Genomic DNA, 576,716 nt, shown 5'->3' with positions numbered 1-576,716 from the left:
ATTTAATTAACATGGGGAGAATTTAAAAACTCACGAGACAGTAGATCAGATATACCATCCTCTGTACATCTCTCATTAGTGCTCACACTCAACCTTTTCACCTTACGCTATCGACGGGACGTTAGATCCGAATCTTCCGTCTTTCCTTCTTCTCATCACACACAAACATCCGCATTTACAGATGGAAAAGTAGGCTCCGTGCTAAAATTAGCCAAAGGATGGATTTTATTACAAAGATAATTTTAAAATACTCCGTAAACATTGGCAGGACTATCAAATAAAAATTACCTTCGATTTTCCTGTACGCTGATGAATCCTTGAATAAAAAATTAGTATCTGACATTTCAAACACCTATGAATGTAATACCCACAGTCTCCTCTTCGTCTGATAAAAGATGACAGATTCCTGGATGCCTATTTTATTTGTATTACATCAAAACGCAGAGCACACTAGCATGTCCTACAGGTCAAATAATGAATTCACTCCTATGGGAAGAGTGCCCCAAATGAATTCTAGCCGCCGGTTTCTTGATCTATAGGTTACAATGATTTACTCCGAAACACTGTGCCTCAGAACGATGCTTCATCTTGTGCCTCAAGAGAAGGTCATTCCATCCAGGGGGAGACTACACTGGACCACATTAAGTACTGTGCGTGGTATTCTCCTTGACTTCTGGATGCGTCACTTCACCGGCTGGAATTTTCACAAGCCCTAACTGCTAAAAGCGTATCATATCCTTCCTCTGCTGCTGTTAGCAAAGGAGCGAGCTCGGTGTTTTGGATCTGATTTGTCACTGTACAAGAGCCCGGTGGCTTGCAATGAAAAGAAGTTGGACCTATTCATTTGATCTCTGTTCACATTAATACAACCAGCTCTTTATTCGCACAAAATAACGAGTGCTGTCGACAGGGATCTCAACTTGATTTCATATTTTTAGATTTCCAGAAGGCTTTGGACACCGTTACTGACAAGAAACTCCTAATCAAATTGTATGTCTATGGAGTATCGCTTCAGTTATGTGACTTGAAAGGTGCCCCTTCTCTTTAAGTCGCATTTAGTTTCCACATTCTCGAGTTTTACAATTTCGTATCTCGTCGTCAGATCTTACGTAGCATTCAGTGAGTAAAGCGGTACTGATGAAAGCAGACAGTCACGGTAAGACTTCAGTTCCCAGATTGCCTAAGGAGCCGGTGGACCACATGGCGTTACCAGTAGATGATGGTGTGAGGTGCTGTCGCCAGAGATGAGAACGTCGACAGCGAGGTACGCACGGAAAGCACAGTTATTCTGGCTCGAAGCAAGTAGTCTTACTTAATAATTATTTGCTAATAGATTTCCTTTATCCAATACCGATATTAAGAGAGGCCTAAAGCCATGAGTACTTTCTTACAACAATATTAAAATGCCACAAATCGATAATTTTAATAAATAAATCGATGAAGCTTAAGGTAAATAAAATGCTCAGTCGGCTACGAAATATCGCAAGTGTAAGTACGAGGTATAGCCTGTGCGCCATAATAATCAGCCGCCTTTGTAACTAATTCTATCGTAAGACCAAGCTCTCTGAAAATTGTTAGTTTTTCAGGTAATCATTATTAATTGTGTCGATATTATCAGTTTATGGAGTTCGGTAAATAAATGTATCATAACAGCATCCCTTTTGAACGTTATTCCGAATAATACAGCCTCCAGCTTCAACAATTACAACCAGAGGAAGCAGAATCGCACTTCACAGAGAACCCGACGGCACTGATACTGCTGCTGTGAGGGACATAAACTTCGAGAGATTCTCAACAAAATACGAGCAGTGACGCAAAAGTTTTAACAATGGATCCGCTACTGCTTACTGGTTTGGCGGGCAGGTATATGGACGGTGGAGAGTGAGGCATTGCCTTGTCCTTGAACGCTCTCTGACAGGAAACTGTGTTTCGGCCGGCCGGGGTGGACGAGCGGTTCTAGGCGCTACAGTCTGGAACAGCGTGACCGCTACGGTCGCAGGTTCGAATCCTGCCAGGGGCATGGATGTGTGTGATGTCCTTAGGTTAGTTAGGTTTCAGTAGTTCTGAGTTCTAGGGGACTGATGACCTCAAAAGTTAAGTCCCATAGTGCTCAGAGCTATTTTGAAACTGCGTTTGCTTTATTCAGTTCGTTGTGGTAGGTGGTTGAGTGCTGGTCTGCTAGGGCTTATTGCCGGATTCTGTCTGCATGAAAATGGATGTAAAAACGAAGTAACGAGTTTGCGTGAAATTTTATTTTAAACCTGCAAATCAGCTTCTGAGACTTACGGACTATTAAAAACAGCTTTGGAGATAATTTTATGAGCCAGTCAAATGTATTTGTCTGGTTCAACAGATTTAAAAATGACCACGAATCATTTGAAGGTGAATTACTGTCCGGCCGTCCTTCCACTTCATACACGAATGAGACTAGTGAAAGCTCTCGACTTAGTGCTCTCTGATCATACACGTACAATTAGAGAGGTGGCTGATGAACTTAATTTAAGTTTCTAAGCAGTTCAGTCAATTTTAACTGAAGATCTGACATACATCGAATGTCCACAAAACGCAGGTGTGCCAAGAACTGATTAATCGGACTAAAAATGACCCATAGTTGTTGAAGAGAGTAATTACAGGGGACAAATCGTGGGTATATGAATATGATCTCGAAAACAAAGTGCAGTTTTTGCAGTGGTATACTCCAGTTTCACCACGACTGAAGGAAGCACGGTAAAGTCTGTCGAAGGTGAAGATAAGGTTGGAGACTTTTTTCGATTCTACTAGTATTGTGCATCATGAATTTACCCCTGGAGGACAGACAATTAACCTGGAATACTACAAATATGTCCTTGAGCGTTTGTGGCACAAGGTGCAGAGGAAGGGGCCTGCAAGGTGGAAAGACAGGAATTGGGTGCTACACCATGACAATGCTCCGGCTCATAGTGCCTTCTCCATCGTTGAATTTTTGACCTAATTCAAAACTCCTATGCTTCCCCAACCGCCATATTACCCTGATTTGGTCCCGGCGGACTTCTATCTATTTCCTAAAGTGGAATTTTCACTGAAAACTCGATAGTAGACATCCAAGAAAAACCGACAACGTCCTTAACACACTTCAGGAAAAAAATTGCCAAGAGTGGAAATACCGTTAGAGTGCGTGTGTTGAGTCAGAAGATGATAGTTTTGACGGAGATGCATCGCCGCAGAATTTAAGTACCACCATTGTACAGTTATAATCCCATTCTTAAAAACCTTCCAATAATAACTTGTAGGTAAAAGGAATCCTACCGACGACCCCGCAAAAATGAACTATGACGGATAGGCTTATTCTCCACAAATCTCGGATGGAGTAGCCTGGCGAGTCGTACTACAGGCCCCTCATACCGTCCTTTACGGACTCACTGGCTAAACTGGGACATTTATTTAATTTTATTTACACTTAAAGTTGCGTAGGACCGAATTGAGGAGCAAATATCCGAGGTCATGGAACGTGTCAGTACATGGAATTACAATGTAAAAAATAATAACAGATGAACCTGAAAAAAGTCAGTCCATAATTTTTAGTAAACGCTATCAGCAATACAATAAGAAATTGCTTAACGTTTCTAGGAACTCCTCTACAGAATAGAAGGAGTGACCCATGAGGAAACTCTTCAGTTTCAATTTGAAAGCGCGTGGATTGCTGCTAGGCTTTTTTAATTCGAATGGCAGCTTATTGAAAAAAGATGCATCAGTATACTGCACACCTTTTTGCACAAGAGTTAAGGAAGTACGATCCAAATGCAGGTTTGATTTCTGTCGAGTATTAAGTGAGTGAAAGCTGCTTATTCCTGGGAATAAACTAATACTGGCAAAAGGAAATGACAATAAGGAATACACATATCGAGAGGCGAAATTCAAAATACCCACACTCGAGAACAGAGGTCAATAAGAGATTCGTGAACTCACACCACTTATTCTCCGAACCACCTGATTCTGAGAAAAAATATCATTTTAGAATGGAAAGAGTTACCCGAGAATATAATACCATACATCATAAGCTAATGAAAACAAGTAAAGTAGACTAATTTTCGTGGCGAACGATCACTCACTTCTGATACCGTTCGAATAGTAAAAATGGCATATTAAGATCCTGAACGTGGGCTTCCATGACAGAATACTATCTTTCTGAGCACCTAGAAACTTGATCTGTTCAGTTTCACTAATCATATGCCCGTTCTGTGAAATTAAAACATCAGATTTTGTTGAATTGTGTGTTAGAAACTGTAAAAACTGAGTGTTACTGTGATTTAGCGTTAGTTGATTTTCTACAAGCCATGAAGTTAGGTCATATACCGCACTATTTGAAACCGAGCCAAAGTTGCACACAACGTCCTTTACTATGAAGCTAGTGTCATCAGCAAACAGAAATGTTTTAGAGTTACCCGTAATACTAGAGGACATGTAATTTATGTAAATAAGGAACTGGAGTGGCCCCAACACTGATCCCTGGGGCGCTCCACAGTTGACAGTACCCCACTCAGACCAACATCATAGCCGTTATCAACATTGTGAACAATGACCTTTTGCTGCCTGTTCCTAAAGAAAGAGGTGAACTAATTGTGAGCTACTCCCTGTATTCCGTAATGGTCCAAATTCTGGAGCAGTATTTTGTGTTTGACACAATAAAATGCCTTAGTTAAATCAAAAAATATTTTAAGTGTTCGAGACCTTTTGTTCAGGCCATCCAGTACCTCACAGAGAAAAGAGAATATAGCATTTTCAGTTGTTAAACGACTTCTAAAGCCGAACTTTACATATGAAAGCAAATCTTGTGATATAAAATGATCAATTATCCTTACATACACAGCCTTTCCAATAACTTTAGCAAACACTGATGGCATAGAAATAGGTCACAATTATCTGCATTATCCCTTTCTCACGTTTTATAAAGAGACTTCACTGCTGAGTACTTTAATCGCTCAGGAAACTGACCTTCCCTAAAGGAAAAATTACAGATATGGCTAAATACAGGGCTAACATGTGCAGCACAGTACTTTAATGTTCCGCTTGACACTCCATCATAATTATAAGTCCTTAGTCTTCCGTGATTTAATTATTGACTCAATCTCCCTCATGTCTGTATCCGATAGGTATATTTCAGACATCAATCTCGGAAAGGTATTTGCCAAGAAAGTTATATGAGTTCCTGTAGAAACTAAATTTTTATTTAATTCATCAGCAATGCTCAGAAAATGATTGTTAAATACTGTACATATATCTGATTTATGTGTAACAGAAATATTGTAATTGTGAACTGACTCTATATCGTCGACCTTATGCTGCTGTCCAGGCACTTCCTTCACAACTGACCATATGGTTTTAATTTTATCCTGTGAATTTGCTATTCTATTTGCATACCACGTACTCTTTGCCTTCCTAGTAACATTTTTAAGCACCCTACAATACTGTAAGGCTACTATAGCTTGATTGTGACTACTTCTAGCGTTTTGATATAATTCCTGCTTTGTTCTACGTGATGTCCTTGTCCCACTAGTCAGCCACCCAGACTGCCCATTACTGCTAGTACCTCGTTTAGAATGTCCTAATGGAAAGCATCTCTCAAAGAGATTGAGAAATGTGTTAAGGGAAGCTTTGTATTCATCATCTTTGTTATAAACATGCTGCCACTCTTGTTCCTTGACAAGTTGTAAAAAACCCTCTATTGCTGTTGGATTAACTTTTCTACATAGTTTGTAATTAAATATTGCACTGCTTTGAGTAAAAAAGCCTTTTAGTGTTAAAATTTTTGCATCATCTGGTCTCAAAGGCCATTCACGCTTTTACGAACAGATTGCCCATGTAATAATGAAGAATTAATAAAAATATTGTCTATGTCTGTGCTACTGTTTCCTAGTTGGAAAAAACACAGTTTGCATCAGATCATATGAATCCTTTTTCTTGTACCATCATATAGAAAATTTATACTAAAGTCAGCACATATAACTAGTTTCTGGTACTTCCTACAGAGTGAATCGAGAGCCCTCTCTAGCTTCAACAGAAATGCTCTGCAGTTGGAGTTAGGGGACCTATAAACAACAACAATTAGAAGTTTAGTTTCACTAAATTCAACTACCGCAGCACAACATTCAAATATCTGTTCAGTGCAGTGTCGTGATACATCTATGGACTCAAATGGAATGCTGCTTTTTACGTACATAGCCACTTCCCCACCCCATAAGGAGGTCCTTGAGAAACAGCCAGAGAACCTGTATTCTGGTAAAGGAAGCCTCTGAATTGTCAAATATATACCAATAATTTCAGAGTCAACATCTAGGAGCAGTTCACTAACTTTATGTCTAGGACCTCTTACATTTTGATGTAATATGCTAATTCCTTCTCATCCTGGAAAGATTACATGCTTGGTAGGTGAGCCCTTAGTTAGAGGGGTTTCCTTTAAATAGGTATACCTATCAGTTGGCTTCAATCTAAAAAAAGTGCAGTTCTAACACCAGTTACTACAGGAATTTTTCCATGAGTGACACCGCCACCACCACCACCACCACACACTAGCCTGTCACCAATAAGGTTCGTCAGCCTCCCCTTCCCATACCTATTAAGGTGCTGGCCACACCTAGTGAAACCTGATCTACTTGCACCACTGACATTTGACCCATGCCCTCTGCCATCAACTCCCTCCCCAGCCCCACGTTAAAGTGCCTAACATCCGAAGTAAAGTGAGGCCGATCATGACACTCAAACAGTTGTACGAAATGCACATTAGAGCCACCAGTTTGAGTAGCTATCTTAACCATGTCACCACCTACATCATATTCCCCGTCCCTATCAACACTGTTCCCTGCTCCACCCACTGTCACTACCTTCGTAAAATTCTTACATAGCTCCACCATGCTGTCAGTCACCTGAGCCAACCCTGCACTAGGCTTCACAATGCTGGTGACCCCGTACTCACTCCCCAGCACTTCCTGCAACTGCTGCCCACACCTCTCCTGTGGAAAGTACCTAGCAGCAGAACCTTCTTCTTTCGGCTGGACATTGCAGCTAACCTAGGCCTCCTAATTGCTGAGGACTGCTGCATGTTCCCTACATCTACAGCTACACGAGTCTCCTCACCAATCTCTCCACACTGACAGTTGGTCGTATCTATTTCATGTATGCAAAGCAAAACTGTATGAATACCTCATCTTTCTAGCTGCCTTCTTTCCAACTGCCAGTTGCCATTCCCCATACCCCACCACCCTTCACCCTCCTCGGCCTTTCTAGATCCTTGTTTGCGCATTGTAGCTGCACCTGAAGGGCATAGATCTTACGCTTCTGCTCCTCTATCACCTTATTTCTACTACAGATTCTGCATTCCCAGGAGAGGATCTCACTAAAATGACCACTGGCTTCCCCACTGTATTCTCCTCAATGAAAATGCTTTGAACAAATCCTACACTGTAACCCACTGCTAACAGACCTACGAAAGAGCAACACTTCACACTCGCGGTAAATTTTACAATTACTGAAAAGAACTTTACACCTATATTACCAAAGTTCAGTGACACCAGTAGAAATACTTAAGAACTAACAATAATGGTCTGGAAATTCTCTGCAAGCAACTATTCGTATTAATACTACGACACCACAGCTAATACCAATACCAAAAAGACTTCACAAAATTATTAGCTAAAACCCAAAAATTCTAACGGCCACTGGAACACTAAGCGAAGTTAAAATACTGAATGAAAATTTTATTGAAATATTTCACTAGAAACAATAGAAACATCAATTGAAATATAAAACACGAAATTTACTAAACTACACTCCTGGAAATTGAAATAAGAACACCGTGAATTCATTTTCCCAGGAAGGGGAAACTTTATTAACACATTCCTGGGGTCAGATACATCACATGATCACACTGACAGAACCACAGGCACATAGACACAGGCAACAGAGCATGCACAATGTCGGCAGTAGTACAGTGTATATCCACCTATCGCAGCAATGCAGGCTGCTATTCTCCCATGGAGACGATCGTAAAGATGCTGGATGTAGTCCTGTGGAACGGCTTGCCATGCCATTTCCACCTGGCGCCTCAGTTGGACCAGCGTTCGTGCTGGAAGTGCAGACCGCGTGAGACGACGCTTCATCCAGTCCCACACATGCTCAATGGGGGACAGATCCGGAGATCTTGTTGGCCAGGGTAGTTGACTTACACCTTCTAGAACACGTTGGGTGGCACGGGATACATGCCGACGTGCATTGTCCTGTTGGAACAGCAAGTTCCCTTGCCGGTCTAGGAATGGTAGAACGATGGGTTCGATGACGGTTTGGATGTACCGTGCACTATTCAGTGTCCCCTCGACGATCACCAGAGGTGTACAGTCAGTGTAGGAGATGGCTCCCCACACCATGATGCCGGGTGTTGGCCCTGTGTGCCTCGGTCGTATGCAGTCCTGATTGTGGCACTCACCTGCACGGCGCCAAACACGCATACGACCATCATTGGCACCAAGGCAGAAGCGACTCTCATCGCTGAAGACGATACGTCTCCATTCGTCCTTCCATTCACGCCTGTCGCGACACCACTGGAGGTGGGCTGCACGATGTTGGGGCGTGAGCGGAAGACGGCCTAACGGTGTGCGGGACCGTAGCCCAGCTTCATGGAGACGGTTGCGAATGGTCCTCGCCGATACCCCAGGAGCAACAGTGTCCCTAATTTGCTGGGAAGTGGCGGTGCGGGCCCCTATGGCACTGCGTAGGATCCTACGGTCTTGGCGTGCATCCGTGCGTCGCTGCGGTCCGGTCCCAGGTCGACGGGCACGTGCACCTTCCGCCGACCACTGGCGACAACATCGATGTACTGTGGAGACCTCACGCCCCACGTGTTGAGCAATTCGGCGGTACGTCCACCCGGCCTCCCGCATGCCCACTATACGCCCTCGCTCAAAGTCCGTCAACTGCACATACGGTTCACATCCACGCTGTCGCGGCATGCTACCAGTCTTAAAGACTGCGATGGAGCTCCGTATGCCACGGCAAAATGGCTGACACTGACGGCGGCGGTGCACAAATGCTGCGCAGCTAGCGCCATTCGACGGTTCCTGGTGTGTCCGCTGTGCCGTGCGTGTGATCATTGCTTGTACAGCCCTCTCGCAGTGTCCGGAGCAAGTATGGTGGGTCTGACACACCGGTGTCAATGTGTTCTTTTTTCTATTTCCAGGAGTGTACTTCAACGCACAGAAAACTCTAAAAAACACAGCGAGCGAACGATTAAAAAAGTTTATTAAGTCTTTATTTCGCCACAAACGGCACGCAACACCGCTGAGAACTATTAAATTTGAAAACTGTACTACAGAACAAAAATAAATTTGTCAGTACTTAGCTTTATAGCCGCTACTGCTGCAGGGTTAGCTGGAGGGTTAGTACAAGTTACGGATTCTTGCAGATTGGATCCGCAGTTTTCTTGCAGAAACGTCACACGAAAGTCATAGAGTTAAACAGAATGTGCAGCGTTCCACAATGAAGTATTATAGGCCCTCATCTGTTCCTAATCAACATAAACAATTTAGCAGGTAATCTGAGTTGCCCTTTTAGAATTTTTGCAGATGATACTGTCATTAGACGATAAATAATGTCTTCAGAAGATCAAAACCAATTCAAAAGTGGCTTAGACACGATATCTGAGTGATGCGAAAAGTGGCAATTGTCTCTCAGTAAGGAAAAGTGTGAGGTCTTCCGCATGAGTACAAAACGAAATCCACAAAATTTCGATTACACTAGAAATCACAGGAAGTTAAAGGCTGTCAGTTAGACTAAATACGTAGGAATTACAATTATGGAGAACGTAAGTTCGAATTGTCACACATATAACGTTGAGAGGAAGGGTAACCAAAGACTACGATTTACTAGCTGAACACTTAGAAGATGAAAAACGTCAACGGAAGAGATTGCATACACCATGCTTGTTCGTCCTCTGCTAGAGTATTGCTGTGCTGTATGGGACACTTATCTGATAGGGTCGGAGGAGGACATCGAAAAAGTTCAAAGAAGAGCAGCTCGTTTCGTATTATCGCGAAAGAGGGACGAGTGTCACAGACATAACAAGTGAGATGATATGCCATCCATTAAAAAAAAAAAATGTTTTCCGTTGCGGTTAGATCTTTTCACGAAATTTAAATCAACAATTATCTCCTATGAAAATGAAATTATTTTGTTGCCGTGTATCTACATGAGGATCGATCGTCATAATAAAATACGAGAAATCATAGCTCATTCAGAAAGAATTAGGTGTTCCTTTTTCCCACGAACTGTTAGAGAGTGGAACTGTAGAGAAATAGTCTGAAAGTAGTTCCAAGAAACCGCCAGGCAGTTAAGTGGGATTTGCAAAGTAGTCGTGTAAGCCTAGATGTAGATTACATAGATAAATTATGATGAAGTCTGTGTCTTCAGAAGAGAGATGTATCCAATGTCTATAAGTGTTTTCAACACAATTTCGGCGAAACATCAATCTGCCCAAGTACGAAAAGCAGTTACATTATGGTTTACAAATAGTAGGTTTAGGAGGCACTGAAGCAGGCAGCCTACGTGTGGTAGAAGAAGACTAGCAGTGTTCACTGTCCAGTGTCTGCACAATTAAGGTATAGTTGTGGCCATAGAATTAACATGTACTGATGTTGAGGCAAATGGATGGCGCCACTGTCAGATAGCTTTGCTCCACCTATTCCAGTGGACTTTATGATTCGCCTCGAGATGAGACACAGTCGTTCGGAATACTCTCAAATGGAACTTATGGCCAGAGGATGTCTAATTTGTTGCACAGGAGTTGAGGTTAGAGAGTGCGTTACTGCCCCCGTACATAGTGTTTAGTAGCTTGTATGACGGTATCAGGAATTAATTCCACTAATCTGTGGAGCGAGAGCTGATCGGACAAGCTGCTAAAATAGTTACTTATTTGGACAGCATCGGAAAGTTTCGTTGTAGACTTGACTTCTCGATGTGTTGGCGCGCTATGTGGTGCCCACTGTAGACGCTGAATTGGCTGCTCCACTATTGTGTTTTGGGTGAGTATGTCAGAAAGGCAGCTGGCTTTGTCCAACGACGGTCCTTTGGTGTAGGCCAGCAGCAGAGAATAAAGACGGAAGGTAATCTGCCTTGTAGGCGCCAAGGTCTTGTTTTCGAAAGAGTGGGAGTAAGCTGACATATGCTGTACTGGCAGAATATTCGTAGGAAGCAGTTCGTTGCGCCTATAGAGGAGTTGTAGCAGTGTCTGAGAGTGTTCCATAGAGTGACATGGCTTCCCTACTCCTGGTCCAATAGATGGTGAATGAAGTATGAGAGCTGTATCATTTAATACCTTGCTTTATTGCATGCTCCATCTGGCTCTCAGTTGTGTGAGCCAGTCCCTCGACTCCATTGTTCGTGTCTGAAACGGAAGAATGAAATTTTCTGTCTGTTGCCCCTAAGAGTGGCTTTAGAACGCCTTTCATCTTCTAAATCCGAGTGTACATCCTATCAGTAACATTTCAGTTCTTTTACTCTGCAAAAATTTGTCAAGAAATTCAATGTGAAGACCAGACTGAGCACAACTCAAAATTTCTGCAAAATTTTGTCAACTTCGATGAAACTTTTATCGGCAAAGTTATGTGTCGAATTTCTGCATGGAGAAGACGATAGAAATTCTTCGATGTACGAGGAGTGCTGTAACCTTGCTGATCATATTATTCGTGTGGAAGCTAATAATGTGAAAGTTATTGGTTGCTCTGTACCACCAAGATCTCTGTGATCTAAACGAGCGCTGATGGAGAGACTTTAGCAGATAACATCACAAATTCGTTCGGTGTAAAAGATTTTTGTTGTTATCTTTATACATTCTTTAATGTTGAAAGTTATCTTTCACTGATTCACAACAGGGTGCAGAACATGTGCCGCATTTATGTAACTTGTGTTACCCACACGACCTGAAAAACAAATCACAAATAATTTTATTTACCATACACAGTGTCTGCCCAAACTCCATTGACTAAATTTCGTAGGCTGTTCAGAGAAATTTTGGTGTAATACATATATGAGTTCCAAATGCTAGTAACAAAGCATTTAAATGTAATTTTATTATTGTTAAACTCATTTACTCTTGTATATGTAATGCGCTAAAAAGGCCTACACAAGACTGCACGTTTCCACGATATACTATATTCGAATGCTTATGCAGGGTTTGGTTTACCCTAGAAACTTGTTATAAGCAGACATAGCTGGTTATATTTGGTTATATGCGGTATCATATTACACATGAGGCAGTTGGGAGAGTTATATCCAAGATCACACAGGGGAACCCTTTCAGTTATTACAGAGATTGAAAGACGCCTCGCTGTGGGTCTCCATTTGGCCAGCTGTTCAAATTGTGTCGTATCAACATTTTTGTGGCTTTCAGATGTGACAGTCGCTCGATGTTTGACTGCAGGTTCCGGCCGACCTCGCTTCACCACCACACGGGAGGATCACCATACTGTGCAGCAAGCACAAATTAACCATTTCACAACTGCGTCTGCCATCCTAGAATAGATGAAGGACTCCCTACAACAGGAATCACCGTCCCATGTGTAGGCTGTCGCTAACAGAACAACACAAACGGACATTTGTACTGTTGACGTAACAGGAAAAGTATGAATGACGTCGTAATATGTTCAGCCATGAATCGCTGTTCTGCGCTATTGCGGATAATCGTCGGCAGCGACTAGGACGGTGATCCAGGGAGAGATCCCACTCGTCCATTGTTTTGGAGAGGCACAATGGTGTTACTCCTAGCGTAATAGTGTGGGGAGCCATCGGGTATGACTTCAGGTTTTAGACGGTAGTGATTGTCATGTGTTACCTCTCTTGCCACAGTATTGTCGTGCTTGGTCACACATTGCTTGTGTCTCTATAAACTGCCTGCGTGATTCTGAGACATTCCCGTGGCCCATAGGTTCCTCAGATAAGACCACACTATAATACATGTGGGATCAGTGGGGACAACTCCGTTCCAGTGCCAGTATCGATTAAATACAGGACCAGTTACAACAGTTGTGGGCCGTCTCGCCTCACGAGAGGGAACAACGGCTTTATATCACCCTTCCCAGCCAAACCAGTGCATATATACAGGCCAGAGGGGTTTGCAACGTCATCCTGATAAATGGGCTCATACTGTTTAGTTCTTTGTAGATCTGACGGATTTTGTAATCACTGCAATAGCATCACATTCGAACTCGAATGGGAGGATTTTCCTTTTATTTTCTCTTTCTTCTGGGACCTTCACCTTTTATCAGGCAGCTTATAGATACGAAATAAACTTTAGGAAAACGTTATCGAAGGGTGTGAATAAATGGATGAAAATGATACTACTAGTGCTATTGTGTAACAAGAATTTGATAAGAGCTTGAAACAGCCAAGTGGGCTTACGGTACCTGGAACAGAGGACCTTCCTTGTTATTTATTAATACCTTTGGGAGTATCAACCATACCAAAACTATTCCACGTGGTATGCAGAATAAATGATTTAGTTCAAATACCGTCAGGTTTCAAAAGGAATGTAATAATCCCAGTATATATTAAGGTTGCTAGTGCAGTTTAATAATGCCAGTATCTAATAAGGTTTCTACTTACTGAATCATTACCTCAATAACATGGAGCTGTATCATAGTAGTACAAACTATCAACTGAAAAGATATAAAGACTGATAGAGCCCAACCTTGGGAAAACGATGTGCAATACAAGGGACAAAATATAAGTAGCGAAAGGTCATATACAACTTGTACTAAAGGCCGAAATACTAAATGGCTTTTTCCCAAGCTGTTTCACGGAGGGAGACTGCACTGTAGTTCCTTCTCTGGATTGTCGCACAGGTGACAAAATGGTAGATATCGAAATACACGACAGAGGGTTAGAGAAACAATTAAAATCGCTCAATAGAGGAATGCCCGCTGGTCCTGATGGGATACCAGTTCCAATTTACACAGAGTGCGTGAAGGAACTTGTCCCCCTTCTTGCAGTGGTGTACAGTAGGTCTCTAGAAGAGCGTAGCGTTCCAAAGGATTGGAAAAGGGCACAGGTCATCCCCGTTTTCAAGAAGGGACGTCAAACAGACGTGCAGAACTATAGACCTATATCTCTAACGTCAATCAGTTGTAGAATTTTGGAACACGTATTATGTTCGAGTATAATGACTTTTCTGGAGACTAGAAATCTACTCTGCAGGAATCAGCATGGGTTTTGAAAAAGACGATCGTGTGAAACCCAGCTTCAGCTATTCGTCCCAGAGACTCAGAGGGCCATAGACACGGGTTCCCATGTAGACGCCGTGTTTCTTGACGTTCCGCAAGGCGTTCGACACAGTTCCCCGCAGTCGTTTAATGAACAAAGTAAGAGCATATGGACTGTCAGACAAATTGTGTGATTCGATTGAAGAGTTCCTAAATAACAGAACGCAGCTTATCATTCTTAATGGAGAGAAGTCTCCCGAAGTAAGAGTGATAACAGGTGTGACGCACGGCACTGTCGTGGGACCGTTGCTATTCACAATATACATAAATGACCTTGTGGATAACATCGCAAGTTCACTGAGGCTTTTTGCGGATGATGCTATGGTATGTCGAGAGGTTGTAACAATGGAAAATTGTACTGAAATACAGGAGGATCTGCAGCGAATTGACTCAAGATGCAGGGAATGGCAATTGAATCTCAATGTAGACAACTGTAATGTGCTGCGAATAGATAGAAAGAAAAATCCCTTATCATTTAGTTACAATATAGCAGGTCAGCAACTGGAAGCAGTTAATGCCATGAATTATCAGGAAGTACGCATTAGGAGCGATTTAAAATGGAATGATCATATGAAATTGATCGTCGGTAAAGCAGATGCCAGACTTAGATTCATTGGGAGAATCCTAAGGAAATTCAATCCGAAAACAAAGGAAGCAGGCTACAGTACACTTGTTCGTCCACTGTTTGTATATTGCTCACCAGTGTGGGATCCGTGCCAGATAGGGTTGATAGAAGAGATAGAGAAGATACAACGGAGAGCAGCGCGCTTCGTTACAGGATCATTTAGTAATCACGAAAGCGTTACGGAGATGATAGATAAACTCCAGTGGAAGACTCTGCAAGAGAGACGCTCAGTAGCTCGGTACGGCTTTTGTTGAAGTTTCGAGAACATACCTTCACCGAGGAGTCAAGCAGTATATTGCTCCCTCCTACGTATATCTCGATAAGAGACCATGAGGATAAAATCAGAGTCCACACAGAGGCAAACCGACAATCTTCCTATCCACGAACAATGCGAGACTGGAATGGAAGGGAGAACCGATAGAGGTACTCAAGGTGCCCTCCGCCAAGCGCCGTCAGGTGGCTTGCGGAGTGTGGATGTAGATGTAGATGTAGATGTACTGACGCCAGCATGCACACGTAACAGTCGGAGCACATAAAAGAGATGCCCAAATTGAGAAGGGAAACAGGCAGGGCCGCTGCTTATTAGCCACGGTGATAAATCGACATGGTGAGAAAGCAGGAAAGGACACTGGTGAGAAATTTGGGAAAGGAGAACAAATGGAAACTTTAACGGTTTACAATGATTTTGTAATTCTATATGCTACACGAAATGGCACGGAGGATATATTGAACAGAATGGAAAGTGCATTTCAAAAGACGTTATAATTTTAATATAAGTAAAGCAAGGATAATATACATGGAAGATGCCTGGAGATACTGACAGGTTTCAGATAGATTATATAATGGTACGACAGAGATTTAGGAATCAGGTTTTAAATTGTAAGACATTTCCAGGGGCAGATGTTCACTCTGACCACAATCTATTGGTTATGACCTGTAGCTTAAAACTGAAGAAACTGCAGAAAGGTGGGACTTTAAGGAGATGGGACCTGGATAAACTAAAAGAACCAGAGGTTGTACAGGGTTTCAGGGAGAGCATAAGGGAGCAATTGACAGGAATGGGGGAAAGAAATACAGTGGAAGAAGAATGGGTAACTTTGAGGAATGAAGTAGTGAAGGCAGCAGAGGATCAAGAAGGTAAAAAGACGAGGGCTAGTAGAAATCCTTGGGTAACAGAAGAAATATTGAATTTAATTGATGAAAGTAGAAAATATAAAAATTCAGTAAATGAAGCAGGCAAAAAGGAATACAAACGTCTCAAAAATGAGATCGACAGGAACTCCAAAATGGCTAAGCAGGGATGGCTAGAGGGTGCTTATCTCACTAGGGGTAAGATAGATACTGCCTACAGAAAAATTAAAGATACCTTTGGAGAAAAGAGGACCACTTGTATGAATATTAAGAGCTCAGATGGAAACCCGGTTCTAAGCAAAGAAGGGAAAGCAGAAAGGTGGAAGGAGTATATAGAGGGTCAATACAAAGGCGATGTACTTGAGGACAATATTATGGAAATGGAACAGGATGTAGATGAAGATGAAATGGGAGATATGATACTGCGTGAAGAGTTTGACAGAGCACTGAAAGACCTGAGTCGAAGCAAGGTCCCCGGAGTAGACAACATTCCATTGGAACTACTGACGGCCTTGGGAAAGCCAGTCCTGACTAAATTCTACCATCTTGTGAGCAAGATGTATGAGACAGGCGAAATACCCTCAGACTTCAAGAAGAATATAATTATTCCAATCCCAAAGAAAAATTACCGAACTCTCAGTTTAATAAGTCACAGCTGCAAAATACTAACACGCATTCTTTACAGACGAATGGAAAAACTGGTAGAAGCCGACTTCGGAGAAGATCAGTTTGGATTCCGTAGAAATATTGGAACACGGGTGGCAATACTGACAATACGACTTATCCCAGAAAGTAGATTAAGGAAAGGCAAACCTACATTTCTAGAATTCGTAGACTTAGAGAAAGCTTTTGACAATGTTGACTGGAATACTCTCTTTTATAATCTGAAGGTTGCAAGAGTAAAGTACAGGGAGCGAAAGGCTATTTACAATTTGTACAGAAACAAGATAGCAGTTATAAGAGTCGAGGGACATGAAAGGGAAGCAGTGATTGGGAAGGGAGTGAGACAGGGTTGTGGCCTCTCCCCAATGTTATTCAGTCTGTATATAGAGCAAGCAGTGAAGGAAACAAAAGAAAAATTCGGAGTAGGTATTAAAATCCATGGAGAAGAAATAAAAACTTTGAGGTTCGCCGATGACATTCTAATTCTGTCAGAGACAGCAAAGGACTTGGAAGAGCAGTTGAACGGAATGGACAGTGTCTTGAAAGGAGGATACAAGACGAACATCAACAAAAGCAAAACGAGAATAATGGAATGTAATTGAATTAAGTCGGGTGATGCTGAGGGAACTAGATTAGGAAATGAGACATTTAAAGTAGGGGTTTTGCTACTTGGGGAGCAAAATAACTGATGATGGTCGAAGTAGAGAGGATATAAAATGTAGACTGGCAATGGCAAGGAAAGTGTTTCTGAAGAAGAGAAATTTGTTAACATCGAGTATAGATTTAAGTATCAAGAACTCATTTCAGAAAGTATTTGTATGGAGTGTAGCCATGTATGGAAGTGAAACATGGATGATAAATAGTTTGGACAAGAAGAGAATAGAAGCTTTTGAAATGTGGTGCTACAGAAGAATGCTGAAGATTAGATGGGCAGATCACATAACTAATGAATAAGTATTCAATCGGATTGGGGAGAAGAGAAGTTTGTGGCACAACTTAACCAGAAGAAGGGATCGGTCGGTAGGACATGTTCTGAGGAATCAAGGGATCACCCATTTCGTGTTGGAGGGCAGCGTGGAGGGTAAAAATCGTAGAGGGAGACCAAGAGATGACTACACGAAGCAGATTCAGAAGGATGTTGGTTGCAGTAGGTACTGGGAGATGAAGAAGCTTGCACAGGATAGAGTAGCATGGAGAGCTGCATCAAACCAGTTTCAGGACTGAAGACCACAATAACAACAACAACAACAATATAGTGCAATGAATTTATGCAGGTGAAATTCAAAGAATGGTATTACGAAAATGAACATTCATATCAGTAGACTTGTTTCGATATTGGGTACAAAAGTAGCTGATGATGGCATATATAAAGATAAAAAAATATTAACTGTCAAGAACAAGAAAAGCATAACGGGCGAAGAGAAAATTATTGACAGCGAACATAACTTAAATTTTAGGATATATTTTCTAAAACATTTTGTTTGAACTGTACCTTGCTATAAAAAAAGTGTCAAAGGAATAGAAAAGCAACTGGAATCACTCAACAGAGGAAAGTCCACTGGACCTGACGGGATACCAATTCGATTCTACACAGAGTACGGGAAAGAACTTGCCCCCCTTCTAACAGCCGTGTACCGCAAGTCTCTAGAGGAACGGAAGGTTCCAAATTATTGGAAAAGAGCACAGGTAGTCCCAGTCTTCAAGAAGGGTCGTCGAGCAGATGTGCAAAGCTATAAACCTATATCTCTGACGTCGATCTGTTGTAGAATTGTAGAACATGTTTTTTGCTCGAGTATCATGTCGTTTTTGGAAACCCATAATCTACTCTGTTGGAATCAACATGGATTCCGGAAACAGCGATCGTGTGAGACCCAACTTGCTTTATTTCTTCATGACACCCAGAAAATATTAGATAAAGGCTTCCAGGTAGATGCTATTTTCCTTGGTTTCCGGAAGGCGTTCGATACAGTTCCGCACTGTCGCCTGATAAACAAAGTAAGAGCCTACGGAATATCAGACCAGCTGTGTGGCTGGATTGAAGAGTTTTTAGCAAACAGAACACAGCATGTTGTTATCAATGGAGAGACGTCTACAGACGTTAAAGTAACCTCTGACGTGCCACAGGGGAGTGTTATGGGACCATTGCATTTCACAGTGTATGTAAATGACATAGTAGATAGTGTCGGAAGTTCCATGCGGCTTTTCGCGGATGATGCTGTAGCATATATAGAGAAGTGGCAGCATTAGAAAATTGTAGCGAAATGCAGGAAGATCTGCAGCGGGTAGGCACTCTGTGCAGGGAGTGGCATCTGACCCCTAACAAAGACAAATGTAATGTTTTGCGAATACATAGAAAGAAGGATCCTTTATTGTATGATTATATGATAGCGGAACAAACACTGGTAGCAGTTGCTTCTGTAAAATATCTGGGAGTATGCGTGCGGAGCGAGCTCAAGTGGAATGATCATATAAAATTAATTGTTGGTAAGGCGGGTACCAGGTTGAGATTCAATGGAGAGTCCTTAGAAAATGTGGTCTATCAACAAAGGAGGTGGCATACAAAACACTCTTTCGACCTATACTTGAGTATTGCTCATCAGTGTGGGATCCGTACCAGATAGGGTTGACGGAGGAGATAGAGAAGATCCAAAGAAGAGCGGCGCGTTTCGTCACAGGGTTATTTGGTAACCGTGATAGCGTTACGGAGATGTTTAGCAAACTCAAGTGGCAGACTCTGCAACAGAGGCGCTCTGCATCGCGGTGTGGCTTGCTGTCCAGGTTTCGAGAAGGTGCGGTTCTGGATGAGGTCTCGAATATATTGGTTCCCCCTACTTATACCTCCCGAGGAGATCACGAATGTAAAATCAGAGAGATTCGAGCGCGCACGGAGGCTTTCAGACAGTCGTTCTTCCCGCGAACCGTACACGACTGGAACAGAAAAGGGAGGTAATGACAGTGGCACGTAAAGTGTCCTCCGCCACACACCGTAGGGTGGCTTGCGGAGTATAAATGTAGATGTAGATGTAGATATAACGGAAAAGTGACTATAAAATGTAAGATTATGGTGCTGGAGAAGAATTCTGACGCTAGTCAAATTTATATATATTATAAAAATGAAAGTTCATTTGCATATATGCTTGTACCTCATGTCCTCCTGAACCACGAGACCGATTTCAGCCAAACATGGTATACATATTACTTACGGTCTGGAAAGAGATGCCAGAGGTGTAAGAACCACCGGCCTCCTATTTGGATGAGGGTGATAACGTAGAGAGAATTGGGGGAGAAGGAGATGGACAGGCAGAGAGGGGAAAGGAGGAGATGCTTACAGGTAGGGGGAAGGAGAAGGATAGACAGAGAGGAAGGGGGAAACTGACAGAGGAGGGAGAGGAGGAGATGAACAGAGAAAAGTAAGAGGTTGAGCTGGAGAAAGACACGATGAGGAAGAGATAGGGAGAGAGAGAGGAAATGAGACGATACGCTGAGAGAGGGGGAGGAGGAAATGGCCAGAGAAAGGGAAGAGGAGGAGAAGGACGAGGAGAGGGGGAAGGAGATGGAAAGAGGGAGTAGGGAGGGGCAGAGGAACAATGAGAGGGAGGAGGAGGCAATGGAATTTAAAAAATCTGCCGTAGGTGGAACCAAAGTCACTAATTCTCCATAAATATAGTTTACTGAAAAAAAAACAGGGTGCTTATGTGCTCCAGCGAACAACACAAAATCAAAACTCAAATACGGCCAATAGGCAGAAGGCCTTTGTTCAACAACTCAAAGTCTCGCACTTGGTCGAGTTTTCCAGAAACTAATATTTAGTGAGTTCTACTGTTGCACACGAAAATCAAGTTCCACAAACCTTTATGTTTAGTTTGTGCACAGAGATACAGAGTCTTGGAAGAACAGAATACGGTCAGTGTTCTACCAAACTTTGTGAAGAAGGTTATATTATCGAACCACCGAGGCTGTCAGTGGATCTGCAGAGGCCAGCCTGTGTCCATCAAGGACACAGCTGGTTGGCAGCAGGCAGCGGAGTCTTGGTGGAGCAGACGTCCATCTGCAGCTCTGACTCGACGTGAACTCACTCTGCACTGTAGTAAGTACGCTTAAATACTAATGCATGACAAGTTATCACAGGAACTATTTTAGGACACATAGGTCCCCATCCTCGGTTAACGACTCCTGGTGGCGCTGCCAGGGCAACCTAGTGGAACTGCTGCAAAAAACTTTTCTGGCGCAAAGCGGTTGCGTGGCATTTAGGCAACCCGCGAAGTCGTTGTACCAATGAATTTCTGGATCTACACGTGGAATGCCGCAACGTGTCACAATCAGAGGGATAGATGAAATGGAAAGAGAGGAGGGGAACATATAGACAGAACGAGGGGGAAGGAGCAAATTGTCAGAGAGGGAAGTAGCCAGAGGTGGACAGTGAAAGGGCTTGGAGGCTATGGAATAACAGAATTTGGAATAAATACGTGCCTGGGCAATGTCAGATACTCATAAACTTATACTGTAGAGCTGAAGACACAGCCAAATGTCTCAAGAAATTGATGATTTGTAAAGGGGGAGAGTGGGTGGAGAGAGGGTTAATATTGTTTAGCGAGACCAAGGCTTTGGTTCCGTTCTCTGGCAATTAGTACGATAAAAAAGGTCTTGGGCAAGAAAGCTAAGTAAGAGCTGCATTAAACCAGTCAGACTAATAACAGCAACGACATCATCAACAGTATTAAAATCAACATTAACATTATTTAGAAATAGCTTAAACTCGATATCATGGAAATACCACAAGCATAGGTAGAGGTAGGTGGTAAATTTCACATACCCACTGCTCATTGGGAAAGCTACTTACGTGTTTTCGGAGGCAAGAACAAACAGTCTTCCGAAGAAGTACTGAAAATTATGACTGACAGTTCCCTGGAACAACTAGGCTGACAACCACATGTCAGAGAAACACTGTAGCCCCCTACTTACAAACAGTGAAAGGTATCTACTATGAGAGACTGACTCAGTAACGGTGAATAATTAAATTTGCATTAAGAATGTTAGCATTCATATCCATTTTCAGCTCCCCACCCCCATAAACCATGGACCTGCGTGCCTCTGCGATGCAGACAGCCATACCAAAGGTCCAACCAATATCGAAGGTTATCTTTCGAGAGTCCAGACAAAACTGTGGTTCCTGAAGAGGGGTAGCGCCCTTTTAAGTAGTTGCATGTACAACAGGTTGAATCATTAACTGATCTAACCTTGTAGCACCTAACAAAACGGCGTTGTTGTGCTGGCATTGCGAAAACCTGACGGCAAAAGAAAATTACAGCCATAATTTTAACCGAGGGCATTCAGCTCTACTGTCTGGTTAAATGATGATGTCATTCTCTTGAGTAAAATATTCCGTACGTAAAACCGTCTCCCATTTGGTCTCTGGGTTTAGAGTATCTAGAAAAATGTAGTCATCAGGAGAAATAAACTAGCGTTCTACTAATCAGAACATGGAATGTCAGATCCCTTAACCAGGTAGTAGGTTACAAAATTAAAAAACGGAAATGAGTATGTTGAATTTAGATATAGTGGGAATTAAAGAATTTCTTTGTCAGGAGCTACGGGACCTCTGGTCAGGTGAATACGTTGTTATACATACAAAATGGAATAGGGGAATGCAGGAAAAGGTTTAATAATGAATAGAAATACAGGAATACGGGTAAGAGAATGTACGATGAGATAGAAAAATATTGAAATATTACGGGAGACGAAAATTTAACTGCTATGGGTGATTGGAGTTCTGTAGTTGGAAAAGGAGAAAGGAAAATTTGTTGGTGAATATGGAATGGGCTAAAGGAATTTAAAGGAAAGTTTCTTGGCAGAATTTTGCACAGAGCATAACTTAATTATCGTTGACACTTGTATTTAGAATCATGAAAGATTGCATGCGTGGAAGAGACCTGGAGAGACTGAAAGGTTTTGGTTTGAGTATATAACGGTAAGACAGTGATTTCTGAATCACATTTTAAATTATAGGGCATTCCAGTGGCAGATGAGGACTCTGACAGCCATTTATTGATTATGAACTGTAGAATAAAAGTGCATAAATTACGTACAAAAAGAAAAGAAGTTAAAGATATGGAACCTGGATATGTTGAAAGAACTAGAGGTTGTTGAGAGTTTCAGAGGCAGCATTAGGCAAGGACTGACCAGAACAGGGGAAAGGAATACAATAGTAGCCGAATGGGAGCTTTGAGAGGGTAAGAGGTGATGCCAGCATAAGATAAATTATGTAAAAAGAGAGCGCCAAGTAGAAATCGTTGGACACCACAAGTGAAAGGAGAAAATATTAAAATTCAGCAAATGAAGCAGCTCAAAGGAAATACAAACGTCTAAAAACTGAAATTGATAGGAAGCACAAAATATTTTAGCATGAGTGGCTACAGGACAAATGTAAGGATGTAGAAGCATATATCATTATAGGAAGGACAGAAACAGTCCACATTGAAATTAAAGTCACCTTTGGAGAAAAGATGAGCTGTGGTATAAATATCGCAAGTTCACATGGAAAATCAGTCCTACACAAAGCTGAAATGTTGAAGGAATATATAGAAGGTTGATGGCAATATTGTAGTACTGGAAGAGGACATGGAGGAAGATGAGGTGGGAGATATGATGGTGTGAGAAGAATTTGATAGAGAACTGAAGGACCTACATTGAAGCAAGGTCCCAGGAGTAGACGGCATTCCCTCAATGCTACTGATAGCCTTTCAAGAGCCAGCCATGACAAAACTCTTACATATGGTGTGCAAGATGTGTAAGACCGGCGAAATATCTTGAGACTTCAAGAAGAATATGACAATTCCAATTCCAAAGGACGTAGGCGCTGACCGGTGTGAATCTTATACCACTATCAGTTTAATGAGTCATGACTGTTAAACACTAACACGAATTCTTGTGGAGAAGAGTGGAAAACGTCGTTGAAGAAAACGGTGAGGAAGATAAGTTTAGATTGCAGAGAAATGTAGCAACACGAGAGGCAATACTGACTCTATGATAAGTTAAGGAAAGGAAAATATACTTTTATGGCACTGGTAGAGTATGAGAAAGCTTTTGACAATATTGACTGCAATACCCTATTTGAAATTCTGAAAGTAGCAGGGATAACATACAGGTAGCCAAAGAATATTTATCCCATCCACAGAAACCAGACGGCAGTTATATGAGTCGAGGCTTATGAAAGGAAACCAGTGATTGAGAAGGGAATGAGACGTGTTTGTAGTCTATCCTCAGTTGTATTCAATCTGTAGAATGAACAAGCAGTAAAGGAAACCAAAGAAAGATTTTCAGTAGCAATTAAAGTTCATGGAGAAACAATAAAAACTTCGAGCTTTGCTTGTGACATTGCAATATTATCAGAGACAGCAAAGGACTTGGAAGAGCATTTAAACGGATTGGACACTGTCTTGAAAAGAGGTTATAATATGTTCACCAATAAAAGCAAAACTACAATAATGGAAAGTAGTCGAATTTAACTCAGGTGGTGCTGAAGGAATTAGACAAGGCAAAGAGGCACTTAAATAGAACATGAAGTTTGTTATTTGGGCAGCAAAATAACTGATGTTGGTCGAAGTACAGAGGATTCAAAATGTATCCTGGCAATGGCAAGAAAGGCGTTTCCGAAGAAGAAAAGCTTTTTGCCAAGAATATCGATTTAAGTGTTAGGAAGTCTTTTCTTTAAGTATTTCTATGAAGTGTAGCCGTGTATGGAAGTGAAACGTGTACGATAAACAGTTTAGACAAGAAGGGAATAGAAGCTTTTGAAAATTAGTGTGACAGAAGAATGCTAAAGATTAGATGGATCAATCACATAAGTAATGAGGGGGTACTGAATAGAAGTAGGGAAAAAAGGAATTTGTGACGTAATTTGACTCAAAGGAGAGGTCGGTAGACTGGACCCTTTCTGAGAGATCAAGGGAACACCAATTTCGCATCGGTGGGATGCGTCGAGGGTTGGATAGATAAAAATCATAGAGGGAGACCAAAGGATGAATACAGTAAATAGATTCAGAAGTATGTAATTTGCAGTAGTTATTCTGAGGTGAAGAGGCTTGCACATGATGTAGTAGCATGGAGAGCTGCATCAAACCAGCCTTCAAACTGAAGACCTCAACAACAACAGAATTGTCAGTTTTGATATCATGTTGCTTGTCGAAGTGACACTAAAAGCAGGGAGACAACCAGAATGTTTTCATTTCTCGCTCATAAAGTAGCTCCTGTGTTGGTCAGAGAGCCGGCCGATGTGGCGGAGTGGTTCTAGGCTCTTCAGTCACGAACCGCCCTGTTGCTACTGTCCCAGGTTCGTATCCTGCCTCGGGAATGGATGTGTGACGTCCTTAGGTTAGTAAAGTTTAGGTGGTTCTAAGCCTAGGGGACTGATGACCTCAGATCTTAAGTCTCATAGCGCTTACAGCCGTGTGTGTGTGTTGGTCAAAGAAGTGACATCCGCTGTGGTCAGTGAGACAAATGACTGACCGTAATGTGGGACCTCAAGGGATGTGGTTCAGGCTTTGGACTTACGGATTCCGCATAAAGCACCGGTGCAGCAGACATCAACAATTCCTTTCTCCCCCTTCCTCATTCAATTTATAATATGTATCACAGGTGCGGAATCACCACAGGTTCTGTCCTTTCAGACATGTCGGAAAGAACAGACACAATGCATTTGTATAAGATACAAAGGAGTTTCTGGTTACACACTTCCATAAAAATGCCGCCTTAAAGCAGTAACGCTGCCGGCGCTCTGCAGTAAATTGGTGATAATCGCTATGCCATGCTGAGTTTATGCGCATGAGAGAGCTTGCACTAATCATTTCTTTGGTAACTATAGATTTCTTCTCAGACAATCTATCTGAGTAAACTTTTGTGAAATGGTCTATGAAATAAATAACTAAAATATTTTCTTCAATGGTGCCTCTTTTATGTCCTCATTGCAATCAGCTGGAAAGTTAGTTATCACTTTGCTATGGGGCTAACACATTGACTGGAGCGTCCTACCATGTTACCTTGTGTGAATTCAAATGAAATTACTATGGGCACATTACAGCTATGTTGAAAAATGTGGCACCCTTGTAATATTTTGGAGACCAACTTGCCTTAGTAAATTTGAGATTTTGCACACTATGTGGTGTCCAGCGACCTCTAAGTCTCTTGTCTTACCAGGTTGTGTACTTCTTCTTCTTATTATTATTGTTGTTGCTGTTATTATTATAGTCTGTGCTTTGGTTATTGTGGAATCTGTGTTCATTTCGTCTGCTCCATAAATCCAGTTCCCAACCCTTCTCAAAAATATTGACCTATATACTTCCCCAAGCTAATATAACCTTGAAATCTACATAGTAGTTTACAGTGCAAGACATGTAAAATGCGCTTTCTAGTAAGCAGTCAATTCACATGTTCTACCTACCTACATAACTTCTTTCAGTAGGTCCTCATTGTTTTATCCCCATTAGATATATATGAAGATGCATTTCAGAATTCTTGGTGTATTTCACTTTGTGTACTACTTGACCAAAATGCTCCTCATATTTACTTGAAAGTTCTTACAAAGTGTTATAACCATCAATAGCCCTAACTGTCCAATTCCTTGCATCAACACTAAGCTTTGTTTCAGCTGTTAACACTCATACCCCTGGTAATTATTTAGTTATAAATTTCTTGCGTTCTTTCGTAAAAGTTGGAGGGTGGATTTTTCATTTAGAGTCAATTTTTTTTCTAATTCAGCCCACGTCTGTTCATTACATGCCCTCCAAATGGAAACATGATCGCTAACCTCTTTCTGGTTTCTATACCTTTCACTCATTGAGCAATATCGTTGGTAGCTATCCTCATGCCCCCTATCTTTGGCATTTGATACATTTTCCTTTAATTGACCATCTACTGCCTCCCCAAATTCCTGAAACCTAGCTTAAGTATCTGAGTAATAGTAACTTCCACTTTATATAATATTTCTTCATACGCATCTATCCTTTCACTGACATCTTTTGAGCCGTCTTTTATTTCTGCTTCTACGTTTCTTTTAATTATTTCACCTACTGATTGTAGTAAATTGTAGTAAATGGATTTTAACAGCAAACGATCGTGAAGGGAACCTAGTAAATTTAATATTTACTCCCTTTGAGCAGACGATCGCACAGGGTGTTAGTTCAATATGGAGCACTTAAATTCGCAGTACTATCTAATATTTATGTGCCTGTATTCACCCATATGTAATTACTTTAAATAGCTCACCACTGTTAATCATAATCAACATAATAAAATTTAATGAGTAACCAGATAAACGTTGATGATGCTTATCTACTGAGGTGGGAAATATTGTAAAAATGTTTCAGACAAGATGTGAAAAACTTAAAGTTACTTAGCAATATGTAATCAGATATTACTTAATGGGAGATAATTATTACCTGTATCAGATTCTCACTAACGCAAGCGCAGATTTCGTTTCATGCCAATGGTTTCGATTTGCAAAGCACGCAATCCACCACAGTTTTCTGAAGGAAAGAAGCAGAAGTTTCACTTTACATTGTGGTATCTTCTTCTCAACAGTAACAGAGATACACAGCATCCATTACGAAATCTGGTTGGTTTATAATTTATATATGAAAAAAAATAATTGTACCTCTAAATGTAGTTGCATGTGTAGGACTAAAAGTTTCAGTAATATTAATATTAGCACTGTTCATGTTTGCATGTATATCTTGTAATCTGACTTGTTCCACATCATGTCGATAAAATAATCGCGAAAATGATCTACGGAACATGACGTAACATAATCAAACTAAACTCACTCTAAGTCGGCGAACGATTTTGTATTCAAATAAATACCAGCTTTTATCATTGTAGAAAGTTTTGGTTTGAAACACTGAAACTATAAGGATGTTAATTTTTAATACATAAATAAATGCACGAGATAAGCATTTGCTTTATAAATAGCCAGTATATTATTACTCAATTTGCAGTTCCATTTATGTCATGGCTATTACGCATTCTGGTAATATGGCTTCCCTATACGAAGTCCATTAGCGTTGCAGCACAGACAATATAAGACTGTTACAAGTTATAGGACAGTTCAAATAAAAATGCTGCATTTTACGTGTACAAACTCCTTTATCTAATGCTACTGAAATGTAAAGTGGCAGCTTACTATATGAGGCTCTGAATGATACAGGATCTTCAGTTGTACGTTCAGCCAGCAATGTATCTCTTGCAGCTTGTAGAGACCCATGGTCCACAATACAACAATTCAGAGCAAACCTCTTCCGTAATACACCGTGTGGCTGCGCTTTTTGTAAAATAGTACCATCGTTCAGCAGTCATTCGAGGCTAATTTTACCAGTTCTTCATATTCACCCCACGAACAGCATACACGGTGCACTGTGCTCACCCTGATACTGACTACTTACCGTAGACAGTCTTTGTTCGAGAGCTATCTCTTCTCAAAATGGGCGGGGTACTACTGCTTACATTAATGTACGGGAATTCCCTTAACAAATATTACTGATTTCTAAAGTCATAGCTCCTAATAGTGCACAATATTAAATTTTACACTCGTTTTAACACCCTTAGCGTATTGAGAAAATAAGCAGAACGTAATGTATTTGATTACTTCTTTACATAGCTTGGTAAAAATGCAACTTAGGTTGTTTGCCATTTCAACCACGAGGAGGCAGCACATTACATTGACCCGTAATCCACCCCTTTTTACAACTAAATTGTGTCACTGCAACCACTAGAAGGCACAAGCATCTACATTAGGCATGTTTCATATAGCTCCTCTTTTCAGTGCCAGCGGACCAATCCTTCAGCTAATCGTTTCTTTTAAAAGTTGTGATGTACAAAGTCGAACAATTTACCTAATCGATATTTAGTAATTCTGTTAATAAAATATCTTCTAAGAAATATCGCCTACAGAGTCGTAATTTTGCAGTTACATTCAGTTGTATAAGCAAAATTAGATACTGTATCCGAAACTTGTTGCGAATAGTGTTGGTAGTATAGACATAATAAATTGAAACTTTATGGATGATGCGGCATTTCCTAGGCTTCTTAGAGTTGTTCACGTCATATCTCTTGACATATGTGCCGTATTGTGATATATTTGTGTAGGTACATTCAGTGGCATAGGTGGATTATGTCTTAAATTTTTTTTTAATTCTCGATTCAGAAACATACAAATATAGAGTAACCATACACACCAGTAAATATTTATATATTGCTACAAACTGTACTTTTATTACATGGACCCAGTACTTTGCAACCTCCAACGCATTTGAAGTGGCTTGCAGATCATTCTTCGTGCAGGATGTAGGGTACTACGGGCACTGGATCATGTGGCTTCTGGTTAGTCCTTGTCCACAATCACAGGACGTGTCTTCTGTTATGAAGCCTCATACTGAAGTACTGACAAAGTTATTTGTGCACTGTTGTATAGTTATAAAATTTAATAGTTTTCAGCTTTTGTTCGTGCTGTTTGTGGCGAAATAACGGTTTAATAAACTTTTGGAAAAGTTCGCTCGCAGTGTTACTTAGAGTTTTCTTTCCGTTGAAGTCATTTAGTAAATTTCGTGTTTTAGTTTTCAGCTGATGTTTGCTATTGTTTCAAGTGAAATATTTCAGTAAAATTTTCACTCACTGTTTTAACTTCTTTGAGTGTTCCAATGGCCGCTTGAATTTTGCGTTGTAGGAATGAATTTTGTGAAGTTAGTTGGTAATGGGGTGTAGTAGTATTAATAAAAGCAGTTGCTTCGAGGCCGCTAATGTTAGTTCTCTAAATAGTTCTAATGGTCTAACTGCACTTAGGTAACACAGACGTATAGTTTTTTTTCAGTAACTGTGAAATTTTACCATGAGTGCGAAGTGTGAGCTCTGTCGTAGGTATGTGAGTAGTTGGTTACGGTGTGGGATTTGTTCAAAATATATTAGTTGGGGGAGGGGGGTTGCAGTGGTGAATCCAGTATGCATTCTAGTGAGATTCTCTTCAGGGCAAGCAGAATCTGTAGTAGATATAAGTTGATAGAGGAGCAGGAGCGTAAGATCCGTGCCCTTCAGGCGCAGTTACGACACACAAAGGAGGAACTATATTGGTTGAGGAGGGTGAAGGGCGCTGGGGAATGAGAATTGGCAGTTGGCAAGGAGGCAGTTACGAGGAGGAGGTATTCCGATAGTTATACTGTGCGTATATGCGGTAGATCTGACCGACTCTCGGAGTTGAGGGCGGAGGAGCCTCTTGTAGCTGAAGGTGTGGAGATTATACAGCAGTCCTCAACAGTTAGGAGGCCTAGGTAAGTTGCAAAGTCTAACAGAAAGAAGAAGGTTTCGCTGCTAGGTAGTTCGCACAGTAGAGGTGTGGGCCAGTAGTTTGAAGCAGTGTGGGGAGTGAGTACCAGCATTGTGAAGCCTAGTGTAGGATTGGCTCATATGGCTGACACCATTGGGGAGTTAATGTAGCAATGTTACGAAGAAGGATCAGGTACTGATAGTGGGTGGAGCAGGGAATAGTCTTCACAGGGACGGGGAATATGATGTAGGTGGTGACCCGGTAAAGATAGCTACTCGAACTGGTGGCAGTAATGTCTATTTCGTGCAACTATTTCACCGTCATGATCGATCTTATCTTAATGCGGCTGTTAGGTGCGTTAACATGGGGCTGGAGAAGCCCATGCTTACAGAGGGAATGGGTCAAATTGCAAAGGTTCAAGTTGAGTCTATCAGTAGATCGGATTTCACTAGGCATGGTCTGACGTTTCAGTTTCACAGAATGGGCAGATGATTAGTGAACCTGAACAGTTCAGATTTCTAGGTGTTCAGGTAGATAGTAAACTCTCGGGGAAAGCCCACTTTCAGGATCGAGTTCAAAGACATAAAGATGGCATTTTTACTTTCCCAACGGTATCTGAAGTGAGTTATCGTTCGACAAGAAAATTAGGCTATTTTGTCTATTTTCATTCGCTTATGTCGTATGGTAATATATTTCGGGGTAACACTTTCCATTATTAAAGGATATCTTTGGCTCAGATACTGGAGGTTCGGGCAATAAGTGGTGTTAGTTCAGTAACCTCTTGTCGAATCTGTTGATGAGTCTGGATATTTTGCCTTTGGCCTCACTATCACTTCTTGTTAACAGTAGTTGCTTATTCCCAAGAATACGCAGCTTTCACTCAGAAAACAAACCTGCATTTGGATCGAACGTCCTTAACTGATGTTCAGAATGGTGTGCAATATACTGCAGCATCCATTTTCACTGATCTACCAGAAGAATTCACAAATATTAGTGGTAATGCATGCCCTTTCAAATCGAAACTGAAGAGTTTCCTCATGGGACACTCCTTCCATTCTGTCGAGGTGTTTGTAGCCTCCCCATCACTTCTCGACGTTAATGACGGTGAAAAATTAAACCGTGAGTAACTAATGGAAATTTGGGAAAAGCAATCGTCACCAAAGTTAATCTGTCGGTAAAGAGGGAGGAAGAGTTACATCTAAATGAAAGGAAAAATGCAAATGAAATTGGTGGAAATTAATTTTGATAAAGGGTAAAGTTAATAAAGGAAGTAAATGTGCGGTCGTTACGTTAACAATTAACTGGCGTTAATTAGATATTTGAGATTTGGAGAAAATTACGGTCGCCAGTCCTATGCACAACCACTGTAATAACTGAAAAAGAAAGGTTAATGCACATATAATTAGCGCTAAAAGCGTGGCAACTGAAGGTTGATATGTGTTGTGTGAAAACTGAATGTTTGTCGTAAGTAATAAGTTTCGTTACACTCTGATTTAATTTAGCAAAAAAATAGTAAAACCAGAAAATGTAAAGTTAATTTAGAGACTGATATTAATAGTGAACTTTGTTTCTGAAGCACTACGAAATTAAGTAAAATAAGGTTAGTCTAGGGCTAACCTCGACAATCATCTCAAAAGTAACTTGAATCAACGCGATTTAGAAATAAGAGATTTAACAATGAACTTGAATTAAATGATTTTGAAAAATTAACAGTAGTAAAATTTAGTACATAGCAAGCTGAGCTGCATTCACAGGTAAGCTAAAATATGGTAATAAAACTCGCACTCTTAATTTCCGCTTGTGTAATCTAAATACAGTTCTGTTTGGTTATTGTAGCCAGTTATGAATACTTTAACTGAACATTGAAATTAAAGAAGTGAAATGGAATGATATTACTTTAATGCTGACGTTTGACGACACTCGGGTTCATTTCTAAAAGGAAGGGACCCTGCTTGGAAATGCACTTGGGAAAATGAGCAACAAAGATTCATTCGCTAAGTTGCTGTATTTCAGTGATGCAAGTGGAACAGTTTGAAAATCTGAGGCCTGCCATACAGTTCTAAAACTTTACGTGCTTTCAGTCTTCCTTGTTGGTCAACTGAAGGTTTGAAGTTGTCGATCGAGGAGGTGGCGACAATCACTTATTGTCGGCCATCGCTGTTGCAGAAGCTGGTTTTTGGCGGGCTTTCTTCTCAACACGGTTAGCAGGCGAAACGGGCTCTTGATGTGTGCCAGCTAATATTTCCCGTCCGCGACACCGTGCCAGAAACTATCATAGCAAGTCAAGTGCAATTACATGCTGCCAAACCCCAAAAGCGCGGCCACTCGCGGGATCGTCACTCAATACGCCTGCTCCACCACCCTACTCCAACCAGATTCCGCTCTGAACGCGTTCCAAGCGGCAGAGTTAACACTACCGAAGATCCTAAACACTTTGGTTCTCCACACGACCTATCGATGTGATCGTACGATAGCACAGTTTTCCCTAGGCAAGACCCAGCTTAAAAATACAAATAATATTTACAAACCAAACCAATTATACATCGACATAAATGCATAAATATATACAAATTGTAAAACAATTACAATATATAATGACACAGAAATGTCATAACTTCAGGTAACAAAAAAAGGAAACGATTCATAACACAATAGATGGAAATAGGAGGATATGCATTTCCGGCGTTACAAGTTCCTTGAAAAATTAAGCTGATTCTTACTGTCATATTTTGAGGTAACAAACTAAGGAAAAAATTTATAGCACAATAGATGCAAATAGGATATGCATTTCCGGCGTTACACGTGCCCCACATTGACTGAGGATATTCGTGTAACCTAAACAGACTCATTAATTGCCAAAAAAAAAAAAACACCAGAAATGCATATTCTCATAACATCAAGAAAATTTAGCATTAGGCTAATTAACCACAAATCAATTTTTAGATCATAATAATTGAGTAGCGACACTCCTAATATTATTCGACTCTGTCATCTTGCACAAAAGAAAACATGTTGATAACATATTAAAATTCATAGAAAACGTAGAAAATGATTAGCTATTCTAAAATCAGCAAAATTACTAACAGTCTCAAGAAATGGAATACTACTTACAAAACTAATCAGAGTACATGGTCATAAAAGAAGGTAGATCGAAATACGCAAATTTATAATTAATTACATAGAATATACGTTTTTATATAACCTTTTTATAAATGATACTCTCTCCGTGAGAGAAAATAATATACAGCAGATCGAAATAAACATAAATAATGACAGCGGAATTCTTTCACATCAGCTGTCCGGGAGAAAAACAACTCCGCCTTCCGTACTCGCAAGTACAAAGAATTCCGGCAGCGGCACAAGAGCTGACAGCGGCTCCGCCTCGCCCGGATTGTTGTGCCAGTACACTAACCCTATCACAGTGGATAACTCAACACTGTCCATCATCACACGCATGTACTACCCTGAAACTTAAAACAGCGTCTAAGTACATCGGCAATGACTAGTAATACACATATTCATGAAATCTTACAGATAGTTACAAAGTCATATTTACATTCCTTACTCTACTGTGACTCAGCTGAAAATTTGAACTAGCAGCTTCAATTTTTCAGTTGATTAATAATCAGTCACTCTTAAATCATTTAATCAAAATTAATTATTGATTAATGACAACTTCTTTAATGATCTCTTGGTCAGGCAAAAGCATGGCAACATGGCAATTTCTTAAATCTTACACTCAATATTTATATACTGTACAAATTACCCATTGCGTGGTATTAATCAATTCTTGGTTGGTATAATTTCAAGTCTACAGTGTTCTCTATACGTAATAGTTTTCCAGAGCTTGGATACTCTAAGCAATAAGCATTTGTGTGAGGTATACCAATGACTTTATATGGTCCATTATAAAGAAACTTAAATTTCTAGATTTCATTGTCTATCTCACTCGATTTCTTATGTGCTTTTACAAGTACTAAGTCTCTAATTGCAAACTTAGCAAAACGCACTTTATCGCCATGACGACGTATGCGAGTATCGGCTTTTAGCTTCATTATTTCTCGCAAACCATCTTTTTTTCACACCAATACTAATGTCAATCCTTGGAGGGAATTTTATTATCTCTTCCACTACACTTTTACTTCTGTCATCTAACAGAATTTACTCTGGAGAAAATCCCTTAGATTCATGTCTCAAAGTGTTCATAATTCTCTCAAATTCTGCTACATATTTTCCCCATGCCCTATGGTTGTGATTGCAATAGGAACAACAAAGTCGGACTAACTCGCGCATATACCTCTCTGCGGAATTTCCAGCAGGACAGTAAGCTGAAATATGGATCACTTCGACCCCATTACTTGCCATGCCTTCATTCCACAACTTAGAAGTAAATTGAGCCCCATTGTCTGATAGAATCGCCTTGGGCTTGCCAGTATGAACAAAATAATAGTTCACAAGCTTTGGCTATAGCTTTCCTAGTCGGGTATAGTTTGATGAACTTGGAAAAAGCTTCCAGCACTACTAAAATGTGGGCAAAGTTTCCTGGTGACTTGGGCAAAGGTCCGTACAAGTCCACGCATAGTAATTCAAAGCTGTCGTTAGGCCTTATTCTTTGCATAGAACCACGACTCGTACAGTTGGTAACCTTCACCTTCTGACATAAATAGCAAGTTTTTCGCTCTGTCAGTAACGCGTTTTAACATGTTGTTAAAATGCAATACTCCACTCAGCTTTTCCGTACATTTTTTTGGTCCACACTGACCGTACGCCAAATGGTAGTAGTCTATTACTTCCGTGACGTATTTGGTGGTCCTGCAGACCCGATAAATATTACTATCTTCACCCTTACGTATGTACAAGATATGATCGTATATCTTGTAATACTCCCTTAATTTCTCTCCTTCTGGACTCATTTCGTCATATCGGGTTTTCACTATATTTAAACCACCGTCCTCGTTCTGATGACGATGTAGATTCTTACTGACGTTCACTATTAATTTACGTCCCTCAACGTCTTTAAAATAGTATAATTTGACCACTCCATCTGACTCATCTTTCAATACATCTTGATTATACTCGGGCAACCGCGATAGCGCATCCGCTACGCATTCGTCGGTCCCTTTTACGTAACAGATGTCATAGTTAAATTGCTGTAAATACAGCGACCACCTGGTCAGTCTTTCATGAAGTAGTTTACAATCTTTCAAATAAGAGAGCGGCTTATGTTCCTATGAATAATTACCTTACGGTCCCATTGGTAACCCTTGAACTTCTTGAATCCCCACACGATAGTGAGACAGTCCTTGTTAGAAATCGCGTAGTTCCACTCACTTTTTGACAAAGTTCGACTCGCGAACGCTATCGTCCGGTGTTCTCTATCCTCTCCTTCACCAATTTCTTGGAACAGTTATACCCCCACCTAGTAATTCGACGAATCCGACCCCAGATGGAAGGGTAGCGATAAATCAGGATGAAACACTATGTTAGATCTTAACAACTTGTCTTTTAATCTCTCGAAAGCGGCCTGACAACCGTCAGTTCACACAAACGGAACATTTTTGCGTAAGAGGTTATTCAAATTTTCATCATTAAACACCTGTCCTTTTACAAATTTACGGTAAAATCCTCTGAGTCCTAGAAAACTTTTTAACAGTTTCCTAGACTTCGGTGGAGGACAATTCCTTATTGCCTCTAGTTTCTCTGGGTCTTCCGTAATAGCAGCAGTGGTAATTACATGTCCTAAAAATTTCAGTTCCTGCTTCGAAATTACGCATTTCTTTAGTTTTAGAGTCATTCCGCCACTTGCCAAGTGGCATCTGCCAACAATAGGTCGTCAACATATACAGTTAATCTTGAACTCAAAGCCGGGCCTAGGACTTTATCTAGGGCCCTGATGAATACGGACACAGATATATTAAGTCCAAACGGCAGTACTCTATACAGATAACACCTACCCGCAAACAGGAAAGCGGTTTGTGGCCTAGATTCTTCTTCGAGTTCTATTTGCCAGTAACTAGCCGCGAGATCGAGGCTAGCCATGAACTTAACGTCATGAAAACGGTGCAAAATGTCCTCCATACTCTCTGGTCTGTCTGTTTCGCGTTGAACGACCCTGTTCAATGTGCGTGCGTCAATCACAATACGCACACTGCCATTCCGTTTTGCTACAATGACCAAACCGTTATTGTATGGACTCGTACTTCTTCCAATCACTCCCCATTCGATCATCTTATCTATCTCCCGTTGCACTGCTTCCTTTTTGGACAGCGGTATAGCATACGGTCTCACGAAGACTGGTTCGTGTGGAATTACATTCTAATTGCATTTATATCGTTTCACAAGTCGCGGTTTGTCTGAAAACACACTCCTATTCCTCACTGTTACTTCATACAGGCCTCTTCTTTATTCGTGTGTTACATTTGGCACACCGTCTACAATACTTTCCAATTCACTTTCTACACTATTGTCAATGCCGAGATTCCTCACGTTACAGTAGTTAAAATTCATGCCTACGTCAATGGCATCCGGCTAGTTAACAATGTGTATAGGCTGGTATTGCCTATGCACACCGTCTCCTGCCTCGTCGAGACTAACTACTATTGTTTTACCTTGTGACGTACATGGCAAAGTTTTGCTTTCGCAATTAAACACTGCACGGAACTTTAATAGCTAATCTAACCCGATAATTATTCTCCATAGTTAAGTCTGGCACGACGACAAACTCTTGTTCAAATCGTGCCCCACATATCTCGAAGTTGACAAAAATCTGTTTTGTGACCGGTTTACTGGCCTTCCCAGTAGCACCGATAATTTTCACTCCTGTTACTGGCATAACTACGATACCAGGTCTTTCTTTCAGTAACTCAAATATTTTACCTTATACAGCAGTCAATTCTGCGCCGGTGTCAATCAACACGTTTAGTTGTAGGTCGTGAATATTAACAGACACTACTATCTGTCTACACTTGTCCTCGACTGTTTCTTTATTTCGCCACAATAAAGCCTCGTCTATATCCACGTCATTCCAGAAAAACCCATCCGCTTTGATCCTAAATCCGGCTTATTTGGCGGCTTTTTCAGCCTCCGTTCAGATACAGTTTTAATTTCAACACATTTTTCCTGAGGCTTAGTCTGTAGCTTCGTCTCCAATACCGAAGCCTTTTCCTGTAACTAGTCAACTAGTGAGTGTTGCTTTGCTATCACTTCGCTAACTGCCACCTTCGTTGATTCCTCTATGGCCAGATTGATCTCATCTGCCAAACTACCTGGAGGTATGTGCCCAGTAGTATCTGCAATTACTTCCTCTGGATCTGCGCAACCCTCACTGTTACGGTCCGACCGTATAACGTCAGATCTAACCTCACACACTCTGTAATCTACGTGCTTTTTTACCAATCGTGTCCAGCTATCACTAAAAGTCTCGTAATCTTACTTCTTAATACTTTCGCAAAGCTTAAACTGCAGTTTTGCGTCGGATGGGTAAGGTTCTTCTACCACAATAACTTTCGGTGAAGTCTGCCGGTTAGGGCCACAACTTTCCTTTGCTACTTCGACATTCAACTCCTGCGAGACGAAACACGACGAATCTTGCTTGTGCTCCCTATTAACATCAACTATTTCTAGTAAAGTCTGCCGGTTAGGGCCAGAGCTTTCTATCACTTCACAAACACTATCTTCCTGCGGGACGAGACGCGGCAAATCCTTCCCGCGCTGCCTATAAACACTTCGACCATACAGGCCCCTATAACTGCCTTAAACAGACCTCATCCCTCTCTGCATCCCCTCGCTCGATGACAGACGTGTTATCCGGCATCTGATCTTAAAAAAAGAAAAAATGGCTCTGAGCACTATGAGACTTAAGATCTGTGGTCATCAGTCCCCTAGAACTTAGAACTACTTAAACCTAACTAACCTAAGGACATCACACACATCCATGACCGAGGCAGGATTCGAACCTGCGACCGTAGCAGTCACGCGGTTGCGGACTGAGCGCCTAGAACCGCGAGACCACCGCGGCCGGCATCTGATGTTCTCTCAACACTTGCGAATCATTCTTAAATTCAATCTCCGGTTCCGCTGTGGGTGTTATAGCTGCCACTTTATAATCGATTTCCGGAACACAACTTAAATTGTGCCGTATTTTCTACTGCCGTGTCTACAGCTGATCTACTACTTGTGGGCGCACTCCTTTCTCCTAACACTGGCACACTCTCTCGCCTTTGATTATACCATACGGAATTTTCATAACGACCACACCTCGGTTTTCTCCTGTTATTGGACCGTCAAAATTTCTCCTCGCCCGGTCGGCCCCTCACCGGCCCGGCTAATGCTTTCCCTGACTCGTCCCAGCATATCCACTCTCCGAATGTCGCTGAGGCGGCTGATCACACACTGTGGCGTTATTACCATTCTGCGAAGCCCGTATCACGTTAGTATGATACTGGTTACCGTCATTCCTGTTATTATTTGCATTGCACCGATTGTCATTACGGTCCGAACCATTATTGTTATTGCTGCCACGGTTGCGATATGGTTTTTGTTTTTGTGGTTCTTAGGATACCCGTTGTTGTTACCAAGGCCTCTACCATTGTCGCGATTATTGCGCCAATTGTCCTTGTTCTCAACTCTTTCCAGGAAGTCACTGATTGTCCTGTAGATTAGATTAGATTAATACTTGTTCCATAGACCATGAATACGACACTTCGTAATGATGTGGAACGTGTCAGGTTCATGAAAGATGTCTGTACAAGATATTACATTACACAAAATATTGCATGACACTAATGCTTAAGCTAGTTTTTTTCCTTCCCTTAATTTATATCTAAAAATTCAGCCAATGAGTAGCAGGAGTTGTCATCTAGAAATTCTTTTAATTTATTTTTAAATGTTGGTTGACTATCTGTCAGGCTTTTGATGCTGTTTGGTAGGTGACCAAAGACTTTTGTGGCAGCATAATGTACCCCCTTCTGTGCCAAAGTCAGAATTAACCCTGCATAGTGAAGATCATCCTTTCTCCTATGTTATAGCTATGCACACTGCTATTACTTTTGAACTGGGCTGGATTATTAACAACAAATTTCATAAGTGAATATATATACTGTGAGGTTACTGTGAGGATCCCTAGATCCTTAAATAGATGTCTGCAAGATGACCGTGGGTGAGCTTCAGCAATTATTCTGATTACACGTTTTTGAGCAATGAATACTTTTCTACTCAACGATGAATTACCCCAGAATATGATACCATACGAAAGCAGTGAATGAAAGTAGGCATAGTAAGCTAATTTACTGAGATTCTTATCACCAAAATTTGCAATAACCCTAAGAGCATACGTAGCCGAACTCAAACGTTTCAGCAGACCATCAATGTGTTGCTTTCAGTTTAACCTCTCATCAATGGACACAACAAAAAATTTTGAAAATTCTGCCTTAGCTACAGACTTCTGTTCAAAGTCTATATTTATTACTGGAGTTGTGTCATTTACTGTACAGAAATGTATATACTGTGTTTTATTAAAATTTAAAGAGAGTCCGTTTGCTGAGAACCACTTAATAATTTTGTGAAAAACATCATTTACAATTACATCACTTAGTTCTTGGTTTTTGGATGTTATTACTATACTTGTATCATCAGCAAAAAGAACTAACTTCGCATCTTCATCAATATGGAATAGTAAGTCATTAATGTATATCAAGAACAGTAAAGGACCTAAGACCGAACCCTGTGGGATCCCGTGCTTGATAGCCCCCCAGTTTGAGGAATCAGCTGTTGTATTAACATTACATGAACCACTTATTTCAATTTTCTGCATTCTTCCAGTTAAGTATGAACTAAACCACTTGTGCACTGCCCCCTCAAACCATAATGATTTAACTTATCTAAAAGTATTCCATGATTTAAACAGTCAAAGGCCTTTGAGAGATCAAAAAAATAACAATGGGTGATGTCCGGTTATTCACAGCATTTAATACATGATCAGTGAAAGCGTATATAGCATTTTCTGTTGAAAAGCCTTTCTGAAAACCAAACTGACATTTTGTTAGTGCTTTATTTTTACATATATGGGAGGCTACTCTTGAATACCTTACTTCCTCAAAAATTTTTGATACAGCTGTCAGAAGAGAGATTGGGCGATAGTTGTTGACATCCGACGTATCCCCCTATTTATTCAATGGTTTTACAATGGCATATTTCAGTCTATCGGGGAAAACACCCTGCTCCAAAGAGGTATTACATACGAGGCTGAGAATCCTACTTATCTGTGGGGAACAAGATTTAAGTATCTTGCTGGAAATGCCATCAATTCTTTTACTTTTCAGTGAGTTTATTATTTTACTGATTTCAGAGGGAGAGGTTCGTGGAAATACAGTTGTTTCTAACTGCAGAGGTATGGCCTCTTCTATTGTAAGCCTTGCCTCTTCTAGTGAAGATCTAGATCCTACTTTCTCCACAACATTTAAAAAATGATTATTGAAAATATTTCCAATTTCAGATTGTTTGTTAGTACACTTGTCATTCAGTTTTATGGCACTAAAGTCTTCCTGTGCTTTTGGTTTCCCTGTCTCCCTTTCAATAATATTCAAAATTGCTTTAATTTTATTATCAGAGCTACTGATCTCAGACATGATACACATGCTTCTGGACTTTTTAATAACTTTTCTTAGTACCGCACAATAGTTTTTATAATATTGAACAATTTCGGGGTCAGTACTCCCTCTTGCTGTTCGATACAGTTCTCTTTTACGGTTGCAAGATATTCTTATTCCTTTAGTTAGCCAAGGTTTTTTATATGTTTTCTTGGAATTATGTTTCACTGTTTTCTTGGGAAAACAATTTTCAAATACCCTTAAAAATGTATCGTGAAATAAGTTATATTTCAAGTTTGCATCGGGTTCCAAATACACTTCATCCCAGTCTAGCTCCTTTAGTCTTTCCCTAAGGTTTGCAGTATTTATATTGTTAATTGAACGCACTGCTTTGAAATTCTGATTTGATATACTGCATGGAGCTATGCTATGTACTGTAACTAGCTGTGCACCATGATCTGAAAGACAATTCTCAACAGGATAAGCATTTATGTCCTTAAACTTACCTTGGTCTATAAAAAAGTTTTCTATCAATGTCCTGCTGTTCTTTGTTATCCGAGTAGGAAAATCAATGACGGAGCTCAAATTGAAAGAACTGGGTAATACTACAAGGTCATTCTTCCTATCACACTCTTTCAGGGAATCAACATTGAAATCCCCACAAATGATAATTTGCTTCCCCCTGTCTGACAGATAGCACAACAAAGCATCCAAGTTTTCTAGAAATAGCTGGAAATTCCCTGAGGGGGACCTATACACTGTTACAATTATGAAAGTTCCATCATTTAGTTTTAGTTCAGTGGCACATGCTTCCATATGCTGCTCTACAGAAAATTTTTTAGTTTCTAAATGTTTTGCGCTGTGGAAGCTTTTGACATATATGGCAACTCCTCCTCTCATCATATTATCTCTACTTACATGTGCAGCTAATTTGTACCCATTGATGCTAACCTTTTGCATATCAGTGACAATGTGATGCTCAGACTGGCATAGTACATCTATTACATTCTCAGTTTCTATATCTTCTAAACAAAGCAGAAGCTCATCAATTTTATTCTTCAATCCCCAATATTTTGATGAAATATACTAACATTTTTCATTTTACTTTTGTGAGTATCTTGAACTTTTTTAACATCTTTAGTACTTGCCTGGCTGAGTTTCCCACTGGACACTGATCTTACACTAAAAAAGAGTTACCACAATGAGATGTAGTTCCTCCCCCATTTAAATTTCCTGCTATTAGCCCAACCAGTTTACCTTTCCCTTCTTGTTGAGGTGTAGACCATGTCTAGTATAGTCCCACCTACAGGGTGAATCAACAGGAACCACACCAATGTGTGACCCCGCATCAGATCCAAGTCGCCGTTCCAACTCCAAATTAACTCTCCTGACAGGAGAGCTCAAATGAGGCCGGTCGTGGCGCTCCAGAACCGACACAAACCCAACACTAGTATGACTCCATGCCGATGCAATATTTGCCAGGTCACACTCTATGCTGTACCCCGGATCTCTATCAATACTGTTGCCCGGCCCACCCACAATAGCCACGGTATCGTCCTTAGTAAAGCCTCTACATAGTGAACCTAAATCCTCTGTAACCTTCCCCAGTCCAGCACTAGGTTTGAAGAAACTTGTGACCCGGTATTCTGACCCTAATTCATCCTGCAGAAGTTGGACCACACTCGTAGCATGCGAACTACCTAGCAACAAGACTTTCTTTCTCTTTGCACACTTCCCTACCTTCTTATTCAATTTGCTGCTGAAAGCTTGTTGAGCCCTGTCTACATCTACTTCTGTGAGAGGCTCATCAGTTTCCGACTGAGGCAACAGGTCAAACCTATTTTGTACATTAATAACAAAGCTGTCAGAAGAATTTCTTGGCCTGTTCCTTATGCCTGTTGCCACTTCCCACCCCTGTTTACCCTTCTCCCCCCTTAACCTGCACAGTTCTCGTCTAGCCTCATCTAACTCAGCCTGAAGGGCAGCAATTTTCCCCTCCTGTTCCACAATCTTTCTATCTCTACTGCATAGCCTACAGAACCACTGATGAGTCTCGCTCATTTTCCCAATTCCCACGCCACTACAATCTCCCCAATGAAAAAAGTTACCAGACCCCGGAGCTAACGATTCTACGGCACGTCAGGCACTTTACACTCATGGTACAAATCGATTTTAGTGACAGAAAGACAATTAAGTTACCGGAAAACAATGAAAATACGTGTACAAAAAATTAGGCCTACTCGCGACAATGTCAACAATGGTTCAGAAGTTTCTTACTGGAAATTACTTAAGAGATGACGATACTCTACAGATATAAAGGGGCAGCAAACGTGTTTGGCACACTAAACTATCAGTAAATGCACTTAAAATTGCGGTATGAAGTTTAATCTGAAAGCTCAAAAGTTCGGCCTGGCCGCGATATGTAAACAAAACGAACTTTGCTTGATTACTGTGAAAATACGCGAGTAAGACAAAAACTTTTAATGGTACGTTTGAAGAGCACTATAATTAACGTAATAAATTAGTTTAAAGTGTTAGAAACAGTTTATTACTACTAAAATTACTTATCTTGTACGGGAGCTGTGACTCAAACGTCCGTATAGCAGGCGCAAGGCTACCAACGGGGTTGCCGTGCGGTTCTAGACGCTACAGTCTGGAACCGCGCTACCGCTACGGTCGCAGGTTCGAATCCTGCCTCGGGCATCGATGTGTGTGATGTCCTTAGGTTAGTTAGGTTTAAGTAGTTCTAAGTTCTAGTGGACTGATGATCTCAGAAATTATGTCCCATAGTGCTCAGAGCCATTTGAACCACTTTTTGATTGCCCTGTAATTGCTTCCTACATAGCGTTTTGTATCATGTGGAAGCTTCTTGTAGAGTTCCAAGACTATTTTAGATTCCGTGCGGCGATCACGCAAATATTCCAACGTGCGGATCCAAACCTCACAAAACTCCTTCATGGAGCCTCGCGAATACTCCTCGAAAGGCCTCGATACGACAAATTCGCGCCAGACACATTGATGTTTTTGCTCTGACCGGTATTCAGCCAGAAACAAATTTTTGAATTCGTCGAAAGTCAGTTTCGTGATGTTGAGGTTTAAGCCCCAATGCTTGGCATCACCAGCCAACACGTCAACAACAGCATTAATTTTTCTCTCATTAGTCCATGATCTGGGCAAAACTCTTTCATAATTATTAATGAAACCGGTCGCGTGTATACCGCCTTTCTTCAAGGGGTCGAACCGCTCCTCTTGCGTCAACAATTCCGAACTACGTACACAGATTGTCACATAGCTCTCTTTTCTAATTCCGACACTCTCGTAATTACTTAGCATGTGGTTGACGCAAGCGTTTCCAATTCCCTCTTTTTCTCTTCGCAGGTATTAGCCTGCTTCCTCACTTTAGCATCTACCTCGGATACTAAAGCCTTTAAAGTTCCCACCTTCTGTTGATCCTCTTTCTTAACTAACTGAACTTGTTCCGTCACCTTATTCTCGATGTTCGGAGCCACTTTTCTCGATTCTGCTAATTTCGGAGTCACAACGAGTATTTATGCTCGCAATTTCTGCCTGAACTCCTATCATTTCCTGTTTAAGATTACCGATTTCGGTATAACTCAACAGTATCTTCTTTAATTTTATCAGTTTTTGTGTTAACAACTCCAAAATTGTTGTTAACAACATTAAAAGCTCTGTTCTGATTGTCTACTTTTCTGTCAATTTTTTCATACTGATCTTCTTGCTTGGAAGACTGAGCTTTAATTTCAGCGACTGAGTTTCTGTCTTGCTAGACTAAGCCTCAATTTTGCTCGACTGTGCCTTGATTTAGTTATTGAAAACATTCAATAAATCGGTTAAATTCCCGGAAACTACCAGTTTTACTTCCGTAGCGGGTTCCTCTCTAATTCAACCCCCCCCCCCCCCCCCCTTCTTCCAAAACTCGTGCCTTGCCCTCTCTGGTGAAACGGTTATCTTCTCGGAGTCCTCTGGAAGCTCTTTCGCGAGCTAAGCCGGTTCTGTGGTGGATTATGTCCGTGCAGTGGATGGGCACTGTTCTGTTTCACTTTCAGTCTCTCCTTGTAGGAAGCCATTGCTCTATGTACCCATGGTTGCGCTATTCCAGTCAGGTATTAGAGTTTATCGGTAGGGGTAGGTCTTAAGCAACCTGTGATCAACCTGGAGGTTTCGTTCAGAGCAATGTCTACTTGTCTGCCATGAGATGTCCTGTACCGGAGTGGGGAAGCGTATACGGCAGTATAAAAGCTCAGTGCCATTGTAGAAGAGCGAATAGTTTGTGGATGTGAGCCCCACTGTTTTCCCGCTAGTTTGCGAATTAGGTTGTTCCGAGTGCAAATGTTCATTCTGGTGTTCTTGCAGTGGGTTTTGAATGTCAGAGCTCTATCGAGAATGACTTACAAGTATGCGAAGTATGTTGCGAATAGAGTTAGGAGCCAAGAAGCATTAAATTTGAACGTCATGTACGATGCAACAGTTTTTACGCATCTCAATGTTTATATTGTCATATCTGCTAAGCTGTGGGTTATAAAATGATATAGTTTTTTTAGATATATTCAGCGGCATATGTGGATCTGTCTGCGTGTTTTATTGTGAATAGAGTTAGTAGCACGGAAGGGATATATTTAAAAATCGTGCATGAAGTGGCACTCTTTCAAGCATCTTATTGTTTGCGACATTATGTCTCCTGAACCACGATAAATAGATAGTTCTTACACCCCACAGTGATTGTTGCCCGACAGTAATGCATATGTTGCTGAAACTGGTCTAGTGGTTAAGGAGTAGATGTGGGACATGCACATTTGCATACGTCCATTTTTCTAATATATATAGATTCAGCTCTTGGAACGAGTCACTAGATGGTTTACAGAATTTTGATTAGAAAACAGATGAAGGAGTTACAGTATTAATAAAACAAGAGACAAATTGTGTACACGTTTGTGGACAAATGACATTTTGTAGAGAATAGTACAGAAAAAAAGGCGAGTGCTACAAGGAAACTTTCAGCATGCTTTATCAATTAATTTTTGACAGGTCTTCGAGAATTCTGTTTATAGTAAAACCTGCTAAATAGTTTACACATTTCTGGACTGTACTTCAGGAGGTGTTTTTCAAGTGCATGCCCTTTTTCTATCTTGTGTTCACTGAATGAATATTGTAACATCTTCTGAATGAGGCAGTGCTGTCAACGCCAAAGCCGCAATGCAATATATTTACAGGGATGGCTCAGTTAGAGTTCCGAGATAACTGATTAATTGTCTACACAGGGTTCACGAACTGACATCACACGTCAGTCTCACCACTCTTTACTGGGATAAGAATATTCTTGTTAAGTACAGTGAGTTGCACCACAATATAACACTATACTATTTAACAGAGTGAAAGCATTCGAAGTAACCAAGCCTACTCATTTGAGCACCAGAATCAGCTGAGATCATTCGCAAAGCAACATAGCATACTCGCTCAACCCGTCGAGTTTCATTTCATTTCCTACCCTCCTACTGGGTGCTTCACTTTTATGGCCAGGCTCTGTCTATACATTGTGGTTATAATAAGACTTTCACCACTTGATAGAACCCCCCACAAAAAACGAGTGGTCGTAAGTCAGTGAACCTTTGTGCAAACTTTTGTAAAGACAGTTAGAGAAATAACGAATAAACCATTGAAAGAAACACATTTTAATTTCCACATAAGAGCGCACCGTTTGTTAACTGCATACCATTTTTTGGGTCCAGATCACAGTTGTTGCTAAATGCGATGACCATCTGCATCCACAAGAGCCTAGATACCGCTTCACAGTTGTGGACCATGGAGTGTTTGGTTATCGTGACACAGCTCGCCTGCTGGTTGTCTGGAACCGCGCGACCACTACGGTCGCAGGTTCGAATTCTGTCTCGGGCGTGGATGTGTGTGATGTCCTTCCGGTAGATAGGTTTAAGTAGTTCTAAGTTCTAGGGGACTGATGACCTTAGGTGTTAAGTCCCATAGTGCTCAGAGCCATTTGAATCATTTTGAACCTACTGGTTGAAGATCACACCTTTAGTCCAGCATTCCTAGTCATTGTAACAGTAACTTCTTCAAAAATTAGAGGCAATTGGCGGAAAGAGGATCTGTCCTTATTTCTTTAATGTTTAGATACTCACGAAAATCAGGAGCACTGTTGCTGTTGATTTGATAAAACAACTTCACTTCTCACCTTGTCCAGACCCATGTTGACTGTCTGCAGTTGCAATGGACACTGATGCTTGTGTTTCTATCCTACGTTGTCGTGCCAGTACCGGGACATAACAGCAGGTTGTGACATTGACATTGCTAACAACGTAAATCATTCATCTCACAGTCTGAACATCATTAGCATAAAATTGAATAACCATACAATAAGTAGTTTTCCTTTTACCCTGGCTCAAGTAGCGAGTGTTTAGTTATAGTAAAATGGAAATGGCATGTGACGAGGGCCTCCCGTCGGGAAGACCGCTCGCCTGGTGCTAGTCTTTCGATTTATCGCCACTTCGGCGACTTGCGCGTCGATGGGGATGAAATAATGATGATTAGGACAACATCACACAACACCCAGTCTCTGAGAGGAGAAAATCTCCGATCCAGCCTGGAATCGAACCCGGGCCCGTTGGATCGACAGTCTGTCGCGCTGACCACGTATTTTTAATTTTTAAACGTTTTTGTGCCCCAACCGGGCCTCTAACCCGTGATCTCCTACTTACATGCATATGCATTTTTCTTTTTTTTCTTGTTTTCTATCGGTCACGCTGACCATTTTTTGTACCAACTTTTTTTTAATTGTAAATTATTTTCTCTGCCAACCTTTTTGTTTTTGTTTTTTTATTTTTTTATTTTTTTATATGGGAAAAGGCGTCTTTCAGTTACGACAAACAAAATTGAATGTACATCCGTAGCAACAACAGAACAAGAGTTCCTTCTAAACTATGAAATAGAATTTGAAACTAATAGTGTGATGATAGATAATAAAGAAAGAAAAATGCAACCAAATCCCGCACGCCATTCCATGTGCATGGCCCATCTGCGTATAGATTCCATGTTCCCAATTGGTACAACATTTCGCAGCGTGTGGAGCCCCATGAAGGCGGTCATCCTCAGCCCGGTACTCCCCAACTGTGAGGGGGGTTATCGAAGAACAAATAGTTCGCAAAAAGTTGTCGGTATCGGGGTGTACACTCAAGTGTGCTATGACTGTCCTGGAGAAATTGCCAGTAATCAAGCACCATCTTCTCATCATCTCGAAAGAGGTAGTATATGGACATGCCTTTATACCATGTGAGAGCGCGAGTCTTCGCAGGTGGGTAATAAGTATCCTCTGGAAAAAGGTGGAGCCGTGGCTCAATTGTGCGAGGAGCGATTCGTAGGTAGCAGGTGAGGATCTTCTGCACTAGCTGCCATACCTCTAACGCCGATCCGCATGTTAAACGGTGTTCGTCAATATCCACGACGTGGTAACGTGGAAAAAGGGGGGAATCAGTCATCCCAATAGCGAGCAGTCTTTGTCGTGTTACAAACTTCCCGTTCACCACCTGGTACCGCGCGCCTCGTACCCGCGTGGGGAGGAACGGCTTCTGGACCGCTCTCCACACTGCGGGCCACAAGGTCTTAGGGCTCTTCCTCAATCACATTGCGAGGGATGGACCTTAGCAGCAGTCTGTAAACGTCTCTCGCCTTGGGAGTGCGAGTGTTGGGAAGGTCTGGGTGCACGTAACTATACTCAAGAATAAATGCCAAGAGGTGCGAGAGTGAGGATGTAATGTGCGCAACCGTGACAGGTGGCAGAAGAGACGCCGGCAGCAATTCCTCTAACAGATGTCCCGTAAGGGAAGCACCTTTGTGGGTCCACAATTTTATCATTGTGCACAAGTAGAACGCTGTAGCTCTCGCTCGTACATTTATAAGTCCCAGTCCGCCATCACACGGAGGGAGGGTGTGTTTCGTAGCGGACTTTGAATAGGTGTCCGGCGGTAAGGTAATATCCAAACGCTGCTTGCAGTCGGTGTGCCATCGCTGACGATATCGGTAGGACCTGGGCCATGTGGATCATTTTAGTCGGCAAGTGAAGGTTGAGGTATTCCACACGCTGTAGGAGGTACATCCGTCGAAGTAAGTTCCGGCGAACTTCTGTGCGTAGTGCCTGTAGTAATCGTGCATAGTTCATGGCAGCCGTGTGGCGCACATCCTGTGTAAATGTTATGCCCAAGAACCGGATGTTGTTAACTAGTGGGAGTGGAGCTAAAGCGCCCTCCTGTAGACCTCTCCCAATGGGCATCGCTGCAGACTTGGCCACATTCATGAGGCTGCCCGCTGCCAATCCGTAGCGATTGATCCAATGTATCACCGAGCGTACCTCGTCACCAGATCGGACAAGTAATAGAAGGTCATCAGCATATATCCTGCAGTGAAAGGTGTGATCCCTCAATGACGTGCCTGAGAGCCTGTTTTTCAACCCTCCGACAACTGGATCGAGTGCGATCGCGTAAAGGATCATGGAGAGTGGGCATCCTTGGCGGACTGACCGTCGGATCAGAAATGGACCCGCAATCCGTCCATTCACCAGTACATGGGATGCAGCTCCACGGAAAAGGCGCTTAAAGATGCCGAGGAAGTCAGGAGGGAAGCCCATGCGGGCTATAACGGACAGAAGGAACTTGTGGTGAACTCTGTCGAAGGCGTGGTCGAAATCAATGGAGATCAGAGTAGCTCGAAGGCGACAGGATGTGGCGATGGCTATTAAATCCACGCATTCGCTGGTTGCCGTTTGCATGTTGGTCACTCCGCCCTGTGTCGCTTGCTCCATTGAGAGGTGTAGGGGCAGAACGTTCTTTATGCGACTGGCGAGTAGTCGGGCGAAGATTTTATAGTCCGAGTTGAACATTGTAATTGGCCTGTAATACTCGACCGTCCGACCTCTGGAAGGCTTGTGTATCGGTCTAAGGAGACCTTCCACGAATGCAGGTGGCACGTGGGAACCGGGGGTCATCAGTTCTTGGTACATGATGATCGATCGGGGCATCATTAGATCGCGGAAAGTCCGATAAAACTCCCTTGTTAAGCGCGTCCTCGATGTCGTCCGTGTAATTCTACCTAACAGCGTCGCCGCTGCTGCATTGTCGAGGGTGTGCGACACGTGCTGCAGTATGTCGTGATCGTCCGCTTCCTTGTCCTCTGTATTCACCTCGTCGTAAAACCGGCGATAGTGATCTTCAAAGGCCTCTGTAACCGCTGCCTCAGTCATTACGACCCTACCACCTGGCAATACGAGGTCTGTGATCAGCTGCTGTCGGCGTAGGCGGCTGTCGAGCACGATGTGATGCAGAGACGGGGTTTCTCCTTCCGTTCGGTCTTGACGTCGCGATCGCACTACGACCCCCTCCAAACGCTTCCTCGTAAGAGACAATATTTTACCTTTAATTCGGCGGCTTTCCATTTGTCGGTTTGGAGATGGTAGTTGGCTGTCGAGTTTGCGAAGCATCGTGTAATAAAAGTCCAATGTGTGACGATTCCAAGCTGCGATATCTTTTCCGAATTGTGTTAGCACACGTCGAACGCTGGTTTCGCACAGTCCACCCACTATAGGGGGTATCGGGGAAGACGACGTTCGCAATCCAGCCATGTGTTGGCGATAATCTGACTGCATTCCGGGGCTTGAAGATGTGCTACATTCACCTTCCAGGGTCCTCGGCTGCACCATATCCGCTGCTGTTGTAGAGTGAGTGTGGATATGAAAGCGCTATGATCGGAGAAGGCAAGCGGCCAACGTTCGGCGTCCAATACTCCCGGCGCTAGAGCTCGTGAGACATAAATGCGATCTAGGTGACTGGCTGAGTGACTAGTAAGGTATGTCGGCCAAGGACGGTCACCATGCACTGTCTCCCACGTGTCGGTGAGAAGCAGATCTCGAACCAGGATCCGAAGTTCTTGACAAGTCGAGAAATGTGGGACTTGGTCTTTGGGGTGGAGCACACAGTTAAAGTCGCCGCCGAAGATGTATTGATCGAAGCGGCTGATAAAGAGGGGGGTGATATCCTCTGAGTAGAACAGCGATCGTTCGCGGCGTTGGTCAGTTCCTGATGGAGCGTAAATATTAATGATGCGCGTGCCCAGTGCTGTGATCGCCAGCCCCCTTCCTGACGGAAGGTAAGTCACTTCTTCGATGGCAATTCCGTCGCGCACTAGTATAGCCGTACCGCTGTGATTCCGGTACGCCGGTGACACATATGTCACATAACCGTAGAAAACGGGGAGGGCCGCTATATACTTTTCTTGCAACAGGGCAATGTTAACATCCGAAGAGCGAAGCAGCTCACGCAGCAACTGGATCTTCACTGCCGTTCGTATCGTGTTGATGTTAAGCGTGGCGATACGATAAACTTGTTGCCGAACCGCAGGTGTTAAGTTATCCATTAAGACTGGAATTACCTATGACGCTTCTGACTGTATTAACACCTCCACGACCCCCAAACCTCACCTGCAGTCCTTTCTAGAGAGCTGGCGCCAATAGCGTGGGCGCTGTTGGCGTAACTTGCATGGTTCGATCGTCGTCGTGGTCATCCACCCAAGTCGGGGAACTCAAAGCAAGATCGGCTTCCCTAGCTTCCTCAGGACACGGCATGGGTGCTTGCACTCCAGAAGGTGGTGGGCAGCATCTGTCCTGCATATCGGCATCCGATTTTGCCATTGTAGATATATGTGGTTTGTCCTCAGTTCCGTTCGGTGGTGCCACACTGCAGCAAATGGGGGCTGCCTCTGGTAGCGTCGTCATTGATGGTGGAGTCGTCGCCCTCTGGAGGCTTTGTCGCATCCCGTTCGGAAGTTACTCTACGCCTCCGCTTCCGTCACTTCGGAGAGCGTTGCTTCCTGGTGTGTCCTTCTGTGTCAGACGATGGCTAAGATTCACGACGTTCCGGCACAAAGGCAGCCGTAGGCACAATAAGCGAGGCTACGGCCATGCTATCGTCATGTATGTTGTTATCCGTCGACGGGGGCGGTGGCATCGGAGTTGAATCCGTAGCTAATGGAACGGGTGTGTCATCATCGCCCTGTATTGGAGGATGGAGCCGCGACCCAACAGTGGATGTCGGCCGTCGTGGTGAAGTGCTAGCTGTCGTGAGGGCTGCTGCATAAGTCACGGGAAGCAGCGTCGGCTGGGATGGCGGGTCCGCGTCAGCCGGCGGCAGTTGAGTGATTCGACGTTGGATACATTCTGATCTGAGGTGTCCTTCCTTCCCATAACCAGAGCAGATCTTCGGTTGCCCATCGTAGATGACGATGGCACGGCAGCCACCGATATTCAGATATGAAGGTACATGTCTTTCAAGTTCTATTCGGACCTGGCGGACTCCGTTCAGAACAGGATATGTCTGGAATTGCGTCCATTTTTTCGCAATATGATCATGGACCGTGCCGTAGGGGCGCAGCGCTGTCACGACGTCCTCCGCCGGTAGTTCGATCGTGCGAAGTCCCATGCCAGAATAATCGACGTGCACAGTCCCCACATTGCCATCAGCATGGCAGAAACGGAGGCCCTGTCTCGTGTCCCGAAGGATCCGTTCACATGTTGCGTCGTTGATGATCTTGACATATACGATGCTAGTCACAATGGACAAGTGAATGCCGAGAATGTCAGTCGCCGGGATTTTAACTTCTTCTCGTAGAAATCGTTCGACTTCGAGTGCTTTGGGCCGTACAAATTCGTTGCGGAACGTAAATTTGAGCGTCGATTTTCTTTATTAGTGCGCCGTAGTGATCTATATGCTGAGTACGCACGCGCGAAACGGCCGAGTACGATGTAAAAAACACAAGCGCTCGCTCCGCGGCAGGAACACAAACAGCACGTCCTCACCGCAGCACAGCCAAAGGCCAACTGGTGACCACTCCACTCAGCTACCGGGGGTGGATGTTATAGTAATCCAGCCCCACAGCATGAGTTGCAGGATTAGAGACTTGACTCTGTCCTCATGGGCACTAAGGCTCCAAATTGACTCTGTTGAGAACTGTGGGAGAACCAATAAGTATTGCTAAATTATTTACCTACAGGTACTGCTCCTTTATTTGCTTACATACAGTTTCATATGTTCCAGAAAGAATGCGTCAGATGTTGTACTGTAGGAAGTGAATACATTACTGCAACGTTCAGTCAGTTTTCTTGTGTTCCTAGAAACTAAGCGTATTAATGAGACGATTGGTTGATGAAATTGAATATCTGGCATGGAAATAAAATGGACAGAGCCAGGTGGCTAAGTGGTCGGCACACTGGACTCGCATTCTGGAGGACGATGATTCAAACCCGCGTCCGAACATCCTGATTAAGGTTTTCCTCTATTTCCCTAAATCGCTTCAGACCAATGCGCGATTGGTTTCTTTGAAACGGCACGGCCGACTTCCTTCCCCAACCTTCCCTAATTTGATGGGACTGATGACCTCGCTTTTTGCTACCCTCCCCCCAAATCGACCAATCAATCAAATAAAATGGTTTAATTTCGTAAGAACTAATAAAATCACTCATTCTTCCAGGGATTATATGCCTGTTTTGGTTCATCAGGTTCTTCGTCTGATGGTACAATGTTTCTTCCTCGGGGGTGATTCTGTGTTCCAAGACGACAGAGCCCTTGTTCACTTAGCCAGGACTGGTTTTGCGAGCACGAGTATCAAACGTCACATCTGCCCAGACCACCACAGTCAATAAACCTCACTATTATTGACCCTGTCTTGTCTACTTTCGGGAGATGGGTGTGTGATCATCATCAACTTCCATAATATTTGCCAATATTTTGCAGGGAAATTGGTATAATATGCCCTTGGAAAACTCACAAAATCTACATTTGCCCATTCTGAAACAATTGGAAGCTGTTTTGAATGCCAAAGGATTTCATTCACCGTATTAGGCATGGGAACATGTTCCCATATTTTTGTCCAACCTCTGTAAATAAATAAGGTAAAATCATTAGAGAGGAGTAGTGGAATATCTGTTTCCAAAAATAATCTGAACGAGGGATTAACTGTTCGACAACAGCGACAAAAATTTATGCAACTTTCTAAAGGCTCCAGTTTGCAGTAGGGTAAGAGAAGTTATATAAAGACGTTAGAAAAGATCTTTTACAGTGCTATACGATCATTACCTTAGCCTTACGACGTGGCGAGAATTACACCTCACAGGAAACTGAAGCCTTAGTGCAAGATTGTGCCCCAAAAGCTGAATGTACGATACATAAATGTTCACAATGAGCTTCAGAAGAGATTCGGTAAACAACAGAAAGAGGGACGCTTTGTTTAACTTTTTCTTTTTTTAGGAGTCAGAAGTTCACTACACTCAGCTGGCGGCTACACGGGTAGCGGAGGCTGTGCGGCGTGCACTGGGCGGTTTTTTAGGCTAGAAGGCCTCGGGAAAGTATGCGGTGGGCTGCAATATCAAAGGGTGCATGACAAATACAGGACGTGATAGGATCAAAGAACAGTCGGAATTATAGTTGTAAATTGTTGTAGTTGTGCTGGAAAAGTCCCTGAGCTTCAAGCACTAATAGAAAGCACAGAAGCTGATATCGTTATAGGTACAGAAAGCTGGCTAAAGCCTGAAATAAGTTCTGTAGAAATTTTTACGCAGTCTCAGACGGTGTTCAGGAAAGGTAGACTAGGCAGAATTGGTGGTGGAGTGTTTGCGTCTGTCAGTAGTGGTTTATCTTGTAGTGAAGTCGAAGTAGATACTCCGTGCGAATTGGTATGGGTGGAGGTTATACTTAACAGCCGAACTAAGTTAAAAATTGGCTCCTTCTACCGATCCCCAGACTCCGATAATACAGTTGCGGAACAGTTCACAGAAAGTTTGAGTCTCGTAGCAAATAAATACCCCACACATATGGTTATAGTTGGTGGGGACTTCAACCTTCCCTCGATATGTTGGCAAAAATACTTGTTCAAAACCGGTGGTAGGCAGAAAACATCTTCCGAGATTGTCCTAAATGCTTTCTCCGAAAATTATTACGATCAGTTAGTCCACGAACCCACGCGAATTGTAAATGGTTGCGAAAACACACTTGACCTCTTAGCCACAAACGATCCAGATCTGACAGATAGCATCATCACTGATACAGGAATTAGTGATCACAAGGTCGTTTTGTAGCTGGGTTCAATACCGTTTCTTCCAAATCCATCAGAAACAAACGCAAAATAATTTTATTTAAAAAAGCGGATAAAGTGTCACTAGAAGCCTTCCTAAAAGACAATCTCCATTCCTTCCGAACTGACTATGCAAATGCAGACGAGATGTGGCTCAAATTCAAAGATATAGTAGCAACAGCAACTGAGAGATTCATACCTCATAAGTTGGTAAGAGATGGAACGGATCCCCCGTGGTACACAAAACAGGTCCGAACGCTGTTGCAGAGGCAACGGAAAAAGCATGCGAAGTTCAGAAGAACGTGAAATCCCGAAGATTGGCTAAAATTTACAGACTCGCGAGATGTCTTTAATAGGTTCCACAACGAAACATTGTCTCGAAATTTGGTAGAAAATCCGAAGAAATTCTGGTCGTTTGTAAAGTACACAAGCGGCAAGACGCAGTGAATACCTTCGCTGCGCAATGCCGATGGTACTCTTACCGACGACTGTGCCACTAAAGCGGAGTTATTGAACGCAGTTTTTCGAAATTCCTTCACCAGGGAAGACGAATGGAATATTCCAGATTTTGAAACACGAACATCTGCTAACATGAGTTTCTTAGAAGTAGATACCTTAGGGGTTGCGAAGCAACTCGAATCGCTCGATACAGGCAAGTCTTCAGGTCCAGATTGTATACCGATTAGGTTCCTTTCAGATTACGCTGATACAATAGCTCCCTACTTAGCACTCATATACAACCGCTCGCTCACCGATAGATCTGTACCTACAGATTGGAAAATTGCGCAGGTCGCACCAGTGTTTAAGAAGGGTAGTAGGAGTAATACATCTAACTACAGACCTACATTATTGGGGTTTGCAGTAGGGTTTTGGAGCATATACTGTATTCAAACATTATGAATCACCTCGAAGGGAACGATCTATTGATACGTAATCAGCATGGCTTCAGAAAACATCGCTCTTGTGCAACGCAGCTAGCTCTTTATTCGCACGAAGTAATGGCCGCTATCGACAGGGGACCTCAAGGTGATTCGGTATTTTTAGATTTCCGGAAAGCTTTTGACACCGTTTCTCAAAAGCGACTTCTAATCAAGCTGCAGGCCTATGGAGTATCGTCTCAGTTGTGCGACTGGATTCGTGGTTTCCTGTCAGGAAGGTCGCAGTTCGTAGTAAAAGACAGCAAATCATCGAGTAAAACTGAAGTGATATCAGGTGTTCCCCAGGGAAGCGTCCTGGGACCTCTGCTGCTCCTGATCTATATAAATGACCTGGGTGACAATCTGAGCAGTTCTCTTAGGTTGTTCGCGGATGATGCTGTAATTTACCGTCTAGTAACGTCATTCGAAGACCAGTATCAGTTGTAAAGCGATTTAGAAAAGATTGCTGTATGGTGTGGCAGGTGGCAGTTGACGCTAAATAACGAAAAGTGTGAGATGATCCACATGAGTTCCAAAAGAAATCCGTTGGAATTCGATTACTCGATAAATAGTACAATTCTCAAGGCTGTCAATTCAACTAAGTACCTGGGTGTTAAAATTACGAACAACTTCAGTTGGAAAGACCACATAGATAATATTGAGGGGAAGGCGAGCCAAAGGTTGCGTTTCATTGGCAGGACACTTAGAAGATGCAACAAGTCCACTAAAGAGACAGCTTACACTACACTCGTTCGTCCTCTGTTAGAATATTGCTGCGCGGTGTGGGATCCTTACCAGGTGGGATTGACGGAGGATATCGAAAGGGTGCAAAAAGGGCAGCTCGTTTTGTATTATCACGTAATAGGGGAGAGAGTGTGGCAGATATCATACGCGAATTGGGATGGAAGTCATTAAAGCAAAGACGTTTTTCGCCGCGGCGAGATATTTTTACGAAATTTCAGTCACCAACTTTCTCTTCCGAATGCTAAAATATTTTGTTGAGCCCAACCTACATAGGTAGGAATGATCATCAAAATAAAATACGAGAAATCAGAGCTCGAACAGAAAGGTTTAGGTGTTCGTTTTTCCCGCGCGCTGTTAGAGAGTGGAATAGTAGAGAGATAGTATGATTGTGATTCGATGAACCCTCTGCCAAGCACTGAAATGTGAATTGCAGAGTAGTCCTGTAGATGTAGATGTAGATGTAATACAGACTCAAAGATTTTCTTTTATTACCATCGTTTCACTTTCTGTAGTATCTCATTGCAAAAGTTCTGGTTCTGGTGTTATAATCGTGATTCACAGTTGTTCAAAAATACGATACTTGGAAGTGCAATATTAATAATATTGAAAATCACGGGTTTATTAATATTTTTATTGTTATTTTTGCTATTATAAGTGTAATTTTTATACTTTTTGCTTTGTATTATTTACTGTTATATGATGGACAGCTTCGTAATAGTTAGATTTAAACTGTTAATATAAATGGATTGCATCTGTGATTACAGGTGAAAAATTGTTTGTTTTAAAGTAAGAAATTGTTGTTTATCAGAGTACTTAATTGATCTTGCTAAAGATGTTATTTGGTTTGGTCAAATAACAGCAGAAATTTTCTCGTCCACAAAATAAGAACAGAGATCGCTCGCCGCTTAAGGTGTTACGAAATGTACACCCAGTTGTCGTCCCATAAAACCACAGGCGAGGAACTCCCAGAGCGCCTAATGAAATTACGGTTTATGTCCCGAGAGGAGTCACCTGTTGCCTTGCTTCACATCACAGGAAGCGCTGTCTCCAGCGACCTCTGGACGTTTCTTATTCTTTTTACCTGTAATCAGCTTTCCCGACAGGAAGACTTTTTCCGAAGACTTATGAATTACAGTTTCTTTGTGGCCTTTGTATCCACTTATATCGGATGAGAAAATAAGACTTATTGAACCTTTTAGTGTCTTGAGTATCCTAAAGATGTTTTATAATTTAATTTCTCTCAAAATGTTACTGCTATTAGAGACACGCACAATTTATAATTCGAAACAAAATGACTGGATGAAACTATTTTCGCCCTTTCTCTCCTAATAGCCACTTCCTTCTCGAGCACTCCAGTTCAGATTAGTAATACAAAATAAATAACGTTCAGTCAGGCACAATATATTTCACCTATTAATATTAGGCAGCTTCATTGGCCTGTAAATAAATAATATTATTTAATTGCACATACATTGTGATAAATGTTTCATGGTATAAATTGTTATTGATAAAATTATTAAGTAATGTTGCGCTTCTGTTATAGCGATTTCGCCGAAACAGAGGATAATTTAAAATAAACGCCTCGAAAAAAAACATATCAGACAGAGACGACCATTCTCAATTACCTCGCCTCACTGGTCCTCCCATGTGGTACTCAATGCCTGTTCAAAACTTGCCTTTGTGTGTAAACAAAATACGTTGACGGAAACCCAGTGCATTGGTGTTTGCAGTAGATATTCACATATCGCTTGACACTTAGCTTATAATTCATTTTAAGGTACAACATGTAAATGTAGTTAGTATTCTGCTTTTTTCTTTAAACAGGAAAAAGTCTAATGTTTATATATAAATCTACAATTTCAGGTAAGCATTATTTCAAAATATTTCGTTCCAGTGATTTAAAATGTGCATAACCAATTATGTTAAGAAAATTTAGTACTTTCAGCGTGCCGAAAGTAATATATGTGCATTTGTATTTGTATTTTACGCCTCCTAAGAGATAACAACTGATCAGGTTTGAAATACGTATCTCTTACCGGTAATTGAACATGTTCGTATCCTTGCGCAATACACCTATGTGTTACGACTGTAACGACTTCATTGTCCTCGAAATATTACACCCTAAGTAAAATCCCTTCTTCTGTCAAACAAAGTTTGTTCTAGCATAGATTTAAGTCCGTTTTGAGAGACCACTGAAAACATCTCCGTGAATCTTTGCACATGGAAGCATTTGTTTTATTCTATTTTTATTTCCAACGTCAAGTTCTGTAGGACCAAATTTAGGAGCAAATCTCCAAGGTCATGGAATGTGCCAGTACATTAAAGTACAACATAAAAGTAATAACAGATAAAAACAAATGTTTATGAACCCGAAAAAAATCAACCCATAAGGTTAAGTAAACGCAATCAACAATACAATAAGAATCAACTTAATTTTTCAAGGAACTCCTCGACAGAATGGAAGCAGTGACCCATGAGGAAGCTCTTCAGTTTCGATTTGAAAGCGCGTGGGTTACTGCTAAGATTTTTGAATTCGAGTGGTAGCTTATTGAAAATGGATGCAGCATTATACTGCACACCTATACAAGAATTAAGGAAGTACGATCCAAATGCAGATTTGAAGTCTCCAGAGTATTAACCGAGTGAAATCTGCCATATTCTGGGGAATAAGCTAATTTTATTAACAAGGAATGTCTGTAAGGAATATATATATATTGAGAGGCCAATCTCAGAATACCCAGACTCTTGAACAGAGGTCAACAAAAGGTTCGTGAAATCACCAATTATTGACCGAACCGCCTCTTTCTGAGCCAGAAATATCCTTTTAGAATGGGTAGAGTTACCCCAAAATATAATACCAATGACATAAGCGAATGAAAATAAGCAAAGCAGACTAATTTTCATGTCGAACGATCACTCACTTCTGATACTGTTCGAATAGTAAAAACTGCAGTATTAAATCTTTGAACTAGATCCTGAAAGTGGGCTTCGCACGACATTTTACTATCTATCTGAACACCTGGAAATTTGAACTGTTCAGTTTCATTAATCATATGCCTGTTTTGTGAAATTAAAACGTCTGATTGTGTTGAATTGCGTTATAGAAACTGTTCAAACTGAGGTTACTGTGATTTAGCGTTAGTTTATTTTCTACAAGCCATAAACTTAGGTCGTGTACTGCACTACTGGAAAACAAGCCAATGTTGCACACAGCATCCTTTACTAGTAACAAACTTCCCTATGCTGTCAGTCACTTGAGCCAGCCCTGCACTAGGCTTCACAATGCTGGTGACCTGGTACTCACTCCCCAATACGTCCTGCATTTGCTGGCCCACACCTCTACCCTGAGAACTACCTAGCAGCAGAACCTTCTTCTTTCTGTTGGACTTTGCACTAACGTAGGACTTCTAACTGCTGAGGGCTGCTGCATGTTCCCTACATCTATAGATGTACGAGGCTCTTCTCCACTCAACTCCGACAGTTGGTCAAATCTACTGCATATACGCAAAGTAAAACTGCCTGAATACGTCCTCTGCGTAGGTGCCTTCTTGCCAACTGCCATTTCCCATTCCCCACCACCCTTCAACCTCCTCAACCTATCCAGTTCCTCCTTTGCTCTTTGTAAATGCTCCTGAAGGGCACAAATCTTACGCCTCTATCAACTTATATCTACCTCAGATACTGCATTCGCAGGAGAGGATCTCCCTAAAATTACCACTGTTTTCCCCACTGCATTCCGTCCAATGAAAATACTTTGAACAAACCCCACACCATACCTCACAAGTCCCAAACTTACGAGAGAGCCCACACTTCTCACTCATGCTTGAATTTTACAGTTACTTAGAAAACTATACGTCTATGTTACCGAAGGTCAATTACACCAGTAGAACTATTTAGAGAACTAGGTGGAAGGAGTATATAGAGGTTCTATACAGGGGCGTTGTTCTGGAAAACAATATCGTAGAAATGGAAGAAAATGTAGATGAAAATGAAATAGGAGATATTATACTGCGTGAAGAGTTTGACAGAGCACTGAAAGACCTAAGGCGAAACAAGGCACCGGGAGTAGACAACATTCCATTAGAACTACTGACAGCCTTCGAAGAGCCAGGCGTAACAAAACTCTACCATCTGGTGAGCAAGATGTATGAGACAGCCGAAATACCCTCACACTTCAAGAAGAATATAATAATTAAAATCCATAAGAAGAATTACCGAACTATCAGTTTAATAAGCCATGGCTGCAAAATACTAACACGAATTCTTTACAGACGAATGGAAAAACTGGTAGAAACCGACCTCGGGGAAGATCAGTTTGGATTCCGTAGAAATGCTTGAACACGTTAGGCAATACTGACTCTACGACTCTTCTTAGAAAATAGATTAAGCAAAGGCAAACCTACGTTTCTAACATTTGTAGGCTTAGAGAAAGCTTTTTACAATGTTGACTAGAGTACTTTCTTTCAAATTCTAAGGCTGGCAGGGGTAAAATACAGGGAGCGAAATGCTATTTACAATTTGTACAGAAACCCATTGGCAGTTATAAGAGTCGAGGGACACGAAAGGGCATGAGTGGTTGGGAAGGGAGTGAGACAGTGTTGTAACCTATCCTCGATGTTATTCAATCTGTATATTGAGCAAGCAGTAAAGGAAACAAAAGAAAAATTCGGAGTTGGAATTAAAATCCATGGAGAAGAAATAAAAAACTTTGAGGTTCCCCGATGACATTGTAATTCTGTCAGAGACAGCAAAGAACCTGGAAGAGCAGTTGAACGGAATGGACAGCGTCTTGAAATGAGGTAATAAGATGAACTTCAACAAAACCACAACGAGAATAATGGAATGTAGTCGAAAAAAATCGGATGATACTGCGGGAATTAGATTAGGAAATGAGACCCTTAAAGTAGTAAACGAGTTTTGCTATTTGGGGGGGGGGGGCGGGGGGGGGGGAAGTAACTTATGATGGTCGAAGTAGAGAGGATATAAAATTTAGACTGGCAATGGCAAGGAAAGCGTTTCTGAAGAAGATAAATTTCTTAACATCGAGTATAGATTTAAGTATCAGGAAGTCGTTTCTGAAAGAGTTTATATGGAGTGTTGCCATGTATGGAAGTGAAACATGGACGATAAATAGTTTAGACAAGAAGAGAATAGAAACTTTTGAAATGTGGTGCTATAGAAGAATTCTGAAGATTAGATGGGTAGATCACATAACAAATGAGGAGGTATTGAATAGAATTGGAGAGAAGAGAAATTTGTGGCAGAACTTGACTATAAGAATGAATGGGTTAGTAGGATATATTCTGAGGCGTCAATGAATCGCCGATTTGGTATTGGAGGGCAGAATGGAGGGTAAAATTCGTAGAGGGTGACCAAGAGATGAATACACTAAACAGATTCAGAAGGATGTAGGTTGCAGTAGGTACTGGGATGCGAAGAACCTTGCACAGAATAGAGTAGCATGAAGAGCTGCATAAAACCAGTCTCTGGACTGAAGATCACAACACAACAATAAGTCAAAATTTTCAGTAGTATTTTTAGAAAAAGAGCAAACGTCGATCGAAATTTAAGAAAAGCTTTTAGGGCCGTTGGTGATGAAAATCGTTTGAGAGATTCAGTTTAACCTGATGGAACGAACCATGCAGGGTATGGTTAATGATCTTGTTTAAAGAAACATAACGCTTATAACTTGAAACTAAACTGATAGGCCCAGAATATCAAACTGTTTCTGCTTGAACGTAAAATAGCGTTTTAGTGACCTGGTACACATCCTGTTTATTGAAGACTATATACAAGGGTGGTTAACACAACGTACAGGTCCAGTGTAATGAAACAAGTTCTCGCGCCGTCGTCGGTGAACAAAGAGCAATAATCGAGCCAACATGGTAGACGATAGTAAGCCATTATTGGTAGCATTAATAGTCGTCTGAGAAGCAGCGAAGTGTAGCTGACGCTCATTAGGAGCGCTGTCCACGGCTCTTGGGTCTAGCAGGCTGCGTGAAGTACATAGAGGCACGGATGCCAGACTGATCCTTGTGTAGCCCTGCACGGGGATGGAAGACATAGGATCGAATGTGGTTGATAGTTACAAAAAACAGACTTAGTTAGCCAGCGAACTATAAGATAAAAATAAATAATCGGAGGTACGTAGCTTTGTGCTTTGAATGTGTTTCCAGAATGCCACTCGAAGAGCAAGGTTTTCTCGTGAAGGAGGGAGACAAACAGTGGAATATCCTTTGGTAACATGAAAGGATACGACATGGGTGATCATATCGTCTGCCAAGTACTTATTTTGTGTGTACTTCGGTAACGCGTTAAAAAGAAAGCCTTGTTCTCTTTGCATGTGACTCTGAAATATACGTTTGTGAAGCTTATAACAGTTTGCACTGCCATGAAAGGATATGGGAACCAAATGAATGTATAAGTAATCCACCAAATCTCTTACACACCCCAGGGCTGGAGGCGTACATTCACTGACTTAGCAAGCAGCTTAAACTACCATCAGGATCATTTTCGTTTGCGAATGAAACTTGCTGGTCCATGGCGCATCATTGGATCGCCTCTGGAATACTGCCCTCATTATTGCCACCGCCTCCGCCGCCATCACTTGTCATCTGTGTGGCTGCCGCTGCGTCGCCCCCTGTCATCTCTGTCGCCGCGGCCGTCACCGCCTGTCAACCACGACACCGCCGCCGCTGTCATTCTATATCTGTATCGCTGCCAACACCGATGTTGCCGCCGCCACCGCCGCTGCCGTCGAGGTCGTATATATTGTCGGTTACTCTTAATCCTATGTGTTTGCTGCAACGATCGCTGTTTTCAACCTCTGGAATTATCAAGTAGTCCTCGCTGCCAGCTCTCACAATGCTTTATTCGTCCATCTGTCATAAAAACCTAAAATGATTCTAGCCGATCACCATATCAAAAGCTGTCTACACAAACATCTACTCAATACGGGCAAACGTAAACGTCATAAATTCTTATTTACTATCCCCAGCTTCTCTTCCGCATTTCCCACTTATCAAGCCTCCCCTAATACCTTTCTCAAAATCTGATTGAATTTTCTCTGGCCGAGAAATTAGGAGGAGCGGTCTGTTTTACTTGACATGAACTTTCTAAAGCCAACACCAAATAAATGTTTTTCTTTACAAACAATCAGTTTCGACAGACTTTGATGTCATCAGCAGGTTAACAAAATTTTATGTTACACAATGTGCTAATTTTGAGTTGGACCTAACCCCAAGTTGGCATGTAGATAAAAGGTAGCACATACTACACAGGTTTGTATTAAATAAAACATTTAAAATCAAGAATCACATCGTGCATGTGGCCATGTCCATATGCATAGCGCACACAGATGATTGTTACATCATAGAAATCACAGTATGAAAGTTACTTGCTCTGACTTGATCTTCGTTCTTTCATGAGCATTCAAATGTTAACGTCCTTTTTACTCAAAAATTGAATGTACTGTCCTCTATTATAAAAAGGCTGAACTGCAAATGCTATTGCTAATAGCATTCTCAGCGCACAAATTTATATAAAGACAAAACTAAATGGCGTTCACTGTGCAGAAAATTAATTAAAAACAGTTACTCATAAACCACTACCAAAGTCAATCTGTGCTCTACCAAAAAAACTGAAACACTGAAATTACATTGCAACACTGTGAAACACACACTGTTCACTGCCCCATTTCGAATCTGAACTACAAAGAAAATTCTTAGAATTTGGGCAAGGGAAACGTTAGAAAGGAAACAACCTACAAAATATGAAAAGAATCTCACGTGAAAAATTATGCATGATCAGCAGCAACAGCAAAGCATGAAGAAATCGCGCCTGCTAAAACATGCTATAGTAAAACTAAATTACTGGGATAAGGACTGGGATGATTTTCTCATACTAAAAAGAAACTTCTTACTTGGAATGAAAATACTAATCCATTCGTTATAATGAGAATGCTGGACATTAAGCTCTTATTTCACAAGAACTTAAACTCACAGGAAACCAAAAACTTTACTTTCCTTACGAAAGTCTTGCAAATTGAAATGAACTAAACTGAAATGAACTAATATGAGGTGGGAAGGCGGACTGTTCGGTTAAAAGATTCGTGAATATTATCATTATATGCCAACAAAAATTACTAACTTAAAAACATATCCGAAACGGATACCCATTCTCTCTCTTCCATAAATGACGCGTGTGTTATTCCTTCCATCAGATTTGTAATACCTAACAATTTTCTTCAGCAAAATCGTTGTCCAGCATGCACAAGCTTGAAGTTCTGCCAGCTTCCACCATATTAAACCGCCAACTGCTCCCCACTCTACATCTGAGTCAAAAATAAATACGTTCAGTGATGCTACTGTCATTGCCGTAATTTTCTGCAGATATGAGGCGCGATTGCTTCGCTCTCGTAACGTGAAAGTTCCGCACACTCTTAAATTATAGGCAAATAAATGTCCAGTCCACCCATACATGTCCACCTTTTAAAATCCCTCACCCCATTTGATAACATTTGCATACTTTTTTATGTTGTCTTACAATGTGAAAACTAGAAAGACTCCATAAGATACATAAATAAACAAAATTTTACAAAATACATAAATCAAAAACATCTACATAAAGTAATTGAAGTTGCGGATAATCGTTAAAAGTCCTTGCACTATGTATTGTCAAGTTCTGATAAGGCACTCAAATTAAATACTTAATCGTCAAACGAAAATATCATTACAGAATGGAAGTCATTGTAGTCAGTACAAATTCCTGTCATATTCTTATATCTTAACAGTTCCTGATTAGCCTCAATCACTTTCCATCACTGCATTTGTATATGAAGCTAACATTTCAGTCCGTTCAAGTCCACTCATGAAGTACCATCACCAGTGTTGCAGCAGAATGCCGAATGAGGACAGGAGTTCACCCAAAACAACAGCGAAAACTAATCTTGAAGTGGAACGTCAAATAGTGCTAGAGTCCGGGCAAGCGAGCAACAGAAACTCCTCCTGCAGTTGCATATTAAGCAGTAGCTGAAGTCTGACCAAGCGACCCGCATAGAAAACTGTTTTCTGCCAACCATGACCAATGTTGTTAGCAGTGAAGAAGTATCGAGATCATGAGTGTTAGTAGATATACTTCATGGACCAAGAAATCTTCCATAAGAATTTAATATCTTGTCCAACATAAATTCCTGTACTGGTTGAGAATTGTCTCTTGTAATTATGACTGAAGTTTTTGGCTGATAAAGAAACTCCCTCTTGTCTGCTTATGTCACATATTGGAGAAAAAACTAAGTGATACACAAAAAATCACACTGCAGATAACGACACAGTCCTTCATTCAGCAACCAACTGGAAAGCTATATGTAATCTGGGAAAAAGTGTACGGTAATTGTTTTATTCCTGGCACTTGCAACACCACAATGTATAGTATAAAAATGATTTACAATTACATAATTATATCCACCGAAAAAATTACATAAACATATGTAAGAAATTACGTGCATCATGACATATACACTTATACAATACATGACAGAGCGTAGGGGAACGATGCGGGAGACCCGCATCGCCGTACTAGGCAAAGTCATGGTGGAAGTGTAAAAAAAGAAAAAAAAGTATCGCTAGAAACACATATCAACACATATCCTTTAACACAAAAATTGTCATTACTTTAAAATAGGTTCATGATCATGTCTTTAGGGAATAGAATCATGTGTCAACAAGTAGTGCTCACCCATAATTGTCAAACATCCCAAGTATGAATCAGATATGTCCTTTATCACCTATACTTCAAAAATTGCTCATCTTATTTTCCTTCTTTATCTTTCTAAATCTTACGGAAATTACTTCCACGTCTCTTATTCACCAGTTACATTTTTCTAAAATATCGTCTTTCAATCAAATTAGACCTCAAATATTGCTCAAACTTCATACCTAAACTTCGAGCTATCAACATTCTTAAAACCAAAAACTCATAACCATTTTGCTCAACCGTGCACTTCTCAAATCATTACCTCATAAATAACCATATTCTTTTATCAAATCTTATATCTCGAATCATCACTTCAAATCATTTCTTAAACTCTCATTTTCTTAACCATGGTTAACCATTATCTTAACGTATGTCCTTGTTAATTCATTGGTCACTCATGTGTTTCTACTGTAGGTCTATTACTTAAAGTATGGGACTCTCGCTAAAATTGGAGTCGCGCATCACACTCATTCACACAACACAGAAAAAAACAAAGCATCTAACCACAAGCAAAAAAAGGCCAAAAAAAGCTATACAACATAACATCTTAAAGAAATTTCATCACTAATGCAACTGCACATAAAGAAACATCGGAAACACAAAATCATATAAAAGTAAGTTCTCATAGTAGATACAACAGTGTATCACATCCTAGCAAAAAGTGGATTAACCACTGCAAAATGTATTGTATACCAAGATAAATACGTCTGTCTGTCAAGTGAAGAAAGATGACACTGAAATGTAAAACAAGAATAAATATATGATTGCCTGCACTAGCTTACTTAGATTGGTGTAACATGGTACTTCTTACACTATGTATGTATTAGATGGTAAGTTAAAGGCTTTCGGTGAGAAAAGGCAGTCAGTAACTTACAGAATTTGCTCCAATTTTGTGACAGATTTTCTCAATCATTTGGCATAGTTTTTGAGTAAGCCTCTGCCAATGACCTACCAGAATGTAAACATTTTTTGGAAAAATTTATTATCATGAACCTTCAAGAGGTCAGTCACCAGATAAGGTTAAAGGTTAGTACAAACTGGTAAAACTACCTTTAAGTTTGCAAAAGTATCTAAATTAAATTCGCAAGAAATACTGCTGACATCTACACTAAACATCATTCACGAGAAATGTGGTACACTGCATTCCACCTAACATTTTACTAACTCACACATCAACGATTTCTGTTGTTCAAGTAAAAGTTTGCATACAGACTGTGCAAATCATTTCATATCATTCAAGCATAGCATGATGTCTACACTTGCTCACTTCTTAGCTAGCAACTTACTAAATGTAAAATTCTTACAACAATATGTGTCAACGGAAAACAGAGTTACTAACCAATCATCATTACCTCAAATATCATTATAACCTTATTACAGATATTTTGATACCATAATTTTCTGATCTGAGGAAACTGTACGAATTCTGTGATTTTATCTGGTGGTTGTTGATTCTTTAACACTAAGATTGGAAGCATAGAAGTTGAGCCATGAGGAATCTCGTTTATGACATTTTGAAAGGAATTGAAATATCTGTCCCAGTTTCTGTGTCGACGGTGGCAATAGAGTCTGCACAACTTCTTAAAATATTTCATTATAATTTCTGAATGTGGAGAATATAAGGAAATAAATATTGGCCAGCTCTAGTGGTTAATTAATGTACACACCCAAATACTGGATCAAAACTGAGGAATATTATCTGATATGACCTTGTCAGCATGTCCTACATGATGTAGATAGTCCTTAATGAAAGCTTTCCACACTGTTCCAGCAAAGGGTTGAATGGTAAAAATTTAGACGTCAACTCTACTGCGACGAAAACATAAGAAAAAGTATTTCTGGATCTAACTAGTAGTCCTAGTAAATCTACAGCTGCTAATTAATTTAGCTTGGATGGTGTGATTCTAAAAAGTGCGTACAATGTGAGACGGGGGAAGATTTGGCGTTTTGACAGAGTTTACAGTTTGCAAATACTTTTAGTGTTATTTTCTCCATGTTGATAAAACAGCCCGTGGTCCGTACTTTGTGGAAACACTTCTGTGGTCCGAAATGCGTATAGCTTAAGTGCGTGTACCATACCAGCTTTGTGACAAAATTCCTCTGGAATACATGCCAGCCAAAGTATTTGCTTTGGTACGTTGAAAGAGGAAATCCTTTCTGACTAAATAAAATTTTCTGATAGCAGTATTTCTCCTGTCTGTCATTTTTCTTTAACATCAATTGAAATGGGAAATTTATTTTGTTCTTCTGCTATGCTGAGCGATGAATTTGAGACAAAGTTTTCGAATGCTACTTTTTCACATAAAGAAAGGTAAAATTTTTGTCCTGTAAAGTATCTGTGTTAAATTAGTTGGGGTGTGAGGGAAAGCATCTGCAGTGGTGCTGTCTTTTCCTGGAATGCAACACATAGTGAAATTATATCCCTGCAAGGGCGATGCCCAACGACTTTATCTTAGATTGTTTAACTTGGAGGTCATTAAAATTGTAAGGCCTTGTGGTCTGAATGAACTTTTCTGTTCTTGCCAAGTAGATAATACACTAATTTCGTAAACGCTCAGATAATATCTTAGGCTCCTAATTCTGTGATTGAGTAATACCTTTACGATTTACTTAACACTCTACGGTATAACACAATAGTATTTTGGACTATGATTCCATTCTCATTGTGCTCTTGGAGAAGATGAATTCCGAGTCCTATTTTAGAAGAATCTATAGATAAACAAAAATCTTTTGAGTGATCAGGATGAGCTAAAATAGGTGTGGGGAGCAGTGGCTCTTTTAGCGCATCGTACTCAAATTGTGCTTGATGATTTCAGTGCCAAATGATGTTCTTCTCTGTCAAAGCACATAACGTTGGTGTACTTCGAATTTTCAATTTCAGAAAACTATGTCAAAAAGTTACTAGTCCTAAAAAGTTTCTGACTAGACGTTTGGTAGTAGGTGTTGGGATTGCTCTGATTAGTTGTAGTTTTTCAGGTTCATAAGCAATACTTGCTGGTAAAATGATAGGGCGTAAAAATTTTACATTCGTCTTACCAAAATGTGATTTCTCTAAGTTTACTATCAAACCTGAATCTTCAAAATTTCCTATAAATTTCTTAAGATTTTGTTATGTGTTGACCAAGTTCTTTCTGACAACAAAATATCATCGCCATAAGTGGTGATGTGTCTCCTTAGATGGACTGGAAGAACAGTGTTTAGTACACCAATAAATGCTGCTGATGAAGTGTTTAAACCAAAAGGCAATATACAGAAAGGGTAACACCGTCCCAAAACATAGAAAGGCTGTGTACCCCTGCATTCAGTCTGTAGCTCTATTTGGCAAAACCTGGAGCCTAAATCTTCAGGTAACAATACTTGTATGCCATATAAATTTCATAATAATTCGTCAAGTGTCTGGGGTTTATCTGCGTTAGGAAGAATTACAGTACTAATATGACGCGAGTCCAAGATCAACCTAACTGAACCGTCTCTTTTTTCAACGATGTGCAGTTGACTGTTTTAGGAGCTGACAGCTGGCTCAATAACACCGTTTTCTAGCATCTACAGTTTCTCAGCCTTCACTTTTTCTCGGTAATAAACTGGTATTATATAAGGTACTACACAAAATTTGTTGTGCTCTCTAAACTGAGAATGGCACTAAAATCCCTTAATGGTGCCATATCTATGTGTAAACATTACCGCATATTCTTGTAAAATGTCGCTAAGTTATTTCCTGTCATGTTCATCATAATTCTCTGTTTCCTCGATCTTTTGCTGGTTAAGTGTACTTAAATTGATTACCTGATCGTATCTATCGATACTTGTAGAATGATAAGCTGTATTACTGTAACCAAAATCGGGTGAGGATTGAAAAGAATCGTTATAAATGAAACATAGGCTGTGGAACCCTTACTCTTGTGAACTTAACCAATCTCCAAAGTATACAACGACACGTTGATCCAAAATTGTTAGCTTAACTTCTTCATTATTAAAGTTCATCACTGTTATGTATTGATTGAAGAAATTGACACCTCAAGTTATCTGAGTATAGAGCAACGGCACAAGCAGGAAGTTCATAGCAAAACTGTATCCCTCACAAGTAAATTCCTGAAAGGTCTCAAGTTTAATTCCCGGATTGGCACCTTGTATTTTAATTTTCCTAAGTGGTAGTGTCAGGCGAAATATTGCTTTTGTACATTTATTACACGCTGACTCTTTAATAACTGATGCTACGCTACCTGTGTCCAAAACTGCCGTAAAATTTTTAGTAGCAACGCAAATGTTGATTACGGGGTGTACAATTTGTTTTGGTCCAACTTAGTTTTCCTGGAGTACAATGTTCCTAGTATCATCGAAGTACATAAAGTTAATAGGTACGGCAGCAGAGTCATCTGTTTGCTGTCTTTTCCCTTGAGCTGTCGGGACCTAACATCACTGTTCTCTTTATCCTTTTGCTGACTGGCATTAGGTGTCGCTTATCTAACTTTGACTGTCTCTACCTGTCGTTGTGATGGCGATCGACCAGAGTTCTCCACACACAGACTTGGTTTGCTAGATGTTATTCTGATGTTTGTTGTTCCTGAATTTCCATGGTCATGCCAGGTGTTGTTTTGACCTGACTGATTACATGAATATCCGTTGTTATTGATGAGGTTATTATTATATACGGGACTGTTTACAAAACGATGTTTATTTCCTGAATAGGGGTTCGAATAGTGGTTTCTGAAGTTGCCCCTGTCTTCGTACTTTTTCGGTGCTAGACTTGCGTGTCGTCGTAAGAATGGTATGTGTGGTCGCGTCTGTAGTTGTTTTTTCCGTAAAATTTATTATATGATGTATCGTTGTTTTTACTGTCACGTCGTGTGTATGAGAAATAGTAATTATCAAACTTGTGGTCAGGGGATTTTCCTGTTAGAGCGCTATCACTGTCTAATTACAACTCCTGCGAAAGGCTCAAAAACTCCTCTAAATCATCCTTATACCTGCTTGCCAAGATTATCTGACGTAAATTTGTAGGTAATTTCGTGAGGCAAGTTCTACTTTACTTAGGACGCTGACCGTATGGTACAGGAATTGGTTCCGCTGTATCATGTCTTCCATATACTGTGCTGGAATTCAGGATTCCGATTGTTCTAAGTTGTTCAATATGATTATACTGTGTTTGATTCTATCCTGGTTTCATGAAGACCAGTATGCAACTAAAAATGCCTGGTAAAGGTTCTCTTCTGATTGACAGTCTCTTATAAGAGATCGCATTTTGACTCCCTGGTCCGCCGGCCGGAGTGGCCGTGCGGTTATAGGCGCTGCAGTCTGGAGCAGAGCGACCGCTACGGTCGCAGATTCGAATCCTGCCTCGGGCATGGATGTGTGTGATGTCCTTAGGTAAGTTAGATTTAATTAGTTCTAAGTTCTAGGCGACTGATGACCTAAGCAGTTAAGTCACATAGTGCTCAGAGCCATTTGAACCATTTGAACCAACTCCTGGTCCACTTCCTAGGTATCCACACATCAATTCCAGCTTGTGTTTAAGAGGGCAATTTGGTGGTAACGCACAGATAAACTGGAGAAGCCTCACCCTAGGATGAATTTCGCCAGTGAATTTTTGGAAGCCTTTGAACTTTTGTACAGTGAGGAAGTGTTTATAATCAAATGTGTCTCACCGTCTTGGCGCAAAGTTTTCGCGGTTGCATCAAGAGCTCTGCTCGCTGTCATTTCTTGACATTTGAAACGGTTGACGCTAATAATCTTCCAAACGTCATAAGTTACTATTGTCGTCTAGGTTTTCATAGTGTAGACTTCTGTTATTAGGTATAAACTCTTGTCTACGCTTCTTCAATTCTACTTCAGTGCGGGACGAGAAAGTTGTGACTGTACTTTTCCAATGTGATTCTTTTGTATTTATTGATTTTTATCTGATTTTCCTTGAAATGTTTCAAACACTGGCATTCGGCTGTGTCTGCGAAGTGTACAGGCACTGTTTCAACGGAAACTTGATCACTGTTGGTAGACAAATTGTAATTATTGTGTCTAGTTCATCAATTTGATCGGAGTTGTTGGTTATTTGTTTTTTCAGTGCTTCTGATAGCAAGTGCAAGGTTCCGAATTTTTTTGGTAATTTCTTTGACATTATCTTATAATAATACGGGCTGCTCTTCTATCCCGGTAACCGTTTCGTTGGAAACAGCCTCTCTAATTTTCTCCATTATTTCAGCGCGGTCGGTTTTTCTGTGTGTTTCTAATTTGTTCTAGTCGGCTTCTAAAATCTGTAATCGGTTGGTAATACCGTCAAGCACTGGCTGAAAATCTTTCTTTATTTCTTCTATGAGTTCGCGTAATAAGTTCTCTATCTTTTCTTCTTTCTGTTTAAACCGTTCATTACTTTGTTCTTGTGACTGTCTACCGTCTTAACTCATCTGCTGAAACCGTCCGTCATTTTGTTCTAGAATATGTTTGATCGCTTGTTCGTTCCTGTCGCAGTTGCGACTGTTTAAGCAGTTCAAGTAACGTTTGAAGCATCAATGTTACGTTCTGATCTGAATTCGTATTGTTCGACACAGTGAGAGAATCTGATCTACAGAAAAAGAACGAAGCAAAACTTGAATCTTTGTTATTCAACGGCATATCCGTATCTTCGTTGTTCACTGTTTGCTGTCAGGTTTGAATATCATAAATTGAAGACTTATTGCCTAGCGAGTCTTGTTCGGTTTGCCAACTATCGCTCGTTTCGGAATTTTGTTCCATTTGAGGTGTAGACACTTTTCCCAGTACTTGCATAATTAGATAATCATCCATGTCGGTTACAGTATTGATGCAACACAGCAACTGTTCATTACAATATGAGCGAAATAACATGACTCTGCTGCGCCAGGTCCTGTTGCTGCCCCTCACTGCGCTCAACGCGCCTGGTTTTCATTGTTGTAACAGCTCACACTCCGCTGCAGAATGAAAATTTCATGCTAGAAACATCCCCCAGCCTGTGGCTAAGCCATGTCTCCGCAATAATCTTTCTTCCAGGAGTGCTAGTTCTTCAACGTTTGCAGCAGAGCGTCTGTGAAGTTTGGAAGATAGGAGATGAGGTATTGCCAAAAGTAAGGCTGTGAGGACGGGGCGTGAGTCGTGATTGGGTAGCCCAGATGGTAGGGCACTTGCCCATGAAAGGAAAAGATCTCGAGTTCGAGTCTCGGTCCGGCACACAGTTTTAATCTGCCAGGAACATTCAGTAAAATGCAGTAGTCAAATTTTAACACGTAATGATTCATTGACATACATACTGAATACATGTCGCACATCATGAATATTTATTACGCACCAAGGACATGAAAACACAGAAAATTTCACACGTGACACCTACACAAGAAAAAGTTGTAAGGGAAGAAAAATGAAAGTATTAGTACATAAAACATGCGCTGTACTGTGTGTTTCAGCAAAAAAAAAATAAATTATCTGACTACTTTTCAAAAGAGCCAGTGAACAGTTCTGACACGGTCGTCAAGTGAAAATTATTTGCTCTGACTCGATCTTTTCTCCGTTCGTGAGAATTAGAATGTCTCTCTGCTTTCTACTCAAAAACTGAATGTACTGTCCACTGCTATAAAAACGTTGAACTTAAATTGTCAAGTGTGTTTCGGTGCACACATTAATGTAAAGACAAAACTAAATGGTGTTAACTGTGAAGGGAATTAAATCAAAACTATCAAATGCAAGTTGTGCACTGTAAAAAAAAAATAATGAAATTACGTAACAACACTATGAAACATACACTAATACACTATTTACTAGCTCATTATAAATCTTGATTACAAAGAAAATGCTTAGAATTTGTGCAGTGGAAATGTGAGGTGAGACAGAAAAAAAATAACAAAATATGAAGAGAACATCACCTAAAAAATTACTGCATAATCAGCTGCAAAAGCACAGCATGAAAAAATCGCTCCACGTGAAATGTGCTAAAGTAAAACCAAACTGCTGGGAGATAGATTGAGATGATTTTCTCATACTAAAAAGAAACTTCTTACTTGGAATGAAAATATTGATCCATTCATTATATTGACAATGCTGTATATTAAAATCTTATTTCACAAGAATATAAAACTCACAGGAAAACCAAAGTTTTAACTTTCACTACAAAAGTCTTGCAAGACAATGTTTTTATGATTATGGAAGTTGAATTGAACTAAACTGAAGTGACGGATGTAAAATGAGTTGGAGAGGTGGACTGTTCCGTTGCAAGAACCACGAAAATTATTACCTTAAAAACATATCCACACTGCAAATCCATTCTCTGTGTTCCATAAATGTTGCGCCTGTAAGTCCTTCGATCTGCCAGCTTACACCACGTCCAGCACTCGACTACCCTCCGCCTTACAACAGAGCTAGATACACACAGGTTCACAGATACTACCGTCAGTGCCGTAAGTCGACTATTCCACACATGTCACACGCTACTGCTTTGCTCTCGTAACAAGAAATTTCCGCTCATTCTGAAACAATCCTCCAATAAATGTCAGTCCACCTATATATGTGCACCTTTCAAGTATACAATAAAATACATGGTCACTTGTGATAGACAAAATGTAGTCATTGAAAGTCCACCACACAGACTTATCATCACTGAAGATGTAATTTTGTTTCAACCAAATTTTTCGAAAACCACACACACACACACACACACACACACACACACACACACACACACAAACGCGCGCGCGCGCGCTCACATACACGCAAGCACCTTTATCAGCCCCTCATCTATGTGTATTCTCCATTTTCCTTTACAATGATTACAACGTGCCCATCTAACATCAACAGATGTGCTACTCTGTATTTAATTGTATACTGTGTTTTGTATGACGTAACAATCATCTGCGCGCGCTACGTGTTTGGACAAGCTAGTGCAGCACGATGAAAGCTGGCGACAACCCAAGTAACCCTTACGTGTGCTTCCCACGGCCAGCTAGTAGCACGCATCTTAGTTAGGCGCGCTGCGCTATGTGCGAGTGGCGCCTGTAGTGCAGAAGACGACTGGAACACTTGCAGAGGAAGCCAGCCTGCTGGAAGCCCCACATGGGGCCCCAGTCACGACGCAATCACGCTGCTACTGCACTGAGCCTGGGAGCGGCGCGCCTCTAGAGAGGCACCAACTCCCTAAACGAGGGCTTAATGCTAGAAGATCGGGTGGCGGTGTCTGCATGCTGACCTACTGTGTGGAGGTGCCTGGCGCAGCCTCTTTGTCGTAGTGGACCTGCGAGTATCTCTGTTAACAGTCACAGCTGTTAATAAGAGACGCCGACTGCTTTGTTGAACCGATGCGCCACTTTCAGTCTCTCCCCTGACAACATTTTCGCAGTTCGTCTTACCGTTGCGCAGTCAGATTTGTGCCGCTGGTCATCATCTGTTGCGCAGTGCATAAACAGTCATGTTGCTGTAACAGGCATACCGACATCCTGCGGTCACAGAGTCACCGTCTGCGTACGACATCTGCAACTCTATACTGCTATGATTTCTTAGAATCGTCAAAAAATAATGGTGGTGTTACAATAAACCCTCCTTTGAAAGCAGCGCTCCCGGGTCTCTACCCTGGAGAGATTTGCAACAAAGCTCAACAGGTATCGTCAACAATGTCCAGCACTGAAAACATAATTCCACTTCGTAAGTGCTAGACAGATTGATCCGAATTGTACAGAGACCTCGATTGTACTGTCAAATGCTTTGCCCATTAGATTCTTACCAATAACTACAAGGTTACGTATGTGTCAAACTAATTAACTGCCCATTAGTTCTTCTGTAGAACACAACATATCACTAACAGCATGCCGCTAATTCCAGCCACTCTCCGTATATCGCTTAACACCTCATCACATTTATCAAAGTCAAAGTGGGCTATTCACTAGCCTTAGAAACTCTTAAACGCTAGAAAATCCATATCTTACTACTACCCATATTACAGTGTAACGCGTAGAACAACCAGCGGAAAAATGCTTTTGTTGGAACACAAAAAAAGAGAATATGGTCCTCTTTAAAGACTGCTTTACTTCTCACTTACCACTTACAAGTAAGAATGATACAGCAAACCCTTTGTCTCTTCATAAACTATCCTTAGCAAGTCTCCTTTTGTGACTCTGTTAATCTCTTATGTCCTGCAACTTTTGTCCATCCAGTAGTTTTTTCAGCAATTATTGTAGAAAATTATTCGAAACATTGTCCCTGCACAACAGTTCCCCTTGTACTTTCCTGGAAACTATATTCAGACACCTATCAAGTTCATCGAGATGTAGCTCCACTCATCTCTTATACCATAGTGTTAGTCACAGACTGAATTCTTCCTGAAATGCTCAGCCTTCTGGTACCCCCATTAACCCAAAGCAGCTTTCTGGTAGATTGTGGCACAATATCATACGAACTGGGCCATGGCGGTTTTTGTATTCAACTTACCTGGTTTGTCTCTTAAGACAGACGAACCTTTCAACGGCAGACCACTAGCAACAATTTCACTGTCTAGATTTTTGTCCCTATAAGTTTCATCGAGCGTCCTCGCAAATAGGTTTGATGTCCAGCCACAAAGTTCTCTCTCAGATTTGCGTTGTACGTTTCATCTAAATACACTCATTTCGCACATCAGACTCCCGCTGTGTTGTAAACACCTTGCAGCGTACGTCAGTAGCTTGCTGTGTAAGGCTGTGACCTAGTGCTCTATTTACTGTTGACATTCAGAACCTCAGGCAGACACTCCTTAAAAGAGTTTGCTTTGTCGGCCCGTTCACTAACTTTATGAATACGTCTCCCCATTCTTTCTCACCGTTCACTCCACCTTTCGGGAAATATATGCACTGCTCCTTCTATAACATCTGAAATACAACTATCAATCACCAGCTTCCTGTGCATTTTCCGTAGTACCTGCTATAAAATCACTGTTTGTAGTTCATCTCTCCATGACACAAATATCAGTAGTACACGTACTTTTCCGTATATCTGGCCCGAGTTCCACGGTCTCTAAACAACACCCATTATGCCGGCCTGTGTGACCGAGCCGTTCTAGGCGCTACAGTCTGGAACCGCGCGACCGCTACGGTCGCAGGCTCCAATCCTGCCTCGGGCATGGATGTGTGTGATGTCCTTAGGTTAGTTAGGTTTACGCACTTCTAATTTCAAGGGGACTGATGATCTCAGAAGTTAAGTCCCATAGTGCTCAGAGCCATTTTAACCTTTTTTTTTTCAGTCCACCGGTCATCGAGTCTCCCCCGCATATCTTGGAGAATCCCTAATGTCCACTTCCATCTACTTCGGCAGCAATAATTTTCACTTCTCTTACACGGTAGCTCCTTGTGGTAATGAATACCCCACTCCTGATGGTACTGACCACGACATACTTAATATTTCCTCAATCACTCAAACATACCTGACAAGGACTCCTGAGCGTGCCACTATCCCAGTACAGTTCCCAAAATAACTTATCATAAAGAACATTTGTAACAACGCAACAAAATTCTTTGTCTTTTCGTTCTGATATAGATGACAAATGGCAGACTACGATATACCATTATCACTATGACACTATAAGGTATTTTAAACGCAGTATGTTCCCAACTTTCTACCAAGTAAGCAGTATGCAAGGGAATTCAAAACGTCTGTTTGCAGAGAGACTTCGGAAAGATTAAACACACACAGACATGTGCATACTGACAAGCGCACACCCACACACACACACACACACACACACACACACACACACACAAACACACACAGTAAACACTAGCGCCGTCACAAATCAAAGTGGACCAACGTCAGAAGTCATGGATAGTGAAATTAATAATCAACGGATTAAGCAGCATTAACTCTGTCACACAGTTTTTTTTAACAAGTGAGAGAGCAGCATTCCACGCACAATTTGAACTTAAGCCACCATATTTATTTATAGTGTTAATTGCTAACTTAATTTTCAACTGCTTGCTTAATAACACATTCAAGTAGCTGGAAGTGCATATCAGAACAGTATTTCATACAATGACAGGTACCAAGACTATGTTCTACAGTAGCAGGTTTGCTCGGCAGTTTTGTGTATGATGTTATGCTCGGTACATCTGTCCTCCACAGTCCTGATAGTCTGACCAATGTATGACACGCAACAACTGCGAGGATTACGGTAGAAACGTGCTTTACGCAAATCAAGATCATCCTTGAGGTACCTAAAAGGACCCTCATCTCAGATGAGGACTGCGCAAGACCAGCATTAGCGCAATACAGACTTACAACAGCAGAGCAAATCCGCCATTTCCGAACGTTGTCCTCGCACCGGTCATCATATGGAATATAATAACACAGAGGTTCTGGGCTGCATTTGCGGCTACTGGGGCAGTGTTATTAAGGAAGTAGTGGAAACTAAATTAGAAAGTAACCTTATAAATTGAGATGGTGCTCCTTGTTTAAATTCTGCATAGAATCCTACTCTCTCCCTTGTCAAAAAACAGAGGGACAGAGTTAGTTCTACCTCACTCGTTGGGTATTAATTTCACTAACGCGTTAGTCATCTTTGAATTGTGTGATGGCAATAGTGTTTTATCTTTCCAGAGTTTCTCTGCAAACCGAGGTGGTAAATTCCCTTGCACAGAGCTTACTTGCTGAAGTTACACAGGGTGTCCTCCTGTCGTAATATAGATGGTTGTCGACGTCACCTGGCTGCATTTCCCTAAGTTATTTGAACATATGTACCACACAGTTACCACATACGTGTCAGCAACAAAAGATTTCCAGTGGACTTCAATTCCTCACTGTGTTCGTCTCCAACCAGCTGTTCTAATCCTACCGTCGGTCGTACCAGCGGAGGATTCCCGTACACGGTTGGTCCTGCAGTTATATTAAATAAGTAACATAACCAGCAAGTTACTGATGTCCTATACTTAAAAACGTCAGAAAATAAGCTAACGAAGAAGTAAATATATCGTAATACCCACAAACAAAATATAATAAATGCTTCTAAACTTGTCTTTTACTTTCAGTCACAACACACAACAAACAACATATTTAAATACAGTCGTACCCATATATGCGTCAGTACGGCAACATGTTTATGCTAAAAACAGGCTTCAGAACTTATTTTTACTGACTCTTTGGTCAACCGTGTTAACCAGTATCAGGCACCATGTATCATGTTAGAGGAATTTGTGAAATATGTTTGGTTGTAGTTCTGATGGCGTCTTATGACAACAGTATAGCCAGCCTAGTAAATACTTACATATATGTACACTGAAGCTGCGAAGAAAGTGGTATAGGCACCCATATTCAAATACAGTCATATGTAAGTATGCAGAATATGGCGCTGCGGGTGGCAACGCCTATTTAAGACAACAAGTGTGTGTTGCAGTTATAAGATCGGTTACTGCTGCTACAATGGCAAATTTTCCAGATTTAAATGAGTCTGAAAGTGGTGTTACAGCCGGCGCACGAGCGATGGGGCACAGCATCTCTAAGGTAGCGATGAAATGAGGATTTTCCCGAACTTCAATTTCACGAGTGTCCCGTGAATATCAGGAATCAGGTAAAACATAAAATACTCAACATTGTTGCTGCCCTAAAAAGATCCTGCAAAAACAGGATCAATGACGACTGAAGACAGTCGTTCAACGTGACAGAACTGCCAAGAAATGGTTCAAATGGCTCTGAACGCTGTGGGGGTTAGCATCTGGGGTCATTAGTTCTCTAGAACTTAGAACTACTTAAACCTAGCTAACCTCAGGACATCACACACAGCCATACCCGAGGCAGGATTCGAATCTGCGACAGTAGCGATAGCTCCGTTCCAGACTGAAGCACCGAGAACCGCTTGGCTACAGCGGCCAGCACAGAACTGCAATTCTTCCGCAAATCGTTGCAGATTTCATTACTGGGGCATCAACAAGTATCAGCATGAGAACCATTCAAAAAAACTTCGTCGATATGGGCTTTCGGAGCCAAAGACTCATGACGACTACAGAACAAAAAGCTTTACGCCTCGCCTTGGTCCGTGAACATTTACACTGGACTGTTGATGACTGGAAACATGTTGCCTGTTCGGACGAGTCTCGTTTCAAATTGTATCGAGCAGATGGACGTGTACAGGCATGGAGACAACCTCATGAATCGATGGAACCTGCATGTCAGCATGGGACTGTGGTGTCTCTTTAATGATGTGTGGCGTGTGCATTTGGAGTTATATGGGGTCGCTGACACGTCTAGATACGACTCTGACTGATGACACTTATGTAAGCATCCTGTCTGAGCAAGTGCATCCATTTATGTCAGTTGTGACTGCCGATGGACTTGGGCAATTGCAGCAGGACAAGGCGACACCGCACACGTCAAGAATTGCTATAGACTGGCTCCAGGAACACTCTTTTGAGTTTAAACATTTCCTCCGGCCACCAAACTATGTCCTAGTCCTGGCCAGAAGAACAAAGATGGCCACAGTATTTACCAAAATACTATTTAGTATCAATATGACCTTATTGTAAAGTTGTTTTTGTAATGCCATTTAGCTTGAAGATGAGGTTTAACTCTCGAAACATGTCGCTATATAAATAAGTAATACAACAGTTGACAAAGTTTGTGACTGGTAGCGGTAATTTAAAAAAAACAAAAACAAAAACCTTTACACAATCATTAGTACCTGAAAGTTTGTAAATTCTTTTGGCGTGACAAAAACTTAAATACAACATTAGTGTAGATTATATTTTTCTACTACAGTCTGTGTTTATACGCAGTCTTCCATTTTTTCATCTTTGATAACGCTATGGGAATAGCCTTAACCTGCGACTGTCACAAGTACAGTGTTAAAAATCCCTGGGACAATAACGTGAAAGTGTCATCAAGAAACAAATTTCCCAAATGTTCGTCGTTTCAGTTGCAGACAGTAAACGATTGACCTTACGGTGTGAAAGAAACGTAAGGACCAATAGAGTATGTACGGACGATAAGGTCATCCATAGACACCGATCGTCTAAATACGACAATAGTACAAAAGAGGGATTTATCTCATACTGCGACAGAAGGACAGCAGGGCAGAGACCAGAGCTAAGCTCCTTGCATACTGAATAAAAGCAGGGGTTTACACGTCTGGAGAAGTGATCAGCCCGAAATGCCGGGAGAAAAGGGTAAACACAAGTCTGGCCGCGGTTTCCGAAACTAAAATCCGCAGTAGCGGAAGCGATCACAGCGCCTGGCAGAGGGTAGAGCGTAACGACGCTAAAACGGAGTAATCGAGTTTGTAAGTGCTAATGCAGTCGCGTCCGCCCCCATCTAGCGCGCCGCTCATTTCATTAGGCGGCGGCCAGCCAACACAGCACGCCTCCTGTCGTCCGTCCTTAGTGCGGCTGCGTAAGTCAAAGCTCGCCGCTGGCCGTCTTTGTGTCTGCCCACATTCTATAGTTCTCATGATAAACATCACCAGTGAAAGGGTATTTAACTCGTACTGTATAAACTAAGTGTTCTGCTTTGCATCTTGTAGAAGTTCAAAGCTATATTTGGATATACTTTCGTTTTATTGTCACCGCATATTTGTAGTACGAATAACTTGCTAAATCGCATTAACTTCCTGTAATATGGGAACAATGCCCGTATAAATCCTTTGAATGAAGTCATTTTTAGCTGAAACTGTTTTATTCCTCTATTGGAGTTTTGGCATTTGTGCTATTTTCAAGCATCTACAGTGGCGTAGTACAGATTAAAACCAAAAACAATATTACGAGAATAACATAATTTATAACAAATGTGAGGCTTACTAAAATTCATGTACATACAATGTTTTATGTCTTATTACTGCATATAAGTACATTAAAAATTATTTTCTCGTAGAAGTATGTCACTCTTGTTGGTAATAGAGTCATGGTTGTTATTAAAGTTGCTTTCTACCAGAACTATGGTTTAGTACTTTTGATACAGTACATGAAAGACGTACCTATAGTATTGCTAGCATTGGCAGAAAAATTACCATAAATGAGTATACGAGAGGAAAACTTGGAGCGCCAGACTTCTCTTTGTTTTTTGCACACAATTGGAACCACTCGTTGTTCAGCAGTAGTCCATTGTGTATTTTGTATCCTTACAAGACATAAATTTCATTTTGTAAGTAAGAAAAGTTAGTTGACTGCGTAAATTCTGCCCTTTTATGTAACTCAAGCAGTTACTTTTGATGCAAGTTAAGTTTACATGCACAATATATCAAAACAGTATATATAATTACTGTCGTTATTTTGAAGTCAGTGAAAAGCTATTCAACATAATCAAACGCAAGAGTTTCCTTTTAGTATTGATAAGCGTGAAAGTTGTTTATGAAGCCGTCTGGGGTGGCCGAGCGGTTCTGGGCGCTACAGTCTGGAACCGCGCAGGTTCGAATCCTGCCTCGGACATGGATGTGTGTGATGTCATTAGGTTGGTTAGGTTTAAGTAGTTCTAAGTTCTAGGGGACTGATGACCTCAGCTGTTAAGTCCCATAGTGCTCAGAGCTGTTTATGAATAAGAGACACATGTGTTATATAAGCTCGATGAAATACTGATGTGTTATTTGTAATGTTTCGGTTTTGCTGCTTTTTTTTTATTTCACCCTTTCTAAGTATGAATATCAAGAGTTCAGGTGGAAAATCAGTTCTAAACAAAGAAGGGAAAGCAGAAAGGTGGAAGGAATATATAGAGGGTCTATACAAGGGCGATGTACCAGAGGGAAATGACATGGAAATGGAAGAGGACGTAAGTGAAGATGAAATGGGAGATATGATACTGCGTGAAGAGTTTGACAGAGCACTGAAAGACCTAGGTCGAAACAAGGCCCCGGGAGTAAACAACATTCCATTGGGACTACTAACAGCCTTGGGAGAGCCAGTCTTGACAAAACTGTATCATCTGGTGAGCAAGATGTTTGAGACAGGCGAAATTCAGTCAGACTTCATGAAGAATATAATAATTCCATAGAAAGCAGGTGTTGACAGATGTGAAAATTACCGAACTATCAGTTTAATAATTCACGACTGCTAAATACTAACGCGAATTCTTTAGAGACGATTGGAATAACTGGTTAAAGCCGACCTCGGGGAAGATCGGTTTGGATTCCGTAGAAATGTTGGAACACGTGAGGCAATACTGACCCTACGACTTATCTTAGAAGGTTGGTTAAGGAAAGGCAAACCAATGCTTTTACCATTTCTTGACTTAGAGAAAGCTTTTGACAAGGTCGACTGGAATACTCTGTTTCAAATTCTGAAGGTAGCAGGGGCCAAATACAGGGAGCGAAAGGCTATTTACAATTTGTACAGACACCAGAAGGCAGTTATAATAATCGAGCAACATGAAAAGGAATCAGCGGTTGGGAAGGGACTAAGACAGGGTTGTAGCTTATCCCCTTTGTTATTCAGTATGTACATTGAGCACGCAGTAAAGGAAACAAAAGAATAATTTGGAGTAGGAATTAAAATCCATGCAGATTAAATGAAAACTTTGAGGTTTGCGATGACATTGTCATTCTGTCAGAGACAGCAAAGGACCTGTAAGAGCAGTTGAACGAAATGTACAGTGTCTTGAAAGACGGATATAAGATTAACATCAACAAAAGCAAAACGAGAGTAATGGAATGTAGTCTAATTCAATCAGGTGATGCTAAGGGAATTAGATTAGGAAATGAGACACTTAAAGCAGTAGATGAGTTGTGCTATTTTGGGAGCCAGGTAACTAAGGATTGTCGAAGTAGAGAAGATATAAAATGTAGACTAGCAATGGCAAGGAAAGCGTTTTTGAAGAGGAGAAATTTGTTAACATCGATTGCAGATTTAAGTGGTAGGAAGTCTTTTTTGCTAAAAGTATTTGTATGGATGTGAAACATGGATGATAAATAGTTTAGACACGAAGAGAGTAGAACCATTAGAAATGTGGTGCTATAGAAGAATGCTGAAGATTAGATGGGTAGATCACGTAACTAATGGGGATGTACTGAATAGAATCGGAGAGAAGAGGAATTTGTGGCACAACCTTACTAAAGGAATAGATCGATTAGTAAGACACGTTCTGCGGCATCAAGGGATCACCAATTTAGTGATGGAGGAAAGCGTGGAGGGTAAAAATCGTAGAGGGAGATCAAGAGACGAACACAATAAGCAAATTCAGAAGGATGTTGGTTGCAGTAGTTACTCAGAGATGAAGGTCGAACAGGAGACAGTAGCATGGACAGCTGCATCAGACCAGTCTCTAGACTGAAGATCACAACAACAACAACAACAAATACATTGCATTTTCTGTTGCTACATGTTATATCTGTATGGTTTTGTTTTACTTTTGCTACAACATCCCTTGCCTTATTTAAGCACTTGTTTATTTTTAAGTAACAGGCTGGAGGATAACTACGTAGAGCGAGAATTTTCCGTAGGTTAGGCGGCACTTTATATATCCTCACTCAGTTTCTAGAGGTTCATGGCTTATCGTTCTTAGGGAGAACTAGTAAGACACTGATCATGTACGCACACGAAGCGTTCGAAGTGAGATATCGCACGATAAGTATAAAATACATCTAACATACTTAATGCGGTTACAATTTTAACTGACCAAGTCTGCTTGGGAAACTACCATAGTCTACATTTTCTTCTGTTAGTCTACGGTAGCCTACAGTACTTTTACAACTCTCTTTGTTGTCAGTGGGAGGAACAGAAATGTGTTATTTACATGCACCTTGCAGTCAGTCAACTGCTGACTAGCTATTCTTCGATGTACAAACGGCTTAGGATTTCTATCTGCCCCACGCTGACTGACTGCATCCTGGAAGTAAATAACACAGATCTACTTATACCACTGACTAAAATCCGTTGGCTCCAATAACATGAACAGTGATACATCTCTACAATAACGTTATTTTTATCTTATTTCTGTGCCGTAATAAAACATCAACTCTCTTAAGTATTGGAATGATACAAACTGCAGATTGGTTGTACGCACTGTTACTCTCATTCTGTACTAAGGTTTTATTGGTACGTCATATTATATTTTTGCCAAGTCTTAATAATGTGCATAAAATTCGAAATGGCAATAGAGCAGTAAAACAGTTGCAGCTAAAACCGGGCATGATGTCACTGTAACCGTTCGTAGAGAAATTCTAGCACCCTTAAATGCACTTCTTAAGGGGTTCTTAAGATATGCTTATCCATTACTTGTATTTTAGAACCCGTGACTGTTAATTGAAAGTAAATACGTAAAACTGCAACCAGTCACTTTTTTAACCATTGTTCTGAAGAATGCTATTTTATGTTGCTCTGGATGTCATGGGCAGTTATGTATGGTAATATTGGTGGTTGTTGCCTTTCCTAGAATTTGAGATTTATGATTTGGATTTTTACTTGAGACTGTTAAGTCCAGATAGTAAATGCCATCTGATGTTTCACGTTCTACAGTGAACTGAATTTTCTGGTGTAATTTATTAAGTTCTCCTATTTTTTTTGTTCTTTCATTGAACAGAATGATAGTGTCATCAACAAAGAATTTCTAATAAAGCAGCTTGTATTTTTGGTGGGTTTGCGACCTAAAAAAGTTGTTTTCAAGATTTTTAATACATATGTGTGCTAGCAAGCCTGCAAGATTTCTACCCATTTCCAACCCATCTTCCTGACTGTAAAACTTGTTGTTGAACAGGAAGTAATTGTCACTGGTTAAAGTTTTATATATTTACATGGTTTCTTATCGTCTGTCACAGCTTAGGGCCTGCCCCTGACGTTCAACAAACATTTGAAACTTCCATTTGGTACCTTCCATTATCTTTGTATGTCGCTTGTAAGTTGCTAATGAGGACATGACAGCTTGTTCAATCGATCTATGAATCAATGTATTAATGTAATAGGAGATTATGGAGCCGTCTTTCTAAGGGATTAAGTCTAGGGAACAGTTATGGCTGAGGATCCAAATTTCTCGTCCCTGTTTTGGCATTGCTATTTGTTTCATGTAGCTCAACGCTTTCCTTTCTCTAGGTAATTCGAAGTTCTAGGGGACTGATGATCTCCGAAGTTATGTCCCATAGCGCTCAGAGCAATTTGAACCATTTTTTGTCTTCCTTGCGTTTCTTCACCATAACTTCTTTTTGAATAAAAAAGGGAGGTAATCACTACATATGATGTTGAGATAGAACCATCCGTCATAAATATTATAGTGATTCAAACAGGAATCATTCAAAGCACAGAAATAATGAAAAATAGATTTTAACAAGTTATTTGTAATAAAAGATAATAATTTTTATCACATTTGACTTCAATTACGAATCCTTATGGTAAACCCTTCACAGTGGCATAACCATGAATTCTTCTTCAACGCTTCTCATCTATTTAATAAACTGAATTTATGGATTTTCCAACTGAGGGAGCCATCAAGTTCATTCAGGAGTGGAATAAACTATTTATACACATGGAGTATGATGTGCTTCAGGTTGTATCTGAGTACGGCCTTACGGTTTCTGGCACGTTTTCAGACTTTATCTAAGAATATGAATTGGTATATGAAAGTCTGATATTCTTATAGTATTTACCTCATGATTATTTTACATACTGGTGCTATAAAAAGTGTTACAGAATTTTGTACAGAAGTTTATATAATTAAACAGTCAACAAAGTTATTAGTAAATCATCTACTTCTTTACAATATTTTTAAGATAATATGATACTTTTTTTAAAAAATCTAAGGGTCATTGCTTTCCTTTTTCTGATGAACCCAAATATACAAAACTCCGTGCAACAGAGAATGCGCCACTATCGGCAAGCACAGAGCTCTGTAAAGCATAACAGAGTTAATGGTTACAGAGGGCTGGTGGAGCTTACCAGTTCGTAACTCAGGAACACCTACCCAGACTAGATTGATTGAGATACCTAACATATTTTTCATTTGGAAAAATCCAGTGGTTGCGTATAGACACATTACTGTCACGGACAGCGCAGCTGTCCCCCGTTCCTATCTCCATCACCAGAGAAAACGTTCTAAACGACATAGAGCGAGTGATGATACTGTCAGCTTGAAGGAGAGGTTAACTAATTGTAATGATCATCTTCTGTTATGAGTAAATAGCAATTAATGTGGTTCTGTGCGACGAAATGGTCTCTAACGACGTTATGTGATGTGTGGGAGACCTGGGAGAAGGCTCGTGTTTAGAGTTCTTTCTCTTATTCAAAACACACTTGTGGAATCATTATGCGTTTTTACTTAATTACTGACCTACACTACGAAATAGTTCTTAATTTTTGTGAACTGGGCACATAGAACACAAAGAAACTGCTATAAGAAACTGTGTAAGCTTAGCATTCCATTTTTAAGATCTTTAGTTTATATAAATTCGACACACTGTGAAGAAAATTGCATTTAAAACCAGAAAAGGTTCGACAAATATAATCTCAGTCATATTATGCAAACTCTGTAAATATTTAAAGCAAAATTACTTTATTACTTATAGTGCTTTACGTAGGCACTGATACTTCATTGTTCTCTATGTTCAGATATAGAACTATCACATACATATTTAAGTGAAACAACAAAACATAATTACAAATGGAAAGCTAGCCTCACAGCTCTTTTTTCCGTGCGCTGTAGCTAATTAATGTGAATTTGCATAGAAACTAATATGTATAAGTAACATGTAAATTAATACATTACGCATGAACATTTCATTATAATTACACAAATGGCCTAAATCAGTGCGTGAAAATGATCTATATACTATTTTGGTGATGGAAATAACTATAATGGAAAGTAAGGAGTATATCATTCGTATCGTACATGTGAAAGTATGTGAAAGTATGGAAGCGCAGTCTAAATTGGTGAACTTGCTTAATAATGGATAGTAGCTGGAGGTTAAAGTGAGAGAGAGCAGAGAGAGCAGTCCGGCGCTCCCATGTGTAGCCTGCCACTGTGCGTGCTTCGTCATTACTTTTCGTCGCCATCGCGGCTGCTGGACGCAGAGATGTCGTTTGTCACTTTAACAAGGACAAACGAACGAACAGGTTCTAGGCCTGCTTATTATTCTGTGATTACGTTACAGCCTCGGAACGTTGTCTGCGTAGGCAGGAAGATTTGGTGGTCAGCAGAAGCGGTCAACACCTTCCTTTATCGTAGTTGCCTCGTCCGTAGCTGCTTCTCTCTCGCTCACAGCGCAAACCTTAATCTATTCCTTCCTTCTCCGTTTTACTGCTTGATGAATGTAAAAGTGTTAGTCTCGGCCCTGGAGCTAATTTAGCTCACAAATGTACAGGTGATAAAATATTCTCTAGACACCTCAAACGAATCATAAAATGGGAATAATTTTTCTGCCACAACGTATGTGTGCATCAGATTTATAACCGCAGTTCAAACGTAGCTAATTTTCGGACTTTTTGAACGAAGCTCCTGTTAAGGAAATGGTGGAATTGACGTTGTTTTAAAGTTTCATGGTAGCTCATTTCCCGAACCTCCCGTTTGTCAAAAAAACCTCACAAAAAATGTAAACACCATAAAAGGATGCACTACTTTTTCGACACCCAAACGTTTCTTACGATCACAAGAATGTAGCAGTCCTTATTAGAAATACGTATTACCTTTGCACCTTTGTTTGTTCATTCATAGGAAAGGTAATCGAATTTATCCTAGGAAGGTGGGTTATAAAGCTGATAGTGTGTAAACAAACGTTCATATGTATGAGACTGTGTGGTTCACAGTTTTATGGTAGGAGAGCGTAAGACACTGATTATATTAAATATCCTTCGTTAATACCGAAGTACAAGGAGGAGCTTCTTATTTGGAGGGAGACGTATCCCAGTTATCGTCTGAATATTCTGATTATGATTTTCCATCATTTCAAGACAACACTTGAGATCAAAGCCCGAACGGTTCCTTCGGAAACACCACGTCCCATTTCCTCACCCACTCTTCATCGAATTGAGATTTTCTTTCGTGATCAGTGCTTCGGTAGGAATGCGGAATTGAGCTTGCGCACGAAGATCCTCTCCTTAAGTATTTATCATAGGTAGCAACATAACACATACATGAGTAACAAACTGAAAACTGATGAAATCGAAGAAAACCTACCACAGTAGTTCCACTTATCGGACGAATATCCAGCGAAAACTTTCTCAAATTCGTGTTTCAACCAACGACTATGAAGACTAGACTCTGAATCGGCATCTCCTTATTACTTTCTTTCTATCTCTCTCTCTCATACACACACACACACACACACACACACACACACACACACATACACACACACACACACACACACACACACACACACAGAAACACACACACACACACACACAGAATCGGCACTTTCCTGTCTATATTCCTTAGTACCACCATGCATGATCACGCCCCTGCCTATAAGTACATAAGGGATACAGCCCTATATTCTTCTGCTCTATTTTCGCAACGAAGAAGCTTTTATCCCGTGGACACGAACTTCTGCTTTAAAAGTTATCCTCTGCTCTGTATAGGTATTGCATTAACCTCCAGGAACACTTATAATTTACTTTTGTACTGAAACTGGAGAATCCGTTCACGAAAACTAACAACGGACGGGAGAGCGGTGTGCTGACCACATGCCTCTTCATATCCGCATCCAGTGAGGCCTATAAGCTGTGGATGGCACGGCAAACGATATGTGTCATTGGGCCTTCAAAACCCGTTCACCCGAAGTTTGTTTGAAACTGGAGAACGTATGGTCACATTATATGCAATCTGAAGATGACAATAACATAAAACGGGGAATGCTACTGAATTATACTGTCACGTGAAAGGCCTCAAACACGGCCAACTGTTTCAGCTCATACTTGGCAGGTCGGTTTTGCTGTACAACGTAAACTGAAAGATATAAGAATGTTTTGGCTCGATAGCCACCCCCCCTCCCCTCACCTCGTCTTTGAGCAAATCACCCGTAATATTCATGACGTACATTCGGCTCAAAATCGACGGGATCGTAGATAACTGAAAACTGACCATTTTTCATTATCGTATATGGCATTCGCAAACGCATTTTTCCTAGAAGTAAAGGACATATGCTTTTACAAATGCAGCTTACGTACCTATAAGGTATACACTTTTCAACGAAAGCGCTGCTGGCGTAGCAACCAAGGCATTTGATTGAAAAGGGTTCCGTTCCTAAATGCATTCTACAAGCTTATTCCTTGTGTATTGTATTTCGTATCACAACTGGTAGATATAGGAGTGTTAATAAGGTAAGTAGATCAATATGAGATAATAGAAACGTTGACAAAAAAACTAATCAAACAACATGGATTAGTTTTTAAAAAAAGGTTTAATACTAGCGACTTATAAGCACTCTTTCACTTACTGTGTTACATGTCCTCACTTTCTTTCGAACAACTACATGGATGATACCAAAAACATTTAATGAGTGAATTCTTCTCGCAATTACGCCGCTCCTACCGAAGATTATGGGGAAACAGACTTGGTTAAAAATAAAACTCCTTTTGTTTTTCGGGAATTAATTTGGAAATGTGTGCCAAACATACAATTAAATCATCTCAGAAATCGGTGCTCAAAACCGACAACGAATTCTGCTATGATTGGTTCTCGCATTCGAGCGGCTGTCTAACATCACCAGCGACAAAAATACATGTTAAAAAGAAATCGAACACAGATTGTCTGCTCCACAATCAGATCCTCTAGTCTCTATGCCAGCGTCGTTTACGTTGAACAAGGATTCTTATGGGTACACAAGCGGCAATAGGAAATGATCCATTCCTTGATTTCTAGAAAAATATGAGTTTCAAATCCCATATATCACGATGAAAATGCTGTAATTTCTATTTTGTATCGACCACGTCAGTTTTAAGTCGACTGGGCTTCTTGGCGTTGTGGGTGGTCTTCTCAAAAAAGATGAATATTAGTCCAAAATACGCTAGAGTTTTTCATTTTAGGTTGTACACAACCGAGCTGCGAAATCTGAGCTATATTGGTTAGCCGTGTATGATGCCTCTACGTTGTAAGTAATTTATTAGCGTTCATGTAACGATGTAAAAAAGGCGACAGCCATCCTGTGCCAAAATATGCTTTGCAACTACTTGCGTAAGAGTTTCAAATAATTTGCTAGTAAACATATCAAGTGTACCAGAACGCACACAAGATCACTTATTCAAATTATCACTTTTTAATAACCGATCTGTAAAACTCCCTGTCATGTTACTGAAAAACAGGCATGAACAACCTTATTCATATGTTTATGTGTGTGTATTCTGTGTGGATGTGCCTTTGTTCATTACATTATTACATGCTCTACGACAAAATGACAGCAAGAGGAGCGCAAAAATGCAAGAAAAAAACATTACATTATACTGCACTATACTGTGACACATTAAGCCTCCGTGTTTATACACGACAATACCACAGAACTACGCATGATATATGACTTACGAGACTCGTTATGAATATACACTCACATGGCATTGAAAATGCTGATATCAACTGTTGATGTCACTTTATTGTTTCACGCTTCCAGTCTTGGGGAATACCACATTATTAATTAGATACACGAGGGAATGCGAAAAAAACTTACAATGGTAAGGAAGTAATTGGCATTCTGAACGATCAATAACCTCTACAATTTCAGTTGCCTGCACTTCGGGTGCAATGACGTTAACAATGATTTTCGAACTTGTCCTCATGAGGTTATCATCCTTATGAACGATGTCTTCGTCATCACAATACAAGCCGCACCATCTTCTATACTACTCCTCCTTCCCTCTCTCCTCTCCAGCGAATATTAACGTATTATTAAAAAGAGAGGTTAGCTCTTACATTAAAACTTTAAAAAATTACCAAACTTTCTAAATTATTTATTGTTTTATGTATATGTAGTCCAGATATTAAAAGCTTTTGTAAAAAAAGGTTCAAATTTTCGTAAATTTCATAAAGACTGCTTTGAGAAATATTGACAGTGTTAGGTATTACTAAGATGGTACGGTTTTGTGGATAGCTGATACAATTTTGGAGACGACTGATACAGTTTCTGGGACAAGTTGATAGGTTTTCATGGTAAGTTGATCTAGCTTTGTGTGCAGTTTCGTTGCAAGTTGATAAACTTTTAGGGAAAATTGATATAGTTTAAGCGAGGGGGGGGGGGGGGAAGTTGACACAGTTTTGGAGGCAAAAAGTTCACACACACACACACACACACACACACACACACACACACACACACACACACACGGGCGCGCGCGCGCGCGCACGCACGCATACAGGCACATGCACACATTTCACACCATTTCACCGTAAGTTTCATTTCATACGCGTTTCCACAACATCAAAAATTATAAACAAAATTTCCAAATCTACCTCATCATCATTATCATCATCATAAGCAGTAAATTACGCCTCTCTGATTCACACACATTAGCAAATTCCTTGTGTCTATCTACCCCTCATTAATACTTACTTTAACGAAGTAACGACTAACATCCCCAGTAGCTGACATCATTTCTGTGACTCATATGCCACAGTTCATTTCTTCTCTCCCCCTCTCTCTGTCTCTAACATATACTCTAGTGGGGCAACAACATTATAACATAATACAGAGCGAATTAAGGAAATACTATTTTCTCAAGTAGCTGACATCACCTATTTGATTCTACTCCATAGTAAATTCCATCGCTCATCCATCTCTCTCTCTCTCTCTCTCTCTCTCTCTCACTCACTCACTCTTTCTCTCTCCCTATCTCTATCATGGTTACGTTAATGAGGCTACAACACATATTATATTAGAGAAGGAATAAGAGGAATACAAAACGAAACTTCCTGGCAGATTAAAACTGTGTGCCAAACCGAGACTCGAACTCGGGACCTTTGCCTTTCGCGGGCAAGTGCTCTACCAACTGAGCTACCGAAGCACGACTCACGGCCGGTACTCACAGCTTTACTTCTGCCAGTACCTCGTCTCCTACTTTCCAAACTTTACAGAAGCTCTCCTGCGAGACATGCAGAACTTCCAGGAAGTTTCATATCAGCGCACACTCCGCTGCAGAGTGAAAATCTCATTCTGGAAACATCCCCCAGGCTGTGGCTAAGCCATGTCTCCGCATTATCCTTTCTTTCAGGAGTGCTACTTCTGCTAGGTTCGCAGGAGAGCTTCTGTAAAGTTTGAAAGGTAGGAGACGGATACTGGCAGAAGTAGAGCTGTGAGTACCGGGCGTGAGTCGTGCTTCGGTAGCTCAGTTGGTAGAGCACTTGCCCGCGAAAGGCAAAGGTCCCGAGTTCGAGTCTCGGTCGGGCACACAGTTTTAATCTGCCAGGAAGTTTCATATCAGCGCACACTCCGCTGCAGAGTGAAAATCTCATTCAAGAGGAATACAGTTTCCTCTGTAGTCGGCAACCTTCATAGACTGTATGTTACTACTTTTCAGTATGCTGTTTCATAGAATTGCCGTGTAATTCCTACTATGTGACAGCAGAAGGTGACAACATTTTGAACTTCAAGATGAAACTGATACCGTAGGATGGGTTCCGCATAATGCATAGCTCACTTTCTTATTGGACGAGATTTTGATAAGTTTAGAGGTGAGAATAACATTGCCTACTTGTGCCTAATGCTTCGGGAGCTCAAATGGGAATCAAATGGTTCAAATGGCTCTGAGCACTATGGGACTCAACTGCTGTGGTCATTAGTCCCCTAGAACTTAGAACTACTTAAACCTAACTAACCTAAGGACATCACACACATCCATGCCCGAGGCAGGATTCGAACCTGCGACCGTAGCAGTCGCACGGTTCCGGACTGCGCGCCTAGAACCGCGAGACCACCGCGGCCGGCAAATGGGAATCCCTGGAGGCAAGGCAACGTTCTTTTCGTGGAACGACATTGAGAAAACTTGGGGAGTTTGCGTTTTAAACTGACCGCAGAACGTTTCTACTGCTGCTAACGTATATTTAGCGTAAAGACGACGAACGTAAGGAACAAAAACTTAAGTAAATTATAGCTGTCATAGTGAGATGTTGATAACGGTTCAGGAAGCAAAAGGTGGGTGAGTTAATACAACTACGTCATACCTGTAGTATTATTAAAATTGTAAACCCATTATATGGTGTAACATCTCGATAGGCCGATATTGTGGGATGCTTGCCTAAGTGTCGAAGCGGTATACTGAGTTCACGAAGGATCGTGAACCCTGAACTCTGTTGCTTAAGCACTTTTCGATACGAATAACAGTCTAAGAAATCATATCGAGGGGAAGATTTCTGCGAGGCTAGAACTCTCGGTACATCCAGGCAGAAACCAGAGCGTGTACCGGACTTTGAAAAATGAATGTCAGTTGTGGGGAGATGGTGGCCCAATTCGAGAACTATGACGGAAGCCGGTAAGTAATGTGCTGCTTGTACTACCTTTCAGTCACGAATCCAAAAAAGGGAGCAATAACGATATATCTCCATTAGCCTTTAAATAGAGAATATTAAAGAAGAATGCAAAATATCGTAAAAATAGAAAACAGCTCATTTTAGACTCTAACCCAAGCTTCCCGGATGCTGATTCCTGTATGAGGGGTCAGACAAGTCGAACGTTTTGAATTTCCTGTCTAGGGTTGAAAACCGGAAGGAATTGTGGAAGGTGTGAAGGTGGTGCGAGTAGATAAGGTCGAAGAGTGGATGGTTTCACAGTTGAATGTAGCACAAAGTACCATTGAGCAATTTTGCACATTTTCTCGTTATTCTACTTTCATTGGTGGCCAAAATGATAATCCAGAAATCAACACCTGCAAGAGATCGAATTATCATGGTCTAACATTAACTGATTAGCGAAGAATACACACCGCGAGATTCAATGCAACCTAGTGGCGATGCAGGCTCATGGATAGTAAGGAAAGAATATGATCGGAGAAAAGATTATTGTGGAATAGCATCCGGAAGGCAGATAAGGATATCCACTGAGCAAACGACTTTGACGAAGTAAAGATTTTCATGGCACAACGGCTTGCAACGAGCTCCTCAGAAACGGCTATATTTATGGGCTGTTCGCGTACTATGATTGTGAATATCTATGGGAAGTAATTGCCGAACGGTGAAACCATGAGTAGGCGACAAGGTGTTGGAAGTATCATCAGAGAACGTGGAATTCTGAGACTTCACCATTCTGTAAAGCAGAGTAGCTGATGAATTGTAGCCGGTCTAATGACAGAGTACATAAGTGGTGCAAGCAAAAAGGATTCAGAGCACACGGTTCAGTGCACATCGCTGAACATGGGACCCTCAGCAGACGACACCTACTTCTGTCCATTTGACCCAAAGACATCGGCAAGCACAGATTTAATGTTTCTTTAAAGTCAGTACCGCCATTACACCCTTCTTTATTTACAGTGTTATACTGACAATTACACAATCATGATTTCGGCTTCAAAGTGCCATTATCAAGAGTTTTAAGTGTCATAAATTGCATAAGATAGTATAGTGTCGTATTAAAATACACTATTAGAGATACTAAAAGGTATCAGATAGATTATACACTCCTGGAAATTGAAATAAGAACACCGTGTATTCATTGTCCCAGGAAGGGGAAACTTTATTGACACATTCCTGAGGTCAGATACATCACATGATCACACTGACAGAACCACAGGCACATAGACACAGGCAACAGAGCATGCACAATGTCGGCACTAGTACAGTGTATATCCACCTGTCGCACCAATGCAGGCTGCTATTCTCCCATGGAGACGATCGTAGAGATGCTGGATGTAGTCCTGTGGAACGGCTTGCCATGCCATTTCCACCTGGCGCCTCAGTTGGACCAGCGTTCGTGCTGGATGTGCAGACCGCGTGAGACGACGCTTCATCCAGTCCCAAAAATGCTCAGTGGGGGACAGATCCGGAGATATTGCTGGCCAGGGTAGTTGACTTATACCTTCTAGAGCACGTTGGGTGGCACGGGATACATGCGGACGTGCATTGTCCTATTGGAACAGCAAATTCCCTTGCCGGTGTAGGAATGGTAGAACTATGGGTTCGATGACGGTTTGGATGTACCGTGCACTATTCAGTGTCCCCTCGACGATCACCAGAGGTGGACGGCCAGTGTAGGAGATCGCTCCCCACACCATGATGGCGGGTGTTGGCCCTGTGTGCCTCGGTCGTATGCAGTCCTGATTGTGGCGCTCACCTGCACGGCGCCAAACATGCATACAACCATCATTGGCACCAAGGCAGAAGCGACTCTCATTGCTGAAGACGACACGTCTCCATTCGTCCCTCCATTCACGCCTGTCGCGACACCACTGGAGGCGGGCTGCACGATGTTGGGGCGTGAGCGGAAGACGGCCTAACGGTGTGCGGGACCGTAGCCCAGCTTCATGGAGACGGTTGCGAATGGTCCTCGCCGATACCCCAGGAGCAACAGTGTCCCTAATTTGCTGGGAAGTGGTGCTGCGGTCCCCTATGGCACTGCGTAGGATCCTACGGTCTTGGCGTGCATCCATGCTTCGCTGCGGTCCGGTCCCAGGTCGACGGGCACGTGCACCTTCCGCCGACCACTGGCGACAACATCGATGTACTGTGGAGTCCTCACGCCCCACGTGATGAGCAATTCGGCGGTACGTCCACCCGGCCTCCCGCATGCCCACTATACGCCCTCGCTCAAAGTCCGTCAACTGCACATACGGTTCACGTCCACGCTGTCGCGGCATGCTACCAGTGTTAAAGACTGCGATGGAGCACCGTATGCCACGGCAAACTGGCTGACACTGACGGCGGCGGTGCACAAATACTGCCCAGCTAGCGCCATTCGACGGCCAACACCGCGGTTCCTGGTGTGTCCGCTGTGCCGTGCGTGTGATCATTGCTTGTACAGCCCTCTCGCAGTGTCCGGAGCAAGTATGGTGGGTCTGACACACCGGTGTCAATGTGTTCTTTTTTCCATTTCCAGGAGTGTATAATGGTAAGACAGAGATTTAGGAACCAGGTTTTAAATTGTGAGGCATTTCCAGGGGCAGATGTGGACTCTGAACACAATCTATTGGTTATGAACTGTAGATTAAAACTGAAGAAACTACAAAAAGGAGGAAATTTAAGGAAATGGGACCTGGATAAACTGAAAGAACCAGAGTTTGTACAGAGTTTCAGGGAGAGCATAAGGGAACAATTGACAGCAGTGGGGAAAAGAAGTACAGTAGAAGAAGAATGGTTAGCTCTGAGGGATGAAGTAGTGAAATCAGCAGAAGATCAAGTAGGTAAAATGACGAGGGCTGCTAGAAATCCTTGGGTAACAGAAGAAATATTGAATTTAATTGATGAAAGGAGAAAATATAAAAATGCAGTAAATGAAGCAGGCAAAAAGGAATACAAACGTCTCAAAAATGAGATCGATAGGAAGAGCAAAATGGCTAAGCAGGGATGGCTAGAGGACAAATGTAAGGATGTAGAGGCTTATCTCACTAGGGGTAAGATAGATACTCCCTACAGGAAAATTAAGAGACCTTTGGAGAACCACTTGTATGAGTATCAAGAGCTCAGATGGAAACCTAGTTCTAAACAAAGAAGGGAAAGCAGAAAGGTGGAAGGAGTATATAGAGGGTCTATACAAGGGCGATGTAATTGAGGACAGTATTATGGAAATGGAAGAGGATGTAGATGAAGATGAAATGGGAGATACGATACGGCGTGAAGAGTTTGACAGAGCACTGAAAGACCTGAGTCGCAACAAGGCCCCCGGAGTAGACAACATTCCATTGGAACTACTGTCAGCCTTGGGAGAGCCAGTCCTGACAAAACTCTACCATCTGGTGAGCAAGATGTATGAAACAGGCGAAATACCCTCAGACTTCAAGAAGATTATAATAATTCCAATCCCAAAGAATGCAGGTGTTGACAGATGTGAAAATTACCGAACAATCAGTTTAATAAGCCACAGCTGCAAAATACTAACTCGAATCCTTTACAGACAAAAGGAAAAACTAGTAGAAGCCGACCTCAGGGAAGATCAGTTTGGATTCCGTAGAAATACTGGAACACGTGAGGCAATACAGACCTTACGACTTATCTTAGAAGAAAGATTAAGGAACGGCAAATCTACGTTTCTAGCATTTGTAGACTTAGAGAAAGCTTTTGACGATGTTGACTGGAATACTCTCTTTCAAATTCTGAAGGTGGCAGGGGTAAAATACAGGGAGCGAAAGGCTATTTACAATTTGTACAGAAACCAGATGGCAGTTACAAGAGAGAGGGGCATGAAAGGGAAGCAGTGGTTGGGAAGGGAGTAAGACAGGGTTGCAGCCTCACCCCGATGTCATTCACTCTGTATATTGAGCAAGCAGTAAAGGAAAGAAAACAAAAATTCGGCGTAGGTATTAAAATCCATGGAGAAGAAATAAAACTTTGAGGTTCGCCGATGACATTGTAATTCTGCCAGAGACAGCAAAGAACTTGGAAGAGCAATTGAACGGAATGGAGAGTGTCTTGAAAGGAGGATATAAGATGAACGTCAACTAAAGCAAAAGGAGAATTATGGAATGTAGTCGAATTAACTTGGTTGATGCTGAGGGAATTAGATTAAGAAATGAGACACTTAAAGTAGTAAAGAAGTTTTGCTTTTTGGGGATCAAAATAACTGATGATGGTCGAAGTAGAGAGGATATAAAATGTAGACTGGCAATGGCAAGGAAAGCGTTTCTGAAGAAGAGAAGTTTGTTAACATCGAGTTTAGATTTAAGTGTCAGGAAGTCGTTTCTGAAAGTATTTGTATGGAGTGTAGATAGAAGCTTTCGAAATGTGGTGCTACAGAACAATATATATATATAATAACAATATATATATATAATAACAACTAAATGAACTTAAACCTGAATTATTTAATAACACACACAATTATAGTAAATGAAAATATGGATTCAATTATTAAGAATTAAAAAATTATTATTAAGAAAATGGTTATTCAAATGTAACTGGGGAAGATCTGATGGAATTTATTGATTATATTAAGAGGAAATAAACGACTAAAGGAGTAAAAAGAATTAAGCTAAAATATAAAACTAAGGAATTTTTGGTGAGCTGCTATAACAGAAATTTTGAAGAATTATTCCAAATTTATTACAGAAAATCTAATTTATCTTATTGTAAATGCTGTTGACAATATTAATAACAATGATAATAAAAATAAATTGAATAATATATCTTTAGAAGAGTTTCATTAAATTTGTAAAACAGAAAAAAACAAAAATTATCTTAAATTTAGAAAAAGTCACTTACTGGACATTATCAAAAATGTGAAGATAAAATTAATAATTATAACGATTTAAGTAAAATAAACTTTAAGTGATCTTTGTAACTATGTAAAAAGAAAAATTTATAAATTCATTCTAATCTTAATAAATAACAATTAATCAATATAACGAATAGACCTGAGAAAAACATTAATAAGAATTATGGAAAAAATATTAATACTGATAATGAAAATTATTTGCATAAAGTTTGGTATTTAAATATCAAGAATTTGAACAAAAAAAATTATTAAAATATTATAACACATTTCAGATTTCTAAATGATGAATAAGTTTTCAAATCACGTAATGAATTTATAAAAAAGGTTCTGCTTTTATATCAAGAGTAATTACTTGCAGAGTTGCTAATAATAATATAATTTTTGATCAATATGAATTTATAATCACATTAAAAAAGAAATAATCACCAAAGTGAACAATATTTCAATTCAAAGACAGATCAATTAAAGTTAATATGATATTTTATTTCAGTTTTAAAAGGGCAGATGAAATACAAAAATTTAATTTTAAAAAATCTAATCAGCTTTTATTAAGAAAATCTGATTAAGAAACAAAAATCAATGACTAGTCTATTAAGTGAAATGGAAGAAATGCAAAGGAAAAAAATCTGGTTGGGGTCTATTTTATATAGATAGTTTAGAATGAAATGTTAACAAACACAATCCAATTTTCAGTTCTGTTCGTATTGATTTACCAAATATAGTTAAAGATGAAAAGCTGTAATTAATGTAAAAAATACAGATGGGAAATGTTTTCTGTAGGCTATAAAATCTGCATCATATCTTTTAGATACAAATGAAGAAAGAATTAGTAAATATAAAAATATTAGATTAGAATCAGATGAAATTTATGAATAAAAGAAAATTAATTTTCTCGTTCAGTTATTAAATATTCAACGTACGAAAAGTAATCAAATATTTAATGTTTATGCATATGAAAACAATGAAGAAAAAGTAAAAATTATTATATAGCCTCTATAATATAGACAAAATAAGCGAGATATACATGTTAACCTTGTTTTAATTCGAAATTAAAATGTTTCAAATTGCTGTTAGACAAAAAATCTTTCTAGATTAAACAGTACACAAAGAACGAAACATAATGGAAGAATTTCGCTTTGTGATAGATGTATAAGCTATTGTGATTCACAAGAAAAATTATACATTCATGAAAACGATTTTAAAAAACATAAAGAAAAGTAGATTCGTCGATTAAATGTCACAAATTGAAGATAGAAATTAAACAAATTCATTACAAGTTCCTTTTTTAATTGATGCAGATTTGGAATGTTTACTGAAAGACACACCAACTTGAAACAAGTTCCTATAAAATATTGCATTAACCAATATCAAAAACATTTACCAATTCATTCAGGTAAACATTCTAAAGGTGATGATAAATAAATCTGGTACTTAAGCAGGTAATGATTTAGCAATAAAATTGGTTGAAATGTAAGAGAAGAAACAAGAAAAAAGCCTACAATAAATGAACGAAATATTCCAAAGAAATTGACCAAAGTAAATGTAATCAATAATGGCTATTAAGAAATTGGCAAACTTGTAAAAAAGAATTTAGTTTTGATGAAAAGAAAGGAAGCGATGATTGTCATTCAACCGGAATATATCATGGAGTTGGACATGTAGATTTCGGTCTTAATTACGGTAAGCCTTACTTTATTCCAGTACATATTCAATAATTAACAAATTGCGATTTCATTTGTATATGAAAGAATTAACAATTGATAATAAAGATACTGATGCAATTCCAAATTATGAAAAAATATAGTTCCATTAGTAAACATGTTGAAGATAGATTTTGTTTAATATTTAAAAATACATTTAAATGTATGGCTTCAAGTATTGATTAATTGTCTTCTAACCCCACAAAAAAAAATTTAGAAAGAAACAGAATAATGTTCTGAAGGTTAAACAATATATATAATTATTAAGAAAGGAGTTTATCCTTATGAATATTAATATTATAATACATTAAATTACTTAAAATAGATTATTTTTAAATCCAGACTAAATTAATAAATATTTCTGACAAAAGGTTTGGAAGAGCAAAACTTTTTTTAAAAGAAAATTAGTATTAAAAATTTAGTGAAACACAAAGTTATAAAATTAATCTGATGATTTAATTTTTAGTAGATATTTCGACAAATTCAGAGACAAATGTATTAAATGTTTTTTAAATATTTTAATTGTAACATCTTCTCTTTCGACTGATCAAAGCTAGGAATTTTTATCTTCCTTTCAATATTTTTCTCAAATTAATGTTTTGATATGCCATTTCTGCAGAAATTTTAATTGTTTCTTTGTTTTACACTCTTCACTACCTGATTTTGCAGGAAAGTTATGTCAGGTTATTTTAATTTCCTTGTGAATTTCTTTTTCTTGAATGCACACTGCACAAATCATTTCGTTTTCACTTTCCATTTATAAACAAATAATTATAGGAAACAAAAAAGATGTATTGATGTTTTCATATAAAATTGAAGTCGCTTTGTGGATCTAAATGGTACTAAACTTATTTACAGTAACAAACAAGTTTATCTTTTCATTGATGAAAAAACAATCCATCGCTTTATGCAAATCTAATTGTTCATATTTTAGTATATAAAAATTTTTGAGATTTTGTAGAGAAATATGCTGAAGATAATATTTAAAAGCAAATGAAAATTTCAATCTGCGTATTTCACTGCCTCTTACAAGTTTTCGTCCACATACAAGATTTATTCATAAAAGGGGTTAATTCTCTTTGTTATGAGTTCACATTTGGAACTTGCAGGATATTTTCAACACTCTGTTTATGAAGTTATTTTACCATGTATTAAAAAACATCAGATGAAAGAGGAAGCAACTCACTTGGAAAATTTAATAGACAACAGTATTACATTATTACTACACATTGATCGTCAACTAAATAATCAAAATTTATGACCAAATTTTCTTATTTGTTGGTTATATTATTTACTGTGCAAAATTAAATAGATTTTGTGAGAAATAGGTGAGTTAACTGTGACGATATTTTAAGAATTAATTATGTATCAAATTGATTACATTTATACCTATGAATGAAAGAAAAATTGAGAACTTTGTGTCACGGAAATTATTTCAGTACCTTGGAAGAATGTTTATGAAAACAATTGCATGGAAACATAAACCCACTCGTAAACGATCCTTAGAGAATAAAAATAAATTTCTGGTTACTTTGTACTTAATCGAATTTATAAGAAGTTTTATATGCATCTAATGACAAAAATATGTCAAAACCAACAGTTTCAATCAACTCTAAATTAAAACCCTAAAAAGATTTTGACAGCAAATCTTTTTGTCAACCATCATTAACATCAAAACACACTCTAACTTACTTATTGAAACAATTTATATAATGGGTTTTATATTGCATATCAAATATGTTTAAATATTCAATAACGATCTCCATTATATATAATAATTTTATTTACATTTAAAAGGACAATGTTACTTTTTCTTACAAATCTTTCTTATTTAAAACGCTTTCAATAAGGTATACATCTGGAAAAGTAGATTTCAGTAGTTTTTATTCTTAAAAATTTCCTTTCATTTGTTACCTGGTTAAATTTTTCAATTTATATGTTATGGTATTTGAATGAATTATATGTTCAAATTCGAAAATATTTGTTAACCAATTTGCTGTTTATCCTTTCTCACAAATTCCTCTCAATTTACTTCTTCCTACTTTGTCACCAGTTTAATATTTAGTTTGAATATCTAACAATTTTTTATGCAAACAATTTTCACAAGATTTTTCAATTTCTTTAATTATATCTTTTGTTCACATTTTTATTGTTGAATGCTTTATGTTGTTATATTCATCAACTAATTTTAAAACAAAGTCAACCCATTTATAATTTCCGCGAAGAGTGAATATCTTCTCCATCTTTTCTTTCAACCTTCTGTTAATGCAATCAACAGCAGTTGCTCTTAAATCACTAAAAGTTGAATAATGACAAATGATATATTTTTGAATTAATTCTTGAGATTCTATATTATAAAATTCTTTGCCATTATTGGATTGCTAATTGACTTACCCAAATAGAATATTTTTTCGAAAGGATCAACTATATTATTACATGTTTTCTTTTTAAGTAGAACTGCCCAAGCACATTTCTGAAATTACAACTACTACAGTTAATGAATTACTATTTCCTTTATTTAGTGTCGATATTCCTTTCAACTTTTGAGAATTATGTTTGGCTAAATCAGATTGCAGATGGCTAAATCAGATTTTCAGCACAAACACCATTTTATTCTTTTCAAATTCTTTCTGATCTGCTCATGTAGTTCATGAATAATTGGTTCACGATTATTTATATCTGCACCTACATAATGTTTTAACAAATTTACTTGTTTTAGTTTTAAAAACTGAGGGAAGACATTTGATTTTTTACTATCCATTTTTTGAAACTAATCTATTAGGTTGAAGAGTTTCAGTAAAATAAATATCATTATCATTCTTCATTTATATAAAATAATAATTATTTAATAATTTCACCAAATATAATTTACAATTGGAACACATTTAGCACAATCTTTTAAAGTTTCAGTTAGGAAACTTGTATTACAATATTTTGATTCCCAGGACTTGAGGTTTTATTTTGTAAAGTTTGTGAACAACTTAATCCAAGTATGAAAATTATTGAGTGTTAAATGTCTGTTTTATGTTTTTATCAACAACAACAACCTGTTTAAGGATGAAATCATATTCATTGAAATTGTGCATTTCTCTTTGCCTCTGGTCATTAAAGTAAAATAAATAATATGTTTATCATATACTCTAAAATTAAGTTTTTTTATTTCATTTCAGTGTGCAGTTAAATCTAGTCCTGAAAAAACTTTAATATCCATATTTGCACAGTGATTATTTAGTTCTCGTTTATTAATATATTTATTCTGCTGTATTCAAGTACTTGTACATTCAGGTTTTGTAACAAAGGTTTGAGAATTCATTATGTAAATAATGTTTATTAACCACATCTTTTCCTTAAATGGATCATTTACAAAGCAAGTATTCTACCTTTGAAAGGAATGTAGCTTCTAGTTACTTTAAAAATAGCTTTTAAACTGTTTTCTGAATATGGCTAATTCATCATTTATTAATGTATATTTTGAAGGTTGAAAACATTTGATTTGTGACTGAAAATTTCCGGTTCTAATAACTGAAAATCTTCTATTTTCTTCTAATTCATTATTAAGGTTATTTCCAAAAATGTCTATTTATTAAATTTAAAGTAGAATGGCACTTACCACACATGCACAATAAAAGAAATAAACACAAATTATCACAAATTACCTTGCTGAAGTTTTGAATTCTCTCAATATTGTATTAAAGATAATTTTTTCCCTAATAGTTAGACTGTCCAATTCACATTACTGAATTTGAATAATTTTTAAAAACTTAGTATCTTTCTTTTACTTCATTAAAATTTCCTTTACTATAATTTTCTAAGTTTTTAAGTGACTCAGCTTTGTTGCTCATTTTGTTTTCGTTGTATTTATGTAGTATTTGTTTTTTTATGTAGTGAGATGAGATTTTTGGTTGGGGAAACTGCAAAATGAGATTCTTGATTTTAAACCTTAAATTTATTCTTGATAATGTACCTTGAACATCAACGCCTATCAATATGCCACTAATATTTCATCAGAACATGGAAACAGATACAGTAGAAGACAAATGGGTAGCTTTCAAAGAAGAAATCGAGTAAGCAGTGGAGGATAAAAAAGGTAAAATAATAAGTCCTAGCTGAAATCCTTAGATAACAGAAGATATACTGACTGTGACTGATGAAAGGAGAAAATATAAACATGTAGCAAGTATAGCAGGCGAAAGAAAATACAAATGTCTGAAAAGCTCAATTATCAGGAAGTGAGAAACGGCTAAGCAGGAATGTCTATAGAACAAATGTAAGGATTTAGAATTATATTTCAGTAGAAGAATTATACACTCCTGGAAATTGAAATAAGAACACTGTGAATTCATTGTCCCAGGAAGGGGAAACTTTATTGACACATTCCTGGGGTCAGATACATCACATGATCACACTGACAGAACCACAGGCACATAGACACAGGCAACAGAGCATGCACAATATCGGCACTAGTACAGTGTATATCCACCTGTCGCAGCAATGCAGGCTGCTATTCTCCCATGGAGACGATCGTAGAGATGCTGGATGTAGTCCTGTGAAACGGCTTGCCATGCCATTTCCACCTGGCGCCTCAGTTGGACCAGCGTTCGTGCTGGACGTGCAGACCGCGTGAGACGATGCTTCATCCAGTCCCAAACATGCTCAAAGAGGGTCAGATCCGGAGATCTTGCTGGCCAGGGTAGTTGACTTACACCTTCTAGAGCACGTTGGGTGGCACGGGATACATGCGGACGTGCATTGTCCTGTTGGAACAGCAAGTTCCCTTGCCGGTCTAGGAGTGGTAGAACGATGGGTTCGATGACGGTTTGGATGTACCGTGCACTATTCAGTGTCCCCTCGACGATCACCAGAGGTGTACGGCCAGTGTAGGAGATCGCTCCCAACACCATGATGCCGGGTGTTGGCCCTGTGTGCCTTGGTCGTATGCAGTCCTGATTGTGGCGCTCACCTGCATGGCGCCAAACACGCATACGACCATCATTGGCACCAAAGCAGAAGCGACTCTCATCGCTGAAGACGACACGTCTCCATTCGTCCTTCCATTCACGCCTGTCGCGACACCACGGGAGGCGGGCTGCACGATGTTGGGGCGTGAGCGGAAGACGGCCTAACGGTGTGCGGGACCGTAGCCCAGCTTCATGGAGACGGTTGCGAATGGTCCTCGCCGATACCCCAGGAGCAACAGTGTCCCTAATTTGCTGGGAAGTGGCGGTGCGGTCCCCTACGGCACTGCGTAGGATCCTACGGTCTTGGCGTGCATCCGTGCGTCGCTGCGGTCCGGTCCCAGGTCGACGGGCACGTGCTCCTTCCACCGACCACTGACGACAACATCGATGTACTGTGGAGACCTCACGCCCCACGTGTTGAGCAATTCGGCGGTACGTCCACCCGGCCTCCCGCATGCCCACTATACGCCCTCGCTCAAAGTCCGTCAACTGCACATGCGGTTCACGTCCACGCTGTCGCGGCATGGTACCAGTGTTAAAGACTGCGATGGAGCTCCGTATGCCACGGCAAACTGGCTGACACTGACGGCGGCGGTGCACAAATGCTGCGCAGCTAGCGCCATTCGACGGCCAACACCGCGGTTCCTGGTGTGTCCGCTGTGCCGTGCGTGTGATCATTGCTTGTACAGCCGTCTCGCAGTGTCCGGAGCAAGTATGGTGGGTCTGACACACCGGTGTCAATGTGTTCTTTTTTCCATTTCCAGGAGTGTACTAAACGAGCACCATTATAAGAAATTTGTTTATGCAGAAAAGCGTTGTATCCTTTTGGTGGAGCATGAGTTACATCAATACGCTTCGCGAATCTGTGCAACAATACCACTATGTATCAAGATACTAGTGATCGTCCATGAATTCTGCTCAGAGTGTATGACTGTCTTATTGAAAATAGGGCGCGGAAAGCAAACACTTCCAGAGAACAATAGTAAGTGCTAATTACTACTAACGATATTCCCTGTAACTAGTGTGTACGAGACAAGTTTGAAACTTTCGCTAAATATGTAGTGCTCTTATTTCAATATTCAGGAGTGTACTTACGCCGTCTTGGGTGTTCTACACTTATACACAGACCACACGTCATTCCGATTTCGTAATTTGTTATAGTTAAAGTACTTACGTCAAGTTCGGAACTCCAACATCAGTCGCACAAAGCACGCAATAAAACTCTAGAAAAATTCTGGAGAAAATACACTTTAAAGTTTTCTGGGTGTATTTAATACCGGTAACCAAGGTCTGTGATAGAGTGCTCGAAACTGGTAATAACTAAATCGTCACTTCGAGTCTCGTTTTGGTCATTATTTTTATCGTTTATTTTTCCGTTCAGTTCGAATACCTACGACATTTAAATACAAAAATCACCTTATGCATGCTAAGTCACAAACATCCGTCATTCACGTCTTCTTATTTCTAATTAAATGTTGTTGTCGTCTTCAGTCCGAAGACTGGTTTGATGCAGCTCTGCATGCTACTCACTGCTGTGGAAGCCTAATCGCCGAGTAACTGCTGCAACCTACATCCTTTCAACTCTGTTCACTACATTCATCTCTTCCTCTCACTTGCGGTTTTAACTTCCCATACCTCCCTCCAGTACTAAACTGGAAGTACCTTGATGTCTCAGAACGTGTCCAATCAACCAATCCCTACTTTTGGTCAAGCTAAGCCATGAAGTTCTTATCTCCCAAATTATACTGAGTACCTCCTCATTAGTTGCTTGATGTACCCATTTAATCATCAACGTTCTTTTGTAGCACCACATTTCGAAGGTTTCCATCCCTTTTGTGTATAAACTGTTTATCGTCCATGTTTCACTTCCGTAGAGGGTTACATTCAAGACAAATATTTCAGAAAAAAATTCCTAACACTTAAAACTATATTCGATGTTAACAAATTTCTCTTCTTCAGACAGCGTTTCTTGCCATTGCCAGCCCACTTTTGAATCCTGTCTATTGCGGCCATCATCAGTTATTTTGCTGCCCAAGTAACAGAATTAAATTACTACTTTATGTGTCTTGTTTCCCAATCTAACTACCTAAGTAGCCGGCCGGAGTGGCCGTGTGGTTCTAGGCGCTACAGTCTGAAGCAGAGCGACCGCTGCGGTCGCAGGTTCGAATCCTGCCCTGGGCATGGATGTGTGTGATGTCCTTAGGTTAGTTAGGTTTAATTAGTTTTAAGTTCTAGGCGACTGATGGCCTCAGAAGTTAAGTCGCATAGTTCTCAGAGCCATTTGAACTACCTAAGTATCACCTAATTTAATAAGACTACATTCCACTTTTGTCGATGTTCATTTTATATCTTCGTTTGAAGAACATGTCCGTTCCGTTCAACAGCCCTTCTAAGACCCTTCCTGTCTCTGACAGACTTAGTATAGCATCGGCAAACGTCAAAGCTTTTATTTCTTCTTCTTGAACTTTAATCCCTACTCCAAATTTTTCTTTAGCTTCCTTTACTGCTTGTTCAATACACAGATTTAATAACTTGGGAGATAGGCAACATTCCTGTCTCACTCAGTTTTCAACCACTGCTTTCCTCTCATGCCCCTCTACTCTTATTACTGCTATCTGGTCCAAAATGGTTAAAATGAGTCTAAGCAATATGCGACTTAACATTTGAGGACATCAGTCCCCTAGACTTAAAATTACTTAAACCTAAATAACTTAAGGACATCACACACAGCCATGCCCGAGACAGGATTCGAACCTGCGACCGTAGCAGCAGCGCGGTTCCGGACTGAAGCGCCTAGAACCGCTCGGCCACAACGGCCGTCTTACTCGTATTTGGTTTCTGTACAATTTGTAAATAGTATTCCTCTTCCTGTATGTCTACCCCTGCTATCTTCAGGATTACGAAGAGGGTTTTGCAGAAACATTGTCAAAAACTTTATCTAAGTCTACAAATGCTATGAACGTAGGTTTACCAATCCTTGACGTATCTTCCAAGACAAGTCCCAGGGCCAGCATTCCCTCGTGTGTTGTTCCTACATTTCTTCGCAATCCAAACTGATCTTTCCTGAGGTCGGCTTCTACCAAATTTCCATTCATCTCCAAAGAATTCCTATTTGTATGTTGCAACGATGAATTATTACATTGAAAGTTTGGTAATTTTCACTCCTGTTAGCAGCAGTTTTCTTTGCAACTGGATGTATTACCTTATTTTTGAGACTTGAGGAATTTTCTCTTGTCTCATACATTTTGTCCATCGGATGGAATAGTCTTTTCATGTTTGGCTCTCCCAAGTCTATGAGTAGCTCTGACAAAACATCGTTTACTCATGGAGCTTTGTTTCGAATTGATCTTTCAGAGCTCTATGAAATTCTTCTCGCAGTATCATATCTCACGTCTCATCTTATTCTACGATTACTTCCATTTCTCTAAAATTGCCTTCAAGTGTTCACTGTATTTTTCTCACTTGTCACTTGTGCTTCCGTGTGTTTTTCATTTTAGGAAGCTTTAATTGTCGAGTGCTAGTAATAGTGTTCCATAGATCTCTTGTTTGTTTTGAATACAGTCAGAACGAGTACCTTTAGTCAGCCACAGTACCAGTAGTGCTAGCGTTTGTTTTGAATACAGTCCAGAGACACGTAGTACTATTTTCATTGTTTTCTACAAGAAGTGTCTAGTAACCACAGTTTAGTCAACTATCAGCCGTCTTTAGTGAATTTGCAGTCTAGTTCAAAGTTGATTAACTCTCAACAGTAAATTGATTTCTTAGGATGGAGAGGATGTGTGACTGCTGTGTACGGACGCAGGAGGAGCTGGCCACTCTTCGCGAACAGCTGAGCGTGTTGATGGCCGCGGTCAGCCGTCTTAAGGCTGCTGCCTCGAAGTGTAGCGGCAGTGGGGAGTCTAGTGCGTCGCATGGTACACCCCCGATGTTACATGCTTCATCCACTGTCCCTGCTGTGGAGACATCTTCGCGGGTACCGGGCGAGGTTGGGCCCCCCTCTCTCCAAGAGGAGGCGCACGAGGCGGAGGGTCAATGTGGAGGCTGGCCATGCGGCATCGCCGGCTCTGGCTGTGAGTGGACATGTGGCCGCTCCTTCAGCAAGGTCCGAGCAGGCATACGGGAGGAGGGGTTTATTAGTGATTGGGAGCTCCAACGTTAGGCAGGTGATGGAGCCCCTTAGGGAAATAGCGGAGAGGTTGGGGAAGAAGGCCAGTGTTCACTCTGTCTGCTTGTGGGGGGTCTCATCCGAGATTTGGAGGAGGCCCTGCCGGCGGCGATAGAGAGCACTGGGTGCACCCGACTGCAAATAGTGGCTCATGTCGGCACCAATTACTACTGCCGTCTGGATTCAGAGGTCATCCTCAGTTCATACAGGCGTTGGCGGAGTTGGTGAAGGCGGAAAGCCTTGCTCGCCGGGTGGAATCTGAGCTAACTATTTGCAGTATCGCTCCCAGAACCGATCGCGATCCTCTGGTTTGGAGCCGAGTGCAAGGCTTAAACCAGAGGCTCAGAAGATTCTGCGGAGATATGGGGTGCAAATTTTTCGACCTCCGCTATCGGGTGGAGAAATGTTGGGTCCCCCTGAATAGGTCAGGCGTGCACTACACGAAGGAAGCGGCTACAAGGGTAGCGGAGTACGTGTGGAGTGCACTTGTGGGTTTTTTAGGTTAGAGAATTCCCTCCCTAGGCCCGACAAGACGCCTCCTGAGACGCGGCAAGGTAGCAGTAGGCAAAATGCAACAGGGAATAACAATATTAATCTGCTAATAGTAAACTGCAGGAGCGTCTATAGAAAGGTCCCAGAACTGCTCTCATTAATAAACGGTCACAATGCCTACACAGTAAAAGGGACAGTAAGTGGGCTCAAACCAGATGTAAACAGTAATGAAATTCTAAACTCAGATTGGAATGTATACCGCAGAGACAGGCTGGACAGTGAAGGCGAAGGCGTGTTTATAGCGATAAGAAGTGCAATAGTGTCGAAGCAAATTGACGGAGATCCGAAATGTGAAATAATTTGGGTGAAGGTTGCGGTTAAAGCAGGCTCAGACATGGTAATTGGATGTCTCTATGGGCACCTTGGCTCAGCAGCTGTTGTGGCTGAGCACCTGAAGGATGATTTGGAAAATATTTCGAGTAGATTTCCCCACCATGTTATAGTTCTGGGTGAAGATTTTAATTTGCCGGATATAGACTGGGAGACTCAAACGTTCATAACGGGTGGCAGGGACAGAGAATCCAATGAAATTTTTTTAAGTGCTTCATCTGAAAACTACCTTGAGCAGTTAAACGGAGAGCCGACTCGTGGTGATAACATACTAGACCTTCTGATAACAAACAGACCCGAACTATTTGAAGTAGTTAACGCAGAACAGGGAATCAGCGATTATAAAGCGGTTACTACATCGATGATTTCAGCTGTAAATAGAAATATTTAAAAAAGCAGGAAGATGTTTCTGTTTAGAAAAAGTGACAAAAAGCAGATTTCAGAGTACCTAATGGCTCAACACAAAAGTTTTGTTCAAGTACATATAGTGTTGAGGATCAGTGGACAAAGTTCATAACCATCGTACAATGTGTTAGATGAGTATGTGCCAAGCAAGATCGTAGAAGATGGAAAAGAGCCACCGTGATACAACAACCGAGTTAGAAAACTGCAGCTGAAGCAAAGGGAGCTTCACAGCAAACATAAAGATAGCCAAAGCCTTGCAGACAAACCAAAATTACGCGAAGCAAAATGTAGTGTGGGGAGGGCTATGTGAGAGGCGTTCAATGAATTCGAAAGTAAAATTCTGACTTGGCAGAAAATCGTAAGAAATTTTGGTCTTATGTCAAAGCGGTAGGTGGATGGAAACAAAATGTTCAGACACTCTGTGACCAAAATGGAACTGAAACAGAGGATGACAGACTAAAGGCCGAAATACTAAATGTCTTCTTCCAAAGCTCTTTCACAGAGGAAGACTGCACTGTAGTTCCTTCTCTAGATTGTCGCACAGATAACATAATGGTAGATATCGAAATAGACGACAGAGGGATAGAGAAACAAAAGAGGAAAGGCCGCTGGACCTGATGAGATACCAGTTCGATTTTACACAGAGTACGCGAAGAAAATTGACTCTCTTCTAGCAGCGGTGTACCGTAGGTCTCCAGAAGAGCGTAGCGTTCCAAAGGATTGGAAAAGGGCACAGGTCATCCCCGTTTTCAAGAAGGGACGTCGAACGGATGTGCAGAACCAAACACCTATATCTCTAACGTCTATCTGTTGTAGAGTTTTGGTACACGTATCATCTTCGAGTATAATGACTTTTTCTGGGGGCTATAAATCTACTCTGTAGGAATCAGCATCGGTTTCGAAAAAGACGATCGTATGAAACTCAGCTCCCGCTATTCGTCCACGAGACTCAGAGGGCCATAGACACGGGTTCCCAGGTAGATGCCGTGTTCCGCAGGTCGTTCGATACTGTTCCCCACAGTCATTTAATGAACAAAGTAATGGCATATAGACTATCAGACCAGCTGTGTGATTGGATTGAAGAGTTCCTAGATAACAGAACGCAGCATGTCATTCTCAATGGAGAGAAGTCTTCCGAAGTAATAATGATTTCAGGTGTGCCGCAGGGGAGTGTCGTAGGCCCGTTGTTATTCACAATACACATAAATCACCTTGTGGATGACATTGGAAGTTCACTAAGGCTTTTTTCGGATGATGATGTGGTATATCGAGAGGTTGTAACAATGGAAAATTGTACTGAAATACAGGAGGATCTGCAGCGAATTGACTCATGATGCAGGGAATGGCAATTGAATCTCAATGTAGTCAACTGTAATGTGCTGCGAATACACTGAAAGAAAGATCCCTTATCATTTAGCTACAATATAGCAGGTCAGCAAATGGAAGCAGTTAATTACATAAATTATCTGGGAATCCGCATTAGGAGTGATTTAAAATGGAATTATCATATAAAGTTGTTCGTCGGTAAAGCAGATGCCAGACTGAGACTCATTGGAAGAATCCTAAGGAAGTGCAATCCGAAAAAACGGAAGTAGGTTACAGTACGCTTGTTCACCCACTGCTTGAATACTGCTCAGCAGTGTTGGATCCGTACCAGATAGGGTTGATAGAAGAGATGGAGAAGATCCAACGGAGAGCAGTGCTTTTCGTTAGAGGATCATTTAGTAATCGCGAAAGCGTTACGGAGATGATAGATGAACTCCAGTGGAAGACTCTGCAGGAGAGACGCTCAGTAGTTCGGTACCGCTTTTGTTGAAGTTTCGACAACATACCTTCACAGAGGATTGAAGCAGTATATTGCTCCCACCTACGTATATCGCCCGAAGAGACCATGAGGATAAAATCAGAGAGATTAGAGCCCATACAGTGGCATACCGACAATCCTTCCTTCCACGAACAATACGAGACTGGAACAGAAGGGAGAACCAATAGAGGTACTCAAGGTATCCTCCGCCACACACCGTCAGGTAGCTTGCGGAGTATGGATGTAGATGTAGATGTAGAAGTTTATCTCTCTTGTACAGACCCTCTATATGCTCCATTCATCTTTCAGGTTCCCCTTCTCTGCTTGAGACTGGTTTTCCATCTGAGATCTTGATATTCACACAGCTACTTCTATTATCCCCAACGGCCTTTTTAATTTTCCTGCGGGCGGTATTTATCTTTCCCATCTTGAAATGTGCTTCTAAATCAGTACAGTTGTCCTCTAGACATTCTTCCTCAGCTATTTCACACTTCCTATTAATCTCATTTTTTAAACGTTTGTATTCTATTTCATCTACTTCATTTGCTATATTCCTATTCCTTTCATCAGTTAAATTCAGTATTTCTTGTGTTATCCAAGGATTGCTACTAGGTGTTATCATTTCTCATAGTCTTTATTTTCTGCTGCCTTCCGTATTTTATCTCTTAAAGCTACCCATCCGTCTTCTACTGTGTTCCTTTCCACTGTTCAAGTCAACTGTTGGCCTAATGCTCCATCTGGAACTCTCAGGAACTTCTGGTTTTTCCAACGTATCCATGTTTGTCTCTTCAATTTCCCACTATTTTTCAATTACTTCAGTTTTAATCTACAGCTAATAACCAATAAGCTGTGGCCAGAGTCAACATTTGCCCCTTGAAATGTCTTACAATTTAAAATCTGATTTCGAGATTTATATCTTGCCGTTATATTATCAATCTGAAACGTCCCGGTGCCTACAGGTCTCTCTCACGTATACAACCCTCTTTCACGATTTTTGAACCAAGTGTTATGCTCTGGGCAGAGTTCTACCAGGCGGCTTCCTCTATCATTCCTTTCCCCATTCCGTATGCACTGACAATTTTTCCTGTTCTTCGTTTCCCTACTACAGAATTCCAGTCACCCACCACAATTATGTTTCAGTCTCAGTGAATAATTTCTTTTACCTCATCCTACATTTCTTCAGTCTCCTAATCACCTGCGGAGCTAGTTGCCATATAAACTTGTTCTACTGCTGTATGGGTAGTCTATGTTGTTATGTTAGCTACGACAGTGCTTTCACTACGCTATTCATAGTATTGTACTCACATTCATATTTCCTTATTCATTATTGTTGCACGCTAAAATATATTTTTCTTTTCAAATACAAATTCTTCATGAAAGATCTTTCATAAGTTTTTCTTAATAATGACTGTTTGAATAAAAGCAATTAATAACCTACTTTTTATTTTTATTTAATTCTTTGTTCTTCACTGAAATGATCGCAGAAAAGGTACCATTGTTTAAAATTTTATCTCTGTAGGACTCGAACCCAGTTCGGCAGTTTTCAGGCAAACATCATACCTCAGAAACACACTGACTGTCTGGAAACCGACGTAACTTTACGTTATAACAGACTCTCGGTAGATTTCTAACTTGTTTTTCTGGAAGATTTATGAGAGCTGAATTGAACACTTTGTTCTATTAATACGTAAGTTCTGAACTTTACATCCCATAAACATAAACAATTATAAGAATAAGATTGCCCTGTGGTCTTCTTGTAAGTCTATATTTCGTCATAAGTCATCTACATCTGCATCTATCTGCATGATTACTCTGTAATTCACACTTAAGTGCTTGGCAGAGTGTTCATCGAACCACAATCATACTATCTCTCAACCATTCCACTCCCGAACAGCGCGCGGGAAAAACGAACACCTAAAGTTTTCTGTTCGAGCTCTGATTTCTCTCAACACAATATTTTCTCATTCGCAAGAGAAAGTTGGTGACTGAAATTTCGTAAATAGACCTCGCCGCGACGAAAAATGTCTTTGCTTTAATGACTTCCATCCAAACTCGCGTATCATATCTGCCACACTCTCGCCCCTATTGCGCGATAATACAAAACGAGCTACCCTTTTTTGCATCCTTTCGATGTCCTCCGTCAATCCCACCTGGTAAGGATCCCACACCGCGCAGCAATATTCTGACAGGGGACGAACGAGTGTAGTGTAAGCTGTCTCTTTAGTAGACTTGTTGGATCTTCTAACTATCCTGCCAATGTAACGCAACCTTTGGCTCACCTTCCCCACAATATTATCTATGTGGTCTTCCCAACTGTCCGCAGCTCATGGTTGTGTGGTAGCGGTCACGCTTCCCGCGCCCGGATTCCAGGCGGGGTCAGGGATTTTCTCTGCCTCGTGATGACTGGGTGTTGTGTGCTGACCTTAGATTAGTTAGGTTTAAGTAGTTGTACGTTCTAGGGGACTGATGACCATAGCTGTTAAGTCCCATAGTGCTCAGAGCCATTTGAACCTTTCCAACTGAAGTTGTTCGTAATTCTAACACTCAGGTACTTAGTTGAATTGACAGCCTCGAGAATTGTACTATTTATCGAGTAATCGAATTCCAACGGATTTCTTTTGGAACTCATGTGGATCACCTCACACTTTTCGTTATTTAGCGTCAACTGCCACCTGCCACACCATACAGCAATCTTTTCTAAATCGCTTTGCAACATCATCTGCGAACAACGAAAGAGAACTGCTCACACCTAGGTCATTTATATAGATCAGGAACAGCAGAGGTCCCAGGACGCTTCCCTGGGGAACACCTGATATCACTTCAGTTTTACTCGATGATTTGCCGTCTATTACTACGAACTGCGACCTTCCTGGCAGTAAATAACGAATCCAGTCGCACAACTGAGACGACACGCCATAGGCCCGCAGCTTGATTACAAGTAGCTTGTGAGGAACGGTGTCAAAAGTTTTCCGGAAATCTAGAAATACGGAATCAGCTTGAGATTTCCTGTCGATAGCGGCCATTGTTCTTCACTGAAATGATCGCAGAAAAGGTACCTTTGTTTAAAATTTTATCTCTGTAGGACTCGAACCCAGTTCTACGGCTTTTGATTTTGCTTTATTCTGTGGGACATAGGTTAACTGTGACTAAACTTTAAATCTAAAACTTCGATACATTCACGATGTAATGTATCTTAGTTTTTAAATATCCATTTCAGGTGCATAGAAAGAGAGACTATGATCGAGTCTGGGTGCCTACTCTCCCCCAACGTTGCGAGAATACCTGCTTATTTTTATGTTACTTCATGCGAAATCCTAGTAAGTTGTATATACTAATGTATCGTTCGCCTATATGGTTAAATAGGTCACAGTTAACGAAACAGACAACGGAATTCTACATCTAGGCACTAAAATTTAGTTAATGCGTGACTATTAATGAAATTTCACTAGTGAAATAACAGGGATGAAGTAACGTAGTTGCACCGAACATGTATTACTCTAGTAATTCCTTAAACAATATTTTTATTTCAAATTCACCGATTTTCGAAAATAATGCGAGCGATACGCGTACGTTAGAGAGTAACGTCTCTTTTTCAAATGATCACTGAAGATTTATAGCTTTACTTTTAGCAATGTAATTCAATTTAAAAAGATTTCAAGCAAATATTAACATCACATACAACTGAAAGACATAGCAAAGTTAAAAAAAAATTTCGAAAATTCTGAACCAATAATTTTAGGAAGGGAAACAACGAGATTTAACATAAACTGCCTAGCTTTCGCATAAGATGTGGAATACTTTCAGAAAATGTGACAGAAGCAGTACTGATGCAAATCGTTTAAATAGCGTATCCAGTACTGCTGGACTCAGGTTCTCAACTGAGAAAATCAAACTCATGACAAATATAGAAGAGCATCAAAATAAGTAGAAACTGAAATAAGTAAAATGAAGGAGTTTTTAAATTTAAATACCTTCGAGAAATCATTCAACAGAATGTACAAAATAAATTGCAATCGAAGTAAAAGTTGATAAAACGGAAAGAAAGCAGGGTTTAACAAAAATGTCTACAACACGAAAGTCATCTCAAGAAATACAGAAGTGAAACAAATTATTCCCATGGTAAGATATGTATATTTATGTTATTTATGTTTATGGGACCGGTGATATGTTACGTTAAAATATGTGGTTAAACATCCCAGGTCAAGATAGCAACAATTCAATTATTGGTTACCAGTTTCACCTCATTGACAAGTTATCTTCGGCCCTAAAATAAAAAAAAATCATAAAATCGGTGAAAAGTAGCAATATACATTTCATATTAAACTTTCATTCTCTGATACATACCATTAAAACCTATTGCTTAATTCAGTGTGTATCAGCCACCAGGCTTTACACGTCATCGTAATCTGTTGAAGTGAAGAGCTCTTGTTACATGGATGTACTGGAAATTTTTATGGATCGTGTCAAAAGTACATTTGGTAAGTGCTACAAAGCTCTAATCTTTTCTCAAGAAGTTCGTTATGACTACATAATTTACAACGTTAGCCATATGATATAGTCAGTGTTCATATTACCACACTTGTGTTTTAATGCTGGCTGACTATCATATGGTTCATGTGTGAATGAAAATATGGCGTTTCATTCACAGCGCTAGCTAAAGAAACAAGGAGGTAGGTGTCAGAAAACTGACCGCATATGTCCTCCAGATCTGGTGTACTCACAGTCCGACGCCTCTCTCCAAGTTCGTGTGTCTGAAAGGACCCATGACCACACAAACGCCCAGAAAGGGCTTCAAAACTTGTGTAATGGTATTGGTGTCTGTGAGGGTACTTGTGGTATAGTCGTGCAACCTCTCGATCGTTCCATGTGCTTGGCCTTACACAAACACCATTTCGGTTTGTTCCCGGCATGAATAATCGCACAGCCTGCAAAACACAGAAAACACACGCACATGGTCAGCGGTATTATAATTCGTCAGTGCCATCCACCGTGGCAACGATGCATTCCCGGACACATGTTCACAGGACCTTTTATTCTAAATTTCCAGTCATGAATCCATCCCTGCAGTTTGTCGGTTTTATTAACATTCACCTAGTATAAAATCTAAGGAACCATGATCATTTTCTACTATCTGTAGCAGCATATACCGAAAAGAAGCTTTTTACAGAGGAACGACTTCGTAAATCTTCATTGGTTAGTAGCGCCATCTGGCAGCAATGACGCTACATATGCGGCCAGTTCTCTGACAGCCATAAGATTTCTACTTCGTTGTTTCTAAAGCAAGTTTTGCGAGTGAAACACCGTATTGGCATCCACACGAGCACTATATGATAGTTATCACTGTCAGTCACCTATCATTGAAGCATAAGCGTTCAGTATGAACACTGAAGGTATTATATGGCTATCGTTGTAAATTATGTAACCGTAACAACCTACTTTAGGTAAAATTAGAATTTTGTGGTACTTACCAAATGTTCTTCTGTACGCCTTCATTTCTGACGAGATCTATAAACGTTTTGAGATAAGCCAAGACAAAAAGAGTCTTTCATCTCAGCAGATTATGATGATGTGTAATGCCTGGTGGCTAATACGCAGTGAACTGAATAAAATTTTATTGGTATGTGTCATGGAATGGAAGTTTAAACACGAAATTAATTTTGTTATTGTTCACCGCTTTAGTGCAGTTTTCTGTGTTTTACATCTGAAGATTACTCATCAGTGAGCTGCAACTACTAATCAACAAGGGAATTTTAATGATCTTGACTTACGATTTTTATCCTCTCACAGTATAGTTATGTGAATGTGAATTCTTAACAATAAACTATAAGCTGTAAAGACTAGCGATACTTGAACGATGTTAGAAAAAATAATGTATGGAATACAGAGTATAGATGGTTGGAAAGAGAGAGGTGATGACAAGAACTACCAAAACGTATATAAAATATTGGAAGCTACGACGAAGGAATGTTAATCTGCTTTGGGCCCCTGTACCGCATAGATGAGTACAGACTAACGAAGTAAATATTGCCATGTTTCTGGAGGAAGAAGTCGACAATGGCATAGCACATAGAAATAAGAAAATATCTGGAAATAAATCATATTAAGCAATCGGAAGAACAGATCTTGTCTTAAGAACAACATTCAAAATATGAGAGGCATATAAACCAGAAGTATGTATACTGAATCAGTTAAATAATGAGAGTGCTAGGGTACGATTATATTCCGCAACTACTCTTCATAAATATTAAATACTTATATGGAATCATTGGTAACGTTGTCCCTCATTTACAGCCATCTAAACATTATTCCCCAACAACTGGAAAATCTCCCTTGTTAGATATGTACGCTTTCTAGCTCTGAGCCGTATTTACTTGGATGAAAAAGTGGAAACCAACGTCCAAGAATTACATATCTTACAACATGTTTCATAGAAGAAATTTTACGATATCTTCATTGTTTCTTAGTGTGAGAAACCACGTTGGGTATTGTACAGTCTCGGAACACTGTTAAAATGGACTGAGATCATGGCAGGAATGCCACTATCGCAGAATATGAAGCGAGAAACAGGAGCGGCTCCGTTTTGATGACGCTGCTCCTGTTACACAAATGAAATGCTGCAGCAGCAGTCTCCCCAATGCCACTTCTCTCTGCTAGCCGGCACTAGTCAGAAACACTTTTATGGTTTTTATACAACTTTTGTTGTTCGCTCGTATATTGGCGGCCATAAACCCGGTTTACAACTCAGCTCAAACCTAGAACTTGACGTTTACAAGGAGAGCACTGTTCTCATTCATTCACCGTCGGTATTTCGTCTGGTATATTGGAGCGGAAGACTAACACGGAGAACAAAGGACTGACGAGAGCGCTTTGAGTAGCTATCCAATATAATTTACAGAACATCGTAATTGTGCGTATGGCTCTAACCGTAAATGGAAATCTTCAAAACTTATGTACTTCACCAATGTATCCAAGATATTGTATTCCCTTTCACTACGTTTGCCTCTTTAGCTCCATTATTAACCAAAATTATGTGGCACCTGCTTAAGTACTTGATGGTATCTAACCATCACCTGGTCCTTTGTAATCACTACTTGTTCACGTTCAAACCACTCAGGAGACGCAGTTCCATGCTTGAATACTTTATTCAGTATGTGAATAAAATGTATCCCAATGAGGGTCCACATATTCGTTGAAGAGGTAATCGATTAGAAATAAATAAGTATCTAGGACAACCGAGAAACAAATACCTTCAGTGCAGGTAAAATAGGTTTTTAGCCTTCTGCATGAAGTGAAGAAAGAGAAGAATACGAAATAAATGCGATTACTTCCTCCGTTCAGACAACGGTATTTTATGGTATGTGTCACTGAATCAGTTCAAGAGTTGAGGTTACATTTTACAAGCTAATCCTTTTCTATAAGATGGAAAAGTTTTTGGTAACCGAGTATTTGCTGGTTGTACAACTTGGTAAACCGTCATTGCATCTATATTATTTATCTTAATTTGTGCGTCTAAATAGTAGCGTATCGGCGTTAGGTTTCCTACTAACATTGGAAAGTGTTGTACATCAGGCCCTCAAAAGTTCTTGGTTGTAATTCCGACAGCTGTGACCCATTTTATACGTCTGGAAATCATAACTGTAGAAACTGTTGCTCCATATATGATAAATAACTAAAAAAGTCTCCTACCAAATACGCCATATTAAAAAATATCTACCGACAAGCAATTATCCGATAGGGACGGAGATCGTAGATGTGACGCACGCGTACAGGCAAACAAGTGATTACGATTATAGAAACTTTGGCTGATTAATTTAAGAGAAAGAGCTTCACAAATTGAAAAAGGCAACAACGCGTTGATCTACCTCGGACCCATAGTCAAGAAGTTATTCGGCATGGCATTGATTGATGGATTTGTTGTATTTCCTCCTGAGCGATTTCGTGATAATTTCTGTCCAACTTCAGCTTTAGTCAATATTCAGAGCTTGTTGGAGGTCCCTCCCAATTATGTTAGAAATCTTCTCAAATGCAGAGAGATCCGGCGATCTTGCTGGACAAGGTACGGTTTGGCAAGCACGAAGACGACCAGTAGAAATTCACGCCGTGTGCGGACTAGTATTATCTTTCTGAAAGGTAAGCCTAGGTTGGGTTGACATGAAGTGTAACAATAATGGGTGTAGAATATCGTCGATGTACCTCTGTGCTATATAAAGATACGGCACCCCAGACGATCACTCCTATCTGTAGCCGATATAGCTGGCTACAGACAGGCTATGAACTCATCTCTGTCCGAGGCGCCTGCAGACACGTCTTCGATGGTCATCGGGGTCCTATTCGAAGCGGGACTCATCACTGAAGACAATTCTACTCCAGTCAATGCGATTCCAGGCCGAAGACCTGCCTGGAGACGTCCCAGACAGCGGTGGGATACCAGCCTGACTGTCGCCCACCATACGGCCCGACAACCAGGAATGATGGTTTGTGGTGCCATTTGTTTTAAGCTGAGAAGGTGTAGAGCAGTATGGGCAGGGTCTTCCAACCAACTCGGGATTTTAACGATGTAACGCTCCAGTTGGACAAAACTTAGCATGATATCCCTCAGCAGGAAATTCAAAACCTCTGCCAGTTAATAACAAACCGAATAACTATTTGTGTAAGCGCCAGGAGTTAAGCAACGCCTTGCTGACTTTCTAAGATAATGAAGCTCTTTTCCTTGAATGAATCATCCATCTCTTCTGAAATCGTAATTGTTAGTTTGTTGCACATGTGCTTCACATCTATCAATTTCTGTCACATTCGGATAATTCCTTCGTTTTGCGTCTTTTTTATTGTCTTAGAGTGTATTTTAAACACTCTCACTGAGTGTTGCTGTAAGAAGAAAACATGTCTGCTGAAATATGTCCTACCCAGTAAAGTGTGATAGGACCGCTGTTGTTCTCTATACACATAAATGGTTTGTCTGACAGATTGGACAGCTTGTTGCTGATGATGGCATGATGTACGGTAAGGTGTAGAAGTTGAGTGACTGTACATAGATACAGGAGGACTTAGACAAAATATGCAGTTGGGGTGATGAATGGCAGCTAGCTCTAAATGTGGAAAAACGTAGGTTAATGTGATGAGTAGGAAGATCAGTCCTGTGACGTTCGGATACAGTGTTACTAGTGTCCTGCTTGTCACAGTCAAGTCATTTATATATTTAGCCCTAATGTTCCAAAGCTATATCAGATGGAACGAGCATGTAACAACTGTGGGTGGGAAGACGAATAGCCAACTTCGGTTTATTGGGAGAATCTTAGGAAAGAGTGGTTCACTTGTAAAGGAGACCGCATACAGAACGCTGGTGTGACCTATTCTTGACTACTGTTCGAGTGTTCGAGATCCACACCAGGTCGGAGTGAAGGAAGAGATCGAAGCAATTCAGAGGTGGGCTGCTACGAGATTGCTCTAAGGTTTGTTACCGGTAGGTTCGAACAACAAGTAAGTGTTACGGAGAGGCTTCGGGAACTGAAATGGAAATTCCTGGAGGGAAGGCTACGTTCTTTTCGAGAAACACTTCTGCGAAAATTTAGAGAATCGGCGTTTGAAGGCGGCTGCCGAACGATTCTGCTGCCGCCAATATACATTACGCGTAAGGACCACGAATAAACGCGGAACAGGAAAGGAAATGAGAATTAGTTGTGTAGGGTATCATCCACCACGCACAGCACTGTAGCTCGCGGAGTAACTATGTAGAGGGATTAACAACTTATACAGCATAAGAGGCATTTGGGTTATTCTAGTGTACAGTCGATATTTTCTGACAGTCTCCTGGAGGTCTTTACAATATTTAATATCAAGTTCATTTTAGTTCTCTCCATGGTAGTACATTTCCAAGTTAATATGTACTTCATCATCGAGCAGTGATGATGCAACCTATTGCATATCTAATGACATTGGCATTGTTGTAGCCTTTTTTGTAATTTACTGGTTTGCAAGAGAGATAATTTTGCCTGTAGCAATTGGTCGTGCAGTGTATTTTGGCATCATTTTGAATATCTCGTACTGTGTAACTCTTTCGTTTTGTATAATTTTGAACAGTTTGTTATATAAATACACTTAGTCCTGGGAATCATACATGTGAATAATTAAATCTTCTTCAACGACATCTACCCATAAATAACAACTTACCCACGCTATTGTTATTAATCAGTCTCTGTAGTGGTTGAGAAATAAGTTTAATTGTTTATTTCAGTACACTCTAAGCTTCAGTCTGTTTTTTTTCTTATTTTTTTTGCATCAACTACAGTTTCATGAGAATACTTGACTGGGTAGTACGTGCGTAACCATATATATGACACCCCTGTTGGCGTCATAAGCCTATGCCTACACAATGGTTTAAGTAGGTTCATCTTGTATCTAACGTTTCGTGAGAAAAAGGATTTGTAGGTACAACCACTTCCACAGCTAAATCAGTAAAGTATTTTTGTTTAGCTTTGTTTAAAAATACTTGTGAGCAATATGTAAAATCGTTCATCTACTTGTTACAGAGAATAGTTTTGTGTAAATCACAATATTCCAGACACACTGGATTTTTATGATGGCGGTGTCTGAGGAGTGAATGGGAGGAAGGGGCGGGGGGAGGAGGAGAAGGCGGCGGATTCACGTTTCAAGGAATGGCGGATGCAAAGAGCGAACTATAATCACCAGATGATTCCAGAATGAAATTTTCACTCTGCAGCGGAGTGTGCGCTGATAACAGTATGAAACTTTCGGACAGATTAAAACTGTGGACTGGACCGAGACTCGAACTCAGGACATTTGGACATTTGCCTTTTTGCGGGCGAGTGCCTTACAATCTGAGACGAGGTACTGGCAGAAATAAAGCTGTGAGGACGGGGCGTAGGTCGTGCTTTGGTAGCTCAGATGCTGCCAACACTGTAGCTCAGAGTCAGAAACCAAAACTCCACAACTATACCGAGAAAGAAGCTGGTGATGCACTTTTCCACGAAAAGCAAAGGTCCCGAGTTCGAGTTTCGATCCATGCACACAGTTTTAATCTACCAGGAAGTTTCATCACCATATGTGTTTATAAGTTTTTAAGCAGTAATCCGATTCATCGACTAATATTTTAGGAGGAAGATGATAGTGTATAGTGTTTTTACTTGATGAATGTAACAAACGTTACTGACTGGAGAATATAGCTTCTACCCTTTCCGATTGTAGCACACGTAGAAAACTTTTTTTTATGTACATGATGAACGTAAATGAAGTATAAACTGAGCAACCATAACTACAAATATTCAGAATCTTATTACTACCTGTCAAGCATCGGCATTGCAACCATAATACACATGGATGGAGATACTCAATTAATTATTCACGAGAACAAACAATTTGAAATTCAACGATATATGTAATAAGTGTTAGTTACCTCGAAATTACATTTATGTAAAATGAAGTAGTAATCTTCAAGCAGCGTCCAAAGGTAATTAAGGAGCACGAAGTTATAGGTTAAATTATGTAATCAGGTAATAGTATATAAAAAAACTCGAACTAAACAAGAAGCTACGCAGTTTACATCTCCTAACGACAATTTACCCTATCAGTCCTAAGGCACTACGGCACCTGATTGACAAATGAGAACAGATAGATAGGAAAATGCCAACGAATAGCACAAAAAACATACACACTGAAATAAATGCGAGAAGAACTGCAGGAAATACTCTCTCCTTCCCTCACTCTTTCTGACTCCCAACCATGCACTCTGCTCCCTCTATCTCTGTCTCTTTCTCTCTCTCCCCTCGCTCTCTGTCTTTCGCACACATATCCACTTTTCTAGACTTGGAACGCACATTTTTTTCAAGTATTATGAACCTCACGGACGTAAGAGAGAGAGGAGCTAAAATATATTTAACATAGACAGATCTTACTTGCAACATTAACAAGAGCACATTAACAGATGTAGGCTTTAGGAGGTCATAAGAGCAACAGAAAGTACCGAAGAGTATGATGAAAAAGAACTGTCATATAAATATTTGACTAATAAGGGAATTGATAGTAAAACAAAGTAAATGATTTTATTAGTATCGAAACAAAGAAAATTGTATCGGCTCAAGCTACGTGAATTGTAGTTCGAGTCACTATTACCAGTACCCAGTATCCTCCATCGTGCACTGCAAAATAGCTGTCGTAGTTTAAACGTAAATGTGGATGCATCCTGCTATTCCATTCGTTACAGAGTTGTTAGCCACATAATTTTCCCGGTTCCTCATACCTCGCCCGACTTTGTATCATTACTTAAATGTACATATAGCTGCACGTTATGAAATTACCTTATTATAAAAAATTGCTATTGCAAATGCTAGGAATAAAGTTACGTTATTTCTTGTAACTAATTCCTAATCCGTGGAACTACGTAACTACAGCGTGTTTGATTCTTTGAAGCTGTAACTTCAAGTGGACACGTATTACAATATTGTGCAGTTGAATCATGTTTAGTAGAGGAGTTTATTCAATGATGAATATTCTTGTTGGGTGTGTCTGTGGTATAAAATTCTGAACACTAGTGTGCACCTGGTGTGTGTGTGTGTTTGTCATGGTGTAATGATCGCTTAACCCCACATTTTCTTCAGTCCTGTTTTAAAATTTATTCCTAGTTTTACTCAGTGAGATGGTTTTGCTGGACTGATTTTCCTTCAGTCCATGATTTCAGCATCACTCATTCTTTTGTGGTGTTTTGCAATTTATTTTAGATTGTTGAATGATTCCCTATTGCTTAAGTGACAAGATCCAGCTCTTACGAAAAAGTAGGTCAGGTGGTGTTATCAAGTTCCGAAATTGATTAAAGCATTGAAATATTTACAAATAAATTAAACTAAAATTTTATACGCTGCTGTACGAGGAATTAAAGAATTATAACATAGTGTACAAGTTTAAATGTACACCGAGCTAGTTAGGTCATCGCGTCAGGTACCAGTAATAAGAGCCAAGTACTTTAGCCTGAATATCATTCAGCAGGAGCGAAATGCTGTTAAAATGACACGAAATTCTGTATTCCCAAATGGTGAGTTTCCAACACTTTAAACTAACAGAGAAATAGTGAAATACAGTTAAATAAAAATTACACCGACAGGAGATTGTACTCGAACACTGATGTTCTGTCAGCACTCAAACTTGTTGCCGATCAACAACGAATTTATCGAACAATACGATGGCATTATAGTGCGAAGTTATGTCATCCCTAGAGGCCATACTTTTTGAGTAATGTTGTTAGGAGTGGATTTTGACTTCGCACTTTTAAAAGCAGCAGTACTTTGCCGGTAAGTTGACGATATGTTTGGTCCTCTGGGTTAGACAGTCTTCTTGAGAAATCAAATTTCATGTAAGAAAACATAAGATTTACTATAGAGTTGAAGACGATTGTTGTCTACAGCCTCTGGACATCTTAGGGCGACGTAAGACTCATGGTGCACTTTGACATTCAGTATTTTCTCAGCCCACTCGTACAGACCTGTAATTACACCCTGCTAATTGCCACCGTCCAGCAGAGACGGACGGCAATCTAAGGATCTTTATTCACTGAGGCCATACAATCTCACGTAAACGGACAAGCGAAATTTTAACATCTCAAACCTGTGGTCCTCGAAATGAATGTTCACCTCAGATTATATGGAGAGCGGTACAGTCGTGTATTCGACAGACCAAGGAAAGAATCATATCCCTAAGACGACACTCTACGACCCATTATTTAGAAATGTTTCTGCGAAAATAGGCAAAGTGATATTTCGTTCTCCATATAAAATTTCGGCGCTTTTGAGGTCGATCAACAACGAATTAAATCTGTGCAAGGTAGGTGTTTATAAGATTCTGCGCAGGTGTTGTAAGTCATACACTGATCAGCCAGAACAATATGACCACCGACCTACTGTCGATGTAATCCGTCCAGGCGATAGTACAGTCACAGGGCGAGAAATGACTGCCAGTCAAACATAGTCACGGTGCATGTAGTATCAGTGAGCGTGCTGTCCGTGTGCAGCCTGAGCAAGGCGCGCGATCTGAGTGTGACTGAGGACAGACTGTAATGTGTCAGAGGTTCGGCCCGAGCATTTCGGAAACTGCACGACTTGTTGGATGTTCAAAGAGTGTTGAGGTGAGTGTCCTCAACACGTGGCGAAGCCAAGGCGAAACTACTTCCAGACGTTGTGGGGTTGGGCGGCCACCCTCATTACTCATTTTGGACGTTGTAGGCTGGGCAGACTGGTAAAATAGGACAGGCGGCGAACTGTGTCGTAACTGACATCAGACGTTAATGCTGAGAAGAGTACAAGTGTGTCTGAATACACAGTGCAACCAAACACTCCTATCGATTGGTCGCCTCTTCCGTCGACCCAAGAATGTGCCAATGTTAAGACTACGACGTCGATAAGTACGACTGAAGTGGGCACTGGACCATCGGCACTGGACACTGGAACAGTGGCAACCCTTTTCGTCATAGCGTTGGGAGGGAGCAATCCAAAACTTTCAGGTGAACAGCACCTTGACCTATGTACTGCGGAACAGGGACAAGTTGGCAGAGGGCTAATTATGCTCTGAGGAATATTCACGTTTGTATCCATGGGTCCAGTGGAGGTCGTGCAAGGCTCCATGGCTGTCATGGAGTATCGCACACTGGTTGGTGACGACGTACACCACTTAATGACGATCATGTTTTCCTGCTATAGCGAGATTTTTCAACAAGATAATGCGCCATGTCACAAGGCCAGGAGTGTGATGGAGTGGTTCGAGGGGCACAGTGGCGAGTTACAATGAATGTGCGGCATTATGTTGAAAGTTGCTGGTCGAAGACGCCCGTATCAAATATACAAGACAAGTACCTAATACTTCTATTTCAGCGTGCTCCCCAGGTCGGGAGCTTCAAACTGCGTGAGTGAATCGACCCAAATATGCATCCCTAGCTTTCTGTTTGGCCAGCGCCGGACGAATCTCCAGCCTTGCTGTAGAATATTTGCGCTCTTTCCTGTTTGGAAAAGATGTGCCGCTCTCACAGACAAGATGTAGTAGAGTTTGACAGACAGTAGGTATGTAATAGGCATTCTGTAACATTTATATGCGACTAGCGTCTGAGAGCCGCTACGCTGGTTGTCTCGACTCAGAAGCGATATTATCACAAGCCCAGACTTGCCAACAGTGATGTCATAACTTTTGTCAGTGACGTCATCATCCTTAGCAGTGCCATCATTATGATTAAAGCCATTACCCTTTCCCCCCTCACCCTCTGTTCAGCCAATCAGAATGCAGTATAGTGGACCAAAGCCAATTGTGCTAGTGATATAAAGACCAATTTGGTGAAATTTGCCCAGTTGAGCTTTGTACTCCCTCCCTCTCTCCAGCCAATCTCAGCACAATTTTGAAATGATGCTCTCAATTTAGTACACACACACACACACACACACACACACACACACACACACACACACACACACTTACACACACTGCATAACGTTCGACCTCTCTGATACCGTATTGTTTCATCATTCTAATTCATCTCACACACCTATTGTGTGTACGGAAAATATTTCTTCATTTCTATGATTTATGCACCAGAGTATGTTTCATATATCACTCTGTCTCTTTCCGCCTCTGCACCATCATTAGGTTTCATCTCAAATATGAGTGGCCAAACAACATTAAGAAAATACTACGCCATCTGCTTTATCATTATAACATATAACATTCAGAATGAAAGGAAAATAAGTGTTATTGGTATAAAGTTCGGTATGAAAAATTTTCATTGCTCAGTTTGACACTTCATAATGCCACACACGGTAAAAACATAAAAATGTAAGGCAAATTCTACTTCATCTTCCACACTAGTCAGAATTTTATCTATTGCAAACAGAAGATCGTACAGTTTGATCAAATGTTTGAAATATTTCCATTACACAACCAATTTAGGACTGCTGTACCCGCCACAATAAAATCGATATGATACTGAATCGGATTTTGCAGACTAACTACATTTTATATGGGCACTATATCCTTCATGTAACGATGAGGGTGCAGTCTGCTCTTTTACTTCATATGGGAAATCTCAGAAATGACAATCACGCCAATCACGCTAATCACGCCACCACCAAACACACATTTTTGATCCAAGCACAGGATGTGAGCGACAGTGCTTGTCCTAAATATTATGCACTTCATATTCCAGCAGCACGTCTTTATTAACTTTCACTTTCTCCAAACCCCTCATGCAGATACGTGATTGATGTGGAATAACCGTTCATCTCCTGTTCAGTGCGTTCCCAGTAGTACACCAGCTGAACCAACATTGAGTTTGCGATGATTTTCCATTAAATATTTTGCAGACGTTACATCAAACTCCTAGTCGTATGTTGTCTACTATAGAATGAAACCATCAGAAGAACCAAACTACATCGAGCACCACCCATAATTCGAAATCCAAGTTCGTTCAGAGCGAATCGATTGTCTACGTTGCAAATTCCTTGGATATCAAAGCAGATGTCACCCATGGCTCTGGAAAAATGAAAACGTTTAGTTGACCATGTTTTCTTGTATTTAAAAGAACTGTAGTGCATATTGTATTAAAATTTTATGATAACAAGGACTGGGATGGTGATAATTTCTCTCATGCTACAACATCAATTACAGGCAATCGAAGTGAGTCCTTCCAACATTATAACACCTATGTTCGGTTAACAGGCAAGTAGTGGAGAGTGTCGTACCTGGAGGATGGTGGACCTAGAAACATAGATTTCCTAGTCGGTGTTTCAATCTAGTCACAGATTTTGGTATTACATACACAAATGAATATTAGAAATAATCATAAACAGGTTTCATAATTTTCTACTGTCATTGTTGTTTTGAGGCATGAGGTTGAATTCTGTGCAGCGTTTGTAAATATTACTAGTGCTGCATTTTTAAGTATTGTGTAATATATTAAAGTTATTTGGAGGATAATATTAATTCGTGAGCTACATAGTTGTTTGGTGAGTAAAATCCTTCACATAACATATTGAAGGTTAAACCATACTTTGTCTGTCGCGCTCCATATTGTACCTAGAAGCGGGAGAATTTCTTGCATCATACAATACGTGATATTTCTAAATGAAGTGAGTTTCCTGACGTCTTAACAATATGTCATGTCTTGAATATTGAAATTTATGTTAGGTGCCAATAACTTACATTTTAAAATCATGTTAACTTACAACTGGTTTTTGATAACCCTTCTTAATCTGATTTCGCTTACTTATTATTGTTGTTAAATATAATAATAACGTAATACACAGTCTATTAAATACAGTATTGTCAAGATTTTCTCGATTGCAGCTCCTTTAAATTCGGTGGATCACATTAGAATATTGCATAATGGAACAGTTTCTCACACTTCAAAGAACTTATCTATACTGGAGTAGGCCTAATTTTTGTAATTTCAGAAAAGGACTGCAGCACGCATAAAGTAAATGCTGTCATTTCGAAACGGAGTAAGAAAATGTATTAAACTTCAATTACAGGGCTAGCTAGAGACGAATTTCTGAAAAGCGTTCCAATGTACAACACTCTCCCCTATTCTCTTGTTGTTTATGCAGGCAGCATCATTTCTGGGTTTCACATATTTACCGGGAATACGATTCAAGCTCTCCAGTCTCTTCAGCATGGAATAGGTAAGAGGAATTCGCGGCTCTGTGCCACAGCTTTACTCGAATGGTAAAAAAATTATTACACTGAAATAATGTTTCTCTGCTCTTTAAGATACGCAGAATAATCCAAGATGCCACACGCCTGAAGACACCACAAAGCTAGTCAGCCTCCAGCCTCTGTGATAAGATAGCGCTAACCTGGGCACTGAACGCACCACTCTGCTAAAAGTCGCCCGATCTGTTCAATTCTTCCATAGAACCTAATACAGTCCCCAGCCCAATAAATTATGTGAGCCGTTTGGTGTCCCATAGATAATTAAGTAAACTGCTTAAAGATCTTCCAAATTTGATAATTAACATCATTATTTTCTAGAAAATCACCTATTACTTAATTTTTTCTTTGCTGTATGATCCTTTTGGCATTGTGTGAATGCGTGGTGTCTGTTCTATTCGACATGCAGCTTTTATAAATGTTACGTAAACTGTAGTTGCAGGGGAGAATGAAAAGCAAAGGGAAGGAACAACGATATTAGTTACATCGGGAATTAATGGGAAATCAGCAGTGGAGAGTGAAAATGTGTGCCACACCGCGACTGGATATCAGGATCTCCCTCTTACTAGGCAGGTGAATTAAGCACTGCGCCATCCGGACAAAGTGCTTTCTGTAAATGCGCAGACTGTCTTGCACGCCCTCTGCGCGACTCACATTTCCCCCTAGTGCCACATATCTGCAGTAATCGTCCATGTCCTCCATGCTCGTTAACTTTAGATTTCCGCCGAAGGTAAAACGTTGATGTGCATCCAGTCTGAAGGCTGTTCGTTTATTGCTCTTAGAGAGGAATCAGTTATGTGAATGCATGGTGTTCCTTGTTTCAGCTATTTCAAAAAGGACAGACGAGATACATTCATATAACTGATTCGCCTCGAAGGGCAATGAATCCAGAGTTAGCGAGCATGGATGACGTAGATGGGTACTGCGAACAGTTAGTGTTAGGTGGGGTTGTGAGTCGGCCGGAGAGGATGCCAAAATAGTACACACATTCGAGATAAATACAGTGACTGGATAGCGCAGTGGTTAATGCAACTGCCCAACAAGCAGGAGATAAAGGGTTCGAGTCCCTGTCTGGCACACATTTTCACTCATCGCTGTTGATTCCTCGCAGTGTCCCGATGCAGCTGATATCGTAACGATATAATTTCCTTTCGTTTCCCTTCTCCCCCTCCAATTACGGTTTACATAATTTTTTTATTGCACCGTTGTTCATCTCCTTTTTGTTTCCATGTCGTATTAACGAGCACAGCGAGGTTGATTCACCATAACAACTTGTAGGAAAATGTAACATATTTGAGATACATCGTCGTTATATATTTTTATAATCTTTGTGACTGATGAAACCCACCCTTTGCGTCTCCCAACTGACGGAATGCTCTCGCACGCTACCTCTCGTTGTGTCGTTGAGTCCTTCACTTTATTTTCCATAGCCATTGCAAACTTCAAGTTACAGTCGATGCTTCATGAAGTTAACTCCTGTAAATATTCAGCGTGGTTGACACCACAGTGAACGAAGGGACAGTTCGTTACTGTTCACTACCACTTCCTTGTACAAGTATTTACAATCGAGGAAATGGAAAACAGCACGAGCATTGCTTATGAATAGTGCGTTATTCTTTTCTACATAAATGATGAGCAACATTATGTATTTACAGCTACAAAGCATAACTCTGAGTTGCATTTTCGTCCCCTCTTATGTTTACAGATAAACACTGCCTCAGATAGTACCACGTCACAGCAAGGAACTGCGCCAGATTTCCACAGCAAAAAATTGCAGCGTTGTAAAGTTAATACGGAATGTGTCCATCCTTTGCCTTTATGATAACTTGAACTCCGTTGGTAAGACTTTCAGTGAGATATCTGAGTGCCTGTGGAGGAATGGCAGCCCATTCTTCCTCAAGAGCCGAAACCAGACAAGGTAATGACGTTGGGCACTGAAGTCTGGAATGAAGCCAACGCTCTTGATCATCTCAAAGTTGTTCCATAGGGTTGAGGTCGGGAGCCAGGGCAGAGCAATCCATTTTGGGAATCTTGTTGCCCACAAACCATTGATGCGCAGTTTTTGCTTTGACAAGGCGCATTATCACGTTGAAACAAACAATCATCGTCTCCAGACTTCTCCCCTCATATTAGCAGAACATAATTCTGTAAATTATCTTCATACCCTTACACATTTAGCGTTTGTTTAAGTGCAGTAAGGGAACCACTCCTTTATCGCGAAAAACACAGCCATACCATAGCACTTTAAACCTTTGTACTTAAGCGATGATAGGTATCGTTCACCCTTCCAAATCACTCGTTTCCAGTAACAAACTATCTATGGCGTCACTCGTATCAGTTAGCATTAACTACTGAAATGTGTTCAGCTGCTGGATCATGGCACCTCGTTCTTTTGCACTCCTTACACATAGTTGCGCTTACGGGGCTGCTGGAAGCACTAGCGTGGTGTGCACATTTCCTTCCTAACCCATGATCTGAGCTGTTTCCATTCTTTAATCTGATGTGCAGGGTGCTATAGGTATTTCAAAACTTCCAGCAGCCTTTTTAATCAGTAAACCATCAGTAATATCTTCTTTTGCTATTTTCATATCTTCTGCAGACAATTGCCTGTTCCGCTAAATTCAGTTGGTATTTAGTTTTCACTTTGGTGTCTTATGCTACATAGACCACTTGTAAAATGAGATTCTGATACACAAAATTTAATTTTTAGGCTGCAGCGATGCCGTACTTCAAGCAAGTAACAATTGTTCTTGTCTTGAACGTTGCGTTGCTAGGCTCAGTGACCACTACTGTAAAAATAGAGACAAGCTCCTAGCAGCGCCTCGTTATCTTAGTAGTTCCACATATGTGTTGTGTTGCAAGGGCACCGTCAGTCGTCAGAACTAGTCACGGTGCAAATTCTATATTCCTGTTTCTCGTTTTATTGAATGGAGATGCAAATTGTTGGAAGAAAATTTTTAATTAAATGTGAAGAAAATCTGTACACATTAAGCCTTCTTACATTCTTACAAGGTCCACCCAGTAAGCTGTGTCTATGGTCATAGATGACTGCTTTGCGAATACCAAGTTTCTTCACTATTCAAACGTTTCTGAAGAAGTGCAACTCAGCTGTCAATGAAACGAGTTTGAGTCTTGTTCATCATGTAGGATCCCTATGTCAGGGGATTTGTTATGAAGTGAACGCACTGATTCTGTGCTAAATCTGTGTAACAACAGTTAGAAGGCGCCCGAGTAGACGTTTGCTGACACCAGTGTTGGTAACTTCGCTCCTCTCTGGTAGCATAGAAAACAACCAATTTTGACGGCATAAAGCTAACACAATACCTTAATTATCACATTCTATCAGCGTTAAGTTCTCTATGAACCCATATTTGGACCTCAATAGGAGGAAAGAGACCCACTTGCTACGTCGGGAAAGTTTATGCCGGAGTGACTGAACGATCAATCAACACCATGATCAAAGAACATAGGCTACAATGCAGGTTGTGGCAGGTGCAGAAATCGGCCGTGGTAGAGCACGCAGTGTGTGAGACCGACCACGTAGTAAAATTCGCCGACACGGAAGTTCTGGCTGTAGAGGAGCACTGTCATAGCCGCTTGTTCAGAGAGGCGATAGAAATACTAAAACACGAGAATAACTTCAACAATAAAGAAGAAAGCCTTAAGGTAAACGGATCCTGGCTTCCCGTGCTGCAGTGAACGACCGTCGCAGGTAGCAAGAGAAGAACCGCACTGGAAATGACCGCGGAGAAGCCCTCGGACGTTGGTGCACCAGGTACATATAGTCTGCGGCCGCGATCTCGGCTCCAGTTCACCACCAGCTTTGACCAGGCCAGCCACTTGTGCTGGCGAAACGTCAGTAAAATCATCAGACGAACGTCGGCCGAAGAACTCGAGACAGAAGCCAATAGGCAGTTTGTCAACAAGTGGCCACGAAAGCCTTAACAATTTTGTATTCACAACATCCATCATCATGCTAATACCGATATAGTTGTCTTTCGCTTCAGAAGAAATTCTCATTATTGCTTGCTTGTTTCTGTATTGCAACGTGCTATAGATGGAATTTGGCAGAATCACAAATATAATCTGATTGATGTTGTTGATGATGGTTGTTTGCAGTGTGGTAGATAACTGGTGATGAAAAAGTAGTTCATTTAGTTCGCCAGCTGAGACCTGAAAGATAATTACTAAATTTGTCTTTCCTACAACCAAGCTACGGAGATTCTTCCACAGAATAGCACGTCCCGGATTTCTGCACACAACGGAAAGGGCGTGTCTGATTTTAGTGTTCCGAAAGTAGTCTCTTTTTCCATTCGGCGGGTTTTTACATTCCTTGCTGCGTACAGCTTTCAGCTGAAACGTGTGTCAACAACTTGAGTTAAACTGCTTGCCAACCAAGGAGCAGGAATTTATCCTCTTACATTAAATGTGCAGGAGCGTGTTTGTCACAGAAAGCCGTGAGCTTATTAATAAAATCATGAATTTTCTCATCGATCCGGGGTTACTTAGTATTTAGTGATTTTTGTTTTCGAAGCATTCAGCTGTCGGTACGCATAATGTACCTACAGGTTTAGTGACCCTATTTGAGCTTTGAAGTCTGTGAGAAGTAGACCAAGAATATTACACCACGTGCTGGTAGACCTGGAGACCAAGTCTAACCGATTTCTCTTACTTTGTTAGTCTTTTTTGGTGCGAGGACGTATATGAGAGCTTGACTGTCCGTCATGTGGTTTGTGGGTTATAGTATAAGAATCCTCACTTTGGTGCAGCTAATAATCTTCTTACGTTTATTACGTATCTCGCAACTTGTGTAGGTCCATGGTTCATTGTGCTTGTTTAAGATGGCTTATAGAGGAAACAAGTTCGGTAATTCTGTCCCTGTAGACTCATTCCAATGTGCATAAATTCCGCCTGTCTTTCTTCGTTAGGATTCAATTTGCTTTCAACTTTTGGGTATGGGATCAGATCATATGTACGCGCCATGCCTTTCTGCCCCGTCAGACCAAAGAAACAAATATCCTGGGAGATGAACAAATACAGAGCGTATGTAGCCACGTTTCACACTGAAAGATTTCGTGGAAGTTGCGAAAAAGAAGCATAACCAGCTGTAAAGCACGGATAAGGCTAGGACACATCAAAGTACTACTAATAGCTCCGATGTACACTGCCGGATGGCGCTCTGGAGTTCGCCTCCACCCGTGATCAAGGATATTGACCCACGTTTATCTCATATGGTCACTGTAGGAGGAGAGAGCGTCGAATTAGGATTTTCTGGAATTACAAAGGTGTGAGAATAGTGACGGAATGTAGCCAAGTCAGGTATGATTTTGGGGTGATGAACCACATGCCTTGAAACAGTAACAGCGAGTGATAGAAAGTACGACATGTAATTGTCAGATTTCAAAGTTCAGAGCGCAAAGAAAAATAGGAATGGAGTGCAGAGAAAAATAAACTTAATATCTTCAAGATTAGCTTAACAGCAAGATTCCGATTAAAACTGGCTACAATTACAGTGGCTGTTATTTTTCTAATTAGGAAAGAAGATAACCAAGAAGAAGTGTGAGTAACGTAACGAAGAAGAGGCACAATGGCAACAGCGCTGCTATTACAAACAAAGAAGCAATCTTCATGCAAAAAAAGGAAAAATGTGTTATAGTAACTAAAAGTAAATAATAATTACCTTTAAGTGTAATAAATGTAAGAAAGGAACTAGGAGAATGCTCAAAACTAAGAATAATTATAGCAATTATACAGGGTGTTTAGAAATTCCCGTTACAAAGTTTAGGACTTGCAGAGGGGAGAGCATAAGTAATATTTTGAATGGGAACGTACCGCTTTTGTTCTACGACAGTTCCATTTCAGATGTGTAACGTGTCTCCGTCTGCTGAGGAAAAGAGAAAAGTCTCAGGGTTGCCTGATGTTCCGAAAAATCGTAATGCACCAGTTCCTGGAATCTGTGCCTCTGACTGTCCCTCAGAAAATGTGGTTTTAGCATGATGGTGCACCACCTCGCTTCTCACGTGCGGTTCGGAGAGATCTCAACATACGATATGGTTCAAGATGGACAGGCCGAGGTGGCCCTACAGCGCGGCCGGTGCGATTGCCTATGACTGGTTCTTGTGGAGTCGTATGCAAAGTTTAATTTACGAGACTTCTATAGGGACATAGGTACATGTGCTAGCAAATGTTCTGCCAGCTGCACTAGAAACTGAAGAAACACCAGGTGGGATGTCTCAAGTAGTGCTGGAGGAATTGACACCATGAATTCGACAGGGCTGTCCATAAATCCGGAAGAGTACGAGCGGGGCAGATCTCTTCTGAACAACAAATTTGCAAGGCATCCCAGATATGATCAATGATGTTCATTTCTGGGCAGTTTGGTGGCCAGAAGAAGTGTTTAAACTCAGAAGAATGTTCCTGGAGACACTCTGTAGCAATTTTGAACGTGTAGGGTGTCGCATTGTCCTGTTGCGATTGTCCAAGTCCGTCGGAATAGACAATGGACATGAATGGGTGCAGCTGATCACACAGGATGATTATGTACGTGTCACATGTCAGAGTCATATCTAGACGTAGCAGGGGTGCCATATCATTCAAACTGCACACGCCACACATTGTTACAGAGCCTCCACAAGCTTGAACACTACCCTGCTGACATGCAGGGTCTATGGATTCATGAGGTTGTCTTTATACCCGTACACTTCCATCCGCTCTATACAATCTGAAACGAGACTCGTCCGACCAGGCAACATGTTTCCAGTCATCAACAGTCCGACGTCGGTGTTGACGGGCGTTGGCGAGGCGTAAGGCTTTGTGTCACGCAGTCATCAAGAGTACACCAGTGAGCGTTTAACTGCGAAAGCCGATATCGATTATCTTTCGTTGAATGGTTCGCACGCTGACACTTGTTGATGGTGCACCACTGAAATTTTCAGCAATTTACGGAAGGGTAGCACTACTGTCAATTTGAACGACTGTCTTCAGTCGTCATTGGTCCCGTTCTTGCAGAATCTTTTTCCGGCAGCAGCAGTGTGGGAGATCTGATGTTTTACCGGATTCCTGATATTCACGGGACACTCGTGAAATGGTCGTAGGAGAAAATTTCCACTTAATCGCTACCTTGGAGATGCTGTGCCGCATCGCTCGTGCTCCGACTATAACACCACTTTCAGACTCACTTAAATCTTGAAAATTTGCCGTTGTAGCAGCAGTAACCGATCTAACAACTGCGCCAGAAACTTGTTGTCTTATATAGGCGTTGCCGACCGCAGAGCCGTATTCTGCCTGTTTACATACCTCTGTATTTGAATATGCATTCCTGTACAAGTTTTTATGGCCCTTCAGTGTATTATGTACTAACTCCCTTCTACAAGTCTTAGAAGTTTGTAAGGGGAATTTCAGAACGTACACTATAATTTAAAAAAATTTCTTAAGAAAATAAAAAAGTATTACCCTGCCAGTAAAGCAACAAGCAATGTTAAATTTACTGTTTGGCTATCGCACTTCTATTTTATGTTAATCAATTCTGTTATATTTGTAATGGTCTCCTTGCTAGCTGTAGTCCCTGTTGTTGTCTGCCATCCTGGGTCCACACTTTCTGAACGCCAAAACAAGTTATGACAGTGTCCAAAATGTCAAATATAAATTTATAGTTAACCATGCCTCTGCCTATTTCTGTTTTGTAACGGCTGATAGTCTTCGTCTCCCACAATGGCTACTTTAAAAGTCCTCTGTGAGCACACGTTACCTGTGTGAGCAGAGTCTCTCCCCTCATTTTATGCCATACCGAACAGGAGCAGGATAGTTCGTCATTTATAGTGCTTCAGTTCGTCAATGGAAGCAGACAGATATTCTGCCAAATCTCAAGTCTTTTTTTAATAAGCAGACACTAGTTCTGCGTGTGTCACAAATTTTGTCTATGTCTGGTATAGTGTTCCCAATCACATCAGGAGTATCTTTGTTCGTGAAGCGTGGCACTTACCTCTGTTCTGCTTTTCCTGGTCCCGAGGCCTCCCCTTGAGTGACGGGCTTGGCCGCCATACGTGTTGCTGCACCGACGCTGGACGGGCTGTTGTTACTTCTTCTGCTTACCATTTTTCCCAGCATAGGTTCAAAATGTGTGTGAATACCTAAGGGACGCAACTGCTGAGGTCATCGGTCCCTGGACTTACACACTACCTAAAGTAATATAAACTAACTTATACTAAGAACAACACACACACACCCATGCCCGAGGGAGGACTCGAACCTCCGGCGGGAGGGGCCGCGCAATCCGTTAATGGCGCCTCAAACCACGCGGCCACTCTGAGCATCTAACCAGCGTAATTATTGATGGAGCACAGAGAATATGTTACTGTTCTTGAAAGCCTTGCACTTCTTTATACTTTATCCATTAGATTCATAAGATATTATTGCACTGTCTTTAATGCCCTGTACTATTCCCCCTTAATGTAGAATCTGGCCTGCATGTGAATAAATGCAGTCAAACTAACTTGGTTTTAAATTTCGTAGCGACAAGTGCTTTCTCATTGTGCAACAGAATAATTAAATAACGGCTTGACTGGAGTTGAACCAAAATAAAAATGTAGCCATAATCGTTACAACAGATAATGTACAGCTACTTATTGTGTGTGTGTGTGTGTGTGTGTGTGTGTGTGTGTGTGTGTGAATTACACCTTATAGGTGCAATTCGTGAGATTGCAACGGGATTACATACAATTTATTACATTCATCGCTATGTTATGTTAAAAAATAATAACGAAAAACTCTGCTGGCAGCAAAAGCTTTGTACGAACATCTTAATGTTACGTATCAGAATGCTACACCTGTTTGAAATTGCACCTACTTTGCTGTATCTTGTATGGACACAACATTCCAATGGTAAGTGGAAGTTGGAAAGGAAGTCAGTGTTCCCCCGTTTCTTTACAAATTGTATCCTAACTCTTTTACCCACCGAGGTGACAGAATCCATGATAGCGAAGTTCAGATATAAAGATGGCGGCACTATCGCGTACACAGTGTGTAAAATGGCAGTGCATTGACTGAGCTATCATCTATACTCAGGTGAAACACGTGAAAAGATGTCCGACCTGACTATGACCCGTACGAACGGAATTAACAGACTTTGAACGTGCAAAATTGCAGCTATGCGCTTGGGACATTTCATTTCGGAAATCATAAGCGGATTCAGTATTCCGAGATCGACAGTGGCAAGAGTGTATCGAAAATACAAAATTTCATCCATTACCTCTTACCACGGACAACGCAGTGGGCGACACGTAACGACAGAGAGCAGCGGCGTTTGCGTAGAGTTGTCAGTGGTAACAGGCAAGCAACACTCCGTTAAATAACCGCAGACATCAATGTGGAATGTACGATGAACGTATCCATTACAACAATGTGGCGAAATTTGGCGTTAATGGGCTACGGCAGCAGACGACCGACGCGAGTGCCTTTGCTAACAGCACGACATCGTTTGCACCGCCTTTGCACTCGTGACGATATTGGCTGGACCGTAGACGATTGGAAAACTGTGGACAGGTCATATGTGTCCAGATTTCAGTTGGTAAGAGCTGATGGTAGGGGTCGAGTGTGACGCAGACCCCACGAAGCCATGGACCCAAGGTGTCAACAGGGCACTGTATAAGCTGGAGGTGTCTCCATAATGGCGTGGATTGTGTTAACGTGGAATGGAGTGGATCCTATGATTCAAGTAAACTGATGATTGACCGGAAATGGTTATGTTCGGCTACTTGGGGGCATTTGCAACCATTCACGCACTTCGTGTTCCCAAACAACGATGTCAAGTCAGCAGTCGAGGTGGTCGTGATTGTTTTGCAGAACATTGTGCACACTTCAGGGAATGATTTGTCCACCCAGATCGCCGGACATGAATCCCATCGATCATCTGTGGGACATAATAGAGAGGTCATTTCGTACACAAAATCCGGCAGCGGCAAAACGATCGCAGTTATGGACTGCTATAGATGTAGCGTGGTTCCGGAATTCTTTACAGGGGTCTTCCAAAAACTTTATGAGTCAATGCTATGTCAAATTGCTGCACTACGCCACAAAAGAGTATCCGACACGACGTTAGCTCGTACCCCATGACATCTTTCACATTATCATAAGCGGAAGAAGCAGCGAAGAGGTGGCATTGATGTGTAGGTAATAATATGGAGAAGGCTTCACGTCGATTCTTGTAACTACTATATTTACATGTACTACGTAGTCTAGAACTCAAATCTGTTACCCAAAACTCTACAAAGTGTGAGTTTTTGGTAGGGGGCGCCTCGCCAGTCAGTGATCCCTTTGTGGGATCAAAATCATGAAAGATGTAGGAAACAGATGGAAATTTGTAGCATGTGTCGCTTTACTTTTTAATGATGGAATTTAGCTCTCAAACTACACTATAAGTGTCAGTTTAATACATACACATATCGTTCACATATTGACAATGTTGATAATATCATGCTACCTGACTGAATAGTTGTGGCTGACCCGCTAAGAAGCTGTACAAATATGAATGTTCCAGTGGATAGTATCAGAAGCTCCATGAGGCTGCTAGCATCGTATCAGGTCGGAACACCCAGTTCGAAAATGTATCAGAAAAAATCAGTGAATTTAAATGGGAATCCTTTGAAAGAAGACGACGTTTTCCTCGTTAAACGCTGCTGGGTGAATTTAGAGAGACTGCGTTCAGTGAAGACTGTGCGAGCATTATGCCACTACCACTGTATATCTCGTATAGCGATTATACTCGTAAGAATAAGATGACGGAGAGACCAGAGTATGTATAGGGGAGTATAGACAATCATTTTATCTTTGGTCAGTCCGGAATATATAAAAATGTCGATAATGCTATTGTGATGAACCATCCACCACGCTATGTGCAGCAGCCTGCGAAATATGTGATTAAGTGCACATGAAGGCTGTTCGCAGATGTTGCTGCTGTCTGTGAGAGGGTTTTAACACATGTAGACTGTAGTGGAGTGTGCGAGGAACTATAGAGTGTTGACGATTGGTCCAGGGACTGGAAGGGGACCCTAATCGTAAATAATGTAACTCTAAAGCCGAAGAGGACCATTAATGTTCAGTTAGACGTTGGCAGTAAGCCGCTAGAAACAGCATCGGTCATAATACCTGAGAATAACCATCTGCAACAATCAATACAACTTGCAACATAATCAGATGCTAGAGCAGAAATTTACTGGAAGAATCTGAAGTATATGTAATGCATCTATGAAAGAAGTGGTTTGTAATACTGTTGTAAGACCGATTATTTCTGAGAATTTATCATCACGGTATCATCATGCAGCTGATGTCTAATATTCTCTGCGGGAGCATGTTGTAGGAGATGGAGCTTTCGCTTATGATTACAAAAGATGTGCCTTCTCTGGTGGGGGTGCGCAAGACGACGATCGAGAAATGGGGCAAACTTGGCGCTGGCAGAGTCTGCGTGTCGCAGATATATGGTGGCCACAGCGCCGCGTACACAGTGGCGGCAGTAGTTAACTCATGTGGCCTCTGAGGCTGGGGGCAGCACCAAGGACGAGAGCAAGGCGAAGCTTACTTCAAAGAAATAGAGTCACATTCATTATGATGAGGTTTTTGTTTAGATAAACAAACTTTCCTTGTCCGTACTGACCTGCAAAACACACACAACCATAATTCCTTAAACATTTAATGTCTCGTATTTGCGATAATCTACTGACACAAGGATCTCGCACCACAGTGGCAAGAGTAGCAATTTCCGTTTCCTCGTTAGTAACTTTCCTTTGCCGGATATGTTTCCGATGAATTAAGGATCCAGTTGTTCTCAATTTATCATACACATATTTAAATGTACGACGTGTAGTGTAAGAACGTTGTGGATATCTTTCAGCTTATGAGCCTCTAGCTCTCACTGAATTTCGTTGGCATTCTCCGTAAATGAGAAACATATCGACTTGTACCTCGAATGAACACATAATTCACAACCGCTTGATTCGACGATACTAGTCTTACCATTCCTATCAGTGTTGTATTGCGAAACTGTCGAATAGTGTTTACATGTCAATGGCACGTTAGCTGGATACGCCTTATTAGGCGAATATTCACTATTTGCACGATATACGAGAGAGAATTGTCAGAGCATGTCCATGATAAGAAGATTACAGCACTGCATTTATACCAATGGTAATCACTTTGAACACCTTCTGTAAATGGACGCCCATGCCACCTTCTTGACCTTTGTTGACCATCAAAGATCTTACTGTTACTTATCATAGTATTCGTCTCGGTAGCCGCTATCAGAAAATAAATACCAAACTATAGCATCCCATTTAAAAAAACTAAGTTGACCTTCATCTCTCTGATGCGGCCACACCTAGCAACAAAACATGAACGTCATATTTGGCCCCCGTTGTCCAATGCATCATTTGTCCGACAAACTTTTCAGTTACTATCATACTTTCGGAGTTATTCTACGTGGCAACAGTTAGTGACTCAACCTGTATACTGTGAAATGGTCATCATAATGCCCACCTCCTTAAACAGATATCTACAAGATGATCGTGGGTGAACATCAGATACTACACTTACAGCAAGCTTTTGTGCAATGAAGGTTTTCTTTCCTAAACACTGGTTACCCCAGAAGATTAGTCCATACGACAATACGCAATGAAAATATGTAGAATATGTCACCTTATTGATTTGTCTCTCCCCAATATGTGTAATGATTCTAAGTGCAAATGTGGTTGAACTGAGGTGTTTCAGGAGTTTCAAAACGTGCTTTATCAAGATTAGATTCTCATCAGTATGGGCCCGTAGAATTTTGAAGTTTCCACCCTATTTATTATTTGATAGCCATGTGTTACACTTTTCATTTTTGTAGTGTCCCTCGATATGCAGAAGTTAAAATGATGTGTCTTTTTTAAAACTGAGCGTGAGATAATTCGCAGAAAACCTGTCAATGAATCTTTCAGGAACTTTGTTTGCAGTTTCTTCGGTTTCTGTATGTGTGCTTCAATTGATAACTAGTGTCATCTGCAAAAACAACCATTTCTTCTTGTTGTGTATTAGACAGAAGTTTGTTTACACGTGTGAGGAACAATAGTGGCCCTAAGATTGAGCCTTGCTGAATTCATACCTATACATTTAAATAAACATACCACGCAATATACAACTATCAAAGAACGTATCTTACCTCTTTTTAAAAAATATATATATATTTAGGACAGCCTAATGAAGCCTTCCAGTCGAACAGTAGTGTGCTCTCTTAAAATAATACTACTATGTATGTGTACAGAGAGGAACCAAGAACATAACTAAGTAAACGTACCATGTAATATGCAACCTATCTCACTTGTATTTCTTTAAATTTCGCACCATTTGTATACGAGGTTATATCTGCTGTGACATCATAGCGGAGGACGTATCTCAGGCAGCCATGTTTGATTGTTATGTCATAGTTCCATCATACTAGACACCATCTTGTGTCATAAATAGACTAATTGCATAGTAAATATCGGTGATAAGGATTTGAAATTGAAGTGAGAAGGAAAATGTTAGTCCTGACTGGGGAATAAGTTACAGCAGTAGAGATAAAAAGAAAGCCATCTATGAAGAATGACTCTGCCAATAGGAGAAAAGCACACGATTTATACTCTGCCCAATTGGCTTACAGGAAGAGTGGAAGGGTGAGGGGAGGGGGTCATAAACTACCCCTACCCTCAAGGCACAAAACTGTTGGGGTAGAAACTGTACCAGAACCCACTATACTCCAGTACTGTTCTTCATCTACAGATACACTGTTCTGATTGATCCACACATCATCACCCAAAATGTTGATACAGCTTCACGAATACCTTACAACAATATTATTGTTTTACAGGACTTTATTTCTAGTCCATTAGGTGTAATCCATTTGAGGTAGGCCAAAAAGTCTATCACTATTGTACACTATAAGCGATGTATATCATTTCCGTTGTAGTTGAGCAGTCGTATAATTGCACGTACAATGTTTTCTATGCCATGAATATGAAATCGTTACATGTCCTTCAGTTACTTAAATCTCTTTTGCAACTGACGTGTTGTTATTGCAGGTTTGGAAAAACGAGCGACACATAGTGAAATCTTCCACATAAAATATGATGAGTTCCTTACAGTGAATTTTATGCTACTGGCGAGTGCAACAAAGAAAAGTACTGTCCTTTGCATAAGTCTGATATGCTACTACAGGATTCAGCAAACCAGCAAGTGAAGAAGGCTCCTACACCAGCTTTGGCAAGTAAGACCATTTCTCAGCAATTTGTTATACGTCATGGGTATTGTCTGAATCCTGCACCACAGAGCACGGATATCACGATAGCTTTCTAGTCCTACGAAAATACGCAGAGAGATAATTCTGTTACGTTAATTCTAGCCAAACAGCTGGCGCGGCTACTCACACCTCTCACTGATCAGTTTCCAGGCCACATCAAGATGCGACAGAGTCTGTGAAAATGCATCAAGAGATACCTCTGCACCAGGATGATCTTCTAGTAAGTTTCAACGTCCTGTCTCTCTTCTCACAGATACCGCTTGATTATCTCATTGCATTACGAGACAGTCATTCCGACAGCGACATGATGAAACTATTTCGACACATGCTCACCACCACTTACTTCCTTTTAATGAAAGACTCACTGAACAGATAGACGGGGTCGTCACGAGATGTCCTCTAGCATCAGGCATCGCTAACCTAAATATGGCACACTTCGATGAAACTACTCTCGAAACCGCAAGCCGAAACCAAAGACGTTTCACAGATAGGTTGACGACACAGTAGTGTTCGGGTGCAGAGTAAAGAAAACATACAAGATTTCTTATGCCAACTTGACGGGACACACGACAACGTTAGGTTCACTATAGAGGTGGAAGGAAACTTATGCCTACGGTTTCAGTATAGTTTGATAAACAGGTATCCTGACAGCACTCTTGGGCATTGCGTCTATAGCAAAGAAATACGCGAGAACCTAAACGTAAACGCCAACCGTTGCTACCATGCAGCACAACGCAAATCTGTCCTCGCCACCTTCGCACACAGTGCGAGCCAAATGAAATACAACACGGGAAGTATGCCTACCGAGATACTCCATTTGCGTGAAGCCATTCGGAAACAACTACACGGAGAGGCAGGTATGACTCGCTAGCTCGGTAATAAGAAGAAAGGAAACAAACGAGAAGAACAAATAACGCGCATGGGGTTTCAGTGTACGTGGAGTTCGCCCACAGCCAGGACTGTCAGAACAGTGGAGAAGCACAGTAAAAAAACAATTTTATGCTCAACATACAAAATCAAGAATGTTCTTTGATCGGTCAAACACCAACTAGGGTTAGGGGCAGAGACTGACATGAGGTTGTAGGCCAGATGCAGCGACGCATCCCGCAGAGCTGTTCAGAACATGTGTTCTGAAATGTTTTCCTTGACGCAACCGACGAGTCGGCGTCGATAGAGCACAGCATCGACGAAGGACACAACTTTGTTTTTGAACAGACGAAGGTGACGTACCGGAGCAAAAAAAATGGCTCTGAGCACTATGGGACTTAACATCTGAGGTCATCAGTCCCCTAGAACTTATAACTACTTAAACCTAACTAACATAAGAATAACACACACATCCATGCCCGAGGCAGGATTCGAACCTGCGACAGTAGCAGTCGCGCGGTTCCGGGCAGCAGCGCCTAGAACCGCTTGGCCACCACGGTCGGCGTACGGGAGCAACTGGTTCTGAGATTCAGTCATAGAAGAGGCAGTGCAAATAAATGTACAATGCGATCTGGTGAAGTGCAAGTGCGGTTTCCAAATGACTCCTTGTGAGATTAGGCTTTAGGAAAAGTGCTTCACCGAACGCTGTGATTTGAAAGTGGTGAAGGCAGCTGGCGGAATATACTGACATCAATGAAATTCCCCGAGAAAACCAGCAATATCCAAAAGCGTTTGCTACTCAAACCGGTTTAGTAGGGGTACACCGATTTGGAAGCAGAACGATAACTGTGTTAAGAATTATTACTTAAAGATGCTGTCTGTATCACGGAAGTTACTCCCAGATGTCCTCACATCTTAACAGGTATCGTGTCATCCTGCCTTCTTGTTGTCAATGTTTTCCACATATTCCTGTCCTCGCCGATTCTGCGAAAAACCTCCTCATTCCTTAACCTACATGTCCACCTAATTTTCAACATTCTTCTGCGACAACACATCACAAACGCTTCGTTTCACTTCTGTTGCGGTTTTCCCACAGTCCATGTTTCACTACCAATACAAAGCTGTGCTCGAAAAGTACATTCTCAGAAATTTTGTCATGTAATTAATGTCCATGTTTCATACCAGTAGACTTCCCTTCGCAGAGATGCCCTTTTGGGCAGTGCTAGTCTGCTTTTATGTCCTCCTCGCTCCCATCATGATGGATGATTTTTCTGCCCAATTAGCAGAATTCTTTAACTTCATCTGTGTCTTGATCACATATTATGATGTTAAGTTCTCTGCTTCTTCTCAATACTTCCATCTTTCTTCGGTTTAATGTCAGTGCGTATTCTGTACTCAACTGACTGTTCATTCCATTCAACAAATCCTGTAATCGTTCTTCACTTTCCTGGAGGATACCAACGTCACAAATTCTTATCACTGATAAGGCCATTTTCCTGCATCTACCTGTTAACATTGTTCCCAGCTGGTACTGCAGGCTTCCTCTGTGGCTAAAGAACCCCTAACAAGAGTTACACTTAAAAACAACCTGTTGTGTTGCCGCCAAAAGCTTGGCCAATTCATCAGCTGTAGAATGTTATCTCCTGAACTCAGACTGTTAGTGCTGTATAGATTCGATAAGCACCATCATAAGTCTACTCCAAGATATGTTCCGTGCAATTCTTGAAATAATTATTACAGTATCCACTTGGGTAAGTACGAGCTTTCTCTTGATGTAGAAGAGGATCCGGGATGACATGTATTCTAAAGTACATTTGTCATATTACGTAAATTCAGTAGAGCACGGAGAGGAAATAATTTTTTTCTCGTCCTCTGAAGGGCTGTGACTTGGTGTCACCAGGTGCCATGTCATCAGCAGTGGGTGGAGGGTGAATTTTACTCTGGACGTCGCTGCTGGAAATTCCGGTAGTGGTTGGTAGTAGTGACGTCCAGAGTAAAATTAAACCTGCAACCATGAAAGAATATAGGTCCATTTAATATAATTGCTTGGGCTGTTCCATTTCCTCCAAGTTTATTCTCGAGGCTAATAATATGTTTGTAGACAGGCGTGCGGTGGCAGCGTAACGATACAAACGTCGACGAGGCATAGTGTTACAGATAGAGCTCACAGCGGAATGGTTCCGCTGGCGTCCACTGGCCGCTTATATAGCAGACGGGTGGCCTTGCTTACGTAATCTACAGTGTTACAAAAAGGTACGGCCAAACTTTCAGGAAACATTCAAATGATTCGAACCTGCAACCGTAGCGGTCGCGAGGTTCCGGAATGAGCGCCTAGAACCGCTAGACCACCTCGGCCGGCAGGAAACATTCCTCACACACAAATAAAGAAAAGATGTTATGTGGACATGTGTCCGAAAATGCTTAATTTCCATGTTAGAGCTCATTTTAATTTCGTCAGTATGTACTGTACTTCCTAGATTCACCGCCAGTTGGCCCAATTGAAGCAAGGTAATGTTGGCTTCGGTGCTTGTGTTGACATGCGACTTATTGCACTACAGTACTAGCATCAAGCACATCAGTACGTAGCATCAACAGGTTAGTGTTCATCACGAACGTGGTTTTGCAGTCAGTGCAATGTTTACAAATGCGGAATTGGCAGATGCCCATTTGATGTATGGATTAGCACCTGGCAATAGCCGTGGCGCGGTAAGTTTGTATCGAGACAGATATCCAGAACGAAGGTGTCCCGACAGGAAGACGTTCGAAGCAATTGATTGGCGTCTTAGGAAGCACGGAACATTCCAGCCTATGACTCGCGACCGGGGAAGACCTAGAACGACGAGGACACCTGCAATGGACGAGGCAATTCTTCGAGCAGTTGACGATAACCCTATTGTCAGCATCAGAGAAGTTGCTGCTGTACAAGGTAACGTTGACCACGTCACTGTATGGAGAGCGCTACGGGAGAACCAGTTGTTTCCGTACCATGTACAGCGTGTGCAGGCACTATCAGCAGCTGATTGCCCTCCACGGTTTCACTTCTGCGAATGGTTCATCCAACAATGTGTCAATCCTCATTTCAGTGCAAATGTTCTCTTTACGGATGAGGCTTCATTCCAACGTGAAAAAAATTGTAAATTTTCACAATCAACATATGTGGGCTGACGAGAACCCGCACGCAATTGTGCAGTCACGTCATCAAGACAGATGTTCTGTGAACGTTTGGTCAGGCATTGTTGGTGATGTCTTGATTGGGCTCCATGTTCTTCCATGTACGCTTCATGGAGCACGTTATCATGATTTCATACGGGATACTCTACCTGTGCTGCTAGAACATGTGCCTTTACAAGTAAGACACAACATGTGGTTCATGCACGATGGAGCTCCTGCACATTTCAGTCGAAGTGTTCGCACGCTTCTCAACAACAGATTTGGTGACTGATGGATTGGTGGAGGCGGACCAATTCCATGACCTCCACGCTTTCCTGACCTCATCCCTCTTGACTTTCATTAATGGGGGCATTTCAAAGCTGTTGTCTACTCAACCCCGGTACCAAATGTAGACATTCTTTGTGCTCGTATTGTGGACAGCTGTGATACAATACGCCATTCTCCAGGGCTGCATCAGCGCATCAGGGATTCCATGCGACGGGGGGTGCATGCATGTATCCGCGCTAACGGAGGACATTTTGAACATTTCCTGTAACAAAGTGTTTGAAGCCACGCTGGTACGTTCTGTTGGTGTGTGCTTCCATTCCATGATTAACGTGATTTGAAGAGAAGTAATAAAATGAGCTCTAACATGGAAAGTAAGCGTTTCCGAACACATGTCCACATAACATATATTCTTTCTTGTGTGTGAGGAATGTTTCCTGAAAGTTTGGCCGTACCTTTTTGTAACACTCTGTATATCTCCCGTCGGAGAGGAGAAGCTATAGTGTGCTTCATTATTGGAAGAAATGTACCAATTGCCACCTTCAAAGGATCTCTACGTTTCTCGGTCGCTAGTCCTTGATAGAAGATGCTAGCCAGTGTAGTGGAGTTGTCTGCAATTTTCAGTGCTATGTCTCCTTTGAAACATCCATTACTCATTACATTAGTAGTTGGATAGGTTTTCCACACACCATAACATCTTTTGGTTTTTCATAGTAGTTCTGTGACTCTTTACACTCTCTATACAAAAGGAAACAAGATTCTCTACGCTTAATTGGCTTTTCAATCGTTATAGAGCTCCACATCTGTCCCATAGAGCATAGTGCAACTTCTCACTCCATTAGAACATACGTAACCTGTACAGAAGAAATTATATAAATCTTGGAAGGTAGAAGAGAGGTACTGGCCTAAATGGGACTGTCAGTGAATAGCTGAGTTGGTACAGTGCCTGCCTATGAAAGGTAAAGATCCCAGCTTCTAGTCCTGTTGTGGCGCTCAGTTTGAATCTTCTAAGAAGTTTCAATATTTGTAAAATTAGAGTGGATACATCAGTGGTTTTGTGGATTACTGTCATTAAATAATTTGGACAATATCACGATGGACAAACACGAGCGTTTGCAGCATATTTTCCAGTTAGACTGGCTGACCATCAATTCGAGCTCCTTTCTCTTGGACACTTCCTGCTTTGCTAGATATATCCATATTGGCATGAGTCACTGGAAAGCGAGTCGTCGACCACTTTCCACTAAGTGTCCTGAGCAGTACTTGCTAGAAGTGAAAAAAATTCAAGAAACTTAGGTTGAATGTTTTGCTGGGTGTTGCCCTTTTGCCTTCCTTAACCCATTACGACACAAGCAGCACTAAACTGTACAACCACTAGTCGAAGTAATCCATGACTCATATACAATTTTTACACTTCATAATATGTAGGATAACCGCAACAGCAGGAAACCTCAGCAAGAAATATTGCCAGGCTGGCAATGCGAGTTCTTTCATCTTTCCCCAACTCTCATACCCTGACTGTGAAACTGACCTTAACTGCCTTCCCGAAGTGATGTTATGAGAGATAAATAAGGAATAGCATTCATCCTAAACCAATAGAAGCGACGCTACCTTTCCCCATTCCTACCGAGGTAGTGAACTATCTAAAGGCTGCAGCCCTTTCAAGTAGCGGTATTGGTGTGAATAAAATGTGTCCCTTTGGGAAATAAACCATATCTCTGCTACAAATCTTAACTAGAGTTCCATTTATGTTGTAATTCTTTGTCATCGTATTTCTGGTTATGTTAAACATTTTGTTAATCTTCTTTTCTTATGATTTGTTTTTCTTTGTCCACTTGCATGTAGCAAATGGCACTACATAGATACAGTTTGACACTGTGCAGAGGATTTATTTACATTAGATGCAATATCAGTAAACACATTTGACATATAAGGGGACCACTTGGAAATTGCATTTTTGGAATCTTTTATATTTATGACACATGATGTTCACCCTAGGTCATGGGGTGTATCGAAAGACAACACACACTGATCTGTATTTGCACGCAGACAGCTGCCACCATCCTTAACAGAGGAATGGGGTACTTAAAACTCTACTACATAGGGCGCGCACTATCTCTGACACAGAGAGTCTACCCAGGAATTGGAACATCTGAGAACTGTGTTTCGAAAAAATGGGTACTCAGAGTGGCAGATCCAACGTGCTCTCCGCCCAACCACTGCAGCACAACCTATTGAGATGGATGAAGTCACGAGGGAGGAGGTAGGCACTGCATTTATTCCATACACAGGCGCACTCTCGGGGAAAATCGCCCGCATTCTGAAGAAACACCGGGTCGGAACTGTGTTCTGTCCTCCGAATAAAACTCGTGCACTGGTGGGGAGCGCCAAAGATGACCTCAGTTTGAGGAAGGCCGGTGTGTACCAGATTCCGTGTCAATGTGGCAAGTCGTATATTGGTCAGACGATGCGTACCGTCGAGGATCGATGCCGTGAACACCAGAGGCACACTCGACTGATGTATCCGAGCAAGTCGGCAGTCGCTGAACATTGTTTGTCGGAAATTCACGCTATGGAGTATGACCGCACGAGGATTGTGGTACAGACGTCGAGATACTGGGACAGCGTTGTTAGAGAAGCCATCGAAATTCGCACCAATGACGACCTCATAAACCGTGACTGTGGTTATAATCTTAGCAAGGCTTGGGAACCAGCGATTGGGTTAATCAAGAGTAAATCGAGCAAACGCATAGTTGTGACGACCACGGCGGGCAGAGCCATCACACCGACGTCATCTCAGACGCCGTCGCAATCTGTTCCACCGCGCTACCGTGGCGCGGGGCGCGGACGGCGGAGGGAGCGCGCCGCGGGCGGAGGGTATTTAAATCGGCCGCCGCCGTGACCGAACCCAGTTCCCCCTGAGCATCCATAGCGTACGGATCTCCGTGCCGGCACGTTCACAGGAGCTCAGTCCGTCAGTTCACCTGATGATGGCGACATGTTTGATCGCCGAAATATTGTGCCCATTGGACACTATAGACCGGCAGTACACCCGTGGATATTTTGATTAATATCAGTCAGCTTTACCATGAGCATAAAGTACACAATGATGAAAAATGTAATTTGTTATGTTTTTAATTTAAACAAACTTTAATAACAATAATTTATATAAGTAATTAAGAATTTATATTAGCGATGAGAACTGGATTTCTGTGTGTGATATGTAATTATAAATTAGAAGATGTGCATTTATAATAAAATCAGCAGTTGGATACATGTCTGATAGCATATATTTAATCAATTTTATATTTAAATGTCGTAGGTATTCACACTGAAGGGAAGAAAAAAATGAAAAGTAATGATTGATGCGAAATTTTTACCAGATATTTCTTCAGTGCTACTGATCCTTTTCATATTTATGTATTCTACACTTCATGGAAATTCTCATAGATCATGCACCTTTGTTTAAAAACTTGCATTGACTTGGAGTCGAACCCAGGTACCTTTCATTGTGAGTATGAATTCTACCTCACAGTCACACTGTCTGTCAGGAAATCTACCTTACTTTAGGGTATAAAAGGCAAGTAGAGAACTAGAAAAGGTTAAAACCTCGAGAATTTTTGATAGTATCATTGAAGTGCTTTGGCTGTTTGATAACTGAGTTCACACGTCACTTACCATAAACACTGCATATGGGCTTCTTGTAAGTAAACTGAGTTATTAAATGGAACCGACTTATGAACAACTAGTCCTATCAGTAGAAAAGGTAGGACTGGCTCCATTATTCTTGCTATATGAGTGCAGGCAGCGAAACTATCACAAGTCGACTGACATTGGTTCCTCCTCTGTCATACGGCTAACATAGATGTAACATAAAAAAAACTGAGTTAAGTGATATGTCACCAAAGATTTCTCATCGTGTTAGTAATTGTGTACCCACCTTACATCTTCTGTCACCACCTACTACTGAGTAAAAACATAAAATTATATAATATGTCCCCTTCATAACATATTTTTTATAGAGAGAGCAATGAATAAGTTTTATTAAAGCAATCTCATAACTAATTTATCACTGTCCAGGTAATTCAAGCTGTGCTGCTGCATGTTCATTCATAGTGGATATTCCTTGTAATTATTTATCAAATCTGTGACTTCCTGATTGAAACCTACTTTTCATCTCTATGGCGGACTGCTTTTAGTGCTAAAAATTTAACTATAGAGTACATATTGCATTTATGCATTGTTTTAATTATTCAGTTTTGGGAAGTGTTATGACATTCTGTATCTCTAGAATGTTTTCGTTTTGGTCCAAAGTATAACGAGAGCTGACACTTGTAACTAGTTGATATGGACCATATTTCTGTACATTTGCATTGTGTTACTACATTTATGTTGACAGAACCAGACTTAGGCAGTAACAGTTTTCAAAATAAAATATAGAACCTCACCGATCTTGCCAATGTCTTTATCTTTAGCAGTACTTCAGTACGCTCACTGCTCATATTTTGTTAGTATAATTTGTCCCAGATGTATCAAGATCATTCTTTTAAGGATATAAATGCTTCCAGATATGTTTCTCAGAAAACAAATGTTTATTAAGTACTTTGAGATGCAATGAGTACAATTTAATGTTGTAGTTAGCAGCTATTCTGGATTTAATCACAGCCTTTCCAAATTATTACTCAAAGAAATTAGGAGGATCCCTTTCTTCCTATCTCTCCCTAAGTGATCCACAACAATAAAATTCAAATTTTACACTGAAATTGTTATTTATCAGAAAATTGCTCTAACTTCATTTTTATGGTGGTATGAACATAGATCATTTTGAATATAAAATTATATGATATATGGTAGGAAATAAAACCACAATTAAATAAATATAGTCGTTCACATAAAAAAATTACTAAAAGTTTTCACTTGGTAAGCGAAATTGGAGTTTTGTTTAACTTCAATGTGTCATTTCGTTCTTATGCAATATTTTGCAAGTAAAGGCCACTGCAGTTATTCGTAAATATTTGCAGAATGACGCTTGAAAATATTTGCAGAGTGATGCTCAGCCATTTCACTGTCTCTAAAACATCGTAAAATGGGGATCACCACTTACTAGTTTCAAAATAGTTTCAGTATTTTGTAATTGCTGTCAACAAAATGCAATACTGTATTCCTGAAGTGTTATAAAGGATCAAATCATTCAAATTCTATAACATCAATATTTCTGTGTCTTAGACATTCTTTAATGTGTGCAAACAGAATTAATTAAACTGCAACAAAGGTGTCAAATGAGTAAAATTTGTCATTTTCGTGGTACAAACTGACATCTGACATCTTTTTCATCTCAGGGTGAGTTGATAAAAACATTGCGTTACAGCAAAGGATACTTTACTTCATCCTTATGACATACTATAAATAATTTGGTACAAGTTTTATATAATTTATATATGCTGGTAATACAAAATATTAAATCTTAAAACTACACTCAAAGAAAAGGTTCATATACAACTCAGAAATGCATACTGTTTTTAATACTAAATTCACATTAATCAGGACGTATAACAGTATAACATACTTCCATTAAATGTAACATTATTTAAACATTATTTGGTATCTTAGTGGGACAGTGACTAGAATCCTGGTATTTATAGAATTAAATATCTCTTTTATAAATATCAGATGCAAAATTTCTCCTATAAACACACAGTAAGACATAAAATAACGTAAAACATATCTTCAGTGACAATGAAATACTTTGTTCTTGAGTCATTTCCGAATAAGAATTGTTATTTTGGGATATCAAAGGATAAAAGCCCTGTAGTTCATGCACAAAATCTGTAATTGATATGTAAATGACATCTGAGAGTAAATCCTAAACATTCAATAAAATAATTTATATCTTATTCATTCAGTGTATAGTAAAAGTTACTCATGTTAACAAGCTTCTGTAATGGAAAGAATTAAAATGTTATAACTATTGATCTCTTTTATAAGTCATAATGGTGTACAGTTATGTAACGTGTGAAAAAAATAAGTGTCCTTCATTGAAAAATACCTACAAGTCAGTCAGAGATCTGCAGCATAATATAGGGATAGTAATTACTAACAGAAAACATCATTATCCAATGAGATGTTCGATTTAAGTTTTCATGTGGGAACATTCACAATACATTTACTCATTCTTGAAAATAGATTTGATATTCATTTCATATTTCATAAATCTGCCACTTAGATTATTATAAACACATAAAATCAAGGAACATGTATTTCATAATAGATATTATTACTATTTTATGTTTAGTGACAGATCATAAAATATATTCATCTGTTGCAATGGTTTGCTTCCATGATGATTTAAATTTTGTATGAATTAAATGTCATTCATTAATCACATTTTATATGTGTCAAATTTGTCTATATTCATACAGGCAATGTTAATTTATTGTATGAATGTGGAATAAATACTGGTTGTGTGTTGTTTCTTGTGTCACATTGATTTGCTAAACATAAATAAGGGCTATATATGAAATGGAGTATATTGTCAACACCTCAACAAATTAGGTGAATCATCATCAATTCCAGTATGCACTGCTCTGTGCATGGGTGTTGTCACATAGAATTTTTCCAGCTTGTACATTACAATCTGCACTACTTTTGTTTCTGCTATACATGGCAAGTTTTAAGAAAATTTAGGTGATATATTTGACTGTATGAAAACATAAATGATTATTAAAAGAACACATAGAAAAATGTAGAACATTAACATTGAGATCCGTAAAGCTCAATTTCTCTTGAAGAAATACGAGAGGCAAGCATCTATATGTACTAATAAGACTACCAAAACATATTATCAGTATTGTGCTAGATACAATACAAATACACACAGCTTTTATGATGTTGAAAATTACCAGAGACACATGAATAAGTAAATGAAGATCACATATACAATACTGTTATGTAGGAGCTGCAACATCTTACTCACTAGTAAACATATCAGGAATTTGTACAACATGTGGACAAATCATGCGAAAAATTGAGAATACTTGCTGATAGAAAACTAGCAAGAAAGCAAATTCATGCATTAACCCACAAGTAGCTTAAAATTTGATCTTCTGTTCAGGATGGAAACTTTTCTCCATTGTGACATATTGTGAAACACACTGAACACTGTCACTTCATGTATTCAACTACGTTATGTTCTGTGAAAGAGAAAAATCACGGAAATATAGAAAATCTTAGGATACTGAGAAAAGATTAGAAAGAAAAACAGTGATTTGTATTACAAATGAGACATGCTAATCATTAGATGAGGTAAGCTCATTTTTGACCAGACTATTATAACATCTGCAGGCACATAACTAACAGCACATGTACTTCAGTGCAAAATCAGTTGTAAAAACGCTGGATTCGAGAAAATAATGCATTCAAATGTGTATTAGTATCACGAAATGGTTGCTCTACATAAGACTAATATTAATGAAACATAAACTCTTCTTCGAGGAAATAAATCACGACGCTGATCATATACTGCAAAGCATTAAGTGATATGTGTTAATATACAACTGACTAAACAACATCTTTTTGAATTTCAAGTAATTTGCTGAAATTGTGACTGAAAATATCTATGCAGTTACACAAGTTATCATCAATATTATCTCGTTTCATTGAATGCAGCGCTTTTACAACAAAACCCCGCTATTATTACAACAATTGAATAATATACATACCATAATTTATCTCTATGAGTATATATTTTAAAATAAATTTTAATCTCGATAATTTAGTTTAATATATACATTTAGTTACACCGAAATCGATCATGGTTATTGACTTTTCTACTATTTGCACACACACACACACACACACACACACACACACACACACACACACAAACCTACTTACACTGACGAACAAATTATTTCTCGGCAAACTTTTATATACGGATTCAGACAGCTTCTTGCTTTATAAAATTTTCTGAATAGTAAGCACAGTTGTTATATTCCACGAGCAAATAATACGTTACATATTTATGTCGATGAAAAGTATGCACACAAGCAAGCGGACAGGCACTGTACCCTGACTGCAAAATGAGATTTTATTCTGGTCCTTCCCATTCTCGGCATTCATTCAGCACAGCTAAGAGAGAGCACACAGTAACTGCAACACTAAAAAGAAAACACCAATCGTATGTATCTGTGTTGAAATATTTAAATTTGTTGGTATGACTCGAATTATTTTTAATTATACAATTGTTCATCAATTTGTGCTATCTAAGTCTGAACATCAAGCACTTGTTACACATTTTTATTGGACCAAACATAGCCTTTTGGTAGTTTTCGAGGATCTCACTACCTACAGAAGTAATTCACTGATATGATAGACTGATAAATAAAGTATTAAGCACATAGAAAGTTGTAAACATGGATAAGACACATAAATAAATACTGCCAATATATTCAGCTGCGTAGTTGTGGGACTTAATTTTCCCAGATATTAATAAATAGACACAGACAATCATGCATACATATGTCTCCATAGACTATTAGAATACTGACACCGATACTAGAGAAGAATATTTGGAAACAGGACAAAAGCAGTGAAACTGAAATGGGATATACAGACTGAAATGTATTCTCCACCACAATTTCAAATGTAGTATAATATATCCTCCGTTAGTTGCATATGATAACCACGGAGGAGAGACATAATTTTGTATGACTGGTGTGTTTTCGTGCAGTAATTCTGCGTTTTAAGATCTCGAATGCATAATCTCGTAAGTGTTGTAAGAGGATAGCAACAATCTTCCAGAGGAAGTGTTAAAGTGTACTGTTGATTTTGGGTCTCGTGATAACATTACAAAAACGTAACCTTTCTGGTTCCGTTCTTTAACTCAGGAATCATGCATTGTGTTTTATTCGGCGATGTGAACGTTAGCAACGGGGAAGTTTCTCGTATTGTAACAAGGGTACGATATCACTTGTGATACATAGCGTCATGCCAGATTTCATCATGGCAGTACTTTATAAATGTGTATCTTTATTAAGCAATTAAGATAAACGAGCTATAGAAATGGACGAACATTGGTAACATTCGAAAATATTTTAGGCGGAATCTTCGCCGCTAACGTCGTTGTTCTCCGATGTCCAGACGTGCCGGCCGGTGATCACATGGTAGTAGAAGCCGCGACCCAGGGGCCACTCCACGTCTCTTGACCAGAGCTTCCGACTGAAACATAACATTACGATATCCTTAATGGAAGAGTGAAGGAGCACATGCACTAGAAATGCGTCACATATACAATAAGCAGAATAAAGTTAAGACAAAGACAAAATTCAGGTGCAAGGAGATGATCATTAACAGTGAGAATTTTTTTTTTCTTAAATATGGTAAATTTATTTCGAGACAGGTTCTTATTTTCGGTACACTGTGTATAACATTTATTTGTTTTCAAGTAAAATTCCTGAGACATTCTGCAAAAAAAATGTATCTATTGTTTTATTAAATATAGGAAATTAGTTCCTGACGTTTCGGGGCGCGACAACTGGATAATAAGTTTAATATTAAATTAGTTGCGGAATTTCTAAGCATGTAACTTTACATAATATCTGCAGGATTTAGAACAGCTTTGATTTCTGCTCTGTTTCTGCTATTAAATCATAGTGCCACAGCTCAGTTATAGCAATAAACTGGTGCATTAAATGTGTTTATTCGTTCAGAAACGAAGCCAATTACAGCTGAGAAATTCTTTGCCGTATCAAATGGTTCAAATGGCTCTGAGCACTATGGGACTTAACATCTGTGGTCATCAGTCGCCTAGAACTTAGGACTACTTAAACCTAAGTAACCTAAGAACACCACACACATCCATGCCCGAGGCAGGATTCGAACCTGCGACCGTAACGGTCACGCGGTTCCAGACTGAAGCGCCTAGGACCGCACGGTTGCCGTATCAACTTTCGAGCAGCTTGCAATAACTGCGGTACCAATCTTTCACAAAGATATCTTATAATTACTTCTATTCGTAAAATGTATCTCACTCCTTCTCCTGATATATCCATTCAACGTACATACCTTGAAACAGCGGAGACCCCGTTAAATGTATTATTCACAGTAAGCAACAAGGTGGAGTAGTCTGGTGTTGGCGGATGGGACTGAGAATAAACGTGATATGGTTTAAAGTGTACAAAATTTCTGATACAGCGGCAGAATGTAATGACAGAGACGTCATAACGTGGTATTCGAGTAAGGAAATGGTCTAAGTTATGCAACGGGTCACAAGCTTTACTCGTTGTAAATACCGCGTGATCTTGTCCACTTTCTGTGCATAATGAAAGATACTATGTGTAACAGCTGGATAATATGTTTAATATTAAATTAGTTGGGGAATTTCTAAGCACGTAACTTTACATAATATCTGCAGGATTTAGAACAGCTCGTTCCAATCTGACTTAAGCAAATTGTTGTTGTTGTTGTGGTCTTCAGTCCTGAGACTGGTTTGGTGCAGCTCTCCATGCTACTCTATCCTGTGCAAGGTTCTTCATCTCCCAGTACCTACTGCAACCTACATCCTTCTGAATTTGCTTAGTGTATTCATCTCTTGGTCTCCCTCTACGATTTTTACCCTCCACACTGCCCTCCAATACTAAATTGGTGATCCCTTCATGCCTCAACACATGTCCTACCAACCGATCCCTTCTTCTGGTCAAGTTGTGCCACAAACTTCTCTTCTCCCCAATCCGATTCAATACTTCCTCATTAGTTATGTGATCTACCCATCTAATCTTCACCATTCTTCTGTAGCACTACATTTCGAAAGGTTCTATTCTCTTCTTGTCCAAACTATTTATCGTCCATGTTTCACTTCCATACATGGCTACACTCCATACAAATACTTTCAGAAATGACTTCCTGACATTGAAATCTATAGTCGATGTTAACAAATTTCTCTTCTTCAGAAACGCTTTCCTTGCCATTGCCACTCAATTCGACTACTTTCCATTATCCTCGTTTTGCTTTTGTTGATGTTCATCTTTTACCCTCCTTTCAAGACACTGTCCATCCCATTCAACTGCTCTTCCAAGTCCTTTGCTGTCTCTGACAGAATTACAATGTCATCGGCGAACCTCAAAATTTTTATTTCTTCTCCATGGATTTTAATACCTACTCCGAATTTTTGTTTTGTTTCCTTCACTGCTTGCTCAATATACAGACTGAATAACATCGGGGAGAGACTACAACCGTGTCTCACTTCCTTCGCAACCACTGCTTCCTTTTAAGCAAATTAAAACAGAATAAACACAAACGTATAACACGCTAGTGAACTGGAAACGATTTTTAAGCATCGCAGAAATCTAGAGGCCTCATATTCCACTATATAATCAAAAATAGTTTTCCATTTCTATCACAATGTAATCATACGCAGGACTAAGACACACAAGAAGCCTTTCACATTCAAGTTTATAAATGTAACATCAATACTGCGGAAGCGAAATTAGGCAATGGCTCCTGTTTTATCGTTTTTTAAAGGAATTTCTTTGTCGTTACATAAATTACCTGTAACTAAGGGGAATATGGTTTTTATGGATTATATTACGGTATTTAATTTCACTGAACAGAAAATCATATCACTCATTTGTGCTTTGACAAGTAAACAATTATTTGCGACGTAACGTTCGTTGGGCGCATTGTGTTCGACGTACACGAGCCTTACAGTCATATATCCAATGTTACACAAAACGTCCATTAGTTACGTAAACCAGGTTACCAGGCTATAGAGGAGCTACGTATTGCTGTCATTGCTGGAATTTTGTCAATATAAATGAAAACCTTTATTGTTGCCTCGAAAATACTCTGTCAATTATCATGCTTTCAGCAGTGAAAATGTCAGCAGTAACGGGCTCTATCGAATTACATTTAACTGTTGCGTCACCATTCCCAGACTGGAATGACAGAAACGGAAGGGAGACATAATTATGTACGACCAATGGGTTTTCCTGTAGTAATTCAGCGTTTCCAAGAGTTCCAATGAATGGTCTTCAGCCTTAAAACAAACTGAAATACTTTTGAAAATATCGAATAAATTTGTGTAGCATTTCCTTAAACTATATCTTGTAGTAAAAGAAAAAGAAATCAGCGTGAATATAAGGCGTTATCGTAAATGGTTACCAGCTGCCAGAGTAATGCATCACTCTATTCTACTGCCGAAGTCCACAACGTTATTGTTAATTGAAATGTACCTCTTTCTGTGATACTTTGGTTGGGAAAAAACCAGCAACGGATCAGTTATAAATCACACATGTTGTTGCGGGTTAAATGATACAACACAGTGGGATACGTTGAGATTGGCTAAGAGGGTAGGGTGGCAAGAGGAAGTGGCGTAGTTTCACTAACCGCCTTATGCCACCGTTTGTTAATAAATGAAAATTTTTGTTTTCTCTCAGTGACCTGCGTAAATTAAAATGAGCACCTATGCGCACCAGTGAGTTTCAGATGTGTTTCTGAATTGGAAAACTTGTATTGCAGTATGGTACGTGCATTTGGTTCCATAACGTTGGGCAACAATGAAAATGTTTTGGGCTTAAAAATAGTAAATTTACATGTATTTCCATCTGCTGAATTCAAAAATCACCATAAAAATGACAAATTAGCTCTGGTTCCGAGGATAAAGTGACATTTCATTTTTTAGCGTGAAGATTTTAAATTTGGTGTAATTTTTTTTGGGAGTCGGCACAGATGTCAAATAACAAAACACAAATGCTCTTGAGCTGTTTGTAAGTCATAAACATAGATACTGTTGCTGTGACTGTGAATTAAATGAAGTTTCTACTCAAATTAATGAAAAAGTTCTGGTTCGCGAGTGCTTTTTTAGTGTAAAATTTGTAAAAATGCCACGAAAATGTGTAAATATGGTGAATAACTTTTGTTATATTTGTGGTGAAATAACATTTTCCTCACAGAAAAGCAATCTTACGCCTCTTGTAAAGTCTGCCTATCAGTACTATTTCTGTATGAAACTAGGGGACCAGGATATGTCTTGAGCTCCACATATATGTTGCAACGCATGTTCAGTTACACTGCAACAATGGCTGAAAAAGAAGAAACGATATATGGCTTTCGTTGTGCCAATGATTTGGCGGGAGCCTACAAACCATACAATCGACTGATATTTCTGCCTGACTCCACCTACAAAGGCAGGATTGTCTATGAAGAAAAGAAGAACAATTCAGTACCCGAATCTTCTATCTGCTATTCGACCGATTCCACATTCGGATTGTTTACCAGTTCCTAGTCCACCCGAAAATTGTGTGTTTGTAGTAGAAAATGACGACAGTGTGGAATAAGAAGAACCCAACAAGCCTTCCACATCCCATGACCATTATTTTGAGGGAAAAGGTGATAAACCGCACAGACTGAGTCAAGCGGAATTGAGCGATCTCATTACAGACCTTGGCCTGTCAAAGGAGAAAGCAGAAATTCTTGGGTCTCGACTACAGTAGTGGAATCTTCTCCAAAGTGATGTGAGAATCTCACAGTACAGAAAACGTCACATTAAACTGCTTCCCTTTTTTAAGAAGAAAAATAATCTTGTTGTTTGCTGCAACATTAATGGCTTGATGAAATCTTTGAATTTGAACCATAATCCAACTGAATGGAGGCTGTTCATAGACACCTCCAAGCTCAGTTTTAAAGCTGTGTTACTTCACAACGGGAACTTTCTTTCGTCTTCTCCGGTTGGTCATGCTGTTCACATGAAGGAGAAATATGCAAATATGACAGCTCTCTTGGACCCAATTACATATCATCAACACAAATGGAAAATCTGTGGTGATCTAAAAGTCATTTCCATACTCTTAGGAATCCAACTGGGTTGCACAAAGCATTGCTGCCTCTTATGTATGTGGGACAGTAGAGATAGGAAATTGCATTATATTAAAGAAGACTGGCCTGCAAGAAATCTTCACCCTAGCGAGAAAAACGTCGTTCCCAAGCCTCTTGTGGACCCAAAAGAAGCTCTTCTGCCATCCCTGCGTATCAAGCTGGGTTTGATGAAAAACTTTGTCACAGTTGTGTACCGAGAAGGATGGGCCTTTAAGTACATAAGAGAGAAATTTTCGAAATTATGTGTTGCAAAAGTTAGGGAAGGCATGTTAGTCGGACCACAAATAAGAGAACTTGTAAAGGATCCGGCATTTGACCAAGTTTTGCAGGGGAAAGAAAAGGAAGTTAAGGAAGCCTTCAAGGGTGTTGTTCATGGATTTTTAGGCAACAAAAGAGATGACAACTACAAGCATTGGGTGACAGTGCTCCTGCAAAAATACCGTAACCTTGGATGCAACATGTCACTTAAGATCCATTTTCTCCACTCCCACGTAGACTTTTTCCCTCCTAGTTGTGGAGCTGTTAGTGATGAACATGGTAAGAGATTCCATCAGGACATTTCTGTTATGGAACAAAGATATTAGGGCCGTTGGAATGAGGTAATGCTTGCGGATAACTGTTGGTCTTTGTGTAGGGATTTTGCGGAACTCCATTACAAGAGGCAAGCTAAAAGAAGACGAAGTCATTAGACCACCATATGATTCTCTTAGGACACAACCATCTGCGAAGTATTTTTTCAGCAATTTAGAACTCTCAGCATGTAATTACCAGTTTAAAAAATCAAATGCACTTTAATTGTTGTTAGCATGTATGTAATTAAAATGTATCATTTTCTCTCAATCCGTTGATATGTAATACCTCCACCTTGTGTATATCGTAGAAACTGGAACTAATAAAAAAATTTCATTGTCATATTTGTTTTTCTCAACCCAAAATTAGTAAGAATTGCCTCATGAAGTGCTCGAAACATTCAAAAATAATTTTTTTGTTGCCCAGTGTAATCTGACGTAGAAAGATGCAAAGGTGACTTCGTTAAACACAAAAGCAGAAAAAATGTTTTTACTTTTTAATGATTGACATTAATTAAAGCATGTAACTTCGTAGGTTTTCCCGGTGTAATAAGTCAGAAAGTCTCTTCATGTTTGCTGCCGGATCCTAAAATCAACTTGACTCGATGTTTCGGCGATACAACTGGACACAACCAGCAGCAGAATGCTGCTTCGCTGATGAGTTCCGCTGAGAACTGACGCTAGGCTGCAAATCGGCGTCCTATTCTATATAAATCAGATGGACGGTAAATTGATACACGAGTAGAAATGAATTCAGCATTTAACTTGCAAGAGAATAATTTTTTTTCAGTGAATTAAGGAAATATTTCATGCAGAAATATTTCATGCATTGTTAGAGAACTGCTTGTTACGACAGAGAGAGTATTAGCGCTTAAAAGCGATTGTGTTAAAGAGTCTCTGGCAGTTCCGTGCCCAGTGTCCATAATATTCAAGCGGTTCCTCGCTATCTCGCACGCGAGCCTGGAATAGCCACGAACGACGCCGCTGCTTAGCAACTGGCACACACTAGAATACATCCACGTCAGCCGCTCCGACCTGTAGCCTCCAATAATAGGTCTTTGCGCTCCCTTTGCTACGCTTCTACGCCTTTGTGTCACAATCACGTCATGCTCTTTTTACTTACACTTCGTTAAACACAGGACGGTGCATGTTGGTTGTGGACACTGTGACACATGAAAGTACTCCCACCAGTTATCATTCCGACGTACTTTCATCGTGGCTTCCGGCCGTTATTCCATATGCCACACAGTTACTGACGGCTGTATCGGATTTCCGGCTATGTCATTCAAATAGCACTTACTGTAGACAGCAGAATAGATTACCGTTTGAAGAGTACAGCTACAATGAACGCCGTACTGAATAATTCTGAATGAGATGTTGCTTCACTCCCACTCTCGCTGGTAATGCCACAAGTTAATTGCTGCTTTAAGTACATAAGGGCCTCTCTACAGCTCAGTTTTATACATATCTAGTGTAGGGTTCGTTTCGGGCCACGAATTAATTTCAGCAAACTCAACCTAAGTCAGAAATAAAATTTTGTTCTTAGCCGTGAACTTTTTGTTCAAGTGAACTGATTTGATAAATCAGTATTATGAATCATTACGGATCTCATCAGGATCTGCAGCCTGATGTACACAAATGTAAACTGAAACTAATTGTTACTTTATCAGTCTTTCAACGTACTTAAGAGACTGAAAAAGATCTTAGTGCAGTAATGTATGGTAGCGAGCACATGAATCTGACACAAGTGTTGCCGTATCACAGACATTGCCATAAAATTGTGAATTACGACGTATGCAGCAGAAAATTATAATGCCAGGGAGCAATAAGAGAAATTAAAAGGTTCCGTTGTTTGATCGCTCATTTCCTGTCATTCATGTGAAACAACGACAGTGTATTCCCTCCGACATTTATGACCACTCAGGTATGAAACTTAGACACTAAACATGTAACTGGGATATGTTTTCCGAAGATACTGACAGAAGAAGAGAGTTAGTTATTGTCAATAGGACATTTAAGATGGTTTCCGCGAATCCCAGCTGTGTGGACGAGTAAATACTCTGAATTCAAGGCAGCTGAACTCTGCTCTGCTGACAACGGCATTTAATTGGCTGTAGTACCTCTGAAGCCATGTAATTTATGCTACTCTCACGTTTTCGCCAGAAGTACATTGCTACATGAATAGCTGCTTCATGCGATATGTACACTTCTAGCACACTAAAATAGATTCAGTAAGTCTGCACAAAACTTTAGGAGCCCAATAAATCCGCATTCAAAACCGTTGAAGAACCGACTAAGTCTCTGATATAACTCGTTGACTCGACTTCACGTCAGACGTTCTCTGTTGTGAGAACGGTTATGAAAACTATGGACTCCTTACTTTTTCTAATGAAAGAGCCTATTTATTCCTAAATATACACGTATGAACTTTATTTTAAAATCTACACATATTAAAAGAAGAAATATTAATATTTTTATAAGTATTCAAACAATCATCATTTTAAAAGCTGGAATTGTGTATCAAATCAAGAAAAGAAAACATTATTTTCCAACAAATCAGGAAACTGGTGGGAAAACGGTTACACGATTTTTTTTAAAAAAAAGAACGCAGATTTAGGAACGGACCTGGAAAATGTGCCACTCATTTCAACGTACGGCCTACTGTGAACATCAAGAAATAGTAACTTGCACATTGTAGTTATGGCAACGAAATTTCAACGCCATTAAAATTTTGTGGTTTCGCTACACGTACGTTTGCCAATACGGAAACTTCAGTTTTGTTGGTAAACTACCGTTCGTCACAAATAACACTACGATAAAGACTATTTCCCACTGGGAATAATATAATGTTTCCCAACATTCTATGATTTCGGGTATGCAGCAGTGAGTGTTTTGATGACATTTAGCCAGATTGTAAGAGTAAAATTTGTATCACATTTTCAGAAGATTGTCTCTGTCCTTGAAGATTTAAATTATCTTTTCTCTTACAGTCATATGTAACACATTAGTCTAAATAATTAAATGCAGTACGCGGTGGGTGCGGTAATGTTTACGTAGTGTAAGTGATTGTGTTGCTTTGAGTTAATAGACAGCACCCTCACGCACATGTTGTGCCACGCCAGTGCGTGTACCCTCTGTGCTTACCTAAGGTCTACGCTCGTGAAATAGCTGACGGCCTTTGCTGTGCCAAGCGAATAATGCAAACAACAGCGCTGTTTATATTTGTCAGCTTTGCAAATTGACGTTCGTTTGCCGCCTTGGGTTAACGCAACGCGGTCGCTGCCCCGTTTTAAACGCACCATTTTGCGTGACTCATCATTAACATTGTGCCTAAAAAGGGACGGCATCGTGTATAAGCAGTGTAACGGTGCAACAACATTATAATAGTTCCATACCACGGGTGAACTGTCAGCTTCGTGCGCTTTCGCAGTAACATGAACCGAATTAATTTTTGCACTGTTTCATGGCTGTAAGATATTAAGAGCGAAGGAAAGAAAATAAAGATGTCAAGAGATAAATGACATGAACTATTATAAAGGAAAGGGAAATACTGCTGTAAGTGGTAAACCTACATCTCTCATTGGGAAAAATGTGTTCGTCGCCAGAGTGACTATGTTGACAAATGAACATGTAAACATGAAGAATGAAGGTGTAGAATGTTAATAACGTCTGAGTAATTTCAAAAGCCTTAACAGTTTTCGCATGACAAAAATCGGAGGCATAACTTTTCAGCACGTTTTCGTACATCCATGAGAACATGTTTACTGTAGTCAGTTCCTGGTCTCCCTCTGCAAATTTTACGCTTCATATTTATCTTCATTACGAAACTGACGATTCCTTGATGATTCAGGAAGTGTACTGTAACTGCTCTGTTATTCTAGCCAGGTTATGCCATTTTTCGTCCCATTTCAACCCAGCACCTCCTCATTATTCATCCGCTCTACTCATCTACTTTTGAGCAATCTATTTTCTTTTCGTCGGAACCATTTATCGTTTCCGTTTCACTATCGTAGTCGGCCGCTGTGGCCGAGCGGTTCTAGGCGCTTCAGGCGCTTCTAGGCGCTGCTGCTACGGTCGCAGGTTCGAATCCTGCCTCGGACATGGATGTGTGTGATGGCCTTTATATTAGTTAGGTTTAAATAGTTGTAAGTCTAGGGGACTGATGACCTAAGATGTTGAGTCCCATAGTGCTTAGACCCATCTGAACCATCTTCACTATCGTACAAGGATAAACATCAGATGAACACCTTCAAAAATATCTTTGTAAAACAGAGATTTATATCAGATGTAAGAAAAAACTCATTTTTACGATTACTTTGCTGCCAATCTTCATTTTATATCCTCTCTAATTCCTCCGTTGTCACTTCTTTTGCTGCTCGGTTACAAAAACAGATGCAATATGTTTAGCTTCTCATTTCCTAGTATAACTGATTCAGCATCACGTGACATAAATGGACTACATTCGGTGCCTTTGTTTTATAAGGGATGATCAAAAAGTAAGTGTTCGAAGGAAATGAAATGTGTGTGAAATCTTATGGGACTAAACTGCTAAGGTCATCAGTCCCTAAGCTTACACACTACTTAACCTAAATTATCCTAAGGACAAAGAGACACACCCATGCCCGAGGGAAGACTCGAACCTCCGCCGGGACCAGCTGCACAATCCACGACTGCAGCGCCCCTGACCGCTCGGCTAATCCCGCGTCCGTTCGAAGGCCGTACAGTCCGGAACAGTCCAGAATCGGTACGCCAATCAGACAAAATCACCGATAGCAATCATCCCAACGACGCACCGGTTTGAAGATAGTCATTTGGTAACACACCTTGTCCTGCAGAATGAAGAGGTCTGTAACTGCCTCCTGTTCATCCTCGTCCGACAGAAGTCGTAGATCCTTCAAGGTTTCTTTAAGGGACTAAAGACATGATAATTGCATCAGAACTATATGGTGGGTGCTTGCGTTAGATATGGTGTAACTTCTGTGCTACGACATTTGTGATATGGGGACACGCGTTATCACGAAGCAGCAGCACACCTTGTCATATCATTACACGGCGGTGGTTCTCGACAGACATGCTGTCCTATACGCATTCTTCAAAAATGCCTCTGAGCTCTATGGAACTTAACATCTGAGGTCATCAGTCTCCTAGAACTTAGATCTACTTAAACCTAACTAACCTAAGGACATCACACACATCCATGCCCGAGGCAGGATTCGAGCCTGCGACCGTAGTGGTCGCACGGTTCCAGACTGAAGCGCCTAGAACCGCTCGGGCACTGCGGCCGGCACACATTCTTCATTTTCCGATCGATGTCTACCGGTGTTTGCTCTTTGGCATCCAAGAAAAAAGTAACAGTATGTTGGCCCTATTTGGACGCATTTGGTAATAACGTCGCAGCGTTCAGGTTTCCCCATTTTCTGCACGCACGTTGGAAATATACTACTGCCACACTAATCACTTTACTACATGTCGGTGCTTACAGACCAGCATCAGAGTCACGCTACGTTGCATATACGCTGCAGCGATTTCCTCAAACGAAAACTTTTTGATCGGTCCCTATACTTTTATAACCTGTCTGATCAAATCCTTTAGCGTCTCTGATGGAAATGAAAAAGTGGGCGTATGGCATCGTTGGCCGGGAGACCGCATCCGGGGAATTTCGGCCTCCATCTGCAAGTCATATTTCAGCCGACGTCACATCGGGCGACTTGCGAGCCGGTGATGAGATGAAATGATCATGAGGAGAACACAACACCCAGTCCTCGAGTGGAGAAACTCTCCAACCCGGTCGGGAATCGAATCCCGGTCCGCTTGCATAGGAGGCGAACACGTTACCGCCCAGCTAAGCAGGCGGACTCTGACGAAATTATAATGTCATCCGCAAACCTCAAAGTTTTAGTTTTTTCTGTGTAAAAATTAAACTCCTTTTCCCATTTCTTGTTGGATTCCTTCGCGCATTGCACAATGTACATATTAAATAACATCAGAGATGGGCTACAACTCTGTTTGACTCCGTTCTCAGCTACTGTTTCCCTTTAATGCTTTTCGATTTATAGTTGCAGTACGGTATATTTACGAGTGGTAGAGAACCTTCCGCTCCCTGTGTTTTATCCTTACTACCCCGTGAATTTCAAAAACAGTATTCCAGTCAACAATTTCTCTGGATCTACAAATGGTAATAGAGTCGTTGAATAAATAATGCCCCAATATTTCTACAGCCATTAATATATATGGGAAAGCGTCCTTCCAGGCGTTTCACACTTGATGATTCTTATGTACGTGTGCTACGTTTCGAAGAGTACCGACTGAGGCAGAGCCGTAGTGAATCATCAAAGTGCCGTCTACGTATGACACTCGTTACAAGTAATGCGCTGCATTTGAAACCGTGGTGAACATCGATAAACGTTTCTGTGCAGTGTAAGGTAATGATGCTATTGATAATGCACTGTTGAGGAGGCCGGTAAAGATATTTTAAGCATTTGTAAACCCGGAAACAGAGCGCCACGATCGGCCGCATTTGGGATGTCGTGTCACAATCGCTGCTCTCGACATGGTGGTTCGTGCAGATACCATTATTCGCGCAGATAGGAGCATCAGAACTCGTCAAATGTCTCTACATGTAACAGTAGGCTTTGTTAGCGCTGTTAGTGAGACACATGGATATTCAAAGGTGTGATCAATATTGGTTCCACGAATTCTCACAACGGGCCATTTCCTCTTCATTGCAGGAACAGCTTGAGACCGGCAGAGGGACCGTTCATTAATGGATTATTACATGTGCGAAAGGTGAGTGTACCACTTTGAGCTGTAAATAAAAAGGCAGTCAGTGGAGTGACATCAGCCACAATCACCAAAAAACGATGTAATTAAAAGTAGCCCTCTCTGCTGCCAAAGTCATGATAAAAGTATTTAAGACAGTGAAGACGTCATTCTCGTGGATGCGTTCACAAAAGCGTCAACCATTAATTTATAGGCACATGTAAATCCTCTGAATTCACTCCAGAACCGTCTGCGACGTGTTAGTTCTGACAAGAATCCAAAAGAAATCTTGATCCAACACAACAGCGCATGCCGACACACAAGTCTCAAAAGCTGAAAACACATCGCCAAACTGTGTGAGAACATCACTGTCTCATCCATCCTATAGCCCTGACCTTCTAGGGCAACTAAGGATGCTCTAAGTGGAGCACACTTTTAACATAATGAGAGCGTAATTCATACAGTGAAAAGGAACATATGACAACGGCATTTACCATCAGGGGAATACATGCTCTTACACAACGCTGGTGTACGACCATATAATGTGAAGGAAACTGTGAAGAAAAATAGTACATGTAAAAGAAATGTTGACTAAAATCGTCTCGTCAATGAACCACAGACTTTCCGAGTTGGGATAGTTTTCGTGCCTCAACGATGCAGAGAGCCATACTATTGGTCGAATCACAACGGAGGGGTACCTGTGGTGACGCCAAACAGGTGTTTTAGGAAGAGCGGCAGCTGCCTTTTCAGTAGTTGCAGGTAAGCAGTCTTGATGATCAACTGATCTGGCCTTGTAACATCAGCCAATATCTACTAGTATTGCGAACGCTGAAGCCAAGAGGAAATTATAGCCATTATCTTTCCCGAGGGCTCTACTGTATGGTTAAATAATGATGGCATCCCTTTTGGTAAAACACTCCAGAGGAAAGATATCCCCCCTCAAATCTCTAGATGGGGACTAATCAGGAGGAGGTCGTCACCAGGAAGAACAAAACAAGTATCCTACGAGCCCGAGCGTGGAATGTTATACCCTTAAGCGGGCAGGTAGGCTAGAAAATTGAAAAAGGGAAATTGGGTGGGTTGAACTTAGATATAGTGGTAATTAATGAAGTCCGGTGGCAGATATAGTGGTAATTAATGAAGTCCGGTGGTAGGAAGAACAGCAATTCTGGACAGGTCAGTAGACGGTAATAAAAAAAATCAAATAGGTTAATCAGGGAGTACGTCTACTAATGAACAAAAAATGGGAATATAGGTAAGCTACTATGAGAAGCACAATGAACGCACAGTCGTAGCCAAGAGAGACAAGAAGCAAAAATCCACTACTGCAGCACACGTTCATACGCCAGCTAGCAACGCAGATGATGAAGAGATCGAAAGAATGTATGACGATTCCAGAAAGAGATTTTCACTCTGCAGCGGAGCGTGCGCTGATATGAAACTTGCTGGCAGATTAAATCTGTATGCAGGACCGAGTCTCGAACTCAGGACCTTTGCCTTGTGCGGGCAAGTGCTCTACCAACTTCTTGTTTTCTTTTTTTGTTGTGTGTACATAACCTGTGCGGCATTGCTAGCCCACCATCCGGCGCAACGCCAAACCCGCCTCCGCCCCCTCCCTCAAGTGGAGGTTTGAGGAAAGCCTCCGAGATCTTCAACCCTTTGAATCATGATGCATGGCAGTAGTGTAAAAGGTTCCGGATGTAAATGAGCTTCACATTCGGATCTCCGGATGGGAGCCACTATGGTGTCACCAAATCCAAAGTCTATAACACGACATAATCTTTTCTTATTGGCGTTGACTAGAAGCAGACGATAGATCGACAAAGACAGAAGAGGTGAAAAGTGCCTTCGACACAATTCAGGAAATCTTTTCTGTTACTGTTGTGAACCAAATGGAAAATTAAATGAAATCGGCTTTCTAGAAAAAAACCATAGCAGACAAGATACCAGTACCAAGAAGATCTTCAAAGGAAATGTACGTTTGGTCCTCAGATATCGCAAAGATATAAAATCCAAATAATGCAAGCATATATCTGCTTCTAATCTCTCGGATGTGAATTATCTGAAAGACACCTGTGAAAAAAGGAGACAATGATTTTATAAATTACTAGTGGGAACGTGCAAGCAAGTTCATTCATTTATTGGCAAATATGGAATAGATGGAAGAAATGGTAGAAGAGAAAGAGGAAATTACAGAAGTGAAAGACTGATTAATTTTGCAAGAATGTATGAAAAAGTATATTATGAATATGTACTTGGAGAAGTATCCTAGTTGCAAATAGACTTGGAGGGGTCGTAACTTTAAAGTGTTAAATGAAATAGACTTCAGTCTTACCACCGAGCTTCAAAACGTTAAGGAAATATTATGTGCTGAACAGGTTCAATACAACCAGTGATCATCGATTACTAAGAACAAAAACTTAACGGAAGACAAAAGATGAAAGACTAAAACTATTTAAAGAAAAAAGACAATTGTAAATTTCAAAAATCTCGAAGAAAGGAAAGAAGATGAATATCAAGAAATAACCGAGAGAAAATTAAAAGAATATTATGCAGACGAGTCAACAAAGGTACTTATCACAACAACTGAGGAAAAAGGTGGCTTGCACAAATCTCTAAACCAGACAAAGAAGCTGAAAAATAAAACGATAAGTTTGACAGACAAGTGGAGGAAAATGAAAGTATAAACAGACGAAGATAGTATACACAACTACGCAAGGCTCAGAGAAAGAGCATGAAAGAAGATATCAAGAAGTATGAAGACGTTACGCAATTCTTGAAAATAAATCTAGTTTAAAGATTGCTAAACGGAAGCTTATAATTGGAAAGAATCAGATAATAGCGTCGGACTCAGATCAAGGCCGGACTGAAGATAAAAAGAAATACTGGAATATACTGAGAGGTTTTATAGTAACCTGTATAGTAAAGTCAATTATGGGACCCGCATACTACATTAGTTGGATGCTTCTGTTTCCCAAATCCCAGAAACACTCCCATCAGAAATCAAATATGCTACAGACAAAGTTGAAAAAAGAAACTGCTTCAGGCAGTGATAACCTCTCAATCGATATTTTAAATCTGATGGATGAGACTCTATAAAGCAAGTAGCTACAATACAGTAAACTTCAAACATCTTGACAGATTAAAACCGTGTGCTGGACCGAACCTCGAATTCGGGAGCTTCTCCGTGCGCGGGGAAGTACTCTACCAACTGAGCTACACAAGCACGAAGCAGGTAACGTCCTCACAACTTCAGTTCTAGTAGTACCTCGTCTCCTACCTTCCAAACTTCACAGAAGCTCTTCTGCGAACCTTGCAGAAATAGTGCTTCTGGAAGAAAGGATATTGCGGAGACATGGCTTAGCCAGAGCCCGGAGGATGTTTCCAGAATGAGATTTTCACTCTGCTGAAATGAAACTTCCTGGCAGATTAAAACTGTGTGCCGGACCGAGACTCGAAATCGGGACCTATGTGTTTCAATGTATGACGAGGTAAAGGAAATTATTCTGATATTTAAGGGAGAGGCAATGTTCATTGTGATGGAGGACTGAAATTCGATAGTAGGAAGAGGAAGAGAAAGAAAAATAGTAGGAGGATATGGACGGGGGAAAGGAATCAAAGAGGAAGTCGGTCTGTAGAGTTTTACGCGGAACACAATTTAATCATTGCTAAACTTAGTTTAAAAATCATGAACGAAGAGTGTATCCGTGGAAGAGAACTGGAGACTTTGGACGAATATATATTGGTTACATAATGGCAAGACACACATTTCGGAACCAAATTTTAAGTTGTAAGACATTTCCAGGGCAGACTTTACTCTGACCACAACTGACTGCTTATGAACTGAAGATCCAAATTGAAGCAACTGCAAGAAGAAGAGAATTTTAGAAATGAGTGGCTACTTCAGGACGTAATGGATTTCACTGTTGAAAGGAGAAATCATAAGAATTCAGAACATGAAGCCTACAAACGGGAATATAGACCTATAAAAATGAGACTGACAGAACGTGCAAATGGCTAAACAGGAATGGCTAAAGGAGACATTCAAGACTATAGACACACGTGTAACTAAAGGAAAGTTGAAGACCGCCTACATGAAAATTGAAGAGACTTTTGGAGGAAAGAGAAGCTGTTGTATGAACATCAAGAGCTTAGTTGTAAAATCAGTGGAACAAGTATGCAGAGGTTAGTTTGGGTTCCGGGAGATGTACGAACACGCGAGGCAATACTGCATATAGGACTTCTTTTACAAGATAGATTAACGAAAAGCAAACCTACGTTATAACATTTATAGGCTTAGAGAAAGCTTTCGACAATGTTAAATAGAATACACTCTTTGAAATTCTGAGGATAGGAGGAGTAATGTACAGGGAGTGAAATGATACTTACAAGCTATACAGAAGATAGACCGCATTTATAAGAGATGTAGGGCATGAAAGGGATGTTGTGGTAGAAGAGTGAGTGAGAGATGGTTGTAGCTTATCCCCGATGTTATTCAGGCAGTACATTGAGTAGGCAGAAAAGGAAACCAGCGAAAGATTTGGAGAAGGAATTAAAATACATGGAGATGAAGTAAAAACTTTGAGGCTTGACTATGACATTGTAAATCAGTCACAGGCAGCAAAGTACTCGGGAGTGCAGTTGAACGAAATGGAGATTGTCTTGAAAGGAGGACATGAGATAAAAATAAATAAAAGCCAAATAAGGGTAATGGAAGGTAACCGAAGTAAATCAGGCGATGCTCAGGAAAATACACAAGGAAATGAGACGCTGGAAGGAGTGGCAGAGTTTTGCTATTTGGGCAGTAGCACAAATGATGATGGCCGATATTTATAGGGGATGTAAAATGTAAACTGATAATAGCAAGAAAAGCGTATTTATGGAAAGAAACTTGTTAACATCGAATATCCATTTTAGTATTACGGAGTCTTTCTCGAAGGTATTTTTCTGGAATTATGTCTTGTATGGAAGACAGGACGCGAAAAATCCTTATGAAATGTGGTGTTACAGAAGACTGCATAAGGTCAGATGGCTAGATTGCGTTGTGGCGTTTATGTCACACCCCTGTCCACAATTATTACATTTTTGTTGTTTTATTTTTATGCGCAGTATATGATAATTTTGTTACGGGAGCCTAGCAAGTTGGTAGGATCACAAGGCAGACTCATCGAAAGACGCGCCAGATGGTCACACTGCGTGAAAACGGCTTGGCCAGCAACAGCTTTATCGCACTCGAACAGAGACAGTGGAGTCCACCTACAGCACTGGGTGCAAAGGAGCGAATTTTTATTATTTCTATTTACTGTTTGAATGTTAATATACAGCTCCAGCCGTACTGATGACGTTACTTGGACTAAGAACTCGTAAACAGTGATTCTGGAATAACTCAGTTCATCAGGAAACGAAACTTACAAAATTTAGATACTTTCAGTGCATATTCATGTAAAAGATGGGTCAATTACAAGCCCACACTGAGAGGGTAGGCGCCAAACTGCTAAGATAGCTCCCTGATGGTCAACGACCGTTTTCGGATGAGGTAATACATGAATGTATACACGATCTGATCTCGTGTAAAGACGGAACAGCTTGTTGAAAAATTGCTTCCACTGACGTACTTGGGTGATGCTGCGTTAATCCAAGGCAGTCTACGATCTGTTTTCGAGGTTGAAACTCAACGTAAAGATGGAATTAACTGGTAAAATTGCTTCGGAAAACATGTTTATTCTATCTCGTGTGGACTGTAAGATCCGGTGAAGTGTTTTGCAACTATGACAGACTGAAATCGTTTTACTAATTTTGAGATTGGAAAAATAAAATAAAATTACTTGGCATCCTAACACTTTACAATTCTCATTATGTTTACCATTTAAACCTACCTACTTGCCATATTACTATGCATTGTTTATTGTACAATCGTTAGAGCTCGCGACCAACAGAGAATAAACAAACTGTGACAAAGTCTACGAGACAAGAGGTAAGCAAGTTGACTAGAATTCAGTTACGAGACGTGGAGACGGACGCACTGGACTTTCATATGTAAATCACATGTAGCACCACTGTGCGTCGTCGAGTACATATAGTGCAAACGATATTTCGAACATTCATTTCCCTGTCTGCTGCGATAGTGTTACAACGCCACAAATGAGGAGGTAAAATTGGGGAAAAAATGAGTTCGTGGCTCAACCTGACTTAAAGACGGGGTCGGTTGATGACTCACATTTTGCGACATCAAGAAATTATCACCTTAATATGGAAGGGAAGAGAGTGAGGTAAAAATTGTGGAGGGAGACTAAGAGATTAAAACACAGTGAGCAGGTTGATATAAATGTAGCTTGCAGTAGCTATTAGGAGATGATGAGTCTTGCACTTGATAGAGTATCATGGAGATTTTTATCAAGCCAGTCTTCGGGATGGAGACTACAATAATAACATTGTCACCGAATTCTCTTATGCCGGCCGTTGTGACCGTGCGGTTCTAGGCGCCTCAGTCCGGAACCACGCTGCTGCTACGGTCGCAGGTTCCAATCCTGTCTCGCGCATAGATGTCCTTAGGTTAGTTAGGTTTAAGTAGTTCTAAGTCTGGGGGACTATTTCGTGTTCAGTCAAAAGATCAACTATCTCGCATCTAATGACAGTATTTCGGATTCATCTTCTCAGATGTTAAGCCCCATAATGTTTGGAGCCGTTTCAACCATTTTTTGAATTCTCTTAAGAACAAACATGTTTTGAAACAAATGTGGTGTATTGTTTATTGGACGACGTTCGTATGAAATAGGTTTTCCTTTTTACAACAAAGTGGAGTCATGACAAGACTGATCTTCCACAAGGTCGGCTTCTACCAGTATTTTCCAGTCTTCTGCAACTAATTCCTATAAATATTTTGCAACCAAATTGAGATTCCGTAATATTCACACTTATCAACACCCAACGTCTTTTGAATTTAATCTATAACATATTCGATAAAAATTCTATAGGGATCATCGGAAGACCGATACTTGTTCTTACGGTTTCAAAACCATTTACGAATATTTCTCAAATAAGAAATACACTGCTATTTCTTTCATATGTAGCATTAGTACGTCATTCATCACTGTACATCAATTTTAGCGCAGGCGTAACTGTGTCCGACACGCACGTGCAGTTTAACTATGTGCGGGTTTGTGAGCGGAATAATGTATTCGATACTGGTAGTTCCCTTACAGCCGGAAATGGCGCTCGTGCGGAGTGTTGGAGTGTCTATGAAGTGTTTTGATGTTGGGCCGAGAACCCCCTCAGGGTCTGCTGAAGAGCAATGAATAATGCATCGGCAGGCGACGCGGAAACAAGAGCGCTCCTGCGAACGATCGTCCCAACAACTGCTTTCCGCTGTCGCCTCTCACTGGCCTGTTTAATTTAAGCCGTCTCCCTCGCTGAAAAGAAATTGACAATTAACCTCCAGTCAATATTACTTTCGACTGATTTTTCTACAGCCTCTGTATGGCCTCAGACCTCTTAGCTCGTTAACAATAAATGCCGTGAACAACTGTGTTATCGACAGTGATTTCATGTTCAGTCAGGAGTTTCACTATAGCACATCTAATTACAGTATTTCGGATTCATCTTGTAACGCAATTTCAGACTCTACATGCAGCTGCTAGTTGGACTTCGCAGACTCACTCAGGACAAACCATCTTCATTAATTAACTTCATCGCAAATTTTTGTTCCAGTTTAAAATTAACATTATTTTAAATTTGGTGATCCCTTGTGTATGCCACATGATACATGGTTCTTACAGTCCACGAGCTTTAAAGAGATCAACATCGTAAATGTTGACAAAACTTTATCCAGCAGGACGAGTGCAGATGATGCTGCAATTTACCGTCTTGTAAAGTCATCAGATGACTAAAACGAATTGCAAAATGATTTGGATAAATGTCTGTATGGTTCGAAAAGTGGCAGTTGTCCCTGAATAAAGAAAAGTGTGAATTTATTCACTTGAGTAGTAAAAGAAATCAGCTAAATTTCGATTACGTGGTAAGTCACACAAATTTGAAGGCTGTAAATTCAACTAAATACTTTTTTTTTTTGTTGCAGAGAGGAGCTAACCCTCTGACCGAACACGCTGAGCTACCGTACCAACACCAACTGAGCTACTCAAGCACGACTCACAACCCATCCTCACAGCTTCAATTGGGTAGCTCAGTGGGTAGAGCACCTGCCAGCGAAAGGAAAATGTCCCGAGTTATAGTCTCGGTATGGTTCCCAGTTTTAATCTGCCAGGAAGTTACATAAGGCTGTTGTTTTCGGAACTGCGCATCTTAAAACGTCAGTAAATTCACTTGGATCCTACATCGCATGATTCTAAAACGGTGGTTGAGAATTTGCTGCTCAACCTTGCATTACTCGTTGATGGTGGCCCTTTTGAGCTCATCCGGTGGGTGGGGATTTCCTTTGACGATGTGCTAGCAGTTTGAAGTTGTCTACAGCATGCTTCATCGGATTCAGGCCAACAGATACCGCATGTGGTCGATTCGTGGCTCAAGTAGGAACACGGTGACGAGATGGACGTTATGTACTCTTGCCCTGACTGTAAGAAGCAGTCATCGCCGGAATGTTGACGGTATGACCGGACAGTTGGTTGGACGTCCGTGTTTCGATACGCCACAGTCCTCAAATAGCCTTCGACGGCGATGCGATGGGTCTGGGATCCGTAAATGATGGCGGCTCAATACATGACTGAACCACTTCTCTGAAGAGACTGAGGAACTGTTAAGGTAGATAGTACCTCGCCGTCTCGTCACTGTTCTACAAAAATCATTAGGTGGCACACAAACCCTGCACCCATTGATGAAGACAATAAGACACCTCTGATCGAGTTTCCATTCCAGGCGTTATATTGTCCTTTTCGCTCCACAGTACTCGAGGGTTTGTACCGTTTATCGTAGTCGACATTTAGAGACCAGATTTATCGTGTGGAGAAGATTGCGTACTGTCTGGGCCAACACAGCTCTCTCATTTCCTTTCAAAAGAGCAGCGCGCTGTTATGTCACACTCGCAGTGGTACGTAAGGGTCACAAGGGTGCGAATCCAATACTGCCGCTGCGGCTGCTGGTACAGCACCGCAGCTTATATCGCCACGGCTGCCGCATTGTAATCGCACCTTAATTTGTAGGTAGCGGTAATCAGGTGATGTTGTGGACCGTGGGTGATCACTACGGCGCAGATCTTGAATGTTTAACGTCTCACGGTAGCGGCTGACAGTCTGAATGACGTCACTGGTGCGTACTCTAATTACGCGGGCTACGGTCTAAACATGAAATGGCACTTTGAGACATGTTGACAGACTAAACAACGTACACAAGCCGTATTTCTCGTTATTTATTAAAGTAAATGCGCGATCTGCTAACCTGTACTGAGAATACAACTTCTCTTTTATCTTTATTAAACCGGTAGCTATACGTAGCGATTTACTGTAGTCAAATCCAGTGTTTAGGAATAAATTTCCAATCAAAGCAACACTAAATTTGCAAGTTATGAGTGTGGTGACAAATATTCTTTGAACAGTTAAATTTAGGCCTAAGTCCCAGAATTTTACAGCAAATTTAATACTCTAATGACATTCGTCTCGACGTGAACTAACAAAAAGAGTAGGACATTATTTAAATATACTCCTGCCTTCCATTAAAGCATTCCATTAATATTCGTCTCACTTAAATGTGTACATGAAACAAAAAAAGCACAAGAATCTCCTCACCAGCGTAGTACCAAAGATATGGAGGACAATGCCGTGGACTGGGATGCATCAGTGTTTCTTTGTCCTAATCTGTGACCCGGACGAGAAACGCTAAGGCCGCATAGTTGATTTCAAAAGCAGCGGATTACTGTCTATAATTTCCCGGTATTATCCGTAGCAATGTCTCGCTTCCGTGTGACGCTGCATTGTCATAGTACTTCGCATGTTGACAGCACATTCCATTGCAGCATATGGTCAACATACCTCCTGATAACTTTTTTCTTAGAATACCTATGTTCTACGATATGCAGCAAAAAATCTGCAGTATTTCACTGTAAATGGAAGAAAGAAAGGAAGACTAGCGCTTAATATCCTGGCGACGACGTGGTCATTAGAGCCGTAGCGTAAACTCGGATTAGGGAAGGATGGGGAGATATATCTGCTTTCTCCTCCACAAAGGAACCAGCAATAGGAAATTATGGAAATACTAAATTTGTATGGCCGAACAATGACATGAAACGCCGTTTCCCGAATATGAATCCTGTGTATCTCTCTGCTCGTACTGCTTCGTGCATCGAGAAAGTAGTAATCTGTCCTTCGAATTGCACTCTCAGCTGCATATGTTTGTCGAATTGCATGGTTGGTTACTGAAATACTTTGAGCCAACGGGAAAATTTATCCTTGCGTTATATTTCATCCCCTCCAGCACCTTCATGATTACTTGCAACTGTGAATTTTATCCTCAGAAGGTTACTAGTAAGCGAAACTTAATGGAACAAAAAGAGAAAATTACAATGTAGCCAAGGGCGTTCCATTGCAATGGAGTTTCGTTTCTCACTCGCAAGACTGCGAAAGGAAAACTGTGTAACTACACTTGGAGTGCTTTCGTTTATAAAATATAAGGGACTAATGTCTAACCGGAATGAAAGGCACTAATTTGTGAACAAAGATGAGCACTTTCTTGTCAGGAGAACTAACAGATACATACAAATGCTTGTATGTCGGAACAAGGAGATTTACTGTCATCACAACCAAGAGGAAAAGGAGATCACAAGTAGTATAAACATCCTTGATGTACAAGAAAGCATATATAGCTGCATTTCCACGTGTACTGGTACCTCGTTTAAAAACACTGCACCTTGCAAAATACAATATTCCACAAAGTTGGAGAGAATTTCGTAATGAGGAAGTAGTGAATTATGGTAGTCGTTCCCTAGAGATGTACTCAGGCACTGCACATAACAATGATCTCCATAGTAATGACGAAATACCGGAAACTAATGGGAAGATTTTAGAGGCACTCGAATTAAAGATAAAGATGATTAGACTCCAAAAAGCACAAACGCATTCACCTTCTAATAAATTTGCAGCTGTTTAAAATTTGAGGCTTGGATGTGAAGTACCTGTGTCTCACACGAAGAAATTTGCAGGTATAATTAGGTGTTTCGACTTATCTTTAACAGAGAGGCTGGAGTAACAAAGCCAAACAGTTTACGTAGCAGACCCGATACAGTTAACTTTCTCACTCGCATTAGTTTGGTTCAAAAATAGTTCAAATGGCTCTGAGCACTATGGGACTTAACATCTGAGGTCGTCAGTCCCCTTGAACTTAGAACTACTTAAACCTAACTAACCTAAGGGCATCACACACATCCATGCCCGAGGCAGGATTCGAACCTGTGACCAGTAGCAGTCGCGCGGTTCCGAACTGAAGCGCCTAGAACCGCTAGGCCACCACGGCCGGCTCGCATTAGTTTGACGGGTAACAAATTGTGTATAGCGTGATAGATGAATAAGGTTGCCAGGTCTAATAATTTCTTATAAAAACTATATATATATATATATATATATATATATATATATATATATATATATATATATGTGTGTGTGTGTGTGTGTGTGTAGGGTGTTTCAAAAATGACCGGTATATTTGAAACGGCAAGAAAAACTAAACGAGCAGCGATAGAAATACACCGTTTGTTGCAATATGCTTGGGACAACAGTACATTTTCAGGTAGACAAACTTTCGAAATTACAGTAGTTACAATTGTCAACAACAGATGGCGCTGCGGTCTGGGAAAATCTATAGTACGATATTTTCCACATATCCACCATGCGTAGCAACAATATGGCGTAGTCTCTGAATGAAATTACCCGAAACCTTTGACAACGTGTCTGGCGGAATGGCTTCACATGCAGATGAGATGTACTGCTTCAGCTGTTCAATTGTTTCTGGATTGTGGCGGTACACCTGGTCTTTCAAGTGTCCCCACAGAAAGAAGTCACAGGGGTTCATGTCTGGCGAATAGGGAGGCCAATCCACGCCGCCTCCTGTATGTTTCGGATAGCCCAAAGCAATCACACGATCATCGAAATATTCATTCAGGAAATGAAAGACGTCAGCCGTGCGATGTGGCTGGGCACCATCTTGCATAAACCAGGAGGTGTTCGCAGTGTCGTCTAAGGCAGTTTGTACCGCCACAAATTCACGAAGAGTGTCCAGATAGCGTGATGCAGTAATCGTTTCGGATCTGAAAAATGGGCCAATGATTCCTTTGGAAGAAATGACGGCTCAGACCAGTACTTTTTGAGGATGCAGGGACGATGGGACTGCAACATGGGGCTTTTCGGTTCCCCATATGCGCCATTTCTGTTTATTGACGAAGCCGTCTAGGTAAAAATAAGCTTTGTCAGTAAACCAAACGCTGCCCACATGCATATCGCCGTCATCAATCCTGTGCACTGTATCGTTAGCGAATGTCTCTCGTGCAGCAATGGTAGCGTCGCTGAGGGTTTGCTGTGATTGAATTTTGTATGGATAGAGGTGTAAACTCCGGCGCATGAGACGATACGTGGACGTTGGCGTCATTTGGACCGCAGCTGCAACACGGCGAACGGAAACCCGAGGCCATATATGCTCTCACAAAGATGACTTATGAATGCAAACAGTTTCGAACCATCGAAGAGTGAGATCTGGCACCGATGTTTAAAATCAATGCGAAGGAGGTGGAACTTTTCGAACCAAGTATTCAGCGTAAATAACATTTTCGGAACACCACGGGTAAACAGTAACTTTTCTTACCTTCATTTGTGTCTGGTTTAATCTCATGTTTTCAAAAGAGAATGAAAAACTGAAGGGCGACATACGACAGTCCCTCTGAGGTTGGTCATCGGTGCAATTTCCTACTTTCTTTCCGATTCTCCCTCCTCTTTTTCTTTTCAATACATAGAGATAAACGTAAAAAATTTCTTGTTTCTCGTAAGAATGATACATTATTTTCCCTCAAACCTCTGTATGCTACAGAGTAATTCGTACCAAAATCGGCGGTTTTCTGTCCTACCCCACTTCCGTATTGACGGAGGGATCACTGACTGTCTTTATTCATCATCACGCGTCTTAATCACGCATATCATACTCTCATGGTCTCTACGTGAAACAAAGAACGTCGACTGCAAAACTACCTTTCCGTAATCCCCTATTACAGTAATTTTTTAGTGAAAGTAACAGAGTTTCTTGAGAACCAGATCGCATTTTTCCAGAGAGTGTCATTTACTTTCCCTGAGAGTATATGCTACCCATTACCATGGGATATACCGCATGTTATGGTCCTACAATGGTAGTTATGTATTCGTTCCACATTTGCTGTCAAGCCTATTTGATAAAGATTATAAAGGCTTGAACAGAACTCTATATCTTTTCGCACTAACGTCTAGTGTGTGATTCCCGTTACAGAAGTTCTCGATACCAAACATTCGAGCAGTACTAAAGGATGGTTCGCCCTAGCGTTCTATATGCCGTCTGTTTTGTAGAGGAGCTACACTTTCCCAAAGTTCTCCCAATAAAACGAAGTCGAGCATTTGCTTTCCTAACTACCAACCAGGCGTGTCATCCTATGTACTTAATCGATGTGAGTCTGTCAAGCAACACCATTATTATTGCTGTATTCGAGCGTCACAGGATTGTTTTCCTACTCATCCACACTAACATACATTTTTCTAACTTTGAACAATCTGCCACTGATCTTACCAACTATAATTTCTGCCTAAGTCATCTTGTATCCCCCTACAGTCACTTGAGGACAACAATTTCCCGTACACCACAGCGTCATCATTAAACAAGAGTAAACTGCTGTCAACCGTGTCAGTCGTATAATTTATTCCGTTTGACAATAAGAGTAGTCCTATCACAGTTCCCTGAGGTACTGCCGACTATAACCTTGTCTCTGTTGAAGACTTGCCCTCGAGAACAAAGTAGTTGGTTCTGTTGTTACTTAAAAAGTAACTCTCATTACTCTACATTTTCCTAACTATCGTCCAACGTTGAAGCTTTCCAGTACACAACAATGCAGTGAAAATTCTGATAGTGCTCCGTAATAAATCAGTCATGTATACAAGAGCTGCACAGAAATTAATGCACCGTGTTTCTTTTCTTCAACTACTCTTTATTGCACATAATGAGAATTAGACACACGAAAGGATGGTGTTTTATCTACACACCTTAGTTTTCAACGTAATCTCCACCCCGTTCTATGGCCTTCCTCCAGCGCACTCACGGGCGTGTATGCCGTGTCGATACCAGTCCTTGTTCTGGTGGCGGACCCAGTGTTTCACTGTGTGAATCACCTCCTCATCGTCCTCAAAATGTCTTTCGCAAATGGTATCCTTCAATGGCCCAAACAAGTGGAAGTCAGAGGGGGCTAAATCAAGGCTGTAGGGTGTGACAGCAATGGATGGTCTCCCCGACAGCTGCAACTCGTAGATCTCCGCCGTACTGCCTTCTGATGACCTCACCCTCCGTGCCCAACGTACTTCTGTACACTTCTGTCGACATCAGACGCTTCATAGGCTTTGCACAAGAGTATGTGAATATTCCCCACAGTTTCTTTCTCTGCAGTGAGAAATTCAATGACGGCACGTTGCTTGTAAAGTACATCACCTACTGACGCAATTTTGAAACTGTCCTGCAGCTAAACTATCTGCCGGAAGTGATGAAAATTCAAATAACACATACGTAACGTTTCGCATTCGTAGCATTGTTTTCGGCTCAGAAAAAGAATGCGGTGCGTTACTTTGTGGGCAACCCTCGATATACTTAAAACGACAGAGACCTCATTTCTGCTTCCTTACCAGATGCTAGAGTCATTTCTACTGATCACTCACCGTCCATTACAGCGCACTGGGTTAGTCAAAAATTTTTCGGGCCAATTGAATGTAGCTGTAGATAGTGCCTATGGACGTATCGTGGTTATCAGTTCACAATGTAGTATGTGTCGAACGCCGTTCGAAAATCTAGAAACATGGAATCTAAACGTTCACCTGCATCTACCATCATCAAGAGAGCTTGCGCAAATAATGAGAAACGAGAGGGTTCTTCTGAATCCTCGCCGATTCTTACAGGTTTGCTACTTTTACCACTAGAACGTCTGAATGATCGAGCTTAAAATATGCATGCATGTCCAAAGGAACACTGCATAGTTATGTTTAACAACACATTTATCCGCCGATACCAGGCAGAGACTTTCAATTAAAATATCCTCCCCTGTACGGGAATTACGTAATGTGTGTTCGTGTGCAGGTTGTGACCCATGAAGGACGACATATGGCAGTCTGGGTTTCGCCATGAGTAGTGACGGATAACCAGAGCGGGCGAGGCCACCGCTCACGTACAGCAGAGATTCCGGGTTCGAGTCACGGTCAGTACAAATTTTCACTCACATTATTTACTTATATAGATGATGGTTGTTCGTATTCCCAACCGTGAATACATTTAAAATTATGTATGTTGGTTTCTTATCCTGTGCGTTCTTTATGTTAACGTTTTCGTAAATATGTGTGACCAGCTCTCGTTTTCAGTGAGGCAGTAAAACTGGTTGCGTCAGACTTTCTAGATAAATATAAGATAGAAAACCAGATAATTCAGCAGCGTCTTCAGTTTCATATCTAACTGGAATTCCTTGGTCGCTTTAAGTGGTCTTCAAAGTTTTCAGTACCAATGGCTCCAGCACAAATTTCTTTCATTAATAAGTTCAAATGGTTCAAATGCGACTTAACTTCTGAGGTCATCAGTCGCCTAGAACTTAGAACTAATTAAACCTAACTAACCTAAGAACATGACACACATCCATGCCCGAGGCAGGATTCGAACCTGCGACCGTAGCGGTCGCTCGGCTCCAGACTGTAGCGCCTAGAACCGCACGGCCACTCCGGCCGGCCCATTAATAAGTCTGTGTGGCACTCAAATAACGTTAAATGCGATTTACTTTCCTCTGACAGTTTCATTACATTTTGTTTGGAGTGGGAGTGCAGGAGTCTGTGTTTTCAAAACGATTAATGTATGGTATTTTGTTCGTTTACAAGGGAGTATTTATTTACAGCGCAACTCAAGAAGTACTTCCCTATATCAGAACTGAATTAAATATTCGCAGTTCGTCTTTAAATAAGACTTTTATCATTTATAAAAAAACAAATATATCCTCCTAGTTATCTTGATGAGCTTTTTGTCTCTCAGCCCTATAATAGTGCAGGAGCTGGTAATGCATCTCTTACCTATGGCACAAACGGATACACGGTGTCTGTTAGTTTCCAGGAAGTTTAATACAATTCTTCTGTGTGTAGGTCGTTTTGTAACTTATTCCTGGCAGTTTTCTGATGTTGCTTTCGGTATTATACAGCATCATTATTAGCCCTCAACGCCGGAAGCGTATGTGTAATTTTCCAATCAATACTTGGCAAATGAATGTCACACTCTACTGATACTACAAAACTATCAGAATATTTCTGCGCTATCGATTTTATTTACCTTAACGTACTGATGACGGCTGCTCTTGCCCGTAAGAGTTGGTTGTCAGGTTCGTTTTGGATCTCGCTAGAGCTAATTCTTCTGTGGAGCCTAATCTGTCTTTCTGATATACACTCCGCATGTTACTGGAAATTTTCCATGTTTCCGCTATCACATTCAACCAGTTCACAATTCTAGTTATGATGTGAGGATGGTAGGTTTCTAAACACACGTCAGTTCTTGGACATCACTCCAAATCTTGGCAGTTAAAAACTAGTGTGTAAACATCCTCACTCACCATATCTGAATGCGACCGGTTTTAACAATTTTTTTCAATAATTGTTGCAGTCTTTTTACATCATACTTTCACTTCACCTTAGAACAAGTGCAGTCTTCATGTACTCCACTCACCCAGTGGCCTTGGATATTGCATACCAGACCTATCCAATGGGAACTTAGAGGTCTCTACTCTGCAGCACGTGCCGAGAACTCCAACGCCGACCTCTTCAGGGACCCGACGAAATTAGGTTTAGGCAATCAAGTCGACTCGAGACCAGAGGACATCGATCTGACCTTGAAATGATACTGTAACCCAACAGCTGTGCTGAGATTCTATAGTTTCGGCCAGATATCTTCACTACTGTCCGCAGTCTCTGAAAACAACAGAGAATGGTTGCAGATCGCAGACAAGATGCCGAAGTAAGTGACGATCAGTGAATGACCGTCCCCATTTTCGAAAGTACATATGTGATTCATTCTCCTCTTGTAACGCTGTTTATATCAGAGGATGTAATTACGCGTCTAATTCTTGGTTTCCGCATGTAACAAACCCGCCACCACTTGAGTGGTGTCACATGGCTTGTATGTACAGACGCTTAGATTTTGGAGACTTCATTCGAGTAGTGCCACTCGTTTCCACACCGTTGAAAGCTGTTTTAACATTGATTGTGTAAAGCATGGAATTCTTTTAGATAAGCTAAATCATTATGGTTTGAGTGGGGCAGTGCACAAATGGTTTAATTCATACTTAACTGAAAGAATGCAGAAAGTTGAAATAAGTGGTTCATGTAATGTTAAAAAAACAGCTGATACCTGAAATTGGGGGGCTATCAAATACGAAATCCCACAGGGTTCGGTCTTAGGTCCTTTACTGTTCTTGATATACGTTAATGACTTACCATTCCACATTGATGAAGATGCAAAGTTAGTTCTTATTGCTGATGATAAAAATATAGTAATAACATCCAAAAAAGCAAGAACTAAGTGATGTAATTGTAAATTATGTTTTTCACAAAATTATTAAGTGATTCTCAGCAAACGGACTCTCTTTAAATTTTGATAAAACACAGTATATACAGTTCCGTACAGCAAATGGCACAATTCCTGTAAAAACTTTAGACTTTGAACAGAAGTCGGTAGCTAAGGTAGAATTTTCAAAATTTTTAGGTGTGTCCATTTATGAGACGTTAAACTGGAAGCAACACATTGATGGTCTGCTGAAACGTCTGAGTTCAGCTACGTATGCTATTAGGGTTAATGCAAATTTTGGTGATAAGAATCTCAGTAAATTAGCTTACTATGCATATTTTCATTCACTGCTTTCGTATGGCATCATATTCTGGGGTAATTCATCGTTGAGTAGAAAAGTATTGATTGCTCAAAAACGTGTAATCAGAATAATTGCTGGAGCCCACCCACGGTCATCCTGCAGACATCTATTTAAGGATCTAGGGATCCTCACAGCAACCTCACAGTATATATTCACTTACGAAATTTGTTGTTAATAATCCAACCCAGTTCAAAAGTAATAGCAATGTGCATAGCTATAACACCTGGAGAAAGGATGATCTTCACTATGCAGGGTTAAATCTGACTTTGGAACAGAAAAGGGTACATTATGCTGCCACAAAAGTCTTTGGTCACCTACCAAACACCATCTAAAGCCTGACAGATAGCCAACTAATATTTAAAAATAAATTAAAAGAATTTCTAGATAACAACTCCTTCTACTCATTGGCTGAAAAAAAAAAATGGTTCAAATGGCTCTGAGCACTATGGGACTCAACTGCTGTGGTCATCAGTCCCCTAGAACTTAGAACTACTTAAACCTAACTAACCTCAGGACATCACACACATCCATGCCCGAGGCAGGATTCGAACCTGCGACCGTAGCAGTCGCACGGTTCCGGACAGCGCACCTAGAACCGCGAGACCACCGCGGCCGGCAAGATCATTGGCTGAAATTTTAGATATAAATTAATGGAAAAAATCTTAAACGTTAGTGTCATGCAATATTTTGGGTAGTGTAATATCTTGTGCAGGCATCTTTTATCAACCTGACATGTTCCACATCGTTACGAAGTGTCGTATTCATGATCTATGGAACAAGTATTAATCTAATCTAATCTAATCTAACCTAATGATGCAACTGGAGCCTCCCCACCACCTACCGGCAATGTTAAGCTGCAGGCTGGTGCATAAAATTTCTAGAAACATCAGTATGTTACAGTTTTCATTGAATGTTTCAAGGAACACATGAAAGAATGATTCATGAAGAGCAGTTTGAAGCTCAGTTTACAGCAGGCTGTTTCGTACCACCTCTTTTCTCTCACGTTCCTTAAGAAATTAATTAAAATGTAAGTGAGGTAAACTGTGTGAATCCGGTAAAATTTTTATTTATTTGTGATCTCGCAACCGTTATATAAAAATGTGAACATTTTCTACTGTATAACATCATCACATCCATCATGTCAACAAGATGATATATTATGCATTAACAAGAGCAAAATGGAAATATTTCATATTTTACTACTGCCATTCCTTCTATGAGAACACAGCTAAAGTTTGTGCGCAAAATGTATGAGTTTCGTAGTACCTACTCTGGGCATGGAGCTTGTTCTTTGTGCAAAATTCATTGTAGGTTATCAAGTATTTTTGGATAACTAAAAACGCAAGACCTTCTGTAGTTTCGGAACAGCTTAAGTCACTTCAGAAACAGAGAAATTTACAGCTCTACCAGTAATGATAATAAATAATTCACTCATAATAGCTTAATAATCTGTTCTTAAATGCATTTCAACGTTTGCAACGTGCAGTCTTACAGAGGAATTGTAAAGACTTGAAGCAGAATAATTTCAGTTTCACCTAATCTCTATCAATTTGGACATGATAGACTAGACAACACCCGTATGAATTATTTGTAACTAATTACTGCATTTATGACAGAAATAGTGTTTTTATTAACTTTGTAAAATGTTTATTGTTTGTAAAACTTAACAACAGTAATGAATACTGCATTTTAAAAAAAAATATGGTTGACGTAAGTGCACCCCTTCTGTAGTATACTTCACTGAAAATGTGGTGATAATGGGAACACTGAACTAAGGAATATTTTCAGGTTCTGGACCCAACCTACACATGAATATCGCTTTAAAACGTTCGTTTTTAATATAAGTCAGCATCAGTTAATGAATTGTGTTTTTATCTTCTATTTTTTCATAGGGAGCATTATGGAAAATACGTTGGTATTGCTAGAATTGACGCTCAAGCTAGGTGTATCTAACAGCCTCTGTGGTTCCCCAAACCTATGGCTCAAACGGCTCTGATCACTTAACATCTGAGGTCATCAGTACCCTAGAACTTAGAACTACTTAAACCTAACTAACCTAAGGGCATCACACACTTCACATGTCCGAGGCAGGATTCGAAATTGCGAGCGTAGCGGTAGCGCGGTTACAGACTGAGCGCCCCAAACGTATGACTACTGTTCGAACTGGAAAAGCGAAGTCTTCTGGCTCTGCTAGCGATTTGTCACATAGAAATCTTCACCTCAAACTGCTCTACACCAGTTCACGATTCAGTAACCACCGTCAGGGGACGGCCTGGCCCTAGAAAGCGGTTCTCTGCTGGCAACGTCGGCAATAGGGGGAACGTTCTGATCACTTTGAGACGAATTTTAGAGAATAGGATACCATCTTACTATTCCACTAATTCAGAGTGGCCATGTGAAGCAGGTGGTCAGTTCCCAATGCAGCTTTCATCCTTCCGCAGACTTTAGTTAACTACTTCCTCTAGATGCTGCGATGGACACAATCTCTAGCCCCATCTGCTCGTGATACCTGCTGGAGAGCCCAAGTATTCCAAACACATAAGATTAATAAAAAAGGGAACAAAACTAAATACGCATTACACTAATCCTGTGCTTATACATCGGTGCTTATATACCAGCGTCGGAGTCATGCTGGATTGCATGTACGCTGCAGCACCGCCCGTGAACGGTAACGTTTTGATCGCCTCTTCTACTGAGCTGCGGGCAATTACCAAACTATACTGCAGTAACTATAGCATATAACATTATCGGCAACTGGTGCCTATTACTTGGAATCTGGCACTCATTACTGTTTCACCAGAATGCTGAGATCTGCAATCGCTAAACGTTTATAAACATCTAACGAATGACAATGTCAGGTAAGAGATACAGAGATTGTAAAAAGTTCAAAACTGTGATCGTAGTCAAAGCGCAGTGAACCGGAGGTTCGCACATTTTTAAGGTTTAATAACAAGCATACTGATTTTGTTCAGAATGACAAAAAGAGTGTACTTGTTATTAAATCTTAAGTAAGGAATTGTTCTACCAAGAAGTAACGGAAGAAACTATAAGTAAGGTTTCACATATTTTTGAAACATTATCTTCCAAATCACTATGTCAGCATTAGAATGGTTAAAGTATTTTTAAGATTCTCTGTAACTCTTTTCAGTGCATTTCTATGCATTAAATAGCTATAGCCGTTTGTAATCGCTACATTCATTTTGAATTTTTCTGTGCTTAAACGTATCCTTACGCAATAAGATATAAGTAATACTATTATAACTTACATGGTGGTACTGAGAACTAGAAAAGAAGAAAACTGTCTAAATTAAAGAGCGAAAGAAAATGTATGCAACTGATACCAATAAGAGAAAAGTGAATATTTGTTGCAGAAAGTCAATCTTTGTGTTTAAGAACTAGATGGTCCTGTCCCGAGGCAAGCACCGTAAAAGTTTGTCCGGCAGAAAGGAGATCAAGAATAATTTGCGAGTCACAAATAAATTCTGTGGACACTCAACATCTTGAAGGGTGGAGCTTAAGGTGTCGTAAGCAGGCACATTCTGAAAGAAGGCACTGTTTTCGCATGAGGAGCGGTAAGTCGGGAGATATTTGCTGAATAAAGTAGCATGTTGGCTAGGTACGGTCGCCATAACATTACAAAAACCCACTAAAAGGCGTTAGTGTCACAATTTTCCACTGAAGAGATTCACCGGAAACAGCGGTAGGATTAATTACCGAGGACATATATGATTTTAATGCATAGAGAGATTTCTTGTAACGTTTTGTGCAAATTTGTCTATATTAACGTTGGCCTAAAAGTCTGCGGTAGCTATATTTTAAGTTCCGTGAGCCATACAACCAAGAGTAAAATAACAACTGCTTATGAACGACGTGTACTACTTCGTTTTCTGAAATGAATAATAGTGGGTGCAAAGGTAAACTGAAATGAATGACGTGTTGTGAAAAAGAACAAAAGTTGTAAACAACTAGCGGTGCAAGGTCGCTACACAATAATAAGGAATAATGAAGCGGTAAGCTTAAGTGGTATGAAATGTTAGTGCTATAATTCTACATTATTTTTACTTCATGTTGTTTTCATGATGTAATAATGCATTTTTATGAATATCCATTAGAACAGGTTGAAAAGTGGAGGATGTTAATGGAGACACCCCATTTCGTAAGGAAGTTTTGGATGTCACACCATTTTTTCACTGCAATTAACATTTTAGGAAGATAAGAGTTTTTCGTTAAATTTTAGTAAATTTAGAACGTCTTTAAAAAAACTAATGTTTAGTAACTAACATATACGTATTAACTAGTGTGAATTGATGATCAAAATTATTTTTCCTATTATCATGTTTCGGTACATGATCACAGTATAACTTGGTTTAAGTTTGAATCAATTAGTAAGAAACATTATTTGAAGAATTTTTTACGATTTTTATAGAGAACGTATTCTGCTAAGCTTCTCAGAGTTATAGTTATGTAGGTAGAAACACCGTGAAATTTTATACGAATCAAGTAGGAATTGCTTTCGTGTTGGTTATGCCAGAAATCCAAGTTACCTTTACCTTTCAAATCTTTGAATGAGCATAATAAAAATAACGATGTACACAGTTGCAACCCTTCGTATTGCAATTGGCGTAATGTTCTATAGCTCAATACAGCACACACATCGGTGATATCTTTATTGATACTTGGGATGCTGTATTTGCTGTCGTAGTGGTGTGTTGGCATTGCAGGTTCATGGACTTGTGAGCCGATATGCGTTCATTATATCGTATGGAAAATGATGTGCCTATCCTATCTACGTAGAAACTGGAACAGTATGGACATGTGATCTTGTAAACACCTGAATGTGTATGTTCTAATTATGTATTTGCTAGTAAAATAACTTTCCGGTATAGATGCGTTCATGAAATTATCTTAGTTACCTAGGGAAAAAAAACAGAAGTAGAACATTTCATACAGCCATTTCCAGCCCAACAGCAAACTGCCATCAAACATGAGGTAGACAAGACATAAAATTTCTTACACCAGACAGTTTGCGTATAAAAGAACAGACAGACATTCTGTACACACAGAAAGAAAGCAGCTACAGACACAACAAGTTATAGCAACTCCTTACATCCCATCACTGAAAAACTAACAGCATACAGAAGTATGATTACTAGAACAGTGAGTATCCCAACGGCTCAGCCTCATCGTGTCGATGAAATCGCATTAATCAAACAGATTCCCGCTAATAATCATATTAAGCAGCCACAACTGATCGCCTCTTTAATCGTATGAAAAATAAAGAAACTGAAAGTGAAACTACACATTTAGTTGGCAACTGATACATAAGCCACGAAATATTTGCGACTTCGAATCACTGAAAGAGCTTCTTATAAAATTGGTAATCAGTTCAAAAGGTATGTCATCATACCGAACTATTACACGTCATACCTCACAGTTGCAACGAAACTGACAAACATAAACAGCCAGGTGTTTATTAGATCACATGACAAAACCGTCACAGTTTTTATGTAGGTACGACAGGCAGATCATTTTCCATACGATATAATGAACATACGTTATCATGATCTCACCCTTATGACAGCAAACACAGCACTCGAAACAAAAATAAAGATCTTACAATCTGTCATAGACAACCTTCAGGCACAAAACCTGGTATTTGAGGCACCTGGAACACACAGAAAACAGATTTTCTATGCCACTTATATGTTGCACGGACAGAAAGATAATGAGTAGAACAATTTAATTTCTAAATTTAAAGAAGATCTGTAATTTATTACAGACATAGATTTCGACTGTAACATAGTCGTCAGTAGTGCACTACCTGAAGGATCTCACATGTACCAACATGTCAGAGAATAAAATTGTCGCACGTTTATACTCTGACATGTTGATATCTGCATGAGTCTTCTGGTAATACACTGATGATAACTATTTTATAGTCGAAATCTAGATCTGCAGTAAATTACGGATTTTTGTAACTGATTGCTCTCCTCTAAATTTTAATATATAACGGCCTCTGTTCAAACAGGTGTACACTGGCTTCCAGTTTAGTTAAGATTAACTCTGTATTCAGTAATGACTGTCTCTTAATACAACAGTCCCTGAAGAATCAATGAACACAGTTTCCTTAGCCCTGGCAGTAAGTCACAGTTACGAGAAGTATAAATTACATATTTAGCAATAGAATCAAGAAACTGCAATAACTATTAACTCACACCGTATGTAAATAAGCATGTATAATTCCATGCTGAATATGTAAGCATATAAAACTAAATTTGCTAAAAGTCACTCCTCTAAGCAATGTTTTAATTTTTCATTTTATTTTGTCTATTACGCAAATGAAAATAATAATAAATGTAATACTACATCACATTGCTGTAGCGCAGGGTAAATACGCACAATTTCACTAATGTAGTACTGTAATAGTTTCAAAATGTAAGTGCAAATTTGAAAGTTTTCACCAATGCAGAGCACTAAAATCATGTGCCTAAAAGCAGATAATACGCATTAGATTTTATTTGTCTCGTTTCGCTACCTTTCTCTCATAAAACTCACATCAAATAAAGTTTGCCTCAAATCTAATAACTGTGTCGTTGTATCACTGTTAGAGGAAAAGCTGAAGTAGATGTAACGCCCAGTATAAGGACACAGTCCCCGCAAATGGATTGTAGCTGGGAAACGCACTGAACAGTAATCTGAAAATAAAATTTGTGACTCATGGCGGAATACCATCAATTAATAATCTCTAACTTAAAATTATTAATACATTAAACAAACTCAGTTCATTTGGAAGTATCACATGTTTCTTAGTAAAAGACCATCTTCCGTGTCAAAGTAAAAGATGGTGCATGACCGGCGAAATATGGATTAGCTATGCGCATGTTATATAAATAATTTCACTCATAAAATTCTGTGTTTGGAGAATTTATAATACTGCCAAATAACTTTAATATATTATATAATTCTTAAATGTGTAGAACGCAAAATATTTACAAATTCTCGGCTAAACACAATGTCATGGCTAACAACAGAATCTGGAGAAAATTGAGGAAACTGCTAATGGCGGTCTCTGGAGCGCACTCATTTATGTGATTCTAAAATCAGTCACTAGACTGAAGTACCGACCAAAAAACATCGTGTGTTCCTAGCTACGCTATCCTCTAAGTATAAAAAGCTTTCTTACGTATTTTTCCTAACAAGATAGAGCAAGCAACTTAACTATGAACTTGTAGTCTAGTAATGGAAATACTTCAGGCGTAGTAAACCGTTTATGGTATATATTAGAGCACCCGTTATGTAAAAAGACGAGCTTCAGAATTGTAGCTGAGAAAGTTTGGTAGTTACAGTGTTATACTTTCTACCATTTCAACGGAAAACTGATAAACTATTCACGAAAAAATACTGCCTATGAATAGATACTCTAGTTAGTTCGCTTTACGTTGTTTATATGTTTTGCGTAAACCTTATCTCCCTCGTGTAATGCGAGAGCGCACAGAGTCGCCTTGACTTAGGCTTACTGGCCAGTTCAGTGCCGAGTAGTACGCACAGTCTTTTAAATTGCGGAGCTTAAGGAGAGTCCAGATTCAGCGAGGCTATAAAGCTCCCCGAAGCTCTAGCCAACAAGCATTCACATTCTGAAGGCGGAACCTGTGTCGCTCGATAGCTTGCCATGGTGAACGTTGTAGTAACGAGGAACTTACGTGTTTGCGTTGGACTTTTGTTTTACCGTATGTGTACCTAAAGCAACATTCCGACTATTCACACGATATATTGGAAGTTGACCTATGGAAAATCGTGTATTATTAATAACGTAAACGTTCTCAACGATTAACTATACCCCTAGGGACATATCGGACACTTTCGCCGTTGTTGCGTGCAGTCCGCAAGAATCCACGCAGCATGTGACAATGTTTTGTACTTGATTTATTCAACATCAGATGAAAAATTCTCATCAAAGGTTTCCCATTTAGGATAGCAGAAGAGTTTAAAGACCCAATTTTTACTTTTTCTGTGCCGTAACTATCAACTTTAGGAAGGCCTGACTTCGTGAGTCTTTCCTCTGACTATACTTTCAACAAAAATTTCAAATAACGGCTTAAGCATTAACATGGGTTCGACCATTCACCCTTCGATTCATTATCTTCCACGCCAGGCATATTTCTCATTGCCTTGTCGCAGGGCGTCTTCGTTTAACATTCGGTTAATGAATAGGATCTTCAAGAATCATCTGCAGCGCCATATTTCAGGGGCCTCTATTCGCTTCGTTTCTGCTTTCCCAACTGTCCAAGGCAGGTGGCATACGTCAGTTCAATGGGAGGATAGTGGGAGAAAGAAGTCATTCTACATAAAAGGCTGTTTACAAATCAACCGTGCGTCCCAGCTTACAATATTCCTGAAGTGTGTGCGACCCAACTAAGCAGAGCTAGCGGGGATATTGAACAAACACAAGTAAGGGCGGCACGAATGGCAGCAAGTTTGTCTGATTCACAGGAGTGAGTCACGGAAAGGTTTAAAAACCGGAATTGTCTGACCCTTGACGACTGACACTAATTATCAAGCAAAAGCTTCCTTATAAAACAATAAGAAATAGTATTAAGTGGAGATTCTAGGTAGACTAAATTCTTTACCTCCCGCATATCGCTTCCACAGCGACCATCAGGACAAAATTAGGATAATTGCAAAATACACAGAGGCATTTAAGGAATTAATTTCTTCAATTTAACTATATTGGATTTTTAGTGGAAGCTATACAGTCATTACATTTGCTAATTTCTTCAATTTAACTATATTGAAGTTTTAGTGGAAGCAAAAAGGTCATTACATTTGCTTCTTTATGTTAGTAAGGACAGTTAAATCTTAACTATACAGATGTTTTATACGTATATATAACGACAAATTTCAGTATTCGATGCGTCAGGCAATTATATTCACTATCTGCAGGTAACGTGCTACTAAGTTCTTAATTTTCGGGTTTGCTGTGAATCATTAGTGTTTACATATTGTCTGGGAAGGAAATACGCATTTTCGCAAGGTTTTCCTGCAGTTCGTTTTGACGTGTAGTAAATTTATAACATCCTAACATTACGTGGTCGAGATCTCTATCCACCTCTGTATTTTCGTTGTATGTGGGGGAGTCTGGTACCCAGATCCTAAGGAGGTGTAAAGGAAAGGATGCGTGTGCAAACTTATTCGAATAACTAATGTGATATGCCTCCACGGGAGATGCTTATGGTTTTTCCACTGTTTTGTTGTAACAGTGAACTAGAGTGAATCGAACGGTAACAACTTTTCCTGTTGCGTTGTTTGGCGCTACTGTTCTTATTGTTCGTAAGCCCCCTTTTGTGATACGTGGAGAAATAAGCTGCATAAGTAGTGGCAGCAGCTTCTCTGATGCTGTCTTGTGCTAGGTAATCTACTGCGTAATTGTACCGGACGCGTTAGCGCACCGTTAATCTTTCTGTTTAATTGTACCGTATGCTTTAGCACACCGTTTCTCTTTAGATGGTTTATTTTCGGTCTGCTCTTTCATGATTAATTCCGCAACATCACAAATGCAGCTGTCAACCTGTTTACACTTTCGACGTGTTAATTCCTCCAAGCACTTCCAAAGTCAGAGTTTCCTGTTTTCGTTCCAAATGTAACTGCTTCTTCGGTTGTGATTGCTTGTGCAGTATAAACACTACTAAACTGTGTGATGGGGCTACAGTATCTGAGAATTGGTGAGGGATTTTAGTAGGACGTGGTATGTACGCGTGCAGCGGCACTGTAGGGATCGGAAAACTTTTAAAAACGTCGACATACATTATATCACCATTTTTATAAAATATATCGATATTATCGATGCAAAAATAATTGAATGTAGACATACTGATATTTTTTGGCCATATTTACGAGAGAGAAGTCTCGAGAGTGAAACACTTCTGATATGTGTTCTGCACATGAAGTATTCTACTTAGCACCAACATTTCAGACAGCGAGAGTCCATTTTCCATCTAATACCAGTACAGTAGTGCCTGATTTCTGTGCAGTAATGTTTTACTTTTACAGTGCGTATATCGTTTCTTGATCCAGGCACTCAGGGTTAAGTAGAGGCCACATTTTGCCTCGTATGAGGGAGCATGGACTGGTGATTTCCACCATTCGCATACAGTGCTTTCGCCAAATGTGTTGATTTTGCAACTCGCACGTATCATTTGCAATGGTAGGAATGACACACGGAAGTAAGAAACTTTCATGAGTTTGAAGTATAGATACAATCCTGTTCAAATCTGCTGCTCATTTTTTGTACTGAATATGCAATTAAATTAATCCCCATTGTAAGACATTTGCTGTTAGATTGCAAAGATTGGTAATACTTGGGACGGGCAAGAAATCTGTCGATGACATCTATAGTGCCTGTGGCTCAAGAAAAGGCAAACCATAAAAAATTGATATCATCTACGCTTTTAAGCAATTAATATCGATTAATCGATATGTCGGTACTTAAAGTGTTGATTTTAAATACCGATAGTATTATGAGAAAAGACTGATATTTTGATATATCGATATTTTTTGCAAGCACTGGCTCCAGGTGAGCACCCCTTTGACAGGGCTAGTGGGAGTGGCAGCATAGCTGAGCAAAGCAGTGGCGCGGCGCTCGCACGTTTTTCCGTAGCATTCAACGTAGCAAACATAACGTCAGTTCCGCCGTCAGCGTGCACAAAGCGTATATCTATATTGTTCTCGTTTGCACACCTGCCGCCCTAGCTAACATGCAGGGTTTTCCCGTAAGAGCGTGGAAAAATGTAAGAGGACATACAGAATGCTCCACTGAACAATTTGAGGTAAGGAAATTTTTGTCGGAGATGCCAGCTTAAGGACACATGGAAGTAGTCTTGTCTACTGCTTTGTCTAATATTACTCTTTTCCAGATTATTTACAACTAACATGTGCTGCACTCTTTATTTGCATGTACTTTCTTTATTTCCTGCAAGGAAACAAGGAGGACGAGCCTGATTAATAGAAAGTCTAAGTGGCTGTCTGAATGACCACCTGTACTTGAGGCTCATGCAAAGAGTTCTACCTGAATTGTTGGAGAATGTACCCTTGTCTGTTCGTGGGAGGATGTGGATACAACATGCCGTTGGACCGCCTCACTTCAGTGTGGATATCCACAACCATCTCGATGCGATATTTCCTGGTCGCTGGATTGAACGGAGAGATCCTATTCCATGTCCTGCGAGGTCACCTCACCGGAATCCCCTTGGTAGCTTCCTAGGGGATATTTCAAGTCACTTGTGTGTGAGACGCCAGTGGATACGGAGATGGAATTATTTGCCCGAACTGTTGCTGCTTGTGATGTGATTCGAAACACACCACGTCAGGGTGCGTCAGAATCTTGTTCTCCGATGTCATTCTTGCATTGAGATTGAAAGTCGCCAGTTTCAGCTCGTTTTGTAAAATAAAGTACAAACAGAATGAGATTTTCACTCTGCAGCTGAGTGTGCGCTGATATGACACTTCCTGGCAGATTAAAACTGTGTGCCCGACCGAGACTCGAACTCGGGATCTCTCCGTTTCGTGGGCAAGTGCTCTTACCATCTGAGCTACCAAAGCACGACCCACGCCCGGTACTCACAGCTTTACTTCTGCCAGTATCTCGTCTCCTACCTTCCAAACTTTACAGAAGCTCTTCTGCGGCCCTTGCAGAACTAGCACTCCTGAAAGAAAGGATACTGCGGAGACATGGCTTAGCCACAGCCTGGGGGATGTTTCCAGAATGAGATTTTCACTCTGCAGCGGAGTGTGCGTTGATATGAAACTTCCTGGCAATTGCCCGCGAAAGGGAAATATTCCGATTTCGAGTCTCGGTCGGGCACACAGTTTTAATCTGCCAGGAAGTTTTAAAGTACAAACAGTACGTTCATTGTGTCACATGGTATTTGCGGTTAACCGTAAGTAATGTAAGTAAAAAAGTATACAGTAATGTGATTTTATTCCTATTATCTCCTTAAGCTGGCTTCTCCAACCCCAGGCTCCCTACCTCGAATTGTTCAGTGGAGCGTCCTTTATGTCTTGTTAAATTTTTTCTTGTTGTTGACACAACGCTGCGTAAGTATCAAAAACATTTCCTATTCCAGTCCACGTTACCAAAACCTTTTTTGAAGTCTACGACTGTAAGTACGTGTACCTGGTTGTCGTAAACATGTCCTATGTTTTTCGTCGTAGTACGAAAATTGCTTCCCTAGTGCCCCCATTTCTGCTAAATTACGAATGGTCTTCCACTAATCTGTTTCAGCCTTCCATTCCATTCTTCGATAAAGTACTCTTGCGAAGGTTCATGTGATGTTCCATCGCTTCTTGCTGGAACAATTTCATATTTAACGGTGAAAATCAAACATGATTTTCTGGTTTGGCGTCTTGTCTTCGATATTACAAAATTGTTCTTCTACTCTGGGAGTAATAGGAATGTCTTGCGCGTGTGGCAGCCTCTAGCTTGCAACTATTAAAAACCTACATTTTTCAGTGTTCCTCAATTGTCTGCTTAGTATGGCATGGCGACGGAAATACTCTAACTCGGTGTATGGCTGTTGCTGTAATTGCACCAGGAAATAGCTAGGTTAGTCAGCAAACGTCTAACTTATATCCCACGCGACTTAAAGTCGCTGCTGTTTTCGCAAAATGTTCTACTTCTACTATAAATACGGAGCCAGATATACTTCGCAAAATTTTCTCCTTAATGACCTGTGCATATTAGTAAGGATGCAGATTCGAAAAGGATGGTGAATGAATAACAAAGCTGAAATGACAGTATTGAATCATTTATCAAGCAGTCGTTTCTAGTAGAAACAGCTGATCATGTCCCACGAATCAACTGAACCAGAACTCGTGATATACTGATCTTCTTGTATGTGATTCTTTTGGTAAGCCACAAGAAAAACAATCATCAGAGGCTTCCATGTTGCCACAGTCTATGAAGTAGAGAAAGAACATCTGCCACAGGCGCTGTGTCTGTTTCGCAGTGGTAGGGTTTATTTGTCTCTACCTTTACTGATGCCGGAATTACAGACTGGCAGCGGGATTAAGAGTGAGGCGCAGCGGGAAAAATGGATGACAGGCGGTAGGGATCGGCGGGCGGCCAGCTAGAGGAAGTACGAGTGCTTGGCAGCGGGCCTGCTGGGCTTGCTCCCGCCGTGTAGCCGGCGCTGCCAACTTCCCCATTAAATCCGCACGGAAAATACAAAACAAAATAATCGCGCTCGCTCCTAAACACAACACGCCGACCTGCCGGCGGAATTCATAGGCGCAGACGCTTACATCTACATCGGTTACCATAAACTGTTGTGTGTGAACAAGCCACGATTGTACGGCAAAAAATTATTTGCCCCCTAATTTCGCTTAATGCTGCCCTGAAAACTCACTTCCTGGAAGAAAACAAGCATGCGTTTGGGTTAATTTCTCTCTTTCCTTCTTACCCTTGCTTCAGACACATACTGAAATACCGATGCCTGTGATACTGTCCTGTCACGATAACTGGAATTTGCGTCATTTTGTGCAACTTTAAAGCACCATTGCTTTCACATTTTCAAAATGCATAACAATTCTTTCGCTAATTAATGTGATCCTCTACGTGGCGTGTTTCATGGAGGCCATAATGACAGCAGAATAACTTAAGATGTGCCCCGACACCGATTAGAATAAATCTGAACATGACTTCCTGAACTAAAGTTACAAAATGAAGCTTTGTGAAAACTCAATATCGCAGATAGTGCTTTTCACCATTTGAGTTGGTGCAATATTTGAGACACTGGGCTTTCATACCGACAGACCGGAGTTTAAATCCTCATAAGCCATCCAGAACTAGATCTCCCTTAATTTTTCTAAATCACTGTATGTGAAAGCCAAAGTCTGTTCCTTATTAATTCCTAATCAATACCGATAGTGAAACTAATAAAATTTAACTTAAAACTGCAAGGGCTATTCGTAGGTAAGTTCCGATCGGCGGCGAAATGGAAACCACTTAGAAAACCAAAAATATTTGATTTGTAATAGTAGCCACATCTCACAGCTATTTCTGTACATAGTTGCTTCTCCATCTTCCACATCCCTCATAGCGTTGTACCAACTTCCCAATACTCTCTTCCTAGAAGGCAGCCGCCTGCGCTTTCCCCCAATACTCTATGCCCGTCTATAGCTCGTTGTCTGTGCCAAAATATTGTCTTCGTACCCAGCGGTTCATGTAAGCACAGGTGAAACTCAGTACGAACCAGTTGCGGGCTGTGTGGTGGGAGCTCAAACACTTCCCAAGGAAAACGCTGCAAGAGCATCCTCATTGCCCCTAAAGGGTGCGGCCGAGAAGTGTCATGTAGAAAGAAACGCATGAGATTTACGTTATATGTGTTTCACGACATCAAGCGAATTCTCTCATCAGCTTGGCGAGAAACAATATTTTCTAACCATCTCTACGTTCTCACTGTGCGCTCAGACCTGAAAAGAGCTGGAGACACTACCCGACACATCTGTACAATACTTCTTCGAATTTTCACAGTTGTTTCCATTTCGCAACCGATCGGAACTTCCTTTCTGAATAGCCCTCGTATTAAAATGGTGCACGGATATAGACACAACAGCCAAATAAATTAAGCTAGTTGTTGATTTTCCCGAGAGTGGTACTCAGGCATTGTTTCTAAAGCGTTGTTGTTAGGAAGCGTAGGAAATATCTAGCATTTACAAAGCATGGGAAATATGTAAAACTATATTTATTTCAGCTAAACACAATTTCTCTCATGCAGTGCGCAGACAGATGGATTCTTTACTTGGCCTTTTTAATATCTGCAATTGACGTATGTGATATTTGCGAAAGAGTTGTAACAGAGTTGTAACGCCCTAAAACTTGTACCTCGGAAGTAGTAAGGAGGCTGTGCCACTTGAACAGTTATACATTTCGAAACTACTTGATGTTTAATAAAACCATCGCGTCCTTGCCAAAAATACATTGTATTACCTTGCTGAATGTTAAGGTGATACGTGCTGTGATCCATTTACAGAGTTTTGCTGTTGGTCAATGAGTTTTACTAGAAGGTACGCCACGACACAGCACTACTTTCATCACATAGCTGCCTTAAAGGGCAGTATCTCTCGACTTCTGGTGTAGCCTAATCGATCCGGAGCATTCAACCACGAAAACGATAGTACCCACCTGCATATTTATAGCACATGCAATCGCGGATGATTAATCGGTTACTCTGCAGAGCTTATATACTTAAAAGACGGAAATATCATCTATGTAACAACACAATGCAGAGTGTTTCAATTATCCTAGTTGCGCTAAGAGCAATTTTTGTATTGTGCAGTGTGGTGGAAATGAGTCCGCTGTGGAATAGCACTACCCAGTTTTCAGCAAAAAGTAATACGAAGAGTGGTTCCAGAAGCACCACCATCTACTCACTCCCCTGCACTCCTCAGAGCTTGTTCGAGAGGTCGTCACCACTGCGCACCCTTCATTTTCATCAGCTTAATCAATCGATCAAATATTCAGATATCCGAAGTCCGTCCACTGTGGCGATACCGTTATAAGAACCATTTCAACCTTAAACAATGATTACTGCATCAGTATCTGTTGGCAGGATCATAGTTCATCCGAGAGAGGGATGCTAAACACCGTTTCCATGTCCAAGGCACTAGGGATACCCAAACTGATAGTCTCAAATGTTTCATACGTTCTTGCAGCGACGTCCAAAAACGTGGAACTGTGTATATTTTACATCACCAGTTTCCTTACAGACGTAAGTTAATGCATTATAGAGACTGGAGTGCCAGGCCTCTATGGCACCTTGTGGAACAGGTTTGGCAAAAGGGCTGGAGGTCAGCAGTTTACCACCCTGGGTGGAGTAGCAGTGGAGTGGTGAGTGGATTCATGGTAGCCATCCGTCGTATAATCATGAAAATATCATTTTTAAGACATTAATTTATTGCTCAGAAAACTACAAGGGGAAAGACTATGCTCCGAGAAATCCAGCAGCAGTGTTTGCCCACACGAGCGAATGCTGGCAACAAGGAGTTTACCTGTCCGAGCTATGGTGGCTGAGCGGTTGAATGGCCGGGCTCGAACTATAGATCGGCAGCGGCTGGATAGTCCCCGAGGTGGCTAAGTCGCCAGCATTCGACTCCGCACGCATGGCCAGGCAGGCAGCGGCAGGGTCCTGATGTGATGACTTCTTGATCCGTGTAGACCCGTAGTCTGTCACACGTCCCCCTAGGGGCTCGTTGCTGGCATACTGCAGTCCCTCTGGCTATAAATGAGGTTTATTTATAAGCACTTGGCACATGATTGTTCTGTTGGAGCTTGGTTTCCTATTTCGAAAGTCACAACAGAGCCACAGCTCGGACGTGAGGCAGTCGGTTCCCTCGCGCCACAGCAACTCTGCCTTTCTGTTGTGCCAATGATGTTACACCTCTGGCCCCTCTTCTTGGCCGTAGGACGTAGTAACCTTCTCAATAACATTAAGACAGCATCTACCATATCAGCAGGTTGCCCCTGATATAACTTTGCCTGGCCAGCCTGCACTGACCTGTTCCATGGCCTCTTGCACTGCCTAGGGGCGGCTACGCCTAGTCCACTGGACGTCCTTTGATTCCCTACAGTAACATGATTCCACTGAATCGTCAGCTACAGACTAGCATAATAACATCAGCTAAGTCCCCGTTCTTTTCAAGTTCCTGAACAGTCACTTAACAGTAAATTGTACCGCACAGTTCATTCTCATGGTTAGCATATTTCATACTTCGTCTGCTGGTTCTTTAGCCTACTATTTTGGTTCATTATCCAGAATTTTTTCTTTGAAATAATAGTTTCCCGTACGTTTTTTCATAAAATACATCCTTAAAACTATGCTCATACAAAAACTACAGACGGCACTACCACTTGCCATACAATGGTCGGTAGATCCAATTCTTCCCTTTACCTTAATATTAATTATAGACTGCATACTTCTTGCAATGTCGTGCTATCCTGGACCCATCCTTACCAAAACCGACTTCCTTTTAACGTGTGAAATGAACGTTAATAATGTCTTACACAGTTTACGTGGTTCTACTTCCACTATATCAGACCCCTCTGACAATTTATCACTTGCAGCAGCCTCCGTCGTCTGAAGCAATGTCTCTCCGAGTTGTATGGTGCGCTGCCACAGAATAATTACACGCTACCTTCCTCTCATTAACTTCTACATTTTACGCATCACGTAAACTCACATTATTAACATTTTTCTCCTTACCTCTCGAGCGTCTTGTAAAGCCTAATATTCTTTACCGCGGGAAAAACATATTGCGCATTTTGGCTCCACCAACCGTCCGATTCTTGCTCCCTCTTATTGCCCTTCTCTAGAATAACTGTACTGCGCCAATTTCGGGTCCTTTTCTTCAAACAGTTTGCTTTCTCGGCTATATCTGCCCAGTGTCTTTCCAGAGCCCTTATTTGTTTAGATATATTCATTTGATTTGCTCGCAAACAGGCTACTTGAGCTGGTGAAAGTTGCACGTTTTGTCCAGGTTGGGCTCTTGTGGCATTGAAAACAACATGGTTACCTCTCTATCAGCTACACCAAAAACAGAAAGCGAAAGAGAACAATATAAAACGACAATGAAGACACTCAGTTATGCTGCTACATAAAACATCGTATAATCTTTCCTCGTGTATGGCTACTCATAACTATAACTCACAGACTTAAACACAATGGTTCAAATGGCTCTGAGCACTATGCGACTTAACTTATGAGTTCATCAGTTGCCTAGAACTTACAACTAAGTAAACCTAACTAACCTAAGGATATCACAAACATCCATGCCCGAGGCAGAATTCGAACCTGCGACCGGAGCGGTCGCTCGGCTCCAGACAGTAGCTCCTAAACACAATGTTCAAAACCAAAATACCTTCTACGTTCGAAACGGCACAAACTAACACACAAATACTATTAATCTCAGAACACTATCTGAGTTTACTTCCCTCATTCTGTACGTAAAATTACAAGTAAACACCCGTCAAAAACCCATAGGCTCTCCATAAACCTTTGAGTCAAACAAAAACATTTAATACTTGTTCTCTGAGGGTTCCGTAGAAACTGAATTATGTATATAGATAGTAATAATGCTTTCGTGTTTCTCAGTGGCTTGGTGCAAATCTTTCTATAGGACGCCACCCCCGCGTCCTGTGTGTTCCTAACCTAACAGAGTTATTCAACCGGGGGAAGGGGTTGACACTTTTACATGGAATCCGAAGCACTTGTTATTTCTTTCAACTCCTCACACAGCTGATAGATGAAGGCGAAGCTCCTCTGTCACAGAAATGTAGGGATGGCAGACTCTTCTGACAACACTTGTGGAGCCCGGGACGGCAGGTCTCTATGATTGGAATAGGCTAGGAGGCGAGCAATTAATCGCCCTTACGGAGTAGCAGTGGAGTGTGATTTGGTGGTGCCTGGTGGCTGTCCGACGCATCATCATGGAAACATCATTGTTAACAAATACATTGCCGGCCGGTTTGGCCGAGTGCTTCTAGGCGCTTCAGTCTGGAACCGCGCGACCGCTACGGTCCCAGGTTCCAATCCTGCCTCGGGCATGGATATATGTGATGTCCTTAGATTAGTTAGGTTTAAGTATCTCTAAGTTCTAGGGGACAGATGACCTCAGATGTTAAGTTCCATAGTGCTCAGAGCCATTTGAACCATTTTGAACTGATACGTTTATTGCTCAGCAAGCTGCAGCATTCCTCGCGATGTTCAGAGAAACCAACGGCCCCAGGAAACTGTAAGCTGTAGGTGGTCTGCGAAGAGGTGCGGCCGTGCCGCGCTGGTGGTGAAGCGATCGCGGGAGCTATACGGCATGGATGCTGACCACAACAGCAACCGGCGGCCCACAATGGGGACCTATGACAACTTTGCTGTCCAGGCTGCTCTGAGGTGTGCATAATCACTCCTGAGAACCAGCCTGTATCAGATGGCTCGCAGCTGTAGCAGTTTCTACCCACGCGAGTAGAAGCGTGCAGCAGCAGTTTTCCCGCACGAGTGATGGAGGATGAAGGGCTGCACAACCCCGAACGCGAACTCGAGACCTCCAGGTCTGGTAGCTGCTGAGGTAGGCACGCACTTGTCACCAGCCCTGAGCGACCTCCACCAGTTGGAGGACGTTAAGTTGATTCATTAGAACAACTGACCGCAACTAGATGCGCCAGAGTCCAGAGGTGGTGACTCGTTGATCCATCTAAATTTATAGAGTGACGTAGGTCCCCCGTTGCAGCTTGTGGCTGCCAGACTGTAGTCACTGTGTCTAGAAGTGAGAAACATTTATACAGGCTTGGCCCCTCCTTTTTTTTGCTGATGATCGTTTCCTATCCTGTAAGTTGCAACAGAGCCGTGGCCCGGAGGTGAAGCATTCTGGTCCTCCACGCCACAGCGGCTGTGTCGTTCTGTTTCACGAGTGCTATTATGACTCTGGTCCCTCTGCCTGGTCATAGCATGCAGTAAACTCCTCTGCGCCTTGTAAACAGCACATGGTGTATCAGGCCGTATCCCCAGATATAATTTCGCCCGGCCAGATTCAAATGACCTGCTCCCAACGTCTCTTTCATTAGCCGAGGGCAGTGTTTCAGTTTTACTCAGCCGTATCAAATAAATTAACTGTGGTGCTAGAGTGCTAAAAAGCAGTCTCGTATTTAAGAGAGACAACTTACATGTTACACAGTCTGGATTCCAGAAGGATTGTTCGACTGAGAATGCTATTTGTTTATTCAGTCCCCAAATATGACAAGCCTTAAATTAAAATAAAAGGTATCACCAATTGTAAATTCTGTGATCTCTCGAAGGCACTTCACTGCGTAGCTAATGTTACTCTCTTGGAAAAACTGAAGTTTCGTGTAATTTAAGGCTTTGCATACCACTAGTTTGAACATACGTAACAAACATAATGCATACATCGTACTGAATAATTGAAACAATGTTGAAAGGAGAGAAAAGTTTAATTACTGGAATAAATTACGAAGGGAGTCCCACAAGTTTCAATACTGAATTTTGATCCCACTCGTATTTGGAGTATATGCGACTTACATTAGATTTAACACTTTCCAATCAGAATTTATACTTTTGGCCAATGATAAAAGAGTTATAAAATATCCCATTAAATACAGCGCAACAGAATAGATTTTTAATGGCGTTTTTCAAATAATTATTAAGTTGTCATTTGAAAATAGACCCTCCTTTAATTTTGAGAAACTACACTATATTCAATTCTGAACAACAAATAGAGACATAATATAATTGCTGTAGAACATGAACAGGAGTAAGTAAACAGCGCATAATGCTTCAAATGAAAAGGGAGGTCAGTATATGTCATCAAAAATTATTGATCATTTCCGCAATACCATAAAAATTCTGACAAGCGTTAAAGTAGGTTTTAAGTGTAACCTAAACTAATTCCTCTTGGACCACTTCTTCCATCCCACGGGTGAATTTTATTTCTTCCCTAGTATCCTGAAAGAAAAGCTAGTTTTTAATTGATTACTTATATGTTCAATAATGTTAACATTAATAGTGTAAACATATTCTGTAAGTGACAAGCTAGATGATTAAATAATTTATTGGTGAAATACTTCTGTATTACAGTAAAATATTAAAAATAAACTGTCTTTAGCTTATGATGATTATCTGAAAGTAGACACGGGCGTGAATTAGTAACCAACGAAAACAAGAAAATAAGTCAAGCTACCTAACCGATGATTATATTACAGTAAGTTACGAGACGTTTTAAGAGGTCATGTGAGTGATACTTTCTCTAAAGATAATAATTTGACGAAGAGTTTTCTGCTTGAAAGAACGATTTCAGTCTGCAGGTCCCGGAAGTTGTGTAGTAATCTGAAGACTTCTTCGATACTAGGCGCATGTGGCGGCACGGACGTCAGCTGTTGCAAAATACCTCGGGGGTACAGCGTTGACTGCTGTCACGTACGTTCCTAGTCTGTGTTTACGGATCATTAGCTTTTATGGCAGGTTCGTGATTTTGGCACGGACGTCTTACGTTTAGGACAGCTACATGATGGAGATTCTGTAAAATGGCACGGTAAGTAGGCACGTGAGGCGTTCTCGATCTCTACGGGGCGGTCAGACGCCGACTAGCAGGTTTGTGATGTTCTCCTTTTCAGAAATAACAGGCGTCAGCATGATAACAAAGCATCGACACTGAATTTCTGAAGTAATGATCAGGAATCGATACGTACACTGCCTAGATACTCAGATTGCACGATTTTTCTTCTCATATTCTCTATCTTCGTGGCAGCTGTGTGTCTGTTCTGGTAGGAGGCATCCATAGGAGCGTTTATACACGTTTTCAGAACGTGAATATCTAATCATCATATTCTTATTTAACTTAAAAAGATCTTTCGAGCTAAGAAAATGTTGTCGCTGATAATAAGACAAGATGATAGACGAAATCCAATTGTTGCAGTTTCATCTGAGGGAACTCTACTAGATAGTGGCGATTAACTCCACAGTGGTGCGCGCACAATTAGATTAAGGCGCAGCCTAATTACCATCACATCTGTATCCCCTGCTATTAACAGCTGTCCCTAACAGACAAATCTTGGAGCAGAAGCAAGCTGTTCACCCTGATTAGACGTGTAGTTACAAAATGAGAAGTATGATGTATTGAGACTAATAGCGATTTGCGGAGGAGGAATTATCTTTCAAAGAGGCTAATAAGGTCATAGAATTAGAGTGTGAAATAACCAGCGAGAGAAAACATGAGGATCCACAAGAACCAAATGTACAAATGTGAACTTCCGTAATGGGAATAATGGGACAATATGTACAAAAATATTGCCATAGAAAAAAGTAATTATACCTTGATAGATGAAAAAAGTGGTTCTCATTATAATATCAGTGTTTGAAACACAAGAAGGGAAGGAAGATTTGTCTTTCACATTCCATCGACAACGACGACATTAGAAAAGGAGTTCCGGCAGAAATTGGGGAAGGATGCGGAAGCAAATCGGCCCTGAACATTTCAAAAGAATCACGGAATTAGTCTTAAGCGATTTAGGAAAATAACGAAACAACTAAATGTGGATGATCGGACAGGAATTTGAACCGTCGTCCTCCCCTGTGAGGAACCAGTGGGCTCCGTCACATCACTCGGTTACCAGTTTGGGGCAACAGTTACGAGTTCAGCCCTGGTATTGCATTTTGTGTGAACTGAGTCCTGCTTGAGTTCGTTACGTTGCCTGTAAAACCTTAAAGATACTAATGGAAGCTGAATGGGAGGCGAACATTCATATCGAGATAGTTCGCACAAATATAGAGATTTTGAGTATATTAATGAAGTTGTTCTACTGGGCATTCATTCAGTCGATGACAAGACATAAGCTTTTGATAAATATGATAGATGTATGGTAATTAAAGTTGTTAACATAATCAAAGATTCAGTTTACATTTCAACATCTTTATTAAAGAAGAACCATTAAAATAAAGGATGCGCCGATTTGTGCGTTGGTATATATTATATATAAACGATGCCATATCTTCGTAATCCGAAAGCCTACTTGTAGCACAAGACGAAGGAATATTAGTACCGCCAATTTTCTCTGTCTTTGCCGTTCAGCTCGTAGTGAAGCGCAGAAAAAAGTATCGTATACCTGCTGCACCCCCTAATCTCCCTTCTGTGATTCTTTTGGTATACAGAGTAAAGAAAAAGAATACCACACTCTGAGAGGTGGTTGCAGCGACCAAAAACATGAATAAAAAATGTACAGTATACATTCCCTCTAAAACATATACCTTAATTGCTATGAACACCTGTTCATTTTCGCACTGTGAAACACATCTTTTCTACTTTAAGGCCTTTGCATATATATATATATATATATATATATATATATATATATATATATATATATATATATATAGTTAAATAGTAATATTTCAATTATTTACCACATCCCCTTAAATGGCACAAAATGCATATACTATATTTATAGATTTATTTATTCATATTCAAGAATTAATTTTTTGTAAAGAAGTAGTTGTCAAGCAGATATGATTTCCGTTTATATTTGAAGCTATCACTGCTGTCTGTCAGACATTTTATTTCATCTGGTAATTTGTCGAAAACTTTTGTAGCAGCATATTTCACCCCTTTCTGTGCCAAAGATGGGATGACTAAAGGATAGTGTAACCCTTTCTTTTTCCTCGTATTATAGTCATGAATGTCACTGTTGTTTTTAAACTGGTCCATGTTGTTGATAACAAATTTCATTAGTGAGTAAACGTACTGTGAGGCTGTTGTAAGAATTCCCAATTATCAACTGATCAAACACAATGCCAGAATTATTTAGGCGAGGTACCTGTTTGAAATGAAAAGTGATTATTGACTCTAAATAATGAAAAGTGGGAGTAAGAAAATTCCTTTAAATTTCGGTTACGTGATAAACCACACGAATCTGAAGGCTGTCAATTCACCTAAACACGTAGAGAATACAACTACGAAAACATCAAATTGGAACGATCACACAATAATGTTTTTCGTAACGCGAAGCAAAGAATGCGTTTTATTACTAGAACGCTTAGAAGATGCTACATGTCTGCTAAAGAGAGTGCGTGGACTACGTCCTCGCCTAGAGTACTGTAACGTGGTTAACACGAAACACTATTGCAAACGGAAGAGACACTTTATCAATCACAATCAAGCGAACGCGGTTGCACAGACGGCGACTAAGATATTCGTGTTGACAGCAGAAATCACCTTCACAGGAGCACGTGGAGGGCCAGTTTCACACTGTTCTTCAGAGATTGAGTTGTCACTGGACTTCCATCGGCCGGTAACTTGACCACGTGGCCTAAAACACTTCTGTTGTGGAGCACAATGGTTCAATGGTTCAAATGGCTCTGAGCGCTATAGGACTTAACATCTGAAGTCACCAGTCCCCTAGAACTTATAACTACTTAAACCTAACTAACCTAAGGACATCACACACATCCATGCCCGAGGCAGGATTCGAACCTGCGACAGTAGCAGTCACGCGGTTCCGGACTGCAGCTCCTGGAGGCGCACAACGGCTGTTCGTTTCTCGTGGCCGCTTTTCACGTTCAGTGCCAAATCAAAGATTACCCCAAAATCAGTAAACAGTGCAACATTTATGTCACTGAATAGCCAGTAGCCTCATTGTAAGCGAAACAGATGGGCGATTCCGCGTGTGAAGACGCACCTTCGATATACGCTTTAGTTTATAAGTTACTGTAAGTTAAATGTTATGAATAACTCCTGAACTGTAGAAGTGAGTAACTCGTCAATGTATTATGTGATTTCTGCAAACGAGGTGTCTAAGGATACATCTCGTAGAACTGTATCGGATTTTGATAATCGATTTACAGCAATTATTCACGTATTTAAACGAGGGTCCCAAGTGGATTTCGCACAGCTAAGGACAGATTTTCTTACTCAATAAATAGAGAAACATTGAAAGAAACGTCAGTACTGTAAACTTTAGTCTGGAACCGTGCGACAAGTACGGTCGCAGGTTCGAATCCTGCCTCGGGTATGGATGAGTGTGATGTCCTTAGGTTGGTTAGGTTTAAGTAGTTCTAAGTTCTAGGGGACTGATGACCTCAGAAGTTAAGTCCCATTTTGCTCAGAGCCGGTTTTTTTGTAAACTTTATATATATAGGAAATCATTTAATGTATAATATAAATTGTTTGCTGATATCTACAACTATAGATCCGAAAATGGAGGAAAACCATATAAATTATTGTTTATAAATAAACTATCGTAAATAAAAAAACTGATAACATCACAGTGTTTCATGGAATATTCCGTGTGATCACATGCGTCATACGTGTATAATATGTTTAAATTAAGAATTTCAGCAGTTTTCACGACCAGTAGTTTAATTAAGTTCAGTGGTGCTTGACCGAGAATTCGTGGATGAACAGCAGCAATTTGGAGGGGAGTCGAGGTTCGAACGCCGTTGGAGGCGGTCAAACTGTGTTACGAGAAAGAGTCGTATGAGGAGCAGTGAAATAGCTATTGGTTCGCGTGTGTGATTTTTTCACAGTCCCTACTTTCGAACATAGATATTTTTTGGCATCTCATTAACTTGTTACTTTTGGGTCGCATGTGACAAAGGCTATACTTACAAGGTTTCAGTGTGTAGCCGATGTGGAATTTATAATTTGATATACCGTGAAACGTTAACGGTTTTCTAAAGATAACTTACGCAATTAATCGTGGTGTATTCAGCCACCTCCAAGATCTTAAAAAGCTCGGTCAGTCTCTGAAATTAATTTATTGTGAACTGTGGCTTTCGATTTTACTGTGCTCGTATTGGACATAAACTCGAAGTTGTGAAGTTTTAAGAAATACGTGAGAGCGTACATGATTTTTGCATAGCAAATTCTGCCTGTATTTATATTCAATAATTTTATGGAACATTGGTTACACTGCCCCATAGACGAAACGTAGCCAAAGTTGTATGTCCAACGACATATACGGGGCCCATTGAAGTCTTTGTGCTGTGAAATGTATGGGTAAATCTTTTCAGTAGCACTTGGGGGCTCCGAGGTGATATAAAACTTGTAAGCTGTTTAGAACTTTGATTTTTAGGCGAGTTGAAGAGAGAGATTGTATTTTGCTTCAAATGGCTTTGAGCACTATGCAACTTAACTTCTGAGGTCATCAGTCGCCTAGAACTTAGAAATAATCAAACCTAACTAACATAAGGACATCACACACATCCATGCCCGAGGCAGGTTTCGAACCTGCGACCGTAGCTGTCGCTCGGTTCCAGACTGCAGCGCCTAGAACCGCATGGACACTCCGGCCGGCGATTGTATTTTATTTCGTCATAGACACCACATACACATTCCCAAAGAACCCATACGGTCGATGCGATGTGGGATCCTTACCAGACAGGATTGACGGGGGACACCGATAAAGTTCAAAGAAGACCAACTCGTGTCAGTGATATGATACGCGAGTTGAGTGGCTATAATTAAAACAGCGGAATTTCTCGCTACGACCAAATACACTCCTGGAAATGGAAAAAAGAACACATTGACACCGGTGTGTCAGACCCACCATACTTGCTCCGGACACTGCGAGAGGGCTGTACAAGCAATGATCACACACACGGCACAGCGGACACACCAGGAACCGCGGTGTTGGCCGTCGAATGGCGCTAGCTGCGCAGCATTTGTGCACCGCCGCCGTCAGTGTCAGCCAGTTTGCCGTGGCATACGGAGCTCCATCACAGTCTTTAACACTGGTAGCATGCCGCGACAGCGTGGACGTGAACCGTATGTGCAGTTGACGGACTTTGAGCGAGTGCGTATAGTGGGCATGCGGGAGGCCGGGTGGACGTACCGCCGAATTGCTCAACACGTGGGGCGTGAGGTCTCCACAGTACATCGATGTTGTCGCCAGTGGTTGGCGGAAGGTGCACATGCCCGTCGACCTGGGACCGGACGGCGGCGACGCAAGGATGCACGCCAAGACCGTAGGATCCTACGCAGTGCCGTAGGGGACCGCACCGCCACTTCCCAGCAAATTAGGGACACTGTTGCTCCTGGGGTATCGGCGAGGACCATTCGCAACCGTCTCCATGAAGCTGGGCTACGGTCCCGCACACCGTTAGGCCGTCTTCCGCTCACGCCCCAACATCGTGCAACCCGCCTCCAGTGGTGTCGCGACAGGCGTGAATGGAGGGACGAATGGAGACGTGTCGTCTTCAGCGATGAGAGTCGCTTCTGCCTTGGTGCCAATGATGGTCGTATGCGTGTTTGGCGCCGTGCAGGTGAGCGCCACAATCAGGACTGCATACGACCGAGGCACACAGGGCCAACACCTGGCATCATGGTGTGGGGAGCGATCTCCTACACTGGCGGTACACCTCTGGTGATCGTCGAGGGGACACTGAATAGTGCACGGTACACCCAAACCGTCATCGAACCCATCGTTCTACCATTCCTAGACCGGCAAGGGAACTTGCTGTTCCAACAGAACAATGCACGTCCGCATGTATCCCGTGCCACCCAACGTGCTCTAGAAGGTGTAAGTCAACTACCCTGCCCAGCAAGATCTCCGGATCTGTCCTCCATTGAGCATGTTTGGGACTGGATGAGACGTCGTCTCACGCGGTCTGCACGTCCAGCACGAACGCTGGTCCAACTGAGGCGCCAGGTGGAAATGGCATGGCAAGGCGTTCCACAGGACTACATCCAGCATCTCTACGATCGTCTCCATGGGAGAATAGCAGCCTGCATTGCTGCGAAAGGTGGATATACACTGTACTAGTGCCGACATTGTGCATGCTCTGTTGCCTGTGTCTATGTGCCTGTGGTTCTGTCAGTGTGATCATGTGATGTATCTGACCCCAGGAATGTGTCAATAAAGTTTCCCCTTCCTGGGACAATGAATTCACGGTGTTCTTATTTCAATTTCCAGGAGTGTATTTTCACTAAATTTCAATTAACAACTTTCTCCTCCGAAAACGAAAGTAGTTTGCTTCGGCCACCTACAGACGTAGTATGATCATTGTAATAAAATAGGCCGGCCGGAGTGGCCGAGCGGTTCTAGGCGCTACAGTCTGGTACCTTGCGACCGCCACGGTCGCAGGTTCGAATACTGACTCGGGCATGGATGTGTGTGGTGTCCTTAGGTTAGTTAGGTTTAAGTAGTTCTAAGCTCTAGGGGACTGATGACCACAGCAGTGAAGTCTCATAGTACTCAGAGCCATTTGAACCAATTTTGTGATAAAATAAGGGAAATCCAAGTTTGGGGATAAAGATTTATGTGTAGATAGTTCGTTGAACACACTGTCAGGTACTTAAGTGTTAATTGTAGAGTAGTCATGTAGATGAATATGTAATGTGGTTGATACTACATACGACCTGCACTTGTAAGACTGTTAACGAAGATACAAGCATACGGAATAGGTTCCCAGATACGTTAGTGGTTCGAAGACTTCTTACATAATGCAAGCCAGTACGTTTTCCTCGAAAGTGAGTGTTCATCAGAGACGAGGCTATCGTCAGGAGTGCCCCAGGAAAGTGTCATAGGACCTCTGTTATTTTCTATACTCGTAAAGGACCTGGCGGACCGAGTGAGCAGCAGTCTACGGCTGTTTCCTTATAGAATGGTGTACAGGAAGGTGTCGTCCTTGATTGACTGTGGGAGGGTTGATGATGACTTAGACAAAATTTCTAGGTGGTATGATGAATGGCAGGTAGCTCTAAATGTAGAAAAATGTAAGTTAATGCAGATGAGTAGGGAAAACAAACATGCAATATTTTCATACAGTATTAGTAATGTGCTGCTTCACAGAATCACGTGCATTAAATAACTTGGCCTAACGTTGCAAAGCGATATGAAATGGAGCAAGCATGCAAGAATCGTCTAAGGGAAGGCGAATTGTCGACTTCGGTTTATTGGGAGAACTTTAGGAAAACGTGGTGCATCTTAAAGGTGAACCCATATAGGACGCTTGTGCGACGTATTCTTGAATACTGCACCAGTCAGACTAAATAAAAGCATCGAAGCACTTCAGCGGTGGGGTGCTAGATTTATTATCGGTAGTTCCGAACAACAGGAAAGTTTTACGGAGATGCTTCGGGAACTCGAATGGGAATACTTGGAAGGGAAGTGACCCATTTTCAAGGAATACTCTTGAGGATGTCTAGAGAACCGACATTAGAACAGAAGACTGCTGAACGATTCTACTGTCCCAAACTGACATTTAGCGCGAAGACCGCGAAGATACGATATGTCAAATCAGTGCTCATACGGAGGCATTGAGACAATCGTTTTTCCTCGCTCTGTTTGCGAGTGGAATAGGAAAGGAAATAAATAGTAGTGGTATAGGGTACCCTCCGCCACGCACCGTACGGTGTCTTGATGAGTATGTAGGTGTACGTAGATGTGGATGTTGATGAAGAGGGCATGTTTCTGTCTGATGTCTTAGGCCATGACGCACTCTCTGAAAAATTCCAGACTGATCACGGATGCACTTGTAATGTCTGTAAATCATTAATCGCGTTTGGAAACAACAATTATCTTAAATACCGCACAACCAAAATTCCAAGAGATAAAGATAGGGGAAAAGAGCTGGCCAACGTACTAGACCTCTCATTGTCTGTTAAATGTCTGTGCGAAGTGTCTGGTGTTCTATCGTGCAGAAACCTCATCTCCTGTTGTTGTTCGAATGGCACCTCCTCTAACAGGACAGGCCAGTCGCTTGATAGTAACTGACTACACCTGGCACTACCAACCTGTGTGGTGATATGTAAAGTCCTCTTGGTCTATCGCCAGTGATTCCTGACCACATATTAACTGAAACTCGGAGCTGATATCTTGTTTCTTCGACTGCGTGTCCATTTTCATCAATCAACAAATTATGGTTATGGTAATTGATAACCCCATCTCTCTTGACACCAGACTCGTCTTTGAATAGCCTTTTTCTTAAAAAAAAGAAGAAAAAGCTAGATCTGCACCACCATGCTACAGGACGACTAACCACGTTAAATGGCGAATTCCAGGGTCTTCATCAATTCGCTTCAATAGTCGCTCCTCCGCAACAGGAGTACAAATGGTGTGAGGTCTGCCACGACCCGATGTTGTTGCAGGTATCGTACAAGAGTCAGCTAATAGTCGCTGGTAAAGTAAGAAGCATAATTGTTCTGGATATCTTTCAGCATACACGACACGGACCCGACGGTTGCTTCCATTTGTCAGACCATAACAGAAGATAATGACTGCCATTTCTTGGTAAATAATAGGTTTCCATGATGCCTGTAAGTGCAAAGACAAAACTACAATTTAAAAGCATTTCGCAAACTTCTCCAAACACCAACTGGTTCCAGTATAACTAATGTATGTGCTGTTCTTACTGACAACTGTGAATGCAGTGTACGGTAGCAACACTAACTCTACTAACTCTTGGTCACTGTATGTTGAATGCATGGACAATAACAGAGCACTGTGTCCTCATCTGTTTACTGCACTCTGACAGTCCGTTTGTAATACCTAAGACCCTGCAGTAGGAGAGATGTGTTTCACATTAGGGAAAGTGAGCAAATGCTCATATCTCTTAAATTATGCATCATAGTAGCCATGTTTACCGGATATTTCTGTCCAGTTTTCGAACATATTATCAGCCCACAAAATCTGAAATTATTTTTTAACTTCTTGAAGACAGAAGTGCTGTTCTACAGTGTCTAAAACAATAGCACTGTAAACTTTTCTAATTGCATTTCGAATTTTCTCTCTTAATCATTAGCCTGTTCTAGTTTTAATGTTTACGTTTTCTATAATTTACGTCAATTCATTACTTTGTTTACGCCGTTTTGAATTTCCTTAGAGTCCTTCTAACAAGGAAAGTTGTCCTCTCACACAGTCGCAAGCAATCTAAGTGTACTGTGCCATCACTCTGGTGGTCGCTTACACATACTGAAAAGCAAAAACAGTCCTAATAAGTTGTCTCGGGACAATACTTGCCACTAAGTTTCATTAGCCGAGGATTTTTAGAGCAAATTAAATACACTACAGATTGGTACTATATTTAACAGTTAACACCTTGATACGGTTTCAAGGCGGCCTGGGTGGCCAAACGGTTCTAGGCCCTACAGTCTGGAACCGCGGCCGGCCGGTGTGGCCTTGCGGTTCTAGACGCTTCAGTCTGGAACCGCGTGGCCGCTACGGTCGCAGGTTCGAATCCTGCCTCGGGCATGGATGTGTGTGATGTCCTTAGGATAGTTAGGTTTAAGTAGTTCTAGGTTCTAGGGGACTGTTGACCTCAGAAGTTAAGTACCATAGTGCTCAGAGCTATTTGAGCCATTTGATATGGTTTCAAACGCCTATCGGATATCAAGGAATACAGAAATATAGAAATATAGATATTTCTAAAAGCAGGTAGAAGGGAACACGAAATTCTGTTGTGAATAAGTTAGGCTGTGGAGACTGGAAATGTTTTCTCAAAACAGATTGTTTCTTCGTTAAAAAAGATCAAGCCCACACAATAGGTCAACTCTAGCCACCAACAGTGAGACAAAAGAGGTTTTCGAAAGTAATTTTCAAAGTTATGTGCGGGATCCACACGATGAATCGTTCATACTGCAGACCCATGCATCTGATTAAGTCAACCCGTCTATTAACGATCATATTTATGATATATTGGCCACTGATCAAATTTGTGACATTGTGACGATGTGGGACGTCAAGTATATGGAAAAAGACTTATAAAATGTCTACATTTTTGAGCGAAAAATTCGATGTACAATCTTCGGCCCAGTATAAGACAAGGACATTGAGGAAGGGTAGATTCAGTAAACAGTGAGCTGGGTGAAATGTTTTTGTGAATAGACATGGTGCGCAGGATAGAGAAAATGCGGATACACCAAGTGCTTCCACAGACATGCGGTTGACTCAGCTAATATTTCACAAATAGAGCCCATTACGCTCTACTGGACGACTAATGTAAATGAAAGTAATAGTATACGCTATTGTTCGAGTGTGTAGGGTACTAATCACTAACATATGAAGGCAAATATTGAACGAATCCACAGAGGCACCACTACGATCATAGCATACCGGGTCATACAACAGTGTAACAGAGATGCTCGGTGAAATCTAGAAGACAGTCGATATTGTTCTAGCGTTATCTAGTTTGATAAATCGTGTGTTCAACAACTCTGCTGCACCGTACATCTCGCTAGACATGGTAATTATGATACAAGGGAGAGTAGTGCGTTGACAAATTCTCCAAGCGAGTATGTAAGAGGGCAGCAAACAGGGAATATTGTTGCGAAGCACTGTACAGCGGCGGTAAGAGTATATACGTTGATGTAGAAGAAAATAACAAGCGAAGGTCTTGTGTCAGCAGGCCATGTCATTCTAAAGGACTCCCGACAATGGCCGAACAAATATTCGATTTTATACCCAAAGGAGGAAGGCCACAAGACAGGAGAAGAAAATAAATTGAGAGGTCGACTCCGGGAGGAATTGCTCCAGATCGACATGCAAGATGATTGGCGGCAGAGAGCAAGAAACAGAATGCATTGGAAGAAGAGTTCCCCAGAGGTTCTTCGTGCCCTGGATATGATCATGATTGTCCAATGATATGATGACTACGATGACGATAATGATAAGATGGAGGAGGATGAGGAATACGGAATCGCTTTGCCCGTGTCCATGTTTCGAAACACAATGTGTGTAAAAAGAGAGAGCTGCTCACGCCCGTCTCCACTATATCCTTTCTTTCAGGAATGCTAGTTCTGCAAGTTTCGCAGGAGAGCTTCTGTAAAGTTTGGAAGGTAGGAGACGAGATACTGGCAGAAGTAAAGCTGTGAGTACCGGGCGTGAGTCGTGCTTCGGTAGCTCAGATGGTGGAGCACTTGCCCGCGAAAGGCAAAGGTCCCCAGTTCGAGTCTCGGTCGGGCACACAGTTTTAATCTTCCAAGAAGTTTCAAATCAGCGCACACTCCGCTGCAGAGGGAAAATCTCAATCTGTAGTAAAGTTGCCTGGGTTCACGTATGGGGCCAGACTTGAAGACTGAAGCTTTCAATAGTCAAAGTATGACACCAGTCAGGTAACGTTAGTTCAACTACATATTTCGTGAATGAAAATTTCACTCGACAGCGGAGTGTGAGCTGATATGAAACTTCCTGGCAGATTAAAACTGTGTGCCAGACAGAGACTCGAACTCGGGATCTTTGCCTTTCGCGAGCAAGTGCTCTACCAACTGTGTTACCCAAGCACGACTCACGCCCCGTCCTCACAGCTTCACTTCTGCCAGTACCTCGTCTCCTATCTTCCAAACTTTACAGAAGCTCCCGAGTTCGAGTCTCGGTCCGGCACACAGTTTTAATCTGCCAGGAAGTTACAAATTTCGTATTTAACATGAGCTTTTTGTAGCTCTAACATAGACGTCAAAGAGGATAGTAGCTATTTGAGAGACAAAAACAGTTAACATTAATGCAATAGGGATATTCTACCCGGGAACCTGTCAACTATTATGGATGCTCCGCACCAAAGGTTCGCTCAACCTGATGGACACATGTCGACGAAGACCACAATCTGCCGCTCGTTCCTAACACGACACGATTTAAACGCCATTTAGTGACGCGAATTTATACAGCATACTGTGGAGAGATGAATGCGCAGGACGCTTCGAACGCAATTTTCCGTTCAGTTTGTGTGACAGAAACGCGCGCAGCCTGTCGTGCGGTATAGCGACTGCGTAATGGGGGCGCTGTCACGCGCTGCGCAATACTCGTATTTTGCGTTTGCCTGGGGCGCTGATGCGAGTAGACGCGCCAGGTGTCCTGCCGACGGCGGCCCGGGGACTCTTGCCACACCCCGCACTTTCCCTACAAACTGAAAACTGTGTCTTATATTTGTTCAACACAGGAACCATTATACTGAAATCACAAGGATATTACATAAAAGTGATAAGCTGAAGCCGGCCATAGTGGCCGAGCGGTTCTACGCGCTACAGTCTGGAACCGCGCACCTACTACGGTCGCAGGTTCGAATCCTGCCTGAGGCATGGATGTGTGTGATGCGCTTAGGTTAGTTAGGTTTAAGTAGTTCTAAGTTCTAGCGGACTAATGACCTCATAAGAGCCATCTGAACCATTTTTGATAAGCTGAAGGGTAGGTGTGAACAATCAGGAAAGATCAGCCAAAGATGTTTCAATGAATCCATAGGCACGACAGGATTTAACATACAGCCAGCAGTGAACTCTGAATCTACGGAACAAGTTTTCAGTTTGCGAAAAAACATTCTGAGAAACGAGTGCAGACATTTTGTAGGAACCATTGCAGCGCCTGATTACAATTATTTAACCACAAAAGAGGCCTAAGTAAAAATTGCACAGTTTAATACTTCAGGGACAGGATCCTATTGTTGCCTAAAGGCAGTACAGTGTGTCACTTTCTGAGGACAAAATACACTGAATCGCAGCACCAAGATGGAGTTGTGCAACATAAACGAAAATTGGTAGGCGTGTTTATACACCTAAAAGATGATATCTATTCAGATTTAGCGCCAGTCGCATAACAGTGGCGCTAGTAGCACCGCCATGAAGATGCCAATCAGATTTCCTTTACATACACGCAGTAACGGCCGTGAGCATTAGCTTCCTTTGAGACTGGACGTTGTGAGTTGATGTTGGTCAAGAATATCTTCAAGGCGACAAAGAAATTATCATCAATACCTCACTGAGTCTGACCGATGTTGTGTAATAGGGCTACGAGAAGGTGGATGTTCCCTCTGCGATATTGCACAAAAACTTGGCAGGAATGTAGCCAATGTACATGACTGCTGGGAGCGGTAGTCATAAGATTGTACGGTCGCTAGGAGACTGGGTTCAGGACGGCGACGTGGCACGACCGAGAGTGAAGACCATCGTCTGCGCCCTATGGCTCTAGCATCTGCAGCAGCAATTTGAACAGCATTTGGCACCCTTGCGAAACCAGGAACTGTAACAAACCGCTTATTTTAAGAACAGCTCCGAACCAGACGCCCTGGCTCCAAAGCACCGCCATTTGCAATTGAAGTGGTGTCAAGGGAGAGCTTACTGGAGGAGATGGTGGCGGTCATTGTGTTTTCTATGGAAAGCTAGTTGTGCCTTGGTGACAGTGATGGCCTCTTGTTGGTTAGAAGGAGGTCGGTTCAGAGCCTGCAACCCACCTGCCTGAGTGCTAGACACACTAGACCTACACCTGGAGCTATGGTCTGGGGTGCGATTTCGTATGGCAGCAGGAGCACTCACGTGGTTATCCCAAGCACCCTGATTGCAAATGTGTTCGTCAGTCTGGTGATTTTACCTATTATGCTGCTACTTACGAACAATATTCCGCCGGCCGTTGTGACCGAGCGGTTCTAGGCGCTTCAGTCCGGAACTGCGCTGCTGCTGTGGTCGCAGGTTCGGGCATGGATGTGTGTGATGTCCTTAGGTTAGTTAGGTTTAAATAGTTCTAGGGGACTGATAACCACCGATGTTAAGTCCCATAGTGCTTAGAGCCATTTGAACCATTTCGAACAGTATGGGGTATTTTCCAACAGGATAACGCTCGCCCACATACCGCTGTTGTAACCCGGCATGCCCTACAGAATGTCGACATGTTTCCTTTGGCTGCTCGATCACCAGATCTGTCTCCTATCGAGCACATATGACACACTGTCGGGTGACAAATCCAGCGTCATCCACAAACAGCATTAACCCTACCTGTACTGACCGAACAAGTGCGACAGGCGTGGGATTCTATCCACAAACTGACTTTCGGCTCCTGTACAACACAATGTATGCATGTTTACATGCCTATGTTCAACATTCTGGCAGTTACACCGGTTATTAATGTACCATCATTTCACATTTGTAATGGCTCATCTCACGCTTCCATGAACCTGCAATCTTAAATATGACACACAGACGAATGCATTCCCAAAATTTCGTTACTTTTCATTAAATACTTTTTGATGTTGTGATTTTTTCCGTGAGTGTATTACTCGCCCACGTAATAGAGCACACTGCTCGCGCTAGAGTGCTGCTAAACGGCGTACAACTGGAATCAGGTGGACATGCGACCCTTTAACGCTGATGCATCTCATGCTAGTGAAGCGGACTCCATGTGCCAGTTGTTTGTGTGAAATCAGAGCACTAAATGGGTCGATGGCTAAGATGGGGCACGTACCGCTTTGTCTGGTACCAGGTTGCTATCGAAGTACTGTATCCCAGAGTTAGAGGACCCACTTCATTCGCCTCAGCTAGCACCATGTGGCTTTTATCTATTCCCCAATGTTAAATCTGCAATAAAAGGAACAAGATTTCAGCTCATTGTATCAGTGAATTAAAAAGTGGCATGCGTCATCGAGCAGTTCACAGGGGAGGAGTTCCAAAATTGTTTCCATAAATGGAGAATTAGTGTGGAGCGTTCAAGAGAGTAAGGAGGGTAATTTATTGTTGTTGACAATACCTAAATATGTATGTTTCCGAAATACAATGTTTTACAGCAATACTCCCGTTATTTTATATCCACAAATCGTCTCAACGTGGACTGTGCTATTTGTGTACTAGGAATGGTGTACCATTCGCAGCCTTGTAACATGGTTTAAGAACAGTGCTTGTAAAAATGTCCTCATCGAGAGGGACCAGAGACGTCACGCCTTTCACGGCCACTCTTTTTCAAACCCGGCAGGAAGTACTTCTATCAATAAATTCAGGCCCATCCCAACCAGTTTATGAGTGAACATCAGGAAGATAATTGGATGCAAGGACATCTGGAGTTAGGCAAATTCTATCCACAGCACATCACACTGCACGTCTTCAAAGGGCCAAAGAAATCTGAAATGGGACGGTAGCCAACTGTAGGCATGTAATGTGGTTGGAAGAGTCACAGTGGGGCCTCTATTCAAATTATGCAAGGCGTCGAGTGCATCGACAGCCCACTGAGTCGTTTAATCCGTAGTGTATGGGGAATTTAGTTAGGGCTAGGGTTGGTTGTGTCATGCACCTCGTGTGATTTTCGTCTTATTGCTTGGTCCCACTCAGTCATGTTGCCGTAAACGTGAACCAGGATATTTATTTCAACATTTACGGTGACTGATTGTTGCCCTTTCTTCTACGTTGCCGTGATGAGTGTGCTGTGAACTCTCCGATCTTCTAAGATGACAAAAGCTGCGTTCACAGTGCTACACGGATACGTTGTAGGATTGACGAATACTCAGACCCCGACCGTACCTCAACTGGCCCGCCATATTACTCAGTCCTATTTCCATAGAAACTGTTTAAGTCTATTTGTAACATTAGAGAAACATATCGGTCAACGCCCTACAGATTGGAAGCTCTGGGGAACCATTTCATCAGAAAGTAACTTCAGCTTGATATACACTAATGAGCTAAAGAAACTGGTACAACTGCCTAATATTGTGTAGGGGCCCCGCTAGCACGCAGAGGTGCCACAACAGGACGTGGCATGGACTCGACTAATGTCTGAAGTAGTGTTGGAGGGAAGTGACACCATGAACACTGCATGGCAGTCCATAAATGCGTAAGAGTACGAGGGGGGTGGAGATCTCATCTGAACAGCAAGTTGCAAGGCAGCCCAGATATGCTCAGTAATGTTCGTGTCTGGGGTGTGTGGTGGCCAGCGGAAGTGTTTAAATTCAGAAACGTATTCCTGGGCCCGCTGTGTAGCAATTCTGGACATGTTGGGTGTCGCATTGCCGTGCAGTAATTGCCCAAATTAGTCGGAATGCACAATGGACATGAATGGGTTCAGGTGATCAGACAGGATGCTTACGTACATGTCACCTGTCAGAGTCATATCTAGAAGTATCAGGGGTATCATATCACTCCAACTGAACACTCCCCACACCATTACAGAGCCTCCACCAGCTTGAACAGTCCCCTGCTGACATGCAGGGTCCATGGATTCATGAGGTTCTCTATATACCCGTACACGTCCATTGGATCGACACAATTTGAAACGAGACTCGTCCGACCAGGTAACATGTTTCCAGTCATCAGCAATCAAATGGTTCAAAAGGCTCTGAGCACTATGCGACTTAACTTCTGAGGTCATCAGTCCCCTAAAACTTAGAACTACTTAAACCTAACTGACCTAAGGACATCACACACATCCATGCCCGCAGCAGGATTCGAAACTGCGACCGTAGCGGTCGCGCGGTTCCAGACTGAAGCGCCTAGAAACGCTCGCCCACACCAGTCGGCATCAACAATCCAGTGTCGGTGTTGACGGGCCCACGTGAGGGGTCAAGCTTTGTGTCGTGCAGTCATAGAGGGTACACGAGAGGGCCTTCGGCTCCGAAAGCCCATACCGATGATGTTTCGTTGAATGGTTCGCACGCTGACACTTGTTGACGGCCGAGCACTGGAATCTGCAGCAATTCTGAGAAGGATTTCATTTCCCTCATGTTGACCGATTCTCTTCGGTTGTCTTAGGTACCGTTCTTGCAGGATCTTTTTCTGGCCGCAGCGCCGTCGGAGATTTGATATTTTACAGGGTTTCTGAAATTCACGGTACACTCGTGTAATGATCGTACGGGAAAATCTTCACTACATCGCTACCTCGGAGATGCTGTGTTCCATCGCTCACCGACTATTACACGACGTTCAAACTCACTTAAATCTTGATAACCTGCCATTGTAGCAGCAGTAACCGATCTAACAACTGCGCCAAACACTTGAGTCTTATATAGGCGCTGCCGACCGCAGGGCCGTATTCTTCCCGTTAACACATATCTTTATTTGAATCAGCACCGGCCGTTGTGGCCGAGTGCTTCTAGGCACTTCAGTCCGGAACCGCGCTGCTGCTACAGTCGCAGGTTCGAATCCTGCCTCGGGTATGGGTGTGTGTGATGTTCTTGGGTTAGTTAGGTTTAAGTGGTTCTAAGTCTAGGGGACTGATGACCTCAGATGTTAAGTCTAATAGTGCTCAGAGCCATATGAATCATTTTCGAGTAAGCACGCCTATAACAGTTTCTTTGGCGCTTGAACGTAAATGCGTGAAGGAACTTGCGGTCTCTCTTCTTCTTGGAATCGCCATTATCAACAAAATAACCGATGTTAGCCGGTATTAACGTGATGTATCCTGGGGGTGACCAGTGTTTTGTTCAGTGTGCTTATCGACTTTAGACAAACCTTTGACCTAAGGTAGAATGGAAGGATATATATATATATATATATATATATATATATATATATATATATATATATATATATATATATATATATATATGTATTAGTGACCATATAGACAAGACAGATGTGTAATGGGAGAAGATCGAAAAGAAAATTAACGACATTTTAACACGACGGTATGAGGAGAGACGATGGTATCAACATATTTTCATGCGCAGTTGTGAAAGAGACAATACTTTCAGCAAATGATAGTGTACCTAGTAGCAGTAGCAAAATCAGGAAGAACTTGACTGAAGGAATGCAAAAATACGAATACGAAAGACTTTTTTAAAATTTTGCAATATCTTTTGGTTCGTGCCCGTGCAGCCAGCTCAATAACGGCTCAGTAATGATGATGCAAATGTAGGGACATCACAACACCCAGTCACTTTGCAGAGAAAATTTTCGACCTGGTCGGGGGATTCAAAAATGGTAAAATGGCTCTGAGCACTATGGGACTCAACTGCTGTGGTCATCAGTCCCCTAGAACTTAGAACTACGTAAACCTAACTAACCTAAGGACATCACGCACATCCATGCCCGAGGCAGGATTCTAACCTGCGACCGTACAAGTCCCACGGTTCCGGGCTGCGCTCCTAGAACCGCGAGACCACCGCGGCCGGCGGTCGGGATTCGAAGCCGGGTCCCTTCGGTTAGCAATCTGCAGCACTGACCCCTAACTAGCGAGGCGGACGATGTGTCACAAATAATGAAAGTGATGAATGCTCGAAAAATAAATTCAAAATTGCACCTATTGGTCTTTCGACTTAGTATTCAATTACGTTATTACTATATACACTCCTGGAAATGGAAAAAAGAACACATTGACACCGGTGTGTCAGAACCACCATACTTGCTCCGGACACTGCGAGAGGGCTGTACAAGCAATGATCACACGCACGGCACAGCGGATACACCAGGAACCGCGGTGTTGGCCGTCGAATGGCGCTAGCTGCGCAGCATTTGTGCACCGCCGCCGTCAGTGTCAGCCAGTTTACCGTGGCATACGGAGCTCCATCGCAGTCTTTAACACTGGTAGCATGCCGCGACAGCGTGGACGTGAACCGTATGTGCAGTTGACGGACTTTGAGCGAGGGCGTATAGTGGGCATGCGGGAGGCATGCGTAGGGGACCGCACCGCCACTTCCCAGCAAATTAGGGACACTGTTGTTCCTGGGGTATCGGCGAGGACCATTCGCAACCGTCTCCATGAAGCTGGGCTACGGTCCCGTACACCGTTAGGCCGTCTTCCGCTCACACCCCAAAATCGTGCAGCCCGCCTCCAGTGGTGTCGCGACAGGCGTGAATGGAGGGACGAATGGAGACGTGTCGTCTTCAGCGATGAGAGTCGCTTCTGCCTTGGTGCCAATGATGGTCGTATGCGTGTTTGGCGCCGTGCAGGTGAGCGCCATGATCAGGACTGCATACGACCGAGGCACACAGGGCCAACACCCGGCGTCATGGTGTGGGGAGCGATCTCCTACACTGGCCGTATACCTCTGGTGATCGTCGAGGGGACACTGAATAGTGCACGGTACATCCAAACCGTCATCGAACCCATCGTTGTACCATTCCTAGACCGGCAAGGGAACTTGCTGTTCCAACAGGACAATGCACGCCCGCATGTATCCCGTGCCACCCAATGTGCTCTAGAAGGTGTAAGTCAACTACCCTGGCCAGCAAGATCTCCGGATCTGTCCCCCATTGAGCATGTTTGGGACTGGATGAAGCGTCGTCTCACGCGGTCTGCACGTCCAGCACGAACGCTGGTCCAACTGAGGCGCCAGGTGGAAATGGCATGGCAAGCCGTTCCACAGGACTACATCCAGCATCTCTACGATCGTCTCCATGGGAGAATAGCAGCCTGAATTGCTGCGAAAGGTGGATATACACTGTACTAGTGCCGACATTGTGCATGCATGGCAAGCCGTTCCACAGGACTACATCCAGCATCTCTACGATCGTCTCCATGGGAGAATAGCAGCCTGAATTGCTGCGAAAGGTGGATATACACTGTACTAGTGCCGACATTGTGCATGCTCTGTTGCCTGTGTATATGTGCCTGTGGTTCTGTCAGTGTGATCATGTGATGTATCTGACCCCAGGAATGTGTCAATAAAGTTTCCCCTTCCTGGGACAATGAATTCACGGTGTTCTTATTTCAATTTCCAGGAGTGTAGGAAATCAGTTTTCATTTATTACATAATTGGGCTACGATTATGCCCCGTCCTTGCTTTAATCTCATAAATTATCGACTACAATTTTAATACCCCTGCCGTACTTTCGGAGTTCTATAAGTTTTAATCGCGAGTTAGTAGACAAATATTCCTCTCGTTGTTAGGGCAGTAAGATCTCATGAGAAGAGAGCGGCAGATTCAATTATCTTTTCATTTTATTGCCACGGCATACAGGGAAATTAATTTTGTTTACAATCGCTTTGAATCTCTTCGATTCCTATCCTTCCATTCTCAACATGAGGGTGAGAGAATGTGATGTGGATCAGCTGAGTAGGGTCACAAAATGTTATGGAAAAAGTTGTTTAGAAACTAGTCTCTTAAAATCGAAAGGTAAAGAGGAAGTTACAGACTAAGAGTTTTACACTGCTAATACAGTGCACCCATGTCAATCAGGAAAATTTAGATATTAATCCTCTATAGCTCCATAGGGCTATAAAGAGAATTTTTTAGTACGTTTTGCGTTATAGTGTTTGGAGGGCCCTTATCGTGCACTCATTTCCACGTTAGGATACTAAGGAGAAAGATATTTAAATCTCCTGACACAGGGCGAGATATTGTCTTAAATTTAACACAGTAAGTAGTACCTTGGATGTGGGAAAGTAATAACAAAATTAGAATATTTCAACTGATCGATCACAAAACAAAACACATTGAGACATACTGAAGTACCCTTTTGAGCAGAATCCATCAAAGGTTCAAGATATTATCCGAAATAACATGGAGGCACACAGTTAACAACTATATTTTCTGCAATTCAGTTTCTACAACTTCTGTACTACGGGCTGGCGTTAAAGCAGATCATATGGAATTTCTGTTGAGAAATCATGTGAATCGCCTGAGAAGTGTGACAATGTTTCGTAAAACACTGGGATGTCGAGTGGACCATCGTCATTGCAAAGTGCATCATCTGTTTTAGACTGTTCTCTTAGATTCTCAAGGAAAAAATGTATTTAATTTGGTGAAAATATTTCTAGAAGTACTGACGTGACACATCTGTCATTTGTTTTTATATCACAAAAACAATTGTATTGGATACCATATTTTTTTATTTTAGAAGCTGTTCGGCATCGATGTCAACACAGCCACAGTTTAAAAAGATTTATTTGGAGGATATGTGTAATACTTAGAAAGAAGAACCACTAACATCTTATTGTCTTATATGAACTGTATATTACTGCTACGTAACACTGCTCTTATGAGCATTATTTGGTAAATCAGATTCGATTCCCATGTCGACATTGCAGTACTAAAAAACTGAGACAGAATACCAGTCGTTTGCGCAAATTTATAGAGTGTCCATACTGAACGTTTATAAATTGTGAATCACTGTGCGTTAGCAATCGACGGAAATCCGTATATGTCTCTTCTTCGTTTTCAGATTATAAACTGAAACCACTTTTACAGGTAACAAAGGAACTATCAATATTAGTAGCGTCTCACATCACGAAAGTGTAAATATGGTATCCAGAAGACCGCATCCATTGAATAATGTGACAGAGTCCGAAGCTTGCAGTGGAAGTTGGGTGTCGTCCATGTGAAGGGCGCAGTAGACAGCGGCCACACGGACTTCTCACGATGCTGCTATCTGTCAAATCGAGTTACGCTCCCCATCCATATAGCTGCCTCCGCTAGTTCACACACTTTCTGATAGTACAGGCAAAACATTTTCTGACAGCAGTAGTATTTATGAGGCATTTCCAATCTTATAATTATTGGTCTAGACGTATGTGGCTAAAAAAAAGTCTCGTTTGTAAGCATAAAATGCGAACAGCGCGTACTACATTTCCATTATTGACCAATGAAGCAGAACTATTTTCAAAATGAGAGCGATTTCGAAATAATTTCACATTAATATGAAAAATATGTATGGTAATGAACATCACATTATATGTTCGCCTTGGTGTTGTCCTATATCGCAGGATCCGTACGTAATGAGTCGTTGCTGTCGTGCGTCCGTCTTTATGACCAATATTAGTGCTGAAGCCCCTACAAATGGGAAACTCAATGTGTGCTTTTGTTTGCCAACTGTGTAATTTTTTGTGCGTGGTTTATGTTGTATTGGTAGTGCGTTCTATTTCTACGGTGGAGATCGAGAAGAAGCTGGGTTTTCGGGTGAACGGATGAGGAATGTCCCCTGCGCGTTAATGAAATTAACTTAGGCACAAAAAGTGGTGAAATAAACACATGTAAGACTCTTCGACAATCTGCACGTGGAAATACAACATATAACAGTTAACAGAAGTGTTTCAAAATGTGTGTTAAAATGTTTATCCTTGATAATTCCATGTACACCATGGAGAAATTCTTATGCAAGGATTATTAGCCAGTAAAGGAAACCTGTATATGGCCAGCATATTTTTAATTGTATACAAGTTTTCGGTTTTGCTCTGCTGACACGTTTCCCATCATATCGTTTATGGCGAATTTGATCTGTGTAACCAGTAACAAAGTCAATGACGCATTCGTGAATCAGTTTAGTTTCTTACAAACAGAGATATCCAAATAATCTAAATTATTGTTACTTTCTGTGTCTGTTAACTGTCGGCTAAAAGGCAATAAAATGCTACTACGAACTGTGATTTGATATTTGAAAGCTGAATCAGGAAAAATATAAACGGCAGTAGTATATAGACTACTTGCATCGTACATGTATCGATTGGCAGTTCTTTGTCTGCTCAACGACAGTTTATAATAAGGCAATTTATGCACCTTTTCCGTTGGGATGACATTTATTTCCAACAACTGCTTTTGGCAGACGTCCATTAACTACAATTACTTCTCAAGCTATTTTTATGCGCATTGTTAACTATAAATTTTACTCTGTATACCTAATTCTTGGTCACTATGTCAGAAACACGCAGTAACTTATTTTTTGATATAATAAGAGCGTTACTGCATCTATTATAGGAGTTTTGAGACCATTGCCTAAAAATGAAATATAATTTTAGGATTTATTTGTACAGGAGACAACAAACGATAATTTTTTCCACAACAGAGCCGAAAGATGCCAAACTGGGAAGAAACGATTCGTAGAACATCCAGCTGTGAAAGCGGATGGAATAGTGATTACCAGTAACGGTGCGGCAAAAAAAGTTATTTATGTGCGACCTTTGCGGCACATAATCACAGAACGCTCTTGTGTCGCACGAACGAAATAGCATAATCATAATCACTTACCTCTGGTAAAAAAGAAATATTGTTTTCTTGAGCTCTGTGAGAGAGGAAACATGTGATAAATGAACTTGTTTGCGCAAACGAAAAGAATAAGGGGCGTGTTTTTCATCCATTATGATGCGTGGCAACATGATGAATATTTTCCTCAGACTAACAAAAAACGGGAGGATACTCGGTGCAGCTACTGGTAACACATGCCTTGTTACTTGAAATGGACAGTTTAAGAGGATGCCCCACTAAGATTATACATACACATATACAAAAAGACAAACAATTTAATTTCCGCCAGACTTTTTCGACTAAGGCAAACTATTTCCAGAACTCGCAGTACCATTCTAACTTGTGGATCCCGTTAATGATTAAGGGGCAGTTTATTAAAATTTTAAGCTTTGGACAGGTTTATGTATCACACGCGTCCATTAAATAGCGTTAGGGAATGATGGTTTCCAGTGTTTTATCAAACCTCTGATGATATCTCTTCAGATATATCCTAACATATCTCCTATCAATTATCTTAAATTATATCCTAAAATATCTCTCTCGGAAGCGTGGCTTTCCGTTGCATATTTTCCGTTGACACTACTGGATGACTTGACCTCTCGCAATGGGGATAAATTTATTCAAATCAGAATTCAGATTATACCAGGCTAGGTACAAGAATGACCATTGCCTGTTGTATGCGTACCGTGCAAGTTTCCAACTCTTCTAATGGATATTTAATTTTCTATAAATGCGTACGAAAACAATTTAAAACTGGGAAGGAGTTGGAAACTGCAAAAATGCGTGTACCTGCAGGTTAAAATTGTTGATGTTTACTAGATTCACAGATGGGAAGTAACTTTTCACTTTAGCAGGTGAGACCACTTTTTACTTTCGACTGCAATTTTTTTTTCTGAAGTCGGCAGCTTGAAGACCATCTCGCTGTAAGATTTTGAGAGATAGAAATATAATTATTACATAATTTACATGGCCAGAACAGAAAGTCGTCTGCTGAGTGTTTAAGGGTCTCACCACGGTATTCACATTAAGTTCTTAAAGAAAAGCAAGGTGAAGTTAAATGGAGACTATTCCCCAATGAAAACGAATCCATTGTCAATCTATGTTCTGCTAGTGCTATCGAATGTAGGACACGACAGGGAGCCAAGAGACGCATTCTTAAATGTCTGTGGGGGGCTAACACGCTTTCTTATCTCAAACTGAAATTCTACGGGAAGGGGTCATGTAGAGCCAAATAAACACCGAGTCTCTATAACTTCCAGTATTTTACATGTCTAAGAAGTAGTCTAAAACATTCAGCTGACGTTATTTTACAAAAGAAATAAGTATACTTTATGTACAAGCGTATGATTCCCCGCAAACAAAGAGCAGGAAGGGCTGAAATCCAGTAGGGGAAAAAGTTGTGTTGGCTTTTGCGAATTTGGCTCATGGTTTGAATGAGACGGACTACGACAAGTGCAAATCAAAATTTAAATCGTATAGCACCTGCGTGTAATCACGCCGTTAGTAGTTACCCAGCGAGGGCGACTCACGTTCGGCTACCGCCTCGAATCAGATCCCCGTCCGGCCTTACAGATTCACGTTTGCCATGGTTTCTTTAAACCAATGAACGTCCTTTTAAAAGGGCGTGGTCGATTTCCGGCTCGACCACTCCCCAACCAGAACTTGCGCTCCGTCTCTAACGACCTCGTCGTCGATGGGACATTAATTCCTAATCTTATTTCCGGATTTATTTGCCGACTAGGTGGAATGTAAGATTACGAGAATAAATTATTATTGTCATATTACCTTCAAACCTATATCACACCACTAGAATTTTAATCAGATATTTCTATCAGTATCAGTTTATGCAAATGCAGTGGATCATACTGCAGATAAGGGGCTATAAATGAAGAAGACCAACTCGTTCTATGACGTCACAAAACTGACAACGGAATGTGATGTGTACGTTATATTGATGTCTTACAAGACTACACGACGTTCGGATGACGGATTTACTTCGGTCTTTGTACACATTTAATAGTCCATTAGGAGAACGTAATATTCAAGTAATAAGGCGTACTACTTAGGCGATTTCGAGAAAATCGCAAGAGAAGTTTTACGTGTCAGTGACGTACAAGAGCGTTGAGCCCCTGAGCACCATATGGCAATGGTTAACGTCCAATCTCCGTAATCACTGGGACGCTGGCTCCAGACTTGCTCATTTCTTTCTAATTTATATTTTTTTCAGCTCTATAGTCATATTATTTCAGGCATATTACATTTGAAAAGTAATGTGATGAAAAGAGACGTGTATTTGCACGATCTAGGATTTCACATGTTGTCTGGCTATTTGCAAATTTTTACTGTCACAATAAATATTACATTTATAACTAACGACAAATAAATGACGAAATGCATAAATTTTTCCTGAAAATGTTTTCCTGTCGCGATTTCCGTAATCCCTTATACCTCCAATCGGGTGAGATACCAACAACTGCTTTGCACCTGGACGCTTCGATCTGCAGTTGCAGATTTCAGGGACGAGGGACAGGCTTGGAAAGGACGAGGGACAGGCTTGGAAAGGACGAGGGACTGGCTTAGAAACGTCGATAAATAAATGTTTATATAACTTCATTCAGTAATAAAACGAATTACAATATGCCAGACTACGATGGTAGGGTACGATTAGTCGACGGATGTGTTTTAGACATTACACGTTGCAGAATGATTTTTTCATACAGATGCGGAAAACTCAAATTGAATCGACGTATCGGCGGGGTCAGGGATTTCCTCTGCCTCGTGATGACTGGGTGTTGTGTGGTGTCCTTAGGTTAGTTAGTTTTAAGTAGTTCTAAGTTCTAGGGGACTGATGACCATAGATGTTAAGTGCCATAGTGCTCAGAGCCATTTGAACCATTTTTGAAATCGACTTATACTACATCGAATGAGTGCAGTTTTCCGACATGCACAAATAATATTCAGAGTTTCGAAGAAAAAACAAACCTCGTTGACATTTTGAAACTTTCTCTTTCTTCCTATACACTTCTGACATTGTCAGCGTGGGGATATCTGTGGTATTATGAACCCTGAATAAATTTTCCGCTGCCAGATCGCTACAATTATTTATTCATATAGATTATCGGTTTCGGCAATTCTCTGTCGCCATCTTCGGATCTATGTTCACATCATTACAAGGTCTTCTTCTTCAGTACTGTGAGTAACTGTATAGCGCCACTTACTGTATTGAAGGAGAAGATTGCGTAATGATGTAACCACATATCCGAAGATGGCAACACACAATTGCCGAAACATGTTACGTGTATGAATTAGTGGTTTTAGTGACCTTGGCAGCTGAAAAATTACTCAGTGTTTATCCTTTCCTTCCAACAATTAGGACACAGCCCAGGCGCATCGCAGTATTTTGTAAATATTGATGCAAATAGATGATGTGAACTGAATGTATTTTAACGACATCTTGAATACCTTTCAAGGCGCTTGATGTAGTTTTTAACTTGTCTATAAAAATAAAAGTCTCCTAATATTTGTTACAATAATAAAAATTAATAAAGAGCCCAATAAAAGTGGAAATTCAATAAAAATCGCGCGTCTTTTCATAATATCACTTTTCAAACGTAATATGTACGAAATAACATGACTAGTGTTGAAAAAAATATAAATAAAAGAAAATGAGCGGGACTCGATTCAGCTATCCACCAATTATGGGACTTGAACGCTAACCACATGAGCTCCACCATCTCGAACTCAGGGTCGCAACATCATTGAAGCATAAAACTTTTCTTGCACATTATTTGTCCCAATAGACTAATAAAAGTGGAAAAAGGTCGACGTAAATCCGTGATCAGAACGTCGTGGCCTTTCCTTGTTAGTGTTTCACAAACAGAAGCTCTCAGACCGCATAATCCAATGCCTATCTTTCTTTCTTTTCTTTACTTCTACGAGTGCCCTGAGTACACATTTAAGATGTGAAAACAGTTAAGATAGTGTACTGAAAAGAAAGAAGAACTTAGTTTAATTTGAACAATTCTTACCTCTAGACATCTGTGACTGACATTCTGTAGCACTGTAACGTGATGTTTAGAGCCAAGCGGACACAGTCTATTTCATAGCAGTGTTAAAAATAATTTGTGAAGCTATGAAAGTGCAATTTGAGATTTTGGAATTTTACAAAATCAATTAGACGGTGGGACGTTTTTAAAATGCTGCATACATTTTCGTTCAGACCAATAACTTTCGATTGAACATCTGGTCCTAATGTAATGGATTAATTTCATATTGTGATGATTTTAAAAGCCCTAATTTAAATTCATAGTTTCAAGTATTTAGATTTATAATTGTGTTTTAAACAGAGAGCATGCAGTAAGCTATGGATAAACTTTTACAAAGAGAACGAGTATTTCGAAAGGAGCTGGAAGACAGAGTCTAAAAAATACGTTGTAAAAAAGGTTAAATGGAACCGGCGTCGGTCAGCGAGCGGCGGTACAGCGCCACAATTTCACGCTCGGCTGACCAACAAGCCGGCGTGATTCGGCGGGCTCGTCGTGCTGTGCCTCTGTGTCACACGCATATGAAAAACCTCGCACAGTTCAATACAGCCGTGCACTCGTGTAACTGCTGCTCTGCCCGACATGGAACGCCACTGACCTCCGTCATAAGCACCACATTTAGGCAATTTCCGCCTGTAAGCAATCCCCTAGATGATTTGCTGTACGGACGATTAATGAATTCTACGTTGCGGGCAGATAATGAGATTAGGTAGGTATGTGCGTACAATATCGTTACGGTATTTTCTATGTGTTTAGATGGGCTGCATGGAAAGTGATGAAGGGAAAGTCAGCACTTGACGAACAGAATGTACAATCAGGGTATTCAGCGGTTCTGATTTCAGCATCCGAATCCGAGTTCCGCAATTTATGGTCCACGTATTCTGGCTCTGTATCGCTTTGTTCGCTAGTCATGTTCATTTCAGTCTAAAATCCGAGATATACTGCACATACAGATATGCAACGATCGTCAACGAAGTCTTGGTGCCTCTGACATTTGCAATCGGAGCCGGCCGGAGTGTCCGTGTGGTTCTAGGCGCTACAGTCTGGAACCGAGCAACCACTGCGGTCGCTGGTTCGAATCCTGCCTCAAGCATGGATGTGTGTGATGTCCTTAGGTTAGTTACGTTTAATTAGTTTTAAGCTGTAGGCGACTGATAACCTCAGAAGTTAAGTCGCATAGTGCTCAGAGCCATTTGAACCATTTTTTTCCAATCGGCTCACGAAACCGAGGTGATGGTTTCGAAAACGTTCTATACAAATTGATGTGTACTATACATCTAGACAGGTATCGTTAGAGAAAGACCTTGTTGTGGTATTTAGAACCGATATGGCTGTTACACTTAGGTTCAAAAATGTTTGGTTCAAATGGATTTGAGCACTATGGGACTTAACATCTGAGGTAATCAGTCCCCCAGAACTTAGAACTACTTAAACCTAACTAACCTAAGGGCATCACACACATCCATGCCCGAGGCAGGATTCGAACCTGTGACCGTAGCGGTCGCGCGGTTCCAGACTGTAGCGCCTAGTAGCGCTCGGCCACCTTGCCGGCGTTGCGGTCACATGATGAGATTAGGTAGGTATGTGCGTACGATATCGTTACGGTATTTTTTACATGTTTAGATGGGCTGCATGGAAAGCGATGAGGGGAAAGCCAGTACTGACGAACAGAATGAACCATGGAGGCATTCACCGGTTCTGATTACAGCATCCGAACCCGAGTTCCACAATTGAGGATCCAAGTATTCTGGCTCTGTATCGCCTTGTTCGATGGTCATGTTCATTTCAGTCTAAAATCCGAGACATACTGCACATACAGACATGCAACGACCGTCAACGAAGTCTTTGTGCCTCTGACATTTCCAATCGGCTCACGAAACCGAGATGATGGTTTCGAAAATCTAGTATACATATTGGTGTGTACTGTACATCTAGTGAGGTATCGTTATATAAAGACCTTGTTGTGATATTTTGAACCGATAACGCTGTTACAATTAGGTGATTCGCGCTTTATGTTTAGAGACATGGCATGTTGACGTAATACACAGTATATTTTTTCCAAAACTGGGAAGTACTTTTTATCCAGGAACTAATCCGTCACTTACACTGGTGACCAGTCACGGCACAAAAATAATACTCAGTTATTATTATTTACATAGTTCCTCAAGTGAGTTTGATGAATGTTATTATGTTCCTAATTACGAATTCTCATACGCATTGTGTGTATAGATAAAAAATACACACACAAATTTGTTTATTGTGTTTAGACTGATGATGAAAATGCAAGTATCCCTACACAGTAAATAGCAGGTGGAGCGAGATTGGTAGACTACGTAAATGTCGTCTGACTAGGGCCTCCCGTCGAGCAGACCATTCGCCGGGTGCAAGTCTTTCGATTTGACGCCACTTCGGCGACTTGCGCGTCGATGGGGATGAAATGATGATGATTAGGACCACACAGCACCCAGTCCCTGAGCGGAGAAAATCTCCGACCCAGTCGGGTATCGAAGCCGGGCCCTTAGGATTGACATTCTGTCGCGCTGACCACTCAGCTATCGGGGGCGGACAGGGTAGATTAGACTGCGATAAATACCGTAACATGGGCATAACTAATATTTAAAATGTAGCTGCAGATATGCCAAAAAATGGTTTTTAGAAATCTCAGTACGAGAAGCACAAGAATCCTTCCCTGTGGTCAACACTCGTATGTATGTCAGATTTAACTATAAAAAAAACATAATTTCTAATAATATGTTGCATATTTTAAGGTATTCCACAATCATTTAGAGTCTACGTGTCTGATGCTTGTTAGGAGTTGCGTTCCACGGAAGAAAGATGGAACGTGGAGCGGAAACTATATATACCGGCAATCTCGGGCTTAAATTTGAGTACATTGCTTGCCCTTATTTCGGAGCAGTTTAACTGTAAATCTCATGAGAAACAGTAATACTATACTCTTCATTCAAAAATGGAGTAATTATCTGTAAGAAAGACAATGATTTATTGAAGAAGAAACTTGAGCTGTTGTAATATGTTGCTGGAGTAAACATTTCTCAACATTGACTTGAAACTAAATTACCAGCTTAATGTACAGAAGATACTCAACTAGATGCCAACAACAACTTTTCCTAAATCATGTTTCGATATACCGAACCGTTTCAAATATTCCATTCAAAATCACAAGGTCATAACGGAAGTCGCTCCGCAAGAGGAGGCATAGTGACTGTATGGAGGATGTGTAAGGGTTTCCCGCAAGAACTTCTGCAGTGTAGTCGAAACATTATTGGCAACATGTGCGCTCGCCCACGTGTTGCCAACGTAGTTTCGAATGCTCTGCAGAAGTTTTGCTGAGAAGGCGTTATACATCCTCCATACAGTCCCAATCTCTCCGCTACTGATTTCTACATTTTTAGAGCCCCAAAGAAAAACATTCGTAGCCGTCGATGTGAAAAGTTCCCATGCTGCCAAGGTCGTTTGGTGTAAGTTGCTGAAGTTTCGCTGGGAAGACCTCACACATCATTCATTCATTCGTTCAGTTTCGATCTCTTCCCATGCGAGTTCCATATTTCTGGAGCCCTGAAGAAAGACATTTGTGGCCGTCGATTTTTTGGAAAGATGAGGTGTAAGCCTGGGTACAATCTGGTTCCGTAGACAGTCGCAAACATTTTTCCATGAAGACACAGACCGTTTTGCCTCACAGTGGGATAAATATGTTGACAGGCGTGGGGATTAGTTTTGAAATAATAAACAGGTCACTTACTTTTTCTTCCGTCTCGTTTTCATTTGATTGACCTTGGTGTTAACATACGCCAGAATGAAATACGAGAAGTGACATGGGATACCACAACGAGAGTTCGAGGTAAAGTTTAGAATGTTTTTCTGGGTTTGTGGTTACTCTATGCTGACCCCACAAGAACGCCTGAAGCTCGATTTGATGAGAATTTTCTTACGCACGTATGGCAGAGCAGCTACAAAAGCAAAGGGGCCAGGTTGCCTGTTGGTGGTGGCTGAGCGCACAGGGTGAAGAGCGTAGTAATTGGCAGGGTCGCGCGCTGCATGCATGTGTATAGAAGCTCGTACATTATGCAGGCACGCCCGTCGCCCTACATTGTAATAGCTGGCTTCATATCGTACCGCCATCTTGAATGCATTAAGAGGGATCCGCATTAAATTGCTTCCTATTCAATAATAAGGTGATCTCGTCGTAAGTCTTTGCTTGTTAAAGGAGCCTCGCATTCCGTTACCTTCAATGGCAGGAACAGAATTGAACGTAAATTGCTTTACACTGACATTTCACACCTTACACTGTACGTGTCAACACTCCTAGTGACCATGAAACGTACTTACAGCTCATGAGCAGAAGTGAAAACAGCTTCCCAGAAATATACACTGAGGGAAACAAATTATAACGTCAAACTTCCTAAATTATGCACTGACGTTCGTTGTAAACAGCCAGACAAAGTGTTTACTGATTCCTGCAGCCTTTTACTGAGTGTTTACAAACACTTCTGAATGTATCCTGATGGGATTAGTTTAGCCAAGCAACTATCTAGTAGTTGAATTCGAAATGATAGGGTAAAAGTACGTATTTAACCCGCTGTTAGAAAAACAGAAAATCCTCTTGCGTAGATAGGTTATAGAAAGGAAAGGAAAGAAAATTACTACATAACGCCCGTTTCGGGGAAGAGAGCGTCAGATAGTGTTAGAATGGTAAAAGATTTTCCCAAAATTCACACCATGATTCAAAGAAACCAGGGTAAACTAGAGTCCGAACAGATTGACGAGGATTCTAACTCCTGGATTCCAAGTCCAGGCTGCTAACAACTGCGTCACCTCGCTAGATGTCTAAACATTAAAGAGTTGTATGACGTGATAGCTGTACAAAGTGGCCATGATGATCGTAAGACTTAACGGAAACGAATTTCCAAGTACTGGAATACTCGCGACAGAGTCACTTAAACGAGGAGGAGGAGATTAGTGTTTAATGTCCCGTCGACATCGAGGTCATTAGAGACGGAGCACAAGCTCGTATTTGGGAAGGATACGGAAGGAAATCGGCAGTGCCTTTTCGAGGGATCCACCCAGGCATTTGTCTGAAGCGATTTAGGGAAATCACGGAAAACCTAAACCAGGATGGCCGGTAGCGAGTTTGAACCGTTGTCCTCCCGAATGCGAGCCCAGTGAGCTAATTACTGCGCCACCTCGCTCGGTGTCAGTCACTTAAACGAAAATTCAGTAGAAGTTTCCATGGATCTAACTGCAGAATGACCCTAACCGCCGAATGTATGCCTCATTGTTCTGAGATGCCAAAAGAACGACGACGTTTACTGATAAGCCACTACAGCATTTGTCGTCATATTTTGGACAGAAATTTTGGGAATCTTTTGTAGAATCAGGAAGCGTTAAAGAGCGGATCTATGTCTTAGGGATGTTTCATTTTCTCCCCAACTTTGTAGAATATTTTGTTTCTCCGCTGCCTAGTATCGCTCGTGTACTCTTTTTGCTGAGAATGTTAATGTATGCAGACCAGAAGGATATTACAATATGCGGACAAGAAGTTAATATCCTATTGCTGATTCTCTTATAAAATACGTTAGGGGCATTTGAAATGGTTCAATAGACTTAATTCATTACTAACATTAAATTCCTCAGCATTCAAGAACTAAGAAGACTGTATTCCTTATTTTTAAATTACCGTTAATTAGTGATTGTCATTTCTTAAACTACAACCATATGACAAGATTGATAAAGAGAGATGAAGGGCTACGTTAACAAAGGAGAGGTTTTGTTAGTGATGCTACAGATATATGTGTCAGCATCCCTTAAACACTTCTAGATATCTGTCAAAACAGAAAATCGAGTTCACCGAAAACCGTTTGACTGCAATAAGAATTGTCTTCTGATTTGTTCGGCTCAGACTTGTTGACGAAAATTCGACGAATTAATGTACTGTGGTCCACTATCCTATATGCTACAGCTATAATACTTGTTGATAACTCCGAAAGCTGCTCCCGTATGTTACGTTACTATTGCTAAAAAGTATTTGTAAGCTATATTCCCAGGAGAAGGTAAATTTTCTTCCATTTTTTGATTTTCCCTAGCAAACTGTTTTGTAAAAATTAAGAACGTCACATAAGAAGTAAACATTCCATCAGCCCCAAGGTAATCGTCTCTGACGGGTTTGTAGCGACAACATTGACTTACAAGGGAACTATTCTTTATAACCGAAACAGTGTGTTAAGCGAAATCTATATGTACCCACAAAAAACTGCATGGCAATAATCCACGTGGTCCACAGTCGTATTAAGTCGATGTGAGAATATTGACAGTGAGGCTGTATATGAACATTTAAATTTGACGTAGTCTAGAGTAAAAAACAACATATTAGTTGCTAGATATGAACTCGTGAAGTAACTACTGTGAATTTGGAAGGCCACTTGTGTAACAGAAATTGCTTCTACTAACTAAGATTTGTTCTCACGCACCATGTAGAAATTTGCCGTAATTATCTATGCATTGAATCTGATATCACGTAATCACACACCGAACTTTACTGAAAACCCACAGAAACAGGTTAATGAAAACTTGTTATTCCTATCTGAAGCCATAAACAGGGAAAATCTGTAAAGCCTATCTGATGCCTAGAAAGGATGTTCAATTTTTAGATTAAAGTTAAAGTAATTCACAGATATACTGCATTTTTTATGAAGAAAAGGCAGTCGAATATCTGTATTTCCCCCATCCCCCCCACCTCCCAAAAAAATCGCTCCATCCGCAAAAATAGACAATTCTTCCGAAAAAACAGTTACACAAACATCTCACATGTATCGTTTGAACGGCTGAAATGTCAAAAACTGTAGCCTACAGGTTGACAATAATAATAAAAAACATTAAACACGTTCCAAAGAAATTCATTTTTGACAGTTGTGATTTTAAACTTAATATCTGGAGAATCTAAGTTGCAGATCTGTGTAAAAATCGATCGGAAATGATTGCCACTTTTATTTTTTGACGCCAGTACAAAATCTTTTAATGTTAGCGATTGTGTTCTCCGTAATTTGGCTTGAGATCATGCTAATGAAGTAAGTACAACTTCCAAATTGAATCATTGGTTGAAATATATCACATAAATTTGAGCCATTATAGATAAGACATTTTTTGTAGAGGACAGTAATGAAAAGAGGAAAGCTTCAAACTAAGTGATGGAATAGTTGGTTGAAGATGCAAAGGATAAGATCTCTAGTTTTCGTCCATCTTCCACAAATATTTAAGATTCTTCCAATTTTGAAAAATAAAATCGTGTAATGAGAAACCTTGTGATGAAAGACGAGAAATACATTGCTCTTCAGCACTTGTATACACTTACTCCAAACGACCAGGACGAATCTTAATGGTTCAATTTTCCCTATATCGTGTAGCTGACTTTACGAATCGAACGGGAACTTTGGACGTCGTGTTCAGGGGTCAACGTTCTATGTAGGAAGTTTTTTTTTAATACATTTATCAATATATGGAAAATGGGGAGATTTCTCCACAATGCGAAGAAAATTGGGCACGTAGTTAATGATGAAAAAATAAAATATCTCGTTATATCGCGCCTCCAACCTCACCTTTCTTCCATTGTTGTTGACGGGCATACCTTTGAACGAGTTCAAGAATTCGAGTCCCTTAGTTCCATACTGAATAATAAAAATGAAGTGATGAGAGAAGGGCACCAACGAATAATAAACATTAATCGGATGTTCATTAGTCCGAATAGTTTATTTAAGTTACGACGCATATCAAAGAAGAATAAGGCCCAGCTGTACATGACGCTACTCCAGCGGATACTTTTTTATACTTGAAACCTGGTTGACTTCAGCAACAAGTGAAGAAACAATGTGTGACTTCGAGAGGAAGGTACTTCGAAACATCTATGTACAGTACCATGGAAGGTAAATTGGAAAGAAGAAAGAAAGAAGACCTGTACCAGCGTTTCTCAAAGCCAGACATTGGCTGAATAGTATGGCACAAGAGGCTACATTGGTCTTGCCACATTCTTAGAACTGACAGATTTCTCTCAAACTAAGTCCTCAATTCTCAGCCTTCTGTAAAACGTCCAAGGACGCGATGGAAGGATCGAGAGTTAACAATCCTCAAAGAACTAAAGCCGACAGCGGTGGAAGATGATGCAATGCTGGACGATCATTTGCCGCAGATATCTCCTCTGTTGTGACTGACTGACCTCTTTCTTTACTGCGCTGTTTTTAATACGTTCCCTCATAATTTTTGAAAGGTTCAAATGGTTCAAATGGCTCTGAGCACTATGGGAGTTAACTGCTGAGGTCATCAGTCCCCTAGAACTTAGAACTACTTAAACGTAACTAACCTAAGGGCAACACACACATCCATGCCCGAGGCAAGATTCGAACCTGCGACCGTAGCGGTCGCGCGGCTCCAAACTGTAGCCCCTAGAACCGCTCAGCCACTCCAGTCGGCTTTTTGATAGGTGTGCTCTTGTTTTTTGCTTTTGTAATGCGGTTATTTGTTTTGTTATTCTGCTGTAGATCTTAAAGGGTCATTAATGCAATTAATGATGATGATGACGGTGGTGGTGGTGGTGATGAGAAAATGGGAAAGCCACTTTATTCTTCTGTTTAGTGAGCTTAATACATCTTTCGTAGCAGTTTCTTGGTCAGACAATAAGATTTACAAAGTACCGCAAGCCGTGTGTTGAACGCACTCCGACAGAGATATACAGGTATTTTAAATTCCGCTTCCTACGACCGATGTACCTCAATCGTTAGACCAACAATTTGTCCTCAAGTGGAAGGCATCTTACGGAACATGAATACAGAAAATAGTTAGGGACAGGTCGTTACAGTTTCAAATTTACCTTGAAAACAACTTGCTTAAGATGTAATTATTAGTAAAGTGACGTCTCCAAGTCTTGAAAAATCTTGTAACATACATTAGGCCGAACACTTCACCAACTCAGACACAGCTTTGTGTGAAAACGACCAAGTCTGTCTACAACGTTCTATAATTATTTCACATGTTTACAATAGTTATAAGAAACGAATGTTGACGTGTAGGAACATATCGTTTATTGGAGTTAATGATTACCAGGCTGCAAGTGGCAGACCACGAAAATTTGGTAATTTTGTAGTGGTTTTCAGTCGGAGATTTCAGAGTTTCATTACGGATTTAAATCAAATGAGAGAATGGTGTCGCGGAATCGTATAACACAAGAATTCAGAGCTGCAGTTCATATTTTACGCGTGCAGAAACCATGAGAAGTGAATAGTAAATTTTTTGTATCTTTTCTCTATCTTTTTGTATCTTTCATATCTTCGTGCCGGTGGGCAAGATTATGGATAAGGAGTTCTTATAAAATTGGCTACTAGCGAAAAAAATATTAGACGTGACATTTCGGCATGATAGGTCGGACCTGCAGTTGCACTATTTATTCGTAGCGTCCACATCTACCTTCTACGTTTCTGAAGAAGAGAAATTTGTTAACATCGAGTATACGTTTAAGTTTCAGGAAGTCGTTTCTGAAAGTATTTGTATGGAGTGTAGCTATGTATGGAAGTGAAACATGGACGATAAATAGTTTGGACAAGAAGAGAATACAAGCTTTCGAAATGTGGTGCTACAGAAAAATGCTTAAAATTAGGTGGGTAGATCACATAACTAATGATGAAGTATTGAATAGAATTGGGGAGAAGAGGAGTTTGTGGCACAACTTGACAAAAAGAAAGGACGGTTTGGTAGGACATGTTCTGAGGTATCAAGGGATCACAAATTTGGCATTGGAGGGCAGCGTGGAGGGTAAAAATAGTAGAGGGAGACCAAGAGACGAATACACTTAGCAGATTCATAAGGATGTAGGTTGCAATAAGTACTGGGCAATGAAGAAGCTTACACAGGATAGGGTAGCATGGAGGGCTGCATCGCACCAGTCTCAGGACTGAAGACCACAACAACAACAACAACAACCTCTACCTTAAAGGTAGAGAATCTGCACAGAGTTCTGGTCGTAGAGAATCACTGGCGTTCGTCAAATACCGCACTGAAAATGGAACATTACTTGGAAGCACCAATTAGGAAACAAAGTTACGTCAGTTCATAATAGCTAGGACAATACTTATGATATTGAAGCTTTCCTGGTAAATCGAAGAGAGATATAACACTGGTCGCCAGTTCCTTAAGTAAAGGTAGATTTGAATTTACATGATACAGAATGCACTAGCCTGGAACAAGGTTTATTGTTAGAAGCAAGTTCTTCTGGTGCCACTATACAAGAAACAGCAGGTTCCCTTGGGCTGAATATATGAAATAACGGTCACTGGTGAACGTTATTGCTCCTAAAATTACGTGATTCGCATTAACTCCACGTAAGTTTCCGAAGCCTGCCACGTGGCATGCATAATTCTGTAAGGTAATTCGGACACCGTTTCATTCGCATTAAAATCCGTGCGTACGCACGAACTCTCTCTCTCTCTTTCTTTATGTGTGTGTGTGTGTGTGTGTGTGTGTGTGTGTGTGTGTGTGTGTGTGTTTGTGTGTGTTTTGATGGGAGGGGAGCAGTGGGGTGAATCCTGTGTGATAATGTGAAGAGGAGGTGGAGGACATGCACCGCGACTGTCTCTCAAATGATATTAACGATTCCAATATCAAACTCTCAACGATTATACATCCAAATGCCTGACATACCCCAGGACCAAACATTCATATTTTTCTGACAAATACAACATTCGGTAAAGAACAGTAAATAAAAACTATGAGATATACAATGTACATTGTCGCAAATCGTTAATACACGTACATTAGGTACTCGTACCAATAGATTAAAAATTATAATTTTGTCATGCAAATTAAGGGGAGCTAGGGACCGAGTAGAGAAACATCGTTTATTTTATCATTCTACGTTTCTGTCACCAGCCATGTTGACTGGCCAGCAGAGAAGAACGCATTTAATTAAAAGGGGCAGAGCAGCTACAAATAACATGAAATTAACGGACTCTCTATTAATTTCGTTTCATGTTGTTTGGAACGCAGCCCCTGTTTGCCTGTCAACCGTTTTACAGATTCGTTGTCACTCTTCACCAGTTTTTCGCATTCAGAAAACGTATAGGGTCACTACATTCTATAATGTTAAACTACACGTCACACTGGGCTCCACTAACTTGCAGAAGAGATTATAAAACAACGTTATTTTCAAACAAAGCTGCTAGGCTGGTTAAATATTGAAAAAAAAACTTTTCATCCTAATATGCAAGGTCATAAAGGCCAATTTTTCTTCAGGTATTTGACCACAAAAACTCAGCAACTAATGGGGCCAATGACAATTAATTACTAAGAAAGCCCGTTCACTTAAGTTCTTTATTTGCAAGAGGCCTCCCTTTATTTATAGAGCTATGAAATAAGTGCATCGTCTTAACACCAGGCAAGTGCAAATCCTTATCGGAAGAACGAACAGAGACCAACAATGGTCTTCTGGCTAAAGGAGTATCGTGTCATACTGTCAGACTCAGAGATATATTGATGTATGATATATTTTTATCTGCGTTTCACACTCATATGGTTGAGGGATGGCGGTGCTCAAGATTAATCAGGGTGGTCCATCTTATTTAAAGTGTCAAGGTAATGCTGTCATTAACATAAACGCTTATCTTAAAACTTTTGTATTTATTAATCACATTGATAGTGGGAAACACCATGCCATCACCAGACCTCAGAACTATCAAACTCATCTAGTTAGAAGAGGAACCTGCACTTTCAAGTGAAGTCAAACCAACTTACCGGTCATTATGCTAATGTTTTAAATGAGCGTTAGTTACGGCGACAGCATCTTCTACAGCTACTTCTATACGACTACTCTGTAAATCACAATTAAGTACCTTTCAGAGGATTCATCCACCCACTTTCAAGATATTTCTTGATCGTACCATTCTTGAGCAGCGTGTGGGGAAAACGAACACTTAAACGTTTCCGTGTGTGCTTTGATTTCTGTTATTTTGATATGATGATCGGTCTTCCCCACGTAGGTGGGCGCCTACCAAATATTTTCACTCTCTAATGAGGAAGTTCGTGATAGAAATTTCATGAGAGTATCGTGCCGCAACGAGAAACTCGTGTGCTTGTATCACAAGGTCCGAATCGTGCTATAGTTTGTGGAGTATCTTAGTAGTGAACTCAGATTCACTCCACAAAGTTCGCTTGATCTGAACATCATGAAGGACATCTGGGGCACTCTTCGGCGTCAGATTCGCGTCCACAAACCGCAATTTACGGGAATAGCGTGATGTGCGTAGACATCTGGTCCACTCGTCAGATCTATTCCATGCAAAACCTCTTCTACTCGTTTATTGCTTTCTAAACGTGGACCACCACGCTGTTAAGAAGGTGTCACTATTATGTTTTGTTTCGGCAGCATATTTCACACATTACTAGCTTTCTGAATCACGGCTCGGTATTTAGTCATGAGATATGGCATGAGACACGGCATCATGTTAGCTTGTGCAAAACACATGCAACCGTAAAAGCACGCGAGCACAGTCACACACACACACACACACAAACACACACACACACACACACACACACACACACAGCACATAAACACACAGTCACACGTATTTGCTTGCATGTTAAGACTAAAGTAAACTCGCTGCTTGCTAACGCTCATGTCAAATAATTTAAGAGGAATGTACAAAAAGAGAAACTCGCATAAAAGAAACGTATAAAAGTACTCACAACTTCTAGAAGACTTTTTTATAAATGTATTGACTTCATTTAAAAGAAAGAGGAGGAGATGGAGACAGGGGAGGTAGGAGAACAGTAGGATTACATATTCACCTTTAAGATGTCGCGTATATTACCGTTTGGTGTTATAGAGAAAAGTTTTGACAATCTACCCAGAATACTATGGTCCTCTGCGCAGTCAGTAAGAGGGTAGAAAACTTCCATTCACTCATTCGTCGACCAGCATTATGTGGATACAGAAGATATGAAAGAGGACGCCAAAGTCAAGACTTTAACTTTTGATAAGTCATGGAGAGCAGAAGATTCTAAAGGAAACCATCACTTTACCGCAGCGTAAACTCAAAGATGGATAAATTGGAAACGAAAATCACTGACGTCGAAAAACTGGTGAGAGCGAGTAAAGTGCCATCGCTTGATGGAATTCTAGTTCGGTTTAACTGAGAGCAGTGAGTGGTATTGAACACTGTCTTTCCTTTCCTAGCCCGCATCTCGTGGTCGTGCGGTAGCGTTCTCGCTTCCCGCGCCCGGGTTTCCGGGTTCGATTCCCGGCGGGGTCAGGGATTTTCTCTGCCTCGTGAGGGCTGGGTGTTGTGTGTTGTCCTTAGGTTAGTAAGGTTTAAGTAGTTCTAGGTTCTAGGGGACTGATGACCATAGATGTTAAGTCCCATAGTACTCAGAACCATTGAACCATTTTTTTTTCTTCCCTAGCTTCCATTCACTGTGAATCTGTCGCGCACCAGTAATGTCTCGGGTGACTGAAAATAAGTGCATTTCATTCTCGTATGCAAGTAGGGTAAAAGAATGGATTACAGATCAATTTCCTTAATATCACCGTGTTGCAGGATGCTGGGGCATATTCTGAACTCGATTATACCGTGTGGCCTATGGAGAGAAAAGCTGTTTTAAGTAACTCAGTACACTTGTAGATAGTACTGCTTGTGTGCTTCACTTTTTGGCTTTGACTGAAATTGAGTAATGCGAACTGTAGATGTAGGCCAAACGGAGAATTCTATAGTACTGGATTTTCGGAAGTGTTCGACACTGTATCATACAGCAGACTTAAAAAAGTCCTGATCTACAGAACAGATTCAAACAAGTGAATGACTAGAACCCAGTGCTAATGCCTCGAGCATCCATGTTCATCACTGATAAAGGTAACGTAAGGAATACTCACTCTAAGTAGGACAAGACCGTTCTTGTTCTATATATACATAAATAATGTGACAGAGTAAGTGTCTCTCTCATACACTTTGCTCAAGACTTGACTGTGTGTGAAAAAATATTTTCGTTCAATACTAGTAGAGGGATTAAGGATGCCTTGAGAAGAAACACTGCTAATTTCAATCTCGTTTGTTAACACTGGAAAATAATGTAAATGGGATGTGCACCTCAAGTTAATGATTGAGAAGACAAATATCAACTATGGTCTAATAGAAGCGTTCAGGAAAATTAAATTGATCAATTAATTAGCAACTTCCCCACTGGTAAACCTCCTCCCCTACCACCCTCCCTCCCAGAAATTGACGGGAAAAAGACTCAGTTGATCGGTCATTTGGAGGGAATTCGAGTGCACTGAAGAGAACATTGTTTCAACAACTTAGACAATGTATAGAATATTGTTTAGTTATTTATGGCAGTGTATGGAATATTGTTTATTTATTGAGTCAAAGAATTTGTCCGGAAAGCGATTCCTGTATGTTGAATCTTGTTCAAACGATTTAGACACGTGTGAAGTATTGTTTATTTAAACAATTTAGAGGATTAAAGGCAATGTATGAAATATAGTTTATTTCTTTAAATAAAAATGTTTCATAAAATGGATCACCACCTTAACCACCCCATCCTCGCCACCCCTCACCCCCACCTCTACCTAGAAATTAGTGGCTCTGTGGTGGATAGGAAGGATCTCATGAAGGGAAATCCAAGGTTATATTGTTATACATAGAAAAATATCAGTTTGCAAGGGTTGGATTTCTCTTTCTCATCAATCTATGCTGTTTGGAAATATTCAGGTCTTGTAATAAGTAATTAAATCGATCGCCTTACTTTATATTCCGATTACGCAAGGAATTACACGTAACTATTCAGTTAAAAATCGATCGCGAAGCACGACATTGAAGTCAGAGATGTGTTACGAGATACTTCTCAATCTTCTACTGCTTGGTTCGAAGAGAGTGAGCGTGCTACGGAGTGGCTTGGAGTGAAATGTTTAGTAATCAACATTTGTGAGAGGCTGCATAACTGATTCTGCTGTGTACGACACTCATATAGTGCACCGCCAGTAAGGACAAGACAAGAAGTTTCAGCTTGTGAGAGGCATACAGGAAATCATTTTTCCCTCTCTAAATTTGAGAGTGGAACTGGGAAGGAAATTACTGGCAATAATAAGAAGTATCCTCTTCTTCTTTTACATCGATACGTTGCAAACTACCATGAACTGCAAGGCAGAGGATATTTCCCAATGTACCTTTTATCAGAAATTCTCCTGTTCCATTCGCCTGTACAATGCTGGAAGAATGACTGCGCAAACGCACCTCAAAGAGTTGTAATTGGCCAAATCTAGTCTTCGCGATGAAGTCGGCAGGGATACGCGAGGAGCTTCATCAGCACTGTAGTACTGTATAGCAACCAGCGATGTAGGCATACAGATAAATTAAACGAGAGATGAGACTATTCTAATCAAAGTACACTGGTGTGCCAAACGTAGTACGAAAGTAACTTTCGCATGATGTGCCACTGGCAAGTAGCATACCTTGAAGGAACTTGATCCATACATAGAGAAAGTGCAACAGCATAGTACAGAAGGTAACTGAAAGGAATATGCAGCGGGACAAATGGAAATAACATTGAAGTCAACGTAATTTATGATGGTCCCCTGGACATTAGAAAAGGCGGGACATGGTTCTTAATACGTGTGTCGTTACCATGGACCCGCGGTACGGAATCCTTCCATCTGCGCTGTTTGATGCGGTCGCGCATTGCATACAGTGAAAATAGAATCAGGGTGGAATGTGCCTTTGAAAAGACACACGTGAGAAACGAGTAGTGTCGTAGTAAATTTCTCCATTGAGTCTACCTTTTCAAAGATCAGGAGGTCAGTTTTCCCATGGAACATTATACCTCCCCACGTCGTAACATCTAGATAACCAAAAAGATCATGTTTTAGAGCGTTCCTGGGTGCAATAAGCATTCCCGCCTCTGGCCATATGAGGATAGGTGCAGCATTGTCAAACATGATCATCTTGGTGGCCAGGGTGTAATGATGTGAGAAGGCGTAATGTAGCAGGGGCTGACGGACCTCCTAATCTTTGGACAACGGTGTACTCAGCAGTCACCGTTACTGTGACACACTACTCGTTCCCCATTTGTGTCTTTTCAGGACTGTATTTGGCCGTGACTTCATTTTTATGGATGCCAATGCGCAACCGCAAAAACCTGTGCAGGCGAAGGACATCTAGGAAGTAGTGGATATTCGGCAATTGGAATGCCCTGATAGTTCCCTCGACTTACATCCCAACGAACAGATGCGATGGGAGATGCTTTAGGACTTACTGCAATTGTCAACCGTGTTGGTGGGGGATGGGAACGCTCTACCACAATAACGTCTTATCAACCTTGTGGTCGGTATTGGAGCACGTTGCAAAGCTTGCATTGCTGTCCGTGGTGATCACACACTCTATTAAGAACCGTCTTTCACCTTTTGTACTGTCCACGGAGCCATCATCAATTGCGATGAAATTTGTCTAATTAATGTCTTTGAATAAAAGTGTCATTACTGTTCATCTCACTGCGTATTCCTTTCGGTTACTTTCTGTGATAAGCTGTAGTATTTCTTTCTATGTAGGGTTTAAGTTTTATCGAGTTATATTATTTGGCAGTGAAAAATCATAAGATGGAAACTTACGTCCTTAACTTTTGTACACCAGTGTACGATATCTCCACCTTACGGATTTCGAGAGATATCAGTAGAGTGTCAGTACTTGAAATTTTCTTTTTTCTTATTTTCAAACGACTTGTTGGTATTCATTGTGATCTTTGCTAAGCTGTTCATCTGCGAACTTTTTGTGTGACTCCCGTAACTACCTACCTTTTGCATCTTTGACATTTCGTACTGCATTATGCAAAACTTTGTCATCAGAGAGTATAAAAACGACAGAATTGTGAAGAATAAATTTAGTAATGCGCTTGAAAACATATTCCATACACATTTCAGATTAATATCGTCATACCTTAATCTCAGTTGTAGCAGACAAATGGCTCGTTATTTCATTTTTCACAATTCACAGCACGCTTTCCATATGTTCTCTAAAAGTTACGGAAACGTAACTAAATTGTTTATGAACACGGATGTAAGTAGTTTAGTCCCACGTCTCTCTAATTTTGTCCATGTTGGCTTCAAATAACTGTGATAAGGTATGTGACTCTATGGAGACCACATGTTACATTTTTGTATCTCACTAAATATCAGTTTCTAAGCAAATGAGGGAATAAACCTAGGCAAACGACGTATAATGTTGAACTATTCTTTTTGCAGGAGACAAGCCCTCCTATAGTGCACTTCATCATAATCTAATGTAAAAGACTAGACGTAATTCTTGTCTGAACCTGAAAAAAGTTTAATTTTACAACTTCTAACACAATAAATTATGCACATAGCCATAAAAACATGGGTTATATTTGTGGTCTTATGCTCTACAGTTCGCGATGGTACCCAACATTATTTAAGTATAAGTAATTTTATCGACATCTGTCCAACAAGTTAGGTGACTGAAGCTGCGTTTTATTATATATATTTTAAAAAGCAGTGGAGAGCTTTTTCGGTTTTTCGCCACATTGCGTATTTCTCAGTCAAGGTGTGAAAATTGTACATATATCGATTTTTGTACAGTCCTCAGAATTCTGATTTATTCAGTAGAGTGTCACGTTTTCAGTTACTATGACTACTTACAATGTTCCTTAAGAAGTTGCCGGTTCGCTTCATACTGTGCGATTAAAGTGACGCAGCGCTGCCGTTTCTCCAAACTGTATAGTGTTTCGTCGTTGTGTTAAAACGTAAATAATGCCTCTTCAATCACTGAGTGGAAACTGCGCTTTTTGAAGTGGTTGTGATTTAAAATATAACTTTGTCTGAATATATCTCGGAGCAAATATTCTACCTCAGCTGCCAAATAGATGGGATACAATAACAGTACAAGATTTATGAGCTAACATATTAATAAAGCGGCACTAGGAGGTTTTGTTAGCGTGTCTCGTGACTGTGATAGCTTCCTGGTGAGCAATCGTCGCGCGCGTTAGAGCTTCAGAGGTAATACGAGATGGAAGGAGAAATGTTACAAACAAGTATTTGAAAGGCGATTTCATTCCTTATTGCCTATGGATGAAGCTTTTCCTCCAGCTGCTCCGGTACCCATGTAGCGTGATGCATACAAATATACAAATGTACCTCATCCTCCGTTTGGGTATAAGCGAGGCTGCAGGAAGATTTTCGCATCTAGAGAAATCTTGTGACAATACATTTCACTGTTCGAAAATTTTCTTACTGTTACCTCTTGGAGTATCACATTCTTATATAACTACAAAGATACTGACGTCGATGCATGTTATTCGGAAGCTCTCCGGGAATTTCTATGTGATTTCGTACGAAGGCAGAACCATGATATATTTAAACGCGATTGGGTAATGTTAGTGACGAACTGCTCATTGTTTAACTCACACTGCAATTATAAGTCACTTAATACTGTATGTCCATATTATTCTGTTTGATGAAAGCTGCTTACATTGAATTTTACTGTTTTCTTTATTTTCAAAATGGTTTCACATTAATTTTTATTTGTGACAGAGAATAAGAGATGAGCTCTCGAAAGTATATATGCATTAGATAACTTGAATAATAATGGCTGTTTGGAGACACGTTATTTAGGACATATATTTATATATTAAGATAGAAATTTAATCAGCTTTCTGACACTATCCAGAGTCCAACAACACGAAGAAGCAGGTCACGCCCGTAGCTAATAATGAATGTCACGAGAGATTCCGCAAGTGTAGAAATTATTTTAGATTTTCCATATGGCTGACGTCCATGCAGTAAGGATTGATGGTTACCGTCGCTGCCGACCACCAGCAGTTATTTGCTATTGAGTATTTATCATTTCTGGAAGCCCCTCTAGATATCTTATATTTGAAATGCCGCTATATTCTGGAATATTCGGTGTATGTATAAATAACACCGTTATAGAATATTCGATGTTTCATATAAATACCTACACTGTCTGTCGAGGAGTTCAGTTCTATTCTGACTGTACGCTGATGTTGGTAATAAATGTGCTTTCAGTACTAGGTAATGAATTTGCTGACTGTCCTTCGGATTTGTATTTGATTGTGGTTTAGACGTGACACTGTTTGGTGGACACACCGGGTATGTCGAAATATCGCATCAGGTGGTTCCAAGCAGACAACCTAAAAGCCGTCGCTTACACGGACAGGAGCAGGAATGCAAGCAGTACATCGTTCTCAAGATCCGTACATTCAGAAGACTGATGGTTTCAAAACAGCAGTAAGTAAGCTGCACATAAGGCATCCATATGTGTTTTCCGGAGACGCTGGCAAGATTCCGACAAAATGATTGAATGGATTCGATCGAGTTGGCCTAAACTCATCGCCGTGCCCTGAACGAGATCGGTCTCCAGAACGCTGGAGCTGTTCCTCAATGCTATACGCGGTCACCGATCCTCTGTCCGCCCCGATAGCTGAATGGTCAACGTGATGGACTGCCGTCCTCAGGGGCCCGGGTTCGATTCCAGGCTGGGTCGGGGATTTTCTCAACTCAGGGACTGGGCGTTGTGTTGTCTTCATCATCATTTCATCCCCATCCGGCGCGCAGGCCGCCCAATGTGGCGTCGAATGTAAAAAGACCTGCACCAAGACTGCCATACCTGCCCCGTAAGGGGCTTCCCGGCCAATGACGCCAAACGCTCATTTCCATTTACCGATCCGCTGAGGTCAGGGACACTGTGGGAGGCCACCATCTATGGACGTGGCAGAGATGAAAAGTCTCCACTGACGTAAGTTCATGAGATTTCATTGACATCACCATCACAGCCTACCAGTCTCAGCGTTCGTCGACCTGTGCTCTTCTTCTTCTGTATCGTCGACTGCTTACCGTCGCCCTGCTACTGTAGGGGCATCGGTTGAGACCTCTGCTGTTGTCGGGATGATGTAGAGCGCAGTATGGTGGAGCAGGCCAGTCGGTGCCATGGGCGCTAATGAATCACATTAGAAGAACAATAAATTATACAGTAAAGATTAAAATCGTATATTCACATGGGTGTTGGTGCCCACGCCGGCGTCCTAGCCGGCGATAATTCAGCATGTGGCCTCGAATCTTGCTGACGCTGTTTCAGAAAATTGTGGCGGACGTTGTGCTCGGCATCTGGCTCACATGATCAGGGGCGAGGGTCAGGCCGCATGGGTAAACGACGTAGCCTGTACGACAGTCATGGCTTTCCAGGACGGGGTCTGCGTTTTACCTGAACACTGTAGTTGACGTCGAACGGGTTGTGCTCGGGTAATCTCTCGGCACTTCTGTATGGTGTGGAGCTGATCTACAGCATAGCCTTTGCACTGTGGAAAGCAGTGGATGTTGATGACAGCTTACAGGTACCAGTCGGGAGCAGCAGCGGTTAGCACCCCTCCCAAATACTGAAACAGCTTCATTAGACTGGATCAGAAACCCATAGGTAGAAGTCTCCAGGTCTCTCATCAGTGGCTGTGAGGTCGACAGCTCATAGCAACCGAACTCTGGTAAACCACACAGGTAGCAGTCTCGGAGACGGAAGTCATCTTGGTGAATGGTTGGAGCACAGCAGCGGTTCGGATTCGTAATTGGTGAACAGATGCGTAAAGATTGACCCATAGGCTATGTGGACCCGACAATGACCGATTGTGGCCTACTTTCCTGGGCTCATCCGCAGTCTTCACCAACCCTCTTTTTCGTAAGAATGGCTTTCAGGGCTTCAGCTTGTTGCCTTTCCGTCATACCAGCGGGCTAATAGCTGTTTTTTCTGAAACATTTTTTCTCTGATACGAAATCCCGCTGTGCTGTTACAAAGATATGATGTCTGTTTACAATTCAAGCTCCTCGCTCATGCAAGGTGAGGCCATCTCCTCCAGCTTTGTTTTGCTTTCTGCAATATCAGCTTTTTATCTATCAGTAATTTTGATTGCAATATGCGGTGTTGGCCTAGCTCGTTCTGGCTTAGTGCTGAGTGGAGACAACTATGGAAAATTTTATATTTGTCTATAATACATCTTTGCTTTGTAGCACTGTGTTCTGTTTTACGAAATCAGTTGTGCTGAAGATTGCAAATAGGAAACACGGCTAGCCGGCAGGAACGTGTATTGCAAAAATTACTATCAATGACAGACACAGCCTAGGAAACGTTTTAACAAAAGGTAGTTACGATATTATTCTCGGATGGGAAATCTTGCAGGGAACACAAATATATATCGATTGTGGATTATCAGAGCTCCAGATTCAGGAAGCTATTGGCAACGAGCACACATAACAAAGATTGCTCTGGATAGTTGTTTACAGCTGAATATGTTGTTATAGCGCTACCATCAACGAGACGAAATCCAGTCGTCCATGGAGATGTTCATTTCAACTGTGAAGCTTCTTTCAACTGTATAAATCTAATCAGGCTTACAAAACAAATGTGCATGCCAGCCACGAACATAAGCATGGAAAACTTTCGATCACTAATTTTCAAGAGCAGTCACAAATAATTCGTAAATATATGTGCGTATGGACAGCCGCTAACAGTCAAGGAAGGGCAGCTTCCAAGCGAATGGTCCAATTTGGCATGTCGAAGTCCACCCTGAAATTTTTTGTGCAGGAAGAACACAATGAAAGAAATGTATTGTCAAAAGTTTAGCCGCTAAGACACCCTGCAAGAATTTTTCAAATTTTTTAAGAACCGATTATGACAGCAGTTTCTACAGCCCTTCCTGCCCAGCAAGCTATCAGCCGCGACAAGAGAGCATAGCGCTAGTATCCGGAGTGTCACAAGCGAATCTGAAGCTCCTAAACCATGCAGAAAATGTCACGTATCATCAATGATCTGAATAACAGGCATATCGTATCGAAAACTAAACTGTTGCGTACGTAATTCTTACAAAGGTGACTAGCAGAGAAGAATAAATCAAGATAGTGATAGATGTTACATTACAGACGACTTCCATCAATAGTGTCTCTAATTTATTGAAATGAAATATTCTCACACATGCCACATGCGTCATTTTATAAAAATTCCTGTAGAACAGTTCTTTAGATAATTCCTGATTAATGTATATTTTAGTAATAATGAAACGGTTCTTGTTTACTGACTATAACTGTCACAATAGAGCAAAGTGTCATATGAATGATGGAAACATACATTTTCTTTATACCAGTCAAGCCTCGCAAAAGAAAAAGTAATGTTTTCAAGCACGTTACTTTAATTAATAGTTTTATTTCGCCAGAAATGCGATGGAGTAAGAAATGCTCCTGGCTGTTGCTCTGTTTATTGTGCTGGATACAGAGGACATCTAAAGCAATTCGTAAAATGTGCCAATGGAAAATTGCAATGCAAAAATGAGTGAAATTTAAGAACGCTACTACTGGTTAACCTCAAATGACACGGAGCTACCAGAAATTATATTTCTTCACCATTTCCTTAAAAATAATTTCCACAGCCAATAAACTTCTTTATCAAGAGTCACATTGGTTGTTCCAGGTGAACTCTAAATATCAACAGTCTTCTCGCCACCCTCCTGAAAGATAAAGTTATTGTTATGTCCAGGCCAAGAGTCCAATAAAAGCAATATTAATTTCTGCAATGGGTTAGAAACTGTTTCCAAGGAAACTTTAAAAATTATTCTTTCCTATTTGTCCAGAATTTGATCGGTCGATTATAAGATTTTTTCCAGTAAACAGACCTTTCATTTTGTCCCAATATGCTGTGAGATCCCTGAAGATAGATATAAGGCTGCAGAAACCGTAATCCACTCAGACTTATCACTGCCATTGATGTATATGAACGTGTCGCATCATTAATCGATTGAACAACAGTCTTTGCCCTGTTTCGTTTCTAAATGATGAAATTGTATTTTGCTGGCAGTCTTTTCATGAGACCTGACTGATCGGCATTAGGCAAAGCAGTAGTAAGGCAAAGCCAGTACTAAGACACTTTTGATATCAAATTAGTTATGCAATGTAACTAATTGGTCAATTAATTATCCCCACCCCCACCCCTGGTAGTAGTAGGGCAATGCCAGTACTAGGACACTTTTGATATGAAATTGATATCAAATTTATAATGCAAATTAATTAATTGCTCAATTAACTGCCCCACGCCCTGATGATATAATGAGTTTTCCCTGCCCAGTTGGTGGGATCCTTCCCCTCCTCCACTTCCTCAAGCCCTGAAAATGCAGTAAATTTAAATTTTATTCGGGTCACTCAAAAAAATGGTGGGGAATTCAAATTTATTGCTGAGACTATCAACTCTTTGTGGTCACCTTGAGGTTCAGAGACTGAATAACCTAGTTCACAACACCACCACCAGATATTGCAATCCCTTCACTCCCCACAGGGTGGGAGTCATTAATTTATCAATTAATTAATTTGCATAATAAATTTGATATCAAAAGTGTCCTAGTACCTGCTTGGCCTTACTATTCATAGTAGATGTGGCAATAACACCAAGGTTCGTCCAAAAATTAATGGCAAATCCCCAACACTTTTTCTTGAAGTAAACTTCGTTGTTTTGCGACTTCCTCTACTGTATTATAGCTCTAAACTGCTTAAATATTTCGCAGAAGACTTGAAATCAGCATCGTTCCTCTCAACTGCGATTCTGCAGGCCCTATCTCGTAGATCTCCATTATTGAGGGTACATTGCTTCTCATGAGCAGCTGCACATGGTTAATATTTTAAGAAAAAGCCTCTAAATAGCTGTTGTTCATGTTACTTATTCATGTTTGGAGGTTTACTTTGGTTATTAATTGGTGTAATGGGACTTTATGGCCACATTGTACAGTACACAGTACATCCTTTGGATAGTTTTCCTTTCACAGTTTTGCAAGTTTCATTTTGGCACATATTTATTACTTCATGTAAGTCTTTCCTCCTCTTACACAGTTGACAGGAAAATTCATGAAATAAAACGAGGTTTTCACATTGCTTCACATTAAGCATTACACACAATGAATATTAATTCAGTTTTGTCTCCAAGGTTTACACTCACGCTACTACACAAGCATGTGGTAATTATTATGTGTATTAAATAAGTTGCAAATTTGAGTGAACTGTAATTGCGGACAGTGGTTTCAGAGAAACTATCAACGAAAACTGAAATTCGTTTCACATATTACGATCGCACCGAGTGGTGTTATCTGTTTACTGATGCGCTGTCATCTAAGGATATGTGCCTGTCATGCTGCAGCACGTGAAGTTCACTATGAGTATGCCTATGAGTATGAGTAGGCCGGCCCGGTATGAGTTCACAATTGCCCAGGCACTAGACGGGGTACGAATGTGGCAATTTTCAACACTTTTTAAAATACTTACAGTGCATCTTAGTTGCTAAGAATTCGATAGGGTCTTTTCTTCCGTGTATTCTTCCGGTATTAAAAAATTCGGTACAGGTTTTGGGCATGTCGGACTGGACAATTCGTTGTTACTATCATCAATGAAGAATATATTGTGTCCGAGCTCCTTTAGCCCGGTTTAGTGCAGCATCTCGACATTGCATGGACTCAACAATTTATTGGAAGAGACATGCAGAAATACTAATCCCTGCTGCCTCTATAGCGGTCCATAATCGCAAAAAAGTTGCTGGAACAGGATATCGAACAACATACCTCTCGATTGTCTCATAGATGTTCGACAGGATTCATGTTGGGCGATACAGGCGGCCAAATCAGGTGCTCGGAATGTCCAAAATAGTCTTCAAACAAATTGCGAACAGTTGTGGCTCGGTGACGTGGTGCATTGTCCCCCACAAATCTGAAGTCCCTCAAAGGGAGAAAATGGTCTCCATGTAGCTGAGCATAATAATTTCCAATATGGCTCTGAGCACTATGGGACGCAACTTCTGAGGTCATCAGTCCCCTAGAACTTAGAACTACTTAAACCTAACTAACCTAAAGAGACCACACACATCCATGCTCGAGGCAGGATTCAAACCTGCGATCGTAGCGGTCGCGCTGTTCCAGACTGTAACGCCTAGAACCGCTCGGCCACCTCGGCCGGCTAACCATTTCCAGTCAGTGATATGTTCAGTTGGACCAGAGTACCCAATTCCTTCCATTTGAACACAGTCAGTACCATTATGCAGCCTTCACCAGCTCTCACAGTCCCTTGTTGATAACTTGGGTCCATAGCTTCGTCACACTCGAACCGTACCATCAACTCTTACCATCTGCATTCGGGGACATGTGCCTAGGCCACGGTTCTCCAGTCGTATAGGGGCCTAACAGATATGTTCACGAGCCCAGGAGAGGCGCTGCGAGTGATATTGTGTTGGTAGCAAAGACACACGCGTCGGTCGTCTGCTATCATAGCCCAGTAATTCCAGATTTCGGAGCACTGTTCCAACGGAAACGTTCTTGGTACGTCCTACACTGATTTCTGCGCTTGTTCCACGCGGTGTTGCTCGTGTGTTAGCACAGACAACTCTATGCAAGCGCCGCTGTTTCAAGTCATTAAGCAAAGACAGTCCGCCACTGCTTTGTCTGTGGTGGGAAGTAATGCCTGAAATTTCGTATCCTCGGTATACTCTTGACATTGCAGATCTTGCAGTACTGAATTTCGTAATGATTTTCGATGTGGAATGTCCCGTGCGTCTGGCCCGAGTTCAAAGTCTGCTAATTCACGTCTTGCGGCCATAATCACTTCTGACACTTTTTCACGTGAATCACCTGAGAACGAATGACAGCTAAGTCAATGTAATGACCTTTTATGCCTTGTGTGCGTGACATTATCACCATTTACACTCCTGGAAATGGAGAAAAGAACACATTGACACCGGTGTGTCAGACCCACCATACTTGCTCCGGACACTGCGAGAGGGCTGTACAAGCAATGACCACACGCACGGCACAGCGGACACACCAGGAACCGCGGTGTTGGCCGTTGAATGGTGCTAGCTGCGCAGCATTTGTGCACCGCCGCCGTCAGTGTCAGCCAGTTTACCGTGGCATACGGAGCTACATCGCAGTCTTTAACACTGGTAGCATGCCGCGACAGCGTGGACGTGAACCGTATGTGCAGTTGACGGACTTTGAGCGAGGGCGTATAGTGGGCATGCCGGAGGCCGGGTGGACGTACCGCCGAATTGCTCAACACGTGGGGCGTGAGGTCTCCACAGTACATCGATGTTATCGCCAGTGGTCGGCGGAAGGTGCACGTGCCCGTCGACCTGGGACCGGACCGCAGCGACGCACGGATGCACGCCAAGACCGTAGGATCCTACGCATTGCTGTAGGAGACCACACCACCACTTCCCAGCAAATTAGGGACACTGTTGTTCCTGGGGTATCGGCGAGGACCATTCGCAACCGTCTCCATGAAGCTGGGCTACGGTCCCGCACACCGTTAGGCCGTCTTCCGCTCACGCCCCACCATCGTGCAGCCCGCCTCCAGTGGTGTCGCGACAGGCGTGAATGGAGGGGCGAATGGAGACGTGTCGTCTTCAGCGATGATAGTCACTTCTGCCTTGGTGCCAATGATGGTCGTATGCGTGTTTGGCGCCGTTCTGGTGAGCGCCACAATAAGGACTGCATACGACCGAGGCACACAGGGCCAACACCCGGCATCATGGTGTGGGGAGCGATCTCTTACACTGGCCATACACCTCTGGTGATCGTCGAGGGGACACTGAATAGTGCACGGTACATCCAAACCGTCATCGAACCCATCGTTCTAGCATTCCTAGACCGGATAGGGAACTTGCTGTTCCAACAGGAGAATGCACGTCCGCATGTATCCCGTGCCACCCAACGTGCTCTAGAAGGTGTAAGTCAACTACCCTGGCCAGCAAGATCTCCGGATCTGTCCCCCATTGAGCATGTTTGGGACTGGATGAAGCGTCGTCTCACGTGTTCTGCACGTCCAGCACGAACGCTGGTCCAACTGAGACGCCAGGTGGAAATGGCATGGCAAGCCGTTCCACAGGACTACATCCAGCATCTCTACGATCGTCTCCATGGGAGAATAGCAGCCTGCATTGCTGCGAAAGGTGGATATACACTGTACTAGTGCCGACATTGTGCATGCTCTGTTGCCTGTGTCTATGTGCCTGTGGTTGTGTCAGTGTGATCATGTGATGTATCTGACCCCTGGAATGTGTCAATAAGGTTTCCCCCTCCTGGGACAACGAATTCACGGTGTTCTTATTTCAATTTCCAGGAGTGTATATATGTGAATATGGCTATCCCAAGACTTCTGAGGGTATGAGGGCATACGTTGACTTGACGTTCGATGCGCCCGCTTCAACCTTGCCATCGCTGAATCTCATGCCGCGATGAGTTGCAGGCCGACTTCTCTGTTAATGATGTTATCAGTCATTTTCATTTCGATGGCTTCTTTAATTACAGAGTTCCAGAAGCTGTCAGTGCGAGTCACGACATAGGTTTCGTCAAATTGTTCCGATGACCGTTTTCCAAAGAATTCTCAATTCAAGCGTATTTGTCGTTGTATTATGGCCGATAAAAACTCTGATGCGCCTCCATGCGTTGTTATACGGTACACAGTGCGTGGCTGACATAAGAGTGACAATGCTCACAAGGTATTTTGTAGACCCAAGGTATTCTGAGACCTGCCGCACCTTTAATTGGTCCCGGTACTTGCCGCATATTTTTCGGCAGCCTCATGATCGAATTGATCTTGTGCCTTTCCAGCAGGTTGCTTGTCTTTCCCGACACGAAGTAACAGAACAGCAAAAAAGCGAATATTTTTACCTGCTCCTTATGGTAAGTTTTGCTTGAGATTACTTCTTTTATTTTGTCAGCGTTGTACCCGTTGTTCGTGAAGACCTTGTGAAGTTAGCTCAACTCATGGGGCAGATTATTGGCGTGCATATGATTCCTGTAGAGGCAGTGGCCAAGGAATCTACTTCTTTTGAAGCGGGTGGAGACGTCAAGGAAGGACAAGGCATCATCTTTCCTACTTGCACGGCAGACTGGAAGTTACTGTTTATACAGTTGAGATGTTCCAAGAATTCGTCACGTTTTTCATGTCCTTGGGGTGAAATGACCACTGTATCGTCAACATATCGGATGAAGCAACTAAGCTTCAATGATGCAGTGTGTAATCCAATATCCTCGAAAGTCTCCATCAAAAGGTTTGCAACATATGGGGTTAACGGAGATCCCATCGCAACGCCGTCCGTCTAATTGTAATACTAGCCGTTGTACAGCAAATATAATGACATAAGCGTGTGACTTAACAGAGTGGCAACGTCATTTGCAAAGGGCATAGATATCAGATCCAAAGAGTCCTACATAAGCACATTCGTGAACAGTGCCACTACATCTAAGCTGACCATGATGTCACACTCACTAAGTAACAAATTAATTATCCGTAGAGAAAACGTGTAATTGCACCCCTAGAGAACTCAATGTGAACAACAGTCAAAATAAAAATACGGTAATCACGAAAGTCGTGGATTTGTCTTTCCAAGTACACTCCTGGAAATTGAAATAAGAACACCGTGAATTCATTGTCCCAGGAAGGGGAAACTTTATTGACACATTCCTGGGGTCAGATACATCACATGATCACACTGACACAACCACAGGCACATATACACAGGCAACAGAGCATGCACAATGTCGGCACTAGTACAGTGTATATCCACCTTCCGCAGCAATGCAGGCTGCTATTCTCCCATGGAGACCATCGTAGAGATGCTGGATGTAGACCTGTGGAACGGCTTGCCATGCCATTTCCATCTGGCGCCTCAGTTGGACCAACGTTCGTGCTGGACGTGCAGACCACGTGAGACGACGCTTCATCCAGTCGCAAACATGCTCAATGGGGGACAGATCCGGAGATCTTGCTGGCCAGGGTAGTTGACTTACACCTTCTAGAGCACTTTGGGTGGCACGGGATACATGCGAACGTGCAATGTCCTGTTAAAACAGCAAGTTCCCTTGCCGGTCTAGGAATGGTAGAACGATGGGTTCGATGACGGTTTGGATGTACCGTGCACTATTCAGTGTCCCCTCGACGATCACCAGAGGTGTACGGCCAGTGTAGGAGATCGCTCCCCACACCATGATGCCGGGTGTTGGCCCTGTGTGCCTCGGTCGTATGCAGTCCTCCTTGTGGCGCTCACCTGCACGGCGCCAAACACGCATACGACCATCATTGGCACCAAGGCAGAAGCGACTCTCATCGCTGAAGACGACACGTCTCCATTCGTCCCTCCATTCACGCCTGTCGCGACACCACTGGAGGCGGGTTGCACGATGTTGGGGCGTGAGCGGAAGACGGCCTAACGGTGTGCGGGACCATAGCCCAGCTTCATGGAGACGGTTGCGAATGGTCCTCGCCGATACCCCAGGAGCAACAGTGTCCCTAATTTGCTGGGAAGTGGCGGTGCGGTCCCCTACGGCACTGCGTAGGATCCTACGGTCTTGGCGTGCATCCGTGCGTCGCTGCGGTCCGGTCTCATGTCGACGGGCACGTGCACCTTGCGCCGACCACTGGCGACAACATCGATGTACTGTGGAGACCTCACGCCCCACGTGTTGAGCAATTCGGCGGTACGTCCACCCGGCCTCCCGCATGCCAGCCTATACGCCCTCGCTCAAAGTCCGTCAACTGCACATACGGTTCACGTCCACGCTGTCGCGGCATGCTACCAGTGTTAAAGACTGCGATGGAGCTCCGTATGCCACGGCAAACTGGCTGACACTGACGGCGGCGGTGCACAAATGCTGCGCAGCTAGCGCCATTCGACGGCCAACACCGCGGTTCCTGGTGTGTCCGCTGTGCCGTGCGTGTGATCATTGCTTGTACAGCCCTGTCGCAGTGTCCGGAGCAAGTATGGTGGGTCTGACACACCGGTGTCAATGTGTTCTTTTTTCCATTTCCAGGAGTGTATTTGCAGTACTAGGGCTCGAAACAACTGCAAAGAATCAATAATAATTAGGTACAATGCAGTGTGTCACCTGAACATGAGAAATCTTAAATATTTTTGTTTTTTGAGTATGTGCGAGTAAATAGTAATTACGAAACTGCTTCCAAAAATATTAACATTCCCGTTCATATGATAGTTCATTAATTTTCAAGGGAATCGTTCCAACCTTTGTCTCTATCCCGTTCGATCTGTTCCAGATAATAATTACTAATTCATCATGCGGAGAATTTGTAAAAGTAACAAATACATATTTTAAATATGCCTTTAACGACAGTTTGACAAGCGCAATACTGTTTCATTAGCAATGCTTCAACAACAACGTACACGTGAAAGATTGTAAATTACTGGCTAAAAGTAATTAGTTCACATACAAATAAATATTCGATAATTTCGTTGAACACACAATAAATTTCGTCGGAGGAAGAGGACACATTTGCTCAAATGCGTCGTGAAATAAACAATAACATAAATACGCAGCTGTGTGCTCATTTCGGCAATTAACTGCTGATATACAGCCACCGTTTCCAATGACAAACTAATTAAGAATTGTGTGGATTTCCGTTAAGTTTAATTTATTTAATTGTTCATATTATTACACACTGTTGGTGCCATAGAAGAGATTTTTGAATCTCTCTGAGTAGATAGAACTTTTTTTCCAAGATACAGGAGCACACTGATTACTTCGAAAGAGGACGATCATCCTTACCACTAGGTCAGTATGCCTCCCTCACAGAGCTAACCTACTGCTTACCATGCCACATATTTGAGTAAGTGAAAACAGATTCTTGGAGGACTTCAACGAGGTGCTTGTGATACAGAAAATTCCTCTATAAACAAGAATATGAAAGCACTGGTGTGTGAAAATTTTAAGTGTCATTCACGATTTTATTAGTTTGACCGATGTGTATTTTTTATGAGCCGAAGTTGCCTATCCTGAAAAGAAAATGTGTTACAAAAACGGATATTTTACTGATCCTTCGTACGAAGGACTGAAGTGTCCGTCCTAAGCACAATTTACTGAAGAGATATTTGGAAGCATGAATATTTTGGTTTACCGTTTATTTAGGTATTTCTTATGTGGGCTAAGGGTTTTACGTATCACCAGTGTTGGAATAAATAGACGCGTGGCAGCTGTCATGTTTAATGGTGTGGAAGCGCAATGAGGAGTTATCGACCGCAGTATCATATGGCCTCCCTGCTGATGATTTACAGAGCTACGAATGCACCCGTCACGCTCTGTATCACATATTCCCCTCCTCGCAGGATTATGCCACATCTCCCCTCACGCTGCTTGCCCCTTTGCTTAATGGTGCGACCATCAGCCCTTCCACGCTGTTACTTAACGGCAGCTATTGAAAATATTGGCACTATGTGTAAGTTTGAGGAATGTCGCAAAATCCTAAGTTTTATAAACTAATTCAGTTTCATCTTTACTGTAACTCAGACTTAGTGTCTGCGAAAACTTTGCGTAAGACTAGCAGAAAACATTGTTCGCCTGTCGTTCCACAGAACGAAGACTCTTAGTTACCTCACTTCATAACAATTATACAGTGCGGTCAGAAAACGTCTGAAACGCCTGTAGGGATGTTGCAGGGCAGATTTTACTAAGATATAAATTTTAAGAACAAAATTCGATAAGTTGCGCCGTTTCAGAGTTATTTAGCATTGAAGCTAGCCTTTTAAGAACAAAATTCGATAAGTAGCGCCGTTTCCGAGTTATTTAGCATTGAAGCTAGCCAATCAGGTCGTCGCGCGCGAATTCATGTTTCAGCTAAGCAAACAAAGCACTGGTTGGGCAACACTGACCCTTGCTGGCCACTTGAATGTGAGCGCTCGACGCACCGATTCGATAATTTCAATGCTAAATAAATCGGATACGGCGCAATTTACCTAATTTTGTTTTCAACAATCATGTCTTTAGAACCTGCCATGCAACATTCCTACAGGCATTTCAGACATTTTCTGACCACCACGTATATACATTGGCGATTTAAACGGAAAATCCCTGGCAGAGAAAGGTTTCAACGACGTAACCACAGCGGGATCTTAGTTCCATATATTGTCTATTAGACACGATGTCTATACTATACACTTCTTTATTATTTGCGGACAATGTTTATTCTTCACTCTCCTATATGGAGCATAGGCGATTTTCCCATGACGTTTCACATAAATTTTATATATCCAGATTATGGCTACAGCTACGTCTATGATGATTTGAATTACATTTTTTGAAATATTATAAGGCTGTAAACCATCAGAAAGAGAGGGAAAATTTCGTAAATGAAGTGTATGGTAGAGAGTACTTATTGCCCCATATGATACTCTTTTGGACTGGTAGTTTGCGATACATTCGGCTACATATGGTCATTACTACGGTTAAAATTAGTATTTAACGGAAACATTCCTGATTGTTATTGCTGCACAGGTTACATAAAATGTTTTATTCAGAGAAGGTTTGTCATATTATTATTATTATTTGTTATTATTGCTCTTAATTCAGTGTGAAACTGAAAAAAAGGTAGTAGATACATTTAATACGCACTCCTTTATAAATTATATTAAATACAAAACGGAAAATATGTCATTCTTTGAAACTGAGAAGAAAGCAATTTAAAAGTTTACAAGCAAATATCTTTCAATTGGAATTATTTAAAAAACTTCACTAGGACCAATTTATTTTAAAGAAAATGAGTAATAGTTACAATGTAAACAAACGTTTTATTTCGTGTTTTTCCTTTTGCAAATGAATATTTAATTTAAAAAATAAACACTGTCCTTACGTCACATTTAAAATGTAGTTTTAAGGTATATCGACAGCCACTGTAATTCATTTTTGTTTAGTAAATATTTCTAAATGATTTTAATTCTCGAATGTGTACTGGCAGAACCATAGTCTAAATACGGACTCAAGGTGCGTCAAATGGGGTATCATTTGTTACTTAATTTTCATACTTGTAAATTGTGATTAATTTGTAAGCCACTTTTAAATATTTTTCAAGTCTTTCAGTGCAGCTTAGTGTATGTTTTAAAAAATAAGTATCGTTGATCTCTTGTCAGTATGTGCAATGTTATCAATACATATGAAGATCTGTCATCCAGAATGATTATTGGTATCGTTTTGGAAGAATAAAATACAGCAAATGAATGCGTAGAAATTGGCTTTAAATCTTACTAAGTAAAGTCGCTTCCCATATAGACTCTTTGCTAGTATTTAACAATTGTTATTCACGGCAGGAGAAAGAATGAATATTTTTATGGGAAAATTTGTAAGTATCGTACTCACAGTAACATTTTCAATGAGCAATTGTGATTTACTATACGCCAGAAGTGCGTTAACTACTGAATGATAGATCATGTAGCTAGATACTATTGGGAAGTGGATACTTCTAGAGAACAGAGCAAGGTTTATCAATACTACCAAGACCAGGTGACCCCAAAAGCCCTTTATAACAAAACATGTTTCTACATTACCTGTGGTTAGATAAAGGTCTGCATGCTTGGATGATAAGACTCTAGTATTGTGCTAACAGAAATATGTGCACAGGCTAATTACCTAGCTTCAAAGCATTTAAAAGAAGGGTAAAGTTACAGTTATAGCCACGGGAAGGTTAATTCTGCACATACGCCTACGCAATAAATCCCATTCCTCGTTATACACCCAAGATACAGATTCGGTAGCGACTGTTAAAGACGCATGTGTTAGAGCTGATGGATAATGTCGGTAGATGTCTGAGGATGTTTATGCACTTACTAGTTTAATACAGTGATACATCAATACTAAACTGTTGCGATATCCCGAAATGCTTTGACATTGTTATCTATTAGAGTAAGGATTACTCGCTGGTTCTCAGAGTTGAGTAAATGTGAAGTAATGTGCCTAAACAGACGAAGCATCTCATAACAGCTTATGGCACCACCACAGGAAACAGCTACATTCGTAAATATGAAGGAATGAAGAAAATGTGAGAAGTAAGGATACTAAAATTTCGGTTCGAGAATGGCGAACGCCACTGCGATTCAGAGAAATGCTTCTGTGGGCGTCAGTGATACAAAATGCATAAGTCATTCGGTCACAGAAAAATTACCCTATCGCTAATTAGGTTTTTGTTAATCGAATATACTGAAACAATTCATAAACCAGAAGATTCAGATTATTTAAACAACGGAAGTAAGATCCGTTTTAAATTCGTTTATTGATCACGATGTATTTCCCGAACTCCATCCCTACTGTGGTATGCTACTAGGAAAATACAGCACATCACGTTAAAGTTTCGTCTTTCGACTTCTGACATTTTCAGGCAAGCCAAGAACCAAATATTTTTCCTATAGAAATTACACGCAGTGGGCCTAAAATCAGGTATTTCGTGGACGAACGGAGGTGTTGTGAACGTCTTTTTCCATTGGGAATGCTGTAGTAACGGACTAAAAATACTAATATACCACTGACACTCTGAAAAATGCTTTACTGTGACTTCCGGAGTACGTATGTAAATACAGTGCTGTTAGTTGATGGTCTGGATGTTATTCACGTCATACGAGTAATAATGTAATATCAAACAAATGCCTTGCAGTTATTTCATATAAATAAAAAACACTTCCCCATCAGTCACTAAACTTCAATCTTTATTAATTATAACACTTTTTGGAGGTTTTGTTGCATCATCGGAGAACAATTAAAAGTCTTAATTCAGCAACATATCTGTCGGGAAAACGATACAATCGATTACTCTGTAACTGACTTGAATCAGCTTTGTGTACTCTCCACGAAAGCTCAAAAATTTGTACACAACGTTTACCCTATATTATCAAGTGAAGTAAAAATTTTATAGCTATTTGGCGTCTTCTGACATAATAAACACTAAAGTTTAATGATTGTTTGCAAAGTGTTATTTAATTATACGTAGATTAAACTTACAGTCGAGTAAGCTACCCACGCAAAATGTTTCCTCATCATGCTAATTTAAATGCGGGATAGATTCAGAAAATAAAGAGCTGATTATTATAAAACCATCCTGGCAGATTATAAATGTGTGCCGGACCGAGACTCGAACCCGGGATCTTTGCCTTTCGCGCGCAAGTGCTCTACCAACTGAGCTACCCAAGCACGACTTACACCCCGTCCTCACAGCTTCACTTCTGCCAGTACCTCGTCTCCTACCTTCCAAACTTTGCAGAAGCTCTCCTGCGAACTTGCAGAACTAGCACTCCTGAAAGTAAGGATATCAGCCGGCATGGTAGCTCAGCGTGTTCGGTAAGAGAGTCAGTTGCCCTCTGTAATAAAAAACTGAGTGGAAGGAACAACCACTGAACTTGAACAGGATGTCTTGCGACGTACGCAACGACCAAACACATGGATAAAAAAAAATGGCGCTGCATGTGTCAGAATAAGTAAATGAAAACACCTGTCATGCGCACGACCCACTGAAGATGGTATACACGGCTTTTCCTCCTTTTGTTGATGAATGTAGGTGTTATGTGCGTCTTTTTCTTTTGGGAATTCTGTAGTAACGGAGAAAAGATACTAATATGGCATGTCTCAATGCAGGATCACGCTCTACTTTTAAAACTGTATTACAAGAATGATGACTTTGCACACGTCGCTCTGCAGAAGTTCCAGACACTGAAGGGGTTGAAAAAAGGCGTCGGCGCAATGACTACCGTGGGTCTGAAGAAAATGATTCGGAAATTCGAAAAGACGGGTTCTTTTGGTGTGCAACCTGGTAGAGGGAGGAAACGAATTGATTCGACGTCAGTGGAAGCAGTGACCATATCACTGCAGGAGGAGACGAGTGGTGGTGTGCAAACGTGTAGTGCAAGGAGAATTGCCAGAACATTGGACATACCCGTGAGAACGGTGCGTAAAATCCTAAGAAACATCCTTCTTTGCTATCTATTCAAAATTGTCCATGGGCATGAGTTGCTTCCTGTTGACGCGCCAGCAAGAGAGACCTTTGTTTTAGAATTTCTTGCTCGCCTGGAAGTGGACAATGATTGGCCGTGGAAGATTTTGTGGACAGACGGAGACCACTTCCACCCGACAGCATATATCAGTACACAGAATTGTCCAATATGGGCAATGGAAAATGCACACGCAAATCAACCAGTACCACTGCATCCTGAAAAAATCACTGTGTAGTGCTGGTTGACGGCATCATTTATCATAGGGCCATATTTTTTTGAAGAGACAGGTGCTTCCGGTCCTATTACCTGTACCGTCACTCGTAAGCGGTCTGAGTATCTTTTGCGCAACCACGTCATTCCAGCTCTCCAACAGCGTGGATGTGTTGATGGAATCACTTTTACGAAGATGGCGCACCTCCGGACATTGCAAATCCAGTTAAGCAGCTTCTGCAGCACTAATTCGGAAATGCTAGGATTATCAGCCGCCATTTCCCTATAGTCTGGCCGTCCCGATCACCTGGTCTTAATCTGTGTGACTTCTGGCTGTGGAGCCATATAAACAATGTTGCGGTCAGTGTTTCGATTGCCAACTTATCTGCATTGAAGGCACGCAATACGCAACACATTCTGAACGTGACTCCGGAAACACTTCGATCAGGCGTGGAACATGCTGTTAATCGATTTCAACTTGTTGCAGATAACGGTGGACAGCATATTGAACATGTTTTGTGCCACTCACACGGAAATTAATAATCCGATTTGATTTTGATTGATGCTTTTATACAGTTTTTGGCCTCAGGACAATTAAAAAACCATTTTTCCCCATGCAATGTGATATGACCTTGCCGTGGTGGATGGGCTTACTACAGTATCACACCTGTACACCCATACAGACTGAATAATACAGTTTGTTTAACGTCAAGCGTACACCTTAAGCACTGTTGTGTGATTCATTTGTCATTTGTAGTCGACCACTATTAAATTATGATGCTTACAGCGCCATTTAATGCTACATTTTGTAGCTATTTACTTATTTTTACTATACGTTTTCCCCCTTCTCCGATAATGTTCCGCTGCAATTTGACGTCATTCTGTCCAGTGGTGTTATTTCTACGGTGGTTTGAAACTTTAATTATAATCACTCTGTATGAAACAAAACGAGGTCCTTGTTTTCTATACGAAAACCAAAACATATAGCTATCAAGAAATGTAAACCAAGTATCGTTAAATAATGTGCTATCGTTACATAATGTACACTCTGTTAAACAGAAGTGAACAGACAGTTACGTCACTTAGCATGGACATTGGTGGTTGTGCTAGTTACACCACATAATAAATTGTGTTAGGAAACATGTGTTTTGTTAAACAACTAGCGCATACAGGTATCGTATGAACTGCGGAAAACATACGAGACCTGCTGTCTCTCAGTTTACGAATCTACTTGCACACACGTCAAAAAGCTCACTATAGCCAAATTGTCCCACAGTCATCCTAAATACAGCCGAACATGCTGCAGGAAAGGCAGTTTAGAGTTTCTCGAATATCGTTATCCCGGCGCTTAATCGGCTGTGCTTCACTTTGGCGTTAACGGTAAATTCGTTCTGGAACAAGGATCGGAGGGGGAGCCGGCGCCTACGAGCGGCAGCACACATCCGGTCGCAGCAATTATTTTCTTCTGTACGGAGGAAGCGGAATTAGCTGAAGGGACGTAATCTAGAGCGCGACTTTTTTCTCTTGACGGGAGCAATTTGTCCCGTCGGCGGACGTCGCTGCCAGGGGAGATACGGCTGTCCGCCAGACGTGGCTCCATGTGTCGCCGCAGCCGTGCGCCTAAAAACTGCCAGCAGGCCTGCAGCTGCCGATCAAACCGAACACCACAGACATCGCTAACATATTAAATATTCGAGTAACAACCTCCGTACGAGGCCATACAGGCGAGTGCTATTAATCGTGGACATTCAGAAACTTATAATAAATCTCATCTCTTACTCTGAGGTAATATCAGTACTTACTTGCTACCGGCAAAGAAGACCGTCATAAGACTACAACTGACTATTTTCGTCAACTATGATAACATATTGACTAACAGTGAAACGGAATAGTTACTGAGTATTGGTCACAGCTACGTATCTTTCTTTTGGTATCTCTGCTCTTCCATGATTCAACAAATCGTCTCAGCAATCGAGAGAGATACGGCACTGAACGGCCCTCTGGCTGAAATGGTTTCAAAGATTCGAGGAAGTAAAGCGCTCACAACTTGCATTAGGAACATGGCTGTCGTTTTCAAAACAACCTTCAGGTTTAGCTCAGCTTCCCCCTCACTTTTTAATCTGACTAAATTTGATGAATAGGAATAAACAAAGGAAACCAATGTTTAGTTTTGACGTTTCCTGTTATTAATTTGATGGCATGGTGAAGATAACTTCTACATGTGTTTTCCAAGGCATCTTTCAACTGCAGTGTTATATTTTCCATCACTTTTTAGCACAGCGCTACCGTCTTTCAAGACAGTATACGCTATTGCTTGAAGTTAGCAGGTAGGAGGTAAACTGATTACAATAAAAAACAGCAGGAAATTAACTGTTTTCTTTTTTCACTTACAAGTACCAGATTTTGCTCGTTTACAGCTTAACAGCCTTCCGCAAGTTTCTCCATTAGATATCACGAGTCTCTACTTACCCTACAGTTTAAGGTTGAATCCGAAAACAGTGTCATTCCTGTGGAGTGTTCATATCACTGAGGGATGAAGGCTACGTTAAAGGCAGACTGAAATACTTTGTTGTCCGACATGTATTCAGACATTCACTGCGTTCGTCCTAATCTACTTACTGCTTGCGGTGCATGTTTATAAAACAAGCTCCTCAGCTCACGTTTCTACTACACATTCTCTACGAGTATTGTATACGACGATAATTCTGGCATTGCTCCAACCGCGGATCGCTCAGTCCTAAATGCTGATAAAATAATGTACGTTACAGAGGATCCGACAGTATCCGATTGTAAGATCAGCTGCAACGGTATGAACCACATCGCTTCGTTTAAGTATTTAGGGCTAATAAAATGGTTCAAATGGTTCTGAGCACTATGGGACTTAACTTCTGAGGTCATCAGTCCCCTAGAACTTAGAACTACTTAAGCCTATCTAACCTAAGGACATCACACACATCAATTCCGAAGACAGGATTCGAACCTGCGACGCAGCGGTCGCGTGGTTCCAGACTGTAGCGCCTTGAACCGCTAGGCCACTCCGGCTGGCTAGGGCTAATACCAAGAGGCAACATTGAACATGGCGAACGCGTAACATCAGTTGTAGAGGAGGTGCATGGGAGACTTAGATTTGCTGGAATGGTTCTGGATGGTGCACCTGTAAAGGAAAATGCATAGAGGACGATGGTACTACAGGTTATAAATAGAGTACTGTTCGAGAGATTAGATTCCTTATCGAGTACGGATTTAATGAACCCAGTAACGCACTGGTAGGACCGTAACAAGTCAGCGTTATCGCTATGAAAGTGTAACAGAGATGTTCGAGGAACTTAATGGAAGTATCTGGATGATATACGCCGTTCTCGTGAATCACTGTTAGTTAAATTTGGAGAACTAGTATTCGAGGGAAATTGTGCGGTAACTCTGTTGGCAGTATCGTGTATTTTGCGTAGCGACCATGAGATTACTATAACGAAGAGTCGAGCGATTACAGTCGCATGAACACAGCCAGTTTCCGCTCGTTCTGTACTCGAGTGGAACCGGACAGAAATTCACTTGGTACGCTATACCCAGAATGTAAGGACGAGCTAGATAAAGTATCATAACATATTAACCACTCGGTGGAATTATGTGGAAGTGCGATGCATGTTGCCAGTGGTTTTCCAGTCGTGCACAGGAAGTTGAGAAGTTGGCCGTTACTTCGCATGAGGTCAGCGTAACTGTCGCCCCAAATGCAGCTGACTCCGTGAGACGAGCAGTTTTACGAACGGGAAACGATAGTGTGTGTCAATCAGCGAGCAGTACGGCGCACTTTGGGGGTTTTCCTCATTACAAGATGGCCCAGAGACAACATTTGGATGACTTAACACGGGAAACAATCATTGGGAGACTGGAAGGAGGACGAAGTGTGATGAGTGCAGCCGAGGTGTTTGGTATTGCTCAAAGCGTTGTCTCATGATCATGAGAAGCGTTCCGAACCACAGGCACAGCTGCCCGAATGAGATGAGATAGTCGTCCACAGTTAACTGCAGGAGCAGATGAGCGTTACGTTGTGTAACAGGTAAGAGAGGACATACGTCAAGCAATAGGTACAACTGCAACCATATTTACCAGGAATGCAAGACTCCTAACGCACAATACGTTGCGTTTCGTTGACACCCGCATATCGGCGGCACCATTTGCAATGGTGCCAAAACTATGGTGACTGGACGAACGAGGACTGGGTCGCTTGTTCTTCATGGATGAGAACAGATTCAGTCTGAGTAGTGATTCTGGACGTAGGCTCACATGACTCGAGATGGGAACACAGAATGCACCCAATAACATGATCGAAAATGATCTTTTGGTGATTCCGGTGTTCTGGTGCAGGGAGGCTTCATGTTGCATTGGTGTACGGACATCCAGGTGTTTGTCTGATCATGGTTCACTCACGAGTCAACGTTTTTGTGACACTAGACTCCATCGTAACGTGCGTCTTTTCAGGGGTGAATTCAGGTATTACTTCATTTTTATGGATGACAAGGTGTAACTGCATCGAGAAGCGCACGTGGTGAAGATCTTGGAACGAGAGAATATTCGACGAATGGCCTAGCCTGGCCTGGCTTCGACCTTTCTCCACAGAGCACATGTGGGATTCGTTGTGGAGATGCATTCAGCAGCCGGCCCCTGTGGAGAAGCGGTTCTAGGCGCTTCAGTCTGGATCCGCGCTGCTGCTACGGTTGCAAGTTCGAATGCTCCCTCGGGTGTGGATTTGTATGATGTCCTTACGTTAGTCAGGTTTAAGTAGTTCTAAGTTCTAGGGGACTGGTGATCTCAGATGTTAAATCCCATAGTGCTTAGAGCCATTTTTGTATTGCAGTACGTCCACATGAAACAACGACTATCTAGCAATTGTCAACGGCTCTGGCGGAGGAACGGAATGGTTTACGACAAGCACTCCTTACCTACCACTTCGCCAGCATCGTAGCGCGCTGCACTCCTGTCCATGGTCATCGTACTCCCTAGTAACAAAGGTGTACCGCCTCTTGTAATGCCCATTGTACCATCATAAATCGCGGTGACTTCAGCGTTATTACTGTATTTGAACAAAAGTGTAATTTCTGTTCGTCTCGCACCGTATTTCTTTGAGTTACGTTGTGTACTATACTGTAGCAGTTCTTTCTATGTATTGTTCAAGTTTCAAAGAGCTCTGTCACTTGGGAGAGACGCATCACTCGAAATTTACTTTCGTCCTTAACGTTTGCACACCTGCATATTCGGTCTGCGTGTCAAAGCAAAACTCTTTTAGGAATTTGGATACGGTTTTCAGTAATAAATAGTTGAAAGTTACCAGCCTGGTTTTTGTATCCCTGTGTGTAGGATAATATCTGGAATTAGACTAGGGATTTTGATACGGTTTTCACTGATATGTAGGAAGATTGATATTATTGAAATGATGAGTATTTAAGATGCGTATTGTAATCCGTTCCATATTTCACTGGCGTTTACAGTGTCATCTCGTGGTAATGGTAAGAGGTACGAGCTGGTGAGCTAAAGAGGAAGCGTTATCTGGTGGAAAAACAAGTGGAACAAACGGATGCCGCACCTACAAAGAGCAGCAAAGTTTCACGAGGAAGTACACATACCAGTTGCTATATGTACTCTGAAGAGCCAAAGAAACTGGTACACCTGCCTAATATAATGTAGCGCCCCAGCGAGCGCGCACAAGTGCCGCAACACGACGTGGCATGGACTCGACTAATGTCTGAAGTAGTGCTGGAGAGAATTGACACCATGGATCCTGCAGGACCGTTCATAAATCCGTAAGAGTACGAGTGGGTGAAAATCTCAGTCTGCAACCGCGCGACCGCTACGGTCGCAGGTTCGAATCCTGCCTCGGGCATGGATGTGTGTGATGTCCTTAGGTTAGTTAGGTTTTGGTAGTCCTAAGTTCTAGGGGACTGATGTCCTCAGAAGTTAAGTCCCATAGTGCTCAGAGCCATTTTTGACTATGCATGCCTATATCAGTTCCTTTCGCGCTTCAGTGTAAATTAAGATCCCCGATGCATTTTATGCCTATATGAGAAGGGTAGTCTCAGGAACTACTGATGGGACTTTGATACGGTTTTTGTTTGAAAGGTTTGTATATATAATATATAATTTATTGCCGCTATGGAAGATGAGTAGTCCGGCCGTAGGTACTTAAAAGGACACATCACCAGCTTGACCCCACATTTGCCAAAGAAATAGAGAAAAAGAAAAGAAAACATAGTTGCAAGACATCACCCCAAAAATCTATCCCGCGTGACAGTTTGAGTCATAATTCTGATAGTTATGACCTTCTGAAACTACAGCTGTTTAACATACGCGCGCACGTGTTTGACACTCGCTCCATCTCACTGCAGCTGCGTAATGCCTGAGCGCGATGTTCTGTTCAGTGGAATGAGTCAGAGGGTTGTAAAAAATATTCTTTTGACGTTGTTAACATGCTTTGTTCATTGTCTCAAAGTGCGCGGTGTCTAACCTGCAACTGTGCCAGGGATCTCTTTCCTTTGATCATTTTTACGTTGCGATTCACAAATGGAGCGAAAAATTAATGAAATGAGTGTGCAATTAAAGGAGTAACCTACCGCTTTTTAATTATTAACATCGCTGTTGTGCGTTATTTTCTTTGTATTTCAGTGGTGGCACAGATAAAGCGATTTACATTTGCAGGACAACGTTCCTCAACGTGACTGGCATGACTAAATTGAAAATGTAAAATCATTAGTTTCATTGTATAGTAGTTCGTCAGTTGTTTACGTTTATTCATTTTGATCTTGAGGCATGTATATAAATGCACAACACCAGTACAAGTATATTGTTAAAATAACATTGGACATACATGTGCGTGAGGTTGGCGTATCCATATTACTATTTTGCGCGTAGAATAACATTCTTTCTCCAACAAGACTTCAAAACACGTTGGGCAAATGTGTTCCCCTACATCTCCCACCCACCCTTTCTCTTTCCCCGCCTTCAACAATCGGCGAATAGTGGGGCTCTGGTTATTGGTCTGCTCCGGCATTAGGCGTCTGCTGTGGGGCGGAGCAAGCGGCAAAATAACCGGTGCGCCCGGAAGTTTAAAGGCTGTACTTTCACATGATCATAACAGCTTATTGTCAGAATTATAGCCCAAATTTTCGCGCTGCTCGCTTCCTGGGGGTGGTATCTTGCAAGTGCGGTTCTTTTTTCCTTAAAATATGACAAGTTGGTGATGTTTCTTGGTTAGCGTTGTCTGTGCAAGCTGGGGCATGTCAGTAGCATATAATATATGCACATCTAATTCGATTTATATAACCACAAGGATACCTTATAAGCGTTTATACCAAAGCATTCGACTTAGTGGCACTCCGTTTCATTAATTTCCCGCTACTGAGGTACGGAAAATGTTCACAGATCCACGCTCTTTTTTCTTTTCGTTTCTTTTGACAACATTCGTTTCACTCACGTGTTGTTCTATTTTTGTGTCTCTAAATATTTCATGTACACTGACTAATACTGAATGATCTGATGTGCTCTTTTTACGTATTGTCAGAACTACTTTGGTGACTTCCTGTCCTACAACAGTTAAGTCTGCTTACGCTGAAGCACCAGGGACCGTTATAGAGTAATAAAACATTAGTAATGACATTAAATTTTCACCCTGTATCACATCTGCTTCGTGCTGAGCTTTTAAGATCTCCCTCAAGTTTCGGAAAGCCAATGGCCTCGCCTCAGTGCTAACACCGGTGCCCGTCAGAGCACCGAAGTTAAGCGCAGTCGGGCTGGGCTAGCACTTGGGTGGGTGACCATTCGATCTGCCGAGCGCTGTTGGCAAGCGGGGTGCACTCAGACCTTGTGAGGCAAACTGAGGAGCTACTTGACTGAGAAGTAGCGGCTCCGGTCTCGGAAACTGATATATGGCCGGGAGAGCGGTGTGCTGACCACATGCCCCTCCCTATCCGGATCCAGTGACGCCTGTGGGCTGAGGATTACACGGCGGCCGGTCGGTACCGTAGGACCTTCATAGCCTGTTTGGGTGGAATTTAGTTTTAGTATTTTCAAGTTTCTGAAATCTGGGTTTCCAAAAACTTTCTACATTATATTTCAATTACATCCGTCAGCTGTTTAAACAGTATTCTGTTCGGAAATTAACAGGGCTTATGATACGCCAAAAACAACTTTCGTTAGGCCTCTGCAGAGTCCAGCTTGCTCTACAGAGGTCATGTGAAGACGCGGAGAAGATATGGGAAGGGGTTAGGAACGTCTGCCGACATTCTAATCGCCGCAACCATTCGGAAAGATTAGATTCGGAGCCGTCTGGGAGTTGGAGGCTACGAAACGAACAGAAAGCGAACGAGAAGCGGCTGGGACAGTTGCACAATGGCGCGCGGCAGCCGCTGGCGTGAAAGCTCCGGCGAGTGGCGCGGCGGCGAACAAAGCGCTTTTTCCGGCTACCAGCGCACACGTGCGATCCAAGATGGTGCCCGCCATTCCGCCATTAGGCCAGCAGCGCACAACCGCGTGCACCAGATCGATTGTGACGTCACACGCCGCAGCCAGCCCCGCAAACAAAACAAGCGGCCGCCCGCGATTTCTGCCGCTGCTTCCGAATAATAGCCAACACCTCCCGCCCCCCAATTACCGCCCCCACCCTGTCCTCACTAACGACGCTGCACCTCGTTCGTCCACTGCGACGTACTCGTGTGGCACCCCACAACTGTCGTCGCTTAAAACGCGTTTATTTCGAACTGTCGCGTATAAATAATTGCCGGTGAATGAATTTTTTCTTTATTACCTTTTCTTTTTAATTGTGCAACACTGAGTTAACAGTAAGCGAGTGAATTTTGTGCACACACGTTTCAGTGATGTAGGGAAACTTAGACACCTATTTTTTCATCAAAAAGTGGGAAAACGGTTAAAGTCAGAAGGAAATGAAAATATATTAATATAGGAGCCCCCAAATGTTGAAACTAGAATCTTCTGGATACTTCACCCTACCAATACGAACAAATTTTCCACAAAACCCATTAGCAAGTGTGGGGGGAAGGGGGTGTGCTCTATGCCTCGAGCATGGATGTGTGTGATGTCCTTAAGTTAGTTAGGTTTAAGTAGTTCTAAGTTCTAGGGGACTGAAGACCTTCGATGTTAAGTCCCATAGTGCTCAGAGCCATTTGAACCATACCTGTACAGGAGTCTGATACTTAACATAGTTTCTGTTGCAGAAGGTCTGAGGGACCTGGCAATCTGTAGCTAATTATCGGAAGCAGCTCAGCTGACAATAACTTGAATCTGCTTTCGGCTATTGTCTAGTGCATGGTAACTTAACACTGGTAATATGATGTTGCACCCACAACCGCCATTCAAACAGTCTGAAGAAATGCTCCAGCAAAATCTGAAAGTTTTCTTTCCGATGAATATTTGGCAGGCCAAGAACTGAACGTTCGTGTTGATTACCGGGTTCCACCGGTCTGCTCGTGTACTCAAATGAGGTCGTCTGTTTGTCTGTCCACATACAGCAAGAAGACGTAGAGCCGCTAAAGTTGTTTACCAAGCTGTTGCTGTGTTACGGATGAAGTACATCGAAGTTTGCATCTGGCGTTTATGTTCGCTCGAACTGTTCGGTGCACGTAGTTCCGTGAAAGTCCGCAGTAGTCAAAATCGTCGTTTTGCACTCTGGGATCAACTACACGCGACTTCCCTCACGTTCGTTCGAGCGTCACACGCTCGAATAACCTGACCGTCATCTCTGGGAAACGGGAAAATCCACTTCTCCTATTTTCATATTGTGAAAGTACTTAAAGGTATATAAGACTACGCCACATTATTTTATCAACTTATTTTTCCATCAAAAGCTTTACTTTCCTTATGAACGAAAAGAAAACTGTTAATTTTCACTTCGCGTGATTTCTTAGATTCAAAACGTTTCTCAACTGATTTTGAAAACTAAGCTGTTTAAAAATCTTATCTTTTCACGTGTAGTAGTGTGAAATCGTAGCTTCTTGATACATTCACCTTTTCATAATTCGTAACAGACATCGTGAAATGACGCAATTTGTCTGATAAATGCGGGATACTAGATGGTGTCAATGCTGCGATCGACAGCCGACGGACTTCGACTGGATTTAGCCTAGTGTCTAACACTGCAAGAGAAACGAATCATTAGCGATCACTGTAGGCCTAGTATCGGATCCTCGTGTAATTTTAATCGTGCAAGTACAGAAAGCTCCCAAGATACACACATTTTTCCCTAAGGAAGGACCGATTGCGCTGGAAAATCATCCGCCATTGTATTTCAATAACACACACGTTATACCATAAAAGCAGTTAATTGTTGTCTACTTCATATGACGCTGCATCAGTAGGTCCAATCAAGCTCTTCTTGCCTCTCACTCATTAAAAGGAAGGTTAGTCACTTCCCTGCCGCTAACTGCTAATGCATTCGATCTAGGTCACCACATGTGAAGCCATAAAACGTCTCTTCTCTGTGAAGTAGGTAAGACATTGTTCAAATAACTTACGGATTTGCTGCTGGGTGACGTCGTCGAACACCGCCGATATTTCGACAGGAGCACACCCTGCCATTCCCAAGGCACAAATGCAAGGAAGAAAAATGTGCAACCATTTGTGCCTTGAGAATGGCAGGGTGTGCTCCTGTCGAAATATCGGCTGTGTTCGACGACGTCACCCAGCAACAAACCCGTAAGTTATTTGAACATTCGATTTGCCGGGAAAAGTTAAGGTCTCACAGGTAAGACATTAGTTCCTCTTCCAATTTTGCGGCCTCCCAAATGCCTGTAACGCCGATCGTGGAACGTTAAATACACTCCTGGAAATGGAAAAAAGAACACATTGACACCGGTGTGTCAGACCCACCATACTTGCTCCGGACACTGCGAGAGGGCTGTACAAGCAATGATCACACGCACGGCACAGCGGACACACCAGGAACCGCGGTGTTGGCCGTCGAATGGTGCTAGCTGCGCAGCATTTGTGCACCGCCGCCGTCAGTGTCAGCCAGTTTGTCGTGGCATACGGAGCTCCATCGCAGTCTTTAACACTGGTAGCATGCCGCGACAGCGTGGACGTGAACCGTATGTGCAGTTGACGGACTTTGAGCGAGGGCGTATAGTGGGCATGCGGGAGGCCGGGTGGACGTACCGCCGAATTGCTCAACACGTGGGGCGTGAGGTCTCCACAGTACATTGATGTTGTCGCCAGTGGTCGGCGGAAGGTGCACGTGCCCGTCGACCTGGGACCGGACCGCAGCGACGCACGGATGCACGCCAAGACCGTAGGATCCTACACAGTGCCGTAGGGGACCGCACCGCCACTTCCCACCAAATTAGGGACACTGTTGCTCCTGGGGTATCGGCGAGGACCATTCGCAACCGTCTCGATGTAGCTGGGCTACGGTCCCGCACACCGTTAGGCCGTCTTCCGCTCACGCCCCAACATCGTGCAGCCCGCCTCCAGTGGTGTCGCGACAGGCGTGAATGGAGGGACGAATGGAGACGTGTCGTCTTCAGCGATGAGAGTCGCTTCTGCCTTGGTGCCAATGATGGTCGTATGCGTGTTTGACACCGTGTAGGTGAGCGCCACGATCAGGACTGCATACGACCGAGGCACACAGGGCCAACACCCGGCATCATGGTGTGGGGAGCGATCTCCTACACTGGCCGTACACCTCTGGTGATCGTCGAGGGGACACTGAATAGTGCATGGTACATCCAAACCGTCATCGAACCCATCGTTCTACCATTCCTAGACCGGCAAGGGAACTTGCTGTTCCAACAGGACAATGCACGTCCGCATGTATCCCGTGCCACCCAACGTGCTCTAGAAGGTGTAAGTCAACTACCCTGGCCAGCAAGATCTCCGGATCTGTCCCCCATTGAGCATCTTTGGGACTGGATGAAGCATCGTCTCACGCGGTCTGCACGTTCAGCACGAACGGTGGTCCAACTGAGGCGCCAGGTGGAAATGGCATGGCAAGCCGTTCCACAGGACTACATCCAGCATCTGTACGATCGTCTCCATGGGAGAATAGCAGCCTGAATTGCTGCGAAAGGTGGATATACACTGTACTAGTGCCGACATTGTGCATGCTCTGTTGCCTGTGTCTATGTGCCTGTGGTTCTGTCAGTGTGATCATGTGATGTATCTGACCCCAGGAATGTGTCAATAAAGTTCCCCCTCCTGGGACAATGAATTCACGGTGTTCTTATTTCAATTTCCAGGAGTGTATCTTTTTAGATTTCTGTGTCTATACAGTTTTATTTCTGACTGCGCGAATCACCTGTTCATATTTTATTGGTTCCATTTCTTCCTTTTTCCTTGTGGGATGTATCTTGGTTTTGCGCTTGACAGTCTACAACGAAAAAGCACAAGTTAGTCACATTGAAATAGTTGTCCAAAATATGGCAATAACCCAAATTTAGACCATTACTGCTAAGTTATTTTAGGTTATTTACAAAACGACTGAAAATAGTAGTTATCAAAACTGAATTTTGTAATGTAAAGTGAGGTGGTGGTTTTACAGAGCAGCTGACTTGGTCTGTGAGATTTGGAACAGTTAAAATATTTTGTTTGTTATCTAAAGCATTCGACGTTCTATGCAGGAATGTAAGTGTATAGCACAACTAAATCAGAGTTGTTCCATCAGCAGCTATGACGTCCGGGCGGCCTCCGATCAGCTCGCAACAGCTCGTTTGACCACTGTCTGCCCACTCAGAGCATACATACTCGAACAAGCCATGCCCGAACACGGCGCGCTGGAGCGAGTACGTGAGAGCAAAATCTCCAATTTCCAGACCTGTAGATTTCGCTTAACGACTGAAAGCTATTGTTTACTTTCGTGGATCAGTAGAAGTATAGATCTGTTTAGTGGCAGCTTACGCCTCAGTGAGAAGAATAAATGCGTGCTGCTATTATCTGACGCTGGAAGATATGCATTCCAGCCTTAAGGGAGTTATCATAGGCTAATTCCTGCTGTGAGACTCTGTTTAATAGCTCGTGCGTCCCTAGTCGTAGTAATCAGGAAATAGCCCTCTGCTGTCTTTGTTGCCATGTTGAGCTGAAAACCTAAGTATACGTGTTGAGCTGTCCTCCGAACCGCAATATAATGTCAGCTGTTACGTGCTTACCTGTTCATAGGAAACAGATGTCCTCATGATTTTATCAGCGTAGGTGGAGGGCTAAATGATAAAGAAATTACGTTGTGTCTTACTAAGCATGTGCCAAATATATTTTGGTTCCTTCGTAAAAACATGGCATTTTCGTACGTTGCGATGTAAACAAGAATATTTAATCGTTTGGTACGAGGGGCGTTGAATAAGTAATGTAACACATTTTGCTCCTGAAAGTAGGTTGGTTTTATTCAGGAATCTAGTACACGATATTACTCCCCACTCTATCGGCTAAAAAACCCTGTTATTCAACATAATCTCCGTTCAAAGCGATTGCCTTGCGCCGACTTATTGGGAGGGCCTTTATGTCCAAATAGCACCATTCTACTCGCCGACGTTGGAATCATCGTCTTGCTTCACTTATAGCCTCTCCATCATCCATGTACTGCATCCCGCACAGTGCATCCTTCATTGGGATGAATACATGGAACTCGGAAGGCGGTAAATGGGAGCTGTAGGGTGGATGAAGAAGGATACTACAACGAAGTTTTGTGAGCACTGTCAACAGAGACGTCCAGGTGCGCAGTGAGGTATTTCATTGTGATGCGTCGATCACCTCGACAGAGAGTGTCCGCACGTTCCTACATTGCAGGAGCAACAGCTGTGTGCGGTCGGCTGGGAGATCGGACGGGTCTGCGCGATCTTATTGCGATGATGAAAGACGCCTCGTCCAACGACTCACCGTGCTTTTGTTCTGTGCAAGGTCTCTGTAGACATTTTGCAGTCGTCTGTGAACATCTGTGGTGCTCTAGTTTTCCGCCGAAAAAACTCAATGAAAGCTCTCTGCTTGGAGGGCACCTCCGTTACAAATGTCATTTTTAAGGAAACGAATAGCGCCGCCACCTATAGGGCCTAAAGCGGGAATATTTCACGATGTCCCACAACAAATTCCACATTTTTTCAACCGAAATTGCCAAGGAAACAATGTTTCGAGTTACTCATTGAACTTCTCTCGTAGAAAGTAAGCTGGTTTCGTAAATGTTTACTTTCTAGTAGTGTTAATATCCTTAATTACTATGACATCATTCAATGAGTTTGATGAATCAGCAAAGGTTCGTGACAGCTATTCCAGGTATAGATGAAAAATAGCTCTGAGGTTAGCTACACCAAACAGTATGTGGGTAAACTGTGTTGACCATTATGAGACTCTGTGTTCCTGCCTATATCGGATGAAATGTTACTGTTAGTTGATTCATCGTCGGTTTAAATGAGCAACGTTGGAATTTGTTGTAAACATTACACGCACTAGCAACTAAGTTATAACTTTACAGTGTCTGTTAAGGCACAGGGAATGAGGCAACCTAAAAAGAAATTCAGTGCCGCTTTATGGTAATCTGTGCTGGAAAGTCCGTAGCAGATCGTCCCTCCTGATTAAACAACGCTGAAAACCGACTGCGAATGGTATCTGATGCTTCAACCGGAATGCCATAAATTTCAAATTCACAGTGTCCCAAATGGACTCTGTGAAGTGGTCTAGACCTATATTACTTTCTGTTGTGTCCGAACTAGACGCAGTAGACACAACAGGCTGTCTCAGCGTGACGCTACAGTTAGTATGGCGCATCGTAGGAAGCACACGAACGAGGAACTACTTTGTGGTCCACTACAAGACTTCCAAATTGGCCATTAACTCCAATAGCTACGGCTTCCACTACAGAGATCGCTGAAATCCGGAACTATTTGATGCATCCGCCAAACAGTGCATATGATGATATCCATACGCTGAGCACACGATTTAAGTGATTGCAAGCCAACACTCTGCCAATTCCAGTTATCATTTCCAGTTCCAGAATTTATCAGAAGCCATTGCCCAGCAGTCGTCAACAGTTAACACGGCGATTCTCTACAGTTGACTATATGTTATCTGCATTGTCGATCCGTCTAGCAGTCAGACAGTTTACGCAGAGTGTCGAACTTCAATAACGCGATAGCCAAAGAGTGTGCCAAGTAAGAGACCGGACATAATCTCTATGAACTTGAATTAAGTTAGTTCGAAAGTATCTGCTGTGTTACATTTTATTAGATTCATCAGTGCCACAGCCCTCCCACAAAGCAAAAGTAGAGTATCTAAATTATGATGTATATTCTGTTAATAAATGGTCGTTATTGCACTCACATGTTGCCACTAGTGTTTCGGTTTTAGAGGTATTGCCCTTTGATGAGTGAATAATTAGTGTGCCAGCACGCCACGTCAATTTAGTTACATATATCTATGGCAGAGGATTCACTGCCTGCTACCTTTATGCTGGACGCCTACCTTAGGTGTACACAACACTTTCTGTAGTGGATTTGTTGATTGTTGTGATATGGAACGACTGTGAAGCAGATGTTACTGTAGGTGACTACGCTATTAAATGAACTAGGCTCATTTCCACAGCTCACCGGGCGACGTTTTGTGAGGGAGCACAGCAGAGAACCTAGAAAACAGTAATCATATAGATCTCTCAGTTTTGTTTCTCAGATGTGTTACCGGCAAAGTGGATTTAAGGAATAAGCACGGTGAGCCTAACACAAATTCGCTGCTGTGTAAACCCGTAAGTGGTGTGCAGTGGTGATATGGAGGCATGCAGATTACCTGCTACTGGTGCAAGGATTGACAGCTAAGCCTCACCAAAAACGAAATGTAATGCGAAAACAGTCGAGAAGATTAGGTTTAAATTTTCTGTGTGATCACTGGAATCAGTTACAATTCCCAAGTACCTACGAGCATGTGTTAGGAGCATTTCAAGTGGACCACAAAAGTCGTATCTACGGGAAAAGCAGATAGCTAACTCAGATTCATGGGGACAATAAATGAGAAAGTGTAGTGAACGCACGAACAGATCAATTATAGAAATCTTCGTTCGACCGATTCTCGAGTACTGTTTAACTGCCTGGGACACTTCCCACGTTATATAAACGTAATAAAACTAGGTGATGCCAATAATCCGGGACCATTCATCGTGGGTTCCTATAATTGGCATGGCGGTGTAACAGCACGGCACAAAAGAGTGTCGAAGGTTTTGTGCATCGTAGAGAGACCAATTCCCTTAACATGCCTCATTTCCCTTAACATACATTTTGTCATAATTATGATGAGGGTAAAGTTCTGATCTATACAGGGAATACCGACCATCCTCCTTACTGTGAACCTTGCTATAAAGGAAAACGTAAGTGGTAGGGGATAGAGGTGGAGGACAATTATGTCGTACGACATACCCATATACAGACCCAGTACCGTACACTCGTTTAGGAAGAGATGTATAGATGCATCTGTTTCGTATCGATTACTGTGAAGAGTGCTCGTGCTCTGTCCTATTATGTTTGTCTTGAGACGGTTGGTTATAGAAACAAAACGGCGGTAAAGGACGAAACGTATCTCTCCTACAGAAAGTATTACGTTCTCTAGCACCAAGGTAGTCCTCGAGGTTATTATCCAAGTATTATTCAAGAAGCGCTCACAGTGATGCCCCACCTTATTTTGTCAAAAACTGGTTGCGAGCACAGGTAAGAATATTAACGTAGAGCGTTGGGACACAGCCCACTGACGAGAACGCTACCCTACGTCTCGCCCTCTTTCTGCCAAATGCTACCGATGAAAGTATCTGATACCACACACGATTGGAACCTGAGACTTCAATGCGGAGCACTTTTGCTGCAGCGAATGTTGACACAATTGTATTCATGGACTACAGTTTTCCTTTTCACTTGTTTACATAAACTCAGACTAGTTACGCATACCTAACTCAAACCTGAAAATTTTTACGTAGATATAATTCGTTATATATCTCGAAACATAAGTGGTTATAATGAAGCTTTCGCTAGCTGAGAGGCCTCCCACGAAAAAATAATGATCATAGGATAATGAAACTTCGAGGAAACATTTGTAAACGAGTGATCGTAGGAAATGGAACTTGGTGGAAATATTTGTAAGAGATATAACGAGTAAACCATTCAAAGAAATTTTAATTTCCACATGAGAAGGTAACATTTGTAATAGCGTACCAGGTTTACTTACCAGGTTAAAAACGTTGCTCAATGTGACAATCACGTGCATCCACGGCAGCCTGGAAGTTTGTGCAGTTCCATCTCACAACTGTTCGCACGACTTTTCGAACGGTGGACCATGGAATGTTCAGCAGTCGTGACACGGCTCATGTCTTGCTTGAATATCGCACATCGTATCCAGCATTCTCAGCCATGGCAACAGTAAGCTGTTCAAGAATTTGTGGCGCAATTGGCCATCGGCCTCTCCCAGCAGCAATTCCCAAATTTACAGTTCATTCGAACCTTTGAATCATGTTCTACAATACCGGTGGAGGACCTCTCTGTATTCATTTAATGAGTCAATAATCGCGTAGAACAGTGGCACTCTTACTGTTGTTTTGTAAAACACATTTACGAATAAAGCCGTGCTTACTTTGTCCAGACCCCTGTTGTCTGCTGCAACTAAAATCCACACTGATACTTGTGTTTCAGCCTTCGTTGCCTTTTCAGTACCAGTGCCTAACTGCAAGTCATGCCACTAAAATTACTATCAATGGAAACCCTGCAGCACACAGTCTGAATATCATTTATATAAAGCTGGGCGGCCATACGGTAAATGGTATACGGAGTAGAATGTGCAGTGGCGTTAGATCGCTGATTGCTATTACATTGGAGTATTTTTATCTTGCACGCTTATTTATCCTGATGTGTAACTTCTATAGCTCCTCTTAATAATTAGACTCACGGAGGTTAGACTACGACCAGTACAACACGCCCTCTATTCCATAAGGAAAGTGAGGTAGTACCCCGACTGCAATGCTTACCTTATTGCCAGATTATTATAGTGTAAATGATGGGTTCAAGTTTGAGAGGTCTATAAAGCCAGCTGAAGACGTTGACAGAAAGTATATGGGTCACTTTCCACACAGTATAATGAAAAGTAAACATGAATTCCTTAATGCAGTGTGACATGGCCACAAGTAAGGGTGCAGCGGTCGATAATTCCTATTTTTGGATTTTTTATCAGTCTATGGGCAACGGTTTTGCCGCAGTGGCTACACCGGTTCCCGTGAGATCACCGAAGTAAGCGCTGTCGGGCGCGGTCGGCACTTGGATGGGTGACCATCCGGGCCCCAATGCGCTGTTGCCATTTTTCGGAGTGCACTCAGCCTCGTGATGCCAATTGAGGAGCTACTCGATCGACTAGTAGCGGCATCGGTGAAGAATACCATCTTACGACCGGGACAGCGGTGTGCTGACCTCACGCCCCTCCTTTCCGCATCCACCACCGAGGACGACACGGAGGTCGGATGGTCCCGGTAGGAAACTCGTGGCCTGAAGACGGAGTGCTTTTTATCAGTCTATGATCGCAAGAATGTTTCATATTTTATTTTATTACTACTACCCATGAACCATGGACCTTGCCGTTGGTGGGGAGGCTTGCGTGCCTCAGCGATACAGATGGCCGTACCGTAGGTGCAACCACAACGGAGGGGTATCTGTTGAGAGGCCAGACAAACGTGTGGTTCCTGAAGAGGGGCAGCAGCCTTTTCAGTAGTTGCAGGGGCAACAGTCTGGATGATTGACTGATCTGGCCTTGCAACATTAACCAAAACGGCCTTGCTGTGCTGGTACTGCGAACGGCTGAAAGCAAGGGGAAACTACAGCCGTAATTCTTCCCGAGGACATGCAGCTTTACTGTATGATTAAATGATGATGGCATCCTCTTGGGTAAAATACTCCGGAGGTAAAATAGTCCCCCATTCGGATCTCCGGGCGGGGACTACTCAGGAGGATGTCGTTATCAGGAGAAAGAAAACTGGCGTTCTACGGATCGGAGCGTGGAATGTCAGATCCCTTAATCGGGCAGGTAGGTTAGAAAATTTAAAAAGGGAAATGGATAGGTTAAAGTTAGATATAGTGGGAATTAGTGAAGTTCGGTGGCAGGAGGAACAAGACTTCTGGTCAGGTGACTACAGGGTTATAAACACACAATCAAATAGGGGTAATGCAGGAGTAGGTTTAATAATGAATAGGAAAATAGGAATGCGGGTAAGCTACTACAAACAGCATAGTGAACGCATTATTGTGGCCAAGATAGATACGAAGCCCACACCTACTACAGTAGTACAACTTTATATGCCAACTAGCTCTGCAGATGATGAAGAAATTGAAGAAATGTACGATGAAATAAAAGAAATTATTCAGATAGTGAAGGGAGACGAAAATTTAATAGTAATGGGTGACTGGAATTCGAGTGTAGGAAAAGGGAGAGAAGGAAACATAGTAGGTGAATATGGATTGGGGCTAAGAAATGAAAGAGGAAGCCGCCTAGTAGAATTTTGCACGGAGCACAACTTAATCATAGCTAACACTTGGTTTAAGAATCATGAAAGAAGGTTGGAGATACTAAAAGGTATCAGATAGATTATATAATGGTAAGACAGAGATTTAGGAACCAGGTTTTAAGTTGTAAGACATTTCCAGGGGCAGATGTGGACTCTGACCACAATCTATTGGTTATGACCTGTAGATTAAAACTGAAGAAACTGCAAAAATGTGGGAAATTAAGGAGATGGGACCTGGATAAACTGAAAGAACCAGAGGTTGTACAGAGTTTCAGAGAGAGCATAAGGGAACAATTGACTGGAATAGGGGAAAGAAGTACAGTAGAAGAAGAATGGGTAGCTCTGAGGGATGTAGTAGTGAAGGCAGCAGAGGATAAAGTAGGTACAAAGACGAGGGCTGCTAGAAATCCTTGGGTAACAGAAGAAATATTGAATTTAATTGATGAAAGGAGAAAATATAAAAATGCAGTAAATGAAGCAGGCAAAAAGGAATACAAACGTCTCAAAAATGCGATCGACAGGAAGTGCAAAGTGGCTAAACAGGGATGGCTAGAGGACAAATGTAAGGATGTAGAAGCTTATCTCACTAGGGGTAAGATAGATACTGCCTACAGGAAAATTAAAGAGACCTTTGGAGAGAAGAGAACCACGTGTATGAATATCAAGAGCTCAGATGGCAGCCCAGTTCTAAGCAAAGAAGGGAAGGCAGAAAGGTGGAAGGAGTATATAGAAGGTTTATACAAGGGCGATGTACTTGAGGACAATATTATGGAAATAGAAGAGGATGTATATGAAGACGAAATGGGAGATACGATACTGCGTGAAGAGTTTGACAGAGCACTGAAAGACCTGAGTCGAAACAAGGCCCCCGGAGTAGACAACATTCCATTAGAACTACTGACGGCCTTGGGAGAGCCAGTCATGACAAAACTCTACCAGCTGGTGAGCAAGATGTATGAGACAGGCGAAATACCCTCAGACTTCAAGAAGAATATAATAATTCCAATCCCAAAGAAAGCAGGTGCTGACAGATGTGAAAATTACCGAACTATCAGTTTAATAAGCCACGGCTGCAAGATACTAACGCGAATTCTTTTCAGACGAATGGAAAAACTGGTAGATGCAGACCTCGGGGAGGATCAGTTTGGATTCCGTCGAAATGTTGGAACACGTGAGGCAATACTGACCTTACGACTTATCTTAGAAGAAAGATTGAGAAAAGGCAAACCTACGTTTCTAGCATTTGTAGACATAGAGAAAGCTTTTGACAATGTTGACTGGAATACTCTTTTTCAAATTCTAAAGGTGGCAGGGGTAAAATACAGGGAACGAAAGGCTATTTACAATTTGTACAGAAACCAGATGGCAGTCATAAAAGTCGAGGGGCATGAAAGGGAAGCAGTGGTGGGGAAAGGAGTGAGACAGGGTTGTAGCCTCTCCCCGATGTTATTCAATCTGTATATTGAGCAAGCAGTAAAGGAAACAAAAGAAAAATTTGGAGTAGGTATTAAAGTCCATGGAGACGAAGTAAAAACTTTGAGGTTCGCCGATGACATTGTAATTCTGTCAGAGACGGCAAAGGACTTGGAAGAGCACTTGAACGGAATGGACAGTGTCTTGAAAGGAGGATATAAGATGAACATCAACAAAAGCAAAACGAGGATAATGGAATGTAGTCAAATTAAATCGGGTGATGCTGAGGGAATTAGATTAGGAAATGACACACTTAAAGTAGTAAAGGAGTTTTGCTATTTAGGAAGTAAAATAACTGATGATGGTCGAAGTAGAGAGGATATAAAATGTAGACTGGCAATGGCAAGGAAAGCGTTTCTGAAGAAGAGAAATTTGTTAACATCGAATATAGATTTATGTATCAGGAAGTCGTTTCTGAAAGTATTTGTTTGGAGTGTAGCCATGTATGGAAGTGAAACATGGACGATAACTAGTTTGGACAAGAAGAGAATAAAAGCTTTCGAAATGTGGTGCTACAGAAGAATACTGAAGATAAGGTGGATAGATCACGTAACTAATGAGGAGGTATTGAATAGGATTGGGGAGAAGAGAAGTTTGTGGCACAACTTGACTAGAAGAAGGGATCGGTTGGTAGGACATGTTTTGAGGCATCAAGGGATCACAAATTTAGCATTGGAGGGCAGCGTGGAGGGAAAAAATCGTAGAGGGAGACCGAGAGATGAGTACACTAAGCAGATTCAGAAGGATGTAAGTTGCAGTAGGTACTGGGAGATGAAGCAGCTTGCACAGGATAGAGTAGCATGGAGAGCTGCATCAAACCAGTCTCAGGACTGATGACAACAACAACACACTACTAAAGTAAAATGTAAAGTCATCTCAAACACTAACACAAACAATACAAAATCTGATTCTTTCCGTGTTTTTCCCGAGCAGTATTGCAAAATTAAATCAAAGTATGTTCACTCATATACCTGAAATAAAGAACATTTAACTTTGTGTATAGTAACGCGACGTCATTACGTTCACGCAAATGGCTTTTATCGTGTGGTTCTGTGAATTCACTACTTAAATCGAGAACCACACGTTTCTCAGTTTACACGGCAATGAAGTACATTTGGACCCCAGTGACCGCTAATAACCTTCACAAAAGTAATTATCTGACGGGAAATATATCACTCGTATTGTGTGTGAATTACAGTATGGTCACGGTAATCACGGTAACGGGAGAACAATCTGAAAGCTTCTCAAAGTATTGGTAAGAACAGAAGACGGAGAGAAATTCCAAGTAGTTGAAAAATGAGCATCTGTGTTTCTAAAGTTCGCACGGGCGGAGCGAAAGAAATAATTTCCCAAAAGAAACAAAACTTCTAAAAATGAGTTAAAAGTTTCAAAATAAAACTACCCTCTTTCATCTCCGTGGGCCACATCAATGTAAGCCACATGAAGAGTTTTAAACTTTTAAAATTCTTCCTTCCAGTGCGAAGTTCGGAGCCGTGGTGTCGACCATTCGCAGCGCGGAAAATAAAAGCGAGAAGAGACGTACAAACTGAGCACAGACTCGACATTAACAGCGTTAATTAAAACTGCACTGCAGCTAAGAATTACATCCGAGAGCAGATGAACTGCACAGACTTCGTTGCCCCGGGGAAAAGAACCTGGCGCCGACATTCCCATCTGTTCACGCTAGCTCCGACTGCCAGAGAAAACATTGTTTCTTTTATGAACTCCACGGCTTTTCAGGCACCACGCTCTCACTTTCGTTAGGAAGAAATTTCTGTCTCAACAGGGATCTCACGTTTTCTGAATGTTTCTGCTTTCCGAGAGACTGACGAGTTCCAAAGAACTCCTTACTCCGTTTAAAAGCTTGGAAACTGTTTTGAACTGCAAAATTTTTGTGATGTCGACAATTAAACATAATAAATCAAGTAAAAGGCCGAGGAGAATCTTTTTATCTATTATACTTCCTATTAGCACAAGAAATTAGCTCTTGTTAAAGGGCAAGAAAATCTTATAATAAGTAAAGTGTTGTACTTATTTACATCCAGTGAGTCGTTTTAATAAGAGCTGCCTGTCTTCAGTTCAGCCGAGAGTTGCTGAGTCCAGACAGTTTTCTGTTGATGATGTTTGCATCTACATCATGTTTATCAAACACAATATTTCCTCAGTTGTATTCTATATCGTACATACGAGGGGCGTTTAATAACTAATGCAGCACATTTTTTTCTGAAAGCAGGTTGTTATTCAGGATTCCAGTCCGCCCCCGGTAGCTGAGTGGTCAGCGCGACAGAATGTCAATCCTAAGGGCCCGGGTTCGATTTCCGGCTGTGTTGGAGATTTTCTCCGCTCAAGGACTGGGTGTTGTGTTGTCCTAATCATCATCATTTCATCCCTATCGACGCGCAAGTCGCCGAAGTGGCGTCGAAGCAAAAGACTTGCACCCGGCGAACGGTCTACCCGACGGGAGGCCTTAGTCACGGGAGGCCTTAGTCACGCGTCATGATGCCAAAACACTATATTAACCTCCACTCTTTCGGTTACAAGACCCTGTTTTTTACCATACATCTCAGGAGCCTGAATTTTTACTTGTTTAGCCAAATGACGACGAGGACACTGATACAGATTATATCCATTCAATACGACCACCTTACGCCGCTCTATTGTGAGGGGTCATACGTCCGCATGGTACCTCTCTACTCGTCGACGTAGAAGCCAACGTCTTGGTGCATCAGTAACCTGCCCATCAGCCACGTGCTACTTTCCTCTAAGTGTATTCTTCATTGGGCCAAACAGAAGGAAGACGAAACGTGCGAGATCCGAGCTGTAGGGTGGATGAGAAAAAACTGTTCAATGTAGTTTTGTGAGCTCCTCTAGGGTACGCTGACTTCCGTGAGACCTTGCGCTGTCATGGAGAAGGATAAGTTCGTTTGCACTTCTGTGGCGACGAACCTGCTGAAGTCATTTCTTCAGTTTCTTGAGGGCAGCACAGCACACTTTAGAGTTCGTCATTGCAGCACGAGGGACGACATGAAACCGAATAGCCCCTTCAGAGTCAGAAGACCGCCTCCATGACTTCATCGGCTTAGGGCGCGTCCTTGTACTTTTCTTCGGTTGAGACGCTACCACTCCATGGATTGCCATTTTGTTTCCGGTTAGAATTGATCAACTCGTTTCATCGCTTGTGACAATGGTTACGATCAGCCTCTATATGGTCTTCTGTTAGGCGGGAAGGAACGCAGCGGGAACACTCCTTTGAGTACTCCAACTAGTGGACGAATGTTTCAGCACTACAAACAGAGACGTCCAGTTGAGCAGCGAGGTGTTTTATTGTGGTCCATTTATCACCTCGTCCCAACATTGCAGGAGTGAAGAGCTATGTACGGCCGCCTCGCAAGCAGGAGATGGGACAAGTTTTCGCGACCTTGTTGTGATCATGGCAGACGCATCGCCCAACGACTCAGCGCACTTTCGTTCACTGCCAGGTCACCACATACATTCTGCTATTGCCTAAGAATATCTGCTATGCTCTGGTTTTCCGCCAAAAGAAACTCAATGACAGCTCTTTGCTTCTCTGCTTAGAACGAGCCTCCGTTACATACGCCATTTTGAAGGGGACGTATAGCGTAGCCACCTGTCAGAACCTTTGAAACTATAGGGGCTTAAGCGGAAGTATTCCATGATGTCCCACAGTAAATTCTGCGTTTTGTTCTATCGAAATTGGCCGAGAAAAAAAATATATGTTGCTTTACTTATTGAACTGCTGCTCTGATACTTCACCATTCTACATTAACATTGTCTATAAAAATACTTAACCCTTTTTGAATGTTATTGAATTCATTGCGTCGTTTACATATAATACACTTCTTTTTGTTAAAGATTATAAATAATCACAATAGGTGTTACAAATTGTGAAATTCGCAATTGAACCGTCATAATTCAACTTCAGGCAATTAATAAATCAAAATGATAGGCAAATCGTGCTGCAGACCTAACCATTCTTCATTAGAATCTAAGAAAAGTGATTAGGTCAGAATCACGCCTGTCTTACGGTACATTGAGACTCTAAATTCGCTGCCCATCTATTGTGGGGCGCATCCGTTTTGCTTACATGATGAAGAAAAGAAGGAAGGAAGATTGGGTTTAAGGTCCCGTCGACATCGAGGTCATTAGAGAGGGCACAAAAACTCCGATTGTGTCAAGGATTGGGAAGGAAATCGGCCGTGGCCTTTCAAAGGAGCCATCCCAGCATTTGTCTGTAGTGGTTTAGGGAAATCACGGAAAACTTAAATCTGGATGGACAGACGCGGGCTTGAACCATCGTCCTGCCGAATGCGACTCCAGTACGTTAACTACTGCGCCACCTTGTACAGTACATGACGAAGGAAATTTGCCGTGTCGTCTAAAACGAACATTCCCAGAGTTGGTTTTAAGCGATGTAGGGAAAATAAGTTACACCTAAATACAGATGGCTAAATGGGGATCTCAAGAAGGAACGAAGATTAGAGTTTAACGTCCCATCGACAGCGGAGTCATTAGAGACGGAGCACTAGCTCGGATTATGAAAGGATGGAGAAGGAAATAGGCCGTGCCCTTTTCAAAGGAAGCATCCCGGAACTTTCCTCGACCGATTTAGAGAAATCATGGAAAAGCTAAGTCTGGATGGCTGGACGGGGATTTGAAAGGGACACCCAAATGTGAGTCCAGTGTTCTAACCATTGCTCCACTTCACTCTGTACGAAGACTTCCGCCATCGTCCTCTCGGATATCACTCCAGAACGTTTAACATCTGTGCTGTCTCCCTTTAAATATATCACTGCACGTCTTTCGCGTAATTCTACGTTTCCAAAAATTTTATTCGAAGTTGAAAGTCAACTTAATATGCGACTAGATGAGAAGCGCCGAGTCTGCACTCGCACAATGCCAGGCCTTTAAAAGCAAATTATGTTAATAAAAAAAAAGTTCAAGCTTGCTACGACTGTTATCGGTTTGTAGCAAAAAAACTGAATTACCTACGAGCCTGATTACGTTTGAGTCTCTGCGTCATGTCACCCCACTTTGTTAGAGAGAGAGAGAGAGAGAGAGAGAGAGAGAGAGGAAACCACTGCACTCTACATCACGAGAAGATATGAAAATTACCCCACGGCACACCCTGCGTTTGCCTTCTGGTATATTGAAAATATTTCACGCAAATGGCAGCGAAAAATATTTCTGTTCCCCTTTTTCCTGACATAATCTACTAAAACGTAAAGGACTGCTGAATTTTAACCAAAATAGTTCAGCTGAATACGAAGTCCTTAAAAACTGTTACGCCAAATGCTTCCTCCCGCACTAAAAGAGTGTAGAATGTAGAATTACCATAGCAATACTTTTAGACGTTTGAGTAAATAGAAAACCAACGTACCTTTTGGCATATATGCAAATGTTCGCTTATCACACTCCGTGGGAGACTTTTGGGTTGGGTACAAGGTATGGCTTGACCGGTAAAACACACACATACGCACACAAACAAGCACACACACACACACACACACACACACACACACATACACATACACACACACACACACACACACACACACACACACACACACACACACACACACACACATACGTGGGTGCCCATTCTCATTTATATTACTATCTACGGATGCAGAGAACGTGATTGTCGCACTGCTGAAAACATACGAAGGACATTTCATATATAATGCACAACATTTTTTTCTTACTTTCAGTTTTTTTTTCAATATCTCTTTACTGTCCCTCAGTATAGTCTCCCTGCATCCTGCATCTCTGTGACTGAATCCCAACGTTTCGGAAGCTCTGTTATTCCATCCAGTACACCACTTCATCTGTTGAATGGCTTGACTGTAGAAAGGTCTTCCAGAGAAAGGATAACGATGTCCAAGCATAGGTTTTTTTCAATTTTGGGAACAAGTCAAAGTCTTGCGAACTCATATGCGGGCTGTATGGGCGATGTGGCAGCATTTACGAGCTGTATTCGCGCAGCCTTTCAACTACAACATTGCCAATATACGGACAAGCATTGTCATGAAGAACGAGTCTCAGCCTCGAGCTACTGAGGTCGAGTTCTGTGCATTTTCTGCGCAGGTTTTGCACTGCTGTGATGCTTGTTCCTCATGGGACTCTATATGTTTCAAGATGATTCCTTGGTGATCATAAGCAAAAATCATCAATTGCTTGAGCTTTGATCGTATGTATGTATTTATTTATTTATTTTGACCTGGAGCATCTGAAGCTCTCCACTCACTGTACTGTGATTTCAACTCCGGTTCAAGGTCTCTAATCGGCGTTCCATCAACAGCGACTATTCCATACAAGAATCCTGGACCTTTATGGCCCAATCGTTGTTTGGGCAAATTTGAATTGTCCAGGCGTTTTTGCTCCTCTTCAGCAATCAAACAGGGTGCGACCTATCTCGCAGAAATTTTTCTCTTCTTCAGAATCCTTTGTCAGAATACGGACTACTGATGTTGGGGCAATTCCAGAGACTTTTTCAAAAGTCTCTTTGTGATCATCTTCAAGAGCATCTATCATAAGTTTAACATTTCGTTCATCTGTTGACGTTTTTGGCCTTCCGGTTCTTGGAGTATCATCTATGCTCATACGACCATCACGAAAAGGATGAAACCAACGTGAAACTGTACTGTAGTCCACTGTAAACTCACCACAAACTTCATCGTTGATTTATGTGGGGTTTTTGACTCACAAGTTTCGATTTTTATGTACGGCAGCTGGTCTTCATCAGCTACAGTACCAGAGACCTCTTCAGGGTCCATCTGTACCTCTCGCCAATTTTATATTAGAGTACACAGGGCAACAACAAAAACACTTGCTCCTTCCCCCAGCTACCAGCTACATCTGATGTAATTTTCATTGTAGCTGCATCAAAAAACCCACAGTATTACCAAACTGTGTATTATTTACAGAGTGTCCCTCGTATATGAGTACAAGATAGGACTGCCTTTAAAAAAAAGGGCAATTTACCTCCTCAAAAGACGGAAAGGGATTTAATGTGCTAACTGTAGTGACATCTACCAAATTTGGCAAATCTGGCAGTCCCAAGGCTCTAGCTATTCTCCCATCTAACAAAATTTATGGCAGTAAAATTTGAAAATCGCACTTCATAAATAGATTGAACCTACCACTACTACTACTGCTACTTACTGGACAAAAGAGTCAACAAAGACATCTGTCCCCAAGGAGAATATGTCAATTAAAGCGCGCGCGCAAAAAAAAAGAGGATAGTCTTCTGTAGCCAGATTTAGAAAATTTTACCTTGTTCTCGTAACAACGAATTTACAAAGCTGCCATTCATAGTGAAGCTTATGAGTGTTACGTAAGAAGCTCTTTATTCAAACCTTCTCCTCTAATTAGAAACAAGCAAGTTTTTCACATTCTGTTCACAGAAGACTAAACAAAATTCGGGTACGACTCTCTTGAAACTGTCATGAAGATAGCTAAAGTGTAATATAGGTCTTGCTTAGCTACAAAACACTATGTTTTGGGAGGAATCGATATCCTGCATTGCTAAAGCACCTCTCCTCTTCGCGTCTGTCACTACGGAAGAGTAATGTCATAAAAAAAACCTCTCCTATTAGACTGAGAGCTGATATGTCCCGCATCTCCCATCCCGTCTGACCCGCATTTCGTCCTGTATGTGAGGAGGAGAGTACACTCCATCAATTTTCTCGTATCAGCTCAATCTGACCAGCTGGATCCCAGGGGAATACCGAATCCCTTCTTCTCAATGCAATTTGTCTTACAGGTTTCCCGCGTTACTCAGATTAGTGTATGTGTTTCGAAACTACTAATAACAAATTCCAGTAAAGAATTTTTTTCCATACTGAATCGGAATAATTCTCTCTGCCCTCCGCTGTGCCTCCGCTGCCTGCCGTAATGTAATTAGGAGCAGTGGGCTCCTTTTGTCAATACACAAAATGAACAACTCTAACAATTCAGTAACTGTGACAAGTTTTGTTGGTTGCGGCACTTGTTATTAGGATGAAACAGAGCGTAAAATTATTTATTTCCAATTTTCACATCACACTTTTTAGTGGGGTGCAGCAGGCGAGTCCCGTCATAAAGGAACAGCGTGTCCCCGTGTTGAGCATAGTGGGCGACGCGCATCGAGCTGTACCTCCACACAGAGCCTTCAAAGGGCTAATTAACGTACTGAGCAAGCGTCCGCCGTCAATAAAATAAAAAGAAAACGCCCTTTCTCCCTACAGTTTCTCTAATATTTCCGTCGCTTTGATGTTTAGCGCCACCGAAATTTCCTCTGCAGTCTGCTGCTGACCACCGGCTCTTTTTACGGCGTTATTGCTCCTGAATTTTGTGCCTTTCGCGAAAACATTGAAACGCTAACAAGACTGTTATTTCAAATCTAATTAGCAAACCAGACGCGACAAAATCTTGCTTTCATGTTTATATTCAGAGGTACCACTTTGCAGTGAAACTGACATGCATCTCCAAATCAATTCCGCAATTCAGCTTTCTGCGTTCTACCTAATGGTGAACCGCTTTCACTGTGACAAGAAATACAAATATGGCGGTTGAATACAAATATCAGTTCGTCTGTGGTTTATATACCACATGTCACAGTGTTTTTGTTAGCATCTTATCAACATGAAACTAAAAGAATTTAAAAATTTCTTCTGACTTCAAAGTGGAGAGATGCCATAACATCTGTTTTTATATGAAATCATTACGGTTGTCTGTTGGAACATTTCGTAAAATCACGAAAATGCTCACACAGAATGACTGCGGCTTAGTCCATTATTTTATATTACTGGTCCTTATTTCTAGATACTGCGGTGGACATGCTAACAAAACACTAATTCTAAGTCACAACGTTATTACTGCTGGGTTTTTATGTCCGAGTTTCCTATTAACGAGAAACTACTCTCCCACAATGGTATATACTCCACATAGTGGTAAGATAAAGAACCAATAACTTTCTTTGTGAGTATCCCTAATATCGGTGTTTTACTAACAAAGTATAAAAAATTGAAAAGAATACATTTAGCGTTTTATTTAACCGTTAATATGTTAGCATAGCTTCTCTTTCATGCGTCGTGCTTAATTTGTGTTCACATTTTAACAATACGTTCGAGTCATTATGGAACGGTTGGTGAGTCATTTATTTCTAATCAATGCCGGCAGAAGTACTGGTACGAATCCGCTATGTCAAGCTGATGTTATTTTTTATAGTTTGCTTCAATAACATCTCTTTACACAGGCGCATTCATTTCTGTACTGCAGCAAAAGGGGACACCCTTCCTCCTCATCTCTACCGACCCTTCCTTCTTCCTTGTTCTTCTTGAGATACGTATCAACAGTGTTAGTTAGGTAGCCTAGCAGAAAAAGAAATCTGATCTGTATTACTGGGAAGCGGTTCCTTCAGAGTCCTGTACCAAGTTATTAATTATTAAACGAGGAACCTCCTCCAAAAGAAAAACCTATATAAAAATAATGATTTCTGAAGTTCAGTGTATCCACTGATTGAGGAAAAGTGGCAGATTGCGGGCATGTGTATGCTACGAATAACGTGGTTATAGGTTGGTTTCACATATTCTTTATTGTCAAGGGTGGTACCAAAAATTTGATCGTAATAGTTACCCTTCCGTGTACGTGTGTGAACCAAATAAATTAATGAAAAACCGCCCCAGTTGCTGCTGAGAACTTTATTGAGACTACTACCGCTTTCGACCTTTATATTAGCACGTTTTCAAGTGCAAACAACTTTCTCGGCAGGGCAACCACATTTCAGAAACATTGTGAATAACCATGACAACACTCAATAACAATTCAAAGTATCATAACGACTATAACAATTAAAAAGTCAAGAAGATGAGGTCTTTCTAAAATATGCATAGCTTTATGAAGCTGCTTTACTTCCAATTATCGGTTTCATGGCAGTACAGTCGCATCGTCAGGTTTATAGTGGCTATATTTCCATAACGTAAATGGAGAATTACAGTGTCCCAGCGTCCGCGGAGTTTTCATATGGTTCTGAAAATTATGCTGTAGGGATGTAACGTCCAAACGATAAAAGGGCAAGTTGGATGGATTTAAAATGTTACGTTCCCAATGAAATTCTGTGGAGAGTATAAGATTATAGTCTTTATAATCTTGACACATATCACCGAGCGTGTAACATTTTAAATGTGCCTCACTTGCACTTGTATCATCTGGACGTTGCATCTCTACATCATAATTTTTCAGAATCACTTGAAAATGGCCTAATATGAAGGCCCAAACTAGTAGCGGGCTCAATAAAGTTCTCAGTAGCAACTGGAGCCGTTTTCCATTAATTAAAACAAACAGCTGCGCAATCAGCACATGGAGAAACTAAGAATCAAGTCATATAGGAAACTGTACTACTTTTTCTTTAGGTAAGACTTCAATCAAAGTATAAATATCCTAGCACAATGGAAACACTGCTGTTTAAGTCCTAAAATGAAATGACGTTTAAGACTTACCGGTGAGAATATTAAACTCATTCTGACGATATTGTTCTCTACAATAGTGTTTTGTAAATAGAGTAATGCAAAAGATCCTTTTTTCGTGTAGTGAATCACAGTTCAACCTAGTTTTATGTAACTGCAAAATACGTCGCATAAACTGGAACAAGAGTCTCGTTAGTTATTGAATACAGTATGAGTGTTCACATGGACACTGTCGCATTCTGCAAATTAATAGCCAGTAACACTAAGCAACTTTGAATAAAATGGCATGAACACGTATATTTTTGTTGTATGTAAGGACAGTAGCGCGCCACTTTTCGACACAAAGGAGAAATTCAGAGACGCATTAGCGAATATATGAAGGAAATAGCTGACATATGTTTGCAGCAGCCTAATTGTGTATATTTTAGGGTAACTAAAATTCTGTTACAATATGACTAATTTCATACTAACCATAGATGGAAATTTTTATAATCCATTCACTCTGTTTGGAAATCTGTGAAAGGCTCAATTAACAGAGAGTGAAAAAACTCTCCCAAATCTCGAGCACAACATTCCCATAGGAACACTGCAAATTTAAAAGGGATTAGGTTACTTATATATCGAGCATAGGTAAAGTGGCTCTGTTAATAGCTCGCTACGTTCCTTACTCGCAGGGAAAGTATGGCGATTAATCATGCAGATACAAAATACTCTGTCGGAGGCTTGCTTAGTGTGAGTAAGCGATCACCATGATAAAATAAGGGAAATCAGAGCTCATACGAAAAGATATCTGTGTTCATTCTTTCCGTGTGCTGTAAGAGATTGGAATAATAAAGAATTGTAAAGGTATTTTGATGAATCCTCTGCCAGGCACTTAAATGTGATTTGCCGAGTATCCATGCAGATGTAAATGTAGATTGGACCTTTATTATTCCACCACCAGCCGACCAGCCTCCACTGACTTTGCTATTTCGAGCAGAATGTTTCTGTATAAATTACAAAGGGAAAGAAACGCAATAGACCTAAAATCATGGAAACTATATTGATTAGCCAGAATATTATGGCTACTTCGGTCGCTAATTGTCTCGTTCTTGACGGCACTCTAACTTTAATTTTATGACCAGCATCGCTCTATCGAAATACTCCACTCCTGGTACATAAAACAACTGTAATTCGTTATGGTTTTCCACACTGAATAGCATGTAAAAATCCAAACTCTGCTCCATACCTATTATAAATTCTTTATACTTAAATTTCACGGCCGTGTTGTTTCAGTTGGGTTTTGTGGGTACGAGACAGGGACTAGTTTAGTACTTCAGTACAGCACATTCTAGCCTCCGTTCCTTTCAATACGTCCACCGTGTCGTGTTGAATGTGCATTCATCTGCAGCGACTTGATGTAAAGGAGGTAGCAAGATACATCTTATAACTGGTTCACTTTTTTTTCTAGATTCGATCACATGACCACTGCCGTTGTAAGCAACGATATTGTTGTGTCCATCTGGGCACACGTCGGAGTTACCTGCGGCAGGACCTCCTTTGGAAGAACAAGTGATATACAGTTCACTTCTGAGTGGTGAATGAACATTGCGACAGTAGCTTGTTATCACAGCTAATAGCAGCTTCTTCGTGCGCTAAGGGACAGTTGTACGTATATCACAGACTTTCTCCTCTGAATGCGAAAATATTTTGTTGACTTCCTCCTACAGAGGAAGAAATGATTAGAATAATAAATCGAGAGTGGACCGGTTAAGTTACAGTGTGAAGTCGGTCCGATGAACCCTCTCCCGAACACTTAAGTGTGAATTGCAGAGTAATCACGTAGACATGTATGTATATGTGGACATAGGAAACTATTTTCTGTTTGATTGTTAAATAATCAGTGCTGGACATGATACGAGACAAAAATCATTACGTAACACACTCGTAGTCGGCCGCTGTGGTCGAGTTCTTCTAGGCACTTCAGTTCGGAATCGCGCTGCTGCTACGGTCGCAGGTTCGAATCCTGCCTTGGGCATGGATGTGTGTGATGTCCGTAGGTTAGTTAGGTTTAAGTAGTTGTAAGTCTAGGGAACTGATGACCTCAGACGTTAAGTCCCATATTGCTTAGAGCCATTTTTGAACACACTCGTTCTGCTCCACCTTAAGATGTCTCAGTAGTATTCTTGGAGTTCATTATTAATCGCTTTTAAGCTAGTACATTAGAATACTTTCGAAAAATGAATTTGTAGTTCTGATGGTTAGTTTCCTTCGCCTGCATTTTTTGCAAACAGATACACTGTATTTACATGTCAGGAGCATTCGTCAGTACATCCGCCGGAAGTCTAACTGAAGTTTCTTCCTCTTAGATAAGCGCAGATTAATCCACATTCGATACTGCCGGTATTCACAGTCTACACAAACAAACATCGTTCCTTTCTTTCTTACTATGCGTAGTGCGTGAGAGAAAATGCCAGGTGAATGAAATAAATTATCCTCTTAGAAGGCATGTTACCCGTTATAAGATACATTCTGTTTGTTGGCTGATTGGATGTCAGGCTACGAAACAAAATGTAATGAGTTCGGTGCCTGCTTGGTTCTAAACTTCCTCCACACACATAATGTGTCTTTAATATCTGGCATCCACTCATGTACGTGAAAAATTATGTGCTATGTCGTTATTCGAACTGCACATCAATATTTTGTTTCGTTTATAACTGCCTGGGTGCCTCTTTTCGCAGATTAATTGTGAGAATGGGAATTCCACCTCCAATAAAGCCAAAGTTATTAAAACCTATGTTGTTCCAACATACCTTCTGGCCGATAACCAATTTATTTATAGCTTCATAGTACATTCTGACCATTAATCACGAAAATAAAGCGTTAATACGAGTGATTTATTGAAATCATTTCCGAAAATCGTATCGCAATTACTTACATTGACTCAATATTTGAATGAATTTGTCAAATATTAGTACGAACACTGGCTCACTCTTAGCAGTTGCAGGACACACCGATGACGGTGAAATACTCGTTGACAAGCCTATCAGGTAACAGCACATTTCAAACACAATTCGTGTTGCTGTTTTCATAACCCAGGACATTTCTCTGGATTACTTCCAGCAGCAATGGCAACGATCGAATAATTCATATTGCTGAGGCAACCCTTCGAAACGGTAACATTTTCTACAAGAAAAAACATACTGTTTTGGGGAAGTGAAGACAATAGAAAAACTAAGCTACAAAATCATTTCCATTCCTTAATTCTATAGACGGTTGAGCTGGTACGATGTACTTGCTTGTATTTGCGCATCCTACCCAGAAGATTATTTTCTTTGTTCCTCTTTCTGCCGAGTAATGGAGCGGGTAAAATGTCCGAGTTAGAAGATGCACCCTCTCCCACACACTGGAGCTCTGTAAATACTTCTCAGCGGATCTTTGCATTTTTGTAACCAGTAGCTGGAAGTGCTGTGACAATACCAGCACAAAAGGAGGAGGTTGCGCTTTAAGAAGCATCAGGCAGAATACAATGGAGTACTGTAGATGCGCTTACAGCAAGAGGAATCTGTAAACACGTCGGAATCGCGGTCTTCCCTCCGGTGGCCGCGCCGGCATCCGATATTAATGACCGAGTTGGCGGCGTGCCCGGGAGCCGAACCCACCCCCGCAGAGAAGCGCAGCCAGGCACAGGCCTGCGGCGGCCCCGAGGCAGCCCTCGCTGCAGCCGCCGAGGCGGGCCCCCTGTAAACTCATTTGATCTCATTACTATCGGATTCGAACAATGGAGGCCTGCGGGCCCCTTCCTCTTCTCCTTCCCCGCAGGGCAACCTTGTCACTCATCTGACTCACACATGTTCCGCCTATGCTAATACAAGACCCTCGCTAATTCCGCCAACGAGGGGAATGTGGAACTTAATGCATTCTCGTGTAAATATAATGAGAAACTGGGGAGAGGCTCTAATAAATGCATCCGGAGCACCTGCCTGCCGTTGTCATGACGACGTTGTTCCGAAGGCTGGACAGAGTACCACCGCTGGAGCAGATTGCGGTTCTTCACTCGACGTATTATTGAATATCAGTGCGAAAGCATGTCTGCAAGTCCTACCAGTTACGTGTTCAGAATTAAAATACAACATCGTATCATACAGCTAAGTGAACAAAACATCTATATGACTATTTACCATCGCTGTCGCATATTAGATGATTAGAGTTTCACGCGGTTTCTCTAAAAAAATTGATTGGTGAAACGATTGAAAACGGTAACACTATGATGACCACACAGACATTTCCATGGTAACAATTACTGAACTATATGAAATAAAATCGTCATAACTTCTTAGGATGTTCAAACTGCACGGTTGGCCGCAAGGCACGATGGGAATTAGTATACGCTGTATGGTTTGGTTTAGTGACGAAGCCCACTTTCATTTGGATGGGTTCGTCAATATGCAAAATTGGTGCATTTGGGGGACTGAGAATCCGCATTTAGCGATCGAGAAATCTCTTCACCCTCAAGGTACGTTAAGGTTTTGGAAGATGATTTCTTCTCCATTATCCCAAGTGACCCTGATTTCGACAAGATGAGGTTCACGTAAGACGGAGCTCCACCCCATCGACGCAGGAGAGTGTTTGATGTCCTGGAGGAGCACTTTGGGGATCGCATTCTGGCTCGGGGGTACCCAGAGGGCACTGACATGGGGCTCCATGGGCCACCATATGCTCCTGATCTGAAGACATGTGACTCCTTTTTTGTGGCTATATGAAGAAAAAGTTGTGCAGCAATAACCACAAAACCACTGTTGAGCAGAAAACAGCCATTCAGGAGATCATCGTCCACGGCACCTATGTTCCGACACTTCAGTGGGACATGCAGAAATTTGCTATTCGTCTGCGCCACATCATTGCAAATGATGGCAGACGTATCGAACATGTCATAACCTAAATTTGCGGCAACGTTTGCTAGTCTAATAAAGTGTGTGCAGGCCGAAGTTTGTAACAAATGTACTTTTTTTTCCTTTCAGATAGTTCAATAATTGTCACCCTGTGTGTAAGGCTGGTAGAGCAGTTCAGGATTTAAAATAGCAGATGACACAGTAACAACAGAGAGATAAATGTGCCGATATTCAAAGACTTAATTAATCATTTGGGTAGCTGGAAAGATTAATTAGAAACACAAATGGACTCTAATCAACATACAGGTAATACCAGCTGACTCACACAAGGCCAAGGCTTCCAGAGATGATGGTCTTTCATCAGAAATTACCAAAGCCCCAGCAACAGGGAACTTGCAAAATTATTTTGAGAGTTTTTGTGGTGGAATATCATTTCACGATCTGGATCAGGCCTGCAGCTGTTTTGGTTCAGAAGAAAGAAGAGGGACGGAAGATCAACTTTAGACCTTTCTCTGTCATATACAAGATATTCACTAAAATTATAACCGATCGCCTTGATAACTGGATTTTGTTCCCAGGCACGTTTTACACGTGAGTACAGCTCAACAGATCACAGACATTATTGAATAAAACTGTAGTATAGCACAATGATCATGATTTACAACGTTTCTTAGTATTTATAGACTTCCAGACACCTTTTCACTCATTGTGAACAAAAAGAAAAAATGGTTCAAATGGCTCTGAGCACTATAAGACTTAACATCTATGGTCATCAGTCCCCTAGAACTTAGAACTACTTAAACCTAAGGAGATCACACATAACCCAGTCATCACGAGGCAGAGAAAATCCCTGACCCCGCCGGGAATCGGATCCGGGAACCCGGGCGCGGGAAAATTGTGAACAAAATCATTGGAAATAACCCTTCAGAAACCACGCATTGTTTCTGCTGACAGTTATACACCGTAGATTATATGAATCAATGCTAGAACTTCCATTACAATTTTTTAGGATACTGAGAGGTTTAGTATTGAAAAATGGCATAGAAAACGCAGTTTCATATAACCAAAGTATCCCCAGGCTAAGTCTTCAGTTCCTTAAACTAAATAAAAGAAGAAAATATACGGGTTAATGTTACATATGTTAACCATCTTCGTTATGCTTGTGACCTCGTACTGCAGTGAAGATAAACTGCAACAAGTAACTGAAGAATTTAACACAGTGAATTTGGAAGTATGTCAGAGAATCAGTCTTAATAAAACTTAAATAAAGATCGTACACCACAATGAATCGAAAAAATTTACAAGAAAATCATAGAATCCCTTTATCAGTTTTCATATTTAGGACATTTTAAGATAATGACTATACTGACAGGAAAACAAATAGTAAAAGAGGCCTCAAATGCTCTTCGAAAACTGAATATAGTTTTCAAAACTAAGATGCTGATGTGTTTAAAACGCCGTGTTTGCTGTCTTTGTGTACCGTTAATTTGTCTTGCGGAAATGCGAAAACCACCGATCAACGGGGAAACATACGTTGCAAATTAGTAAGAGAGAAGGAAAAGAAAGAAAACTCAGAGAACAGACTAGTATGAAAGATGTGATTACGACTGTAATGAAAGTGGAATGGTAGAAGGCGGGACATAAAGGTAGGATAATGTATGGCAAATGTACTAAGGAAGTTCTTAGCTGGATTAGACCGGATGACCCAGTGGAAGGTGAGTCGATGCATTCGAATCGCAACAATGTCGTGCTTACGGCTGTACTAAACACTACAGCAAACTTCCGATACATACAATATTGTTCATATCACAAGCTTAGATCACATAAATCCTAAGTATTCAAGGCTGATACTCAAGGTGCATACCCCATGCTGAGTTTTCGTACTTAATTCTATACGGTATCCGCTGATAAACACAGGGAAATAGTGTTTACCTCTGAGATCTAAGACGTGGAACTTCGCAAAGCATATTGTGTTACATCAATTACACAATAAACTTTGATTTATTGTTATACAGTCTATATAATTCAGATCATTCATTACTGAAAGAAGCGTTTGAAATTGAGATAAATCCTCTTATGACACACATGAGTATTATCGAGCGTTTTTTCTGAATAACTACACAAAAATGAGTAGAAACGAAGACAGGCTGCAGTTGTAGCGATTACGAATGTCGCAGAACAGGAGATAATGTAGAATATCGCAGACTTATCGCACGACATTTGGAGCCTCAAAAGGGGAACGAATATAATGAAAGGTTATTGTAGCAATAAAACGGATCAGTGCAGAACCGCCAAACTGACCAATACATGTTACGCATATGATAACATTCATTTTAGTGAGAAAAGTGGACCCAGTAATACAGGGAAAGGTTAGATAGCACTAAAATACAGTTATTAATTGACAGTAATGATGCCTCGTTTACGATCAACTGTAGTGGGTATGGAAGTGTTATAGCTACCTAGTTAATGTTTTCCTCCTGTTAAGACTTTAGTAGAGCAGTAGCTTTAAACAACTTCGCGTAAACTATAACCGCAAACTAATCTACAGATTAATCTTTGAATGGTACGAGCCTTTCGGATATGACTTCGGCACAAAAGTTTTCATCATTTACGAAATATTAGAAAAACAAATTTAATTTGGAGATTATAACACCAACGAAAGTTGCCGCAAAGAGGAGCAGAATATCTCAAATGCAAGTGATTCAGATACGGTGTTCGCCAAACTTTGGTAGACGTATCTCAGTGTTCTGAGAGCATCTCAGGTTCGTCTTTACGGTTATGACGGCTCTTAAAGCTTAGGCAGAAACGTGTTTACGAGTGCTTGCAGGTCTAGGGCAATCTTAAATTGCTCCGGCAGCGCAGTAACTTTGTGAAGTCAGTTGGCACAAGTAATTGGACAGAACGGAAGGTGTCCGCGGTTTTAGAGCTTTACGGCGGTTCGACGTCGCTGTCATTAAGGGCAAAGCAATTCGCTGTTGATTACTGCTACTCCAGAGGGAATCAGCTTCGTTCTTTATTAGCGGAAGGTTTCAGCATCTGTGGGCTCTGCACCGGAAGAGCGGCGCCTAACTTAAATGAAGATGGTGGGCCACGGATCGATTGACAGATCTTTAGAGTACACATAATTCTGCTCCTGATAGCCCTCCACCTGCCGCTCTCCGCGAATTGGTATTATAGAAACTACTGTTTCACCGCAACTAAAACGACGTCAAACGTATAATAAGAATAGCTGAATGACATTTCGCCACTAAACACCCACGACCTACATTGGCTTCAGTTTTGAACGCAGTTACAGCACGGAATCATATTCGCCTAGTTCTCCTCCTATTGTTCGGCATATACTTGATATAATGTAACATTTAGAGCACAATGTAACAGTTTAGAGGAGTTAATGACACATGTGGACTATGCAGCGTCAGCTGGAAAATGCCCTAACTAGAGCACTGTCTGGTTTCTCCTCACACCAAGTCACAGGTAACACTCAAAAAAGTGATAAAAATTTGTAAAGATGTTAAGGTAATACCTGAAGACGTGTAATATGCCACGCTTCTATTCGAGACGATTTTCTTGGTTTTTGATGTTCTGTGACTTGTTAAGTTCAATAACAACGAACGACCTTAACAAAATGTTCATTTACTGGTTCCCATACCCTGCAACAAAAGGTACAGGTAAGCTCAAATACAAGTTCTCCAGAGTCAGTAAAATAATAGATGAAATATGAGTATGCATGTCATGTAGCATGAGGTGGAGTTACAATAATGAGAAACATTTATAACGGGCTGGTCAACTTGAAAGGGTGCAGTACCGCCCGACATTGAAAATAAGTACAACATTCTTCGGTATTCTTGTCACAGCAACATATTTTTTCTAATAATAACTCAATTTCAGTTAATACACCGAAGCCGGATACCAGTGTAGGAAAGAATGACAAATTATGTATTTAATTCATCACATGTGCACTCCCACAAAATAAATCGCTACATCCAATTTGGTAAGATCTGTGAAATGTATAAATGTATGGTCGTCTGCTAACCGCAGATAGTGAACGTGAATATATGATCATCTTTGAGACGATCGTTTGGCCACCTTTGGTGGAAGCAAAGAGGTGAAATTTACCGGAGCTTTGAGCGTCTGAAATGTGGCTGACCAATACGGTAGCAAGGTGCTCCCCCACCTTGACGAAGGTGCGAGCTAACCTGAAGAACGGCCAGGTTTCAGTACTCTGCCGCTGGATCTTGTGCTGGTAAGACCTGTCTTAGGTGTGCTCCGTAAAGAAAAATGAGTGGAGACATGGTATGCATGTGAAATACTTAAGTGTAGTTTGGAATAATAATTTCTCTATTTCAGGAACTTTTGTGGGGAGAATTAAATGTCAGGCAGGTAATATCAAGGGGATCGTAGTAATCTTCGGAAGTGACCAACGGTCACAATGAAACCACGTGTACCAATAAGTTGAAATACTTCCGAGTGCTTAAGTTAAGCTGAATTACTAGCGTGTGTACTATAAGTTGGAAATATTTAAGAAATGGCGTGTGCAGGACTTGAAATTAGAGACGAGTACTTCCACGTGGTGAGTATTGTGTGAGTCTGAATCTGTGTGTGAGACAAAGGATAAAGAGCAGTACTCGTCCATGGTATCAGTTGAGGACTCGCGTGTGTGTGATGAATATGTTCTTAATATTACTTTGCGTGTTATGTTTCTGTGTGACGCTTGATTCAAACTATAATACTCTGAGAGAGAAGCAAGGTGAGTCAGCCGTCTATCCAGCAACGCCACCTGGCTTGCATTGCACAGGAAGACGTGCATATATCCTCCAGAGTTCGTAGAAGGAAAGAAAAGTTACGAAGTGGGGAAGTGTCGTGTGAAGGTGGGATGAATTTTAATTGAAGTGGGAAATCTGAAAGTGATGTGATTATAACGCTGTGACTAATCCTTGTTTTGTATTTTATGTTGCCAGTGTGATGTATTTCATGAAATTTAAGTATGTGTGGATGGCATGGCTGAGTAACAAGATAGTTTCAGAGGCAGTGGGCTATGCATGTTCCTTTTTGTACCACTCGGTCTGGAGGAAAGTTTCGTGATGATGGGTGTGAGAGTCGAAGTGTGAGATATAGCAAAAGATCCACCATCCTATCCAGAAAATGCACTGTAGCGTTAAATAATTACGAGACCATAAGATAGAGAATCACCAATGTAAAGCCATGCCCACTCGGCGGAATTTCTCATGTGTTATTGTTGTAGTTTATAGAATATGTGTGTTTAGGTTATCGAATTTATCGGAATAACTAAGATAGTGAAAACAAAACGATTGGTGGCCTTTTCTTTCGAATAGTATGTTGCCACGATACCCAGAATTTATAATGTGTGCGCCATTCATGTTCAGTGCGATGGCCACGTGTTGATCAAAGCCGTTGAATAAGAATGAAAATGTGGTATTGCCAGTGCGTAGTGAACAATCAGAGTTTTGTAAAGTTTTAATAGTCAGATGTGCGTTATCCGTTTCCGTTGGTTAACATTCAAACAGGATAATAATTTGTAATTTGTAACTTAATTGTGAGTACTAGAGCTCATGTTAGTTGCTAAATAGAAAAATGAATCCATTCGCTTGGCAGACCACTCATCTTTTTTACAACAAACATAAGTACTGATTTCTTCCCGAATCAATACTTAAGTTACAACGGAAGTATATCACTTCTCAAGTTAGTAGTAGTAATGCAAGAAAGCAGATACAAGGCCAGCACATAATGCTGCCAGTTCTCCCTCCCTCCCTACTTCCCTCATCGTCCCTCCACATCCTTGGAGGACAACTGCCTAACTTGTAAATGATGGGAAACTCAAAAATGCGAGACAGAGCATTGTCGATCTGGTTGGAGGTATGAGCCTAGCCTGCATGATTGCCAGATTTTCCATATATATTTAAGTTCTAATTTCCTACCAAATTAGATAATCATTATAATGTATTACCAAATACATCTATATGTATGTCACTCACATCTTTATCGCCATAATTTATGAATCCATATGACAACTGGATGTTTTTGCAGTCATAATCAATATAATTTATGACCAAATTTTTCCCCCACTTCTGCCATTCTCACTTTAGAAAATATTTTTTTCCCCTAATTTCATGGTGCTGCGGTCACCTCCCGCGTCATTCATCCACGCAAGCTATCCATGAAATGGACATCATTCATTCTCTGTAAAATACAGTGCCAGACTGATCATCATTATCATGAAACTTGAGATCTGCCACTGCAAGATAGAATAAAAATAACTGTCTCTCACAGCCTTATGTAATTTATTATTTACCCTTTACTCTCTCTAATTCTTCATTATTATTATTATTATTATTATTATTATTATTATTATTATTATTATTATTCGTGGTGTATATGTGTTTCAGATTTATTATTATTTCTCCTTTAGCACAGCAGCACGCAGACGCAATGTGGCAGCGATCAGTACTGCCTGATACATCAGAGCAGAATACGCAACTGTTCCTAGACATTGAGTTTCCACTGTTTGCACCACCACCTGTGAAGCCTCAGCTAACTGTATTCAATATACTGCCCTTCAGCACTTCTCATCAGTTGACTGCCAACGGATCTAAACGTGTAAATGTAGGCATAGCTCTGGATAGCGATTGTGACATACCTGTTGAAACTGAGAATCTTCAGTGTGTTGCTACAGTGTGGACAGAGCCGAAGGCTCTATGCAGCACAATGGAATACAACGAGAGGCAGATAATGACCAAGTGTGATCCACTTTGTCCTCCTCCAGACATATATATATCTTTACTAAGAAGAAGACCATCATCGAACGGTATACAGATTCAGCACTAAAATTAACATCAGGAGACTCTTTGCAATACATTTTCTTTCATCATTCAAGCGATTATCGTCAGTTCTATGTGATCTAAGCTAGAGGGAATGGAGTCTTTCATAAACAGGGCTGAAAACATACTACCGCGTTCCTAATCTAACTACATCTACAAAGAGCAAAAGTTGTGGAAATGCCTTCTGGCTCATAAAATATTGATGATTTAAATGAATTTATAAAACAATTTGTAGAAACATTTGAGTTATGTGCAGATGTTTATATGTTTAAAACAGAGATAAAAACAGGGAACATAGAATAGACTTTCGACATAAAGATTAAGCAGAAACACTATTAGGTTTTTAAATAATAGAACGACACTTTTTGTAAGCATAACTAATCCTGTTGTGTATAAACAGCATCCTGAAGATGATGTTTCTAATTTCCATGTTGTGTAAAGCCAACGTCAAGAAATACTACTGACGGAAGAGAAATAAACAACCTTTTTACAATACTGAACAGCAGACAGCCTTGTAACTTCCCCCAACATTGAACAAAGAATTTGAAAATGTTTCACTGAATGTTTATGCTAGACTGCTATATGAACTTGTAGTTTTGAGCATGATACGACCTCAAAACAAACACAACGATTTTTTGAAAAGTTCTAAGCTTCAACTACACATGATTCTGGATATAACAATGCCGAATAACACAGAGAATATCAATTCATTTCACCGCAAATATTTCTGAACTTCGCACCTCCTGAAAACGAGTCTTAATCATTGCACTTGTATGGTCTACTTTTCTTCGGCCCTACACAACTATCTCGATACTGTTTTAATAACAGTAAATCGCTACTGCACTGTCACATGTAACGGAGGTAGTAGTAAACCTCCACTCCCAGTAGAGCGTTCGTGAAGGGGACACTGCTGCTTGTGTACGTTGTTTAGTTTGTCAACATGCGTTCCTCTATGACGGGGGAAGTACAAGCTGGAAATGCTGATGTCGATGACGAAGGTGATGCTATTTGGTAGAGACGGCTACGATAATATTCGTGTTGTAACTATCTGGCAATGCACTCTAGAACGGACTGAGTGGATGAAACTGAGCACTGAAGAAATACGACGCGCAACCGATCCAAAAGCGTTGAGGTGATTTAATTATTACTATTGTAAGGAGTACAAGCAGAATGATGGAGAACTCTCTAAGCGTTTCTGTGCCTATGCAATCTGAAAATCACGAGAAGAATAGTACTTACAGCTTCCATCCAGGCCATTTCCATTAGAACCCCAATTCCAAAAGAGTGTATAATTGCGTTAGATATTTTGTTTTATTTGATTCTCTTCGAACCGTTTCCGCTCATTCAGTTCACGTAAAAAAGAATTTTACATGCTACTTGTAGCTGGAATTTAAACCACCGTAGCCGGCCGCGGTGGCCGTGCGGTTCCAGGCCCTGCAGGCCGCAGATTCGAATCCTGCCTCGGGCATGGATGTTTATGATGTCCTTAGGTAGGTTAGGTTTAACTTGTTCTAAGTTCTAGGGGACTGATGACCTAAGATGTTAAGTCCCATAGCGCTCAGAGCCATTTAAACCACCGTACCTCGAGATGAAGATCATTGGATTAAAAAAAAAAGTTTAGGTTTTCTTCATTTATCTACGTTCCTGGGAAGTTTGAACCGTTTAGTAGAAATTTAAAGTACGGAACTGGAGAGCTTCAAAAATTTTCCAGGAAAACGTTTTTTTTCCACTAAAAATCCAAACGAAGGAAGATTTTTCAAACGATTAAAACTTATATTAGACCAAGATGCGACACACAGGTGGACCATATTTGAATCATAAGTCACGCTGCACTCGAAACTTGCTTAAGGGTGTTTTTGCACGTCAAATCCGAACGGTGCCCATACAAATGTTATTATTGGTTCAAATGGCTCTGAGCACTATGGGACTTAACATCTGAGGTCATCAGTCTCCTAGAACTTAGAACTACTTAAACCTAAGTAACCTAAGGACATCACACTCGTCCATGTCCGAGGCAGGATTCGAACCTGCGATCGTAGCAGTCAAGCGGTTCCGGACTGAAGCGCCTAGAACCGCTCGTCCACCGCGGCTGGCTGTTATTAATAGCTGAGAATTAATTTCTGCCCAACTGAAATATTTTACAAAAGGAATTAATCGATCTGCACAGTTTGCCTGAGTGCCAGCTCTGTTCCTCCTTCAAACTTCGCTTAATATACTGTAACACAGCTTCGGTAAGACAGATGTTCGAAAGGCTATACAAATGGCTGCTGGTCCGGGCCACCAGGAATTCCTTACTCCATGTTCCTAGCTCAAATGAGAACCGAGTACCAAGACACCCCTCCCCCCCCCCCCCCCCCCCACACACACACACACCCTAAACCGCGAATCTGCAGGCGGCCTTTACATACATATTTTTTTTTTCCAAATTCAGTTCAAATGAGAAGTAGTAACCTACTGAGGAGTGACTTGTACAATTTACTTTCAGGGAAAATGACACCGAATAATCAAAGTACACCCTGTACTTTCGAACTTTCACTAGTTAAGAAAGGAGTAACCAGTAGTTCCTTTGTACACATTGAAAAGTTAATACGGCGCTGGAGAACGATGGGTGAAAAGTAGTGCCGTCACGAGAAACTTACTTTTTATTTGTTTGCGGGGCCAGAATTGAAACACTTGAGTAGCTGGGATGGGTGTTAATAAAGAAGGCACTCAGAGAACTTTTCCCAAAACTGTATAAGCATTTACGAGAAACTAGTCAGTTACAATCATAAGAATCCACAAAAGGCAGAATAAGTAAAATATGATCATAGCAGGCAGCTGAGCTCACAGTTTGACTAAGTGACTGACATTAAGCACTACCAGGTTCTCCTGAAATAGGTCCAAACAAAAACACTAATCGGAAAGTACTTCAAAAAAAGGTCAGGAAAAATAGTGGCTCCACACCTCAGAGTTGAACTGACTTCTAACCTCGCGTCCTGTTAGTCAGTGCTTGCTACAGCTGTATCTATGCTACACTTAGGTTCGTACCAATTTATTTTCCACTACTAGTAATGGTTTATTTCAGTCTCCTATACAATAAGAGAAATGGTCGTGTATGAATCAATATAAATTCAGTTTTTCACGCTCAAAAGAGTCATAATGGAAGGTATACAGTAAAATGGGGATTTAATGTACGATTATTATTTATGTTCTTTTATCTGACTTAATTTGTGTATAAAGACTGTTGGAGAGCAACTACCTGACATATTCAAGTGTATTCATCTAGTTGTTTTACTTCATGGCGTCCCATCTTACTTGGTACAGGTTGCTCCAGAGAAACGTAAAGGGATATACAGTCGATTACATTTAGAACAGCCAGGTCGCGTTCAGTGACCAGCACATTTGTTTTACCTGGTTATGGCGAAATGCAGAAAATCCTTGTTACAAGATACGTAAGAGACTGAAGAACGATTTCTGATAAGAAAAATTTCTGAATTTAATCCTAAGCGCTATCATGGTTTGTAACATGGACGTGGCAAAAAAAATACTGCAACGTTGGCATGTCTACTTCGAAGTTAGAGACCGCAATCATAAATGACTGCTATGTATGTAAGTAAGAATGCCTGAATCTTTAAACTGGCACCATCTCCGTTAGTAACAAAGCTTTTGACTGTGGCGCTTTCGGATCAAGGTTCCTTACCTTTTCTGATTCAGTATCGTCCGTGTAACTTTGTCTCATCATAGAAACACGCTTAATGTGACCAAAAAACTTTCACACGCCTGTGGCTGGTGGTGGTGAGGTAAATTATTCCGGTTATTTACGTCCTCGACAGAGCTTCTCGCATCTTCCCGTTGGTGGGCTGATGCAGTATCTGTGCAATTTGTAGACAGGACAATGCTAGGCAATCAGGAGCGGCCATTCATGAAACAGGAAGGCACTCAGCCAATTCTGCCAGGGGTGTGCGCGAGCCGCTCGGCTTTCCACAAAATTGTTGCTGGCCGCTGCTAAATTCAATAGACTCCTGATTGCTGTTATTTCTGCCTGTCCAAATGTAACTACTGAAGAAATGAAAGATACGATTTGGGATTATTAATTTTTTGGACATTTTGTAAATAATTGATCGAATATTTTTTGAAACACATTCATTCGGCTGATTGTCGCATCTGGAACGACGATATCCAACATTTAACTGGTCGTCGGCAGCAAAGATATTATAAGTGGGATATTGGTCCTGCATTACCGAACTCAATGGAGAAATCTTGTTAAAAGAAGTTACTAGACCGTCACTAACCAGGAGTTTCTAAGTGACATTGCAGGAACCAGACCCTGCTCAAGCTTCTCTCTGATACGTATATCATATTGTAAGGTTACCCATACAGGAGACGATATGTATAGAACGAAAGAATTTTGTCAAGCTACTGCATTTTATTAGCATATTCTAGTCAGAGAAATATTATGTGAATTGACATTTTATTATATTTCATTTTTCAAATTTTTTTTACACAGGTGTTTAATGTAAGTAAGAGTTAAACCGCATTAGATCCTTTATCGGGAGGTACACCGTAAAATCTTGTATATCAGCGACATGTAATGTGATGTTACCCTGTGCAGCCAGATACGTTGCTCCCTTTTTAGCTAAAGTGTGCACTTAGTTAATAAGAAATTCTCTGCGGTATTCGCTAAAAAAAAGAGAGAGACAGCGTCCTATCAAATCGTTGACGAAATTCTTCGATTGTCTCGAGTGAAACAGTAATGTTCTCAGCTATCCTTAGTTTTCAAACACAGCAGCTTTGAGGAGTATAAATCACGCACCATCACAGCCTACATTTGTAGTTCATGATATAAAAAATTTCCAAATTCTTCTAGTGTCATAAAAGATTCCGAAGCAGACGGTAGCTTTACAATAAAGCCTTACTCTACGATCGTTCATTAGAGAATGAACACTACATAATTAGAGTTTTTAATTGGAGGACCCTCCCCCCATGAACCATGGACCTTGCCGTTGGTGGGGAGGCTTGCGTGCCTCAGCGATACAGACAGCCGTACCGTAGGTGCAAACACAACGGAGGGGTATCTGTTGAGAGGTCAGACAAACGTGTGGTTCCTGAAGAGGGGCAGCAGCCTCTTCAGTAGTTGCAGGGGCAACAGTCTGGATGATTGACTGATCTGGCCTTGTAACAATAACCAAAACGGCCTTGCTGTGCTCGTACTGCGTACGGCTGAAAGCAAGGGCAAACTACGGCCGTAATTTTTCCCGAGGGCATGCAGTTTTACTGTATCGTTAAATGATGATGGCGTTCTCTTGGGTACAATATTCCGGAGGTAAAATAGTCCCCCATTAGTATCTCCAGGCGGGGACTACTCAAGAGGATGTCGTTATCAGGAGAAAGAAAACTGGCGTTCTACGGATCGGAGCGTGGAATGTCAGATCCCTTAATCGGGCAGGTAGGTTAGAAAATTTAAAAAGAGAAATGGATTGGTTAAAGTTAGATATAGTGGGAAATAGTGAAGTTCGGTGGCCAGAGGAACAAGACTTCTGGTCAGGTGACTACAGGGTTATAAACACAAAATCAAATAGGGGTAATGCAGGAGTAGGTTTAATAACGAATAGGAAAATAGGAATGCGGGTAAGCTACTACAAACAGCATAGTGAACGCATTATTGTGGCCAAGATAGATACGAAGCCCACACCTACTACAGTAGTACAAGTTATTACGCCAACTAGCTCTGCAGATGACGAAGAAATTGAAGAAAGTTTATACGCCAACTAGCTCTGCACATGACGAAGAAATTGAAGAAATGTATGATCAAATAAAAGAAATTATTCAGATAGTGAAGGGTGATGAAAATTTAATAGTCATCGGTGACTGGAATTTGGTAGCAGGAAAAGGGAGAGAAGGAAACGTAGTAGGTGAATATGGACTGAGACAAAAAAATGAAAGAGGAAGTCGCCTGGTAGAATTTTGTACAGAGCACAACTTAATCAGAGCTAACACTTGGTTCAAGAATCATAAAAGAAGGCTGTATACATGGAAGAAGCCTGGAGATACTGACAGGTTTCACATAGATTATATAATGGTAAGACAGAGATTTAGGAACCAGGTTTTAAATTGTAAGATATTTCCAGGGGCAGATGTGGACTCTGACCACAATCTATTGGTTATGACCTGTAGATTAAAACTGAAGAAACTGCAAAAAGGTGGGAATTTAAGGAGATGGGACCTGGATAAACTAAAAGAACCAGAGGTTGCACATAGTTTCAGGGAAAGCATAAGGGAGCAATTGACAGGAATGGGGGAAAGAAATACAGTAGAAGAATAATGGGTAGCTTTGAGGGCTGAAGTAGTGAAGGCAGCAGAGGATCAAGTAGGTACAAAGACGAGGGCTAGTAGAAATCCTTGGGTAACAGAAGAAATATTGAATTTAATTGATGAAAGGAGAAAACATAAAAATGCAGTAAATGAAGCAGACAAAAAGGAATACAGACGTCTCAAAAATGAGATCGACAGAAAGTGCAAAATGGCTAAGCAGGGATGGATAGAGGACAATTGTAAGGATGTAGAGGCTTATCTCACTAGGGGTCAGATAGATACTGCCTACAGGAAAATTAAAGAGAACTTTGGAGATAAGAGAACCACTTGCATGAACTTCAAGAGCTCAGATGGAAACCCAGTTCTAAGCAAAGAAGGGGAAGCAGAAAGGTGGAAGCAGTATATAGAGGGTCTATACAAGGGCGATGTACTTGAGGACAATATTATGGAACTGGAAGAGGATGTAGATGAAGATGAAATGGGAGATACGATACTGCGTGTAGAGTTTGACAGAGCACTGAAAGACCTGAGTGGAAGCAAGGCCCCCGGAGTAGACAACATTCCATTGGAACTACTGACGGCCTTGGGAGAGCCAGTCCTGACAAAACTCTACCATCTGATGAGCAAGATGTATGAGGCAGGCGAAATACCTTCAGACTTCAAGAAGAATATAATAATTCAAATCCCAAAGAAATCAGGTGTTGACAGATGTGAAAATTACCGAATTATCAGTTTAATAAGTTACTGCTGCAAAATACTAACGCGAATTCTTTACAGACGAATGGAAAAACTAGTTGAAGCCATCCTTGGTGAAGATCAGTTTGGATTCCGTAGAAATATTGGAACACGTGAGGCAAGAGCCAGTCCTGACAAAACTCTACCATCTGATGAGCAAGATGTATGAGGCAGGCGAAATACCCTCAGACTTCAAGAAGAATATAATAATTCCAATCCCAAAGAAATCAGGTGTTGACAGATGTGAAAATTACCGAACTATCAGTTTAATAAGTTACTGCTGCAAAATACTAACGCGAATTCTTTACAGACGAATGGAAAAACTAGTTGAAGCCAACCTTAGTGAAGATCAGTTTGGATTCCGTAGAAATATTGGAACACGTGAGGCAATACTGACCCTACGACTTACCTTAGAAGCTAGATTAAGGAAGGGCAAACCTACATTTCTAGCATTTGTAGACTTAGAGAAAGCTTTTGACAATGTTGACTGGAATACTCTCTTTCAAATTCTGAGGGTGGCAGGGGTAAAATACAGGGAGCGAAAGGCTATTTACAATTTGTACAGAAACCAGATGGCAGATATAAGAGTCGAGGGAGATGAGAGGGAAGCATTGTTTGGGAAGGGAGTGAGACAGGATTGTAGTCTCTCCCCGATGTTATTCAATCTGTATATTGAGCAAGCAGTGAAGGAAACAAAAGAAGAATTAGCAGTAGGTATTAAATCCATGGAGAAGAAATAAAAACTCTGAGGTTCGCCGACGACATCGTAATTCTGTCAGAGACAGCAAAGGACTTGGAAGAGCAGATGAATGGAATGGATAGTGTCTTGAAAGGGGGATATAAGATGAACATCAACAAAAGCAAAACGAAGATAATGGAATGTAGTCGAATTAAGTCGGGTGATGCTGAGGGAATTACATTAGGAAATGAGACGCTTAGAGTAGTAAAGGAGTTTTTCTATTTGGGGATCAAAATAACTGATGATGGTCGAAGTAGAGAGGATATAAAATGTAGACCAGCAATGGAAAGGCAAGCGTTTCTGAAGAAGAGAAATTTGTTAACAACGAGTATAGATGTAAGTGTCAGGAAGTCATTTCTGAAAGTATTTGAATGGAGTGTAGCCATGTATGGAAGTGAAACATGGGCGATAAATAGTTTGGACAAGAAGAGAATAGAAGCTTTTGAAATGTGGTGCTACAGAAGAATGCTAAAGATTAGATGGGTAGATCACGTAACTAATGAGGAAGTACTGAATAGGATTGGGGAGAAGAGAAGTTTGTGGCACAACTTGACCAGAAGAAGAAACCAGTTGGTAGGACATGTTCTGAGGCATCAAGGGATCACCAATTTAGTATTGGAGGGCAGCGTGGAGGGTAAAAATCATAGAGGGAGACCAAGAGATGACTACATTAAGCAGATTCAGAAGGATGTGGGTTGCAGTACGTACTGGGAGATGAAGCAGCTTGCACAGGATAGAGTAGCATGGAGAGCTGCATCAAGCCAGTCTTAGGACTGAAGACCAAAACAACAACACAACTGGAGGACGGGATGCGGATGTAGTGAGCAGAGAGAAACATTGTGGTCTTGTTGACGTAATGGTCGTAGCTGCCACTAGTACTGAATCAAGAAGTCATGGAAAAACTACATCTACCGTGCATGGAGAATATTTTAACTGCTTCTCCTGTGCAGTAGGAGACCTCGCGCCATTTCTCTCGGTACACAATATACTGGTTAAATGTGCGACAGTATACAATAGAACGAAAACAGTAACATGGCTACTTCTGTGTGGGAAGTTTGTTGCCTGGTTACATAATGGAACATTCCGAAATCGCTTACTGCATGCAGCGTTGGGAACCTGGCTGTCCATCTTCCGTAGCCATGACATGGCAGACATTACTAATAATTACCAAAGAGTCCGTTTTAGTCGGCTGTGCGAGCCGCTTCTACCCTTTCCAAAAATAGCTTGCCCTGCCTTCATAACGATGCAGTCAAATTTTGAAATATGGGTCTATAACTACATGGTCCAGCCACCAGAGATTTTCACGAAATTAGTGGATTACATGTTTGTCACATTTCGTTCGCCAATATGAAGTAGGCAATATTTACTGAATAGTACATCTTGGCTAGAAGTGATGGGCAAACCTATGACCTTTTAATATTGCTGCAGCTGAGGACGCGGCTGTAGGAAGCGAAATAGTTTGTGTACCAATAAAACAAGTATTTTACCAGTTGCCGGCGGAATTCTTCTTAACATCAGGCTCCAGAATGTGTACAGATAATGCAGTGATATACAAGATGTACTCGAGATCCAGTGACAAAATTTCAGAGCTTCTTCTGGAATATTTTCTGAATATTGGGGAGTAGGGGAAACTTGGTCTCCGGTGGCTCGTTACAGTGTACTAATTTAATTACGATTTCAAAGTTGTTCCATTGGGTTCAGGTCGGGACTCTGGGCGCCCAGTCCATTTCAGGGATGTTATTGTACATAAACAATTACCTCACAGATGCTGTTTCACGACAGTGTGCATTTTCATGCCTATAAAAATAATCATTGTCTCCAGAATGTTCCTCTTCAGTACGCTAATCCCGTAAGGTGTGTTCATATACACACGCCTAAGAAAGTCTTGCATCACGGCGGTTCCCAGAACTCCTGAAGATAGGCGTTGACTGTGGATATTATATCACAGACACAGTCCCTTTAACTGTACAGAGATGTCAATAAACCCGCCCAAAGATGTAAACAACAATGCATGAGCAGCGCCTTGTAGACGGAGAGGGTCCGACAGTGATCAGTTCCAGTCATTCCACCAGGAAGGAGGTACATGGATCGTGTTGTGTACTTCAATCATGCCTAGACCGGTAATACCACGGTTCGATCAGGTACGCATTGTTACTTTGTGCCAGGAAGAGCTCTCAACAAGGGAAGTGTCCAGGCGTCCCGGAGTGAACCCAAGCGATGTTGTTCGGACATAGAGGAGACACAGAGAGACCGGAACTGTCTATGACAAGCCTCGCTCAGGCTACCCAAGGGCTACTACTGCAGGGAATGGCCACTACGTACAGATTATGGCTCGGAGGAACACTGACAGCAACGCCACCATGTTGAATAATGCTTTTCGTGCAGCCACACGACGTCGTGTTACGCCTCCACCTGTGCGCAATAGGCTGCATGATGCGCAACTTCACTTCCGACGTCCATGGTGACCTCAATCTTCAACCACGACACCATGTCGCGCGGTACAGTTTGGCCGAACAACATGCCGTATGGACGGCTCAGGATTGGCATCACGTTCTCTTCATCGATGATTGTCGCATATGCCTTCACCCAGACAATCGTTGGAGACGTGTTTGGAGACAACCCGGTCAGACTGAACGTCTTAGACACATTGTCCAGCGAGCGCAGCAAGGTGGAGGTTCCCTGACGTTTTAGGGTGGCATTATGTGGGGCCGACGTACGCCGCTAGTGGTCATGGAAGGCGCATATTGCATATTGGCGAGGCATTCGTCTTCATGGTCGACAATTCGCGCCCCAGTTGTGCACATCTTGTGAACGACTTCCTTCAGGATAACGACATCGCTCGACCAGAGTGTCCAGTATGTTCTCCAGATATGAACAATATCGAACATGTCTGGGATAGACTGAAGAGGACTTTTTATGGATGACGTAACCTACCAACAACTCTGATTTATCTACGCCGAATCGCCGTTGAGGAGTGGGACAATCTGGACCAACAGTGCCTTGATGATCTTTTGGATAGTATGCCACGACGAACACGGACATGCATCAATGTAAGAGGGCGTACTACTGGGTGTTATAGGTACCGGTGTGTGTGCAATCTGGTATCGCTGTATGGTGGTACAAAAAGCAATGTGTGGTCTTCATGAGCAATATAAAGGGCAGAAATGGTGTTCATGTTGATCTCTATTCCAATTTTCTGTACAGGTTCCGGGGCTCTCGCAACCGAGATGATGCAAAACTTTTTTTGATGTGTTTAGTTCTATATTATAGTATCTTTATGCGCAATAAGGGCACCACATCTCAACCACAAGAAACATTCCCACACAGCAACACGACCTCTTCTGTACCTCACTGTTGGCACTACAGATGAATGCAGATAAAGTCCTCGAGGCATTCGCCAAACACAAACCTTTCCATCGTATTGCTACAGGGTATAGCGTCACTCATCAGTCCAGATCACGTATTTACAGTCATCCCCTGTCTATTGGCGTCTCTATTTACGGCATATCAGGCGTCGCTTAACAATGACTGCAGAAATGTGTAGCTAATGCGAAGCTGTTCGTCCATTGCATCCTATTCTCTGTATTTCCTTATGCACAGCCATTGTGCTAGGGGGACCCCTGACACTGCTTTGGAACTCACGAGTGATTCCTAATATTCATTTCATGCGATTCTTCGAATTATACCTCTCAATTTACCACTGTCCTTGTGCCACAGTACATGAAGTGTGACTGGTGTTGTTTTAGCTGTGGTTGTTCCTTTGCGTTTCCACTTCACAGTCACATTACCACCAATAAACTTGGGCAGCTCTAGAAAGGTTGAAATGTCCCTGATGCATTTGTTACTTTGGCGACATGTGGCGACTAGTGCGCTTTCGGTTCACTGTGCTGTTCTGACCAACTCAGTCTGGTGTTGCCGTTTTTCTTCTGTCAGCACAACACTCTCTGACTCCTTTTATACTAGCGAGACCGCCTCTCGTGACATCTAGTGGTCAGTTCCGCATTGCATAGGGGTGTCCGTATACTCTTGATCGGACATTGTATATTGCACATTCGTGTGAAGTCATGCAATGATTTTAGTCTGTTTTTTCCGTCATTCAGCTACATGGAGATGCTCCAGTCAGACGATTCACCTGCATTCCTTATATACTACGTACTACTAATGACTAAAAGTATATTTTTTTCTATAACTGAAGCATGATTTATTTACATTGGTTACTTAGATATATGAGCCGTGACAGAAAGTGGAAGTATTATTTTTCATGAATTCAGTTCTTTAAATATGTGGAAATTCATCTGAAAGACAACTAAAATAAGATGTGAGTTACTTGTTGTTCAGATCATAATATACTGGAATCCAATCATTTAGCATATTTAGCACTTACTGTCGTCGATGATTCTTAAACTCAGTTTCATTATTCCACGTACAGGTATCTCATTTTAAGTTAAAAATTGTAATCCGTTATTAAGGAACCGCTTGTTGATGTCACAGGTTTACGCTTGAAGATGGCAGTATAAGCTGAAACTAGTTGTGTGCATATGACGTGGCCAACAAATGGCCTCAATAAAATTACAGGCTAGGTATGTACTGTTTCCTTCATTTAACATGTGTATAACCGTGATAAGCAATACTACGAAAGAGTACACAACTACCAAACGCAAGAAAGAGCTACATTTGCAATTACTGTCGACGGTTTCCCGATGCAAAGTACATCTTCAGAATTCTGTCCCTCTCAAACTCTATATGTGGTGACAAGTTTATCGTTGGAATTATCATACATATTGAATTAAACCAAAAGTTTGTGCTAGAAGACATCACGAACTGTAAATAGTGGTAAAAACTATTATTTATTACAGCAGCCTAGAACAAGAAAAGCGCCTAGTACATTTCGTAACTATTCAACACAGTGTTGTCAAGTGCGTTCCTCTTACAGGCCATCAATAAAAGGAATTCCTGGTTGAAGTGTGCAACAACTCCTACGCACAGTTCATATTTTTTAGGAAACTAGGAATAATTCACAACTCTTCTACATCTAGGTCTTGTTGATTGTTAACTCAGAAAATTATATCTTTCGTAGTTGTCGTAATCGATTTGGCTGGTGTAGTACTTGAAAACAATCACAGATAAAATTCAAATCTTGTATCGTGTAATAACCGAGATAAAGTCACAGACTGTATCGGGTGATCTAAATTTCACATTATAAACTCTTCTCTTTAATGTCCTAGCTATGAATTCCCTTTGTCACGTAAATTAATGAAATATATCGCTCATTAAAGCCAGCCCCGCGCTATATCGATCCCTTTTTAAGGACACCCATGTGTAAACACCCAGTGAATATCCATAAATTGCCGAAAATTAATTATGCAGCTACCGTCCGAAACACATATTGCACGTGTATAATGCTTTGAAAATCATCAAACACAGTAATGTTTACAGACCATATGGGAGTTTAGAGCGTAAAATTCATGAGCTGTGGAATCGTTATGTGACAAATTAACGTGTGTTGGCTACACGGCGAGCAAAGTCCCAGGAACGACGACCAGCACATCCTGCTTATACAACGTGCCGATGAGACCTGTTCACTGGATCAGTCAATTAACTGCTGTTTTATCGAAATTGTCCCCGCTTCGCGTGAATTTTACCCCCGAGATTTACATCACTTTGCGTCGCTGTTCTGATCTCAAACCACTACACAATATAAACACGCTCATTTATAGCGTCGATCGTTATAAGTTTTATTGTTCTAATTACACAGCTGAAGTAAATAAGCGATTGATTAATCGCTTTCGGGTGGCACATCAAGTTTGTGAAACAAAAACAAAATAAACAAAAAACTATTACGCGCATTTTTATTCGTGATCTGATGCTTCAAACATAATGAATTAAGAACCTATTACGTGCACTCGGGCGGAAATAATGAGTAGTTTTTACGATCTGCTGGTGAGTACTATTGCTGTTTGTGGTGGTCACTATATAATAAGGTTCAGAGGATCATGAGGCTATTCGGTTTCTTTTTTCTGGCGGTATATCGAGGCACGAGAATTTTTGGTGTCTTTGAAATGATAATTCACCTAAAGCTATTTACGTAATCCCAGGTAGCCTAAACAATGAGATCTGCAGAATTAAACGCCCTCTCCATCCCATTGCGAAAATAAGTACAGTTTCATACCGACCCTGGCTCATCGATGGCCAGGACACGAGGGATTGCAGTTTTATGCACCCAGTCCTTTTCACATCAAGAGGAAGCAAAACTCATTCAGTTATAATGCATTCTGTATCGACTAGACTTTGCTTGTCGTTTTTATAAGAGATAAGCTCTCCAATTTTGACAATAAAAGAGGGTATGTCCGTTGATTAGTATACAGTTCGTTAAAATTGCATGTTGGTCGAGGGATATAAGTGTTGGTTCACTGAATACGTACACAGGGTGGTAGGAAATTCCCGTTACAAACTTCTAGGACTTGCAGAGGGGAGTGAGTACATCGCATTTTGAGTAGGAACCCATGTCCAGGAAAGTCATCCAACGAGACTACAGAGCGTGAAAGTTATAGGCGCGAGCGTCTGTAAATGTACGTATGCACGGGGTGATTCCGTGATGATGTTACAGACATTCTACGATGATGGAGAACGATTAATGTATTAATTTGAAGTAAGGATCTCTCTACCGGAAACGAACGAGTCGAAAGTCATAAACGAAAACAGTTCTGATATCTCTGACAGTTGAACACATGTACCAGTTCTTGTGTTAAGAAAGAGTGTAGGGCTGGTAACTTTCAGTGGTGGTAGTGTGGACAAAAACGAGAAAAAATGTCCAGTAAACGTGGACTCTAAAGTGCCACCCGTAACAGCTATAAGCACTTGCTCAGTAGAGGAGATGTGGTTCACATTAGCGAAGATAAACGAATGGTCATAACTCCTCAGTTACGCAATTTAGTGCCCACGTTTATTGGACATTTTTTCTCGTTTTTGTCCACACTACATCCACTGAAAGTTACCAACCCTACACTCTTCGCAACACAGGAACTGGTACATGTATTCAACTGCCCCATAGTGCTCAGAGCCATTTGAACAATTAACAGTTTGTGTGGCTTCCCGATTAACAATTAGCTAAAGCTGCATTTCATTCATTGACACACTATCATTAGGCGTCATCGCCGTCCGAGAAGCATGAGAAGTACACGTACTTCTCATGTGTCCACGTTTTCTAGGGAAAAAATTCACAGCATCTATAACAACGGCGTGTGTAAAAAAGAAAATATCCAGGGCAAGAAGCAACGAAACTGGGAAATTGGGTGGTGGTTAAAGCTGCTTGATGAAGATTCTGCATTTGAACCTCGATATGAGGATGTTGCGTGTTTCTTTCACTCCATAGACGTGTACATCTGCGAACCTGCTTGTTTACAAGAAGTATTCGATACTGTAGACTGCGTCATCGTCGGTCAAGCCAGAAGTTCGTCGCTCTTAGGTGCACATAGATATTTTTGCGAAAATTCTTCAGTTTATTACTTGAAATCTAAATTTTCTGTATTTAAATAATTATTCCAAGGAAGGATCTGACGAATATAATCCTTTATATCGTACTTCTTCGTCTGGATCACGTCGAATAACCCAGTCCCTAATTACATAACCTGCTTACGATAGCTTATACTGTTCGTCAGCAAACACAAAACTGCACTAACGACTCGAACTTTTAAATTCAGCAACCCTTCCATTTACTTTACACTTTGCGACGGCGATAGAATTATAGCCTGGACATCACAGTATGCGATATGGATTCGTAATATTCTGAGAGCATTTCTCAAATCCTAGCGAAATATACATTGTTGACATCTACAAGCGGATGAAGTTTTCACAGAAGGCACACTACTTCCTGATAGGACAGGAAAAAAGGTCTGCAGGATCAGGAACATTCACTTTGAAAGCAGTAAAGTGACGATGTAGTAGACACAGCGACATTTCCCAGTCATCACATCCGTCCTGATATGTCGTTAGCGGTGGAACACTAAGATTTTTCGCAATTACTGCTGTCAAGGCTGGTATTAGATGTTGCGACATAGCCATCTACTGCTGATATCGGTCCTATCTGTTATTGGATTTCAAGAGTTCCAGTATTGCAGCGTCCATATTTTGGCACTGTGGGTTCCGACAGCCTCCTTGTCATTGTTGAGTCGTGATACATGGATGGTTATCAAATACAATACATTGTCTAGACAGACCACAAGTACAATACTCAAGACCGAATCCAGGACTATTCGTTTATGAGCTGTAGGTGAGAATATGGCGGGCACAGTGAATCTCTTAAGTTCAGTTCCGTTGTAGTGGGCGTAGAAATTACAGCTGGATCACAGCGTCTGATCACTGAGCGATTACAACACGCAAATTATCCTCAGACATGCAAATTGGCACCTTTATTCTAAGCTGGAAGAAGCTGATTAGCGCCGCGTGATCCTACGTGGCGGCGGGAGGCGCCTTTCTAGCTTTTTCTCACCGCTCGCGGTGTAACGGCTGTGATTTGCGAGGGCCGTGCAAACCCGATCGCACGTACCCATACCCGAATTCCTGGATACACCGGAAGAACTCAAGGGTACAAAATTATTTCAAATGTTCTACGGGCAGGAAAACGGCGTAAATACATGATGATTATTAGCACAGAAAAATTTTTATGTTCAAACCGATGAAGATATTTTTCTGTAGACGTGACATTTATTGTGTAAGTGGTCAATCGCTGACTCATTCGCTCTGGGTGCTGTTGAATTTTCTTACATATAGGTTGAAATAAACGTAGTGAAATGACTAAACACTTCTGTCGTGTTAAGGCCGGAGGACGTTGTCTTAAGACATAAAGACGTAGTACGATGCTCAGCTAGAAGCTCGGCGAAATTACGGCACTGAGACACGTAAGTAACTGCAAAAATCAGGAAGGTGTATGACGTTATAGATCCGAACGCCTCCCACAACCAAAAAAATAAATAAAATAAAATAAACTAATTAGTGCTACACGTCATCGTCATCTGGAAGCGTAACGTACAGTGTGCTTTCCTATCAATTTGACACTTATCATACGCACAAATACAGCCTTATCTGATACAAGGGAAAACCGCGTAGCTAATTAGGAGAGAGACTACAATTAATTTCACCGAATGTGTCAATTCCGACTGTCCTAGCAAATATAATAAAAACACACTTTTATTCTTTGCTACGTAAGATGTTGAGAATTTCACTGGAATGGGATAGTGTCATACAAGCAATGACAACGTTAAAGCGTTTCGCTTATAAAAATGGTTATGATCCAGCTGGAGTTGATCACTTTTATATAAAAGTGAAAAAGAAAAAAGGCAGGAATAAAACTGACAGTAAGACAAAAGAGCAAAAGTATATTTTTGTGACTTACAATGACCTGCCCTGGGATAAGACTGAGCAACATTTTTGTTATTCTAACATAGCCCTTGCCTTTAATATAATTACTTCTTTGCGCTATAAACGTAGACATACAGCAAAATATCAGCAAGATAGGTATAGAAATGCTGGAGTGTAAAAGCTGCACTGCGGCAGGTGCGAAGATTCAAAAATGGTTCAGATGGCTTTAAGCACTATAGGACTTGACATCTGAGGTCATCAGTTCCCTAGACTTAGAACTACTTCAACCTAACTAACCTAAGGACATCACACACATCCATGCCCGAGGCAGGATTCGAACCTGCGACAGTAGCAGCAGCGCGGTTCCGGGCTGAAGCACCTAGAACCGCTCATCCACAGCGGCCGGCGAGTGCGAATGCTTTTTTGTTGGCCACACGGGTAGATCTTTTAGATCTTTTTGTACTCGCTTCAGAGATCATCAAACTGTACATAACAGAACTACGTTCGGGGACTATCTTTGCGCTTAGATTAGTAGACACATGCCGCAGTACGAAAATTCTGCACGAATCTCCCAAACGTAAAAAGCTTAATGATTGGAAAACATACAAATTTACAGAAATAAATAGAGACACAAAGATCACCTTCTTAATGACAATTTATAGTCATGTGACCATAATCTTTTAGCATTTTTTATGATGTATTATAAGTTTAGGTAAGGAAGTGGAAGAAATAGCAGGTTACTAAGTTGGTTAACTTAACAGGTAATGTGTGTATTTATAGACATGCAGGCGCTAATAGGAGAACAGCCTGCAGACCCATGCCATTACTCCTAAACGTGATACGTAACCTATCCCCCGTGTAATGGTCACATTGCGTGACAGATGTACGCTTTGCATCCAGTACTTAACGGGTATCCCACATGACAGTCATTTGCTATTTCACCGTCTCGTGCAGTAATTTGTAGCTTGATTATAATACACCTTCAAGGGTTGCAGATATAACAGATTCTATCTCGTCTCTTGGCCATAGTACTAAATATGGATCTCGGACTCAATCCAGCTACTTGATTTTCTTCACACCTATTCGCTTAAATGCCCCCATTTACGGTAGTTCCTGACGCCCAGCTTGGATTACAGACATCCTATACGCGCTAATGACATATTTACATATACACTATTACGACCCATTCATACCTTTAATTTTATTAGAGAGGTCTACATTACTTTTTATAGTATATATAATAGACACCTCGCACCCAGTAAGACTTGAATCTGAATAGGAAGACTTTTGAAATAAGTTCAGCTTCACATAGTTTTTGCGTAGCCTTAACCCCTTTTCATAGGTGATACTTTGCTGAACCCCTCGAGATCTGGCCACATTAGTATTCGCCAGAGAGGTTTTCATTGATTATTACTGTAGTTTTCCACTATCAATAAGTACATATTATGTAATTACTAGAGATTTCGTACTGAGCATAAACCCATGGTAATTTTATATGTTTGGTGAGGTGGCACTGCTGATTGTTATATCGGGCACATTGAAAAAATCCAGCTTTACCTCTGGTGCACCACTATTCATTGCTTGTAACCACAGCATGTGATTATTTAGCTTGTGCTGTATACGCCCTCCAGCGGTGACATAGGTAACTTTGTAGCGGATCTGCTGAATCTATACAGGGTGTTACAAAAAGGTACGGCCAAACTTTCAGGAAACATTCCTCACACACAAATAAAGAAAAGAAGTTATGTGGACATGTGTCCGGAAACGCTTAATTTCCATGTTAGAGCTCATTTTAGTTTCGTTCACCTACGCTCAATGGAGCACGTTTTCATTATTTCATACGGGATACTCTACCTGTGCTGCTAGAACATGTGCCTTTACAAGTACGAAACAACACGTGGTTCATGCGCGATGAGGGCTCCTGCACATTTCAGTCGAAGTGCTTGTACGCTTCTCAACAACAGATCCGGTAACCGATGGATTGGTAGAGGCGGACCAATTCCATAGCCTCCACGCTCACCTGACCTCAACCCTCTTGACTTTCATTTATGGGGGCATTTGAAAGCTCTTGTCTACGCAACCCCGGTACCAAATATAGTGACTCTTCGTGCTCGTATTGTGGACGGCTGTGATACAATACGCCATTCTCCAGGGCTGCATAAGCGCATCAGGGATTCCATGCGACGGAGGGTGGATGCATGTATCCGCGCTAACGGAGGACATTTTGAACATTTCCTGTAACAAAGTGTTTGAAGCCACACTGGTACATACTGTTGCTGTGTGCTTCCATTCCATGATTATTGTGACTTGAAGAGAAGTAATAAAATGAGCTCTAATATGGAAAGTAAGCGTTCCCGGACACATGTCCACATAACATATTTTCTTTCTTTGTGTGTGAGGAATGTTACCTTTTTGTAACACCCTGTATTAATACTCCTCCGGCAGCGTAGCACTGTGCGATAAGCTTGGGAGGGTCATGTACTCCGCCGAGACGCATTGATGGTACTAGAATTTTATCAAATGGGTTTTTATCAAGATATCTAGATGTGTTGATTGCATTTCGAGCTTTGTTTGCATGTAATATATCATGGTAATTTCATAACAAGTTCCGTAAGGTACGTGGAATTTTGTATTTTATATAATCTGTGAAATTAACTGTAGTCTGCCACCTCATTATCTTCATGTTTTAACCTTTGGTCAGATACCAGCAGTCTAAGGCTATCGAAACTGGCCATCTTGAAACAATGACAGGGTCTGCAATCCAATCGCAGCGTACGAAGTGTGTTCATTTCCAACCACACAATCACCCCACAGCACAGCATGTGTGTCTTACAAAATTTACAAGAACATTTGTACCAACAGTGATTTATCCGTTTGTCATTTCCGCCTAGTCCCTGCGTGCACTCGTTTGTTACACACACAATATGAAGGATGGAGGAGGTAAGAAACCCATACAGGATGGATGAGGGATGGGGTGAAAGAGCGAGAGGGAGAAAAAGGTGTAGTAATAGAAATATAGGAACAGATGGAATGATTAGAGAGTTAATGCATATTTACGGTTAAAACACTAACATGATGTGGATCTGTTTTGAAAAGAAATAGCAACACCCAGACCCTCCATCCCCCCCACCCCCTCCCCATGAACTCGGAGATCATGCAAAGCCAGCAGACTGTTCTTTGGAAGCACTCGTTAGCTAGCATTGCCCACGAGACAATAAATAAGCTCCGACAATGGAAGCTTCGGTGACCCGTCCACATTATTGTACGTCCATCCGCAGCAGCGATTCGGACTGTCAGATATTTTCGCAGGCAATCTGCGTCTGGCGCTTATTGTTTTCTCGTCAGGGCTGAACATTAAATGTCACGCCGCGGAACCGGCGTCAAGAAAAATTGTTCTCGTTACGGCCCGCAGAAATCGCTGTGCTCAGTTTCCTCCGGAATAGGAAGACGTAGTATCGCGTGTCAGCGCTGATTGATGAGCCCGCGCGCCGTAATACTTCCATCTTATGTGGAAATTCGCAACTGCCTACCCGGTTCTGATTCATTCCAACGTCGAGCACGGCACACCAGGCGCTACCGAATCGATTCAATAAATTTCAGCATTCACAGTACAACGAGCGCTCTAAAATTGTTCGAAAAAGACAATTGCGATGGAAGGTAGGAAGAGCTACATATGTGATAGAGAGATATAATATAAACTGGCGTTTGTTATTGGCATAATCCTGAAAACCGTAAGCTGAATAAATTACTTTGCCACATTCATGCATATTAAGTTACCAAAAGTCACAAAATCGGCAGTTATCTCTTACCCTCGCGCGCGCGCATAAAAAAAAAAGGAAAAGGTCGAGCGACTTTGGGCTGACCGTACCGAAAGATATGAATATTGATACAGAGCAACAGAAAACAATTGAAATGCTATGAACACAGATGAAAGCTAACTGAGACAGACACATAAAGCTCTAAAACCCATTTTATTTACACTTGAGGGAAAACACAGCGGGGTTTATCAACTATAAAATCGGAAGAATACGATAGATGAATGAACCAACTGATAGCAGCTTGCTTTCTGTCAAAAATGGAAACTCTGAGGGAACGCAGTACCTAACACTTGTATAAACACGGTAAATGAATATTGTGCTAGCCAACGAGAGATACTAACTTTTTCTACACAAGATAGCCTGACGTTTATCAAATATCGTACAGCTGCTGTTCAGTGTACACTGTAACTTGGAAGGTCAGTCTTAGTAGCTAGTCAAAAGAAAATAATACGCACTGTAAATTGACGTATAATAACGGATACTCTAGCTAACCACCTTGTCAGCATACTTTATGATGTGTCTGAGCTTCGTAGATATGTGTGTATCGCAAAACCATAGAAATTCACAAGCACGGCAGCAATTTTAACAAAAAAAGAAAGTTGTCAATAATGCATAACACCCAGTTACAGCTCTTCATATTTAAAAAGGAAAATAAAAATCGACGCACAAAATGGTCAGCCTAGAGAGAATTCATTCGTAAAGTAGTCTTTGAATATTGCAGCCCTAATGATGCTGTTGTCGTAAAACAACATCCCACTGAAGATGAGCGACGCAGCGCCAGACGAAACTTGAGGAAAATTCTAGCATTTTAAGTCACTGCCTATTTTCACAGAATGCTCTCCATTAATCAGTTACTTTAATGTTCGATACTATTTATTCCCCGAGATATATCCCGTACAAGTGAGCACTCACTAAATGACTAGTGGTGTCTTACGTCAGTATTGTTATATACTAACATCGAGAAAATTTAACGATGGTAAATAATGCACTGAGTGAATCGAAAAGCTGAGGCTGAACGGAAGAAGAATTTAACAGTGATGAGTTATTATCGTTACAGTTGTAGGTTTAACAGTGGTCTCGTTTTGCGGCTGTGAAGAATAGTGAATGTGGTACATCAGTCCCGGTCTGTGAAGAGCCTTCTGACGTAGCAAAGCTCCGTGCTCTGACCCTGACGGGCATTGGGGAGCGACCGTCGAATCATCCTCTGCCAATGGCGTCACTGGATGCGGTATGGTGAGGCGTGCGTTCGGCACACCCATCTCGCGAGCGTTATCGGCTTTCTTGGTCTTAGAACCGCTATTTTTCACTCCAGTCCTTCCACGAAGGAAACGTTCCTGGTAGTAACGGGAATCAAACCCGCGTCCTCCTCCTAGCTGCCAGACGCGGTGTCTACTTAGCGACCGAGTAGAGCTTCCAAACGAAGCGGAAGCTGAGAAATCTAGTAGCAGTACAACTTGTAGTCTTCGAACTGTCCGCATGCAAGTGGAAATCATTACAAAGGCCACTGAAGAAGGTTTTTTATTATATTTTGTTAGATAATATCTTAAAGTTTTATGGGCAATGAACAAATAGCTAACCTCGAATTTTTACTGTCACCCAGTTTTGATTATGCGACTTCGTTATGAATCAGAATATTATCAGAACACATGTCATTGCTATGAAAAGTAATTTATTTTTTTCTGTAAGAACAAACTTTTTACGGAAGTATAAACGTGCGAGAAACTCTTTGTTATACAGGATGTCGCATTTATCTTGAACATCCGAAATAAATTTTTGTCCTGAAAGACAATAAATGTGTTGAGCAAATGTTATGTAGCTAGAAGCAGAACATTCATAGAATCATTGCTGTTCTCGTAGCTTTGCCTCTGAGCACTATGGGACTTAACTTCTGAGGTCATCAGTCCCCTAGAGCTTAGAACTACTTAAACCTAACTAACCTAAGAACATCACACACATCCATGCCGAAGCAGGATTCGAACCTGCGACCGTAGCGGTTGCGCGGTTCCAGACGGAAGAGCCTAGAACCGCACGGCCACATCGGCCGGCTCTAGTAGCTTTATTCGTTACGAAGATACAGTCCTGGAAATTGAAATAAGAACACCGTGAATTCATTGTCCCAGGAAGGGGAAACTTTATTGACACATTTCTGGGGTCGGATACATCACATGATCACACTGACAGAACCACAGGCACATAGACACAGGCAACAGAGCATGCACAATGTCGGCAGTAGTACAGTGTATATCCACCTTTCGCAGCAATGCAGGCTGCTATTCTCCCATGGAGACCATCGTAGAGATGCTGGATGTAGTCCTATGGAACGGCTTGCCAGGCCATTTCCACCTGGCGCCTCAGTTGGACCAGCGTTCGTGCTGGACGTGCAGACCGCGTGAGACGACGCTTCATCCAGTCCCAAACATGCTCAATGGGGGACAGATCCGGAGATCTTGCTGGCCAGGGTAGTTGACTTACACCTTCTAGAGCACGTTGGGTGGCACGGGATACATGCGGGCGGGCATTGTCCTGTTGGAACAGCAAGTTCCCTTGCCGGTCTAGGAATGGTAGAACGATGGGTTCGATGACGGTTTGGATGTACCGTGCACTATTCAGTGTCCCCTCGACGATCACCAGAGGTGTACGGCCAGTGTAGGAGATCGCTCCCCACACCATGATGCCGGGTGTTGGCCCTGTGTGCCTTGGTCGTATGCAGTCATGATTGTGGCGCTCACCTGCACGGCCCCAAACACGCATACGACCATCATTGGCACCAAGGCAGAAGCGACTCTCATCGCTGAAGACGACACGTCTCCATTCGTCCCTCCATTCACGCCTGTCGCGACACCACTGGAGGCGGGCTGCACGATGTTGGGGCGTGAGCGGAAGACGGCCTAACGGTGTGCGGGACCGTAGCCCAGCTTCACGGAGACGGTTGCGAATGGTCCTCGCCGATACCCCAGGAGCAACAGTGTCCCTAATTTGCTGGGAAGTGGCGGTGCGGTCCCCTACGGCACTGCGTAGGATCCTACGGTCTTGGCGTGCATCCGTGCGTCGCTGCGGTCCGGTCCCAGGTCGACGGGCACGTGCACCTTCCGCCGACCACTGGCGACAACATCGATGTACTGTGGAGACCTCACGCCCCACGTGTTGAGCAATTCAGCGGTACGTCCACCCGGCCTCCCGCATGCCCACTATACGCCCTCGCTCAAAGTCCGTCAACTGCATAAACGGTTCACGTCCACGGCATGCTACCAGTGTTAAAGACTGCGATGGAGCTCCGTATGCCACGGCAAACTGGCTGACACTGACGGCGGCGGTGCACAAATGCTGCGCAGCTAGCGCCATTCGACGGCCAACACCGCGGTTCCTGGTGTGTCCGCTGTGCCGTGCGTGTGATCATTGCTTGTACAGCCCTCTCGCAGTGTCCGGAGCAAGTATGGTGGGTCTGACACACCGGTGTCAAAGTGTTCTTTTTTCCATTTCCAGGAGTGTATCAACGGCAGTAAGTCTTGTTTAAATAGTGTCTTGTATTTTATGTTCGATGAACTGTTCACTTCTCGAGACCTGTTCAAAATCGTATCACGGTGTACCATTCATGTAAACATGACGATATTAAAAAGTAACATAATATTGACTTCAGCTCTCCTGTAGAGGAATACATTGCCAATACGCAGTGTAACGTAACTCTTCCATCAGCTGTAGCTGACAGTAAACAAACGGAACTGTGCAAAATACACACCAGTCATTCAGTGAACAGTCTTGAGCTGAAGGTCTGTGTGAATAAGGCGTACACTGACGAAGTGAATTTAAGTTAGTTATGAAACGTCCCCATAGAAAAATTACACATGACTGTGCTTAACTGACACTCAATATTTTTTAGCGCAACGCAATCTGACTCAAAAATCCGTACAAAAGAATGGCCCTGACTAACATTAACCTATACGTTTCACAAATGACTTACCTCACAAATATCTTCGTTACTCGAACTACTGCAATACAGCAAGCGCCACTACTGCCAGCTAAATAAAAGATTCAAACTACTGAAGGCACTAAATTCTGATAGGCATAGTTAGCAAATGAAAGATTTTGATAGAGAACAAACAATGTATTTACCTTAATATTGTTCAAAAGTCATATTATATATATATATATATATATATATATATATATATATATATATATATATATATATATATATATATGTGTGTGTGTGTGTGTGTGTATCAGTTCATGACATACAGTCTTACAAATTTACTATTTCTTAATGAGATGCGTCCAGATCGTACATCTCAAAATTCCGCCATCTCTCTCCCCACATCCACCAGTGCTGGCGCCTCACCTCCAACTGCACAACGCTACGCGCTGTTAACAGCCAACTGTCCAACACAACAGTAGCGAGTCCGCATCTCGTGGTCGTGCGGTAGCGTTCTCGCTTTCCACGCCCGGGTTCCTGGGTTCGATTCCCAACGGGGTCAGGGATTTTCTCTGCCTCGTGATGACTGGGTGTTGTGTGCTTTCGTGAGGTTAGTTAAGTTTAAGTAGTTCTAAGTTCTAGGGACTGATGACCATAGATATTAAGTCCCATAGTGCTCCGAGCCATTTGAACTACAATGGCGAGTATTACAACAATGCCAAACAGCCACAGACTGCACACAGCACAGCCAGTAATTTTCATACAGAGCGCTACGTGGCGCTACCAATAAGAAAACCTAAACAGCCTATTTATATAGTAGAAGAGTAACCGGAATGCTGTTTTCTTATTTACAATACACAGAGGTGACAAAAAGTCATTGGTTAGCGATATGCACATATAAAGATGTCGGTACTATCGCGAACACAAGGCATAAAAAGGTGGTGCATTGGCGTAACTGTCACTGGTACTCAGGTGATTTAAATGGAAAGGTTTTCGATGTGATTGTGGTCGCACGACGGGAGTTAACTGGCTTTGAATGCGGAATGGCAGGTGGACTAGACGGGTGGGACACTTCATTTCGGAAATAGTTAGAAAATTCAATATTCAGCGATAGTGTCACGAGTGTACCAACAATGCCACATTTCGGTAAAAACCTCTGACCACGGACAACGTATGACCGACGATCCTCCCCAAACGACGAGAGTAGCAAGGTTTACGTGAAGCTGTCAGTGCTAACAGACAAGCAACACTGCGTGAAATAGCCGCAGAAATCAATGTGTGGCGCACGACGAACGCATTTGTTAGGAAAGTGCAGCGAAATCTGGAGTTAATGAGCTATGGCAGCAGAAGACGCACGTGAGTTCCTTTGCTAACAGCACGACATCGTCTTCAGCGCCCTACTTCGGCTCATGATCATATCGGTTGGATCCTAGACGACTAGAAAACCGTGGCCTAGTCGGACGAGACCCGATATCAGTTGATACGAGCTGATGGAATGATTCGAGTGTGGAGTAAAAACTACGAAGGTATGGACCCAAGTTATCAACAAGGCACTGGGCAAGCTGGTGGTGGCTCCACAATAATGTGGGCTATGTTTACACGCAATGGCCTGGGTCCTCTGGTCAAAGTGGTCCCGCATTTGACTGGTAATGATTATGTTCGACTATTTAGAGACCATTTGCAGCCATTCCGGGACTACATGTTCGCAAATAACGGTAGACTTTTGTGGATGACGATGTGTCATGTCACTGGGTCACAGTTGCTTGCGATTAGTTTGAAGAACATTCTGGACAATTCGAGCAAATTATTTGGGCACACAGATCGTCCGACATGAATCCCATCGAACATCGAAGTTCATTTGATCAATTGTATTTCACTCGTTCTGCAGGTTTTACAGACGACATTGTAACTAGCTTCGGCAACACAAAGCTAGACCTGTCCCTCAAACTTTCCTTGCATAACTCGTGATCAACTCCACTGAAGGAAGACATGTAGATTGACTGGCAGCTAGGTTAACATAACTTTAAACTGATCTATATTCTGGGTAAGGTCATTATAGCTTTATTAAATTTGTTTGGCATCCGACATTGACTTACAAGTCGAAGGAACCATTTACTACTTCATCAGATGGGTGGTTGTGGTGCATCTCCTATCCAGCCGAAATTAAGAGGTATTATTTATTTCATCACACAGACAAAGGCTAACGACGTTTCACATTGCTGAACACAATGTCACACGAGGTTTACTGTACTAGTCTCATGGCTTTCACAAGTCAAGCTTCATACGCAAAACGACAATACTGCAGAATTCGCTTAATACTAGATACGTGTAATACGCAATTGTCTCTGTCACAGACGAAAGGTTAGAAAGTCACATTGGCTGCGTGATAAGTCCTACACTATTCTGTGTTCGGTGTAGGAACAGTAGATAAAGTCTTTCACAATAGCGCTCAGTGTCCAATAGCATGATATTCAAAGTTGATTTAATGCTTGACACTGTGCTGTCTAGATTGTAGTTGCAAGCGACCATCAGTTACACCCAGTTAAAATCTGTTCTTGCCACTAAACGTACATCTGTCCCACTCGACATTCCAGTTCAGTCTGTCTCTACTACATCATCTGAGGCGTGGGAGACAAAAGATGAAAGTTTGTCATTCTGTGGAGAACGTTATGAAAACATGTACTACCATCTCCTCGCTAGCCGGTCGGAGGGGCCGTGCGGTTCTAGGCACTACAGTCTGGAACCGCGTGACCGCTACGGTCGCAGATTCGAGTTCTGCCTCGGGCATGGATGTGTGTCATGTCCTTAGGTTAGTTAGGTTTAAGTAGTTCTAAGTTCTAGGGGACTGATGACCAGAGCAGTTAAGTTCCATAGTGCTCAGAGCAATTTGAAACATTTTCTCCTCACTACAAAAGAAACGCACGCAAACTGATATCGAAAATTTAACAACATATGAGTCTGTAGTTTGGCGTATGAATAAATCCCACAGTAATTTCTGCAGTTAGATTCTGGTGAAAGATCTGTCAAAAAATCCTGTGAGCCTCTGGTGTCACGTGCATCTTTCCGGTCTCTTCAAAATACGTACAACGTGATAGAAGTAATAGTCATCATCAAATACTTTTGGTTTATAGGGATAAAGAAATTAGCCCTTCACTGGCACGTAGACGTATACGAACATTCAGTTCAAAACGATAAAATATTTACGATGTACACTGAAACTTGCTGTCACCACAAGTTACTGAAAAATAAGGGGAAAGCGGTGTTGGGACGAATTACCAAATGATAGATATTTCAAGATACTGCATTCGGTTTCCTGTTTCCAGGAACTTCGCAAACAGTTCACCATGATTTCGTTATAACAGTGTCGTAATTTCTACAAGAGGTATGTAGAAAAAAATTTCCCAAGCTACAACAAGTGCCGGTAAATCAACAAGAGGTGCAGCTATGAAGATGATGGTTTCGGTTTGTGGGAGCTCAACAGCGTGGTTATCAGCGTCCATAAAAATTCCCTGCCCAGTTTCGCCAATTCCTGAATGATGATGAAATGATGGGGACAACAAAAACACCCAGTCCCTCGTGGGACTAAAATCCCCGTGTCGCCCGGGAATCGAACCCGTAATCCCGGGACCTACACCGGACTGCAACTATGAAGAAGTGTCTTCATGCTAAGTAAACTCTGCTGTGAGTGTGTCCCTTTCCTTCTTTAGGATCATACGTTTTTGACTCCAAAATAGTTTCTTCCCCTCCTCTTATACACTTAAGGTACGGTTCGTCTCTGCTGATCGCTAGATGATTGAACGCTACATTCAGTATTACTTCTTCGTCTTGCAAAAGAATCATTACCAACTTCACTGGTAATTTAAGGAGAAAAAGTCACAATTGCATGGTATCAGCCATAGAAACCGATTCTGTGAAAAATGTGGACCATAATTCTATTATTACACAGTTATTATCTTCTGAATGTACGATTTTTAAACTTCACGTGCACCGGTTGTTTGTTATTCGGACCGCCTCACTGTAGCCACCTAATGCTCGATCCCTTCTGTTCGCGGGACACTGAACGCGACGGAGGAGTATGGCGGAGGGGATTACGTCTGCCGCGTGTTTCGAAACGTTGTTCCAGGAGACACAGGTTCATTTTTTTCTTGTAATGTGTTCAGTTATTGTGATACCAGTGCCTATGAGTTTAATTTATACATCACACGCTGAAGATGATCACTATGTGATTGAAAATCGATTTTGCTATGAATAAACAATCAATATTACGGCCAACACTGACCTTCCTTATAATTTACCATATATGGTCGTTGTGCACATAGCACTCCATGGAGTCGCCAATCAATGAGTCCTTAGATTAGTTGGTTTTTAGTAGTTATAAATTCTAGGGTACTAAAGACCTCAGACGTTAAGTCCCATAGTGCTCAGAGCCATTTCAGCCAATTTGTCGCAAAGCCATTAACAATGCGATATGGATTTTTTTTATGAAGATTACAAGCAACGGACGACTTGCATTTTAAAGGATTTAATCATTGCCTTGCAGTAACCCGCACATAAAAGAACGTTTTCCATTTAACGTCTCAGTCCAATCTCAAAGGACACATTCTTCACAGATAACAAGGATGAAGCTAAGAAGCCGAGAGGTGGCTTTTATTTCACGTGAACTGTAGGTCCACGCATAGCGCCTGGGAAGCTGGTTATTAGAGTGGCGGTTGGCAAGGACAAACCACCTCCATTACAGCTTCGCCTGGGAAGGTAATGCGGTGCCTCTCTGCGCTTGTAACCGAGTGTAGTATTCTAGGATTCTACACGTTTCCAACATTATTCCTCAATCTCTTTCCACACAGATTTCCTACTTAAAACTGACGTCTCTTATTTCGACGATGTACGAGTAGGTTCTAAGACAGTGTAAAACATCTGGCAGCACAAATGAAACTGCGTCTAAGGCCGGCCGATGTGACCGAGCGGTTCTAGGAGCTTCAGTCCGGAACCACGCTGCTGCTACGGTCGCAGGTTCGAATCCGGCCACGGGCATGGATGTGTGTGATGTACTTAGGTTAGTTAGGTTTAAGTAGTTCTAAGTCTAGGGGACTGATGACATCAGATGTTAAGTCCCATAGTGCTTAGAGCCATTTGAACAGCGTCTAAAAATCAATATTCGGACTTGCTTGAGGATGTCAAAGGATTTGCTTGAGGATGACAAATATGTTTACCTGTAAATTAAATGCGTTGTTGATTTCCTACGTGTAATGAAGTGAATTCCCGAAATGCAAGGTTGTGGAATTCATTTTGTAATGCGACAGATCCAATGGCTGATTCATTGAATAAAGTGCTGCCTACAAAACTACTGATGCGATAGCGCTTTTAACAGAGACTTGCGATAACCATTTGGTACGTGTAATGTGTATTTTAGAGCAGCGTAATTAAAGCATACATCACTCAGCTAAGCTATCAGAAAGCAAATTAGGTGTTGCAGTGGTTTATGAATTGGTGAAAACAGGTTTCATATTCACGTCCTGTCATTTAAATTTAGATTTTCAGTGATATCCCTAAAGGATTTCGGCAAATGAAGGGACAATTATTTCAAAGGCACTCTACCGATTTCCTTCGTCGTCCTGCCCCTAACTCATGATATCCTTCGAAGATCAAGGTTCAGTGAAATTTCCTTGTCCCTCTTGTCTCGCCAATTTTATGCATGACGGTTACTCAGGGAGCCAATACATCTGAAGGTATCACGGTCACGGGGCATGAGAATCTATCCGTTTGGTTTAGGCGATAGGACCAGTATCTCACCAACTTAACACATATCTTTGTCTTTTAAATGGAGATTTGATAAACCTCTATTCCACAAACTGATGCACTCGTAATACGTATGTGAGCTTATGTGGTAGTTAGACAACAGAAATTAAGATTAAAGTTTAACGCCCCGCTACGGCCACGTCATGAACAGATGGAGCGTCTGAAGAAAGAAGACGGGAAATCAGAAGCTGCTGTTTAATGGGACGAGTTCACTATATACCTTACCTGATTTCTAAATACCACGGCTAACTAAAATCTTATGTCCAGACAGGACTGGAAACCCGCTCGCCAATGTCGTAATCGCTGCGATATTCCAGTCGGTGTTGATCTGAAACATATTTCATTACCGAGAGCTGATTATCTGGAGTTGCAGTCTAAAACTTTGAACGAAATTACATTCGTAAGATGCTTGGACCGTCGCTTGTCTTTACAATGGTTACCGTATTTCACATACGAAACATTTTACTTCTAAAGAAAATACGTGCCTATGGGATGTTTAAGTATTTGGTGACTGATTCAGAACTTTTCTGAAAGGCTGGACGAGTACGTATCTTGGATGGCGACTGAAGTAAATACAATGAAGTGATACGTCGTATCCCCGTGTGAGCGTTACAGGACCGTTTATGTTCATGTTATAGACGACAGACTTAGGGGATAGTGTTAGTGGTAACCTCAGGCGTTTCGCACATGTTGCCGTTATCTACGAGGAGATTATATCCGATAAACGTAACAATAACGCACCGTAGTTTTTGACAAAATACCAGCCTCATAAGAAGATTGGCGACTAGCTCTTAATGTACATGTTCAAAAAAATGGTTCAAATGGCTCTGAGCACTATGGGACACAACTGCTGTGGTCATCAGTCCCCTAGAACTTAGAACTGCTTAAACCTAACTAACCTAAGGACATCACACACATCCATGCCCGAGGCAGGATTCGATCCTGCGACCGTAGCAGTCGCACGGTTCCGGACTGCGCGCCTAGAACCGCGAGACCACCGCGGCCGGCTTCCACAAGTTCGCTAACATTTGAAAATTCTATACTCCACGGGAAAACGTATGTAGAGAGGTAAAAATTTACAAATATGCTTGAAATAACATGCGGTTTTATTGAAACGAAAAGTGCACAAGGTGACCAACAGATAGCGCTTCGCATGATACAAAAGCAATAATTTGCATAACAATTGATTTTTAGCAAAGACGTTGTTCTTCATAACAAATGCTCAATATAATTCATCAACGATACCTATTGCCGAGGGAGAATGCTGTGAACATGACTGTACAGCATATCAGTGGATACGATGAGAAAATGCCGTAGGATGTTGTCTGTTAGCAATCCATAAAGGGGGGGTGCCCGATCCGGTAGACATACATCAGGCAACGCCACAACCAATGATGACATGGATTGAGGTCTGGGGCCTTAGAGGCCAAGAATGACGGACGTGGCGGCTCAACACGCGATCCACAACAACGATGTGCACAACAGAACTTCCACACGTGTAGCAATAGCGGTGGAGCGCCATTCTGCGTAAAAGTCGTACCTTGCAGCACGTGCTTATCAGTCAGGCTAGCGCTGGTCTGACTCCCTGTCTCACAACTGCTAATTTTATGCACGGCTCTCAAGCGTGTTGCTGTCCGGCGCCATCTGTTGACCAGTTTTTTTCACTCGTTTTCGGTTTCAATATAATCCCATAAGTGTGCGTGTCAGTTTTTACCTTCCTACATTACTCCGTGAATTAGGGCATTTGCAAATGTAAACGGATTTTTAGGTAACCCCGTACATAAATAAAAAGCTGTACACTTCACAAAACGGAAAAAGTAGTAACAGTTCAACTTTTTTTCTGTCTTGGGGCTTATGGGCGTTTTTTCTGTCTTAATTGTGCTGCTTTTTCAGAGAGTGTTACACCAGACGCGCCTCTCTCCTATTCGAAAGGAATTATCAGTGACGGGTCTGTAAATATGGCACTCACAGTATCTTTCCAGATTTTGATACTTATAGATTAAAAACAATTTTTGTTTAATAATGAGGTGTATAATTTAGTTACCACGTTTATTAGTCCTTTTTACTTGTTAAGAAGTCGCAGGATTTTCCCTCCATGTATCAACAGCGGTTGTAACAGCAATAGCCTTAAATGGGTTTTCATCTTTCATGATTTTTTGGCTATTTCTTACGCTGCGTTTGTGTTTTGTGGAGATCACTACACTTGTCCAAAACTTCATGCAGCTCTCCTCACAGAAACTTTACTGTGGTGCCGCCTGTTCTACATTCAATACTGTTCTTTTTTGTATGTTTGTTTCCTTTTGTGTTGTGAGTTACGCTGTACTAGCATCCAATTTAGAATATCTTTAAGTACATTTTCGAATTAAAATTTTACGTAAGAGCTACTGTGAAAGATGGCCGTCCAAGCAAACTTAGTATTCTTTATGTACAGGATTAATAAACGACGCACAGTTACAGTCAGTTATATCATGCGAAAATGTGGGAATAATAACGTGCGAAAATGCGAAGTTTCCCGTGCGCGTTGTGTGTTCCGCAACCATTGCATTTGCAGTGTCTATAAGAATGTTTTCGAAAAAAAATAAAATAAATCTGTCGGACTCGAGGAGACATCGAGTGTGTACAACGAAGAGATGAGTGAAATTTTACAGGCTTGTTTGAATTGCGAGTTAGTGTAATAAAAATTGCATTGACTGACTATTCCGTACATTCTTGGTAGAATATTTTATACATTATGAGTGGAAACACATCGACACTGATGTGTTATTATGCGATATTATTTATTTCACAAACCTAATTTCCTCGCTCCAACAGTTCCCGACTCTGTACGCAATGGAAATATGTGGCACATCGACACCACCTGAAACGCACGCTCAATTATTCTCTTACTCTGGTGGGTCATCGGCGCCCCGCACGTGGCCACTCCCGACGCTTCAGACGCGCGGGCACCACTCGCGGCTGCAAACAGCACAGGCGGCGGAATGCGCCAAGATGCGTGCGAGGAAGCCAGCCGCAGCGTATCGACCAGCGGGCGAATGGCGAGCTGTGTCATTTGGTCGCACTTGCAAGCGCATCTGCGCGCCAACTGCCTACAAATTCCGCCGTTTGAGCCGTCCCTGCTGAATTCCATCTTCGGCTTTTTGGGCACGGACTCCTTGTAAGCCACGGGTACGGTCCCCCAAAAGCTTCGGATATCATGTCATTGCATCTGCAGACGGAATCTGCAGTCCCTTGAACCACCAGATCCGCTTGCACAGCACTTCTTCGTGAAAACAGTCACATACCATTTCGCTACCACGTCAAAATTCTGGTAATTTTTGAAAAATGCATGACACAAAGAGATGGCCACGACCGACAACATTATAAATGTAGCGCTCCATTGATGTTAACTGCTTTCTCTTTGAACTTCACAAACTTACAAATATAAGTAGTCATGTCATAGACAATCATTCGTTCATAGTATTTCGTCATCATTAACGGTAGGGAAAAGTGGGGTAAAGTGGCCACTCCCAGGAAAAATTCGTTTTCACCAAACTACGGTTACCGATACAATATATTATGTTACAAGACATTTGCACCAAATATTCGTAAGAGAAAACGAAAATAATATTTTGTGGCTATATTTATTTTTCGGAGGTCGTACTAAGTGGCCACTTTTCCCTACCTGGGGGGTAATGTGGTCAGTTCCATCGCAATAGGATCCCATGTTTTTCGGACATACTTTCCATGCATCCTGATATCTTAGCGCCTGAAAAAATTTCAAGCAGTTTGGCCAGATCGTTTTCAGTCTTTTTTTTTTTACTAAGCCACACATAATAGAACAGTGACGGTTTAAAATAATATAAATTAAATCAAGCGACAGCTTTTTATACAAAAAGGATTTGAAGCAAATCTGACCTAAAGTACCATGCATGATCTATGGAAGCAACGTGGCAACTTTTTCCGACGCGTAATGTGTCCACTTTTCCCGTTGGGACACCATGCCGATATTAGTGGTTCATAATGGAACTATCAGACAGAAACGAACAACAAGGAGCTACATTTGTGATCAAAAAGACTTTGTTGAAACACTGATATGGTAAAAAAGTATTACTCGTATAAGTGGCACAACAATTCTAGTATAACTTACTTACATTACATCAGTCGACTGAAAATTAGAAAACTTGTAACTACAATCAAACGGAACAAACTTCCTGTGCCAAACTCTCTAACAACAGAGATGGTGCGTATTACAACTAGTCGAGCCACTTCTCGGTAGGCAGCAGCACTGCTCAGGGCTAAAAGTACACAATGGCCACTTCACCCTACCTTCTGCATAACGAAAATAGCTACATAAAACGTTACTTTTACTGTGAGCCAATTACTAACAATCTTCATTTCTGTAAACGAGTCAGAAGTGCATTATAAGTGTACAAGGACATTGGTTTCTACAAAGTCAAATGCCGCACATTACTGCCAGTCACATTTAATGACTATCGAAAGAGATATCATTCTTTACACCTGAGTGATTGAATTTCACCTTGCTGATCTCTGACATAAATATTCTAAGCGTACACTTTTTTCATGCCAAACACTCCTTTAATGTACGCTACAGTTATCTTAATATTGGAATACTAGTGATAGAAATTACAAATTTCATTATGACACTGTTAAGACAGCTTTATTTACACCAAAATTTCCGCCCAGAAGCAAGTGTTAGTACGTCCTGAATCTCTTTGTCTGTTACTGAAAAAGAAATGAGCTATAAATGTAGAATATATGGAAGGCATCTTCTGTAACCGACATTGTGCCCGTAGCAATAGAAAGGTGAGAATATTTCTAACCTAGCTGCGAACAAGAAGTGCTACAATATGACTCACCTGTTTATGGTCATGCACGATCATCTGAAGAGAGTCCAGATTTCCTCCCTAACACCTAAAGTTGATCTCGGTGTACGCTTTATACTCCACTTTTTCGATAACATGTGGTACAGTTTACGAATGGTCGGTATTACATTTTCTTTCCTATCATTATATTCTACCTTACGACCATAAGAGAAGCACACTTATTCAACATAGTGTATTTTAAGTCTGCTTCACCTTGTACACCGTCTACATTTCTACTAATTAGCACCCTACTACACCATAAAAGTTCAGATATTTTTAACATAAGCTTTTCTTGCTATAGAGCTGTGGACAGTCGCTTCAGAAGGAATATGGAACGCTAGAGGAGATGGAATACAAATATTTGAAATTCAGATGTAATACTTATGCATTCAGTTCTGTATCTATGTTGACACAATTGTATGAAATGGTACGTGATGAACGTGATATGAGCTAAAGAGTGGGATACACGAACGCAGCTGAGGCACGATTTACCGCCTCGTTCTTTAGTTGTGACATTTGCGTGTGTGTTCTCATAGCGAGAGTTTCTTTGATTACGCAGAGTAGCGCAACGAGTATATCCATGTTCTAAGTAGCCCCTTACTTAATTTTTACTGTGATTCATTTGTTAGTGGCTGCAACCTAAATCCTTGTAACGGAGTGTTCCTTTTTTTCTGACGAGTGGCTTGTGATATTCCTGGCCGTGGCCGCCAGTATTTTATTTTGCTAGAAGCTCGCCTTGATACTGCTTCATATACGTGAAGTAGCATATGATACAAAAGTGGAGTCAGGTACGAGTGACACATGGTACAGACTTACACACTACTTAAACTAACTTATGCTAAGAACAACACACACACCCATGCCCGAGGGAGGGCTCGAACCTCCGGCTGGAAGGCGCGCGCAATCCGTGACATGGCGCCTCAAACCGTGCGGCTACATCGCGCGGCTCGGCCATTCTGGAGGGCCGGACACGTATCTCAGTATCGTACGTTACTTAGATGTGAGTATGTAAGTGTCACTCTGTTTCGGATTTTCTTCAGAGCCGGACATGATGTAATCTATATCGGGCGTAGCTTAGTTGTGAATATAAATACTCACTCTGTCCAGTGCGTACCGGAGAGCCGGACTTGTATATCATATTTTGGAAGTTGGATGGAAACTTTACCATACAATTAAGAAAGCTATGTCGAGTGGTCTAAAAGACAGTGTAAATGTGTGAAGACTTGAATAATTACCAAACAGGATACATTAATGAGAGGTGTTGCCTACCCTCATTGTCAGTACTACAGATCTTGCCCTCTGTAGATACGGAGACTAACCTGGGCAAGTAGCATCCCGCAAAAAGCACAATCACATATTCGAACTGACAGCGTGGCAGCCTCCACCGAAGAAGATACTATGACCGACGAGCTGTCTTCAGCGCTGGGGACACAACTTCAGAAGACAAAAGGTTGGTTGAAAGAACGGTCAGAGTCTCTTATTCAATCTGTCCAGATCTCTCCAGCTTCCAGATCTGACTTCCAAAGGAACACATAATTTATAAGCTGTTGCATTTGCGACGATGTACGGAGTCAACGACGGCGATAGCTGCGGCCTTACCACAATAACGCTGGCCAAAGTGATGCCGAAAACAGAGTGTGACAGTTTTAGCTTCGATCAACGTCGCTATTAAATCTTTATATTGCCAGAAGTAGACGGATATGGTCGCAGTGAATCTAAAGAATTATAGATAACATCATTCGACTACAAGAGCAGACACTGTCTGTTAGAAAATTGGCGTGAATAACGTTGAAAGTTTCATGAGGTAGTTCGTGGATGATTCTTTTACATACAGACAAGTCGCAATGCTATAAAATGTAGCGAAATGCAGGAGGAACGTCGATGCAGGGTTTGGCATTTGACCCCTAACATAAAAAAAATTTAACGCTCTGCGCATAAACAGGCGCTAAGTCGCATTATTGTCTGATTAAATGAATGCGGAAAAGTCAATGCCAGCAGTAAAATCCGTTAAATATTTGGAATATGCGTACGAAGCTATTTAAAGTGGAACGACCACATAAAATTAATCGGACTGAGATTCATTGAAATAATCCTCAGCAAGTGGTAGTTCACGTACGAAGGAGGTAGCTTACAAAACCTCGTATGACCGATACTTAAATTCTACTCGTGAGTCTGGAACCCCCAGCAGATAGGATTTATAGAGGATACACAGAAGGTCAAAAGATGAGCAGCGTATTTCATGGCAGGTTCAATTAGTAGGCGTTAAAGCGTCACGAAGATGATCATCCAACTCTAGTGGCAGACGCTGCAAAAGAGGCATTGTACATCATGGTGTGGTTTATTGTTGAAGTTCTGAGAGCGTACGTTTTGTATCCCGCCTGGGAGGCGGCGTGTAGGTAAGAACGGGAAAAGGTACCACAAGTCGATACTGCGAGAAAATGGTTTACAGGTGCAAAAACAAGGTGATTAACTATTACATAACTTTGTACGTAGGTGCGATGCTGAAGCGAAGTGTCCTGGCTGGCTACACTTGATGAAATGGGCGGAATCTGCAGCGATGCTCGTATAGCTCTCCAGCGCCGGATAGAGGGCGCTGTCGTCGGTGTCTGTCGTAGTGCCAACCTAAGCAGTGGCATCGTAGCTATTGATACCACAATACTTTCCTAGACAGCTGAGTCAATACATTTCCTCGTTTTACGTGTATAACGTCAAAAGACGTGTAAGGTAAAATAAGAAAGATTCGAGGTCACACGGATGACTACCAACAATCGCACTTCCCGCGCATCATTCGCGACTGGAACAGAAAAGGGTGGGGTGGGGGCAGTGACAATAGTACAACACGTACCTCCGCCATGCACCATAGGATTGCTTAGGGATTATAGATTTAGATAGTTAATAACCCTAACGTGATTTCGGAGACAGCATCTAGCTCTGTGAGTAATACCGTAGGAATAATCGGTTTGCCAACTATAAGGAATATACAGTAAAAACGCGGTTAACCGTCAGTCTTTAAACCGTCAGTTTCTGTTAACCGTCACTGCTGTAACAGCATAATAATACTGTAATGACAGAATGCTCTAAGGTGCAGTGACGCGTTTGCTTTGTTTATTTACTCTATTTTAGTGGGAAGTGAATGTACCCGCCCGCCGTAGAATGGTACATAAAATATGACCTTCAGTTGACGTGCTAATACATCTCCCCCTTTTCTTGTCTTTGTCTCACCTGTGAGTCAACAATCACCACTGGATCGGTTTCCAGTTGTGGCGAGAATACTGTAATTGTCGCAGTGTATCTAGCGGGCAGTGTCGTGTTACGTGTTTTCCACTTGAATAAGATTTATTGACTAATATTTGGCACTACCGTATTTAGTGCAGATGTGTGTGATACAGTGACTTGATAAAATGTCTGAAAAGCGTAAACGTGTTGTTTTAGAACTTGAAATTATAAAACGCTTAAGAAAGGGCGAAACTGCGACAAGTGTAGCGCTGATTTATGGTATTGGAAGAACAACAGTTAGCGATATAAAACGTGATGCTGATAAAATAGAACAATATGTGTCAACAATGCAGAGCATGAATGGAGATATGCGAACAAGAAAAGCAATGAAACCTGCAAAGTATGGTGAATTGGACACTGCAATGTACAGGTGGTTTACACAAGCAAGAAGTCAGGGGATTCCAATTTCAGGGCCTATAATAATGGCCATGGCTGTTCAAATGAACAACAAACTTGATGGTGACTCGTCTTTTAATGCAAGTATCGGATGGCGTGACAAGACAAGTTTAAATTTCGTCATGGCATTCGACAACCTGATATCAGTGGAGAGAAACTCAGCGAGTATAGCTCTGTAATTGCTGAGTTCCGGGAACAATTTAAAGAAAAAAATGGCTGAATTGAATCTTGTTAGGGAGCAAGTTTACAATTGTGATGAAAGTGGGCTTCATTGGAAGGCTTTACCGCAAAAGACATTAGCATCACTCTCTGATAAAGCTGCTCCAGGTTTCAAAGTACAAAAATATCGCATCACTGCTATGGTTTGCGCAAATGCGACCGACAATCATAGGCTACCCCTTCTTGTGATTGGGAAATCAAGAAAACCTCGTGCGTTCAAGAATTTGAATTTGAGTGCTCTCCCTGCACTGTACTACGCCCAGAAGAGTGTATGGATGGATCAATCAATTTTTTCTCACTTGTTTCACAAACAATTTGAACCTCAAGTTAAAGCACATTTGGATGAAAAAAAGTTGCCACAGAAAGCGCTTTTGCTATTAGATAATGCCCCAACGCACCCTACTTGTGAAATGAAAAGTGATGACGGCAACATAACATGTCTCTTCCTTCCAGCAAACACAACTTCACTTATACAGCCCATGGATCAGGGAATTGTCAAAAACATGAAACGCCGTTATAAAAAAATATTTATCGAAAGTTTGCTCTCATCTGATGAATCAACATCTGTGAAACAGCTGTGGAGGTCTTACAGTATTAAATATGCCATTTTCAATGATGGCAGTGCATGGAGTGATTTGTCAGTGTCAAGAACGGCTGGAATAAACTTTGGCCTCAACCTAGAGGTGAAGAATCGGAGGAACCAGAGTGTGTGACAGTTGACGAGATGGCCAATTTGTGCAATAATTTGCAAATCATCACAAATTTGACGTCAGAAGAAGTATCAGAGTGGTTAGAGTGTGACAAAGTGAACGGGGTTTCCAAATTTTGAGTGATGACGAAATTGTTGCCAGCGTAAGTGCCAGCAAAGAAGAAGACGAAAAGGCTGATGAAGACGAGTGTTCAAACCATGAAGAAAAACAAACTATTAGCCAATCAGAGGCCAAAACAATGCTGTCCAAGTGTATAGAATGGTTTGAAAGTCAAGAAGAGGCAAATGCGACGCAGGCACTTCTGCTCCGAAAAATATGAAATATTGCGGCGGTGAAAGCTCGAACATCAAAAAGGCAGAAGAAATTGACTGACTATTTCCAAGCTAGATAAACTATTTCACCTGTAAGTTTATAGTACAGTACAGTACAAAACATTACGTATTTTGCAACTTTTGTAGCTACTGTACGGATGTTTTTATCATGTAATAGATAGTTTTATTTGCTATTCTAATCGTGTTTAATTTGTTACCGCTCCGAAATATTATTATATTACTGTGAGAGTGATATGTGTCTATACATAAAATAATTGATTGATGTTATGTTTTGGAGGAATACAGTGTTTCTGTTATCCGTCTATTCGCTCAATCGTCACGACCACGGTTCCGAAGATGACGGTTAATCGAGTTTCCTCTGTAAATGTCAATAAGGAGAAGATGCAACGTGTTAATGGTGTCTGAGGTTTAAAGAGATATTACAGAAGAACAGACGTTAAAATGTGCGGATCGTCCAAAATATTTATGTTCAGAATTATACGAGTACAAACAGTAAACAATATTAAACTGACTAATTTAGTATGCGGAATCAATGCTCGAAAAAGAATACTTTAGGTGGCACGAGTCCTGGAATGGCAACTGTTTACTAGCTGCTTATCTTTGTATTTAGATAGCAAACTGGACTCGCATTCCGGAGGACGACGCTTCAAACCAGCGTCCGGACAACCAGATTTAGGTTTTCCGTGACTTCCCTAAATCGTTCCAGGCAAATGCCGGGATGGTTCATTTGAAAGAGCACGACTAATTTCCTTCTCCATCCTTGACACAATCAGAGCTTGTGCTCCGACTCTAATGACCAAGATGTCGACGGGCACGTTAAACCCAATCTTCCTTCCCCCCTTCTTTGTATTTCGAGGCTGGTTTCGCTATCACGCGGTCCCTCCTGGCTACACTGTGCTCGTGCAAAACAAGTAGGTGTACCTGAAAGCCTCAGGACACCCCATTAGACGATGTATTTGCCCTACCGTCGTAAACCATACTCATCATCTTTAAGGGCTTAGCTCATCCGGTAGCTGGCAGAAGAAATGCGAGAGATAAACAACAGACACGATATGTTTGGACATATTCGTCAGTCGCTGAGGCTCAAATTAAGAAAGAGCTTTTTGCAATCATCAAAAGCAACCACATTATCACCTAATATACACCGGGTACATCTGTGGTGGAACTCGTCTCCAGTAGGTCCATGGAAAAACCTGAAGTCGGAATTTTCTGATGGTTTCGATCTCCTTCATACGACTTGGAAACCCTGAATCACCTAAGGACAGGCGCAAACCTGTGTAAAAAAATTCGAGGAAACAGGGCTATATTTCTGCTGATGAACGCTGTGGATCTGGCGAAGTGCAATATCCACCCCACTTAATAATCTAAAGGAAGCTGGATGAATGTAGACTTGGTTACAGGACATAATAAGAATATTCAGACAGCTAGTTCCTGGACTAATTATGGAATCTTGATACTTGAAAACCTTTGTGGATACAATTTCCCTTATCACCTGATGTATTATAGTATTATTTAATATGTTTTATTTTGTTGATTTGGTTTTATAAACTAAATTATAATTTTATTTAACAATTTTGTTGTTCCTATTTTATGGTTTCTTGGACAAGAATAAATAAATAACCATGAAGAACAATAGGCATTTGGCCGGCCAGTGTGGCCGAGCGGTTCTAGGCGCTTCTGTCTGGAACCGCGCGACCGCTACGGGTGCAGGTTCGAATCCTGCCTCGGGCATGGATGTGTGTGCTTTCCTTAGGTTAGTTAGGTTTAAGTAGTTCTACGTTCTAGGGGAATGATGACCTGAGATGTTAAGTTCCATAGTGCTCAGAGCCATTTCAACCAATAGGCATATTTCTGATGTCTCCAAGGCGAATTTCTTTCCTAAGCAGTTTCCTGAAATCGTTGGTGTGAGAAACCACATTAGACTCTGAAGGTGATATGGTTTGTCGGTTATTAGCTCTCTCTCTCAGAATGCTTCAGACAGGTATATTTGAGAGGACGTGCAAAATTTAAGGCTTCTTTCTAAGGCATATATTTTAAGTTTTGGAACGAGAAAAAATCACTGCCCCCACCCAGGTTAGAAGGCGTGACCTCCATGGCCACAATAGAACGATCTACCCACTAAACCACCACGGCCCCCTACAAACCTGAAACTGGTCCTGGATTTAAAATTATAATACGGGGTGTTTCAAAACGTTCTGACGATTTCAAAACTGGATATCACAGAAGCTAATCGTGAAAAGAAATTGAAAATTTTACACAAGGTACAAAATATATACAAGTTTACTTATGAAATACTACATCCGACAAATGACGACAATTCACTGCTAGACAATACTCGAGGCGTTTCGCCCAGTTTTTGAACAGAGCTTTTGTAATTGCTTGGGGATATCAGCAAATTTCATCGTGAATTCGATCTTTTAGCTGTTGCAAGCTTCTCGGCCGGTCGGAGTGCACTTACACCTTCAAATAACCCGAAAGGTAAAAGTCTGGCACGATTAAATCAGTCAAGCAAGACGGCTATTCGACACAAGTGCGTTCAGATGATGACGCAGATCACACCGAATTGTGCAACGAGTGGACGACTGCGAAATGTGTAGCGTCTTGACCCGTTTTCATAACGAACGACCGGGACTTGCCCGCAAACCGCTACGTATACATTCGATCTCCTCTGGAGTTCGGGCTGTTTTCTCAGGGCCCGTTGACTTTCGATTCGATGCACTGGTAGCTGCACGGAAGTTTCTTACCCATTTCAGTATAATTCCACGAGCAGGAATTGGATATCGCGGCTGTATCTTGAAATGCTTACGAAAGGAACGTTGCACGCGAACGACAGATTCGCCGTAGCGAAAAGAGCACTCCACCGCGAACACACGATGTTGCTTGGACCAGTAGGACACCATTACTGAAATATTTAAGGGACGAGACTCGACATTCTGCACTACGAATATACGGGGATCACCGCCGCTGTATCTTGTTATTAGCGAGCGTTCTTCAAATCTGAAATCGTCAAAACATTGTGAAACTCTGTACCAGGCATTCCCCATTCCGGTAGAAGCAGGTTAACACACAGGTAAGGAACATAGATAACGTCAATTAAATTTCATGGTTTCAATACTATTACTTAAGATCTAACCAAAGGATCATAAGAGATGTTCACAAGAACACTATTAAAATCACAGTCGTCTACTGAAGTCACAAATGTTGGCAGAATGAGCGAAACAAAAGTTCATTGCAAATAAAGAGTTATTGTTCACCTTGAATATTGTGAAGCGATATTCAACAGCCGTCCGCGGTCGCCGAGCGGTTCTAGGAGCTTCAGTCCGGAACCGCGCGACTGTTACGGTCGCAGGTTCGAATCCTGCCTCGCGCATGGATGTGTGAGATGTCCTTAGGTTAGTTAGGTTTAAGTAGTTCTAAGTTCTAGGGGACTGATGACCTCAGGTGTTAAGTTCCATAGTGCTCAGTGCCATTTGAACCATTTTGATATTCAACAGTGAACCAGTCAAAACGATAATCTCAGTTGTAGAATTAACTCCTGTACACAATTCCTTAGAATGCACTGCATTCTGATCTGACTACAAAAGCGGAAGATGTTGCACACAGCAACGCTTCAGCAGTTAAGACGAAGACTTTTCACCATACCAGGAGGAAGCAGTCTCTGTGTAAAGCAGGCCACTTATGTTCAGAAAATATTCGTCAGAGGGAAGTACAGGCACTTAGTTTAATCAACTCGTAATTCCAGATGAAACAATACTATTAAATATTGCGAAGTATATAAAGCAGATCGTACATCACAGTTCTAATATATAAATATTAGCATGGTTTAGAGACAATCAACAAAGTTTTAACAGTAGCAGAGACTGATGTCACTCGAGCGACACTCGAGTATCGAGAAAAATCGGAGCGCAAAAGTTAGGCATTCGTTATTTTCTCTTCCGAGCTTGTTGAGCGCCGGAAGGACGCCATTCCTACAAAGTGCTTGACTTGTAGCGTGGGTTGCGAGTATTTAAACTTGTTAGGTGGACTATTTCCAGACTCAAATTGGGACCTGCCGGCAGACGAATGGGGCCACCACGTTTATGACAGGAGCGCCAGGCTAAACTGGTTCTTGGGCAACTTTTTACAGCCGCTTGTTCGTAGATTGCTCTGTAATTATGGGCCATGGGCCAAGGCAGTTTGTCATCATAGCCCTAAGGTAATTATCCCACATGGCCTTTCACCACAACATCAAACAAACTGGAATGTATTGTCCGCCATTCGGCGTCTGCAGCCAGATCACGACTTCACACTATCCGATGATGACGTAAGTTACTGCGATGGCAGTAAGCACCAGAGAGATAAATCGGTGCAATAACTGCATTCACCGAGTTACACAAACTGCTACACGCATCACTGCAAATAAAGTATATCCACACCCTATCTACTTCTATAGTAGTACGGTAGAACTATTTCTTTCGCCGGTTCCTTTCATTTTTTACAGGTTGCAGCAAAAACGTTAGTATAGATGATTTTACATCTTCTAATGCAACACAAAAAAATGTCGCATAAGGTGAGAAAATTAATCAGGTCCCCAATACCATTTTATATATTCTGCATATGAGAAAAACGAAGGCAATTACTGAACACGTGGATCTAAAAGGCTTCGCTAAAGAAAGAGTATCTCAACATAGATAAGAATATATATAAATAAAAATAGCTAAGCCTCGATCGGAATAATCAAAATTCAACTACTTCAGATAGCCCGGCTACAAGCTACGATGTCATACAGAACATGAATATATGGAACTTTAATTTAGAGTTGCCCTTATTTCGCCGGCGTAATGGCGACAGGGAGCTTAGTGGGTAAAAGCCAGACAGAAAATCCTAAGATGGGAGGTTCGACCCCAACTGGTTTTCAGTTAGAACTTCTTTCATCTCTCGCGTTGATGAACGTGAAAAATGCCGAGTTGCATCGTTGTTCGGAATCCACGTTGAACCGTAAGTACCGCAGCAGCTGACAGGAAGTCAATTCATAGGTTGGAGGAAGCCGAAGTTGAAGCCAACTTTTGGGTTTATCCAAACATTACCTTTGTGGTATAAATACTGTTCCTCTTTCGTACATAGTCTTCTCCGTAACAGTTTTTATTATTGCAAAAGTAATATCCCTATACGATTCTCGTGTCAAGGCAGTAAAGTGAATTTCTGTTACGGTGTAGAAACAGACAGTCAATGCTGACACTGTTGTTTCTGCTTTAAGTTGCAAGGACATAACTGAAATGAAACCTATATCCAAGTGAACACTGCTTGTGATAAACATGTTATTTGTGAGAACTGAAAGGAATGTTAATAGAAAAGTTTATCGTATTCAGTACGTCTCTAGATTCATGGTATTAAATAGCATAAAAAATATGCCCGTCAAAAAGTTCATTGTACTGATGAGGATTCAAAGTTTCGTACATTACTCCACAAAAAGGAACATTGCGTCGTAGTACAGTTACAACGTAGATTCTCTTTTATTTCAGCTAGTTGATTATGTATAAAATTCCAAGACATGAAAGAGAATTTATAGGTACCTATATATCGCAAACGCCGTAAATTAAAGCAGCTTCCACGTATTGTCAGCTAATCATGGACGGTGCTTGTCGTTTTATGTGGCCAGTTAATAAAAGAAAGTGGGGGACTTAAGAACAACATGGACAACGTCAACGATAGATTGAGGTGTGAAGTGTCCATTACCTTCGGTTTTCGCCGAAAACGTCCCTAAAGACTTGAACTTTTGATGACTGCAGAAGTAAAACAAGTTGATACTATTTGTATTCTTTGTAATATCATTTATCTCGCAGAAGAATTTCTATTTAAAGACTAGTAGCTTATCTAGCGGAAAACTGTTACATACTTATTTGTGTCATTAAACTATGTATTGTCTCCTGTAACGTGAATTCATCTGCAAATGGACAGTATGTAGTCATTTTACCACCCCGTAACTAAATTCTGTTATGTAAAGGTTTTTTTTTAAATTACCGCTACCAGTCACAAACTTTGTCAAGTATTGTATACCTTATTTATTTAGCGACATGTTTCGAGGGAATACCTCATCTTCAGGGTAAATGGCATTATAAAAACAACTTTACAATAAGGTCATACTGATGTTACATAGTCTTTTTCTAAATGAATAAGGTCATACTGATGTTACATAGTCTTTTCCTAAATTCTGTGGTCATCTTTGTTCTTCTGGCGTGGTAGAACAAAGTATTTCAGATCGCTCTTGCCGTATGCTGCTGTTGAGACGGTTGTGTTCTGGGTAAGGAGTCTCGGGACCATCCGTAAGGTGGTCGCCTTCCTCGGTCGTTTCTTGATCCTGCATACGTATTAGAGTCGTCCGACAGGGTTAGACGTCGTTTCTTCCACCGTTTCGGATAGCATCGCTTACGCGTGTTTGTTTGCGTATCCGAATGTGGGTGAGAGTCTGTCACCACTGCTGTCGGGCACGAAGGCACTATTCGTCTGTCGATGACCGTCTGCTCATGCAGTCTCTGTACTGGTGGTATAGGTCCGTGCTGCTAGGTGGGGGACGTCGCCGCCATCACCATGCTCCTATCGTCATCCGCCGGCTTTTCGACCGTCCTGTCCAGCCGTTGGGCGCTGTTAACGTTCGGTGGGGCGTGCTTCCGGAAGACATTTGAATATGTGAGAGGGAAGACGTCGCCACAGGTGTTGCTACAGATTCACCTGTCGGTATCTGTGCAATTCTTCGTTGGAAACACACTGAGCGAGGATGGCCTACCTGTCCACAACCTGAGCAAGTTTTCGGCTGACCGTCGTAAATGACTATCGCTCAGCAGCCTGCAGTTGTGAGATAAGACGACACTTGTTTTGATAGCTCGATCCGTATTTGTCACACGCCATTAAGTACCGGATACGTGGTAAGGGTTATCCATTTTTCTCCTATGTGACTAAGTATCCGTCTGTAGGGCTGTAGCGCGTTAACCACGATCTCAGCCAGAACCTCAAATGGTAGCAAAAAATACTCATACAGTTCTCAATCCAAGTCCCGCATGATTAATCGCTACCGTTCCAATATGGCCGTCTGAATGTTTAAATTTAAGCCCACCTTTATGGTCGCGTACGATCTTGTCACACACCGTGCCGTTCATCAGTTTGACGTATACCACATGTGATAGAGGGGTGAATGCCAGTCGTACCTTGTGGTTCAATTTCAGTTTCTTCACGTATAAAGCGTTCTGTTGCAAATGCCTTTGGTCGGGAAAATTCACTATTAAAGCTAATCTTGATAGTAGTTTGTCGGTACGAATGAGCCATTCTAGTTCGAGAACGCTAGCACTAGCGAAGACTAACACGAAGCAAAGAGCCTCGTACGCGCTAAGCACCGCGGCAGAGACGTAAACAGACGTCCGCGCCGCACGACTGCGGAAAGCAGACGGCCACTAAGCCACCTTGCACAACGGTACAGACAACTGCACGGATCACCATCTCCGATCTGAATTCCCACTGCCACCACAATCTACTTAAAATTCCTCGTCACACACGAACAGAATTGCCGAGGCTCTCCATGTTCTGGAATACCACCTCAGCATCGAACTTAACTGGGGGATCCTTGCAGTTCTGTGAACCGCTGTACCAAGGAGGCTTAGCGGCTAACGCCCGTGAATAGTAAAAAGAAAACCCAGGTTCGATTCCCAGCCTTGATACTAATTTTCACTCCTCCCCTCTGGCTTTATACGTAAAAGAATGAATTAATCAACCTGTGATCGCTGATGATTAGTTCTTGAGACACTCAGTGTTTTGTAAACCTACAAGAACGGTTATTCATGGTCGTAATATGACTGATCTGCGTTGTCGTAGGCAGTCCTGCACTCGACAGGTGTGTCACTTGTCAAATTATACACATGGAACTGACGGCCATTACTATTACATTGCTGCATTCGTTCGTAGGATTTTTCTTTTGTATGTTGGTGTTCCAGATGCTGTGGGTTTATTTACCGATTGTCATTTTCGATATGTAATTCTCTGTTGCTATTTGAGTTTACGTACTCGTATTGTCATTTTCTCGTCTGGAGGTAGTGAGTGAAACTGTGGACGCTAGAAACTAGGTTGTCACGCGGAGAAATCAGAACATTTCCGGCATGTTCTTCTGTTTAAGTTCACTCGAGTGATGAGAGCAGAGGAGGCAGCCAGAACCACGTGCACCGCGTACAGGGAGTGATGCTGTCATTGGACGGGGCACGGCAAGAAAGTGGTTTTCTCAGTTTAAGGAGGATCTTGTTGAGTTTAGAGAATATTCACGTTCAGGAAGCCTTTCGGGGTTTAGTGAAGACCGTTTAAATACATTAATCCACAATAATCCACGTCAATGTACTCGAGAACTGGCAGATGTTATCAATGTTCATATGTGTGTCAATTCCTAAGGGACCAAACTTCTGAGGCCATCGGTCCCTAGACTTACACACTACTTAAACTAACTTAACGCTAAGGACAACACTCACACCCATGCCCCAGGGAGGACTCGAACCTCCGGCGGGAGGGTTCGCACTATTAGTGACATGGCGCCTCTACCGTGCGGCCACTCGGCGCGGCGCAAACGTTATGAACAGTGATCATTCCACCGTAGTGCGACAATTGCATGCAATAGTAAAGGCTCAAAAATCGGTACTATTCTGTACTGTTACTGGCGCTGATAAATGGTGTCTTTATGCTACTATTTTTGAGGCCAAACAAAGCAGCCACTCCCTGTACAAAGACCTCAGCGCCTCCAGAAATGGCAATATTACGCATCCGGTGGAAGAGCGATGGTGTGATGTACTACGAAGTGCTTTCTCAAGGTGCAGTCACCACTTCTGACATTTATTGTTAACAACTTAGATGTCTCGCAGACGCAGTCCAAGAACAACGACCAGGAAGACTGCGTGAAATGATGCTACTCCACGATGACGTCTGCCGGCTGCTACTAGACTGACAAAAATCACAGTACAGAAGTTGGGTTGGGAAGTCATTCCGCAGCCACCTTATTCACCTGACCTCGAACCCTCATATTTTCGCTTTTTCCGCTCTCTGTCGAGCAACCGTCAAAGAGCTTCCTTTCCGGGTGAAAATACCGTCGGAACATGACTCGACGAGATCTTCGCCTCAAACCCACGTGATTTCTGCAGTCACTAAATCGAAAAGTTACCTCAGTCTCTGTTGTGTGTGCCTGTTGTGTATGAAAAAGCGCTACGAACTTACGCACTAGCCTAATTCTTAAGTCCGGAAAAGAAGAATAATTACGGTTGAACACCCCGTTGGTGACAACTTCATTAGAGACGGTCCAAGGAAGGATATCGGCCACCTCCTTTTTCAAATGAGCAATCCTGAAATTTGCCTTCATCACTTTAGGGAAATCTGGATATCTGGCCTGAGATTTGAACTGCTGTTCTCCAGAATAAGAGTCCAGTGTCATACCACTGCGTCACCTACGTCGTTCATTTTCTTTGAGATTCTGCTAAATGACAAGTGGGAAAACGCACAATACTACTACAAGAACATTTTTAGGGTTTTACTGAAAATTTACAAATGGAAAAATGTTAAAGAATTTGTCAGTGCTATAAATGGCTCTGAGCACTATGGGACTTAACTTCTAAGGTCATCAGTACCCTACAACTTAGAACTACTTAAACCTAACTAACCTAAGGACATCACACACATCCATGGCCAGGGCACGATTCGAACCTGCGACCGTAGCAGTCGCCGGTTCCAGACTGTAGCGCCTAGAACCACTCGGCCACCCCGGCAGGCGGAACACTATAAAGGGCGTATACAAAAGCTTCAGTGTGATATGACTGTAAAAAACCTTTAAATTTATTCCCAGCATATCGTGGTGATGTGAGCTATGAACGTGATGAGCACTTCCGTCATATACAATGTGGTTATAATTAAACTTACTTGAGAGGTCCCCATGACAAACGTCTGATCGTAGGAACACGAAACATTGTGGAAGTATTTATAAGGACATGCGGCATATAAATAACTAATAAATCATTGAAACACATTTCAATTTTCACATGAGAGTGTAAAATTTGCTGCTTGCGTGCCAGAGGACTAGAGATTGCTCTGCTGCTGGACTACGGCAAGTTTAACTGTCGTGACACATCTTGTGGACTGGTTAAGAATCACACATTACGTTCAGCAGTGTCAGCTGTGACAACAGTAACTTCCTGAAGAACTTGTGGCACAGTTGGCCATCGGTCTCTCCCACGATCAAATCCCAAACCGCCAGTTAATTCAAACTACCGAATCATGTTCTTCAACCCCAACTGGTCTAGATGTTATTTTGATCACTTTTTAGGACTTCTGAAGAAGGATATATTATTATAGTTGAAAGCATGGTCAGGATTTAGAGTAAACGTAATTAGTGCAACTGTGGGCTGCTTGTCATTCGAGACAATTTCCTAACGATTGCTGATGTTGCTGCCATGATGAAAATAATTGAGAGGGGTGTTGTAAATAGAAAGTCACTAATATACACTCCTGGAAATGGAAAAAAGAACACATTGACACCGGTGTGTCAGACCCACCATACTTGCTCCGGACACTGCGAGAGGGCTGTACAAGCAATGATTACACGCACGGCACAGCGGACACACCAGGAACCGCGGTGTTGGCCGTCGAATGGCGCTAGCTGCGAGGCATTTGTGCACCGCCGCCGTCAGTGTCAGCCAGTTTGCCGTGGCATACGGAGCTCCATCGCAGTCCTTAACACTGGTAGCATGCTGTGGACGTGAACCGTATGTGCAGTTGACGGACTTTGAGCGAGGGCGTATAGTGGGCATGCGGGAGGCCGGGTGGACGTACCGCCGAATTGCTCAACACGTGGGGCGTGAGGTCTCCACAGTACATCGATGTTGTCGCCAGTGGTCGGCGGAAGGTGCACGTGCCCGTCGACCTGGGACCGGACCGCAGCGACGCACGGATGCACGCCAAGACCGTAGGATCCTACGCAGTGCCGTAGGGGACCGCACCGGCACTTCCCAGCAAATTAGGGACACTTGCTCCTGGGGTATCGGCGAGGACCATTCGCAACCGTCTCCATGAAGCTGGGCTACGGTCCCGCACACCGTTAGGCCGTCTTCCACTCACGCCCCAACATCGTGCAGCCCGCCTCCAGTGGCGTCGCGACAGGCGTGAATGGAGGGACGAATGGAGACGTGTCGTCTTCAGCGATGAGAGTCGCTTCTGCCTTGGTGCCAATGATGGTCGTATGCGTGTTTGGCGCCGTGCAGGTGAGCGCCACAATCAGGACTGCATACGACCGAGGCACACAGGGCCAACACCCGGCATCATGGTGTGGGGAGCGATCTCCTACACTGGCCGTACACCTCTGGTGATCGTCGAGGGGACACTGAATAGTGCACGGTACAGCCAAACCGTCATCGAACCCATCGTTCTACCATTCCTAGACCGGCAAGGGAACTTGCTGTTCCAACAGGACAATGCACGTCCGCATGTATCCCGTGCCACCCAACGTGCTCTAGAAGGTGTAAGTCAACTACACTGGCCAGCAAGATCTCCGGATCTGTTCCCCATTGAGCATGTTTGGGACTGGATGAAGCGTCGTCTCACGCGGTCTGCACGTCCAGCACGAACGCTGGTCCAACTGAGGCGCCAGGTGGAAATGGCATGGCAAGCCATTCCACAGGACTACATCCAGCATCTCTACGATCGTCGCCATGGGAGAATAGCAGCCTGCATTGTTGCGAAAGGTGGATATACACTGTACTAGTGCCGACATTGTGCATGCTCTGTTGCCTGTGTCTATGTGCCTGTGGTTCTGTCAGTGTGATCATGTGATGTATCTGACCCCAGGAATGTGTCAATAAAGATTCTCCTTCCTGGGACAATAAATTCACGGTGTTCTTATTTCAATTTCCAGGAGTGTAGTAACCTGCATATCGGACACTTTCATATGGGCTCTTTAAAATCGATTTGGACTTGCACTTTTGTGTACGGACTCGCTCTTAAACTTAGTGTAGGTTTCACGTTCATAGAGGTGGATACTGCCACACTGTTTGCTATCTCGCAGACACTTTAAGACAAGGTTCTCATTCAAAATGGCCGAAAATTCGGCTGTGTTTTTATTGTATTTTTCAAAGGTATATGTGCGTAGAATATAGGGAAGAAAAGGTATTTTTAATCCGTACGTTAGAAACGTTGCTGCAGCCGATAGTCAAAGCAGTGTCACGGCCGCATGGGACGCTCTCAGCTCCTGAACTCTGATATAAAATTTGTCGAGCCGTGACGCACGTTCACAAAATTATTAATATTGCGGTATGCAAGCAAACATATTCAACGAAAAAGCTGACGAACAACGTGTGCAGGCTGGCGAGGCCAGCGTATCCAGCTCAGCGAGAAGGGCAGTATTTCGCCAAGAACAACGAGGGAATTGCTCTCAAGGAACAATTCGAGTTAGAGGAAGCGTTGATATAAGTTCCTGGAATCGAAGTACCGAAAACACGTTTTTTGTCAAATTTTTGGTCAAAATTGGTCAAAACGTAGTTTTGGTCCGCTGTTTAGGATTGGACAGTGTAAATTTTGAAAATCTAACTTGATATTTGTGGCTCAAATCGCTCTAAGCACTATGGGACTTAAGATCTGAGGTCATCAGTCTCCTAGAACTTAGAACTACTTCAATCTAACTAACCTAAGGACATCACACACATCAATGCCTGAGGCAGGATTCGAACCTGTGACCGTAGCGGTCTCTCGGTTCCAGAATGAAGCGCCTAGAACCACTCGGTACCTCCGACAGGCTTGATATTTGTATTCAGCGACATTAAAAATACACAATAACAAGCAGTTTTTATGCAGATTGAGCTAATAATACATATACAAGTTTTGCGTAAGCTTTAATTAGATCTTTCTTTAGAACCGATTTTTCAAAACGGTGTGCTGCATAAAATAAAAACGGTTCAACCTGTTAACTTCAACCTTTGACCCAGGAAAGGCAAACACATTTCTTGGGAGCTTATACCTATAACACATTAAATTTGTTACAATTATTTTTTACAAAGCCATGAAGGGTGAAACAGATCCTACAAATCTAACTAAAATTTCGAGTTAGTACAGTCTCGTTAATTTTAAGGTTATTTCATTGTGGTCAGGTAATAAGTTCGGATAAATTTACTGTCGTAATGACTGATGTTATACATTTTCGATTTCAGATAACTTCCGAGTAGCTACACTGCACGCAGTCTGCGTACTTCAAACTTGCAGACCCTTGATCAACCCATAATTACGCGAGGCGCTTTTTTTATTGAAAATCTAAAGTAGAGTTCAAAGTACGCTCAATCATAATCCAAAAACGGATCCTATGTACGTCTTTTTATTGTCTCAAATTTTTTTCTTGTCATTTGAGTGAAACCTAGCCTTAATCCATTCTGCCAACAAGAGTACAGCAAACGACAACGGTATTCATAACTTCTATATTGATATCAGTCCTGTAGAACGTTGTTTTGAAAGCTATGCTTAGCCCAGGTTAGAATGTGAGATTTAAATCCACTACAGTATATTAGCACTCACGCAGCACCACGCGGTTGCGATGCCCGTCGTTAAATGCACACCTTCTGAGCTACTATTCACGCCGTCATAAACCCGGAACTGTATAACGAGTCAGACATACGACGTTTCGCGCGGACGCTTCGTTTTACCTCGAATATACCGGGTTGAGAATGGAACTCTGGTAACGGATTTGTTTCTCGCATTATCCCTCTGTCTTTTAGAGCCTTGCTACTTTCTGTTTATGTTTGTAGTAAATACGTGGAACACACAGTTTTGGATAAAAGTTCTATATACCGAGACCAGTTTTCGCCTCGCTAGTGCATTTATTTTATTTCACCTAACAGTTTTCAGTTATTCCTACGTTTCCTGTTACCTTGATCATTTCCTGGATTTCAAATGACCGCTAGATAGCCTATGAGCTATGACTATTGACCTCTCCCCTCTTCAACACACACAAGATAATGAAAACAAGCTTAACGGTTTATTTATAGCGTGTGTTCTTCCTGAGGGTGGTTAGGTGCATTTTCTCTGGTGCTTCGGCGTATATTTGCTGTTTAGTTTTTACAACGGGTAGCTGGAGGCACCCGAATACAATACTGCTGATCACGTCTTCCATGCTAAGTTCAGCGTCGATGGAAAGCGTCAGTTTGTTTCTCATTACAAACAAAATAACTTTTAAAGGAGAGATTGCCGTGTCCGTTCACTAGAGCAGTCCCAAATTAATCTAGTGCAGTATTCATTCTATAGAAATACATAAAAAGCGACAGTTAAACACGAAGATAAACCTATATTCCAACAGAGACAGCACCGTCCTGGCCTGCGATGACTGCCATGCAGCAGCGCTGCTCAATCGTTGATGGAGTACTACTTATTCTTCGAACTAGGCACCTCGCTTGGTAAGACTTGGTGTGTAACCTGTACCTCAGACGAGCTATTAATTACTTAAAGTTATTTTCCCACGTACGATGTTATTAACTGCAAGCCACAAAAGGAGCACAAATGACGTTCAAATCAATGTCAATTGAAACTTCAGTCACAAATATACAGGGTGGTCCATTGATAGCGACTGGGCCAAATATCTCACGAAATAAGCATCAAACGAAAAAACTACAAAGAACGAAACTTGTCTAGCTTGAAGGGGGAAACCAGATGGCGCTATGGTTGGCCCGTTAGATGGCGCTACCATAGATCAAACGGATATCAGCTAGGTTTTTTTTTTAAATAGGAACCCCAATTTTTATTACATATTCGTGTAGTACGTAAAGAAATATTAAAGTTTTAGTTGGACCACTTTTTGCGCTTTGTGACAGATGGCGCTATAATAGTCACAAACATATGGCTCACAATTTTAGACGAACAGTTGGTAACAGGTAGGTTTTTAAAATTAAGAGGCAGAACGTAGGTACGTTTGAACATTTTATTTCGGTTGTTTCGGTGTACTACACGAATATGTAACAAAATATGGGGATTCTTATCTAAATAAAAAAAAACATTTGATACCCGTTTAACCTATGGCAGCACCATCTAGTGGGCCAACCGTTGCGCCATCTGGTATCCCCCTTCAAGCTAGACAAGTTTCGTTCTTTGTAGTTTTTTCGTTTGACGCTCATTTCGTGAGATATTTGGCCCGGGCACGATCAATGGCCCACCCTATATATTAGTACGCTGCAGAACAAACGAAATGGTTCCATTGCTAGTCTGTATTAATAAAGTGTGCTTATAGTTTTACTTGGGTGATTGGTAAGTATAAACTGATTGGACTGTTGATGGACACACACAGAGATATGACGTGATATCACGGCTGGGTCAGCTGTTAGCGCCGGTGGGTCGCTGACTGCTGTTGATTGATTCACACGTTGTCAGGACGCCTTGGCCCGGTGCACCGTACAGCTGTGATCGAGTCACAGTACTCTTCATATGTGGACACGACCCCTTCAGCCGTTTATTACCTGTTATGTGCCACTTTTTGTCATTTAGTGACCACGCATTAGCTTATCATTCATATTACTCATTTGGCAGTACTATTCATACACTCGCTTGACTTAATTCCTTTGGCATAGGGCATCCAGGAGAACTCGTCATCCATCTTTGTCTTTGACCATTTCCTTCAGTTCCGCCCAGGTCTTGCCAAGTCTCCTTGCCCCCTGGAGATATATTTCCAGTGCCTTCTTCTCAACTGCTTCATCTGGATTTCTCAATATATGCGGCGGCCATCTACACTTTCGCTCACGTATCTGTTCTTCTGTAGATACCTTGTTTGTTTTTCTCCAGAGATCCTCATTACTTATGTTTTCTGGCCACCAGATAATCATAATGCGCCTCAGATACCTACATTATGTGATCAAAAGTATCCGGACACCCTTAAAACCATACGTTTTTCATATTAGGTGCATTGTGCTGCCACCTACTGCCAGGTACTCCATATCAGCTGCCTCAGTAGTCTTTAGACATCGTGAGGGTGCAGAATCGTAGTCTCTGCGGAACTCGCGGACTTCGAAAGTGGTCAGGTGATTGGATGACACTTGCATCACATGTCTATATGCTGGAATTCCACACTCTTAAACATCCCTAGGTCCACTGTTTCCGATGTGATGGTAAAGTGGAAACGTGAACAGACACGTATAGCACAAAAGCGTAGAGGCCGACGTCGTCTGTTGACTGACAGAGACCGTGGGCAGTTGAAGAGGGTCGTAATGTGTAACAGGCAATTGCGACTGCTACGGCCGCAGGTTCGAATCCTGCCTCGGGCATGGATGAGTGTGATGTCCTTAGGGTAGTTAGATTTAAGTAGATCTAAGTTCTAGGAGACTGATGACCTCAGATGTTTAAGTCCCATAGTGCTCAGAACCGTTTGGCCCGTTTTGTAATAGTCACACATTTATCCAGACCATCACACAGGATCTCCAAACTGCATCAGAATCCACTGCAAGTACTGTGATAGTAAGGCGAGGGTGAGAAAACCTGGATTTCATGCTGAAGCGGCTGCTCATAAGCCACCTATTACGCCGGTAAATGCTAAACAGTGCCTCGCTTTGTGTAAGGAGCGTGAGCATTTTACGACTGAACAGTGGAAGAACGTTGTGTGGAGTGACGAATCACGATACACAAGGTGGCGATCCGATGGCAGGGTGTGGGTATGGCCTATTCCAGGTGAACGTCATCGTCCAGCGTGTGAGGTGCCAACAGTAAAATTCGGTCGCGGTGGTGTTATGATGTGGTCGTATTTTTCATGGAAAGGGGGCTTGCATCCATTGTTCTATTGCGTGGTTTTATCTCAGCACAGACCTACTATTGATATTGTAAGCACCTTCTTGCTTCCCAGTGCTGAAGACCAATTCGGGGATTTCGATTGCATCTTTCAACACGATCGAGCACCTGTTCATATTGCGTGGCCTATGGCAGAGTTGTTACACGTCAGTAACATCTCTGTAATGGACTAGCGTGCACAGGGTCCTGACCTGAATCCTATAGAAGAGCTTTGTGATATTTTGGAATGTCGACTTCTAACCAGGCCTGACCGACCGAAATGGATAAGTCTCTTCAGTGCAGCACTCCGTGAAAAATGGGTTGCCATTCCCCAAGAAACCTGCGCGCACGTGATTGAACTTATGCCTGCGAGAGCGGTCATCAAGGCCAAGGGTGGGCCAACACCGTTTTCAATTCTAGCATTGCTCATGGAGGGCGCCACAAACTTGTAAGTCTTTTCAGCCAGGTGTCCGGATACCTTCGATCACATAGTGTATTTATGAAGTTCTGTAAATTCAGTTTGTAATTTAACTGACTCAAATAATTTACACAGTTAGACATCCAGCTTGAAGGGGGCATTCGTTCTATTGTCTAATTAGAGTTACTTACACGATTCTAAAATAAAAGTAATATAAACGTAAATTTCAGCAAGATAAAACAACCATGATTTCACGAAATTTTTCATTTTGATGCAAGTTTTGTACTTCGTGGGGACAGTGGTCTGGGAGCACGTGGTAACACATAAGAAAACCTACTCCGTCTGATGGAAAGTATGAGTCAAAAACGAAAAAGAAGTCAGAAATAATTGAGTTTTGGAGCGTTTATTGGTAACGTATATGAACCGTCTGTGATTGTTTAGATGGTCAGTGAATGATCCACTTATCCTGCGAAACACTCCAGTTCCATGGGAGGACACAAAGTAATACTGCCACAGGTAAACTGCCACTTCCAGAAATTAATAAAACCCTTACGCACACCTTATTCCAATCATACATGCCCATCGTCCACTAGAGAAACAAAAACTACTCATTCGTTTGAAATGATTACATTTCTCCACCTACAAGTGACATCCTCGTCAGAAAATTCTATGTTCTTCCTCAGGTTTCAAGCTGTCTCCATACCAATTTTCACTGAAATCATTTCAGTGATTTAGTCGCGAAAATGCAACGGACAGGGCTACTGCCACATTTCTTATATTATAGTAGGGAAGTATCTATTAAACTCGTTGACAATTGTATAAGTAATGTATTCACTATCTTGAATCATACTATGTAGAACAAATCTACCAAAAAAAAGCATTTACACAAATATAATAAAGATCAACAGTCAAAGAGTAATTAGCTTTTCCAAAGATAAAAATATTTCCCTAATTGCGTAATATACTTCAAATCGATAAATGTATTGTATGACAGACTTTATGAAGTATCTTACGTCGTTCCTCAGCGTTCGAACTCTCCACATACCAAATGTCGTCAAAATTTATTCAACGGTTTTGTCATGAAAAGGTGACAGATTGAGTTACTTTGGCATTTATAATATCAGTATGGATCAGTTCCGGTACTGACTATGCTGTGAAGTACGTCATTTGTATTGCCTAATGGCTATTATTTATACGATTCTTAAATAAAATTTAGCAAGATAAAACAACGGAAATTTCACAACTTTTTCATGTTGATGGGAGTTCTTCTACTTCGTGGGGATGGTAGAGATGGAGGCATCTGGTAACTATAGGGAAGAAATTATGATGCAGAATGTGATGAAACTACTCGCTTTGACTCTACCCACTTTATTTCTGCTTTACTCCTCATCATGACTTGACCCATGCATACCGTGGCATGGGTCTTGTGGAGGAAGTAAATTAGACGGCGTTGGAGGCTAGGAATCTGTATCAATGCGCGATAATTGACAGCAAAGTACCGAGACACTGGATAGTACAGTAGTCGTGCGGAAAATGCTTCATCGTGCTAAAATACTTAAGGAAGATGATATTCTGGTGATCCATGGCGACAAAATCTGGTTTTAAATTCTACGCAATTAAAAAGCTCTTCTGGGCTTCTCAGATCGTGGGTTTGTTTCACTACAGGTTTCCAAAATGTACAGTAGAGAATGGAACTTGTTTTTTACGTCAGTGAACATAAACCATAATAAAGAAGATTATATTTATTGCATAATGCACACGTGGCATAATGGATAGTTATTGTATATATCACATCACTGTCTGTACTTATCCGAACAGGCAGACAAGTCAGGGCAGCTCATGTCACTGCACATGTAACAGTTTACTTTCTCAGCATCACTCATCATAACATAACTACTGATATGCGAGCGCAGCACCAGGTAACAGTTAGTAATTCATAAAATTGAAAGTCTGAGACTATCAGTCTACCTACTACATGCTGCCACCACCGAAAACGCTGTTCTGCAAGAAATCCACGGCAGAATAACGTTCCAGTTCTGATGATGTAACCCAGTTACGGAAGTTGTGGCCTTTCCTTTCTCCACTTGTATCCACATGGATGTCCTTTGCAAGAACACAAGTGTTGAAGATAGCGTGATGACATTTTCTAAATGTCACGCTCCACATAATGCTACAACGAGAAAGCTGTGTAGCCAGCCATGGAATAATGACAGGAAGATTACGGTTCAGCGTCCCGTTGACGACGAGATTGTTACAGAAGGTGAATAGTCTTGGTTATGGGATGGATATTGACAGTGTCCTTTTGAGAGGAACCATCTCTGCATTTCCCACAACTGCTGTAGGGGAAGAATGGAAACCACAAATATGACTGGCCAAATGGAGATTTCAAACGCCACCCTCTCGAATACTAGTGACGTTTCTTAACCACTGCCTCATCTCGCTTGGTAACAAGCCTTAACTATATCCAATAATTTTATTAGTCGTACCAACCGGGGCCCCTAAATGGAATAGTTTTTTTTTTTTTTTTTGATATTTCATAATTACTGAGCTACACGTGCCAGGGTAAGGTGGACTTAATTGCCTCCATATTTATGTGATACCGTTATTTTTATTACCAGTAAAACTGTGACTATTTTTTCACACAATATCGTTTCATCTATTTTGGCTAATTAATTCGACGTTTTCATCAATGAGGAATGTGTTTCAGGTTGCGTTATCGTATGACGTTTAGCGGCAGAACAGGCACCTAATTTCTTACCCATAGTAATTGTTGTTATTATGACAAGAAAAAATGCATCATAAGCTGGAGTCGTGCCCCACGTCATATTCACGGATAGGCTGCACATACAGATTCCAGCCATAAAGACCACCAGTGAAACTCCACCGTCATCTTCTACATCTACATCCATACTCCGCAAGCCACCTGACGGTGTGTGCCTTCCTACATGCGCCGCTATTCATACAGGCAAACAAATCCTCAAATCGAAGTTTGGTTCGAACATCTCAGTGCTGTACTAGCCACAGACCTATTACAAGTGGTACTTTCTTGCCTTGCTTCAGGTATCGAACGCACCTGTCCACCCTGTTACAGGATGACATAAAGCCTAACGTAGACTCGAGCCACGAGGCAGCTTAGCAATTTACACATATACACTCCTGGAAATGGAAAAAAGAACACATTGACACCGGTGTGTCAGACCCACCATACTTGCCCCGGACACTGCGAGAGGGCTGTACAAGCAATGATCACACGCACGGCACAGCGGACACACCAGGAACCGCGGTGTTGGCCGTCGAATGGCGCTAGCTGCGCAGCATTTGTGCACCGCCGCCGTCAGTGTCAGCCAGTTTGCCGTGGCATACGGAGCTCCGTCGCAGTCTTTAACACTGGTAGCATGCCGCGACAGCGTGGACGTGAACGTATGTGCAGTTGACGGACTTTGAGCGAGGGCGTATAGTGGGCATGCAGGAGGCCGGGTGGACGTACCGCCGAATTGCTCAACACGTGGGGCGTGAGGTCTCCACAGTACATCGATGTTGTCGCCAGTGGTCGGCGGAAGGTGCACGTGCCCGTCGACCTGGGACCGGACCGCAGCGACGCACGGATGCACGCCAAGACCGTAGGATCCTACGCAGTGCCGTAGGGGACCGCACCGCCACTTCCCAGCAAATTAGGGACGCTGTTGCTCCTGGGGTATCGGCGAGGACCATTCGCAACCGTCTCCATGAAGCTGGGCTACGGTCCCGCACACCGTTAGGCCGTCTTCCGCTCACGTCCCAACATCGTGCAGCCCGCCTCCAGTGGTGTCGCGACAGGCGTGAATGGAGGGACGAATGGAGACGTGTCGTCTTCAGCGATGAGAGTCGCTTCTGCCTTGGTGCCAATGATGGTCGTATGCGTGTTTGGCGCCGTGCAGGTGAGCGCCACAATGAGGACTGCATACGACCGAGGCACACAGGGCCAACACCCGGCATCATGGTGTGGGGAGCGATCTCCTACACTGGCCGTACACCTCTGGTGATAGTCGAGGGGACACTGAATAGTGCACGGTACATCCAAACCGTCATCGAACCCATCGTTCTACCATTCCTAGACCGGCAAGGGAACTTGCTGTTCCAACAGGACAATGCACGTCTGCATGTATCCCGTGCCACCCAACGTGCTCTAGAAGGTGTAAGTCAACTACCCTGGCCAGCAAGATCTCCGGAGCTGTCCCCCATTGAGCATGTTTGGGACTGGATGAAGCGTCGTCTCACGCGGTCTGCACGTCCAGCACGAACGCTGGTCCAACTGAGGCGCCAGGTGGAAATGGCATTGCAAGCCGTTCCACAGGACTACATCCAGCATCTCTACGATCGTCTCCATGGGAGAATAGCAGCCTGCATTGCTGCGAAAGGTGGATATACACTGTACTAGTGCCGACATTGTGCATGCTCTGTTGCCTGTGTCTATGTGCCTGTGGTTCTGTCAGTGTGATCATGTGATGTATCTGACCCCAGGAATGTGTCAATAAAGTTTCCCCTTCCTGGGACAATGAATTCACGGTGTTCTTATTTCAATTTCCAGGAGTGTACATACCATGCTAGAACTGAATGAACGGATAAATAACAAGAAAATCCTTATGATCGATCGAAAATTGAGTACTGGACATTAGGGGTTGCTTTCTGAAACCTACTTTCTACTTCGACCCACGTATCTGTTCACGCTGATTGTGTATTCTAATTGGAAAGAAGTGCTTGAGAAAATCTAAAGTGCTTACAACTCCATTAAATCGGAATTATGTGAATATGAATATGAAGGAAAAAAGACGCTTCACTTAATAATGTACTGACACAACAGGAAACGAGAAGTAGGCACATCACGTAAGAGAGGGACGAAGTCGTGGGAGCCGAAACGCCTGCACACTAATCCTGAATGGGAGATCGAAAATGATTAAGTGGAGGTAATTAATATTCAAAGAGCTTTCCTGGATAACATTATCTCATTCATGAAATAGCTGTCTCAGTATGTGTTCAACGAAAAAAGAGGGTGTTGTTCTATTTAGTGTTACTGACATATAGTTATACGGTATTACGCGTTTCAGGTATTTTTATAGTTATCTAACTATGGCGAATCAGGAGGAATGTAATCAATGAAACTTCGCAATGCCAAGGAGAGGGCGGGAGAGTACTTTATGCCCACAGTTTGAAAATATTGTAATCTCGTACGTTGCTTTACATTTTAAAATTAAAGAAGCTATTTAAAGTTTTTAATGAACTCTTCTACTAGATTCCATAAATATTTTAAATTTTTGATAAGCTTATCCCAAAAATTTAAGTCTTATTAGCAGATGTCAGTTTCCGCAATGAATGTCATATTGAATATTTTCACGGTCAGGACCTTCCTTACACATCAGTGTCTCTTTAAAAAGTGCATTATGGTCAACAGTAAGCAATAACTAAAGAAACTTGCGTTTTTAAAAATTTTTGTAGCGGTCATAACCTACCCCAGTCGCCCGTCTCTTTTGGTATTACACGCGTGAAAGTGCTGTGGTACTGCTAAGAGCGTGCTAAATTGTATGTTCAGGTTCTCGACTTTTCTTAAACAAGAGTACTTCTTTAAAAACTTCGTTGTTGACGTAAGTTAACTACAATAAACGAATTTTGAACTTTTTTATGCTGTGCATAAAGTGCCCAACCCCAATCCCTTGGTAATATGCGTTATGTAAGATTATCGCGAAATATGGGAGAGAGTGTCAGGGAAATGATACAGGAGTTGTGTTGGGCATCATTAAAAGAAAGGCGTTTTTCGTTGCGCGAGATCTTCTCACGAAATTTCCATCACCAACTTTCTCCTCCGAGGTGAAAATATTTTGTTGACACCGGCTTACATAGGGAGGAACGATCACAAAGATAAAATAAGAGAAATCAGAACTCGTACGGAAAGATATAGGTGTTCATTCTTTCCGTACGCTATACGAGATTGGAATAATAGAGAATTGTGAAGGTGGTTCGATGAACCCTCTGCTAGGCAATTAAATGTGATTTGCAAAGTATCCATATAGATGTAGATGTAGATGGTATTGCCAGGGTTAAACCCTTAGAAATGCCCAGCAAACTGGAAATTTGTGGCAAGTTCCTATGGGACCCAACTGCTGAGGTCATCGGTCCCTAGGCTTACACACTACTTAATCTAACTTAAACAAACTTACGCTAAGAACAACATATACATTCATGCCCGAGAGAGGACTCGAACCTCCGATGGGCGCAGCCGCTCGAACCATGGCAAGGCGTCCGAGACCGCGTGGCTACCCCGCGCGATATCCCCAAGAAAACTTTAAAGCAGAGCAATAAATAATATACACGCATTCATAAAACTAACGCAAGGTATTGCTGAAGAGGGCTTACACGTTGAACGTTTTAGCAGATAAAAGCTGTAACATTTCGCTAGCAAGCAGAGAGCATCAGCTTATTGCGCTATCAGTCCCTTACGTGACATGAATACTTTAACGAGGTACTCACTAATCTCTCTGATTTCGGAGTAAAGGCATAATTTGCGACAGTGAAAAAGAACTGAATAATTCAGATGGTCTTTGTAAATTAATGCAAGCTAAGCCCAGTACAACCCCGTAACATATGGGACAGTGTTATCGAGTAATTACCTGTATCGACCAAAAACGGTCAGCCTGTACAAATTTACCGTCTAAAAAGTGAACATGACAAATGTACACATTAACATTAAAATTTGTAACAACAGTTAACCCCTTAATGCCGCGTGTCACGAATTCACATCATACGTAAGCGAGGCTGATAATTGGAAGCTTAACATTTTGAGCGGCAGTAGTGGTAGGAGCAGATTCTGTGCGAAGCTATAAACGGCTCTGACGTGTGTTGCCGTTTCCTGTGTGTTTAGGGTACTTCTAGAGAGACTTCCTGTTCGTGTCTATGTTCACGACATACACACGAGAAGTTATCGTTACTGTCTGGAGAGTTATAACTAATAAAGAATGAAGTTTAGAAAATTATCGGTTTGTTCCGTTGTATCTGTGACGTGACGTAAATCACATTTTAATGCCATAACCTAGTTGTACGCAAATGAATTAGAAAATACTGTTTGTGTAAAACACACATCATCAGGTGTTGGTGTATCTTTGTGAGAGCACACAAGAGATGAAACCAAGTCAAGTAAAAACAAACATTTCCTTCACTTTGAAGCATCGGTATACTTTAGAGACCAATTATGTTAATTTTTTACTTATATGTACTTCAATTCATTACAGGTTTCCAATAATTAATATGAATATTGGACCTCAACATTGTTTTGGCTAATAATATTACACTTTTATTGCAATGTGGGAATTCTAATGACATCCTAATACTCTGAAGCTTTTATTTTATTTGCGATCTATCAGCGAGATTTCATTCTCCACGAAATGCAAAGGAACATCTCGAATTTCGCTTGCTGCCAGCAAAGAGTGACAGCGACAGTTTCAAAATCATCCAGAATAATGAAAATGATCTACTAGAATTAAAATTCAGAACAGAAGAGGCACTCTGCAAGCAGGGATATTCCATGAGAAAATAATAAGACGTAGGCCTTCAGGCAGTATAGAGACAGAATTACTATGCAAGAAGTATCGGGTCGAAAAAAATCGGTTCCAGGTAAGTCTCTCTGAACCACTGTAGTAGGTTATCAGCCTCAGATAACAAGTACAAGGAAGAGATGTAAAAGACAAATTATAAAGGACAGAGAGTATTCACGTGTAGTAAGTTTAACGTCATCTGTTTCTAAACTGTTTCTGAGAAGGATACAGTTTGTTACATATAATCATTTAAAATGTTTTTCAAAATGTAGTTTTGTTTTTAATCACGTAAAATCTATCAACGCATCAAGAAATATTACATAAAAATCTTTTACTAAACGAATTGCTCATTTCCTCAAATACTTGTCACAAATATGCGACATACCCAATTATATGTGACAGGTACAACATATCTTAGAATTGACCGTGTGAAATATATTACAGTTCATTACTAGTTAAAAAATAAGATTTGTATTTTTCCTTTCAAGCAGTATTTATTCAGAGAGGAATGGGTTACTTGTTGTTCTGCTACTGAGTTGGATGCATCATACAGCTACCTGAACTCTTTTGTATACTGAGTAATATTTACACTTTACGAATGTTTTAAGATAAATACATGCAATATCGAACTGGTGTTATAAATGATGGTTTCTGAAGATGTCTTCCTGGGAGTTGTTAATTACAACTGAAAAGAAATAATGCTGCTTCGTGCTTTGTTGCCATAGCGTACAGGGATTAGCAAAGTAGTGGCAAGAGCTTCATTTCAGGACACAGTAATCTTGTTGCTTTGCTGCATCGTAAGTAGCTAACATACGGTATAACTTCGCTTGAAAATAAGCAGACGAACCTGATGTGAGACGTTAAATCTCTCCGTACTTCGACAAGAGCTCAATTATGAGTTTAATTAGAGAACATTTTCTGAGATGTTCTGCCTATCGCCAATAACATCTTCCACAGAATTGCCAGACAATTTAACTGGTAGCAGGACTACCTCTACAAAGAATAATAGCGGACCAAAGCCATAGTTTGGATTTCAGAATTATATAGCATTGAAGAGAACCCTATAAAGAAATATTATAATGTCACATCAGAATTTTGTGGATAATTCAACCGACTAAATGATGAAATCACAGTCCATTGCTAGCTGTACAAGCTAGACGCTCGCGGGTGATGGACAAACCAATGAGTAAATTAATAAGAGAGAAAAAAAAGTTCACGTTTATGAGAATATGTAGGCGTCATAACACAGTGGACACGGAGTGAAACTTTTTCCTCGAACTGCCCACCGGAAGACTTATGTTTATACTTTATAGCACCTTTGCTTTATTGTTGTTATCACATCTTGCAGCTCACGGTCTAGTGCCAGCAATTATAGGTGCACGATTTCGGCAACGTATGTGTCAAACAGAAATGCGTGTAAACTGTTATACTTTCAGGGAAACTGTCTAATGAGAGTAGCTGCTGATTTCATTTGTGGTGATCAGCATCTAGATTACTTGCCTATAAACATTTTTCACAGAAAGGTCAGCTTGAGAACTAATAAAACCATTCCTCTGAATTCGTTGACATCTCTGATAGTTATAACGCACAACAATTTTCATTAAAAGACACTAGGGTTTCAAACTGTAAGCAGTGGACGATTATCAATCAAAAAAGAACCATTCACTCAGATTCCAGCTGAAACCTGTTCCCTGATAATTTACAGATGCATCCTGATATCTCACATAATTCTTAAATCCTCACTACGTTTGTAAATATGTCACCTAAAACTATATGCGATTCCACAGATAATTGTAAGGCTGTTCTGTTGACAGTAAATAAAATGCAGTCAACAATATTCAGGGGTAATTTTTGCCAGTATCATTTCTTTTGGTGGTCTTTCATCTAGGTGGAATACCGAGAACTGCACATCAGTCAAGAATGTATACGTTTGATGCACTGTAAGGAGCTGCCACCGAATGAATTGTGACGGTCCATATGCTAGGAATGAGGATGATTCTGCAGAAGGTACCATAACTACTGTCTCGTGTTGGATGACATCTGTGACCTTTAAATTTGAAGTTCTTGTAGTGTCACAATCTTGATAGGCGCAATACAGCCTATGTCACATGGCACATGACAAATACAATAAGAGAATGATTGCACTGCTCCTGAACCCTGAGCATTTACGCACTGCAGATTCAAAAATACTTGTTGATCAGGCACTTCGAAAATTTAGTGCTTCGATGGACCATGCTTTCAGGACTGCTAGCGAAGAGAAGTTTGTCAGAAACGACGCCCGTGACAGTCACAGCATCTCTCACGTTCAGAATGCTCCGATTTCTCTGTGAAGTTCTTTAACGTCATTTGCAACTAACCGTCACAATTCATGATTCTAGGAGAAGAAGATTATAGCATTACTGTGGACAAATAACGAACACTACATTGACTTTGCCGGCCGGTGTGGCCGAGCGGTTCTAGGCGCGTCAGTCTCGAACCGCGCGACCGCTACGGTCGCCGGTTCGAATCCTGCCTCGGGCATGGATGTGTGTGATGTCCTTAGGTTAGTTAGGTTTAAGTAGTTCTAAGTTCTAGGGGAATAATGATCTCAGATGTTAAGTCCCATAGTGCTCAGAGCCATCTGAATCACTTGAACATTGACTTTCATACTGTAGATGTTATGTGACTAATGGAGACAGCTGTACGCACGACGTTTCCTTGTGGGACTAAATTCTCCTGTTCAGACACCTCTACCGAGCAAAGTGGTACAATGGCTAACATTCGGGACTTGCATCCGGAAGACTGTCGCTTCCAATCCCCGTACGGCAATAAAGATTTACTTTCTCCGTGGTTTTCCCAAATCCCTTACCACAATCTTTGGGACAGTCCGTGTGAAAGTGACACGGTCGATTTCCCTCCACATCTATTCCGTATTCCGAACTTGTTCTCTGCCACTATTAACGTCGTCGTTGACCAGGCGTTAATCACTAACTTTCCTTTCTTTCATTCTTTAAATCTCTCTGTTGGGAAATCCTCGATTCTGTATTTGAAGAATGAAATGAAATGATGATAGGACATTACTAGACGGGAGACGCCATCTGCGATTGTTGGGCTGCGTGATGCAAGTCTTTCTACACTCCTGGAAATGGAAAAAAGAACACATTGACACCGGTGTGTCAGACCCACCATACTTGCTCCGGACACTGCGAGAGGGCTGTACAAGCAATGATCACACGCACGGCACAGCGGACACACCAGGAACCGTGGTGTTGGAAGTCGAATGGCGCTAGCTGCGCAGCATTTGTGCACCGCCGCCGTCAGTGTCAGCCAGTTTGCCGTGGCATACGGAGCTCCATCGCAGTCTTTAACACTGGTAGCATGCCGCGACAGCGTGGACGTGAACCGTATGTGCAGTTGACGGACTTTGAGCGAGGGCGTATAGTGGGCATGCGGGAGGCCGGGTGGACGTACCGCCGAATTGCTCAACACGTGGGGCGTGAAGTCTCCACAGTACATCGATGTTGTCGCCAGTGGTCGGCGGAAGGTGCACGTGCCCGTCGACCTCGAACCGGACCGCAGCGACGCACGGATGCACGCCAAGACCGTAGGATCCTACGCAGTGCCGTAGGGGACCGCACCGCCACTTCCCAGCAGATTAGGGACACTGTTGCTCCTGGGGAATCGCAACCGTCTCCATGAAGCTGGGCTACGGTCCTGCACACCGTTAGGCCGTCTTCCGCTCACGCCCCAACATCGTGCTGCCCGCCTCCAGTGGTGTCGCGACAGGCGTGAATGGAGGGACGAATGGAGACGTGTCGTCTTCGCGATGAGAGTCACTTCTGCCTTGGTGCCAATGATGGTCGTATGCGTGTTTGGCGCCGTGCAGGTGAGCGCCACAATCAGGACTGCATACGACCGAGGCACACAGGGCCAACACCCGGCATCATGGTGTGGGAAGCGATCTCCTACACTGGCCGTACACCTCTGGTGATCGTCGAGGGGACACTCCATAGTGCACGGTACATCCAAACCGTCATCGAACCCATCGTTCTACCATTCCTAGACCGGCAAGGGAACTTTCTGTTCCAGCAGGACAATGCACGTCTGCATGTATCCCGTGCCACCCAACGTGCTCTGGAAGGTGTAAGTCAACTACCCTGGCCAGCAAGATATCCGGATCTGTCCCCCATTGAGCATGTTTGGGACTGGATGAAGTGTCGTCTCACGCGGTCTGCACGTCCAGCACGAACGCTGGTCCAACTGAGGTGCCAGGTGGAAATGGCATGGCAAGCCGTTCCACAGGACTACATCCAGCATCTCTACGATCGTCTCCATGGGAGAATAGCAGCCTGCATTGCTGCGAAAGGTGGATATACACTGTACTAGTGCCGACATTGTGCATGCTCTGTTGCCTGTGTCTATGTGCCTGTGGTTCTGTCAGTGTGATCATGTGATGTATCTGACCCCAGGAATGTGTCAATAAAGTTTCCCCTTCCTGGGACAATGAATTCACGGTGTTCTTATTTCAATTTCCAGGAGTGTATTTGACGTCACTTGGTGACTTGTGCGTCAATCAAGATGAAACAAAATGATTAGGACAACACCAGCACCCAGTCCCCGAGTGCAGAAAATCTGTGACACGGTTGGGAATCGAACACAGGACCTCACAAGCTCGAGGCATCGACGCTAGCTGCTAGGCCACGGCTTGCTGATTTTGCGTTTATGATACGGTGTTGCAACGAAAATGACCTTATGGAGATCAATAACCTTCTTCAGAACCACCACAAATATCACTCTCCGAGGAGATTATGACGCGAATTTTCAGTCAGAGCCGAACTGGCTGTCTCAGAATACAGTGCTCCTACCTAAATACAGGATGTTCAGAAATTCCCGTCCCAAACGTCTAGGACTTGTAGAGGGAAATGAGTACATAGTATTTTGAATAGGAACACAAGTTTGGAAACGTACCGTTCAGATGTTTAACTCATTCACTTCCGCTTGAGGAACTGAATTAGGCGTCACGCTATACAGCTATTAGTTAACAGTTCGAAAGGAAACATAAAGAAATATTCATTTATTACATAAGCACTTTTTCTGTATTAACGCTTACTCACTACGTGTTTACATTATTCAAAAACAAAAATCAAATGGCTCTGAGCACTATGGGACTTAACTGCTGTGGTCATCAGTCCCCTAGAACTTAGAACTATTTAAGCCTAACTAACCTAAGAACATCACACACATCCATGCCCGAGGCAGGATTCGAACCTGCGACCGTAGCCGTCGCGCGGTTCCAGACTGTAGCGCCTAGAATCGCCCGGCCAACCTGGCCGGCTATTCAAAAACAGAAACTAACCCTGCATACTGTAGGTACAGAATAGTACTGATGCATCTACATGTACATGATTACTCTGGAATTCACATTTAAGTGCTTGGCAGAGGTTTCATGAAACCACAATCATACTATCTCTCTACCATTCCACTACCGAAGAGCGCGCGGGAAAAACGAACACCTAAACCTTTCTGTTCGAGCTCTTATTTCTCTTATTTTATTTTGATGATCATTACTCCCTATGTAGGTTGGGCTCAACAAAATATTTTCGCATTCGGAATAGAAAGTTGGTGACTGAAATTTCGTAAATAATTCTTGCCGCGACGATAAACGTCTTTGCTTTAATGACTTCCATCCCAACTCGTGTATCATATCTGTCACACTCTCTCCCCTATTACGTGTTAATAGAAAACGAGCTGCCCTTTTTTGCACCCTTTCGATGTCCTCCGTCAATCCCACCTGGTAAGGATCCCACACCACGCAGAAATATGTTAACAAAGGACGAATGGGTGTAGTGTAATCTGTCTCTTTAGTGGACTTGTTGAATCTTCTAAGTGTCCTGCCAATGAAACGCAACCTTTGGCTCGCATTTCCCACAATATTATCTATGTGGTCTTTCAAACTGAAGTAGTTCGTAAAGTTGAAGTGACAGCCTTGAGAATTGTACTATTTATCGAGTAATCGAATTCCAACTGATTTCTTTTGGAACTCATGTGGATCACCTCACACTTTTCGTTATTTAGCGTCAACTGCCACCTGCCACACTATACAGATATCTTTTCTAAATCGCTTTTGCAACTGATACTGGTCTTCCGATGACCTTACTAGACGGTAAATTACAGCATCATCTGCGAAAAACCTAAGAGAACTGCTCAGATTGTCACCCAGGTCATTTATATAGCATTACAAAAGCGGCTCGATGTGGCGACCACCAATGTTGTTACAGACATTTTACCTGCGATGCATGCTCTGGTACATACTCCACATCCCACGCGATGTCTCTTCATTTCCTTTTGTAGTGGCCAGATCTCGTGCCAGCAGATCTTCCTCTGTCCCCACAGCAATCTCGTAAATTAAACTTGGCATAAGACCCCACAAGAAGAGGTCCACGTCATGCTGTCTACCCTGTTGCCACCAGGACAAGCAAATCTCAGAGTGTTCTCATTCCCTCAGGAGACTAGGACGCGTTACACTTCAGAATTACAAGCGTCGTAAAATAGAAACGATACGTTTCCGAGCGTGGGTTTCTATTCATAATTTTATGAATTCACCCCCATCTGCAAGTCCTAGAAGTTTGTGACGGTAATTTCCGAACACCCTATATATTCAGAATGTTCCATTAAATACGAATAATCCACAAATAGTCCAGTCCTAAAACGTTTCAGAAATTACAAATTTAAGATTTTTGCTCTTCTAAACAATATTTCCAACTTTGCTTTTGTGATTCAGATGAACTTCGTGTTCATGGCAGCAGATTCCATGTTAAAAATGTTCCTCTCACGTTATTCATCTCTAAATTATGGAAGTGGGTGGGGGAGGGGAGGGGGGATTTGGTGAGATTACTCAGTAAAGCCTTAATGCTAGTAGGCCAGTACCACCTGTAGCTACGTTTGGCGATAGGCTATTGTTATATAAGAGGATATTTGGTGCACATGCCTGTGGCATCCAAGTGAACGCGCCCTCTGATACTGATGCCTGATATACCAACACGTACCTAAGTGATGCCTAGCCTTCGACAGAGCGTCGTGCCGTGGGACAACTCTCTTTAAAACCTGGACCTAACGGAAAGGTAGATATAAACTCCGAAGAACTGTGTTCTTTTAAGACTTTTGGGGTTGTTGACTACGATCCCCTTGTTACAAATACAAAATTCATAATGACGGATCCAGTACGATGGATCAGAAATTATAAATTTGGCAAACTTGGGTTACGAGGTACTGTGAGACCGCTGATAACAAATTAGGAGTCATAACTGCGGTATTAAAACGTTTTGTTCGATATTTTCTTTCAATCAAAAACGTAGTCACATTCGTCGAATGCGTCATTACTGCTTTTCTATAACACGAGATTAATATTACCATACCAATATAAAGCACACTCTATATTCCGCAACATTAATCGGAACTGCTTTTCATTAGTAGGAGTCAGCTGATAGTGGCTACGTACATCAGCAGACAATGTTGACTTGACAGCCGCCCATCATTTTACACAAAGTCAAATATTTGCCTACGTCTGAAGGTTTTCGAATGGGAAGTAGATGCCGAAAAAGAACTGATTCACAATGTTCGTCACGGAATTATTCATAATACATTATTTATTGATTACTTTCAAATTCAGTAACTAAGCATTTCTTTAATTGATGGTTGATTAATTTTTTATTTGCTGTGCATAATATACAATAACTTCCACAATATTGTGAACAATAATTTTCTACAGTGTAGTTCTAAAAACGCACAAATATGCGTACACAAATACATTTGAATTCGTTGACTTGTTACACTATTACGGCAGTAGGAGAAGCATTTACGAAAGTGGAACCATTTAGAAGAAATTGTCCGCAACTCGTGGTCTGGTGGCTAGCGTTGCTAACTCTGGATCACGAGGTTCTTGGTTCGATTCCCGACCGGGTTGGGGATTTTCTCTGCCCTGGAACTGGCTGTTTGTGTTATCCTCATTATTCCATCGGGAAAGTGGCAAGATTGGACTGTGTACAGATTGAGAAATTGTATGGGTGCCCAACAAACCAAACATCATCGTCATCAGGGGAAATTCTGTAGCCAAAGATTTCAGATAATGTCGGTAGCAGTTTATTTTTAAGTCGATGTACGACAGTACACAGGTTAAAACGTCATAAATATATGGTTCAAATGGCTCTGAGCACTATGGGACTTAACATCTGTGGTCATCAGTCCCCTAGAACTTAGACCTATCCCCGAAGATGGGCTTAAATTTACAGACGCGCGAAATTTGGCACGTACGTCGATGCGAGATGCCTTTAATAGGTTCCACAACGAAACATTGTCTCGAAATTTGGTTGAAAATCCGAAGAAATTCTGGTCGTATGTAAAGTACACAAGTGTCAAGACGCAGTCAATACCTTCGCTGCGCAGTGCTGATGGTACTGTTACCGACGACTGTGCCGCTAAAGCGGAGTTATTGAACGCAGTTTTCCGAAATTCCTTCACCAGGGAAGACGAATGGAATATTCCAGAATTCGAAACACGAACATCTGCTAGCATGAGTTTCTTAGAAGTAGATACCTTAGGGGTTGCGAAGCAACTCAAATCGCTTGATACGGGCAAGTCTTCAGGTCCAGATTGTATACCGATTAGGTTCCTTTCAGATTAGGCTGATACTATAGCTCCCTACTTAGCAATCATATACAACCGCTCGCTCACCGATACATCTGTACCTACAGATGGAAAATTGCGCAGGTCGCACCAGTGTTCAAGAAAGGTAGTAGGAGTAATCCATTTAACTACAGACCGATATCATTGACGTCGGTTTGCAGTAGGGTTTTGGAGCATATACTGTATTCAGACATTATGAATCACCTCGAAGGGAACAATCTATTGATGCGCAATCAGCATGGTTTCAGAAAACATCGCTGTTGTGCATCGCAGCTAGCTCTTTATTCGCAGGAAGTAATGGCCGCTATCGACAGGGGATCTCAAGTTGATTCCGTATTTCTAGATTTCCGGAAAGCTTTTGACACCGTTCCTCACAAGCGACTTCTAATCAAGCTGCGGAGCTAAGGGGTATCGTCTCAGTTGTGTAACTGGATTCGTGATTTCCTGTCAGGAAGGTCGCAGTTCGTAGTAATAGACGGCAAATCATCGAGTAAAACTGAAGTGATATCAGGTGTTCCCCAGGGAAGCGTCCAGGGACCTCTGCTGTTTGTGATCTATATAAATGACCTGGGTGACAATCTGAGCAGTTCTCTTAGGTTGTTCGCAGATGATGCTGTAATTTACCGTCTAGTAAGGTCATCCGAAGACCAGTATCAGTTGCAAAGCGATTTAGAAAAGATTGCTGTATGGTGTGTCAGGTGGCAGTTGACGCTAAATAACGAAAAGTGTGAGATGACCCACATGAGTTCCAAAAGAAATCCGCTGGAATCCGATTACTCGATAAATAGTACAATTCTCAAGGCTGTCATTTCAACTAAGTACCTGGGTGTTAAAATTACGAACAACTTCAGTTGGAAGGACCACATAGATAATATTGTCGGGAGGCGAGCCAAAGGTTGCGTTTCATTGGCAGGACACTTAGAAGATGCAACAAGTCCACTAAAGAGACAGCTTACACTACACTCGTTCGTCCTCTGTTAGAATATTGCTGCGCGGTGTGGGATCCTTACAAGGTGGGATTGACAGAGGACATCGAAAGGGTTCAAAAAAGGGCAGCTCGTTTTGTATTATCAGGTTATAGGGGAGAGAGTGTGGCAGATATGATACACGAGTTGGGATGGAAGTCATTACAGCAAAGACGTTTTTCGTCGCGGCGAGACCTTTTTACGAAATTTCAGTCACCAACTTTCTCTTCCGAATGCGAAAATATTTTGTTGAGCCCAACCTACATAGGTAGGAATGATCATCAAAATAAAATAAGAGAAATCGCAGCTCGAACAGAAAGGTTTAGGTGTTAGTTTTTCCCGCTCGCTGTTCGGAAGTGGAATAGTAGAGAGATAGTACGATTGTGGTCCGATGAACCCTCTGCCAAGCACTTAAGTGTGAATTGCAGAGTAGTCATGTAGATGTAGCTGTAGAAACCTAACTAACCTAAGGACATCACACACATCCATGCCCGAGGCAGGATTCGAACCTGCGACCGTAGCAGTCGTGCAGTTCCAGACTGTAGCGCCTAGAACCGCTCGGCCACTCCGGGCGGCTCATAAATATACCTTACGGAGAGACCTACTTTTCTTATTTTATAGTGGCATCTGGGCAGGATAGGTTTCATATATTAAACCGGCCATGCATACAATACCTGAAGAATCTGTCGTTGTCCGATTCACTGTTTACCGGAAACTATCAGGTTACGTATCATATCGACTTGTGTCTGTAATGCCACTGCGGCATTGGACAGGCATGCATCAGTGTCATCTACACAAGATCTCACGGGGATAAAATTGGGACGAGCACCTTTCTCTGTTTCTTTTCTGTTTTGTAAACGAGTTGGCCCACTGTACGTCGAGGCGTTTCTCCTTCGTCTGTCATGAGGATAACATGTATTGAAGCACGGGGTGATATGATATTGTTTACCTCAGTATTGGTGTGAATTTCCATTGCCATAAACTATTCGAAAGAGGTTTTTATAAAATGTTGGTGTCTAAAACCTTTTCGGATCGTTCGGTCACGTTCGAGATTCGGAACTGAGACTCAAGGCACACACGGTCGCTCGGCGACAGAATGCTCAAGAAGAAAGTTTCAGAGCGCTCAAAACATTGTTGTTGAAGGTAAACGGCTGATACGTTACCCATTAATTTGTGAGAGTGCCGTGATTTCTTTGGCGAGGAAAGATTTCTGGGAGAGCGAGAGTGGAGAGCAGTGGCCGTATCGAGCCCTTTGAGCCGCCTACTTCCTTCCGCGTCCCGGCCGCGCCTCGCTTACAAGCGGGCTGATCACCTGCATACCAATTGCTGCGTACATCAAGGGAATCGCTACAAAGGGCGCGCGCTGCCACAAAAGGGACCAGAGGGAGCTACACGGCGTCCTAGACGTGAAACAGCCACCTCTCCAGTATAAGCACGCGGCTGCGCATTAAAAGCCAGCCCACAGCTGTTCATATTGTTTCTCTCTCCTCAGAGGGAAACGCTCAGAAAGCAACGCGGGTAAGCCAGAACGACTTTACATACAACTGTGCGCATGCACATGAATGAAATTCGAAAGCGAATGAAATATCCAGCAAAAATGTTCACTCTCATACAGTTTTGTTTGTATGACAATTCATCACGGTAAAAGGGGACTGTTACAATTAAGTCTCGGGATAACGGCGTGGTCAATGAATTATGTGACTCTATTAATATCGATTAATTTTTAGATATTTCACTGTATCGGCACTCTGATTCCTGCATAATCTTAAAAATACGAATTGTAAAAGGAAGATGGATTTAAAACGCAAGCTGCCAACTTCAACTAATTTACGCTGCACCAAATGTATCGACATTTGTTTTTTTTTTCTGAGCGTCAAAATTATTTTGTCCATCATGCGTTGTTTGATTTATCCAAAAAAACTGAACTCCTACTTCAACTTATTTAACGAATTCAGTCCATGATCATTGCGTGGGAAAAGGAATTTGTTTCCGCACAATTTTCCTTTTATACAAACATAAAAACAAGCAGAGCGCTAAGAATGTCCATGAAAATCCTCCAGAATGATGCTATAAGATCCACTAAGGGTCTTCATAAATGAAGACCTCTTACTTACGTGGTGTTTAAAAGCAGGTGAAATGTCCGAAATTGATACCTTTTCGGTAACCACGTCACAGGATGTTGAGCGCGAGCCCAATTAAAGAGTGACTGTTTAAGGATTTGTCAGTCGAAGTAGAAGTCAGGGAATTCACCTTAAATGATTTAATTAAAACACAACCAGCTCTGTTTCTAAGACTTTCAAACCATAAGATACCGTATTATAAATAAATTATCTCGAGTATCCTACAGAGAATATTACACAAGAGTTCTGTAGAGCCAAATGTCATCAGTATTGTATATGTATAACGTGCGTACTGTGACTAGAAAGACTGTCACTTAAATCTCAAAATAAATTGCGCAACATATTAGAAATTATATACCTTCAGTAAAGATCCTGAACAACCTTATGGCGCTGAAGGAGGTATTCCAATCAAGCTGCATGTATCAGTCCGCCCAGGTGAACGCGGGAAACATTCACATCTATTTCCTAAGAATGTGAAAATATGATGCCTCATTAACACAAGTTTACATTTCTTCCTGACTGATACTGTAATCGTTGTTTAGATGAGAATCCTATGTTCTCCCACAAACTTTAAATAATCCACAAGTTGTAAATCTATTTTACATATTAGAGGAAACGCAGAAAACAACCTTGTAAGTAGAAATGCTACGCCTACTCTAAGCCAAAAAAAACCTTTGACTTATGGGTTGCCTACATGTTAGGGCCAATGACGTTCTCAAAGAACTTCATCCTGATCTATGACGTTCTCATCATGAAGATATTAATTCACACTCTCTCCTCTCCCCACTCCCCTAGACTCCCTTCCCCCCTAAGCACATACTACACTCTCTGGTCAATATCTGTGAAGTATTAAAACGAAGTGTAGCATTTTAATAAGCATTAAAATGAAATCGCATTGTAGCGCCATGGCAGCCTCTCCCGAAAGATCGAAATTTTTCTATGCTCTATTTTCAAAAGTTTTAATCTAAGAAACAATGTAAGTGTTTTGACTTTTAGTGTTTGCACATCTTAACTACATCAGGAAAACACGCACAAGCACACACACACACACACACACACACACACACACACACACACACACACACACACACTTAAAAAATACTTAATTTTCCTCTGAATTGCATAAAATGAGGCTATGTTGAAAATTTTGCTAATTATGATTTCATACTTTACTAGAAAGATTGTAGATGTCAAATACTGTGTTGCTTTGTCAGTAAGTTTCATGTCACATCTGTAAATTTCGTTGGAATCTATACAGCACTTGCTATGGAATACGAAAATGAATGTAAAACATACTTTCGATACACAATTAAAAATCATTGTTGGCTTAAGAAACGTAATTAATGAATTAAAAACATTTAGATGCGAAAGATGAGCTTTACTTGCTTTCGATACATAATTAAAAATCATTGTTGGCTTAAGAAACGTAACTAATGAATTAGAAACATTTAGATGCGAAAGATGAGCTTTACTTGAGCTGCTATTTATCGTAAATTTAAAAATTAAACTAAAATAAAATGTTGCTTTATGCTTCTCTTGCTTGTCATCGCCAAAACTTTGCCGTGTTCATTGTTCGATTATTGCACCACACGTGCTGTGAGGCATATCAGATCCTCAAATTAATTATCATCCACATATAAATTGACCTGTGATACCTGTCAAGTGTCACAACGCTAAATGAACATCTAAAACGTCTGCAAAAATACGTCAGCAACGCAAAAAATGCTATGTTTAGGTCAAGTCTCACAATGTTATTTTCCACACAAACGCATACATTTCGAAATGGCGCCTAAATCATGATTCTCCATTCTGATATTAAGTACCAGAATATTATTTTCTTGTCTAAATAATTGTAAAGCACACAATGAATTAAAACTGACGCCCAAAGCATGTAAACCTAAGCTTACATTTGGGGTAAGGCACAATACTCACTCAGATTGACTATTTCCACATCTAAATTGTTATATTGTGCTAGTCAGGTGTAACAGTAGTATCGCCACGTATAAAGTGGAGTGATGTCATTTCATTCCGAGGAAACGTGACAGGTGGTTCGTAGAAAGAACTAAAATCACCAAATATTTTTAGAAGTTTTTGGGTAATACTTCACGTTAGTAAGTACCATTGTAGAGGGAACGATATAATGCATCACGATTTACACTAGACAATATAATTAATATTATTAACACCCTAATATTGCTTTCTATTTGCATATGAAGTAAACGTTATAGATGTGAAGTACAAAACGCATTTCGAGCATTGTTGGAATATTTACAGATCCGAAATGTAGCGCCAGAACTCTCTAAAATAATTACAGACGGTAATTTCTGTAATCAACTACTTAATAACACCAAAAGCTAATCAAAATAAACGATGTGAAAACACACAGACTTACACAAAACATAGCGAAAGGCAAGCAAAGTGTCGGAAAGCTATTTAGGAAAGGAAGAAAGAGAGCATTTTGACGAAAGTTTTTTATTGTGATGTAACACTTGAACTGTGTATTTTCGTAATACACTAGGAGAACTTGTGCTACGTTCACATTCATGACAACACAGCCAAAGATACTGGCAGAACAAGACAGAGGTGAAGCATAGCCACAGACAAGGGCGCAAAAATACAGAGATCAATAGTCGATATATTTTCCACTGAAATAAAGTTATCATAATAAGCAACGATTTAGAGTATAAAACATAGGTAAATTGTGAATCTTCAAGCTTTCCCGGGGGATAAGTTGCAAATAGTCTTCATGGATTTGCCGTCGGCTCACGTTGGACAGTTGCTCCGGGGAAATATTGTGGAATTTGCACAACGCGATCTGGCGGCAAAAACGTGGTGACTATTTACATAAGCAAGTTGCTTATCGTAACATGCTAGTATGCTATTACACATTTCTGATTACAAACATATATACAAATTTTGTAGAACCTCATGGCTTGCATATTGGCACTACTGATAATACTTACAGGTTACCAGCAGATGCTGACAACCAAACGTCGATTGTTGTACCAAACTTTGCAATCAGAATTTACCTTCAAATATGATATTTTTTTTGTCTTAACTTTCATTATTACTTACTGAAGTACACGCAGTTGACTTACTTACATTAGTTAAATAAATGACAGGTAGATCGATGAACATAGTTAGAATTTGGTACCACACATCAGATTTATCAAATTACATAAAAATTAGTTGTAGAACGTTCCAGTACACACATTGTCACTACTGCTGACATTACAGCTTAAATTGCACTTGCTGGCGAGAATTATCAGAGTCAACAATGTTACTCCCCTGTGTAAAAACTCGGCCCTGAAGCCAATATCCAAGTCAGACAAACGTCAATGTGACCCCATGCTACAGTATTAACTTAAAATTGCAGTTCAAAACGTCATCTTTTGATATCACAGAGTTGAAACTGCATGACATATTAATGAAACTGCATACTGAACAGTAGAGATACATATAAGTATGAAATGAGGGTTCCTACGCTTTCAGTCACTCGAGCACTGTAAGGTCTCCATACTAAGATATTTACTTTATATTGCTGTACGAAACATTTCCTATCTTCTGATGATAACGTAAACCCTTACAGTAACCCTCGTTCTAGGGTAATAATTTTGTCTTGTACTACGAACGCAAGTTTCTGTGCTTCAAGCAACCTAGCTTCGCTTACCTTTCAAGGTCATTTAAACTGGTCCACTTTTGGCTACTTTATAACATCATCAACCAAAGGATGTATATAGATCACTGTACGTAGTAGCCCTTTTAGTATTTATTGTAGGTTAATGAAAATGAAAACAAATATTTAAGTACAAAACATTTACTATCTTTTTATATACAACTGCACACAGAAACTGAATCTTCCTTTATTTTTATTTGGTGTTGTCTTAATACAGAGGTGTCTGGAAAGTAGGGACAAAAGCTAAAGTGCTACAGAATATAGAAAGTTTATTGAAAATGTAATGCTTTTTTTGGCAGACACATTAATTAACTTCTCCCATTTATCTATAAAAAATTATATGGTCCATATGACCACCCAAGGCCGCGCGGGAACGAGCAATGCTTTCTTTGAAGTTTTTGATGACGCGTTCATATACATCTGGTGGAATACACTTTTAATTGCATCCTTCAGTTGGTGTATTGGTCACGTATACTTTTGATTTCACAAATCCCCACAAAGAAATCACACGCCGTAAGAACACATGATCTGGCAGGCCATTCCTGTTTGCCACGCAAAGAGATAATTTTTTTAGGAAACTTATCATTGAGCAAAGCAATCGTTTCACGGGAGGTGTGACATGTCCCACCATTTTGTAGAAACTAAAAATCGCCATTTTCATCAATAAGAGGGTAAAACCAATCAGAAAGCGTGTTCCAGTAAGAGTGCCGTTCACAGTGAGTGCAACTCCCTCATCATTTTCAAAACAGCACTGGCCGATCGCTCCTGCTTCCCAGAACCCAGACCACACAGCCTTGCGTTGTGAATGCATCTCACCTTCCACAGTCATTCGCGGGTTTTCGTTACTCCAAATTCCGCAGTTCTGCGTATTAACGAACCCACTGAGGTGGAAGCGCATCTCATCTGAGAAAATTATTCCTTTCATGAAGTAGTCGTTCTCCGCTTGACAAGCCAAGACCCATTGAGCAAATAGATGTCTCTTTCCATGATGTGCAGGCTTCAACTCTCGTTCAAGTTGAATCTTGTGCGAATGCATTTTCAGATCTTTTGAAAGGATTTCATGCAGTGAGCGTGGTGATAAATTCAGTCATTGAGCTCGTTGGTGAACCGATTTCCAGGGTCTTACGGTCACATTGTCCCGCACGACATCAGTGTTTTCTTGTGTTCGAACAGAACGCGGTCGTCCTGTTTTTTTAACATCTGAAATCGAATCCGTGGTCTCAAACTTCCGGATCGACTTCCAGAGTGATGATTCCGTTGGAGCAGCATGACGTCCGAGTGTCACCCGCAGTTCACGAACGGTTTTGTAATAACATTTTATCATTTCGATACGTTGCTCAATTGCCATCTGATCCATGACGAAAATAAACATCAAACAACAATGCTAACAATACAAAAGCTATCAGGTTACTGTTGGGAAGGATCGTCCTTACTTCCCGGAAAACCTTAAATATCAAGCTTAATGTTATCCATTACTTTAAATCTACATCTGATTTATTTAATTTTTTTCCAACTAGTAATTTGATAAAAACAAAAGAGCTGCACTAATTCTCTTATGTATATAATTTCTTTCCTGTAAACTATCTCTATTACAGATTTAACAACTAACTGCATACTTTCTTGTAATTCTTACTGCCAAGGGCATTTGGGGATTTTAAATTTGCGTTTTATTTCCATCGTTACACGACTGTTAAAGCATTCCCACAGTCTTTCGGAATTTCTGCATAAAACTTTAAGTTTAAAATTTTTGCCAATGAATGATCATTTAATGTCGTTACTCTGCAAATGTCTTTTCTATTGCAAGACTTATAAGGTACAGTCCTCCTCATTTAGATACAATGCAACCATCCTCTTCGCATTAACCCTAAAGCGAATCGATGTTTACAAATAATTTTTTCATGTATCCTTCAGTATAGTAAATATTCTCTGCTAGGACTCCTAAATTTGGCTCGTTTTCATTGGTATTTCTAGTAAATTCTAGTGTCTTGCATATCCCAGTCATTCCAGTAGTTAAGGTGATTCGTAAGGCTTGCTTCCACGTCTACAACGGCTTCTTCTTTTTCCAATAGCTGTTCATGTTCTCTCTAAATGGTTACTGTTGTCACCAAATATTCCAATTTTTATTTTCTGACTTTAACCTTTTTCATCTTCAGTTTCTTTGGCGTACACATAGCACATTAAGTGAACTTAAAGGAGTAATTACCTTAACTGTAAATGGTTTAAGTTTGTGCAACAGATTTCATGCTTTTTCTTATGACGTGTGAAATAATATAGTTCTTGGGATCCAACCCTAATTTGGCAATATCTAGGAAACAGGGAGGGAGAGGAAGAGGAGAGGAGAGAGAGAGAGAGAGAGAGACCGACAGAGAATAAATCTACTGTGTTTTATAAACCAGAGAGATGATAATGAGGCAGAAGTGAAAATATAGATCGTAATTTTTTGATACTGAGTGTGCACATAACTCTATCAACTTAATCCAAAAACTGTAACAACCTGACCCCAGAACTATATCCATTTTCACACCAAAACATTATCAGATTCCCTCAAACTGTATCGACTTCACACAAAATTTTATCAGTGTACCCTGAAACAGAATCAACATTCCCCATAACTGTATCAATTTAACTTAAAAGTGCATAAAATTGGTACTCAAAGCTATATCAAATTGTCTTGAAACTGTACCAACCTGCCACAAATCTCAACTGAATGAGCTTGCGTAGAAACTGTATCAAATTGCTCTAGAACCATATCAACATGCCACCCAAACCTGGATCAGTTACCGACAAAACTGTATCTGCTTACCTTGAAACTGTCTACCATTGTCTCTTCGAATAGTATTCGGTGGGGATGCTTCTGGGGAAACATTATACAGTTCTGGGGCTCGTTGATACTATTTTGGGAAAGCAGTAGGGAGAGGAGATCGTAAGGGTTGTGACATGAAGATGGTAATGATGTTGATGATAATATCATAGTTAAAGGTGATGATGTCATGTAGGCAATGAGAAAAGGTCCTTAATAACGCTATTGCTCCTGATGTGTAGTAAACCCATTGGTCAAAGCTGATATTTGGCCCATAATAGGCATCGACCCTTGTACCCTTTAAAAATATTAGGCCAAAGAAAACTGCATATTTCCTCGTGAGAATTACCTTTAAATATCCCTAACTTCATGCTATTTTATCTCATACACCAATGATGCATTGTTAGTATATAATCTGAACTCACAGTGATGACTTATTTTCTATTTTTATTGTAAAATTGTAAAGCTGTGAGTCGTGCTTGGGTAGATCAATTTAAAAAAAAAAGGGTTGGTAGAGCACTTATTCGCGAAAGACAAAGGTCCCGAGTTCGAGTCTCGGTCTGGCACACAACTTTAATCTACCAGGATGTTTCATATCAACGCACACTCCACTGCAGAGTTAAAATCCGATTCTATTTTTACTGTAATTAGAGTCAACATGCTTAAAATTACATTTATGAATTTTATGGATCGAAAGATAGTCATCGACATACAGTTATACTGTGTAATCCAGAAAACATCCTCTATCCCACGGCACGGAAGAATTCCTTAAGAACAATTACTTTATAAGGGTGACATTTTACATGTACGTCATTAATATTTATACATTTGAATAACAGTTACCGAGTTGTACTTTTTGCTCTCATCATGAAATGTTATATTCATTTTTCATAATAACTACATTTAGACACAATTTTAGATATACATTTACAGAGTTGAAGGGAATACTCTGGAATTAGTAGCAGTAAGAATCTCATTTGTTCCCATTCATTCAAGAAAAATTAAGCAGGACAAGTCACAGGATATACACTCCTGGAAATTGAAATAAGAACACCGTGAATTCATTGTCCCAGGAAGGGGAAACTTTATTGACACATTCCTGGGGTCAGATACATCACATGATCACACTGACAGAACCACAGGCACATAGACACAGGCAAAAGATCATGCACAATGTCGGCACTAGTACAGTGTATATCCACCTTTCGCAACAATGCAGGCTGCTATTCTCCCATGGAGACGATCGTAGAGATGCTGGATGTAGTCCTGTGGAACGGCTTGCCATGCCATTTCCACCTGGCGCCTCAGTTGGACCACCGTTCGTGCTAGACGAGCAGACCGCGTGAGACGACGCTTCATCCAGTCCCAAACATGCTCAATGGGAAACAGATACGGAGATCTTGCTGGCCAGGGTAGTTGACTTACACCTTCTAGAGCACGTTGGGTTGCACGGGATACATGCGGACGTGCATTGTCCTGTTGGAACAGCAAGTTCCCTTGCCGGTCTTGGAATGGTAGAACGATGGGTTCGATGACGGTTTGGATGTACCGTGCACTATTCAGTGTCCCCTCGACGATCACCAGAGGTGTACGGCCAGTGTAGGAGATCGCTCCCCACACCATGATGCCGGGTGTTGGCCCTGTGTGCCTCTGTCGTATGCAGTCCTGATTGTGGCGCTCACCTGCACGGCGCCAAACTCGCATACGACCATCATTGGCACCAAGGCAGAAGCGACTCTCATCGCTGAAGACGACACGTCTCCATTCGTCCCTCCATTCACGCCTGTCGCGACACCACTGGAGGCGGGCTGCACGATGTTGGGGCGTGAGCGGAAGACGGCCTAACGGTGTGCGGGACCGTAGCCCAGCTTCATGGAGACGGTTGCAAATGGTTCTCGCCGATACCCCAGGAGCAACAGTGTCCCTAATTTGCTGGGAAGTGGCGGTGCGGTCCCCTACGGCACTGCGTAGGATCCTACGGTCTTGGCGTGCATCCGTGCGTCGCTGCGGTCCGGTCCCAGGTCGACGGGCACGTGCATCTTCCGCCGACCACTGGCGACAACATCGATGTACTGTGGAGACCTCACGCCCCACGTGTTGAGCAATTCGGCGGTACGTCCACCCGGCCTCCCGCATGCCCACTATACGCCCTCGCTCAAAGTCCGTCAACTGCACATACGGTTCACGTCCACGCTGTCGCGGCATGCTACCAGTGTTAAAGACTGCGACGGAGCTCCGTATGCCACGGCAAACTGGCTGACACTGACGGCGGCGGTGCACAAATGCTGCGCAGCTAGCGCCATTCGACGGCCAACACCGCGGTTCCTGGTGTGTCCGCTGTGCCGTGCGTGTGATCATTGCTTGTACAGCCCTCTCGCAGTGTCCGGAGCAAGTATGGTGGGTCTGACACACCGGTGTCAATGTGTTCTTTTTTCCATTTCTAGGAGTGTAGTCGTGCAACAGTGTCACAGTCACTGTGAATGACAAGTACTCTTGGAAGTAATAGGATATTATGTAATTGGGTATTGTTGGTTATGGAAGAATTACACAGTTATGTGTATGTATATCATAATGTAGGATATATTAATATGAATTTCGAGAAGTAGTATCAGAGTTTTCTTTATGATTTTGGGATTGCTTCAGCTGATATCGTGATGACTGGGTGTTGTGTGATGTCCTTAGGTTAGCTAGATTTAAGTAGTTCCAAGTTCTAGGGGACTGATGACCATAGATGTAAAGTCCCATAGTGCTCAGAGCCATTTGAACCATTTTTTTCAGCTGACATTTTCTGTTTTTATTGAACTATTGGAAAATTTAGACCTTAGACCATTTGCAAGTATCTACCACGTAAGCATTATACGTTGAATGCATTACTATCACTTAGTACTTCAACCCAAGACATACTACAAAGATTATAACATACTTTACAGAAGATTCCTTAAATACGCCTTTGTTCCTATATTGTAATTATGGCTGCATATAATTTTCATAAAATAATTTGGAAATATTTATTATGGAAGCATGTTACATTTGAGAGGTTGTTGTAAAACTCTTATATAAAAATTCTATGTTTTTAACGTGCCGGTACATATACTAGGAAGATTAAAATTATTTTACAGAGGTTCGTTAATGGTATATTATGCCACATAGGGTATTGTTTTTAGCTATACTTAATTATCATTTATTGTTGTTCTAATAGTGAGTGCATGTAATTTCCATAATATAAGTTGGAAATATTTGTTTTTTTACTGTGGGAACACATTATTTTCGAACTATTGCTACAAAGATCTTATATATAAACGTACATTGATGGCGGGTAAAGGTTGTTATCTTATTATGAGGGTCTAAAATATTAAGATATGTTCAACTAAAATAAAACTATGATTCACAATTTACCATTCGAGTATATATACGTGTTTATGGCCGTGCTCTGACAACAATATACTGGTAAAGTAATGAAAAACATTGAACAACGAGTGAAACGTTTCGTGACCTGCTTTACAACTGCATGGTCTTTCGCCCTACTGTCATATTTGTTAATGAGTGTACCGGTAACTGTGCTTTCTATGGTTCTATATTGCCGCCTCGTAGAACAGGTGAAATGTTGTCTAGAAATTTTCCTTTTCTTCTTGTGTTGAATTCGTAAGTGATACCAATGCATTCAGTGTAAATGCCCCCGTTTTAGATATCTAAAATGTCCTATGGCTGAAATTGTGCAGTTGTACATCAAATAAAGAAAATGACAGCTGAAGGCATCACAAAAGCAGCTGCGAACCCTGTCACAAAGCATATTATGCAGTATCAGAGTACTGTTAATGTAATGAACATTGGCATTTCAAAATGCAAGTGCTGGTGTGTTTCATCTGAGAGAGAGGGTGTGCTCTGATGGGGGATGGGAGCATCGGGTTAAAGTTGACGCGGCGCGGCTCTGCGGGTGGCGGTCCGCGGGGAAGGTGGAAATCAGGTGGCAGCCGGCTTCCGGAGCGCGCGTTTCCTGCTCTGGCGGCGAGATAAGAGCTGGGGGAGCCGGCGAGGGGAGTCGGCGACACCGCCTCCATTCCGCCGGCTTAATCCACTTACCGCGCACCTACCGCGCCGCGCTGCGACGCCCACTTACTTATACCGGGCACTCACATCTCTGCTCATCCGAAATGCTTGCATAATTACACGCAAAGGACCAGACGCAACCGTACACGGTGGACAACGTCATTACCAGAGTGAATGCAGAGCAAGGAACAATCGGCTCGCGTATTAACTGCGACTCAGTATATTCCCTGATCTACAACAGACCCTCGCAGCCTGAAATTGTCATCGACTGGTAATTATGTTCTCAATGGAAATATTATCAAACGTTCAAATGAAAAAAAGTTCAAGAGCACATACGTAGAAATCAGTTGATAAGGGGAATCACAATCCTATTTTTCCTTGTGACCTGTAAGCCATGCAGCCATCTCGTAGTAGGTGAAAGGATTATAAATCTCTACAAGACAAGGTTTCTTTTATTGTGCTGGACTGTCATATTGGTGGGTAGTGATGAATAACATTTGATTAAATGTTCTAAGAATTCTGTTTACCTCTACGGTCGCAGGTTTGAATCCTGCCGCGGGCATGGATGTGTGTGATGTCCTTAGGTTAGTTACGTTTAAGTAGTTCTAAGTTCTGGGGGACTGATGATGCCTACTCCCAGATACTTTACGGAATTAACTGCTTCCAGTTGCTGACCTGCTATATCGTAGCTAAATGATAAAGGATCTTTCTTTCTATGTATTCGCAGCACATTACACTAAGGCTTAGTTCGTAAGTGTATTCGATGGAGTTGAATGGAAAATGATTCATCATCAAATCTCATCCGGACATTGAAACTTATACATTCTGTCTGGCTTCAGCTGTGTGGGGCCAGTGCCTTGAATGAGTCTTCAGCTATATTTGATATTTGCTCATAGTATTGCTCTCTGCTGCTGCGTTTGAATACATAATATTCGTCTTGCCTGTGGTGTTTTGCTCTTTCATGTAGTTTAATATTTATGTCTGATGCCTGTAGTTTAATATTTTGGGATGCAGCCTTGAGCGGCGGTCTTCCCTGCGTCATGGACTATTTCATGATACACTGGTGTGTAAAACGTGAAAACGAAAGTAGCTGGGGCCACTGCCAAGTAACATAGCTCAATGAAGCTTGGGCCATTCATAGAAACAACTGATACAGTGTAGTACAGAAGGGAACTGAAAGAAATGCTCAATGGAACAACAGAAACGACTCTCTTATAAAGATACAACAATTGCATTGTACTTACCGCGATTCATGATGGTCCTTGGAGATTACAAAGGGTAGGACATCGTTCTTAATAGGGTCTGTGACCAGCACGGACGGCGGTGCATGCTCTCATGCACACAAAAAGATTGGTCATTAGTTCTTGTAGTAGGAAGTCCCATCCTTTCACCAGCGTGGTTGACAACTGCTCGGTGATAGTTGGTCCATGTGACCGTGCTGCAATGTGTCTCCCCAGTGTATCGCACACGTTCTCGATTGGATTTAGATCGGGGGACGGGAAGGCCAGTCCATTCGCCGAATTACCTCTCGTTCCAAGAACTCCTCCACGTACCATGTTTCATACGGTCTCGCATTGTCATCCATAAAAATAAAGTCAGGGCCGAATGCTCCCTGAAAAGACGCACATGGAGAAGGGGTACAGATTCACTCCTCCCCCTCCAGTCCCTACTTCGCCATGAGCAACCAGGATACGGATTAGCACGTAACGTGTTCTCACTGGCAATTATATCGATCCACAGTGATTAGCGTTTTAATGGGGCATTTACTTAATTATTGAGGATCATAGGGCAGTGAGCACAACTAAAATGTGCATTAATTCTAATGAATAACATTGAACGTATTGCAGAATTCACAGGAATGGCAAATTTGCGATTATCGGCGAAAAAAATGATTTGTGAATATTTTGCCTGTCAGAAGGACTTAATACTGCTAAAATTTTTATTTCACAGAAAAATAAATATTGTCAATGCGAAACACACTGAACACTCGAATTCCGAAGTTACTGTGGTCTCTATAACTCAGGAGGATTCAAGAATGCTTTCGTTCTCCAAACCTTGTTAAGTCTGAGAGCCGTATGGCTATAACAACAACACTGTTGACGTGATATTAAATGACAATACTTATAGAAATGTAAATTCAAAGTTAATGATCTGTTTATGGAAATGTGTACTCGTTGCTAGCTGCATTCAGTGGTAAAAAGCTGAGGTTAAACATCAGTTTGTATGATGTTAATACTGCGACGCCATTTGCTGTTTCCTCGTGTGGCGCGTATGTGCTCATAATACACTTTCGGCTTCTTCACTTTAAACGGAATATTTTGCAAAAGGTATATCGCGATACTGCGGTCTTTTACCTCGTGAGGTATGCAAAATATAATCATTTTAATATATGTCTTACAGTATTTTTATCTAGTTCAGCAGATTGAGTGATTAAACTAAAAAAGGCAGCCCAGGAAAATGGTGATCACCTTGTCTCAAAGTATGGCGAAAAGTAAATTTATGACGCCAAACTACTTGAGTATATGAGGACAAGCGAGTATATGTACAACCATAGCGGAGATATGCTGCATCTCTGAAAATTACACTGTTCTAAAGGAGCTTCCGAGGAGAAAGTTGTGAATAAATAGCAGCTGATATATCAACAACAAGAAAATTAGTATCGAAGTGTAACTTTTGAAACCAGATTATCGAATGTCTGGAAACAACAGTATATTCCTCAGAAGGTAAGTCGTCACTTCCCATCCGTTTCCAACAGAACGCAAATGCGGAACTTTTCGCACAACACGAATCGACACGGTAAGTAAAAAGGGTGGTGAGGTATTTGTGCCCAGTTTGGAACGAAAAAGGGTGGTGAGGTATTTGTGCCCAGTTTGGAACGAAATCAGTTATCACAAAACTAAACTACGAAACTATAATCAAACGTGACTATTAGAATATATTATTAAAAGCCTTTCTGGAAAATAATTCTGTGAAGAAAACGATCATACCAGGAATAGCAAAACTATTTTACATACAACGGATGACACCGGCATGTGAGAATATTTATCGAAAAGTAAACGTAAAAAACGTGTACGATTGCTTCTTTGGATTTCATTTCTTACATTTGGAAGGTGCGGCCGATGAGTAACTGTAGAATCTGAATGACTATAAAGAGTGATCCTGCAGTGCAGAGATGAATGCGAGATATTTGTCGAAGAATACAGAATTAATGCAAGGGTGGGCGCTAAGTCCCGTGCCATTGCTTCGTCTAGATTTCGTGTTTCCGAGCTTCACATGCCCATCAGAAAGACTATGAAAACAGAAAAAATGTGTAATTTTACTTGGCACATTTGGGTGCAGTCTGGCAAGTAAGTGAATGCTAATTTATAAATTTTAATATTATGAGATTTGCTGGATGAGCAAGGTCCGTGATGTCTACTTGTTTTAGTGCTTTACTGGACAGGCAACATGATATTTTCGAGCTAAATGTATGCGAATGAATAATGGTATTGCAGCTGATATGAGTGGCTGCACATGCATATGGAATAGTCCGGGCATTACATATTGGCGCGGAACGACAACAGGACGTCTGAGGCAGCGAGAAGTAAACGACACCTCAGAACACAATTTGTAAGGTATCTGCTCCTTTTAGAAATAGTTTTACTAGAGCAAAGCAAACCTAACTTGCCCTGATATGAAGAAACAATGTCTTATACTAGTCCCATTATTTATCCATGTACTTCATTAATACACGAATTCTGAATGTAACGAAGTAACTGTAGGTTAATTGAACAGTATACACCGTAAACATGGCAGAAATAATGTCAGTAGTCGAACATGAGAGAATCTGAAAAATCATTTATAAGATCAGAGGAAGGTTGAATACCCATAGATCACGGCTGGTCCGGGCGGAGTTTCGAGTCCTCCTTCGGGCATGGGTGTAGTTTGTAAGCTAAGGGAGTAGTGACCTAGCAGTTAAGTCCCATAAAATTTTACACAATTTTTTTTGAGTATCTGTAGTTCATCAAAATCTGCTAGAAGACATTGCGAAAAACTTTTTGTTCGTAATAGGTTTATTGGTTCTGGATACATATATTTCTGTAGAAACACCTACAGCCTTCCTCCAGGCAGCATGTGTGTCAAAACGTAACCATATTGGCTGTAATATCCCTACAAATAATGGTAGTTCGAAATGTTTGGAATACAGGAGGATATTGTGTTGTGAAACGTTACATGAATGTTACCAACTGCATCAGTTATCGAGGATGAGATTACATTTTGCAACACGAGTTCATGCGATGGAAGCAGGATCGAAGTTACACCCAATGACTAAATATCAATTTAATGACCAAGTAAGTTGAAGTTGAAGAAGGTATATGATTCGTATGTGATTTCTACGTTGTATAATTAATAAAAAAGGAAGTAAATACACTGAAGAATATTTTCGGCGCTATGGCTGGCAACGGCTGTATAAGACAACAAGTGTCTGGCGCAGTTGTTAGATCGGTTATTACTGCTAAAGTGGCAAGTCATGAAGATTTCAGTGAGTTTGAACGCGATATCGTAGTCAGCGAACGAGCGATGGGACGCAGTATTTCCGAGATAGCGACGAAGTGGGGATCTTCCCGTACGACGATCCTGCAAGAACGGGACCAACGACGACTGAAGAGAATTGTTCAACTTGACAGAAGTGCAATTTCAATGCTAGGCCATCGACAAGTGTTAGAGTGCGAACCATCTAACTAAACATCATTGATATGGGCTTTTGGAGCCGAAGGCCCAATCGTGTACCCCTGATGACTACAGTACACAAGGCTTCACGCCCCGCCTGGGCCCGTCAACACCGACATTGGACTATTGATGACTGGAAACATGTTGTCTGGTCGCACGAGTCTCGTTTCAAATTGTATCGAGCGGATGGACGTGTACGGGTATGGAGATAACCTCATGAATTCATGGACCCTGGATGTCAGCAGGAGACTGTTCAAGCTGGTGGAAGCTCTGTAATATTATGGGGCGTGAGCAGTTGGGTATTATGGGACCCCTGACACGGCTAGATACGACTGTGACAAGTGACACGTGCGAAAGCATAATGTCTGGTCACCTGCATCCATTCATGTCCATTATGCACTCCGACGGACTTGGGAAAATCCAGCAGGACAATGCGACATCCCGCACATCCAGAATTGCTACAGAGAGACTCCAGCAACACTCTTCTGAGTTTACGCACTGGCCACCAAACTCCCCAGACATGAACATTGTTGAGTATATTTGGGATGCCTGGCAACGTGCTGCTCGGAAGAGCACCATGCTATCTGGCACTCTGCGATTCGGAAATCGTTGTTTGTATTCTCGCTGAGCAGCTTTGGAATTCCCATTGGATAAGCCATAGACAAACACCATGTCAGCATACTCTGCATATGTGAAGATCCATGGTATTTTCACTGCACAAAACTGTATTCGTTGTACACGTACTCTTACGGATTTATGGACAGCCCTGCAGGATTTATGGTGTCCGTTCCCTCCAGCACTACTTCAGACATTAGTCGATTTCATGCCACATCGTGTTGCGGCACTTCTGCGTGCTCGCGGGGCCCTAAGCGATACTAGTCACGTGCGCCAGTTTCTTTGGGTCTTCAGTGTAGAATAATACATAGCCTCTTAGCAATACACAGGCAGGAGGCAAGTAAACCAGATGTTACTCAACAATTTGACCAAAGGCTATACGCGATATAATACACTGAAAATATTAAATTGAATCGAAGAGTAACTCAGCTACTTGAACTATTCTTCGAAGTGAGCGACTGAATTCGGATACAGTACCAAGTGTCGTAACTACAGACTACCTGAGGCAAAAAATTTGTAACGACATCCTGAGCGTGCTTCCGCTCGCGACAAACACAGCAGCTAAGCTATTTAAGTCTGTGAAATCTGACCACGTAATATATAGGGTAAGTCAGGAGGAAAGGTACATGCTTTGACATGTGATACTACTGGTGACTCTGAACAAAAAAACTTCTAATAAACTGTCTCCGGGAACACCAATGAAAACTGCTAGGAACGGGAAATGTGCAGGTGACGGTAAAATAAGATAGTTATGTTATGGTTCGTTTAACTGTGTACGTTTCCTCACAGAAGACGTTCAAACAGTACACCGTCAATTTCAGTGCATGTTGCTGCTCTTTTAGACAGGTGTTGTGTCGCCGATCGCAGCTTAGTTTTGCGTTCTCTTTAGCTGGGCCCAAGCATGTAAAATACGAGCTAGAAGTTCCTCTCTTGTGTCCACTCTGCGCTTGTAGACGTCGATCTTCAGCCACCCCCACAAACAGTAATCCAATGGGGTAAGATCGGGTGACCTCGGTGGCCAATTAGTGACTGCACGGCGATCGATCCAACGACCAGGATACGTTGTGTTGAGACATTGTGTCAGTGGCCGTACGGATGTGTACGAGCTCCGCAATGCTGAAAGCACATACGAGCTCGCGTTGCTAGAGAGATATCCTCCACGTATTGTGGTAACACATTTTGAAGAAACTCAAGATAGCGTGCCCCAGTAAGACGGTAACCTAAATCAACTGGACCGATAAGTTGGTCATCAGCAATACCGCACCACACGTTGACTAAGAAACGTCATTGAAAATGCGTTTGCACAGTAGCGTGCGCATTTTCATTTGCCCATACATGCGAGTTGCGCATGTTGTGGCTTCCATTGCGGGTAAATGTTGACTAATCAGTGCACAGAATACGTGGAATTAATCACTCATTGGCAATGACCCATTGACAGAATTCCTGCCATGGGGCAGCATCATTCTAGAGCTGGTTGTAGGATTGCATTCCACGACTTGAAGAATGTTCTCACTTCATTAAGAGTTTGTTGTACGGGATCTTCAGAGACAACATTTACGATTGGAATCGTACCACGCCATCCGTGAAACACCCTGCTATCTGGCACTCTGTGATTCGGATATCGTTGTTGGTATTCTAGCTCAGCAGCTTTGGAATTCCCATTGGACAAACCATAGACAAACACCATGTCAGCATACTCTGCATATGTGAAGATCCGTGGTATTTTCACTACACAAAACTGTTGTAAACGTAACAACACTGTAGCACAGTGTAGTACGACAAGCACTGTCGGACTGAGATTGAGGTGAGTCCGCAGCTCGTGATCCTGCGGTAGCGTTCTCGCTTCCCGCGCCCGGGTTCCCGGTTTCGATTCCCGGCGGGGTCAGGGATTTTCTCTGGCTCGTGATGACTGGGTGTTGTGTGATGTCCTTAGGTTGGTTAGGTTTAAGTAGTTCTAAGTTCTAGGGGACTGATGACCATAGATGTTAAGTCCCATAGTGCTCAGAGCCATTTGAACCATTTTGAACTTGAGGTAAACAACTGCACGATGCGCAAGAAAACAGCGTACTGACATGGTTAGTAAGGACGACGCTATTCGGTACCCACTCCCAGTTGTTTTCATTGGTTTACCCGGAAACGGTTAAGAAAAGGGGATATGTTTATTAGGGTATTTTTGTTCAGAATCATCACCAGTATCACCCCTCGAAGCATGTACCTTACCTCCTGACTCACCATATATAAATGTATATACCTCGCGAATACCTAACGAAATAACTTTGTAAATAGGCAATGCCTACAGATGACCTCAATAATATGAACAGTCTCAGCAAACTGACCACACAGCGTTCAGCGTCAGTCCACCACATGCCGCACAGAACAAGTAGCAAGTCTCAGCCACAAAAACCCGAGAAGAAGACTAGTTAAAAACGTTCCGATACCACGTGGTTGCGTACTGGCTAGACGCTCGATGGCTAAAGCGTTCTGAAACATATGTCCATACTTTCGCTAAACCTGACAGACTGAACACTTCAAAGTTAGTGACTGCCTCTAATTGATATGGTACAGAACAATCTTTGCTTAGTCTCTGCAACTAATACGTCGAGAAATAAAGTAATAATTTAACTGAAATGTGAAAGCGCTATTTTACAAGCAGCTTTCAAACTGAAGGCAGAGGACACGTTGTGTGGTGCGGGTGCTGTGTGGGATGAGACTGGCAGTAATGACTTTTAGTAATGTGGGTAAGCACAGGCAACCGGATGACAAGAAATGTAAGTTCTGAAACACATTTTTTTATTAGTTGAAGGATTTTTATAGCTTCAATATAATAGTATCGTTGTATTAACGTTAAAAATTGCTATATGCCATTTCAAAAACTGTACAACATAAATCAAGAGGACCTACAGTCGACGAAGATTCTATAGTTCGGTTGAATCCATGAGATATTCCGCTTAGGGACCATGAGAATAAAATAAGAGAAATTATGGTTCATAAAGAAGCGCATAGTTATTTTCCTCTACTCCTATACGCGAGCGGCAGAAGACGTTAAACTGTTATTACTGACACGAAGTACTCCCTTACCCAGTACCAACACCTGTACAGCCATTTACGGTGTATATTACGTAGATGACGAAAGCTCGATAACGCATTCCAAACAGACTCTATTGCCAGCGGGCAGTGGATCTGAAAATGTAGTGCTCAGCAATGTGCAGTACGGTGTTGCGAAATGCGATCAACGGGACACTGAGGGCACGTTAAACATGTCTGACTGTAATTCCTAATTATACCACTTATGCCTAGGTTTACAGCCAGCATCACAAAGCACTGCGTAATGAAGTTGTGATGGTTGCCGTACGTCTCTATTCAGTAACGCATTAATGACTCCCCCTGGTTTATGTTGGTGTCAATCTCTTCTAAGAATGCATCGTCCAGCCCCATCCTGACAGAAAGTGAAAGTGAAGGTTTAGTTAATCTTAGGGCGCCGTTTACTGGCCAAATCACACGCGTTTTGCGGAGGTGCCGATAGCGTTTGTAATGAGCAGGATAGAAACTTCTGCAACTGCCTGACAGCGAAATTAGTTAAATTTCTCCAGATCTTCCAGACTATTTCAAATTTTCAGTAACTACTTAGGATATATTTCATGATTTTCGTTTAGCTAGTGGAAGTTCAGCGTTATTATTCCTGCAGGAATAGTTTAGTTGAACAATGCAGTGAAACGGATGTTATCACTGAGTATTAATTATGCTTCCAGCCAAATCAGTGCATGGAATTTTTTCTCGCTATTGTAAAAGTTTCTTATACACTAGTATCTTCAACACTTTTCCTCACAATTCAAATAAGTATCAGAATTGAGTAACTACAATGCTTGATCGAATAAGTCCAACATCTTGGCTGTATCTTTGCGTAACATTAAAAGTATCTCTCCATTGCCCTGGCCATTGCTGTTATACGTCTGTGAAACAAATTAGCACGTGACCTGAGTCCTGTAAAAAGGCAGTCCGCGTTCAGCAGGATACTGAAGCTTAATCTTGTATCATCGTCTTAGCTTTCCTCTTGGCATGACCCAGCTGTTTTCCATTCTATGCAATCACTGTCTCCGTCATAATGCAAACTATTTATTCTGTCCTCACCTGTCTCCATTTCTCTTACCTTCGTTCCATCTCGTATACTAATTTTGATCTATTATTTCTCGCTCTTTCTTCAACCAGTCAGCTTCTTCGCCAAATTCATTCTTTCTGTATTGTTGTCACATAATTCTTTTCGATATCACAACTCAAATTCGACAAGAACTTAATAAGGAAATAGCTTATTCTTAATAAGACTCATTTCTTATCTTCCACTTATTCATTACTATAAATATTATCATAATTATTATTATTACTATCATTATCATTATTATTATTTTTATTATACTAAGGTGACAAAATTCATGGGATAGCGATATGCATATATACAGATGGTGGTAGTATCGCACACACAAGGTAGAAAAGGACAGTGCATTTGCGGAGCTGTCGTATGTAGTTAGGTGATTCACGTGAAAAGAATTCCGGCGTGATTATGGCTGCACGGCGGGAAGTAACAGGCTTTTAGCGCTGAATGGTAATTCGATATTGGGGCATAGGTTCAAAATGGCTCTGAGCACTATGGGACTTAACTACTGAGGTCATCAGTCCCCTAGAACTTGGAACTACTTAAACGTAACTAACCTAAGGACATCACACACATCCATGCCCGAGGCAGGATTCGAACCTGCGACCGTAGCGGTCGCGCGGTTCCAGACTGTAGCGCCTAGAACCGGTCGGCCACTCCGGCCGGCTGGGGCATAGGACATGTCAGAAATCGTTAGAGAATTCAATATTCTGAGATCCACAGTGTCAAAAACATGCCGAGAATACCAAATTTCGGGTATTACCTCTCACCACGTACAACGTAGTCCCCGGTGGCCTTCACTTAACGACCGAGAGCAGCGGCCTTGCGTAGAGTTGTCAGTGCTAACAGGCAAGCAACACTGCGCGAAATAACCGCAGACATCAATCTGGCATGTACGACGAGCGAATCCGACAGTTCGGCGAAATTTACTGTTAATGGCAGCAGACGACCGTCGTCAGTGCTTTTGCTAACAGCACGACATCGCTTGCATAAACCCCCCACCCCGTGGACTCGTGTTCATAGCAATGGGGTCTTAGATGATTGGAAAACCGGCCACGACGCTCACATTACATTCATAACACTTACGACTGGACGAGCGGGTTCAACATCAAAGGGAGCGGGCCCCATCGTCTGACAGGCTGCCGGCCTCAGCTCACACACAAAGGTATTTCCGGGTTCACCCACATGACACAGTCACCCAACCGTTTGAGAGATTCGAAAAGTGTGGTTGGTGTTTAACTGGCAGACCCGCTAAGATAATAATGAGCATTGTGTGTTATCGCATATCAAAGGCTCCGAAGTGAGTACAAAATAGAAGTAACATCTCGTGTGGGGTGTGGTAAGTTTCATGTTTATGTAGGGCGCGCTCGAGCGTTTGTGTGTGTGTGTTATACTTAGAGTGATTCAAACGGTTGCGCACAGATTGAAAGAGGTGATAGAAAAGTCGAAGTAACACTATGCCAGTGAAAGGTTTTGAATACCGCGATAAGCTAAGATAAGCACTGCCGATCTGTCCATAGAAGGGCCAATACGATCCGACCGCCCACCGTGTCATCCTCTGCCAACAGTATCATTACGACGCTGTATAGAGGCTTAGGACTAGCACACCGTTGTCAGTTCAGCAGACCTGGTGCTCCCTCTACTCGGTCACGCAGCTTCTCAACTGGCATCACGACGCACTCTTCATACCAAGGGAAAATCCCTGGCAGTACTGGGAATCGAACTCGGGAACCCCGTTTGGCTGCCAGCCACACTGCCTACTCTAACTATTCGGCTACAGAGGCGGACGGAATGTCAGGAACAACAGGGAAAATAGATACACATGCGCCTTAATTGTAGTACAGAAAATGCACTGTTTATCCATCATCGTTGTACATTATGGAAGATGTTCATAATGCTTCAGCCAATGAACAAAAATTTGGGGAAAAATTCGTGTAGTCGCAAATTTTTGCACAGTGGTAGGCAAGAGTGCATTTCGGTGTGAACAGGGGGTGGTGGCCGAACGTTTGGAGGTCACATTTTATGTAGTTCTTGAATAAGTTGAAAACCGCGGCTTCTAACAACAATGTTTACCTGTACAAAATTTAACTACATTAAATTGCCTACAGAAAATGTTGTATACAGTTTTTTTCCTCTAGGAGAAAGAGTTCCCATTTGGCATAAGTTGGAAAAATCACAGGTGATTAGAAGTATTGTTTTAAAGGTATAATATTAATGTTTACTGTTAAGCGAAGTGGGCTAAGAACAGGATAGGTCCTTCGTTCAAGTCCTCCCTCGAGTGAAAACTTTAATTTCTTTTTTTTCAGACAATAATTGTCCGTCCGTCCGATGCGAGGCAACTGCGCCGTACTATGGGAACGCTACACCCTAACAAACATCGAAACACACGACGTCAGTCGACTATACGAAATTGCTCTGTCAAAGCACATTTTTTAATAAATATTGTTGGCGACAGTTAGACAGATAAACGTGAATTGTAAGTACTTCCGACTGAATCTTTTTACAGGCTGTTTCATTGGATTGGCCGTCATTACATAGTCTGTGAGCTACAGGCAATTACTGGTATGCTATGATAGGCGACTATCATGCCATGATAGGCGACTCAAAAGCGTACCTGTTGTTTCTATGTGAGGTCAATTTTAACGCAAACAAAAACAGTGTTTGTTCGATAAACATTCATCCGATTCCACAGAACTACACATTCTACATAATTGAGTCAGAGACTTAAGAGTAATCTTGACTTATGAAAAGGTCTATAAACATTTTTTTCTGCCCAAAGAACAATCCGATTTTACAAGGGTGTAGTTAGCTTTTACGTGTATCAACATACAACCGAGAGGTTGTCATTACGCTTATGAGTAACGTTTTATTTTGAGTTTCAGAAATGGAGACACGCAGATGAAGACGTTCAAAAACCACTCAAAAATAGCACATAGTGTGAGATCAGGACAGTTTGGAAGTCAATGTTCAAATAAGAGGTTCTTACGCCCCTGATGACGATTTATGGTTGAGGAAGTGGTCGAGTGCAGTATCGTACTCTCGACGAAGACCACGCCACACAGTTCAAACCGATACGCGCCTATTGAAGCGGAGAAAGCAAAAAGCTTTTGTTGCTGTGTTATCGCGACCTCGACTGGCTGCACATTGGGTAATGAAGGAGCCAGTGAGCGAGCTTCACCAGAGCCGAGGCCCGCACCGGCTTACACACGAATCGCCAACTTGCAGCTAGGGCCCAAGTAAACTTTAAGTTTCGATCCATAAGTTAAAATGTTCCGCAAGTTTCTATCTTCTTTCAAGCAGAAGGTACTCGTAGAGCCTTGTGAAATCGCATAAATCTTTTTCGAACACCCTGTAACGTGATACAGAATAATATGGGTCGTAAGCTAACGGCAGTAGAGTGCTCGACTCCATTTGTGACATTCAAATTACTTATATACTTATGATAGACGTTACTTCCGAATTAAAGTCAAAGTAGGTATCATTTACACTGAAGTAGACATTGCTGTCCAACAAATTAAACACACGGCAGTGATTTCTTACGGAGCGTCTTCGCAGTGTGAAGCTAGAACTTTAGACTGTGTGAATATCAGATACACACAGACGTAAGACAGCCGAGTAAAAGATGGAACAATAAACTATCGTATCGTTAATAATCATAACTCCTTGTTTGTGGCAATCTTCAACGAAATACAAGCAGCATTACTGTAGAAATATTTAGCTTTCTAATAAAACTATACAAATATTGCCGGATTCATACGCAATCGATATTCACGACTGTCATAGTCTCAGGATATCAGTTATTTCAGTTGAATTTCGTTTACCTACAAAGGGTAATCATAAAGATTATGTTCGAAGGGCGTACAGTCCAGAATCAGTGTGTGTATCAGAAAAAATCACCGTGAGAACTGAAGCAATCATCCTGTTGAAGCACCAGGTTGAAGGTACCCGTTTGATAAAACACCGTCTTCTGGGGCGTGAAGAAGTCCGCAATGCCTGCTGTACTTCCTCGTACGACCGTAATCGTCGACAGTTCAAGGCCTCTACTGAGAGAGAGAAGGCCCGACAACCGCATGGGAAGAGATCTGGACTATAGAAAGGGTGCTCGACTGTTTGGGCGAGTGAGACAATAACGTCACCATAGTTCACGTTTCCACATTTACGGCATGCACGTCGTAAGGTCACGATTTTCACAGATCCTTTTCCTTTGTTGTTTTCTTTCCTTTATTTTGATTTCATTCCCCTGCTCCATATGGACAGGAGAGGGCTGTCAGCGGGACAATCCGCCGCTCTTCAGCCGCGTGACATGAAAACTAAGACAAGAATAAAATGTTACATAAATAACGCGATAAGAAAATTCATAACTATTATGTTATTTGAGAACAACATACGGTTAGAAAGAGCAAACTGTCGAGTTTTACATAGCCGGAACTAGATAGCAGCAGTGTGACCCCACTTCAGTTCTAGTAAAAATGCTGTCGAGGCAACAAAAAGCGTTTTGTGCTCTACGTTTTGCGCAGTATGAGTCAATAATAACGGTTCAGAGTGATTTTCGTACTAGGTTTCGTGTTGATCCTCTTACAGCACACGGCATTAGGTGATGGCATGAACAGTTCCGAGAAACAGGTTGTTTGTGTAAAGGCATTTCGGCAGGCTGTCGCCGAGTGTCTGACAGACGTCGAACGCATCCACCATAGTTTCACAAGGAGTTTGCAGAAATCCGTTTGTCGTGCAGCTCGACAGCTCAACATGCCCCTAATGCCCGTCTGGCATGTGCTGCGTCGACGTTTACCGATGAGACAAAAAGAAATTCAGCTACTGCAAGCTCTTCGTGAAGGTGACAAACAATAACGTGTGCAGTTCTGTTCAAAATGGTTCAAATGGCTCTGAGCACTATGGGACTTAACATCAGAGGTCACCAGTCCCCAAGAACTTAGAACTACTTGAACCTAACTAACCTAAGGACGTCACTCACATCCATGCCCGAGGCAGGATTCGAACCTGCGACCGTAGCGGTCGTTCGGTTCCAGGCTGAAGCGCCTAGAACCGCTCGGCCACACCGGCCGGTTGGAGTTCTGTAATTTCGTCCTTGGAAAGATGGAGCATGACAGTTTCCTTCCACGCTTATTGTTTAGTGACGAGGCAACATTCCATTTAAATGGAAAGATGAACCGTCATAACGTGAGAATATGGAGTACGAAACAACCATACGAAGTTGTAGAATGTGAGAGGGACTCTCCAAAATGTAATGTGTTTTGCGCAGTTTCACGGGAAAAGATGTATGACCCATTAGTCATTTCCGAGAACACTGTTACAGTAAGCACACATCTCAATATGCTTCAGAACTTTCTTTACTCACATTTGGAGACTGATTCGAACGACTTCAGGATGGGGCACTGGAAGTACGGGAAATTTTAAATGAAAATGTATGAAAAAACTTTTTGAGTTTCCTGTTCATCAAAAAAGAAAATTCACTGCATACGTTTACTAGTTTCAGAAATACAGACGTGCCAAATCGGATGATTGTTTTTCATACATCCTATATAATGGGCTGACTTTTGTATAGGCCTAAGCCTGTATATTATTCTGCAGTGATTACAATTTCAGGATTTACAGTTTTATTGCACTCAATGGCCATCGACGAATGCTCTCCAGCAGCAATATTTTGTACAGTTCGCGTGGGGGATGGCGTGGGGAGGCGGGGATGCCGCTGACGAAACTCCCTTTAGTACAGTCAGTACGCGAGAATGACAGTCAGTACGCGAGAAAGACAGGCAGTTCACACAGACACCAGATTTCTCGTCGCGTCACTGTCTTCGCAGCAGCTTGGATAGCTGATGTCCCGTTAGGAGATTTGTGGCCACTCGAAGAAGAATAATGCTTGCCGGCGAATTGGCTGGAGCGCGGGTCGCGGGTCGCGCACTGGTGTCGGTTGGGCTGGGGATGTGGCGGGCAGCTGGTTATTGTGCGCTAAGCGAGGGGAGTTCCGCGCCGTGATATATTGGCGGCCAGCTGCCGCGCCGCGCTGCGTTGACAACGCTCGCCGCGTCTCGACGGACGATAATTAGTATTCTTTGTGTCGCCGCTTCCCGATGCCCTATACTTTGCGCCGGAAGCAGGATGCCAGCTGCTGGACACGGACCTGCCCACCGTCACGCCGTCCAATGACGGCCACAGCATTGCAATGCGACTTCCAGACGTCCCGTTTCTACTCATACTATCTGCTTTCCGAAAACAGAAATAGCTTTTTCGTTTCGGTCGCTTTTTCATCGCTCAAAGTGCTACCCTAGAACTGTGTGTCAGAGGCAGCACACTACTCTCAACAAGGCAAGAACAAAAATGGACGGCAGCTAAGAAAGCTAGAGTGGAATGTGTTGCAGCTTGCCCCAAGTCTGGAATACATCACACGGCAGAATTTAGGCATAAGATCCAAGAAACCCACTTTCGAACCGAAAACTTATCTCAACTAGAATGAGATTTTCACTCTGCAGCGGAGTGTGCGCTGATATGAAACTTCCTGGAAGATTAAAACTGTGTGCGGGACCTTTGCCTTTCGCGGGCAAGTGCTCTACCAACTGAGCTACCCAAGCACGACTCACGCCCCGTCCTCACAGCTTTACTTCTGCCGGTACCTCGTCTTCTACGTTCCAAACTTTACGTTCCTGCGAACCCTGCAGAACTAGCACTCCTGAGAGAAAGGATACTGCGGAGACATGGCTTAGCCACAGCCTGGGGGATGTTTCCAGAATGAGATTTTCACTCTGCAGCGGAGTGTGCGCTGATATGAAACTTCCTGCTGTAAAGACAGGGCGAGACTCATGCTTGGGTAGCTCAGTCGATAGAGCACTTGCCGGCGAAAGGCAAAGGTCCCGAGTTCGAGTCTTGGTCCGCACACAGTTTTAATCTACCAGGAAGTTTCATATCTGAACTGTTGAAAACGCGGAGTTAACCAGATCTTAGCTGAAAAAATTCCAGAGATTATTTAGGAATATTTTCTGAATATTTCATTTGTTTATTGGAATAACCCTTTTGGAGGCTACGATAAATCAATTTTGGTTTTGCTTCTTTGTGTTTAATTTTCGATCCTCTTTCGAGAGTGTCGTATCTTTTCTTGCTAGATCCACTTTTTTCCTTTTGCAGACATCCTTCTTTCCTGAAATCCTGCCTTTTGTATTGTTTCTCTAAAAAGTATTGTTTTCTATTATGTCCATTGTAATTCCTGCGTTTTTGATATATTTGTCAACTTCGGTCAGCCATGTTGGTTGGAATATGTAACTGTTCAGTAATCTGCTTGGTTAGTCTGTTATTATCCATTCGATGTATGTGTCCATAAAACTGTAGTCCTCTTTTCCTCATTACATGAGTTAGCCTTTCTATTTTAAAACAGAGCTCTCTCTTCGTTATTAATTTGTTTTCAAAATTACTATTACTGCCGGCCGGTGTGGCCGAGCAGTTCTAGGGACTTCAGTCTGGAACCTCGTGACCGCTCCGGTCGCAGGTTCGAATACTGCCTCAGGCATGGATATGTGTGATGTCCTTAGGCTAGTTAGGTTTAAGCAGTTCTAAGTTCTAGAGGACTGTTGACTTCAGATGTTAAGTCCCATAGTGCTCAGAGGCATTCGTACCATTACTATTACTTCAAGATCCCACTATATTTTTCAGAATTCGTCTTTCTAATTTTACCAGTTTTTCAAGATCCCCAAATCTTGTTATTTTAAGTGTTTTTGCTGCATACAATGTTTCATGCCTTGACACTCTTTGATAGTGTTTTTGTTTCAGGACAAAGCTGTTTTGGCATAAATTTTTTTGTTATTTGGAATGCCATTTTTATTTTGTGTACTGTATTTTATATGGTTGTCTTTTCTTTTGTGTTGCTTGTTATACATTCTGGTAAGTATTTAAAAGAGTTTGTTTTAGATATAGTTTGTTATTAATTTCTAGATCTGGGGAAGGCATAATTGTCATTAGTCACGAAATTTGTTTTTTTCAAATGAAAGTTTAGTCCTATTTTGTTATCTTGTTTCTGTAGTTCTGCGATCTCTTATGCGCATTTGAAAACCAGGCGTGATTAACCATCTCCCTGCCTTACTCCTGGTTTTATTTCAAAAGGCTTTGACAGTTCCTCCATAAATTTTACGTTTTGTTAAAGTTCCTTTAATTACCTCTGCTCTTTTGTAGTCGAGTCCGAATTCGTTTATTCTGAGTATTTCGATATAAAGGACTCGTGATTTGCGGCGGCTCGTTTCAGGTTAATTGTATTTCGTTAGCTTTCTTACCGCCATTAGCCTTGTATCTGCTTTGCACAAAAAATATTTGCTCTGCAGTGAAAATGTTAACTGTATGTGCTGGGTTTCTTGTTTGGAAAGAAACTTTTTTCGTTCACTCACGGCGCTGCTTTTGTCAACGTTACTGCCCACGTGCTCTTCTGCCTCTTGCTCGGATTAAGTTCTGCTCTGTTCTGTCTCGAGTAATCTTTATCAGCAATGCCTGTTGTACGTTATAAGTGATACAGAGCAGTAATGATAGCTTTAATGGTGAAGAGATGGTAGGTATGTACCTCGCATAAGGTTTCAATGAGCGTAGTGGTAGAACGGCCTAGTTCCGCGATGCTAATCTGCACTGCAAGTGACAGTAACATCATCAGAGCTCTTTTGTATCTGTACATCGGTGCCTACGAGAATCCGGATCCTTCCATGCTGTATGTTTTCGTGTGGAGGTATTCCACAGAGAGAAAGGTAAGCGGAGCCACAAGACGTATTAATCGTAGTTATATTAATAGTCTGTAACGAGTCACTGGAGGCTATGGGTTTTTTACACCATAATACTCAGAAAAGATCCTCGCACAACCCTCTAAATTTTGTCGGAGTAATGCAGGTTCACCCTGTTGACGTTAATTTCATATAGCACAGACGGCGACATTAAGGGGATTTGATTATCCAGAGTTATAAATTAAGTAGACAGAGATAGGTGACCGTGTTAATTATAGTACACATGAGGATTATGTGATCATCCTACAAACTTTGAGGGATGACGGAGAAGGCTAAATATTTCAATTTAAGGTAAGGGTGCCTGTTCCGGAAACGATTGGGTCGAAAGATATAGGTGAAAACAATTCTGATACCTCTGACAGTGGACTTCTTCTACTTGAGGCTACTTTCTTTTCGCATTATGTAACGACGTAGTACGAACCAAATGAAGGAAAAAATGTCCAGTAAACATGGGATCTAAAATGCATACCGTAAGAGCTGTCAGCACTTGTTCAGTAGATGATAGGTGTATCATAGTAGCAAAGATGAACGAATGCTCATATCATTTAGAGCTATATTCCGCAAGCTAACATGCGGTGTGTGGCGGAGGGTACTTTGAGTGCTACTGTCACTTGGTCCGCTTTCCCGTTCCTGTCGTGAATAGTTCACGGGAAAAACGATTGAAACCTCCGAGTCGACCCAGATCTCTCTAATTTTTTCTTCGTGGTTTTATCACATAATACACTTAGGACATGGCAATTTATTTGTTGACACTTCTAGGAACGTACGCTCTCGGAACTTTAACAGAAAACCACATCGTGAAGCAGAACGCCTCTCTTACAGTGTCTGCCTCTGGAGTTGCTTGATCATCTCTATGACGTATTCGTTCTCACAAAATGAACCTGTAATGAAACGCGCTGCTCTTCCTTGGATCTTCCCTATTTCATCTATCAATTCTATCTGTACAGATCCCATACTGACGAGCAATATTCAATAATTGGCAGAACGATGGTTTTATAGGCTACCTCTTTTGTCGAGAGACTACATTTCCTACGGATTGAGTATATCTCAGTGTGGCGTCTGTTTTCCTGCCATTTATGTGGCCGTTCCACTTTAAATCACTCCACAGGCATTCTTCTAGATATTTTGTGGAAGTAACTGCCTCAGGTGTTTGTTCTGCAAACGTGTAGCCATACGATAATGGGTATTTATGTCTAACTAAGCGCAATACGTTACATTTATTTATTTTGAGGGTTAACTGTCACTCCCTGCATCAAGAGTGGATCCTCTGGAGGTCTTTCTGCACTTAGCTACAATTTTCAGGTGTTACGACTTCTCTGTATACATCACTATCATCAACGAAAAGCCTCATGGAATTTCCGGTATAGTGCACTATCTCAATAACAAATACACTGAAGCGCCAAAGAAACTGGTATGGGCTTGCGAATTCCAATTAAGAGATACACTATGTAATCAAAAGTATCCGGACACCTGGCTGAAAATGACTCACAAGTTCGTGGCGTCCCCTATCGGTAATGCTGGAATTCAGTATGATATTGGCCCACCCTTAGCCTTCATGACAGCTTCCACTCTCACAGGCATACGTTCAATCAGGTGCTGGAAGGTGTCTTGAGGAAGAGCAGCCCATTCTTCACGGAGCGCTGCACTGAGGAGAGGTATCGATATCGGTCGGTGAGGCCTGGCACGAAGTCGGCGTCCAAAAAATCTCAAAGGTGTTCTATAGGATTCAGTTTAGGACTCTGTGCAGGCCAGTCCATTACAGGGATGTTATTGTCGTGTAACCACTCCGCCACAGGCCGTGCATTACGAACAGGTGCAGGATCGTGTTGAAAGATTAAATCGACATCCCTGAATTGCTCTTCAACCCAGGAAAGCAAGAGGGCGCTTAAAAATCAGTGTACGTCTGTGCTTTCTGTGTCTCGTGGACCAACAAAGCGAACTGGGAACTCGGAACTCACGTTGATTCCTACAGAGGCGATTTTCGGTCTACAGTAATGTTATAATACGCGAGCATAACACCTTTTTCCTACATTGTACGACAGACCGTCGCCAGAGAAACAGTTCTACAAATTTGTACGTCTGTTTGGCGACGCTTCTTGAAAACGAGACTGATCCGTGATTTTTCCTAATTATCAGGAACACTTCGCTCCAACAATGGTCTATGGTACATTGCCGTTAGAAGAGGAGCAAGTACTTTCGCGTACTCTGGTATCCCATCAGGTCCAGTGACCTTTCCTCTGTTGAGTGATTTCAGTTACTCCTCTATCCCATAGTTCCTTATTTCGATATGAGCCATTTTGTCGTTCGTACCACGATTTAAACCAGACCCTGCAGTGTGGCCATCGTCTGTGAAACAGTTTTGGCAAAAGGTGTTTAGTACTTGGGCCTTTTTTATGTCGTCCTCCGTTGCATTGTTATTATGGTCACGGAGTGCCTGGACACATGGCTTAGGTCCGTTTACTGATTTAACATAAGATCAAAACGTCTTGGGATTTTCTGTCAAGTTAGTAATCAGAATTCTACTTTCGATCTCGTTTAACGCTTCACGCGTGGCTCTCCTCACGCTAATTTTGGTTTCATATAATATTTGTCATCAACAAAAGCAAAACGAGGATAATGGAATGTAGTCAAATTAAATCGGGTGATGTTGAGGGAATTAGATTAGGAAATGAGACACTTAAAGTAGTAAAGGAGTTTTGCTATTTAGGAAGTAAAATAACTGATGATGGTCGAAGTAGAGAGGATATAAAATGTAGACTGGCAATGGCAAGGAAAGCGTTTCTGAAGAAGAGAAATTTGTTAACATCGAATATAGATTTATGTATCAGGAAGTCGTTTCTGAAAGTATTTGTTTGGAGTGTAGCCATGTATGGAAGTGAAACATGGACGATAACTAGTTTGGACAAGAAGAGAATAGAAGCTTTCGAAATGTGGTGCTACAGAAGAGTACTGAAGATAAGGTGGATAGATCACGTAACTAATGAGGAGGTATCGAATAGGACTGGGGAGAAGAGAAGTTTCTGGCACAACTTGACTAGAAGAAGGGATCGGTTGGTAGGACATGTTCTGAGGCATCAAGGGTTCACAAATTTAGCATTGGAGGGCAGCGTGGAGGGTAAAAATCGTAGAGGGAGACCGAGAGATGAGTACATTAAGCAGATTCAGAAGGATGTAGGTTGCTGTAGGTACTGGGAGATGAAGCAGCTTGCACAGGATAGAGTAGCATGGAGAGATGCATCAAACCAGTCTCAGGACTGAAGACAACAACAACAACATGATTTTTTTTTTCTGTGAGGCTTTAGATCCATTTAAATTTTCCTTGAAGCTCTCATTACTTTCGTAGCAGCTTAGTAACACGGCTGTCGAACCTAGCGGGTCTATTCTATCCCTCAAACTTTGCTCGCCACATACCTGTCTAGAACGTGTTGCACAATCCTCTTGAACGTTGTCCATTAATACTCAAAGTTGTTAGTGCTAGAGATCAGGTAATCTGAAAGATGTTTCTTGTCGCTCTTATTAAGCAGAAAGATCTTCCCACGTCTCTTTGTATTCCTATTTACAGCCATATTCAATGATGATGTAACGGACTTACGACGCTAACTATGTCGTAATTTCGTGTCTGTTTGTCACCAGCAAATCTAAGATGTTACCTTCAAGAGTTGGTTCTGTGATCTTAAGGTGCGAAATTTATAACCCATGACCACTGGCCATTTTTTGTTGTTTTGGTCCATACTACGACCTCTCAAAATAGGAAACCAGTGATTTTTCTGTAGATGAGATACACTGTCAGAGATACCAGAAATATTTTCACTTATAACTTTCGAGTCGGTGGTTTCCGGACAACGGCTCTTCATCTCAGATTGACACATTTACCCTTCTCCATCACACCCGAAGGTTTGTCACCACCGACGCCGCCCTGTAAAGACATCCACTTTTTTAAATTTACAATTTTTAAAATTTTTACTGGATGATAATGGTGTTTAATTTACGTAGTTGAGGACTGAATTGCTTGAGGGAATACAGTGTCCTGCTATGTTGTTTCAACTTTATTTACGTCATCAAGTGTTTCAAGTACTCAGCCACTTTCAGTTACTTTAATTAAATTACATGTGTATCACAGGTAAGAGTATATCGAGTGCACTTCGAATGCCGTAGCAATCCTTTGCTAAATAAAAATTTCTTTATGTAAAATGTTTTCTGACTCGCATACTTTTGTCTAATATCTACGGAGGTGACAAAACTCTTGGGACAGCGAGATGCACATATACAGATGGCGGTAGTACCATGAACACGAGGTATAAATGAACAGTTCATTGGCGTAGAAGTCATTTGTACTGAGGTGACTCGCGTGAAAATATTTACTACGTGATTGTGGCCGCACTACGAGAATTAACAGTCTTCAACGCGGACTGGTAGTTGGAGCTAGATACACGAGACATTTCATTTCGGCAGTCGTTAGGTAAATCACTTCGAGATGCCCTGATTAAAGATTGTGTAGAGAATACCACATTTCAGGCGTTACCTCTCACAACAGACAACGTAGTGGGCGACGGTTTTGCTTAACGACCGAGAGCAGATTTGTTAATACTGACAGATAAGCAATATTGCGTGAAATAGTCGCAGAAATCAATATGGGACGTAAGACGAAAGTTGCCGTTAGGACAGTGCACCGAAATCTGGTGTTGATGGTCTATGACAGCAGACGACAGACGCGAGTGCCTTTGCTGAAACCACAACATCGCCTGTGGCGCCTCCGCTCGGCTTGCCACCGTATCGGTGGGACCCTAGACGACTGAAAAACCATCACCTGGTCAGACGAGCCCCAATTTCATTTGGTAAGAGTTGATGGTATGGTTCGGGTGTGGGACAGCCCCATGAAGCTTTGCACCCAGGATGCCTGCAAGGTACTGTGTGTGCAAGCTGGTGGTGGTTTGGTAATGGTGTGCGGTGTGTTTACATGGAACGGACTGACACCTCTGGTCCATCAGAACCGATCATTGACTGTAAATGGTTATGTTCGGCTTCAAGGAGACCATTTTCAGCCATTCATACACTTCATGGACTCAAACAACGATGAAATTTTTATGGATGACAATACGACTTTTCAACGGGCCACGTTTGTCCCCGATTGGTTTGAAGAACATTCTTGACAATTCGAGCTAATGGTTTGGCTACCCAGACCACTCGAAGTGTATCCAGTCAATTATTTACAATTATTTATGCAACATAATCGAGAGGTCAGCTCGTGCACAAAATCCCGCACCGGCAACACTTTCGCGGTTGAGGACGGCTACAGAGGGAGCATGGCTCAATATTTCTGCAGGGGACTTTCAACGACTTGTTGAATCCATGCCATTTAGAGTTGCCAGGAAAAAAGGAAGTGCGAGACTACATTATGAGGTACTCATGAATTTCATATCAGTGTACACTTAACACAAACGTACTTTTATTTCTTGTTCCGATGATATGTGGTTGGGAAACAAGCCTTTACATGCGCTGGTACAAAACTTCAGCGCACCATTCGCCGTGTGGCCAGCTTTTAATTTTGTTTACGTCGGAATCAAAACTGAAATTAATTCATTATTTCTAAAGTTAACTGCCTTATGGGATTTGGTATTGACCACCTTCGAATTTATACAAACATGTGTGTTAAAGGAAAATGAAAGTGCATATGGGGTCTTCCTGACTACTTAACACAGTACAAGTCTTTGACAAAAATATAAAAACATCGCGAGAAATGCATACTTGGACGTAAATGTAGGTGCTAGGCAAGGCTGCAGGTTGAGCTGTTGTATTTGACCACGAACGGCACTGTGTCTTCAGTACGTTGACACTATTAGTCGTTGTCTGCACAATGTTCTGTGTAGTTGTGAGCACTTTATGTCGGAGCTCAGTGATCATGACGTTTGGTTTGTGGGGCGCTCAAGTGCGAGGTCATCAGCTCCCGTACAAAGTCCCAATTTTTGCACAGTCCAATTTTTACACAGTCCAATCAAGCCACTGTTGCGAATGATGATGAAATGTTGAGGACAACGCAAACACCCATTCCCCTTGCAGCTCAGATTTCGAGGACAAATTTTTGCTGCTCGTATAGCGGGTGCATCCGTCACCACGGTAGCCGAAACGTTTGGTGGTCGAAGAGGCACCGTATCGAATATTTATGCTGCACACAGGCAAGGCGGAAAAATGTCATCCGCTTCGTCACATCGCGGACGAAAGTATATGCTGAACGATCGCGGCGGACGGGATTGAAAGGGTTTATGAAGAAAAACATAGGGAAGATAACTACAAAAGTCACGGGGGAACTAAACGTTGAATTCGCGAACTATGTCAGCGCCAAAATAACAGGAAGGGGGTCCAGAAGCAAGGATCTGCAAGGGGAGCTGGAACTGGAAAACAACTAATCAGTAATGCAAAGTCCGTAACATGAAAAACTAGTGCCAAAACCATAGAAACTGTGCTAAGGAGCAATGGAAATATGGCATTTGGTTGGATAAGTAATATTTCACATTTTTTCCAACTTCTTGGCGAGTTTACGTAACAAGACTGAAACATGGCGGAAGTTCATATTGTGGTATACAATCGACTCTATGGCTACTCAGCATGGTCGAATTAATGTCAAGTATTATGTAACCATTTTGGCTGATCAGGATCATCCTATGGTACAGTGTTTGTTCCCTGTGGCGAGACTGTGCTCGAAGGCGACAGAGCGATTTTCACACAAGTTTCATTGTTGAGAAATGGTTTTGTGACCACGAAGATGAACCGTCGCAACGCCCCTGGCCATCACAGTCACCGGATCTCAATATTATTTAGCCTCTGCGGTCAACTTCGGAGAGACGGGTGTGTGATCACCATCCCACTTCATCATCGTTAACTGAACTCGCCATTATTTTGCGTGAAAAATGGTATAATATTCGCTTCAAAACCATACAGAACCTGTGTTTACCCATTCCGAGACTACTGGAATTCAATTTAACGTCAGTTGTTTTCCTACAATGTACACTACTGGCCATTAAAATTGCTACACCACGAAGATGGCGTGCTACAAACGCGAAATTTAACGAACAGGAAGAAGATGCTGTGATACGCAAATGATTAGCTTTTCAGAGCATTCACACAAGGTTTTCGCCGCTGGCGACACCTGAAACGTCCTAACATGAGGAAAGTTTCCCAACTATTTCTCATACACAAACATCAATTGACCGGCGTTGCCTGGTGAAACGTTGTTGTGATGCCTCGTGTAAGGAGGAGAAATGCGTACCATCACGTTTCCGACTTTATTAATGGTCGGATTGTAGCCTCTCGCGATTGCGGTTTGTTGTATCGCGACATTGCTGCTTGCGTTGGTCGAGATACAATGACTGTTACCAGAATATGGACTCGGTGGGTTCAGGAGGATAATACGCAACGCCGTGCTGGATCCCAACGGCCTCGTATCACCACCAGTCGAGATGACAGTCATCTTATCCGCATGGCTCTAACGGATCGTGCAGCCATGTCTCGATCCGAGTCAACAGATGGGGACGTTTGCAATACAACAACTGTCTCCACGAACAGTTCGACGACGTTTGCAGCAGCATGGACTATCAGCTCGGAGACCATGGCTGCGGTTACCCTTGACGCTGCATCACAGACAGGAGCACCTGCGATGGTGTACTCAACGACCAACTGGGGTGCACGAATGGCAAAACGTCATTTTTTCGGGTGATCCTAGGTTCTGTTTACAGCATCATGATGGTCGCATCCGTGTTTGGCGACATCGCGGTGAACGTACATTGGAAGCGTGTAGTCGACATCGCCATACTGGCATATCACCCGGCGTGATGTCATTGGTTACACGTCTCGGTCACCTCTTGTTCGTATTGACGGCACTTTGAACAGTGGACGTTAAATTTCAGATGTGTTACGACCCGTGGCTCTACCCTTCATTAAATCCCTACGAAACCCTACATTTCAGTCCGGAACCGCGTGACTGTTACGGTCGCATGTTCGAATCCTGCCTCGGGCATGGGTGTGTATGATGTCCTTAGGTTAGTTAGGTTTAAGTAGTTCTAAGTTCTAGGGGACTGATGACCATAGATGTTAAGTCCCATTGTGCTCAGAGCCATTTGAACCATTTGAAACCCTACATTTCAGCAAGATAATGCATGACAGCATGTTGCAGGTCCTCTACGGGCCTTTCTGGATACAGAAAATGTTCGACTGGTGCCCTGGCCAGCACATTCTCCATGGTCAATGATGACCGAGCAACTGGCTATTCACAATACGCCAGTCACTACTCGTGATGAACTGTGGTATCGTTCAAAAATGGTTCAAATGGCTCTGAGCACTATTGGGCTTAACATCTCAGGTCATCAGTCCCCTAAAACTTAGAACTACTTAAACCTAACTAACCTAAGGACATCACACACATCCATGCCCGAGGCAGGATTCGAACCTGCGACCGTAGCAGTCCCGCGGTTCCGGACTGCGCGCCTAGAACCGCAAGACCACCGCGGCCGGCTGTGGTATCGTGTTGAAGCTGCATGGGCAGCTGTACTTGTACACGCCATCTAGCTCTGTTTCACTCAATGCCCAGGCATATCAAGGCCGTTATTACGGCCAGAGGTGGTTGTTCTGGGTACCGATTTCTCAGGATCTATGAACCCAGATTGCGTGAAAATGTAATCACGTGTCAGTTCTAGTATAATATATTTGTCCAATGAAATCCCGTTTATCATCTGCATTTATTCTTGGTGTACCAATTTTAAATGGCCAAGAGTGTATTAGGCATGGTTATATGTTGTATTTTTGGTGTTTTCATATTTTTGTCCTCTTCCTGTACATATGTGCAGTGATGACTACGGCTTGTTTATTTTAGATAGCAAGGACAATTCGGGGCGTAATTTGGGGACTTGTTCAAATTTCTACACTAAGCGAAATGATGTTGCATCTCCTGTTCCAAAATCTTCATCGTGTTTTAATGTATGTGAGACAGTTATTATAGTCCAGTCTTCAGCAATTTAATCAAATACAGGTATCGTGATGGCACGATTTTTGAAAGAAATGTCCACTTCGCAAATTGTAAATGATGTAAGGAAGAAGTCTTTTACTTCTTGAGGGCTATTTTCTAAATGTTGTGTTGCTGTCCCTATCAATGTAGAAACAATCAATGTGCGAGAAGCCATCCACGCAGGTTTAAAAATTTTAGAGACAGAAATTTGTTCTTGACTTTTCTTATGATTTCCCATACATTTGAATGTGACGTGTACCTTACAAAATAATGTTTTTTCCATCTAATATATTTGGCTTTTTCACAGGTCGTTTGCACCTGGCATTCTTTTTCTAATGATTACCAAAATTTCCCATTGGTATTAAGTTTGTACAATGCACATGTTAATTTATGTTGTGCTAGTGTTCGGTAACATTCGGGATTTCTCTGTGGCAAAGCGCGACATTCTGCTTTTTATTAGAACATTCTCTACAGGCATGGAAGCCAACGCGGCTGTACCAGTCACATTTACATGCAGGCTGTACTTTCTATGGTACCCTTACGACAGGTCGAATGTGTTACACTCCATCTGTGTATGTCTTTCATAACTGGCCCTGTTGGCTTTCTTCGCAATCCAATTCGATTTTGATTTGTATGTAAGAGTAATTTGCAGCCTGTAAATTGATATTTCAGTAGAGATGTGATCAGAGCCGGTTGAATGTGTGTTAAGTACACACCCAAATATGTATATTAGCGACACAAAATATACAGTGATGTGAACCACTCGATTTTAGCTGTGTGATATCAACACCAATATCGGCGAATAAATAAACAAAATTCTCCCGTACGCGTCATTCATTTCATAGCCCGACGAAGGAGTGTGAGAAATGAAGCGTATCAATATTAAAACTCGTAGCTCTAGCTGATCAAACAATGTGTGCTGTTCTCTCATTGCTTTCAAGAATACCGTCGAGAAATAGATTCAAATTATAGTTATTACTTCCGCTGCTGTATGTATTATAACAAAACAGTCGGCCGCGGTGGCCGAGCGGTTCTAGGCGCTTCACTCCGGAACCGCGCTGCTGATACGGTCGCTGGTTCAAATCCTGCCTCGGGCATGTGTGTGATGTCCTTAAGTTAGTTAGGTTCAAGTAGTTCTAAGTCTTGGGAACTGATGACCTCAGATGTTAAGTCCCATAGTGCCATATAACACAACCACTTGGAAATTACGTAAGATGAAAAAATTGAAGTACTATGCAAAGAAAGCAACCGATATACCTAGAAATACAGCTACATTTCTCATTCCATATCCCCTGTCTTAATATTTGACATTGGTATGAACAATGGTGATATCTTTCAGTACTTTATCATGATCTACCTTTTGCAGAGCAAGTGTACAACAGTGAAATTTTTACATTTAGCTCTCTTGTAATTTAAGTCTTGTAGCTGCTAATACAAAATACTTGCAATCGCCTGTTATATTGTTAATAGGTTTTATTTCTTAATTCTGTGACTTGTCTTGCCTTATATATTGAGCGATAAGTTTTATCGGTAGTTCGCTTTTGCAATGACCAACACATAATCTTAAACCGCCAAAAGGTGCTACCCGGAGTTTCCTTTATTGTCAAGTCTGCTGACATGCTGTGAATATAGTTTGTTTGTTAGGAAGGCTGTGATAAACTCGCTCGTCTTCTATTAGCCACTGGATCTTCGTAAATTACATACAAGATATTCGGAATCTAGCTGAAGTTTTTTTTTTTTATATACTACAGGCAACTCTTGTCCACTGAATGACGTTAGGAACTGAAATGGGTGTAGGAGGGACCTGGATTTGTGCACTTCTTCCTTAAAAATGCAAAGGATGTAACATTCTCGTTATTCTCAAGCTCCGTTTACACTTTTTCGATAAAGGCTGGTTCACTGGAGTCGAATTAATCTACTATCTCTGTGACTTTTTGGTAGTGTTCGGCATAATATAAGGCTACCAACAGCAAGATGCACCAGCGTGTAAGTATGGCTTCAGATGGAAGAGGGAAAATTTCAGGCAATTTCCTTAACCCTCTGAGTCACAGCAACAGGAAAACAAATATAATTTCTAGGATTTCCACAAAAGTAATCTTTATTATCATAATAAGGAACGAATACAAGAAGAAATTGGCATATAGTAAACTCTCATTGATGATTTAGAAACTGCAGCTACATTTCTTGGTTTTCAAGCAAACTACCCCAGGGATGAAGAAACATTTATTGGGATAAGCAAGATCAAGATCGAATCTGTGCACCTTATTATCTAATGACTATTTGCCTGGTCCATCGGACAACGTGAGCTTAATTTCAACGCAGTTTCCTACATCAGTGCGGGCCATTGAGCCATACTTTTTCAATGAAATTAATTAACGAGATCTGTATAGGTTACTGTGCACATGGAATTACGACAAAAAATGACATTTAGAAGTACAATACAAATTTTGCCTTGCGATGTATCTAGGGTTTTTTTTTCGCTAGGTGAATGAATTATCTGGAACACTTCTTTCTTAACTATCCATTGTTACATCCTCCTTTTTTCTTCCTTTCCTCCTTCTTCTTCGTCCTCTTCCTCTTACTTATGGTTGTGTGATAATTGCGTTTAATCAGTTGGCAAACGTTTCTGCAGTGTTCTTATGGTATCTTACTGTCTGATGTTCTAGTTGTATGTATGAGTAATAATTGTTAAAAACTGCTGATCGACTGTGAAGTACGTAAGTAGCCATATGTCCGATCGCTCAAACGGCAGCATTGTATTTGGGGTTGAAGATATTGCAGATTTTGCGACCTTACCTTTATATTACTGTGTGATCTATGGGTGCCAGTTCCCATGGATATATGATCAGAGTTCAGATTCGGTTCCTACGGCGAAACAGTGAGTTAACATATCAACGAGACCACATGTTTCATATGTGAAAATAGTGCTTGGGTGAGTCTTGCATAATTTTTCGTTGTTTGCTATTCTTATGTTGACAATCATGTACGACCTGGCTTTAGCGGCGATAGAACGTTGCTGCGTAAATTTCTCCAGATAATATTCCATTTTATCTGAGAGTAGAATCCCTCGACATAGTTTTTCTTGCTATTCTTCGTTAAAAATTCATAGATCCGTTTGTTTGTTAAGATATTCCGAGGATTGTCCTCCTCGTATTTGCCTTAATATGTGTTGAGGCTCCTCGTGTCGTTGCCATGTCGACTGCCTTCTGCCTGAGAGTCACCACTCACACACACACACACACAAAGAGAGACAGAGAGAGAGAGAGAGAGAGAGAGAGAGAGAGAGAGCGTTTAACATGAAAACACACGGAATAAGATTCATACTATTCGCAGACAAAGGGCATAAATGATCTTTCATTACCGCAACCTGCCTATAGGAATATCACCGAATCACAAGAAATAATAACTTTTGAGAATGAGCGAGTCACCACAGCGACTTCATTTCTGAAACCGTGCGGTTATTCTAATGCTCCTTGTGTGTGGTTTCACGTAATTATTTCAGGAAAATGCTGGGATCATTCCTCAGGCGCTTCTATCTCGATTTATTAATTGAACTGTGACTAAGAATATTAGGTTTTTCCGTGTACTCACTGCTAGGGACAGTGATGGGAAGTACGAAACAGTAAGAAAGAGTCAGGTATTTCACAAAAAGGACGATGTATCTATGTGTTATTTCTGGCTTCTAAGAGTATGTACTCTCAGATGATATAAGAGAAGACAGCAACGAACATAGTTACGAACGAGAAAATGGTTTCATACACGAAAAATTATCTTCGCCTAATTTTCGTGCGTAGTAGTTCATGCAAACATGACAGATTTTCAAAGCAATGGCAGAAACGGCAGAGCGGTGAAAGTCGGCGGAATTTCGTCAAACGCTTGCATATTTATGATGCTCTCACAACGAGATATTTTCGTTAATATGAATACAATCTCCATATATTATAAAAGGAAACCGAAAGAAAACATTTCCGAGATGCGAGTGGGACGACCTATCGCTACACAATTTCCATTCTGCAGCGGATTTATGTTTGTTTTCGCAAGGTGCAGATAGTTCGAATTTGGCGGCTGAGCTACTATTTCTTGTTTTTCCTGCTGCAACAAATATTAATGAGAAATGTGTCAGGATTTCTGCTTTTTCGTAGACGAAATGTGTTTACGGAATAACAAAGTAGTAGAATATCTCTGAGAATAATTGAAAATTGAAGCCGGTAGATGTGTTATTTAGAATAACATAAACACAGATATTCCGTGGTCGGAATATGTTCCTTAGGACTGTGATTCCGTCCAGAGGTTTAATACACATGTTACATCAAATACGGTGTGATTTTTTATGCATCGGATTAAAAAACGGAAAAAATACGTATTCAGTATTCTTAAAAATGTTGTGCGGCGATTCCAGTTTTGATCCCCGTCATCCCCCTCTCACGAATCGAGGAGGGGGGGGGGGGTGGAGTGCAACTTTGAAATCTCAAACACGAACATCCAGTTTTTAGTGTAGAATCGGATTCTGCGGGGAAAAAACTGTCGTACGTAACACTTTTTTCGTTGCGCGACAGATTGCACTGTAATTGACAAATAACACAGTTGAGTTCCTAAATGGTATTATCTCGACAAAAATGCATCGAGTGAATTCATAACCTCACTCCTTAATTACGACGTCGTGCTGAAGACTAATGCCTCCGATTGTTTTTGTTGCCTTCTCAATATCGGTTGATGCATTACATGCCACGCGTATTACTTGGTCTACCTTCCCGCTTCACTGACGGCAGCTCCAAGCCTCTGCCGCTAGAGCGATCCAACTTGTCACGTTCTAACGTAGTGGTGTGTGCTGGTGAGTGAGAGATACTCAGGAAACTAAAAGCACCATTCAGAAGAGTCCGTACACACATGGAGCACACTCTTCTTCAGCATAACATGCCTCGCGTATTACTTGGTCTACCTTCCCGCTTCACTGACGGCAGCTCCAAGCCTCTGTCGCTAGAGCGATCCAACGTGTCACGTTCTAACGTGGTGGTGTGTGCCGGTGAGTGAGAGATCCTCAGGAAACTAAAAGCACCATTCACAAGAGTCCGTACACACATGGAGCACACTCTTCTTCAGCATAACAATTCCAGACCACACACCAGCGCTGCGACATATGCAACAATTTTACGCATTGGGGTCACTGTAATCGATCATTCTTCCATCTGATTTTCAGCTGTTTCCAAAACTTAAAGAGCATCTTCGAAGATTTCTCTTTGATAGTGATGAAACTGTGCAAGTTCTGTCAACGAAGTCAAACATTCTAGAGGGGCGCTATCAACAAACTGGTCTCTCGTTGGGACAAACGCGTTCGTTTCCAGGATGACTACTTTGAGAAATAAATATGTAGACACGATGAATAAAGATGTAGAATGTTAATGAAGTTTGTTTTATATAAGAAGTTTCAAGAGTTTTCGCATAAAAAAATGGGAGGTATTACTTTTCAGTACGCCTTCGTCGATAGAATGCATGCTATTACGAAAGAAGAGAAAATTAAAATAGTTTCCCTTTATGCAGAGAGCGATAGAAATCTACATCTTCATGTACATACGTACTTCGAAAGACAAATGCAGCGAGGGAAAAACGACTGCTTATATCTCTCCGTACGAGACCTAATTTCTCTTAACCTCGTGGTCCTTAAGCGGAATGTACGTTGGTGGCAATCGAATCGTTCAGCAATTACTTCGTTGCTTCCCTTTAATCCGACATGATGCGAATCGAAAACACTCGAGCAGTACTGACGAATGAGTAGTACTAGTATCCAGTATGCGGTCCACTTTACGGATGAACCACACTTCCCTAAAATTCTCCCAGTAAACACGAGTCGACCATTCGCTTACCCTTCTATAACCCTTTTCTTATCGCTTTGCAATGTTACTCCTAGAAATTTAATCGACATGACACTGTTAAGCACCACACTACTAATGATGTATTTGTACATTAAGGATTTGTTTTTCTAACTCATCTGTATTAAATTTTGCTACATTTAGAGCTAGCTGACACTGATCACTCGAACTAGAAATTTTGTCTACGTTGTGGTGTATCCTCCTACAGTCACACACGACATCTACATCAGCAAGCAGCTGCAGGCAGCTGCTCACCCCGTCCGATAGATCAATTATGTATATAGAAAATAACAGTGGTTCTGTTACACTTCCTGGGGCACTCATGACGAAACCCTTATCCTTGATGAATACTGTTGTGGTTGGCAGGAGAGCCTACACCGTGTTACTAAAGGAAGCCGAAATGCACCCGTTTTAGCTCACGCAGGCTGGCGTGAGATCTGGAACATGACAAGGGAATTAGAATTTAGAAACAACGAACGTAGCTGGTGGAATACTTAATTTTAATCTATTAAGGATGAATGTCGGTCTTGACGGTACAGGATTTACAATATCAATAGTAACTGATAATGGCTCCTTGTTAGGTCATAGCAAATAACGTAGCTGAAGGCTATGCTAACTATCGTCTCGGCAAATGAGAGCGTATTTAGTCAGTGAACCATCGCTAGCAAAGTCGGCTGTACAACTGGGCGAGTGCTAGGAAGTCTCTCTAGACCTGCCGTGTGGCGGCACTCGGTCTGCAATCATTGATAGTGGCGACACGCGGGTCCGACGTATACTACCGGACCGTGGCCGATTTAAAGGCTACCACCTAGCAAGTGTGGTGTCTGGCGGTGACACCACAAATACTTGCCGTCGAGGACAACGTACTGTTACTTAAGGAATGCTTCGAGTCACACGTATATCTGGATGATGATGTTTGGTTTATGGGGCGCTCAACTGTGCTGTTATCAGCGCCCGTACAAATTACCAACTTTTGCGCAGTACAATTTCGCCTCTTTTATTAATGATTAATGATGATGAAAACACAGACACCCAGTCATCTCGAGGCAGGTGAAAATCCCTGACCTCGTCGGAAATCGAACCCGGGACCCCGTGCTCGGGAAGCGAGAACGCGACCGCGAGACCGCGAACTCTGGGCAAATATATCTGGAAAACTATTCCGTATGCTCGTACCTACGTTAACAGTGTGCAGAGTGGTACTGTGTCAAATGCTGTTCGGAATTCTCGGGATGTAGACTACGCCTGTTGCCCTTCATCCGTAGTTCACAGGACATCATGTCCGAAAAAGGGCAAACTGGGTCTAACACGAGCAATGTCTACGTCTACATCTACACAGATACTCCACAAGCCACCTTACGATGTGTGGCGGAGGGTACCTTATACCACTACCAGTCATTTTCTTTCTTGTTCCACTCGCAAACCGAGCGAGGGAAAAACGACTGTCTAAATACCTCCGTATGAACCCTAATTTCTCGTATCTTATCTTGGTGGTCCCTACGCGCAACGTATGTAGGAGGCAGCAGAATGTATCGGAAGAGAGGTTCAAATGCCAGTTCTCTAAATTTTCTCAGTACTGTTTCTCGAAAAGAGCATCGCCTTCGATCTAGGGATTCTCATTTGAGTTCCCGAAGCATCCCCGTAATACTTAAGTGCTGTATAAACATTCTGGTAACAAATCTAGCACCCCGCCTCTGAATTGCTTCGCTGTCTTCCTTCATTCTGACCTGGTACGGATCCCAAACACTCGATCAGTACTCAAGAATATGTTCTATATGCGGTCTCCTTTATAGGTAAACCACTCTTTCCTAAAATTCCCCCAATAAACCTAAGTCAACCATTCGCTTTCCCTACAACGATCGCCTTGCAACGTTACACCCAAATATTTAAACGACGTGACTGTGTCAAGCAGGACACTAGTAACGCTGTATCCGAACATTGCAGGATTCTTCTTGCTACTCATGCTCATGCTAGCTGTAACTGATCTCCATACGGAAGTCTGTCCGAAGGTCAAATGACGGTACGTTCGTACGATTTGTTGAATGTGAAATTTAAAAGTTTGGCTTTCGTGTTGCTATCTTCAGCTGCCATACCAGATGTTCAACAAGAGACCGAATGGAAGCAATTTTACGTAGGAGCAGAATTTTCTCGGTTTTTCTGTCAGATCTTTTGCTACCGTGTGAATGTGATAGCTATTGTATCCTTCGTTCATAGATCTTTTCACAGAGGCACGAATCTCTTCTAACCTTTGCTTGTCGTCACTTATGTGTTCTCATTTGTGCCGAGCAGCCGCTGCTTCCTCAGTATCTTCTGAATTTCGTTATTCAATCATGGCGGGTCTTTTCCTTCTTTTATCCACTTACTAGGCACGTAACTCTCTAGAGCACGATTTACAATATGATTAAACATTGCCTATAATTCCTCTACGTCCATCTTACACGAACAAAGTGATGTCAGTTCCCTGTCTAAGTGCAATGCTAACAACTGATTATCTGCTCTGTATAGCAGAAACATTCTCATAGCGTTCTTGACTGATTTATTAACTTTCATAACCATAGTTGCTATAATGTCATGTTCGTAATCCCTGTTTCCCTACAGACATTTACGATAAGGTCTGGCCTATTTGTAGCTAAAATGTCTCAGATATTTCCACTGCGTGTGGGCTGCTGAGCTAGCTCCAATGTTAACGACACTGGTACTTTGATACAGGAGTCACCTGCGCTGTTACCAGTCACTTGGAACATCCCGCTATCGATGACGCTTAGCACTTTAAGCTTAACGGTTTCCAAACAGGGTGCTATTATGCGCTCCTTTTCGCGGGTTATTCTACAGTTCTCCAGCGAGGGACCTGTACAACCACGAAAAAAGAACCGTTGAAGAACTGTTTCTGGAGAGAATAATGAAACTACGCTATTAATTGCAGTGAATTATAAAGCCCATATTAGCAATCGGCAGTTTGCCGAATTTTAAAACGTAGAAAAGTCACCCGTTTGATATTGTCCTCCACCAGTAACTTAATGGAAATGATTTCCAGAACTGTGTAACATTTTTGTCAGTGCCACCTGCAGCACATACAGAGACACCCCAAATTCTTTACTCGAGTATTGTTCTTAGACGAGACAACGTTCACGAACCACGGTACGATTAATCGCCACAATATGCATTACTGGAATGTGGGAAATCCGTATGGGTTACGCCACATTTTGAACATCGGCGCCTGTAGAATTTAAACGTTTGGTGTGGAATAATTGGTGATAAACTCAATCGTCCACACTTTATCGATGGCACCTGAAATGGTTGTAAATCTCGAAAATTCTTGGGAGAAGATCTTCTGGTATTGGAAGAACACCTTCCCTTGGACTTGCGACAGATAACGCGGACCAACGTCATGGTTATCCAACACACTATTGTGTAGCCGCACGGGAAGTACTGAATGCCATGTGCAATCGTCAGTGGGTCGAAAGAGGCGGTGCAGTGTCTTGGCCTTTAAGATCGTCAGATCTTACTTCGTCTGACTTTTGTTTGTGGGGTCACCTGAAAAGCGAAGTTTATAATGAAGTGCCAACATGCCCCATAACAGAACTCAGCCTATCATCCATGCTTGTCAGCAGATTACGTCGGACACACTTCTTAGTTTTGTCGAATCATTCTATGTGCAGATACATAAGTGTACCGAAGTGGGCCGCGACGTTTTTGAGCTCCTATTGTGAAATAATTCCTACCAATAAGCACCACGTTGGTGAGAGGACACACTTCAAACGAGCATCCCGTTGGTGAGAGATGAGAGGACACACGTCAACCAAGCTTTCTTCACAGTTACTGAACACGTTCGGTTTTCTGTTTTTCGAACTCGATTGGGTTTTTTGTCGATTACAGCGTCGTCTATTGCGCAGCGACAACAGTGTTACACACAAAAGCTAGGTATGTTTCCCTCTGAATTGGAATCCACAATAAAGATGGGTGTTCCCATTTAACATTTAAAAGTATACCTCCTCCCGCCCCACCCTCTGATAATGGGACAGGGGATTGAAATTGGTACCGCTGGATAGCAGTTTTAAAAATACTGAAAACGTAATTTTCCGTTTTCTAGTCCGATTCGTAGTTTATGAGATATTTCGTTGTCTCAAGATAAAGAAATTACCCCGCGTATTGCATTGTATGCCTACCTACCCAGCTTATAGTGCCATTTGATTTCAGAACAATATTTGAATCCATTATCATCTTAATTTACAGAATGGAAAATTGATGAAGTTCTCATTAAATTAATAAAAATGAACTAACAGTTAAACGGCCATAGCATGCATCCACAACATTATAACGATGCCATTGTTAAACGGTTTCTTGGTAATTGTTTTCGGATACTCACTCAGTTCATACACAAATAACGTACCAATTAAATCATTCTATAACTACCGAATTTTGTTCATTTTTATATTAAAAATCGGTGTGTTATTTCTACACTGAAAAAAAAAATTCCAATGTTTAAATTTATCTCGAAGTAAGTGCCTCCATTCCTCTAAAGGCACCGGCTATGTGACAGAGCCAGCTTCTACCGACGTCCAATTTCAGGGATTTGTAGAATCGGATTTAGAGAGCTGTCAAGTTCATTAGAGAAATAACAATTTGTCCAGCTTCTGCAGCAACCGATAAGGGAACTGCCGATGTTTAATCCGGAAGAATTCCTGACGAAGGAAAAGCAAAATGATTACATGAAGCGAAAAACTTCTTCAGTCAATTTTGGCAGATTTCTTATAACAAGTCGAAACTCCTGGCACAGAGACTTCTATGCTGTTTTCAGTTTAGACACCAAGACGACTTTAACACAATGCAGCTGAAACTGCAATTTGTAGATAGACCTTTGCGTAGCATAACATTCACAGCATCTTACATTTGATATCTACAGATGAAAGACGTAAACTGCTACAAACTTTCTCAATTACATGTTCGTATTTCGATCCATATGTATTATTACGCTCTTTGGGAGATAATATGCATCGTATAAGGAAATGTATATGAAATATCAACGTTAAAGAATGTACGAAATGATGAACACTCACGAAAAAAAAGACGGTGCAGGAGGTATGACATTGGATCTACCTCACCAATTTTTGTGCCTGGTTCTGACCTTTCCGTTATTTTCACTCTGAGGCAGATTTCAACATTAAATTAGAAGAGTTTCAATTATTATTCCGCATCTTAAGGGCATATTAAGTCTCACTCGTTAGCAGCACACATCCAATTAGTGCTGGCCATTGTACATGCGACGTATGCGCAGGAATGACTACCCAGAATCAACTTTCTAATGTATGCCGATTAGTACGTTACCTACAGTACGAAAGGCTTCAGGGTACGTTGTTTATCATTAGATGAAAGACTATGTTAACTGTCATAGCATCCTAATGACGGAGATAAACATCGACTGCGCTCCCTAAGAACCACAGCACAACTTCAAGTATTACTTGAAGTGAGAGACGATCTCAGCAACGCCATTATATTGTTAATCTCTCACTATCGAAAATGATACACTTGATATAAAGGAACAGGTTGTCTATATTGGTCGATAGGTACTTTAGAAAGATTTCGAGACCTCTGTGGAACATAGAAAGTTTGAAAAACGATTGTCTCATAAGTCTCTTAGGTTTCGATAGTTCGTCTCTTATTTCTCTTCCTAAGCTTTGCTACAATATTGTTATTATCACTTATATAGTGATGACACCCTGAGCCGCTGGTTTCTATACAATCTGTAGCTAACCATTCACTCTCTTTATTTTATGCTTGATACCATATGATCTTCAAGAGAGTAATATTAAGATAAAATGACGAACTTTTTCGGCACGTTAGTACACCCTTCAATAGAGAGATAGCTGGCCGGTATGGCCGAGCGGTTCTAGGCGCTTCAGTCTGGAACCGTTCGGCCGCTACGGTCGCAGATGCGAATCCTGCCTCGGACAAGGATGTGTGTGATGTCCTTAGGTTAGTTAGGTTTAAGTAGTTCTAAGTTCTATAGGACTGATGACCTCAGCTCTTAAGTCCAATAGTGCTCAGAGCCGTTTGATTTTTACTGAATCAATTCCGGCAACAACAAATTTCTGACACAACTTCACTAACGTTAGGGAAACAGTTTACAGAACTCAGCCTGTGGCAGTGTGGTTCATAAGTGCTGGATGGTCGGTGGTGCATTTAGACGTACTGGAATACTCATCCCCCCCCCCCCCCCCCCAAAAAAAAAGAGCGACTTGACTTCACCTTATGTTCTTCGCAGCTTAGGTAATTGGGCTATCCACAGGTCTGTTTAAAAAGAATAACTCGATAATGTCATAGTGTCGAGCCGCCCACGCCTGCTTTCACGCCCGCTAGCTAACTCACTGTAAATAACAAAATAGCTCTGAGCACTATGGGACTTAACATCTGAGGTCATCAGTCCCCTAGAACGTAGAACTACTTAAACCTAACTAACCCAAAGACATCACACTCATCCATGCCGGAGGCAGGATTCGAACCTGCGATGGTAGCGGTCGCACGGTTCCGGTTCAACCCGGTCGGCTCTGTAAATAACAACCTGTCCCTACGATCATGCACTCAAACTGTCTTTGGATTGGAACTCTGTAAATAACAACCTGTCCCTATGATCATGCAGTCAAATTGTCTATGGATTGGCTAGAATTGCTGATTAAAAAATTAAGACATATTAAATAAAAGCCGCGCGGGTTTAGCCGAGCGGTCTTAGGGCGCTGCAGTCACGGACTGTGCGGCTGGTCCCGGCGGAGGTTCGAGTCCTCCCTCGGACATGGGTGTGTGCGTTTGTCCTTAAGATAATTTAGGTCAAGCAGTGTGTAAGCTTAGGGACTGATGACCTTAGCAGTTAAGTCTCATAAGATTTCACACACATTTGAACATTTTTAATTAAATAAAAGATAAATTAATAATTAATAAAAAAGTGTTTCATTCTAAAGGACAGAAACTTCTGCTCAACCATATGTATTCAAGAAATTAAATCTCAAATATTCGGAATTATAATACAGACAGCCGGCCGCGGTGGCCGAGCGGTTCTAGGCGCTTCAGTTCGAAACCGCGCTGCTGCTACGATCGCAGGTTCGAATCCTGCCTCGGGCATGGATGTGTGTGATGTCCTTAGGTTAGCTAGGTTTAAGTAGTTCTAAGTCTAGGGGACTGAGGACCTCATATGGTTAGTCCCATAGTGCTTAGAGCCATTTGAACCATTTTTATATAATATAGAAAGAAAGGATACCTTATGAAAAGTATTTAAGACCCACGACAAACTAAGCTCATCCAGCGATCACAGCGAATGAAATATTCGCCAGCTGCTAATAATTCAGAATTCAGTATGAAGATTTACAAATTTACACAAGTGAAAAAACGACTAGGAACTCATACTCGGTCTACACTCAGTTCCGAAATGCAAACTGAAAAATTGGAGTTTTGCGCTTTCAGACTTCACGACACTTCGAGACCCTTCTAAAGTTGAAGTACTGTAGCGGCTGTTCACCGCACAGAATCTATCACTCATTCGACCGAACAGCACATGTTACCACAGGCGCGTCCGCCTCCTTTAAGAACTCGCCCTAAAAGTGTCCATCATCAGTCTCTTGAGTGCACATCTCAGAAAGAGTCCATCTCCACTTCACTCCAACAGCATTTCGCCACTGTCAGCTTCTTCATTGGCTGAACACCGTTCCCACCATAAATACATCATTCTTATATTCCACAAACATGAGTAATTATTATCTTTGCGTAAAAATTTGTTTTCTATTCGTTTCGCTGCATTTCCTTTCAGTTACCATCCGTATTATTCTGTATCAATTCTTTCGATGAATGGTCCAAGTCGCAGTATTTGGCACTGACAGATCACTGGAAAGTTGCTTTAGTCCTGAAGTTTAGCAGACCAGCATATTTATTCCAACAATTGTCAACGAATGGTTTAGGTTTTGACTAATGATTTACATTTCCCGATCTATACCTATGGTTACTAACATTTGTCGACAGTCGTAAGCACACTCTACTCATAGTATCATAACAGATTTTGTGTAGCTGCCCTGAACTGATCACCTCAAAGATGATACGAAAGCACTGTAATGCTTGACTTTAGACGCTTTAAAGAAAAAGCCTTAATTAAGATACCTGAATCGAAACTGAAGTTCGACAGACGTATAGAGTCCCGGCAGATATTATTATTAAAATGAATTAGTTAAGGTATCAATATGATAATGTTTATATTACAATTAATTTACATTTACGCTACATATACAGAGTCATATTCCCGATCATTGCTCGGCATAAGTTAAATATATATTTAAATAATATGTTAAGTTATGGCTTATATCGTTATTATGACGCCTATTTCGCTTAATGCTCGAATAATAACATAACAAGCCGCAGATGAAAATAAGTTTCAGCTTATGGGGGACAATGTGTTGAAGCGACAGGCACAGTTGCGAGGTGTGTCAACGATTTACTTCCATAGCTGTCTGTGGATTTGTGTGCTCATATTTTATCTAGAAAGTGCTGATTTCAGCGATATTGAATTTTTCGTACTATGTCAGTACTACACCTGTAGTGTTTTCAAACAATGAATAAGGAAACATATTACACAGTGTTTATAATTTAATTTACAATAGACAGTTAAGGCAAGATGATAATAGCAGCCTTTGAAATGTGGTGCTAAGAAAGAATGCTGAACATTACATGGATACATCACGTAACAAACGAAGCAGTACTGCGCTGCAATGTGGACAACATAAATTTATGGCACGACTTGATTAAAAGAACGGATCGGCTGAATGGACACATCCTGCTGCATCAACGAATCGTCAACCTGGTAACAGAGGGAAGTCATGGTGAGTGGCGGAGGGGTGGGGGTGGGGGGAGACGCGGGGAGTAGTAAAAATTGTAGAGAGAATATAATCTTGACTGCCGTAAGGAGGGTCAAGTGGGTGTATGCTGCTATAATTGTGTTGAGGCGAAGAGGCTTGTAGTGGACAGACTGTGGTGGAGAACGGCATCAAACCAGTCTTCGGACTCCAAACAACTACAACATCCACATCTAGATCTGCATTAATACTGTGCAGGCTACTGTGAAGTGCCTGGCAGCTAGTACTTCTCATTGTACCAGTTATTAGAGTTTTCATTCTCGTATGGAGTGGGAGAAGTATGACTGTTTAAACGGTTCTGTTCGCAATGTAATTAATCTAACCTTGTTGTCCGATCCCTATAGGAGCGATACCTTGGGGGGTGTAGCGTATTCCTGGATTCATCACTTAAAACTGTTCTTGAATCTTCGTATGCAGGATTTCTCGAGATTGCTTGCATCTATCTCAGGTGTCTGCCAGTTCTGTTTCTTCAGTATATCCATAGCACTTCCCCATGAGCCAGACAGAGCTAGGACCATTCGTGCTGCCATTCTCTGTATGCGCCTGTTACTCCTATTTAGTATGGGTCCCACACACTTCAGCAATACTCTAAGTTGGGTCGTACGACGTTTGTTCTAAACAATCACCTTTGTAGGCTGATTCCATTTCCCTAATATACTACCAATCAATTGAAGTTGCCACCTTCTTTGCCCATGACTAAGCTTATGTGATCACTCCGTTTCATGATTCTGCCAATACCCCAGGTGCTTGTATGGGTTAACCGATTCCAATTATGAGTGACTGATGTTGTAGTCATACAGAACCAAGTTTTTCCGTTTGATGAAACGCATTATTTCACATGTCTGAATATTTAAAACAAGTTGGCAACATTTGCAGTTCTTTGAGGTCTTATCAGCAACAGCGTTAACAAACTATGTAACATCCAATCTGCCTGAAATACACTGAAATTAAATGAGGACTGGGCATTGCAGGTCGGGTGGCCGCGTGCGCGTCTTATTTCAATCGACGCCACACTGCAGGACTCGCGTGTCGATGATGAGGATGAAATCATGGCGAAGACAACACAACACCCAGTCCACGAGCCGATAAAAATCTCCAATCCGGCTGGGAATTAAACCCGGGCTCTCTGCATGGGATTCAAGCACGTTACCATCCAGCTAAGCTCGTGGACACCTGATAGTCACTTACTTAACGAAATACATGTTAAGTTGTGTCACAGAGGATAAGGCCGGACGCTGCCGATAAAGTTTCAGAATGGTGATAGCTGAATGCAGAGTTTTCTACATGTGACAGACCTTGGTATTCTGAGCCTCGTTACAGAGTACTTCCTTCGGCTTTTTACTTGTTACTCCCGGTATATGTCTAAATGCATTGTGCAAATGCGTGTGATATAGAGTGTTCGCTGTATTTGTAAAGAAAACGTTTTTAGTGACTCATGGTGCTATCTTTTTACAATCATAATTAAGCACTAAAATGGAAGGAAACCAGGAGGGATGTAGGCAACCGAAACCTGGCACTGTTTCCTTATTTCATTTACGTAAACGTTAGGAAGTAAAATTGTATCATAAATACAAAATAATTTAGCAACAATAATTATCCATACGATTTCTAGCATGATCTGGTTGCGAGGGGGAACTTGAAATCATACTGCTGTCTTCTAAATATTATTACAGTTCTCCTTGCCAGGTGTGTTCCATATTTGAGGGTATTTTTTCACCTCTTCCATAAACTATTTCGTATCCAAACGAGCTGCATCTACCAGAGTGGGTTGGGAGCTGTTTCTGTGTTTTCCCAGTGCTCACAGTAGAGCTGATGCTTCGTGGAAATCGGCGACCACGTTGAGAAGCCACAGTGGTTGGGTAGCACAAATACATTACCTCGCCACTTCCTCGTAGGGCGTAAGTGCGGTAGAGCGAGGATTAGTAGCTTTCCATTTACTGCTAAAATGGGCGGGGAAGTGAGGTTGCTTGGACTTTGACAACGACGCGTCAGAGTCACGTGTGCGGAGACACTTAACTCAAGCTTACAAAATGTAGAACAATGAAACTTGACGACACATATCAACACACAATCGTTAACTTGCTGGAGATTTTCTGAATTATGTCCTCCTTGATGACGACAGACCTCACAGGAACGCACCTTGGATTTTCTTATGCTCTGAAGAATCCCAGAAGACTGTCGTTAAGGCTTCAGTGGCTGGATTCCAGTAACGATCGGAGCTCAGTAGTTGTAGATCATGACTGTTATGTTTGTTAATTGAGATAGTGACAAAACAGGATAATCGCAACCACTCCATCACGGCAATGGCACAAAACTTTGAGTTCTAACACCAAGTACAAATGTTACCACAACTACGTCCTTTCGAAATCGCTTAAGTCATCAAACTCTCAAAAGATTATTTACTTCCAAATCTCGGAGGACATATCAAGTTACTTTTCGTGGGCGAATCATTTGTTGGGAACTATGTCAGAGCCAATCACAAAATCGTAAAAGAACAGCTCAGTCATTCAGAGAGAAACTGGAATATATAAGCGCGAGCTTCTGGTCTGTGTGGCTTTCCTCATCCCGTACACAGCTATTCCTGTAGTTGAAGATGTCAGGTCCTGGAAGCATGGCCTTGAGCAGGAAAAGAGTGGTGGTTTTCTGTGGACACACACTAGCAGTTCTTGTTCGTGTAAGCTTCTCAATACTGTTTTGCTTGTGATCGGATCACATACAACACGGTAATTACAGGGGACCAATTTTGACCGTCGCGTTTGAGACTTTTACATGAACTTTGTCCTGTGATATCTGGCACAGGTCGTAACCTCCTTATTCCATAGAAGGATACGGTTTCACGTACAGCTGGAAACGTACTGTAATGGGGTTAATATTGACTGCCACTATATACGAAGTATGTAGAGTCCACCTCCGCCCATGGAAGCACATCAGTGCTTATAAATTGTCTACATACTCTCCCAGAAAGTAAGTCCCAGATAAAATGCAACAGTACACATTTGAAGTTATGCGGTAGTTTTGTGTCAGTCACGGGGCAATAAGGACTGGGCTAATTTGGCATCGCCCTGTTTACCAGTCTAAATCAGTGCGGTGAAGATGCGAAATCGCAACAAGGACACGGAAGGAGAACTGTAGCGCCCAGTCATTACTTCGAAGCATGTTCCTGATCATCACGAAGAGGAAGTATCTGTGAGCGTATTGTGCAGTCGTATACGCGTTCTCAACCTTATCGATAGTAAACACCAGACTGTAAAAAATGCGTCGGGTGTGGAGGTGGAGGGAAGGTGAAGGAATACGTTGGAATTTGGGACACATTTCGCAAGGAGTACCATGATACGATTTAGAATAGAGCCGTATGGTTTCAAGCATGTGAAGAATTTTGTTAGGCTATTGCTGCGAAATATAATCAGGAGAGAATCGACGTAAGAAATTATAACTTCTAAACTACTTTATATTTTGGTTTCTGTTGAATTTATTTATGAATGTAATTTATATTAATTATATTTATTTATGAATATTAACGAAATCAAGCAACACTGTGTTTCTTCTTTCCTGCCTATACTCTTCCCTGTTGCCTTAGAATGCACCGGTGCTAAGTGTTTTTGACTGACACGTCACCCCGTGGGTACTGAAACGAGCTCCGTCGTTGTGAGCTAGCTGTGAGCACGCATGGCTGTTACTCACTTGTGCACACCGAACATGCAATTGTTTCCTTGCCTTGGAACTCGCTTGTAGGACAGCTCGTAACAACAACTTTGTATATAAGTTGACTGGAGCAGAGAGAACAAACGGATGCAGGGAAACAGTGTAATATGAACAATTTTCATTACGAGTGACTAACTATAAACTGTAAGCTTGTAATGTTACAGTATAGAGTAATCAGAAAATGGACGTATTAGATATGTGGTAAAATTTGAACCACCGAATATTCTTTCAAAAATTAAAACCACATATACTGTTAGCTGACGTAAATGCGCACAGCACTGTATATAGCAGTAAGAGTAACGTTACGGTACACAAGATACTGATACAATTTATCGACAAAGAAAATGTCACAATTACAAATAACGACACGTAGTGAGTGTTGCCCTTCCGAATCAGGAAGCTTCTACAACCAACATTTATTTAGTGATATAGCAGACAGTTCGTGGACAATCCTGAAAGCCAGTAAGAGACATAATTACGTGTCGCAGTACTGCCCTGGGCCGAAGATGGATCGGACACTTAGTAACTATACGTATCAAACAGACGGTGAACAGATAAAATATACGGGAAATAACGGAAGCCGAAATTTTAAACTGAATTAAAAAACAGCAGATAATATCACGACGTCGCAATCGACTGCACAAAGCTCATGAGTTAGATCAATCGCATAACAGAGAGAGTGAACGGACTTATCCAAGAAAAGGAAAGGAAAACTGACATAGTGGGATAATGAATGTTTGTTAACAGAAGAACGTTGCCTTTAAAAGTCTATCGACACAGAAATATGTATGCGTATTGGTGAACTCAATGTGTAAAAGGACGAAAATATGAGACAATGGAAAGCTTTCTGCTGCACCATAAATGAATAAGTTTCTCAGATATCGATAACAATAAAAAAGATTCGAAACGGACATCGAATATATTTTTCCAGTTCAATGCCAACAAAGCAGGAAGTATTAAAAGGACTTCTTGAGAAGATAGCGCTACAGTGGGCTAAGAAATAAATTACAGAAGAAATAAATTACGCACCTGGACCCGATGGTGTGCTAATACATCTATTAAAGTTACCTTATTAAAATCCTGAACAGAAGATGTGAATGAATGGCGCGATCTGTTCTCTCACTAGAAAATCGAGAATAGTATGAAATGTAAGCAATATAAAGCAACAGTACTGTACCCATGTTCGAACAAACAATTCGAGAGAATGGTCGAATACATACTTGAATGACGGTACGAAAGTATTAATCAATTACCGAAGGAGGAAATCGGATTCCATAGAGGCAAATGAACGTTAGCGCGCTGTTGTACTTGATAACATGAGTTAATAACAATAAATACCTCACCGAAACATACGCATTCATTAAAAAGGCGTACGAAACTATGTCTCCAGCTACGACTGAACAGTTTCAAGGAAACTGAACGTTAATGGATGAGGAAACACAGCAAAATTCAAAGTAATCAGAAGACTGAGTAGCAAAGCGAGTGGCGTACGAGTCTTGCCATTTTCTCGAACGTTAATGAAATGATAAGAACGACACACATACACACACACAGACACACATAAACATACAATCCCTGGGCGGACAAAATCCCAACCGCGACTGGGAATAGAAAAATGGTTCAAATGGCTCTTAGCAATATGGGACTAAACATCTACGGTCATCAGTCCCCTAGAACTTAGAACTACTTAAACCCAACTACCCTAAGGACATCACACAACACCCAGCCATCACGAGGCAGAGAAAAACCCTGACCCGGCCGGGAATGACTGGATATAGAAGTCGGGACCGTGTGATCTAGAGTCAGCAACGCTAAACACTAGACTACGAGCTGCAGACGCAAAGTGAGAACAGTATCTGCATTATAACGAAACCGCGTCACTCTGCTCTCATAAACGACACAAAAATTCAGGAAACTAATCAGAAGTATCCAAAACGTGAAATCTAGGTAAATGACAGTACTATTCGTATGTACAACCCTAGATTCCGGGCAACAGTTGCACTAGGCAATTTCATGTTCCAGAACAGCTTCTACAACTGTAAGTATTATACCGCCTAAAACTGAATCATGGACGCTACAAGGGACATATGCTCCATATAGGGCGTTATGGGTTCACCACGTAATTGTAACGGTCATGATCAAGATACTAATCACGTTTTGATTGGGTGTCAATAAATGTCAATGTATATCAGTGAATTAATAAAAAAAATGTCGCAGGCTTGTATTATGTAGTGGCAACTCGCCTGGTGACACTGTTTGTTTCGACATATGTAAAACTACGCACAGCTGTACGTAATGCAGTTATATGTAATGCGTTATCGTGTTATTAAGCAACGAAACAACCAAATGTGATGAAACCTAGAACAAAATAATTAACGATGTGGTGTTACGAACATTTTAATACCAGATAGTAATGGCACAGCCTTGAGGCTACATTCATTTGCATGTAAATCTAAACTGGCCATGACAACAATAAACACAGCTGTCTTGAAATAAGAAACGATTCACCGATAACCTGATGATGTGATAATGCTGCGTGGTACGATGCTGAGGTCGAAAAACCATTAAACACTTCCCAAGTACAAAAAACATTTACGAAGTCCTACGATTACCACCATGGTTTATCTCGTGTGAGGTCAGTAACGTTAGTAACAGTCTCTTTTGAGAAAATAGGTGATGCTATTTAGAATCTCAAGAGATACGTGCTAGTAAGATCGCCGCAGTGGACAAACTGTATCCATGTCTATCGACAGTTACATCTATATAGCGCAAGACGCAAACCATACTGTTTACGGCAGATGATAGGTACTGAACCGGAATTACTTTCTCTTCCAGACGCTGACTGTGGGCTAAAGGGAAGACTGTCGTTACCTTTGTGTATACTTCTGAATTTCTTTAGTGGTACCTTTATGGTCATTACATGAGAAGTAAGTTGGAGTGTGATGAATTACCGCGCCAGCGTGAAATATTATTAGTTTGGAAATCGAGACTGTATACTTTGACAACGTAATTGGATACACTCTCATAAATATATTTTGAGACTGAAGTGAGCCGAAAACACTTCTGTTATTCATACTTTCAGAAAACAATAAAGCTTATTCTCAAGACACGTACTTTTTTAATTTGTTATTTTTTAGAGTGATACATAACATTTGATTTAGATCATGTTCTCTTAGAGACTGCGCAGCTCAGAAATCAACTGTCTCAGTACTTTCAGTATTTTTTTAATTTTATCAAAATTGACATCACATCAGCTGAGAAGATGTAGGATGTCATGGATCTGATGATGGTCATGTGATATGACCGAAACCGGTCACATATGTTATTGTAGCACACGTGGTGCGATCAAGACTGAGTTTCAAAAAGAAAATTTTTTATCAAAATAATTCCAGCGTGCTAACCGGATGATTCACTTAAAACTATGATAGGGTTAGGGGCAAATAGTGGAACACACAAATACTGATGTTTTCCAAAGATACGACTTATTCATAAAGTCATTCATCTATTGGGTACGATAAATGGGACAACTCCTGTCTAGCACACTAGCGCTCTTTGCTGTTGTTATTACCTGTCCAATTAAAATAATTTTACCAGTGAATATTTCCTACTAACAGAAGAAAGGATAGACAGATGTGAGTCAAGGGGCTGTAGTGTGGGGATAAAAGTATAGCACAATTATTCGGAAGGCACGGCTTCAAATTTCTGTGTTGAGATATGGTTTGCTATGGTTTTCCTCAACTTATTCAGGAGAAGGCCTTCGACGAGGTCACATACTGCTTTTGTCTCCTACCTTTCCTACCATGTTACTGGCCAGACTCTAATGATATATATCTCCTTGCAACATCACACTCAAATCTTCGTAACCATCCCAATGAAAACCTACTTCTTTGTGATCTGTGTTTTCGAAAATAATAGTTTTTGGAAATTTAACTTCATAAAATAATTTCCTTCTTTTGACAACCAGCGAAAGAATATTTTTGCAAGATACAACTTACGAACAAACATATAAAGATACCTTCATTCCTTCTTTCGTCGCTGCCGGTATTTTTGATGCTACATTGGAAAAAAGAGTAGCGAAACGAATACTTCAGATATTAGCTACAGATTTTACGACAAATCTTGTATGTGGCAGTCTCAGTGGTTGAAATACGCAGGTAACAGAGAAATATATTGACTGTTGATATCCAAAGGAGAGATATTTTGTATAATATGATACTGTCGATACTGGAGAGTGATGAAGAAACTTCAAATCATTAAGTGGATATATGACCACTGGAGGTACAGAACGTACCATTCTACATTGTATTGTCATTTGATTTGCAAATGGAAAATCTGAAGAACAAGTAGATAACCCGTACTTCGCATAGAAGCTCTCCTGAGTTCATATTCGGTGACAGAAATCCTCACAGCCACTCAGCTATATACATCTGCAGAGTCAGTGGACTATATACCGGTACACACTCTTTTTGAAATATCACACAAGTTTTAGAATATATAAAAAGCAGAAATAGATATCCAGGTTGCCAAAATCTGATCTGTGTGAAGAGCTCAGTGGAACCAAACCACTTCACGTAAAGGCAAATAATCTTCTTGGCAATCGTAATCCGTAGCCTCATGTACAGTTCGGAACAATTTGTACAGTGATTTATATGACAGCGTTACTTGTTTCCGGTCTTCTGTGATTATCTATTGTGACAGTAATATATTTTATTATTATTATTATTATTATCCCATGTCATATAAAATAGAACTCTTCTCTCGAATGCATGTATTGCTGCATTAAACTCTAGTTGTCACATCGCTCACCGTGCAGTATTCAGTGCCGGGAACAATTTTTTCAATACAACGTTGTTAAGGCTTTCGTGGCCACTTGTCGACAAACTCTCTGTTGGCTTCTGTCTCAGGTTCTTCAGCCGACGTTTGTCTGACGGTTTTTCTGACGTTTCGCCAGCGCGAGTAGCTAGCATTGTCAAAGCTTCACCCTCCATTGGTGGTGAACCCTCCGTCTACCATCAGCAATAGAGGATGAAGCTTCGACAATGTCATCCACTCGTGCTGGCGAAACGTCAGGGAAATCATCCCCAAACGTCGGCCGAAGAACCCTAGACAGAAGTCAACAGGTAGTTTGTCAATTTGATCTATAATCTGTGGTCACTAACGTATCGTACGATGGATCTTCAAATAAAACCCGCTGGAAGAGACTAAAAACGAAGAATAAGTAAATGCATATATTTGTTTTTATTATAGTCTTTCATCGCACTGTCTGCGACGAATAATTTGTGTTGCTGCTGGGTCCCGCCACAAAATACATCTATTACATTCTCGTCGGAGCAGTATTTTCAACAGCTGAAGTCACATGTCGCGTCTGTATATCAAGACTTTTCAGGGATGTCACCTCTGTTTCCAGTGGTGTTCGATCAGAAGGTCGATCGTCCATTGTCTCAAACTCCAGACAGCTTAAAGTTTTTGTGTGCACACAAACAACATGTCGGTAGTGCCTCGTAGGCTATTTCTCATGACTGAATTGTTAATGTCCACAGTCAGCCTTGACCAGGACACGTCAAATCGGCTGTTCCCTCACGGCCATCGTGAAATTTCACTACTAATTTAATAACATGCATTCTCGGCATGTGTTGCCCTGACACATCGACAATTCTCCGATATTTGGCGGCTGTCCGTTATTCGTTTAGCGTTAAAAATCTGGCACTGCTTTGGTCTGTGTTGCACGAAAGTGTCGAACTTGACGGTACTTCCACACGTCTGCGAGTGAGTCAGCTAAAAAAAAATTAAAAAAATCTCAAATCAGAATACAAGTGTCTGCAACAGATCTTATGCGCCAAACGTGTATTTTCAGTTTGACTGTCAATATATCGTATAACATTCTTTTAATGGATTTCATTTTAACATGTTTTACGAGTTCAACAGAGCATTCCACTTGCAAATGTGAAGCTGTTCACTGAAAAACGTTAAGTGTACTTTCAACTTTAGAGGTGAAAAGTCCAACTTACATGGCCCCAAACATGGCGCTTCGTTTAAAATGCGAAATTTAATACCGTCTGGACATCAACCTTCCCTAAATGAAACAAACGAAAGAAATAAGTATCGTTGCGGAACATAAAATGTAGTTGCATTTAGTGACACCGCTTCACTGACTGCACTCGACGTTTCAGAGGAACAATGGATATCATTGATGGCTACGAGCCGGAGATCCCGCGATCGACCCTCAGTAACTGCTTCGAATGAGATAATCTGGTGAAAGGGTTCTCTGATATTTATGAGGCAAAATCAGTAGTTACATGAATAAATAAGCAATGACATTAACACCTTAATAGTCAAAGTGGCTTCAAGTCGGCCGTCGTCACACGAGTTATCTCACGTTCACATGACGCTCTACGAGCTTTGTGACGTCACTTCCTGCTATTGTACGTTGTGGAGCCATTTTGCCACATGAAACACAAAACAAGTTCTGCGATATTTCGGCAAAGTGCCATGTAAAGTAGAACCAATACCAATCGAGAACGCTCTATACGTCATAGACGAAACCTGTCATACACCCTTTTGTCTTTTCCGTATTCATCTGACGCCCATACATAATTGGAGGGTTTTATGTTACAACGTACATCCTAGGAATCTATTTCTAAGTAGCAGCCCATTGAACCTCTTGACGATGCGTCGTTATTGGTACGATATGTTGTAATAAAATGACGGGAAACGTCATATTGGCGATTAAAGAATTTTCGTATTTAGTTATTTTCGTGTTACAATTCGTTCTTATTAAAGTAGGCCGAGGATATTCATCAAAAATAAGTCGTTCTTGGTCGGATTTCTTAGAATAAAATGTAACTTAATAACACATCGACGATTAAAGCTTTCAGGAGACCATAATATAAAATTCAGTGTCACTGATTCAAGGACTTCAGCGTAATGTAGTTGGTAGGGGCGCTGCGTCATGAAACTCTCGGCAGTGTGTTCGCGGCTCCCTTTTTTTTACCTTCATGGTTTCTAAAACGTTGTGGAACCTCCTTTTTAAATTAATAAAATTATTATCTGTAATATTCAATGTTATGTAAATGCAAGTTCATTCTCTCTCATGAGCGAGTTTGTCCGATTCTGTGAAATTTTATAAGCTGATGTCCCTACTGACTACGCAGAGAACATTCATTTCTGTTTTATAACATATTCATCTACATCTACATATACATGGAAACTCTGCAAATCACACTAAAGTGCCTGTCAGAGGGTTCACAGAATCACCTTCACAATAATTCTCTATTATTCGACTCTCGAACAGCGCTAGGAAGAAACGACTACCTATATCTTTCCCTGCGAGCTCTGATTGCCCTTCTTTTATTATGATGATCGTTTCTCCCTATGTAGGCCGGCGTTAACAAAATATTTTCGCATTCGGAGGAGAAAGTTAGTGATTGAAATTTCGTGAGAAGATTACGCCGCAACGAAAAACGCCTTTTTTTAAATGATTCCCATCCCAAATCCTGTATAATCTCCGCGACACTCTCTCCCATATTTCGCGATAATACAAAACGTGCTGCTCTTTGTTGAACTTTCCCGACGAACTCCATTAATCCTGTCTGGTAAGAATCCCAGACAGCGCAGTAGTACTCCAAAAGAGGACGCACAAACTTAGCGTAGGCAGTCTCTTAAGTAGATCTGTTACAGTTTCTAAGTGTTCAGCCAATAAAATGCATTCTTTGGTTTTCCTTCCCCACAACACTTTCTATGTGTTCTTTCCAGTTTCAATTGTTCGTAACTGTAATTCCTAGGTATTTAGTTGAATTTATGGCCTTTAGATTGGATTGATTTATCCAGCAACCGAAGCTTAGTGAATTCCTTTCAGCACTTATGTGAATGACCTCACACTTTTCATTATTTAGGGTCAATTGCCAATGTGCGCACCACATCTTTTCTAAATCGTTTTGCAATTTGTTTTGATCTTATGACGAGTTTACAAGACTATAAACGACAGCATTATCTGCAAACAATGTAAGACAGGTGGTCACGTTGTCTCCTTAACCCATTATATAGATACGAAACAGCAAAAGGTCTATAACATTACCTTGGGGAACACCAAAAATCACTTCTGTTTTAATCGATGACTTCCAGTCAATTACTACGAACTGTGACATCTTTGACAGGAAAAATAATGATTTTCTTTTTAAATTTGTGGTAAGATTCTATGGAACATAACTGCTGAGGTGATCAGTCCCTAGGCTTACACACTACTTAATCTAACTTAAACTGTCTTATGCTAAGGACAACGCACACACACACATGCCCAAGGAAGGACTCGAACCTCCGACGGGGCGAGCCGCGCGAAGCATGGTAACGCGCCCTGGAACACACAACTACCCCGCGCGGCTAAATCACGAACCCAGTCACATAACTGAGACGATATTATTTTTTGCACGAAATTTCACTACAAGCCGCTTGTGCCGTACAGTGTCAAAAGCCTCTTAGAAATCTAGAAATACGGAATCAATTTGAAATCCCTTGTCAATAACACTCAACACTTCGTGTGTGTAAAGAGCTAGTTGTGTTTCAAAATAACGATTTTTTTCTAAATTCTAGTGGATTTCCAGGTAATTCATAATGTTCAAACATAATTTTCACAGATACTGAAGTTTTTATTTATGTACACTACAGACAGAATAGCATAACTACTATATGAACAAGGGATGAAATGTGCATTTTAATAGACCAAACATAGGAATTTTACGTGTGTCAAGTTTTGTAAATAAACTGTGTGATTGTCGAGCCAAATGAAGCCGACAACTGCAGTTGGAGAGCGCTGAGAGAGTTAAATAATTTGAAGCAGCTCCACAGGTGTGCTGACAGTCCTGTCTCGTGACGTTGGAATTCCCATCAGCGTCATAGTCAATGTTAGCTTCCTCGTCCAATGTGAGAACGGCTTAAGACTTGCACAAACGTTAGAGCGACATGCGATTTTATTTATGGAGCCCATTCTAAGATTTCCGTCCCGCTGGTGTTCTGCATTTCATCACGAGTCCTTAACAGCCAACGATATGAAATCGCACAAAGTAATGAACATTTACGACAGGCCATTCTTCCGCGTGTCTACTCATTTAGTTGTTACCGCCACCAACTGCTTCCCAGTCGTTACGAGCATTGCGTTATTCGTAGTGCCTAACAAGAAACGTCAGTTGGCAATCTTCCAGACACGTTAAGTGCATTCAAGTCTGTTAAGTAAGTTACTTAACATCGGATTTTCTTCCTAATGTGCTTCGTAATCGCCAGCTTCAATCTATGAGACTACCAATTGACAGCTGCAAAATATCTCAAAGACACAGCAATGTAAAATATTTTTATCATAAATACTCGTATAACCTAAGATTGTTGCGAGTACTTACACACGAATCTTGGTTGAACGCCTTCACTGTAGGACTGACTGATGTGTGCCATTGTTTAACAGATATTAGTTTGGCTTGACCTTCAAATGACAGTGATGTCAGGGATTCGATACAACGCTTAAACAACCCACTATCCAAGTTCGACTGAAGAGTAACGCTCATAGCACACACCACATTTGCAAATACCGCTAAAGGTAAAGCATCATTTACTAAACGCTGATAATAATGCCACCTAATGGAATTAAAATTTTCTCTGCATTTTATTGTCTACAGAGCAAAGTAAAATTTCGTTCAGTCTACGGCAACTCTGTTTCTTTAACCTTCTACATCTACATCTACATCTACATGACTACTCTGCAATTCACATTTAAGTGCTTGGCAGAGGGTTCATCGAACCACAATCATACTATCTCTCTACTATTCCACTCCCGAACAGCGAGCGGGAAAAACGAACACCTAAACCTTTCTGTTCGAGCTCTGATTTCTCTTATTTTATTTTGATGATCATTCCTACCTATGTAGGTTGGGCTCAACAAAATATTTTCGCATTCGGAAGAGAAAGTTGGTGACTGAAATTTCGTAAAAAGGTCTCGCCGCGACGAAAAACGTCTATGCTGTAATGACTTCCATCCCAACTCGTGTATCATATCTGCCACACTCTCTCCCCTATAACGCGATAGTACAAAACGAGCTGCCCTTCTTTGCACCCTCTCGATGTCCTCCGTCAATCCCACCTGGTAAGGATCCCACACCGCGCAGCAATATTCTAACAGAGGACGAACGAGTGTAGTGTAAGCTGTCTCTTTAGTGGACTTGTTGCATCTTCTAAGTGTCCTGCCAATGAAACGCAAACTTTGGCTCGCCTTCCCGACAATATTATCTATGTGGTCCTTCCAACTGAAGTTGTTCGTAATTTTAACACCCAGGTACTTAGTTGAATTGACAGCCTTGAGAATTGTACTATTTATCGAGTAATCGAATTCCAACGGATTTCTTTTGGAACTCATGTGGATCATCTCACACTTTCTCTAGACAGACTTATAACTAGACATCTATGTATGAGTATCTTCTAAATATGATGCTATTCGTCGCTCTCTGTTGCACAGATTTTCATCCGACGAAACTGGCCTCTAAACAGGAATACAGTTAACCTGGTAATTTCAAGTTATTGTCGTAGAAAATAATAAAATTTTCTTGTATCAACGGATTTACTGTACCATGTGGATGCTCGTTTTCCGCCTGAGTCAGGACGTCATGACGAATAGTAATTGTATTGCATTTTATGTTAACCGGGGACCTAGAAACAACAGAGAGGCTCCGTTCCCGCCGCAGCCGCAGTGGTCCACAAACCCACGACGACCACCGCAGTCCACATCACTCCTCCGCCGCCCCATACCGAACACAGGGTTGTTGTGTGGTTCGGCCCCCGCAGAACCCCCTCACGGAACGTCTCACACGAGACGAGTGTAACCCCTATGTTTACGCTACAGTCTGGAACCGCGCGACCGCTACGGTCGCAGGTTCGAATCCTGCCTCGAGCATGGATGGCTGTGATGTTAGGTTTAAGTAGTTTTAAGTTCTAGGGGACTGATGACCTTAGAAGTTAAGTCCCATAGCGCTCAGAGCCATTTGAACCATTTTTTTAACCCATGTTTGCGTGGTGGAGTAATGGTGGTGTACGCGTACGTGGAGAACTTGTTTGAGCAGCAATGGCTGACATTGTGTAGCTGAGGCCGGATAAGGGGAACCAGCCCGCATTCGCCGAGGCAGATGGAAAACCGCCTAAAAACAATCCACATACTGGCCGGCTAACCGGACCTCGACCCAAGTACGCCGGGCGGATTCGCGCCGGGGACCAGGCGCTCCTTCCCACTCCGGAACGAAAAGTAATATTATTCGTCCCCATTCCGTTCCTGAAACTAAAATGATCGTAACGCTTTAGGAATGCTGCATAATTATTTTGCATGTTGATACAAGATAAGTGAGAAACATGTTTCATGTTTCTATTTAAGTTTCCAGAATATGAAAATTAACCGAAACTTTTCATATTCCACACAGCCACACAGTTTCAGCAGATATTTGTAACTTTTATTAAACTTAAAGCCACATTAGAAAATGTTACCACAGTAGTTCCAAATGGAAATGTAAGATTTCTAATGAATTAATGTAAAGACGTTGTAGTGTGACACATAATGAAGTGAAGGTTTTGCTGTTCTTGTATGACTGACATTCAACTAAAGTGTGATTCTTTGTTTAGCAAATGGTTATTAACTAATAGATGCCCAAATTTAGCATAACAGTGTTGTTGCCGAAAGGAGAAATAATTTGGCGGAGTTCTATATTAGTGCAACTTCTTCCGCTTTATAGTTGTTAATTTACAGCGAGATGATGCTAACAGATATGTTGCTTTATACGAAGAAACTCTCCATTCGCGAAAGAATTCATCTTCTGGGAGGTATTTCGCGACTAGGATCACCCAGATTTCGGAACCAGACATCTGCAGTCCCTTCAGCATTTATTTGTAAAAGTGACCTGGCTTTTTAGAAACTTCCACTTCAGGTGGGAATAGTAAATTGTACCAATCACAAGTATATTTTCTTTTCATGTTCCAACAGAGTCATGAATTAAGATCCAGCAGGACCACTCATTCTCATTTTAGTCATATTTCGAGCAGTCTACACGTAAGTCAACAAGTATATTCTGTGTCCACTACAAGGAAACTCACGCTTCGCGCCATGTTGGGAGCGTTTTGTATAGGATGCTCATCCACTCTGATAGGCAGTAATGGCATGAGTTATAGACAGTTACGTTTACGGTTCGAGAGGCGTAAATTATCTACATAATTTACGTGATCGAAATGAACCACAGCCAACTGTCTGAACTCGCATGCCACCTTCAGGCTACGCAGCAGGCCGTTATGGTACACTGCCGCTTTTCATTGCATTGCTAGCATTTTTCTCTATGACACGACACAACCAAATAATGCCTTTCAAAATATGAAAAGACTGTACTGTAAACATTTTTAAATGAAAGAGTTGCTTTTGTTGACTAGTGAAACCTCATGAATAATATTGGTGTACCCTATTCCTCAGTTGTCAATTCCGAACATTGGTTTACTTGAGGGCATCTAGTTAACTGATCCACTATTCATTTTTAGTATTGAGTGAGGGTGTTATTTTCTCGGGTTATTATTATGGTATAGTTCTTACTAGTCACCTAAATCCCCACGATTAACTTTGATTAAACAACGTAGCCACTGCTTTATTCTTACCTGCAAACGCGATCGAGTGTAATGCTCGACTACACGAATACACGAAACGGAGTCTCATTCCTTCGCTTCCACAATAAAAGTGGTGGTGCACAAATCAGACATGTGACTCGTATTCGGCCGTCGTTTGTGACCGAGCGGTTCTAGGCGCTTCAGTTTGGGACCGCTCGACCGCTACGGTCGCAGGTTCGAATGCTGCCTCGGGAATGGATGTGTATGATGACCTTAGTTAGTTATGTTTAAGTATTTCTAAGTTCTAGGGGACTGATGACCTCAGTTGTTAAGTCCCACAGTGCTCAGAGCCATTTGATCCAACTCGTATTCGGCAGGATGGCAGTTCGAATCCGCGTTCGGCCTTCCTGATTTAGGTTTTCCGTGATTCCCCCTAGTTGCTCCTGACAATTCCTGGATTGTTTCTTTAAAAGGACACGGCCGATTTCCTTCTCTCTCCTTCAAACAATTCGAGCTTGTGCTCCGTCTCTAATGACTTCGTTGTCGATAGGTCGCTAAACCTTAATCTTCCTTCCTTAGTTTTCTGCGATTTCCCTAAACTTAAGGCGAATACCGGAATGGTTGCTGAGAAAGCGCATGGTCGTTTTCGTTCCCCATCCTTCTCCTACACTAGCTTCTTATCCGTCTGTAATTATCTTTCCGTCGACGAGACGTTAAATTCCTATTTCTCTTACATCCTTTAAGTTCCATGTATTCGAGGAACTAGTGGGTGGGTTCGGTGTTTCGGCACAACGTCATATTTGCATGGGACATTGGGAGAGGGTAGTAAATAAAAGGCTACAGGACGTAGTGCTGTAAGTCAAGTAGCATCACATACTGCGAGCGAAAGCACATGACGTGTATTCGTTTTTTTGAGAGGGGACAGGTGTGTTGCGCATCGTACTACGAACACAGCAGCACGGCGTCAGTGAGCAGAATTCGTCCAATTAACTGAAATCCATTAAGCTTTATTGTGGGCTGGCTGGGGACTGTAAGATCCATTCTGAGAATTCTGCAATACGTTGAAAATAGAAAGCCTATGATCTATAAAGTTTGGCGCGGGTGGTCGAAGGGTGATGTATATATTTGCCAACGGGATCGCATACTATGGCCGTATACGGATCAACTCATGAACAACCACATCAGACGAGAAGCCATTTCTGATCCTCGACTAACGCATCGGAAATTAGGAAATCTTTTTACCTGACAACGCCCGCTAGAATGATTAGTACGGATTTACTGGCAACTGGGCTACGAGTATGGCTTGCGATATCCACATTCATCTCAAATCGCATAACCGTGCAGCCAGCCTGCGTAAATGTGGCGAAAGACACAACTGCAGTAATGAATGAAAAGTTGTTTTCGGTAACGATAGCAGGTCATGACTTAGCGTGAGTGATGATTCTCTGCTAGGATAAATTTGACGCTTGATCAAGCACTGATGTACGGTTCCTATTCTGGGCATAATCATATGGGTAGCCGCAGCCTACAACAATTTACGCATCTCTCGAGTAGACTGAGGACACATTCAAGTGTTTAGGAAACACTTGCAAATGGGCTACATCAAAAGTATATTTCCTAATCACTTCTTCCATTAGCCGGTGTTCCCTAAAAGCTGATCGTAGCTTCCTGACCAGTAGGATCACAAGACCTCTTCGTCATTGGGCATGCATTTGACATGATGGAACAACCTCAGGTGCGGGCTGTATAATCGGTGATATTCTTTCATCTACTGTGACAAATAGAGTCGGTGTAGAGGAATACTATCTCTCATGATGATTTTCATCATGAAATTGGGCACTATAATCGTCACTTCGCACTATTACTAAACTGCATTGTAGTTAGGAAAGGCTAAACTAGTTTCTTAAGGTGTAGTCTGAAACTTCAAGTGCGGTTAGCCCTATGATTTAGATTACACACTTATTCTTGGTTATCTTGCTATGTCAAATTACAATAAAAATTCCAGCTCTCGATGATTATCTCCACCGTCTTTGACAGAAACAACTAACTGTCATAAATGTGATTGGGAGACAAACGTCATCGTGAGGCCATGCTTCCAAAGATCATGTCGATATTTCCGATACTAGTGGTTCTTGTTGGAGCGTAAGCAACAAGTCGAATTTCTCTGTGGTCTCTTAACATCTATAACCCACTTCCGAGCATAATTCAAATTATAGCTGCTGTTTCTGTTAAAGTTACTGCTGAAAATTTTCATCTCAACAGCCTCTTTGATGACTGTTTCTCTTTAGATTGATTCGTAAGATAAAATTTTTATCCCATGAAAGATAATGTTATTTATATTTGTGAGACCGTCTTCAGCAACCGCAGATTTTTTTAAACCAATATTTTTAATGCAATTTTGGTGTCGTACGTACTACATGGAGACTTTACGAATTCATTGATCGATATAGTTGCTTCCACAGTATCCAAAACTGTCCTAAACTGGGCAGAGAACTTCTATCAGCTTCTTGGGCGGTCGGAAAATAGGCCTTATGCTTTGTCTAAACAAGACCCTTTATATATTACTAGATCGTAATAGGTGACCATGTGATACTGAATATGTTCGTGTTTCCATTTCTTGGAGAGAGTTAACTTGATACTACAATCCCCATAGCTAACGATGGAATACGGTTTCATGCATGTTTTCTACGTTACGAAATTATGCATCGAAATGGAGAACAGCGTGCACCACGAATGTAGAATATGAAACAGAAACGCCTCTGAGTCACCTATATGACCTGTGGCTTCCTGCTGAAAGAATGCGATAGGAACACAACGAAGCCTACACTTTAGGGTGTTGTTTAGTGGATGGAAGTCTGTAATCCTCTTCTTGTGGTGCGAGGAAGAGATATCTGCATGGTGAAGCACGGCTGCGGTCTCTGTGATAAGGGTGGCTGCTGCAAGAGCGATGAGCTCCGTGCCCGTAATTCATAAGTTAACGCACTCACCGTCAAGTAATACTATTAAGATTACAACGTCACATAAACATGCTTAGTTTGCTCAGTTACCTGTAAACTCTGAGTATACAAACGCTGATAACGTGTCTAACACACTTGTAGAATTTGTACATTCATAACGTCTTTCTTTGAAATGTTGAAAAGAAAATCATAATATAATCGACAACATCATTGAAGAGATTATTTAGAACCAGTACGTTTCACACCATTATACAAAGATACCAATGACTCATACTGTGATAAGAGCAATGAGAATGGAACTCCACTTCTCAGCTTCTTCTGAAGTTGGCTATACAGTCATAAAAGTGTTACCAAAACAGCACCGGAGCCACGGTTTCAGCAGAATGAACGAAAGAGTTAAGAACTCCGTAAGAAAAAATAGGGAAGACGAATATATATATATATATATATATATATATATATATATATATATATATATATATATATATATATGATGGATACACGAAAATACTGTACTTATATCACTGCAGTTACTTATAACTACCAGTTCACAAACGTTCGTAACGATTTGATTCTATTTCTGCATCGATGGGCAAGTCGGATCACAGGATGCTTCACCATTCCATACCTAGAAGCTTTTCTTGATTATTCGGGGCTTTTACGACGTCTTTACTGAAATAAATCATTTGTAATATCCGTTGATAACAGCTAAGGCTCTCAGGAAACTCCACAAATAAAAAAGTTGAGATGATGTCCATAATGTAAAATTTGTTGGTAGGAGAGGTTTGGGGGATATAACTTATTTGAGTGGACAACATCTTTTTTTTACCACTTATACCTCGTCCTCTAACACTTTATAACTACCTTGGTTGCACGTCGAAGTCTTACTTGTGACGCGCCAAAGATGTAGGAAATAATGAAGCACAAGATGAAAAGTTAAAAAGAAAGATAAGGAAGTCAGAAAGGACTGGTGTTTATATTTGTCTTTGGAGCAGAATCGAAAGTCAGCGTTATAGAGAAAGTTTTGAATACATTAAGCATTTATCTGGGCTATAGGAACAGAAAAGGGAACTATTTCTTGTAGGAATAAAGAATCGTTAAATACAGCATTCTTCCAGTGTGGTTTGTAGAATAGAAATTTAATCGCTTGAAGCAGCATTGCTGAGAGAGTCGCAAAAGGGGTCAAAGATGTTTGTACAGAAAAAAGTAGCTTAACAAATCATACAAATGATCAGCATGTTGTAATAATATTTGCTGCGGAAGAGTCGCCTACTGTAGCTGTAAAACTAACTTGTTCTATATCGTAGCAAGAGTTCGCCATTATGATCCCGGAACCATGCAGATAATTAACTAACATCTAAAATTAACAAAGAAAATACGTTCAAAAACAGGAATATAATATGGTCATATCTTTGAAACAACACCGTTGTCTACAACTAGTTCCCGTCACACCGTTTATGCAAATCAACTGTGAGGAAATTTCTCAGTATAGAAATTATTCACTAGCTGAATTTTAGAGCAACAAATTATTGTTATAACGTATGTAAAGCACGTGTGTATACTTCTTCACTGCATGCGATTAGCAAACATTATCTAGACATTTGAATTGGATGTCACACCCATCAAACTACTATGATGACTGATTTCTCTAAATTAATGTCCGGCAGCCATATTTATGACTCTACGGAACGCAATGGTGCTCTGCATTTTCATAAGTTTTCGGAAATAATTACACAATTCCCAAAATTTCTACTGTTAACTGATTTAGTGAAAGAAAAAAAATTGTTACTGGTCGCTTTTAAATGCTGCTACATGGATGAATATGACTGTCCATCGTTTTGGTAAATAATGTCATTTCTATTTATTTATACGCCTTCCATAGAGTACAAAGCTAACTCTATCAAAAAGTAATGGCTTTTTCGGTGCAGATACCATTACGCATAACAACATTCAGGAAAAAAAAAACGTTATGATGCAATCTGATGTTGCATTATTATTATTCTTTTTTTCTGATGCCATTGGGCTCTTCTGATTGTTTTCCTGCCCGAAAACGTTTTATTACTTTACATTGCAGGAGCAGCGCTGTATAAAAATATTGCTATCCATGAATATAGTTTTATCTGCCCTAATATACGAAATAACGTTCGACCGGGAGGAACTGAAATTATTATCCCTACAACTGTGGTCGCAGAAAGGAAAATGCAATAAAAGTGGATTTCCATCGCCACTCAGGACAAACGAGTTTGTGTTCCGCCCCAGTAACAGCAAGGTTTTGTTAAAAAAGAAAAAAAGCATCATTCGCTGCATTAGAGCAGTCGTTAATTCGAAAGACGTACGCAAAAGCTGTGTAAATGGGCGTTTTCAAAGCACTTGCAGTTTTATCGAATACTGGTATACTTCTGGCAGTTTGTCAATTCTCTTCGTATATCAAATGGACAGAATGAATTTAAACATTTGCGTGAAAGGATATGATTTGATTTTCTAAAGCTAGCTTGGAAGAAACCGTTTTCAAAATAACACTGTGTAAATTACGTTGTAAATATTTCAAAGTTAAATAAAATTTTTTATTTTGAATATGGGCGTTTCATCTAATTGATTTTGAAGCCAGGAGACCTTAGGAGTCGTTTGTTAAAAGCGCCGACACACACATACACACACACACACACACACACACACACACATATATATATATATATATATATATATATATATATATATTTATATCACTCGTTATCATCACTTCATACTTTTCATTATATTTCTTTTTAAACGCCCCTGCCTTGGTCCACATGATTACAGTTCCTTATATTAACTAATACCAACTGTTCACTTCCGTGACCTACATTTTTTCAACACTGATTTTCAAATTAGTGGAAGTATTACGTCCCATAGCGTAATTTGAACATTATTATATATTCTTATCCAAAACTAGCCTGCAAGATTTGCGCATTGTATAATACGTGAATGCCATGTAGCGCCGTGTTGATATTAAAAACTAAATGTTACGAAATTATCCTTTAGTAGGGCAAAGTTATCTGTGAAGCTCATCAACGGACCTTTTCATAAACTAAATGTGTACGAACCCTCTACGTATTTGTAAATAGAGACCACATGCAACAGGTACAGAGCGGAGGCCAAGATGCAGAGAGTATGATCCAAGTTAAACACTTCTGAAAAGTTTCATTGTTTTATTATCACTTTCCGCTAGACGAACTGTTTTGAATTCTGATTCCATTCGTCCCAATCTGTCGTCTTCTTCATTATCCATACGCTATATACAACTTGTTATCAGTAAGATGTGAGCCAGTATTTGGTCGATTTAAGCTGTCAGATCCAACGAAAATTATTTAAATGTTTTGTCGAAGCATTTCTTTTTTATTAGATCGTCATACCCGTAAGCATTCGAAGGCATTGTGCTGAGGCTTCCCGTTTCTGCATAGTAACATACAACTTCATTGGTTATATTGGTTCGTATTATGAACTTATTGCTACTTTTCAATGACTGCACTATATACACACAAATATTACGTTATAGCTGAGTTCAATAGCATTAAATTACATCTGAGCTGGCTGCTGAACAAAAGTCCATTTCAGAAGACTGCACGTCATAAAAATCTTTCAGTGAATGAATTATTCGAGAATTACGTATTTGCAAACAATATAATGCTACAAAATGTTCAAAGTATTCGGTAGCAAATCGTGTCGTTCCACGTAATAACGTCAAAGCCTCTATCTTCAACCATAAAGTTATCGTTGACGATTTGGCACTCGACGAGATTAATGCATGATCACACATTTGATGAAAATCTCTCCAGTTCTGAGCCTGGTGGCAACATCTTTGACACTTAATTTCAACGCCGTCATCCGTCACCCGTCATCCACAGAAATGTGAAAACTACAAGAAAGAGCAAGTTTACTGAACAGTTTTTTGTAGAAAAAATACGAAGGAAGCAATTTAATGAAGTAGCTTTTCAGCCCTTGAATAAGGACCGAGACGCAAATTAATTAGTCATTAGTTTCTATCTACTAGATACAACACAAATATTGCTTGTCATGAAATATAATGATTCATATACTATGAGCTGATAACAGGAGAGCAACGACATTTGGAACCAAGTGAAACTTAAGGTTTACCTGGCGTATAGAGCGTTTAAATAACTTACAGGAACGCAAAGTGCGCAAAGTGCGATATTTCGGTAGGTGAACACATAGAACTCCACCTGTGAATAATGGAGGAACAGTAACTGTCAGATATGAGAACCTTCGAAAATGTTTCACTATACCTTAACACGAATATCATTCAATGATTAACCTGTTAGTATCTCAGATCACGTCATTAGTCATTCTGTAAGAAGAAACTTCCTCTCATAGAAATTAAATTTCTTCGTGCTCGTAATGATTAATAAGAAGGAAGAAGGAGACAGGAGACTCAGTGGCAACTTGGTCGTACTTTCCTCACTACTTCAGACATAGCGCTGTGCATTGCTATAACATTTCCGCATCAACGGATCTACACGAGGCTGTTTCAGAGCTTTCCTTCATTTCCTACAAAGTAGCTATGTCCTTTTTTTTTAGCTTTCAGGCGCAAGTTCCATATACAACCTACTGGAAAAACTGGAACACCTGGATTATTACTAATTATATACGCGTGAATTCCAATGAATATCAACAACAATTAATATTTCAGGTAAGTATGGCCGGGCTGTAAATTGTAGAAATGCACTGCAGAAAACTACTTTAAGTAAAGCTTCCAATAGAAGATGACACTTTTAGTTCCAAAATATTAACAAGCAATATGGAAACGTAATATGGCGTGTGACGCGGTCGTTGCAGGAACAAACATAAACAATAGTTACGGGCTCGGATTTAGTAAATTAAATTTATAAGTCTTATGACCGAACGCGTTTATGTTCCATTACTTAGAAGTATTTGACAGATTTTGGGTTGAAGGGTCTTTGACTGTCATTTTACTGAAGTAAATTCGTCAGCATACGTGAAGTAATGAATATTATTTTGCAAATCGTTATATCACTTAAATATATTTAAAGGTGGAAACTATAAGAAATGGACTGTGTAAAAGTTATTATTATCGATAAAACTGTCAGCATTAACCGATAAAAAACATCCTGTTTTAGAGACAGCTCAGCTGAAAACCAGAATAACACGTTATACTGCTCCAAAATATGTTCTGTAGATAATTACAAAGAACTTGTGTGTGGAACATACACAAAGGAATATTCTCGTAGCTTATCTTCAGTCACTAAAATGCGTATATACAAAACGCGTTTATAGGTATAACAGAGTGCATGGAACTGTAAAAATACAAAACCCGTTATTTTTTCAGTAGGTCACACTGCTAAAGAAAAAAATTGTGTGTACGGTGGAATGTGTAGAATACACAAAGTCATTTTACTGGCGTGTGGTGCTCGCTGCTGTTACAAAATACAACTGAAAACTATTTAATGAACAATAGAATGTGGCGGATCCAGCATGCTTTCAGAAACTGATAAAAACTTTATTTTTCATATATCGGAATTCACTAATTCCAAGGATCGCATGTTTTAGACAACAATATAATAACTTACATTTCATCCTCTAGAAAACCATGCCCACTGAGTCCTCAATATTTGTATGACGCTGTACAGCATTCATTTTCTAAATTAGACATCTCCTGAAATACATGTCACTTTCTGAAATAAGGAAATAGACAAGTTATGCATAAAGCAAAACTGTTGTTTATATATGGAAGTACTGGTCGTGGTTTCTGTAACATATGAAATGAATTTTCACGCTAATATGTCATTTTCCCCTTTGCTAGTCGTTACCAGTTTACCGTTCACAAAAAAACTGGTCTTTCATCATCATTCAGTAGACAGGCACATATCAAAGATTACACAACATATTGACTCGCCACCATTACCTGCAAGTCCTCCGCATGAGGACATATCTCTTATCATTGCAGCAGTAGTGTATTTAACAACATACGAGATTAAGTATCTAAAACTCTCCGAGTAATATTGTACGTGAATGATATAATTTACAACATAGTTGTGCTATTGTGGTGAACCGTGCGGGCTATAAAACTTCATATCCGCACGATAAATTTTGTTGATGATTTTAGCTGAGCAGAGAGACTTTGCTAGTAATACATTGTGGTGGCGAACCCGTCATACAATAAAGGAACGCAAGGCATTGCCGTTGCAGTGTCGCTTCATACAATCCGCAGCTTAACGGAGCTCCCCTAGCACGCCAAGAAAGCGTGTCAGCGTTCCGGCAGTTTATAACCGGCATTATTTACTACGAGCTAATAAATGACAGCGTCTCGCTGCCAAGTTAGGGGAGCTGCAGCATGCACTACATCAATTACATCGTAATTCCCTACTAATCCTGACGTGCCTAATACGAAAAGGCAAGAGCAATATGTAATGGCGTTTATTGCCATATTTATTGTGAACTGTTTACATCGTTCTCAACGAAAGTAGCTAAAAATTAAATAAGTTTGTCGACGTAATTGGTCATCGTTTCATTACTTTTTAAGCAACTTCCTAACTCACAGAACAAAAAGAATGTGAAAGACTATAGTAATGTCACAGAACCAGTTTCAGCAAAAAGAAAGAGAAGCGAGTACAACATCAGTATCGCATATAATATTGTCTGTGAATCATTAATAATTGAAATAGATTGTTTTCCGCATGTTTAATCGGTTGGTTGCTTATGCTCTCACCATCATCCGACACATAAGATAAATACCAGCATGGGACTCAAAATCGCAGGAAAAAATGAAGGATATGATAGTCACTGAAGAAAAAAATACTCCCAACACTTTTTTGTTTCTATTCGCTACAGTTGGCTAGCATCAATGGTTATCAGGAACTTCTATGTACCATATTTACATTTTTCTCCGTGAGACACCGATAACGAAGCTACGGAGTAAATTTGGTGCCTGGAGGTTAATTATTTATTCGGTGTTACATAAACGTTAAACGTAGAGGACTTGCAAGACGATACTCACCTACGAGACGGACTGCGAGAAGAGTTAAGGATCTACTCGGAACCCAAATAGGATAATTTGCAGGATCAACCGAATACCTAACATAAACTGGCTGGACTGGCGTCAGCCAGTGTAACTGTAATTATGAATCCTGAAATAAACACTGTGTCATCACACTTAGGAATAAGCTTTACCTTTGTCACCCAGTCTTTATCCTTTCTGAGGAGAAACCATACACGCGCCCACAGAGGTACATACAAATTACTCAGTTTCAGAAGATGGGAGTGTTATGCTGCAAATACTCGCTGATGTATGCAGTTCTCTGAAGTCTTACAGTGAAATTTAACTGTCGAAGTTCGCCACACTCTGAATATGATAAAAAACAGTTGGTTGAAACATGTGGAAGTTTTATCTGTAAGCTTAATTACAGATGTTATCATGTAACGTCACAATGAGTAACTTGTTGAATATTAACTGCATATACTCACTAGTACTAATTCGTCAGAAATAGAATTACGTAAATCTTGAGTCATACTTAAGTAACGAGGCACTCCTGTTACAATTGTCACTTATTTGGGTCCCTTACAAAGAGATTTACTAGTACATCAACAGTTCATTCGATCTCTTAATCAGATACGTACTTGTACAAACTCATAGACATCAGTGACATCGTTTGGTACCCATGAGCAGGAATCATGAATGATAATACTCAGTCCATGTGAGTGCGTGAACGAGTAACGTTTACATGCGTGACGATGATAAAGATGGTAGTAGATAACAGCGAAATGTAGAAGAGGAAGGGCAGTGGGAAAGCAAAATGAAGTTCTCGAATTGCAAAATTCCTAATCGGTTAGTCTGAAATACGCGACTAACAAACGAGTGAACGAGTGGTTTGACTAAATAATAAAAGGTATAATAACAGAACTTCGTTATACAGATACAAAAGACGTTATTTTAACTCTTAGATTACCTCCAGTTCAGATTGTACAACGAAGAAACGAATAGGCGAAAGTTCTCATCTCATTTTTTGGCGTATAAACAGATCTCTGAATTTTCGTGCTTATTGACAATTTTACTAGCCAGGAAATTACTGGTGATCCAAGTCTACTCGCCATCTATGTCGGATTGACGAATGTCTAAAAGCAAAATAAATGTTTTCAGGTCAGTGTGACAATGCTGAATCTTGTTATTGTTAAGGTTATTAAAATTTCGATATGTTGCCCAAAGATGTGACGTGGAGCAGCATTCTTCACAAGTTGATTTCAGAACAATACGGATATACAACAAGGAATTGTTACGTGCCGAACCATACAGCTGAAATACACGACTTTATCTCTCACCCTAAAATGACAGTGTTGTGACAATAACGGCATCAGGCGACACACATTTTCGTACGAATGCTAAATCTACGACTGGTAAGGACAGTCTGCGGGTTCCAAGTACGGGAAAATTGCCAGGGAAGGGAAATATACGAAAAGAAGGGCCGTAAGTTTCGGTAAATGGTAGGTCGGTAATCGGCGAGGTGCAGATGAGGCGTAGTGGCAGAAAGGAGAGTGGACGTACCTGCGGCGGAATATGCGCTACGCCCACAGCGGCTGTGGCTGCGGGGCGTCCCGGGGGAAGCGTGCCGGCGGCGGCTGGCGCGCCCTGGCGCTTCCGCGGCCGCGCGCGCCCTTCTTGGCGTCGGGCATGGCGAGGCGCAGCTTCTGCCAGAACAGCCGGTCTCCCCACTCCACGACGGTGGCCGTCTTCAGGTAGAGCCGCAGGTCGGGGTCCAGGTCGCGCTGCGACACGTCGCCCAGCGAGACCACCACCAGGCGGCGGCGGCGCTCCTTCAGCACCTGGTGCAGCGCCGACTTGAACTCGAAGCGGCACCACTCGGACTGCACGAAGTTCTTGGAGAGGACGACGACGGTGCGCCGCGACGACTCGACCGCCTCGACGACGGTGTCGGCGATGTAGGCGCTGACGTTGAAGTCGCGGTAGTGCAGGCACAGCCGGAACGGGGGGTCGCCCTGCTCGAGGCCCGGCGCCAGCACCTGGCTGACGAAGGCGTCGTCTTTGACGCTGTAGCTGACGTAGGCGTCGAAGAGGCGGTCGGCGTGGTCCTCGTGGAAGGAGGCGGTGGCCTCGTAGCAGTTGCGGAAGCGGCAGCGCGACGTGGCCCAGGCGCGCAGCTGGCGGCGGTAGTAGAGGGCGGCGGAGAGCGCGGCCACGGCTGCGAGGAGGCCGGCGAGCGCGAGCAGCGACAGCGGCAGGTAGTCGTGCACGTCGCGCCGGCCCACCGCCTTCGTCACGCTGGCCACCAGCGCGGCGCACGTGGCCGCGTCCAGCTGCGCCACGGCCGGCCCCAGCGCGCACACCACGGCCGACGCGCCCTCCACCTTGCCGTAGTTGGCGCGCAGCCAGCTGCGGAACTGCCGCGTGTACTCGCAGTCGCACGACCAGGGGTTCCCCGCCAGCCCGATCTCCACCAGGTACGGGTTCTGCGACAGCACCCACACCTCGAATCTGGTCAGCTGGTTCCCGTCCAGGCGCAGCACTTGCAGCTGTTTCATGCGCACGAAGGTTCGGTTGTTGATCCTGCGGAGTTCGTTGTCCTGTAGGTACAGTTCGTGCAGGTTCTCCAGTTTCTCCAGTTCGAAACCTTGCAGCTCTCTCAACCGATTTTTTTCCAGGTGTAAAATACTCAACTGCCACAAACCGCTGAACGTGTTGTTATATATGGCCTCTATGTTCGAATTATTAGCGTACAGAATCTTCAGATTTTTTCTTCCTATGAAAGAATGGCTGGATATTTCTCCGAAATTATTCCCGTCTATGTAGACCTCTGTGGCGTCCATCGGGATGTTAACCGGCATTTCGGTGTAGTCTGCATTCGTACAATCGACGATGTTAGCGGCCCAAGACTCGTCGTGGTAACAGGTACAATTGGGCGGGCACGTCATCTCGCAGTCGCACGCGTCGAAGTCGCAACAGTGGCACAGGGCGAAGCAGTGAGTCTTGTACGTACACAGAAACTGTGATGGCTCGGCTTCCACCAGTGGTATGTAAGTACGGTGACGGTTGTAGATGAGCTTGCAGTATATGCTCTCCAGATCCTTGACGTGCGGGTGCTGGCGTAAATGGTCGAGGCTGTTGATTCGCTGGAGCCACTCCATGTCGCAGTCGCATTGGAACGGGTTTCCCCCTATGTAGAAACTAGGCAGCGGCTTACCGTCTTCTATCGGCGACAGAAGCATTGCGTTCAGTTCCATCGTCACGATCTGATTTGCGTACAAGTCTACCCTCGTGAGGTTAACCTTCTTTAAGAAAGTGTGTGGCTCGACGGTGTGTATCAGGTTATCGTTTAGAAATAACAACTCGACACTGTCTGGAATCGAAGCTTCAGAGATGTGCGTTAGTTTGTTGAAGCTCACGTCCAGCGTCTGTATTCGTAACCTTTCTTCCAGCCTGTAGTGGTTGCCGAGTTCTTCTATGTTGTTTTTGTGCATGTCGAGCCACTGTAAGCTCATTGGGACGAGAGCGTAATCGAACCAGCTTAAATTGTTGTCAGATATATTCAGCCACAGCAGACTGTGCACATTTACGAAGAGGCCGTTAATATCTGTCAGCAAGTTGGCATCTAGCCTAATGGCCTGCAAATTTTTGCTGTCATCAAATGCACCCTGTTCGACATGTTGTATTTTGTTTCGCGCTAGATTGAGTATCTGCAAGGACGGGAGTTCGTCAAAAACGTTTTTACTTATATTCGTGAGATGGTTTCCTATGAGCCGTAAGCCGTACAGATTATTCATCCCAGAAAATCCCGGATCGTCTAAGTCTTTAATGAGATTCTCCCCTAAATCTACAGTTCGTAAGAGACGCATCTCGTGCAAGGCCTTTGGAACAGATGTGAGCGCGTTGCCGTTCAGATTCAGATCTTGCAAGCTGCTACAATTACGAAATGCCTCAGGATGAATATCTTTAAGATGGTTGTTGTCGATAGAGAGAAGGCTCAACACGAACAATCCGTTAAGTGCATATGCATCCAGCTGACTGATTTTGTTGTGAGAAAGTGACAAAGTATGTAGGTTGTTCATAGGAGAAAATGTGTCCGCGGGTATAGCTTCCAGTTCATTGTGGTTCAGGTTAAGTATCTGTAGGGTGTACAGATCACGGAAAAAAGACGGATCTAGCTTTGATATCCGATTATGCGACAGGTTTAGGAGAACAAGTCGTATCAATCCAGAAAATGTTTCACTGTTGATCCAAGCACTAGTTAGTTCGTTGCTGGAAAGATCTAAAAGAAGCAGGTGGCCAAGGTTAGTGAAGAGTTTCGGAGCAAGCACACTAATGGAATTATTCTGAAGATGTATTTCTTTTATTACTGACGAACAGTCGAGGAAGAGCTCAGGGGGAAGTGCAACTACTCCATTATTAGAAAGGTCAAATACCTGCAGCGATTTGAGTCCTCCGAGCGCTTTGTCGGCAACGGTAGTGATGGAGTTGTCGTGGAGAAGTAGAGCTCGTAAACGCCGGAGGGTGCTGAAGCCGTTCGGTGGCATCAACACAAACTGATTAAATGATGCGTCCAGCACTTGGATATCGAGTCCACACGGCGGTTCCTTGGGGACCTGTTGGGCGGTCTCCGGCGCCTGTTCGTCTGGAGAACTCATTAACGGTTGAGGTACGGCCACCCTTTCGCGAAAGCCCATCTCAGTTATGTCCTGCAGCCGGTTCCAGCTGACGTTGAGCGTGACCAACGTCGTCAACGGGCAGAAGATGCCGTCGGGGAAGGACCAGATGTTGTTGAAGCTGAGATCGAGTCTCTCGAGCTGCGGCACGGGGTCGAAGCTTCGCGGCGACATCTCGAGGCTGAAGGCGGGCCAGTCCGAGTTGTGCGTGCGGACGGTGAGGTTGCGCAGGTCGCGGAGGCCGGCGAGGGCCGCCGAGGGCCACTTGGCCAGCTTGCAGTAGTCGACGGCCAGCTCGCGCAACCGCGACAGGTGCGCCAGCCCGCGCTCCTCGACAGAGCTGCGCCACCGCACCGACGCGTCGCACTCCACGTGCAGCGACGTCGTGTGCTCGGCCGGGATCACGCTGAAGTTGGTCGTGTCGAACTCGCTGTTGACGGTGCGCAGCTTGCACGTGAGGGCCACGTCGGCCGAGTCGCGCAGCCGGTGCCACTTGCAGTCGTCGGGCGCCTCGTAGCGCAGCGGGGGTGGCGGCGGCGGCGGCGGCGCCTGCTCGGCCACAACCACACCCACGGCCAGCAGCGCCAGACTGACGGCCACCGGAGACGGTGCCATTGCCCTGCGGCCGCAGCTTCACCGCAATTCACCTCAGCCGCCCGTGCGTGACCGCCCACTCAGCCACGCACGTCTCCAGCCGCGAGCCGGCATTTTCGCACAGTCGATAAACAGCGTCTTCCTTCGCTCGTTCTTACGAAATGACCTCTAGAATTCGTGAATCTTCTTAGTGGACAGCTATTTTCTGCAGACGGCAGCCTTTTGCTCGCACTCAGACCGCCGGGGACGCGACTCGATCGCGTCCTCCCATTACGCGGCAGCACGGCGCTCGGGTGCACGACGGAGAGATAGCGCGAGGAGCTAGATGTATACCCCACGCGTCTGACGCCTTCGGCTCGCGAGCCGAAACTGATGCTGCTGCGTGTCAGGCTACTGCGGGTTCTCGCCGTGTGGAAACTGTCGGAGGGTGGGGGTAGGGTAGCGGCCCGACCCGACTGCGCCCGAAAGCGGCCGAGCGCCAGGGTGCACTTCGCGCCGTCAACATTCACTCACTCCGCTGTGACGCTTAGCTTAGGCATTTGCGCCGCGTCACTTCGGGGTTACTTCGCTGCCGCGAAATCACACGCTTTAGGGATCTTTTTTCCCTGGAGACGCTAGAGCATACTCTTCTTTCCGCGAGAAAATGCTTTTCCAGTTCACCCTTGCGAATGGGTTCGCGTATATGAGGAGAAAGAACTCACGAGCGAGTGTCTCTGCGCTGTTTCTCCTTCCCTTGTAACTTCGTAACCCCCTAAGTAACACAGACATGCATTTAAGAATCAGGCCGCGTGCAAATTACGTCTTATGTGGTAAGCGTCTGATTCATACCTGTTTTCCTTTAATTACTTTAGACGTTCACTGATTCAGGGGGACCGATGAGCTATGCAGCTTGGCCCCTTTAATTTTTAAACCAACCGAACAACTGATTCAGGACAACCGAAGTATTTCACGTCCGATTGCCATCAGCACGAACTTCCGTTTTGAACTGCACTTTCCACGGTATTGGTGTTTACTACGACGATGTTATTATGTAAAATACCGGGTGATCCGAAAGTTAGTATAAATTTGAAAACTGAATAAATCACGGAATAATGTAGATATTGAGGTCCAAATTGACACACATGCTTGGAATGACATGGGGTTTTATTAGAACCAAAAAAAAATACAAACGTTCAAAAAATTGTCGGACATGCTTCATCTGATCAGAATAGCAATAAGGTGTATCTGGTTTGAGGTTTTCGGGCGCTAAACAGCAATTACCAATAATTAGCATAACAAAGTAATACAAAGCAAAGATGATGTTCTTTACAGGAAATGCTCAATATGTCCACCATAATTCTTCAGCAATAGCTGTAGTCGAGGAGTAATGTTATGAACAGCACTGTAAAGACCGTCCGGAGTAATGGTGTCTTTCAGCATCCCTAGAGATGTCGGTCGATCACGATACACTTGCGACTTCAGTTAACCCCAAAGCCAATAGTCGCGTGGACTGAGGTCTGGGGACCTGGGAGGCCAAGCATGACAAAAGTGGCGACTGAGCACAAGATCATCACCAAAAGACGCGCGCAAGAGATCTTTCACGCGTCTAGCAATATGGTTTTTTTTGTTCTAATAAAATTCCATGTCATTCCAAGCACGTGTGTCAATTTTTACCTCTCTATCTACATTATACCGTGCTTTACTAAGTTTTCAAATTTATACTGACTTTTTGATCATCCGGTACTTAAATTAAAGAAGGCTGGCTATACATTACTAAAACCACCCACAACCATGAAATGTTTTGAGCAAACGAGTCAACAGTAACATTCAAAAACATCCGTAAAGAGACTGTTTACTGTAGACAACAACTGAGCTTTGCTTCCCAATAAAAGATGGCCGTGATGACATACATAGTAATGAAAAAAATAGTCGGAAGCATCTCTTCTCTCACTTTCTGAAAATTATAATACTTCTGAACAATTATGTTTTATTGCATGAACAGGTTTTCGAACCTTTTCAGGTTCATCTTCAGATGGTTTCTGGAGGTTACATCATTGTTTCTAACATAATGCTGGGTGCCGGCTTGCGGCAGCCGGCATTGTGCTAGAAATAGTGATGTAACCTCCAGAAACCATCTGATGATGAACCTGAAAAGGTTCGAAAACCTGTTCATGCAATAAAACATAATTGTTCAAAAAAGTGACTGGTTGCAGTTTTATGTACCTTATTTGCATTCAATTAACAATCATTGGTTCTAAGGTATCCTTAATGGATAAGCTTAATCTAATACTTCTACATCATGTGTGACGCTAATTTTCCTTTAGATACGAAGTTCATATGTCATCACATAACTAATGCTGCGCCATTAAGTCACAAAATGCTTGCCACTTACAGACGTGTGCTGGCCAGCGATCGTTATTAACGGCCGTTTTTCTCTCTGTGGCAAGGAAAAGGGCGTATAAAACCAACAGAGGGGTATGTCACATACAATACAGTACAACAGTTATCTGTGAAAATCAGTTTTTTGTAATGAGCCTTTCGTTGAGGCGTAAACAGTAGAGAGTTTAACGTGTGTTTCAACTGGGCAAAGCCAGTCGTCTGCTCCAGATTTATTTGTGTTATAAATAGTTTACTTAGTATTCGGAAATTGCACTGAATTCTGATACTGTAATTGGGATAACGTTACACGTCAGCTTATGAAAGCATACAATGTACGAGAATACATTATCACATACACACTCTTGTATCACTGTACTGTACAGAGTTACAAAAGCTGCCGAAGGATCTTACAACTAATGATGGGTAGTGCCTTATAAGTAAACATGTGATACGTAAGTACGTAAGGGTACATACACTCCTGGAAATTGAAATAAGAACACCGTGAATTCATTGTCCCAGGAAGGGGAAACTTTATTGACACATTCCTGGGGTCAGATACATCACATGATCACACTGACAGAACCACAGGCACATAGCCACAGGCAACAGAGCATGCACAATGTCGGCAGTAGTACAGTGTATATCCACCTTTCGCAGCAATGCAGGCTGCTATTCTCCCACGGAGACAATCGTAGAGATACTGGATGTAGTCCTGTGGAACGGCTTGCCATGCCATTTCCACCTGGCGCCTCAGTTGGACCAGCGTTCGTCCTGGACGTGCAGACCGCGTGAGACGACGCTTCATCCAGTCCCAAACATGCTCAATGGGGGACAGATCCGGAGATCTTGCTGGCCAGGGTAGTTGACTTACACCTTCTAGAGCACGTTGGGTGGCACGGGATACATGCGGATGTGCATTGTCCTGTTGGAATAGCAAGTTCCCTTGCCGGTCTAGGAATGGTAGAACGATGGGTTCGATGACGGTTTGGATGTACCGTCCACTATTCAGTGTCCCCTCGACGATCACCAGAGGTGTACGGCCAGTGTAGGAGATCGCTCCCCACACCATGATGCCGGGTGTTGGCCCTGTGTGCCTCGGTCGTATGAAGTCCTGATTGTGGCGCTCACCTGCACGGCGCCAAACACGCATACGACCATCATTGGCACCAAGGCAGAAGCGACTCTCATCGCTGAAGACGACACGTCTCCATTCGTCCCTCCATTCACGCCTGTCGCGACACCACTGGAGGCAGGCTGCACGATGTTGGGGCGTGAGCGGAAGACGGCCTAACGGTGTGCGGGACCGTAGCCCAGCTTCATGGAGACGGTTGCGAATGGTCCTCGCCGATACTCCAGGAGCAACAGTGTCCCTAATTTGCGGGGAAGTGGCGGTGCGGTCTCCTACGGCACTGCGTAGGATCCTACGGTCTTGGCGTGCATCCGTGCATCGCTGCGGTCCGGTCCCAGGTCGACGGGCACGTGCACCTTCCGCCGACCACTGGCGACAACATCGATGTACTGTGGAGACCTCACGCCCCACGTGTTGAGCAATTCGGCGGTACGTCCACCAGGCCTCCCGCATGCCCACTATACGCCCTCGCTCAAAGTCCGTCAACTGCACATACGGTTCACATCCACGCTGTCGCGGCATGCTACCAGTTTTAAAGACTGCGATGGAGCTCCGTATGCCACGGCAAACTGGCTGACACTGACGGCGGCGGTGCACAAATGCTGCGCAGCTAGCGCCATTCGACGGCCAACACCACGGTTCCTGTTGTGTCCGCTGTGCCGTGCGTGTGATCATTGCTTGTACAGCCCTCTCGCAGTGTCCGGAGCAAGTATGGTGGGTCTGACACACCGGTGTCAATGTGTTCTTCTTTCCATTTCCAGGAGTGTATTAAAAGACACTAAACTTTCTACATTACATATCTAATAAATATGTAGATATTATGGACACAGCTTTATATTTTCGAAGAGTTCTTACAAATATATTTTTCTTGTACAAAATATTATATTTATTTCTTAATCGATTCATCTGATTTTCTTACATTTTATTGCTAACACATAAATGAAAGTAACTCTATACCAGTCAACCAGTATATCAGTGAAGCTTTTACGTAAGTTTATTGTAACAACCTCAAATTAATCATTTGTGTACGTTGCCACTGTTTCTTATTGTACAGCAAATGGTTCAAATGGCTCTAAAGCACTATGACTTAACATCTGAGACCATCAGTCCGCTAGACGTAGAACTACTTAAATATAACTAACCTAAGGACATCACACACATTCTTGCCCGAGGCAGGATTCGAACCTGCGACCGTAGCAGCAGCGCGGTTCCGGACTGAAGCGCCTAGAACCGCTCGGCTACAACGGCCGGCTTTTGTATAGCATCTTTTACAAGTGTCATGCTTTAACATATTTCACTTCAGTACCATTTTTGAATAACTTAAGATAAACAATAATTATTTGCAGAAGGAAACCGGAAGCAGGCGACTGAAGGCATACAGCTTGCAGAAATCATCTGTACTAAGGGGAAGGTGCAAGCTGTCAAAAAACGTGTCTGACTTTAATATAAGAAACGTGACTCACACACATAGCTATTTGCTATCTACATCTAAACCACATAACCAGCTTAGATGACTTATAATACGACGTCCGCCACCCCCCCCCCCCCTCCTCCTCCCCACCACCGGCGTTATCAGCATTTTAACACTAAACCTCCCATTATGCACAATGTCTTTCTTGTACCGTTTCTCTATGGAGTTTGATGAACATCTCTGCCATATCATCTTGCTTACAAAGCAATCTCTTGACAAAAGGAAAGAGTAAGTTTGGTTTAACGTCCCGCAGACGACTAAGTCATTAATGATGGAGCATGTGCTCCGATTGAGCGAATAAAGGTGGGTGAAATCGGCCATGTCCTTTTAAACGTAACATCACCACTTTTGCCTTATAACGAGACCACAAAATACCTATATCCACCCTCCCGAATGCGAGATCAGAACGCTAACCGTTCCACTAGCTCGCTTGTTGGTGTGTGGACTGTATGGGTGTTCGGGACTGGGGAAGTGTAGAGCACGCATATGGTCGTCTACGTGGAAACTATGTATACCTACACATAATTATGTAAATTCGTAGCAATGCTAGAACAACTCTTACACATGAATCAAACTGTATGGAGTGTAATTGTCCTGGCCGGCCGCTGTAGCCGAGCGGTTCTAGGCGCTTCCGTCTGGAACCGCGCGACCGATACGATACTACAGAAAATCTAAATTTGGAGCTGTAGATTTCGATATGAGTTTCTGTCGTCATGAACTCTATCCAAAGACTTCGGTGTTCTATATATACGGTTGATTTCCTCACCCGCAAGAAATTCAATCATCAAGGCAGCTTCATGCGCACAGGCGTGGCTGAAGCAAGTACTGCGCACATGAAGTACTCATTACGCAATTTAGATGTTGCTGAGCTGACAATATGCGGACCCGCCCTTGCACTGACTTGAGTAGAACACATGTCTGGTATATAGAGCGTCTTCTCTATCTTCTGCTATGTATGCTGTCGGGAAATAAAGAACTCCTGAGGCAGCTGTAAACACTTTACACAACTGCAAGCGTTATAAGGGATTGCTTTGCAAAAACTGTTGGATTTCATCATGTAATTAAGTCCCGATATCGTTCTTGTTGAGGAGTGTTTGCACTTGGTCTATCTCTTGCTGACCAACCACGAATACTTACGTGTCGAGAACCGTGACCAAAACATTGACATTTTAGGCACATTCGAAAGAAGAAAAGAAGACTGGTTTTTAATGTTCCGTCGACGACGAACCCATTAGCGAGGGTGCACAAGCTCGAAATGTGACGGGATATTCGCAGTGTCTTCTCAAAGAAACCATCCCGGCATCCACGTTAACCGATTTATGGAAATCACGGAAAACCTGAATCAGGACGGACGATTGGGATTTGCGAGACAGACCTCCTGGATACGAGTCCAATGCCCTTGCCAATGCGTCTCGTCGCTCGGTCTACGCATTCAGTGTTGCACAGAAACCAGTCAATGTCTCATCTGTTTCATGGCTTCCAGGCGTTCTGTGCCACAAATACTGGTCTACATGGCGTCTTTCTGTCATTATCTTTTGCAAGACCCAACTATACTCAACCGATAACGAAGCGGAAAATATGTATAAATCATCATGGGTCCAATGCACTGCTTTTCTATACGTCCGAATAACATGAATAATGCGAGCAGTTAGTATTCCTTTCCTACATGGGTAGACCTATTCTGATTTACTGGGGAATCATGATTTTCTTTCAGTTTAGCATTTAACACACTCTCATCCCATTTTTCACATGCCACGCGGTGTTGCAGTGCGGTCTTAGGCGTCTTGCACGGTCCGCGCAGCTCCTCTCGTCGGAGCTTCGAGTCCTCCCTCGGGCATGGGTGTGTGTGTTGTCCTTAGCTTAAGTTAAAGTTAGATAAAGTAGTGCGTAAGCCTAGGGACCGATGACCTCAGCAGTTTGGTCCCATAATCCTTCCCATAAATTTCCAAATTCCAATTTTCCACTTCTCTTAACAGTTAGGTACTTTTAGGTGACTCATTACCAGTGTGAATAGAGAACTTATCTGCTACAACATATGACATTCAGGTTTTCACCTACTAGAGATCAGAAATGATCTCCGTACACTCAATTTAAAATTACCAGCGAGTCCTCTGACGTCATCTACAAACACCCTGTCCTTGTGCGCCTGTAGAATGGACTCGTGAGGCTCCGCCACAGCCCGTTTGTCACCTGAGTCTGTTATCCCGTGCAAGCGCACTCGACTCGGCTCAGAAAGGAGAGAGGGTACACGAGTTCGCAAGTATAACTACGGATTCGCGGCATTTCCGCTACAAAGGCAACCGTCTTGGAAGAAACTTACGTCATTACTATTCACTGACATTTTTTCACACAATCACGATATCGGCTTTATAGCCATTCTAAAGTGCAAATTGAAATACAACAGATTGTCCGACTTGCCTAAATTATTGTACTATACGAAATAAAATCGTCATTACTTCTAAACGAAATGATAATTAAATCAAGAACCTAGGCTGTCGACAGGCGTTGATACACATCAACGGGGACAGCTGAAAATGTGTGCCCCGACGGAGACTCGAACCCAGGATGTCCTGCTTACATGGCAGACGTTCCATCCATCTGAGCCACCGAGGGCACGGAGGATAGTGTGACTACAGGAATTTATCCCTTGTACGCTCCCCCGTGAGATCCACATTCCCAACTTAATGTCCACACACTAAGAGTACATTCATAGTGCTCCTGCCCATACACTCATTACTCGCGGCAGACAATCTTACCGAGTCCCGTAAGAGATCGAGCACTGCATGTGCATCCAGCACAGAAGAAGGAGGTCAATGGCTGAGTATTTTGGAAAGAACGCACACCAAATTTCAACCATATTGGTCAATTTTTTGTGTTTGGCATTCGTGTGAATCAAGGAAATCGAGTGATTGTAAAAAAATGGACGAAAAAATTTAGTGTGGTGATTAAACATTACTTTATGAAAGGCAAGACGCCTCAGGAGACTAAAGAGAAGCTTGATAAACAGTACTGTAACTCTACTCCATCGAAAAGAACAGTTTATAAGTAGTTTCAAAATTTTTGGAGTGACCATATGGACACAAGTGATGCTGAACGTTCTGGATGCCCTGTCGAGGTTACGACTACAGAAATCATTGATAAAATCCATGATTTCGTGATGAATGACAGAAGAGTTAAGGCGTGTGTGATTGCTAGCGCTATGAGCACCTCGAATGAACGGGTACAAAATATTTTGCCTACACATTTGGACATGAGAAAACTATCCGCAAGATGGGTTCCGCGATTGCTCACGCTTGACCAAAAACGGAATCGTGTGAAGTGTTGCAAGGATGGTTTGGAGCTGTTCAAGAAGATCAGCAGGACTTAAAAGCGTCGTTTCGTCAGTGCGAATGAAACATGGACACATTACTATACTCCTGAGACCAAACAACAATCTATACAATGAGCTACCAAGGGAGAATCTGCACAAAAAAAGGTGAAGACCATTCCTTCGACCGGAAAGGTTATGGCGACTGTCTTTTGGGATTCTCAAGGGATAATCCTCATCGACTATCTGCAAAAGGGTAAAACCATTACATGTGCAAATTACTCATCGTTATTGGTCCGTTTGAAATCCGAGCTGCAAGAAAAATGCCGGCGACTGGACCGCAAAAAAGTCCTTTTCCATTACGACAATGCACCAGCACACACCTCAGCTTTTGCGGTCGCAAAATTAATGGAAATAGGATTCCAACTCGTTCGCCCCCCCCCCCCCCCCCCACCCCTCCCCCTGTTCTCCAGACTTGGCTCCCTCGGACTACCATTTGTTCCCCAACGTGAAGAAATGGCTGGCGGGACAAAGATTTTATTCAAACGAGGAGGTGACTGTAGCAACTAATAGCTATTTTGCAGACTATGACAATTCCCATTATTCGGAAGGGATCAACAAATTAGAACAGCGTTGGACGAAGTGTATAAGTCTAAAAGAAGACTATGTCCAAAAATTAAAAACGTTTACCACAAACACGAAAGCAGTTTTTATTTTTTGCACGGACTTTTCAAATGCCCCTCGTATAACTTCTAAACGGTTTGCGTTAGGACGTTCAAACTGCACGGTTGGCCGCGGGGCATGATGGGAATTAGTATGCGCAGTATAGTTTTCTTTATTTCTTTCATTTGGATGGGTTCGTCAATAGGTAAAACTGGCGCATTTGGGAAACTGAGAATCCGCATTTCACGATCGAGAAGTCTCTTCTCCCTCAACGGGTGAATGTGTGGTGTGCAGTGTCCAGTCACTGTATAATCGGTGTGATATTCCTTGATGGCAAGGTGACTGCCGAACGGCACGTGAGAGTTTTGGAAGATGATTTCAACCCCATCATCTAAAGTGACTCTGATTTCGACAAGACGTGGTTCTTGCAAGACGGAGCTCGACCCAATCGAAGCAAGAGAGTGTTTGATGTCCTTGAGGAGCACTTTGGGGACTGCATTCTGGCTCTGGAGTACCCAGAGCCCACTGGCATGGGCCTCGATTGGTCGTCATATTCTGCAGATCTGAACACATGCGACTCCGTTTTTGTGAGGCTGTATTAAAGACAAGGTGCGGACAGCAACAAACCCAAAACCATTGCGGAGCGGGAAACAACTATTTAAAAGGTCATCGACACCATCAAAGTTCCTACAGTTCAGCGAGTCATGATCGGTTAGGATTGAATATTATTCTCTTTATACTACTATACTACTACACAAGTCGGTTCATTGATCGTGATCGGGCCGGCCGGAGTGGCCGTGCGGTTCTAGGCGCTACAGTCTGTAACCGCGAGACCGCTACGGTCGCAGGTTCGAATCCTGCCTCGGGCATGGATGTGTGTGATGTCCTTAGGTTAGTTAGGTTTAAGTAGTTCTAAGCTCTAGGGGACTGATGACCTCAGAAGTTGAGTCCCATAGTGATCAGAGCCATATGATCGTGATCGGGTCAAATGTCTCACGAAATAAGCGTCAAACGATAAAACTACAAAGAACGAAACTTGTCTAGCTTGAAGGGCCAAAACAGATGGCGCTATGGTTGGCCCGCTAGATGGCGTTTCCAAAGGCCAAACGGATATCAACTGCGTTTTTTTATACGAACCCCCATTTTTATTACATATTCGTGTAGTACGTAAAGAAATATGAATTTTTTAGTTGGACCACTTTTTTCGCTTTGTGATAGATGGAGCTGTAATAGTCACAAACAAATGGCTCACAATTTTAGACAGACAGTTGGTAACAGGTAGGTTTTGTAAATTAAAATTCAGAACGTAGGTAACTTTGAGCATCTTATTTCTGTTGTTGCAGTGTGATACACGTATCTTTGCGAACTTATAATTTCTGTGAACGCATGCTGTTACAGCACGATCACTTGTAAATACCACATTAATGCAATAAATGCTCAAAATGATGTCTGTCAACCTCAGTGCATTTGGCAAAACGTGTAACAAAATTCCTCTCAACAGCGAGTAGTTCTCCTTCCGTAATGTTCGCACTTGTTTTGACACTGTGCTGACGCTTGTTGTCAGGCGTTGTCGGTGGATCACGATAGCAAATATCCTTCAACTTTCCTCACAGAAAGAAATCCGGGGACGTCAGATCCGGTGAACGTGCGGGCTATGGTATGGTGCTTCGACGACCAATCCACCTGTCATGAAATATGCTATTCAACACCGCTTCAACCGCACGCGAGCTATGTGCCGTACATCCATGATGTTGGAAGTACATCGCCATTCTGTCATGTAGTGAAACATGTTGTGGTAACATCGGTAGAACACTACGTAGGAAATCAGCATACAATGCACCATTTAGATTGCCATCATAAAATGGGGGCCAATTATCCTTCCTCCCATAATGCCGCACCATACATTAACCCGCCAAGGTCGCAGATGTTCCACTTGTCGCAGCCATCATGGATTTTCCATTGCCCAATAGCGAATATTATGCCGGTTTTCGTTACCGCTGTTGGTGAATGACCCTTCGTCGCTAAACAGAACGCGTGCAAAATATCTGTCATCGCCTCCTAATTTCTGTTGTGCCCAGTGGTAGAACTGTACACGACGTTGAAGATCGTCGCCATGCAATTCCTGGTGTATAGAAATATGGTACGGGTGCAATCGATTTTGATGTAGCATTCTCAATACCGACGTTTTTGAGATTCCCGATTCTCGCGCAGTTTGTCTGCTACTGATGTGCGGATTAGCCGCGACAGCCGCTAAAACACCTACTTGGGTATCATCATTTGTTGCAGGTAGTGGTTGACGTTTCGGATGTGGCTGAACACTTCCTGTTTCCTTAAACAACGTAACTATCCGGCGAACGGTCCGGACACTTGGATGATGTCGTCCGGGATACCGAGAAGCATACATAGCACATGCCCGTTGGGAATTTTGATCACAATAGCCATACATCAGCACGATATCGACCTTTTCCGCAATTGGTAAACGGTCACATGTATCACGAAGCAAATACCGTCAGCACTGGCGGAATGTTACGTGATACCACGTACTTATACGTTTGTGACTATTACAGCGCCATCTATCACAAAGCGAAAAAAGTGGTGCAACAAAAACATTCATATTTCTTTATGTACTACACGAATATGTAATAAAAATGGAGGTTCCTATTTTAAAAAACGCAGTTGATATCCGTTTGTCCTATGTCAGCGCCATCTGCCTGGCCAACCATAGCGCTATCTGTTTTCCCCGTTCAAGCTAGACTAGTTTCGTTCTTTGTAGTTTTTTCGTTTGATGCTTATTTCGCGTGATATTTGGCGAGATCACTATCAATGGACCACCCTGTATAAAGACAAGATGCTGCTTACAGTTGCTTCGAAAAGTCTTGAAAAGTACTTGAGCTATTTACTTCAGACATCTACACGATACTCTAATAACCGTTCAAACTGGCATAGGCTACATTTTTTAAAATATATACTATATAAATACATAATGGCTCTAAGCGCTATGGGACTTAACATAAGAGGTCATCAGTCCCCTAGACCTAGAACTACTTAAACCTAACTAACCTAAGGACATCACACAGCACACACATCCATACCCGAGGCAGGATTCGAACTTGCGACCGTAGCAGCAGTGCCGTTCCGGACTGAAGGGCCTAGAACCGCTCGGGCACAGCAGCCGACTATGAATACATATATGGTGTGAATCACGTAAGACTTGCACCGCGAGAACTGCCGAAATGGAAAGTGCTGTTGATGCGTCGTTTTCACAGAATGGATTGGTAGTCAGGGGCTCGTACTGTTAGTCAGTAACCCGGGCGGGGTGGCCGAGCGTTTCTAGACGCTACAGTCTGGAACCGCGCGACCGCTATGGTCGCGGTTTCGAATCCTGCCTCTGGCATGGATGTGTGTGACGTCCTTAGGTTAGTTAAGTTTAAGTACTTTTTAGTTCTAGGGAACTGATGACCTCAGATGTTAAGTCCCATAGTGCTCAGAGCCATTTTTTTGTTAGCCAATAAACAGATCCTATTAATATTTAGAAAGCGCATTATTTGTGCAGACACACACTTTTTAAATCGAACGATGCCTATTGGGATTAACAAAATAAAAGTAGGGTAAATTAGAATGTCAGTGGTTGTTTTATGCAGGATTGTAGTGGAAATCATTTACGAGATATAGTATTTTGAAAAAATTCCGAGGCGACACTTGATTTTGCCATTCACCCTACGCAGTTGCTGAGTACAGTGTAGTTATGTTTGTTTATAGTGTGCTTGTGTTTGCAGTGGGAGCTGCTAGTCAAATCAGTTTGTGAGAATCCAAGGGGTAGGTCGTAAGTGGACGATGGGATTTACCACCGCAGAGAAAGCTGACATGTTCATGCTGTATGGAGAGTGTAGGAAGAATGGAGTTCGTTCTTACACGGTGTGTGCGAGATATCCCAATAGACGTCAACCATCTCGGCAATGATTCATCAATCTGTTCAAACAGTTACTCGAAAGTTGTAATGTAACACCTAAGCAACGTAACAGAATGAAACAAGTGACGAGAGAAGAGGAGGAAATTAATGTTCTCAATGTTGTTGCAGTTGATCCGCACGTTAGCTCCCGCGCAAGCGCACGAGGAAGTGGCATGCACCAGGAATGTATCCTACGCATTCTCTATCGACATAGTTTTCATCCCTGTCACATTTGTCTCCGTCAACAGCTACATGGAAACTCTTATGAGGTTCGTGTTTACTTATGTACACAGGTATGCAGGCAGGATACTCCTAGTTGTGTCAAGTGTCTTGTTTACTGATGAAGCCACATTTACAAACCATATCCAGGTAAATAGATGAAACATATGCTATTGGTCTGTTGACAATTTCCATTGTCTTCGTCACGTGGAATTGCAGCGTCCATGAAGTGTAAACGTGTGATATGGGATGGTGAACCATCAGCTCATAGGCCCGTTTTTAATAGACGGAACACTGAACGCACACAAGTACCGCAACCTCCTAAAATAACACCTTGCGTTGGTACTAGAAGACGTTTCTCTGCTGGGAGAAAACTGTGGTACCAACATGTTGGCTGTCCAATCCATAGTACACAAAGTCATCAAGAACTCTTTCCAAAACGTTGGATTAGATGCAGAGGACCTGTAACTTGGGCGACCCGTTCCCTGTAGACTTTTCTCGGTGGGGAAAGCTTAAATACGCTATCTACAAGCCCATACCAAATACATCCGATGATATTCAACCACGTTTTACTGCAGTCTGCTCGGACATATTCGCTGAAATGCTAGCACATGTGTAACAATGGTTCCATGCCAGATTGGAAGTGTGTATTGCCGTTGAGGGTGGTCATTTTGAACACAACCTCGTTATTGGTCAGAATCTATGCAACTACAGTATGCAGTTGCGTTGTTCCGTAGCGTGTGTTGCTACAGGTATTGTACAACTGTCTGTGCCTAAACTTTTCAAAATACACTCCTGGAAATTGAAATAAGAACACCGTGAATTCATTGTACCAGGAAGAGGAAACTTTATTGACACATTCCTGGGGTCAGATACATCACATGATCACACTGCCAGAACCACAGGCACATAGACACAGGCAACAGAGCATGCACAATGTCGGCACTAGTACAGTGTATATCCACCTTTCGCAGCAATGCAGGCTGCTATTCTCCCGTGGAGACGATCGTAGAGATGCTGGATGTAGTCCTGTGGAACGGCTTGCCATGCCATTTCCACCTGGCGCCTCAGTTGGACCAGCGTTCATGCTGGACGTGCAGACCGCGTGAGACGACGCTTCATCCAGTCCCAAACATGCTCAATGGGGGACAGATCCGGAGATCTTGCTGGCCAGGGTAGTTGACTTACACCTTCTAGAGCACGTTGGGTGGCACGGGATACATGGGGACGTGCATTGTCCTGTTAGAACAGCAAGTTCCCTTGCCCGTCTAGGAATGGTAGAACGATGGGTTCGATGACGGTTTGGATGTACCGTGCACTATTCAGTGTCCCCTCGACGATCACCAGAGGTGTACAGCCAGTGTAGGAGATCGCTCCCTACACCATGATGACAGGTGTTGGCCCTGTGTGCTCGGTCGTATGCAGTCCTTACTGTGGCGCTCACCTGCACGGCGCCAAACACGCATACGACCATCATTGGCACCAAGGCAGAAGCGACTCTCATCGCTGAAGACGACACGTCTCCATTCGTCCCTCCATTCACGCCTGTCGCGACACCACTGGAGGCGGGCTGCACGATGTTGGGGAGTGAGCGGAAGACGGCCTAACGGTGTGCGGGACCGTAGCCCAGCTTCATGGAGACGGTTGCGAATGGTTCTCGCCGATACCCCAGGAGAAACAGTGTCCCTAATTTGCTGGGAAGTGGCGGTGCGGTCCCCTACGGCACTGCGTAGGATCCTACGGTCTTGGCGTGCATCCGTGCGTCGCTGCGGTCCGGTCCCAGGTCGACGGGCACGTGCACCTTCCGCCGACCACTGGCGACAACATCGATGTACTGTGGAGACCTCACGCCCCACGTGTTGAGCAATTCGGCGGTACGTCCACCCGGCCTCCCGCATGCTCACTATACGCCCTCGCTCACAGTCCGTCAACTGCACATACGGTTCACGTCCACGCTGTCGCGGCATGGTACCAGTGTTAAAGACTGCGATGGAGCTCCGTATGCCACGGCAAACTGGCTGACACTGACGGCGGCGGTGCACAAATGCTGCGCAGTTAGCGCCATTCGACGGCCAACACCGCGGTTCCTGGTGTGTCCGCTGTGCCATGCGTGTGATCGTTGCTTGTACAGCCCTCTCGCAGTGTCCGGAGCAAGTATGGTGGGTCTGACACACCGGTGTCAATGTGTTCTTTTTTCCATTTCTAGGAGTGTATAAACTCCCACTAAAATCCCGCAAAAAACACAATTGAAATCCTAATTTTCCCTACTTTTAGGCTGTTAACGTCAATATGCATTATTCCATTTCAAAAGTGTATGTTGGCACAAAAAATACACTTTCTGAGTATTATTAGTATCTATTGATTGTCAAACAATACGAAGGCCTGACTACCAATCCATTACGTGAAGTCCGCACATCAATAGCTGTTTCTACTTCCGCAATATTTGCTGTGTACGTGGATCTCCCTGTATACCACATACAGGGAAACGTTGTCAGAAAAAGTCTCGAAAATTCCTTGACCTATTTACTTCAAATATTTACACGGTACTCTAATAATCGTTCCGCCTGACACAGATAACATATTTTTTATGATACATATATTAATATAAATGTGATAATACATAAATAGAAAACGTTGAGTGCAAATATTTGGAAAAGTTCTAGACCCCATTTACTTAAATTTTTCAAACAATACTCTAATAAACTTCAGAAGGACGTATGTTATACATAAATTTTAAATAACAATGCACAGGTTTTCTTTTAAAACATTATAAGTATTCTGTGCTATTGTGATTGGAAATTCCGCCGTTTCATTTTATTTCTCGCAGTCAGGTTAACGACGATAGCAGGGAATTTAAACCGTCAGACAAATTCTTTCTTCCACATATATTCTCTCCCCGCACGTATAATTTTTTTATAATTGTAAACACAACAATGTGCTGTTTTGTCTTGTTCACCACGGATTTAACAGAAAACACCAGAGTTGTATGTATGGTTTACCACCTTAGGATTAGAGTTCTACTATGGAATTTTCCTCGTACGGAACTTTGTCGTCATACCACTTTGCAGATTAAAACCATGTGAAGTTCTGCCATTGAAGCTACATCAAGATATAAGGTCAACAAGATACGGAGGTGATTGACAGAGGCGGGGAGGGAGGGGGTGGAGGGGGGAGGGAGAGGAAATGCGCATGGAGGAAGAGAATGACAGAACGGACAGAGAGATGAAGGAGGAGAGGTGGACTGAGATAGGAGGAGAAGAGGTAGACAGAGAGAAGAGGAAGGAGTTGATGAACAGAGAGAGGGGGAGAAGAATCTCAGGTCGTATATTTAATTCCCATAAATGTTTAACAACTGCTAAACATTGCCGAGTTCGCTACTACATTTATATAGTTCAAAGTTTTTCGAAAACTGTTGTAAATTTGTTTTGGTATTTAATATCTATTCAGAGAATGTATAACAGTAACATTGACATATACACACTTTTGAGGCGTCCCCGAGCGTGTAACGACAGTACCAGAAAACATAACATGATGATGAAGCACAATCTCTAAGTCGTGGTTAGTTATTATAATAAATTACAGAAATAAATGATTGATAAACTACAGAACTCACTGTTAGTCCATAAACACAAGTTGTCATGACAAAATGAATACAGAAACAGCGTCCCTTTTTCGCAGGTGTACAACAGTGACGTTGCTTATGTCTAGTAATCGTTTGATGCAACCCATATTTTTTCTCATGATGGAACAACCATTTTGTTCGTATTGGATGAAATTTATATGTTTTTCGTATGAAGCGTGGACTATAGCATGAAACGTATTCCTGATATCACTCCTCGTCTAATGGAACACATCTGAAATTGTCTATTTTGCATCAATTAATTTTCTGCTAACATCCTCCACAGTCTCACAAAACATAGCTTCGTTAAAGGCTGTCTGATCGCGACAAACGGTCACTTCGACTTATCAAAGATGGTTCCAGTGGCTCTGAGCACTATGGGACTTAATATCTCAGGTCAACAGTCCCCTAGAACTTAGAACTACTTAAACCTAACTGACCTAAGGACATCACACACATCCATGGCCAAGGCAGGATTCGAACCTGCGACCGTAGCAGTCACGCGGTTCCGGACTGAAGCGCCTAGAACCGCTCGGCCACAACGGCCGGCCTCGACTTATCAGTGCTACTTCACAGCAGCAAGATTGTGTACTCACCTTTCGTAGTAACAGTAAGTCATGACTAGTCTAACACTCACACATTTTTCAGTAAGAGAGAATTAGTCGACTAGTATGAAGCGACCGCAGAGCCACAGTTTTCAGACTCGTCATACTCGCGGGACTACAGTGGAAACGAACAACGAAGGAAGCCTGTTAGTACATATGTACCAGCGGCGCCTTGATTCTGAAGTATGCAGCCCGAACATTAAACACCTTCTCGCCCCGTTTTTGACCTCTAGTATCTACACGAACAGTTTAGAACTGTGACTTGTAGCATCAGGTAGTCGTTTAAAACGTGAACAGTGCAAATTCCGATAATGATTCCAATAAATGGCATGAACGGTGGAGGCGCTGATGTCGTGAAGTTGAAATGGAAAACAAACTTGTGATGGACATCCGATAGCATACATGAAGAGGTAGCTAAGACATTCAGACCAAAATACACTACCTAACTAAAACAGTGATGCACCTAGAAGATATGGTTGGATGTCAAAGAATTACCGTGCATGTACACACCATCGGCGGTTATGCAAATAATTAGAGTCACTATTCTCTGTGACCCGTAGAACGGCTGCCGAAATTGATTAGTGTCGTTCATGGTTAGTATAGTTACCCGTATAGTTGGATTTATAAGTGGCGTCAATAGCATCAGGTGTTGAGTGATCACTGTGAGGAACACGGAGATGCCGCGTACTTCAGTCAGATAGCGTCATCACCACCTAACAGAGGCCGGCCGGTGTAGCCGAGCGGTTCTAGGCGCTCCAGTCTGGAACCGCGCGACCGCTACGGTCGCAGGTTCGAATCCTACCTCGGACATGGTTGTGTGTGATGTCCTCAGGTTAGTTAGGTTTAAGTAGTTCTAAGTTCTGGGGGACTGCTGACATCAGATGTTAAGTCCCATAGTGCTCACAGCATTTTGAACCATTACAACATGACAGAGTTAGAAAGGAGCACCATTGTGGGTCACCATTTGACCGGTTGGTCGTATCGTGCAATATCTACACTATTGGCCATTAAAATTTCTACTCTAAGAAGAAATGCAGATGATAAACGAGTATTCATTGGACAAATATATTATTTTAGAATTGACATGTGATTACATGGTCCTGAGAATTCAGAACCACCACCTTTGGCCGTAATAACGGCCTTGATACTCCTGGGCATTGAGTCAAACAGTGCTTGGATGACGTGTGTAGGTATAGCTGCCCATGGAGCTTCAACACGATACCACAGTTCATTAAGAGTAGTGACTGGAGTATCGTGACGAGCCAGCTGCTCGGCCACCATTGACCAGACGTTTTCAGTTGGTGAGAGATCTGGAGAATGTGCTGGCCAGGGCAGCAGTCGAACATTTTCTGTATCCAGAAACGCCCGTACAGGACCTGCAACATGCGGTCGTGCATTATCCTGCTGAAATGTAGGGTTCCGCAGGGATCGAATGAAGGGTAGAGCCACGGGTCGTAACACATCTGAAATGTAACGTCCACTGTTCCTAGTGCCGTCAGTGCGAACAAGAGGTGACCGAGACGTGTAACCAATGGCACCCCATAGCAGCAGGTTGGGTGATACACCAGTATGACGATGACGAATACACACTTCAAATGTGCGTTCACAGCGATGTCGCCAAACACGGATGCGACCATCATGATGCTGTGAACAGAACCTGGATTCATCCGAAAAAATGACGTTTTGCCATTTTTGCAAAGAGATTCGTCGTTGAGGCGCTCCTGACCGTGATGCAGCGTCCAGGGTAACCTCAGCCACGGTCTCCGAGCTGATAGCCCATACAGCTGTAAATGTCGTCGAACTATTCGTGCAGATGATTGTTGTCTTTCAAACGTCCCCATCTGTTGACTTAGGGATCGAGACGTGGCTGCACGATCCGTTACAGCCATGCGGATAAGATGCCTGTCATCTCGACTGCTAGTGATACGAGGCCGTTGGGATCCAGCACGGCGTTCCGTATTACCCTTCTGAGCCCACCGATTCCATATTCTGCTAACAGTCATTGGATCTCGACCAACGCGAGCAGCAATGTCGTGATACGATAAACCGGAATCGCGATAGGCTACAATCCGACCTTTATCAAAGTCGTAAACGTGATGGTACGCATGTCTCCTCCTTACACGAGTCATCACAGCAACGCTTCACCAGGCAACGCCGGTCAGCTACTGTTCGTGTGGGAGATATCGGTTGGAAAGTTTCCTCATGTCAGCACTTTGTAAGTGTCGACAACGGTGCCTACCTTGTGTGAATGTTCTAAAAATCTAATCATTGGCATATCACAGCATCCTCTTCCTGTCGGTTACATTTCGCGTCTGTAGCACGTCATCTTCGTGGTGTAGCAATTTTAATGGCCAGTAGTGTATATTTGTAGCGTATTAAAATTTAATGTGATAGTGCCCCTACATGAGGGCAGGCACACTCGTCATCAGTATTTCAGTCGAACACGTCTGACCACTGAAGGGTGGATCGCCGTATTGTGCGCCAACCACTTCGTGACCCCCTTCACATCTACGCATGCCATATTAGAAAAAGAAGTAATGGATTGCCCGTAACATTCTGTTTTATTCTGCACCACTGGTCGGAGACCAGCAATATCCCGAGTAGGGCCATACCAACCCATACGCGGACTACCGTTAACACTACACCACAAACGGCTGCGTTTGCAGTGGTACCTTCACTGGGAACCACGGAGTGCTGATGAATGGCATTGCACTGTGTTGAGCGATGGATCATTGTTCCTGCTGAGGTCATCGGTCGCTAATCCTACAAACTACTTAATATAAGTTAAACTAAGTTACGTTATGGACGACACGCACACCCAAACGCGAGGGAGGATTCGAACCTCCGACGGGGGAAGCCGCGCGGACCGTGACAAGATTCCTGAGACCGCTCGACTACCCCGTGCGGCTGCGCTGTCTGAGACGATCACTGTTGGCGAGTATGGTGGCAACCTGGGGGTACGTCCCATTCTGCAACAGTTTTGGAGAGGTACAGCTGAGTTCTTCGTGTTCTCATGGCATGGAAAGACATCAAGTATCACTTTAGGTCACAGCTGGTAGTGACGGAAGAAACTCTGGTGGCCCAGAGGTGCGAAACAGACATCCTGTGTCCTCACGAGTTACCCATCAACAGGAAGTGTCGCGATAACATTTTTCAACAGTACATCGTGGTCCGTACACGGCACGTCTATTAATTTTCTGCGTTGTTGAGGTAGTCCTGTGGCCAGCGTTACCTCCAGACCTGTAAACGGTAGAACGTGTCTGTGACCAGATCAGTTATCAAATATTTCCCAGTGCAATTATCTAGGATATTACCGACGAATTGCTACAGTTGTGAGTCAGCTTGCATGAAGAGAGGGTAAATCTGCTTCTGACACCCTTTCCAGCTGAAACAGTACATTCATCCACGCCAGAGAGAGTGTAACGTCATATTGATCAGTGGCCTCCTACTGTTCTTTCTAAATTTGAATAAAATTTTGTAACCACTGAAACATTTCATAAACTCTCTCAACCCATGGAGTTTCATTTTTTTCCTTCTCCTCTTCTCAGTGCTTTATTTTTTTTTTTTTTTGACAGACAGTGTACAAACAGACCGAATAAATCTATCGAGATGCAGTATTCTCTAAAGCGTAAAATATGGCTATTTTTCTGACGTAAACAAGTAAATGAAGGGTTTCTGGCGAAAACAACCAATGTCAAAAAATACCAAAATTGCATTAGTAGAATGGGAATAATAGATGCTCCTCTCTCTGTGTGCATTACATATTCTGCAAAAGCAGCTGTAGTCACTCAGCCACAGGGGCAAGAAATACTGGTAGTTCTGTAAAAACGACCAATGTCAGTTGACTTTCCAGCAAGAACAATCATTGTCAAACGGCACTGGTTGTTTTTGCTTGCAGTCTACAACATGTTCCTCCATCTTGTGTTCGGACCATTTGCTGTTACTGTTCCATCATGACGAAAGCTCAGAGGGATCCTGACTGCAGTGTAGCATGGTCACTTGAAAGGCAAAAGAAAATGAAGAAATGTACTTAGGTACAGGAATATAGAATGATGGGAGTGTATCATCAAAGCAACAAAGGCGTTTCAGTTCCTAAAGGAACAACGGGAGATTAGTGCAGATATGTTGCTTGTTAACTTTCAGGACACGTTTGCTCCATTACGAAGCTCATGGTTTATTATTGAGCCAGCGATTTTGTGCATTCATTTATCAGTAATCATTGCGATTCACAAATGGTAAACTAATATGATAATTGCCCTCCCAGTTAGCAGTGCGGTCTAATGCACGGCTTTCCGGGCGGGAAGGAGCGCCTGGTCCCCAGCACGAATCTGCCCGGCGGACTTGTGTCGAGGTCCTGTGAGCCGGCCAGTCTGTGGATGGTTTTTAGGCGGTTTTCCATCTGCCACGGCGAATGTGGGCTGGTTCTCCTTATTTCGCCTCAGCAACACTATGTCAGCGATTGCTGCGTAAGCAAGTTCTCCACGTACGCGTACATCACCATTACTTTAGCCCTATGCACAAAATGTTTCTTGCTAAAGTAAGACGTAATTTGTCATACAAGTTTTATTATTTTCAATGAATTCAACATTAAATTCAGTATTCTCAGAACAGTTACTTGTTGCACGTGCGATTCATTACAGTTACAAATAGAAAGTGCATCAGGCGATGAAGAAAATAACTTATAAATGTAAAAGAAAGAGCTGCACCCGAGGAGAGCAGTCAAATTTTTTGACATGAAGGGAGTGTACAGATAAGCTGCTAGATAAGGGACTTGCATGGTAATTTCATTTGACTTCTTGCAGAACCTGTCGTTACCTCATATACATACCAGTGATGTGTTATTCTGCAGGAAACTCTCGTATTATGCGGTTGGTGTACACGATTTGACAAGGAAGAAAGGGGGCAAATGAAGTTACTCCTATGTTGTTGCATTGTATTAATAGGCACTCCATCACTGCCCATCACTTAGTTTAGCCGAGTGATGGGCGCTCTGGACAGAATAAAAGTCATACATACCAGTTTACTGCCTTCATCTCTTCAAGAAAATGAAACTTATTTTTCCGATCAGGGGCCATTCCTTCCTTCCCAGTGATCATTAATTTGCATTAATTAAGACGAGAAAGAGAGATACTTCACCAGAAGTACTTAATGACTAGAATGAAATAATAAGCAGTTTCAACAGCAGACCATCTCTATTTGAAGTCGTTTTTGTTACCCAGGACATGTTTTACGATGTAAAACTTGCGGTAGCTCCTTACTTCTTAAAATCGCCGAGACTATCTATGACTCTAAGAAATCTTCGCCTGATGTAAAGAACGGATGACTGCTTCTCGGTTTTGAAACGGGATACGTATTTTGGTCACTGGGACAAGTGTAATGTTCACAGTAAAGTTGTGCTTCCTCTAAGCGTAGAACTAACCCCACTGTATGGAGGTCTCTTTCGTCTGGCAACAGAAAGGCTGCACAACTTAAAACGATTGCATGCATTCCTTCTAAGGCTAGAAAGTCGGATGCTCTACACACGGCTGGAAGAGAACCCACAATAGTATAGAACTGCATCAAGATAACCGCGCCGCACCAGGGAGAAGGGTTTCCAGTCCTCCTGTACCAAACGTGAGCACTCACATAACTCAGGTATTGAAGGTGTATTTATTATTATGAATGGCGTATCAAGTGCCCAAAATATTGATCTTGAGCACTGACACGTTGTATAAAGCGACTCTGGAAAGGTAATATGCCAGGGTGAACTTCATCCGAACGTATGGAAACACAAGCCCATATTATAGGGAAACAAGGAAACACCAATGGCGCCCGGAGACATGAACTGTCGCATAACATGGGCCTTTGCTGTGAGAAATGCAAATTACATTAAACGTGCAGTATTGTCTTTCCGGAATATTTATAGCATGTTATCAATGTTCAAGGTCAACATTATGAACACTTAATACGACATTAATCATAACAAACGCAGGAACAATTCTTGACTCACGTGTCAAATTACATATGGTGCATCGGGAAAGACATTTTTTGAGAACTATTCTCCTGGTGGAGGTACAGTGGTTTGCAGAGATCTTAGCTTGTTACTGTAAGGGGAAGGCCGGCCGGTGTGGCAGAGTGATTCTAGGCGCTTCAGTCTGGAACAGCGCGACCGCTACGGTCGCAGGTTGGAATCCTGCCTCGGGCATGGATGTGTGTGATGTCCTTAGGTTAATTACGTTTAAGTAGTTCTAAGTTCTAGGGGACTGATGACCTGAGATGTTAAGTCCCATAGTGCTCAGAGCCATCTGAGCCATTTTGTAAGGGAAGTCAAATGAAAATGATACAGATGGAAAAACAGTAATTAAACTGTTTATTATTTCAAAAATGTAACAACAACAACAGCCACCATAGCTCTTAATACGTTTAACCTAGTGTGAGACAAAACAGTGAATACCTTCATTGAAAAATGTTGGCCGTTGCCTACCGGAACCATGACTGTACCAAGGCGAGCGATTGCAGATTCAACAGTAATAGCAGGAGTATATATGTGGAGGAACGTAAAGTGCAACGACCAGATAAAACTAATAGCAGGTAAGTACATGCCAGACTGACATTCATTGGAGGGATCTTCAAGACGTGTATTCCACCCCACAAAGGAATTAGCTTACAAAACCCTATTTCGAAAAATACAGTAATACTGCTCGTCCGTCTGGTATGTCTACTAGACAGGGGTCGTAGAGGAAATATAGAAGAGACAAAGAAGAAGAGCGTATTTTTGTTACAGGTTTATACAGCAAATATCGTGGAGATGCTCAACCAATTCCAGAGGCAGACGATGCAAGGTTCAAATGGCTCTGAGCACTGTGAGACTTAACTTCTGAGGTCATCAGTCTTCTAGAACTTAGAACTAAGTAAACCTAACTAACCTAAGGACATCACACACATTCATGCCCGAGGCAGGATTCGAACCTTCGACCGTAGCGGTCGCGCGGCTCCAGACTGTAGTGCCTAGAACCGCTCGGCCATTACGGCAGGCCGACGATGCAAGGAAGACATTTCTGCACCACGATGTAACCGCCCAGACAGCGACAGCCGGGACTGCAGCCCAGCGACAGAAACGAGACTGAAGTCCAACTGCCTATGCCCTGCCAGCTAAGCAATGTCAGCGAACACAGCTTATGCAGTCAGCGCCTCCGCGCGTTGAACGTCACGCAGATTCCCGCAGGAATGACTGCCCCTCTACCAGTTATGCCACACCAGACCACCGATCCGGCTCCACACGTTTCGACGCGGTCTCGACAGCTGTTACTTGGGTGTCCACCCTGAGCACAGGGACGCCGCCTCGATGCCGCGACGCCATCCGCAGCAGTCAGCCACCACCTGCTCGCAGCCTGTGGTAGCCGGGCCGCTTTACTATCCACAGTAAACGCCTGGGTCGGCACACCCTTACCGATGTAATGAAATCCGAGAATCACCTCCCGTCGCCTGCAGTCTGTCTCTTACAGATGTGCTGAATAATGTCTGTTCGCGTTCATCAATAAAGTGTCCTGTCAATCAATTGGCTGCCTTCTTCTCCCGCTCCACAGCCAACTCTCAGCGGAGATTCAATTACCAATTGCTATTCTATAAACTACAAGTTACAGCTTTGGGCTTTTTAAATTTCCCTGAGCGTTCGTTCCCTAAACAGTCAAACAACGTGTAGCATCCACCTACATACACTACATACACTACTGGCGATTAAAATTGCTACACCAACAAGAAATGCAGATGATAACCGGATATGCATTGGACAAATATATTATACTAGAACTGACATGTGATTACATTTTCACGCAATTTGGGTGCATAGATTCTGAGAAATCAGTACCCAGAACAACCACCTCTGGCCGTAATAACGGTCTTGATACGCCTGGGCATTGAGTCAAACAGAGCTTGGATATCGTGTACACGTACGCAGCTTCAACAAGATACCACAGTTCATCAACAGTAGCGACTGGCGTATTGTGACGAGCCAGTTGCTCGGCCACCATTAACCACACGTTTTCAGTTGTTGAGAGATCTGGAGAATGTGCTGGCCAGGACAACAGTCGAACATTTTCTGTATCCAGAAAGGCCAGTACATTACCAACGCCCGCAGCTATGTCGCGATACGATAAACCGCAATCGTGATAGGCTACAATCCGACCTTTATCAAAGTCGGAAACGTGATGGTACGCATTTCTCCTCCTTACACGAGGCATAACAACAACGTATCACCAGGCAACGCCGATCAACTGCTGTTGGTGTATGAAAAAGCGGTTGGAAACTTTCCTCATGTCTGCACGTTGTAGATGACGCCACCGGCGCCTACCTTGTGTGAATGCTCTAAAAAGCTAATGATTTGCATATCAGAGCATCTCTTTCCTGTCTGTGAAATTTCGCGTCATCTTCGTGGTGTAGCAATTTTAATGGCCAGTAGTGTATATCCCTTTAAAAGACCATGAAGGTAAATTAACAGAGACGCAAACTCACACGGAGGCTTAACAACAACCCTTCTTCCCGCAAAATATTCACTACCGTAGTGAGAAATGGCTAGGATGTCAGTGACACACAAAGTGCCTACCGCAAAGACAGTAAGAGGGTTTGCAATGTTTAAATGTAAATGTACCTATAGATACAGAATACAGAAGTGATTCTGAATTCTACAAGTCCTTGGTAGGTTTCCTAAGGTATGTGGCACCATAGGTGTAAGCACTGGCTATGCAATTCCACTAAATTAGCAGGCCGATGGTTTGTGGGCGCAAAGCTGCCACTCGAGTGCGTCCCAGACGTGTTCTATCAAAATTAGATCAGGGGAATTTGATCTGCATCTACATCTACATGATTACTCTGCAAATTCAAGATTAAGTGCCTGGCAGAGGGTTCATCGAGCCACCTTCAAGCTATTTCTCTACCGCTACACTCTCGAACGCCGTGCGAGAAAAACGAGTGCTTAAATCCGTCTGTAGGAGTTGTGCTTTCTCTCATTTTTTCATGGTGATCATTGTTCCGTATGTAGGCTGGCCATAGCAGAGTATTTTCGAAAACCGATGATAAAGTCGGTGATCGAAATTACACGAGGAGACACTGCCGCTACAAAAAATGCCTTTGTTTTAATGACTGCCACCCCAATTGACGTATCATGCCAGTGGCACTCACTCTTTTATTTCACGATAGTACAAAACGAGCTGCCCTTCTTTGAACTATTTCGGCGTGCTCCGTCGGTCCCATATCATGCGTATCCCACACCACACAGCAATACTCCAGAGTAGGGCGGACAAGAGTGCTATTCCACTTTCTACGTTTTCTGCCATTAAATCGCAATCTTGGGTTTGCTTTACCACAACATTACGTATGTGATCGTTCCAATCACAGGTGGCGCAGAGGTGCAGTGGTTAACACACTGGATTACCATTCGGGAGGACGACGTTTCAGACCTGCGTCTGGCCATCCTGATTTAGGTTTTCAGTGATTTCCCTAAATCGTTCCTGGCTAATGCCCGGATGGTTCCCTTATAAGGGCACGCCCGATTAAGTCCGAGCTTCTGCTTCGTATCTAACGACCTCAACGTGAAAGGGACGTTCGACCATAAACTTCCTTCTTTTCTAAGTGATTTGTAATTGTAATCCCCAAGTATTTAGTTGAATCTACAGCTAATAGATATGTGTGATTTATCATGAAATCGAAATCTCGCAGACTTCTTTTAGTACTCATATGGATGACGTCACACTTTTCATTATTTACAGTACACTACGGATACCTCGTTTAAGTCGTTCTGAAATTGGCAACACTTCTTCTGGGAATGCCTTCTATTACTTCTGCTTTACTCAATGATTCTCATTTCAAAATGGTTCAAATGGCTCTGAGCACTATGGGACTTAACATCTCTGGTCATCAGTCCCCTAGAACTTAAAACTACTTAAACCTAACGAACCTAAGGACAGCACACAACACCCAGTCATCACGAGGCAGAGAAAATCCCTTACCCTGCCGGGAATTGAACCCGGGAACCCGGGCGTGTGAATCTCAGTCTACAAATTGTAATCTTTCCAACAGGTAATCACGAATCCTGTCGTATAAAAGAGACGATACTCCATAGTCACGTAGTTTGATTAGAAGGAACGGTGACGAAAGCTCTCTGGATTTCTAAAAATACGGCGTCAGTATGACGTCCCCTGTCGACAGCGCTCATTACTTTGTGAGAATAAAGAGCTAGTTGTGTTTCACAATAAGGATGTTTCCTGAACCCCTGCTGACTATTTGTCAATAAATCGTTTTCTTCGAGGTAATTCACAAGGTTAGAACACTGCATATGTTCTGTTGTAATCTCGTCGCCACTGCAGTGTCCTCGTTGTCACTGTAGAGTCTTGTAGCATAGAAATCAAGCGACAGAGTGATGTTTGGTGGCCAGTATCTTCTTTCTACAAAACAACTGCACTCATGTATTAACAGGGTTCTTTATTTACATAAACAGAAAGTTACTTAACTGTAAAGAGTCTATGTGTTGTGGTACAAGCTCTTCACTAATAAGCCACATTAGCCTCACTGCTGGTGAAGTACAAGTCCCGCTTTGCGTTGAATGACAGCCACTAAACTAGAATGAGAGTTTGTGCGCCATTGGTTGACTGCAAAAGGAAAGAGAGCTTCACTCCAAGTTTAAACGCAGCCAAAACATCTCAGACAAACAGAAGCTAAACGATGTCAAAGTTAGCGTAAGGAGGGCTATGCGTGAAGCGTCCATTTAATTCGAAAGTAAAATTCTATGTACCGACTTGACAGAAAATTCTAGGAAGTTCTGATCTTACGTTAAATCAGTAAGTGGCTCGAAACAGCATATCCAGACACTCCGGGATGATGATGGCATTGAAACAGAGGATGACACGCGTAAATCTGAAATACTAAACACCTTTTTCCCAAGCTGTTTCACAGAGGAAGAACGGACTGCAGTTCCTTCTCTAAATCCTCGCACAAACGAAAAAATGGCTGACGTCGAAATAAGAGTCCTAGGAATAGAAAAGCAACTGGCATCACTCAACAGAGGAAAGTCCACTGGACCTGACGGGATACCAATTCGATTCTACACAGAGTACGCGAAAGAACTTGCCCTCTTCTAACAGTCTCTAGAGGAACGGAAGGTTCCAAATGATTGGAAAAGAGCACAGGTAGTCCCAGTCTTTAAGAAGGGTCGTCGAGCAGATGCGCAAAACTATAGACCTATATCTTTGACGTCGATCTGTTGTAGAATTTTAGAACATGTTTTTTGCTCGGGTATCATGTCGTTTTTGGAAACACAGAATCTACTCTGTAGGAACAACATGGATTCCGGAAACAGCGATCGTGTGAGACCCAACTCGCTTTATTTGTTCATGAGACCCAGAAAATATTAGATACAGGTTTCCAGGTGGATGCTATTTTCCTTGACTTCCGGAAGGCGTTCGATACAGTTCCGCACTGTCACCTGATAAACAAAGTAAGAGCCTACGGAATATCAGACCAGCTGTGTGGCTGGATTGAAGAGTTTTTACCAAACAGAACACAGCATGTTGTTATCAATGGAGAGACGTCTACAGACGTTAAGGTAACCTCTGGTGTGCCACAGGGGAGTGTTATGGGACCATTGCTTTTCACAATATATATAAATGACCTAGTAGATAGTGTCGGAAGTTCCATGCAGTTTTTCGCGGATGATGCTGTAGTATACAGAGAAGTTGCAGCATTAGAGAATTGTAGGGAAATGCAGGAAGATCTGCAGCGGATAGGCACTTGGTGCAGGGAGTGGCAACGGACCCTTACCATAGATAAATGTAATGTATTGCGTCCTTTATTGTATGATTATATGATAGCAGAAAAAACACTGGTAGCAGTTACTTCTGTAAAATATCTGGGAGTATGAGTGCGGAACGATTTAAAATGGAATTATCACATAAAATTAATTGTTAGTAAGGCGGGTACCAGGTTGAGATTCATTGGGAGAGTCCTTAGAAATTGTAGTCCATCAACAAAGTAGGTTGCTTACAAAACACTCGTATTGCTCATCAGTGTGGGATCCGTACCAGATCGGGTTGACGGAGGAGATAGAGAAGATCCAAAGAAGAGCGGCGCGTTTCGTCACAAGGTTATTTGGTAACCGTGATAGTGTTGCGGAGATGTTTGGCAGGCTCAGGTGGCAGACTCTGCAAGAGAGGCGCTCTGCATCGAGGTGTAGCCTGCTCGCCAGGTTTGGAGAGGTTGCTTTTCTGGATGACGTATCGAATATATTGCTTCCCCCCATTTATACCTCCCGAGGAAATCACGAATGTAAAATTAGAGAGATTCGAGCGCGCACGGAGGCTTGCAGACAGTCGTCCTTCCCGCGAACCATACGCGACTGGAACAGAAAAGGGAGGTAATGACGGTGTCACGTAAAGTGCCCTCCGCCACACACCGTTGGGTGGCTTGCGGAGTATAAATGTAGATGTGGATGTAGATGTAAATGTGGGGCTATCGTATCAGCATACTCCGAAAGAAACCTGACTGGTACACAATCTGGACCAGACCTCTTGCTTTTACTATGTGATGAAGCTACTTAACTACATGAAGGATATCTACTTCTAAGTTACTCATATTGGCAGCTGCTCTGGATTCAAATTGCGTAATATTCACTTCGTCTTCTTCGCTGAAAGACTACCGGTAAACCGTGTTTAGTAACTCTGCTTTAGTGGAACTGTCACCAGTAACATCATTATTGTTGTCATGTAGTGAAGGTATTGATTACGTCATTCCGCTGGTGTACTTAACATATGACCAGAATCTCTTTGGGTTTTCTGGTAGATTTTGAGACAGAGTTTCGTTGTGGAAACTGTTAAAAGCTACTCGCATTGAAGTTCACGCTAAATTTCGAGCTTCTGTAAAACTTCGCCAACATTGGGGATCTTGCGTTCCTTTATACACTCCTGGAAATTGAAATAAGAACACTGTGAATTCATTGTCCCAGGAAGGGGAAACTTAATTGACACATTCCTGGGGTCAGATACATCACATGATCACACTGACAGAACCACAGGCACACAGAAACAGGCAACAGAGCATGCACATTGTCGGCACTAGTACAGTGTATATCCACCTTTCGCAGCAATGCAGGCTGCTATTCTCCCATGGAGACGATCGTAGAGATGCTGGATGTAGTCCTGTGGAACGACTTGCCATGCCATTTCCACCTGGCGCCTCAGTTGGACCAGCGTTCGTGCTGGACGTACAGACCGCGTGAGACGATGCTTCATCCAGTCCCAAAGATGCTCAATGGGGGACAGATCCGGAGATCTTGCTGGCCAGGGTAGTTGACTTACACTTTCTAGAGCACGTTGGGCGGCACGGGATACATGCGGACGTGCATTGTCCTGTTGGAACAGCAAGTTCCCTTGCCGGTCTAGGAATGGTAGAACGATGGGTTCGATGACGGTTTGGATGTACCGTGCACTATTCATTGTATCCTCGACGATCACCAGAGGTGTACGGCCAGTGTAGGAGATCACTCCCCACACCATGATGCCGGGTGTTGGCCCCGTGTGCCTCGGTCGTATGCAGTCCTGATTGTGGCGCTCACCTGCACGGCGCCAAACACGCATACGACCAATATTGGCACCAAGGCAGAAGCGACTCTCATCGCTGAAGACGACACGTCTCCATTCGTCCCTCCATTCACGCCTGTCGGGACACCACTGGAGGCGGGCTGCACGATGTTGGGGCGTGAGCGGAAGACGGCCTAACGGTGTGCGGGACCGTAGCCCTTCTTAATGGAGACGGTTGCGAATGGTCCTCGCCGATACCCCAGGAGCAACAGTGTCCCTAATTTGCTGGAAAGTGGCGGTGCGGTCCCCTACGGCACTGCGTAGGATCCTACGGTCTTGGCGTGCATCCGTGCGTCGCTGCGGTCCGGTCCCAGGTCGACGGGCACGTGCACCTTCCGCCGACCACTGGCGACAACATCGATGTACTGTGGAGACCTCACGCCCCACGTGTTGAGCAATTCGGCGGTACGTCCACCCGGCCTCCCGCATGCCCACTATACGCCCTCGCTCAAAGTCCGTCAACTGCACATACGGTTCACGTCCACGCTGTCGCGGCATGGTACCAGTGTTAAAGACTGCGATGGAGCTCCGTATGCCACGGCAAACTGGCTCAAACTGACTGCGGTGGTGCACAAATTCTGCGCAGCTAGCGCCATTCGACGGCCAACACCGCGGTTCCTGGTGTGTCCGCTGTGCCGTGCGTGTGATCATTGCTTGTACAGCCCTCTCGCAGTGTCCGGAGCAAGTATGGTGGGTCTGACACACCGGTGCCAATGTGTTCTTTTTTCCGTTTCCAGGAGTGTATTTGGGGTGCGGTTTTCGTTGCTTCTTCAACAGTTTTCTGACCTGTTTTGTGTCCCATGGGGGATCAGTACCATCTTTTATTAATTTATGTGGTTAATATCTCTCAATTTCCGTCGATACTGTTTCTATCATTTCACAACACAGCTTGTCTACACTTACATAACCAGATCGGAAGGACTTGCGACTGTCTCTAAGAAATGTTTATCTACTGTTTCAAACAGATGTACTTTGTTTTTATTTTTGATGGGTTGGGATGTTATGGTATTCAGTCTCATACAAAAGCCCTGTCGTCACTAATACCTGTATCCATCATGATACTCCATATACGCTCATGATGATTTTTTGTAAGAGGTGAAGCATGTTTTCGAAAACATGTACTCTTCGAGTGGGCTTCTGAATTAACTGTTCAAAATAATTTTCTGTGAAGGAATTCAGTTCAACAGACCACGTTTTATGCCTACCGCCGCCTTTAAACATGTAGTTTTGCCAACGAATCGAGGATAAATTGAAGTTACCACCAATTATAGTTCTACAAGTGGCTCACCTACTTGAAATAAGTCTCAAGTGTTTCATTGCAATGTTCAAAAACTGTATCATCTGAGTCAGGGGGGCGGTAAATCAAAGACATTATTAATTTATTCCGGTTGTCAAGTATAACCCCTACCAGTACTAACTCACAGGAATGATCGTTTTAAATTCCCTACGTGGAAAGCTACTTCTAACAACAGTAAACACTCCACACTCAACTATATTTAATCTATGGTTCCTGAACGGGGTTAGGTCCTTTGAAAACATTTCGGATGAACTTACTTTCGGCTGTAGGCACCTTTCCATACACATAGCGATTTTAGCTTCAGTGCTTTCTATTACCGCTTGGAGCTCTGGTTCTTTCTCAACACAGCTACGACAATTTACAAGTACACTAACGATTGCTGCTAGGTCTAGTTTCCTGTATTTACCTTGCAGCCTTTTACACTGACAACCATGTTGTAGTTTCCTGAGACCCTCCAACCTGAAAAACCGTACCGTCCCCTATACACTCTCCCCTCTACCAGTGTAGCGGCTTCCTGAACGTGATGGTCAAAAAGTCAAGGAGAGTTGCCTAAGCAGCTCCTCAGACCACTGTAGCACTATTCGGGTCTTTGTGACACCGACCGTTATCGTAGTGGAACATGCCATCACCATCTGGGAAGGCATCAAGCGTGAGTGGTTCGATGTGGTTTGCAATAGTGTTCACATCCAGCTATCATGGAACATTTTATTACTATCGCAGGTCCCATAGAAGCCTACTTGAATGTCCCCATTAGCATATAATTACCTCCATCTTTTTGTGTCAGTGGCGCACTGCTTGCTTCTAGCAGCAGTCTGCCTGTATGGCCATATATCCAGACGCGGCCATCGATCTGGTAGCAGCAAATGGGGTTCATGGCATCGTCAAGTCTTATCTTGACGACTAATTGCTACTGCTTGTTAGAAGAAGTCGCAGCTTCTCAGAACTAATCTCACCTTACTTGCTTGGCGACATATGGGGCGAATTATTTCAGTTTAGAGTAACAGTGGTGATGTATGTGGCTATTTGTTACAATTTAATGTAACAGTGGTGATGTACAGGACGCAACTTGTTACATTTTTTTTTAAGCTTGGGGTGCTATTTGAGATCTGATAGCTGACTCCCACCGTAATATTATGGCACATATGCTTTGTCAGTTTCTGGTGTCAGAATACTGTTTGAGATCCAATATCTAGCACCTGATGTCAGCATATAACTTTTATTAATTGTTGAGTAAAACCATTGATTTTGGGTAATAGTACTCACCATGATTGATGGAAAGAGCCAGACAATGTGAACTGACCATCGTTGCCCCAACCAATAGTAGCATTGTCATGGTAGTTACCCTGTCAACTCTCTGTTATAGCCCACAATAGTATCTGGGATAATAGTAGGCACCTTGCCAACTTGCCACCTATCAACCTTACTGGTCAATGTTATTGTGTAGTCACCATGATCTGAGCAGTGAGGTAAGTCACAATATCAACTGACCATCAGTAACCTACCCAGGAGTACCTAACGTATAACAGTAGTCATCACGATCAGGGTAATGGCAATCACCGTAACATGATCATCTTTGCTTGACAGCAGTATGCATTCAGGGTAATGGTAGTCATAATGATCAGAATAACGGTAGTAGGCGTCTGTCTATAACATGGTGAGATGTAATGTAATTTTCTATAATTTTGCGGTAACATGGTGATGAGTGAGGAGCAATATGTGACAATTTTACTGTAACATAGAATGGTATTGTGCAATTAGATACGAGTTTTTGTTAAATTGCAATGTAAGGGGGATTTTGTCACAGTTTTGCTATACCGTAGCGTTATGTAGGGCGCATTGTTACTGTTTTGCTATAACATGGAGATGTATTGGTCGATTTGTTAGAATTTTGCTATAACATGGTGATGTGTGGGGCAATTTATTGTAGTTTTGCTGTAACATAGTTTCCTGTAGTTTCTACAGTAAGATAGAATAATCAGCATTCTCAGCAGAAAATGACAAACTTTTTGTACTGCAAGATATAGTATTTACTCCGGCAGTAAGTCGCTATAGAGTAATGCTTGACTGAGTTGTAGAAGCAGCTGAAATTGGGTAGTTAAAAGCACAGCAACATTCGTTTCCTACATTTAAAAATGCTTATTACTGATGTTCAGTATGCAGTTTCATTGAAGTGACATGTAATTATCGCTGTGTGGCAGCGTAAATCATCCTTGACAAGTGCAATCTAACCTGTAATTTATGTCAGTAGTGGCATGTGTGTTGTGCTAAACTATACATACATTTTTTGCTTTCTTTATAGTGTAGTACAAAGACTGAACTAAGTTTATCAACAAGCGCTGCTTGACCTGTAAATTACATCAATCGTGGCAGTGTACAAGCTATGTGTATTTTAAACAACTTACAGAAAAATTAAGTTTCAACAATAGAACGACGTGTGCTTTGTACTCGAAATCTTTACATATTTGGCCTATACTTCTTAAGCTACACACTTCAGAGCCCATGTTTTTTGGACCATTTTTTTTCACCCATACTATCTCCTCCCAAAATATGGAAAGCAAAGAGTTTGCAATAGAAGAGTATTTTTTGCAGTATCAAAATGTTTCAAATGGCTCTGAGCACTATGGGACATAACTGCTGAGGTCATCAGTCCTCTAGAACTTAGAACTACTTAAACCTAACTAACCTAAGTACATCACACACATCCATGCCCGAGGCAATATTCGAACCTGCGACCGTAGCGGTCGCGCGGTTCCAGACTATAGCGCCTAGAACCGCTCGGCCAGTCTGGCCGGCATGAGTATCGAAGCTGAAAATGTGCTCATAGCTCTTAAGATATGCGTTTTTGAACATCATGTTTACTAGACTTTTTTATTCCAAATGATCGATTCTGTCATATGCCTGAATATTGACCATTACTCCTGAGCCGGCCGCGGTGGTCTCGCGGTTCTAGGCGCGCAGTTCGGAACCGTGAGACTGCTACGGTCGCAGGTTCGAATCCTGCCTCGGGCATGAATGTGTGTGATGTCCTTAGGTTAGTTAGGTTTAAGTAGTTCTAAGTTCTATGGGACTGATGACCATAGCAGTTAAGTCCCATAGTGCTCAGAGCCATTTGAACCATTACTCCTGCGACACACTGCACACTTCCCTTACCGCGTCATATACCTGCAATGGTACGAAGCGGCCTTCAATCTCGTGGTGATCAATGGCCGTAATGTTTCAGCACATCATTGATTTCATTGAAACCATAACATACTCATGTAATTATCCTTCCTCGGGCTTGTGTTATAGTCAATCACACCCATCTGACGATGGGCGTCTCTCAGCTTAGACAGGAATTTGTATTAAAACGTCTGTACACTGGCCCATCTCACATATCTAAACAAGTCTGCAACAGCATGTGCTTATGTAGCTCCTGCTTTGTACACATAAGCTCTTGGTGTCTTGGCAGTTGGATGGGGGGGGGGGGGGGGAGGGAGAGCGTTTAATAGTCACCAGTACTCCTCACAGACAAACTGCCAGTTCTGGTGGTTATAAACCTTCACCAGAAAAGATATTCAATACAGGTAGTATTTAAACAAAATTTTCCGTAGAACGTCTTGAACGTGTTTATGATGATTATCATATTTCTCCATGTAAAGTTGCGACCTACAGCTCGTTATTGAAGATAAGTCCATCTATAAAAAGCGCATCGAACATGAAACTAATATCTCATTATGTGAAGAAAAAAAGATGTAATGAACATTCATTTCGACGAAAGAAGGCAATCAAAGAACTTAAGACAACACAACGCGTTTTATTCCAATATCACGTAGAAGAAAACGAAGAAAAATGTGTCCTTCATTCGCATCTGAAATTTTGAGCAATATAAACAGCAAGAGAAATTGAGCACACAAAGTTTTCATGTTATGCACTTTCATAGCACATCTTAAGAAAGAATGAAGAATGTGACCCGTTTTGCCGAAGAAGTAAACTAGGAAACAGCAAGTTTCCAGATACAACCATGCTACATTTGAGGCACTGACCAATATCGATTTAATTATGAACTAACTTCTGGTGCGACACTTTCTGAACAGGGGGAAAGACAACAGTTGCCTTGCTCCATTCTGCACCTAATGCAACTCATAGGAATAAAATAGATGTTAGACTTCAAGTGAATTGACAATTAGCAAAAACTAAGTATTTCTCTTCAGGACATATCTTTCGGCCTTTAAGCTGAAAAGGCCATTACAGACAGTCTTCCATACGTTTAGAGGCTAGAACACATGCAAAAATGTCAAAAGACTATAATAAACAATTTTTCGTGAATGTTGTTAATGAAAATTTCGAAAATAACCAGAAGCGTACCCTACCTTGTGAATTTCGGAGTAAATGGTTCAAATGGCTCTGAGTACTATGGGACTTAACTTCTTAGGTCATCAGTCCCCTAGAACGTAGAACTACTTAAACCTAAATAAGCTAAGGACATCACACACATCCATGCCAGAGGCAGGATTCGAACCTGCGACCGTAGCGGTCGCGCGGTTCCAGACTGTAGCGCCTAGAACCGCTCGGGCACTCCGGCCGGCTTCTTGGAGTACTCACAAGGACACAACAATACTAAAAGATTCATTTGCGGTCAAACACATGGAGTACATCATCATTCCGCCTAAAACAACAAAATACGTACAGGCCTCGGATGTATATTTCTTCCAGCAATACAAAATATATGCAGGAAGTATACCAGACTTTGTAAGGACTCTGCCATGACTTCGACATTAAATAAGGAAACAGAATTTTCATTGTGAAAACGCATTTTATAACTCGTAACCAACTGTCTGCTCCATTGTATCAGCTTATGGCTCAACATTCCTGGCAGGAGACTGCGTTCAGTACTCCCGCACGTGATACTGGATTCAAGACCACGATCCTAGTGGAATTTCGTTTCGACTCTGAAGAAAGTGATTCTGATGTTTGTCACTATATAACATTCGCCATATTTGCATATTGTGATTGTGGATATTGTTTCATGCAATTTGTCGAGGAAACTCATGTATGTTTTTAAAGTCCAGTAGTGGTTAACCTAAAAGTGACACAATCGAATGCTTCCACCATCCTAATCATAGTGCTACGTAACGCTTCCAGATACACCTGGAACACCGAAATAACGTTGGAGACGAGAGGCTTTTCCTTTGAGTGCCACATTGTATACTCTTACTTATTACTTGAGAAAACCTTCATGCACTGCTGTGCGGATCATCTACATCTACATACATACTCCGCAATCCACCATACGGTGCGTGCCGGAGGGTACCTCGTACCACAACTAGCATCTTCTCTCCCTGTTCCACTCCCAAACAGAACGAGGGAAAAATGACTGCCTATATGTCTCTGTACGAGCCCTAATCTATCTTATTTTATCTTTGTGGTCTTTCCGCGAAATGTAAGTTGGCGGCAGTAAAACTTTACTGCAGTCAGCCTCAAATGCTGGTTCTCTAAATTTCCTCAGTAGCGATTCACGTAAAGAACGCCTCATTTCCTCTAGAGACTCCCACCCGAGTTCCTGAAGCATTTCCGTTACACTCGCGTGATGATCAAACCTACCAGTAACAAATCTATCAGCCCGCCTCTGAATTGCTTCTATGTCATCCCTCAATCCGACCTGATAGGGATCCCAAACGCTAGAGCAGTACTTGAGAGTAGGTCGTATTAGTGTTTTATAAGCGGTCTCCTTTACAGACGAACCACATCTTTCCAAAATTCTACCAATGAACCGAAGACGACTATCCGCCTTCCCCACAACTGCCATTATATTCTTGTCACACTTCATATCGCTCTGTAATATTACGCCCAAATATTTAATGGACATGACTGTGTCAAGCGCTACACTACTAATGGAGTATTCAAACATTACGGGATTCTTTTTCCAATTCATCTGCATTAATTTACATTTACCTCTATTTAGAGTTAGCTGCCATTCTTTACACCAATCACAATTCCTGTCCAAGTCATCTTGTATCCTCCTACAGTCACTCAAAGACGACACCTACCCGTACACCACAGCATCATCAGCAAACAGCCGCACATTGCTGTCCACCCTGTCCAAAAGATCATTTATGTAGATAGAAAACAACAGCGGACCTACCACACTTCCCTGGGGCACTCCAGATGATACCCTCACCTCCGATGAACACTCACCATCGAGGACAACGTACTGGATTATATTACTTAAGAAGTCTTCGAGCCACTCACATACTTGGGAACCGATCCCATATGCTTGTACCTTAGTTAGGAGTTTGCAGTGGGGCACCGAGTCAAACGCTTTCCGGAAGTCAAGGAATATGGCATCCGTCTGATACCCTTCATCCATGGTTTGCAAGATATCATGTGAAAAAAGGGCCAGCTGCGTTTCATAGGAGCGATGCTTTCTAAAGCCGTGCTGATGCATGGACAAGAACTTTTCTGTCACAGGGAAATTCATTATATTCGAACTGAGAATATGTTCGAGAATCCTGCAACAAACCTATGTTAAGGATATTGGTCTGTAATTTTGACGATCCGTCCTTCTACCCTTCTTATATACAGGCGTCACCTGCGCTGTTTTCCAGTCGCTCGGGACTTTACCTTGGGCAAGAGATTCGCGATAAATGCAAGCTAAGTAAGGAGCCAATGCAGTAGAGTGGCCTCTGTAAAACCGAATTGGAATCCCATCAGGACCTGGAGTTTTATTTATTTTCAACGCATTTAGCTGCTTCACAACCCCAGGGATGTCGATCGCTATGTCCTCCATACGGGAATGTGTACGAGACTAAAACGGCGGTATGTTTGTACGATCCTCCTGAGTGAAAGATTTCTCAAATGCTAAATTTAAAATTTCAGCTTTCGTTTTGCTGTCTTCCGTTGCCAGGCCCGACTGATCAGTGAGTGACTGGATGGAAGCCTTCGACCCGCTTACTGATTTTACATAATACCAGAATTTCCTTGGGTTTTCAGCAAGATATTTTGCTCAGGTATGACCGTGGTAGTGGTTAAATGCTTCGCGCATCGCTCTTTTTACAGCAGCACGAATCTCTACTAACTTTTGCCTGTCCTTATTCTTCCGATCTTTCTTGTACAGCGAGTGCAACAGTCTTTGCTCCCTTAGCATTCTACGAATTGCGCTGTTAAACCAGGGTGGGTCTTTTCTATCAGTAACCCACTTTTTGGCACATAATTGTCCAATGCGTGATTTACAATGTGTTTAAAATTTGCCCGTAATTCTTCCTAATTCTTCCACGTCCATCGTACCGGAAGTAAATGAAGTCGATTCCTTTACTAAGTGGGATGCTAACAACTGCTTATCTGCTCTTTCTAATAAGAATACTCTCCTAGCCTTCTTCACCGACTTTTGAATTTCGTAACCATAGTCGTAATGACAACGTCATGATCACTAATCCCTGTCTCAACACTGACACCGTCGATGAGGTCTGGTCTGTTCGTGGTTACCAGATCTAAAATATTTCCATTACTCGTTGGCTGTCGATGTAGCTGCTCAAGACAGTTTTCGGATAATGTGTTCAAAAGTCTTGTCTGTACCACCTGTAATGAATCCATAGACATACCAGTCAATACTAGGTAGGTTGAAGTCACCTTTGACTAATATAGCATGATCCGGGTACCTCTGCGATACAGAATGTAGATGATTCTAGAACTGTCACGGTGGAACCTGGTGGCCGGTAATAACACCCAACAATTTACTTTATTTCCCCTAGTCCTGTTAAACGTGTCCAGATAACTTCACAATCACACTCTACTTCGACCTCAGTAGACACAATATTTTTGTCAACTGCATTGTAGACACCACCTCCTACGGTGTCTAATCTGTCTTTCCGATACTTGTTCCAACCCTCACTAAATTTTTCACAACTTCCTATCTCAGGGTTCAGCCAGGTCTCAGTCACGAGAATAAAAATGGTTCAAATGTCTCTGAGCACTATGGGACTCAACTACTGTGGTCATTAGTCCCCTAGAACTTAGAACTACTTAAACCTAACTAACCTAACGACATCACACACATCCATGCCCGAGGCAGGATTCGAACCTGCGACCGTAGCAGTCGCACGGTTCCGGACTGCGCGCCTAGAACCGCGAGACCAGTCACGAGAATAATTTGCGCGCCACACGCTTCCTGGAGGGCAGTAAATTCACGAACTTTATTCCGAACACACTGAAAATTTATTGCTAATATCTTGATAGCTGAAGTATCTTTACACTGAGCGCGTCCGGATTTCCCTGCCTGCACGTCGACTGGTGAGTGTTCATCAGGACATCTCGCACTACTGCCTAGCCTAAAAAAAAACCATGTGCACGCCACAAGTACTCTGCTACCCGAGTATCCGCTTCCTTTGTGTAGTGCAATGAAAATGTAGTGCGTGTTACTGAAACAAACATAATGCATTTGTTGTCATGCGGTCCGTGGTATCTGAACAACAGGCTTGGCTTTGTCAACTGTGCCCAGTTACCCTTTGATTGTCGATTACGCCACTGGTATCTGTTCCCTGCTCCATTGTAGGTTCCAGTGATGTTTGACGATTTGTTCGTAGTGTGCGGCATATACATGGTGGTCAGAAGTAGTCTGAAAAGCTTGTAAGGGTACTACAGGGTATATTATGCTGAGAAACAATAAGTAGAAAAAATTCTGTACGTTGAATATTTTCCGAGTTAATTGGAATTGAGTTAGGCAATTACGCCGCTGAGCGCGTAAATTCAAGCGGCCCTCCAGATACAATTAGTGCCAGTTGTTCTCATATCTTACGAAACTGGTTATCCTTTGGCTCAGGTTCGAATCTTACTGCCGTCCCATGGCCCATTTCTGTATATCTCTCTTGTTCCGTGTTAGGAAACCAAACGAAGAACACCTTTGGCAACACCGTCTCACGTAGGTTGCATGAATTTACGCAAACAGAGGTCAGACTGGCGAGCTCAGTGATAATTAACTCGGAAACGGTGCAACGTATCAAAGTTCTTTCTTAACAATTATTTCTCAACACATCCTGTCCTGCAAAACATTTATAAGCTTTTCAGATTGTTTCTGACCAGACTGATTCAATTTTCTCCCGCTTTAGTTTGCATCATGTTTGTGTTAAAACTCGAGCTTTACAATATATTCACCCTCTTCATCTCTATAGGCAGTCGTGACGGGGCTGGCACACAGCAAATTTTATAGCAGACGACGTCGCGAAAAACTCAGAGGCCAGTCTGCTTCATAGTGCCGTGATCTCTATCTGGTGCAAATCTTTATAAGATGTGTCCGAATTTGTGGTCCGCATCAATCACTTTTCGTTTGAACTAATCCAGTTCTCTCATGTGACAACTCGTGTCCGGAAACACATGTCTATTATTACTACGACGTCGCTGCACATATTAGTATTCATGAGGGCGCGCTGAAAAATAATGCCTCCGATTTTTTAAATGCGAAAACTCTTCAAGCTTTTTAAATAAAACAAACGTTATTAACATTTTAAATCTTTATTCTTTGTGCGTACATATATATTTCTCAGCATAGTCACCCGGCGAAGAACACATTTCTCCCAACGAGAGACACGGTTGTCGATACCTTCACTGTAGAATGTTTGACTCTATTGGCGGTACCACAACCTCACCTGTGTTTGCTCCGCTTCATCACTGTCAACTTGGAGTCCTCGAAGGTGTTTTTTAAATTTTTCAAGCAGATGAAACTCGGATGGGCCAAGTCGGGACTGCATGGCGGATGATAGATGATAGTGTATCCGAGATGTCGGATTGTTGCACATGTCACACCGCTCGCTTGTGGCCTGGCATCGTCAAGCCGACGCAGATGGTGTTCCATGTGTGGACGAACTCTTCGAATACTTTACTTGATTACAGCACGCTGCACGACATAGCTAGGTTACAAATTCAAATGTCTCTGACCACTATGGGACCTAACATCTGAGGTCAACAGTCCCCTAGAACTTAGAACTACTTAAACCTAACTAACCTAAGGACATCGCACACATCCATGCCCGAGGCAGGATTCGAACCTGCGACCGTAGCGAAAGCGCGGTTCCAGACTGAAGCGCCTAGAATCGCTCGGCCACTCCGGCTGGCAGCTGGGTTACACACCGGCATGTTACACGATAGAATTCCGAGTCCTGTAGCAGCAGAGGGCTGGAAATAGGTAGATATGAAGAACAAAGATGTAGAATTTTAATAAAGTTCGTTTTATTTGAAATGGATTAAGAGTTTTCACAGAAAAAAATCAGAGTCATTAGTTTTCAGAACGCCCTTGTACTTTCTGATGCACATCCTGCCGTCATATAGAGCACGATATTGAGATGTCTGAAGGCTTTTGTCAACGTGTCACACAAAGCAAGCATAGCCCATTAAAATATCTTTCATAATACGAAATACCTTAAAAACTATAGTACAAACGACTGTTGTAACAGCCGTGCTAAAGAATGTGTGTACGTCTCATTCACTAGAAAACTCACAACCAATACACAGGACATTACGGCAACGGACGAATGACGGCGTGGGGAAGCGGTAGTGTAACTGAAGGCAAGGCAGTCCCTAACCAGTGTCGGCCGTATTATGTCGTGTCCCTACTGGATAGTTAAAGACCTTATTCTGTCATGTCCCTACCACATCCTTATAGGGTAAGAATTTATATTGAAAAAAATATGGGAGATAATATAGCTGAGAACCATTCTTATTCGCCTGTTGTAAATTATTATCTTCTTTTTGGATAGGTCTGCTTGAATCGCAGTAATTATATCGTTAATATTTGCTGCAGTTCTTCCTCTGTTGCTCTTTAAATGCTGGTACTTTTAAGTAACAAGTTGAAACTGCGGAATAATAGATGAGAATATTATTAATAAAATGGGGGAATTTAATTATGAGAGGACGATCGGGTCGCCAAAGTACTGCTGTGCGCCTGGCATACGTCATCGTAGTGGAAACTAGAACTGTTTCTTAGAGACAAGAAGTAGGACAAGTTGGAGTATAATCGAGTATGGGGGTGAAACCGAGAACCGTCATATTTCTCTTTATGAGGTGGTAACATTGTTTTTTGGCCGTTAAGCTGCTGAAGACAGACGACAACTTCAGTACCACCATGAGTCTTGGTAGTGTCATACATGTTAGAGTTGAGCATAACAATTTCCTAATTTTTTTAAAAGCCAGCCGTTGTGACCGAGCGGTTCTAGGCGCTTCAGTCCGGAACCGCACTGCTGCTACAGTCACATGTTCGAATCATGCCTCGGGCATGGATGTGTGTGATGTCCTTGAGTTACTTAGGTTTAAGTAGTTCCAAGTCTAGGAACCTGATGACCTCAGATGTTAAGTCCCATAGTGCTTAGAGCCATTTGAACCATTTTTGAACATTTTTAAATTTTATACCCTACTTTATGATTTTTTGTGTTCTATATGGAACCTATAACGTCGTATTACAATTTGAAAGTAGTAATACAACATTTAACAGGCTTTATGAACATACGCCATGTTAAACTATTCTTCATCTTCTTTATCAAGCAAAAAGAATTTTGCGAATGAGGTAGAGGTGGGGTAGAACCAGGTAGAAGCTGTGGGGTAAAATCGGGACTGCCTAATATTGTCCCCTGACATAGTACATTTATCTTATATGTGTGACGTGAGAAGTAAATGCTTTTAATGCTACACTGCTTGTGTGTATACCTTTTAATAAATAAAATTTAATAATCATGTATAGAATTTACAGTTACTTTGCGCTAGTTTTTAGATTATTTTTGTCACTAACCATCTGATTCATTATCCCTAACTAAAGGGGTATATTTTCATTCCAGATGGGATCATTAAGGGCTTTATTCGTCAGGAAATTAAGATATAGCTCAACAGCCATCTGGGAAGGTTGGCAATGAGGTACCAAAAAGATTATTTCATCGGACATTGAATATACTACACTCAAACGCCAAAGAAAGTGATACAGGCAATCGTATTCAAATACAGAAATATGTAAACGGGCAGAATACGACGCATTAGTCGGCAACGCCTGTATAAGACAATAAGTGTCCTGCCCATTTGTTAGATCGGTTCCAGCTGCTACAACGGCAGGTTATCAAGATTCAAGTGAGTTTGAACGTGGCGTCACAGTCGGCGTACGAGCGATGGCACACAGCATTTCCCAATTAACGATGAAGTGGGGATTTTCCCGTACAACCATTTCACGAGTGTACTGTGACTATCAGGAATACGGTAAAACATTAAATCTCCGACCTCGCTGCGGCCGGAAAAAGATCCTGCAAGAACGGGACCAATGACGACTGAAGACAATCATTCAACGTGGCAGAAGGGCAACCCTTCAACAGATTGCTGCAGTTTTCAATGCTGGCCCATGGGCCATGAACAGGTGTTATCGTGTGAAGTATTCAATCAAACATCATCGATAAGGGCGTTCAGTCTAAGGCCCACTCGTGTACCCTTGATGACTGCACGACACAATTTTACGCCTCAACTGGCCTGTTAACAGTGACACTGGACTGTTGATGGCTGGAAACATGTTGACTGGTCGGACGAGTCTCGTTTCAAATTGTATGTAGCGCATGAACGTTTACGGGTATCGAGAAAACTTCATGAATCCATGGACGCTGCATGTCAGCAGGTGACTGTTCAAGCAGGTGGAGGCTCTGTAATGGTATGGGGCGTGTGCAGTTGGAGTGATATGGGGCCCCTGATACGTCTGGATACGACTCTGACAGGTTACATTTACCTAAGCACCCTGTCTGATCACCTACATCTACTCATCTCCATTGTGCATTCCGACGGACATGAGCAGTTACTGCAGTAAAATGCGAAACCGCACATATCCAAAATTGCTACAGAGTGGCTCCAGGAACACTCTTCTGAGCTTAAACATTTCCGTTGGCTACCAAATTCCCCAGACATGAACATTATTGAGCATATCTCGGATGCCTTGCAACGTGCTTTTCATGAGAGTTCTCCACTCCCTCGTAGTCTTACGGATTTATGGACGGCGGTGTAGGATTCATGGTGTTAATTCCCTGCAGCACTTTTTCAGACATTAGTCAAACCCATGTCACGCCATGTTGTGCCACTTCTAAGAGCTCGCGGGGACCTACAGGATATTAGGCAGGTGTACGAGTTTCTTTGGCTCTTCAGTGTAGAACAGCAATAATGCAAAATGGCCTATCAGGGTTTAAAAAGGGGCTATTTTGATCCTTAATGCAGATTCATTTTGCGAAGAGGAATTACCATCATCATCAGCTACAGCAGAAATAAAATGGTAGATTCCTATAACACAACATAGTCAGTTGCTGCTTCTTCGCAGGTCGGAGTGGCCGTGCGGTTCTAGGCGCTACAGTCTGGAGCCGAGCGACCGCTACGGTCGCAGGTTCGAATCCTGCCCCGGACATGGATGTGTGTGATACTTAGTTCTAAGTTCTAGGCGACTGATGACTCAGAAGCTAAGCCGCATAGTGCTCAGAGCCATTTGAACCAGCCTGCTTCTTCTCCACATCATTGTCCGTCGATTGATGTGCAGACACAATATTCTTTCACTGTATCACCGGAGACTGTAAAGCCAGTTCCTCCTTACGAGAGACAATCATCAACTAGATGAAGAGGAAAATACGCCGTGATTATGGAGTCTCCTAACAAAAATGAATTCACTGTAACAAAAGCATTTTCGCGGAAAGAAAAAAAGATGTTGGAGAACTGCGGGTCTAGATTATAAAAATTAGTCAGAACTATCTAAAGACGCGTGAGCCAACCTCTTTTTCTGAAGGGGGGAGGGCGGGATGAAACGCCGTATTTTATTTGCGGACAGACCTACTCGTCAAGAAGAAAATCAGATGACTAGGTTCAGTATTTGAAGTGTGAGAAGTGGGCCCATGAGGGCCGTATACTGTGGACTGAAGATGACATCCATAAGTAACAGTGTGACCCATGCCTCAGACGAAAAATATAATCTCCCCCTTTGTGTTCCACTGAGAATCTGCTCTAACCCCAAGTTATGGAATATGACCGCATATTGCACAGTGCTGAGCTACATTAAATATAATTTAAACCATTAAAAACAAGTCCTTATAGTTCAAATGCGTTGTTCATGACTTGTTTATCTTTCAATGAAATAAATTTGAAGCCCCAGCAATGCAAACAGTCATTGTTAGCTAGGTTTCTCCTTAGCTACCCGATTGTGCTCCAGCTTCCCCTACAAATGAAGCTTGAAGACAGAGACCTGTACTCCAGAAGCTCCACTGCGTGTCTAGCTGGCCGGCTTCTGTGGTCGAGCGGTTCTTGGCGCTTCAGTCGGGAACCGCGCAGATGCTACTGTTGCGGGTTCGAATCCTGCCTCGGGCATGGATGTGTGTGATGTCCTTAGGTTAGTTAGGTTTAAGTAGTTCTAGGTGTGGGGGACTGATGACCTCTGATATTAAGTCCCATAGTGCTTAGAGCCGTTTGAACCATTTGAACTTATCTAGCTTTCATTCGAATGCGTACGAGATGGCGTTTGGAGTGGAGCAGTACAAAAGTCCTCTTGCCGTTGAGTAGTATGCAAATGTTCTCTTCATTGACAGCTCTCGAATCGTCATCCAAACTACCGTACGAGCAGTAGGGGGTGGAGATCTCTTCTGAACAACACGTTGCAAGACGTGCCAGATTGCTCAATAATGTTCATGTCTGGGGACTTTGGTGGCCAACGGAAGTGTTTAAACTCAATAGAGTGTTCCTGGAGACACTCTGCAGCAATTCTGAAAGTGTGGGGTGTTCCACATAAGCGGGTTAAACGAGAGATATTTTAAGTACTCTAGTGACAGATGGCTAGCACGTTTAAGGTTATGTTACCAACATGGTGACTATTTTGGAAGCCACCATCTTGGATGTAGATCGTACTGTTAAAATGGAAAGGGAGTGTTGTCACACGTTAAACAGATAGAGAATTACCCGAAGAAAATGATGGTACCTTATATTTGAACGCAACTTACCCGAGTAATGACTGATGTTTCCTCTTTAGAGGTGACTTGATAGCTAATAATGTTAACAGAAGGGGAAAGAATTAAGACTAACCTGACATCAGGAGAGAATGGCACCCATGTTATTGTATTCCCACCTATGGGATCTAGACAGAGCACCCTCGATCTAGTGTGAAACTGCCCGCAAGAGTTGATGAAACTGTGTCTCTCGCCAAGTAACGGAAAGATCGGCGGTCGAAAACGGCTACGGAGGAAGCAACAAAACAGCTGTTTGGGCATCGTTCAGCAAAGGTACAGATCGTAGTACTTTCTTCATCCCACAGGAAACTTACAGGGCAGCCGTGCATCGGTAATGAAGATTTTGGCATATATACGTCTCATCCTAACAAAATGCGAAAGTTTCAATACATTACAAGGGGAAACCTCAAGACCCAGTCTCCTCGGACATGGATAGATCATAGAGATCATGATAGAGTGGCTGCCGCGACCCAAGATTTAATCATATGAGATTTATATCTGTGGGTACATGAGAAGGGAGCTGTGTATGCGGGAAGATCAGAAACTTTTCTCAACTTAGGGAGCGAATATTTGATGCTTGTGCTTGCATTACGGTGCACATGTTGGTTAAGATCCATGAGAAATGAGCGAAGCGGATAACAAACTTTCAGTGTGCAGGGCGACACGTCGACTACAACCTGTTATGACCAGCTTTTGTTTTGTTCTGTACAAAATGCGACGTAAATCGAGAACGAGTAAAGCTATCCTCATTTGGACGACATCATTGTTTTTTTCGTATAAGGCTCTCCCTGTTATGTACGTCACATGACCCTGTGTCCATTTGAAAGTTACGAGATGCATTGCGGCTTCCAAAATGGCCCTCTTGTTAGTGCCACAGCCTACCAGACTTCCCCCATAACCAATCTCATGCTACTTCTGCTTGTTATAGAAGAACGGTGCTAAGCTTGTGGATCATCCTGTGAATTTCCTGCTAATGATTAATGTTGATATTTGAATATACTGTTGAGTTCATTTTAAAGTCCTGAGTTGAATGTATACGTTTGAATAAGAAGTATACTTCGAGGTGACGAAAGCCGTGGGATAGCGATATGCACATATATAGACAGCGGTGGTATCACGCACACAAGATATAAAAGAGCAGTGCGTTAACGGAGCTGTCATTTGTACTCAGGTGATTCATGTGAAATTGACTCTAACGTGATTACGACCGCACGATGGGAATTAACAGATTTTGAATGCGGAATGGTAGTTGGAGCTAAATGTGTGGGACATTCAATTTCGGAAATCGTTAGAGAATTCAATATTCCGAGACCCATAGTGTCAAGAGTGTGCTGAGAATACCGCATTTCAGGCATCAGCTCTCGCCACGGACAGTGCAGTGGTTGGCGGCGGCCATCACGTAACGACTGCGAGCGGCGGCTCTGAGCACTATGGGACTTAGCATCTATGGTCATCAGTCCCCTAGAACTTAGAACTACTTAAACCTAACTAACCTAAGGACATCACACAACACCCATCACGAGGCAGAGAAAATCCCTGACCCTGCCGGGAATCGGACCCGGGAACCCGGGCGTGGGAAGCGAGAAGACTGAGAACAGAGGCTTTTGCTTTGAGTTGTCAGTGCTAACAGACAAGCAACACTACTTGAAATAACAGCGGAAATCAATGTGGGACGGACGTCGAACGTATCCGTTAGGCGAAATCTGGCGTTAATGGGCTACGGCAGCAGACGAATGACGCGAGTACTCTTGCCAATACCACGACATCGCCAGCAGCGGCTCTCCTGAGCTCCTGACTATGTCGGTTGGACCCTAAATGACTGGAAAACCTTGTCATATGAGTCAAGATTTCTGTTTTATGCTAGCTGATGGTAAGGTTCGAGAGTAGCACAAAGCCATGGACCCAAGTCGTCAACAAGGCACTGTGCAAACTGATGATGGCTTGATTAATGGTGTGCGCTGGTTTTACGTGGAATGAGTTGGCTCCTCTGGTTCCACTGAACCTATCATTGACTGGAAGTGGTTATGTTCGGCTGCCTCGATACCATCTGCAGCCACTCATAGACTTCATGTTCCAATACAACGAGGGTATTTTTATAGATGACAATGCACAATGTCGCTAGGTCAAACTGTTCATTATTGATTTGAAGAACATTCGGATGATTCTACTGAATGATTTCGCCACCCAGATAGCCCAACATGAATCCCATCGAGCACTTGTGGGACGTAATAGAGAGGTCTGTTCGTGTGAAAAATCCCGCACCGGCAACAGTTTCGCAGTTGTGGGCGACTGTATAGGCAGTATGGTTCAGTATTTTTGCAGTGGCCTTGCAATGATTTCTTGTGGCTAGTTTCTGCACTATGCGGAGCAAATGGATGTCCGACACAATGACTTCTGTCACCTGAGTGTATGTCTAGCCTGTCAGGTTATAGCTAGCCAATAAAATATTTTCATTGAATAAATATTATGTATTTTGTCAATATCATGGGCACGTCCTTCAGTCTGCAGTAAAGAAATCAGTTTGCATGTAAACTATATTTACTAGTACAAAGGAAACATAAAGTATTTGTTAGAAGTTGCCTTCTAAGAGTGGTATCAGTTAGATAATATTATACTTATTTTAGTGTCCATTTATTAGGATTAAGCTGTCGGCTTATTTAGCAAAGTAATTGATATCTCTTCTCGCAGCTACAGGGGAGTATTTGAACAGCCCGTTACTTTCACCGAGCAAAATTTATTTGATAATCAGCCATGTAAGATGGACTATTTATTGCAGATTCTAATATTATGAATGTTGAGTCTCATCCGTGTTGAAATACGAAGAATTAAAAATTTTACACTCAGAGCTTCTAATTCTAGTAATTATAGTCAGTCCAATAAAAAAAATAGAAATTTATTTTGAAAATTTCGTATACGTAACACAACTATTGTGGAAAGAAAACTCTGCAGAACTACTCCAATATAAGAATATTTTTACTCGCGTAATGGATAACCACTCAGTTGATGCAGTTAATGTCATCGTTGGATAAATACTACGACATATGTCTCACTGTAGCAACTCGTGGTATCCCGGCACGCATTTAGTAACATATTTCTTTCATAGAGTAACGGTAAGCGGCTAGACTATCGTTAGGCACACTGAGTTTTTCGTCTATGCACAGAATCGTATCAGTGGTCGCATTTTTGAAAAAAAACGTTCAATATTTCACCGTAAGGTATTCGGAAAGCGATGTAAAATTATAACAGCTATATCCTTTTTCCTATCAACCTACGATAATTTCCAAAAATAGTCGATGTGTAGCTATTTTAACAATGTACCATCAACTGGTAACACGCTATACGTAAATTCTGAATGCGAACTGATTGAGTGATTTTTGGGATATGCCAGAATGTCGAACAAATGTTCCATCAAAATTCGTTAGATCGGTTATTTACAACACCACGTTAGAATTATGTAAAAGTATTTCAGACCTATATCAAAGAGTCATATTCTGTTCTGAGGATGTTTGTAATTATTTGTAGTAGGCTTTGCTTCGAAACGTGGATGTTTTCATGTATTTCAATGTCTGCATTCATTTACTACTGTAAGCATTCCTTTCACATGTAATTACAGCAGTTCACAATGAGGGATGCGTCACCCGCAGTGTTGCTTCTAAGGCTGCTGTTAAAAAGTTTGCGCCTACAAACGCCTTTCCCGGAGTTGTCATTTTGGTTTCGGCGTCAGACGATGTACGAGATTCAGAGTAGCACTTCCTCGCAGAGACAACGCTTTCAACTGGGTTGCAAGAGCAAGCAACTCGGTTCTCCTTTGGGAATCTGCACAAACGTCTACAACTTTCTCTGTCACCGCCTCTGACTTTTGCTGTTCGTTTACAGAGAGAGAGAGCGAGGGACAAGACGAAGAAGCGTGCCAGAGAGGAATGAGAGACTGTTCAGCACTTGCTGCTTCGGCAACTTCTGGACACCCGCGGTCTGTGCTTCTCACAACTATATGAAGGAAACAATACGTTCAGAAAAGACTGAAGACGACCTGCAGTACTTAATGCAATTAAGGCTTCATCCTTTAATCAAAAACAACTTTCTGATTAAAATTAGTTAGAAATGTGTTCGCTGGCGGTCGTGGCTGGAAGTTCAGCTTTTTATTACGAAACGTAAAAAGAATGTTTGTGTTTCATCTCTCACCAACGCTCCACAGTCCTCCTTATTTCCTAAGATGTTACTGATTTCTAAAGGTTGATCTGAATAGTGTTCTGTCATAAAATGTTCAAATGTGTGTGAAATCTTATGGGACTTAACTGCTAAGGTCGTAAGTCCCTAAGCTTACACACTACTTAACCTAAATTATCCTAAGGACAAACACACACACACCCAAGGAGGACTCGAACCTCCGCTGGGACCAGCCGGACAGTCCATGACTGCAACGCCCAGACTGCTCGGTTAATCCCGCGCGGCTATCTGTCATATGACGCCTTCATAGATGCACATCATATGGGAAACTAGCCGCCCGACTATTCCGACTTACGTTTGATTTTCTTAAATTGTCAACGCTAATGCAAGAAACAATTTTTTAAACAAATCAGATTTCTTGTCTATTTTTATTAATTTTTGGCAACTGATTCGTTCTTACTAATACTACGTCAAAATAAGAAGTATCTCTAAACTTACCAGGCCTGGAACTAATAGTACCTCGCATGACAATGAAATATCTGTAACGTCTGACGATTAACGTTTGTAGAGCCTCTAACTTGTCTAGCCTCTCTGCTAAATACATTTGTGAGCAAGGCCATTTGATAATAGTTACAGACATTAGCGTACATAATGGTGCTCGATCCCGTAGGTTAACTTTAGATAGAAGCACTGCAAGGCAGTTGACAGCTACCCATTTACAATTGTCTAACCTCTTTTACAAGCACGCAAGCATTTTGCAGACATTTGGAAGATGCGCGCTAAAGGAAATTTCTTTTTGTATCTGTAATTCGTTATGCGGAAAGGATGTTTCGTTCATAAATACTGAAGACACTATAAAGCGGCTGACTGTGGCAGTGTCATGCGTAACGTATGGATCTTTTTCCACTTAGCGCTCTTAGGTTAAACAGCTTGTGTGGGATTCGAAGGGCTAATATAATGATGCGTATGTTTGCCACGTAACTGAAGGAGTCACCTGGCATACGAGGTAGTTATTTTGAGGTATGAATCTGAGTCGTAAGCTTTTCAGTTGTTTGCACCATAAAAATGACCAGTCATTTATCTTTCAAAATCTTTACGCTAACAGTGTTTATCTTTAAACAAATCATACGTGAATGTAACATGTGTAAAGGTTTCAGCCGCAGGACATCCATGGTGGCATTGTTAGCCAGATGCCTTGCTGAGAACACGAATATTCGGCTATCAACTATCAAAATCGGCTACATATAATTCTTATAAGCCAACTGACGCTGTAATGCACCTAAAATTGACTTATAAATGCAAACCGTCTACCACTGCTGCTGCAATCGTTGTACGGAGGCTATACTACAAACAAATTATGTATGAAAACCATGATTTTGTCGTTTGACAAATACTCTGGATTATGGGTGGTTCGAGAATTATGGAACAAAAAGTCCAAGACAGGGTTTTCTAAGAGTACTAAATAATTCAAATTGACTTAAGTGTCGATAACTTTGAAATACTGGCATATCCGTTGAAGGGTAACTATTTTAAGCAGACTTAGTAGGCATGGCAATGGTGTGAAGCATGCGCGTAGGCCATACTGAATCTGAATTAAAATCAGTGCTGCAGAGACACTTGTGTATATAGACAACTTGTCATGGTTTCCGAAGTTATGGCAATCTTTGGGGACTTTTACGACAGCATTGCAGAAACAGAAGGTATCGAATACTAGTGCAGTGAGATTTTCAATTGCAGCACCTATGATAAATGGAATGAAGTTGTAAAAACAAACCTTGATAAGGTCACACAATGGTTAGCGGCACTGACAGTGCCTGGGCTGCGTCTGGATGTGGTTGTGCGCAGCGATTTGCTACCAAATGTCTGCCTGGTGTTAAGAACTATTATGTAACGCTTTTTATAAAGCAGTCCACTGATGCGGACAATGTCCAGCATACTTTCACCTTGAATTGGAGTATGGCCGAGACCGCTCCATTTCAACTTATTCGTAAACAGCATTTCAAACGTGAAGTCAGTCATCTGATTTAATACTAATTACGACTGGATAGTGGGACTGAGGCAGATAATTTCGATTGCTGCAACCACGTAACAATATTTAGTGACTTTACTTCATCTCAATACCCAACACTTTCTTGTCGGAATTGAAACAAGCCCATTATTTCAGGTTTACCAAAGAGGTCGAACTAATGTATCGGGATGCACCACTATCAAGAAGATGCATCAATTTCTAGTCTCCAGATAGTAATTTAAGATCTGTGATTATCTAACAATACAGTCATATTTATAGTCGACGTAACGTTTACTCGACGAAATTTAGTGATTTAAAAATCAGTTCATTCTGAAAGGACTCAAAGTGTTTCGTTGCTTACGGTAGCTACCTTCCAGCACTCTTGTCATATGAAGAGCCATTTCTCAACATCTTACGATAAGTAACTTCTTACAAAAATTCTTTTTGTTCAATGGATGAGCGCTTCAGTTTTACGAAAATTAGCTTACATCATTATTTTATCTTAACATATGACCATAAACACAATTCATTAAATGTCTCTTTTGTTCATATGGTTGAAGAAAATAACTCATGCAAAATCTTACCATTACCGGAAATGTAGCACGTCATTTTGGAGCATTTTTTTCTTCATTTGATATGTCGCACCATCCTCTATTTTAAATTTTTCACTCTTCTTTGCAATAAACCGACAGTTTACGTTTAACTGACCAAAAACATAGTTATGACATACAAGATACGAATTGTGACTTCAGCGACCAAAGTTGTAGTCTTCTCTAAGAGAAGAATCCAAGCAATCTCATCAGTAAGAGGAAATCCGTTGAAAAACTGTTCTTCGTGAAGTACTTGGGCACAGTGATGGACGAACGGGCAAGGAGACAGTTTATTAGCATGAAACAACTTTTCATGAGATCGGGTCCCAGTCTGCAACTGTGATTGCGAATGATTCGTTCTACGTGTTCACCATTTTTCTCTATGGATGCAAAAGCTAGACCCTTGACCAATATTAAGGAAAAAGAATTTATGCTTTTGAAATGTATGTGTATCGCCGTCTCTAGCGCATGCCTTGGGTACTAAAAATTTATAATGAAGAAGATGAAAAAGTCTTTCATTGGATGATAAAGCAAACAAAACTACTGCTTACTATAAACCAAAAGAAAACTCAATGTCTGCGACACTTTATAAGAAGCGAAAGATAAAAGTATTACAACTTATCATTGAAGGGAGAATACAAGGGAAAGAGGTCTGTTGGAAGTCGAAAGAACTCGAGGCTAGAAGACATTCTGAGATGATGTAACTGCACATCAGAAGATGCCTTCCATGCTGCAACATCATGATCAGAGCTGATTACATGGACTGCGAACGTCCGTCAGGAAAGGATGCCTTGAGCAGAAGAACTAATCAGCATGTTAGTCTCTTATAGTATGTTGTGCTTGTTAGCTATTGCTATTTCCTCACTTTTTATACCTCATGTCCAATTAAGTTACTACTATAAATTACTATAAATAATAAATATGAAGGTTTTGTAGGTTTTTCGACCTCACTTCACAGTAATACCGCCTTGGTAAGGTGTTGGGAATGATATTCAATAGTTCTGTCGTACAACACTAGTACATCAAGGAGAGCTCTGGAGTAAAATTCAAGATCACGATATAAACTGATACCCTGCACAACTCTTGAAGAACTGGATGTGGCATATTCAAGGTGAGTATGTAAATGGATACCTGTCATGTGTCCCTGCCCTTCCGCCCCACACATTTCGAAGTCAGAATGTAAACTCATACCAGGCCATCGATCATGGGCAAATGCGTAACGTGAAAATGACCGGAAAATAAAGATCTCTCATCCAATGTGGTGGTACAAGGACCATTTTGAAGGTCACGTTGTAACCTGAGACCCCACCCACGCCTCCAGGCCACCTGATTGAATTATATTCAAGGTCAGGATGTAACTTGATACCAGTCATGTGCCTGCCCCTGTATCTCAGGCAATTGCGTGACATAAAAATGGCGGAAAAATGAAGGTCGCCTATCCATTGTCTCGTTTCTAAACCCAGATAATGATCTACATGTAAGATACCCTCTGCCTCCTCGCCCTTTCTCTTTCTGGGCTATTAGGAACACGTAAATCAGTCCCCTCTTTCCCTCCTCCATTTATTATTACAAACTGTGCGAGCCTCGTCATTTGTGCTCTCTGCACTGTAATCGAAGACTCATCAGCAGCAAAACTACCCTACTTAAAAATACCGTCAAATATTACCACAATTTGTGAGGTAAGACACTTTGGTTGGTTGATTAAGGGAGGAATCTTGGTGTGCAACTTGCCGCAGCCAATATGGATTTTCAGTTGTCCAATATTGTATGTAATGCAAATTAACATTTCCATGGTTCGTGAAAGTAGCGTCGTCAGTAAATATAATCAAATTAATAAATGTGTCATCCTTCTGAATGTGAAGTTGAGCCCATCAGCAAAATTCAAAGCGACGCATACAATACGTACCAGTTAATTCTTGGAGTAGACTGATATGGTAAGGATGATATTTATGGCGATGCAGAACATGAACAACACCACTCTGGCTCGTGCCAGATTCCCTTGCGATCTGACTCGAACTAACACAAGGATCTCGAACCACAGTGGCAATAGTACCAATTTCCGTTTCCTCGTTAGAAACTTTTCTTTGCCGGGTATGTTTCCGATGCGTTAAAGATCCAGTTGTTCTCAATTTATCATATACATATTTAAATGTATGACGTGTAGGGTAAGTACGTTGAGGATATCTTTCAGCGTGTAAGTCTCTAGCTTTCACTGAATTTCCTTGGCATTCTTCGTAAATGAGATGCATATCGACTAGTTCTTCGAAGGAATACATCATTCACATTCGCTTGATTTTACGATACTAGTCTCACCGTTCCCATTAGTGTTGTACTCCGAAACCGTCGAATGGTGTTTACATGTCAATGGCACGTTAGATGGATACGCCATATTCGGTGAATATTTACTATTTGCACGATATACGAGAGAGAATTGTCAGAGCATGAGCTTCGATAAGTGCCGAAGTGATAAGGAATACCATTCAGTCCATGGTAAGAAAATTGCAGCATTGCATTGATACCAATGGTCATCACTTCAAACACCTTCTGTAAATGGGCGTTCATGCCACCTTTTTAACCTTCGTTGACCTTCAAAGACCTTTCTGTTACACATCATTGGATTCGTCTCGATAGCCGCTATCAGAAAATGAATACCAAACTATGGCATCCCACTTAAAGAAACTAAGTTGACCTTCATATCTCAGAAGCGACCTCACATAGAAACAAAAAACCAATTTCATATTGTGGTCCCCGTTGGCCCATGCAACTTTTGTCCCACAAACTTTTAAGCTCCTATCACGCTTTCGAAGTTATTCTTGGCGGTAATAATTAGCAACTCACCCTGTATATATAAATACACGATTTTCAATATCTAAGAATTAGCACAGTACGACGGTCAGAGAAATACAGCTATATCCTACGTTAAACAAGTAGTACAGTGTGACATTTAAACAAATACGTTGATATACCATGTTGAAAAACTCGTACAGTGCTATATATAAACAAATAAATCGATGTTGTGCATTAAATAAATATCACAGTGTGATATTTAATTAAATACTCGGATAACACACATTGCACAATTAGCTCAGTGCCATATACACTCCTGGAAATTGAAATAAGAATACCGTGAATTCATTGTCCCAGGAAGGGGAAACTTTATTGACACATTCCTGGGGTCAGATACATCACATGATCACACTGACAGAACCACAGGCACATAGACACAGGCAACAGAGCATGCACAATGTCGGCACTAGTACAGTGTATATCCACCTTTCCTATCCATGTTCTGTTTACAGCATCATGATGGTCGCATCCTTGTTTGGCGACATCGCGGTGAACGCACATTGAAATTCGTCATCGCCGTACTGGCGTATCACCCGGAATGATGGTATGGGATGCCATAGGTTACACGTGTCGGTCACCTCTTGTTCGCATTGACGGCACTTTGAACAATGGACGTTACATTTCAGATGTGTTACGACCCGTGGCTCTACCCTTCATTCGATCCCTGCGAAACCCGACATTTCAGTAGGACCGCATGTTGCAGGTCCTGTACGGGCCTTTCTGGATACAGAAGATGTTAGACTGCTGCCCTGGCCAGCACATTCTCCAGATCTCTCACCAATTGAAAACGTCTGATCAATGGTGGCCGAACAACTGGCTCATCACAATACCCCAGTCACTACTCTTGATGAACTGTGGTATAGCTGTACCTGAACACGCCATCCAAGCTCAATTTGACTGAATGCCCAGGCGTATCAAGGCCGTTATGACGGCTAGAGGTGGTTGTTCTGGGTACTGATTTCTCAGGATAAATGCAGCCAAATTGCGTGAAAATGTAATCACATGTCAGTTTTAGTATAATATATTTGTCCAATGACTACCCGTTTATCATTTGTATTTCTTCTTGGTGTAGCAATTTTAATGGCCAGTCGTGTATATCAACGCCTGTCGACAGCTTAGGGTCTTGATTTAATTATCATTTCATTCTAAGAGAGCTGCATGATCACCGATGGTATCTGTTCTTTCGGACATGTCCGAAAGAACAAATACCAGATTCATATCGGCGTATATTGTTCTTGTGCCTGTTTGCATGGTGTAGTTACAGTCTAGTCAGTTGAGTGGTACAATGGCGCTGCATCGTCACATATTCATCCACTGGTATCCAAAATTTAATATTTGTCAGTTTCCGTCGATGCCTATATGAATATCGGTTTGTGATGAGTTCCTTCTTGGTGCGTTGTCGTTTTGTCTTAGAATGTGTGTCACAATTATTGACTGTTACTTCTTTCCTGCTAGATAACTGTGGTGTTTCAGAGATTACCCTTTCGAACAAACAGATAAGATCTGAGTAATTCAGTAATCAAAAGTTGGTCTTCATCGTAATGGCTTAACAGAGAATAGTACGGAATGGTCTTCATCGACTCCATCCTGGCAACGATTGATCGTTACACATATTTAAAAAACTGGAAACATTTCTTACATGTAACGAAACTCATCTGCGGCCTTTATTTTTGCAAAAGACTATTTCAGTACTTATTTATTATTAATTTTGTACATCTGTATTCCTTAGCGAAGTATGATACGGACCGAAACATTTATGTCCTATAGCACTAATGACTGTGTGTAATATTATTAACAGATTAAAGCTTCGTAGTTGATCTTGACTCGAGCTCACCGACGCATCTCTCTAGGACTCTACCCTTCCACATCACGTATCAGAGCACATCAAACGGAGAGACTCAAGTGATTACTCCATCAAAACCTCTTACATCTGTTCCGGACTCCGGAAAAGAGGATAATCAATTATCCAAATAAACGTTGGATATGAGACATTTCAGTCTATTAACAAACCCCACAATTTAGAAAAGACAGGTTTTTCGGCCATATAGTCAATTACAGAGCTAACAGTCTTGTTAACATTGGAGGTGAGGCTTGGAATAAATTAACAGTGGCAACAAGAGATTCAACCTGTTATTCGATTCGTGAGGCGAGCTCCTAATGTTCAGTTTGATGTGCTTTAGCCCGGAAGGTAGATATTCTGGTTCAACACCCGGTAGATGGATATTTTTACTTGTGATTAATACAGATTGTGAGATATGTCCGTAGTATGCGTTTTCCGTATTCATATTGGTTGGGAAGATTGAATACCGTCCTACAATAGATCATCATACATTTCAATTCATTGTAAAGAAATCTCGTTTATATGAAGTTATAGATTATCACAGTTAAGACTTCCTGTATTAAAACGGATCAAATAAGCTTCATCGCCAACGTATTAGTATCGCCGAATAATGTAATGAGTCGTTTGTTAAAAAGAAGGAAACTGTCGTCAAGTACAAAAGTTTCGAAGAAGTAATAAATATTTCGTCGTTAAACTTCACGTCGGAGAGTGTCCTCAGATCCTTCCACCATTATCTGAAACATCGTTCGGCACTTTGCTTTTCCCCGGTGGGTATTCTGTAAAAGAATTAGTACCGCGGAACCTTGTTTCGAGCTCAAAATCGCCGCAGATCCTCGATTCTTCCCAGCAAACTCACAGTGCTATTTAATCGCAACGAGAAGGCTCCAGTTACAGAGCCAAACAAAGACGGAGCTACTGCGCTGCGTGATTGTCTGCAATTCTGCCTCGGTTCGCTTCAATAAGAACACAAATATTATTTCTCGAGCAAGAATAATACAGCGAGCAGTGCTTCCCGCGCTACATTTAAGTTTCCAAAGAAAAACACTCCCGCCGGCGACGTTTCGCCTCGAGCCAGATCGACTTGGCCAACTGTATTCGCGTATTGATTCATTTCCATATTCGCGCAAGTTTGTGGCACGCCTGGTTGGCGCGCTCTCTAGAAGAGAAACAGCAAAGCGATAAACTGTTCCAATAGCTCGCCTTCTCACTTCAAGCTTTGTTCAAGTTTCTTAATGGTGGTTTGCAGTCACCAGTCATTCTGATAAGCGTCATCATTGTTACAGCAATAGCTACCGTAACGACCGTCGTAATCATCATCATTACAATTACGGGAGGCTCAAGCAACGCGTTATTAATGACGATACTCAGCTGTCCACGATTAATGTCTTGAGATTCCAGCGTGGATGAGCTAGTGGTCACGTCTCTGGTCCTCCGGGATTTCACTAACTTTGACTTCTGTTGTGTCTCACCATGTGTCCACTAAATTCTTGGTTAATTTCTCATGAAGATACCAACGCTCAGTGCCATTCTTTTATAGCTTTTTAATGCCAACTCGTTTATCTCTGCGCTAAATACAACTTCTACTTTTTTGGCACACTGCCAGTGGTACGAGTTAGCATCCACGAAACTACATAATGTGGCAGTAACACCGAATGCTTATACACTCTCCGCATATTTTGCTCAATTTGTCTTACGTGTGTCCGTCTGTATTTTTTCAGTTTCTTTCAGCCGACATGATCTATGTTATTCTTTAAGGCTTCTTTTTCTTTTAACTTTGATTGAACTTAACACTCCTTCGATTGGGTTGCTTTGAAATTTATAAATTTACTTCTGCACATGTGATGTGTATCAAACTTTGAATGTATCGTCCATTTTGTGTTGTTCTAATTTAGAGTAGAGACATACTTTGGCGTGTATCTCAGTAGCAAATTATAGACGGTACTCTAAAATTACCTTTACAAATTTATAGGACTTGTAGAGGGACTCAGAAGATAATACTTTCAGTGGAAACTTATTTCCGGAAACGTACCGTTTCCGTTCTGCAACCATTTGAAAACATGTTGGGAATGCGACAACTTTTACAAGTAATTTATTGAGCATTGCACAGTACATCACTTGTTCTACAATTCCACGCAGTAATACCAAAAAAAAGTAAAAAAAATTAAAAAATAAAGGCCACGATTAGCTCCCATCCCCCCTCCCCCACCCCGATCACGACCCTGCTGTGTACCCACCCACCTAGCAAACATGTTTATAAACAGCTCAAGCACGGAAATGGTACGTTTCCGGACAATATTGTCTCAAAATGGCTCGAATGGCTTTAAGCACTATGGGACTTCACATCTGAGGTCATCAGTCCCCTCGACGTAGAACTACTTAAACCTAACTAACCTAAGGACATCACATACATCCATGCCCGAGGCAAGTTTCGAACCTGCGACTGTAGCAGCAGCGCGGTTGTGGACTAAAGCGCCTAGAACTGCTCGGCCACAACGGCCAGCCCAATATTGTCTAGGCAGTTTCCTCTACAGGTCACAAAAATTAGTAAGGGGAATTTTTAAGCACCCTGCATACAACAGTTACGGCAGCATTTTAAATGAACAACATGCGCAAAGAAATGTTTTGGAAAAAATTCCTTTATGTGGGAAGATTAAAACGGGTAACCATAGCTGCGAATTGTTACAGTTTTGAGTTTACTTTTGAGCTAGACATGCCCATTTCGTGAGCTGTATGTGGGAAGAAGTAATATACTGTGTCTCTTATTGGAACGACCATATCGCTGTTTTAACAATAAACATCTGCATGATGGACAACGTCTCTTTTGTAGCATATGCCACTACAGCCTTATGAGCGCTGAAGACCTTGCTGTCGTGCGCCCAAAACCCCTCTACTGCTACTACTACTACTACTACTACTACAGCCTGATGAGGCTTTCCATGATGCTGTTGCGCTCAATAAACGGAACTAGAACGAAATGCACCACTCTGTTTTGGATCTTTTCAATGACCTCTATCAATCGTACATTGTATAGTTTCCTTGTATCAGTCAGTACTGAAGGATGAGCCGAACAAGAGTTCTGGTTGTGCTGGCTTTAGCTGTCGCCAGCACACCGCTCGACAAAGAGATTGTAAGAAAATGGATAACAGACGCTGAACCAAATGCGTCTGTCAGGAGAGAGGCAAAGACAGACTCGAAAGCAACGTGCCGCCAACGTCTTCTCGACCGCCAGGAATTAAGCTCGTCGCCGCAGACCGGAGAGCCCAGTCAGTCACAGTCTCTAGCTCAGAATCAGTACGTTGCTACGGGATTGAAGCACATAGAAGTGAGGCTAAGGTGGACTATTACAGAAGAGCTTGTAGTACAATACATGGCCTTGCTTAAGATAAGTAGCTTCCTGCTCTTATGAATCAAGAACCCTATTAATACATGAGTTTAGTAGTGTAGTAGAAAGAGGATACTGGTCAACAAACAACATCCTCTCCCTGGCTTCCCCTGGAACAACATTCTACACTGTCAACGACGACAGATGACTGATTGTTACCTCTTTCGAGGGTGAGTTACTTTTCTTAGAATTCCTCAACTAATGTTTTTATTCTGGCACCTGTTTTCTTTTCTTTTATTTTTTTACAACTTTTTATATAGCATTTTCACTTCATGTCGGTCCGAGTAGTTGTTCCCAGATATTTAAAGATTACTGCTGTTTCTAGAGAATTACCACCAATCGTGTAATCTAGTGTTAACTGATTTCTGTTTATTTAAGGGTAAAGCGTCACCAGAAGTTTTGCTTAGGGAAAACTGACGGTCCAATGTCGTCTGTCCTCTGGAGGTCTTCCTACATTTCCTTACAGTTTTATAGCGTTGCGCAACACTTTAATAACGACGTATTGAGTTCTATCAGCGAGTAAGTCATGAAGTCAGCAAGGATTCTTCCAAAAAATTCGCAGTCGAAATCCGCTTTATCTGGATTTAACCTATTTTGTTACTATTTTTTTCTATTGGGCGGAAGATTGAATTTTCATAAGCTATTGGTCTTGTGGCCTCAGCAGATCGAGTGATTGGGCGGCTACACGGTAGCTGTGTGCAAGGGACTGTGCGGTTTTTTAGGTTAGAGGGACTCATGGAACCACAGAAGGGGCGTCCGTCAGAAAGTGGCCAGGTAAAACACAGTAAGGTAGTTGTAGAAACGATTCGTATTGTAGTTGTAAATTGTCGTAGCTGTGTTGGGATAGAACCAGAGCTCCAAGCTCTAACAGAAAACACTGAAGCTCAAATAATTGTAGGTACAGAGAGCTGGCTAAAGCCGGAAATAGGTTCAGCCGAAATTTTTCCAAACGATCTAACAGTGTTCAGAAAGGATAGATTAACTACAGTTGGTGGTGCAGTATTTATTGCTGTCAGAGGTACTTCGTCTTGTACCGAAATTGAAGTAGGTAGTTCATGTGAAATAGTGTTGGAAGAGGTTATACCTTACAATCGGACTAAACTATTAATTGGATCGTTTCACCGACCCCCCGACTCAGAAGACATAGTTGCTGAACAGTGCAAAGAAAACTTGAGTCTCATTTCAAATAATTACCCCGCTCATACAATTATAGTCGGCGGTGCATTCAATCTACCCTCGATATGCTGAAAAATTATACGTTTAAAGCCGGCAGCAGGCATAAAACCTCATCCGAAATTGTACTGAGTGCTTTGTCAGAAAATAATTTTTAACAGTTAGTTCATGAGCCCACTCGAAGCGTAAATGGTTGACCTTTTAGCAACAAATAATCCTGGACAAATAGTGAGTGTTGTGACTGACCACAAGGCAGGTGCTGTTGGCTAAATACAGTAGCACCTACAACAATCAAAAAGAAACGCAAAGTATATCTATTTAAAAAATCTGTTAAAAAGGCTCTTAACGCCTTTTTAAGAGACTTTCACTCCTTCCGATCTGATCATGTAAGTGTAGAAAAGTTATGGAATGTTTGCAAAGAGATAGTATCAACAGCAATTGAGAGATATGTTGTTGTTGTCTTCAGTACTGAGACTGGTTTGATGCAGCTCTCCATGCTACTCTATCCTGTGCAAGCTGCTTCATCTCCCAGTACCTACTGCAACCTACATCCTTCTCAATCTGCTTAGTGTACTCATCTCTCGGTCTCCCTCTACGATTTTTACCCTCCACGCTGCCCTCCAATGCTAAATTTGTGATCCCTTGATGCCTCAAAACATGTCCTACTAACCGATCCCTTCTTCTAGTCAAGTTGTGCCACAAACATCTCTTCTCCCCAATCCTATTCAATATCTCCTCATTAGTTACGTGATCTATCCACCTTATCTTCAGTATTCTTCTGTAGCACCACATTTCGAAAGCTTCTATTCTCTTCTTGTCCAAACTATTTATCGTCCATGTTTCACTTCCATACATGGCTACACTCCAAACAAATACTTTCAGAAACGACTTCCTAATACATAAATCTATATTCGATGTTAACAAATTTCTCTTCTTCAGAAACGCTTTTCTTGCCATTGCCAGTCTACATTTTATATCCTTTCTACACTCCTGGAAATTGAAATAAGAACACCGTGAATTCATTGTCCCAGGAAGGGGAAACTTCATTGACACATTCCTGGGGTCAGATACATCACATGATCACACTGACAGAACCACAGGCACATAGACACAGGCAACAGAGCATGCACAGTGTCGGCACTAGTACAGTGTATATCCACCTTTCGCAGCAATGCAGGCTGCTGTACTCCCATGGAGACGACCGTAGAAATGCTGGATGTAGTCCTGTGGAACGGCTTGCCATGCCATTTCCACCTGGCGCCTCAGTTGGACCAGCGTTCGTGCTGGACGTGCAGACCGCGTGAGACGACGCTTCATCCAGTCCCAAACATGCTCAATGGGGGACAGATCCGGAGATCTTGCTGGCCAGGGTAGTTGACTTACACCTTCTAGAGCACGTTGGGTGGCACGGGATACATGCGGACGCGCATTGTCCTGTTGGAACAGCAAGTTCCCTTGCCGGTCTAGGAATGGTAGAACAATGGGTTCGATGACGGTTTGGATGTACCGTGCACTATTCAGTGTCCCCTCGACGATCACCAGAGGTGTACAGCCAGTGTAGGAGATCGCTCCCCACACCATGATGCCGGGTGTTGGCCCTGTGTGCCTCGGTCGTATGCAGTCCGGATTGTGGCGCTCACCTGCACGGCGCCAAACACGCATACGACCATCATTGGCACCGAGGAAGAAGCGACTCTCATCGCTGAAGACGACACGTCTTCATTCGTCGCTCCATTCACGCCTGTCGCGACACCACTGGAGGCGGGCTGCACGCTGTTGGGGCGTGAGCGGAAGGCGGCCTAATGGTGTGCGGGACCGTAGCCCAGTTTCATGGAGACGGTTGCGAATGGTCCTCGCCGATAACCCAGGAGCAAAAGTGTCCCTAATTTGCTGGGAAGTGGCGGGCGGTCCCCTACGGCACTGCGTAGGATCCTACGGTCTTGGCGTGCATCCGTGCGTCGCTGCGGTCCGGTCCCAGGTCGACGGGCACGTGCACCTTCCGCCGACCACTGGCGACAACATCGATGTACTGTGGAGAGCTCACGCCCCACGTGTTGAGCAATTCGGCGGTACGTCCACCCGGCCTCCCGCATGCCCACTATACGCCCTCGCTCAAAGTCCGTCAACTGTACATACGGTTCACGTCCACGGCATGGTACCAGTGTTAAGGACTGCGATGGAGCTCCGTATGCCACGGCAAACTGGCTGACACTGACGGCGGCGGTGCACAAATGCTGCGCAGCTAGCGCCATTCGACGGCCAACACCGCGGTTCCTGGTGTGTCCGCTGTGCCGTGCGTGTGATCATTGCTTGTACAGCCCTCTCGCAGTGTCCGGAGCAAGTATGGTGGGTCTGACACACCGGTGTCAATGTGTTCTTTTTTCCATTTCCAGGAGTGTACTTCGACCATCATCAGTTATTTTTCTTCCTAAATAGCAAAACTCATTTGTTGCTTTAAGCGTCTCATTTCCTAATCTAATTCCCTCAGCATCACCCGATGTAATTTGACTACATTCCATTATCCTCGTTTTGCTTTTGTTAATGTTCATCTTATATCCTCCTTTCAAGACACTGTCCATTCCGTTCAACTGCTCTTCCAAGTCCTTTGCCGTCTCTGACAGAATTACAATGTCATCGGCGAACCTCAAACTTTTTACTTCGTCTCCATGAATTTTAATACCTACTCCAAATTTTTCTTTTGTTTCCTTTACTGCTTGCTCAATATACAGATTGAATAACATCGGGGAGAGGCTACAACCCTGTCTCACTCCTTTCCCAACCACTGCTTCCCTTTCATGCCCCTCGACTCTTATGACTGCCATCTGGTTTCTGTACAAATTATAAATAGCCTTTCGCTCCCTGTATTTTACCCCTGCCACCTTTAGAATTTGAAAAAGAGTATTCCAGTCAACATTGTCAAAAGCTTTCTCTAAGTCTACAAATGCTAGAAACGTAGGTTTGCCTTTTCTTAATCTTTCTTCTAAGATAAGTCTTAAGGTCAGTATTGCCTCACGTGTTCCAACATTTCGACGGAATCCAAACTGATCCTCCCCGAGGTCTTCATCTACCAGTTCTTCCATTCGTCTGTAAAGAATTCGAGTTAGTATTTTGCAGCCGTGGGTTATTAAACGGATAGTTCGGTAATTTTCACATCTGTCAGCACCTGCTTTCTTTGGGATTGGAATTATTATATTCTTCTTGAAGTCTGAGGGTATTTCGCCTGTCTCATACATCTTGCTCACCAGCTGGTAGAGTTTTGTCAGGACTGGTTCTCCCAAGGCCGTCAGTAGTTCTAATGGAATGTTGTCTACTCCGGAGGCCTTGTTTCGACTCAGGTCTTTCAGTGCTCTGTCAAACTCTTCACGCAGTATCGTATCTCCCATTTCGTCTTCATCTACATCCTCTTCCATTTCCATAATATTGTCCTCAAGTACATCGCCCTTGTATAAACCTTCTATATACTCCTTCCACCTTTCTGCCTTCCCTTCTTTGCTTAGAACTGGGCTGCCATCTGAGCTCTTGATATTCATACACATGGCTCTCTTCTCTCCAAAGGTCTCTTTAATTTTCCTGTAGGCGGTATCTATCTTCCCCCTAGTGAGATAAGCTTTTACATCCTTACATTTGTCCTCTAGCCACCCCTGTTTAGCCATTTTGCACTTCCTGTAGATCTCATTTTTGAGACGTTTGTATTCCTTTTTGCCTGCTTCATTTACTGCATTTTTATATTTTCTCCTTTCATCAATTAAATTCAATATTTCCTCTGTTACCCAAGGATTTCTAGCAGCCCTCGTCTTTGTACCTACTTTATCCTCTGCTGCCTTCACTACTTCATCCCTCAGAGCTACCCATTCTTCTTCTACTGTATTTCTTTCCCCTATTCCTGTCAATTGTCCCCTTATGCTCTCCCTGAAACTCTGTACAACCTCTGATTCTTTCAGTTTATCCAGGTCCCATCTCCTTAATTTTCCACATTTTTGCAGTTTCTTCAGTTTTAATCTACAGGTCATAACCAATAGACTGTGGTCAGGGTCCACATCTGCCCCTGGAAATGTCTTACAACTTAAAACCTGGTTCCTAAATCTCTGTCTTACCATTATATAATCTATCTGATACCTTTTAGTATCTCCAGGGTTCTTCCACGTATACAACCTTCTTTCATGATTCTTAAACCAAGTGTTAGCTATGATTAAGTTGTGCTCTGTGCAAAATTCTACTAGGCGGCTTCATCTTTCATTTCTTAGCCCCAATCCATATTCACCTACTATTTTTCCTTCTCTCCCTTTTCCTACACTCGAATTCCAGTCACCCATTACTATTAAATTTTCGTATCCCTTCACTATCTGAATAATTTCTTTTATTTCATCGTACATTTCTTCAATTTCTTCATCATCTGCAGAGCTAGTTGGCATATAAACTTGTACTACTGTAGTAGGTGTGGGCTTCGTATCTATCTTGGCCACAATAATGCGTTCACTATGCTGTTTGTAGTAGCGTACCCGCATTCCTATTTTCCTATTCATTATTAAACCTACTCCTGCATTACCCCTATTTGATTTTGTGTTTATAACCCTGTAGTCACCTGACCAGAAGTCTTATTTCTCCTGCCACCGAACTTCACTAATTCCCACTATATCTAACTTTAACCTATCCATTTCCCTTTTTAAATTTTCTAACCTACCTGCCCGATTAAGGGATCTGACATTCCACGCTCCGATCCGTAGAACGCCAGTTTTCTTTCTCCTGATAACGACATCCTCCTGAGTAGTCCACGCCCGGAGATCCGAATGGGGGACTATTTTACCTCCGGAATATTTTACCCAAGAGGATGCCATCATCATTTAATCATACAGTAAAGCTGCATGTCCTCGGGAAAAATTACGGCTATAGTTTCCCCTTGCTTTCAGCCGTTCGCAGTACCAGCACAGCAAGGGCGTTTTGGTTAATGTTGCAAGGCCAGATCAGTGAATCATCCAGACTGTTGCCCCTGCAACTACTGAAAAGGCTGCTGCCCCTCTTCAGGAACCACACGTTTGTCTGGCCTCTCAACAGATACCCCTCCGTTGTGGTTGCACCTACGGTACGGCCATCTGTATCGCTGAGGCACGCAAGCCTCCCCACCAACGGCCAGGTCCATGGTTCATGGGGAGAGGGTATACCACATAAATAAATAAGTGATGGTACTGATATTCTATGGTACACAAAACGGGTCAGATCATTGTTGCAGAAGCAACGAAAAAAAGCATGCCAAATTTAAAAGAACGCAAAATTCCCAAGATTGCCAAAGTTTTAGAGAAGTTCGAAATATGGCGCGTACGTCAATGCGAGATGCTTTTAATAATTTCCACAACGAAATTCTGCCTCGAAATCTGGCAGAAAACCCAAAGAGATTCTGGTCATACATAAAGCACACCAGTGGCAAGACACTATCAATACCTTCACTGCGCGATAACAACGGTGAAGTCACTGATGACAGAGTTATTAAACACAGTTTTCCGAAACTCCTTCACCAAAGAAGACGAAGTAAATATTCCTGAATTCTAGTCTAGAACAACTACCAAGATTAGACACATAGAAGTAGATATCCTCGGTGTAACAAAGTAGCTTAAATCACTTAATAAAGGCAAAGCCTCCGGTCCAGATTGTATACCAGACAGGTTCCTCTCAGAGTATGCTGAGAAAATAGCTTTATAATTGGCAATAGTATACAACCACTCGCTCACAGAAAGACACGTACCTAAAGACTTGAAAATTGCCCAAGTCACACCAATACCCAAAAAGGGAAGTAGGAGTAATCCGCTAAATTACAGACCTATATCACTAACGTCGATTTGCAGCAGGGTCTTAGAACATATACTGTATTCGAACATTATGAAGTACCTCGAAGAAAATGATTTATTGACATACAGTGTGCACGGTTTCAGAAAATATCGTTCTTGTGAAACACAACTACCTCTTTATACTCATGAAGTAATAAGTGCTATCGACAGGGTATGTCCAATTGATTCCATATTTTTACATTTCCAGAAGGCTTTCGACACCGTTCCTCACAAGCGTCTTCTAATCAAAATGCGTTCCTACGAAGTATGGCCTCAGTTGTGGGACTGGATTTGTGATGTCCTGTTGGAAAGGTCACAGTTGGCAGTAATAGACGGAAAGTCATTGAGTAAAACAGAAGTAATATCTGGCGTTCCCCAAGGAAGAGTTATAGGCCCTGTATTGTTCCCGATCAATATTAACGACATGGGAGACAATCTGAGTAGCCGTCTTAGATTGTTTGCTGATGATGCTGTCATTTACCGTCTTGTAAAGTCATCAGATGATCAAAACGACTTGCAAAATGATTTAGGTAAGATATCTGTATGGTGCGAAAAGTGGCAATTGACCCTGAATAAAGAAAAGTGCGAAGTTATTCACATGAGTACTACAAGAAATCAGCCAACTTTCGATTACGCGATAAGTCACACAAATCTGAGGACTGTAAGTTCAACTAAATGCTTAGAGGTTACAATTACAAATAAAGTAAATTGGAACGATCACATAGATAATATTGTGGGTAGAGCAAACCAAAGACTGCGATTCATTGGCAAAACACTTAGAAGGTGCTACAGGTCTACCAAAGAGATGCTTACACTATGCTTGTCCACCCTGTTCTGGAGTACTGCTGTGCGGTGTGGGATCAGCATAAGGTGGGATTCACGGATGACATCGAAAAATTACAAAGAAGGGCAGATTGTTTTGTATTATTGCGAAATAGCGGAGATAGTGCCACAGTCGTGATACGTGAATTGGAGTGCCAATCATTAACACAAAGGCGTTTTTCGTTGCGACGGGATCTTCTCATGACATTTCAATCACCAGTTTTCTCCTCCGGTTGCGAAAACATTTTGTTGGCACCCACCTACATATCGAGAAATGATCATCACGATAAAAGAATAGAAGTCAGGGCTCGCACGGAAAAAATTAAGTGCTTGTTTTTCCTCCGTGTCGTTCGAGAGTGGAACGGTAGAGAGACGACAGCATGAAGGTGGTTCATTGAACCATCTGCCAGGTACTTTATCGTGAGTAGCAGAGTAATCTCGTAGATATAGATTTAGAACGGAAGTCCTGTATGTACGTCTCCGTTGCTGCTCGCTAAGCGGCTTTGTGAACTCGCACTGGATGACCGTGTACGGCGCAGTGCTTTGAAGATTGACTGACTGGATTTGACAATAATTTCCGAAGAATTTCACTTTGACGCCAGGCTTCTCAGTATAATCAGTCGTGTAGAGGACTAAATTTGTGGAGTTCGGCATGACTTTGTTTGCTAACACCTACGCCAACGTTACCGGCGAAGATTCTACCTTGGTGCACAGTAGTGACGAGATGAGTACCGTGCAGCTTAGCTGTGCTGGTTTTCGACTGAGGCCTGTTGATGTGTATAATTTGCCGTTCGAACCTGAATACTGTGTCTTGCGTCAGGCTTTCTCCTGCTGCGAAACTGTCTACAATATTACAACAGATAAAATCAAATGCCTCTGAGCACTATGGGACTTAACATCTGTGGTCATCAGTCCCCTAGAACGTAGAACTACTTAAACCTAACTAACCTAAGGACATGACGCTCATCCATGCCCGAGGCAGGATTCGAACCTGCGACCGTAGCGGTCGCGCGGCTCAGGACTGAGCGCCTAGAACCGCTAGACCACCGCGGCCGGCTACAACAGATACGTGCGGGCGATAATATGCACTTCAAAGCAGGTAACTGGTTTCGCATTACGATAACTGAATTACAGAAACAAATGTTCAAATCTATGAGAATACGTAGGTCATCGGTCCCTAGACTTGCACACAACTTAAATTAACTTAAACTAACATATTCCGTCATTTTTGTATGATAAGAAATCCAGGCATTGACAATCTATGATGAGCAACCTAGAAATATTTCTGTTTGTAACTGAACAAAACTCTTGCTGACCTAAGGCAGTCGACGCAATCCAGCGCCGCTGCCTATAAAGGGTAGGTTAGCGAGAAACACGGCAGACGGCGCCGATGCCCTCAGTTACTCCCACGCTATAAAAACGTAGAGCTTTCCCGCGCCGACTCATGCTGAGTTTTTGCCTGAAAATTAAACATGTGAACTTGCCGGTTTTGAAGGTGATATTTTGAACTTAGATCGAATAGACAAGACACCTAAAGTCTCTAGTAGCGCTAACAGTAATGGTGCATCTCTTCCGTCAGTTTCCGACACAAAACTGTCACTGATTTCCGAATTGGATAAGAAAGAAGAGGGACAGAAAAAAGTTAATGGAGATCGAGGTAGAAAAGTGGATGAAATCTCAAAACAGATTCCGAAACAGACTGCAAAATATGCTGCAGAAGAGGTAGCTCGGTTTTCGAGTTCTAGTAAGTCTATGAAAGGTAGTAAATCATCTAAGCCGCGCGGGATTAGCCGAGCGGTCTAGGGCGCTGCAGCCATGGACTGTGCGGCTGGTCCCGGCGGAGGTTAGAGTCCTCCCTCAGGTATGGATGTGTGTGTTTGTCCTTAGGATAATTTAGGTTAAATAGTGTGTAAGCTTAGGGTCTGATGACCTTAGAAGTTAAATCCCAAAAGTTTTCACACACATTTGAACATTTTTTTAATCATCTAACAGCGACAACATTCAGAAAGTGTCCTCGGTCAGCAATAAGAAAGTTCATATTGCACGCATAGGCATGCAGACGCGACAGAGGAGCTTCAGGAAATAATGAATACTATGATCGAGGCATTTCGAGCCCAAAATGCAACTGTGCGAATGAGGAAAAGTGTAGCACTACTAACGTGAGAGATTCGGGACTGCAGTAGCGATGTCTTGGGGAAAGACCAAGATCAGGATTTGTTGGACATAACAGGAGTCGCTCATAATCATACCAACAATCATACACTATCTGAAACCATCAGTATAATCGTCCTCAAAATGAACTGTGTACTACCTGAAGTCAAATTTAGATGCCTTAGAGATTTCTCTTATGGAACTTACGTCGATACGACACTTCAAGAGGTTTTTACTGAAGATTTGTGCATACCTTGGTACAGTCACATTCTTAATCTTTGTAAAGAGGAAAAAGTAGTACTGCCGTTTTACAAGCACATGCTCAAAAGTTTTGCCACAGAATATTTGATGTGAAGATTCTCAAGACTTTTTAAATAAATTAAAAATTAATAACATTCTGCAACCTTATTCTTCATTTGTAAATGTTCATTTCTCGACATAGTCGCTTTGGCAGCTAAGACTTTTCCCCCGACGTGAGACCAATTTGTTGACGCTGTCGCTGTAAAAAGCTTGACTTCGTTGACGGTACCACAGCCTCATCTCTGCCTGCACCGCTTCATCATTACTATCAAAGTGAAATGCTCGAAGGTGTTCTTTAAGTTTTGGGAACAGTTGAAAATCGGATGGCGACAAGTCGAGGATTCATCAAGAAAGCGAAAACACAGAGACGTCAACTATGTCCTCCGTATGAAGCCCTATTACAGTCCAGAGGAGAAGGCCGATGATGAGCGTTCTAGTAATTAAAGACCCACTTGACCACCTCGAACCTTGGACGAGAAAGACTACGTTCGATGCTCATCCCAATGAAGAGGATGTAACTGTACGATCATAACGCGATGGTACTCTATGATGGGTATACAGAACAACAGTGACAGTATCTAGACCCAAGACGCTACAGTCGGCCCCAATGAAATCTCTGGGTCACGGGCTGCCGTCACCGGTTCAAACCGAACATCCAGCAATTATTTCTTATTTAGTATTTATCATTTCTGGAAGGTTTTTGTAACATATTTGTAATGTTTGAATATCAGGAATATTGGATGTTTGTATAAATATTAGCTGTGTAGTATATTCAATATCTGCATAAATAAGTGCCCTCGCTGACCAGGAAATCAGTGTTGTTGTGGCTGTACGTGGAGGTTCTCAATACACGTACTTTCAGTGCTGTGTGGTGTGTTTCATTGACGGCCACGCTTTCGAATTTCGTCTTGAGAGTTGTTATGAAGCGACAATGTTAACATCGTTCATGTTTTAAGTCTGTATACACCGTATGGAAACCAAAACCGTAATCGTCACGCAGTCGTTTCGCTCGCAGATATTCTAGAATTACTTCCCAACTACACAAACGGCATAATTACAGAATGCGATTTCAACTGCGTCATTCAAAATCATGACCAAACTCCATATCCGAACAAGTGCACTGCACTAGAACGTCTAGTACATGGATCACGTCTAACTGACATGGAAAACTACTCGGTGATAATGCAGAATATACATTAATCTCTGCTGATTCGATAAGCGGATTAGCCAGGATATTATGTTTCACCAGAGCTTAACAGCGAAATCACTAACCGTGACACTGCACCTATTAATATCTCTAATCATTGCTACGTTAATTTACACCGACATAATCTATACCATGACAGAGGATATCGAAAGCTCAGTTTATAACTTCTCAACGATCAAGAAATTGATGAGGCGATAACAGCAGATCCTTCAGCACAAAGACAGGCACGCTAACATTCATGATTTTTGCTCTATTATTCAAAACATCAATTTCTATTTACTATTATTAACCAATTAAGATAAAAAAATTCTGGCAAAAACAAACCGTAGAATCTTAGTATTATTGTATTCGAGAATTACGCTGATACATACTTCAAAATTTGAAAAAAAAGTGTAAAGGTAAAATTGCGAAAATTAGACGACAGTACATGGAAGGTATTATTCTTAGAATCAAACTGAAATGCATGGCATAAAATGGAAATGCATCCCTCGGCCAGATTTTACGATCGGTGCGATAGCACAACGTCATGACAATCGACAAAGTCTATGAAGAATCCGGACAACTGTTACATACACAACACGAAACAATGTCTCACACTCACACCTATTCCTGTGACCTCAATAAGCAACTATTAGTGCAGAGCTACGCGGCAAAATGTTTCGGAAAATATAAAACAATCTTACGCTGGAAGACTGAATCTTTCCTGAATAACCATTAACGGACTAGGCACGGAAAAAAAATCACTGGGTCCTGGCAGGCTTTCAGCTAAATTCTACAAACATTTTTGGCATACAATCGGAGCATCACTACCGTAATTGGCAAAAAGCATATGGCATACTGACCGAATACCCAAGGAACTGAAAGAGGGAATTATAATGTAAATCCCAAAGACGAAAACACGAAGAGGATGAAGCAAATGAGGCTAATGACACTCCTCAACACTAGTTTCAAAATATTAATGCCAGAAATCAAACTGAAGACTGAAACTGTTTTGGGTACAAAGCCTTAGGATGTATCAGCACCGCACTATACCTGGGCGAAGTGCTATAACGGTAGCACGTGTACTCAGAAATGTCATCTGAACAGCTGTGGAAAGTGAAATGAAAGAGGGCCTACTATTTAGCGGCAGTGGAAAAGCTTTCGTCCACCACAGCCACGTATACCTACTAGAGACACTCCAGAAAATTGGTTACGGAAATCGTTTGACGAACGTCATAAGATAACTTTCCAAGAACATTAGCCCCAAGATCGTTCTCGATCGACACTTCAGAACAGGCGTTTATTTGGCTAATCCGTAAGGTAAGGGTGTCCGCTGTCAATGGCGATGTGTGCTATCGCCGTCGAGCCATTACTGTCTGACACGGCGTCACAGAGACGAGGTCTAATGTTCCGTAACTACTTTTGCAACTCAAATGTTAGCATACAATTGGAGGGAAATATTAACAATGTAAGAACCGTTTTGAAAATTCACTCTGGCGGGGAACTAAATCATTTTCAAAAAGAGAAGACGAAATACATATCAACAGCAAGTAAAATATTGATATAGCTCATATACTGCCTATTCCAGACCTACAGCCAGCGACAACCAAGAAGCATTATGTTGATTTTTATTGAGAGGGAATGTGTTTAAAATACAATTCGACACGCTGACTCTACCATTTGCAAGGCAGGTCTTAATTTTGTGAAACTGAGACGTAAGTGCAGAACACTTTTAATTAGCCCCATTGAGAAAGAAGTAATAAAGCGAATTCCATGCCCTATAAAAATGTAGCGCTCAAACGTAACCCAGAAAGTACAACGTCAACAATAAACTTAGCTTAAATTAACATTTTATGTCAGTACATCAGGCAATATTACCATGAGTTTAGTTATTTAAACAGCGAAGGAGTCAAACCAAACTTTCTTGAGAACAGAGAAATTTTCTATATCCAGACATCAACAGCCCATTGTATGCGAATCGATCAAAAACATCCTTGATCGAAATGGGATATCACCTGGCGAAACGTACTCAACGTTCGTCTCAATTCGGACGTGATATCTCAGTTGTACATAATCGTCAACGACTAATTCCCGACCAATGAACACGCCACAAATTACAACTTAGTCAGAGCCACAACTGCATTAAATGTAGAAATTTTACTGCATTAATCCTCAGATTTGCTGATGTTCATGCAGGTGATATATAGCATGCCCTCCGTCAGGATGTGCAACTGAGAGACAGGACAACCGCTACTAATGTACACTTATGTGCGAAACGTAAGGACGAAAGTAGCTTTCGCATGTAACATCGCTCGTCTAAATTTGTAACACGCATATAAAGAACTGCTACAGTACAGTACAGTACAATACAGAAGGTAACTAAAATAAATACGCAGTGAGACGAACGGAAATGACACATCTGTTCAAAGACAATAACTGACTGAAGTCAACGCGATGTACGATTGTTCCCTGGACATTAGAAAAGATGGACTGTGCTTTTTAATAGGGTGTGCGATCGTCGAGGATGGCAACACATGTTCTACAACTTCTTCCCACGCCGGCCACAAGGCTGGTAGGTGTTCTGGAACTCCTACCAACTGATGAATGGCCGTTGGTGCTGCAATACATCTCTCCATCGCATACCATACGTACTCGATGGGATTTAAGTCGGGGAACTGGTGCTGCAATACATCTCTCCATCGCATACCATACGTACTCGATGGGATTTAAGTCGGGGAACTGGCGTGACAATCCATATGCATAAAAACCTCTCGTTCGAAGAGCTCCTCCGCCTGCGCAGTACAGTGGGGTCGTTCATTGTCATCCTGAAAAGATGGATGTGATGGAGAAGTACAGTGTTACAATAACGTTGACTGGTTTTCAAACGTATGGAGCTAAGTACGTCCATGCAACATTACGCCCCCTCACACCTAGACCAACAAAACAATCATCATAGAAAGAAGCTCATGGACGTATACCCGTTGCCACATCATGCTGCATGAGGATACAACCAGCATTGTCGAACATGATCGTTTCGGAGGTCCATGTGTTATGGAGTGAGGAGACATAATGTAGCATGGATGTCATGACACCCATACCTTCGAACACGGTGCACTCTACAGTCAACGTTATTCTTCTCACACTGTACTCCTTCCTCACTTCAGACTTTTCGGGGGTACATTCGGCTCTGACTTTATTTTTATGACCGAGCAAGGTGGCACAGTGGTCAGAACACTGGACTCGCAATTGATAAGACGACGGTTAAAAACCAGCGTCTTTCGGTTTTCCGTGATTTCCCAAAATCGCTCCTGGCAAATGCTGGAATGGTTCCTTTGAAATGGCACAGCCGATTTTCTTCTCCGTCTTTGACACAATTCGAACTTGTGCTCCGTCGCTAATTACCTTGATGTCGACGGTACGTTAAACCTAGTCTTCCACCCTTTCTCATTCCTTTCATTTTTGTTGATGACAATGGGCGACCGCATCGACCAGCGCAGGTGGCAGAGCTCTTGGAACGAGAGGATATTCGGCCAAAGCACTAACGTGCTCGAACCTCCGACTTATACTTCTTCGAGCACGTGAAGGTTGCTTTGGGGGACGTATTGCGGTACATGCATATGCACCAATGACCATCCAACAGTTGAAAACGGCGCTGGTGGAGGAGTGGAACGCCTGACCACAAGAAGTCCTTGCCAGCCTTAACTCTGTCGTGCACGAATTATCAACACGACCTTGAAAAATATTTCTAATACATTATGTGGTTCGTTATGACCTATCTTACACAGAAGTATTCATAAGTTATCTAAAAAATTAGTTTCATAGACCAGTAGGGAGGTGTCCTCATATAAGGACAAAGCACGAAAACTATTCCATTTTACATAGAACATTTATTAGTAATATCAAGAAATACATGAAGAGTGTACACTATTAGAACATTTACATCTACATCCATTATCCGAAAGCCACCTGACGGTGTGCGGTGGAGGGTACTTTAAGTACCTCTATCGGTTCTTCCTTCTATTTCAGTCTCGTACTGTTCTTGGAAAATAATATTGTCGGTATGCCTCTGTGTGCGCTCTAATCTCTCTGATTTTATCCTCATGATCTCTTCGAGAGATATACGTAGGAGGGAGCAATATACTGCTTGACTCTTTGGTGAAGGTATGTTCTCCAAACTTCAACAAAAGCCCGTACCGAGCTACTGAGCGTCTCTCATGCAGAGTTTTCCACTGGAGTTTATCTATTATCTCCGTAACGCTTTCGCGATTACTAAACGATCCTGTAACGAAGCGCACTGCTCTCAGTCAGACCTTCTCTATATCTTCTATCAACCCTACCTGGTATGGATCCGACACTGGTGAGCAGTATTCAAGCAGTGGGCGAACCAGTGCACTGTAACTTACTGCCTTAATTTTCGGATTGCATTTCCTTAGGATTCTTCCATTGAATCTCTGTCTGGCATCTGCTTTACCGACGATTAAATTTATATGGTCATTCCATTTTAAATCACTCCTAATGCCTACTCCCAGATAATTTATCGAATTAACTGCTTCCAGTCGCAGACCTGCTATATTGTAGCTAAATGATAAAGGATCTTTCTTTCTATGTATTCGAAGCACATTACACTTGTCTATATTGAGATTCAATTGCCATTCCCTGCACCATGTGTCAATTCTTTGCAGATCCTCCTGCATTTCAGTACAATTTTCCATTGTTACAACCTCTCGATATACTACAGCATCATCCGCAAAAAGCCTCAGTGAACTTCCGATATTATCCACAAGGTCATTCATGTATATTGTGAATACCAACGGTCCTACGACACTCCCCTGCGGCACACCTGAAATCACTCCTACTTCGGAAGACTTCTCTACATTGAGAATGACATACTGCTTTCTGTTATCTAGGAACTCTTCAACCCAATCACACAATTAGTCCGATAGTCCATATGCTCTTACGTTGTTCATTAAACGACTGTGGCGAACTGTATCAAACGTCTTGCGCAAATCAAGAAACACGGAATCTACCTGGGAACCCGTGTCTATGGCCCTCTGAGTCTCGTGGACGAATAGCGGGAGCTGGGCTTCACACGATCGTCTTTTTCGAAATCCACGCTGATTCCTACAGAGTAGATTTCTAGTCTCCAGAAAAGTTATTATACTCGAATGTAATACGTGTTCCAGGTTTCTACAACTAATTCATCAGTAATATCAAAGAATACATGAAGAGTGTGCTCTATTTTCTACTTTGTCTGCAGTTAAATTGTTTCATGCACTCTGGGCGCACAGCAACTTTACACTTTTCACAAATGTAACGGGTTTTCCGACGGCAGAACCGATCGTGACACCTGTTGGCATTGGAACCACCTGACTTGGCTCGCCAGTGTGATCCACCATCGAAGCGTAATTTGTTGGGTACCACATGACAGGCTCTCGTTTTTGGTTGCACAGACAGCAATGGGCTTTCATCTGAAAGCCTGCCTCTACTCTTTCTTGTAACCTCTGCTTTCAATTTGTAAATTAGTCCAGAGGCGACTCTATTTTTGAATGCTAACAAATCCATATTTTCTTTTTCACACATCTGCCAGAGTATCCATCCTTTTGCTACGGTCACATTTAGCTTGTAGTAGAAATTCCTCATCTACCACCAAATATTTGTGGTGTCATTTCTATAGAGGGCCACCAAAGAGTCCATTAGGTCAACTCTCCCATGTGCTTCATGTGCATATTATAAATTCCAATGCAGTGGCGTCTTTTGATCTCTATAAACTTCTTTTCCTTTTGACAAAATCGGGTAGCAGCCACTTCACGTTCTCTTCCAGCATATGACGATACAACGGTTACAGGTGAAATGTCAATCCATCTAGTGACAGTAAAGCTTTCTGTTGATGTCACTACTGAAGAACTGGCACGTTCCTCCTTCTGTAATTCTTTTGCCAACTTCAGCGTTTTATCTGCTCTCTCCAGTCTGTTATTTCGAATGGTACCAACATACCATATGTTTAGCTCTTTCAGTTTTAGTACTATGCTACTAAAGAGATAGTCAGCATAGACTTTGTGGTTCTTTCTATGAATGTCGTGACGCAAACGGAGCACATCATCTCCTGCTGCCTAACATTCAGAGATATTACTGCGTCCTCCTCCAGCGCTGTGAAACAGTTCGAAGTAATACACATAGTCGGACCTGCAAGCACCCACATTTTGTATCCCAATTTCTTGGGCTTTTTGGATTGCTTCAATGATGATCTCCCTTTGAACGGAATCATCATCTCATCAACACTGAGAAATTCTGCAGGTTCGAGAGCCATGTGATAGCTATCATGCAGGGCTTCCAATATTGGTCGTAATATGATAGTTTTATCAGTATTGTCCGGAGGAACTGTAGAAACATCCTTGAAATAAACGGAACATTTCTTCATATCTCTTGCACGACACAGCATCAGCAATCAAGTTCATGCGTAAGCCAGTTTCCTCAGACCAATACTGTCGTATTCTCAGATATCTCAAGTAAGTCATTACAAGTTTTATTCCAAATTATAACTTCAGTTCAGAAACGGAGGTAGAGAAATATTCTTTTCTGTTCTGATGTGCATATAAGTTGGTCTGCTCAACTATTTCAGCTGTGAGTTTCTCTGGAAAATAGCTCCATAACGAAATCAAGGGGGCTTTTTCCAGTAATGCACACTTTTGCTCTTCCAGTAAACGGCGGCACAATAACTGAGTTGTCCAATTCACTGAACCAAATCAATTCCTTGTAGGACATTTTGTTGACATTCCTGGTTCTGAAGGATCGCTTCGAAATTAACTTTCAACCTCAGTATTATTTGTTGCACTTGTTTCATTGTTGGTATTACTTTCATGGTCAGTGTGGCTTCTTTCTAAAAATATATTAGATGTAACAGTGATGAGGTCTACTTCAAATGATGGGTCGTTGTCAGAGGCATCACTCCAACCCAAATAATCTTCTGAGTAAGCTTCCAAAGATGACAGAAATGAGCCGAAATTTAAGTGTCCTCATTTGAGGACGTGACGCTTGAGAGGGATAAGGCCGGCACGGGAGCGCGCTGCAGAAAATGCACTGCCGTTCGTGATGATAGCGCACGTTATTACGAACCGTGCCCCGCCTTTCGTACTGTCCTTAGGAGCAACATGAATTGGGTTGACTTCAGTGTAATTATTGTATTTGAATAAAAGCGTAATTGCTCTTCGTCTCATTTCGTAATTTTTGAGTTACCTTTTGTACTAAACTGTAGCAGTTCTTTCTATAAGTCGTTCAAGTTTCGTCGTGCTGCTTTCCTTGGTAACGGCATATCATGCGGAAGTAACGTTAGTCCTTATCTTTTACGCACCATTGTAGATAAACTGAACTGATACGACCGGAAAGATGAAGATACCCGAGAACAAAGAATAATGTTACAATCCGGATGCTTGCGCATACTGCAACATACACAGCGTGATCGTTACTAACGTTTAAAAAAACCCGAAGCGACGTAGATGACAATGAGATAAGTAATTTATTATGACTCATAGTGCCAAAAATGTCGCGAAATATAACAAAAGTGGATGAGAAGTATTGAACACGTAACGTCACCAGATGACGCACCCCGCCGCACGTGCAACGGTTGGCCTTGTCGGCCCCACTCTCGCCAGCAGGGGGCAGTGCTACACATCGCTGTGCTAGGCTGCTCCGTTTTCGCTCTTCCGGTGTAAGATGTGGTCCCGTAGTGCTTATTTTTGTGGTCATACAACACTACAGTCAATCGGTTCACGTTTACGAAGACAGAGTAGCCAAGCGGGGCGATGTGTAGAGCTGCACCCTGTCGGCGAGAGTAGGATCAACAAGCCAACCGCTGCACATGCTGCCAAATGAGGTACGTCATCTGCTGATGTCAGTATTATTGTTCAACATTCCTCGTGTTTCCCCACATTTTCGGCAACAAAATGTCTCTGAGCACTATGGGACTTAACTTCTGAGGTCATTTGTCCCCTAGAACTCAGAACTACTTAAACCTAACTAACCTAAGGATATCACACACGTCCATGCCCGAGGAAGGATTCGAACCTGCGACCGTAGCGGTTCTCGGTTCCTGACTAGAACCTCTCGGCCACTCCGGCCAGCTTTCGGCCACATGTGCTTGACATAAAACTCCTTGTCTACGATATCTACATCTCTTCGGATAATTTTCATTTTTAATAAGAATCACCCTGGATAACAAATCACCGAGCAGCAACGTGCTACGGATCTTCATGACATATTGAAAACAATACTGGAAAATCAGGAGATACATGAAAACTTCGGCAACATACTAAAAATAAAGACCATGCGATAAATATAAGACGATCAGCTGCAGATAGTGATGGTACTATAGCTCGAGGCTATATACATATACAGAAATGCTAATTGCTGTGAAAAAACTTAAACTTTTTGATGTGGCGAAAAACAAAGATATTGTGTGCTACTTGAGGCTAATATGCATGTATTATGTTGATAAATAGTATATTTACTACTAGTAAATCATTTAAAAGAATAAAGAAAAGATGTTTTGTAGATTACATCCAAAGAAGATGAAAAGTAAGACAGAATCATACGACAACCTGCCTGCCATCCGGTGTGTATAGTATATCACTATCAAGGCGATGACCAAGTGCAGTATCTCCCCTTGTGAGAACTGTACAAACGGGGCGCGCCTCGGAATATATTTCACAGTTATGAAGTTGTATCATCGGCTAATTATATAAGCTTAATAGTGTCTGCTTTGGTTAAGAAAAAGAGTTAGAAAGTTAGTAATGAAAAGAAAAGAAAACGTTTTTGGATGCTCTAAATCTATTGTTTATTTATTCCCAAACTTTCCAGAATGAAATTTTTAGTCTACAGCGGAGTGCACGCCGATATGAAACTTTACTGTGTGCCAGATCGAGACTCGAACTCGGGACCTAGGCCTTTCGCGTGCAAGTGTTCTACGATATGGAGAGAGCAGGAGAGCTTCTCTGAAGTCTGGAAGGTAGGAGACGAGGTACTGGTCGAATTAAATATTTTGGGACGGGTAGTGAGAAGTGCTTGGGTAGCTCAGATGGTACACACTTGCCTGAGGAAGCAAAGGTTCCGAATTCGTGTCTCGGTCCGCAACACAGTTTTAATCTGCCAGTAAAGTTTCATTCCCAAGCTTGATTTCGGCTTCTTAGGTCATCATTGGATCACAGTTGTATGTGCCTGCAACATGCATAAAACAGCGTGCGACTCACCTACATATTAATGATGCAGACACAAAATTATTACAAATGAAAGTATTTTCATGAATACAGCATCATAAAGTTAATTGTTGAATTATAAATTGTCATTGGCAGCTGTGAGATAAGTGTGTCTGAGTGCTCTACGGAAGACCTTGGTTCAATACCTGGTACTGTCAAGGAGTTTCCTTCGGCGTAAGGGATTCTACTTTGGTGGAAGGACTGGAACAAACTCTATTTAGTTTCGTGAGGGCAACTGCGGAGTTATCTGATTAAGAAGAAGCAAGTCCAAGATCTGAAAATCTGAAAACAACTGAATGAGCGGTATGGTGACCACAACCCAATCCATATCATATCCAAACGACGCCATATGACTGAGGGTGACACGGCGTCCTGTCGACAACGCGTGCCCCTCTACGCCATATCGCCTTGTTTCCTTTTCTATCGTTAACATTTTCAACACGAATGGTGAGCCTTATTTTATTTTCGTATGTAAATCTGAAACTGAAGACTACGAAAGTGATAGCATAAACTGCGTCCGTTCATTTAAAACTAATATGGCGTTCTGTGTCATATGATTGTTGATTTCAACTGTTTCCAGTATATCATCTTCCTGTTTCTATTAACAGGAAGTGGAACACAACAACGCACATCGTGTCAATCGTTTTCTGTTAAAACACGCAACGTAAAAACTCAAACAGTATTTTGCCGTCTTCAGATTCTCTCATGTTCCGACAGTCTAACCGCCACAGCTCCACCATGTTGTCCAACACATACTTTTCCATTATGTTTATACATACCATTTTACGCTAAAGACCTGCTTGTGTCTTAGCTGTATCACTGTCATTTCTAAGGTATTAATCATTTCATTGGGCCCATGCTCTTTAATATCGTCCAGCAAAATGTATTTTACTTTGCAGTATGTGTAACGACGGAGAGGAACTGCATGTTCTAGACTTGGTGATTCATTTGTGCCGCACAGGATTAGCCGAGCGGTCTAAGGTGCTGCAGTCATGGACTGTGTGGTTCTTCCCGGCGGAGGTTCGAGTCCTCCCTCGGGCATGGGGTTGTCTCTTTGTCCTCAGGATAATTTAGGTTAAGTAGTGTGTAAGCTTAGGGACTGATGACCTTATCAGTTAAGTCGCATAAGATTTCACTCACATTGGAAGTTTTTTTTCATTCATTTGTAACAATCTATGTGGCCGATCTCACTGCGAGGAAGGATTATGCGTTGTCCTGTCACATACTAAGTTTTTGCGAATACACCGAGGCAAAAATAAAATAGAAGCCGTGTCCAACAATGGAGCCCAAACGTACAGCCTAACTCCACAGTCCAGATACGTAGCTGTCTGCGAGACGAAGAAATCTGCGTGCAAAATGTGAATAGATTGGCGAAGACGTCGGCGGGGCCACTGCTAAAGTCTTCGTATAGTTTCTTTACTTCTGACCGATTGCTGCAGTGGCGGAAGGCGTGGTTCCTCTCGCAGCACCGCCCTTCGTGATGGCATCGTACACCCAGCTTCCCGCTACTGAGCTCCCTATCGATCCGTTGGCTGCTCCTTTCATCGTGGGATCGACTGCAATACACTACACAAGCGTTCTGCTCTAAATCGGGAATGTAAAGACGATAGCGCTCCCACTTTTGTCTGCTTCAGCGGGGAGCGGGCCAAATGGGCGACGAATCCAGCGTGGTACCCTATTGGCTGTCCTATTCGGCTACGGTATCGAGGGATGGTGGAACATCAACTTCATGAGGCTGCACGAATGAAATGCTAGAAGCAGCTGCGTGGAAGCTCTGGTACTAGTGACAGAGGTAACGCACGGGCGTCCTTAGGAATTGCGAGGTCTTAGATGGCTTCGATAGCGTCTTCAGTGAGTGTTTCGAAGAAGAAAAGCTGAATTCTTCAGCTTAAGAGACAACCCCTTTTCCAACACTGGGTTTCTACCAGAGGTCTTGTTGCTGTTTGTTTTTTTGCGGGAGGAGACCAGATAGTGAGGTCATCGGTCTCATCGGATTAGGGAAGGGCGGAGAAAGATGTCGGCCGTGTAGTTTCAAAGGAATAACCCCGGCATTTGCCTGGAGCAATTTAGGGAAATCACGGAAAACCAAAATCAGGATAGCCGCGCGCGGGATTGAACCGTCGTCCTCCCGCATGCGAGTCCAGTGTGCTAGCCACAGCACCACCTCGCTCGGTCCCACGGGTCTTCACCCAGCCCTTTACGCCTCGGCGTAATTTACACTACTCGTCATTAAAATTGTTACACCACGAAGATGAGGTGCTAACCGACAGGAAAGAGATGCCGTGATATGCAAATGATTAGCGTTTCAGAGCATTCACACAAGGTAGGCGCCGATGGTGACACCTACAAAGTGCTGACATGAGGAAAGTTTCCAACCGATTTCTCATACACAAACAGCAGTTGACCGGCGTTGCCTGATGAAACGTTGTTGTGATGCCCCGTGTAAGGAGGAGAAATGCGTACCATCACGTTTCCGACATCGATAAAGGTCGGATTGTAGCCTATCGCGATTGCGGTTTATCGTATCGCGACATTGCTGCTCGCGTTAGTCGAGATCCAATGACTGTTAGCAGAATATGGAATCGGTGGGTTCAGGAGGGTAATAAGGAACGCCGTGCAGGATCCCAACGGCCTCGTACCACTAGCAGTCGAGATGACAGGCATCTTATCCGCATGGCCGTAACGGATCTTGCAGCCACGTCTCGAACCCTGCGTCAACAGATGGGGACGTTTGCAAGACAACAACCATCTGCACGAACAGTTCGACGACATTTACAGCTGTATGGACTATCACTCGGAGACCGTGGCTGCGGTTACCCTGGACGCTGCATCACAGTCAGGAGCGCCTGCGATGGTGTACTCAACGACGAACCTGCGTGCACGAATGGCAAAACTTCATTTTTTCGGGTGAATCTAGGTTCTGTGTACAGCATCATGATGGTCGCATCCGTGTTTAGTGACATCACCGTGAACGCGCATTGGAAGCGTGTATTCGTCTTCGCCATACCCGGCGTGATGGTATGGGGTGCCATTGGTTACACGTCTCGGTCACCTCTTGCTCGAATTGACAGCACTTTGGGCAGTGGACGTTACATTTCAGATGTGTTACGATGCGTGGCCTTACTCTTCATTCGATCCCTGCGAAACCCTACATTTCAGCAGGGTAATGCATGACCGCATGATGCAGGTCCCGTACAGGCCTTTCTGGATACAGAAAATGGTCGAGTGCTGCCCTGGCCAGCACATTCTCCAGATCTCTCACCAATTGAAAACGTCTGGTCAATGGTGGCCGAGCAACTGGCTCGTCACAATACGCCAGTCGCTACTCTTGATGAACTGTGATGTCGTTTTGAAGCTGCATGGGCAGGTACCTGTACACGCCATCCACGCTCTGTTTGGCTCAATGTCCAGCCGTATCAAGGGCGTTATTACGGCCAGAGGTGGTTGTTCTGGGCACTGGTTTCTCAGGATCTATGCACCCAAATTGCGTGAAAATGTAATCACATATCAGTTCTAGTGTAATATGTTTGTCCAATGAATACCCGTTTATCATCTGCGTTTCTTCTTGGTGTAGCAATTTTAATGGCCTGTGGGGTAATACAAGAATCTTAGAGGGGAACACAGTGGATGTTCATACTTCATGTCATCTCCCTGTGAGATATCTGAACCACTTTGTGAGAAGTCCAGAGCATAAACAACGTCATCAGTAGAGAATACGTAGCTTCCACCAGCACTGACTTGAGAGCCAATTTGTGACACATATCGGTGGTATTGCACACGGGCACTTGGCAGTGGACTCTCTTGTCATCTAGAGCCTTGTTTTGAAGGTGGCTGTTATGACCGAAACCAGTTACCAATATTACATATAAACTTAATTAGCCATCTCGACTGCTACATCCAGTTTATATAAGAAATGCCCTGATTTCCGCATGTGGTTCCTTTCTTGCCCAGTTGGATCTAAAGTCATCGATGTAATGCAAGTGAAATGAAATGCTGAAATATTGTTGACGCTCTGGCGATTCGAAACGTTAATACTTTATATTTACTTAAACTAATAGAAGCATTCAAAATTTCTAGTTACTACTATTTTCCAATGGGATATTGAAGGTATACTTTTGAAAAATCGATGTGAGTAAATTATTCACTACCCTCTAACTTCTAGATTGAATTCTCAAGAGTTGGTAAGGGATAGGATTCCTTCGCTGATTGAGAATCCACGCAATGTTAAGGTATCAACGGAGACGGAGCTCGTCTTTATTCTTACGAATGACGAGAACTGTTGTAGTGCCCAAACAGTTCAATAACAGCCCAGTTCTTGCAGCATACACATTTCACTTTTTATTTTACGCCCAAGCAAGTGCGAAATCGGGCTGGCACGAAAAAGAATTAAAAAGGCGAGAAGCAGCAAAGCAGGGATGTATGAACTTCAAAGGATTTTTCCTTGACCACACCCACACCCAAATAACCTGCCATATTTCTGAAAGGAACTTAAAACAGATTGCTTTGGATACTAGGCTGGCTTTGTTTTGCACTGAAACATGGAACACTGTGAAGTCGTCTAGGCCATAAAATTTAGTGCACTAGGAACGTTACTCTTCGAATAACTTCACTATATGACGTGTGCGTAGTAAAACTATCATTAATGGGGACTTGCCGTCTGCAGTAATTCACAAAACGTGCATTTACAAAGACCATGCTTTATGGTAATACTGCTTTGATGGAGGCAAATAGGGATAAAATTTGAACGAGTGGCCTCATAGAGTAAATTCTATGGCGGAAAGGCGTGGTTTTGCTAACTGTTTTTCGCGTAAACTGGAGAATGTTTCCCGTGGCCGAGCCACCAATCCTGTCTTTGTTTGCTTTCCCTCAGTCTTGCGTCTCACTACCGGTGGTACCGCGCTCAGATACATAATGTTTTCAGTTGAACAGCTTTGGTAGAAGTTCAGGTCAGCGGTTTGAATATACAAAGTTGACTTATGCAATGCACTGTAATTTTTTTTGTTGATCACTGATATTGTTTGTTAAAAGGTGGGCTTAAGCAAGCAAATGGTAAGACACTGCTTTACATTAATACATATTTCTGCGCCCTGAGTAATGCGACATGGAATTCTGCTTGTACAGCCTCACTCAGTAAAACGTGTAAAATGCTGAGAAATCTAACAACTTAACGGAGGCAAATAAACTCTTAAATAACTAGAAGTACTGGCAGTCAATAAATTACGTATTATACCTGCTATACGGAGACTTTCATACTCGTTAGAGACATACCTGAAGCAGGAGCTGACAGTGAAACAAGAAGTTATATTTCATATGAACGGAAAAAGCCTGCTTCAATGAGAAGTAATGGGAAAGCTATAGTGACTCCCGACCAAGCAAGGTGTTTTGTCAACTTGACAAATATCTCTAATGATCCGAGTTTCCAAAAATTCAGAGGCACAGCTGGCAACTATTGGCTAGAAACCCATAGATTTGCAACCCAAGGCATCACGAGCTCCGCCCCCTTATCAGTGATGTCATAATCATTACGTGACAAGTCTCACCCCACCTCTCCTCCTCCTCCTCCCTCTCAGCTCCTCTGCCCACTGCAACTAAAGCATTTACTGAAAAAACTACGTCTATAACTTCTAGAATTAACACAGGTAAAATACATCAATGACCCCCCCCCCCCTCTCTCTCTCTCTCTCTCTCTCTCTCTCTCTCTCTCTCTCTCTCTCTCACACACACACACACACACACACACACGCGCGCGCGCGCGCGCGCGCGCTCACAACACACACAGTCACTCACACAGTAGCACACACACAGGTATCTGTCATAATCTGTGCCTAAAACATGACAGTGAACTCTGAAATTAAGTGCCACAGTGGTATTTCCATGTTTAAATACTCACAAATAATGTGCTAAAGAGGCAGTTAATCTTCATGTTTAGGCCTGAATGATGCGATATATCAAAACTAACCTGATCAAACATATAACTGCAGAATACACATGTTCATTAAAAAGCATCCTAAGTAGGCACACACACAAATAAATATGCAATCTGAATGTAATTAATTGTTTAGGTGTAAACTTATCGGAAGGCACAATGGTCCCTCAAATATTTCCACATCTAAATTTTCTATGATGCGTGTTAAGCACTAAAATTATATCTGTATGTCTAAAATAAATAGGAAACTACTGCAGCGTGCTCCGAACAGCCTTAACAACATATGCAATCTGAATGTAATTAATAGTTTAGGTGTAAACTTATCGGAAGGCACAATGGACCCTCAAATATTTCCACATCTAAATTTTCTATGATGCGTGTTAAGCACTAAAATTATATCTGTATGTCTAAAATAAATAGGAAACTACTGCAGCGTGCTCCGAACAGCCTTAACAACATGTGGGTGGGGACACACCTCGGTACAGTCAGGATTCTGTCGTCAACCGCAAACATTTCTCCAAGAAGGCATCGACCGTCTTTTCTCGCAATTGGAGAAACGTATTAGGAGTTAATGTTGATATAATATAGTGTACGTACTTCTGTCTCGTTTCGTTTTCCTCGAATTTCCCTTGAAAACACATTCATATAAATAATAAACAATGGCTGCAAACCTTTCAACTTTCCACTTTCAAAGTCATCTAACATTTTAATGACTCCATGCAATAACACTAATTATATCTTGCAGTACAAAACATTTGTCATCTTTTGCTGACAGCGCTAAGCAGACAAGGTAGTGATAGTTAATATTAACAAATAGACATTCAGAATTTAAATAGGATTCTAAACCGGAATCGGACGGTGTATGTGCCATAACTTGAGTGCAGGTGTCAGCTACTCGGCCTTAAAACTACATTTCAACATCCGTAACTGACACAATGTCCAGCTTGTAAAATTCGCACTATAATTCTGTCAATATATTCAACTCTCCTTTGAAATAGACTATAAGCTACTGCCGTCTGTTCCCAAGAGTCTAAGTATCCTGTTTGATAATCGAAATCCCTCACACTAATTCCCAGAATTTTTCAACTTGCGAAATGCAACTTTTGTATCTGCTTTTACTCTGACTGAATGTCCTCATATGGAACTTATCACTCTGAAACTGAGTCATTGTTTCCCGTCGCAGTTGTAAACTTCAAGTAATAATCGACACTTCTCGAAGTTCAATAGCTGAACCTGTAAGTTAATGGCATAAACACTGTGTCTGTGCACGTGTGTGTGTTTGTGTGTGTGTGTGTGTGTGTGTGTGTGTGTGTGTGTGTGTGTGTGTGTGTGCTTGTTTTGTTCTTGTTGGCGTAATTTAGATATGGAAATATTGCAGGTTAAACTATTTACGTAACTTTTTGTATAAGTTCTTCCGAACATGACGTAAAAGATTCAGATCGTTTGGATACTTCTAAGTTGGTTGCTCTTGAGGTGTATTGTCATTGGCTGTTTGAGTTTAATGACTCCTCAATTTCTACTCTGTGACTGGCTGTTTCCTTTTAATATTATGCTGTTATTGATCAAAAAAGGAAGGGAGGAGTTGAGGGACGGTGCTTGTTATGTGTTGATGATGTCATAATTGACCAGGGAGTTTTCCATATCATGGGAAACTGCTGCCTGAATCAATGACCATTATCCAGGAATAGCTCACAATAGACCCTCGGTCTCAGCGTGGAGGGAGACCATGGTGGTGATTCATCTGACCATGGAAAATATCACCAAGCTGGGGCTTTCAAGTGGTGCATGCTGCAACCATTTTTGCAATATCACTGTCAATACCTGTCCAACATACATGTTAGGAAGAAAGTCGTTTGGTCAGGACTATTCCCCAATGACCTTAGGTGGGGAGCATCAGGATTTGTTGTCTGACAGCCTGTGGAATCACCACTTGGTGCAACCATTGCTCTCCTGCCTCCTGAAAAATAAGATGTCGCTGAGAACTGTTACTTTGATACCAGTAGGCTTGCATTTCCAGCAGGTTCAGTTGATTTGGGTTGCTGACCAATCGTCGTCACTAACTAAATTACATTCCTGATTACTGCGTCGTCTGAAGATGGAATGTCGATGACTGCCAAATCAAAGATGAAGTTTGTCACCGGATCCTCTTCTTCGATATCCTTGTGGAAACACAATGTTGTAACTCAGCTGAACTCCAGGTCCAGGTGTTTTCCATGTGGTAGTCTTCAGGGGATATCAACTTTGGTATGTTGGACTTTGGGCCTAACCTCTATGTCGTTCGTGTACCTCAACAGGAACAATGGCCATCGCTGGTGACAACGCACCATTATGGTTAGAATCTTCAAGCTGGCCTTGGGTAGTGGCAGCAGACCTTTATGTTCAGTTAATAAAGTAAAATGTCTACCGTACACGTAATCGAGGAACATCTTCAGCGTCAAGTGTTTCCTCCTAAATTTGCCTGTAATAATGTTGTGCATGTGCTAGTTTCTTGGGGACAAATGCATAGGGTGTTCCAGCCTATTAACTTCATAGGTCAAGACTGCTCCCAGGCCGAAGTTTGACGCATCTTCTACCACAATTAAGGATTGGGGAAGGTCCTAGCCTGTTGGACAATGAAGAGTTTACCTGACATCCCAGATAGCCATGTCACATATGGGAGTGCAATTACAGTCATCATTTGTCTGCAGCGGCTGATGGAGTGGTTCAGCGATAGCCTCCGCATGAAGAATAAATTTTGTATAGTAACTGAGACGTCCAAGCACCAATTATTTTGTGTGATGTGGAAGGGGCGGGGAGTTTCTGAAGGGACAGGTTGTAGTGCACCGTGGCATATATCCCTGATGCACTGAACAGGTGTCCCAAGTATCGTACATGAGGTACAGGAACCAGCATTTGCACTACTTACATTTGAGATTGGTCCAATGGAGCACGTCAAATAAGAAATTGCATTTACCAGCTAAATATTGAGGAATTTTACCTGGCACCTCTTCCATAAGCTACTGGAAGTAGCGGTGTAAGATAGTTGGTGTGTTGGCACTACCACGGGGGAGGCGACTATAAAGGAAAAATCCAAATCAGATGTTAAAGACTGGAAGCGGGCCTCACACCGTTGTCGACTGGGGTTAAGATGGGCTTATCCTTCAGGCGTTGGAGCTCGTTCTTAAGCCTATTCCCGAGTGGAAAAGGAACACTGTGTACTTTACAGAAGCGGGGCATAGTGAAGTGAGAAGCGCGGCAGGTGCCTCAAATTCCGTGACGTTTGTAGAGAGACGTGAGAAAATTGATTCATACTTGGAGCAAAGATTCCACAGCTACTGGATACTGTTAGTAGAATTGTGGACTTCCTGCAATAGGGGTTTAAAAAGGACTCACGCCACTGTGTTTGGAGCTCACGTTGCATCAACAACGAAGAGGTGTCCTGTGAATAACGCTGTCTGTTACTGGACTTGTGCAATAAACTATGCTATGGTATAACTTACATTATCAGTGATTCGAAGACTTATAATCGTTGAAGAGATGCATCGCCACAGTACATAAATGATAGTTTGGTTGTTTCATTGCAATAAAAATATTCCAAGCTAAGATTTAATTCAGTGATTCGCCATCAGTTATCTATTCCTTAGAATAACAACTGCTATGTCATTATTTTAATAATTTTTAACTACTTCGTGATAAAAATTCATAATTTTATATTCTGTAGGCGACATGTATATTGTGTTATCTGGTCTAAGAGGCGACAGGGTACAGCGCCTATAGACACGAGTCACATGATTTCTTCGTTGCATGTCTGCCCAAGAGTGAGATGACTGTTACATTTGCTCCGTCATAGTACACCAGAAATGTAAGTTCCACACCCTACAGGTACCATCGTAATTTGGTTTAACTTGCTCAGAATTGAGCTCACAATTCGTTATTTGTGTATTTCGGGTTCTGGTATTCCCATATTTATTCGAGTAATCTGCAGTAGTTTATTTGGGATATCAGAGTTAAGTCTGTGCAGTAGCATCACTAACGTAATATCAGGCATCGCTTTCTTATGTATGTCCGTCCCAGCTCAGCCAGGCCACGTGCTGTGACAGGCCAAGATACACACCGCCTTGTGTTTACTGCAGTATTCACACGGCCACCGCGATTGTGACGTTGCCGTTCATGTTGCCTGGTGGGTCGTGAACACTTACTACCACGAGCGACGCCACCGAACACATGCTGTCTGCCGCACCGTGTCTACGCGTTGACGAAGGGTAGAGCTGGCGAGGGTCCATGTCGTCCGTACCGGCGTCCGACAAGGCCACGTGCCGCCAACGACTCACGTCACGTCTCCTCACTACAGCTCGACGTCGCTTCGTGTTCGCTTGGGCCAAGGAGTTTGTGTGTCTCGTGAAGTAGGGATAGCTGGAAACGAGGCAGGGAGCGACTAGCCGTTGACTGGAAATTCCAAAGAAACTTTTGAAATCAGCAGATTCCTACAATATTATTGGTGAAGGTCTATGATTTACGGTAGGGAATGATTATTGTTTAAACAATTATTATTCACAACAGTGTTATAACTGTGTACATACAAGTTAAGAAAACATATGGCACACCAATGGCAAGGTACTGACGTCAGCTGTACAGTGAGAAAGCTTCGTGGGGCAATCAGTGCATAAATTAATTCTTAAACCAATTACTATTTATTGCTAGCGAGACGTTGGAAGGAACAGAGTCCTCCAAATGCATATAGATTGTTAAAAACACACGTTGTATTTGCAATAAATAAAGTGCAATAATTAATAGTGGAAATAGATTCTATGATAATAATTAATATTAATAGTGTTTGGTGTGACCAGTATGGTGCCACCACAGCATGCAGTAGCTCATGCATATGAATTGAGCTGTCACAGATTCTCAACACAAGCGTAATTTACGTACATTTTGTCAAAAACTTTTAACTATTTCATTAATAAATGAAATGTAAATCGTATTTTATCCATGTTCAACAAGTGTCGTGTATATGGAAGTAATCAGCTACCAGCTGTATAAAACGAGTTTTATTTCCTTTACTTGCTTCGGGCACTTAGTGCTCTTCTTCAGAAGGCTATGACTATCGCATTATTTGCCAGTGTCAACAATTAGATACATGCAGCATATTTCTATTGTCATATGGTTCATGTTTCCGTAAAAAAATGGCACTATGAATAGCATGAGTTGGGTTGTTTTGGGGAAGGAGACCAGACAGCAAGGTCATCGGTCTCATCGGATTAGGAAAGGACGGGGAAGGAAGTCGACCGTGCCCTTTCTAAGGAACCATCCCGGCATTTTCCTGGAGCGATTTAGGGTTCAAATAGTTCAAATTGCTCTGAGCACTATGGGATTTAACATCTCAGGTCATCAGTCTCCTAGAACTTAGAACTACTTAAACCTAACTAACCTAAAGACATCACACACATCCATGCCCGAGGCAGAATTCGAACCTGCGACCGTAGTGGTCGCGCGGTTACAGACTGAAGCTCCTAGAACCGCTCGGCCACACCGGCCGGGCGCGATTAAGGGAAATCACGGTAAACCTAAATCAGGATGGCCGGACGCGGGATTGAACCATCGTCCTCCTGATTGGGACTCCAGTGTTATGAACAGCATGACCACAGCAATATGCTGCATGCATCTCGTTGTTGACACAACTAATCCGATGGTTATAACCTTCCGAAGAAAGGCACTAAGTGTCTGAAACCGGTGAAAGAAACTAAATTTATGTTACAGTGTAAACGAAGTTGGGTGGAGGGGAAAGAAAAGGAAAGGGAAGAATCCTATGATATCAGCTTCATCAGGACTTTACTCGGGTTCGGTGACGACGAGTGAAAATGTGTTCCAGACCATGACTTGAACCTAGTACACTATGTGATCAAAAGTATCCGGACACCTGGCTGAAAATGACTTACAAGTTCGTGGCGCCCTCCATCGGTAAAGCTGGAATTCAATATGGTGTTGGCCCACCTTTGGCCTCGATGACAGCTTCCACTCCCGCAATCAGGTGCTGGAAGGTTTCTTGGGAAATGGCAGCCAATTCTACACGGAGTGTTGCACTGAGGAGAGGTATCGATGTCGGCCGGTGAAGCCTGGCACGAAGTAGGCGTTCCGAATCATCCCAAAGGTGTGCTATATGATTCAGAGCAGCTGTCTGTGCAGGCCAGTCCATTACAGGGATGTTATTGTCGTGTAACCACTCCGCCACAGGCCGTACGTTATGAACAGGTACTCGATCGTGTTGAAAGATGGAACCGCCATTCACGAATTGTTCTTCAACAGTGGGAAGCAAGAAAGTGCTAAAACATAAGTGCTGCCCTGTGCTGTGATAGTGCGACGCAAAACAACAAGGGGTGCTAGCCCCCTCCATGAAAAACACGACCACACCATAGCACCACCGCCTCCGAATTTTACTACACACGCTGGCAGATGACGTTCACCGGCCATTCGCCATACCCACACCTCGCAGTCGGATCGCCACATTGTGTACCATGATTCCTTACTCCACACAACGTTTTTTCACTGTTCTATCATCCAATGTTTACACTATATATACCAAGCGAGGCGTCGTATGTCATTTACCTTCGTGATGTGTGATTTATCAGCAGCCGTTCGACCATGAAATCCAAGTTTTCTCACCACCCTCCTAACAATCATAGTACTTGCAGTAGATTCTGATGCAGTTTGGAATTCCTGTGTGACGGTCTGGACAGATGTCTGCCTATTGCACATTACGACCCTCTTTAACGGTTGGCGGTCTCTGGCAGTCGGCCTGTTCGCTTTTGTGCTGTACGGGTCCGTTCATGTTTCCACTTCACTATCACACCGGAAGCAGTGGACCTAGGGATGTTACGGAGTGTAGAAATCACGCGTACAGACGTATGACACAAGTGACACCCAATCACCTGACCACGTTCGAAATCCGTGAGTTCTGCGTAGCGCCCCATTCTGTTCTCTCTCAATGTATAATGAGTACAGAGGTCACTGATATGGAGTACCTGGCAGTAAGTGGCAGCGCAATTCACGTTTTTAGGGGTGTCCGGACACTTTTGATCACATAGTGTATCTCCTGCTTACAAGCCAGTTGCATCAACCATTGCGCCATCCAGACACAGTGTTTATGGCAAATGCCCAGACAATTTCGGCACGCTCCCCACCTAACTCACATTCCTAACAAGCGCCACCTATCCACAGTCTCTGTCCATGTCCTCTATGAACACTAATTTTAGATTCTTACTGGAAGTCTAACGTGAATGTGCATCCGCCCTGAAGATTGTTGATTTGTTGCCCATCGAGGCAAATCGATTATATGACTGCATGGTTCTCCTCTTTTTGGACATGTCGAAAAGAACAAAGACATTTATATAATTTCTTTTATGCTACTGGTTGTTGATCACTTCGATGTCTAATGTAATAAATATAGGTTGTGTATATATGTATACTGTATGCATGAGGCTAGTAAGCCATTTGGGCGTTCAGACTACCACACCAGTTTTAAAGCGTTTAGTAGTGCCGCATTACGGACTTGCAAAAAAATTGCACTTTCCACAGAACTTCTAAGTCCTCCGAGTGTGACTGATAGAACTTTCGGCGGTAACAGTGATAATATTATCCATAAATGTAGGAAACATTTTTCATACACAGCTGCTTTCTGAAGTTAGTTACTTGTAGTGCGAACTTTCAGATAAATAGTACAAGAAACATTGAAAAAACCTTCTGCTTGCTACTCACGGATTTATTTATTTTATCAGTGTTTAGAATACTTATAATCGTTGTCATGATGTATTTCCCCAGTATGTACCTGATTCGTTGGTTGCTTCATTGCAATAAAAATATTGCAAGGTAACATTCAATTCAGTGCGTTCACTATCATTTATTTTTTAGGATAAATGTTGGTATGTCGTTATCTTATTAATTCTTCAACAGTATTTGTTGATAAACTAGTTGGTGATCAAGATTAATAATTTGGTATTTTATATGCCATGTTCCTGTGTTAATTAGTCCAAAAGGTGACAGGGTGTCACCAAACCATATACTGGACGACTCACATAATTTCTAGGTTACATGCTCGTCAATCTTTGGAGTAACTGCTAGGTTTGCTCCATCACACACCTACTGGTACCATCGTAAGGTAAAGGCGACTGCAGCCTGGGTTCTTCTTGGGAGATGACTGACGAACTTCCGTCTTCTGTCCCGTTAATCGACAGATCGAGGATTTGGGCTGGCAATAACGACATTGTTGACGCTGTAGTGTCACGAACCAATTACTGCAGGATATCACTTGCCCGCATTGTCTTCGCCTTTGGAGAGAGAGTGAGGCCAGTATGAAGGCCGATACTGGGGCTGAGTCCTGTGGGCAGCAGATGCGGAAAAGCCTGAGAGGGATCTTGAAAGTTGCCTTTGATCTAACAGATTGTTCAGAAGCCAGAGTGATGGGATGAAACGTATCCAAAAAGTGGTTTGTAAGCTCAAGGAGATTATTTAGGAATCCTTCATCAGGCCAGTGTACGAGGGAGATACCCCAAACTAAGGACATAGCCTACGAATCTTTGTACTCACATACTGGAAACTGATAATGGCAGTCTCTATGCAGTTCCGGTAATTTGCCTATCCACTCCCTATACGACTGTCCACTCTGCTTATGTCATCTGACCGTCTTCTGAAGGACAGCCGCGACGTGCATCTGTGAATGAAAATACACACATAAAAAAATGTTTTGCGTCACCTTGGTTCCGAGAGTTCTGGAACCTGTACAGAAAATTGGAATAGAGAGCACCATAAACATCATTTCCGCCCTTTTCATTGCTCATGAAAGCCACACATTGCATGTAGTACCACCATACACAGAGATCTTCAGAGGTGATGGTCCAGACTGCTGTTCACACCGGAACATCTAATACCCAGTAGCATGTCTTTTTGCATTGATGCATGCCAATATTCGTCGTGGCGCACTATCCACAAGTTTATCAGGGCACTGTTGGTCTAGATTGTCCCACTGCTCAACGGCGTTTCGGCGTAGATCCCTCAGAGTGATTGGTGGGTCACGTCGTCCATAAAAAGCCCTTTTTAATCTATTTCAGGCATGTTCGATAGGGGTAATGTATGGAGAATATGGTGGCCACTCTAGTCGAACGATGTCATTATCATGGAGGAAGTCATTCACAAGATGTGCACGATGGGGGAACGAATTATCGGCCATGAAGACGATTGCCTCGCCAATATACACTGTCGGTCGGTGGATGACATTCACGTATGGTACAGCCGGTACCGTGGCTACCATGACCACCAGCGGAGTACGTTGGCCGCACGTAATGCCACCCCAAAACGGCAGGGATGGTCCACTTTTCTGCACTAGCTGTACAGTGTTTATAAGACGTTCAGCCCGACCGGGTTGCCTCCAAAAACGAATCCGACGATTGTGTGTGAAGGCACATGCGAAACTTATTGGTGAAGAGAACGTGATACCAATTCTGAGTGGTCCATTTGGCATGTTGTTGGGCCCATATTTACCGCGCTGCATGGTGTCGTGGTTGCAAAGATGAACCTCGCCATGGACGCCGGGACTGAATTTACGCGTCATGCAGCCTAGTATGCACAGTTTGAGACATAACACGACGTCCTGTGGCTGCAAGAAAAGCATTATTTGACGCGGTGGCATTGCTGTCAAGGTTCCTCCGAACCATAATCCGTAGGTAGCGGTCATGCACTGCAGTAGTAGCCCTTCGTCGGCCTGAGCGAGGCATATCATCGACAGTTCCTGTCTCTCTGTATTTCTCCGTGTCCGAACAACATCGCTTAGGTTCACTCCGAGACGCCTGGACACTTCCCTTGTTGAGAGACCTTCCTGGCACAAAGTAGAAATGCGGACCCGATCAAACCGCTGTATTGCCCGTCTAGGCGTGGATCGACTGCAGACAACACGAGCCGTGTACCTCCTTCCTGGTGCAATGACTGGAACTGATGGGCTGTTGGACCCCCTCTTTCTAATAAGCGCTGCTCATGATGGTTGTTTACATCTTTTAGAACTTTTAGTGGCATCTCTGAACAGTCAAAGGGACTGTGTCTGTGATACAATACCCACAGTCAACGTCTATTTTCTAGAGTTCTGGGAACCTGGGTGATGCAAAACGTTTTTTGATGTGTGTTGCTTAATAAGCTTGTCTTTAATCGTTCTTAGGGAAGGGTATGCGGATAGACCTCTGGATTGAGCTGCAGAAGTAAATGTATTTAGTCGGGAATGGACTCAGCACACCATCACCAGAAACACAATGAACCTGTAAATTTTGTTCAAACTATTCAAGCCAAGGACGTAGATTCCCCATGGATACAACTTTTTATGAAACGGCTGGAATAACGTGGACCGTGTTTATTATCCTTTCACCAGTGAAATGTCAGGTCCTTGATTTGGTTGAATGCTCTAGAGGAACAGTAACACTTGCGTGTTAACTTCCGTTGCCTAAGCCGTGACGCAACTGCAAGTGAATGTCAGTTCACTAGCAACTTGGAAGTTACACAAAAGAAAACACTGTCTGTCTTGGAAGGAGCACAGGAGTGGAAAACAAAGTTTAACAAAAAACACCTTGACATTATTTGATATGTACTGCACCACTGGAGACGCAACAAGAATACAGCCCATATAAACACTGCAGTTTATCAGTATACATTCTAGCTCAGATGTCTTCCTTTGAGATGTTTTTATATTGACAGTACGTGATTATGTCAGGGTTGCCCTTGGATGGCACAATACTGTGTGTTGGGCTCGCGGTCACAAAAGATATCAAAGTCAGTTTCTGAATTTACCTCGGGATAGCCGACTAATAGTACTGGGAGATCCAGACAAAGGAGGATGCTGACTGGAATATGGTATTGGTGATCCTGATGATTACTTAGTGAGACTCCGA

General features: G+C 41.9%; 1 protein-coding gene across 1 annotated transcript; it reads right to left on the bottom strand.

Annotated features, from left to right (window-relative positions):
* Window positions 1-158,468: 158,468 nt before the first annotated feature.
* Window positions 158,469-477,540, bottom strand: LOC126298842 (toll-like receptor 6). Its single transcript, XM_049990329.1, has 2 exons — window positions 473,469-477,540; window positions 158,469-158,755 (listed from the first exon to the last, which is right to left on the bottom strand). The coding sequence occupies exon 1, from the start codon at window positions 477,194-477,196 to the stop codon at window positions 473,486-473,488; it is 3,711 nt and encodes a 1,236-aa protein (XP_049846286.1). The 5' UTR covers window positions 477,197-477,540; the 3' UTR covers window positions 158,469-158,755; window positions 473,469-473,485.
* Between the last annotated feature and the right edge of the window lie 99,176 nt (window positions 477,541-576,716).

Source organism: Schistocerca gregaria, chromosome X (assembly GCF_023897955.1).
Source record: "Schistocerca gregaria isolate iqSchGreg1 chromosome X, iqSchGreg1.2, whole genome shotgun sequence".
In the NCBI taxonomy this organism is placed as follows: Eukaryota; Metazoa; Arthropoda; class Insecta; order Orthoptera; family Acrididae; genus Schistocerca; species Schistocerca gregaria.
The sequence above is the reverse complement of the archived record's forward strand: the minus strand, read 5'-3'. Positions and strand labels throughout refer to the sequence as shown.

Bases quoted from the DNA above. Each gene is read 5' to 3' on its own strand.
- LOC126298842 (XM_049990329.1), bottom strand. From the start codon at position 477,196: ATGGCACCGTCTCCGGTGGCCGTCAGTCTGGCGCTGCTGGCCGTGGGT.